Source organism: Excalfactoria chinensis, chromosome 24 (assembly GCF_039878825.1).
Source record: "Excalfactoria chinensis isolate bCotChi1 chromosome 24, bCotChi1.hap2, whole genome shotgun sequence".
NCBI classification, from domain to species: Eukaryota; Metazoa; Chordata; class Aves; order Galliformes; family Phasianidae; genus Excalfactoria; species Excalfactoria chinensis.
Window position 1 is genome coordinate 83,601 of NC_092848.1, and position 521,035 is coordinate 604,635.

Sequence of the window (521,035 nt, forward strand, 5' to 3'; positions counted from 1 at the left end):
TGTGAGCATTCTCTCAGCCTGCTGTCACTCTGCAGATTGAAGTGATATTCACCCAGCCTTGGTTAGTGCTTGACGATTGCCTCCATTGTCTCCGTGATCAAAACAGCAGCATGGGGGTGGTGGCTGTGAGTGGCAGGTTCGTCTGGAGGGTGGGAGCAGATCTATTCCACCTACTGTGCTGCTGTCACATCTCAGTGTCCCTGGGATGAAGGCGTGAATGCAATGCAGCAGGCACAGCACTGCCAACATGAACAATGGGGCTGAGAGATCTCATCTGTGACTGCTGCTTTGTCCATCACAATGCACAGCAGGTATCAGTGAAGGGAAGGCTGAGCAGAGGCAGGAGGAGCCTCTGGGTGTCCCTACAAACTCGGATAAATGCATCAGTGTCAGCAGTTCCAGGATGGCCATTATAAAGTCACATCTGTGTTCCTCAGAGCCAAGCAATAGCAATCAAGAGTGTAAATGACCAAGCTGCTCTGAGGTCCTGGTGTGCAAACAGGCCACAAGATTCTTCCTTGATGTCACTGCAGCCATCCGAACACCAGTAAACATGCCATACAGCAGAACCAGATGATTTGCAGCCTGCCCCAAACCTCTGGTGATTTTCCTGCCTTTGTGCTCTGCTTCCTGAGGAGCCCCGTCCTGCTGCCCCCTGGCCCCACACGGCCCTGTGGCCACATCCATGCAGAACTGCTGATGGCTTCTGTCAGCAGCTGCCTAAGGAGCTGGATGGCTGTTACAAAGCCCCTGGAACTGCTGGGGTTTGTCCACCTGCCACCAGGCCAAAACCTTACATCAAATGCTGTCAGCAGTGCTGCGAGTGCCCTGCCCAAAGCAGGCCTTGTGTTCGATTTTTCTTGGTTGGGGAATTCTGGACAGCACTGGAGCAACACTGAAACTTCTAATGTGTCTGTTTCTGTCATCCTTGGGATGGACTTCGTTTTTCTCTTTTGGGGGCGGATGTTTCTCTTTGTCAGTGGCTGCTTGTCTTGCAGTTTTGAGCCTTTACCCTTGAGCTGCAGTGCATCGGGAGCATGAGGATGTTCTCCCCTGACTGTTATGGATAAGCTCTGACTGCGCACAGCACAAATCTGCACTGCAGTAGCAAGCTGGGGAGCCAGGCAAGAATCAGAACAGCATTTCACAGTTGTTTGCTGCCTGATGACAGATGCTTCATGCAGGAGGAGTCAGATACATGGATCCATCCACACATGCAGCCGCATTTATTTATCTGCAGTTAGGGGACTGGAGGACTCCTCCCTCTTGTCTGGGAGGCAGCCCGTGCCTCCTGTCCAGCGCCCAAGGCCATTTCAGGGCTACGAGTAGAGAGCTGTTTACAGGATCGCCCTGGAAGTGACCTCGGTCATTTATGATAAATTGTAGAAGTACCCATCGAGGTGACTGCCCACCAAGGCAGCCATTCCAAACGTGGCTCCAGAAAGACGCGCTTTGTTTGCTTAAAAGGAAACATTTAGCAGAAAGGAAGGGAAAAACAAGGTCGATGCAGAGGAAGCAGGCAGGGAGCTGAGCAGAGGCTTATGCAGAGCAGCGGCTGCCGCAGCTCGAGGACGCATTTAGGATTTAATTCCCGCCCCGCAGCGGCTGCACGGGCGTGGCTGGGACTTCGCCATCGACCCCGTGCACCGCACCGAGAGGGGCCGGGGCTGCGGCAGCAGCAAGGGGCGGGGGAAGTGAGTCGAGGCTGTAACACCGGGCTGCGAGAGGACTGCTGGCACCGGGACCGCGGGGATCACCTCGCCATTCCAGCCGCAGCTCCGCCCCCGCTCCCTGCCCGCCCCCGCCGGCCTCGCCCCGCTCTCTGCCTTTTCCCCGCCCGCCGCCGCCGTTGCCCGTTCCTCGCAGTCGTCGACGTTTCGTTTCGCTTCTCTTCGCCATGTCATCCGAACCGGCCCCGGTTGCCGCAGCGACCCCCCCCGAGCAACCCCTCGATCAGCCAGTTAAGCCGGCGAGCAGCGGGGAGGCCCCGGAGCATCGGGCACTGGTGCTGACGGGTTTCGGTGGCTACGAAAAGGTGAAGGTGCAGACGCGGCGGAGCGGCAGCCCCGGGCTCGGGGAGCTCACGGTGCGCGTCCGTGCGTGCGGCCTCAACTTCGCCGACGTGATGATGCGGCAGGGGCTGTACGACCGCACGCCGTCTCTGCCTTTCTGCCCCGGCATGGAGTGCGCCGGTGTCGTGTGCGCCGTGGGCGAGGAGGTCCGCGACCGCCAGGTGAGCGGTGCCCCGGTTCGGTTCGCACCCGGTGCCCGCTGCGCTGTGGCCGCCCCTCCCCAGTACCGGCGATGGGCGTGCCGGGCCCACGGGAATGGGATGGGAAGCTCCCGTTTCACGGCCCCGTACCGCTCTGGGCCGCGGGCTCGAGGTGGGGCTGTGCTTGGCTTCATTCTGGCTGCTTTCAGACCCAACCCTCCCCTGTCAAAGTCCTGTATGCGGTGGCGATAGCCGTCCCTGCTGGTCTGTCCTTGTGGGGAAAAGGCTGGAGGAGATCTTTTGCATGTATAGTATGTTCTTATCACTTGGCAGGACAAAGGGCTGAAGCATGACTGTGTTCTTTCTGCTTGCTTGCGATTCCATCTGGGTTACGTGAATGGTGAAAGAAATGGCTCCAGCTTTCACGGAGGTGCTGAGCTGTGGGTGGCAGCAGGCTGGGTGCTGGGGATGTCGACCTGGGAGCCTCAGACTGTTGCATTTCTAGAAAACCCCAGTGCAGAACAGCTCTGAACGTCCCAGAGCTTTGGCTCCCACGGCCATCGAGGCACACATCAAGTGAAACAGTGCTTCCTAAAAAATTCTTCGTTAAGGATGATTCCCTCCCTTCCAGGAAAACGACTTGGTTTATCCAAATGGAAATGTCCAGCCTGCAAAATGAGGAGCATTTCTTCTAGCTACCTCTCATCTGTCATCTGCTCTCTAATATGGCTACTTGGTGGTTTCTTTCCTATTGCACATGGAGCAGCTGCATCTTGATGCCCCATGCACCAGGCGTGGGCCCCACTGTGCTGGTGGGTTGCTGTGCCAAGAGCAAAGAATTCTGCAGATCTTAAGCTCATTTTACACCTTCTTGTTTTAGGTTGGTGATAAGGTGATGATCCTGGCCAGGGCTGGGCTCTGGCAAGAAGTTGTGAATGTGCCCGCTGTGCAGACATTCCTGATGCCTGATGGAATGAGCTTTGAGGAAGCAGCTGCTCTCCCTGTCAACTACATCACTGCCTACATGATCCTGTTTGACTTTGGCAACCTGAGACCTGACCAGAGCATCCTCATCCACATGGCTGCAGGTAAGTTAATTCTTGCTGAGGTTTCTTTTCTCAACATGCATCTTCTTTGTGGGGGCATGAGTAAGGCAGCACAGAGAGGTGCTGGACCAGCAAAACATTTCCCAGTATCCTCTGTCAGTTTTCCCCAGCTATATGTACTCAGCCTATCCCAGACTAAACCTGTGTCCCAAACTCCAATGATTACTTTTAAGCCATTCTTCCTTGCTGGTTTCCAGGCGGTGTGGGAACTGCTGCCATCCAGCTGTGCAAGACTGTAGAAAATGTCACCATTTTTGGCACTGCATCTGCCTCCAAGCATGATTCACTCAAGGAGAGCGGAGTTGCTCACCCCATTGACTACAGAACTATGGATTATGCGGAGGAGGTCCGGAAAATCTCTCCCAAAGGTATGGTGTCGTGGAAGACTTCTACAATGACCCTGTTCTTCTTTCATGTGCAAAGACTTGTAGCTGCTCTCCATTTCCTCTAGGTGTTGACATTGTCATGGACCCCCTGGGAGGATCTGACACATCCAAAGCATTTCACCTGCTGAAGCCGATGGGTAAAGTCATCACTTATGGTGAGTGTGGGCACCACGTCCCACCCCCAATTTAGGTGTGGACTGATGCAAGTGTACACTGTTCTGCACCTGGGTATGTGGCCAGGAGGAAGCACTGTGGTTGCTAACTGCTGCTTGTGTTATAGCTCTGCTACTTTTGTGAAGATTTTAGGATGCTTTGCCTGGATAAGGCACTGATGGGAGAAAGCTGTGTTCCTTGCCCTCAGGTCTGTGGCCACAGGTTCCAGTGCTCTCCTTTCCCATAGTGAGATTACTCCTCAAGCCCCAGTGCCTGCATGGGAAACTGTAATGTCCCCATGGAAGAATCCTGGCATGGCTACTTTGTCCAGATGCCTTAATGCATAACACTAATAGAGCCTTGCTTTTTTCCTTGAGGATGTGTGGGTGATGAGATTTGAGGTTGCTGAATACTCCTCTCTCCATTCCCCAGCTCTAAAACACTGCGATTTTGTCCCTGGAGACAAAGCCCTCATACAGCCTCCAGTAGGATTCCAGACACTTGCAGCAGAGTGTTGCTTCTATCCCAGCCATTGCAAGCAGCGTGAGGTTCCCTGGCAAAGGCTGCCTGTAGGAGAGGGGGAGTGCTGCTGTCCCACCAGCCCTGATGGCTGTGGCTTGCAACCCCCCTCTTGCCTCTGCTAGGGCTTCAGCTCAGCTGCACCACTACTGCCTTCCTAAGAGAGGAGTTCTATGTTTTCACAATTTATTCATGCCGATGCTCCCGATCCTGTTGCATGGGCTGCTTGCTGCCTCTCTGTGCTGATCCCAGCTCATCCAAGGCTTTGTCTTCTTCTTAGGGGTAGCAAACCTGATCACTGGGCAGAAGAAGAACCTCGTGACCATGGCTAAAACTTGGTGGAACCAGTTCAGCATCAATGCCATACAGCTTCTACACCATAATAAAGCTGTATGTGGTTATCATCTTGGATATATGCTTGAAGAATACAAACTTATCACAGGTGTTGTACTCAAGCTGATTAACCTGTACAATCAAGGAAGGATCAAGCCCAAAATAGACTCTGTGTGGTCCTTCGATCAGGTGAGTCTGAGCTAGCATGTAGGTGGACAGAAAGCCTTAAGGGATTTCTGCACAGGGAGCTCTGTTTCAGAGTGAGCACCTTGTTCACAGGGGCTGAACAATTCTAAGAGCCATCTGTTCTTAAAGAGCTGGTGCAGTTTTTTCTTTTAAGATATTAAAGTGATTGGGCTCTTGTTCTCCAGGGCACAGAGCTGCACAGTGCCAGACCACGGCCCCGTGGGATGGGGCAAGTGCTCAGCTGCACACTGTGCACCTGTGGAGGGACTGGGCTGTGCATCAGGCTGGAGGTGACCAAAAAAAAAGGAAACACACAACAAAATAGAACTTGTGGGTTGAGATAGAAGCAATATAAGGCAGAAGAGGAGAATAATAATAGCGATGATAATCATGTTTGTAAATACATATTGCAAGTGGTGCACAAAACAGCTGCTTCCCACCTGCTGACTGATGCCTACCAGTCCCTGAGCAGCTCTCCTCCCCTTGACCAACTCCTCTCAGTTTTATGTTTTGTTTTTTTTGTTGTTGTTTTGTTTTTTGTTTTGTTTTGTTGTTGTTGTTTCGTATGGTTTTGCATGATCACCAGTTGGGATAAGCTGTCCTGGTTCTCTCCCCTCCTGGGTCCTTGTGCTTCTTACAGCCCTTGCTGCCAGGACAGTACAAGAAGCTGAAATGTCCTTGGCTCTGTATGACACTGCTCTGCAACAACAAAACCATTGCTGCTTTATCAACATTGTTTTTCTCCCAAAGCCGAAGCGTAGCATTATGCCATGTACTATGAGGAAAAAACAGCTATCCTGGCTGAAACCAGGACAGTGGCCTCCATGACAGAAGGGGCTGAGACAGCAAAGCAGAATGTTGGAAGAGAAGCTGCAGCTCTTCCAGCAGCTCTGCCATGCTCTATGTTGTCCAGGCAGAGACAGTTTATTATATTATTATTTGCTGGGGTAGGTGTTACTGCAGAGGAGGAAAGGACTTGAGGATCAGTTGGTATTAGTACCTGACAACTGGTCTGATATAAATGCGTAAGGGTTAAGGGTTAGGGCTCTGCAAATGCTTGCAGCCCAGCTCTGTCCAAAATGCATCTGTGCAGAGGCATCTGTAGGCTCAACCCTCTTGTGGGCTGCAGAGAGAGCTGCTACAGGGAGAGCTTCCTCCTGCATGTCCCTGGCTCTGTGTGGACCAAGGGGGCCTGGGGGGGTCCTGGTTGCACTGTGGGGTGGCTGTGGGTAGTTTCATGAGATTTCCACTGTTTCCAGGTGGCAGATGCCATGAAACACATGCAAGAGAAGAAGAACATTGGAAAGGTCATCCTGGTTCCTGAGGCACCCAAGGAAGAATCCAAAAAGGCAGAGAACTAAGGAGAGAGATGTGTGCTGATTGTGAGTTTATGATTTAACTTGCTGCTCTCTTTGGGGCCTGGAAATGGACAGATCAGTAGCTTGCATTATTACTGGTATAAGAACATTGTGATTAAAGCTCAGATGAAGTTTGCATGCTCTTGCTGTGACTGACCTTCTGCAGATATGTCTTCTGCCCTAGCTCTCTGTTTTGAAGCCTGGTTATTCTGTACATTTTTCTAATCCCTTGCTTTCTTACTTGAGTTCTCAAATAATGTTATTTTTTTTCTGGTAGCATAGCTGCAACTTTGAGGCAGTTGATGCTTAACAGCTGCGTAGACTGTCACTGTGAAGATGTGAAATGCTATACTGCCAGGCATCTCCACAGACACCCAGCCCATGCTGGAGCACTTGCACTGCCACCTTTGAGAAGCGTGCTCAGCAGAAGGGGCCAGGCTGAGAATGCTTCTTAATAGCCAGAGGAACAGCTTGGCTTCTTCAGTTTAATTCCAGCCCTGGCTGCTCCTCTGTTCACACTAAACATGCTTACTTCCCTCTGCTTTCACAGGCCTCTAACACCAGTAAGATAATAACAAATCACATAGTCTTTGCCTCATAAACAACCATCCTGGCATTCTGGAGTTCATAGGGTATTGCATTTAATTTGTAGTCACTTCTCTGTGTGGTGTATAAGGAATCTGGCAGGCTGTGCTGCTCTGTGAGTGCAGAAGAAAAGTTTCGGTTGAATAACTTGATGCTGTTCAGTTATTGATTTCAAACTGTAAAGGGAGACCTAAACTGTGTCTGACTGTTAAGAGACCACAAGGACTGAACTGTGTCTCAGATGACTGGAATGTTTGATGTTGGATCTACGCTTCATTAATGTTAGGCTTCAAGCTGATATTGCTAAGACTAAACTTCACCCTTGTCTTTGTGTTTCTAAGACCTGCAGTGTTGAATCAGACTTAAGCCAGATGGGACCAAATAAGCCTGTTTTTGCTTGCTTTGTGCTGCGTCCTGTGTGCTGAGGAGACATAGCAAAGCAGCCTGCTTTGTGGGGCTCTGGGTTCCATGTGTAGCAAATCTCCTGGTGGCAGCTGTCACTGAATTATCAGCATAGGTAGCAAAACTTCCAGCTCTGCTGAGCCTCTTGGCATGGGTATCTGGAACAGTTCCAGTTAGGCTTTCTGTTCCCTTCTAGTGAGCTCTCAGTCTAGGCTCTCTCACCTCATGGTCAGTGATGCAGAAGGGCTTCACATATCTTCCCCTGGAGCTGCAAGTGTTGGGACTCTGCCAGCCCCCTTCCAGCACTGAGAAAATGCCTAGGGTGCTCTTCCTCGTCTAGAACTTAGTTTCTCTTCCTTTTTTCTACCTTCACTGTGTTTGGAAACAGAAATGTGCATACAACCAAACCTAGTTCTGTGAGGACTTCCCCTTCGAGCTCCACCTGGCTTCCAGCCCTGGGTGACCACAATGTGGTGGGTGCTTGCTTTAAGCAGTTTGAAGCTTTGTTGTGGATGCTGCAGTGCTTTAGGCTCCATTTGGGATTTTAAAAGGTAAACCTGAGGGCATCAAGGAGCACTGCCTGTTGTGGGCGAGGTCAGTCTGCAGAAACAAATGTTGGCTGCTTGGAGTCCTGCCTGTTCTGACTCCAAAGAGGGAAGTGGATGCATGGGCAAGTGGACCCATTGGTGAAGCTCCTCATCTGCTGGAGAACAAACACTTTCAGGGGGTGGGAGGGGTCCCAAGCAGATTAAGTGTGTGAGTTCTTCCTCTCTGTTTCCAAACCAGTGCTGTTAGCATCAGTTCAGCTTGAATTTCAGGTGCTTAGCTCTGGTGCCTATTAAAATGCATGGGCAGATACTCCAGAGGACTTCCTCTGCCTAGCTTTAACACAGCCCCATTACCTATGGCCCTAGAGAAGGGCTTATTTTCTGACATCTCTGAATCCAGAATCTTGCTGTTTCTCCTTCTAACCTGCCCCTATCTTGCTAATTTAGATTAAATCCAACAGTGTCTAATGGAGCTTTACCAAATCTGACAACAGAATGGCTGTCTAAGCTGCTGCAATGGAAAGTCTCCTTTGTGGAACCTGGCTTCACCTTGATGAAAGAGCAGCATGCTCAAATGGCATACCATGCCACACATCTTCAGGTTCTGCAGTTGTAAAAGGGAAATCTATCCAGTTGTTTTTACCATAACATCCTTTTCTTGCTTTACTGTCAGCCAAGAGCATGCTCAGTGCCTTACTTGGATGGCTTTGGATTAGACAGCACAGCAACATTTTCACTGCCCAGGTCCTCTTCATGGAATGTAGAAGAGGAGTGGGAGTTCTGCAGTTGCTGCCAGGCCCCTCTGCCTTGCTGCCTTATGATACACCACAGTGTAGCATCTTGGTGCCTTCTTTTGCATGTCTGTAAGGACTAGGAAGTCACTGGAGCCTCTTCCATTCTGGCCTTTCAAAGCACTGCCAAAAAACATTATCATTCTTGCTCTATTTTGTGAACACTGTCGTTGTAGTTTGACTTAGCGTGAATATAACTCTCTTTGCAAGTGTCACAGGCTGTGTATGGCTCTCCTGGACATCTGTGCTCCTGCAGCTAAAAGAGCTGCCTTGTAGCTGCTGCTTTATTGCAGCTCTTACTCACAGGGTAAAAGTTTAGCTCAGAGCCAGTCCTCAAGTGAGGCTTTATCAGCTGCTCTGCCTTGTCTCCCTGGAAATAATCAGGGCACCCTGTGCTCTTAGGGGAGCTGCTCATGTATTTGCTACCTGCATATGCCTGAAAGCCTTATCAGGGTGAGTACTAATCCATCGTTATAGCCTTCTGTTAGAGCTGAGCACTGTTTTTATTTCCCTTAGTATCAATCACGTTTTCTACAGACAGGCCAGGGTTAATTCTCTGTTCTAGTTTTGTTTTAGTAGTCCTTATATTTACTTTTTTAACGGATAAACATTTTATGTATCAATAACCTACGTAAAACAACTTCAAGTGTCTTAATGAATTAAAGTTAACCAGCACATTTGTACACTTAGGACCAAAGCAAAACAAACAAAAAAATCATTCCATTCAGTGTTGCTTAACTGTTTAGGGCAAAGTCATATTGTCAAGGAAATGGGAGATGCCTGTTCTTCAATTGTGAGTGCCATTACTGCATTCAGAAGTGCAATTCAGTGTTGATTTACATTGTCTGATCCAAATGTTATGCTATGAGAGATGTCCAGGTGAAAAGCAATTGGAAGATAAGTGTAGGAGAGGCTCCCCTAGCCATGACAGGGGTGCCAGTCCTAGTGTTACTCCAATGCTATTGCTATAGTTGCATTCCCAGACTGGTACTTTTAGGCTTGGGCAAAATGCAACCCCCTTTGCTATCATCCAGCAACTTTTGTCACCTCTGACTCTTCAGTTTCTCTCTAGTTCATTCTTCTTGCATGCCAAGTGTAGGAATAGGAAGGAAAGCAGCCTTAGTTTGCTCAAAAGAACATGACCCCTCTAAGTGCTCTGGGCTGGGGAGGGGTTTAGCTGTGTATTTTTTTTCTATTATTTTTTTTTCAGCCGTGTTAAACTAAAATTGAGGGATCAGTGGCAAGACAAAGGCAGTGTGAGCCTCAGGCTTTAATCAGCACAGAATGTTGGCCACTTGCAGCTGCTATCAGGCCGAGTGTGAAAGCACTATTGTTGCCTAATGAAGTCTCTTCTGTATGAAACCTTGGTGATGGCAAAGTGACTGGCAAGTTGTGATGTGAAATGCATTAGACTGAGCCTCTTACAGCATATGGTCTGATCTGTACTGTCTGAGTTATGTTGATGTGCAAATATGTGATATGAGTGATGCTCGCCCTACAGACACTTGGAAAATCTTTGTTTAAAAAATGTATTCTGCTTTGTATAACGAAGTGAGACAGAAAGCAAGTGTGCCAATGCTGTTTACATGACTATAATGTGTAATGCTCCTCCATCTAATGTTTCCATATGCCTTATGTGTTTAAAATGTTAATTAAAGCATAACAAAACCCTCAGTGGTGTGCTGCTCAATATTCCGCCAGTCTCTGGGGCCCTTGTATTGCTTCAAAAGGCAGTCAGTTTGGATGCAATCGGTTTACAAATCCCAACAATTCTCCAAGGCTGAAAAGCTGCCGCTGCTCTCAAGGATAACTGTTAATCTCAGTATCACTCTTCCAATACTCTATTTTGGAGGGCAGTTACAGTGATTGGTTTTGTTTGCAAAGCACTTAGCTGGTCTCTGCACTTTAGTTTGTGTTGGGGTATCCCTGTAGACAGCTGAGATTGAAACAGGGTCCCAGAGTGACAGTAAGGCAATCTGTGTGTGAGCAGCCACAACAAAGACTGTGGAGATAAATACTGTTTATTTGTGTTTCTGCACCTGCAGCCTGTCTATGCCCAATATTCTCAGGAGGCAGCTGTTCAGATCTGAAACTCATTGCTGCTCCCCAACCAAGCATAAACTTTCCTGCTGTCCCCAGAGCAGGTGTTGGGGAGGGGCTGTACCTCATGGCTGTCAGCTTGAGGACTGAAATGTCTACATAAACATCTGAAATTAATGATAGCTCAGCTCTGGCACAGGCTGTGGAGGTGGCTGAGCCACAGCCTGCCAGTGGCGGCCAGTGGGAACAGTCTTCCTTTTTTTCCTGAGCTGTGCTGAGCTGTAGTTTTCTCAACAGGGAAGGAAAGTGAAATGAAGGCACAGGATGCAAATGCTCAGGCAGAGAGTCTCAGTCAATACCCAGTTTCTTCAGGACAGTACAAACCTCACGGAGATACTGGGAATCTGGATAGCCATTCCTGTAGGGCAGAGAGGGAAGCAATGTAAATCCTGTTGATAGTGCTAAAAATCATTGAGGGGGCAGCAGTGTATTTTTGCTCTGTCCCTTCAGCAGAGGGTGAGGGTGGAAGTCCTGCTCCCCGGGAGCTGCAAGGAGCTGCCAGATGCTGCTGCCTGAAGTCACAGCTTGCAGAGCTGACTGCAGAGCTGGCACGGGAAAAGACTGGAAAGTTCTAAGTGAAGAGGGATCAGAATACTTGGCCATGGAAAGGGCTTACAAGTGTAAGTAAGGACTTTATCCCACTTGAAGGTGTGGTACTAACTGGATCATACCTGGCTTTGCCTCCATGCCAGGAGGTTTTGTGTGGGATAGGGCCCCATGTCACTCTTTCTTCTCCGTTGTAGGACTTGACTTGAAATGTCAGCCCTTGTTCAAATGCTTTTTTCAGCAGAATTGCTGTCTTCTGCCCTTCACTGTTGTCAGGCAGGAATGCAAAGAAACATCCCCCTTTGTAAGGCTTTCCTGGATGGGGATGACCGACCTTAATAAGAAAGAAGAAAGCACATTAATCACCTGAGTGCATAATCTCAGTTCTGGCTTCTGAAATACTGTCCAGCTTGCAAACAGACTGCTGTGGTGCCCATGAGCTGCTGGATGCTTTGAACTAACACTGGAGCTCACACACTATTTAAAAGCAGCAAGCAGCTCCTAAACCTTGTGCAGAGTGCAATTCCATGAGGCAAAACCTCTGCTGCTTTGCATATGGAGCATGGAGCTGTACCTGCCCTCTTTCACCTGCCCTCCTATAGCCCCAGTCACACTCACAGAATCCACTGCCCAGCCTCCATCAGGATGGGCAGTCCCTTCTGGTGGGGTACCTACCCCTTGAATGCCATTGGGGATGGTGTAGGTAATTTGAAGTGTCAGGTCTCGGAAGTAGCCAGGCAGGCTCTGAGACAAAGAAGAAATCTTGAGAGTCCCTGAGATCTTGCAACCTGGGGCAACCAAGGAGGAACTGTAGCAAGCTGGCTGATCTGCAATACATGACCTGCACGAGGCATGACCACAGGGGGTCTGGCATGTGACACATAAGTCCTGGCAAACATCACACTGGCCCAGAGGAGTCTTGCAGCTTTCCTGTTCAAGGCGGGTGTCTTTTGTTTGCGGTGCTGGGAGGTTGGGCTCCTCCTGAACACTGTTCCTGCCAGAACTGTTACTTCCCTGGGACGTGGGCTCAGCTACAGGTGACTGTTCAGATGCAGCCTGGGGTGAATCAGGAGCCAAACTCTTGTACAGCCAGGTGGGCAGGGAGTGAGGAGCATCACCAGCTGTGAGGACTGGTGACTGCAGCTGTCCCATGGCATCACTGTGACCTCCTCTGCTCTTGTCTTTCACAAACTGGAACCTGTCTGGCAAAACCTGCTTTAGCCGTGCAATGTCAGGTTCCCCCAGCATCACTTTGGTCTTCAGCTGTTCCTTGGACTCCCTCAGAGCAGCGGGACTGAGGTTTTCCATCATGCTAGGGCTGAGAAGGCTGCTTCTCCCCTGCACAGCCCCAGGATCTATGCAGTCGTTGGCCTCCTCTTGTCCCAGTGCTTGTGGGAACCTCCAAAGACCGGGGGATCTGTTTTCACCAGCCTCTACCTGCTGGAAAGCACTTAGAACCTCTGGGTGCACTGTTTCATTACTAATGTCCAGGTGCTGCAGGTCCATCTGCAGGGACTCCCGGCTGTTGGGAAGGGCTGCATCCAACACAGTGTCCTGGCTTCTGCTTGGCTGGACAGCACTTAAGTGCCCTGTACTTGAAGCTCTCTCTGGTCCTGGAGACAAAGATGAAGATTTCAGGGCATGGAGCCTCCTGGAAGAAAACAGATGGAAGGTTTCAGTCACTCCTGGCAGTATGTCTTTGGGACAGACAAGATGGAGATTATACTTGTCTTTGCTGAGCCCAACCTGGAGGGAACCTCCTTGCAAGAGGTTGCACAGTTCGCCCAGGGCATCGTCATCTGGTCCATCTACAGCAAGCTCTGAGTAGCTCATACTCTGACACACAAGGTCAGGACACTTCTGCACAAGATTTTCCACCTTCCATTTAGCTTGGAGAAGCCTGCTCCTGTCTGCTGCCTGCAAGGTGAGTACAGTGCAGTCCCCAGTGGAATGCTCTGAGATCTCCACAACTCTGCTCCTGCACAATTCATCAATAGCAGAGTGATAGGCATACTTTAGATAAGACCACTGCAGAGAATCCAGACTCATTTCTTCACTCACCATATTGTCTCCGCTGGCTACCCTGCAAGTGTCTTGGGGCTTGTTGCTTCCCTTTGATTTTGGCAGGGAAAAGCTGCTGGACCGTCGCAGAATAGACCTGGATTCAGAGGATTTGGAGTCTAAAGAGGTCCTTGTTGTGTCAAAGAGACTTAGAGACTGAAAGGTACTAGACATGCCAGCAAGGGAATGGTGTTTGGTGGGATCCGAGCCTTTCAAGTCCCCAGGATGCTTAAAAGTGCTGCTTTCTTTGATCCTTAATGGAGACAGACTCTTTTGTCTTGAAAGCCCAGCCCCTCCTTTCACATGGCCCCATTCCTTTGGGCCCTGCTGAGACTCTGCTGCTGACTCCAAAACCACATCCACTGTAGAGATACGAGGCTGGTATAGCTGTGCCAGTGCTGTTGGGTCACTGGGACCCAGAGCACGTGTCTCTGAGAAATGCTTTCCAGAAAGCTGCGCCTGCCCCACTGGAGGAGAGTCCTGTTTTGCCAAAGGGCACTGAGGCCTGCTAGTTTTCAGAGCGCTGAAGTTAGCAGCCAACTTGTGCTCAGCTTTCAGCTCTGGCTTGCCTGGGCTCAGCTTTGGAGGCAAGGTGTCCACAGGAACTTTGGGCTTGTCCAGTGAAGTCTCTGTATTGCAGGAAGTTGCTGTCTGTGAGGGTGGGGAGCTACTGAACACGTCAGCCATTTGTGGGGCACCACTTCTGGTGCTGAAATGTTGAACACGCTGCTTAGCCTGGGAGACATCAACAAGGTTTCCAATAAGGTAAAGCTGCTTCCCATCTTCATAGCAGAGCAACTGAGGATACTGCTCCTGCAGCTCCTGTGTCAGAGCCCTGAGTGCCCGGTTGTTCAGTCCTCCCTTGGAGAGTTTCTCCTTGCGCAAGCTCGCTTCCAGTTGCTGGTAGAGCTGCTGTAGAGCCAGGCGGGACTGTTGCAAAGTGTCCATGTTCCCAGATGTACCTGGAGATGGTTGGAGGTACAGTATGGTTATGTCATTGCTGCTAACGTCCACCACATCTACATGATGCTGGCAAAGTATACCTTGGTACTCAGAAACACAGAACCTCTGTATGTACAAGTAAATGTCTGAGTCCATGACCAGGGAAAAGTCCTCCAACTGTTCCACAGCTTCCCCATCCGCTGGGCTTTGAGGTGATGGGCCATCAGCTGCTTTGTCACACACCTGGTCCCAGTGTGGCAGCTTTACTGCCTTTGATGCTGACCCAGCAGAGTCAGGCTCTTGCTGGTAATCAAACATTGTGTTGTTCTTGGACGAATGGCTGGATCCTGAAGGCACGCTCTCTCCAATGAGTTGACTTTTGAGGTTCAGGCTGGCCAGCAGGTCTCTGCTGAAGGCCTGCAGCTCACTGAATGTTCCCTTGACTCTGCAAAGTGTGCTCCTGTAGTCAAAGTCAAACAGCACACTATTGTAGCTCCTCTGCAAGTTCTTCAGGAGCGTTTCACCAGCAGGAAGCTTACCATAGTCAACCGTCATGCAGACAAGTACAAAGATCTGCAGGTAGAGACCAAAGGAGTGAGAAAGCATGGACCAAAAATAAGGCCCCTCCAAGGCACAGGGTGGAGGCAAATACACCTGACTCTTACCACAGCTGCCTCTGATATCTGACAGAAAAGCAACCTGCTTTCATGATGCTCAGTGGAAGAATAACACAGGCAGGACAGAAAGATCCAGCCAGCCTAAGTGACTTTTTGATACTGTATCCACAGTCAAAAGCTTTGTGTAAACAAGGAACGCAAAGGACAAACCGCACAGAGGCAGAGCTACTTCTACAAGCTGGGAGCTCTGCAAACAGCCCAAACCCACTCTCCTTTCTGCGTTTGAAATGCAGCTACCCTCTTGTTCTCACAGTGCTCCTTCTGGCACCACAGGCTTGTGGCAAGGTCTCTAGTGCCCAGTCAACTACCGTGCCCTCATTTTCAGTGCTTGAATGTGAAGATAAAGATGAAGAAGATTTATGAAATCTCCAGTGTTTCCGAGACACCAGCATGTCTGTCCCCTAAGCTCTCGTGGAAGGGAGAAAGCAAAAATACCCTGTACGAGTCCAGCTAATGACATAGCATCCAGCTAATAGTGGAGCCAAGGCATTAGCAGAATCAGCTCTTTGCCAGCAGATGGAGAGGGGGACAAGAACCCCTCCCTTGAGTCTGACTATTCTTCCTTGCTGTGACAGGCATAAATACAAACGACTGACTGCAAAATCTGCTTCACTGTTGCTGTATTATTAGTGTGAAATTATATATATATATATCTCCTCATTTGAATAAGAACAAAATCTAATTAAAATTAAAAGGAGCAAGCTCTCCCTTCCTGAACATGTCTGCCAGGAACAAAGCCTGTCTGGGAGCCAGCTGGGGCTGTCACAGTGATGTGCATTGCCTGTGTGGGCAGTTCTGCCCCACTCTACCTCATCAGGGCTCAGCTTCACTGCGTGTGCCTTCACCTCCAGGGGGTATTTCTTCCCTCCGACGCACAGCACGTGGTTCTTCACCTTCAAGATTCGCTGGGCCACTGTGTGGAAAAACAGGTTCCAGATGGCCCCGGCAGGCCGAGGAGCAGCACTGCCATTTGATCGGGGCAGGGGATAACGGGGTGACACTCGGGCAGCGCCCCATGGTCCAGACATTACCTGCTTGTGCCTCAAAGGTGATGAGGGCGCAGGCCGGGGAGCCAGGCAGCACCTGCACATCGGTGATCTCCCCGCCGCCGTTGCGGGAGCGCAGGAAGTGGATGGTCAGCTTGTCGGCCACCCTGTCCAGGGGCAGGTCGGTGGGGATGCCCCACACCTGCACCGTGCAGCCGGCCATGTCTGCGGGGCCGGGGAGACGAGGCCCTACAGGGACCTACCTGAGGGCCCGGGCCGGGCTTGCTCGGAGCTCACCGCTCTCAGCGGGCCGGGCCGCCCCACGCCGGGCCCGTTTCCCCGCTGCTTCTAAGACCCGGTTCTGTCCGCCCCCCGACCCCAGCGCCGCGCAGCGCCGCGGCCCCGCCGCTACGGCCGGGAAACGAAAGCGAAAGCAGGCGGCCCTCCCCGCACGGCCGGCACCGCCCCCTTCCCCACCGCGCCCCGGGCCTACGAGGTGCGGCGGAACGGCCCGGGCCGGCCTGGAGATTCCTGTCCCGGACCCGTGCTGGGACGCGGCTTTCCCCGCGGCTCTCCCACCGTTCACAGTCCCGGCCCTGTCCCAGGCAGTCCCCAGCACGACAGACACAGAGCTCCGTGCAGGCCTCTTTAATTCACACACTGAATTCCCGATGAATGTAAGCCAGGCTAACAATGCCGGCCAGGGCTAGCCCACATCCTCTCTGAACACAGCCACTGCCCGGCGCCCAGCTGGGACGTAGCCGAGGACGTCCACCTCTCCACCACCACGGCTGTCCTTCTGGAAATGGATCTCCAGCGCATCCCTCATGTGCTCCTCAGCCAGAACATCTGGAATCCCCGAGAGCAGAACGGTCCTGGTGCAGCGGGAGGGCTGCAGCTGGGCATAGAGGAGAGAGCTGCAGACCCCACACTGCATGGCCAGGATTCCCCAGCAGCTGAGGGGCCCAGAAATGCACCCCTCTGGCTTTCAGGAGCCCCTGGTGCATGCTGACTCTCCTGGGGCTGGTGAGTGCTACTCTGCACCAGAGTGCAGAGCCTTACCTGCAGGTTGGTGACATCTCCACTCATGTAGGGCGATATTTTGAGTCTGTATTTTGTTTTCCCAATAGGCACCTGGACCTGCCCTCTAGTGATTAGCTGCTCGGCCACTGGAGATGGAGAAGAAAGCCCTGAGCTCCACAGCCCCCTGCTGAACTCCTGCTTATGTTTCTAGTATAATCCCCAGCACTGCTCAGCTCCAGTTCAGTCTCCCATCCCCATTCCTCACAGCTTCCACCTGCTCTCAGGAGACAGCCAGTACTTCCCAAAGCTGGCTGGGCTGCTTTCCTCCTCCAACAGCCCTGTTTCTCAGTGTGTCCCACATACCTCCATCCTGTGTGAAGGTCAGCACCACCTGGCCACAGTCAGCCAGGAACTCCCTGCTCTCCACCTCACTGCCTCCATTCTTTGTCTTGCTGAAAAAGAGCTCCAGCTTGTCCAGTAGGATGTCCTCAGGAATGCCCAGGCTGGGTAGGCCAGACACCAGGATACTCCTGCTGCCTTGAGTAAGTCCAATCTGGGAGCAGCAGAGGGTATTTAGGGCAGCAGGGCAGAGCTCGAGGAGATCAGATCTGCAGCACTGGTATGCTGAGCTGAGCTGCTACCAGTGACCCAAGCCAGACAGTAGCGGACAAGGACCCAGCCCCATGCCCCTGGAACATACCTCCAGGGCAGATGGCAGCAGTATGTCCACTGGGCCTGCCTGTACTCTCACTTGGCACCGGTCAAGGTCTTCTGGGTCCTCCCTGTGGCTCAGCTCCACCACATGCTCTTTCATCTCTATCACCCGCTGGGCCACTACGAAAGGAAAAGCCCTCAGTCCAGGCAATCAGTAGGACAGGGCATGGGAGAGGGGAACAGCCTTGCACAATGATGGCTTGGCCAGGACAGTGCTTGTGAGTGCTGTGGCTGTAGCAATGCTTGGCAAGTTCCAGTGACACAGACGCTTTCCCACAGCAGTGCTCTTTTCACTCTTACCCTCTGCCTTCTCAAAGGTGATGAGAGCTGAGCCCCCTGACAGAGGATAGCGGATCAGAGGGTTGAGCACCAGCTTGTTCATGTCCTCCTTATCTGTTGTAAGTCCCTTAAACACTACCTTCCTCTCTGGCAAGGCGTGCAGCATCTAGGTTAGAGAACACAGCAGCTGGAATAGACTGTACCCTGCACAAGGCCTGTCCTTGACCACCCAGATGAGAAATAAGATCATGGCTTAAAGCAAACAGCTGGCAAGACTTAGCAGAGTCTCTCCTATGGTCCAGCAGTGCCAAAGCCACTGGTTCTGACCCCCAGGCTGACAAGAGTTGGGCCCAATAACACACAGTGGCCAGCTGCATTCACCAGCAGCCTCTCCAGCCTGGCTCACACCCCTCACCCACGGGCACACGCTCTGTTACCATCATCGGGTCCTCCCAGAGGATCCTCTTCCTCATTTCTTCCAATTTCTTTTCCAGCATCTGCTTCTCCTGTGTCAGTCTGCTCTTCTCATCCCATGCTGTGGAGATATCCGCCTGGAAGAAAATAAATAGCGAGCAGTAGGGGAATCAAGACAAAGTTTGGGATTACAGCTGCTCCCTGATCTAAGCAGCTCCAACCGCACCATTTTTCTGTTCGCCATCCTGCACCCTGGCTTTCCACTGCAGCCCTCCTCCACAGCACAAGCTCGTTTCCCAACAGAGGCCCCTTGTACTGTTCCACGTAACCACATCCCAGCCAAGTTATCTCAGAGCAGTAAGCTGAGCAGTGCAGCCAGACTTTCCACTGCTGCCTTGCCTAAGACAACTCCTTCAAGCACGCACCTGGAGGGATGCCTTCTCATCATTTGGAAGCTTTAGCTTGAGATTTTTCTGAAGAAGTTCTCTCTCTTTCTTTGCATGTTGTAACCTCTGCTCTGCAGCTTCCTTGTCCTTTTGCAGCATCGCGTTGTCTTGGTCCAGAGCGCTACAAAAATCCTGTGAGAGGAACCATCAGTGCCTCTGTTAACAACGCCGTGTCCCCACAGCGTGTCCAACCCCAGTACACGCTTGTCTGGGCGGGCAGCAGGCCGGTCCCTACGCACAGCCCTGGAGCCCAGTCCTGGCACTTCATAGATGTGAGTATCCCCCCTCCACTGCTTCTGGTTTGCACTGAGCAGTTTGGTGCCACATATATGAGAGAAAAATAAAAGCCCAGGAAATCTGCTGCCATCCCAGTGCAGAGAGCTTGCAGGAAGACAAGTTAACACGTGAAAAACTGCAACCAAAAAGCTGCGATCATGATGGCTGCAGACTCAGAAGACCAGCAGCTGCAGCCAGGGAAGCTGTGGGCTTTCTGGGCCGCATGTGAGAGGCCTCAGAGGATAGAGGTCTGACCCAACGCATTTCTCGGGGTCGCGGCCGGAGCAGGACGCACCTTGTACTGCTCGATCTTCCGCCGGGCTCGTTCGGGGCTCATTTCCAGGCCGCAGTCCTCCCGCTGCTGGGGGCTGGCTTGCCGCACGGAGTCCTGCAGAGCGCGGGGTCAAAGCCGAAGCCTCCGAGCCTTGGCCTCTCCTCTCCCCTCCCCTCCCACCCTGTGGCTCAGCCCGCCCGGGTGCCCCGCATGGAACCGTCACCTCCTCCGAGTCCATGGCTGCAGCTCCGACAGCGAAGGGCGGCGGCGCGGCCGGACTCAGCGGCAGCCCGGGAGCACCACACCGATCGTTAGCCCAGGAGCACCGCTCCGACCCGCAGCTCCTCCCGGCCCAGCGCTTTCACTTTTCCTTCCGCAGCCCGGCCCCGCCCCGGTGCTTGGAGGACGGAGCTCCATCCCGCGCAGGCCCAGCTCGGGGCTCCCCCAGGAGGGGCAGAGCCGAATAACCGAGCTTTTAACCCGGTACCCCGAGGAACTGCTCTGTCTGGACGTGGGAACGGTGCTGTTTAGCCGACACGTAAAATAGTAACAAAAAACAGCAGCATCCCTGGCACGGGCTCAACCCCTGCAATTCTCAGCCAGATTATCTGGAATTACTAATTCCTCTTCCCTCTCCCATCTGCATTCAGTGTTGCAGATTTATCCCAAGACATCTCCAATAAAACAAAGGACATTTCAGCAGCAGGCAGTGGAAAGTGCCATCTCCTACTGCACCATAAGGCAACAAGGTGCGCAGCAGCTCCACAGACACAGCTCCATTCACCCACCCTTCACCATTCCGGATTTCTCAAAAGCTTACCTGGTTTACAATTGCTTTTCCAACACTTTTATGAACACCCAAAGCAAATCTACACCCCAGCGAAAGGCCTACCAACACAATTTTATATAACAAAGCAAGATGGTTTTTAATAAACATTTATTGAAACGGTCCTGTTTCAAATTTAGAATCGCAGCTTCTGGAAGAACCACTTATTCTTGCCCGTCTTGTATCTGAAAAAAGAGGAACACGAATTTCAGAGTGTACTTTGTAGGAAGGGGCAACAGCATAAAACATTCACCCAGTCCCTCCATATCCCCCCTATACAAGCAAAAAGCAGCACTCTGCTTACCCACAGGTAATGTCTCCTCCCCCCAACTCGCCAACTCAACTCTTTTTAAAAGTTCAGAGTCCCCATGGAAGTGATTATCAGCCTGCAGGTTTTCCTCATGAAGTCATATTACGAGGGACATGCCAACATATCATCATGTCACCTAACACCTCACTTTTTCCACTATGAGGCAGCAGCAAAGTAATTGTCAATATGAGTCTACTGGAATTTGTAAACAGGAACATGGACAAACTCAACCTACAAGGCCTATTTGGTTGTGGGAAAAAGCACAGCAAGGGAGAGGTAATCATTCCAAAAACATAATTAAACTGAGACAGTCCAACCCAGGACTCAGCCAGAGCAATGCCGTTATCACACAGAGTTCTCCAGAAAGTGAGAGACCATCAAGATTCTGAGCTTCCAACTCACCTCTCCTCAAACTTCACCTTAGCTTCACGTCTTGCTTTGCGTTTCAGAGCAGGGTCCCTGAACACATCCTTATTGACAACAGTTTTGTCCAGGGGAATATCAACAGAATACCTGGACAAGAGAGCAGAAAGGTGTGAGACAGACACTGTATCCAGCATAAGGTCGTATGTACGAACTGGTACCAAGCTAAAGAACTACAGTAACTTAAAGTCATTTAATTCCAGAAATCACCAGATCAAAGTCATTGATTCAGTAACTTAAGGAAAAAGTTCACTTGTGACAAGTAACTCTGTACAACATTTTATGTTTAGCAGCCTGCAAAAGCAGCACTTACAACTGGACAAGAAAAACGTTGCTGGGTGGCAACAGATGCCACGAGCACCAAGTTATGACAATTTTAAAGGTTCGGCCACTGACATTCGGCAACTAATTGAAATGGAACTGAATGTGATTGAAATTTAAAGCCAGCTGTGTCACCTAAGCATTATGCTGATGTCTCACATCAGCTTTACCAACCGTAGGTCACTACTTGCAGAGCACGCCCCGCATGCACTCAGCCACACAATGGAGAACCTCCACGATTTCCAGCGCTTTCCAAAGAAACGTGCAAGAATTACAAACACTGAAAGCGCACGATGCGTTTCTTTTGGCCCTTCTACCGCCAGACTTTGGTCCCGCTGAAATAACTGCACTCACCGGGTGGGCATCAGGTGGTTGTAGTTGTAAACTTTCACGAAGGACTTGATCTTCGACCGCTTCGCAATCTTCTTCTTGCCCATCGCCGCCGTCACCTTCCGCGGGTAGCGGTCGATGCCTGCCACCAGGGCGTGGCTGTAGGGCCGGTCCGACGTGCCGTCATCGATGTTCTGCAGCACAACCAGCACCGCGCTGAGCAACCGGCCGGAACCGCGCAGCGCTCAGCCGGGAGCCGAGCACAGCCATCCCTATACACCGCCATCCCTATACACCGCCGGGAGCCGCGCACAGCTACCTCAATACACCGCCATCCCAATACACCGCCGGGAGCCGCGCACAGCCACCCCAATACACCGCCATCCCAATACACCGCCGGGAGCGGCGCACAGCCATCCCAATGCACCGCCGGCTGCGCTGCGGGCTCACGGCCCGCCCCCCGGGACCATCCGGGCCAGCAGCGAGAGCCCCACTCACCAGCCCCGCTCACCTTCACGATGACGGCCTTACGCCCCGAGTAGCGGCCGGCGAGCACCAGCACCACCTTCCCCGGCTTCATAAACTTGCCCATCTCTGCAGACGCGGCACGCGGCGCTCAGCGCTGGGCTCCGGCCGTTTCCAGCTCAGCCGTTCCTGGCGGATGGAGGCGGATCCCGCGGCCGCCCGGCTCACCGACACAGCCGCTCTAATGGCGCCGCGGCGGAAAAGGAAACTCCTTCCCCTCCGCCGACCCTTCACCCCGAGCCCTGACGTGACTTCCGCCTCATCCGCACGGGCGGACGGCGCATGCGCGCGGCCATCCCGCAGTGGCGAGGCAGCCGCGGGCCGTTCTACGTCCGCTCCTCCCGCACCGCCCCGCGGCGTCTCCGGCACGGCAGGCGGTTCTGCCCGGTGCCGGCGGGGCCGTCAGTGCAGCGCGGACTAACGGCGCAGTGCAAGGCGGCGCCCTGCTCGCGATTTCCTTTCGGGATCCGCCGTGAGGCGGGCACACAAATCCGAACGTCACCGGGAACTGCGGGCAGTTAAACCGATCCGAGATATCACAAAGCCAAGTGGGACACACCGCGCCTGCGTCGCCAGGGCTAATAACAAATGCAAACGAAAACAGCCACCGGGAATGGATTTTCCCACACAGACACTAAAGAAGTTTAATACACCTGCTATGGAACAGCACGCTGCTGGGGCTCTGACCGCTGCTCAGAAGGCTCAGAAAAGGCCTCCTGGCATGTTTGCAAAGTAACTGGATCGTCAGCCCCCTCACCCAGCAGCCTGAGCAGTGCTGGTTCGGTGCCCGGCTCCTCAGCAGGATTTGCCCCCAGTTCTCTTACATTCACACTGGGAAAAACAAATCCCTCATCCCTGCGCAGCCACATCAAACCTAAGCAAGCAAACTCCCACCCCCGAGAGCTGTCAGACTGCCCCACAATTCCTGAGAGGCGTCTCGTTCTGCCACCATTTGCAGCACAGAGTTTGAAATATATGTGCAGATGCAGCACAACAGCTCGGCTGCACTGTGCTCCCACGGACAGGCTCTGTGGGCAGGACCCTCCTGCACCCATTCAGCACCTGGCACCGCTTTTGCTATTCAGAACTGCACAAGAAGAGCAGGATAAAGCACTGTACCGCACCCAGCCACCAGCATCAAGATTTCCCTAAAAGCAAGTATTGATTTCAAAGAGCCAAACTTGGTCAGAAGGTCAGACTTCTGGCGACCAACAGCTGCTCACATATGAAAAGTGGATGACCTAAAATACAAATAAATCAAAAAGCATCTTTGATGTTCTTCAGCTGCCGGACAGCCAGGTCAACTGGGAGGTTGAACTTCAAGTTGCTCAGACGACTGAGGATATTAAGTGCACTCTCAAAGCCCGTGTTTACCATGTAGCTCCACGGGTGGTAGTGAGATTGCACCAAAGCTCCAGATTTGCAGATCAGGTTTACCCAGGAGACCAAGCGCTGCTCGTTTAGCGCCATACACACGAGAGCTTTCAGTTCAGAGTCTGCACTGCGCTTGAAGGGGTTATGCTCAGTGAGAACCGTGTGAATTGCTGTCAGCAGGCTCTGTTTGGGTGTGACAGTGACTCCTCCTGTCACAGGCAAAGCAAAGGACTGGGAGAGCTTGCGAGCTGGAGACTCCACAAAAGCCTGTCCATTTTTAGTTTTGTAATACTCCACAAAGAGCTCCCAGGGGTGCATGGTCTGTGGCGAGGAGGTGAACGCAGGAATCAAGCATGCAATGGGTGCCAACACCAAGCTCATCCCTTGAGAAGAGGCACAGAGCCCATGAGCCATTAAGTCTCGCAAAGCAATGGTCAGCTCCTTCCGCACAGCCAGAGTCAGTTCATCTCTTCCTCCTAATGAAACATCCTGCAGATCAGAAGAACTGATAACATGGTCATCTTGCTGGTGTTTCAAAGCTAGCTGCCTCACCCGGTCTACAGACAGCTCTAGTTTCTTAATTAAGGGAGAATAGTCTTTGTTGGCTTGGTCCTTCTGCCAGAGGCTGCGAGGAATTTGACCGGTACCACAACCAAACTGACTAACAGCAAATATCTGTAGCACAGCAAGCATGCGACGCATGAGGTGCAGGCCCGTTTCTCGCATCTTTTTGGCATCTTCTGGGTTCACTGCTCAGATTAGAAAAGAAAGTAAAAAAACACAAACTTCATCATTAAGTAATCAACATACCTGCTTTTAAGAAGGACAAAGGAACTGTACACAGACCTGTCAATAGAATTTATAATAAACAACACTTTAAAAATATGCTAATGTACCTGGACGCTGGTTCATGCTCCATGAACAACAAATGAGCGACAGCAAAAAAAGAGAGAAAGCTTCATGCCAAGCAGTGCCTACCTCTGTTTCCAGAAGACCAGGTATTTGGTTTGCAGGAAGCACCACCATCTTTTCTGCCTGCACACTCACAGTGTCTATCTTCTGCCTTACCAGAGCCTCCCACTTCATCTAGAACAAGAATTTCACACGTGTGAGTTTAAGCTGCATATTCCATGTTTAAAGGTCAGTACTCAAACCACTCTACTTCATGCTTGACAGACTGTTTCTGTTCACCACCAGCTCTGAACTTCCTTTGGCATCTGCAAACTCCCTCCTCATAACTATGTCAGAATTATATATCAATTCAATCTACTTGTCTAAAAACTGAGCACTGACCCTGAATGAAGTTGATAAACATTTCGAGGTCCCTTATTTGTGTCTTCAGTTGTTCCACCAACTGTTCCTTCACCCGAGCTGGGTTAACAATCTGTGCTATGGCAGCATCCACACGCTGTCGCAGTTCTTCTGGAGAGAGTGTTGCAATATCTTCACTCAAGTTCATGTCCAGCTTCTTAATCAATTCATCTATGATCATCTGCAAAACATCAGTCAGTTGCATCACCGCTATCCATGACCTCCAGAATACTCCACTCGCTACCTTGGAAACAGGCTTCTTTGTCACACAATGAAAATCACAATAGATTATAAGATTGCACACATGCATGCAGACTAACCATTGATACTGCATTACTAATGATTGTGAGCAATACAGAACCTCGGGAGCCTCACCCGTTGCCTTTCCATAACTACAGACTGTGGAAGAGAGTCATAGCTGCCCTCTTGGTATGCAAACGTCTCTAGGTCATCCAGCTGTGTCTTAAGCTGTAAGATCAGCTCTCTTTGCTTTTCCTTCTGGATCTCAATTTGCTCCTGCTTCTCTTGCTCACTCTGAAAAAGAATTGTCAGAAAATAAAATTAAACATTCCCTATTGCAGGCCAGTCCCACGGCACAGGACTGTGATATGAGGAGTGTTTCCAGTTCATGCTACAGGAGGAACATCTGACACTACACCAGGTTGCCCAAAGCTCCATCCAACCTGACCTCAAACAACTCCAGGGCCGGGGCACCCCTAGATTCCCCGGGCAGCCTGCGTTTCAGAACCCTCATAGCGAATAACTTCCTTATATCTAATTTAAACCACCCCCAGGTGGTGCCACTATCCTTCGCCCTGGCACCGTACTCCCTTGGTGGCGTCCCCCCGCAGCTTTCCTACAGGCCCCTATGGAGAGCCCGGGACACGAGACGCCATCCGCCCCACCACAGCGCCCAGTCCCACCGCGTCGCCGGGCCCGCGCACTCACCGGGCCATCCCCGAGCTCGTGGGCCAGCGGCGCGGGGCAGCCGCGGAAGGCGAAGTCCTCGAGGTCGCGGAGCAGACGCTGCTGCTCGGCCGGGCCGGCCCTGGCCACCTGCCGCAGCCGGAACTGCACTTGCGCGAAGTGCGAGGCCAGCGCCAGCAGCGCCCCGTGCAGGCGGCGCCGCTCGGCCCGCAACCGCGGCACTGACCGAGGCGACCCCGTCGTCTCTTCTTCTTCTTCTTCTTCTTCTTCCTCTTCCTCCGCCGTCACGGCGCCCACCGGTGCCCAGCGCTCCCCCGGGCCAAGCGGGCCGCCCTCCGACTCCATTATGGCCGCCACCTGCGCTGCGCAGCCGCCACCATCTTCCCGTACAACGCGGGCGGGGCGGGGCCTGCGCGGCACCAGAGCGCGGCACCAGAGCGCCCCCCCGCCGCAAGCGCCAGAGCGCCCCCTTGAGGCTCGGAGGAAGCAGGAGGAGCGGCCGGCCCCATTGCCGACGGTCCGACGTTGTGCGGGGCGAGGCCGGCGCGGACATGGCGAGGTGAGCCGGGCTGGTGCACGGGACAGCGCGTGGCGGGGTCCCGGGACAGCGGCCGGTCGAGTCGCAAACACCCACGCGAGGCCCGGGGCAACAGCCAAACCAGGCCCCCAGGCAGGGCCCCGGGCAGCGGCTGCCAGTGACAGACACGGCAGGGATGGCCTGTCGCGGCCTGCTGCAGCCCGCTGCAGCCCGCGGGCGCTGTTCGCTTGCCGCCGCACAGGGCGGCCCGTGAGGGACCCAACGAGGCTTTGGCCCAAATCTGTGCTCGTGCTGCTTTGCAGCCTGCGGGACGTGCCCACAGCCCGTGTTTTCCCAGGCAACACGCGAAGACGCTGTGGTACGACCGCCCGCGTTACGTGTTCCTGGAGTTCTGTGTGGAAGACAGCACAGATGTCCAGGTCGTCATTGAGGATCACCGACTGGTGTTCAGGTGAGCTATAGGTTCAGAGCTATGAGGATCTTGGGGCAGGAGCGCCCTGTGTGAGCCGGTGAAGCGTACAGTCGGCTCTGTCCTAAACCAGGTATCTGTATTTTGGCAGTTGCAAAAACGCAGATGGAGTGGAGTTCTACAATGAGATCAACCTGTATGCCAGGGTGAACTCCAAGGTGAGGCTTCTCCCCAGCAAGCCATTCCCTGACAGCCTGCATCATGCTCAGGACGGAATGGAGCCTGTGCTGTCCCGAGCAGCGCAGCTTAGAGTTGAATTCTGTTCATTTTCTGAGAGCCTGAGTGGGGTGAGCAGAAGCCTGGGAACCCTGACCCTGGGTCTGTCACATGCAGAGTTGGGCTGCAAACAGCTCCTCTCCATGGCTCTGTGTACCACAGCCCAAGCGTGGCTGAGCTTTGATCCTCTGCGTATCTGCAGTGGATTAGAGAGAAACACAGCAGACACTTGAGGGGAGGCATCCTCATCTCTTGGCAGGACTCGCGAGAGAAGCGCTCTGACCGCTCCATCACGTGCTTTATGAGGAAGTGGAAGGAGAAAGTGGCCTGGCCCCGCATCACCAAGGAAAACATCAAGGTGCATATGGCACCAGACAGTAAGGAGAGCCTCTGGGCTGTCTGTGGTTCCACGTGCTCCTAGGACAGACACCCCGAGCCTGGTACAGCCACCCCAAAATAGAGCTCCCAGTAGGCAGATGCGGGAATGCCTCCTGGTCCCTGTCAGCCCTCTTACATACTTTGAGGAAGATGCGGCACCCCCATCCCTCGATGCGGGTAGGGCCAGAACTGGCCCCTGTAGCCACAGGGACATTCTCCTATGCAGGAGCAGCCCGTGCTTGCTCTGTGTGAGGTCAGGGCCACGCTGCTCCCTTCCTCACAGGATATTCTCTGCCCACAGCCAGCCTGGCTCTCCGTTGACTTCGACAACTGGCGAGATTGGGAAGGGGATGAGGAAGTGGAGAGGGCCATGGTGGAGGAGTATGCAGAGGTGAGCCTGGTTTTGTGCACGGGGTGCTTGGCACAGTGGGGGACAGCCAGCCACGTAGTTCCCACCCATCTTTGTTCCCTATCCAGCTCCTGCAGAAGGTGACGGACAAAGCCCCCCCTCCGACCATGGATGACCTGGATGTGAGTAGAGCCTGGCAGCTCCATCCCCCACGCACCCCAGAAATCCCCGTTGCTCTTCTCGCTCCAGCTGCTGCCCCTGGGTCGCACTGCGCTGTGGGGCTGCTCTCAGGGGCTCCCAGGCGGCACCGGACGGGGTCTGCTGGCCTCCTCCCATCGCACTCCTCGTCCCTCCGCAGGACGACCTCTGAAGCGCCGCTCCTCGCAGACAGCGCGGCTCCGCACAGCCCTCCCCGGGCGCCAGCAGCGCGCAGCAACGAGGCGGGACACGGGCGAGGAAAGCGGAGCCCCGAAGAACGACGCCGGTTTGCGGCAGAGCGCGGCGGACCCCAGAGCGCGGCGAGAGCTGCGGGTTCTTCCGGTGCCGATGACGCGCGGGGCAATAAACGGGAACCGCTGCCGCGATGCGCCACGTGCAGAGCTCGGGGAGCCGCGGGGCGGGGGGGCAGCGCGGGCCGCATTGAGGGGCGGAGCTCCGCCCGCCGCGCTCCGAGCTGGATCCGCCGCTCTGCTGGATCCGCCGCTCTGCAGGATCCGCCGCTCTGCTGGATCCGCCGCTCTGCAGGCCCCGCCCGCGGGTTTCTCCCGCCGCTGTCCGTTCATCCTCCCGCGGCCCGGGCTGCCGCCGCCATGGTGTTCCAGTGCCAGCGGGACAGCTGGGCCCGGCAGGTAGCGGCGGGGCTGGCGTTGCGGCCCGGCCCGGCCCCGCTCCGCTCCTCACGGTGCCGCCGTCTGTGCGTTGCAGTTCACGACCAAGGTGGTGTCGTGCCGGGAGGCCGAGCTGCGGCCCGAGGGCGGCGGGGAACCGATACGCGGCTTCCAGGTGGTGCTGGAGGACACGATCCTCTTCCCCGAGGGTGGCGGGCAGGTAGGGCCGGGCCCGGGCGAGGGGCGGCGCGGCGCGGCCGGGCCCGGACAGCGGCTCCTCTTGTCTCCGCAGCCCGATGACCGCGGCCTCATCGGCGCCGTCCCGGTGCTGCGCGTCACGCGGTGCGGCGCCCAGGCCGTGCACTTCGTGGAGACGGCGCTGGAGCCGGGCAGCGCCGTGCTGCTGTCGTTGGACTGGGAGCGCCGCTTCGACCACATGCAGCAGCACTCGGGTGCGGGGCTGGGGCGGGTGATCGGGGCGGCGCGCGCTTCGTCCCCCTCCCGGTTCGTTCCCCGGTTCCTTCCCTCCGATTGCCCCCCCCGCCCCGTGCTCGGAAGGCGGCTTCACGGGGCCGGAGGCAACGCGGGGCTCACCGGAGGCGATCGGAGTGCTCCGTGGTGCCCCGGGGTTTGGTGGAGGTTTCCTGCATCCCAAGCTCAAAGCCACCGCTTGCACATCTCTTCCAGGACAGCACCTCATCACTGCCATGGCAGAGCGGATGTTCGGATTCAAAACAACTTCATGGTGAGCAGGAGGAGTAGCCACTAAGCTTAGCCTCCCGTTTGTGCCACCAGGCCGGGAGGAGATGCACGTTGGTAACGGAAAGCAGCATATGCTCAATATTTCACCTAAGCACAGAAGGCCTGGGAGGACTGGCTGAAATAAGACAAGCTGCATAAACAGTTTGCTTTGTCTTGTCCTGTTGCAGAGGCATGATGTGCATCTTATGCTCTTTAAACGGCAGGGAGAGGAGAAAAGCATTTTGTTTCAGTCTCAATCCCAGCAGCTCCTCTCAGGTGGCACTTAATGCTGCCTAGGGGGATCTTCCACCTGCTCTTCACAGCAGCAGATGTTCATCTGTGCAGGGAGCTGGGCCGGCAGCAGTGTGTCATTGAGCTGGACACCCCCTCCATGACCACAGAGCAAATGGAGGCCCTGGAGCAGAGCGTGAACGAGAAGATCCGCGAGAGGATACCTGTGACAGTGCGGGAACTGGCTGCAGATGACCCTGAGGTTGAAACAGTGAGTGATGGGAATGAAGGGAGCTGGTGACATCCATTGGGCCAAAGCAGTTGCAGCGTGTGTGTTGGTTTGCCTGCCATTCTCCTGCTTTGCTAGGTGAGAAGCCGTGGCTTACCAGGTGACCACACGGGGCCAGTTCGAGTTGTAGACATTGAAGGCATAGACTCCAACATGTGCTGTGGGACTCATGTCTCCAACCTGAGTGATTTGCAGGTAGGGGACTGCAACCACATTACCTCCAGGAGCCCTCAGAACACAAGTACAGCTCAAGGACAGTAGAAATCCTGGGGATAGGGGGTCTACTTGAAATTGTCCTGGAGGGAAAATGGTCAAAGCTGACCACGTATGAGAGTAAAAGCAAAATACCATTTTCCTTTTCTAACCAGGTTATTTTTCTGTTTAAGGTTATTAAACTTCTTTGCACAGAGAAAGGGAAAAAGAACAAAACCAACTTGGTTTTCCTGGCAGGAAACAGACTGCTGAAGTCAGTTGAACAAAGTCACCGTACTGAGAAGGCCCTAACCTCACTGCTGAAGTAATACCCTTTTCACTTTGGTTCTTTCATCTTTATTTCTCCATCTGACAAATATAGCACAAGTCTCAAGTGCATCTACATGATGATGCTTTTTATGATACGTTTATTATACATGACCCACTTTTGCTCTATCAGTAGATCTTCAAAGCAGGGATCCAAATTCTCCTTTTTCTTTCAGAAATGGTCCAGGTGAACACATAGAGGCCGTGAAGAGATTGCAGAGTTCTGTAAAACTGCTTCAGAAGGTATGAAGGTATGAGGTTGGCTGGGAAAAGCAGATTGTCTCCTTGTAGACCTGAGCAATTGAATTTAAGGCATCCATTTTTATCAAAACTTGTTTCCAATTCTGGGGCACAACTCAGTGTTCGTGCTGGCTTGACCAGCCGCAGTGCTGCTTTTTTACTTTTCTTTCAGAATAATTTGAACCTGCTGAGAGACATTGCTGTTTTGATAGCCCGGGATTTCAGAAGCAAACCTGTTCAAAGTCCGCTGTTTGTCTTACACAGGTATGGAGGAGATCAGGGAAAAGGATAAGAACCCGTGGTGTATCATTTGTGACAGCTGCATTTCCCTGACACCTATTCAGGCCTGTTTATGACAGTGATATTTTAAAAGTTGAAGAATCCTCAAGGACAAATGCAAACAATGTGGATAGAACTGTCTGGGCCTGCCGGAAGGTTGTGCAGTTAAAGAAATGTGTTAGTAGCTCAGTCACTGAATTCTCTTGATTTTTTTATAGCTAAGAAATGATTGTGTCTCTCATATATTTTTGCTCACAGTATTTTCAAATAAAACCGAGGAGCTCAATTTCTTAAACACTTAAATAGTTCCTAATATATCCACAGTAAATTACAAAAAGAATTGATGTGTATAGAAAGAAAATAATCTGCAGCCTGTTTGCAAGAGACCAAGACCTCAGGCACAATCATAGGCTGTGCTTGCAGATCTTACCTTTCAACTTCTCTGATGCGGGTGGAAATTTTAGTCTTAAGCAAATGAAAACAGTTAGGCTTGGAGAGTCACTGCCTGCCATTTGTTATTAATATTTTGGACTCTGGTGTGGATCAGTATGATTTTTTTTTCTCTCTGAAGTGGCTTTTTTCCTGTCCATGCAGGAAAGAGGGTGACTCTGAGTTTATGAACATCATCGCTAATGAGATTGGGAAAGAGGTGAGTCGTTGGTACAGACTAATCTGACACCAGTGGTATTTTCATTCAACTTTGTAGCATGGGCAAGGGCTGGATAGGCTTCCATTTGCACCACAGTCACAAGCTACAGGTCTTTTTCCTTCCAAAAGTTAGATAAGGTTGTACTCCCCAGCAGCCTCAGTGTGCTGGGGATCCTCAATAGTCAAAAAATACAGCAGTCAAAATTCAGAGCACCATGGAAGAGCCTGTCTCACAAAAAGCCATACAGATCCTCCTTGGACATGGTAACTTAGGATACTCCAGTACCTGTTCAGTCCCCCACAACATACAATTCAGTATGAAAGGCTCAAAAGTTCACTCCCCTCTTAATTCAAATTGAGTTCCAGTAATGAGCACAAACTTACAACTTGTTTTAATGTCTTAACGGGAAAAGGAGGGCACAGGCCCTTCAGGAGCATCATCCCTCTCTTTGTCTACAGGAAACCCTGCTGTTCCTGACTGTGGGAGATGAAAAGGAAGCAGGACTCTTTCTTCTAGCTGGATCTGCTGAAGCAGTTGAGAGTCTGGGTCCCAGGTAGCGTGTTCTATGGTTTCTTTAAAATTAGCGACACTTCCACCCAAGCAATGTAATGAGGGCATGGACCCTTGTGTGCTCACTTGAGCAGATTAGGGCAAGCCACTTCCCTCTGCGAGTGGCCTTCAGCATGTCCTCACGTTACTGCAGGGTGGCAGAGCTGCTGGAAGGCAAAGGAGCTGGGAAGCGAGGCCGATACCAGGGCAAGGCAACCAAGATGAGTCGTCGAGGAGAAGTGCAAGCTCTGCTCCAGGAATTCATCAGTCAACAAAGAGATGAAGCGTAAAGAAAGGATTTTAAAAGTAGGGCTGTCATCCCTGCTTTGTGTGATCTCCACTAAGTTATCTCCCATAGAATAAAGACAAAAAAAGTCCCATGTAAAATCCCATGGAGTTAAGACTCCTGCTCCATGTCTCTCCAAGCTTGCCATTTCTGCCAGCAGTTCCCAAGGCCGCTACAGCTTCAGCTGCAGAAACCAAAGGGGCACTGAAGAGCCGTTGTATTGGTTGTTAATATACAGATGGTAGCAAATGTACAGAAGGAATAAGTAAAGGAAAACTCACCAGTGGTGGTGCCTTGGCTGAGGAAGCTGGGGCAGTCCTCACTGGTGAGGATCTCCAAGAGATGCTGCCTCAGTGGGAGTCAGCCCTTCAATGAGGTCTCAGAGGGGATGGAGTCGAGCTCCACCCCTCCCGGGAGCACAGCTACATCACTCTCACCTGTGCTCCCACAGCTGACCCCACACTTGCCTCAGCTGATTAATCAGAGGTTCAGGCTGTGATTACCAATCTCCCATACAACCGTGGTCAGAAAGCACTTGATATGGGACTAGGTATTGTTTGTTTGTTTTTTTTCCTCCTAGAACCAGCATGGCAGGTTTAGTCCAGATGTTGATAATAAACAGAAAAATAAAGACAGACAAATCTCTATCCTAAAGATGTTTATCTATCATGAACACATAGGATAGCAGCAACCTCACGTGCTTTCCTTGCTTGGCCATGTTGTGCTGTCACTCAACAAAGCAGAGCCCTCTGCCAGCTACTGAACTGCTGGTGGGCAGCAGGATCAGGCTAAGGCTGTGCAGGCCATCGGCTCCTGTTGTGACACTGCTGCAGGAGGAGGGAAAGCAGCAGTCCTTGTTTCTGGTGCACAGGGTGCCCAGGGGCTTGCACAGCTGAACTGACAACTTGGCCAACGCTGTCTTTTCCCAGCTGGTGGAAACCTGGGAGTTGCTGATCTAGGTAAGCTTCCTATTGGAGCTTTTCATGTAGAAAATGAGCTCCACAGCTGAGCTCTGTCCTTAGATGTTTGCAGCCCACTTTGCTTTGGATGGAATTTGAGCATGGGGTCTGGATGATTTGCTCTTTGGTTTTTGTTACCTGGGCTGCACACACCTTGGACTTTCGCCGTGTCTCTGACAGTTGCCAGCATGCACTGATTACTCTGTGAGCTTTAACTGTGCTTTGTGGGTGTATGTACTGGGGTCACTCCTATCACAGTCAGCTGTTCAGCTAATGGGGCAGGGTACAGGGGATGTGGAATTGCCGATCAGCGCTGCACCGACCCCACCCAGCCTCAGCCTGCTGGGTCTCGAAGCTCTACTTGCTGCCCTCAGTAGCGAGGCGACACAAATGTGTTTTCATTGCTGGCATGTGGTGCATACGGGGCCCCTGAACAAAGAGCACAAAAACAGCTTTGCCTCCTTGCCCTGTGTGCAGCCACTGCTGAACTTCGGTCAGGACACCTCCATGTACCTCCCCAGAACTCCTGAGTTCTTCTTTATGTGCTTGTGTGTTCTGGGCAGCAGAAAGACTTGGGGAAGCCTGGTGCTGCCTCTCCTTGGGCTTCCAGCCATGTTTCCAGCAGGCAGGAGCAGGACCTGAGAAGGGACATCCTTCTTGCGGCACCAACAGCCTCCCTGACCCTGGGGACGGCACTTGGGCACCATCCCCGCACCCATAAGACAGCTGCACTCACCAATAAAACACATCTTCAGCTTTAATAAAATACCCCCCGACACACCGCTACATTTATGTGCACGTGTACACACGTACCGAGAGCTGCTTCACGCAGCAGTGAATACTGGGCAGTGGTCCCAGGGGCTGAGGAGCCTTGGGGCTGGGGGCTCCCATAAGCTGGTGTTTGTTTCCATCTCCTGCCTGTCCCCCTGCAGAGCTGCCTTGCCACAGCCTTTGAGCACCCACAACTGCACAGTGCCTCGCTCCTGCCATATCTGTCCCCTGCGCCACCGGCACCTGTGGCACGTCTGGCACTGTGAGTGCACGCTGTGCTGGAGTCAGTCCATGAAGCTGTAATGGGGAGAAACCAGCACAACCCCCACAAACCCATGGTTCCTGTCCCCAGCCCTGAGCCAGGGTGGCCGTGCTGTTACCTGCCCCTAGACGCCCTTCTTGTCCTGCGTGGCCAGAAACTGAGAGATGCAGTAGGGGATGAGGCCGACGGTGGCCAGCGGCACAGCTGCACTCTTGCAGAAGGAAAGGACATAGAAGAGCAGCTGCATGTGGGAGGGTGGCTTGAAGGCATCAAAGAGGTGCAGGACCAACAGCGAGGCGGCAGCACAGCCCAGGCGGAAGGACAGCTGGCGGCCTTGCTTCCCACGGCAGCTCTCCAGGTACATGTGGGAGCTCAGGGCCAGCCCCAGCCCAAAGAGGATGCCCAGGTTGCGAAGAAGGCTGGCGAAGGGCGTGGTGTCAATGTGGACCCACTCGGGATGGGCACACCACCTCTGTGCCTTCTCCAGCGTCCAGAGCAGTTCAACACCAAGCATTCGCAGTAGCAGGTAGAAGCCCAAGGCAAAGCTGAAGAGGAAGAAGGTGACGCCCAGGTACCTGCGGAGGCTGGCACGGTAGATGGAGTGGACGTGCTGGAAGGTTTCGGCCACGACCATGCCTGCCAGGAGAAGAGGTACAGGCAGTCAGAGTGGGATGAAGATGGCGGTGCAGACCCGACAGTCACTGCTGCACCCTTAACACTCACAAATCCCTCTTCTCGTGTCCCCCAGCCCACATCCAATGGCACACGGACAAAGGCTCCTTCTCAACAGCAACAAGTGCAGAGCCATTGTCTGCAGTTCTTGCTTGCCCCTGCTCCTTTCTCATACTCACAGTGGGAGCACAGGGGCATGCTAATTTGCGGAAGGGACAGAAACAAGGTGAGCTCACCAGATATGACCCCTGCAATGACCTGATGAGGAAAGTGGGCAGCGATGAAAATGCGGGACAGACAGACGCAGACCTGAATGGCCCAGAACCCCGTCCACAGCACGGCCCACAGGATCCTGCAAGGGACAGAGAGCTCCATCAGTGCCAGAACTGGCGCACGCTACGGACTTTGAGCGGTGCCAGAGCATTGTAGTCCCCTTCATCTCTGGGTCGGGACTTGCACACACTCACCAGTATTTCAGTGTTTTTGACTGCTCCTTGCCCATGGCGATGGAAAGAAGAGCGGTCACCATGACGTAGTACACTCCTGCTGCACCCATGGCATGGCCAGAGGGGCTCCCTGGGTGAGAAGCAGGGCTTAAGTCAGCCCCCTCAGAGCAGGTTGTCCCTGCTGCCCTCATGCTCCAGGGGCTCCGGCACTGAGCACCCACCCCTAGCCCTCAGGCAAGTGATAGTGTGGCACAGGGAGCACAGAATCATAGAACTGCAGAGGGCAGAAGGGACCTCTGGAGCTCTCCCATTTCAACCCAACCCCCCAGCAGTTTCCCCAGAGCAGGTTGCACAGGAGTGAGTCCATATGGGTTTGCGTAACTCCAGAGAAGGAGTCTCCTGCACCTCTCTGGGCAGCTGTGCCAAAGCTCCACCGCTCTCACAGCACAGAAGTTCTTCCCTGCAGTCAGATAAAACTGCCCAGTGCCCCCAGTCCTGGTGCTGGGCACCACCTACTGGATCCTGGCCTCCACCCTTCAACACTAATCAGCACTGATCAGATCCCCTCAGCCTTTTCTTCACCAAGTGAACAGCACCAGAGCATCTGCACACACCAAAGGTAAAAGTCTGCTCTGCACCAGGGCATGGCAGTGGCCCCACAGCTAATAGTGGCCAAGGTAACAGTTCTGGCTGTGCCAGCACCCCCTAACCCTAACCATAACCCCTGCCCCTGGCATAGGATCAGGGCTCCTGGGTCCCTGGACAAAGTGCTAACTGCTTGTCTCAGAGCAGGGGACCCTACCAGGGCCGGTCTCGCAGGTGAGTGGGAACTGCTGGATGGCCGGCGCGGAGGTGTTGCTGTAATAATCAGTCTCATGCACCCACCAGTATGGCCTCTCCCCAAACAGGATCCTGAAATGAAAGTAGAAAGGGGATCATGGTCATCCTGGGCACCAGAGCTGGCTGTGGTTCCAGGTGTCAAACCAGCACCCAGACAGCACCTGGTCCTGTCCCCATCCCCTAATCCTTAGCAGGAGGAGCAGGAATGCCCTGGGAGCAAGCTGATGCTCTGAGAAGAGGATATGTCTGCTCCTTCCATGCCTTTTCAGTCTATGAGCAGCCATCCAGTGGTGCCAGCGTGGGCAGAGACCACCAGTCCCCATCACATGCTTAGGGTGTAAGGTGGTACATCTGGCCGAGGCACACATCTGGCCATATCAATCCAGCTATGTTGGTACATCTGCAGCCAGCTGCAGCACAGCACTACTCACCACTTGAAGACGAGGTTGAGCCAGTCCCCGATCACGGCCACCCAGATAAGCCGGATGCCCACTGGCTCACACAGGTGGAACCAGATAGGGAAAAGAACAAAGAAAGTGTTCCTGAGGTCTGCAGCAAAGGAGATGAAGAGGAACCAGTCCTGAGAGCCCTGGAAATGCTTCTGCAGCCAGTGTGTCGCCTGGATGCCGGCATCATGCAGGAGGTTCATGGGGGCTTCCATCCTCCTCCACAGCCTCCTGCCTGGTTCAGGCTGTCCCGTGCTCAGCTGCAGTTTTATACCCCACGGGTTCGTGTTTGCTGCCGATAGGTCACTTGTCCCAGCACTGATCTTTGGACCCAAAACCACTTTTGCTGAAGGGTGCATCACTGGCAGGTAGTTACAAACATGCTTAGAACAACTTGCATAAAGGAGAAAAACAGGCTGCAGGGTGGCATAGGGCATGCCCTTTAGGAGTCTTAGTCCTTCTCTGCCCCATTACTCAGGAGGGGTTTCTGCAGCCCCTGCTCTGTCTGGCTCCTCCTCAAAACAACAACAACAACAATAACAACACATGATCTGCTCCTGAACCCCAGTGTTTCAGCAGGGGAGAGGTTTAAGTACCTGCAGTGGGATGGAGTGACATTTATCCTATCCCTCTGCCATCAGACCAAGCATTGCTGGTGCATGGAACAGGCTGTGCATAGAGCAGGGCTGCCCATTACCCTGACCCCCACTGAAACCTGTACCTGATGCTAAAGTGCCGTGCTGCAGCCTTTGCCAGGCTGACACAACCAGTGATCTCCTCAGCAAGAAGCTTTCCCAGCTGTTTCAGGAGATCCCCAGAGTAAGGCCTGGGGAGCTCTTGGCTCTCAGCAGTGTTTTCCTGAGATCTGTGGGATTTCAGGACCTGTGCAAACCAGGCAGGGGGAGTGATCCTAACTAGTACATCCCCAGGTTAATCCCTCCTGCCCTGTCAGCCCCCAGCAATGCAGATGGAGCTGAAGACATCCCTTGTCACTCAGGGTCCCTGCCTGTCAACTTTCCACCTCAGCCATGCAGATCTATTCTCTTGCTCCTCTCTGGGAGAAAATGGCGAACGGGTTAACACAGATCTTCCTACAGGATCCTGGGACACGGAGGTCAGCCTGGCAGGACAAATCTGGCTGTTCATCCCTGGCTGCTGCAGATACACACAGCACAGCAGCATGGGGCACCTGGCCAGAGCCCCAGGCACGGAGCTGCACACACAGCAGGAGCAGACAGCAGAGTGTTAATGATTAGCAGCCAGTGAAAATGTACCACTTATCTCTCACTCTGCTAGAAAGTTCAGGTCAGGAGCCTTGAACTGCTCCATGGGGCGGTTTGACGCAATGCAGAGGCTGTGTCCAGCAGCAGCAGCAGGAGGCACAGGGCAGCGTCCTCCTTCTTCCTGCCCCCTGCCTCAAGTGACCACCATGACGTCCACACCTGCAGCTGCCAGGCCAAGGAAGAGCTGTTTTTATTGGCCATCACCAGTTTCTTTAGGGCAGTGAAAATGTTTAGAGATCTACCCTGAGGTGCAGAGCAGCAGGAGGCTGGAGATAGCGTGGCAGTGCAGCAGGTCATACATCAGCATCACCGGTGCTCTGCAATCAGCTGAGTCTTGGTGTCCCAAGGAGCTGGGGCTGCTCTGATGCTCCCAGGGAAGGGGAGTGTGAACACAGGTAAACCTTGGTGCAGGCTGGCAAGGTCCAGCCCCAAAACATCTGCTCTGTGCTAGCGGGGAGAGCCTCACCTGAGGGAGAGCACAGCATCCCAGCCGGCAGTACCCAAAATGGAGCAGAAGTTTGCACAAAAACAGAATTACTCTTGTAAAACTAAATTCCTCAGCAACTCATTTCAGTGTCCTCAACTGGGAGCTTTTGGCCAGCACAAAGGAATTCAGTGGGCTTGGCTCCCACATCCAAGATGTTTTGAAACAGCAATTAATCCCTCAAAAGCTTCGCTGCAGAAAATGGGAGCAAAAGGAACCGGGGGATGGGGACAAGCAGGACAAGCACACTGCAGCCCCTTTGGAAGGAGTCACAGCAACAAAATGGGGATTGCATCTGGGAGAGGCCAGGAACTGGAATGGGAACAATGGCTCCCCTACAGCCACAGCCATGATGAGCTGGCAGCCCAGGAGCTGCATGCCCTGCAGTGACAGCAGCTGGCTCCAGGACACGGCGTCCCCATGGTTCCCAGGCCACCAGACACGGCCAAGGCACGCGCAGCGCACGCTGTCACACTTGGCTGCCCCTCAGCAGCAGGGTTTCATCCAGAAGATTCTCAGTCCATTGCAGCGCTGGGGCTGGAAACAAGGTCAGCGCTGCCTGCGTCAGCATGTGGGCAGAGTCCAGGCAGTACCTGTAAACACACACAGGAGTACATCCCCGCACAGGGAATGTTGTACCTGCTCCCCCAAGCTCCCAGGACGGATGCCCCCAGTCCAGGCCTGAGCATGTAATGCAACCAATCCCATCCCAAACCCCTTCCCCATGTTGCAGTGCCTCCATTCTGCTGCAGCCCAAGGCACCTCCAGAATATACTTGTTGCCATTAGGGCTCCTCAAGACCACCACATCACAGCCCCCGGGGAGTGCAGATCCCTTTGCAGCTCCTGGTGACACAGCAGCCAACTGCCCATGACGTGCCAGTGCTGGAGCCAAACCTCACTGAATCCTGCCATACCACAGGCCCGACCCAGCCCAATGCTTTGGCAATGAGCTTCATGCTCCTGCAGCTGGGACTGTGCAGGCACTGAAGCAAGGGTCTCCAAGCTGGGGGGTGAGAACAAGGCCCCAGGCAGCAGCCAAGGCCAGCACCAATTAATCCAGCTCGATACAGCTGTTACACATTAACTCCTTTGTTTGTCCCATATTTTGCTGCAGAAGGGTCCTGCTAGCACACAGGGTCCAAGAGTACAGCCAGTGTATGCTCACATAGCCATGCTGGGCATTGTGCCCACCACTGGACCTTTGCCCCCTCTAGCATGTGCTTGCAAACTAACACAGCCCCATAACACTACCAGCATCCAGGATCTGACCATCAAAAGCCACACTGATGAGCTCTGCAAGAGTTGGGTCAGAAAATGCACTAACGTGCTTCTTTATTGGAGCTGGCTGGGCACCAGGCTGCCACCGCCTAGCACGCTCATCCAGCACCACATCCTTATCCCCAGCACTGTTCCCAGTGCTGCCACAACAGCTGGCACCCAGCATCACCTGGCACAGCAACCACTGAGCAGCACAGCTCCAAGGGCAGCTCCAGCCTGTCCCTGGGCAGCTCCATCACCACAGAGGCACCTGACCGCCTTGGTGGGATAGAGCCTCACATCCATGACCTGAAGGAGGAAGCGAGCAGGGCAGGTCCCAGTCAGCTGGCTGCACTCCCTCCATCACTGAAGGCCTCCAGGAATGCAGCCTAGTGGCTGGACACAGGCTATCTGTGCCAGCACCTGTCCTCCTCTTTGACCCCATCAGCGCCTGCCAAGCGGGGGGCCCAGGCTGATGTTGATGAAGCCACCGTATTGGAAGGGTGACAGGCGTGGGGCACAGGTGGCTGCGGGCAGGCAGGCGAGGGGGTTGGCTCCACATGCCCCAGTCCCTTGCTCACTGCTGAAATAGATGCCGTCAGGCGAGTACAGCGAGGGGTCCTGGTCAAAGTAGTTGTAGGGCCTCAGGAAGAAGCCGACACTGTTCCCCACAGTCACTGTGTTAGGGATGTCCTCAGCATGAGGAACGTGGAGGAACCCCACAGAAATCCACGCGACCAGGTCCTGGGAGAGAGAAGGGAGACCAGAGCATCTCATCAGCTGCACCTTCCAGCCCTGTTCCCACCCACTGTGTCCATGAAGTCTTGGCCACAAGCGGTCCTATGGAGCTCACCTCGTTAGCAATGGTTTCATCGTTGATGAAGTCAGCAAAGGTGACGGTGGGAGTCCAAGGGTCGTTCTGGTTGTAGACACTGGTGCTGGTGGGTTCCTCCTCCTTCCGCCTGGTGACAGCCAGCTTATATCTGTTGGAGCAGGAGACACTGTGACACCGGGACAGGGCACAGGGTGGGTGCAACATAAGCAGCAGCTCCAGTGCTATGGAGCTTGCAGGACTTTGCTGGCCACGAGAGGCACAGCCCAATGCTTTGACTCTAGGTCTAACTTACGCAACCTCCCCCAGACACAAGCCATTAGATTTCACCCTGGTTACAAGCCAGCACTGCAGTTTTCCACAGCATTTTTCCAAAAGGCATCCTGTCCTTGCGCAGAGGAGTCAAGACCTACGGATACCAATGCAGCCCTTGGGAGAACACGTGATCGTTCTAAATTAAACTTATCTGGGGTCAGATTCCTGCCTGGGAACTACTATGAACAGATGCCATTGAGCAATTTTTCTATGGACTGTCAGAGACAAGAAGCTTGTTATTTAACCCTTCCCTGCAGTCAGGCTTGGCAGACCCTACTCTGTCAGCAGGAGGGGACCAGACTGGGGATCGGTGGCTGGGAAGCTTCTCAGCACCTGCAGGAATGGTATTTGCGAGTCCCATTGGCACGGAACACAGAGCTGCCCCATGCACTGCCTTTCTGGGCTGCTTGCAGCATGACTGCAGCCTCAGCCCCCACCTACCTGCCCCAGCTGATGGCTTTCTCCATGGGACTGCTGGTGGGCAGGTGCTCCCCAGGGAAGCTGACCACCTGCACCCGGTAGCTGCGAAGGTGTCCCCACCGATTGGGCTTGGGGCCAGTGAAGGAGAGGTAGCGGGGGAGGGAGGCGTTGAGGGGGAACGCCGCCTCGTTCTCTCTCTCCAGCTTCTCCCGGCGGAGGAACGGCTGCTGGAGGGTGTTCCCTGGGCTCCAGGGGATGTTCACCGTCTGGTACTCCATGTCATGGGACTCCAGGGAATTCAGCTGCCCTGTGAAGTTAAAGGGAGAATCCCCTTGAATTCCACACCCTGGGTACGGCTGCATCCAACTAAGAAATGCATCTGGGGAACTGCTCTGCTGCACATCCTGGGTGTGCAGGCTGCAGCTTTTGAGACACAGAGCACGTCTGTAGGCAGAGTGCTCACCCAAGGGGGGAAACGGCCTCAAGCCCTGGTGACCACACAAGATGAGACCTACCATCAATATCCAGGTCCACCTTGTAGTGAATGTGGTGCAGGTGCATCGTCCCCAGTGTGTGTGGCCCAACCTTGTTGCCATAGTTGGTGCCTTGGCCATAGAGGAAGGAGGAGCTGATGTAGCCAGTGGCATGGACCCGGACCTCCACGGCCCCATTGCTGTAGAACATGAAGTCCCAGACGTAGTCATAGTTTATGAGCGTGGAGACAGCACGGATGACCAGGGTGTTCTTCCGCAGCCCTCCATAGTACAAGGAATGCGTGTCAGAGAAGTGCCGCCGCAGAGGAAGGGAAGTGTCGTGCTCAAAAATGCAGAGCGAGTTCTGGTTGGTTCTGGGAACGTCGGACTCAGACAGGTAGTGCCGATCCACGTAGGTGGCCATGTAGGGACAGTCAACACCCCGGACGAGCTCGTAGGCAAATCTGCCGATGCCAAAGCTGCCATCGAGGTAGCGGGTGGACATACCCCCAGGACAGTTGGAGCCATACAGAGCTAAGGCTTCCTGCAGGCTCAGCTCATAGATTATCCTTTCCCCACGGAAACGGATGTCAAAGAGCCGTGGGCCAGTGTTGGGGTTCATGCCAAAGGCAATGCTCCAGCCCTGGTAGGTGACGCGGTTGTCCCTGATGCTGTAGCGGGGACCCTGGGGCTCAAACTGAAGTGGTCCTGGAGCACCAGGCGAGAGGAGGGGTCTCATGGAGCCCAGCACCGTGTCTTCTTGGGGCTTCTGAACCACAACCACCTCCAGTGACTTGGTCACAAACGCATTCTCTAGCTCAGCAGTGCTGGGGAAGTAGCGTCCATTGTAGAAGACCTGGCGCAGGTACCACTGCGAGACGTCGAGCGGCCCATGCTCCACCAGCACCTCCAGCCCCACCGGCAGGACGAAGTAACCGCTGCCATCAACAGCGTGGAAGAGGACGAACCATGTGCTGCGGTCTCCAGACTTGAGGCCGCGGGGTGCAGTGGTGACGGTGGCCAGGTCGGTTCCGTCGGATGCACAGCATGCAGCGAGGAAGCGCGGTGCCTTCCTCAGCTCCTTTTGGATGAGCTCATTGATGGCTGCGTACTCCGCACCAGTGACAGCTCTGCGGTGGTACGGCACCTTCCCCCCGTACTTCTGCACCGTGACGTCCCGGTGGTAGGTTGGTGCTGGCAGCGGGCCCACCACGTACTCGGTGACGTTGGGCTCAGCCTGGGCCCCAAAGTACAGCACGGCCAGAGCCTCACGGGGTGGGCGAGCCCCTCCAGCGTCCAGGAACCGCAGCACCTCCGCCTTGGCCGGGAGCTGCACGTCCACAGAGGCAATGCAGTTGTCGGAAGGTCTGGCACGCGCTGCATCGACCAGCGGCACCCCGAGGCTGCCCCGCAGGTACTGCACCACCTGTGCCAGCTCCTCGGGGGTCAGGTCGGCAAAGACCCGGCTGTGGCCATCGTCCGCTTCCTCCTGTGCCGAGGGCTGCTGCTGGCAGGCGCCGGGGGCCCGTGCCCGGGTCAGCAGCACACAGACGAGGGCAAAGATTGTGGCCAGGGCCAGGAGGAGCAGCACGAGCGCAGTTTTCATGTTCATGGCTGCTGCTGGCTTCAACGCTTTCAAGTCGCTGCTTCTGTCAGCTTGGATTTGGTGGGCTGGGCGTTTTTTCTCCCTTGTTTTCTGGAGAGAGGATGGCCCGGATGAGCTCATAGGGAGGGCACACAACAGTGCTGCTCTCAGACGTGCCTGGGATTTGCTGGGAACCATAAAAGGCAACTTTGCTTCGCTTCCTCCAGCAGACCACAGTTTTAAATCGACTTTCTGCTCCTGCACCCGCCCTTCCCCATTTGTCCCGCAGGCTTCGCTGCAGCACAGGGAGGACACAGCAGGACAACCAGGAGAAAGAAGTGTGCTCCTGGCACTGCCTTCTCCTCGCACCCCCTGCACTCAGCACGGTGCCCCAGGACCCCCCAAGCAGCCACTTTTGGAAGCATAAGAACAAGACAGATGGAATAGCACTGGGTGATGATTATTATTTTTAACCGACATTGGCACTACACAGCGTTTATTGCTACAAGAGAGGAAGAGCATTTTCTCCTCACTTTTACCCCTGGCATGCAGCAGTTAGCAGAGATTCTGCAGACCTCTGCTCGGCAACGTGCTTCACTCATACAGATCACTACATTATAAAAGCTACAATAAAAAGTAAAGTTGTTACACGATGGCAAACAGAGAAAACATCCCTAAAATAAATGTATATCCATGGGAGATCAGTCAGCCTCTGACCCTGCCTCCCACACCTTTAACGCCTGCTGCTGTTTTGAAATCCATCATAGGTGAATGGGGGCAGGCTTGGCAAGCAGGAGGCGGTTTGGGACAGGCAGGTGATGGGGTTAACCTCGCATGCCATGAAGTTCTGCTCACTGGTGAAAAACACACCATCGGGAGAGTAAATGGAGGGGTCCAAGTCGTAGTAGTTGTAGGGTCTCAGAAGAAAACCAACTGAATTTCCCACTGTCAAGGTGTTGGGAATATCTTCTGAGTGAGGGATATGGAGGAAACCAGCAGTTATCCAGGCCACCAGGTCCTAGGCAGGAGGAGGTACATGACTGTGGTTATTTCAGACTGGAATCTGTGCCTGAGCCACAGAAGAGCAGAGGGTACCTCAGTGGGCACCAGCAGCCCACATTCCCACAGCCCAGCAACACTCCAACCCACTCTCCTCATGCTTTGCTGCTCACAGTGGATCCCATGGGCAGTGTGTGGGATGGCGTGGCCGGCACCAGCAGCCCATGGCTCCAGACCCTCCTCACCTCATTGGTGATAGTTTCATTGTTGATGAAGTCAGCAAAAGCGACAGTGGGGGTCCAAGGGTCGTTCTGGTTGTAGACACTGGTGCTGGTGGGTTCCTCCTCCTTCCGCCTGGTGACGGCCAGCTTGTACCTGGGGACAAGGACAGAGACAGGACCCTGGGGCAGGGCAGAGCTAAAGGCTGCTCCCTGGAGCCTGCAGATTACTAGGCTGGTCCTATGGAGTAAACTGCAGCCCTGGGCTGCATCCACCCCTCTCCCCTCCCTACAGGGAGCATCCCTGCAGCACCTCCTCAGCCAGTGAGGCTGGAAGCATTGCAGTGTACTCAGTGTCCCCATAAGAGCAGTCTGACCTTGCCCAGCTGATGGCCCTCTCCATGGAGCTGGCTTCAGGAATGTGATCCCCTGCAAAGCTGATGATTTGAATCCTGTAGCCGCGCTGGTGGCCCCACTTATTTTGTTGGTTGGTCGCAAAGTAGATGTATCTGGGCATGGTGGAGTGGAGCCGGAAGGCAGCCTGGTCCTCCGTGTCCAGGACCTTCTTGGTGAGCCGTGGACGCTCAATCTGCTGCTCTGGGTTCCAGGGAGCCTGTACCATCTCAAATGCCATGTCATGGGCCACCAAAGAGTTCTTCACCTCTACAAGGACAAAGCAAAGCAGCTGAGAAACTTTCCTGCAGTCAGATCCCACTCTCTCCATTGACCTTTCCTGCACTCCAGGCTCCAATCACCACCACCTGCAGGCAGGAGTTACTATTGCTCTGTGGGCCTTAATGCTCCTTGTGAGAGCACATCACCTACCCCACATGTGGGAAGAAAAACTAGCATAAGGACCACTAAGTAGAGTTTGGGGAGTCTGCGGGAGCAGGGAATTCTCTGGTTTGCTGCAACAGCTCATCAGAAACAGGCTCAGGATGTAGCTACAGAGATTTCCTTAAAGGGATGGAGGGACTGATCGGCAGATGGTCAGCCCTGCAGTGCTGCACAGCACACGGGGGAGCATGGATTTCCCCAGGGCATGAGGGGATGCCAGGAGTAGCACCAGGCATTGCAGGAGCCAGCTCACACCTCTCGTGCTGCAGACAGGGCTGTGACTGCCCCGTCTGCCTGGCCACGCTTTTGGCAACATGCACCGTGCCAGACATGGGGCCTCAAGGAAACACAGATGTTTTGCAGCTGCTACTTTTCATACTTTCCCTAGGATGAATAAAGAGCTCCCAGACAATTTCCTCTGCCTACAACTCCATTACCTGGACAGACAACTACATACATAGGAAAATAATTTTGCAATCAAAATTTGGGAAATAGAAAAAGCAGAGATCTGACAGCAACTACAAGAGACTCCAGAGACCAGAAAGCAACCCCCCTCAGAGCTGAGACATTCCCCACTATAATGGCATAAATTAAAGGGAGACAAGACCTACCTCCCACATCCAAGTCCACTTTATAATTGACAAAATGGGTGTGAATTGTACCCAATGTATGCTCCCAAACTCTATTGCCATACTGCAGACCATTCCCATGGAAAAAGGACGAGCTCGTGTACCCTGTGGCTTGGACCTTGCCTTCGATGGCCCCATTCTGGTAGAAGATGAAGTCCCAGACATAGTCGTAGTTACCCACAGTGGTGATGGACCTAAGGACCAACGCGGAGTTGACCATCCCGCCGTAGTACAACGACTGTAGGTTGGAGTAGTGGCGCCGCAGAGGGGAGCCCAGGTTCTGTTCGAAGATGCAGAGGGCCGCCGTCCTCTTGCTGGAGCTCAGGCCCTCATGCAGGGTGTGCGTGTCCACATAGGTGGCCATGTATGGGCAGTCAACCCCCCGCACCAGGGGTGAGGCGTAGCGCCCAATGCCGAAGCTGCCGTCCATGTAGCGGGTGGACATCCCCCCAGGGCAGTTGGAGCCATACACTGACAGCGCCTCCTGCACGCTCATCTCATACACAACTCTCTCCCCATTGTATCTGATGTCAAACAGGCGCATGCCTGTCGTCACACTCATTCCAAAGGCAAAGCTCCAGGCCTGGAAGATAACGAGGTTGCTCCTGATAACGTACCGCGGCCCCTGGGGCTCATACTGCAAGGGGAATGTCGCAGCCACTGGTGCTCGGGGCCTCATGGATGAGAAGTCCCCATCCCGCGGGGCTTTTCTCACCTTCTCCACACGGACACCACCCTGCACATAGATTCTCTCCAGCTCAGACATGTCTCTGTAGTACTGCCCATTGTAGAAGACCCTGCGGACTGCCCACTGTATAAGATCCAGGCTGCCGTGGTCCACCAGCACCTCCAGCCCCACTGGGTGCAGGAAGAACCCACTCACGTTCTGAAACATGACAAACCAGGTTAGCCGATCTCCAGACTGGGATCCACGGGGAGCAGCTGTCACAGCGGCCAGGCTGGCCCCGTCATACTCCATCACTTGCTCCATGAAGGACGGAGCTGCAGGGAACACTTGTTCTTTAAAAAAGTCAGCAATCTGTTTGTACTCAGCAGGTAACGCTGGTCTGCGGTGGTACGGCACCTTCCCCCCGTACTTCTGCACCGTGACGTCCCGGTGGTAGGTTGGTGCTGGCAGCGGGCCCACCACGTACTCGGTGACGTTGGGCTCAGCCTGGGCCCCAAAGTACAGCACGGCCAGAGCCTCACGGGGTGGGCGAGCCCCTCCAGCGTCCAGGAACCGCAGCACCTCCGCCTTGGCCGGGAGCTGCACGTCCACAGAGGCAATGCAGTTGTCGGAAGGTCTGGCACGCGCTGCATCGACCAGCGGCACCCCGAGGCTGCCCCGCAGGTACTGCACCACCTGTGCCAGCTCCTCGGGGGTCAGGTCGGCAAAGACCCGGCTGTGGCCATCGTCCGCTTCCTCCTGTGCCGAGGGCTGCTGCTGGCAGGCGCCGGGGGCCCGTGCCCGGGTCAGCAGCACACAGACGAGGGCAAAGATTGTGGCCAGGGCCAGGAGGAGCAGCACGAGCGCAGTTTTCATGTTCATGGCTGCTGCTGGCTTCAACGCTTTCAAGTCGCTTTCAGAGCAGGGCTTCTAACTGCTGCTTCTGCCAGTTCATGCTGCAGTGGATGGAGTAGCAGGGAAAGTACAAAAGACTGGGAGAGGCTGGGGGAGGAGATCTGAAGTTCGTGGTGACCAGAAAGAGCAGCTCTCACTCACTGCATCCTACTCTGCCTTCCTCCAAGAGCAGTTGCCCTGAGAGAACCACAGGGGATGCAGTCAGTGACTCAGACAAACTTAACATCACTGTTACTTTTTCAGTCCAGCCCAGTTTCCTGAGGCTGCCTGTAATAAGGACGATCCTGTAGTCAGCCCAAGGAGGCTGGGACCACAGTGAGGCTCTCACAGGCTGGGAATTGTCGCCACACTGTAGAATTTCACCTCTTTGCAACTTGTCAAATTTCCTTATTTATCAGGCTGCTTCCTTGCAAACACTCTCCCTGGCAGCACGATTTCAAACTTGGAGTTGCTTTTTATTTTAGTTCTTAAGATGTTCCACATGGAAACCTTTGCTGAAAACACATCCACCTGTGTAGTAGCAAAAAACTTTGGCAGGCACAGAGAGATGGAGCTCAGGACGATATACTGGCCCCAGTGCAGCATGAACAACTAGCTCTTAGTTTGCATCTCTGAGTATTCATTAACTAATTAATCCCCCATCATTCCACTGGAACAAATTCAAATAAGTTTTGCCTCTGCCTCAAATTCAAAGGTAAACCAAGCTGCAGCTTCAGAGTTCCTTCAAGGACAGCCTTTGATCTGTGGCATCCATGGAGGCAGCAGCCCCGTGCTGTCCCACTGCACAGGCTGAGCAGCCACCTCCAGTGTCTCCCAAAGGCTGTGGCAGCTCCCTCGGTCACTGCCACCCAAAGTCTCTGCTGTTCTTACAGCATCACTGGGGATCTTTGGCGAAGCAGGACGCGGGGTTCCGTGCTGCCACACAGCAGACACCGGGCACAGACAAGACACGCCGCTTCAGTTGTAGTCCCTGCCTGTCCCTGAGCTGGTGCTGAGAAACACAGGGAATCCAAGAGAACCGCAGCTGGAGGTTGAACCCAACATTTCCATTCCTGCTGCCAGCCTCACCTCACCTCACCCTGGCCTTCCCTTTTTCCTCCATCAGAGTTTCCCGGAGGCAGTCAGGCCCTACCCCAGCCTGCAGCACCATTTCTCTTCTCCCTCTGCTCCTGGTCTTGCCCCAGACTCAGCCTTTCCTGAGCCACACTTAGCAGACATCACACTGGCAGGCAGACAGCTAGATGGTTTTAGGACACCTTACATTATCTTCACCACAGTGGACAGCTCTCAATCTTCTTTAGCCTCAGCTGCAGCTGTACAGGCACAGTTGGCTTCGTGCAAGTAAGAGTCCCTTCTGCTCACTGTTTGTTGCACCAGCAAAGCCACAGCAGTCATCTCATATGGCTGCTGACCAGAAGAAGGGATCACTGGGACACAGATGCAAGTAGTGGGAAGAGGCAGGAACTATGGTAAAAGAGCTTTGTCTACACAGGCTTTAACATCTACAGGTTTCAGAGGTACCCTGCTCCCATCAGCTTTCCATTGGTCTCTAACAGCAGAATCAGATACCTGAGTGGCAAAAAGCAGCGCTGAATTCCATGTAGTACTTCAGCTATGAAGTCAACAAGGCTTTAAGGGTTACTTTGGGTTGGGTCCCAAAGAAAAGTTCCCTTTTGGTGTAAAGCCTAGAACATAGTACCCCAAGTGCTTTTGTACTGTTCAAGGTTGGGAGCAGAGTCAAGACATACCTCCTGCCTCCAGGAATTTAACTGGCTTCTGCTGCAGCACACCTCTGCAAAGCTGGGCTGAGCCTGCTGCATAAACCACGTCTACCTTCACATTTCCCTGTAGCACAAAAGGGCAGATGATTTAGTTTTGACTTTGCCTATTGGTGCTGCATTTCATGTCCCTAAAAGCCAAAGCATAAGCTACAATTAGATTGTCATTTTTCTAAGCAGCAGTAGTTTAAGAGAACTGGATAAACTTCACAGGCCTTAAACTGCCCCACAAATGACCATTCAACCCTGCAGCCTGTCTGTCAGATGTCTGAAAATAAAGTGTGGGAACACTTCTGTGCACGTTGGGTATTTACAATGCAACAAAAGAACAGAAGCCCCGACTGTAATGATGTCGCCGTGATGAACAAATCCACACACCCTGGGTCTGCAGAGCACAGCTGGCTCTAATGGAGCTCTGTGCTGCCTCTGTCCTGCAACAAGGTGCATGCCATGGATGTCATGTTTAATCTCACATTATTTAATGATACCCATTTCTGCTGTATTTTTCAAGCTGAAGACTTCCACAACAAATACAAGGACTAAATCCATTGCTATCCTGCAGCAGACATTTCAGGAAGCAGAGCAATTATTCGAACCTGAAGAGATGAGAAACCAACACCAACATGCAAGTGATAAAAAATGTTCAGGGATCCTGAAGGATAACACGTACCACATGAACAGCGTCTTCTCCAAAAGGACCCTGAAGCAACTTAAAGCTAGCCTAGAATTTTGAAGATGACACATCTCACTAATAGCAGCATGACTTGTTTATGAGCCACTCGGTACACAAAACTCTGCCCACAACTCATTTCCCCAGTCTGATTAGCCCATGACTCTTCCATACCTAACATGGAGAATTCACATCATACCAGCTTATTTTGGTTCACATGGATGCTTTTAGGCACTGCTTGTCAGTGCAACATGTCAAGTAAAGTGCCAGTTTCTCCCAAACAAAACACAGTAGCTGGGAGTTTGCTGTGCTTTGCTCACATAGAAAGGTAGAGCTGGCAAAAATAGTCCCTGGAATTTATAGAAACCAAGGCACAGACAGGCAGTCCTTTGTGCCAGTGACTGCCAAGCAGCTGGGTAAAGAGCATAAGCATGCACACACAGAATAAAACTTCTTGCCGGCTTTTCTGACATGGGTACACCTCAAGCAGACCCCAAGCTGAACCTCAAACTCTAGAAAACTCCCACTCTCTCAAGTTGTACATTCAGCTCGTGTAAAACAGACTGCTGGAAATTGCTTGACACTTACTCATGCTGGCTACGTTTCTGGCAAGTGTTTTTGTCTGCACACAACTACTGTGCTCTTATTCTTCTTTCAAAGTTCTAACCTCTGCAAACACAAGCTGGGGTGTCTCAAGAAGCTGTGAATTAGAGCCCTGAGAGCATGCTGCCACTTCACTGGGAAAGCAGAGCAGAAACCACCGTGCTGAAGGATGAGGGTCACAGACAATAAACCCTCCCCTGCTCCTGTTCATGAAACATGCTCCTCACCAACACCTGTCAGCACAGCAGTCCTGCACACTCCATCCTTCCACAGGACTGCTGGTGTAGGGCTGCTGGGGGCTCCCTTTATTGTGGCCATATCAAGGTAGACCCTTTATGCCACACGGCACTGAGCAGTGCCAACAGCAGTCTTTTCCAGCAATAGCTCCAGCCTCCTCAGCCCCAGGGACCTGTGCTGTCATTTCCTTACCCATCTTCACTAAGAGGTGCGAGCACCAGCAGTATTTTTCCACTCCACAGGAAGCACCTTGCAGCCAGTGGCCCAGCAAGAGGCAGAATGCAGCTGTGTACCAGCTGCTGCTTGTGCTTCTTCTTGGTGGCTGAAGACTTTTGAGGCCAGGTTGGCCAGGAGGCCAGGTCTCACCAGCCTCCCAGCACTCCTCAGGCTGGATCACAGCCCCCACCTAGTGGCAACCAAGCTGTGAGGGACACAGCCTCCCTGTCACAGAGCAGAACAGGCTGGACATCAGCAGCTCCCAGACAGGGTGCTGGGGAATGAATGCCACTTGGCTGAACACTGCAAACAGGTCCCTGCAGCCCAGGCTGCATGCCACGTGTGCTGAGGAACAGGAATGAGAACAAAACCCACATCTCCTTTGTACTGCATGCACAGTAACATCAAGAGAGTAATGGACCATGCACTGAATACACATGTCAGGTACGACATTCAGATGCCTGTCCTATGACACTGCACACATCTGCTCTGCACAGATGCAAGAGCAGCTGTGGAGCGGGTTGCAGCTCTTAGAACACCATCACGCAAATCAGTTGTACCTGAGTGACCCAAGACGGCCTGAGTACAGCACAAAAGGCAAGAACAGGGCAGATCTCATCAAACTCAAGCCCCTGGGCTTAGTATAAAGCATGCTGAAGGAACAGAAACAATCTACAAAGCAGCACACACACATAGCAGTATCAACAGTCAAAAAGAAGAATGAGGAGAACGAATGGAAGGAACCACTGGATGTGTGAAAAGCACGATCAAGAACAGACACCAACACTGCAGAGTGTATCTAAGCACTCAGTATCACAGACAAGGGGCTAGCTTAAAAGAATTCAAAGTACCTTATTTTAATTTCTTGACATGGTAAAAGTTTACATACTTTCATCTGGCAAGGAGAGCTCAACAAATTAAAATAAATCAATACAAAGAAACACAAGGGGGAGTGCTGCTCCCAGATAGCAGCTACAACGCAGTTGGTTTGTTACAGAATATTTATTAGCGGGAAGACTAAGAGTTGACTTACTACAAACAACAACAGAAGAGTCTACAGAAAGGGCTGGTGGCCCTCCACACTCTGGGGCAATCCCTAGGAAACCAGCAAGAGACAACATGGCTCTTAGAGGTGGAAGCAGAAAAAAAAATAGTTTAAAAAAAAAAGAAAGTTCATTCCATTTGTCACTGTTGTTACAATGAAGTTAACACAACTATTAAGGCTACTGCACAATAAGAATATAGGGGTGTAACAACGAGACCTGGGAAACAGTGAGGTTCCAGAAATAAATGATTTAACATTCCCTGAATATGGGACTTAAGTAGAAATACTATAAATAAAAAATTTGGAGCCTGCAGCATTATGGGATCACTTCCCACACACAAAAACTGACGCAACACAACCAATCATTTCCAAAGGGGTTTGTAATGGACCATGAAATGTTCCAGCAGCTTAGAGGAGTCAATAGGCACACAAGGGTGCTCTTTTGCAGGGGAAAGAATACAAGGTTTGCAACGGTATCAGGTGGGAATTGGCCATCCTCACCCCAAGCACTACTGTCACAGTTGGCCTGCTGTGCCTGGACAGCAGGAAGCACTGCCAGGAGAAAGCAGGTTGCAGTCTGACCACACATGGAAGCTATCAGGAGTTCAGCATCACACCTCTGGCTCCTCCCTTCTCAGCCTGGGCAAAAGCAGCTCATACTGAGGAGGCACGAAGACTCCTGTGAAGTTGGTTTTAACCAAGAAAGTGGCTCTAGTCAATTTGCAGACTGGAGCAGAAGCCACATGCGCTCACAACCAGCCAGTACAGCAATCAGCCCTAGTGACAAGCACAACCTTCAGCTCTGCATTGACCTGCTCAGAACCAAGGCAGAGACAGATGGGCCACACTCTACTGAGTCAAAAAAGCCACAAAAGGATTACAGGCCTCTCAGTGACACTGCAACATGGCTGTGGCCACCAACCCAGAAGGGGCAGGATCCTCTGTCTTTGCAGATAAGTCAGTGCAGAGCATAGGCAGAGGGGCTCAGCTGCAGCCAGCAGTGAAGAGAGCTGGCTTTCAGCCACTGCACCACCACCCAGGTCTTGTCTTATGATGAAGACTGTCTGCCCCGTTCACAGAGACAACATAGAAGTCTCCAGCCAAGAGATGGGACAAGACAAGGGCCTGATCTCTACTGCAGCTCCTACTCAGGTAGGAAGAAAGGCATGAAGGAATGTTCCTGCCTGGCTGGCGCTCTGCTCTCACTCTGCAGTAGCCTCTAGGGCATCCCAAAGCAGCAAGGCCTTTTTCTTTACCAGATATACTAGAGGGAGGGAGAGCTCCTGAGACCTGAATAAAACCAATCACAAAACTAGGTGAGAATTTCTTTAGATTTTAACTAAGAATGCAATACTATTTCCAGCCAGTTTCCCATCTCGATAGTCATGTAACAAACCAAGGCAATGACGGTCTTTAGTTGACTGAACAGTTCTCAAGTTCAAACGTTGACACTTAATAAAGGGTCTCAGCATTGCTGCTCCGAGGCCTCTTGATCTTCTCAATGTTTTTAAGGATCATGTCATGCAAAGTGACCTGCAAAAAGGGAGAACACAACTCAGAAATGAAGGGGGGATGTCACTTAGCATTCAGGTTTCACAACCACTGACTTGAACAGTTTCACAGCTCATCCTGGTACTACTTTCAACCCTTGCCTGCAATCACGTTTCTGCTTAAAATAAGTGTTTTCTTCTGCGACACTTTAGAGAAGCTAATGTGTGCAATACAAAAAAGAGAAGACATCAGTACAAGGTATAGGAATGGTCTGTACTGCCTGAAGAATCTAGGATTGCAACAGCGCTCCCACAGCAGTGTACTGAATATTTTGCACTCAGCTCCCATGAATACTCAAGTTGGAAACATCCACATCTTTGGGAGATGGTGGGGAGCCAATAAACACTTAGCTCTTGTTAGAGCCAAAGCAGACCAGGGAAGAGATAGGCTTCTTGCCAGGACTGGCTGTAATCATAGGGAAAGAGGAGAGCAGCAGAAGGATCAAAAGGGCTCTTTCTATTACGTGGGGAGCCAGTGAGAGCTCTGTTTTTTCACTTACATATTGATTCCTCAGCTCTGAAATGATCAGGCGCAGACTAATGTACTCCTTCTCATCAATCTCTGTCACTGTGCGCCGGTAGTCCTCCTGCAGGAAACAGATGCATGGCTAAGTGGCCTGAGCTCAGGTGTGCCTCCATGTATCAACTGAAGGTCCTACCTTCTACAAAGGAATCTCCCCTCCTTTCAGTTTCCTCTCCTCTAATGAAGATATTCTGTATATTCTTATATAGCCCCCCCTTTTCCCACAGGGCCCTTAGCTCAAAAAAGACAGTGAAGTAGCCTGAAGAGTCCCAGAAAGCAGTAGCATGTAAACTGTACAGTGCCATTTCCCCATTTACTTACCACATGAGGGTATTTAGCTATTTTGGAAACCAACTTGGCTCTTGTGATATAATATCTGTTAGGAAAATGGAAACTACAAATCAGACAAACAGTACCAAGATTTTTCCAGGCACAATCTGCCCCAGCAAAGCTGGAGGACCTTCCCCAAAAGTTACTTTTCCCAGCAGCACTCCCAGAAAGGGCTCTGTTCCTTCATACCTAGAAATCTGGTCCAGATAGGATGCTGCCTCACTCTCCACAGTTCGAAGTTCAGCAACTGTTTCCTCCTGCAAAGGAAGCCTTTTCATGATACTGAAACTGCCCGTCACCGCTCTAGAAGTACCAGGTCTTAGCAGTTCCATGTCAAGCTCAGATTCTGATTTTAAAACCTAAACCAACTCCACCACTGCAGACACTGGATGCCATCAAATGATTTGGAAGAAACCTAGAGGTCCATGCTCTTGGGGCACAGTTCTCTGCCACAGTAGGGCATACAGCCTGTCAATGGTTTACAGGCTGGTTCAGCCCAGTTCCGTAACTAGCAGGGCAGCAGTACACACAGACCCACATCCTGGGAAAGGGAAAAGGGAAAAAAGGGGAAAAGGGTAGAGAGATGGGCCTTAAAAGAAAACAGCAACAATCTAATGAGAAACAAACTAATTTACTACAGATATCGAAATGCAAGACAACACACTATAATACAAGACCACAACACAGCCAACAATATCCTACCTGAATAGAAACACCAAAGTTGTTTCCATCTTCTATCCTGGGAATTAGAAGCTGCACCCACATCTTGACCTGCAGTAGAAAGATCACTATACAGATCACTGTCAAGATTTTTACAGAGATCTCTCAATTTTTTTCCAAAAGCCCCCTGTGACCCTGACTTCACCATGCAGCTCATGATAAACTCCTACAGGCTCTTCATGCTCACACTCCACTTCTGAGTAGATTATGTTTCTCTTATGGCTGAGAAGCCACACAAGTATAGCAGCTTCTCAAGGGAAGCTCTCCTGATTGCACCCAAGTAGCTCTCAGCAGGTGTTGATTACTATGTAAGAGAGTGAAGAAAGGAGCCTGCAAAACAGACAACATTCTCTCCTTCACGAAGTGTACTACAGAACTCCAAGTGCTCAGAAAAGGAGCGCTGCCCTACACCTACTTCTCACACTTCACAAGTGCAGGATTCATACCACTGTCATTTATAAAATACAGAGGAACCTGCTCCTTTTCTCAGAGAACCTTCACACAAGCAAAGGAGCAAATGTATTCTAAGTGCCCCCATCTGCTCCAGAACTCAGGGCTGTGGCCCACACCCACCGTATTACACTTCTCAATAAGCAGCCTGATCTCTGGTTTCACTTTCTCAATGATGTCCACCAGCTGCTGGTTGCTCTTCAGCATCCCATTGGGCATCACAAATACTTTGGTACCTACAGTGGCAAAGAAGACAAATACATCAGCCCCGTGTGGGAACAGGTACACCAGAAGATCAGACCAAGCGTCCACCTGAGCATTATGTCTCCTACAAAGGCTAGCAGTGGACGCTGAGCCAGGATACAGCTAACCTGTGAGGAGGGGGGAAATTGGGCATGGGACAGCCATGATTGCCACAGAGGAAAGAAGACAGAAAATACAGAGCTTAGATGAGAACTGGAGAGCTCCAGCCTGCTGAGCCTAGGTACAAGGATTTTCCTGACACACGTGTAAGAAATGATTCTGCCTCAGCTTAATCCAAAGCCTGAGGACTTCCTCCAGATGTAAAAAGCTTTTAGAACTGATCCACAGGGAGGCCAGCTGCTCCTGTCAGCAGGCTAAGCCTAAGCAACTACTACTTATGTCGATCAGAGGAATCCAAATCCTGGAAGTTCTAAGAACTGGAACCTGACTCCTGCACAAGAGAATATCTGTAGGTCAGGCTCTGAGGCTGCAGGGACAGGTCTGCGTAAGCAGCAGATGCTGTCAGGACGGGGCAAGCAGGACTGAAGTCAACTCATTCTCTTAAGGCATGGTTCAAGGGGCAGGCAGCAACAAAGAGACTCGGGGACTCTTACCCTGAAAGGTCTCTTCACGGTCTTCCAGCTTCCTCTTTTTCATATTTGGCTAAAATATACAAAATGTTTTACTCACAAACTAGTCGCAAGCTATAAAACTATTGCAGAGGAAGTAAGGATAACATCAGAGCCTCTGCTACCCTCCTGGTTTCTAACCATCCATCTTTAAAAACAAAGGACCACTGCGAAGGACAGCATTACCCTCCAGCAGACTTCCCAAGATCGGGAGACCAATTCCTGAAAGCCTTTGGGAGGCTGTTGTTAACTAAGAATATCCTAATCTAACACAGAACAGGCCATGCAGTTTTAATTATCAGAAGCAGAAAGCTCAGCCAAGAGAGTAAACTTACCCCATCCAGTCCATCATGGCTGTTTGTGAGAAGAATTGGGTCAGGCACTGGGAGGTTCATGTCTGAATGGATCTGAGTGAGATCATGAATATTCAGGATGGGCTCCTGGAAAATAATGCATACATGTTATTCAATTATGAAATAACGACTTCTGTCACAGCAAGCACAATAAGGCGACAAAAGTTTTACATCTCCTCATTCAACCACAAAAGAAGAAAAAAAGAATACAAAAAAAATCCAGCAATAATAGGACTGGAGCAAGGCCGCCCTCTGCCCAAGCGCAGAGTACCAGATCTAGATTATTATCAAAGCTATTGTCTGTCTGCAGTGCTGGGCACGCTGGAGTCCCATAGCACCGTGAAGGACAGCCCAAAGCTACTGAATACGTAAGAATAGTAAGTGTGTAGGTGACATGAAGAAAACAGAAAAAGGAATCACTCCCTCTAGAGCTAGCAGCAGTTCAGTACATTCATGCAACAAAGCCATTGCTTCACTTCTCTGCGTTACGGTGACATACACAAAATAAATGCATAGGAAGGATCTGATCCAGTCACATCGTTTTCCAGCACACAACCTGAAAATCAAAGACAGAAGACAACACGTATCTTACTTTCAGGAACCCATCAAGTTCTAACAGCTTCTTTGGGAAAAAGTTTGCCACCAGATCTTCAGCCTGATAAGAGGGAAAAAGAGACCATGAAGTGAAACAATGCCATGAATAAATCATGAGCAAACAAGAACACCTGGAAAACTGACTGTCCAAAGCCAGGAAACAGCAGGGCACAAAAGTTCTGCCTTCCGACAGAGGGGAAAATGATGTGGAGTGAGCTGCAGGGCTGCATAACCTCATCTCAGTGACTAAGGAGAGCAGCAAACACTTCTGATATTACAGAAGATGCTAAAACTGCAGCGAGCTGTCACAAAACGTGCCGAGCTACCTCTTTCCTGTCAGAGGATACGCACCTCGCTCGTGATCCGCTCTCTGAAGGAGTCAACCTGCAGAAGAAACAAAGCAACAGTTCAGAAACTCCCTAAAGAAACTCCCCGGCTCGATACCAGCCGGGCGCCGTGCCCCGCCTGGAGTCTGCCCCGGGTCCAAACCCCGGACACCTCCTTGTCCCGGTGAGAGCGTGCCGAGGGCCGGGAGACCCAGGATGGATGAGAAGCAGCCAAACGCGCCCAGCGCCTCCCTCGCTTGCACGAGCGGAAACAGCGCGGGTGCGGCCCGGCCGGGGCCCGGCGTGCAGCTCCAACCGGACAGCGGCGGAGGAGGATCCCCGGGGCGGAGCGGGACGGGCCGCGTCAGGGAGGCGCGGAGGAACGGCCAAACGGCCCCCATAGAGGCGCCGGGCCCGCCCCGAGGCCCCGGCAGACTCCGCGGGGCGGGCCGGCAGCAACGGCGAGCCGTTAAGCGGCCGAGAGCAGCGGGCGCACCTTGAGCTTCACCTCCGGGTCCACCTTGAGCAGCGAGGCCATGCCGCCAGCTGCGAATGCGGGTCTCGCCGTGCCACGGGCCGCGCCTGCCGCCCACCGCAGCACCGCACCGGCTCCGCCGCCGCCGGAAGTGAGGTCACGCAGCGCGCCCGCCAATAGCAGCTCGCTCGCTCCCCGCCTGACCGCGCCGCCGGGTCCTGGCAGCTCACAGGAAGGAAATAGACGGGAACGCGGAAAGGAAAATGGCCGCACTGGGGCTTGTCCACCCCTGCCAGGACCGTGCCGGGCCGCGCGTCACGTCCGGAGAAGGCGATGGCGGCGGAGCGGGGCTGAGCGGAGCGGAGCGGCATGGAGGGAGGGCGCGCGCCCGCCTGCACTACGCAGGTCAGCTTCGTGTGCCAGCGCTGCAGCCAGCCGCTGAAGCTCGATACCTCCTTCAAGATCCTGGACCGACTCACCATCCAGGAGCTCACCGGTACCCGGCACGGAGCGGGGGGGGGGGGGCGGCGGGCCGGGCCGGCTGGGCGGCGCCGGGCGCTGAACGCTTTTCTCCCGTAGCGCCGCTGCTGAGCGCCGCACCCGCCCGGCCCGGGGATGCGCAGGAGGAAACCGCCCTGAGCGAGGTACGGGGGGGGAGGCGGAGGGACGCGGCCGCAGCGCGGAGCCCGGTAACGGCCGCGCCTTTCCCTGCAGGACGCCTTCGCGGAGGGTCGGCAGGACGGCGTCTCCAGGAGGTTCATCCCACCAGCCAGGTACGCGGCCGGGGCTGAGCGCGGGCGCACCGCGCACTGTCCGCCTTGCGCTGGGGCAGGAGAGGTCCTGTGTGCCTCGGATTGCACAGAGCCGGTTCCACGGGCTCTGAAATGCACTAGGAGCGGCCTTTAAAGCCCCATAAGTATATTGAGGACACTTAATTAGTTGTGCTTTAACGCAAAACAGCCTTGGTAGAGTTCCTTTAACTGCCGTTACTCCGGTGTGTTGTCTGTGTTCTTCCTTCTGAGAACGGCCCTAGATCTAAGCCTCGTGCACAGCCTGGTTCCCCTCAGCCCTCTGCATTCAATTCTCGGTACAATTCTTTCCAAGAATGATGTCGACAGAAAGTGCCAACAGCTTCACGCTGATTGGAGAGGCATCGGATGGAGGCACGATGGAGAACCTCAGCAGAAGACTGAAGGCAAGTTTGTACGCGGGCTGGTAAACTCAGGTACTTTAGACTTGGTGACCTTGGAGGTTTTGTTCAACCTAAATGACTCCATGACTATAGCATTAGTCTTTCTAGACGCTGAGCAGCGTTGAAGTGCAAACTTTGTCATGGCACTGGCCTTCAGGTATTTTGGGTGAACAGTTAAGTGAGCATAGCTGGCTTATTTTTAATCGAGATTTAAGATACTTTGTCAAATGAAGAGGCACAAGCCCGTCTGTTGGGAAGCAGCTGGCAGCTGCCTGCGGCTTTGCTTGAGCTAACGGTGGACTTCTCCTCCAGGTTACCGGTGATCTCTTTGATATCATGTCTGGGCAGACAGATGTGGATCACCCCCTGTGCGAGGAGTGCACAGATACTCTGCTAGACCAGCTGGACACACAGCTTAACATCACAGAGAATGAATGCCAGAACTACAAGTGAGTAATCTGGAGATCGTCAGGAAATTAGTTGATTTAGCTGGGAAGTGAGGGAAGGAACAGACTTATCTTGCTTTCTGTAGTCAGTAATGGAAGCTCCAGTTTTTAGCACTTGGTTTGAGTGAGATGAAGCACTTACTTCTGAGGATGCTGCGATACACAGCTTCTCAAACTGAAGTCTGTGACCTCACTGGGGTGACAGATACCACCTGCCCAAGGTTCCTGTGTGGCAGCACTCTGTGAGATCCACATACTTTGCAGTTATTCACAGGCCGTAGCAGGTCCTCCATCACCACCTCGTTCCACTGCACTGCTGTGTCTGCGCTCCTGACTCATGGTGCAAGATCAAAGTAGTGGTTAATGAGAGATACACCTAATGTACTTTAAGACCGGAGTTCACGTTTATACTTCTGCTCGTGTGTAGGGCCTGCCACAGAACCACAAGCTGTTGGCAGAGGGCCTTGTCAGGATCTCCACTGATAATCATCTAACTGTCCTACCAGGAGATGTCTGGAGATACTGGAAAAAATGAACGAGGATGATAAGGAGAAACTGCAAACAGAACTGAAAGAACTTGCACTGGAAGAAGAGCAACTGATTCAGGAGCTAGAAGACGTTGAAAAGAACCGCAAGGTTGTGGCTGAAGACTATGAGAGAGTCAGGGCAGAGGCAGAGCGACTGGAGCAGGAAGAAGCTCAGTGAGTGAACCGCAACTGCAGTTGCTGGCAGATAAAGGAAATGATAAAGTGCACGAACCTATAACTAATGCCCAAATGCACACGGCTTGTTCTTTGCAAAACTGAAGCTGGACAAGCCAAAAAAATTCTAGTATATCATGTGAGCACTTAGATCATTTCCTGTAAGAGCCTTGTACCTAGCGCTTCTTGTCTTGATTTTATTTAAGGTATCAGAAAGAATACTGTGAATTTAAGAGACAACAACTGGAGCTAGACGATGAACTGAAAAGTGTGGAGAACCAAATGCGTTATGCTCAGATGCAACTGGATAAACTAAAGAAAACTAATGTGTTCAATGCAACTTTCCACATCTGGTAACGTAGACGCTGGCATATTGCTTCAGATTGCTAAGATTCTGCAATACAGAACCATTTAAATAAACACTGCATTTGACAGAAGAGGCGCTAGTCAAGTTGTAGTACAGAAAATGGGCCCACCTACCTGAGTGGCATCTCAAAGGTTTGCTGCAGTTTGCAGATAAGTGTGAGGAGCCTGCAAAATGGCTCTTTGCTAAGCATGTTAACCAGCTGGCAGCTATTGTGCCAGCCAAATTTCTGTCAGGCTTCAAAGAGCATGCAGCTCAACTGCTTTTGTTTTCCCAAAAGAACTCCTTCATAGAAAGCAAAACATTGTTGGTGTTTACATATACTTTTAAACCAGGGTCCATAAACCCCCATTCTGCATGACTGGTAGCGTGCATTCTGTAGCTGTTTGTAGGTGGCCCTTGTTTGGTTAGCATGCTAAAGGCTGTTCCTGCCCCAGTGCGTTTATTTATAATTCCTCTTATCGCAGGCACAGTGGTCAGTTTGGCACAATAAATAACTTCAGACTTGGCCGTCTCCCCAGTGTTCCTGTAGAATGGAATGAGATCAATGCAGCCTGGGGGCAGACTGTGCTGTTACTGCATGCCCTTGCTAACAAAATGGGCCTGAAGTTTCAAAGGTACATGCAATATAATACATGTTTCACTTACGACCTGGATAAAGACTTTTAGATTCACCTGCCCATGAGCTGTATGTCCTTTCAGATACCGCCTTGTACCGTATGGCAACCACTCATATTTAGAGTCCCTCACGGACAAATCGAAGGTAAGGAATCCAGCACAAGTTGCAGAAAATAGACCTTAAACATCTCAGATCCCTGCTCATACTGAAGGACACAGAAGACTTAATCTGCTCTTGAGAGTATAGCTCTCTGAATTTATGGTATAGAACTGGCTGTCCTGGTTTCAACACATAGCATCTCACTCCATATGCTATCAAGCCACTGACTCTGCCATTCAGGGGCATTAAAAAAGGCAGGACTCCTGCATTGCACAGAGCAGCTGGTCAGAGGAAGTTAATGTGATTTGGGAAGGTTCTTGTTGATAAGGAACCCAGATCTTCTCTTGATAATCACTAACATTCACATAGCACACTTAGCACAAAACAAATCACACCTGTTACATGCAACAAAGTACTGTTAAGCATCCTAAACCTAAGCCTCACATAGACTAAAGATCTGTCACGACAACATCTAAAGTGGAGCACTTAAAGTGCCTGAATTTTTTCTTTCCCCCAGGAGCTACCCTTGTACTGTTCGGGAGGCCTGAGGTTCTTCTGGGACAATAAATTTGATCATGCGATGGTGGCTTTCTTGGACTGTGTGCAGCAGTTTAAAGAGGAAGTGGAAAAGGGTGAAACTCGGTTTTGTTTGCCTTATAGGTAAGTGTTGCTGCATAGTGTCCCACTCAGCACTGTTAGCTGACCTCTGGCCCTGTCTACAGCACTGCTTGCTTTGCAGTCCTGTCTTTTGGAGATCATCCAGTGTTCTTTGTAGTATGCAGGATTATCACCTTCGCTTTAAGGCTGAGATTTAAAGCTAGCTCCTCAGGTGAGGAAATCTGAGGCCTGCTACATTTCTTTTAAAAACAAACTTACGTACTAAGAATATGAGTATCAGATTTAAAGTTCAGTACTTAACATCACACTGAAATGAAATGCTTGCTCTAGTAACTTCTTAATTTTTGTGTGTGATACAGGATGGACGTGGAGAAAGGAAAGATTGAAGATACAGGTGGCAGTGGTGGTTCTTACTCTATTAAAACACAATTTAACTCTGAGGAGCAATGGACAAAAGCACTAAAATTCATGTTAACTAACCTGAAGTGGGGTCTTGCCTGGGTCTCATCCCAATTCTATAACAAGTAACCATGTCAAGAACTTGTGCTGGCAGCTGTAGAGCACCTGCATTTTATTGGGGAAACTCAAATTAAGAAGTCTCTGAATACTATCCAGTACAAAATGTTTACAATACCAAAAATCCACAAGACACTTTATTTAAAAAATACAAAAAACAAACATTATTACAAGTAGTATGTAGAAAAGCAATATGTAAAGTTATATAATTGAGCTGAACTGAATTTAAAGAGATCGGCTACTGAATAGACATTGAACTGGTATTTGGGGTGTTTACGGATGTGTATACGAGTTACTGTCAAACTTCAGAATGCCAGCAAGTTTGATACTACTGTTACAGCTTAACAAAACATAGGGGTTAGAAAAGTGAAATGTTTCTAAGGGGGAACAATGTAGAAAAACGCATGGAAGGTCTGTTTGGTCACTGAAGAAGAACTACAGCTTAAAATAAAATATTTTCTAAGTCATACTGACATTTCTTTTAGCCATTGAACTTTAGAAGGGTTTGAAACTGTGTAAAATACTGTTAGCTACGATGATATCACCTGTTTGTAATACCTGCTGTAGCCTGTTATTGCACAGAGGTGCACTGAGTAACACCAGTAATAAAACACACCGTTCTACCCTGAGAGTGCTCTCATGTAGCACACGCTAGTCACAACACGAGCATCCCTTAGCACTTACACAGCTCTGCTGAACAGGCACCTGCTGCCATGACAACTGCATGCAGCTTTCAAAATAGGTGAGAGTGTTTCTTTCTGCAACACTGCTCAGCTAGCTGCCTTGCTAAAGGCAAGAGCAAACAAGCCTCTGACCACTGACAAAGAGGGAGCACAGTGACAAGCGGCCTGGCTGCAGCAAGCTGTCTGAAACAATTAGTTTTTAAACAAGCAGCAAAGAGAAAGTACAGTCCAGTCTGTAATAACTGGGGTTGTGAACTTGTAGCAATACAGATTACCGAGCTGAATAGCATTCATGTTCGTGCTTTTTCAAATCAAGACTCCTTACAGTTTTCAAACAAAACATATTCAGTATGTTAAATGTAGCTCTTACAATAAAGCTTTTGGAACGGAAAAAGGTATCGCTAAGCACTGCTTTGTTCCTGTGTACCTCTCTTCACGCCGCTGGTGCATAGCCTGGAAGAATGAGCTTTTCTAATTTAAACATAACATATTAAATATTACAGAACACACGTGATATTTGGAACCAAAAGAAAATCAATTTGGGTGCCCTGTGTAGTATCACGGGAGGTGAAATACTATCAAAAGAATAACTGTTTGCTACTAACAAGCCAATAGATCCAGAGGATAGCTCTATTTAAAAGGCATAATTCTATTCTCTAGAATTTCTCTTCTACCTCCTGTGGTGCTGTTTTGGAGTGGTACCGCCAATGATGTGTTTCAGTACTGCATACGAGAATTCTGAGATACTTTGTGAAGTGATGCCAGTTATGCAGTTTAAATGCTCCACAACCTTAGGGGGGGAAAAATAAATTAAAAAAATACTTGTTTACAGTGCCCAAAATACATTAATTTACAGAGCTACTTCTCAGCCCTACCCCAAATCCAGGAAGAAGAATAATGCTCCATAAACTCCATAAATCTACTTTCAGCAATGCTCTGCTTTTTATTCAGCAGCAGCCTGGGCAGAAAATTGTTCAGTTGTCAGTGAAACTGACTCACTGAGTTTGAGCTGTGCAAAAGCTGAGGCAGGAGGATAAGCTGATGGTAACACAGCACATGTCTTCCTGCTGAACTGACTTTGTGCTGTCAGACCCATCTTATAAAAGCATGCACACTTCCAGCTAATAAACCAAAGGATGTCACTTTCATCTCACTCCTGGTAGCCTACCAGCCTCTGGCTGTGCTTAAACGTATAAATAACCTTCACTTTCTTCCCCACACATAAAGCTAATTTGTTTGGAAATGACCGTACCTTCTTCCAGTGCTCAGGGTTTAGGATGAAAGCACTCGTGCTGATGATTCCAACCGCCAAGAGCATTAAATCTTCCTTTACCATCAAGAACTTTGCTCTGCACAAGTAAAAACATCTAATGGTGTAAAACGATGCTAGTTTGAGAACAACTGTAATCTTTGTACAGCCTACAGACACTTTAGCTTGTATAGTCACTCAGTCCAAATAAAGCTTGATACTTTTAATGTTAATTAACAGTACCAAAGCTGGATATTTAAGATGAAGTTAAGCACTTCCCTAGCTCGCCTCTAAAGCAAATGTAGTGAAACACATTGCTTTGAACTGGTATATTATGCTTCATTGACAATGTTGAAAGCCCCCCAAATTAAGATATTTAAAAACAATGTCCAAAAAAACAGTATAATGAGAATAACAGTAATATGCTTTTGTAAGGTTTTAATTAAGCCACTTACATCTGCAGTTCACTTGGTGTCAGATTCTCAATGGCAATATTCAGTAACGTGTCATAGATGGTATCTCTTTTAAGATAGAAGAAGTCCAGTAGTTGTACACACATCTGATGCAGTGGTTTTGCAGGAAGTAAGCAGCCATTATGTCCTGATGTAGAGATCATACACAATTACCCAAACATTTGGGATCAAGAAATCCAACTAGAAAGAAGCATTAGTTACTGTGAGTGAAGAATGCAGATATTTTGTGACAACTGCCCCTTGTTTCTGAATGCCACGAGGCCCTCTCAGTCTCAATGTCATTACACTCCTGAAATTCAAAACAGCCTTTTATTGAATGGGACAGGACTGGCTGTCAGACAACACCCTGCAGATTCCACTGTGGACAAGTCCTCATCTGAAAGGTCAACTCTGAGAAGTTTCACATGCCTTCATAGTATGAAAAGATACATAACATGGGACATGTTGTTTCAGATAGCTATACTGCAGGAGCTGTTACTCTTAAAATCCCTCACCATTCTCTCTTAATAATGCTCTTACCTAGAACCTCTAGAAGTAATTCAATGTAAGCCAGCGGAGTCGACACATTGATCTGGAACTGCAGAGTTTCTAAAACAGCAAGCTCTGACTCAAGCAACTCTTGTTTAGTGTATGAGTATTTTAAGGACTGCAGAAATTTTAAAGCTGTGTCACTGTTAACTGCCTAAGAGGGGAAAAAAGGAAACAGAATAGGGTACCTGTTAAGAACACACTACAGTGTTCTTATTGCTTCACTCCTCCCATTACATTTAAGCACAAACCATTGTGGTGTTGATACTGCATGCTCCCACAGCTGTCTAACATGCCATTTAAGCTGGCATGAGAAATTTTCCCTTAGGTTCTCTATACCCACACATAGTCCCCAGACAAGCGCTCTGTAGCTCTGTGTTCGGACAGCCACAGGATGGGATTTCCAGCTGTCTGTGCTTTCTTCCTGACCTGTACTGACAACATTTCCTGACACATTTTTACAAGATGAGTTACAATTAATCTGCCTTAATTGCAAGAGACTTAAGGACTCAGAAAATGTATTGCTTAGGGAGGTTATATACTTTTCTACAGTACTGAAAATATAAAAGAAAAAGGCTCATATAGCTTACATTATAGTGTAAGGAAAGTTTGCTCGCAAGCTGAATGCACGACACCAGTCGTAGGACAAATGTGTCATAGATCTGTTCTTGCAGAGAGTTCTGGCTTCTGCCTTGTTCATCACTTGTGATATTCTGTTGGGGGGACGTATAAATTTGTTCTATTTGCTTGATCATAAACCTACAAAAAACAGTTCCTCTAAGGAAAAAAGAAGACAAACAGTTCTGTGCATACAGAATATGTGTATAGCTATGGACCTGAATTGATCATTCAAAAGAGAAGGCTTCAGATACAAATATATATATGTACATACACACATACATATAGTTTGAATGACTGGCAGCGTGTGCATGGTGTCAGTCACATTAGAGACAAGAAGAACTCAGTATGTTATTACCTTTCAAGTAGCTCCACTGCTTGATACTTTGCTGGTTGGTCCAGATGCCATTTTTCAGACAGAAGGAATATAAATTCTGGAAGAAAAGACAGAACAACCCAAAAACACCGAACTGCATCTAACTCCAGCCAGTGGCCATAGAGCGGCTCACTGATGTAGGAGCAAATGGGGACTGTGCGGGACCTCACCCACAGTGCGTGCCTCCCGGAAGCAGCCCGCGGGGTCAGGCAACACGCTGAGGTGCCGCTCGTTCTCCATGGCCAGGTGGATCAGCGTGTCCTCGATGATCTCAGGGGCAACATCACCGAACAGCGGGTCCGGGCTGCAGAACCTGGATGCTGCCGGCACCCGGGACACCATTGAGCACTTCACGTCTGGAACAGGGCGGGCCGCTACCGGCAGTAACTTCACAACTACCAACGCCAAAAGACTCAAACCAGCGGGCAGGGGCTGCACTTACGGACCGGGGAGACCCACCCCTTCCTCCGCACAGAGACACGGGGCCGCGCAGCCGCAACCCGACGGGCAGAGCGCGTCCGTCCCGGCGCCACGTGCGGCTCCCACCTGCGGGAACGTCCCCACAGACCCTCCCACGGCTCCCCGCGTTCCGGCGCCAGCCAATCACTCGACGCCCCTCCTCAGGCCGCTGCCGTCCCGCGCTCCTTTCCGATTGGCCCGCTTTCCGGACGGATGTGGCGTCACCGCGCAGCCGGATGTAACGGTAAGAAAGATGGCGGCGCCGAGGGAGCCGGTCGGGGAGGCGGCGTTTGCGCGGCGCATCGACCCGGAGCGGGAGCCGGGGCTGAGCCCCGAGCAGCGCCGCTTCATGGCGCAGGCGGAACTCGTCCAGAGACAGCGCGCCTGGCAGCGACAGCTCCGCAGCCGCAACGTGTTGCTGGCGCTCGGCATCGGCGCGGTCACCGCGGGCATCTGTATCCTGCAGGCGGGGGGGCGGGCCGCGTGGGCCGCGGGGCGCCGCTGTGTTCCTTAACCGGCCCGCAGACGGGTTCACCTTCCGCTCCGTGTCCCAGGAGCCGCTGCTGGACGAGCTGGAGCGGGAGGCGGAGGCGGCGCGGGAACGGGCCGAGGAGCGGCGGAGGAGCGCAGCCAGCTGAGAGCGGCCACGGCCGCCAGGAGCCCGCGGGGCGGCCGAGAACCGCGCGGGGCCGCGTGGCGCTGCGGCTCGTGGCGGTGCCGGGGCTCCCTGCAGGCAGAGACGCTCCGCCCGGGGTCGCTCGCAGCGCGGTCCGGGCTGGGACGTGCGCTCAGCGGGGTCGGGACCTGCCGCCCTTCCACAATAAACGTGTCTAGAGCCCGAGTCGGTGCGTGCTGCTGCATCACGTGGTGACCAGAACCCGGCGGGGGGCTCAGAGCCCCGGGACACTTGCAGATATAGGGGAGGTTTTCCATTTTGTTTTATCACCGACTCACACGTGAACCCTGATGCACAGACACAGACACAGACGGGCTCAGTATTCAATCTGTATTTATGAAAACATTTTTAGGCATCAGTTTGTAACAAAGCGCACCCACCAGCACAGGGGGGGCTGAGGGTGGCGTCGTCCTGCTTTGGAGCCAGCTTTGGTCCTGGCTGCAGAGCAGCTTATGAGAGGAAAGTGGCACTTTGAGCCATGGACGGCGGCTGGAGGTGAAGCTGTGAGGTGGGCCTGGGATGTGGGCAGGGACTGAAGCAGGACAGTGCGGTGGTAAGGGCGAATGGGATGCAGGGGGTGTTTGGTTCTGATCTGGGAGCCAGGAGTAAAGTGCAGCAGGGTGATCCTATGAGCACTGTCAGCACTCGTCCATCCTGCTTCTGGGGCCGAGCTCAAGCAGCTCTGTGCTGCTGGGATGATACAGAACTGGGACACGTGCAGGCAAGAGCATGTGGGACAGGTGTGCAGACAGGCCTTCCCTCTGTGGTGCAGAAGCAGCAGGTGCCAGCAGCGTAGAGTTTTAATAGGGTGCAGAAACGCGAAGGGCCAGGCTTCCCCAGGTGGGCGCCCACCATCCTTCCAGATAGAGCAGAGGCTCTCACCCCCTGCGGGGCTGCAGGCACACGATTGAGGTAGGTCAAGAAGTAACTCCTGGCCAGCTGGCTACTGTGGGAGAGAGGTGCTGATGAGCTGGGTTGTGCTGGGAGTGCCACAGGGTGTTACCAACCCGCTGCCCCTTACCATCCAGCTGAAATCATCTGCAAAAGTCACGCCCTTGCTCAGCCGCTGCTCCTGGGAGCCCGTGCTGCTGCCACTCAGCGAGTTCCGGCGCATGATTCCTGCTGGGACAGTTCAGTCCTGAGAGGGTGCACTGAGCTGTGCCTCACACGAGCTCAGCCCTGGGAGCCCCATCCCCGCTGGGAGCTGCAGGTAGCACTGGGGCTGGTACCTGGGGGCTGCACCAACTCCAGGCGCTGCAGGCTGTTGCGGCGGGAGGGGTTGAAACTGCCCTTGGAAAGGCGGCGCTGGCGGCTGGAGAGCATGGCAGCAGGGGAGACGATGCCCAGCGGGGGCTGCTTCCCCATCCGCAGGTACAGCTCCTCAATCTCTTTCTTTTGGGTGCTCTGCAGCAGCTGCACTTCAGCCAAGTGCCTTGGGAAGAGAATGGGAGCTGAGTCCAGCGTATATGCGGTGCCCTGGAAAAGGACATCATCCTTCTGCCTGGGCAAGGATCCTTCGTGGGCACAGCCCCCCACCCCTGCTGGGCACAGAAAGCCACGAGCTCGCTATGGGGCTGCTCACTTTTGACGCAGGGTCTGCAGCTCCTCCCAGATCTCCTCATCCTCACTCTCGGTGTCATCGCTGCTCACGTAGGACAAGCCGCGGGAGTAGCTCAGCCACACCTGGCTCAGCACTGTCTGCGGAGCGCTCTCCTCCCCAGGGCCCTCCCGGTCACTCTCTGCCGGCACCGCTGTCCCCTCCTCAGCCTCAGGGTTCTGCTCTGCCATCTCCTGTTCTGACTCGGAGTTGTTGCTAGTGCTGCTCCCTGTGCCAGAGGTGGTGGGCAGCAGGGAGCTGCCGACCACCAACTCTGTGCCATGCTGCTTGCTTTTGCTGCTGCCCAGCACCGGGGGTGTGACAGCTGGCTCCTCGGATGGCGTCACCTGGAAGCGGCCCAGGATCTGGGGCTTGGCTTCTGGGGGAAATCCACGGGGCCTGGGGTGAGTGGGATGCTAGGGATGCTGCTGAGCCCCTGTGCGTACGGTCCTTTCCTACCTCACCTTCATTGATGGGTGACAGCTGGGCCTTGGTCACACTGGGTGCTGGCGACTCCGAGATGATAAGTGGGTGGCTGGGCTTCAGAGGGACAAGCGGCACCTGCAGGCACCCACATGCTGTGACCACACCACCACAAAACCTCTGCTTTTGCTCCCACAGCTGCAACCTTTGGCCTGCTCAGCCCTCCCACATCCTCAGGACTGTCTCTGCTGGAGCATCCCCGTGCTGCAGGGCTCTGCGTCCCATCACCCACCCAGCCCACAAGCATTGAGACCCACGTCAAACAGCTCCGCAGAGCCCCACACTCACTGTGCTGCCCTCGGGGCTCTCTGGCACGACTGAGCTTGGCATCGTCAAGGGACTCCCCGTGGAGCACAGAGGAACTGCTGCTGGAGGAGAGAATGGCACGGGCCCCCCCACCGCAGGGACATCAGCCCCCGGAGGCCCGCTGCAAGACAGGGAGGGTTTTGCCATACTGGCAGGGTCAGGGTAAACAAAGCGTGGGGGCCCAAGGATGAGATTCTGTGGCCGAGGCAGCGGTGGAGGGTAGAGGTGCCCACCTGAGCTGGCAATGGAGGAGACAGCAGGCAGTAGCGTGTGTGCCACGCTCATCACTGCCAGGGAAAAGACGTTGGCGAGGGACAGGAGGGGAGTGGTCGGGGACCAGGGTGTGCTGGTCACAGGGGGGCTCACGGGACTGCTGGGCCCACTGGGGATGGGGGATAAGGGGACCGGCAGGGCAGGGGGAACAGACATCCCTGGGGAGCCTGGGGCTGACTGTAGGAGCACCGGCGGTGCTGTCATCCAGGATGGAGCTGATGAGATGAGGGGCCAGGGCTGCGCTGAGCCTGCAGGAAAGAGAAGCATCAGGAGCAGGGAGCAGCCCCAAGCACTGTGCCACTGCAAGTCTGGCAAAGGTGCTGCAGCTGGCAGGGCTATGGCTGGGAGCTCTGGGTAGAGAAAGAGCTGAGTGTCACCCTGCCAGGCCTGGTACCTGTGGGGGAGCCTAGCAGTGGCTCTGCAGGGCTGGAGAGATCATTCTCCAATGGGGAGCTGCTCGGTACTGGCAGGACGGGTGATTGGAGCCAGGTGCTGGGGCTGGTGCAGCCCAGGTCTGCAGCACAAAAGCACATTTAGGCGTCTAGGACAGACCTCCCAGAACCCTCCTGGCTCAGCCAGGGGTGCAGGAAAAGCTCACACAAAGGTGAGGATGTACCACTGAGTGAGGAGGAGGAGACAGACTGCGAGAGCTCCTGCAGCTGCAGCTCTGCCTGCTGGGGAAAGAGAAGCTGAGCTCAGCACTGGAACAAGCTGAACCAAATCAAGACCAGTCCCCAACCCATCCCCACTGCAAGAGGGGACAAGAGCCCCAGCTCTGCCATGCAGACAGCACCACGACCCGGAGCTGCAGGGCTCCTCCTGCTGGGGCTGGATTCACGTGCGGGGTCCCAGCGCAGGGGGCCGGGGCCAGGCACTCACGGGACGGCTGGTGACACGCTCAGCCTCGGGGCTCTCGGGCAGCTCGGGCTGGCTCTGCCCATCCTTGCGCAGCAGAGTCTCCACGCGATGGATGATGTCCTGAATGCGGTGGATGAAGCTGTCCTGCTCCGACTTGAGGATGAACTCATTGTGGACCTGGTGGGGCAGTGCGGTGATGCTCAGTGCCGTGGCTGCCCTCTCCCCGCTCTTATTCAAGTCTACACTCACCATGACAGCTGCGATTTCCTCTGGGTTGTCCCCATCCAGGTCGAACTTGAATGTCACCATCTTGTTGTTGTAGGTCTGCAGCTGGCACTCCACCACCCGATCGTTCTTGTCAGAGATCTGCATGCAGCATGAAGGGCTCAGCAGAGGCAGCGGGGACGCATTTACCCTGACACCATGGTACTCACATTGGTGATGCGCAGCCGGGACCGGGCTCGGCGCCGCTGCAGCCTCCCCACTGCCCTCTTGGCTGGCAGCTTGGTGCTCTGCTCGCCAGCAGAGAGCCCCTCGCAGCCGTCGCTCATGCCCGATGCCACGTCCGAGGCATAGCTGCAGGATGCCCCGGTACGTGAGTGTGGCTGTTCCCAACTGCAGCCCCCTTCCTAGGCAGCTCCAGCCCAGGATCCCAGTGCTTACCTGTCCACTGGAGAAGAGAAGCCACTGGCTGTGGGCAGGCGCTCAGTGGGTAGCTGCACTGCGATGCTCTGTGGGGAGGGGATGCTGTGAGCCAGAGCCATCACCGCTGCCACCCTGACCCTTCCAGCCTTATGGGCTCACCGTGGGGAAGCAACGTGTGGGGCGGATGGGTGGGGGGCTAGTGGGAGTCCCCATTGAAGCACTGTGATGAGACACATCTGGGGAGTCGAGGAAGCCAGAGGAGCTCAAGTAGCCATCTGTTTCACAGTCGGCTGCAAACAAGCACATACGTGAGCATGGCCAGACCTGGAGGCCCCTCTTCCCAGCTCTCAGCTCCCCTTTAGTGAACAGCCTTGGGGTGGGATGCACAGGTGTGGCTAGAGGAGCGGGAGAGCCCCATGCCCACTTCTCTGTGCCTACATACAAGTGGCCGAAGAGTAGCTCGTGTGCCGGTACACGAAGTGCTGGTCAGCCTCAGGTTCCTCAGGCTCTGGTGGGAAGGTGCTGCTGAAAACAGAGTCCCTGGAGCCAGTGGTGGCCGGGGCAGGTGCAGGGACACCCGGTGCCAGTGGGGACTTGAAGTCCTCCAACAGCTTCAAGACACCTGGCGCCTGCCCCAGCTCAGCCTGTGGCAACACATCCTGAGCACGCTTCAGTTTCTCCCGCTTGCGCTTGATGGCGACCACGCGGTCCCGCACCGCCTTCGCCACCAGCTTGTAGTCAGCCTCGCAGACAAAGCCCAGGACCACCTGCACGGGAGTGGAGCGGTATCAACCCGCAGGGACCCCCACGGTGTCCCACCCCCTCTGCCTCACAGCACCCACCATTTCCTGGGCCACCTCCTCTGCCACATCCTTGTAGAGCTCGAAGAGAAACTCGATGGCGTTGTTGTCCTTGTACTTGCCATGCAGCTTCTTTGTGTCATCCATCCGCAGCCACAGCTTGAGCCCTGACTTGATGCCATCATCTTCCTCAGCCAGCTCCACATGCACCCCCGTGTCCTCCTGGAAGAAGGAGTGCTCCAGCAGGTCCTGGATGGTATATCTGGGGGAAAACGCTGCTCAGTGTGAGGACACAGCCCATTGCTCTGGGTGGCAGCGAGGGACAGGGCAGAGGGACCATGTGTGGGTGCACTCAGGGGTGCAGACACTCAAGGCAGGGCTCTGCGGCACCGTGTCCTCTCCCGGTCTCTCCCACCTTTCATCCTTATCCATGCGAATGCAGCCCTCAATGATCTCCTTCAGCTCAGGCACCTTCACTTTGTAGAAGCTGCTGGGCTTCAGGCCCTGCGCAGAAGCAGACAGCACCCATCAGGAAGCTGCAGGGTGCCCTGCTGACCCGAAGACAGTGCCCTGCGGGGCCAGACCCTGCTCGGCACCTGGATCCAGCACAAGGCTCCAGCCCAGAAGGCAGGAGCTGTCTGGGTCCAGCCGGGGCAGCCACGATGCCCTGGGGACAGAACAGCCAAGCAGCTCCGTTCCACCCTATGAGTGCACGGGGTGAGGCACACGGTCATCCCTACCCTCTGCTGGCCCTGGCAAAGCTCATGGAGCTGAGCACCTTCTCACCTCCCAGTCTAATTTTAGCTTCTTGCATAACCTGCTGAGTGGAATACTTCTGGAGCAGCGAGGTCCAGCAGCTCCCACCACACTGCCCCTTCCTCCAGCCCTGAGGCACTCACTGAGGTGACCTTGCGATAGATCTGGGCAGCGTTCTGGCACTCTGAGTAGGGGTATTCTGAGGTGGCCATCTCCAGCATGCACATCCCGAAGGCGTACACGTCCACTGCTTCATCGTACTTCTCCTCATACATCTCTGGGGCCATGAATTCAGGGGTTCCTGGGGGCACACAGCACGGCTCAATGATGCGCCTGCCCCCACACGCACCTCCACGTCCCCCATGACCCCATCCCACCTATCACACTCTTGGCAAAGGAGGCACGTTTGAGCGTGGCCAGCCCCAGGTCCCCGATCTTGACAGAGCCGGTGGGGCCGGTGATGAAGATGTTGTCACACTTGAGGTCACGGTGGATGATGGGGGGCGAGCGAGTGTGTAGGAAGTGCAGCCCTTTGAGGATCTGGCGGCTCCAGCGCTGCAGTACTTTCAGCTTCATCTCCTTGAACCGCTTCAGGTAGCTGCGAGGGGACAGGGCTGGCACCACAGCACCCCACGGACACTGACACAACCCCGTTCCCCACATCTGACCACGATCCCACCGCCACCACTGAGCTGCAAAGAGCTCCCTGTGCCCCCTCCCCAGCCAAGCTCTGCAGAGGCAGCACAGAAAATGCAGCTAAATCCAAGCCAAGCTGCCAGTGCCAGGAGTGCAGTGGGAGCCAAGGGTGAACGCTGCCCTGTGACGCCCTGGGGCCCCCCAGCCCATGTGCTGGCTATCACTCCACAGCAGAGCCCTCCCTCACCTCTTCTTCCCCCCACACTCTGACCCAGCAGCCCCCACTCACGTCTTAAGAGTGCCAGACGTCATTAACTCAGTGACCAGCACAATGCAGATCTGCCCTTTGACGGATGACTTCCAGGAGTCGTAGAAGCGAACGATGTTGGGATGCTGCAGCCCCTTCAGCATCTCCACCTCCTCACTGAAGCGCTGCCGCTCTGTCTTAGACAGCTTCCGTGTCTGCAGGGGCAGCAGGGAGTGAGGGGTACGTGTGGGGGTACGTGTGGAGCTCTCACATCCCACCCCCCCGGCACTCAGCCTCATGCATGGCTCTGACAGAGCTGCTTGCCTCATCCATCAGGCTGGGCAGGGATGGCTGAAGATCCCCCTGTGCTGAAACCCACCCTGCACGTGTGAAACCCACCCTGAGCCGGCTGCCCAGCCCCATAGCCGATGCTCGGTGCCCACCACCAGAACGAGCATTGCTAGCCCCACACTTCTAAGTGCTCAACCTGCTGTTCTGCCTCGTGCAGACCTGTCTGCCCCTGTCCTGGGCAGCTCCTGCCCTCCGCCGCTGCACAGCAGGCACCAGGCACCTTCATGGCAGGGAGCCGGCCTGCCTCAATGAGGCCTTTGTTGGGGAAAGCAGGCGTGGGAGGCTCCAGCCCAGGTTTTTCCATGTTCCTCCAGCTAGAGTTAATTAAAGTAGAAGCCAAAGAGAGCTGACACAGGCACTGAGCGGGGCTGCAGGGAGGATGCAGACCCTATAGGGCCCTCTACAGCAGAACATGGGGATGCAGAAGGAGCATGAACCTGCCCCACACCCCGCAGCACAGCCCTGGTACAATGACCCTTACTCTGCACAGAGCCAAAGGGACGAGGGAGCACAGAGCTCAGGAGCTGGCACAGAGTCCCAAGAGCCCAGGTGGCAGCAGTGCCAGCGGCATTTGCGAGGTGCCCCCATTGCTGGGTGCTGCCTGTCCCATGCACAGCTCCTTGGCTGCCAGCCGCCATCCAGCAGCTTTTGTAATATTTTCATTGCATCATAACTGGCCCCGCGGCTGGGCTGGAGCTGCTCCATAATCCCCTCTCCTTCCTTAATACATGCTCAGGGACCCAGCTCAGCCCAGAGGAGAACTTGAGCCTTGCTGCAGTGGATGAATGGGATCTTTCATAGCCAGAGAGGAAAACAGCGCCCCAAGGCCCCTGAGCCGCCCAGCACACACCCTGCCCCCCCAGCCCACCACCACCTACTGCAGAGCTTCAAGGAGCTCAGAGGCTTGGCTGCACCCCATGGAGCCACAGGGCAACAGGCAGCTGTGCAGGCTGTGGCCAGGGCTCAAGGACTGTCACTGTGGCTCCCTACGTTCAATGAGGGGGGACCAGGGTGGCATGTGGACGTGTCCCCCAGGGAGCCTGAAGCAAAGCTAAAGGGAGCCCCACTCTTCCCTCAAGCCTGTGATGGATTCATCCCCGGCATCATTCCAAAGAGGGAGACAGGCACCTCAAGGGCTCTGCCCTGCCATGCAGGGTGAGTGGTACCCAGCATGACCCCAGTCCCACTGGAGACACTCAGACTGGGATCGCAGTGCAGGGCAGCACACAACGTACAGCTGGGGCTGCCAGCAGAGCTGCCTGCCCAGGACATGGTGTCTTTTCCTAGCAGACACCTTCTGGGGAGGAAGAGGAGGACGCTGGGGATGGCAGCGCAGCGCTGGGGAAATAGTCCAGCCTCATCCTAGGGCCAGGAGATGGCTGCTAGTGTGCCCAGCAGGGCCCACTGCAGAGCTGGGGCCAGGTGGAGGCGAGGAGGAAGGTGCAGAGGTCCACCAAAATGTGAGGCAATGCTGCAGCTGGAGCAGCGCCCGCGGCACTCCTGTGCTGCTCACCTCAGCCAGAGGGTCCCGGCAGCATCCATCAGTGAAAGACTGCACTGTGCAGAGCTGAGTTACACCCAGGAAGAGAGGCACCCAGGGCTATCTGTAGAGGCACCCAGGGCTATCTGTAGAGGTCCCCTCTCAGCTCTCAGCCTCCCACCAGCACAGGACCCAGAGCAGATCTCTGGCAGCACGGCAGCACCCACCCCATAGGGCTGTTCCTGTCCCCCTCCAGAGGGGTCCCCACAGAAAAACTACGCATGGGCAACATATTTACAGCTCAGTCCCACTCTGGGCTTCTGGTTTCCTCCCCACTTCCTCCTTTCCCCCAACCCTCAGCACCTAACAGAAATAGTCTCAAATCTAAAGCTGGAAAGCATAAACAGGTCATGGCAGGTCTGCGGGATGCAGGGACAGACAGCCCTGCACAGGGCTGTGGGGACAAAGAGGCCCCCGGGGGGTCCCACAGGAAGGCAGAGAAAAGGTACTGGGCAACCTGGTGGTGAGACAGGGCCAGGACAAGAGCCAGGGTTTGAGACTGGGAGGCTGGATGAGGCTCCTGGGACCGGAACTGCATTCAGGGCTGAGGTTAGGTGTTCATTTATATTTTAAAGGCAATAAAAGGAGAACTGTGAAAGACATGGGACAAAGCTATTTTTAAAGGGGCAGAACCACAACCATTTTTATTTGCGGTTCCAAATCCTGTATTTGTGTCACAGCGTCTGATTCTTTGCATGATTGCTGGAAAAAACAAGCTTTGACAAGTTTGCTTATGTGCTGCCAGACCCTCACGGGATGTGCACTTGGGGACAAGATACACTGAATAAAAAGCAGAGGGGACTGTTCTGGGGCTGTCTTTGCTCCACCCAGAGGGTGCTGCTCTCATCCCCAGGCACCTGAATGCGACTGGCACACGGTGCCAGCCCAAGCTGCAGGACAGGTGCCGGGGACTGCAGTCCAACCCCCACGGACAGCCTGGTTAGGTATGCTGGGTATGCAAAGGGATGCAGCCCAGCACAGTGCACATGAGCACCAAGCTGTGCTGTCATCTCCAGGGTTTGCTATGGCTGCAGTTGGGGCATAGCGGGGCACACGGGCTGGGCATGGACCCACAGCAGGAACGTGAGGCAGCCAGGTGGGATGTGCTGGACATGAGCGGCTCCTCTATTAGTCACCTTCAGCAGAGATGCTGCCCTCACCAGCACTGAGCTGTGGCTTCCCGTGCTGGTGAGGGCACAGTCAGGAGCTCAGGGGTCTTAGGAGGGAGATGTGGGCATAGCAGAAGGGGAGCACTGAGTGCCTGTGTGTAATCTGAAGCAGTTGCCCCGTCTCACAATACCGAGGCCTAGAACTACATCCTCCTCTCAAAGGCTGTAGTCACCCCTCCAAAAGTCATGCACCATTATCTAAAGGATCTCTTCTTGCATTACTGGGCTGCAGCCATCCCATGCGGACGCGCCAAGGCTTTAGGAACAAGACAACAAACTTGCAAGACATGTTTTTCTCTGTAAACAAGGACTTGGACCTTCCAGCTGCTGCAGCCACCCCCGGGGCAGGAATCTGTTGGAGACTTTGGACTTCACCAAAGCCCCTCCCTGGGGGCTGCAAGGAGAAATCTGGAGCCCCACTGCCAGGCTCTGCTAGTGCAGCCCCACTGCCACAGCCAGAATTGCTCCCAGCACACACAGGAGGGGACTACTGTCCTCAGCTGCCTAGCATCACATCCTGCTGTTGGGGAGCAGCGGGGGAGAAGATGGGGAAGCCACAGGTGCTATTAGCAGGGAGCACCTGGAAGCGTCATAGAAACCACATGTGGGTGCCCACAGGCACCACTTCAACCAAGGACAAGCAGCTGACGTGCACCAAGGACGTTCTGTACCCTGAACCTTTTCGCACCCAGCCCCCGGCTACCTGCAGCACGTGCTCCAGAGCATTCCCAGCGCTAACGAAGTGCACCTCCAAGCCAACTCCGGCACTGAGACGGCTCCCCTACCCTGTCTGCCCTTCCCAATGGCGATCTGTGAGCTAACGAGCACCCAGAAAGTAGCGGGGTGCAGCCCAGCCCAGGTTTTCCCCCACTGCCCCACAGCAGGGCTGGCGCCGCGGGCAGGGGCTGCAGGCGCCCCACGAGTGCTCCGTAGCTCAGGCAGGGACACAGCAACGGGAAAACAACGTGCGACGGTGGGAGGGCCCACGAGCACGGGGCTGAGCACGCGGCCGAACCCCGGGGCACCGGCAGCGCACGGGGGGTCCAAACCCCCGGCACGTTCCCAGCCCCACGCTGCAGCGGAGAGCGCTGGGTGCGCTGCGGGGGCACCGAGGCTCCCTGCCGAGCAGCCCCCGCCTGTGTCCCCCTACTCCTGGGCTGCGTCATCCCAAGCTGTGCCGTGCCGTAAGGTGAGCACCCTGCCCTCGTACCTGCAGCTCGCACCACGCCACCTCCACTGTTGTCTCCGTGTCCAGCCCCTTGTAGACGGTTTTGAAGGAGCCCCGTCCAATCTCGATGTCGAACTTGAGGAATCGGCCGTCGGGAGAAGTGGCCACGGCGCGCGTCTCCACCTCCTCGCTCTCCGTCTCCTCGGGCTCCCGGTGAGTCGCGGCGTCCGACGGCGGCGGTGACCCCGCGCTCGGCCCCGGGTAGCCCAGCAGCTCCAGCTCCACCGAACTCCGCCGGTTGAAGCGGGAGGAAGCGCGGCGGGAGTCTCGTCCCGAGGGCCTCCGGCTGCGGTTACGGTGCGGTGCTCTACCGGGGAGCCCCGGCTCCACCGGGGAGCCGCCGCCTGCCCGCTCCGCCTCGGGCTGGGACATGGTTCCAGCGGCGACGGGCTCGACCGTCAGCATCAGCTCCCGCAGCCTCGCACCCCGCAAACAGAAGCTCTCCGAGCCCCGGTACGGGCCCCGGCACCGGCGTGGCCACGCCCAGCGGCACCGGCCCCTCCCCGGCGCGGCCACCGCCCCCCAGTCCCCGTTGCTCCGGCGGCACCGGCACTGGGAAGGGCACCGGGGTGGGCATTGGCAACGGGAAGGGCACCGGAGCGGGCGCTGGCGTAGGTACGGTGCCAAGCATCGGGGCGAGCACCGGGATGGGCACCGGGATATGTGATGGGCACTGAGAGGCATCAGGTCCTGGGCTGGGCACCGGGCACCAGAACGGACACTGGAGCAAGCACTGGGACGGGCACCGGGCGCCGCCAGGCCCGGGACTTCCCCCATACAGGGCCCACCTCGACCCCGAGCCCCTGTGCCCGGGCAGGGCTGTAGTGGTCCCACTCCTTCATTCCAGCAGCGATGGGTCCACGCAGGGTCACCGTGAGCAAACCAGGCCAGGTGATGTGCGGCCATATTGGGCCCCGGGGAAGTGTTTGCTTCAGCTGCTCTCAGAGCTGGAGCTGAGAAGTTGCAGTGCAGCGCTGCAGTGCCTGTGCATGAAGCTGCACTTCTCCACTGCTGTGGGCACTGCCGCGCTGTCGAACCCTGCGCTCCCGGACTCTCAGGATTCACTGCCGGGTGAACTGAAATGAGGGCCACACAAATACTAAAGTGTGAACGTATCCTTCAGCCTCACGCTCACCAGGAGCCTGGACAAGAGCTTGTTGTCTCCACAGTGTAAATGATGAGGTTGTTCTACCCTGTAAAGCTGTTTACACAAAATACAGAGCAATCAATTCTAGCGTTAATTTCTTTTCCCTAAGGTCAGATTGTTTCTACTCAGCGATACAGGAAACATTAAGGGAAGGACTGAAATGTTAACACAGCCGTGCTCTTTGCGCAGATTTAAAGTGCCAACGCTGTGCATGCAGAACCCAGCTGCTCTCACCCACAGCTACGCAAATCCCCCCGTCCAGCTGGACGGATGAAGGAGCACGTGTTAAATGTTGAGGCTGCACAACCTGCTGCACACAGGCAGACCTCTGTACCTGCACACTGCCCTGTCTGCTCAGCCCTCATCCCCTAGAAAGAGGACTGGGTGAAACCTCCAGGAAGGGAAAATCAGTCTGCATCTCCACATGCTTGCAGACCACTCTCTTGCAGTACAGGCCGGAGGAATGCAGTGACTCTGTTCTGATCCAGTCTTGCATTCTCAAGAGCCAAACCAGGGCCCCCTTCTGGGACAACACACCCTGGAGGCTGCAGGATGCGTGCTTGGTGCAGTGACAGTGCTGAACTGTGCCGTGTTCCCCAGGCCCAGCAAGCAGTGCAGCCCTCAAGCACCCCCAGCCCCAGGCTCTGCCAGGTCACTGGGATACGAACAAGGCTGGCAGGCAGCCTGTGCTCTTCAGCGAGGGTACAACACGCAGAGCCAGGCAGGGCTCTTGGTCTCATTTCCAGCAGGCTCATGTCCCATGATCACGTTTTCATCATGAAATGAGATGCCTTGAAATGTCCCAGGGAATGAGCACCCCAGATGAAGCCCCTGCAGAGAAGAAACTGGGCACGAAGCTGCCTTGATGCTGTACCCCAACACACCTCTGCAGTGAGCACTGGAGATATTTCCTCTTCCCTGCAGCTACAGGATCACCGTGGGCTGAGCAGTAGCAGCTGACCCTGCAGAGAGGTGCAGTGCAAGTGACCCCAACACATCCCAGGACATCATGCTGCAGCTGGGTCGGGGCTGAGAGCAGGGTTTTCCCATCCAGTCAGCCCTTCCACAGTGCTCAGCAAACACATGCAGTCCTGCATGTTATCAGGGTGACATTTCTCCTGGCTTCCAGCGTTGGTGCCAGCGCTGTGCTTTGAGCAGCCGCTGCAATCAGGCCATTCAGCATTTCCACACACATTTGGCTGCTGGGAAAAGAGCAGGAGACTACAACCTCTCTGCTCAGGATTAGATCCCTCATCAAAGAACAATTCCAGCAATTCTTTTGTTCTGAGCCCAAAACTCAGGGTGGGATAACAGAGGGGCTGGGGCCAAACGTAGTGATAGCTGCGTGCCTGCAGGGCTGTCGCGAGAGCTGAGCAGCCCCCCAGGAGGGCCTGAGAGGAGGGGTGTGAAATGTCCCCTCCAGAGTGCTGCAGGGAGTTCCCTGTTGACTTCAGCACCCCATACCTGTGGGGCTCAGCATGCCCCATACCCTACAGCACAGAGCTGTGGGAGGAGACAGCACTGCAACCTCAGCAGCAGCTGCAGCCCCAGGCAGATAACTGCTGAGGATTTCCTTAGCCCAGAGTCACAGTCACGACCTGAATGCACATTTATCCCAGCTCATAAATTTATCAAACTGAAGCAACTCTTGCTCCTAACTAGCTGCATGAAATTAAATATCCTCTCAACTTCCCCCCCACCCCAACCAGCAGAACCCAAATGTGCACAGTGCGATAGCACCTTATCTCAGCACCAGCCCCCCGTGCTCCACCTTGCCCCAGCTCATGAGCCCTAATCAGCACATCCAGACATTGGCTGTGACCTCAAAGCCCAGAGATGGGGACCCACAATCTGCTGAAGTCCCGTGGGTTGGCTGCTGCTACTCCCCCACCCTGGGATGCAGAATTTGCTCCACAAGGCTGCGGGCAGCATTGCTCATGGAGCTCTGGGCACTCTCTGCAGCAGTGCAGACCACAACACCCTGCACGAGCAGCTCACAGGGATGGCTGCACAGTGGGCACAGGGCCGGCTGCCTGAGCTGTTATCTGTTGTGTGTGGCAACACATTTTCTCCTGTTCTCTGCCTTGTTCTGGCACTATGTACAGCCCTAATATCATGCACGTGGAACATGAGGAGGAGCTGCCCTGGGTACAGAGAAAGTTATAGTTGGAGGTCATCCCGCTGCCCCTTTAGAGCTTAATTACATCTCCTTCCCAGCACCCCAGGGTTTCCAATCCAGTGCAGTTCTCATGTAAGCACCTCTGGGCAATGCAATGCTCAGATGTCCCAATCTTGTGATTACATCACTAAGTGCTATAAAGCAGCACATAAAGATAAGGAAGACCGTTTCAGTATAAAGTCTTTGTTTTTACCATAAGCTACAGCTTGTCATTGTCACCACTGTATAAATGGGGAACAGCAAACAAGCACACAGCTCATGCAGCCCCCCAGCATAAAGCAGTTTCCCTGCACGTCATCTCTGCTGCAACCTGGCCTTAGTGCACAGCCCCAGCAAACCAGCAGAGAATAGAAGCAGCTGCCTGTCCCAGGGTGGGACAAGGGGGAAGCACACTCTTCCTCCTCACCTCACTAAGTGATCCAGGAAACTGAAAAAGAGCCATGAATAACTGCCAGGAGAGCTTCAGAAAGAGAAAGGCCTGTTTTAGATTTATCTAATGTCACATCAGGCATTTCCTAAGAAGGGAGTAAATTCAATTAAGAACCCAGACTCACTCAAGGACAGTGAGGTTACATTCAGCAAATGAGGCTCAGAACAATGCTGAGAGGTCAGGACTGCCTGTACGCAGTGCAAGAAACGCAAACATCCTGGGCTTGTCTGCTGGAGAGTCTTCATCCAGGGCCAAATGCAGACGCCACTGAATGTAGAGTGGAAGACACAGAAACATGCTGCAGGGCTGCAAAAGCAGCAAGCAGAGAGGGCACAGCAACAAGAGAGGGAGAATCAAGATAGGCAGCATGGAGAGAGAGAAGAGGCTAATCCCAGACACCAAAATAAGGTCCATACAGATGCTGGTAGCAGCCAATTCCTTCGTGAAGATTTTCCTGGCTGTTCTGAGCCACAAACATGCAGACAGGACCACGGTCTAACCAGTGAACCCCAGTTCCTGTGCTCTGCTGGCACAGGAATCGCTCTGCAGCGCTGGAGTCACTGGCATGCAGAGATCCGTCACCAGCCTTCCTGCACAGACCTCCAGCACACACAGGTTAGTGATTAAGGATTTACCAGGTCAAATGCTGTACCTGGGTCGCCGTTTCAACAAGCTGTTGACTTCATAATCAGTACTGAGAATGTGAAACTTAATTACATTCTCCACTGGCCTGCTGTTCTGCAGAGCTAACCCCACCACTGCAACAAACACATCAGTTTTCAGTGGATTGCACATAGAAAACGAAAGCTAATGTTGCCCTGAAGTCAGCCAGTAAGAGCATACAGTCTGCAGCTCTGGCACGTGGAAAAAAGCCTTTGTGGTGCGTGCTTCCAAATCAGGCAGGGTGCCTCTGCAGGTCCACCCTCTCCCCAGTACAGTGTTTGTACAGTGCAGTAAGGAAACATAGCTGAAGGGCAAGAATTCAGTACACTGTTCTGTTTTGCTTCTGATGGAAAAACATAGATGAAAACACCCAGGCTGCTCTATAAATACATCTCATTTTAATTACTTCAGATTAGCTCCTTGCGATCCACCCCACCACACAGATCAGCCTGCATTGCAGCAACTGCGGATCAGTCTTTCAGTGAGGTCTTCTACGCCACAGCAGCAACAGCTCGTTCTGTGTGTTTGCTTTCACCTCTCGGCCACGTGGTGGGGGCTGCAGAGCCCAAGCACAGGGCTGGAAGGTGGGAGGAGAGACCCCTGCAGCTGTGCCTGACCAGCCACCAGAGCGTCCATCCGCTGCATTCACAGGAACAGGGAAACAGCAACAGGATAAGAAGTCACGTCTTTGGAAGGCTTCACAGATTCTCTTCACCCCAAGAAGTCCCAAGCATGCAGCTGCTTGCGCCACTGCTTGAAACCAGGCCAGGAGATGGAACCTTCACAGCCAGAAATGTTCCAGCAGCCAAAGAGAGGAAGGGAGGGGGCTTCTATCAGAAGAACTTGACGCCTCGGCCATCGTCCAGCGTGATGATTTCAGCCTTGTGCTCTTGCTGCAAGGCTTGCAGGGCACGAAGTAGCATAGCCTCATCCAAACCGTGGAACTCTAGGGAAGGAAAGGCATACCCATCAGCAGGAACAGGAATCACACAAGGAAATGAACGGGCTTTTGATGTCTATGGAACGGTGACGGTAAAGACAGAGGGCTCTGAAGGGCACATTTTAGACTCCTGCACCATAATGCTACACAAATCCACAATGACAGCCATGCTAACAGTCATCAGCACATTCCTGCATCAGAAACAAAGCCTGAAGGTTAGCAGACAGGAGGCAGGGAGTAAGAGCTGCCTCTCAGGCAGCTAAGAAGCTTGGCAGGAAATAAGCCTGCATCCCACCTCTGGCAAAGGCAAAGGGCTGGATGCTAGGAAGGCTCAGGGTGGGCAGCATAAACTGCAAACAGCAATAACACGGACAGATGGTAATGCAGAGCACTAAAAAGCCTCAGGATCTGCATTTCCCAGTGATGAGCAGTGTGAGATCGTATAAGTAATTTCAAAATACTCAGTTTACAGAACTACGACCTGGCAATCATTTCTATGCATTCAAATCAAGCGTGCTCTGAAAAGCTGCAGGAAGTGACACATGACATTACCTTCATTTGCTGTATCATCTCCACTGATCAACTCATACAGTGTGAACACAGAGTTGGTCAAGCCATTCTTCGATACCTGAAAACAGGCAATAGAGCAAATCTTGCACGTGTTATTTAATAACCTCGGCACGATCCCTCGCACACCTCAGCACAAATGACACGTAACACAGACAGCATTTGATGAGCAAAAGCACCCTCAGAATGAGCTGGGAGATTGGAAAGGTGAGAAATAGGATCTAAGGATGCTGACATTCCACGTGCTGTCCCCCAAACTCTATGCTCTTTCTGCCCAAGCCTTAAGAACATGCCTTGCACTAAGGACAGAGGGCATATGATGGCAATGCTGCATCCGCCTGTGCAGCCACTGCTTGAATCTCACCTTACAGTAAGTGGGAAAAGCCGCTACTACCTTCACACATGAATGGATCAACACGGCAGGAAGGTAAAAGTGGTGAAACAGCAAGAGGGGAAGGAAGCGACAGCAACCTTCTACACGACCTTGGGCAGCATCACCTGCCCTCCCAGCCGGGAGCGCCCAGGTTGTGCTCTAGGGCAGCTGCTGCGTTCTCACCCACTGATAGATGAGCCTCCCCCACTCCTCGGGTCTCCTCCACATGATCAGAAAACTGGTTTTGTTCTTGTCCAGCCACTCCAGGTTCCCTGAAACCAATTGGGGACGGGCGCTTCGGCGGAGCCGCCCCACGAGTCCCGCAGGAAGGTCCCGGGCCGGTTCGGGCACCAACCGGGGCGGCCCCGGCAGCGAACGGCGCCACCCACCGTTCTTGCGCAGCTCCTCCAGCACCACCTGGATGGCGTCGGGCGGCAGCTTCCCTGGGCGGCGGGTTAAGGAGGCAGCGGACGGGAGAGGGGGTGGATGGGGGGGGATGGGGGTGTGGGGCGGTCCGGTCCCAAAGGATACTCTGCAGGCGGCGGTTGGCGAACAGCGGGCTGTCCTGGGCCTCGCGCAGCGTCATGGCGGTCAGGCGCTGCCGCCGGCTGTAGGCGAGCGCCAGAGCGCACCAGGCCGCCAGCTGCTTCTGCCGCGTGTCGCCGTTGGGCTGCAGCCTGCGGGGCTCCGCTCAGCGCCCGGCGGGGGATGAGGCCTCACCCGGCCCCGGCCCCGGCCCCCCCAACGATCCCGGTTCCCCCCCACCCGCCGCCGCTCCCCGGATCCCGACAGTCCCTTCCCCCCCCCCCCCCCCCATCCGCCCGCCCGGCGCTCACGTGAAGAAGGGCGGGAAGCTGTACTGCCAGGGCCACGCGAAGCTCATCGCCGCCGACACCGGAACCGCCTCCGCCGGCTTCCGGCCCGCCCCGGCGCACTTCCGGCCCGCCCGCTCCCCGTCGCCCCGCCCACTCCCCCACCTCCCCCCCCCCGGCACTCGGTCGTCGAGCCCCGCCCCCTTCAGGTACGAGCTCCGCCCCGAGCCGCGCCCGCCGAGGCACCGGGCAGCACCGGGATGGAGCCGGGCAGGGACGGAGGCAGGAGAGGAGCCGAGGCGTGGGGAGAGCAAAGAGCAAAGAGCAAAGCTTTACTGCGCGGCAACCGGGGAAGGTGAACCCTCGGCGGATCCCCCCGCCCGGCGCAGCCCCGGCGGCGCGTGCAGCGTTACTCCGCGCCGGGACCGTACGGCAGCGCTACGGCTGCGCCTTGCCGTCCTTGCTGCGCCAGATGACCAGGGTGACGAGGAAGGGGATGAGGCAGATGGGGGCGATGATCATGGCCAGCAGCACGTCCTCGGGGGGGTCGAAGTAGGCCTGGCTGCCGGCCGAGCAGTTCTGGAAGTAGCGGTGGTGGCTCTGGAAGATGTAGCTCTCAGCCAAGGCGTTGGGGTAGCTGTATTTCAGGCTGTCGGCCCAATCCTCCAGGCACTGCTGCAGGGAGCTGTACGGCCTGCAGAGAAAGCGCGGGGCATTGGGCTGCCCTCCACCCCCCACTCGGTGCCCCCCCCCCCCCCCCCCCACTACCTGCTGATGACCCTCCACTCGCACAGCTGTGCGCCGCTCACGTTCTGCATCACCTGCACGAAGGACTCCCAGCAGCGCTGCGTCAAGTTGGTGTAGATCTCCTCTGTGGGGGGGGGCGCTGAGCGCAGCCGCAGGGCGGCCTGGGGGGGTTGGGGACGAGGAAAGGGGACGACACTCACCCACCAGCTCATCCGTAATGTTGTACACGGGCAGCGATGGGGTTGTTCCCGCCTCCTGCACGAAGCCCTCAGCCGTGGCACCCGCTTGGCAAAACCGGTGGACCAGCAGCACTGCGAGGGGGGGGGCACGTTCAGCACTGAGGAGGGGGAGCTGCGGGTCTGCAGCAGTGATGGGAATGAGGAGGCCCGGGGAGGCGGCAGGGCGATGGGAAGGAGGGTGACGGGGTGACTGGGGGCCAGCAGCAGCAGTGGGGCCGTGCTGTGCTCAGCGCCCGGCACTGGGGCAGGGAGCACCTATTTCCAATCGGGAAGAGGAAGTGCTGACCGCAGCGCAGCCATGAGGCAGAGCCTGCTGTCAGCCCCGTCTGCGGAACCCGCTGCTGGACTGGGGCACGGCCCCTCAGGCCCCACCAGACCCCGGAATCAGGATCACTCCTGTTTTCCACCCTCGGTGTGGGCACGGCACGCCACCCTGGTGCTACTCTGCTGTGGCCTGTGCTGGCTGTCAGCGTGCTGTGGGGATGGCTGTGCGCTGGCACAGTTGTGGCAGCAAGGGCAGCCCACGTGCCCCCAGTGCCCAGTCCCCCGGCACGCTCCCTTCCCAGGGCACGGCTGCCATCGAGACCGGGTCCCTGCAGCCGCTCCATCGCTGCCCACCGAGGGGAAGGGGCCGCCCACAGCGCCCAGTGGTGCTGGGGCTGCCTCAGCACCGCGTCCCGCTCACCGCTGCCCGGCACGAGTCCTGCAGCGAGCCGGGCGCAGCCGTGTGCTGTGGGGCCGTGCACTTACCGCAGAGCAGCAGGAGCCCTCGGGAGAGGCAGCCAGAGCCCATCTGCGCACACGGTGCCATCCTGCTGGAGCCTGCGGGCTAGCGACCGGGACAAGGATTTCAATGGAAATAACAGGAAGCAACTCCTTTCCTCTGACAGGGGCTGTTTGAACTACAGGAGACGTGTGAAAAATGAGATTACTTAGTGCTGCTCTGAGGCAGCCCTCCCCACAGGACCCCACCGCTGCGCGGCAAGTGCTGGACCCCCGGGCATCGCCCCACACCTCACCCTGGGCAGCAGAGGGGCTCCCGCAGCACAGCCGCTTCACAAGGCCGCTGTTTGTTTACTTGTGTATTTCTCTTTAATCCTGTCTGGGCTGGGTTGTGAAATCCCTCGTCTCCTGCGTGGAGGGCAGGCAGCCCGGCAGCGGGGGGAGTGGACGGTGGAGCAGGACGTCCCCGGAGGGCTGCTGCCTCTGCTGCTGGAGGCTCGGCGGCGTTACGGCCCCAGCCCCGTGTAGTGGCGCTGCCTGGCACCTGCCCCAGGGGCACGGGTGGGGTTGGAAGGGACGGCAGTGGAACCACGGCGTGTGCGAGCCCCCAGCAGGCAGGAGGTGGGGACGGGGCAAGGGGTTGTGGCTGCAGAGCTCCTCTTCGCCCCGTGCCACCTCGGCTCCCGCCTCAGGGCAGCACGGCGCTGGCTCTGCAGGGTCCCCACCCGGGGATGGAGCTTAGGCCACGCGAGCTCATCTCACTGCTTGCCAAGGGCTGAGCTCCAGCCCAAAGCTTTCCCTTTAAAATCCACTCATGGGACTCACAGAGCACAAATCACACAGCAGAGAATTGCAGTTCATGGGGACCCTCCCTGCTTTGGAAGGATTCTATTGCTGTGCTGCACATTCCTGCTGCAACATACTGCACATGCTACGTGCGGGCTGCATGGCAGGCGCCACACTCCTGGCACTTGGGAGCCCTCCAGCAGTGATGGGAGCCCACCAGGCTGTGGCTCAGGGTCACAGCCCCATTCTGCACTTTGCTGTCACACCCCTGGAGCTGCAGCCGGCGGCAGGAGCCTCTGCCAGGGTGACACCCGGTGATCTCAGCCGGCCACTCCTCGCACAGCTGGGGCAGTCTACCAGCACCCACTGCTCCCCAGCCCCATTTCACAAGCTCCCCCCCAGCCCTTGGCTGCAGTGCTGTGAAGGGGACTCGACTCAGCAGTGGGGGACACATTTCCCCACGTTCTGGACTGGGCTGCAGCCGTCCCAGTCCCTGCTGCCAGCCTTGCCCCATGGCACACGGCCCAAGGCAGCCTGGACCCCTGCCTACTCTGCTTTGACTCACTCTGCAGCTGCCCACGTTGCGCCCTGGGGTTTGCCATCATCCCAGTGTGGGCAGTGGGGCTGCAGGGGTTGTGCTGCCACCCGAGGGGGTCCAACCAAGTCTCTAGGTTCTGCTGGTGGTGAGAGCAGGAGCTGTCAGCAGAGCTGCAGCCGTGTTCCGAGGAGCATCTTCCCACCGGCTGCAGCTGGGCTGGGTGCTATCACCGTTACCTGAGCTCATCTCGGCACTTTCCACTCGCTCTCAAACCAACGACAGGGAAGGCTGAAGGGCCGCCGAGTTCCCCGCTTTAGCCTGACTCAGCAGGAGAGGCTCAAAGGCATCAGACACAGCCAGGATCGGGGCTCAGCCGCGGGATTCGAGCAGCCAACAGCCCCACTCACTTCCTGGCGAGGACCCACGCGTTCCCCCGCGCTCCCTTCCGCAGCGCTGCCGGCCGGGCGGAGGGGAAGGAAGGGGCCGGGCTGGGAGCGCAGCTGGGGAAGGGAGCGCCGGCCGCAGCCCCGAGCCAAGCGGAGCAGCCCGCGGTCCGCCCCGACCCGCCGCTTCCCGTCTGGCGCCGCCCTTCCCCGGCAGCCGCCCGCGGTCCCGCTCGGAGCTACGGCCGCCCTCCTGCTGCCCGGCGCGGCCCCGTTCCCACGCGCAGACGGCGGCCGGGCGGCTCTCAGCCCCGGGCGGCTCTCCACGGTCCCGGGGTCCGCCGCCCGCTGCAGGCGGGGTCGTATGTCTGCTCTGTGCCCCGACTGCCCCGCGGCGGCGCCCGCCCCTTGTCCACAACCCGGGGTGCAGCACGTCCCGCCCGCTGCCGTCAGAGCAGCCATGGGGAGCCGCGCCCCGACCCGCTGCTGCCGCGGGGAAACGATGCGGGCAACAACGACCCCGCGCCCCCCCCCACCCCAAACACGGCGCCCGGCGGCACCACGCGGCGGGGCGGGGCCTTCGGGGCGGGGCCTTCGGGGCGCTCGAGGGGCGGGGCAACGCCGAGGGGCGGGGCTACAGCGGCGCGTGCGCAGTGCGCGGGGAGCGCGGCCTCCCCCGGCGCGATGGCCGAGGAGTGAGTGCGGGGCGGGGCGGGGCCTGGGGTCCGGCGGGGGGCGGGGGGCGGCCCGGCCCGGCGGGAGGGGCCCGGGAGGGAGCGCGGGGTCGGCGGTGGCGGTGGCGGTGGGTGGTCGTAGCGTCCCTCGTGGGGGCTGACGGGTACTCGGAGAGGGCAAATCCAAGTCCCCTGGGGGCTGCGTGGGGGCCCCGCGGGACCGTGGGCGGTTCTGTGGGGCAGCTGGGGTGCGTGGGGCGCTACGGGGCAGGATGTGCCCGGGGCTGGGTTGAGGCCTGGGAGCAGTGACCGTGCGGGGCAGCGGGCCGAGGCCTGCCCGGAGTCCCGCCGTGTCACCATCAGCCAGCGCCGCCGTCCGGCCTCCCGCAGCCGGGGGTCCCCCGTGTCCCCTCCTGGCTGGCGCGGGCTGTGTGCCGATGGGGGCACTCGGGCGGGCGGGCGGCCCAGGGAACAGCCGTGGGTGGATGGAGCGGCCGGCTGGGTACGTCTGCAGCCCGGGCCGGGGCTCAGAGGGAAGGACCCTGCCTGCTGGGGCTGTAGGAGTCTTCGCCTCGTGGAATGCGGAGCTCGGCCGGGCGTAGCTGCAGTCCTTGCAGCAGCTGGGTTCCACTCAGACTTCTTGATGAGAGCTGAAGCATCCCTTGGGCTCACAGTGCGATGCCCAAACCCCCAGCTCCAGTTCTGCTCCATCAGGCAGCACTGTGTGTTCCCAGCCAGGAGCTGTCCTGTTCTGACAGCCTGCACAATAAACAGCGTCCTTCCCAGCCTCCTGGCAATGATATTCTGAGCTGGATGTAACAGCACTGCTGATGTCGTGTTGTCCTCCCGGCACCCTGTGCAAACAGGAAGGGGAATGCTAGAAACAAACTGACCACAGGAAGATTACAAACAGGAAAGAGCTACTTGGACAGTGACAAGACAAGGGAGGGGGGTGTCTGTAAGCTACAGAGTGCAGGTTTAAGTCAGATATGAGGAAGCAATTCACTACTCAGAGGTGGGGAGGTCCTGGCACTACTGCCCAGAGCTGTAGGTGCCCAAGACCAGGCTGGGTGGAGCCCTTGAGCAGCCTGAACTGGTGGGGGCACCCAGCTCATGGCTGAGGATGAGGCTGGAGGAGCTTTAAGGTCCCATCTAACTCATCATTCTGTGAGTCTGTGATTCATAGTGGTTCAGGTTGTACAGAAGCAGGTGAGTTCCTGTAAGCACACGTAGTGCCATGCTGCTGCTTACATCCAAACGCTCCCCAAGCTTTTTAGTGCCATTTGTGCTGTAATTACTGCAAAAGTGGGATTGCTGCAGATTTAGGTGATTTGATGTTTATTCTTACTGTATTTTCATAGAAAAATGGAAATCGCCACTCCTCCAACATCAAAGTGCATTATATATTGGAAAAGAAAAGTCAAGTCTGAATATATGCGTCTTCGGCAGCTCAAGAGATTTCAGGCAAACATGGGGGCAAAGGTAAAGACATTGTGGCTCTGGTTGGGATGATTTCTGCTATAGACTTCAGTTTGCAGTATTGGAGCTTTTATCAGATGAGTGATTCATGATGAGAACCGTGAAGTTCTATTTCAGTTGCAGCTTCTTTCTCTCATTTCAGGCTCTATTTGTGGCCAACTTTGCAAAGGTTCATGAAAAGACTCAAATTCTTAATGAAGACTGGAAGAAGCTTCGAGTTCAACCAGTGCAGTTGATGAAGCCAGTCAGCGGACACCCCTTCCTAAAGCAGGTAGGGATAGCTGTGCTTGTATCAGTCTGTGCCCAGCACTCTTTCACGGTGCAGGGTAAAAAAGGCTTTTACTGTCAAACACTGTGAGTGAACACAGCCTTTGCTGTGTTTGCCCTGAAGTGCTATTTCTTTCTGTGATGGTGACAGTCTCCCAGAGGCTGCTTCCTCACTGCCCTTCTCCTCACTTCTTCCCCAGTGTACAGTTGAGAGCATTTTTCCAGGATTTCCAAGCCAGACACTGTACATGAGGACGCTGAACACGGTGGCGCTGGTGCCCATCATGTACTCCTGGTCCCCCCTTCAGCAGAACTTCATGGTAGGTGGGAGTGCTCTCTGGTGCAAGGTCTTTGTGAGATTACTGTGTAACCGTTACGTGGTTCTGGAGTGGTTAAACCAACTTGTTCCGAGCAATGTCTGCTCAGGAAGACATGGTAGAAAGTTGTGTTGCTGCTTTCCCTCCAAGCTGTCTTACTCAGCAGGTAGTTCTTTTCCACCCATCTCCTTGATAGGGCAGCCATTATAATAACACAAGATGCTAACAGTGTTTTAGTTTACTGAAAGGGGATTGGTTAGTTTTTTATTTAAAACAAACAAAAACAACAACGCATTTTCTTTTAAATAAAGAGTTGTGGTTTTTAGGCATGTCCTTTCCTTTGTGATTGGATAACCCTGCTGATCTGTTTGCAGGGATCCTACTGAGGGTTAATTCCTCTATTACAGTAGTTAAGAGAATGATTTAAATGCAGATTTTGCTATGGCTTAGTTTAGAGTATCTGCTAAACAGCCTGTGACTAGCCTGCCTTTGCTCGGTATGGGGGTGAATGTATCCCTGCAGCCTGTCCAAGCTTTCTAAAGCCAGATGTAGCAGACTGGTGGAGCCGTGTGGCGCTAGCAATTGTAATGCAAAAAGAGTCCCTTGGTGGTGCCACTACAATGAAAGTCAAATGTCCTTGCTCCCTGCAGTTACTGCTAAAACACTCCTCAGCATCAGATGTATTCCTTCTAGAATGAATTGTCATTTTGCCTCCTTCACTGTTCCAGTTTTACTCCCTTAATCACCACAACTTTGACATTTTTGGCTCTTCATTGTTCTTGGCAGCATGAGTGTTTCTGTAACCTTTGGATACTGTTCTTTTTAAAATCAAATGCATTTTTTGAGGTTAGAGTTATTCTGATAGAATGGGATAACGATGAAATGGCAGTGGTGAGACACACGAAATTTGAGCTGGGGAGGCTGAACATTTGTTTCATGTAGTGTTTTCTGCATGCAGTGGACAGGAGCAGCCTTAGAGACACAGCTTGGCTGGGAATTAGAAGGCGCTAGTTTACTAAATTGTATCTAAATTGCTTTTCAGGTGGAGGATGAAACTGTTCTATGCAACATCCCTTACATGGGAGATGAGGTGAAGGAAGAGGATGAAACCTTCATTGAAGAGCTTATTAATAACTATGATGGGAAAGTTCATGGAGAGGAAGGTAATTTGGGAGCAGGAACACTTAGCAGTTCAGTTTCTCACAAGTAAGACATCAAAGTAGTTAAGAAATCAGAAGGTGGTAGCAGTAACCATCTTTTATCTGAGAGCACTTAGAGCACAAAAGCAGAAATGCGTGCCTGCTGTTCTGGTTTGTAAGGATGCAGTCTTGCCCTTTGATTCCCCACTCTGTTCTAGGCTCAGGATTAGGAGGAGTTCAGCACCATCATTTCACTTGTGACCCTAACCATGACTTGAAGCTTTTCGGAGACAAAAAGCCTGCATGCTTTCCTAGCTCATCATAAAACTGCATAGAGGGTGGAGTGAGGCAAAAAATTCTGTTATATGGGCTATCTTCAGGTCGCCAAAAGTGTTACAGCACTCTTAGGGCTCTAAAGCATTAAAACTCTACCTGTCCCTACAAAATCACCAGGAAAGTTTTTGTTTATAACTGTGTTGTGTGGCTGAGGAACATTGATGGCCCTCCTACAGACTGACTGACATCACTGTATTTCAGAAATGATTTCAGGGTCAGTCCTCATCAGTGATGCTGTCTTCCTGGAGCTTGTGAATGCCCTGAACCAGTACTCGGATGAGGAAGAGGAAGGACACAATGATTCTGAAGTCAAACAGGAGGATGGGAAAGAGGAACTGCCAGTCACAAGAAAAAGAAAACGAATTGCAGTGGAAGGTGGGTTTGGCTGCAGAAATTTGTGTTGGTCATGTTTCCATCCTACTTTGCCTGAGGGAATACCAGAACTTTTTGCAGATGTAGAAAAGTAATGTATGTAAATCCTGTCCAGGTAAAAATAAATGGTGATATTCCTTAAGAAATAAATACATTATCTACTCTGAAAGCAGTGGAGTACCATGTGGAAGTGCTTTAGACTACTTGCAAGACAATAGGTTATGTGTGATCACATTTCTGTCTCTTAACCTGCAACTCAGAGCACCTGGAATCGCTCTCTCAGGACAAAGGGAAGCTCCATTCATGTGCGGGGTAACTGAGGAGTCATCTCTTTTTTTCCGTAGGTAACAAGAAGTGTTCCAAGAAACGGTTTCCAAATGACATGATATTCACTGCCATTTCTTCTATGTTTCCTGAATATGGCTTCCCAGATGACATGAAAGAGAGGTAGAAGATCTCTCCTTAAGTTGTTTGTTGCTTTTGATAGGGGCATTTAAAACTTGCATTTCAGAAAACAGCGCTGTGCACACAGAGCTCACTTGGCTTCAGACACTCTGGGAAGGTCAAATTTTGAGTATTACAAACTTTGTTTTAGCTTAAAGATATCCAAACCAGAGTCATAAGATCTGTAGTCACGTGAAGTCCTGTTAAATGTCCCAAATTAGGGCAGCGTACACATCTGTGTGTGTTTGTTGAATAGGTACCGAGAGCTCACGGAGGTGTCGGATCCGAACGTGCTGCCCCCACAGTGCACTCCCAACATCGACGGGCCATGTGCAAAGTCAGTGCAGCGGGAGCAGTCCCTGCACTCCTTCCACACTCTCTTCTGCCGGCGCTGCTTCAAATACGACTGTTTTCTGCACCGTAAGTGCAGGCTCACTGGGTCCTTCCCTTTTCTCTGCATTATTGTCTGTTCTTTGTGCTCCTGTTGGCCTGGCCTTGGTGTCTGTGCTGCAGCTGTGAGAGGGTGGTGGCTCCCTGGAGAGTGCAGTGAAGCCTTTAGGAGCTGAGTGGTGCCCAGAAGCCTATTATAAAGATAGCTCTGCTAAATTCCTCAAATGGATGGCGAAGCAACCTGTATCATAGTCCCCTCTTTCTCACCATTGTTCAGCACACTGTGATGAATATCAGGACAGTTTGTGCCAGAAAGACTGCTGTGAATAGACTTTATTCTCGGTTTGAAGAAGCTCATCAGGGAAAGGCACGATTGTTACACTTCTAAAGTTGGGACGTGCCCATCTGCTGTGTTGCTTCACTGGAGCTTACAGCATCATCTTAGTCATGTTCCTGCTGTTTGTTCTGCCAAAGTCTTTTGGACGCTGGTTAGCTGTTGGACCTGCTGTTTCTGAGGTCTGAGGGCTCTCTTGGAAAGTCACAGGGCTCTCTCCACTGAGTTATTTATTACAAGATCTGTTATTAAGATCATGTGGTTGGTCTTGTTTCAGTCCAAAAGCAGATCTTTTTTTTTTTCCTGGTATTTTACTTCCCACGATTTCCCTCTTTGCTGCTAAGTGCCCATTACTGGTTGAAGGAGGGCTTGGCCAACATGTCATCCACCTTGTTCTCTGTTCCTAAGATCTCTGTAATCTTGGTGGCTGCATCCTGCTCCCACTTGCCTTCATTCTTGTGCTGTCCCTGTCTTTTGCTTTTGTGATGGAAGATTCTTATTAGAAGATTTGTGTTGCTAATAGTAAAAATAACTTATTTTTTCAGCTTTTCATGCTACTCCCAATGTGTACAAACGAAAGAACAGAGAGACCAAGATTGAGCCAGATCCTTGCGGAACGGACTGTTTCCTCTGGCTGGTATGTTTCTGCACTGTGACTTCTGAAACCACCCCAAGAAGTGGGCCTGGCCAGCCATGCTCTGTAGAATGGCTGTGGGTCATCTTCACTCTTTTGGAGATTTCTCAGATTCAGTTGTCACTGAATTTGGAGAAGCATGAATCCAGATATAGACCTTACTGGAAGCAAATTGATATGATGTTTGAATCAGCTAGCTATCAGTTTCCAGAAGGAGCTGCCAGGTTGAGGCGTAAGGCCAGGAGGATGTCATTGCCAGGGCTGGAGGCAGCTGGAGGAACAGGGTGAGGGAGCTCACTTGTGCAGGCAGTAATGCTGAAGAAAATGAAGCAGAAATCTGCTGTGTGACCAGCTACGAGGGCCTTGGCAGCCATGAAGGTGATCACAGATGGCAAATCTGCCTTCATGTGGTGGCAGCAGGACAGGGCTCCTCCCAAGGCCTTTCTGTGTGTCCTGGCTGCATGCCACCTACCTTGTGTTCTGCTCTACTTGCAGGAAGGAGCCAAGGAGTTTGCTGCTCTGCACAATCCCAGGTCCAAGTGCTCAGGCAGGCGCCGCCGGAGGCACCATGTGGTCAGTGCTTCCTGTTCGAATGCCCCAGCTTCTGCGGTTGCTGAGACAAGGGAGGGAGACAGCGACAGAGACACGGGCAATGAGTGGGCTTCTAGTTCCTCGGGTATGGCGTCATCCTTAGAGACACACTTCTCCCACCCAGTGATGACAAGCAGGCTCCACTGCACGTGGGGCTCTCTGTCCATATTCATGGGCTGTGGATTTATAAGTTAGTGACAGAATGTATTCAGCTGGCCTTTACCAAATGCAAGGGACATGCAGTGCCACTCTGCACTGTGCTTGGGTTATTATCCTTCTTGTCAGGCATAGCAAGTTCTTTGCTGGGGCCTTGATGACCCCGAGCACCTTGCTTGGCTTTGCACGAGGATAGTGTGGGCAGCAGGCACACTGCTGGGCAGTACCACTTCATGCACTTGGCTGTACTGTGGTGCTGAGAAACCACCTGTGAGCCATCAAGGCCGAGGACTTGTGTGCAGTCTTGCGAGGCAATGGCTGCTTCTTCAGTGCTGGGACAGGCACTGGGCTTCTGCCTCATGGGGCAGGGTGGGTTCAGGCCCTTGGAGCACTGCTGCCCTAGGAAGCATGGATGGCAGAGTTGCATTCTTGCTCCTCCTCGGTCCCTAACATCTGCCTTTCTCACCAGAGGCAAACTCTCGCTGTCAAACCCCTACCAAGCAAAAGCTGAGCCCGACCTCATCCCAGCTGTTTGCAGTGGAGGCACAGCAGGAGCCAGTTGAGTGGACAGGAGCTGAGGAGTCTCTCTTCCGTGTCTTCCATGGGACCTACTTCAACAACTTCTGCTCCATTGCCAGACTGCTGGGTACAAAGACATGCAAGCAGGTAGGGCCTGATGTTCTAGTCTGGGCTGTGTGCCCAAGGGAAGCAGGTATGGCAGCACCTAGCACAGGGGAGGGAAGCCTTTGCTGCTGCTCACTTAATTATTTTTTCTTCTCCGACTCAAACTATTTTGATGAAGGTGTTGCATCAACACTTTGGAAGTTCAGTGTTGTTATTTTACAGTACTGCTGCTATCCAGTGCTGCTAGGTTTCTTTAGAGTGTTTTATCCCAGGCCTGGGTATACTGGCAAGTGGATGATCATGTTTCCCAAGCAAGAAAAGCAAAGATGTCCATGACTTAATGAAACTGGGAGCAGAGCTGCACACTGTGCACACTTTGTGTGTGTGCTTATGCTTTCTTCATTTGTGCTTAAATAAAGGCAGCTTGAGTGCACTGAACTTTACTCTTTTGTTTCTGTTCTTGGTTGTTTTTGTTTGTTTGTTTGTTTGTTGTTTGTTTGTTTGTTTTGGTAGGTCTTTCAGTTTGCAGTGAAAGAGTCACTTATAACAAAACTGCCAACAAATGAATTGATGAATCCATCCCAGAAGAAGAAAAGGAAGCACAGGCAAGTGTTGGACAGCCTTGTTTTGTTCTTAAAATGCAACCAGATCCACTTCTTTTTGTGCCAAAGCATTCCTGGTAATTCGCATCTGGCTCCCATCTGTATACGCTTCTCGCAGTCACACAGGGCTGATTGTGCTGCTGGCTGAGAGCTGACCCCTGCTGTGTCACTGGTGCTGCCGTCCTGGTTGGGCAACTGTGGGGTTCTACGGCCTCAGGCTCAGCCCTGGAGCAGAGGGCAGCACAGTGGCTGTCTTGCACCAAGAGCTGCACTGCTGAAAGGCCATTTCGCTGTCCTAACAGCAGCCTCTGCCTGAGCTCCCTCCCTGGCTTATAACCTACATTTTGTGTGCTGATCCAGTGTGTGTACTGTTATTCTGGCTTTCACATTTGCCTTAAATAACTTCAGCTGTAGCTGAGTCGTTCTCATCTTTCACCTCTTTGTGTCTGGCTGATGGTTATTAATGCATGAAGCTGCCAGACAGCCTTGCTGGACTCACTTGTCCCCTGCTGCAGTGCTAACTGGCAGTGCTGAACACAGTTGTTCCTGATGGAGGTTTGTGACTCTCCCACCCCTGATACTTCTCTGCTTCTCTTCCAGGCTGTGGGCTGCCCACTGCCGGAAGATTCAGCTGAAGAAAGGTACTGTTTGCTATGGCTGTGCTTAGGCACTGTTTATGTGGTGGGGGCTGGCTCTCCAGACCTGGCTTCCACAGCAGGACACTGTGTCCCGCTCTCCATAACAGCAGTTGCAGTGATGTGGGGGTGAGCTGCCCCCGCTGCAGAACCTTCTTGGGGGCCACCCTGGCTCTGCTGCATGCATTGCTGCCATGCAAGTGTTTTCTGCCAGGTTCTGTGTGCAGTGCAGTCCTTCTCTAGTCAGGAGGGATGAGGCTTGGCATGCAGTCTGTGTGAAGTGGACTGTGCAGGGGTGTGTGTGTGTGTGTCATACATTTGTAATTGGAGCAGTGTGTGGATGGATTTAGCTGAGCTGAGTACTGCTGCGCTCCCTGCCCTCTGCAGGCAAATCAGGAACCTGCATGTGCTCTGCTCCAGAGCCCTGGGAATGCTGCTTTCTTTGAAGTGTTTCTGCAAAGTACAGCTTCTAATCCTGGCTTTTCTCCTATTGTTCTAGATAATTCACCTACCCAGGTGTACAACTACCAGCCCTGTGACCATCCTGAGCATCCCTGTGACAACTCCTGCCCTTGCATTATGACCCAAAATTTCTGTGAGAAGTTCTGCCAGTGCAACCCTGACTGTAAGGAAAACCCTAGCACTGTCATGTATGGAAGCAGCTGCTCTGCTGACACAGACCAGAGGATGGGTGCAGACCTGGGGCTTAATGAAGGCTTGTTTTATTTCTGCCTTCACTTTTTGGTCCACCTGCAGCAGTTCAATTACCAGTCAGATAAAGTCCAAGGGAAGGCTGTGGTCTATGATGTCCTGTAACTCCCAGCAGCTGGTGATGTGTGCCCTTGTTAGAGAACACTTGCCTGCATGTCTGTATCAGAATCAGTAAGCCCTGGGTGATGCTGCTGATTGCATGAAAGGAGGATGTATGGTCAGCTGAGTTGCTGCTCTGCCACACTTGTTTTTCCCCTTCTGTCCTTTCATTCTCAGCTCTGTGATGGAGATAACAGCACTTGCCTACGTTACTGGGCCTTCTGAAGGTGAATTTGTTTAGGGTTATGACACAGCTTGGGGCTGAAAGCGTTAGAGGGCAATGGGGAGACAACTCAGGCTCCAGGCTTCTCTGTGCAGGCCTGTTTGTGTTATTAGAGCTGTTTATTTCCAAACTGCACGTAGTTAGTCCCAAGATGCAGATCAGCATCTCTTGCTATGGAGCTGCGAAGGACTTTGTGCACAGGCTTGTGCTCTGCTTGGTATGAATAGCAGAGCATATTTTATGAAAAATCTTGTCATGCAGAAATATGGGTTGTATTTCTGCAGGTCAGAATCGCTTCCCAGGCTGCCGCTGTAAGACCCAGTGCAACACCAAGCAGTGCCCGTGCTACTTGGCCGTGCGGGAATGCGATCCAGACCTCTGCCTGACCTGCGGGGCATCAGAGCACTGGGACTGCAAGGTTGTCTCCTGCAAGAACTGCAGCATCCAGCGCGGCCTCAAAAAGGTATTGATAGGAGCATGGCTCTGGCAAAGGCCTGGCTCAGGGCAGAGTTGGTAAACAGATTTCCTACTACACAGGAGAGGCTGTGAGCCACTTAAAGCTGTCGGAGTGAGAAAAATCAAAAAGGAAGCAGCTATGCCCCAGGCTTCTATAGCTTTTAATCTAGAGTATGGATTACTGATGTGAAAATCAGGAGTTGGGAGATAAATGAGCATGCGTGAAAACAAGGGAGTACAAAAAGTAACTCCATAGAAAAGTCAAATTTTGCTGGTCTGAACAAGATACTGCAAGTAAAAGAGGCAGAAATTCAGTGGGTGTTAAGTACTGTGCAGCTGCAGCTTATTGATGCTGTGACATGTAACTGTCACATTACAGTGGGGCACTGGATAGATATTGACTTCTTGTTTGCTTCTCTGCATTATTTGTCCCCATGGTATTGAGCACTGCAGCCTGCACAGCATGGCTGCTTGTTTACTCCTGCCCTAAACCATACACATACACCTGGGCTGTGATCCCTGCACTGCTTGCCGGCTGGGTGTCAGTGGGTCTGCCATCTGAAGCTGTTCTCTTTTTCCCTTGGCTCAAGCATTTGTTGCTGGCGCCATCAGATGTTGCCGGCTGGGGAACTTTCATCAAAGAATCTGTGCAGAAGAATGAATTCATCTCTGAATACTGTGGTGAGGTCAGTGCTTGTGCCCTTGCTGGGCGTGCTGTGCTGTGTGCTTGGGAGGACGCACTCTGTGGAAGTGCTCTGTTCAGCAGCTGATCCAGCAGGGGCTGTGTGCCTTCTCTAGTTCAGTCATGGCCATGCGCTCACTCTGACCCAGTTTAGAGGTTGAATCTTGTACCATTTTGGGACGCATCTTAGTGTCTCTAGGCTCCCCACAAGGTGGTGTGTGCTGATCCCTTGAAGCCCAGCTATTGCTTCTACTTCTCCTGAGCCCTGGTGAGCTCCCACCCCTTGGCTGAGGGGCAGGAGGTGTTTTCTGGACATACAAGAGTGCTGTTTCTGACATGATCCTTACCATGCCTGCAGGCATTGAGGCTCTCTCAAGGCATTCTCTTTCTTCAGCTTATTTCACAGGATGAGGCTGACCGGCGAGGAAAGGTCTATGACAAGTACATGTCAAGTTTCCTCTTCAACCTCAACAATGGTAACTTGTGGGGGGCGTTCATGGGGTGGTGGAGGCTTGGGCTTCCTGGCAGGGGCTGTCAGGGGTTAGTCTCCGTTCCTGCATCGCGTGAGCAGCAGCCTTGTGTTTACAGGACACTGCAGAGTTTTCTTCTTTCTTTGTTTCAATAGATTTTGTTGTTGATGCCACTCGCAAAGGAAATAAAATCCGCTTTGCCAACCACTCCGTGAACCCCAATTGCTATGCCAAAGGTGAGCTATCCTAACACAGGCCATTCAAGGTGGAAGAAGAATCTCTGGTCCTACTCAGCTCTGGGAACACAGGAAGTTCGATGGGGTCCCAAGTGACACTGAGTCCATCACAGCTGCAGGAACATCAGAGACATAGGCAAACTCTCCTCGTGGCTGCAAATCGCATTACTACTGCTGGGGGCTCTGCTCAGCTCCGCTGTGGCTCTGTCCTTGCAGGGAGATCACTGCTAGAGAGCAGGCTAGGATGTTACTCCATCCTGCTGAGCAGCAATTCTGGAGCCTTGGCTCTGCAGCTGGCAGCGGTCAGGCTGGGCTGTTGGTGCTTTGTGGCCTTTGGACCTGGACTACAGTTGCACATCTCTGATATTGTCTCTCTGGTTGCAGTTGTGATGGTGAATGGAGACCACCGGATAGGAATCTTTGCCAAGAGGGCCATCCAGGCGGGAGAGGAGCTCTTCTTTGATTACCGGTAACAGGGAGAGGCTGCCTGGGGACTGTGGGGCAGGGCTGACCTCACTTTCTGTGTGCACGTTTGCAAGGAGCACAAAGGTTGTTACAGCAGCTGTGGCTTTCCTGTTTTATAGGTACAGCCAGGCAGATGCCCTGAAGTATGTTGGCATAGAGAGGGAGACCGATATCATCTAAGCTGTGTGCCAGGCGGTCCCCACACATTTTGCTGCTGCACCTTGTAAGCAACGCCATGTTTGCTTCACGCTGACATGACTGCTGCCCGTGTTCCCCTTGTTGTGTGTGTCACAAGTGCTACTTTCCACCCAGACACCTGGAGAGAGACTCAGGGCAGGAGCATGAGTGGCTGCCACCAGGACGGCAGCTCTGCCCAGCCCCAGGATGGGGCAGTTCCAGCACCTTGCACTGCTGGTAATCTGGGCTGGAGGGACCAAGCAGCTGGGGCTTGAAGAAGAGCTGTGTTGCAGGAGGGACAGTCACCAGTTCTCAATCTCTTTCCATTTTCTGTCAACTGCTAGAAGAACAAGAGTGAGTGAAGCGCACTGAGACCTGGAGGGCACAGCTGAAGGGCGACAGGGCTGGCATTCACCTCCAGCCCCTGTCTGGGACAAGCTCTGGTCTCTGGTGCTACCTTTTGCTGCCTGTTTTGTTGCATTGGCTAGGGCAGTGACAGCATTGGAAGCCATAGAGATGTGGCCACACTCCTGCACGTCCCTAGGCTCCACAGCCACTATCACTGAGGCTGTTTTCCCTCTGCCTCAGCTGGCTGGAGGACAGAGACCACCAGCACGTGGCTCTTTGGGACAGGAAGAGCAGCGCTATGCAAAAGTCTCTTTGGGCAGGGAAGCCTCTGAGCTGGTTAGAGATGGTGTTACAGGAGTGCTGCTACAAGCACAAGAGGAGCCCACAGGAATCATGAACCCAGGAGGTGAGGAAGCCTGCAGCCTGCAGCATGCTCTCATGGCAGGTTGTGATTTCTTGCCTATCTGCAGCTGCTCTTCTGCCTGGGTCTTCTGGGGCTGAGGCAGCTCTGAGGATGTGTGAGGAGCCCCCTCTTGCTTGGCTGCGGCTGCATCCTGCGTGGGAGCCAAGTTTTTGCACCAGGAAGTCAGTGCTCCAGGCAGGCGCTTCCTGGCCGCACGGTACCAAAGCTGGTTTCTCCAGCCTCTGTAGGGATGGTCCCTATCAGAGACATGGGCTTTTTGGGACGTTCAGGCCCCTCAGGAGCCAGCAGAGCGGACCCTCTCAGGTTAAGAACCTTTTGCGTTGCACAGAATTGCTTGAGTGTTGCAGTGGTGAGGCCTGAGCAGAGCACAGCACTCGTACCTGCTCTGTGTGTTGACAAAGGGGAAGCTCTGGATGTTTCTGGCAATCTGGTGCTGGCCTTGGCTCTGGGGACAAGGGGGGAAATGTTCCTTGACAAAGTGAGGTTTGGCATTAGCACCCCATGCAAAAAGAGAAAGAAAAAAGCACTTTAAATTGAGCCTTCTGAGTCAGGCAGCTGGGCCCCATGCACTGCCCAGGGTGCTCTCAGGTTGAGGGACCACAGACCTCCCACACCACTGCTGTCCTTCAGCAGCGCCTTTGCAGGGACATTTCTTCAGGCCTGGGACTGGGCAGCTCGGAATGGGCGGCTGCCTGGCTGGAGGGGTGGCTGGAAGGGTGGCCGGCCTTCCCTGAGCAGGGGCTGGGCCCGAAGGATGGGGCTGTCCTGTAGGAGACACACATGCCACCAGCTGGCCTGGTACCAGGTGCTGGACACTGCTGGGATCGTGTGCCAGCCTGGAGCAGAGCTGCAGGACGGCGCTTGCCCAGGGTTGGACCATTGCGCTGCTGCTCTGGGAAGCGCCAGGCTCCCACCCAGGGCACGGCCCCATCCCAGGAGCACATCCCAGTGCAGAGAGCGCCCTGGGTCTGCGCCTGGACCTGAGCCCTCCCCAGCACAGGTGTGGTCCTGCCCTGCCTGCTCTCAGTCCTGTCCTGGGGGTTTGGGTCTGTGTGGAGCAGCACTTGTACCCCAGTCCCACTCCTTCGCCCTCTGCCCCTCTCCTCTTTCCGTCCCCCAGTTCATCCCAGCCCCGCTGTCCGCTCAGTGTCCTCTGCCACCTCGGCCGTATCTGCACTATGCCAGGCTTGTGTCTGTGGTTTGTTGACAGTGAATTATAATGCACTTTAAAACTTACGTGGCTTCTAGCCTTTGTCATAATAAAGCGATAACAAACATCGCCTGGGGCCTCACTGCTCTGTTACCCACAGCATCTCCTGCCCACTGATCTCGTCTGGGGCAGCAGAATCCTCCCCTCAGGCATGGGCAGGTCGGGTAGTGCCTGGTGGGCTCTGCCCCTGTGCCCAGGCTGCCAACAGAAAGCTGCAAGGTGGCAAACGCCGTCATTCTGCCTTTATTGGAGTATCTTCACATCTCATTCAACAAAACGCGTGGTTTAAAAATAAGGTGCCCAGCGGAGCCGGGCCTTTGGGTAGATAAATGCATTTCTATAACATTGTCTGACCACAGTACAGCGCGTGAACACAGAGTTCCCTGGGCTGGCGGTAATGCAGGACGAGCACTTCTGACAGAAGTAGCAAACTACAGACCACTGACCACAACACTTGGAATATAACGCCTGGCGTGAAGTTCCGTTTTGTTTTTTATACAAACTGATAGAATAAAAAACTCAGAGTGTAGTAGAATATCCAGCAACAAAAATGGTAGAAAGGATCCGTACCTGATTGTACGAAAGCAGCATTTCAGCAAAGTGCAGTGGCATCATGCACGGCACGGGCAGGTATTGCTGGGCACCCCGGCTGCGCCGCGGCGGCGTCGCGTGGTTCCTTCGTGGCTCTTGCTAAGCGAGTAAAGCAGCAGGGAATTCAGCGCGAGGGGCTGGGGGCAGCCCGGGCACTCCGACAGTGGGTGTGGGACTGCCGGGCACGGGGTCCCCATGGGAGGGCAACGAGGGGCAGCTGCCTGCCTGCGGCAGAGGGGCCACAGTGGGGCCGAGGGTGCCGGCGGCCGCACTCCGGGCGCAGGTGGGAGCGGGCAGCTCGGCAGTGCTGGCAGTTCGGGTGTGCTCGGCCCTTTGGTCCCACGATCGCTTGCTCATCTCCAGGCAGCCCCAGTGGCCGCGGGGCGCTGCGAGCCCATTCCACCCCACGGTCTCCCACTAGTCCCCTTTTGGCTCCTCCAGGATCTGGGGCAGGTTCTGGTCTTTGCGCACTGACAGCGGTTTGACGGCGCTGCTGTAGTCCTGGATGGCCTTGGGCTCATTGGTGTGGTAGGAGCCCTTGTAACGGTGGTAGTAGAAGTAGAGCAGCACCAGCAAGCCCCCAAGCAACAGCAGCAGGCACGTCACGACTGCGGGGAAAGGAACAGTGAGGGATCTGGGGAGAGGATGGGGGGACAACACATGGTGCAGCTCGGAGGGCCAGTCGGGCATCTCACTTACATCCGATGATGATCCCGACCCAGCCATCATCATGCACGTGGGGGAACTCTGCAGGGATAAAGTGGGACTTGTGATGAGGCTGTGGGGTTTGTGCCGGAGCATCACCTCTGCCTCAGCGAGCAGCATCCCGTGCTTTAGGGACCCTACCTGTGCCCATGTACCAGGGGTCCATCTCGGGTGGAATGAGGATGGTGGTGAGGGGCAGCATGGAGGCACAGCTGGACTCCACCACCTCCCCCTGCACGCTGTAGGGCCGCACTATGCTGGTGGGGCGGAAGATGGCTTTGAGGGGGACGATGCTGTTAAACTTCACCCCTGAGAGGCAGCCTGAGAATCCGGGTGTGTTGTAGCGCTGGATCTCGGGGTCAATCACGCCGGTCTCTGTGGGGGCACAAAAGGAGATAGCTTATCTCCACTGAGTGCTGGGCAGAGGGGTGCTGGTGTTGGTGTCAGAACCCAGCTCACCCATCACACGCCCCAGGTACAGGTTCTTGGGTGAGTCCAGTTTGCTATCCACAAACAGGGAGAACTGTTGCTCCATGACGGGCAGATAATCCACCTAGGGGGCAAGCACTCGGCATCATTCCCCTATATCTCTGCACCTCCCACCGCCTGGGGTTGTCCTGATCCCATACCTGCGTGTACAGCGTGCGGTGCCAGCGGGTGATGTTGACGTGGTGGGGTCTCCCATCTGTCACTGGCTTGGTGGTGAGGGCAAAGACGTAGGGGCTGGTTCCCAGCTGGTAGCGCAGCTGCAGGCTCCCTGCAGGCAGAGCGAGTGAAGGCTGCAGGGCTGGTCCTCAGCACAGGGGTGGAGGAGGAGCCCCCCGTGCCCTCACCATCATCCTTGATGAGAACAGCCATATAGTCCTTCACGAAGGAGCTGACGTAGAGCAGCACAGCAGGCGCCGAGGTGGTGCTGAAGCTGAAGCTGACCTCCTCGTTAGTGAGGTTGTAGCCGGGCAGGGGCTGCCAGGGGCTGCTGACTATGCTGGCAAACTCGCGGGCAGCATACAGCGACATGGGCAGGATGTTGTACCTCACCCAGGCACCCTCCTCGAAGTACCCACCGATGTCTGTGGGGCACCCACAGGGCGATAGGAGCTCCTCTCCCATGGAGGGTCCCCCCCCGCTGTGCCCACAGCACCAAACTGCTCACCATAGTTGCAGAAGGGCCCATCAAAGGCAGAGATGCTGCAGTTGCAGCTGTAGTGGCTGTAGCGCTCGACACAGAGCCCGCTGTTCTGGCAGGGCACCGGTGGGTCCTGGCAGTGGCCGGTGCAGTTCACCTGCACGCCCTCCGTCTCGTTGGCCTTGCCCTCCAGGTTGAGCGTCACACCGTTCATCCGCAGCGCCCGCAGGCACCCCAGGAATGGACGCATTTTGTGCTCCGCCGAGCCTGCGGTGGGACCAGGACTGAGCGGCTGCGTGCGGGGCCACGGGGCCACAGGGCACGGCGGGGGCTCTCACCAACATAGAGGGGTCTGTCAAACTCCAGGCGGACGAAGCTCTGCGGGGGGGCTGGCCGCACCACCCAGGGCAGCCTGTCCACCCGCAGCCGGGCCAGCTTCACGTTGAGCTCCGCCTTCACCTGGTGCCACTCGTCATCATTCCAGGGCACTGCTGAGCGAACCGTCAGGTTCTCGTGCCCGTTCCCGATGTCGTAGGCAAACACCACATCCCTGGTGGCTGTGGGGACACAGTGTCAGCAGCGCTGAACCCTGCTGCCCTCTGCGCCCCACACCCCACCCGTACTGTTAAGCTCCACACGGATGTAGTTTTGTGTGCCGGGGTTTTCCAGGAAGACGCCAGATGGGGCCGTGGTCTTGAAATAGAAGGAGATGTCGAGGCTGTGGTTGGCTTGGAAGGTGGGGAACAGCAGGGCTGCACCTCTGTTGAAGGACACGGTGTTCCAGGTGTTTCCTATGGAGAGCAGCACAGGGTGAGTGGTGGGCACGGACCCAAAGTGAACACGGACCCCAGCACAGCTCTGGTCACTCACGGTCTCCGTAGCACCGCAGGGGCCCCAACAGGAACTGTGCTTCAGATCCAGAGCGGTTGGTGTCTCCCACCACCACCTGTGTGACGGGCAGGTGGTCCACAAAGGTCAGCAGACCCTTGTCTGTCCTCCTGCAAATGGATCATGCATCAGAGGGGCCAAACCGGGCTCCTGTTTTCACCCGAACCCCCGACCCACACACTCCCTGTGCCCACGGCCTCTGCCTGGCGCTCACCACAGTGCGTGGTTGGCATCGCAGTTGCAGAAGTACTCGGGATCAGCACAGTTCTTTTCCAGCCCACAGGCGCAGCGCTGGATGCCCGGCCGCGAGCCGCCCCAGTAGTAGTGCCGCTCATTGTTTCGGCCCATCCAGAAGCTGTAGGGCAGCCCAGCTGGAGATACAGGGTTGGGTTGAAAACACAGCCCTGTGACACAGCCCCATGGCGCTGCCCTGCTCCCTCCTGGTGCTTACAGGGGGTGTTGAGCAGGCGAGAGCTGTAGCAGTGGAACTCAATCCGCTGCTCACAGTACTCAGAGGCATTGGCCAGTGCTGAGACCTCTGCCCAGGAGGCATTCCAGTACTCCACTTCGCCCAGGTAGGGCTGGTCCACACTGGAGCCCGTCACCCGCGTGGCATAGTGCCGGTTGTGCCGGATGATGGTCCATGCTCGGTCCTCTGCAGAGCGGGGCTGTTAGGAGGTTCCCCCGCGCCCTCCATCCTGCTCCAGATCTGGGCATGTGGAGGGGTCCAGTCTCTGAGGGCAGCCCCATGCCTCCCCCCACCCTGCTGTGCCCACCTCGGATGTCGCAGTACACTGTGAAGGGCTTCAGTGGTCCGCTGCCATCCGGGTCGATAGTGTAGTTCCCTGAGGTCTTCCCGCTGACCCGATATGCATCACAGGACTCTTTGTAAAGGGCTGGGAGAGGGGAACGAAGGGGCATGAAGATGGCACCGTGGTAGTGGGGAGAGCCACGGTGCCATCCTGTCCCACGCTCACATTTGTGGCAGGTCTCTCCCTTGTAGCCCGTCAGGTCGCAGATGCACATGAAGTCATCCCAGGACTGCACGCAGCGGCTGTCGTGCTCGCACAGGTTGGGGGTGCACCTGGGGGCACAAGAGGTGAGTCCCGGCCTTGCCTGTACCTCCCCCCCACTGCCCGAGCCGTACCTGTCTGTTATGCCACAGACATTAAAGAAGACGTCGGCGTACTTCCCCAGGCGGTACTGCACCAGCATCTCCAAGTCCACGGGCTGCATGTCCACACTCAGCATCTGCATGCAGCCGTGGAACGCCGTCTGGTTGGAGCGGCAGCCGGTGACCGATGCGGGCTTGGGGCAGCCTGCAGGGTGCAGGGCGTTAGCAGGGCCTGGGCACCGTATGCCCCCACGGTGCGCCCACCCCACACCCACCTCCAAAGAAGTACTGGCTGCCGGTGCGGAGCTGGAAGGGATGAGCCACCCGAAACTCAGCGCCATCGTCATCATCAATGGTAACCACGGCTGAGCCCTCCCGTGCCACCAGCTGCACCGAGTGCCAGAAGCCATCGTTCAGGCGGTGTCCTGTGTGGAGAGAGGTGAGCACCTGGGGGGGCACAGACATTGAACTGGCCCCTTGGCAGCCCCCAGCCCACCTGCAGCAAACTCCAGCTTCTTCTTGCCAGGCTGGGCAATGGAGACGTTGACCTGGCCCTCACTCAGCACCATCTCCAGTGAGCCCAGGCGGTCAGCAAAGCTAGTGTAGAGCAGCAGCCCAGCTGTATCCCAGGAGCGGAAGCGAAAGCTGACGGCCAGACGGTTCCTGCGGGGGATGCCTGGCACCTGCACGTAGTTGTTGATGCCAGCAAAGGTGATGGGGGTGTTCACCTGGTCCTGGCAGTAGTGGCCCACGCTGCCCTGAGGGTGACCGTGGGAGGTGGTGAGGGGTGAGATGCTCCCACAGCAGGGAGACACCCCCCCTCCCCCACGGCCCCAGTAGCCGCCACTCGATTTTGTTGCCTGGTGCTGCTGAATGGATGCCCCGGGCCAGAGGTGACCTCGTGCAGTCGATGCGGGACCGCTTGTCTGAGTGCAGCAGCTGCCAGCATCACATCACCCCAGCGCAAGGGGAGCATGGCCCTGGGAAAGGGGTCACCCACAGCAGGAACAAGGCTCTAGGGAAGGGGTCACCCTGTGACAGGGAGCCCCAGGGAAGAGGATGGGACCCCCTGCACCCAGTGGGGGCTGTGGAGCCAGACCTCAAAGCGGATGTTGGATCTCCGGTGCCGGGCCAGGTCAGCTATGTTGACCCCGTTGAAGATGATGTTCTCCACACAGCCACGGAAGTTTTGCCGGTAGGTGAGGTGCTGCTTGTCCTGGTCAATCACCCCTCCAAAGAAGATCTGGAGGCAGAGTGGGAGGCTCAGCCTCACGCTGACACAGCACAGAGCCATCAGCCTGGCGGATCCCCGCTTGCACGCCCACCTCAGTTTCAAGGTCCAGGTGGTCAAAGGTGCCGTGGCAGCGGAAGCGCTTCACTTCTCCGTCCAGTGTCAGGTTGACGTGGTGGCCGTAGCGCTCGATGTGCAGCGAGTGCCAGTGCTGGTCATCCAGGAGGCTGCCCACCGCCACCGTCGTGTGGCCCTCAGTGGCGTGCACAGGACTGCTGCCTGGGGAGGGTGCACAGTCACTCTGTATTCCCCCCTCAGCCCCACCTGTTGTTCCCACTGGCCCTGGCTCACCTAAGCTGATGTGCAGGAGGAGCTGGGCTTGCTTGAGCTCCACCGTGATGTAGTCGCCCTGCGAGCCCTCCCCATGCATCAGCACACCGTCCTGCTCCACTGTCTTGAAGTTGAAGGAGATATCATCTTCCATGGTGCTGATCTTCTTGGCCCGGAAGCGGTAGGAGATTGCATCATCCCCATCGAAGTAGAGCACGTGGGATCCTGGGAGCGAGGCACAGCCACATCACTGCCCTGCAGCAGTGGGCACCCCGATGCTGGGGAGCACATAGCTCTGTCCCGACCATCAGGGCAGGTTTATATCATCTCCAGTGGCTGCAGAGTGCTCGAACTGGAAAAGGGTTTTGGCGTGTGCCGGAGCCAGACTGCGGCTCTGGCATCTGCACAGAAGCTGGCCCAGTGCCATGCAGCTACGGGGCCGAGTCTCTCCCCGTGTGGGAACCCCCAGGTCGGTACTCACGGTAGGGGCAGCCATAGAGGCCCAGGCGCAGCCCGATCTTCCCTCGTGGGTTCCAGGCCACTGGGATGATGCGAACGTAGCGGGCAAGGATGGGGTAGTGCAGGTCATGCCGCACCACCCCACTCTCATTCACATTCCCGAAGAAAGTCTGGTGGTAAAGGGACAGCTTAACCTGGAGCAACAACTCCCTGCAACCCCAGGACTCCCACCCTGCAGGGAGATGGGCAGTGCTTACCCAGTTGCTGCCTTGCTGGAAGAAGGGCTTCCAGCTGGTGGGATGGTCCCCGTAGAGCACAATGTAGCGCGTCAGCCAATCGTATGTGTTGAAGGTCCCCTGTGTGGCCACTGCGTTGATCCTGTGCTTCTGCATCAGGTCGATCTGCAGCCAAGGCTGCTTGTCATTGGGGTCAGGGGACCACCCGCTGGTGCCTATGGGAGGGGGAGGGGGAGCTCAGCGGGACCCCACAGCCCCAACACAGCCACTCCCACCCTGGTACCCGCGGGGGGAGCTCCCTGCACACCAGGGGGCTGCTGAGGGGGAAACGTCTCAGGGGGAGACCTCCCCACAGCCCCTACACCCCGTGGATGGTGTCCCCACGTGCTGTTCCCGTCCCCGTGCTGAGAGTGCTCACTGTGCAGCCGGGCGAAGCTCGCTGAGTATAAGATGTTGTATCGGGAAGAGGCGCCGATGGAGTAGGAGTAGAGGGATCCAACCAACTCATCGTAACACGGCCCTGCGGGGAACGAGGCGCTGGGTGCGGCGTCCCAACCCCCGCAGCACCGCACACGGACGGCCGCGTGGGAGGTGGATACGTGGGGGAGCAGCTCCCCACGCTGCGTAACGGGAGGCGGGGGGTGACGGAGGAGAGGAGACGGACGGTGGCGGATCCGCGGGGCGACGAACACGGCCCCGCGCTGCCCGCAGCCGCCGAGCCCCGCACCGTGACCCAGCGCTTCTGCGTTGCCGCGCCGCGCCGAGAATCGGGGGCGGTGCTGCCGTCGGCCCCTCCCGCTGTCCCCTCTTTTGGGGACGGGTCCGCAGACCCCTCTCAGCGTCCCCGGCCGGGGGGTCCGCGCCCTCCTCTGCGTTCCCACTGCGGCGAGAGCTGACGCACCTCTGCGGGTATCGGCGCCGCACCGCAGCCTCCGCAGTGCCGTGGGAGCCGGGGAACCCCCGCCCTCCCCGCCTCGCCCCCCCGGCCCGGGGCAGCTGCCGGTCCGGAGCCCCCGGGTGGGGCCGGGGCAGAAGGGCGCAGATCTTCAGGGAAGTCGGCGTCCGCAGAGGAAGACCCGGCGGGGTCGGGATCCCGGAGCCCACCGCACGGCTGTGCCGGGCCGACCCCGGGGCGCCGTCCCGGAGGAGCCGCAGCGCATCGGCTGCAGCCGCTGTTCCGCGCGGGGACGACCGCAGCCGCTCCGAGCCCACCACCCGCACAGCTCCACCCTCCACCCTCATCCGTCCCCGCGCGCCCCCATCGCCCCCATCGCCCCCATCGCCCCCATCGCCCCGCGCCTCCTGCCCGCTCCCCCCCGGCTGCAGGCGTTGGGCCTCGGCCGCCCCCGCCCTCCCTGCCGCAGCCGCGGCGCTGCCCGTGGTCCTGGCGGAGCTGCGGGACGCGGGGCGGGATGCGAAGCGCAGGGGGCGAATCCCCGCATCCCCGGGCTGCCGGTGCGGGGCCACCGAACACCGCGGGCGGGGCTCCGCACGGGCGCGGGGGCTGCGGCGGGGCGGCCCCGGGCGGGGCGCTGGCGGGGGGACGCCGGGAAGCCCGTAACCGGGGGTGACCTTGGGAAAAGCGCGGAGCGGGGCGCCGGGGGATGCACGGGAGAAGCGGGGAACGGGGCTGGAGGGGGACGCTCGAGGGGAGGGGGAGCCCGGGGGGAGTAGCCGGGCGATGCGGCTCCGTCCCGCAGTGCGGAGCGGCCGCTCCCGGGACCGCGGCCCCACTTACGTGCGAGGCAGCCGGGGCCGGGCCCGAGGAGAGCGGCGCAAGCGGCGAGCAGGAGCCCGAGGAGGCGGCGAACGCCCATCGCTGGAGCGCCCCGAGCGCCCTCGGCGTCGCCGCTCCCGGTGCTGCAGCCGCGCGGAGGAGCGGGAACGGCGGCTCCGCCCACGGGGCGGTGGCGGCGGGGCGGCCCCGGGACGGGCGGTGCTGGGGCAAAGCGCAGAGCTCCCCCCCGGCGCCCCGCCTGCCGCCCCGCAGCCCCCGAGCGGCCCCGGGGCTCCCGTCCCGATCCCTGGCCGGCACCCACGGGGCGGCCCCGGTCCCGCGTGGCACCCAAAGCGCACGTGGGGGGAGAGCCACACGGGGAGAGCATTGCGCAGGGCAGCGCGCTGTGCGGGGCTGCGCGGGGTGAGTGCGGTGGGGGGCGCCGCTCGGTGGGGTAAGCAGCGCCGGTGGCTCGTGGTGCAGCCCCCCCGGGCGTGACCCAGCACCGGGCGCCCACAGCTGCAGCAGGGAAGGATTTAAGCGCTGTCTGCCAGCTCTCTTGCAGCAGATGTGGCGATGGTTTGTAATCAAGCAGCAGATTAAGGCCTGCGGGTTGAGGGGTCGCCTGTCTTTCCCAGTGGCGTAGAAGAGCAGGATTTAGCCTGAAACTGTTCCCAAACATCCCCAGACACCCACAGAGGGAACGGGGGAGGGGGCTGGCAGCTGCGTGTCCTACATACGCCACCTGACCCACAGACCATCCGGTGCCCTGTGAGGATCCAGCCCTGAGGGATGCGGATGCTCTGGGGGCTGCTGGGCCCAAGCAGGGTCCTGGTGCCCAGCAGGAGCCCAGTACTCCACTGGGCAATGCCACTGTCACCTGCAGCGATGCTGGGGCTGCTTCCTGTGCAGGAGCTGAGCTGAAGCCAGAGCAGGTGGTGAAAGAGAGAACAGAAAGAGCCAGGTGCAGAGGGGCTGCGGGGAGAGCTGGTGGCATGTGCTGCTGCCAAGAGCTGGAGCCACATCCCTGGGGATGCAGATGCAGTTGAGGGCCCTCCCAGCCCCCAGACCCTTGCAGTGTTGGTGGGTCCAACCGGGCTGCCTCCTGATGTCTGTCCCAGGGCGGTGTCCCTTCCTTTCCCCCAGCAGAATGGTAACCCCAGAGCAGGCACAGAGCAAAGATCTGGAGCTTGTATGTGCTGCAGTAAGGGCAGGGAGGAACCCTGCGGATGCCCAGCCTGCAGCAGCTCCGTGGCACCAGCAGAGAGTTCCTGGGGCCAGCAGAGACCCAGCAGAGAGCTGGGATAAGCCATGGGAAGATGACTGCTGGGAGAAAGGGAGATTGAGGGATTACTGCTACAAGAGGCAAAAAGCCTGACAGAGCCTGAAACCAATTTGCTCCCTGCTGGGGAGAGCAAAATGGGTCCTCTTTCCTGCAGATCCTAATCTGGCCCATAAGGAGGATCTGGGAATGGTGTTGTCAACAACCAGTAAACTGCCTGCCCAGCACTGATGGGGCACGGGGGCACAGGAGCAGAGCAGAGTGTGGGACTCAGTGGGCAAGGGGGATGCCATGCATCAGCAGTGTCCCTGGTTCCTGCAACTGCCATTTCCCATCAGGGCAAGCAATGCCCAAGCTAGACACAGCTCTGCTCACTGCTCTGGGACAATGCCAGCCCACAGCAGCCCTGCACTCTCGTTGGCATTGCTTCCCTCTGGCCCTCGCACAGCCTTCTGCTTGCAGCCCACGCTGCAGAGTGGTAGATGCCAACTGCAGCCCTGTTGGGCCGGGATCTCCTGCAAGTGCTGGGTGTCCTCAACCTGTCCCTCCTCCATGGGCCCAGCCGCCATCCCCCAGCCCTGCAGCACCAGAGCTAAGCAGACCGCGGTTATTTCTGTACCTCAGCATGCAGACAATAGCAACAAAGATGCAGGATGCAGCTCCAGAGCAGGGTCGTGGCTGCTCCTCCTCCTCCCCCTGGGGCTGGGCTTGTGTTCTCAGCACATCTCTCGGTATCGGGTGCGGCACGCGGTCAAACCACAGTTTGCAGAGCTCAAAGACACCAACAGCTCTGGAACCTCTGAGTGAGAAGGGGAGAGGTCCTGCTGTGTAATGGAGGAGGTGAGGGGCTGTAGAGAGAGGGGTTCACGTGGGCCGGTGGGCACTTCACTCTCTGGCTCTTGCTTTTGCTTTTAAACTATCTCTTGTGCTCCCTGTGGGCTGCAGGGTTGTAAGGGACAAGCAGGGCAGCGCTCGGTGCTCCAAGTCCCCAGACCTGGAGCAGAGAACGAGCTGGGGAGCCGCTGGGGACAGATTCTGCCTGGAGTCAAACCCAGGATTCATGAGCGGGCATTTGGGTGCGCTGGAAACATCCCTTTGCACCCGCAGCACCTGGGGCCACTGCTCCGCTAGCTCTGTGCTGCAGCCGGGAGTGCGGGAAGGGCTCGGTTGCTCTCGCAATGACTGAGCGAGGTGAATCCGCCGCTGCTCGGAGTGGGTGTGAGACGGAAACTGCGCCACCCTCAGGGCTCCCCACGGCGGGGCTGCTCGGTGGGGCCGGGCGGGGGCTGCGCGTTGCAGCCGGGCAGCGGGCATCAGGCACCGCTGGATAAAGCGCCTCTCCCATTGAGACAAACGGAGAGTGGGGGGGGCTCAGCCTGGAGAGAGTAACCTAGGGAGACCATGGAGCAGCCCTGCAGTGCCTGCCGGGCGCTCACTGGAGAGCGACTTTTTACACGACCCGATAGTGACAGGACAAGAGAGAATGGTTTTAAACTAACAGAGGGTGAGGGCAGTGGGGCTGAGGGGGCTGTAAGGTCCCTTGCAGATCAACTTGGCTGTGATTTTGTGATCCCTTGATCCTGACCCCTCTGCGCAGGCAAACCCCACCCCCACGGTGATAACAGCCACCACCGACTTCTACACGTGGGAGTACAGTGTCCCGTGGGATGACGGCACGCTGCCTGAGCTGTGTGAGAAGCAGGCAGTGCAGAGCTTCGCCCGCACCTACCAGCCGGCCATCTACCTCCTGCTCTCGCTGCTGGGCACGGTGGGCAACGGGCTGGTGCTGCTCACACACACCCGCTACCGCCGGGCGCGCAGCATCACCGACGTCTGCCTGCTGCACCTGGCTCTGTCTGACCTCCTCCTGCTGCTGACGCTGCCCTTCGCCGTCACTGCGACGCTGCAGGGCTGGTCCCCAGGCACGGCTGCCTGCAAGGTGCTGCAAGGCGTTTATGCCCTCAACTTCTACAGCGGCTTCCTCTTCCTCACCTGCATCAGCATGGACCGCTATGTGGCCATTGTGCGGGTGCCGGCCGCGTGCCGCCTGCGCCCACGGGCTCGTCGCCACGGCTGGCTGACGGTGGGCCTGGCCTGGCTGCTGGCTGCGCTGCTGGCACTGCCACAGTTCGTCTATGGCAAAGCAGAACGGCACCAGGACCTCCACATCTGCCGTGTCGTTTTCCCCCCGGCGGTGTCACGGGCGGCACGGGGAGCCACCAACCTCACGCAGGTGGTGCTGGGCTTTGCCGTGCCCTTTGTGGTGATGGCGAGCTGCTACGCGGCCGTGGCTCGGACGCTGCTGGCGGCTCACGGCGCTCAGCCCCACCGGGCACTGAAGGTGCTGCTGGCCCTCGTGCTGGTGTTCGTGGCCCTGCAGCTGCCCCACAGCCTGATGGTGCTGCTGGACACAGCCGAGCTGCTGGCCAGCTGGGAGCTGAGCTGCGCCCAGAGCCGCCGCAAGGACCTGGCACTGCTGGTCACCGGCGGGCTGGCATCCCTGCGCTGCTGCCTCAACCCGCTGCTCTACGCCTTCCTGGGCCAGCGCTTCCGCCGCGAGCTGTGGCTGCTGGCCAGCGATGCCGGCTGTGTGGGGAACGTCGACTCGCGCTGCCCCGGCTGCCCCAGCCCTCGTCAGCGCTCGTCACTCTCCACCTGCCAGGACGTGGCATAGGGGCGCAGCGCCGTGCCCAGGGCAGCTGCCGGCACACACGGGGCTCAGAACCTCCCCGGGGAAAGCTCGGGCGGCTCCGAGAGTCCCTGGAGCTGCTGACAGGGGCAGGACAGACAGACTGTGTCCGGGGCAGACGGAGACACCTCGTGCCCAGCGCCAGCACCGGGGAAACGGCCCCGGCTGCAGGGGAGCCGTGCAGCGTCACACGTGGTGGGGGGTGCATGCCACGAGGGCACCGTGCGGAGCCGTGCATGCCCCGGGAGGAGCAGTGTGTGAGTGGGACTGTGCTATGCCGCAGGGCAGCGCCTTCCACCTTCGTTTCCACTCTTGCAATAAACCCTGCTCGAACTGCGCTATGCGGGGCCGTATCCCTGCGGGGCCGGGGACTCGCCAGGGTGGAGGAGCAGATACTGCCGAGGGTACCGAGATCGGTACCGGGCAGGCGGCGGGGAGCCGGCAAAGTGTCCCGGTAGTGCCCGGCAGTGCCTGCAGGAGGCAGCAGAACCCAACGTTTCCCGTCCTGCCGGGCTGCCCAACGCTGCAGGGCCCGAGCCGGGGGCACCCACGGGGTTGGGACCCTCGGTCACGGGCTGGGAACAGCATAGCCGCGCTCCAGCAAGAGCAGTGGATGTCACGGCCCCCTTCGTCACCGGCAGGGCAGAGGCGGTGGCAGAGCCCACAGACCCACGTTGGGGCTGTAGGGGTTGGAAACCCCCCCGGGACCAGCTGTGTGATCCTCGGGAAAATCCTGCTCTGGCTTCGGCTGGAAACTCCCCCCGGGGAGATGCGCGAGAGGAGTTTTCCTCTCCCTTCCTCCCCTCTCACTTCCCCATGAGGTTTGGCCCCAGCACGACCATCCCAGCGGCTGCAAGCACAGGGTTGGTGCTCCGTGTGCCCTCGGCCTCCCACATGGGCTGAGCAATGCCAGCACAGAGCCGAGCGGCACGGGGCGCCCAGAGCAGCGGCACCAGGGACCGCAGGGGCCTGAGGGGGCGGTTCTGAGCCCCGGGTTGGTTCCCTCTGGCTCTTGCACAGAAGGTTTCTGGGCGGGGGGCGATGCCTCCCCATCTCTGGGTCCGGAGACCTCCTGCTCACCCACACGCTCCGCTTTGGGATCAGCCCAGCTCGTAGCGGGAAGCTCAAACCCTTCGCCCACTTCTGGGCAGGAAACGCAATTACCGCTGACTCAGCACCGCAGGGCCCCCATCCCCTCGCAGCCCCCATTCTGCTGCACCGACCCCGTGCACTCCCAGCTCCGTGTCCAGCCTCGGGCTGCCCCGTGGCCTCGCCGTCTCTCCCCGCACCGCGGGCACCGCGCCGGCCTCGCAGCTGCTGCTCTGCCCCCGCAGAAGCGGCCCCGCAGCGGCCCCACTCTGTTCCCCGCGGCCCCTCGGGGCTGGCGGTGCGTGGGAGGCGAGCTGGCAGCTCCCGCCCGCACGGCCCGGTCCCAGCGGCTCCCGGAGATGACAGCGCCGGCAGGACCGGCTGCGACCCCGTGTCCGGGACGGGGGTCACCGTGTGCAACCCGGGAGCCGTGCCCAGCACGCGGTACCGCCGTTCCGGGCCGTCCCGGGCCGGAGCTGCGACGCTCCGAGTCTGTGCCGCTGTCAGCCCCGCTCGGTGACACAGCGCGCCCCGCAGCTCCCCGCCCGGCCCATTTCCGCGGCGCGCCGTGCCGATACCCGCACCGGGAGCGCCGCCACGGCCGGACCGCAGCCCCGGACCACGGCCGAGCGGTGCCCACCGCCGCTCTCGCCCGCCGCGCGGTCCCGGTGCCGCCCGCCGCCCCGTTCGACCGCGCGCCCCCGTCCGGTGGATGGAGCGAACGGCGGCCCCGTCGCACCGGGAGCGCTCGCTCCGCCCCGGGCCGCGCGCGGCGATTGGCGGACGCCGGTGACGCGACGGGACCGGCCCGCCCGGGGCGGCGGCGGCGGCCGGAGCGCGACGCGGGAAGGGAAGGCGGGCCCGGCGGGGCGATGCCGTTCCCCGGCGGGGCGATGCCGTTCCCCGGCGGGCTCTGGTGGCTGCTGTGCTGCCGGCAGGGCTTCACGCTGCTGCGGCGGGACTACGGCGAGGCGGAGCGGGAGGCGGACGGCGAGGCCGAGGAGGAGGCGTCCTTCGAGCTCCGCGCACAGGGAGACCGGGTGGGTCCGAGCGGCACCGGGCGGCACCGGGAGCGGCGCTGCGGTTCGATTCGGTTCGGCCCGAGGCCGCCCCGCCCCGCGCCCGTCCCGCTCCCGGTCCGCGGTTCGGCGGGGCCCGGAGCCCGACCCGCCTCGAGGGCCGCCCGTGCCGGGGGGGTTCGGAGCCCGGCCCGGCGGTGGCGACGCCGCGAGCGGATCCGGCCGTTCCCGTCCGCGGCCGCCCGGCCCGCTCCTTGCCGCCGCTCGCCCGGGCACGTCCTCCCCTCGCTCGGGGTGCGCCGGGCCCGCGGGCTGCCCTTGGCGCGTCCCCTCTGCGGGGCGCCGGGATCGGAGCGGCCGGGCGGTTCGGGCGGCGGTTCGGGCGGCTCCGGCCGCGGGGGCTGCGCGGGGTTCGGGCTCGTCCTGAGCTCCGTGCGCTTCAAGCGGCTCAGCCGCCGCTCCGGGGCTGGCGGGGACGGCGGCCGAACGGGAAGGGATCGCGGCCCGGGACCGCCCGGTGTTCGGGGTCTCCGTCTGCGCGGGGCGGAGGGGGGGCGTTGGGGTCCCCGGGCGCGGCGGTTCCCCCTCCCTCCCTCGGGGCGGTTGCCCGGCTGCTTTTCTCGCGGTCGGCGGGGCCTGGCGCCGCGTGCCCATGAGTTGGGGCTGCGTGCGGTGCCTGGGACGCACCGGGGACTCCCCGAACCCGATCCGCCTCCGGCCCGTGTGGCCGAGATCCGGGCTGGCTCCGCGGCTCCCGGCTGTTGTGCCGTACCCGGTACCCGCGGTGCTGTGCTCGGTGCCGCGTGCGCTGTGGCTGCCTCCTGCCAGGCTGCTCCCGGTGCCCCGGCAGCCCGGGGGGGGAAACCGGAGCGCCCGTCGGGTGGCGGGGTGCTGCCAGAGCCGGGGCGTCCGGGCGGAGAGCGGAGCTTCCCACGCCTGTTCCTCGGGGCAGAGCTGTGGAGCCGGAGCCTGGCACGGGATCCTGCTCCGTGCCGCGGTCGAGGGTGAGGTTGGTGCGGGGTCCCTGCCGGCTCTGCACAGCCCCGAGCCCGGGCAGCGCTGCGGGGCCGCTCTCAGAGCCCCGGGGAGAGCTGGGGAGCAGAGCCTGGATCTCCCCGCTCTGGCTGCTTCCTTTGGGCAGGGAAGCGGAGCAGCGCGGCGGAAGCCGATGTTTCCCTCCCGCCAGGCTGCACGAGGGGTAGGAGGGAAGGGGGGGGGAACTGGGAGTTGTGGGGCTGAATCGCTGCCCAGAGGGGCCGTGGGGCTGGGTGCAGCAGAGCCCACCGCAGCCCCTCTCTGCACTGTAGTGGGGTTTGCAGCACGGTCTCTTCGCTACTGGGGTGCTCTGGCTCTGTAGGGCTGCAGACAGCCCTGGTGCCCCTATTGCAGCAGGTCCTGGTTCTCAAGGGATACCCTCAGGAGCAGCTACGAGACGGGTAGGGAGGCGGGGCAGGAGATAGACCTGCTGGACATTAGAGCTGGTGCCAAGGGCACAGCAGCAGCAGAAACCTGCTGGGACTTCCTGCATCCCATGGGCTGCTCTGGCTCCGGAGGTTGAGTCCGTGTGTCTGATGCCAGGTCCCCGGGGAGCCCTTTGCCCGCCTTGTGGCTGTGGGGTCCCCGTCAGCCTGCGGCGTGGCCGCCTCTTCCTGGGAGCGTGGGAGCAGCTGCCCTGGCCTGGCCGTGGCAGCTCCTCTCTGGTTATTTATAACCCTGAGAAGGAGCCGGCTGCCGTCCTGCAGGCCGTGAGAGGTGCTGGGCACCATCCCCATGGCCCAGCCGAGCAGGAGCGCACAGAGCCCTCCCTGGCCCCAGCAGTGAAGCACGAGATGCTTCTGCTGGTGGTGGGTGCCCTTAACGCCGCGATCAGCAGTGCCCGATCCTGCCCTGCCGTGGCAATACCTGGGGCAGCTCCTGCTCCCCGTCCCCACGGCTATTTTTAGCAGCTGTCTCTTTTTCTTGGCGCTCTGCAGTGTGCTCAGACCTGGTGGTATCTTCCCCCGTCAGGCTGCAGCTGGCGGCAGTGCCTGTGCACCTCCCGGGGCCGTCCTGCCGTGCTGACACATCCCTGCCCCCAGCCCGGTGCGGTGCCGGCCGGTACCGGGACGCTGCCTCATGTCCCAGCATGTGCACAGGGCAGTCACGTGTGGCACCATCAACGTGGAGTCCTGTCACACAAGGAGGAACCGTCCCCATCCCGCTGCAGGGCCAGGGACTTCCCTGCTCAGCGTCCCACTGCCGCGGGCAGGAAGTCAGCGGCCCCATTACAATGGGACTTTGTGCCATAAGCGTATTACTCAGCACTGACCTTGTGCAATTCTGCACGGTATTCAGCCTGCTGGGGTGAGCTGAGGATACGCGGCCAGCGCACCCACGGCTGCCCTGAGGGGTGCCCTAGCTGCAGCCATGCGTGCTCCTGGGATGTGAGCCCATCCCTCTGGGTCCAAAGATGAGCAGTCATTGAGGGGAGATGGCTCGGGGGTGCTGGGCAGTGAGCGGGGGGTGAGACGTCTCTCCTTTTGCAGGCATCCCTGGAGGTGAGTCTGAGCCAGCCCACCCGCACCAGCAGCGGCTCGGAGCGGTGAGTGACCCCAGGCCACATCCCATCACATCCCAACACCGTGTTGTGGGAGCTGGTGCCTGACAGGTACCAGTGTGCACCTTCCTGTCCTGCTCACCCAGCTGGGCACGGGGTGGAAGAATGGCAGAACCAGGACTGCCAGGCTCCATCCATGTCTGCTGCACCTCGGGTACATCCCCATCCATGTGCCGAACAGCTGAGCTGTAGCAGGATTACCCATTGGGCCATGCTGTGGGGCTCTGCGGGGCCATGTCTGCCCATGGGGCTGTGCTCTGGGCTGCTGTGTGCCCAGGGAAGTGGGGTGCCGGGGCCCAGCAGCCTGCCTGCTCCCTGTCCTCGCAGAGCTGACACCGCTGCCAGCATTCCTTCCTGGTTGTTCATTTTCTGAATTCCTTGGCAGGGCCACAACTGCAGACAGCTTATTTTTAGCCAGGGTCATCTGCACCCGATGGCTCTACCGCGTTCCCACTGCAGAGTTGTGGGGTGTCCGAAGTCCCTGGGGATGCAGCTCCCTGCTGCCAGTCCCTGCATGCGGGATGCTCTGATGGGCACCTGGCTGAGCCCTGCCTCGTCCCCAGGTCCCTGCTGGTGTCAGAGGAGATGCGCAGTCTCATCGTGGAGAAGGGGCCGGGGCCAGTGGAGGAGGACTCTGATGTTCTCGTGAAAGGTGGGTGCAGCATCAAGTGGGCTTCTGTCACTTGGATGCTTCTGGCCCGGGTTCCCGGCCGCGTTTGGCAGGACTGTGCCCCAGTCTGCTGGATGCCGCCCCGGGGAGGCACAGGGCAGAGCACTCAGGCAGGTGCTGCAGGGGCTGAGGCTTCCCCTCCCCAGGCTGGCTGCAGCGGGAGGTGCGGGGCGGCGTGAAGACCCCCTGGCTCCGGCCTCGCAAGTACTGGTTTGTGCTGACGCTCGACTCCCTGGACTACTACAGCAGCAATGAAAGGGGGTCCAAGCGCCTGGGCTCCCTGGTGCTCACCAGCCTCTGCTCCGTGCTGTGGCCAGACAAGCAGACCTACAAGGAGACGGGTAGGGAGCCCTTCGGCTGGGCCGTGCCCTCGCACCCTGCGCTGTCACCCAGAGGGGCGGCGGGTGAGCTGTGTGTCCCCCGCAGGGCTCTGGAGCATGGCAGTGTTTGGCAGGAAGCACTGCTACCGCCTGTACACCGAGCACTTGCACGAGGCCGTGCGCTGGGCGTGCGCTGTGCAGAAGGTGATCGACAGCAAAGCGCCGGTGCAGACGCCCACGCAGCTGCTGATGCGCGACGTGGAGGTGAGTGCAGGGCTGCGGGCGCTGCTCCCAGCGGGCAGCCTCGTGGCAGCTGCTGCTATCGCCTCGCCTTCGCAGGAGCACTGTGACAGCCCCGAGGTGCTGGAGCAGATCTACCGCTGCAACCCCATCCTGCGCTACACCAGCAGCCCCCTCTACGCGCCCCTGCTGCCTTTCCCCTACGGCAGCCTGGACCAAAGCGGTGAGCGCTGCATTTCCGCGCTGCCGGGCTGGGTCTGAGGTCCCACATCCCTGTGGGGCGGGGAGGGGTCTGTGGCGGTGGGGAGGTGCTTTGGAAAGGCCGCACGGCTGTTAATCCCCATCCCCGTCCTGCAGCTCCTGGTCCCCACGGCTACACCACGCTGCGCGACGAGGCCGTGAAGCTGTTTAACTCTCTGCAGCAGCTGGAGTCGCAGCAGGACCCGGTGCCGCTGATCCAGGGCATCCTGCAGACCTGTCTGGACCTGCCGCCGCTGGTGGATGAGATTTACTGCCAGCTGGTGAAGCAGACCACGGAGCCACCGGCGCCGGGCGGGCCGGGCGACTTGCACTACTGGCAGCTGCTCACCTGCATGAGCTGCACGTTCCTGCCCTCCCCGCCCGTCCTGCGCTTCCTGCGCTTCCACTTGGACAGGTGAGTGCCGCCGAGCCGCGGGGCGCAGCGCTGGGGTGTCGTGGAGCCCCCGGGGCGGCGCTGACCCTCCCGGCTCTTCGCAGGACGGAGAGCCGCTTCCCCGCCTCGGAGATGGCCGAGTACGCCCGCTTCATCCAGGAGGCGCTCGGAAAGACGCGGGGCCGGGAGTGCGTGCCTTCCCTGGAGGAGATCCTGGTGCTGATGCGGCGGCAGGAGATGGTGTGCACCGTGCACTGCCCGGGGGTGGCCGCCTGCAGGGTGACCATCAGCTCCCACACTACGGCCGAGGAGGTGGGCGCCGCGCGCGGGGCTGGGGGCGGCCGAAGGAGACGGAGCCGGCGGAGGGGGGGGGGGGGCTGGCGCGGGGCCCGCCGTGACCTCTCTGTGTCCCTTTGCAGTCCTGAGCACCGCGGCCAGGGACGCGCAGTCACCGTTGGTTGCCTTTGTCTCGCCCCAGGTGGCCCAGGAGCTGGTGTCGCGCCTGGGGCTGTCGCAGAGCCCCAACCTCTTTGCGCTCTACGAGCAGTCCCGGCTCCGCGAGCAGCCCGTGGGCAGCTCCACGCTGCTGGCCGACGTCCTCACCAGGTTTGAAAAGTAAATGTCGCACCGCGCCGTCGGGGGGAGGCGGGGGAGCCGCGGGGAGGGGACGCTGCGGGGACGCGCCCGACCGCGAGCCCGGCGCTGCCGACAGCCCGTGCCTTCCCCGCAGCGTGGCCGGGGAGGAGCGGGAGCAGGACGTGCCGCGCCGGCTCTGCTTCAAGCACTACGGCTTCCTGGACACGGACAACGTGCCGCGGGACAGCCTGGAGTTCGCGCTCCTCTTCGAGCAGGTGGGAGCGGCACCGCGCGACGGCCGGGACCGGCGCCTCCTTCCCCAAGACCCCCCACCCCCCCCCGGCCCCTCATCCCCCCCCCCCCCCTTCACGTCCCCCCGCCGCCCCGCAGGCTCACGAGATGGTGCTGCGGGGTTACGTGCCCACGTCGGAGGAGACGCTGCAGACGTTGGCGGCGCTGCGCCTGCAGAGCATCAACAGCGACTTCTCCAGCCACGCGCCGTTCCCGCACCTGGACGAGCTGTTCCCCCCCGTTGTGCTGCGCGCCCGCCTGCCGCCCCCCCGCGGAGACCCCCCCCCCAAGTGCCGCGGGGCGCGGCTGCGCGCGGGGCTGCTGGCCGGGGGGCTCTGGGGCCGCTCTCTGGCCAAGCGACGCGCCGAGCGGGACCTGCGGCTGCGGGGCCGCCTGCGGGAGGAGGGGGCGAGCACCATGGCCGCCATCGTGGAGAAGTGGAAGCTGCTGCGGGGCATGGGCCGGCCCGAAGCCATGGCCGCCTACGTGGCGCTGGTGCGGGAGTGGCCCGGCTTCGGCTCCACGCTCTTCGACGTCGACCTGCGCGTGGTGAGGCCCCGGCGCGGCGGTGGGGACGGGGCGTGGGTGGGTTGGTGGTCCTGACGGCCCTCTGTGTCCCCCCCATCCCCCTGCAGAGCCCCGTGGGTGCCGGACCCCAGCGGCTGTGGCTGGGCATCGGGGCCAAGGCTGTGTCGCTGTATAAGCCGGGGGAGCCGGAGCCCTTGGACAGCTTCTGCTACAGCCGCATCTCCTCCTTCGGGGCCTCTGACAGCAGCACCTTCCGGCTCTCTGTGGAGGACCAGGACCTGCTCTTCGAGACCTCCCAGGTGAGAGTTGTCCATCCCTGCGTCCTGCCCGTCACCCTCTTTGGGGGCTGCAGACGCTTCAGGCTGACCCGGCTGCATCCCCCCGCTCTGCAGGTGGATGAAATCGCGCAGCTTCTCAACACTTACCTTGCCTCCATGGGTGCCTGCCAGGCCCCCCATCCCCAGGAGCTGCCCACCGGCTCCCTCGGCCCCGATGTTGCAGCGCGACCCCGGGGGCTGTGCCCTGCAGCCGGGTCCTGGCAACACCTGCTGCCCGCTGGCTCCTTCAGCAGCTAGCCTGGCAGCCGGAGGATGCTCCGCGATGGCACAAGGAGTGCAGCTGGCCCGTCGGCAAGCGGTGGGTCAGCACGGACTCGGGTGCCGTGCGCTCCCTGCTCACCGTGGCCTTTCCGGTTGTTCCCTTAATTTATTTCGAGACGCCTGCTTGCCCGCGTCTCTCAGCACTTTCCCTGGTGGGGCGGCGGGGCTGCTGTGCTGCGGGTACCGGGGTGGCCGTGCCCCACTTCCCCCGGCTGGTGCCCCACGCTGCCCCCCCAGGCCTGTCCCCGTCCCCCGTCCCTGGTGCCTTTGCCTCCAGCAGTTGTGCTGTCCTGGTGGTTCCCGGTCCTCGTCCCGGTGGCTTTTCCTGGGCAGAGGGTGCTGGGCAGCTGCACTGCCATCGTCCGTCTGTCCGTCCTGGAGAGCTGCGGGTGGCTTTTGGCTGAGCCGCCCTCTGGGCCCCACGAGGTGCCCGACAACAGCTGGCGGTGCGGGGCTGCCCCGGGGCTGCAGGGTGTGCGGTACGGCTGGGGCTCGGCCCCGCAACGTTGCCTCTGTAAAGTTTGTCGGTTGTCTTTGGGGCTTTTGTTTGTTTTGTTGTTACCGTTGTTTTTTGTTGTTGTTTTTTTAATAAATGCACAAAAAAAAGCCGAGCCCCGTCCTGACCCTGGGATGTGCGGCAGGGACCCATCCCTGCAGCCCTTCAGCCTGGGCGCCCGCCTGCAGCAGAGCGGCACAGTGTGTCCTTGTGGGCAGGAGCTGCTGGCTGTGGCTCCTCGCGCTGCCCTTTGGCATTCTGTCAACAGCGCCGCAGCTCCGCGTCCAGCTCCCCCGGCACCCGCTGGCACTGCCACCCCGCCGGGGGGGAACCGTCCCTGCTGCGGGCGCCGCTGTGGGGCCCGTGCCAAGAAGGCGTGGGAGCCCAGCACTGCAACGGCCACGAGTATTTTTAGCCTGCTGCTCCATGCCACAGGGTCAGAGGAAAAGGCTCATTCTCACCTTGGGCTGCCTGTGCACGGGCTGCTGCCAGCACTGCCCCGCACCCCATGCTGTCACAGGCTGCGTGGTTGCTCGCATCGAGCAGCACCAGAGCTGGCTGTGCGTGGGCCGGCAGTGCTGGCAGCCTCTTGTCCTCCCTACTGCTGCCATCCCTTTTCTTTGGGCTGCATTGGTGGGGTGGCATCCCAACGGGGTCCCCCTGCCTGTGGCCTCACCCCTGTGTAACATTAACGCCGTCACCACGAGTGCAGGGCAGGCCGGGCGGGGAGGTCCTGGTCAGCTGCACTGCAGGTCCTGCCTGTATTTCTGGCTCTACCGCAGCACTCGCCCAGCAGCATGCTGCCCAATGCAGGGGCTCTGCTTGGTGCTGCAGTGCAGTGGGGACTCACTGCGGGCAGAGTCAGTGCAGGAACAGCCTTTATTAAAGCAAAATAACCTACAAAAATATAGATGCAGCCTGTGGCTCAGGCCTGATCTGGCAAAGGAGAAAGAAAGACTCTGCCCAGGGCAAGGACTGGCTCAGCCACACGCAGCCCTCAGCCACAGGGCCCGGCCTTTGGGCCAGGCCTGCTCCAGGCCCCCAGTTCTCCTCTTGCCCTCCTCCAAGTGCACATGTGCTCCCAGGGCAAGAAGATCCCATCCTGGGCCAGGGCATGCAGTGTGGTGGAGGCTGTCCTTTGCCCAGGCCCCGCAGGGACAGTGCTGCTCACTGCTGAGGAGCGCACGTGTGTGTGAGTGTGAGTGTGCACCCACTGGCAGCTCTATGGGAGGCATGAGTGGTGCTCAATGTGGGTGCAGCAGAGCTGTGCCCTGCAGCACGTGACGGTGGCCATGAGACCTCCTGTCCCCAGGTCACTGCTCCTGCGTGCCCCAGGAGATGTAGTCGGGGCGCGTGGCCGCGTGGTACTCATCGATCAGCTGCTGCACAATCTCCCGTGAGTTGTCCAGCTCATCAAAGTTGTCCTTGAAGATGTCCTCCTTGCGGAACTGCTCCAGGAAAGCCTCCCGCTTGCGCAGCTTGTCGTACTGCCGGCACGTCCGCTCAAACAGCTGGGGAGCAGCAATCGGGTAGGACAGGACTCCTGGGAGCCCATGCACAGCCCAGGGGAGGGGCCCTCGCCTCATCAGGCTTCAGGAGCTGCTGCCTGCATCCCACCAATGCTTAGGGATCGGCTCGTGCTCCTCAGGCTGCTTTTGGCCATGCGGAGGGAGTCTTGCTCCCAGGAGAATGGCACGAGGGGATGGGGATGTGCCCAGAGGATGCAGAACAGATGGATGGGACCGCAACCCAGATGACCTAAATCCCGATGTGCTGCAAACTGGGACTGCCAACCCACCCCTCATCTGTAGGCCACTGCGGCCTTGTGAAAGTCTGAAGAGGTGTTTGTAAAATAATGGTCAGAACCGCAGCTTCAAGGGCCCAACATACTGCCTGTGGTGCAAAGGGAAGGCACTCACCGAGGAGATGTTGGTGTGGTTTGCCATCATGAGGCCACTGACACGGTGTGCCGATGGCAGGTAGGGGGACTTCCGTGACAAAGCCACCTGGATGCTGGCAGGACCCCAGGGAATGAAGTTCGCCAGCTTCCTCTCCCGGATCCGCTGCAGACTCTTGTGAACCTGGTGGGGCGAGAGCAGCAAAAGGTAGCAGGGTTCTGGGCAAGGCCTCGCTGCAGCACTCCCAGGAGCTGCTCCTTGCAGGGCATGCAGCTAAAAGGCAGACTTCACCAAATAGCACACAGCCTCATGAAGGAGCAACCTGGGGCCAGTTCTCAGGCACCCTTCAGCCTCGCCCTGGGATTTCCAAGCAGGAACATGGTGACCGTGCCATTCTCATACCATTTCCATCAGCGTCTGAAATGGCATCGTGCAGGAGCTCACCTGTGTGGGATCTACCTCCCCCTGGATGATGTTCAGAATGGCAATGTAGCAGTGGTTGGTCTGCCTGTCTCGACCTGTGGACACCATCACGTTTTTAGGCTGCAGCAATCTTCGCATCACATCCAGGACTGTGGTTTTCCTCACACTGGCCACCTGCAAACATAGCTGGAGTCAGAGGCAGTGGGTGTGCTGCTCCCTTGCCCTCCTGCTGCCCTGCACACGCACACAGGAACAGAGGGCAGCTGGAAAGAGAAGCCCTTGCCATTGGGACAGAGCCACATGCAAAGCTGCATGCAGGATGGAGAAATCCCAAAGTCACACCACAAGCACAGCCAGGCTGAGAGCTGGAGCACTGGTGTAGGCTCCCACAAGAGCTGAACTGCTCATCCAGCAATGCAGCTGGGGCTGGGGGTGCAGCTCAGCTGAGCTCAGAGTGAAGGGAAACATTTAACGTTGCCATCGCACATCTGAACCCCCCCACACTCCTCTCTGGGAGGACAGAACACACACTTGATACCCTTTTCAGAGCCAGCAGCTTTTCAGATTTGTTTCTCTGAGTAACATCCTGAGGAAACGCACACAAGAGGAGAATAGCAGCTGTTAGCCCCGAGCAGAACTGAGACGCGGCCAGCGCAGGTGAGTGTCTCAAAACAGAACAGACTCATTCTCCCCTGTGGCCGGGGGGAGCACTGGCTGGGAACAGGCTGAACACTACTGGCAATGTTTGATGCAGGTGAAGGGTAACCAACCCCTTCCTGGGTGCACCCTGGGGAAGCTGACACCCGGAGACCACATTCAGCCTTGGCATGGCAACAACCAGTTGTGTTCTGACCTGAATGGTGTGAGCCTGTGGTCCACTGCCATGACAGGACTGGCAGGGGTGCTTTGCTGGGCTTGTTCTGATCATTTCTAAGGATGACTTTTGCCAAATCAAATATCACTGGCCTTCCTGTAGCTGCCACAGATATCCTGAGGATGTCTGGAGTAAGGAGTTAGCCCGGCACAAGCACAGCTGCCTGCTCGTGGCTGATTCATATTGTGCTTGAGCTGTCACATGAGGTAGCTACACATGGATCTGGGATTAGGAACATGCAATTACAGCTCATGCCAAGACTATGGATTGATGGGACGTTACACAGTGCCCTCAGGGAAGAGGAGGAGTCCCCAGAAGGCTGCCTTACCGACTGGTCTGTGGTGAGTGGTGTGTACCCCGTCATGAGGAAGTGCAGTCGTGGGGTGGGGATCAATGAGGCAATCAGACCAATGAGGTCGTTGTTCATGTACCCGGGATACCTGAGTGTGGTGGTGCTGGCAGACATGATGGTGGAGACCTGGGGGAAAGAGGACCGTGTCACCAAGAGGTTACAGAGCACATCCAAAGCCTGATTTAAAAAACTAGGTCAAGGGAAGCTGCGTGCCCTTGGAATACACCCTGAAGAAGGGCAGAGGAACCACATTCACAGTTCCAGGCTGTCCAGCATCACACCAAGCCCAAGGAGCAGGCTCAAACCAAAGCCACCGAGAAAGCCCTGTGCTGCTTCTCCAGAGGGAAGAGCCCTTCTCACCAGCTGGTTGATCTGAGAGAACGATGGGTTTTGAATGTGCAGCCGATCTGTTGCAATACGATTCAAGGCTGTGTTATCTAGAACCACCTGCAAGAGAAAAACAGCTCTGTGAAGGCAGCCAGAGAAAAGGCAGCCCATACTACATGTTGGAGGGCACCAGATCGCACAGTCTGGCCCAGCATGAGTCCCAACCCAGCCGAGTGCTCTGTGGCAGGTGGCAGACACTCGAAACCACAAGCTGACTCATTCGTGGAGCGTAACAGACACTGTCAATGGGAACTCTTGCCTTCAGCTTGGCTGTGCTCCCCTGTGCCCTCCCAGAGAGCACAGCCTCTGGGCCAGCACCTCGCAGTAACCTTCAGCAGCACTGGTACAGCTGCTACTGCCCTGCCACGTGCAACGTTGAGGTGGTAGGGAAAAACAGGAATCTTGGTTAGGACTGAGTATGCTGCCTGCCTAGGGCCTGTGGATGCTGGGACTGAGTTGAAGTGAAGGCTGTGGGGGAGTGCCACAGAGGAAGCACATCTAGCCCACTGCAGCCATGGGAAGTACCTGACAGATCCAAGAGGCAAAACTGCCAAGCAAGACAGCTTGGGAGGGGCTAGTGCAGGGCCCTGGTCCCTACAATCACCATATCTGCCCAGACCTACTGGACACAGTGTGCTCGATGCTCTGCATGGGGCATCAGAGGCTGCGGTACCTGCCCCAGTAAAGGCTGCACTTCAGAGCTGCCAGGGACAGGGCTGCTGCACAGAAGCTGGCTGTGCTACTGCGCCAACATGCAGAAGGGCTCTTACCACACAGTCAGCATTCTGAGTCAGCCTCTTCAGTGTCAGTAGAGAGTTGTACGGCTGGACCACAACATCACTCATCTCATCCTGGTTTGGGAAAACGGAGTAGGTCTCCACCAGCTTCTTGGGATACCTAGTGGGAAAGCCCAGCCATCTCAAGGGTTAACATTGCCAAGGCAGCACTGTCTCCTCCCACAAGCTCTCTTTGCAGTCTCCAGGCTCAGGACAGCAGTGAGTCACCAGCACCGCATGCCAGATTCTGCTCCCAGGGAGGAAGAGAATTTGTCCCAGCAGTGCCTACCCCAACAGCGCAGGAGAGGCTGCCAGACAGCTACAGGCAAGGCTTGAGCCATCCACAGGCTGATTAAGGAGCTGCCTACAAGCCTTTTCAAGAGGCTGCAAGCTGAAACAGGCAGGGCTGGCAGCTCAGAATCAACCAGAGCCTCCCACCCTCCACAGCACAGCCAAGGTGTCAGAAGGCAGCTGCCCGATAAGAACGGCTGAGGGATGGCGCGGTTTGGACAGCACGAGTCCAATTTCAGAGCCCCTGCAGTCCAAAGGCGGATCAGGAGCCATCCCTTCCCTGGGCAGTTTACCAGGGATTGCACAAGACAGTATTTGGGTGGGGGCGGCAGCCTGGGCTCTGAGTCAGCTCTCTGCTCTGGCAGGGTGCCCAGCCTGGGCCAGACTCTGCGGTGCAGGAAGGGGATGAGGCTGGACGCTCACCTGTCATTCAGTCTCTCGAGGAGGTAAGAGCCCAGCCCAGAGCCAGTTCCGCCAGCAATAGAGTGGCAAAGCACGAATCCCTGGAAGGAAGCAGAACGCAGGAAGCTCAAGGTCCAATTCAGCCCCAAGAGTAGAGGCCTGCCAGCAAAGGTGAGAACCTCCCAGTGGCAATACTGCTGCAAGCAGGGAGCTGAAAGCATGTGGAGGTCAGCTCTGGCTCCTCCAAACCACAATGACAACCACATGCTCATCACACCACTTCTCCAGCGTGGGAGGATTCTACTTCTCTGCACATGTCACCAAGTACAACCACTGCTCAGGAGCCTCCTGGAGTCCTCCCACCCCAAACCAGAACTCAGAATAGCTCAGATGTCACCCTCAGCACCCAGCTGGTCACAGTAAATGGAGGCAGATCTTCTCAGCCCCTTCCCCATGCCCTCCCTTCAGAGCCTAAACTCCCTCTACCTGACGTTGGGACCGTCCCTGCTTTCTGCAGATCCCACACTCTGCTCTTAGATTTTCTGCCAACTTATTTTATGACAGTATTTTCCCTTTCCCTGTTGCTGTGTGACAGCCTGACACAAACACTAAGGAGCCCTGTATGTCTCCATACAGGAAATGGTTTTATCTGGTCGGTAGTCAAAGTCCTGCCAAAAGCACAAGGCAAAGAAGCCCCAGAGCTGTCTCCAGGCTTTTGGTATCCCTGATGCCCCTTTAATCCGGATAAAGGGAACATGAAGTTGCGGCTGCCCATGTTTATTCTGTGGATTTTGGTGCACTTGGCAATTCTGACTCTCAGCACTTTTCTACAGGCATCCCGCAGCTCCCTCTGCTACTGCAAGCACCACAGAGCAGCAAGTGCCTCAGTTCCATGCAGCCCCCCTTTACCCACACAGACCTTCATTGGAGAACAAACCAAAAGGGCAGTGCATGCACTGGTGCAATTGGTGAAAGGGAGAGCCATAGGAAGGAGGTAAAACAGAGGGGAAAAAAAAGCACGATAATGCCTGAAACTTCTCCTGCAGACCGTATGGACGTGCCCAACGCCATCAGTGTTTTGGGCAGACAAATGCCCCACGGAGCACACAGTACGATGGCTTCTGGGGAAGCCTGGCAAATGTAGTGACAGAAAAGATCTCCCTTTCCCAGCTCCTCTCTGTACTCATTGCTTCAGCAGCCAAGCTGACCCGTTCTGTATGCACTGGAGGACTGAGCTCAGCCGCACAGAACAGCAGCCCAGCTCCAGAAACGCCAGGTAGGACAACCACATCCAGAGCTCCCAATGTACTTACTTCCAAACTGTCGCTCCCATCAGCCTCTCTGTCTATTATGTCGAATATATCTTCGTGGATTTTCTCTCCCTGCAAGAGAGACCAGAGCAGGATTTGTTCATCTCCCACAGAAAGCACTGCGCAGTTTATCAAGCTGGACATGAAGCACTGGGATCCCGTCTCCAGGCTGCCACAGTCAGTCCTACACCTCTGAACGACTCAGATTTCTGCCAAGTGCATTCTGAGCCTGACACGAGAAAGGCCACAACAGAGCCTCAATAACTGCTGTGTTCACATACAAGAGCACCAGGACCCGTTACCTGTGAGAAGCCACTCGCCCAGTTGTTCCCAGCTCCGCCTCCATGCTCAGACAGATAGATGTTCTCTGGATTGTAGAGGTTGGCATAAGGGGAGTTCAGGATGGAGTGGATGACTCGGGGCTCCAGGTCCAGCAGCACGGCTCGCGGGATGTAGTGCTCGTCATCTGCCTGCAGCGAGCAGCAGCAGGTCAGGCTGCAGCGCAGCTCCTCCCCACCAGAGGAACTGTGACACAGCGCCACCTGCTGGACACCAGCGACCGCGGCGCAGAGCGAAGGAGGAGCAGCCCGCTGTGTGCCCGCAGAGCATCCCGAGCGCGGGGCTGCCCCGCTGCGGTTCGGTGACGCGCTGCAGCACAACGAGCCTGACGCTGCCACCTCCACCAGCCTCTGAGTGCACACAGCCGGTCTGCGGCAGCAGCGCGGCCCCATCCGCCTCTCGAGCAACAGCCCGAAGCGTCACCCGCCCGCCCACCCCCAAGCGGGAGCCGCGGGTACCTGGTAGAAGAAGACGTCCTTGCGGTCGGTGCCCTCGGTGGCGAACTCCTCCACGATGCCCTCGGGGCTGATGCCGTGCTCGGCGCAGAGCTGCTTCCAGAACTCGAACCCGACTGCGGGGATCCGGTCAGCGATCCCCGTCAGCGACCCCGGTCAGCGACCCCCGCCTCCTGGCCCCGCCCCCCGCCGGCCCCGCGCGGCAGGCCCCGCCCACGTCCCCCGCTGCATCCCGGCGGCATCCCGGCCCCGCCCGCCCCGCCCGCCCCGCCCGCCGCCGTCTCACTCTGGTTCCCGCACTGGCCCAGCTGTAAGGTGATGATCTCCCGCGGCATCCCGCCCGCCGCTCCGCTCCGTGCAGCTCCGCTCCGCCCGCCCCGCCGCCACCTCCCGTTCGGCGCCGACCGCACTGCGCGTGAGCGCGGCGCACTTCCGCTCCCGCTTCCTCCGTCCCCTCGCGGCGCCCTGGAAACGCGCGTGCGCGCTGGCGGACGGCGGCGACGCCTCCGTCAAGATGGCGGCGCCCGGAGCCGTCCCGCTTCCGGCGGTGGGGGCCGCCATGTCGGCGGCGACCGGATGTTGATGCCGGCGAGGAGCCATGGCGGCGGCGCGGCCCGGCGAGCGGCAGCGGCGAGTGCAGGAGCTGAGCGCGGCGCTGCGGGGCCGCCTGGGGCCCTACGAGCGGCTGCTGAGCGCCGCGCAGGCCGCGCTGGTGTGGGAGCGGCCGGGCCGCAGCGCGCTGTGCTGGGCGGCGGCGCACGGCATCTTCTGGTGAGCGGCGGCGGGCGGCCCGGGGCTGCGGGGGCTGCGGGGGTTGCGCTGGGCCTCCCGCCCGCCGGGCAGCGCCCGCTCTGGAGGTTGCGGTGCGCGGGGAGCTCCCGGCCGTTGCGGGTTGTGTGCGGGGCTCTCGAACGTCTCTCCGGTTCGGGGAGTGCGGCCTCCCGGCACGGAGCTTCGGCTCGCGGGCTGCCGGGTGCGGGGGGGCGACCTGCAGGTCCGGGTTTGTGTGTCAGCACACGGGAGGGAGCCTGGAAGCGCTGCCAACTGCCCCAGCCTTAAATCCCTCAGCGTGTTTACCACCTAAAGCGTGAAATTGTTCAGCAAAACCAGAACTGTGAGCGGTGGGACAAGGGCACCAGGGGGGATAAGGGCACAAGGTGACCCGCAGGCCGCGGATTCCAGCCACTTGCTGAAAGCGAGGAGTGCTCAGCTGTGCAGGACAGTCTGGAGCACTGTGAGATAAGCTCCTCACCAGGGCAGTGGACGGGCTGCTGCTGGCTGATAAGCAGCCGCTTGCTTGTCTCTATCTATAGCTGTTGGCAAGTTTTGCAGCGGGTTCGTGATACCCTCTTCACGTGTCCCAGATTCTGCTGGTCACATATTTGTTCATTTCTTTGCTGTAGGTTCTTTGCTCTGACTTCTCTTCGACTGGTGTTCCTGGTTGCATTTACTCTTATAGTAGTAGTTTGTCTAGATCAGTGGAAGAGCAAAATTTGGCCTGAAATTGGAGGTAAGTTGCAACATTTAAGTTATTATCAGAAAATTAAGCATTATCTTCAGATCAGGAGGTGTAGAGTGTGCAGCACTTGGCGCTCAGCAGAATCCAAGACTGGACGCATGCACAAGAGTGTTGTGGGCACGTTCTTCCTGGAGTCACTCTGGAAAATCCATACAGATATCAGGAGTTTCTCACACTTACGGTGCCTCACAATCTTCTGAGTTATTCTGTTTTACTTGGTAGAAACTTGCAGTCTCTTAATGCACAAGGAAGTCTCCTTGACTGTAGCATTTGTTTGTAGAATGTCATAGGAGGCAACAAGGAGGCTCTCTTGCAGTCTTGTACTGCAGCACGTTTAAAATGTGTTATAGAGAGAATCGTATGTTTTGTAACAGTTAATGCCTTTTTTCAGATGTCTCCCAGCTAATTAAAACTTTACTTAAATCCCCAAAGCTAAGCGTTCTTATGGCAAATTCCTTGCAACTAACATAGTGTCTGTTCTTAATATTTTAGTGGCAAGACCTGACGAATTAGACAATGAGAGGTAGGAAACTAATTGAATTCTCTGCTGTTTGGTACTTTGCTATGATACTGTGTAATAATTGCCTGCATGTGCTTGTAACGTTGGCTTCTTTAAGAGGGGAATGAAAGGAGAAAAGGAAACTGCTTAGTGGAGGGAGAATGGAGCCCTGGACTTTGTCATTCTGCTGTGACAGGTTTTTTACTTGCACAAACCATTACTCTTTGCCTTTATGTTGGCATGCAATAATGCTTGCTTGAGCACCGTAAAATCTCTGCTGCTCTATTCCCTTCCACCCCTAAGTCAGAGGTGCTGTCTTAGAAGCAGTTCCTTTTGTATGGGTCTCCAGTAGCAGGAAAACAACTTTTTGTTGTTGTTGTGTTGTTGTTTTTTAGAAATAAATGCATCTTCTTGATGGTGTGGAATGTTTAAAGAGGCATGTCCCGGGAATTGTTAGTGCATAGTTATGGTCTGACTGCAGTATTAATAGTGGGTGTTCTCTTACTAATAACACCTTCCTATCTCTGGGCACACCCTGCTGCCTGCTTATGCTGCTGAGCAACACTGGATGCTCAACACCTGTTTAAATCACTTGAGCTGTTGCCACATGACTTCATGACTTCCTTGTTGGGTGGTCTGTTTTGGTTTTTTTTTGTTTGTTTTGGCTTGTTTGTTTTTTGTATTTGTAAGAAGCCCAAATACAGAAGGATTTGCTATTCCTAAGTTTCAAGTAGAACCAGTAGAACTTAATGAAGTTAGTACCTCTGAAGTAATCAGACACATTAAGTAAGGCACAAGGCTGTTCCTTAGCTGCTATGGGGGAACTGAGATGCCTGCAGAATTGGGGTGTGGAAGTGCTGCTTTTGGCAAGGTGGTGTGTTGAAAGGGAGGCTGACCGGCATCTCTAGAGTTTGGCAGCTGGGGGAGAAGAGAAGGTAGCGTAGAGACAAGTGTTTGCAGCAAGTGACTTCTGTGCTGAAATCAGTGCAGTAATATTTGTTTCTGAATTTTTACCTTTACTGCAGCTGGGGATATGTCCACCCTCGGCTGCTTGGAGTGCCAGAACTGTGTCACCATTTGGCTGAAGGATGGGTGTCTTGGACCAACTTCTTAAGTAATCTCTTTGTTTTCAAGAGGCAAAGCCCTGGCAAGGTGAGAACTGGTAGACTTTAGTAAATTAGATAGTTGGTGTCCATTCTGCTGACTGCTGGCATCCCTTTGCTTTTAGCATATCTGCTTAGGAGGTTTCTTAAATTCTGAAGCAAGAGTCTTTTGTATGCTGCCTATTGCTCTGAAACAGATGCTTCCTGTATCTGATTTAGTCCTAGAATGGGGTGGTTGAATGCTAGGAAGGCTTTGCTGTTGTTAAGAGTCAGAACTTTACCTAGAATTCTTCAGAGAACAAGATGATCAAGAAGTGAATGATTTCATCACTTAACCTTGCAAACTCACTGTCTCCCATGTCTTCAGTTTTGCCTTCTAGTATGTGGAGTCTTTACATTCCTGGCTGTTCTGGGCCGGTATATCCCTGGACTCCTGCTCTCATACTTGCTCTGTAAGTAGAAGAACCCTGTGCTAAATACAGACCTTAAAATGAAAAGGGGTAGAGATATACAGGATCTGAATGTCTGAGGGATGGTGCTTTCTGCTCCAAAGGAAAACCTGTGTGAGCGGCTTTAAATTTAAAATAATACATTATGCCTAGAATACGCTGATTCCTTACCCAGACTCTAAGGTCTCTGGTTCAGACAGAACATGTTTGAGTGCTTGTTAACTACAGATCTGAGCACTGAAGAGCTGGTTTCTGTATTTTCTTAAGTTAGCAGAGGTGATTGCACCCATTCTGACAGCCTTTGCCGTGTTACCTTTAGTGCTCAGATCTTGTATTCTGTATGTATGTGATACTGACTCACAAATTGAACAAGTTATTTGCCAAGTAACATCCTGCGCAATTTCTAATCAACGTTCCTACTTTTCTCAGTGCTCTTCGTCCTGCTGTGGCCCCTTGCTGTGTACCACAGGTTGGGGCATCGCATGTACATGAAGCTGGAACCAGCTCTGCAGCGGCTGGATTTCAGTGTTCGAGGCTACATGATATCAAAGCAGCGGGAAAAGCAATGTAAGTTACCATAGTGTGTTTCTGACCCTTCAGGTACTGGTGTTTGATGAAGCCCCCATCTTGGAGTGAGTGGGACAGTGTCTCAAATGGCAGCCATTCCAGGGCCCCTGGCAAATACAGCTGCTTTGGCAGGGAAGCAAGGCAGCTCTGCTTCCATGGGAATCTGCCAGGTAGTGAGCACTAGGTGTAAGCTGTTCATGGTGCTGAACTGTGCCTTTTCTCAGCTGCCAGAACTGTTTGTTCTGTTCTGCAGTACTATCGAGTCCTTCCTCTTTTTTCAGTTTAAGGTTGCTGCAAAGCATGTTCATCTCAGCAAAAGATCTGCAGCAGCCCAAGTCAGAAATGATCACATTGCTGTGCTGATGAACAAAGTATGCTGTGTTCTGTCCCAGTCTGCCAGTTTGGGGTTTTCTGCATGGTGCAAAGCTGTTTGTTTTTTTTAAAATCTTTTTTTAACAGACCTCTGTCCTAGCAGCAATAATAAGCTTTGCCTCTGTTTCTGGCAGTACGTCGCCGATCCATTAATCAGGAGGGTACGGATGATGGGAGTGACAGTGAAGAGGAGCTTGCTGCTTTCTGTCCCAAGGTAATGAAGTGTCTGTGGAACAGAGAAGCTCAGCTAACAAGAACAAGCTGTCTGCATTGTGTAGTCATGCAGTGCACAGCACTGTATCCAGTATGTCGTAGCTGCCTTGTGATGGAAGCTAGACAGACAGTAAAGCATGAAATGAGCCTCAGATACTGGTGTCCCTTGAGGACTGGGTTAACTGGCAGCCAGTGGATTGCATGTTTTATCTTGAGGCACAGGAATGAGATTTCCAGTATTTGATGTTTTCTATTGTATCTCCTGTTTCAAAGCTGGATGACTCTGTGGTTGCCAAGGAACTAACCATCTCTGACTCAGAACACTCAGATGCTGAGGTTTCGTACACTGAAAATGGGATGTTTAACCTTTCAAGGGGTCAGACTCCACTGACAGAGGGATCAGAAGGTGAGTGGAAATGGGCAGCTTCTCGAAGATATGAAATAGTGAGCAGGCACCAGTGTGATGGGTTGCAGGGAAGACACACATTTCCTTCTACCCTTGAGATCTGGCTGCTTGATCTCTGTCTTGATGGCCAGGATGAGATGAAACTACTTGGTATTTTTTTCGGTTCAGCTTCCTTTGTAACTCATGTGGTATTTAGTACAGGATTATGGTGGTTCTTCGAAGGCTGGCAGGTTCAACTGCCTTGGTGAGGCAGTGGCCCGGCTTTTGCTGCGCTGCCTGTACCTGCAGGGTGTTTGGCATGTGCTGTGTATTTAAAGTGTTCGTTCTTTTCTTCTAGACCTGGATGGTCACAGTGACCCAGAAGAATCTTTTGCTAGGGATCTCCCAGACTTCCCTTCCATAAACCCAGAAACAACTGGCCTAGATGATGAAGATGACACCAGCATTGGGATCCCAAGCCTGGCTTACCGCCCACAAGTAACAGAAGATGTACATCTCCCTTATTACCAGGAAGAAGCTGGTGTACTGCCATCTGTACAGAATCTCACCAACAACATAGCTGGGTTTGTCACCAGGGGGATGATACAACTTGCACTGTCAGGAGCCACTCAGCAGCCAGGCTCCTCACGCAGTGACAATCCCCACAGGGATGCAAAGACTTATCTTAGGACGGCCAGCTTGGACTTGGACACTGATGCAGAAGGAGATGACTTTGAACTTCTGGATCAGTCTGAGCTGAACCAGCTGGATCCTGCTGGCTCACGAGGCCAATAAGCAATCACATCACTTCCCTTCTGGTTTTCTGTTGTGTGTCGTGGAGGGGAATCCTGGAAGGAAAAAGCATTGCACAGCTACCTAGATTGTCTCTTGTGTGAGCATGAGTAATGATACAACTGGTCCTGGCTGAGAAGTCAACTGACCTGTGACTCTGTAGCTTCGCTTGGATTTTTAAAATAAACTGTGTTGGTGATTCAGAGGGAAAAAAAGGCATTGATGTGATTGCTGCACAGTCACTCATGCAAGGATGCTGCTTGCTCCAAATTTCCTCACCTATTAGTCCAGTGTCTGCAGTTCTAGAGACCACTGGTCAGACTGACTTAGCATCACAGAGAGCAATCTTGAAGCCGATCTTCTTGGGGCTGTTATGCGATAAGGTGAATGGGATTGGGTTCCCCTCAAACTTAATGTCTGGGACTTAGTGCTGTTCTGTCTTTAAGACAATCATTCCCTGTCCCTAAAACATGCACAGAAATCCTATTCTTCTCTCCCAGCAATATTCAGCTGCGGGTAGAAACAAACACCTTCCTCCTGTTGTGAATGCGATGGTGTACAGCCACAAATGTTTGTGACTTATTGGCCACTCATCTCCAGTTCAAGCTTTCTAGTGATGCTGTTTTGTAAGAAACTTTATGGCAATAAGACATCTACTGTGAAGACCAGGATCCCACAAAGAACATCCACGTGTGGCAGCTGTTCTCGTGTTGCTTTCTTAAAATAACGGACTTAAATTTGCTAAAACCTTCCCGTGTTGTTCCAGGACACGTTCAGCATTGACAGCAGCAATACCACGTTTCCCTGGACGCTGCCTCCGAGAGCTGGAGCTGCTAGGGAGGTTTTCCTGGAGGGCAGAAGCAGACTTGGCCCGTGTGGCCAGTTTTGTTCTGGGCTTCAGGACATCCTGCAGCCTCACAGCTCTGTATAGTCCAGAACCCGCCGGCAGGAGCCGAATGGAGGACAGCAGCTCGAGTGACTGTTTGTTGTGGTCACTTAAACCAGCAGCCCACAGGGGAGGGACGTTCTTCAAGCTGGACTGACCGAGATTTCCAGCCCTTTCTGAGTCATTGAGCTTCCCATCGCTTTCTCTAAGCCATAGAACTGATACGATCATTTACCTCTGCAGGGAAACTCCCATTGTGTGCTTTTCTCTCTTTGTTTTGGTCTGAAGCTGCTCAGCTGGAGGTGTTGGCGCTGCTGGGTTGGTCTTGGTTCCGGAGCGGGTGGTTTGTGAGGCTTTATGAGGCTGTATGAGGCTTTATGGGGCTTTATGAGATTTATGAGGCTTTACGGGGCTGTATGAGGTGGCGGCTTTGTTTTGTTCTGTCATAAAATCTTGTGCCGTCTGAAAAACACCGGCCGCTTTGGGAGCTGGGGGAGGCGCTGGTGGCGGCCGGCGGAGCGCGGCGGGATGCGGCAGCACCGGCTGCTGGGATTAAAGCTGCTGTTCGCTCCGATCCCTTCGCGCTGTGATTCATTGAGCGCCGCGGCGCTGCCGGGTCGGTTTCCCAGCGCGGCCTCCTCCGCTCCTTCATCCGCAGCGCCGCCCCCACAGCGCACACCGGAACCGCCCGACGGCCGCGACCGGAAGCGCGGCGGAAATGGACCATCTGCGGGCGGGCCGGGACAGGAAGCCCTGCTGCTTCGCAGCGCGTCGCGCCGGAAGTGCGTCACGTCATCTGAGCGGGGCGCGGGAAGAAGATGAGCAAAGGGCGCGAGGGCCCCGCGGCGGGCGGCGGTGAGGGGCGGAACCGGACCCGGACCGGAACCGGACCGGAACCGGACCGGAACCGGACCGGAACCGGACCGGGGGAGGGGGGCGGGGCGGAACCGGACCCGTTGGGGCGGGGCCGGACCGCGCCGCTGCTCCTGAGCGGCCACGGTGAGAGCGGCGATGTCCCGCAGGGCCCGCCGCCGTCCTGCGCTACCTGCGGGAGCAGAACCGGCCGTACAGCGCGCAGGACGTGATGGGGAACGTGCAGCGGGAGCTCGGGATGGGAAAGGCGGTGAGCGGGGATGGCGGGCCGGGCCGGGCGGTGGGCGGGGCGGGCGGGGTTCCCGGTGCGGGGCTGTTGGCGCGGGGCTGACGGCTCGGTGGCGCAGGCCGTGGTGAAGGCGCTGGAGCAGCTGGCGCAGCAGGGCCTGGTCCGCGAGAAGGCCTACGGCAAGCAGAAGGTTTACTTCGCCGACCAGGTGAGCACCGGGACCGGACGAGCCCCCCCCCCTCCCCCCCGGCCCCGCTGAGCGCCCGCCCGCCCCCAGGAGCGGCTCCCGGCCGCCGGCGACGCGGAGCTCCGCGCGTTGGACGCCGACATCGCCGCGCGCTCCGCCGAGCTGCAGGCGCTGCTGAGGGGCTGCCGGCAGCTGGAGGCAGGTGAGCGGCAACGGAACCGCCCGCGGGCGGCCGTCCCGGGATTGGCGGCTGTCCCGGGATTGGCGGCCCTCCCGCTGATCGGCGCCGCCCTCCAGAGCTGAAGGAGCTGAACGGCACAATGACCACTGCCGACACGGCCCGGGAAGTTGAAGAGCTGCGGAAGGACTGCGCCAGTTACACCGAGAAACTGGAGAGGATCAAATCTGCCACCAACCAAGTAACGCCAGAAGAAAAAGAGAAGGTAAAGAGCTGGGGGGGCAGGTTGGGGGAGTGAAAACCAACAGTAAGTTGGACATGGAGGCTGCTCATAGCAAACGCTTGGCTGCTTTACCTGGCCTGGCTGACCCCAGGGTGACAGCGGATGCATCAGTCCTGGGCTTTTCCCACATGGATCCCACAGAGCCTGTGTGTGAACTGCAGTAGGAAGCACATTCTCTGTGGCAACTTGGAATAGCCGGAGTTGTCCTTTCCTTGCAGATCTTTGGCCAGTCCCTGGGCTCTACCCATTCAACGTCTTCATTCAGTTATCTCCTGGCTTTGAGCTCACAGAGACTCCATGCAGTGGCTGCTGGTTGAGTTGTTCTTACTTTGCTTTGCCTTTGACAGGTCTGCAGCGAGCAGAAGCTGTACTGCAAGGAGTGGCGGAGGAGGAAGCGGATGGTAATGGTTTCCCCATTGAACGTGGGGTGGGCAGAAGTGTCAGTGGCAAACCCACGGTGACCGTGGAGCGGGCACAGTCTGCAGGTTACCTCAGGAAGCTTCTTCCAGGCTGAGACAGCATTTTCCTGAAGTTGTTACAGTCAGTAACTTCTAAATGGAGCTCTGTGCTGAGTGCCACCACAAGGGCCACTGGGGCCAATGTGAACTAAGACCCTCTATGAATGGCCAATTGGCTGAATTATGTAAATCTGAGATGCTCTTGATTATTTTATTTGTTCTTGGGGAAACAAAACAAGCTCGTGCATCCCTGTGCAGGGCTTAATGTGGGAACAGCTGTGTTGGCTCTGTATGGGAGGCAGTATCCCACAGCTGTGGTAGAAAGCTCAGCATCAGTCCTGCAAATCTCATCTAACTTCTCTGTCCTGCCAGGCAACCGAGCTGCTCGATGCCATCCTGGAGGGATACCCCAAAAGCAAGAAGCAGTTCTTTGTAAGTCCCTCTGCTTCTGCTTGTGTCCCAGGGCAGCTGCGCCTGCTGTCAGAGGGCAGCTGTCTGCTACAGGAGCACTTTGTCCTCGTGCAGGAGGAGGTTGGAATAGAAACTGATGAGGACCACAATGTCACCCTCCCAGCAGCTGTGTGAGGTGCAGGTGGATCTCTTTGCTTTACAGAGAACACGTTGTGGTGGATTCGATGCTGAAACTCAGTTGTTGGGTTTTAGGTTTGTTTTCTTCTGTAATTTTTTCCAGGGCTTGTGCTTGTCCTGCGTCTTTTATGTATTTTTGTTTAAAAGTGCTTTGCCCCTGGAAGGGCAGTTAAGAGCAATGGACTCAGCAGCCGACCTTCTCCCTGTTTTGGTTGGACGTCTTCACTAGGCAGTGGCTGGGAGGGTGTAAGAGCACTGGGTTACAGGTACGGTGTCTTGGTAAGAACAGAAGGAAAGTGCCTCAGAGGTGAAGGAACTAATGACCATTATGGCCCATACTTCTGTAAACTTCGTACATGGGGGGAACCGCTTCCCACAGCGGGTACAGAGTTGTACACAACCCCATGATTCATTAAACACCGTGATTCATTAAGCACCGTGATTCATTAAACACCATGCTTCTGTTCCAGATGTGCTCTGCTGTGGTGTCTTCTGTGTTGAGAGGGTAGCAGGGCAGGCCTCGGAGTGGTCCATGAGCCACAGCTGTGTGTCCACCCCTTACCTGATCCCATTAAAGTGTCCAGGCACACAGCAACAGAAATAAAAGCAGAAGAGCCATTAAAACATTCAGCAAAATTTATTTAATCATTTTTCGTAATAGAAAAATATGTCACTTTCACATACGAGGTCTGTAAAAATCCGCATCTTCCTCACAAGGCGAGAGGTTGCATCTAAAGGACATTAAGCTGTGCTTGTGGCTGGTGCCTGGTCTGTCCATCCACAACGATATTGTTTCCATCACAAAACAACACCTACCAGGGCCATGTCTGCCCTGTACGTGTCATCAGTGACACCACAGGGTCTGACTCCTCCGGGGCTTCTACTGTATTATATTGTAAAGGTCACAGGGCTTGGGAAACAATTTGGTATAAACATCAACCCCACCAAAAAGCTTTTCTTCATTTAAGTCAAACAGAAGCAATAGCTTCAACCATCTCCAGCTGCAGCATTCAAAATCAAGCAGCCCGGAGCTGAGAAATGTAGCATTACCTCATCTACAGTGGAAAAACAACATCAAATAAATAGTTGCTACTGTTGGAGTGGTAGCAAGAACACGATTAGAGAACAAGTCCTGCTGTCTGTGTCCATGCCATGGAGGGTGATGCTGTCCAATGCAATCATTGTGCTTGGTTAGTTGAATCACATTGACAGCAGCAGCGTGTGGCAAGTCAGACACTGCAAAACTGGCACTGATAACACTACAATGATTTCAGTGATCTATAAAATAAAATCAAGGCTGGTTACATGTATATAAATATATAGACCCACATAAAATTACGGTGCTAAGGAACAGCAGTGCGAACTCAGAGTAGAGCTGTGCTGCAGCTACTGAACTACTTTCCTGTTCAGTGTGGCCACATCACAACCCGGAGAAAGATAAAGCCGGGCACAATTCAGAACTCATCAGTACAAGCAGGAAAAGACTGCAACGAAAGTTCGCCCCCTTTTCCCACTCGGGTGTTACTGAAGAGGTCAGGACAGCGAGGCCCCAGGGCACTTCAGCACGAGGAGCTTGCTGCTGCTCCATGCGATGAGCATCGCCCTGACAGTGACATGCCAACCCTCCCCTCAGTTCTCCCAGGCCTTCTCCAAAGCACCTACAGCAACTAAAAGCAGCCTCTTGCTTTTTTAAGAGCTGCTTCAAAGGGAGGTATTGAAAACCTGCAGTTGCAGGAGAACCCAATTCCTGAGCTGCACAGCAACAGCTTTTAGCACTCTCTATTTCTCCCTGCTCCCAGGGTCAAAAGGGTTTGTATCAGGTGTGAGGTTACAGAGCAGATTCACCTGCTGAGCTGCAGCCCTGGAGTCAGTGGCACAGGTGAACCCAACTGCAACACACCCGCCTGAGCTAAAGACACCGGCAACTTAAAAGATCTATATTCAATACTTATTTCTTTCCCTTTGCTAAGTCCTCAGCAGTATTTGGTGACGTTGACTGTGACGGTACCTGTGGAGCAGAGATGTTTGCACAGCTTTGGTTTGGTTTTGTAGTGACAATAAATAATCGGAGAAGCTTTAAGGACCCCCACAAGGGAGATGGCCTGGCCTCTCCTGGCATCCGTCACCCGCTCAGGTGCTCCAGTGAGGGAATGCTCAGTACAGCTGACTCTTCACCTGGTGCAGGACCCCGATGACGATGTCCCGGAGGGTCTGGGGCAGAGAAGAGACACAGTCAGTGTGTCCTCCTCACACAGGCCTGCACTCCAGACAGGTGCAGCCGTGCACAACACCCTCTGCCCTTACATCAACCCACCCGTGTCTGCTGTACTCACATGGGGCTTACAGTGCTCCTCAATCCAGCTGAAGACACACGCTGAGAGCTCCTGAAAACTCGTGACTGAGATGGAGGCATTAAAGGACTCGAAGAGGGAATCCATAATGCCTTGGAAAACATTGAACTTCACCTGGTCAGAGACCTGGTCCTTCCCCTCACTCGGGTTGTCCTGGTGAGCTTTTACAATCTGCTCATAGTTCCTGAAACAGCAAATGTGGGGTTCAGTGCTACTGTGAAGCCTCGAACTGCCCAGTTGCTGGGCAAGAGCAGGGGCAGAAGCTGCTGCCAGTAACCAGACACTGAAAACAGCTTCAGAAATGGAGAGGACCGAGAGTCTGCAGAAGATCCTGCAAGAAAATCAATGCTGGGAATCTGCAGCCTCTCCCGACACTGAAAGCAGGTTCGTTTTTGAGCTTGAAACCATCTCCACACTTAACTCTACGAACTGATCTGGGTCAGGCCCCTACTAACAAGCCCTCAGAGATGAAACAGCAGCAGAGTGGTACAGCTTTGGTACGACCCCAGGTGCCAGACTGCGCACGGAGCACCGAGCCCATCGGAGGAGCTTTGCAGAACGTGGGGAAAAGCAGCAGGAAGGAGAGGGCAGCACCCAACTAAATTCTTGCTCACACTTTCATTATCTTCAAGGCCATCACGTCTTTCCTGAGAGTGGAAACTTCCTCTTCTTGCTTCTTCTTTTCCTTGTGCAGGAACTGAATATAATCAATGGCTGAGCACAAAAACACAGAGTAAGAAGCTATGAGCACACGGAGCCCCTCTGACCTCCTTGCAGGTGGCACCTGAGGCGCCGTCACAGAGCGGCCTTGTTGAGGTGCCCGGAGTCTTGGAGCGCGTCCTCCAACCTCCTGCACCCGGACTCACTTTTCTGGAGGATGATGGCCTTGCTCAGCTTCTGGGAGCCGATGGAGAAGTCCTGCTGCTGGCAGGTGGGCACGATGGCCTGCAAGTCGTCGTAGCCTTTCTACAGGGGCAGAGGGCACAGCTCAGCACGGACAGCTGCGACGGGACCCGCAGCTCCGCCACGCAGCCAGAAACGGCTCCGGGCTGAAAACGTGGCTCAGGGGAGCGGACCCGGCACAGGACAAGGGCAGCGGGCGGAGCAGCGCGCGATGCGCCCCGGGAGCAGCGCTGCGCCCGACGGACCTTGATGGCATCGCGCCTCTTCTGCTCCGCCTGCGTGTGCGCCCGGCGCCGCTGGTCCTTGTAGGACTCCTTGAGCTGCTCCTGCGGGCCGTCGCTGTCCTCGTCGTCTGCCGAGAAACAGCCGCAGTGAGCGCGAATCGGGCCGGACCCCCCGAGGGCGCCGCCGTCCCTGGGGGAGCCCCGCGGCCGCCCCGCCCGCAGCTCCGCCCGTTGCCGTTACCGGTGTTGGGCACGGAGGAGGCGCTGGTGGAGCCGATGCTGTTGGCGCGGGACACGACGCTGCCCTTCCGCGCGCCGTCCATGAAGAGCGCTGCGGGCACAGGGAGGGCGAAGCTCAGACCGGCCGCTCCGCCGCCCGCCCTCCCTCCCGTTCCCCGCGGCACCTACCGGGCTCCGGGCCATTGTCCCCGTACGCCGCGTCCACCTGCGGGCGGAGGGCGGCGGTCAGCGGGGCGGGGCGGCACCTCGAGCCTCTGCACCCCGAGCCTCTGCGCCCCGCGCTCCGCCCGCCGCCCCCGCCCCGACCCTCCGCCCTCCGCCGCCGCCCGCCCCGCCGTCACCTTCCCCCACGCTTCCTCCGCCGCGGCACCGGGCGGCTCCGCCATCTTCCCCCGCCCCGGTCACGTGGGAGCCGCGGGGGTCGCCGGGAAGCGCCGTCCTCCCGACCGCGAGGGGGCGCCACGCGAACGGAACAACTGAGGGCGGGCAGCGACGGGACGGGATGGAACGGGACGGGATGGAACGGGACGGGATGGAACGGGACGGGATGGAACGGGACGGGACGGGACGGAACGGCCCCGAGCAGCGGGACACAAACAGCCACGGACACCGAGAAACAGCAGCCGCCCTTTAACCGCCTTCAGCCGCGGGTTCACGGCGCGGAACCGGGCGCGGAAGGCGGCGGCCCCCAGCAACACCCGCACCGCGCAGGGCGGCCCCGTCCGGTCGGACTCGGCCCTCGGAGCCGCGGCGCTTCCGGTCCGTCCCGGCGCGTTGGGCAGCTCCGCTCCCCGCGGGGTTCGGCCGCTCCGTTCTGACCCGGTACCGGCGGCTCCTGCTCCGTCCCGGCTGCTCAGCTGCTCGGCGTCGCGGCGGTCGCGCCGTTCAGGCGCTGCTGCAGGAGCTCCCACGCCGTCTCCACCTGCCAACGAAGCGCCGCTCAGCGCCGCCCGTTCGTGCTGCGGTTCCAGCTGCCCGGTTCCCGTCCCCGCCCGGTTCCCGTCCCCGCCCGGTGCTGCAGAGGCCGCTCACCTGCCTGCGGGTGACCTCCGGCTCCCACAGCGTGCACAGCACCACCTGCGCCCGCCGCACCCTCTGGCCGTCGCTCATCTGGCTCCGCAGCCGGTTGCGGGCGGCCGCCTCGCTCAGCCCGTCCCTCCTCACGATGCGCTTCACGGCCTGCGGGGACCACGGCGGGACGGCGGGCGGCTCGTGGGGGCGGCCGGGGGCGGCCGAAGGGCGTCACCCACCTCCTCCTCGGGGATGATGGCCGCCCACACCTCGTGCACCATCTCCTGCCAGTCGGCCTCCAGCAGCACGGCGGCATCCAGCACGACCACGGCCTTTCCTACGGATCGAGGCCATCCCTCGTTGCCGAGCAGCCGCAGGCAGCGCTGGCAGAAAGAGCCCCCGGTGCCGCCCCAAGCAGCGCCGAGCACCCACCGTGTGACTCAGAGACGCCCCGTTACCTTGAGCTCCTGCCTCTCTGATCCGCTCCCTGACCATCCGCGCGATCTCCGGCCACACGATGTCTGTGAGGCTCTTCAGCCGCTCCTGGGAACGAACCACAGTGTGTCAGGGTCCTCACAGAGGTCGAGGTGGCCCACGAGGGACGCGCTCGGATGGACGGAGGGGGCCACAGCTGGAGGAGCAACAGCAGCTGCTGCCCAGGCTGTGGATTCTGCATGGCTGCTCATTTGCCGTGTGCCACTGCATGGGGACGTGGCAGCAGCTCAAAGGGCCGCAAGTCAAAGCGGCAGCACAGAGTTCTGTTAAAGGAGGTTAAATATTGACACTCCCCATGCTGCTCGTACCTGGTTTCCAAACACTTTTGCCCCGAGGATCTTCCTGTTAATCGTCCCATCTTTGTTCAGGATTTCTGCAAGGCAGAGGGGGGTGATTTGGGAGCAGAAAGGATCCATCTCACCTGCACAGCAGCCGCCACCGCTCACCAGCCCCACCTGCCCCGAACGCAGCCACCATGCGCCCGTGGGCCGGGCTGCCGGGCAGGTAAGCAGCGTGGCCCAGCGCGTCCGCATCGATGAGGAACGCTCCCATCTGCTCCAGGCGGCGGGCGATGGACGTCTTTCCGCTCCCGCTGCCCCCCGTCAGGCCGATGATGTAGGGGCGGGGGGGCAGCGCGGGGCTGTCCTGGGGAAGGAAGGGTCAGACGGGCGCCGTTCTGCAGCCCCCGGCCCCCAGGAGGCTCCCCCTACCCGTGGGGGCCGCAGCAGCGTGCCGAGCAGCCGCCGGCGCAGGCTGGAGGAGCTGATCTTCTCCTCCTCACTGAGGCCGTGGTGGGGATCCTCCATCAGCTCGATCTCGAAGAGCTCCAGCGCGGCGAGGCCCTGCCGGGAGGGGACACCGCTGAGCCCCCCAGACGTAACCGCGGCCCAGAGCTCTCAGCCCCTCCGGTTACGTTCTCGATCCTCTTCTTGTTCACGGCCTCCCCTCCCCTGCGCGTCTCCTCGCTGACAACGATGCAGCGCAGCTCCGGGTCCGTGACTGCGGGGCCGTAGGGGTCGCCCAGGGGCACGATGTCGTACAGCACCGCGGGCTGCACATCTGCCAGGAACTCCCGCAGTTTGGCCTCCCGCAGTTCGTAGGGCTCGATCAGCTCCCGCAGGACTTTGTCTGCAACAGCGCAGCGATGGGACAGTGAGCGCGGCAGAGCAGACGGTTCTATGGCAGGAACCCCCAGTAGTGCCGCCCACCACCACCGCCATCCTGCCCGCGGGGCGCTGTGCTGACGGGCAGCAGCTGCGGAGCCTGGGCCGCCCCCCCACGATCAGCGCCCGCCAGCGGTGCCGACCCACATCCCTCCTCCAGCCCCCCCCGCGCTCTGCGCTGCCCGGACGCTCTCCCGGATCCCGGCCCAGGCACCTCCCGCTCCGCACCGCGCCCGCCCCGCTTCCCGCAGCACTCACGGCGCAGCAGTTCCCCGTCGGCCACGCCGACCAGCAGCCGCCGCCGTGCCAGCAGGCAGCAGGCGCTGAGCAGCAGCCGGTGGGCGCCGTGCAGCCGGTCGAAGGTGCCGCCGACCGCCACGTCGGAGAACGCGGGCAGCTCCGCGCCGGAGCCGTCGGGCGAAGCCTCGGGGCCGTCCGAGCCGCTCAGCAGCAGCGCGGGCAGCTCGGGCGGGCAGCCGTAGGCGGCGGCGGCCAACTCCCGCAGCGCCACCCGAACCGGCCCCGCGTCGCCGGCCCCGCCGTCCGCGAGCAGCACGCGGGGCGGCCGCGCCAGCCGGTGTCCGTGGCCCAGCAGCACCCGCACGTCCAGCCCCCGGTGCGCCGCCGCCGCCGCGTAGAGCGCGGCCAAAGCGCGGAGCAGAGCGGCGGCGGGCGGGGGGGCGGCGGGGCGCGGCGCGGGGCCGTCCAGGCGCAGCCCGGGCTGCAGGTGCACGTAGAGCGGCCCCGTCACCAGCCCCGCCGCCTCCGCCAGCGCCGCCGCCGCCCGCCGCGGCAACGCGCCCAGCGGGGCCGTCAGCACCAACAGCCCCGACGGGAACGGCGCCATCGCCCCGCCGGAAGATCGCGCCGACCCCGAACGCGTCACGGCTCCGCCCCCCGCCCCGCCCCCGCCGGGCGCCGCGGCCCGGAGCTGCGCGGCTGCAGAGGCCGGTGGTGCGGGGAGGATCGCGGGGCGCCGCGTCCGGTATCGCGTTCGGCAGCTCCGGTGTTAACCCTCCCCCCTCTTCCCCCCAGCTCCGGTTCCGTCCCCCCGCGCGCGATCCCGCGTCCCTCAGAAAAGAGGCCGAACCGGAGCGGCGGGCGCGGGCCTTTATTGCCGGGGCCGTCCCGGGGCGGCGCTCACGGCTGCTCCTCGGCGGCTTCTCCGGGCCCGAAGACGAAGTCGTGCATGGCCCGCACGTACTCGGCGCCGTCGGGGCCGCCCGGCCTCAGCCGCGACAGCGGGGCCGGGATCCGCGCGGCGATGCAGCGCAGCGGCGGTCGCGGGGCGGCGATGGCGTCCACGAAGACCTGCCCGGCGGCACCGCTCAGCTCCCGGCGGCCCCGCTCAGCTCCCGGCGGCACCGCTCGGCTCCCGGCGCCCCCCGCCCGCCCCGCAGCCCCGCCGACCTGCAGCACGTCGTCCACCTCCGCGGAGCGCGGGAGCAGCCGCGCGCAGTGCCGCAGGTACCGCCGGTACAGCCGCTGCGTCTCGGCGTCCAGCGCCCGCAGCTCGTGGCCCTCCGGGTCGGCGCGCCGCGCGTTGTCCATGAAGGCGGTTCGCACCGGGCCGCACTCCACCAGCGTCACGCTGCGGGAAAGCGGCCCCCGCTGCACCCACGGCCCGTTGCGGGCCCCGCAGCTGCCCCCACCCCACGGCGCTCACTGGACGTTGAAGGGCTGCAGGACGATGGCCAGGCTCTCGCACAGCCCCTCCAGCGCGAACTTGCTGGCGCAGTACACGGCGTTGAAGGGCAGCCCTGGGGCAGAGCGAGGGCTGAGAACCGCGTCTCTCCCCCCGCAGCCCCGCGGGCGGCCCCGCGCCCACCTTGCAGCCCCCCGACGCTGCTGGACACGAGGATGCGGCCGGCACGGTGGCGCTTCATGGCGGGCAGGAAGGCCTGGATGGTGCGTGCGGTGCCGAAGACGTTCACGTCGAACACGGCTCTCATGGCCTGCTCCGAGCACATCTCCAGAGGGGCCATCAAACCCACCCCTGCGTTGCACACTGCGGGCACGGTGCTGGTCAGCGGGCGTCGGCACCCCCAGCACCGTTTGGATACGGGGACGCGAGAACCCGACCCCGACCCTTCGCTCTGTGCCCAGCGCACCCACCCCCGGGGCTGCGAGGCCACCCGTCCCCATTCTGGCCCTCGCTCCCGGCCCTGCAGCAGACGCCGGCCGCCCCGTACCCAACACGTCCGGGTGCTGCCCCCGCATGCGGCTCACGGCCGCAGCCAGCGAGTGCGGGTCGGTGACGTCCAGCTGCAGCAGCTCCAGCGTGTCGGGGCTGCGGCCCCCCAGGCGCTCCAGCAGCTGCTCGCCCTTGGCCAGGTCACGCATAGTGGCGAACACTGCGGAGAGAGCGCGGCCGTGCTGCAGCCTGCAGCGCCGGGACCCCCCCGCGGCGTCACCCCTTTACCTTTGAACCTGCGGGCAGCGTCGGCCGCCAACCGCGCCGCCAGCCCCAGCCCGATGCCCGAGGAGCAGCCGGTGATCAGCACCGTGATCTTCTCCACGGGCGCCTCGGTTCTCTCCATGGCTGACGATGCTGGACTCGGGGCCGGGTGGTTTTTAAAGGCTGGGCTCCCTCCCACCCACCCACCGTGTTGTGTCTGCCCGCTTATCTCAAGGCCCTCCACCTGCAGCTCAGGCGATAAGAGCCCCGCACTGCTGCCGCAATCCCCCCGGCCCTGCACCAGCCCGGGACGGCCCCGAGCTGCCCCGCATCCCGAGGTACTTGTTCCCTGTGCGCCACCCACGTTCCCACTATGTGGGTCATGAGTTGCTCCCCTCAGCTCGTTAGAAACAAGCTGTGTGCTGGAGACACACACAGAGCAGCCCAACGGCACCGAGCACCCAGGGCTTTAATGGCCCCTCGTGCTGGGAAGAAAAGGCAGAGAAAACCCGCCACGGGGAGCCCGGCAGAGTCTCTTTCGGTACAAAGGCACAGTGTGGAGTGGGGCTGCCCTTGGAGCACCACGGTCCTCCCAAGGCTGCCCCCGGGACCCCTATTTCACCGCTCCAGCCTTTGCCAGCCCCTGCCCGGGTACCGCCCAGCTTCCAGAGGGGCAGCAGAGCCCAACTCCTGCGCCTCCACGCTCCGTGGGCAGCCCAGCTCAGGGCAGGCTGGGGCTGGCAGGACCAAGCAGGTCTCTGGGCTGCAGCAGCCATGGGGCGATTCCCACCCTCTGGGACGCCGTCTGCTCCTGCTGGTGCTCAGCGCCTTCATTCTGGTGTTCGGGGATGCAGCACTCAGGCGTGGAGTGGTGGGGGCTCTGCCCTCCTCCCGGGGGGGCTCTGAGCAACACAACCCGCATCACGGGGGCCCGTCCCGGCCGCGCTGTGCGGCACCGGGGTAGTACTTGAGGAAGATCTTCCTGGCGATCTCCAGCGTGTCACCCACGGGCGTCGCAGGGTAGCGCTTCTCATTGTAGACGAAGCCCCTCTCCACTTGGAACACGGCCTGGTTGAACTGCTCCTGGTGGAAGGGGCTGCCGGTGTTCAGACACTCCACCAGCAGCGAGACAAAGAGGCTCCAGCGCACCCCGTAATAATCCAGCACCAGCCCCGACAGCTGCTTGTTGGCGTAGTCCAGGATGTTCCCGCTGGGCCCCCACAGCGTCACCTGGTTGCGGGCGTTCAGCTCGTACTGCTGGGCCTCGCGCTCGCTGCTGGCTCTGCTGCGGGCGGCCTGCAGCACTCGGCCCAGCAGGAATTGGCGCTGCGAGCCCAGCAGCGCGTCCAGCTCCGGCAGCAGGTCGTACAGCAAAACGCCGCCGGCCGCCAGCAGCTCGGTGAGCGCGCGGCGCTGGAAGGAGTCGCGGATGCGCTGGTAGAAATCGCCCACCAGCTGCTGCAGCGCCTGCCGCGTCACGTCGGCCACGTCGTACTGGAAGGCCGGGCTGGAGCCCAGCGCGGGGCCGGCGCTCAGCAGCAGCCTCCAGGCCTCGTAGACGTCGCTGGCGTTGTACCAGAGCTGCGTGTCCATGCGCAGGGACGGGCGGCGCACCAGCGGGCTGCGGTTGTGGTTGACGCAGGCGCCACTGCAGTTGTAGACGCTGTGCAGCAGCAGCTGCCACGCGGCGCTGGCGGCGGCGTTGGGGGCCCCGTAGCGGCGCTGTGCGTAGCGGGACACCCAGGCAGGGAGGTCGAGGGGCTCGTGGCGCCAGCCCAGCTCGTTCATCAGCTCGTACACCACGTCGTTCTGCTCGATGCCCTCGGGCACCAGCCCCGTGCCCACCATGGTGGAGTTGGGGAAGCGCCGCGCCACAAAAGGGCCGCGGTTGATGGCCTCCACGGCGCCAAAGAGGCCGTGGTTGCCGCCGAAGTTGTGCAGCATGCACCAGATGAAGGGCTGCCCGTAGAAGGACTCGGTCCACTCATAGACGGGTTTGGACTCAGCAAAGAGATCGAGGACGATCATGCGGCCCCGCGGCACGGCGCGCAGCACCGCCTGCACCTGCGGAGGCTGCCAGAAGGACGGCTGGTGCTGGAACAGCCACCCCTGCATCAGCCACTGCGCCTCGGGATCCGCTGCGGGCAGACAGCAACGTGAGCACCGCGGCCACGGTGCCACCGCCAGCTCACGGGGATGCGGGGCCTCAATTGTGCACAGCGGCCCCACAGTGACCCACCTCCCGTCATGGCCCTGAAGACGGCGCTGCTGATGCCCGCCAGGTAAGCGGGGTCGGAGGACGGCGGGCTCATCTCGTTGAAGGTGTCGGCGCTGTAGATGTGGTCAGTGCCGAACTCCTTGATGAGCTCCTTCAGGAAGAGCGTCCCGATCACCTGGAACATGGGCTCCTCAGGGGACAGCAGGTAGGTGCAGGACAGCGTGCAGTCAAAGTGGCTCCAGTTCCCGAGGCGCGTGGCATTGATGCGCGGGAAGACCCTGAGAGGAGATGGGATGGAGATGGGGATGGAGATGGGGATGGAGATGGGATGGAGATGGGATGGAAATGGGATGGAAATGGGATGGAAATGGGGATGGGGATGGAGATGGGATGGAGATGGGGATGGGGATGGAGATGGGATGGAGATGGGGATGGAGATGGGGATGGGGATGGGTGGCGGGGAGAGGCCGAGGGCCCCGCGGGGGGATTGCGGGCGCTGAAGGGCTGGGACTCGAGCAGCCGCCCACATTGGCTCTTACCGCAGGACCCCCGGCGGCACGTGGCCCGCGAAGGCCGGCAGCACCGTCATCATCCCCAGCGAACGCATCCGCTCCACGATCCGGTACTGCGGGGCACAGAGCAGGGCGGGGAGCCGCACGGCCCGCAGGCGGCCGGGGAAGCCCGGGGCAGGATCCGCCCCCCGCCGGTACCTGCAGGTACAGCTGCTGGAGGTGCCACGCTCGCGGCAGCGGCCCGGCCCAGCCGTGCAGGTTCCCCATCCGGTTCCACGCCAGGAACGCGGGTCCCGTGAAGTGGGCGTCGATCTCGCTCTGGTTCAGCCCCAGCGCTCGGAACACCTGCACGGCTCCGCGTCAGCCGCGCTCCGGGTCGGTCCCGCCCCGCCCGGCCCGGCCGACACCCACCCGCTGCCACAGCGCCTCCTGCCCCGCGAAGGCGGGCGCCAAGTTGATGCCGCTCAGCGCCATCCAGTCGATCTCGCGCTCCCAGCGCTCCCAGCCCCACCAGGCGAACGAGTAGCTGTGCGCGCAGCCGTTCTGGTAGTACCGGAACCTGCGGGGCGGGCCGTGAGCGCGGGACGGGACCGAGACGTGGACGGGGGGGCGGGAGGGACCGCGGAGTCCCAGAACCGGGGGCGGCTCGGAGCGGCCGCTCGGAACCCCGCGTCCATCGCGGCTCCGGGGCGCCCCGCCGGTACCTGTTGGGGGTGGCGGCGCGGATCTCGGCCCGTAACCGCGGCAGGGGGTCGGGCAGGCGGAGCTGCGCCGCGGACCACGAGAGGTGGCAGCCGCAGAAGTCGCGCAGGTACCGGTAGAGGCCGGCGGCCGCCGCCACGCCGCTGGAACCCGTCACGGCCACGGCCACGGCGCCGCCCGGCGGGGAGCGCAGCCGGTACGCGTCCGGCCCGCCCGCCGCCAGCGCCGCGTCCACCGACAGCGCCACGGCGGCGGCCCTGGAGCCCAGCAGGCGCCGCGCCAGCGCCCGCACCGCCGCCTCCTGCCGCGCGTCCCCCGCCGGTCCCCGCAGCTCGACGGGCAGCGCGGCCCGAGCGGCCGCCAGCAGCGCCGCCATCGCCGCCACCCGCAGCGGAACCGCCATGGCCGCGCCGCTCGCTTCGGGCCGTGCCGAGCTCCGCCAATCCGCGCCGCCGTAGGAGGGAGCGGGGCCGCCGAGAGCCAATCGGCGACAAGGGGCGGGACGGAGCGGTCAGGGTGGGGCAGAGAGGAGGCGTGGCCGCGGGGTGGGCGTGGCCACGCGGGCGGGACGGGGCGAACTTCCCCTCGCGGCCGGAAGGGGGCGCCACGTGACCGGGTACCGCGGGGCGGGAAACGCAGCCCGGGGAAACAGGGAACGGAGCGGAACCGAACGGAGCGGAACGGAGCGCACACAGCTCCGGCAGCAAAGACAGAGCGCAGCCTGCAGTGCAGCGCCTTTAATGCACAGAAACATCCATTAATGCTTACAGTGATTCCCAGCCACGCGGCGGGGGAGGCCTCGATCTGCAGCAGCAGCGCCCATTGCCCACGGCTGCACACACACACACACACACACACACACAGGGAGGCAGGAGATGCTTCCAGCTCGGTCCCAGGCTGGGGGGGTTTGTGTTCCTGTTCTACTCTGCTCACACACAACACTGTTACAAGAGCCACGGCACAACACGGGGCACAATGCACAGCACAACACAACACAACACTGCACTCAGCAGGCTGAGACGGGCCAGAGCTGACCCAGCTGCCCCCCAGTTTGCACAGGAGAAGCAGCAGCACCTGCAGCAGGGATGGAGCGGAGCAGACATGGAGGAGCCGCACACAAACCTTCCTCCAAACGCCCTCACCCTGAGCAGGAAGCTCCATGCTGTATGTGCTGCTCCACACGCTCCTCTGCCCGCTCAGCTGCATTATTCTCACAGCACCCTGACAGAGCTGGCAGGAAACTCACAGCACGGCGACACCGCAGCGAGACGCTGCAGTAACTGGAGGGAGAAGATTCTTTGGGGAGGTGTCACTCATTGACCCAGGGACGTCAACACTCTGACTGCTGCAATAAGTTACACTCACTACGGGGACACCGACGGGGCTCAAAGCGCGGGGCTGCAGCACAGGGGATGCTAATCGTCAAACCTCCCCTCGCGGATGGTGTCAAAGGAGAACGGGAGGAACTTGAAGCCTGTGCCGGTGTAGAACTTGTTCTGGAACTCGATCCTGCGTGAGAAGGAAGGGAATTGCTTGTTAGGAAGGCAGGTCTCTCATAGGAGTTAGGGATTAGCAAGTAGCTGTTTATGGACTATAACAAGTAAAGCTTTAAAGAGAAATATTATAACGCAGCACTTCCATTGGCACAAAAACCGCTGTGATGTTTGTGGAGCACAACAGAACTGCTGCAGCGCTCCAATCCCACCCACGGGCAACACAGAGAGCAGCAAAAACAGGAAGGATTCCCCAGCACCCCCACGAGCAGCACGCAGCGCTCGCTGCAGGGTCACGCTCCCAAAAGGCTCCATCTCAGCTGCAGCAACACCCAGCCTCGTGATGCTGCGCTGACTTCCACCACCAGTGACTGCTGTTTGTTTACCAAAGTGCATTTGGTTTAAGCCCACACAGCTCACAATGCGCACCTTGTCTGATGGGAACACAGCTGGGCCTGCTTTGCTCACTGCCCCCAAGAACTCGCTTCAAAAATAGAACAATTCTGGAGATCCCTCCAGTGGTTGGAACAGCCAGACAGGGAAAGAAAACAAGGATCCCGAGGGGCACAATAAGAACAGGCACAACGTTTCATGAGCCTCGTGAGAAAAACTTTCCACTGCGTGGTCCAGCAAAACAGCACGTCTGCAGGAATCAGGGGACAGCGGGTGGCACAGCAGCAAAAAACGCCGTCCAGAACAAGTAGGAAAAGACTCATTTTAGTTATTTTTTCCCCAAATTGAGAATCGAGGCAAAATCTGGTATTTCAGGGCAAAAAGTGGCTCCTCAGCAGAGCTCAGACCTTCAAAACAACGCCTTCCCCGATGCGTTCTGCTGCCTGTTGGTGCAGATGAGATCAGAGCTCCCTGCAGAGGAATCCCTGGGATGAGCAGGATTTTCCATGTGGGAGGAAGGACTCCCTGCCAACAGGCACCGGGTTGTCAGGAGCCTCAATAATCTCCATAAGTGCTTCGTGACTCAGGAACGATTCCGTAAGCAAAGGGAAACAAGAGGCAGCTGGTCGGTATCTGACTCACACAGACCCCGCTGTAAGTGCAACTTTCACCCCAGTGATGAACTGTTCCAGCTGACCCTGATATCAGAAAGCGCCTTTTGGGCAGACTGAGTTACAAACAGCCTCAGCCGGATGCCTGAAGCTCAGGGAGCGGTTCTTAGTGCAGGGCTGACACACGAGGCCAGCAGTGGCTCAGGAGGCAGACACGCTCTGCATGCACCAAGAGATCAGGGCGCAGCTCTGCCCAGATGGCAGCAGGTTCTCATGCCACAAGTCACTCTGTCCTGCAAAGGGAAACGAGGTCTGGCTGCCCAGAAGACGAGCCCGAGCTCCTGACCTTTACAAAGCAAAATAACTGGGATTCTGGCAGGTGGGGAGTTGGGCGGTGAGCAGGACACGGCCCAGCACACCCACCTGAAAGTGACACCCCTGGGGGCTGCAGGCACTGCCCACGCAGGGCAGGGTCAGCTTACAGCTGGGAGCAGCCAGCCAGGGCACCGCAGAACTGCAGCTCTTCATTTATTTCCATGGCTGTCTGAGGCTGATCGCATTCGTTGTATCTGAAATCTGCTCTGCTGTCACTGCACAAACCCACAGCACTTTCTGCCATTCAGAAGAGGCAGCGGGTGAGCTGCCTGCCCCCAGCTGCACCCAGCATGGCACAGCCAGGGGAGATGTCTTGGATCTGTGTCGCTGCCGCCAAAGGGCTGAGCTCATCTGTTCAATGTATGGATTAGTGGCAAACAGCTCAAAAGAATAAAAAGAAAAGCTGGAAAAGAATAGCTCGGAAAAGAACAGCTCGGGCAGCTACCAAGCTCCTGCAGAACTGATATGGAACTCAATCTTGGCAGCACTTTGAGTGCTTTCTCCACCCCAAAATGCCCCCAGAAGAACCCAGCCTGCAGAAGGAATGCATTCTTTCTGCAAAAGCACACAGCAAATCTTCCTGGTCTGGCACTGCTAAGTAGAACTCTCGGAAGAATCTGTTCTCACTGATGAGACGTGCCAAATGACTCCCCCTTCCAGGAAGGCTGAACCACCCACACCTTCAGAATTCCACATAGGTGACTCTTGTCCCCGAGTCACAAAATCCGATCTGCTCCTTCCAGGGCAGTTTTATTTAGTTTCCCTACACACACACACCTTCCTTCTCAGAACAGAACAGGCACCATTGGCTCGGAAACAAAAAGGAACATTAACAGCATGTTGTTTTGAACAGCTGCAGGTGCACTCTTCATTCCACTGATAATGGAAATCCAAACAAGCGCAGAACAATCCCAGCACATCCCATTCAGTTTGAAGTGCTGCCTCCAGATTGCTTTTCAATGCTGAGACTAAACTTGAGCGGGTTCTATCTTAGAGAATGTAATCTAAGGTTTTACAAGTTTGAAACGTGTTCAGGGAAAATATGACTCAAGAGCTTCAGTTCTGCAGCTCCCAACAAGGCCCTGCTGTGCCCTGCATGGCACCTTTGGGCTTTGTGCTTTTACTGTTGCTTGGCTGTTTTTTTCTCTCTGTGTGCCATTCGTGCCTCTGTCTTCCCTTTGCACATTTCCAGATCATTTTAATCGCATTTTACAAACACACAATGTGAAAAGATCTCTTTGCTGAGCTGCAACCTCTCACTCGCACTTGATTCACTCACTTGCACGCAATGGGGACACCATATACACAGTGCTGCTCACTCTGCTCTCCTTGGACTGTTAACAGCAAGACTGGGCAGTGTGCAGAACTCCTTTCACACTGATGCAACTGTGCAGTACAGTGACAGCAGAGTGAGGATGAGGAAACACCAACCAGCAAGAAGGCCTCGAGTGGCTGGTATGCAGATTCCTCGGCTGGAAGCCAGGAAAAACAGAAGCACCATCCAGCAGCCATTTGCAGCAGCAGCCCCCACTTGGGCTCCCTCAGCACAAGATGGCTACAGCCAGCCCTGCATTTCCTGGTCCATCTCCACTCACCTCACTACAGGGACACACAGAACATCTCAGCTCACCCAAATCTGCTGTCAGCAAAGGGGCAAAGTTACCATTCCTGAGAAACTGGGGGAAAGTGCAAAAAAAGGGTGTTTCTGCTTGCTTTTCAAAGGCTTCCCACTTAGGAGGCTGCTTTTAAAAAGTGTTCAGAGTTTTTCTTCCATTTAAGCAAAACAGAAGCTTCTCCTGAACTTCACGACTTCACTTTTCTCTCTCTGTTACCAGGAGCAGCAGGACCAGGCAGAAGATCAAAGCACAAAATGATCCTGCTGAAAGCTACAAGCACGTTCGTCCTCCTCTCACAACGTTCCCGTCCCACTGTTCACAAAGCTAATTTATTTTTAATTAGAGTCCAGCTGCTCTCCACAATTTCTAAGCAAAGTTTATGCCTATGATCGAGGGAGAGGAGAGCATTACCAGAAAGAAGAGTGAAATCTCTGACCATATTAACGACTTTCTGCTGCCAAAGCACATCATCTGTAGGACGTCTAGGAAAGAGCTGTGGTCCTCCAGCACTTCTGAACATGGCCAGTCTCACCACAGTATGACCCACCACCCCAGTTTTACGGCCTCACTTTCCCTGTGTAACAACCAGCACAATCTTCTGGGAGATGTGCGTTTCTCCAGACAGCCCACATGACATCAATCTCCTTTCCATGATGAGCTCATGATTTCTGAGCATTGCTGTAACTCACCAGTGCAAGCGAAGAGCATGGAGGAAAGCAGACAGGCCCTCCATGACCAGGAGAATTGCTACTGTCAGGGTAGCAAAAGCAGCAAAAATGAAGAAAAGGCCAAAGCCTCCAGCCAGGCTCCTCACGCTGAGCCCAGTGTGGATCACCATGGTCCAGAGCACCTCCGAGAGCTCTGCCAGGAGAACAGAGACAAAAGGACTCATTTCAGAGCATCCAACAAGAAGCAAACTGCGCTTTTCTTACACAGCGAAAGCTGAAGTCGAGGGAAAAACCTTCTACCGTAATAAAGTGGGAAAGTGGGAGAGACAAGAGTTTTTGCAGGCAAGTATGTCAGGACATTGCTGCCCACTGCTGCATGCAGTGCAGACCCACCGGCCAGCAGCACTTCCAATCCCATCCACCCTTCCAGATCCAGGCAGCTGTTAGCAGGGCGCTGTGCACGTAGATAGTGGTGTTTACATTTGATTACTGCCAGCTCTGCCCTTCTCCAGCAGTGCCTGACACCACAGAGCTGAGCTCTGGGGAAGCTACCTGCACTGCTGCCCTTTGCTTATCACCAGTCCAGGTCCATTGGTGACACTGAGCTGGATTTTCAGTCCAGGAGTACTCACGTGCATGGGCTAAACTGAGAGCCCAGAGCCTCAAGTAGGACGCGGTGTTGGAGATGCACCCCAGGCAGTACTCAATGGTGTGGATGGCCTGGTACACCACAGTGTCAGCAAAGTCAAACTGCAAAGTGAACACAGAAAATGAAGAAAGCTGCGAGATGTGCAGGGAGGAAGGGCTGGATGAGTGGGGAGGACAAGCAAACTACCTGGTGCTATCACCAAGGACATCGTGTTTAAACTTAGACACTGATACTGTCTTCTCCTGGTTTAGCTTGTCAGTTTTATGAATTAAAACCAAATTCTCTTGTCCTACTAGGTTTTGTAGAATGACATTCGCTGCTGCAGCTTTAAGGACTGTTTTCATGTCCTATTGTACAAAATCAAGATATTTTGAATTCTACCATTGACTTTGCCAGGAAAAGACTGTACAGCAACAAGATGGTGTTCGTATGAATTCACTGGTAAACTGCATGTGCTTCTACAAGAGAAGAGACAGTATTCCAAGTCAATACTGTGAGTGCACCTCTGTGAAAAGACTGTTTTGCAAAATAGGGACTTATCCCCTCTGAAAACAAACAATGCACAAAGCGGTTTTGAGAGAGTCCTGTCTACAATTCATAAGTCTCTGTGCCTTGGTAACTTTTTGAAACAATAATTAAAAAGCAGAAGAAAGTCTGCCATGAAGGACAGCTTCGTATTGTTCACCTTGCAAAAGCAATCCCTACGTTTTGGATTTAATCTGTGCTTCAGAAACTGCTCATATTTAAGTCAAGTCAATGTGATATTCTAAAGACACGGAGCGACCTGCATTCCAGGCATGCACAGCAGGCTATTTATGTTCTCATTTCGCCCTCAGTATATGCAGGGCAGTAAATATTTTAAGCAGCAAAGTTAAACCAACTGTCAAAAGTGTAATTCTTCCTCTGCAGAGTGAGAGCTGCAGCGTTCTGCAGTAAAACCTGTCCCGGCAAACAGTGCCACCCCCCAGCACACGCTGCACCCAGTGTGCAATTAGAGGAACGTGACTAATATCTCAACAATGACAATTCACAGACACGTGCAACTGCTGGAGAGAGTCCGTCACTCTGCGGGGGGCTGGAGGCTCCACAGGATCACTCTGTTGGAGCACTTGCAGTTGTGCACATTTTACAGAGGATCACGGAATTAACACCAATTCCACATGGAACTGTACACCATGGGTCCACCTTCCACGCAGCAGAACCACTTTCAGCATCATTTAAGACAACATCATTCTTGCAAAGCTACTCTACTTTCCTGGCCTTTCTGTTTTCGTGACCAATTTGGGTACCTGATTGCCTGACACTTGCAATAAATCCTGCACAAGAGTTCCTAAAACCCACTTAATACTCTCAATTGTTACAAGTATTTATGAATGAGCAGTTTCTTAGAACAGACCCTCCCTTCTTACAGATAAACTCAGGATAGTTCAGCTGCTGAACTGTATGAAAACTGGACCAGATCTGTTAGATTTTATCATTGGCAATGACCAATATTGTCCTTAAAACTGAAGTCATTTGGGGGGGGGAGGGAAGCCTACCAGCTTTAAATGTTTTATTGCAATGCAGAATTACCAAAGACACAACTTAAGGCAAATGAGACTTCTTTAGAAGCTTAAATGCATGAATTTTTCAGTTTCATAGTCCTGGCTTAACAGCTTTCTGGGTAAACTAGGAGATCTGCAGGCAGGGGATAAGACAAACAAGCTAAATAAACGTAGTAATCATAGGTCTGTTGGTGGGCATGACACTGTATGAAGGGTTAAAGATGGCCTTTAGCATGTCAATAGCTGGATTTTTTGGAAAGGAAGATGCCATGACATAACGCTCAGTTCAGTGCATGGTTTACACCAATGGGAAACGTTCCAGATACACATGAATGCAGCAAAGCTGGCTGTAGTCTTACCACCTCATCCTCTGTAGGCTTGAAAACATAAGTTCACATTTAGTGTGGTGTCTCAGTCAACATTAATCATGAACACATTCAATCATTCCCTCCTCACCATGACACAGTAAAGCAGTAACAAATCACATGCACTACAAGGAGGCAAAAAGCTCCCGAAGTAAAAAGATGTAACCCCAGCAGCCAGAGCAAATACAAAAAGTAGGATCTCACTACTATAGAAAAATGGCCTCGGATTTTGGCTAGCATTGGAGAAGCAAATAGCACAAACAAACTGCACTTCAGCCAGGGCATATGCTGTGTGTGGGAGCATTCTGCAACCCTCACTGCACAGCCTGCGAGATGGTGGCTCCTTCTAATGAAGACAAACAGCTGAATTTCCCTTTGCCTGCAAATTTTACTTTTTCCCTGCCTTGAAGTCCTGGGAATGACCATTAGACTGCAGTACTTTACTGCTATGAAAACACTTCACTGAGAATGTTGCTATTTAAACAACTTGGAAATACAGCCAAACTAGCATGTTCTGTCCCCAAGTGCATTGACTAGAGACGGAGCACGCTCAGGTGCTTACCTCCTCCCCCTCCTCAGAATGGGTAGATAACTGATCGTGCTGGATGATCTCAGCATCCTCCTCCGTTGGTCCGTTGCCCACCCGGATCCCACCGAAGTTGTGTGTTCCCTAAAACACGAAGAAAAAGAAAGAATAAAAAATGCTGTTTGTGGTTTCCTCTGACAGCAGATGCTTCTCATGACTCCGTGTGCAGCAGCAGTCGCTCACAGAAGAAGACAAAACATTAAAGCCCAGGTTTAATCAGCTGTGCAATTCCTTTTCTCAGCTTGGATGGAAAAGATGCTGAATCCTGTAAGGCTGGGAAAAAGAAGTCTGAACAAATACTTGATACGTTTCTATAAAGTAATTGCAAACCTAAGTATAACAAAGGCCAAATCTCTCATGAGGACGTTTGCTGTAACTGATGTGAACCAACACTTTGCACAACAGCAGCTGTGAAGCAAGCGTTAGAATCCGAGTGAAATGCCACTGTTGTTGCAGATGAGACAAGTCGCATCGTGGCTCACACAGATGCACACACACACCACGTCAGGCACACCAACACACGTGGGAGATCACACTCTCCCTCACATGGAAATTCCGCATTGTGTAAGCAGTTCCTTTTATAGATAATTGTTTTGACATTCAGCGTCTGACAGCCATAAATCCACTGCACTCCAAGTAGGAAAGACTAAGACACAAACCCATCTGAAACCCCTCCGATAGTCACCCAATGACTGCAGTCACTGCACAGTTAACATGAGGCTTATGGCAGGCACATACAGTCTCACAGCCAAGACAGGATGCAGAGAACTGCTCCATTTCTATGGTCCTGGTCTGTGTGAATCTGTATTCTGAAGCTCTTCCTTCACGCTCAACTTGTGTCTGTTCATTGCAGCCAAACTTAAACACAGCTCCAAAAGTTCCAACCAACTTCACAGTTCTAACCACACTTCAAGCAAACATCTTCACTCACAGCTTCTTCCATTGGATGCACTTAATACATTGGGTGAATTATGCACAAGAGATGCACTGTCTGTTCTGACCTGTGTAGCTACTTAAAATTTCATAATAGAAACAGGAGCCAACAGCTAAGAAGTTGCCCCCAAATCACCTTTGACACAAAGTACAATTTGTTTCATAGTTTGAAAGACTTCAGCTTTTAGAGGTAGCATTCAGAACTAAAACCCATCTGAAATACAACATACAGGGAGAGGATAAGGTTCTGGAGCTGCTGCAGTCCTCGCTCTCCCAGAAAGCTTTCAGACCTTTCAGGGCTGCCTGTACCTTATTTGTGCACCACCACTTTACAGCAGTAATTACTGCTTTGATGTTGTTGGGAGGCCATCACTAACATGCTTGGGAACACATAATGTAAACAAAAATGCTTCAATGAAAGAAATCCTATTCTAGCTTAAACAAATACACAAGAAAAGGAAAAAGGGGAACTTAACTTGGGGGGGGGATGTGGCAGCAAGGAATTCTTGTGCTGCTCTGCAGGTTGTGATTTCAGCAACACTCCTGCAAAGAAGTGTGTCTGCATTCTGTGCGCATGTAACTATTATCCAGCAGCCTGGTAGCTCTTCCAGAATGCATCGACTTTGCTGAACTTTGCTCTTTCCAAGAGAAAGCGTCTTTCACCCTAAAGGTGCAGTAGTCATTCACTTATGAAATTCAGGTACATTTCATGCTCGCTTTCAATATAAATCCATCAGGTGATTTTTAGATCCACTCACTGTTGCAGCCGCTGCTGCCTCTAGTGCCTGCTCGTTCGGGACTGTGCTGACCTGGGCCTCCACGGGCTGCCCTTCCTGATAGTGAATGGAAGAAAAGAAAGGGAGGAGGAAGAAAACAAAAAGAGAAAGGGAGACGAATGGAGGGGACATGGGAGGATGAAAGATGGTCAGAGAAGGGAGAGGGAGTGTCTTTAACTGAACTGATCTTTGACTCACTTAACATCCCGAAAGCTATCTGCCAGACATGCAGGGAGAATTTTCAAGGATCCCCATGTGCCAAGTTCCTGCTTTTTATAGGAAAGATTCCTTACAATACAGTTGGGAAACCTAGAGATTACCTCAGGAGATAATCTCTCACATAAAGAAAACAGAAAGAAAAGAAAAAAGAGAAATAGACTTATGCTATCTTCTTTTTAAACCATCCAAACTGCTTTATCAAAGATGGCCATTAAGTCTATCAGCCCATGAAGCTAACTTCATTGCTTTTACATCATCACCCTAGCAAAGGCCCAGAAGTGCATCCAGCAACAAGTAAGACTGTGTTCCTGAACCAGCTGACAATGCTCAAGGTGGTTTTATTGTTTTTATCATTAATAACAGGTAGGGTTTTTAAAGCTGGTTTGATGCTGGATCCAGTTCGAGAAGCAGGCAGGCAATACTTCATCTCCAGTAACACCCACCTGCCTCCATGCCCAGGAAAACGCAGAGAGCCTTTAGAGGTCTGTAACACTGTGTGAACCCACAGAGCAGGGACAAGGTGGAAAACACAGCTTTTCAATTATAATTAGTTCTTATATTGAAAATCTACAAGGTAGTCACCCACCAAGTGCTTTCTCCTTAAATACTGGTGGCGAAGGACCAGAGGTTTAGCTACCAGCATCCACGGCACGCACAGTAATGCCACCACCACAAGGAAACACTGGAGTCCTTTCTGTAAAAGAAACAAGCCTCAGATGATTTAGCAGCAGTCCATGCTCACACAAACCCTTTCAGGCAGTCTCAGGCAACAATGAATTCCCAGAGTACGTGGATGCTTCACACAGATACTCTCTCTTGATTTTACAATTATTATAAGGTCAAAGACAAATATCACCTCTGATCTTACAATTCGAGCAACAGTACGCACCTGCCCTTTGTAAAGCATCTTGTTACTGGTATCACCATAGGAAAACAAAAACATGTTGATAAAATGTATTAAAAGGCTTGGGGCTTCCTTTGATGTGTGAGCATCGTAGGCTGTCCATTTGTAGAAAATGAGAATAACAAGGTATCCAAACAGCGACGACATGAAAATCATCTCTGGAATAAATCCCAGGTAAATGTTCAGTGGCTTCTTAAAATATCTACAGGGAAATAAAAAGAGGAAAGTTTAAAGTAACATCTAGTTTGCATCAGTCTTATGTAGATCAAACACTTTAAAAGAGAAGGAAAAAGCAGTTCTGTAACAAAGCTGCAGAGGCTGTGTGCTTCTAAGAGCTGGGACTTAAACACAGTTAATTACTTGACACGTATAGTTATACATACACAGACAGAAATAACCACTATGCCCTTCAATCAGAAGGTTAAAGTCTGAGGTTTCTGCATCTTAAACTGATACACAAACTACACCCAGAGAAATTCTCTCATCACCCCCATCAGAAAAACAGAACAAAGATCTTACATGTGGTTGAGGAGACTCAACATGACACCAAAGAGCATGTGGATAATGCCAAGAATCACAGACATTTTCATCTTAAACGAATTGAGGAAGGCCAGTTTATTGTTGGCAATATTCCAGATCTGGGGAAAAAACAACCCTGAGTCAGCCAAACACTGAGTAAAAGGAAAACAGAAAAGAACGAGAATGTTCCGTTTAAGCCAACCAGCGTGTGTTTGTCATACAGATATCTGCTCAGGAAAACTCCGCAGACAACCTTTCTGATAAGAACCCTGACCGATCCCAGCACCAGGGCAGGAATCAAACCTTGCTTATTTTCATTTTGGCAAAAGAAGCGGGGAAAGGAGTACAGAGGGCTGTTATCTTGACAGAAAAACTGTTTATGCATTTCAAGGAGAAATTACACAAGTTCTGACTTTCTGCCACCTCATCTTTCATGTGGAACACACGCGAATTTTTCTATCAGATCCTAAAAGAATGGGTGTTATCGAAGCAGGCAGCTACCAAATTATTGTTACTCAGAAGTTGTATTTCCAGGACTGACTGGAAAGAGAGAACTGGCTTTCTCCAAAGTAGGAAAAAAAGTAACTTCATAAAGTGATGTTTAAAGTCTCATACAAGATATGATTAAAATGCAGCTGGAAAGGGTGAGGAAGAAATCTTTCATGGTCCAGGGAATAAGTTTTTCTATCCTGCAGCCACAGCCTCTTTGGAACTAGATCCATTTTCACCATTCACAACTATTTCAAACACCTTTTGCTAGGATGTGGAAAACTTTCACAGTGAGCTGTACTGATCCTTTCGTGTTTACACACAGGATGTTCTTGAAAGGCAGCAGAGGAAGGAAGAGTTCTTACCGGGTCAATGCCAAAGGGATAGGGTCCACCAAACACTCCTGCTTCAGCGGGGTTCAGCTGGAGAAGAGGAGTAGTCTTAAGCAGTTCATCTCTGTTTGGGTATAAGTAGATTATATAAATGTTAGCACAAGGAACGTTGACCTCCTTTTAAAACTAACAGCATTCTTCCTTGTGAGAGCAAGGGATATCTCAAAATGAGAGAACGTGAAGGTTCCCGTGCAGCCCTAGAGGTTTGCCAAACGAGTAACAAGCCTGTCTCTTGACCTGCTATTCTGTGTCACAAGGAAAAGACTGAGGAACAGGAATCTTGCTATGTCAATGATAAGAAAGGCACTAAAGTGCATCTTTATGAGTTTCCTGAAAACAAGCAGGTTTAGCAGGTTTGAAACTTGAGAGGAATCACATTTGTACCCCTCTTCCTATTCCACTTGAAAATGAGTTCAGAAGTTTCTGTCTTCTTGAGCTGGTAAGACAATGGTGAAAGATAAATCACCTACTTGTCACTGTCACGCTTCATTCAATTCAGAACTATTTACTCACGTCCAATTGGCTTTTGAGAACATCGGCCGGACACTCCAAGATGAACCAAACATATTAAGAGACTTGGAGAAGCAGTCGTTATAGATAAGGCCTGTGTAAGTGGAGAACAGCCCCATCAGCAGGATGATGTATCGACCACTAAAAACGGTGTTGAACATCTAATATGAAAGAGGAGAAAAAAAAGTCTGTGAGAACAAGGGAAATCTCCCATACTAACAGCGTGCGGCATGCAGACCCGGCATTCTGCTCGTGTGCCTGGAGTTACAAGGAGTAACAAAGGGGAAGATACAAGTAAATCCGGTCGCAACTCTGTATTAAGCACAAAGCTGAGCATGCCTCCTCTCCTTACCTCATTGTCACTCTTCTGTGACAGAATCCGACTCTCTCTAAGCACCATCCAGATCGCAATCAGAGTCATCAGGATCCCATGGCCAAAATCTCCAAACATCACAGCAAACAGAAACGGGAAGGTAATGATCGTATATGGGGCTGTAAGAGAAAGACGCTCCTAGTGCACAGTATTTGACCAAGCCCAGATTTACTGTAGTGCAGATTCCCAAGTTTGTTCCCCACTTCCATAAGCTGCAAAGTACCATATTAGAAATCTCCACTCAACATGGAGAAACACCATGGCTAAAAGTTACTTCATTACTTCTTAAAGTATGGACCTACCTGGATTTATTTCCCGGTACGTTCCAATGCCATAAGCATCAACAATGTTCTGAAAGCCACAAGTGAACTTGTTAGTTTTGTTGTATGTTGGTGGGGTCTGATTGGTTTGCATCCGATTTAAAATGGATGGGACAGTGGAACCACTGTGCTCCTGTTTTGGAATAAACAAACAGATCAGGGTTAGAAAACATCCTCAGGGCAAAGGAAGGCAGAGTAAAACATTTATTTCTTGCTGGCATCTGGAGAAGAACAGGCTTTCATTTCTGTAGTCTCCTTGCCCAATGAAATATTCTTGAGCCATTGAAGAAAGCTGCCGAGTTTCCTCTGCTCTCCCCATATAACAGGAGAAATACTCCTAGTATGGACATGTGTGTTTTTTCTGAAAATGACAAGATTTTCAAGGCACCCAACTCTTCATTATTTATCTGAGCAGAGGGAGCGAGCTTGCTAAAGTTCTGGCTCATTCCTTTAAGTTCCACTGTATATAAAAACAGCAGGACTACAAAGCACAGCCAGGTTACCCAGATGCACCAACTGACTCCAACACAGGAAAATGTTTTATCATGGCACTTTCCTGAACTCGAAAGCTTACACAACATGTTTGTAACAAAGTGAGATGTGCTGCAGAATACCTATAAGCCATGACTCCTGCATGTTAGATAAACTGTCCTCTGTGAGGGCTGATTGAAGCAGCCTAAAGGGATGGTTTCCAGAAAAATCAATTAATTCCTCTTGCATTTACTGACAGTTGCTAATCTGCTTGAACAGAAGCAGACAGGGGCAGTGCAGCAGTTACTCACAGTGCCTCTCCTGAGAGCAAACTGGATGGAATCGAGGTCAGCTACAGGACACCAGACTTCAGCAATCAAGCACTTCTGTGTCACGTCAATATTGCACAGATTCAGGGTATGGTAGATGGCCTTCATCTTGCGGACCTTGATGAACCAGACCCGAATATTTTTAGCAGCTGCCTGCAGAACTCTTTGGCGATGATCCTCCGTTTGGTTCAGCACCTTTCATGGAAAAGCGAGACAAAGATGAGGCAGAATCATCAGCCAAAACTCGTAGCATACAAAGAGCACAGCGAAGTAGGGCTGACCAACAAGACAAGCTTTATTCACCAGACAATGGAGGAATAAGCCCTTGCCCCCCATCCCACGCACAAGATTTCCACATGCGTGCAGTGCTTTAGTTTCCATATTAATTAGTTCTACTAAAAGGGTTTAGGGCTTCTTTCCAGGTATAGTCTGACTACTTTCCTCCTCCAACCCCAAGGTCAGTGGATATTTCAAACAATGAGCTAAGCTGTTCAGAGACAACAGAGAACATTTTTTCCTCCACCCGGGTTAAAAGAGCAGAGAAGGGCTCTGCAGGAGAGGTATAAACACCTTAAACACCCCCCACCAATACTACTTCTTATTTTTTTCCCCTGAAAAGGATGAAGTGTTTTCTATTAAGATTGTTTTCCAACTGGAACACGTCTATCTCAGGCAAAGTCAGATCCCCAGCCTGGAAAGTCTGAGACTCAAGGGAAAGTGAGGACACAGCACAGCTATCACATGCAGCTCTGAATGCTAATAGTCAAATTGCTTCTGCATTCTTATCTACTTCACTAAACAGCTGCACCACAAATCTTTCACCCTGATACGGGTTCTGTATCAAATAAGCTGTTCAAATGCGACTCTTTTTCCTTTTAGTTCCTGAACTTTCTCCTTCATCTCAGATCCCTCCCATTTTTCTGCATTATGACACACTGCCTTTTCTCCTTGAAGCAAATGTGAAATATTTCAGAGCTGGCACTTGGTAGTTTTATGTGCTGACTGCTTTATGCAAGCATTCAGGCTGCTGCACAACAGCTTGATCATAATGCAGAAACTCTTTAGGAAAGCAAAAAGTGAAAATACGGAGACAGGCAGAAAAAACATGGTAGGTTAAAATTAGCATTGTTATCTCAACATGCAGACATGTTATAAAATGCTTTCTAAGCTCTTGCAGATGAAACAGGCAATTATACAAGCATGCTTTCAGAGTTGGAAGCACAGTATCTTCTTACCCATGCACGTTCCTCTCTGCTCCCTGGTATTCAGTTCTATATTGACACTGTATTTACATGTATATAATTAACTGCTCAGACGTGCAAAGATCAAGCCACCTCTCTACAGTCTGAAAATGTCTGAGCAAAAAGCCTCCAAGCAGCTTTCCTGAAGCACTCGGTTTCTGGCCTTAAGCTGCCCTCAGCTGAAAATATGGTCACCAAATAAGGCCAAAACAATTCTCCTCTTTTAAAAGAACCAAAAGACAAATGTAACTACTAATTAAACAAGCAAGTATTGACTGCATTTATTTTACCATCTGGAGATCATCAATTCTGGTATTGACACCAGAAGCCATTTCCTTCCGCTCCTGTGGTGTTTCTGGACATGGGTAGAGGGAGGCACGGAATCTGAAAGACATGCAAGCAGCCTTAGTAACAGAGATGGGAGGAACATTAACCCATCAGGGGAACAGATGGCAGAGACTAAACACAGAAATAAAGCAAGGAGCATCTTAGTATCAGCAAAGCCTGCCAAGCACCATTACAGTCTTTAAATCAAATGGGCACAGAAGTTTGCTAAAGGCCAAAACAGAAGTTGAATACTAAAAAAAAGAAAAAACAAACAAACAAGAAACCCCTCTGTTCCCTGTACTGACACAGTCCCAAAAGCACTGTTATGAAGCTGATTAGCCATCCCAGTTCAGGGTGCTCCTATCATGCCAATGCAGCTGCTGCTAGAAGCAGTCTCCGTTGGTCTCCCATGACAATACTGCCTGCTGGCAGCCCAATAGGTCTGCCCGAGAGATCAGCACAAACTCCATTGTTTCTAGGCATTCCCTAACACAAAGCAGTTGTCTGCTATGAGCATTACAGGCTTAGGGAGCAGCCAACGTGACTGTAAAACATGATACAGTTACATCTGGTACATTTTATTTGATGTCAAAATATGTACTCCTAAGGTCATCACCGAACAAAGAGCTGAAAACTGGGGATATTGAGCCATTTCAACGTGTTTCAAATATCTGAGCGCTCTTCTATGAGAGTTGCATGTAGCAAGATGCCCAGCTCTAAGACTTCCAAGTAACTTGCATACCCTTCACATATCTTCTTGACTCTGTTCTTCAGTTGGTCACCTTGGAAAAAGATGATAAATACAGACTTGTGCACATAATCCCCCTGGAACAGAAGAAAGGGTGTGTTGTAACAGCCCAGCTAGGTCCAAATATTAGCATTACAGCAAATTACAACAGTGTCTTACTTTCCTTCATTGGAATCTGTACACATAGAGGTCATAACTGTACAGCGAGTCAAGAATGCACCTTAACACAGAAAGTCACAAGGATTACAGTCAGGGTTTCTTGGCCTCAATATAGAGCATTACTTCTGTATTTGCGTTTACTGAAGCACAATGCTCCAGATTATCTATCCTATCGCACAGAATAAACATGAAAATCTGGGGAAAACTGCCAAAAGAACAGGGATGCAATGAAATAGATGTATCAGCACTTACTGGAGGCAGCAGACTATGGAATCAAGCAAAATGAGTGAACTAAAAGAAAGATGGGGTTTGGTGGCCTTTTTTCTCCAGGGAGGCCAGGAGCGCATTCTTTGCACAGCTGTTTTCATGTTGGTAGCCAGTTCCCCTTTCCTGCATTTGTTGACAAGTTATTGTTCTACTTTACTTAGGAAATCTTTCCATAACGTTAGAAATTAATTGCATTAGGTGTAACCTCAATTTAAGGAAGCGTTGCACATTAAGAACAAAGCCTCTCGTTGCTGACAGATAATTCAACAGGTCAGCTACCAGCAGTCAGGACAAGAGAACAAGGGAGCCTTGCATGAGAAACAGAGGCAATTACTGAGTTCAATACGCCTCTCTTTGTTCCAGCGCAGCCTTCATACAGCCCTTCTTCTTACACTTGAAGATCCAAAAATTCACGTGTTGTCCACATATTTGAGCAGAGGACACTATGTAAAACCAGCCCCAATCACAAACTATACTAATTGTATTTACAATAAGGCCAATGATTCTCAGGTGTACATTTAAATTTCTAGTTCAGATATTAAGGAAAGTACCAAGTTCAAAATAAATGAGCTACTGCTGCCATGCACTGCTGATGTCTGACAGAGCCTCTCTTTGAAGGAAGTTTAGTGCACGCAGGAGTTGCACTTGCATGCTTGTGCCAGGGAGGTAACCGTGCCTTGCTGCAGCCCCAACTCATCCCCCTTTTAACAGGGCTTATCATTCATCTCCTAAAATGCTGTAAGTAGGTACTGCAAAGAGATGCAGCACAAATGTTTGCCTGCACGGAGCTCACAGAGGGCAAGAAGCACAAAACTGTAAGTGGATCCCTTTACACATCTGAGCCTTTTGCCACTGTAAACGATGGATAACTTTACCGTTACGGGATCCTCCAGGGGGTTCTCAATTTCAGCCTGACGCAGGAACACGTTCCCTCGGCACACACGCCACAACATGCGCTCAAAGGTGGGGATTCGCTCACGATTGATCACTCCAGCCACAAACCTGAAGAGGGGACAGTGTGTGAGCCCTGCACTTACAGCAGCACATTACCTTGAACCCAAAGCACCAGCTGGAGCTCAGCATGGATTGAAAGCAACAAAAATCTCACTTTGAAAGTCATTCTTTCAGCATTATGGGAAGTTCTCTACGCTCCCAGAGATAAAACAACTGCACTACACCAAACGCTGGGAGTTAACAGAATGAAACTGCCCATTAAAAAAGTTATTCTTTAGAAGAGGAAACAAATGCATTTAGACATACAGTTTCTAAGCTCACTGCTGCTCAATTGATCAGGTTCCTGGCACGTCACTCCTGAAGGGTTATAGCAATCAAGGTTACCACTGAGTGTTCTAGGCACATGAAGAAGACCTCATTGATTCAATCCCTGTGTCCACACACAGAGTTACACACGTATGGAAACAGCCTGGAAGCAGCTTCTTCCCAAGGCATGGATCCGTGGGTCCCTTCACCCCCTTGTCAAGGAAACTAGGCCTAACTGTGACAAAGATACAGAACCACAGGTTTTTCACAGCAGTATGTGCTCAGTTACTGGTTTCAACAAAGCTGTGAGAGCTCAGTGTCTGAAAAAGCAAAGAGAACAGATTTACAAGGAATAGACTAGTACAGTTCCTCATGTAGAGAGAGACTTCATGCAGCATGAAGTTCACATAAGCAGGACGAGAACACAGACCAACAGAGTTTTAGGTCAGCCTCCACCTGCTTCAAGCACCACTTAAAACCCTGCAACAGTGCTCAGATCACTGCGGACTCTGCAGAACTACCATAAGTCAGCTGCATTAACACAAGACAGAAGGTACAAATTGCCATTACCCGAGCCGCAGTGGGGCACCTCTTCCCATCTCACTTGGCTCCAGGAGTGAAGAGGACTCCTCCAACAGGTCTGGATCCGCCATCTGCTGATGATGCAATTCAGCCTGAATTCACAAATCAATTAACATCTAATGAAACTAGTTAGTGGCATGCAGGGAACGAGGAACCAGGAGAGTTTGGGGAGACAAAAGAGAAAAAGAGAGAACAAAACAGCAGAAAAAGGGTGACAGACAAGACACCAAGAATCACAGAATCACACGAGGAGGAAAACAAGAGGAAAAAATGGAATGGCAAAGCAAAGCTCCCATACAAGAAAGGTCTGAAGGCTGCTGTAACAGAATGAACAGGCTGTGGGATACATAAGTCTGAAGAAAGGTAGTTCATACAGCCCCACATTGCAAGGATCTTGCAGAGTAGAATTCCTGGGAACACAGCTTGAACGAATCAGCAGCTTGAGTCAGGAAGGATGCTCAGACCACATCCCCCTGTGCACATACAGAAGAATTCATGTATGTTTCATCCACAGCCCCATTCCATAGTTACTTCTACCTCTGCAGCTTATATAGTGAAATGGAGAAATGCACAGAGCCCCTCAGCACAGAGAGCCAAATTCTACCTTCTGTAAACAGTTCTGCCCCACTGGGGAGACTGCAACAATACACCTGAAGGTAGAGTTTGAGAGCAGAACATGTAAAATGCATGCAGGCAACACAGCCTTGCAAAAGTATACAGCCAGCCTGTCAATACAGCATATTGCCTTCATTTGTGCAAGTTGCACAAGAGTTTTAGTGGAAAGCTGCAATGTGTTACTTGCCTCCAAACAGAAGCACTGACTATGGGCAAGGAAAGCTTTTGTAAGGCTGATGAAATGCAGCTCAATGGCTTGTCCACACACTTGCTTTAGCTTACAGATGTTACAAAAGTAGGAGAGCCCCCAATTTACTTTGGAATGGTAAAACAAAACTCTGGTTCATTCATCATTAAGTCAACTTGTTGCAACATCAAACTCCGTGAATATATATATTTTTTTCCATGGAGAACACAACAGAAGTCTGATACCCCCCCAAAAAACATACACACCAAACACACCAGCGATCATTTGACGTTAAGATTTCAGGATGTTGGAGAACGATGAGACAAAGTTAGGATTTCAAGAGGCTTGTATTGTATTTATCAGCCACCAAGATGCTTTGATAATGCTGGTGAGGCAGTGCCAGTCTAGTTGAAGCATGTTTAATTCTACCTCTGACCCTCTTAGGGCTGTGCCCTTTAGGTGAGACACCTCACAACACAAAGAGAGGTCCTGCTTAGCAATATTACCAAACAAAACAGCTTAGGGAAAAAAGAGATGGCTAGACTAGCTTCACTGAACAAGAACTTTTATACAAATAACTCTTCTGTATGTAAAAGAAAAAAAACAATTTATGGTCTTTATCTCCCAAGTGCTTTAATTTGATGATCACACTCTTCCTAGAAGGAAAATGATGTGGTAAGATCTGCTCTGTCCTGGAAGGATAAGTGTGTTAAAAGAATTAACATACAGAAAGTGGAGAGACTGCAAGGAAATCAAAGTGCCACCAGGAACGATGCAGAAAGATAAAACTGTAGGAAATGCCCTTTGAGCAAATGCTGCCTCCAGCAATGAGCAAAACATCAAAGTTATGTGAAGTTGTTTCTATGTGTTTTTGTTGTTGTGACATCAGGTCACAGTCAGTTTAAGTGTTCACCCCGATCAACACCTTCAATCTCAAGACCTGAGAAAAGTTCAGTTTTCCACGCTCTTGATTCAGGTTCTGCTCTGTGCTGGCTCTGGATTGCTGCCACAACACCATACAATTCAAGCCCCTTCCAGGTCACGATCAAAACAAAAATCAATTTTCACAAGAACTAAACGGGTTCATTTCACCATCTGGTTATTAACCCAGAGCCCAGACAGACATGACAGATGCGAAACAGACAGGAAAAAAAGCAGGTGATGAGAAGAGTCAGAGGGAAGAGAGACGGGGACTGCATGCCATTAACCATTACTTTTCCAGTCTTCTTTTATGCTCACACTTTAGGATGCTTATGGCAAAACTTTCAGAGAAATCTCTCCAGCCCACACTGTTCTTCATAAGCAAAGACAAGAAGACTAAGAAAAGGAGCATAATCATCAACATGGTGTGTTGAAACAAGAAATGGCTACGCTAACAAGAATGGTCATAAGAAGAACTGAAAGAATTTCACAACCTCCCACCCCCACCACAGAAACTCCAGGCAGCAAATGCTAAATATAAAAGACTAAGCAGCAAGCCATTTCTTGTGCAACTTATTACTATGAATAGCACAATTTTGATTACAACTTATTGAAGTCTTCAAGTGTTGAAGGTACTGTGCAACTGACAGCATGACAAAGTAAAGCATTCAGCGTTTGAGGATACATAGGATTGCACAAGTCTCAGAAGTCCTGGGCCAGTCAGGACCTCACGCACAGCTTTCTGATTACAGTGTGAAGAGAAACAGCCAAAGGTTTGACACCTTCAGTGAACTTCACACACGAACTGCTGAGTTTGCTTCTATCTACAGCAGTGTGTGACACTTTATTATTACAGAAAACAGTTATCAAACAGGAGGATAAATACCTAAACCTTCACTGGCCAGTTCTTTGAAGCCTGACACAAGGACTCCTTACGCAAGTGACTGGACAGATTTTTAAGTAGAGAATTCATTTTAGTATGTTCATACCATCCTTGAAGAAAGGCAGTAGGCAGCTCTCAATAGATGAGTGCAATTAATGCACTAAATATTATTAAATATTAATATATTAATATTACTAAATATTCAGTTAGAACAGGAGAGCTATCAGCATCTCAATGCAGCTACGTAACAGATTATCAAGTTCATGCTGTTCGTCCAAAGGGACTCTCAGCAACCTCCACGTGGGCATTCAACACTCGAAGACGAGTCTTTTAGTACTGAACAAATCCCGCGAGCAACCAACAGATCACTTGGGCAGTATCTACATCAGCAGCAAGGAAGGCTTGTCTTGGCACAAGAATAATCTCAATGCCTGAACAGACAGCATCCGAGCCAAGAAAAAACCATCAGATAAACAGTCTGAAGTTTGCAGAAGCCCAGCTCCTCCTGATCACAGCCTTTGTGAACACCAAGAGCCGCATCCATTAAGAACTCTCTGATCAATCGTTGATTAGAGGAAATTGGGCATGTTCTCAGCAAACACCACGTCTTTACTGCTCTAAAAAACTACACAGGAGCTCTTTGACAAAACTCTCTCGGTTTTGAGATACTTATGCTTCAAGATGAAGCTTCAAGCCTTCTCTTATTCAGGCTTTAGGCCACTATATCATGAACGACACAAGAGATGGGTGACCCTTTCTGACCTAGCTCTCACTTGACAAAACATTAATGATTTTAAATGCTGTTTTTCTCTAGAACTTACTTTTAAAAGTTTTGGGGGTTCGATCAAAGGCTCAACATGTTAAAAATAAATCCATTGACTTCATTGAACTTTGTCTTATGACTTAATGAACAACCTCCATATAACATTTCAGACACTGAAGTTTGACTGTAATACCTCTGTGTAAGTGAGGCATGACTGCTTATCTGTACACAGAATGAAGAAACTTGCCCACTGTAGCACCAAACTTCTGTCCTTCAACACGCTTTCAGAACCACTGGTACTTTATTTTGCGTGTTTTTAGTGAAACCACTGACTTAAGTTAATTAAAGAGGTAGATGATGGGTGGCTACGTGTGCCGCATGGGAAATGGAACACAATTTGGGAAGCTTTCTTAGATAAAGCAGGAAGATGAATCTGCTGCCCAAAACAACAACTAAAATATAGATTTGAGAATAAAAATGGCAGTTTGAAGGAGGAGAACCTGCTGCCCAAGTGCTGACCCACCCCCGGTATTCTGACCTCATCAAAAAACTGCTGAGTTTTACGCAGTATAAACTTTAACTCTGTCAGCTCCAAGAAGTTTCTCTTCAGAGCTTCCTGGTTTGTGTTGATTTCTTTAAGCTCATTCTCAATTTTCTCAAAGTTTGCCTGCAAGATGGAGAAAGAAGAGAAAAAAGAAGTGCCTTAAAGCAGTTGAATAAATAAGTGCCATTAAATCTATTAAAACAGCACAAACCCTTCACAGCCTCAACACTGACCCACTATAAATCGTGCTGCCAAAGAGCTTTTCAGGAATTTCACTTATTCAAGTGAGTCAAAGTGCTGGCTTTCACTTTTAGCCATATCTGCATAATGTGAAAACAAAACAGTGTTGGCGAATTAAAACCAAACTGATGGTGAGGTAGCATTTCAAGTGACTCGGGACTACGGTTAATGAATCCCTACCATTAAATACAAGAGATATCTATCCTGGGAGTTGATGCCACATGTTTTCATCAAGGTCAAACACGACTTGAGACACATTATTACCTCCAAATCAATCATGTCACGCGGAAATGGCACCTCTGGGTTTTCACCTGTGTCCATGATGGGAATATTTGCTTTTTTGATCTCCTTTTCAACAAATCCTGGAAAGACAGCACCATTAACACTGGCTGAAAAGACACCTTGATGTCAAGTTATCACCCCTCTAACCCACATCTGTAGGCTGATCTGTGGGTCCTTTCACCTACAAAACTGCGTGTTTGGGTTATTTTTTAACCAGGAAACGAATCCTTGGAGGAATTCTGACTGGCTGACATTCAGGAGAAAGGCAGCCTTCGGTTCTCCAATCTGCACTTTGCCTTTTAACACTGTTTTAGGCTTAAACTCCATGACTCGTTTCCCCATAAAAGCTGCAGCATTACGGGCACGTTGGGACGCAGCGAGGGACGTACTGAGCTTTCGGTCCATCTCTTCACACCTCCTGACTTCATTAACAAATTTGCGCTGGAACACATTCACGTCCGGGTTCAGCTGTCAAGAGAAAAACGTTTCCTCAGCGACACCCTTATGTCAAAGATGGGACCGGGGGGAGCGAGGGGGGCAGCGGGAAGGGGGGCAGCGGGAAGGGGGGCAGCGGGAAGGGGGGCAGCGGGAAGGGGGGCAGCGGGAAGGGGGGCAGCGGGAAGGGGGGCAGCGGGAAGGGGGGCAGCGGGCTCTGCGAGGGCAGCACGGAGAGGCTGCAGCCGCCCCTCCCGGTTCTCCGGGCTGCTGATACTCACGTCGCGGAACTGCACCTTCCCCAGCTCGCCCAGCTCGCTGACACAGCAGTACGCGGCCTCGGACTGCAGGAAGAGCTGGGCCAGGGTCATCTCCTCGCTGCGGAACAGCTCCCCCATGGCGACGCTGTGCCCACCGCGGCCCTGAGTGGAGGAGGCGCGATAAAAGCACGGGAGGAGGCCGGGAGAGACAGGCCGGGAGGGACAGGCCGGGTCTCCCCACCGCCCCCTCACGGCGTCCTTCGAGCTCGCACGGGGCGGGAGCGGAGCCTCGGCCCCGCCGGACCGCACAGGTACCGCACAGGTTCCGTACCCGGTACCGCCGCCTTACCTGCCGCAGCTCCCGCACCGCTCCGACCCGCACCGCCGCGGACACCAGCTGACCGGCAGCGACGCCCGGCCGTGACGTCACCACGCACGTCTCCTAGCGACGGCGCGACTCGCTGAGCCGCGCCGGAAGTGACGACACAGGAGGAGCGGAAGTCACGCGTTCTACCGCACTGCGGCCTTTCTGACGTCACAGTGGGCAGTGACGTCATGTCCGTCGCGGCCGAGGCGTGATGGCGCGGCCTGGCCTCGTGTGCGGGAAGCGGCCACGTGGAGCAGCTGGGGCCGGAGCCACGGCCTGCAGGGACACCCGGCTGAGGGCAGGGCGCCTCCAGGGCCGGGCCGCTCCCCGCCTGCTGCTCTGTGCTCAGCTCTGTGCTCAGCTCTGTGCTCTGCTCTGTGCTCTGCTCTGTGCTCTGTGCTCAGTTCCCGCAGCGCTGCAGCTGCCGCCTCATCGCGGAGCTGCCCTGTAATACGTGCAGTGCCGCTGGAGTCAATGGAACCGAGCAGAGCACAGCTCAGTGCACACGCTGTGTGTTACCTTCCTGTGTTGGATACACACATCCTCTTGCCCTTGTGTGTCCAGATCAGGGGGAGGCTCCAAAAGGAAGGCTGCAGTTTGCCACCTATTGGCTGTCCCTGGTATGTCTCTGCTGCAGAAAATGGCTGAAATGAAATGAGTCTTAACACAGAATCTGACTCGTTGCATTTTAGCTTGGGGTGTGACTGCTGCGGGTGCAGCAAGCCCAGAATGTGGCGCTGGATGTGTTCTACTGAGTATTGAGACTAAAACCACATCCCTGTTCTGCTGGTTTATGTCACTCTATCGAGACTTACGTACTCATCTGATGTTGTTGCTTTTGTTCCCAAATGGGGAACCTGAAGCACAGAGATTGCAATAAAGTCACAGAAGGAACAAGAGAGCACTGGTCTGCATTGAGGCCTGAACGTCAAATTGCACAGAAGACAGTTGTGGGAATCCACTCTGAGATCTCCCCAGCGACAAACAACTGCGCAGCTCTGCTGCTGCCTGACAGGAGGGAGAGTTTTACATGGAACTGACTCATCAGCACCAAACACTGGAAATAAATGCTCAGGAAAAAGGTCCCTCCAGGAAAAAACAGGGTGTAGAAAAGCAAGCTATTTTTGATACATGACATAATACCTTGAGTGGAAGCTGCACAACACAACTCGCTGAAACCAAATCCAGATCAATGGTGTGCTGTGGGGAAACAGCACTGAAAAGCAAGTTGTCACATGGCAGAGACACAGGGGCACAGAAAGTGCTAACTGCAGCAAGTAGCCCTCATTAAACAATGTTCCCATACATCTGTTTGTGTCTAGTGGGTTTCCCAGCTTGTATGCTAGGAATTAAGGATTTCTTCCAGGACTGGCTTGAGGTGTATGAGCCTGGGTAAGCCAAACTTTGTAGGGCCTTTGTTTTATTTGCCTGCCGGGGCAGCTGTCAAGAGTGGGCTTGACCCCAACCAAAGGCAGGATGTGCTGAGTATGGGATACTGTCATCTACATACAGGACAAGAGGGAAACTGCAGCCTTCCCAGTCTGCTCACAGCCCTCCAGCTGAGCCTGGAAGGGCTTCTGCTGCCCACACCAGCGGTGGCTTCACAGCAGCAATTTTCTCCGGCTGAGCCTCTGACAGTGCAGGTAGAGAGATCCCACCCGGGGACACTTCCAAGATGCCAATTTTCCTTCATCATATTCCTCTCCTTGGTCTTACCAGGTTGTTGCAGACACTTTGGGAGCACATCACAAGTGTCTTTCAAGTGATGGTGATATCACAAGCCGTAAACCTCTGCCAATACTGAAAGGCTCTGGCTTGCCTTGTGCCAACAGCAAGATTAAAAGTTAGCAAAATAGGGACACCCAATGTAGCACAGAGTATTCGAGTACTCCTTAGAAGTACATTTTTGCATGGCACACATGGAAACATGTCCTTCATTGAAGCCTAATGATGGGATTTATTGGTGAGCAGAGGGTTGCAGAGCAGAGATAGATGCTTTTAGGTAGGAGCAGCCATTGGCTTCACTTCAGGGATGAATTATACTTATTCCTTATCTAAAATCCTGCGTAGTGTTGTGGCACACACTGTACACATTGTGTATATTCCTACTGTGCATATTCAGACAAATGGCAGCGTTTGTTTTTGTGATCCAGGCATTGTTTTTTGTAGCTACTCAATCTGAATTACAGCCTTTTCTAAAAGTATTGAAAACCAAGTTCTCAAAGTACTGGAAAAAATGCCAACAGGTGGCAAAAGATCTGAATTTTCCAGCTGAGCTTGAACGTGTGCAATTGTTTAGAGCAGCTTTCCCTGAATGTATACAGCTGTAGTGTCTCTTTCCAGCTGCTTCCCGCGCCGTTTGCTCGATGTTTTTGTTTTTTCCTCTCATTGCACATAATGCTTTAGACTTATGGTAAAGGAGAGGCGGTTGGAGTTTCAGAGCTTTGCATTCCTTGCTGAGCTGTGCCTGTGTTTGCATGCAAAGCCATCGCCAGCCCTCCAACTATTTTAATCATTTCAAAGAGGGTGGGTCATCAGGCATTTGGCAGCAGGCTCCTTTTATATAGCTGAGGTGGAGTCAGCCAATGACCTGCAAGCCTGGAAAATTTTGCAGGGCAGTTTCACTGGACAGCTTTGCCGATCCGTGCCATTTGAATTTCAGCACAGACATCCACGCACTGCGCTCTCCATTTCTGGCGTGTCTCCCAGCACAGAGTTTAGCTGAGGCTCGGGTTCAGCTTTCCCTGCTCTCTCCCTGCAGTGGCAGTTTCTCTCCCAGCCAGGACTCCCAGCCATCATGGAGGATACGACTTTGCAAATTATCGAACCACCGACTGCTTCTGAGGCCTCCGAGGAGCAAATGCCCGAAGAACCCATCAAGTCAGACCAGATCAACGGCGTGATGGTGCTGACCCTTCTGGACAAGATCATCGGAGCGGTGGATCAGATCCAGCTGACCCAAACACAGCTGGAGGAGAGACAGCAAGAGATGGATAGCGCGGTGGTCAGCATCCAAGGAGAGTTAACCAAGCTGACCAAAGCTCACACCACTACCAGTAACACCGTGAACAAAATGCTGGAAAAGGTGCGCAAGGTGAGCGTCAACGTGAAGACCGTCCGGCAGAACCTGGAGAAGCAGGCTGGGCAGATAAAGAAGCTGGAGGCCAACGAAGCGGAGCTCCTGAAACGCAGAAATTTCAAAGTCATGATCTACCAGGTAAGGAGCAGAGCTCGGTGTTTGCATTCCGACTGGTTCTGACATACTGCATGGTCCATTCCTCTCCCAAGCTCCCCTGCCTGGCCGGAGTTCCTCGTGAGTGTGGGTCTGGAGTGGCTCTCATTCACGCTGTAATGCTATCTGTGTGTTCTAAGATAGTTGCCACTGTTTTAACAGGAGTTTTAATGAAGGTAGCGGGAATGCCCCAAAGCAATTATTGCAAGGACCTGAAGTATTACACAACCCGATGTACTGTTAACTAAAAGGGACAGGAATGGTCTGTTGTGGGGGCTGTGGGGGTGGTAGGGGGACACATGGTAAATCCACCTGCTAACTTACTTTGTAGTCAGAGACTAGAAAATAGTCATTTACACAGAGAGCAATAATGTTTCCTGTTTGTGACACACATCTTACAGCAACGCACAGTAACCCCAGCACTGGGGTTAATCTCACTGCTGGGACAGACACACAGCAGGGGAAATACCAAACAGATCTTCGAGCTCAAAAATCCTTGGATCTGCCTTTGTGCCTGTATGCATTTCCACATTCTTTTTACCGTGATCTGCACATCCTGAGTCTTCTAATTGTCTGATTACAGTAACAGCTTTGGTTTGCTTGGTGTTCATAGCTTGTGTCAAGGGGTGGGTTTTTCCTTTAGTCTTAAAGAAGAAAAATGAATATGTTTATCTCTCTTTTCTTGTCTGAAGTTCGTCCTCCTTATCAGAGCAAACTCTTGTATTGGGCCATGGAAAAAAACGTGAGTGAAATAGTTAATGATTCAGTTGGGAGCCTCGGGGTTGATAATAGTGTCAGGGACAAGTGGAGAAATGTCCGCTGCTGATCACAGAGAGAAGAAAACCAGAACAAAATGGGCAGCAACTCTTACTACAGTGTCTGAAGGGAGAGCGGGTGATAATGAGCTCAGGAATCTGGCAAGTACTGAGGCCTCTGCAGCTCTGATTCAGAGGATAAGCATCTGTACTTTTATCATACATGAAAGACTGAAATACTCGAGCATACTCAGACCCTACAGGCAACCCGACCAGTTTTATATCTCTATTTATTGCTCACCCTTTATGTAAGGCTTTTTGGGGAGGACAGACCTACCCATGGAAAAGTAAAACGGAACCCTGGAGGTGCCGCAGAGGCAACAAACGGTGCAAAATGAGAAGAGCAAAGGAAATTGTTTTACAAAACATTCCGCGTGGGTTGTGGAAATAGGTAGGAAGCTGGCAAAGTGCTGAGCCCTTGGGAAGCATCTGAAGTATTTGCAGCCTGTGGTTCTGTGGGCTGCTCGTTTCTGTGAATATGGAGTCACGTTTTTCTTTGAATTTAAAAAAAGCAATTTTGCATCTGAAGGGCATCGGGGGCAAAACTGACACAATGAGGCTGGAGCAACTTAACTGGAAAACCAAATCCATTATGGGTTTTTGATGTGTGAATGCCAGAAAGAAGTGAGCGTGTTAAGATTCGTGTGCATAAGTAATGAGGACTTCGAGCTGTAGCTCTTCTGTGCTGCGTTGCTGTGCAAAGGTGGATCCGTGCAATGGGAAAGTTGCTGTATTCAATCTGTAGATTGAACTCCATGAAAAATCGTGTAATTTAACCATACAGAAACCTGGCCAGGAGGGGTTGGTGTGAGAAAAGTTCAGCTGTGTGTGTCAGAGTCTGCTTTTCTGGTGGAAACGTGTTCTGTAGAAGTCAAACATTTGGGAGGATTTTGGAAGTTCTGCTGCTGGGCGGTTTTGTTCTGCCTCGTTTCTCCTGAAAGGAAAAGTATTTACTGAATGTGTGTTTGCTGTGATGGTAAAGGTGGTGTTATTCACAGTGTTCTGACAGTCTGACTCTGGAGATGCAGAGCATCAGGATGCAGTTTTGTGTCTCATGTGTTCATTGATGGGCACATCAATGACGAGGATTTGCTGCTGGGATTATGCAAAGCAGATAATGCCAATGCATTTACATAACAAAACTCTATGCAGACAGAAGCGATAATCTGTCTGTACATAGCAGGGCTGTTTACCCAATGGGGACAATGTCCCGCTGCTTTACTTCTATCAAACAGTGCTGTTTGTTGTATGCACCCCGCTGATTCTCCCTTCATTTACTAATATCCTCTCGTGTCTCAGTCTTAACAATCAACAGCTTTTTGCAATGCATTAAGCAATTGCATTAACAGATGCGTAAGGCCAAAACTCGATGATGGGCAGGCAAAGGTTTATCAGTGTTTTCGTTTGGGTAACAAGAGAGAAACTCAAGAGACACAAAATGTTACATGAAGCAGCGATGGTATTTTAAAGCAAGATGGCTGAACAGAAAAGCAGTTTTGCACAGATCGAATTCTGCGTGATTCTGCATTATGAAGAGTTAAAAGCTGTTAAGGACAAATCAGCAGCTGCAGGTTACAGATCTTTTGTTATTCTCTCAGCAACCAATGGTGTGTCTCCAGCAGTTCTGGAAGGGACTATTTCAGGAGTGCAAATGGGCACCTTGAGAGTCGAGGTCAAACTGCACGCAAGTGTTACACTGTGCTGGGGGAGAGGTTGGGAGGGAAATGAAATGCTGTTCAGCTTGAGCTGCTGGATGATCCTGCAGCAGCACTTCTGTCTGCTCGGTTTCAGAAGTAGTGGGGATGGAGCAGAAGTTCAGTGTTGTTGTAAACAGGACTTTCCTTCCTGAATATCTGGATGTCAGATGGCTGCGTGTGCCCCATAGGAAGCGCACACAGAGCTGCTCAGTGCTGCCCCTCTGCCTTCTGGGCTCCCGTCTTACTGAGAAATCAGCGCACCACATCAAACCGAGTTGGAGCGGCTGGTAATACAGCAAAATGAGGTGACTTCATCCCAGAGCTCCTGTCTGCAGATAGAAGAAATGGGGCTGGTTGCTGCAGTTCATGGTTAGGTAAAGGCAGCTCTCGGAGCAGACAGTGTGCCCCATTCATCTGACGAGAGGCACGTGTCAGCATTATGTAAGCATGGGATGTTTCCTCCAAGCGTTTTTTTGACCATTAAATTTATTCCTTCCAACGCCAGTGGCCTGTTTTTCCTACAGCCAGACACCGCAGTGCTTGCAGTGCTTGCAGTGCTTGCAGTGCTTGCAGTGCTTGCAGTGCTTGCAGTGCTTGCAGCACCCAGCAGGCATATCGGGTGTTTCTAAAACGTGCTGGTCCCTTATTTGGAGACTTTTGTGGGAGCCAAACTTTAGAGACAGTCTGCCTCATGATGGGCAGCTTCGTTACTAAAGAAAGATGTTTGTGATGGCTTTATGGGGTCAGAAACTCCTATAGGACTTCATTTCACTCAGGTGCCCAGAGCTGTGCAAGGAATGGAGCTGCTTTGGGAAAGGGCCGGGGCAGAAAATGCACTTGGTCTGTACAATGAGCAGGGTAGGTAGGGCCGCTAGCAGCGGTATAAATAGCACAGTTTGGCTTTTGTGCCTCTCGTGGGCCTTATACGGATGGGAGCAGCGAGATCCTGGGGAGGAGGGACAAATTTCACACCCACGCACTGCGGTGGTGGAGACGGAAGCCAGAATGGAAGGCACTGAGCATCCCTGTGCCCTCCGGCAGCTGCAGATGGAGAGAAAAAGCGGCATCTTCACTTCTGATCTGCTGCTGTTGGAGAGGTGGGAAGGTGCAGTCCTATGGGAAGGAGGGAAACACGGTTGGAGTCATTTCCTTTGGGCTGCAGCCCTGAGTTCAGACTGTGTTCTCCCTCCGCTGTGAGGGGCACCATGTTGACATCTCGGTGTGCAAAGGTTCCTTTCTATTTTCTGCATTTTGCTGAATTACACGAATCTCCAAATACCAATTGGTGGGAGGCTGTGCCTCCAGAGAATTCCTGATTGTTTGCAGCCCAGGATTTTGCTTAGTGCAGATTATTGCTCTTCCTACCAAAAGGCAGTTCAGGAGCAGGGCTTATGGCTTTCTCTGTTGCAGCTCAGAATCACCTGCTTTAATATTTCATTGCTCAGATATTATTTATAAGCAGCCGGTGTTTGCTGAAATCCTCTCAGTGCTGCAGTTCCGTACTGAGCTGTGCAGCAGTCAATTCTCTCAGAGCAAAGGGCCAATTTCCACTCTCTGCTGTGCCGTGCGTGATGTGCCTGTGCCCAACATAAAGCACCGTGCTGTTAGGCAGCAGGCTTAGCCCTCATCTGTCCTGTTTGGGAACGTGTGGCTCTGCAAGATCTTCTCCAGCACTGTCCAGGTGCAAGATAAGACAGGGAGCAGAGACAAAGATACTGTCAGTGAGGGGAAATATTTAGAATAAAAGTCTCAGGATGTTTAGTCAGTACCTTTTACTTGAGGATGCAAATGTCAGATCAGCGCTGATGTATCTGCGTATCATCTGTAACGCAAACTCCACCTTTGTTGGTGAAATATTATTTATTCAGAAATAGCTTCGGAGTTGTTCGTCAGCTGGGACAGGTTTATCTGGGAGGAGCAAACAGACTGATAGTGGGATCAAACCCTTTTCCTTCTGTCAGCGGAAAAAAAAGGAGAAAAAAAAAAAAAGCCTTTTCTATTTCTTTGTTCCTGCAGTGCTGCCTTTCGTCTGACTCACTGCGAGGCAAAAGCGTTTTTCCAAACAGCCTCCTTCTCAGCTGGGACATCCTGCACTGTTCCTCCCCGTCAGGGCTTCTGAGTAACCACAGTGTCCTCAGGATGCATTTAGCAAAAGAAAGAAGCCTTGATGTTGCCAGTGGGGTATTTGCTGGGTTGTTGCTGTGCGTATCTGAGCTGCTGGTGTTGTGGGATGGTTCAGGATGTTGTTGGTGCTTTGACAGAGATGAATGGATGGAGATCTGGAATCAGACCCAGCTTTTTCCAGCTCATGTAACTGTTAGCAAACATGGACTTCAAATCATTCTGTTTTTGTGTTCTTACACATAGAAGCAAATTCTGCTTTCATCTTCCTGAGAACAAAACAGGGAAATCTTCATCATAACTGGTGTCAAATCCCCCTGTGAGCTGTGGGATGGAGAGTCTGGCCCTATGGAGAGCCTGGCCCTATGGCAGCATTCAGCAGGAATGTGTGTGAAACCACAGGAGGGGCTGTGCTCCTCCCAGGGGGATGATCTTCCTTCCTGTAAATCTTTGCAGATTGCAGATTGCCTTTGCTGTCAAAATTCGCTACCTGGCTTCTCCCTTTACTAAATCACACCACGGTGCCTTTTCTTTCTGTCTGTTCTACTAATCCGGATGACGCTTGTCGCCATTCCTGATCAGACTGGCCAGTTGGGGAATAAGGTTTTTCATTACGCTTCGTTCTGCCGGCCATTGAAATGCCATTTTCCTCACCTCAGCCTGAGAAGAAGCAGAGGGTGCCCTTTGAGTCCTCGGCAGAGCTCTGAGCCGTCTCCTGCAGCAGTTCCCACCCGCGCTGCCCAAAGTGCCGTGGCCCAAATCAGCAGAAGACATGAGAGGAGGCAGCAGCCGTAGGGCCCCAGGAGGGGTATCCCTGAAGATTGTTTTGAACCTCTTCTGAAGCTCTGAGAGCTGCTGATCGTAGTGCCTTTGTGTTCTCTGCCTGTTTGCGGCTGCTATGAGCATTGAGCCCTGCAGGGCTGATGCTTCCAGCTGGCAGAAATGCCTCTGCTTGTTGACTAACTGCTTGCTGCTTGCTGCCAGGGTTGTAATGGATGGTGAGGAGCTGTAATTCTCTTGCAGGCATTACAGGACTTGTCTTATGCTGCCTCTGTGAGCAGGGAGGGAGGCATTGCTCTTTGGTTTGCACGAAGGGCTGCAGGCAGTGCAGATGGCTCCGTGAGTCACTCTGTGGCTGGGCAAACCCTGCAGTATTCTGAGCCTCAGTTTCTCCCTCTGAAATACAGACTGGATAGCACCTACCTCCTCAGACTTGCTGTAAAGTTGAGTTTATAGACGTATGTGAAATGATTTGGAGTCATTAAGTAGCACGAGGTGCATGATATAAAGCTAAACCTGCCTCCTGAGGACACAGCAGCACCTGGCTCTGCTCAGTGCCGGGCTCTGCTCGCCGGGAGCTGTGCTTCTGCTGCGGACTGCAGACAGCTTTGACTTTCATGGCCTTGTCTGCCCCTTTGCTCAGGCCGTAGGGGCTGCAGGTAGCAGCACAGTGCTGCACTGTGGGGCTGCTGGATCATGTCTGAAGCTCCGCAGATGGATCCTGCATTGTGTGCAGGGCCGCTCTGTTGGAAACACTGTGCTCTGTGGCTTTTTTTTCCAGTAGAAAGGCCCAGAAGGAGCCGGGCAAAGCTGAACTCAGCCTGACAATGTGGGGATCAGGGGAAACTGCCAGTGAAAAATCTGCATTTGCAAGGACAGTGAAAAGATATGCATATATACATATATACATATATATTAAGCAGTTACCGTTTGTGGTACAGCCATATAGGAGCAATAATCTCCAAAGGCAAAGATGCTGAAACAGAAAGCACAGCTTTTCTCTTTGGAAGCATCCATACCTCCCTGAGTTCTCTCAGGCTGTGGGTGCTTATCAGACACAGCTGAATCCTCCTTCCACGGACACAGACATGGGTTCAGCACCACAGCATCCCTGAAGACCAGCAGGCTGAGGCGGTGCTGTGGGAGCACAGATCTGCTCCTGCTCCAGGGTTTGCTCTGCCCTGGCAAGTTTCCTGCTGCCAGGGTGCTCAGCATTCCTGCCCCAATTCCCTCGGCTGTAGAGTGCCCTGGGCAGGCAGGGGGGGGTGATGTGGCACAGAAACTGAGCTTGGGCCTGGCCAGCATTGGCCCTTTTTGGTCAGAGGAGAAGCTGGGGATGGGACTGCTCATGTTGTGCATGGTATGGCTGCATGTCAACCAGACTCGATTGTGTTGTTGCAATTGTGTAAAAATAACAGAATGAATTGCAGGTGTGAATTGCATGCAAGTGTGGAAAAAGCTCCATTAAACCTCAAAACTGGAGATCAGAGTGGTGAGAGTCCCGGGACTCTGTTTTATGTGCTGATAACGAGATCCTCTATTCAACAGCAGCCTAGGAACCCCTCTCAAGTTTTGGGAGTGTTCCTCTTATCTGCTGGTGGTTCTGCAATCCCTGCAGAGCTGTGCTGGGCTGGGAACACAGCTTGGCTCTGTGCCTCATTGGCCCCGTCCGTGACAAGGGAAGTATTTACTCGTGTTGTAGCAACAGGCTGTGTGTGTATGGCCATAAAGGGGCTGACGGGGTGACTCATTGCGGGGGAACTCAGCTTGGAAACACAGATAAACCCCCCTTAGTGCAGCAAAGCAGGCGCTGCTCTGCCCCAGATGGAGCAGCTTTGTGTTGCTGCAGCAGAAGGAGCACAGGGCAGCTCAGCCCCTTTGTGCCTTTTCAGGCTCCCATCAGCTCTGAGCAGGGAACGTCCCCAAGTGCTGCTCCCCAGCCCCAAACAGCTGATACTGTGCCACAGGGACACACAGCTCCTGGTGAGCCCTGAGGGTGGGTGGGGGTGGCACATTGTGCGGGGCAACAGAAACACAACGATCCAGCAGGGGCTGGAGCTGAACCTTTCAGTGCACTCAGCTTGGAAGAGGCTGATGGCCACCAGTTGCCTGGGTGGATCTGCACTCTGTGTACAGAGCAAGGAGGATTTTTCTTGTGCTGAGATAAAAATCTGAGAAATCTTGTCTTTGTGCCAGCTGGATTCAGGCACAGGGAACAGAGCTGGTTTGCATCTGCTGATAGGGAGGGAGTGTTCGAACACCCCAATGTGTAGGGATGCCAAGAGCCAGGATTTTGGTCTCTCCCACTCCAAGGGTCAGTATTTTCCCAGTGCAAACGGAGTGCTCAGAATGCCTGCTGTTAAAAATGTGCCTCATCTGGATAAGTCACGAGTGGAGCAAAGCGTACGCAGCACAGAGCTGTGCCCTGAGCAGGGATTTGCACAGCAGCCGCCTGCAAAGCCGGGACAGTTCGGGATTGTTCTGGTGGGGCCCCGCTGTCCCTGTCTGCAGGCAGACGTGCAGGGAGTGCCATTATTGCTGCGGGAATGGCGCTGCTCTGCCTGCATGTGCTGCAGGAGCCCCTGGGCAGCGCCTGGGGATGCTCAGAGCCATTTGCTCATCCCAGGGCTGTTGCAGTCAGCTGGAGCCTGCTGTGTCAGCAGGAGTGCTGCCTGGTGCAGATGGGTCAGGAAAGTGACCCGAATCAAACACTGCTGGCAGCACAGCGGCTGTTCTCCAGATGGTTATCTACAGATCTGCAGATGGAGGGAGAGCCAGGGGAGCCCCTGGGCTGGGGGGGAGGGCTGGCAGGCTGGGAATGAGGGTGGTTTGGGGAATTCGGGTGCAGCAGTGAGACAAGTGCTGCTCCCAGGACCTGGTGGGGTGGACACCTCCGTGCTGGTGAGGGCATTACAGGTGGTGTGAGTGTCACTGGGACGTGCTGCTGGTGCAGCCCAGCCCAGGTTGGAGAACACAGTTATAACAAGAGGGAAGGCAGTTACCTCTGGACAGATAGGGAGTTTTGTGCTGGCATTTCTTTCTATACACACATTCTTGGGAGTTAACCAGGGCCTGATTAGGATCTAGGTTTGCAGGATGTGGTCATTTCCAGCACTGGTGCCAGGGGAGCGGGGATGCCTTTGTTCTGTCCCATTGTGTTGAGGTGGGGGAAGGAAGTGCTGCAGTTCCCAATGTTCTTGGCAGGGCAGGGTCTCCCATAGATCTTGGGGATTACTCCTGCAGGTGTCGTGCAGAATGTGGCCCTGATGGGGCACGTTGGCTCTGGGCTTTCCCAGCCCTCCTGAGAGCACGAGCATTGTTCTCTGCTGAAGGGGATTTCAAATGGAGAAAACACGTGTGGGCTGTTCGCCTTCCAGAATGTATCTGAGGCCTGAGCGGTGGTTTGCAGGAGGCAGAGCCTTGGCCCTTGCAGCTTTCTGTATGACAGCATCCAGGAATGGGACCCTTGGTCTGGCAGAGCTGCATTGCGGTGATTTTGCTCAGCCAGGTGTGTTCTGTGGAAGTGATTTTCCACTATTGACTCCATTTTCTTCAGATTCCCTCTCAGTTGTGCAAGTTCTGCTTGCTGAAGGAGCAGCGCTGCCCTGTGGGAAGAGCAGCAATGGTGCACAGGCAGCAAACATGCAGTCCTGCCCAGCATCACAGAAGACATCAGAAGGTCCCCGGCCACCCAAGAAAACCTGCACAGAAACATTCGTGGGGCAAGTGTGCCTCTTCAGGCCCTGTCCCCAGCAGCTGTGTGACACCGGGATGTCCTGGCTCTTGACATCTGTGCTGCTCATTAGCCTGCAGGCAGAGTGATGCAGCATCTACAGCCAGCTCTGTGTTTGGACCCCAGCCCTTTCCTTCTGAAGCTGCTGTCCCCTGGGCTGGCAGTAGCACCTGCGGGTGCTTCTTTCCCATGGCCTTCTCCAAGCCCCAGCCCAGTGCACTGTGCTCAGTGCGTGTTCCCACTGCAGGGCTGTGCCTCATTCCTGCTGGTTGTCCGGCTGTGCTCATCGCTGCACTCCGTGCCTCTCCCTCCTGGCTCCATTGGTTAAAACAGCTCGGGCATAAATTTCAGAGCTGTGTGCTGCAGCTCCACAGCTGCGATGCTCTGTACAGTGATGGGCTATTTCCAGCCCGTCCTGGGAACACAGTGGTGATTCATTGCAGCAGGGACGCACGCTATGTGCTGCTCGGATGAAAACCAATCCCACCCCAGACCTGTGCCCCTCCTTGGCTCCACTGCCCCTCCTGTGCACATGCCTGTCCTCTGCCACAGAGATCACAGATTTGGCTGACCCAGGGCAATGGAGAAGCTGAATGAATTTGCCTTTAGTCCTCAGGAGAGGCAGTGTAGCTCCACTGTGTGCATCGGGATGTGTCTCTAAGCAAGGCAAGGGGGGACAAGGAGCGTGGCTGGCAGGACAGACCACTGCTGCTCAGCAGGGAGCTCCAGCAGCAAGCAGGATTGGAGTGCCCAGTGCCTGCTGAGGCAGCTGAGGCAGCAGCAGGTCAGCCTGCAGCTCACAGCCTGGTCCAGCTGAGTGCCTGCACAGCACTGCGAAAACAGCACTGGGGAAACTGAGTGCTGATGGTGCAGCTGTCAGCACTGGGTGCAGCCAAACCTGCGTGCCCACAGCAGACACAGCTCCCATCCCCTCCTGGCTGCCCCATGGGGCCCAGCCACACAACCAGGGCTCTGCAACTGCTGTAAGTACATGAAGGAGTTGCGTGGCAGGAGCCTGGAGTTTGGGTTCCTGCAGCACAGTTACATCTTCCTGCAGAGGTGCAGGAGATGAAGGGAAAAATCTCCTGTTTCAGTGCTTGCCTTGGAGCTCTGCACATCCACAGCAATGAGCAGGTTTGGGACCAGCCCAGAGAGTGCAGAGCTCATAAATGTGAGCTGAAATACAGCAGAGCTGTGAGATGCAATGGGATAGAGCAGTGTAATTAGTAGGAGTGCTGATGGAGAGGACAAACCTAGGCCTGAGGCTGCCTGGTTCAGACCACCATGACTCGTTGCTGTAATTCTGCTCAGTGCTGAGTGGGGCTGCCGCGGTGGGTGCGTTTCTCACCAGCTCCGCTCTGTGTCTTGCAGGATGAAGTGAAGCTCCCATCCAAACTGAGCATCAGCAAGTCTCTGAAGGAGGGCGAAAAGCTGGAGAAGGAAGGTGAAGGTGAGGAGGTGCCCGCAGGTGAGGAGCACGCAGAGGAGGATCACATCCAGCTCTCCTCTGATGAAGAGGTGGAGATTGAAGAGATTATTGAGGAGTCACGGGCCGAGCGCATCAAAAGGAGCGGCATGAAGAGGGTGGATGACTTTAAGAAGGCATTCTCCAAGGAAAAAATGGAGAAGACAAAACTGAAGACCAAGGAAAACCTGGAGAAGACCCGCCACAACCTGGAGAAAACCCGCCACAACCTGGAGAAGAGGATGAACAAGCTGGGCACCAAGATTGTGACTAATGAAAGGAGAGAGAAGATGAAGACTTCTCGAGACAAGCTGAGGAAGTCTTTTACCCCTGACCATACCATCTATGCCAGGTCCAAGACGGCCGTCTACAAAGTGCCGCCCTTCACTTTCCACGTTAAGAAAATTAGAGAGGGCGAGGTGGAAGTAAAAGCCACGGAGCTGGTGGAGGTGGGTGGAGAGGAGGGAGAAAACTCGGATCTGATGCGTGGGGAGAGCCCTGAGATGCACACACTGCTGGAGATCACAGAGGAGTCTGACGCGGTGCTGGTGGACAAGAGCGACAGTGAGTAGGGCAGGCAGCAGCACGGAAAGGCTGCGGATGGATGGCTGAACACGAAATCATTCACACGTTGAGATCTTTCTTGGCCCCGGTGCCCTGGGGCAAGTGTACACAGCATCTTTACTACCCTGCAGAGCCGATGCCAATCCCCTGCCTGCTAGGACAAGGTGTATTTTATATGTTAGTTTTAGCACACAGAAATGTTAGGAACACAGGACTGATTTTCTTACACTGTCAAATCACCCTTGGAGACCATTCCTGCTGCAGCTGCGTGAGAGCCGTCCAGAGCCCAGACCTGGAGAAGGGCTCTGAGCAACGGGGACCCAGCCCAGCTGGAGAGTGCTAAAACCAAGATAACAGCCGTACACCTGAAACGCTCAAGTGTCCTCTGTGAGCACAGACCTGGTGTCCAGAATGCCTGCCCAGCCCTCAAGGCCCCAATTCCCTGTGCCAGGCGGAGTGGCTGTCCCTGCAGACAGCAGGATGTGTGGGATCCAAGCTCGAGGAGCACAGGGTCTGCAGTGCACCCCAGCGCACGGGAGGGAAGAATCGAGCACGTCCCGTCAATGGGCAGAGTGATGGTGAAGCTGAGCAGCCGCGTGGCACGCAGCCTGTCTGCTCCATTCTTTCCTCCCAGGTCACTGCGGCGGAGCCAGGACAGCTTTGCCACAAAACCAACCTGCTGCTGGGACCGCAGAGCCCTCGCAATGTGCTCCTGCTGCCTCGTCCCACGCACTGCCATCATGGCAGCAGTGTGGGCACACGCTCCCCAGCTCGGGTTAAATCTCAGCTGCCTGAATTCTGGCTGGGCAGAGAATGTGCAGAGCTGGAGCTGCTCCCCACCTCCCGCATGTGCCACCACGGGTGGGCAGTGAGCGCACACCGGCCTGGGAGAGGGTGGGTGTCTGCACCAGAGGAGCCCACACCAGCCGTGCTGCCTTACAGAGGAATTTGGGGTGTCTGGTGCAGTGGGAGGCACCCGGCTGTCAGAGAGCAGCCTCGACATCGGTCCGGCACCACAGCTCGAGCGTTTCAGAGCATCTCCTTCCTCCAGGGGTCCTGCCGCGGCTCGTGCCCACGTCCCGCACTCCCCATTTCCCACTTCCCGTGGCTTTGCTGTTGCTGTAGGATCACACTGTAGGATCACACTGTAGGATCACACTGTAGGATCACACTGTGGGATCACACTGTAGGATCACACTGTGGGATCACACTGTAGGATCACACTGTAGGATCACACTGTGGGATCACACTGTGGGATCACACTGTAGGATCACACTGTAGGATCACACTGTAGGATCACACTGTAGGATCACACTGTAGGATCACACGCCGCCCCACGGCGCTGCCCGGCTCAGCCCGCACCGCTCACACGCAGCCACCGCCCGGCGCGGCCGCTCGGCAGCGGGGCAGGAGCGGGCAGGAGGCTGCGGCCGCGCGGCTTCACCGCGAGCTGCGGGTGCGATGCGCCCATCCCGTCCGCTCAGCGCTGCCCACGGGCCGCTTCCCTTCTGGCCCCGCTCCTCCCCGCGCAGCCGGGGCCGCTGCTGCCATAACCACGAATATAAACGCGCTTTTCCTCTCAGATCGTTCTCCCTCTCGTTGTCTGACGCTCCCAACCCGCCCCGCGGGCTCCTGGCGGCGCTGCATCCCGCACGGTGCGGCCGAGCTGCCGTCGGACAAAGCTCTGATTGTTTTCTATGACTGCATCCTGGTGAGCAGCACAACTAATAAAGGCTCTTTTGTAAAGGAGCAGCATGACGCCTGCTGAGCGCCGGGCCGGGGCGGCGGGTGGGGGAAACGGCCTGAAACCAGCACAGGGCGGGCTGGGCTCAGATCAGTAACCGGAGGGTGGACGTGCCCGGCACGGAGCTGCGGGCTCCCGTTCCTTGGGGGAGGGAGGAGGGTCCCGGGCAACTGATCCTCGGAAGGCGTCCGTATAGCACGGGCCGGGTGGGCGCCGATCCACATCGCCCCGCGCGGGGTCGCTGCTGCGCTCCGAGAGCGCCGGGCGGGGTACGAGGGGTACGGCCCCTTTAAGAGGCGGCGGCGGCGGCGGTTCGCGCGCTGACGTCACAGCGTTGCCCGGAACTCAGCGGGTTTCCCGCACGGCCGTTCCCGGCAGTCGCCACCTCCCCCCGCGCCGCCCCCTGCACAGAGCCGCCCCGCGGCGGGGGGGGCGGCGCCATCCGGGAACAGCCGGCGCGGGGCAGCGCCCCCCCGCGGCGCCGTCGCGAGCCGTGACGCAACCTCGGGACGGCCGCGCTGATTGGCTCTCGGGGCCCGTCCCTCCCGAGGCGGAGGGAATGCCGCGCCGCCATTGGCTGCGCCCCGCGTGACGCGCGGGGGAGCGGGGCCGGGGGCTGCGGGCGCCGCAGTCGGGCCGCGTCCGGAGCGCGATCGTCGGCGGCACCGGGAGCCGCAGCCCCGCCCCGCCCGGCACCGCCGGTGAGCAGCAGCCGCGGGGGGAGCGCGGGGACGGGACGGGACCGGACCGGACCGGGAGGGACCGAGGGGAGCGGGGCCGGGCCGGGCCTCGGGGCGCGCTGGGCCTCGGCCCGGGGACGTTCGTGGAGACCCCGAGCTGCGCGCGGCCGCCGGGTGCCTTGAGTGCAGCGCAGCACTTTGCCCTCGGTATCGCTGCACGGCGCTGTCCCGCCTGTGGCCTTTTCCCTGGGCACGGCTTCCGTTCGGTGCTTGACCCCGTGGCCGTGGAGCTGAGCCCTGCGGTCCTGGTGCGTAGGAGTGCAGCGCTGCTGTGCCACACGCTGCCTGCCAGAGGGCACACGGAGGCCCTGGCGGTGTGACGAGGGCTCAGGCCCTGGAAGAGCCCTTCTGCATCCATGGGGTCTGGCTGCTGCTTGGGGCTGCACGTCGGAGGAGCTGTTTGGCAGAGCAGTTTTCCATCCGCCTGCTGCTGGCTGTGTGGGCCGGGGGGGGCACTGAGCGGTGCCTCCACTTCGGGTGTTGGAGCAGCTGTGTGGTTCCTCTGAGAGCCAGAGCACAGGTGGGCAGATCGCTGCCAGGGCAGGAGTGTGCCGGGGGGGGATCGCTGCTATCACAGCTGAGCTGCACTGTGGGCACCTGAGCCCCGTCCGGGTGGGCTGCAGCGTCCTCAGGGGTCTCTCCAATGTTTGCCCTCTGCTTGCTCTTCCTTGGAGAATCGCTGCTGTTGGTGAAGGCCCTGCACGGTGTCACAGGGAGCTGCACTCAGGTACATCCCAGACACACAAAGGCTGTCGGGGGCTGTTTCCCTCAACAGCAGCACTGCTTGGCTGTTGGAATGTGTGGAGCTGCGGTGCCGCTGCCCAGCTCAGGCTGCTGCGCTCTGCCCTCGCAGGGAAGCTAAAGAAAGATGAACTTTAACTCTGGGGCTACTTTTAGCCGCTCTGCTCTGAGCTCTGTGCAGCTTGTTTACCTCAGCGCTTGCGTCATGCTGTGCTCAGCCCAGGGCTCGTCAGTGTCTCTTTGGCTCTCCTCCAGCCGTGAGAGAAGAGGCAAACCAGAGAGGCAGCAAACCCATCAGAACTGCTGGGGTTTGGCCCTCAGACTTTTAAACCTGCCCCGGGAGCTTCCCCACAGCATGATGGGCTGCAGAGGGATCTGCATTGGGTTTTGGGCTGGCGGTGTGGAAGCTTTCACAGTGCAGGTGACTCTGGTGGTCGGGGGGTCACAGAGCCCGTTTTCCTCGCAGAGCATTGGGCGCCACTGGGAGGGGTGAGCAGGAGGCGCTGCGCTGAAGGAGGAAAGTCCTCTTTCTGGCTGCTTCCTGCCTCCTCGCTGCTCCCAGACATTCCCTCCCTTTCCACATCCTCCTGTGACTCTGATGGGTTGGCAGCCTCCATCAGGCGCTGCAGCAGAGCTGTCCCACTTGGTGAGAGCCCATCGTGCAGCACATTGTGTGGATGCTGTGCACAGCCCTTTTCCTGTGGTGGCGTGGGGGGAGTTTGTAGGTCAGGAGGGGTGTAAAAACTCGATGTGGTGTTCTGTGTCTGTGCTGATATCCCTGGAGAAAAGGGCTGAGAGGGACCCACGGACTGGCAGGCAGTGAGCACAGCTCAAGGCAGCAACCATCCCCACGGGCTGCTGCTTCGATCCCACACAGCACTGAGTCCTCTGTGGTGCCTCTTATTGTACTCATGCGTGTGTTCTGCAGCCACTTCCTTCACTACTTTGCGTGCCTGCGCTGGGAGGAGATGCCTGCAGTGGGATGAGGCTGAGCAGTTTGTGCTTTGCTTTGTGCAAGTTCTGTTTTTCAGGGATGAGCACTTTGCAGGGCAGCTGCTGCTCCCTGGGCTGCTCACAGGATGGTGTGCAGGGACTTAGATGTCTCCTTTAGTGCTGCACAGGTTTGGGTTCAAATGCAGCCCAGTGAGACCCGGAGCAGGGCTTTGCTTATGGAAGATCTGCTTGGATCAGGGAAGTGCAGGGCGGGAGCTGCGGATGTCAGTGGTTTGTGGATTCTCAGCTCTTGGCTGCGTGTTTCTTGCTTCATTTCCCCCCTCATGCTTCACACTGAGCTGGCAGCCTCTGTAGCACTCAGCTAAAAGCAGTGTGAGCACCTGTGAGTGCTCCCTGTGCTGCTGCTGCCGGACGGACCTTCGTGCTGTGCCTGGTGAGCAGCCATGGAGCACAGCAAAGGGCCCGACCTGTCGTGGTGTGAAAAGGAGAAGACCTGGGGTCACACAGGTGTCAAACAGAGCCGAGTCTTCCCTCGAGTCTGACGGAATGTCTGTCTCCTTACAGGCTCCTGTTTCTCCTCCTCCCTTTCACCTATTGCTCTGTTAAAGCCAGGCTTTGCTCACGTGATCTTCTCTAGCGATTGCAGCACAGGCTGTGGTTCAAGGTTAGTGTCCTCTGGATGCTGCTGTCCTCTGGGCTGCGCAATGCCACAAAGCTCTAAAAAGCAGCTTAACTCCTTGTCGGGTGCCAGTCAATGTGTGTCGTCTCCCCACGTCTCACGGTGGGGCTGATTCCCCTTTTTCTCCTCTAAGAACTGTCCACAGAAGTAGAGGAAGGGTCGCATCCAGCAAACACCAGAAAAGCACCGAGTTCACTCTGCTGGAAGTGTCGGATGGCAGAAATCAGGGATGCTCTGAGAACTGCTGGCTGAGCCTGGCTGTGCTGTGCAGCTGCTCTGGGGGGAACATGGGGCACAGGGCTGTGCTGGGCAGCAGAAGTCGAGGCCCTGGTGGTCCCCAGCTCTGTGCTTTGCTGCCCTGTTCCCAGCCCATCCTGGAGCCCGCAGGCTCTGCTCTGCTCTGCAGGATGGGACTAAATGCGGTCTCAGAGCGGCGCTGGCTTCCTCCCACCTGCCCTCTGGGAGCTCAGGGCTGGGTGCTGCTCCCAGCCCCGCTGCCCACATCTCCCTCCCAGTCATTACCCACCACCTCTGCCTTTGGGACAGCTCTGGTGTCAGCCATGTGCCAGCCCCGTGCCGCCCTGCTGACGTGTCGCTTGCTGGGGTTGTCTGCAAAAATCAAACCACTTTCTGGGGGAAGTGAGCCCGTGGTGCGGCTCGGTGGTGCTCTGCGCCTGTGCTTCCTGCACAGCTTGCCGTCCTCTCCTTAGGCTGACTTCGACTTCTATTGATGTGCGAGCCGCTCACTTGAAAATTGCTCCTTCCTCGTTTCTGCTGCTTCCTGGCAGTCTCCGCCTTCCGCACTTACTGTAAGCTCTGCAGCTCCTTCCCTGCCCTCGGGAGCAGGCGCAGGGCTGACTGCGGGGCGGAAGGGACTGGCAGCAGATCAAAGCCCCGGCCCTATTGCAGTGACCTGCATGCCCAAGCCTTTCGCTCTTCCCCCCGGCACGAAGGTAGGAAAGCTTTGGGAAATGGTGCCTCTCTAGGAGGAAGTTTATCCGAGGCCAGCTGCTTGGGAAGGGTTTTTTTCCAAGGAAACCGAAGCGAGGCTTTATGCCTGTCTGTGTCTGTAGCCATTCAGTGGGTTCGTACGGCTGAGGTCCTGCACAGGAATGGGAGAGGCTGGAGCTCAGCAGCCAGGCGCACTGCTCTGCTCCCAGATGGTTTGGATTAACTTGGAAAGGAAGATGAGTCAGGATCCGGGCGTTCCTCAGCTCCCCGCTGGGGCAGCGCGGTGGATCCTGCCTGGTTTTGGGTAGATTTCCTGCCTGGTTTTGGGTAGATTTCCAGCCTGGAGCCCTGAGCGGTGCGTGCTGACCGGCCTGCTGCCCACACCGACTCGTGCCCTTTAGTCCCTCACTGGCTGTGTGCTTTGGGTCTGTGGTTCCACCTCCTCTCAGCGCAGGTGACAGTGATGACAGCAGTGCTGAGCTGGGGGCTGACAGCTGCTTGTTGTGGGAGGGTTTCCTCACTGTAGCTTGGCTGGAAGCTGGAGATCAGCAATTGTCCCAGGGCTCGTGGCAGGGCTGCGTGGGGCTGGGGTGTGCCACAGTGAGGGCTGTGCTGCTGGTGAGCTGTGAATCTCAGCAGGCAGTAGTGGTTGTGAGCAGAGCCTGAGCCCTACCAGCGTCAGACCTCAGCTGGCAAGGTAAGCAGAAAACCTTTAAGGTGCTCAAAATGGAGGGAAGTGCATCTCCCAAAGCAAGTGGCTGCATTGCGCTGTGTTCCTCACTGAGGCAGATCCACAGCTTCCTGCCTCTGGATTGTTAATGCAGCAGAATTGGAGCTGGCTGTTGGAGCCTTGCTGAGCATCAGGTGGTGAGGGCAGGCAGGCAGCCCTCTTGCTGCTGGATCAGTGCAGAGCGCAGCCCAGTGCTCTGCTGCCTTGTAGCCCTTCCCTGTTTCCCTTCCCAGGGTCAGCCTGAGCCAAGCCGTGTGCTGTGCAGGGGGGGCTGCCTGTGTGCTCAGAGGCACTGTGCTGACCTGCCTGTCCCCGCAGGGTTCCGGAGCCGGCCAGGATGGCGCAGTGGAACCAGCTGCAGCAGCTCGACACGCGGTACCTGGAGCAGCTCCACCAGCTTTACAGCGACAGCTTCCCCATGGAGCTGCGGCAGTTCCTGGCCCCGTGGATTGAGAGCCAGGACTGGTAAGGCACTGCCCAGCTCTGACAGACTGCGCTTGGGACACCCAGATGGGGACAGCGGCAGGTGCCAGGCAGCTCTGGAGGGACTCTGCCAGCTTTTCTGGGTGCTGGGGCCACTCTTCCTCCTTGTGTTGCATGCAGTGTGAAATGGAGTGGGAGTCTGTGTGTTTGGTGTCAGACCTCAGGCTAGGAGAAAGGGGAAATCCACAGCAGAGGTGTCAGGGTTTACGTCGAGCTCTGTTCTAAACAAGTTTGGAATTGAGGTGCTTGTGCCTGCTGTCTTCCAGCATCCAGACACCTCTCTCTCCCTGCTCTCGTGGGAGCAAGGCCTACTGTGGCTGCATCCTGATGTAGGTTGGGCAGTCACTGGGATGCTGGGCTGTGTTGGGGCAGTGCACAGAGCAGCCCTTCCTGCAGTACTGTGCTGTGCCGTCCATGGGCTGGGTGTAATGGCTCTGCTGTCTCCTCATGCAGGGCGTATGCTGCCAACAAGGAGTCACACGCCACGCTGGTGTTCCACAACCTGCTGGGGGAGATCGACCAGCAGTACAGCCGCTTCCTGCAGGAATCCAATGTCCTGTACCAGCACAACCTGCGGCGCATCAAGCAGTTCCTGCAGGTGAGGTGGGAGGCAACCATTCTGTTACTGAAGTGCAGTGGCCTCCTTGTCACAGCTCACAGATCCCAGCCCTACAGCCTGCAGAGATCCCAGCAGTTATAGTTTGAAGGCTAACCCTGAGGCCTTCCATGTTTTACAGAGCAGATATTTGGAGAAGCCGATGGAAATAGCCCGCATTGTGGCTCGCTGCCTGTGGGAAGAGTCACGGCTCCTCCAGACAGCTGCCACTGCAGCCCAGGTAGGCGACTCAGGTGTCCCTCTGCCCACCCAGGCAGTCTGCACAGGACTTGGTGCCATCAGGAAGCTCTGGTCTGAAGCTTCTTGCATGTTTCTTGCAGCAATGGTAGTTCAGAGGGGTGCTCAAACTGCAGTGAAGGGCGGTTGACCCTCAGCCGGGGTGCATCAGTGCTCTGCACTATGTTTGTTTGTGTAATAAAGGGTTTTACTTCATGCAAAACCTCCTGAGGCTGGGAAGGGACTGTCCCTGAGTTACAGCTCTGTTCTGATGCCTTCCTTTGTCCCTTCTACAGCAAGGGGGGCAGGCGACACATCCAACAGCAGCTGTAGTGACAGAAAAGCAGCAGATGCTGGAGCAGCATCTGCAGGATGTAAGGAAGAGGGTGCAGGTAAGTGTGCTGCCTGGGCACCTTCTTCCCCTGGTACTTCTAGGAGTGCTGTGGTGATGTAGTACTTTGAGCAAATCCCATCTCTTGCCTTGCAGGATCTGGAGCAGAAGATGAAAGTGGTGGAGAATCTCCAGGATGACTTTGATTTTAACTACAAGACTTTGAAAAGCCAAGGAGGTATTAAAGCTCATTAGCATCTGGCAAGCCAAAGTGTGTTCCTGCAAGGAAACATGCTGGAGGGTGTGTTCCAGCCCTCCCAGTGCCTCCTCCCCAAGCTTGAAGGGTGGGTTAGTCTTAGGGCATTTGCATGACAATTGTAGATAGTGACAGAAACAAAAAGAAGCTGACAGGGCCTGCAGGGGATCCAAACCTGAGCTTTGCCTGTGAAAGGAGAACTGCATGAGAAGGCGATAATGCTGCTGTGTATGCAGAAATGCCAGAAAGGTGCTTGGAGGCAGAGCTGTCAAAGGCTGAGATCACCCCTTAACTGCTGATGGCTTTCTAGAATGTCTGCTCATTTGTAGTCAACTTTGTGGTCTTCGTTGTGATGTTTGGGAGGGTAGGAGGAGTGCGTTTGTTTGGCTGAAGTTGTGTGTCCTATTTGCACAGACATGCAGGATCTGAATGGAAACAATCAGTCAGTGACACGTCAGAAAATGCAGCAACTGGAACAGATGCTCACAGCGCTGGACCAGATGCGAAGGGTATGTCATGCTACTGGCCTTCCAGATCCCTGCAGGGTATAGGTGTGCTCTTACTCTGGGATATGGATTTGATAGTCATGCATGGGTAGAATTAGAAGAGCAGCACTGGCAATAAAGCAGTGGGCAGCTCCACTTCTTGTGATCATGAAGCTTATGGGTCTTGGAGGCAGTCAGAATGCTGAAGGTCCTGCTTCCTCGTTTGGCAGGGTATTGTGAGTGAGCTGGCAGGACTGTTGTCAGCCATGGAGTATGTGCAGAAGATGCTGGCAGATGAGGAGTTGGCAGACTGGAAGAGACGGCAACAAATTGCCTGCATTGGTGGCCCACCAAATATCTGCTTAGACCGGCTTGAGAACTGGTAAGATTGCACCGGACCCTGGAGAGGCACTAATCAAATGCCAGCACCAAAAATGAGTTCTCTGCCTTTGGCAACGTCCTTGCAAAATGGCTGCTGATGCCTGCAGGTGTAAATGTAGTCGTAGCCACACTTATACTTGATGGTGGACAATAATGCTGGATTCGTTAGCTCCAGGTTTGTGAGACTGTAAGGCTGGTAGCTTGCATGGCTGTTCTGTGCCCTTGGTTGGTATGACTGCACAATTTGGCTCATGCAGATTTCTTTCATAGTCTGTGGTCTAGAAAAATGCACTATGGACGCGTTCTGTTCTCTGCTGGTTTGGTACAACGATTGTCCTCTCTTGCAGAAGTGAGGGGAGGAGGAGGGCTCTGTGGGCAGGGACTGTGTGGGACTTGGCAGCCAGAGCTAACGCTGGTTCTTCCTGCTCCCTAGGATAACCTCTCTTGCCGAATCACAGCTACAGACCCGGCAGCAGATCAAGAAACTAGAAGAGCTGCAGCAGAAGGTGTCCTACAAGGGTGACCCAATTGTCCAACACCGGCCAATGCTGGAGGAGCGGATTGTGGAGCTGTTCAGGAACCTGATGAAAAGGTGCTGAGGGCTGGGAGGGAGCTTGTGACCTGTTCCTTGGTTACAGGCAGTGCATGAAGGGGTGAGCACTGTGTGCTGGGATGGGGCTGAGGTTTGACCGCATTCTGTGTGTCTTCTACAGTGCTTTTGTGGTGGAGAGGCAGCCCTGCATGCCCATGCATCCTGACCGGCCTTTGGTCATCAAAACCGGTGTGCAGTTCACTACCAAAGTCAGGTGGGTTGCTGGCCCCTGTGATTCCTCTGTGCAGGGAAGGAATGCGGGGCAAATGCGGCATCTGTCTCCGAGGAAGAGCTGGTTCAGATGCAGTTTTCAGTTTGCCCAGGGAGTGCTGGTGCTGGGACGGAATGGCTCACTGCAGGCTGGCCCTGCTGGAGTGCAGCCTGGGTGACTCAGTGCAGGGATGGTGATTGTTGGCTGGGGCTCCATTGTATTCCTGGAGGCAGCTGGGGTTCTGGTAAATCCCAGTGTGGGGACAGACACAGGAAGTGTCATTGTGTCCCTGCCAGAGGCCTGTCTTCTGGCCTGTGTCCTTCACCAGCTTCTATGGAAATCTGCTGCTCTGACACAAGGCTCTGCCTACAGCTTCGTTACCGTCACAGCTGTGCCCCAGTTGCCTCCTTGGCAGAAGAAGCACAGATGGTTCAGAGCAGTCTGCCTGGAGTGGGCAGTCAGTGGCCAAAACAAACTCTTTATAGGGCTCGGGGGAACCATAGGTTCAGGGCAGTGTGCCACATGCCAAAGGAGCTGGGTTGTGCTGTGTCCTGGTGGGCTTTGTGGTGTGAATGGTGCTGTCTGCTGTGGGATGTGTGCAGCGCTGCTGTGCATCCAGCTCTTCTGTGCTCTGTGCCAGGTGCTGTGTTTATCTCCAGTTGTTCACACGTTCGTGATGCTGGTGCTGACAGTCTGTCTGCTGACTCTTTTCAGATTGTTGGTGAAGTTTCCAGAGCTGAACTATCAGCTGAAAATCAAGGTCTGCATTGACAAGTGAGTCCTGTGCTCTGATCCTGGAGGTGCTGTGTGTGGATATTGCAGTCAGACTTGCTCCTACGTCTGCACTGAGGGCCACTATGACCTTAAAGGAGAGAGTATAGGGTGGTGGTGGGTCCCCAGGATTCATTCATGGGTCGGAGGGCCTCGTGGGACTTGGTGCTGTAGTGCAGCAAACCCCCCCACAGCTATGTGACTGTTTTTTCTCTTCCCTTTCCTAGGGACTCTGGTGATGTTGCAGCACTTCGGGGGTAAGTGCAGTGGTTTCTTTTTTTCTTTCCTTTTTTTTTTTTTTTTTCCCTTTCACTTCTGCTTTTAATGTTGGCAAATGTCCTACTACTACACACTTGCTCTGAGAGGCCATCAGCCATGCTGCATCTTTTCTCATTTTAGGTCCCGGAAGTTTAACATCCTGGGGACAAACACCAAGGTCATGAACATGGAGGAGTCAAATAACGGCAGCCTTTCAGCAGAGTTCAAGCACCTGGTAGGTGCCACGAGGCCTCAGACTGCTCCCACTGAGGCAGTGTGACATCATGGTGTTGCTTTAACATGTTTTTTCCCTTTGCAGACACTGCGGGAACAGCGGTGTGGTAATGGAGGCAGAGCCAACTGCGATGTAAGTGCTGGGAAGGGGACCCTGGCTGGGAGAGCCCTTTACTGGCAGCTGTACTCAGGACAGCCACAGCAGTCTGGGTGTCCCATTCCCCACTAGGCAGCTGAGCCTCAGGGGTGGCCATGGCACCCTCTGACACGTGACAGCTGCCAGCTTGGCTCTCCCTGCCCAGACCTGAGAGTGCTGTATCAGGCTGAGGGCAGATGTTTGCTGTGGGTTTACTGTGTTCTGTTCCACCCCCAGGCCTCACTGATTGTGACTGAGGAGCTGCACCTCATCACCTTTGAGACAGAGGTGTACCACCAGGGGCTGAAGATCGATCTGGAGGTGAGCTGGGGATTAGCTGCTGTGTTTCTGTGGGCTGTGCCCTGCTGCAGAGGAGCAGCTCTGGGAGGCAGATCTGCTGTGTGTGGCCCTGCCTGAGTTGCATCCTGCTCTGTGCTGGATATGTCTGCCCTTCCAGGCTGGGGAGCTGACTGGCAGGGAACAAGAAGCTCAGGCTGTGGGTTGCAGTGGAGTGAGCTGTAGGGTGGGGGAGGCTTTGGCTAGAGGTGGTATCAGCCTTTGCTGTGTGGCTGCACCCTTCCTAGGGCCTTCGTGGCACAGAATGGAGTGGGAGACCCTTGCTGGGGTCTGCTGTCCTGTGGGGAATTGCAGGATTTGGTAATAAGTCTCTGACTTCAGTTGTGTCCTATCTTTGCAGACCCACTCGCTGCCTGTGGTCGTCATCTCAAACATCTGCCAGATGCCTAATGCCTGGGCATCCATCCTGTGGTACAACATGCTGACCAACAACCCCAAGGTAGGGTTGGAACCATGGGGTGGCTGGTGAAGGAGTGAAGCCTTCTTTGGGCCAGGTATCCTGGCAGAGAGGCTGAGGAACTGCTCAGGCCCATCGGGATGGAACAGAACCTGGCCCTGCTTCTGTCCCTTTCTTATGCTCAGGGCTGTGTTCTCTCATGTACAGAACGTGAACTTCTTCACTAAGCCGCCTATTGGGACGTGGGACCAGGTGGCAGAGGTGCTGAGCTGGCAGTTCTCCTCTACTACCAAGCGTGGTCTCAGCATTGAGCAGCTGACAACCCTGGCAGAAAAACTTCTAGGTAATCCAACATCGGTGTCCTGTCTGCCCCTGCCAGCCCTGGTGGCAGCTCCCCACTCCTAAATGCAATGCTGTAGTGAGATTGCAGTATTTGGGAAAGAAGCCATCATTTTTAGTGGCTTGAGGTTTTTTTTCCTCCGAATACCACAAACCTGTGGTTGCTCCCTGAAAACTGTATCTTTGGAGCAACAGTCATATCTGCATGTTGACAGTCCTGTTCTCTGTCAGGGCCAGGTGTGAACTACTCTGGCTGTCAGATCACCTGGGCCAAGTTCTGCAAGGTATAATTCCCTCTCTTCCCCCGAGTGTCTCCCCTTGGCTGTTCTCCACTCTAGCTCTATTCACAACCCCTCTGCTTTCTTCCTCAGGAGAACATGGCAGGCAAAGGCTTCTCTTTCTGGGTCTGGCTGGACAACATCATTGACTTGGTGAAAAAATACATCCTGGCGCTGTGGAATGAAGGGTGAGTCTCAGCCGTTGTCAATCTGATGACCCAGGAGTCCTGTCCTTGTGGAGGCAGTACCTTGTCCCAGGTGCAGCTGAGCTCTCCTGGAATGCTTCTTCTGTCCAGGCCCTTTGGTTCAGAGTGAAAACACTTGGGGCTCCCCAGACAATCCCCAAAACATTGGTGGCTGCTGCTGCCCATCAGTGTACAGAGAACTGCCAGGATTCATGCTCTGGAATAGCTGCCCCCATGTCCTGACCCAGCCTTGTTCCCTGCACCCAGGTACATCATGGGGTTCATCAGCAAGGAGCGGGAACGAGCCATCCTGAGCACCAAGCCTCCGGGAACCTTCCTCCTGCGCTTCAGTGAGAGCAGCAAGGAGGGTGGCATCACCTTCACGTGGGTGGAGAAGGACATCAGTGGTACGTTGCTCTCCACCACTGCCCTGGGTGTGCTGTTTTTCTCAGCCAACCTTCCTGGCTCCAAACTGGGGTTTGGACCGTGGCTTCATCCCCCTAATGAGGCACTTGTGCTTGTCATTATGGCTCTTGTCCCTGGTTAAGTCTTTGAGCCTGGGCATCTTTTGCTGGTCCTTGCATCCAGACTGTCCCCACCCACGTGCACTGAAGCACTGCTGTGTGCTCTGCTGGGTGCCTGGTGAGGTTAAGCACAACCCCAGGTGACTCTGTCCCATCTGTGCTGCCCCTGGGGAGCTTGAGAAAAGTCCCTGCCTTTGCCCTAGGACTGCAGGTGTCTTGCCCTGTGTTTAAAGTCTTCTCATACAGGAAAGACTCAGATCCAGTCTGTGGAACCTTACACCAAACAACAGCTGAACAGCATGTCCTTTGCGGAAATCATCATGGGCTACAAAATCATGGATGCCACCAACATTCTGGTGTCTCCCCTGGTGTATCTGTACCCCGACATCCCCAAAGAGGAGGCGTTTGGGAAGTACTGCCGCTCTGAGAGCCAGGAACACTCAGAAGCCACTGACTCAGGTAGTCGTTGATTTTCTGCGTCCCAGCACAGCTCCTGCCTGTGGAATGGCTGCAGGGACAGCACTGTGATGGAAAACTGCATCCATTAGGGGATCCCATGTTGGTCACAGGATGGCCTGGGGACCCTGTTGGTGTGGGCGGTGCATGAAGGCTGTCTGCAGGGCTGTGAGGAGGGGAGCGGGGTTCTTCCTCCTGCAGATGGTGACCAGGCTGTGCTCTCATTCAGGTGCTGCTCCATACCTGAAGACAAAGTTCATCTGTGTCACCCCGTAAGTGTTCCTGGAGATATCTGTAAGCTCAGGGGAACATTCACATGCTCAGCCTTGCCACAAATCCTTTGTCTGCACGGGGGAGGGGGACTGCAGTGGAGCTGAGCCAGGTGGCAGTGTGCTGCCCACACTGTGCTGGGCCGCTCTCCCCTCGAGGGCCCCTTTGCCTTCCAGAGGGCTCCCAGCTGCCTGCACTGTGCCCTGGGGCCCACTGGAGGGGCCGGAGGTGTCCGCTCTGGCTGGATCTGATGCTTTTTCCTCTTTCTGACAGCACCTCTTTCAGCAATACCATTGACCTGCCCATGTCTCCACGCACCCTTGACTCACTCATGCAGTTTGGCAATGGTAGCGAGGGAGCGGAGGCCAACGCAGGAGGCCAGTTTGGTGAGTGTGGTGGGACCCAGCGCCCCAAGGCGTCCTGGTGACAGCAGGACCCCGGGTCAGGGCGCAGCCCCTGTAACTCCTGCCTGCGTTTTGCACAGAGTCGCTGACCTTCGACATGGAGCTGACCCAGGAATGTGCTTCTTCACCAATGTGATGCGCTGTGCTGGCAGCACCTGCAGGACCCGCGTGGCTCCAAATCATTCTTGGTCACGTTTGCTCTGGGCCTTTTCTCGGGAGGAGCTGTGGGCTGTGATCCTTGCCACCGACTCCTTGTTTTACCCAGACGAACAGACACCTCCCTGCTGTGGTGCTGTTCGCCTCTTTGGGGGAAATGGGTTGAACCTTTTTCTATTTCCTTCCATAACAGTTTTTTATTATTGTTTTGCTCATTCAAGTGCCTATTAGCCTCCAATTGCAGCCTCAGTTTTTACAAATGCTTCTGCAGCCCCTGCCGTGCTGCCTGCTGTTGAAAGCTGCTTTCTTGACTGCCAGTGTCTGGAAGCCCACAGTGCAGTGAGCCTGGAGCTCAGAGGGTATCGGCCAGACCCAGTCTCCCTGCGGGTGTTGTGCTGTGCAGCAGCTGCCCAGCAGCCATCAGAACCTGCAGAGGAATCTCATCTCTGTTTTCCCTTTGTCCCACTTGTGGCCCAGAGGGGGGCGAGCGGCTCTGTGCTGCAGGGTGGGGGAACCCAAGGGTGATGTGGAGGGCTTTGCTGTGCTCTGCCAGGAGCAGGGAGTGTCAGTGCTTAGAGCTGCCTTCCTGCTGTGGGCAGAGACCACAGATCCAGCAGCCCTGAGCTCCACTGCTTTCCCTGTGCTGTAGTGGGGAAGGGCAGGGAGGCATTCTGGCAGCAGCGTGTGCTTGTGAGCAGACAGCATCTACATCTTGGGTCCTTTCTAGGACCAGGAGGCTGCTCCTGACCCAGACTTGTGACAGGAGCTCAGCTGCACTTCTGTCTGCAGTGAGACCTTTCAGAGCAGGGGAGCAGGGGCTGCTGCTGTCCAGTCTGCCCTGCACTGGGTGACCAGGCTCTCTGGTGCAGCATGCGATGTCCCAGGCAGTGGGTGTGAAGCTTCTCAGGAGCTTTGTGTGGCACTTTGGAGGTTGGCTGTCACTGTTAAGTTAGGAGGTGGGAAGGGTTGAAGGAAGAAAGGTGGATGAAGGGAGAGGGATCTGCCTGGGGGGCAGCAGCAGCCCTGGGTGCGCTGATGCTGCAGGCAGTAAGACTCCTTACACTGGGGGTCAGGGAAGGTTGGGAGCTGTGCTGACTACAGGTTGTTCTGTATTTACCCAAGTGTAGGGAGCCCTCCTGGCCTTTCCAGGTGTGGGTTTCTGTTCCATCCCTGAGCAAAAATGGGAGGGAGCAGCAGCGTGAGGGGCACGTGCTTCCCCAGAGCAGCAGGAACCTCCATGCAGTAAAGTGGGAGCGTGGGGCAGGGCTGTGGGCCCAGCAGCTGTGGGTAACACCATCAGAAACTTTTGGCTCCGGCACAGGGCTGTAATGGTGCTGGTGCTCTGGTTGGAGATGCTCTGTTTGTACCTGTGATGCTGTGGTGCAGGGGGGGCCTGTCCTGCACTGCTCCAGGTCCGTCAGCTGCGCAGAGAGCCGAGGCAGTGCCACAGACAGCACCCCCTGTGCCCCTCACTGTGGGCTGGGGACTGCAGCCCCTGGGCAGCACCGGGCACGGTGTGAGGGCAGGGCAGGGGGCTCGGGGCTGCCCACGGGCACAGTGGCGCCTTGCAGTCAGTAGGTGCTCAGAGGGCACAAGGCCTGTTGCTTGTCCCTGTGCTGCCGTCAATGGAGCCCCTGGGCCACATTCAATACTGTAAAGATTTTTTATTTTTTTGTATATTTTATTGCTGTATCTACAGGCTTTGACTCTCCAAAATAAAGGCTCTGAAGCAGCCCCGTCTCCCGTTCATCTCCCTCAGCTCTGGGAACCGACCCCTCTGTGAGCGCCGTGGTTTGCGTGGGCAGCTGTGAGCGTGGGGTCCCGGCTGCGCCAACGTGGGGCACAAGCGGCGCCCGGCTGCGCTCTGCTTGCGTCAAGGAAACCTCGGGTGCCAGCGTGGGAGGCCGCCGACGGGGACCCTTTGGGGCCGTGTGCTGGGGGCGATGGCAGCCGGCCTGGGGCTACAGCGCGGCATTGAGCTGCATCCAGGATGGGTGCTGTGCTCTGAAAGGGGAACTCGGGCAGAGGGAACGTCCCCCTCTTTGTGTCCGCAGGGTTGGCTGCAGGGGCGGCTGCTTTGGGGACATCCGGGGCTACGGCTGCAGCGTGGGCCTGCCCTGCCCTCTCGTGGGGATGCGCTGGAGTGGGCAGCAAGTGCTGCTGCATCAAACACTGTGCAGGCTGCAGCCCAAGCTGAGCCCCGGCACAGCATCGTTGCGGCTCCCCAGGCTTTGCAGCGTCGTGCACTGCAGGAGCAGGATGGGAAGGTGCAGGCAGATGATGACAGATGTATCCCCCCACTTGTATTCCCACCACCTGCAGCCCTCAGTGAAGCAGAGAGGTGGATGCAGCAGCAGAATGAATGCAGAGTTTGGTCTCAGGTGAGGCCCAGAGGGGAGGATTATTGCTCTGTGAGGATTAGCAGGGGATTTCTCATGCAGGTCATGCTCAGTAAATCCCCCGATCCCCTCTGGGCTCCTTCAAGACGTTGGAGACGCCCTTATTGGCTGTGTGCTCCCTGCTCTGCTCTTGGCTCAGTGCTGAGGTGGGCACTGCTCCCTAAGGACCCTCACCCATAACTCACTATGCAGCTCTGGGGTGAGGTGGGATGGAGCCCCAGATTCCACCCGAGGCTCCGTGCAGTCCCCAGGGCCCAGCCCTGCTCCTTCCCTGATGGTTCCCAGCTGCAAGACAGGGTGGAAAACCCCAGAAGAAGGATTTTTCTCACTGATATGCAAACGCTGAGGTTGCCACAACCGTTTGGTGTCAGGAACGTGCCGTCCCTTCCCACACTCCTACAGATAAGTGGTTTCTTATCTCCATGTGCCCACATGCCCCGCTGCATCCCTGCCTGAACCTGCTCTGTGCTTGTTTAGCCGGAGGGCCCGGTCCCTTGAGTAACTTGGGTTAATTGGCCGCCAATCTGATCTCAATTGTTGCTATTGTGAATGCTCCAGTTGGCAGCGCAGCTGGCTGCTCTGCAGCAGAAGGGATGTGCTGAGGCTGCGTGCTCCCGTGGGCACACCGTGCATCGAGTGCTGCTGCTTGGGAATGCACTGAGGGAAGCTGCAGGAAATGCACTTCTGTCAACACAGAGCAACCACGCCAGGTGAGGTCTGGCTGCAGCCCCTGTTTGGATTTGTGGGGCGCCCAGGACACCCCAGCTTGGAGGGGGCTTTTCTCCCCTTGGTGTCTGCCTGGTCCCAGTGCTGTCCCGGTGATGATGTCCTCATCGCGCTGCCCCGTGTAGCGCTGGGGGGGGATGTGGGGTTGTTTGTGGCTCAGAAAGGAGGTCGCTCCCCTCCAGCCCTTGGCCCCGCAGCAGGGAGGGAGTGGAGAGTGTCTGGGTCAAACATGCGGCCGGATTAGAGGCTTCCAAATGCGGATAAGCTGCTTGGGATGCAGATGCTCGCGTGACAGGGTTGGGCGGCCCCGAGGGGATGGGTGGCCACCTGCCAGGGCAACCCTCTGTGGGCACAAGTCCTCTGCTGCTGCAGCAACTGTGAGCATGGAGCGCCCAAAGGGCATCTGCTGGGTAGCTGGGCCGTGCACCTCTGCTCCCTGACTGCTGTTGCAATGACCCCGTCGGCTCCAATGAGGCAGGAAAACCACACGCCGCCCCACAGAGCTCCTGCACCTCTACCAACAGAGCCGCTCCCACGCTGCCCTCCAAGAGCTGCCCCAGCCTGGTATGTGCAGGGTCACGCAGCTGCACGCAGCAGCTATTTGGGTTTCCAAAACACCGCAGTTTCAGATTGCACAGCCAGAGCAGCTCCCGCAGCGCCGTGCTCCCACCTGGCACACAGGCTGCATGCACAGTGCAGGAGCACTGAGTCTGGCTCTGCCCCTGGGCTGCACGGGATTTGGTGTTCGGCCCCAGCTTGGCTCCCCTCCTGCACCTTCCCCCCTCCCTGAGCCTTGGGTGGCCCACACTCACCTGCAGCCTGCAAAGCACAGTGAGCTGCTATTTCTGGGTGAGCAGAATGCTCTGTACCTGGCGGTTTGCAGAGGGAAAAGGGCTCTGCAGACTCCTCCATCCTTCTGCCAAGCTGCCATGAAGTGAGGCAGTGAGCTCCAGGGCGCTGCTGCAGACGTTCATCTGATCTCTGTTCTTGCCAACAGCTCCAAGCACGAGGGCAGCTTCGTGCAGCCCTGCTGCCCAAGCCGAGCGCTATCCCTGCTTCCCAAACCTCATAAAACAAAGGGCAAACATTGCATCACGCTCAAACTTTAATACGCAGCCAAGTAGAGCCAAGCAAGGTCCCAGCGGCGGTTCCTGCTGCCAGGTGTGGCAGAGGTCAGAGCTGGCAGCTCCGGCACCGTGTGGTCCCCACACAGCGCTGTGTGCAGCCGCCCCTCAGCACAAAGCCAGCACTGCCCTGCTGCCTGCTTGTGGCTCTGAGCTGCGCCCAGGGCTTCACTCACCCGGATCCATGGCAGCCCCAGCTCCTGGACTGGGAGCTGACATCGTGGGCTGTGCCCCATCCCTGACCCACCCAGGTGAGGATGAAGAGCAGCAGGCTTCTCCTCAGCCCAGTTCCTTCTCCAGCATCACCCATAGCTCTGGGGCTGCTCTCACTTTCGGGTTCCCATTTTCACTGCCTCCCTTGGCCCTGGTTCCCGTTCCTGCAGCCTTACCCTGCTGCTGAGCCACATCTGGCACCGTTTGCCTCCCAACAACGTGGGGACCTGCTCTGGGCTGGGGCAGCCACACTGACCTGCACTGACCCACGGTGGCCACATGTTTATGGCAAGAGCCGGTCGAGTCTGTTTCTGTGGCAACGTGAGGATGTGGGGATGCGCGGCAGCACAAATGAGGGGTGGGGGCTGGGGGCTCTGACTTCTCTGGAGCTGCTGCTGCCCCCTGTGCTGGGGGGGGGGATGAGACCCCTGTGTGCACGGCGTGTGCCAGGCTGGGAGCAGCAGCTCACAGTGCAGACCCGGCTGGCTGTTATTTCCCTGTGTTTTGCAGTGTGCAGCAATGGCTGTTTGTTCCCCTTTGGTTGAATGATGCGTGTGAACAAAGAGCTCAGCCCAGGCACCAACACTGCCTGACTGCTGAGTCCCAGCACATACTGGGGCTGCTTTCAGCCATATCTATGAGCTGGATGCAGAATTATCCTGTGGAACCCCCCCCTTAGACTGAATGCCATTCCCATTCTTCCATGATAGCAGCTCCTTCCTTCCCACTGGCACAAGGGATGGCGCTGCAGCCACAGGTTCCACACACACCCGGTGCCCTGCACACCAGGACCACGCTCCCCACCCCACCTCCAGGTCTCCATGAGCAGTTTGCAGTCTCCTTCTCTGGCCCTGGTATTCTGCATCCAAGCAGCTCTTCCTGCACTTCTCCATCTCTGGTGTTCCACAGGGAGCAGCTCCCCGGGCGGACACAGCAGCACTGAGCACTGACCTCTGCAGCCCCCAGCGCTGGCCCTGCTGCGTCACACCCCACTCCCCTGGGACGGCTGTGCTGGTGCCCCGGTGCTGCGCCCAGCAGCCACCCCAGCTTTGGCAGCACTTTGTGTATCCCCCGATCCCCAGAGGACGATTTATGGGCCATTTTAGTTAAATCTAAGAGCTGTCTTGCTGCCCAGAACATGCCGTTCTTGGGCACCTTCCTGCAGGGCGGGCAGCAGCATTCCAAGGAGCTGTGCTCGGTGCACTGGGTGTCTCGCCTGCAGGTTGGGGTACCCCCCTCTGTGCCCACCCTGTGCCCAGCTGACGGCTGGATCCTCCCTGCTGTGCAGCTGGGAAATCGTTCCTGAGCACTGATGTGGGGCAGGTGGGAAGAACTTCACAGCACGACTGAGTCAGGAGTGCAGGAAATGGCCCCTTCCCAACTGTGTGAGCATGAGAAGGACTGGAAAAAGCCAAAGCAACCCAGAGGCTGCAGCTGGCGGCATTGGGCACTGGAGAACTTTAGGCTGGGCTGCAGGGAGGGGGCTGCTGGCATCGGGTGGCTCTGGGTCTGGCTGTGCCATGTGGGGCTCTGAGAGGCATCGGCTGTGACTCAGGGCCGGGTGGTGGGGATGGTGCTGGCAGGAGAACAAGAGCAGTTCAGTGCTGGGAAACAGCCCTGCTTGGGAAGTGCCTCAGGAGTCCCGAGGGTCTGCCCTGCAGGTGGGGGCAGCCGGAGCAGCAGTGCTCAAAAGGGCAGCACCCAAAGGAGCAGCAGCACCCAAAGAAAGCTGCACTCATGGCAGCAGCATGCAGACAGCAGCAGGACCTTCAGTTCCACTGCAGCCCTGCTGTAGCTGCGCTCTTGCTGAGCGTTTTAAACTGAGGATGTTGGAGTGGGAAAACACGAGGCTGTGACTAATTTGGGGATTCATCTGTTTTTTATTACAGGGGCTGGATTATCGCTGTGTTCTCTTCTGGATATAACATATATCTGTGACCATGTGGGAGCCCAAGGGGAGGCGAGAAGAGGCTGGGGCCCTGAGCGAGCCTTCCTGTCCTGCTTACAGCCCATGGGGGCTGCAGGGCCCAGTCTGCAGCCAACCCTGCCCATGGGCTTTGTGCTCTGGAGGAGCTCCATGCTGTGCACAGAGGGATGTGAAGGGGCCCTGCTTACAAGAAGTGCTGGGGGGGCTTTGGGGGGCCGTGGAGGGAAGGGCAGCAACCAGCACTGCTGGGACCTCTCCAGCAGCTGCCTAAATAAATGCTTCCAGTCCTCAGAAATAATTAAGACCCTCGAGATGCCACTTAGAGAAGGAGGCCACTGAGCTGCTCACACTCACGCTCATGCTCCAAACACAGGAGGCAGGAGAGGCAATTTTCTAGGAAATCAATTACGAAGCCCAGTGCTCCCACTCTCCCCTGAATGCACAGCGTCACACTGCATCCTGTTGAGCTCATCTGAGCTTGGCCACGGCTCAGCCTGGCCACTGTTTACCTCCCAGATGCTTTTTGAGACTTCCTGAGCAGTGATGTGAGGGAGGTCCTGAGGAGTGCCAGGATGGAGCCATGCAAGGAGCGCCAGGGCTGAGCAGTGCGGGGCTCTCTGTGCTGCTGCAATGGACATGGCCTCTCTGTGCTCTCTGCAGTGCTGTGGGTACCGCTGTGTCCTTGGGATGACCGTGGCAGCCCCACAGCTCTCCCTCCAAATTTCCCTTCTGTAACATTTTCAGCAGAGAGCTCAGGGTTTTCCTTGGGGTTTGTTTGTAGTGAAACTCAGGTTTTCATTTGATTTGATTCCGTTGCCTTTTTGGGACGGGGGGGCTCTCCACATCATCTCCCATCATTGTTTTTATCCCCGTTTCTTCTCCCTTCTAATAAGAGATGGAAGAACTCAGAAGGAAGGGTAGAGGGAACAGGCGGTGCGCTTGTCGCACACCCTTCCCATGGGTGTACCCCCAGGCCCTGCCCAAGAATGCTGCCCCTCAGGGCTCTGTCAGGGGCTGCTTCGACCTCGGTGCTCTCAGCAGAGCGGCTGGTGCCTCTGACTGCTGGCGCTGGTTGGTTCTGTGGGCCAGGGATTGTGAAACATGTGAGACCATGTGATGCAACTCATGGAGCGCAAGATTTCCTAGTAAAGCGGGGAGGGCAGCGGGTGCAAGGCTTGTGTTGATTTCCCCACTCTTTTCCTTTTTCTTAGTGGAAAAAGGCCGTCTGCTGCTCGCGGGGCTCCCAGCTCGCCTCCAGCTCTGGCAGCAGCGATGTCAGCCCCGGCGCAGGCGGTGCATCCCCAGCACACCCGCAGGCAGCGCAGCGCCGGGCACTGCCCCTCGCCCTCACATCGGGCAGCGTCGGTGCTGGGCTGCTCTGCAGGGCCTGCCGGGCCGGGGCATCCCGCAGAGCTCCATCTGCCGCAGGCTCCAGAAGGCAACAGGAAGGCTTTAATACAAAAGCAAGAGACAAAAAGTGCAGAGGTGAGAACTCCGGGCCACGCTCTTACACGACTGCGGAGTGATCTGCAATTGCGGCTCATTAACTCCGCTGATAAGGATCCTGCCCGAGCATTCCCAGCGCGGCACGCAGAGCGGAGCCGCTCTCTCGGCCTGGGCGCAGCGCTGGGCAACCCGCTGAGTTTCCCTGCAGAGTTTTTCAGGCCGCAGAAGATTAACTGGTAACGAAAGCGAAAGCCCAGGAGATCCCATGCGGCGGCGAGAGCGCTCGAGCAGAAACGAGCGCAGCGAGTATTGCTTCCTGCCCCGCCGCAGCCACCCCGCACCGGGATCCCCATCGCCCCGCACCCGGCCACGTCCCGCGGTGCAGCAGCCGTGCCAGGCCGGGATCCACAGCAGGAGTGAGAGGACGGCAGCATCCCAAAGGGATTGATCGTGGTTCACGGTGGGCCTGGTGCGATCACCCAGCGCTGCAGCAAGGGAGGAGGACACTGGGGTACAAGAAACGGTGGACTGGCATCAGGTGCTTGGCGGCATTGCTGAACCCCAGCACCGGTACCCGGTTCTGGACCGGGTTCCCTGATGCCCATCACCGTGGGCCCGCTGCTGGTTTGTGCTCCCCTCGCCAGCCCGAGCAAAGTCTGTATCTGCCCCAGGCCCAGCGCCCTGTGCCGGGGGTGGCGCAAAGGCCCGTGCCATTGTCCGTGCCCGGTACCGGCACCGCTTCCCGTGCCGCTGCTCGCTGCCTGGCGTTGGCACCCATCAGCGCCCAATACAGGCGCTACCGCCCAGGAGCGCTCAGTACCAGCTGCCCGGTACCGGTACCGACGCCCACCGCTCCTGCCGGTGCCCGGAGCCGACGCGCGTTCCGCTGCCCGGTGCCGGTGCCCGGGGGCGGTGTCGGTGCCGGGGGCGGGGCGGCGCGGGGCGGTGCCGCGACGGGGGCGGTGCTCGCGGGCCGGGCCGGGCCGGGCGGCGGCGGCGCGGGTGGCGGCGGCGGCGGCGGCCGGAGGGGGCAGAGCGGCGGCGGATCCGAGCGCCGAGAGCCGCCGGAGTAGCGGAGCCGCCGCCGCGGCCGCAGGTAGGAACGGGCTCGGGGCCGCCATCGCCGCCGAACGGGGCCGCGCCGCCGCCGCCGCCGCTTTCGTTTTCTGCGGCCGTAAACAGGGCGGGGGGCGGCCCCGGGCGGCCGGAACGGGCCGAGCAGCGCTTTGCGTGCGGGCCGGCCGGGGGGGCCGCGCGTTGGGCACCTGCGGGGGGCGGCCGCGCGAAGGCGCCGTCGGGGTTGGAGGTGGCGGTGGGCTCTGCCGGTTTGTTTTGGTCCGGGTCGGTTCGTTTTGCCGTTTTTGTTGCCTCCGGTCGCTTTTTTGGGGGGTGGGGGAGTGTTTTTATTTATTTATTTATTTATTTGTTGCAATTATTTCTCTCCTCCCTTCAGTAAATATTTTGGGTGTTTCGTAACCCGCAGCGAACGAACGAACGCAACTTGGCGGCGTGGCCCGGCGCAGAGGCCCGCGGCCTCGCTGCTCTCCCCTGGGACCGGGACGGGAGCGGCGGTCCCGGGGCCGGCAGGTGCGGGCTGGGCCTTGCGCACGCCCCCGGGGTTGCGCGGACTTTGCGCGACCGCTGCGCGGAGCCACCGCGCATCTCGAGGCGGGGAGCGGAGCCGCGCGGGGCCGGGGCCGCTTCTCTTGGGGCTGAACCCGGGGGGAGCTTTAAAAGCGCACACGGAGCGCTGGGGATGGTGCCGTGCGGGGACCCTGGCACAGCGATGGGTCCTCAGCAGCGCGGGTTTTGTGTTGGGCAGAGTTGAATCGGGATGGAAAATAAATCCCCCGTCCAAGCCGGGTTAGCAGTGCTGTCCTGCCCGGCAGTGATGGTGGCCTTTTGCCCAGCCCGCTCGCCGGCCAGTGCTGTGCAGGGCTGATTGCGACCCCTGGGAGGAGAACCACCACCTGTCTGCTGTCGTATGGGAGCTGTCAGGGCTGTGAGCTCTTGCCAGGCAGGGTGAGCTGGGTGCCCCCGGCTGCCAGTACTGGCCCCGGTGAGGGCTGTGCCATGGGGACCTCACCTCATCCGGGAGCACTGCACAGTGTGGGGTGGGAGGTGGCCCTGTGGGACCAAGGTGTGACGTGGAGCAGCGCTCACTAACAGCAGAACACGGCTCAGGATGTCCCCGTCAGCTTGTGCAGGACTGTGATTTTTGTAGTCTGAAGCAGTTTGTGCTGCTCAGCCCTGGTGCTTTGGGGGAATGTGGCCTGCACCCTGAAATGCCATTGGACCTTGTTGGCATCCCTGGGAAGCAAGGAGTGTGCAGGCAGGTGTGTGTCTCGCTGGCAGGATGGTGTGGGCTGCCCTGGGGCTGTGGAGGAGCCCACGGTCTTGCGGCACGGAGCTGTATGTGCCCCTGAGTTGCCACCTGTGGGTCACCGGGTGATTGATTCTTCAGTTGATTCAGCAGTTGATTCTTCGGTGTGCCCGCCTCGTCCCTCCCTTTGCAGGGCGATGCTGACGCTTCGGGGCGGGCCGTGGACTCCCAGGGATGCTCTTCCAAGTGCTCGGGGAAGGGGAGAGACTCAGTGCTGGGGGTGACACGGAGCGTCTGCGGGACCTCCCCTCCCGCTGCAGGGGAAGTGCTGACTCCAAACGGGCTGCGAGGGCTTTGCCGTGGGGTTTCCCAGCTCTCTCTCGAGTGATAGCAAAACCCAGATACACTGTGTGCGAAAAATCCCTTCTCCCTGCTCTCCTGCAGCGTGTGGGCGGCCGGTGGCGAGCGGTGACGGTGCCGTGCCTCATACAGTAAAGCGGCCCCGGCAGCTGGGAAATGACTTTCTGATTTGCGAGGAATTACTGTAAGGCTCAGAGACCTCTCGGCAGTTCCCGGGACCCGGCGGGGTGCCCGCCCTGCGGGGCTCCGTGCCCCAGCCCGATTCTGGGGGGGAAAGGGGAGTCTGGCATCGCTCCTGCTCCCCACAGCGGGGCTGCGCTCTGGCCACTGTCGCTCCGGCTTGCCGGCTGGGTTCAGCTGTCCCCGGCTCCGAGTGCTCCGGGTGAAGCGGACTCGACAGCTGTGGTGTGGCGGTGGCGTGCCTTTCCTTTCATGGGGTGTCTATTTTGCAACCCCCAAGTGTTTTGATCCCAGGAGGAGGGGGGTGGGGGTGTTTACTCTGGCACCGCGTGTCCAGCGCGGGGCTGCGAGCTGCGCCGGGCATGCCTGAATGTTACATGCAGTAACAGTTCTAGCAACATCTGCTGGCTGATAAAAGGTACGTTGCCGTGAACTGCGTCTCCCTGCCTCGTTGGGAAATGTCGAGGGGGAGGCAGGCGTGTGAGCGCGGCTTCCTGGCCGATAGGGGAGAGCTGACTTGCTGATAAAGCAGAATCCTCCCATCTCGCTGCACCAGAGGGCTGGCAGCGTTCTTTCTCCGCCGTGCTCTGCTCCGTGTTGCCGGCGATGCGCTGCTGCCCGGCTCCGCGTCGCGGCTCTGGCGGCCGGAATGCCGCAGCCGGGCTGTAGCTCGCTCAAGCGGTCGCCGGTGAGTTTTGCAATCTCCATTTTTCGCTGTGACTTCGTGCCTTCCTGTTGTTGTGATCTGTAAATACCGGCTTCTAGCGCGACCGTGCCCGGGCAGGGAATTGGGGAAAGGGCTGACGGTGGGGCCGCACCGCCGGGTTTGTGCTCCGCGTGCTCCATTGCCGCCTGCAGAGCTCTCAGCAGAGGAGAGGCAGCTCCGCTTGTGGCGCATCCCAGCGCCGGCGTGGGCTGAAGTACAGCTGTAAAACGATCCCTGTCCTGTGTGGTGCTGTTCAAAAAGAGCTCCGGCTCTCCTGGGCTCCATGGCACAGCTGCCTCGGCCTGGCACGCTCCTTTTATAACCCCATTACTCACCCTGCGCTCCTGGAAATGTTCTGGGGGAATGAATGGCTGCTGCTCCCCATCGCTGCGCAGTCAGAAGCTGCACTGCAGGACCCAACTAATTCCCCCCGAGGTGTCTGTGGGCTCCATGGGCATGAGAGCCAACGACGCATCCTGTGCCACCGCACGAGGGACCTTGGGCCCTGGGTGCCGATCTGCATGAGAACTGTGCTGGCAAATGGCCGTCTTGGAGTTGTTTATTCCCATTCCCTGTCAGCTTCCTGGGTGTCTGTGTGCCCCCTCCCTGCAGCAGGGTTTGCTCTGCCTGCCCGCCCAGCTCTGATGCAGCCGGGTGCTCTGCGGTGCCATGTGGGTGTGCCAGGACCTGGGGCTGGTGTTCGTGCCCCGCCGGCTCCTGCTGGGATGGGGCAGTTGGTTCTTGCACTGCCCCAAATGGGCTCCACTCTGCAAATCCAGCTTGGCAGGTGAATGGATTAGTGCAATTGTGTGCGCCCACTGAGGCATGCCAGATAAAATGAAATTGTGTCTCCAGACCCAAATCGGGGCTAATTCGATGCTGTGACGGGCTTAATCCCCGCATCCTCCCGCCTGGCCCAGCTCCTGGGCAGGGATTAGCAGCGTGCCTGGCATGGTGCTGCATCCCCAGGAGGTGTTGGCTGAGCTCTTGTGGTGTTGTGTAGCATCAGGAAAGCGCTGCACGTGGTCAGAAGCGCTGCAGTGTGCGGGAGCTGCTGTCAGCCCCTGGATTCGAGGGATTTCGCTGGGATTTCACTGGGTATTTTGGTGGCTTGGTTTTTACGTGGGCTGCTGGGCCTCTGTGGTTGTAAGGGAAAATCTGAAGGGGGAGCTGCACATTCCCAAACCCTCGAGTGCCAGAGGGCAAATAAAAACGAATGTGATGACTCTGATTGATATAATGTGAGGGCACTCCTGCTGGCCCCGGGTTGGTGCTGGGCAGCAGGTTCAGTGCCGGTCCCTGCCCATGCAGGACACAAACAGGCCGCCCTCCTCGCGGTGCTCACTTGGGGTTCCCCTGTTCCTGCACTGCTGCAAGTTCTCCATTTTTGGCTCCTGACGCTGCAGGGCTGTGTTGCCTCTGCCGGATGGGAGAGCCCAGAGTGGGCACCGCGCCTCTGCCCAGCGGCTGCTGGGGAGGAAATACTGAATTTCTCCCCCACTGCACCAGCTGTGAGTGCCAGCGGCAGCCCGGCGTTCTGCTGCTCCCCGGTGCAGTGTGGCAGGGGTTGATCACGCTGCCTCTCTCGGTGCCGCTGGGGCTGAGCCCTCAGCTGCTGCCGCTCTTCAGCATGAGACAAACCCCATCAAAGCACTGAGCTTCTAGAAGGCGCTCTCCTGAACCCGCCACTGCCTCCATCTCGCAGCCGAAAGCTGGAAACCGAATGCGGGTGTAGAAGGGGCGAGCAGCGCCGATCCCAGCACAGCGGCTGCTCTGTGGGTGTTGGGGGCAGGTGGGAGCTGGGGGCTCAGCCCTGATGCCGAGCGGAGCAGCGAGGTGCAGGTGAGCACAAACCCCCTGTGTCCATTTTCAGCACTTCAGACACCAGCCCCAGGGGGCTCAGCAGCACAGGTTGAGGCTGCGTCTCACAAAGGGGAGGTGGGAGGGATGAGGGCAGGGGTGCCATCCCTGTGCCCCCAGTTGCGCTGTGCAGGTAGTGGAAGGAAGCAGCCGGAGCACAGCACTGCCCGGCTGCGCAGGCAGCTGACATTTTGGAAGGAAATAGCTGCTCTCAGCTCCTTCCTGTAGCACGCAGCCTGCAAAACGGCCGCGCCGGGACCCGGCTGTGCCGGCAGTGCCTGCCCGGAGCCACCATTGTGCTGCCCTGCAGGCTGCAGTGAGCAGACCCTGGTGAGTACAGCCCTGGATGAGTGCACAGATGGGGGGTGGCAGCTCAGCCCGCACTACTGGCCCCATGCTGCGGAGGAGCCAGGGATCGTGCTCGGGGCTTTCTGAGCCCGGGGTGGCCATGGGCTCCGGGGCCCTTTGGGTGCACACAGAGCCCTTTATGTCTGCAGGGCAGGATGCAGCGTGTGGCAGCCACTTGGGAGGTGAAGGGACTGAGCTGGGGTGGCACCAGGGGCAGCTCAGCTGAGAGGGGCTGCCTGGGGGACCGTGTGCATCCCTGGTGTGGGGTAGGGATAGCGGCACGTGGGTGTCTATGTGGGGGAACCGGAGCCATCCATGTGCTGAGAGGCTGCTGCTGGCTGCCGACATCCCAGAGCCAGTGGGATGGGGCCGCATCCAGCTCTGGGTGAGACCCGGTGTGAGCTGCTTTTCTCTGTGGGATGTGAGTCCCTGCTATGGCACAGTGCCCCTCTGGGAGCACCAACCCATGGGGTGCATGGGGTCCAGCTCTGTGGCCACCGGTGAGGCTATCTCTGACCTGGAAGGGATCGTGGGCTCCCGGAGGTGCTGGGAAACCACGTGTCTGTGTGTTTACCTTGGCAGGCACAGGGCTGCTGTGGAGCCGGCACCGCAGCTGTAGCACGGGGGGGGGGGGAAGGGGGGGCAGCTGCTCCCTGCTGGGAGGAAATTGCACCCAGACGCCCCTGCTTGGGACTGGGGGAGCACCATGCAAAGGACAGTGCGGTTACTGCTGTGGCAGAGGGGCACATGGGGCAGGAGCAGCCACAACCCCTTGGTGTGACCCCCCCAGTGCTTTACCTGACAATCAGAGCACATGGGGGACTGGGGGCTGCAGTCAGTGGGTGTAGTGGTGTGAGCACAGGAGCCATCATCCCTGGAGGGGTTGTGTGTTGCAAGCATGATGTGGGGGCCCTGCAAGCATCCCGCAGCCATGCACTGCGAGCATCCTGCGAGCATCCCAGGACTGTGTGCCATGAACATCCTATAAGCACCCCACAGCATCCATGTGAAAAGCAGGACTGTGTCTGCCAGCCTCACCCTATGAGACATTTCCCTCCCTTTGTGTGCTTGCCGCCGGGCTGTGGCTTTCCTGCAGCTCATGGCTGGAGCTGGCTGCCAGCCTGCCGCTGTGCCTGGGAGGCTCTGGGGCTGACAGTGGTGGCTGCGACCACAGCCCATTCTGACTGCAGCTCCTGCTGGGTCCCTTGGCCACCCCTGGACTCAGAGGTGCTCCCAGCTCCCTCATGTTGCCGCCTCGAGCCCCCTAGGAAACCTATTTTGGGTGCGTTTCATCCATTTTGTGATACTAATTGGGCAGTGAAGCTACTGGCATTTCCCACCTTGGTCCTGCCAGGCTCCCCTCCCCAAGCTGCCCCCACTGTCCCTCTCCACAACAACTGTCCCACCGTGTGCGCAGCACTGCAAGCATTAAGTCACCAGCAGGCAAGTTGCTGTGGCTTGTTGAGTTGCTGCTGGTTAACCGAGCTGTGGTAATGGGTGGGATTATAGCTCACTGCCAGGACTAACTAAATGCAAAGTAGCTTAAACCACTGCAATTATGTGTCTCCTGCAATTGTTTGAGCGTGCATGTGGCTGACTGCTGCAGCTGACCCTGGTGCTGCTGAAGGAGGATGGATCCGACTACAACGTGGCTGCTGGGGCTGTTGTTGCCGTCCTGAGGATGCAGGAGCAGGATGGAATGGGGACAGGATGGGGATGGGATGGGGATGTGGCACCGGAGGTTTCTGCATCTTTTGGGAACATCTGCTGTGCTCGTGGTTGGTTCCGATGGCGGGGCAGCTCCATGCACCACGATGAGGCCACAGCAGTTGCAGCACTGTGCTTCCTGCTGGCACTCTGAAGCCCTGCAGCTCCCGGGGAGGTTCCCCAGCCTGCGGATGAGGCAGAAAACAAGCAGTGTGGAGAAATGCCTGTGGCTGCATCAGTGATGCTTTTCTGTGGCTGCGGGTATCGTCCCAGTGCCCATGGGGTGCATTTCGGGGCTGTCCTGTCCCCCCCCCCCCAGCACTCCCGTTCTGCCCGCCCTTCCCACTGCGATGTTCCCATCTCCTGCTCCAAGGGCAGAGCCTTTTGTGTGCCCTAACGGTGAGCTGGCCGCAGCGGCAGATTAATACTTGTTGCTTAACAACCCATTGAAGTGGAGTAGGAAGTGTTCTGCTGCTGTAAGATGGAATATATCACCATTTTCTTGATAGGAGGAGCAGCATTTGTTCTTTTGTCCGTGCTGATGTTTCTGCGCTGGGCCTGGGCTGCTCCCTGGGTTCCATCCCTTCCTGGTGCAGTAAAACCATTCCTGGCATCCTCTGCAGCTCTGCCAGCAGCGGCATTTCCATCAGTGCCTCTTATCAATTGTCAGCAATTGCTAACTGCCCGCGCGTGTGTTGCTATCAGCCTCCCCCCCCGTCCCCTTTTCCTCATTGCTTTCTGTTTTTATTGCCTCCCCCCGGCCTCCCTTTCCAGCAGAATTTCTAGCTCACTGTCTCTTCTGTGAATGGGGAAATGTTCCTTGCTTTTTATAAGGGAAAAAATCATTTTTAGCCAACTCAGTTATTGTTCCTCTTCCTGTGGGGGGTGGGGAGCGGGGGAAAGGTCTGGCACTGGGTAGGTGCCGTCTCTGCAGTCCTGGCTCTGTTTGCTGTGTGCGTGGCTGCTCCCTGCCAGTGGGATGCCAGGGCTGTGCGCCTGCATCCAGAACCTGCGGTGCTGGGGCCACTGAGGCTGCTCGGCCCTACTGACATCGGGGCTCCTTGCCAGTCCCCAGCCCTCGCTTCCCTGACTGTGAGTCCGTGGTGCAGCAAAGGGAAATGGCAGCACTGTGGCCGAGGCAGCAGAGGCATTCATGAATACCTCCAAGCTCTCCGATGGCTTTTCCTAGAACAGAGTGGTGACGCAGAGCTGAGATCCCCCCCGTCCCCTTGGGGTGGCTCTGGGGGTGCCCAGTGTGGGGTCCCTGCGTGGTGCTGATGATGTGTCCCTGCAGGTGGTGAGCCATGGCGGTGTGGATCCAGGCGCAGCAGCTTCAGGGTGAAGCCCTGCGGCAGATGCAGGCTCTCTATGGGCATCACTTTCCCATCGAGGTGCGGCACTACTTGTCGCAGTGGATTGAGAGCCAGGCGTGGTGAGTCGGCCTGCACTGAGCCCCGCAGCACCGTGCTGCCCCGCTGCCACTGCCCTGACCCCCTGCTGCCATTGCTTTGTTGCACCCCCAAGGGACTCCATCGACCTCGACAACCCACAGGAGAATGTGAAGGCGACGCAGCTGCTGGATGGGCTGATCCAGGAGCTGCAGAAGAAGGCGGATCACCAAGTGGGTGAGGACGGCTTCCTGCTGAAGATCAAACTGGGGCATTATGTCACGCAGCTGCAGGTGAGTTGGGGGCTGCCTTGGCGTGTCTGGGGTCCCCTGCCCTGCTCCCGGCTCAGCTCACCTCTCTATGCAGAACACGTATGACCGCTGCCCCATGGAGCTGGTGCGCTGCATCCGGCACATCCTGTACCACGAGCAGAGGCTGGTGCGGGAGGCAAACAACGTGAGTGGGGCTGCAGGCATCACCAGAGTGAGGGAATGGGTCCTGCGGGTGGGGATGCAGGGGGTGTCCGTCATCAGGGTGATGGAGAGGGAATGGAGAGGTGCTCACTGCCCTCCGGCTCCTGGTGGGGATAGGGAGAGTCCCTTTGTCCCCCCATCACCCAGAGGGGATCCCCAGCCGTGCTGAGTGCTCCCGTACCCACACAGAGCCCCTTGCCCGCCGGCACTCTGGTGGACGCCATGTCGCAGAAGCACCTGCAGATCAACCAGACCTTCGAGGAGCTGCGGCTCATCACGCAGGACTCAGAGAACGAGCTGAAGAAGCTGCAGCAGACACAGGAGTATTTCATCATCCAGTACCAGGAGAACATGCGCCTGCAAGGTGCCTGAGGGGCTGGGGGGGGGGTGGGACCCGGCGCTGGCTGCGTCCTAACGCTGCCCCCATCCCCAGCCCAGTTCTCTCAGCTCTCCCAGCTGGGTCCCCAGGAGCGCCTCTCACGGGAGACGACGCTGCAGCAGAAGAAGGCGTCGCTGGAGGCCTGGCTGCACCGGGAGGCGCAGACACTACAGCAGTACCGCGTGGTGAGTGCTGGGGGGTATCCCCACACCGGCTGTGTGCCACCCCTGCGTGCTGTGACACTGCCCTGCCCGGCAGGAGCTGGCTGAGAAGCACCAGAAGACGCTGCAGCTGCTGCGCAAACAGCAGACGACGATCCTGGACGATGAGCTGATCCAATGGAAGCGACGGCAGCAGCTGGCGGGCAACGGCGGCCCCCCCGAGGGCACCCTGGATGTGCTGCAGACCTGGTGGGTGCCGGTGGGAGCTGGGAGCTGGGTCCATCCCCGCTGTGGGTGCTGAGCTGCTGCTCCCCAGGTGCGAGAAGCTGGCGGAGATCATCTGGCAGAACCGGCAGCAGATCCGACGCGCCGAGCACTTGTGTCAGCAGCTGCCCATCCCTGGCCCCGTGGAGGAGATGCTGTCGGAGCTGAACGGCACCATCACAGACATCATCTCCGCCCTGGTCACCAGGTAGGAGGGCAGCCTGGGGGGGTGGGGGGCATTTTGGGCTCCTCTTCCCGCCTGACTCTCTGCCCCCCAGCACCTTCATCATCGAGAAGCAGCCTCCCCAGGTGCTGAAGACACAGACCAAGTTTGCAGCCACCGTGCGGCTCCTGGTGGGGGGGAAGCTGAACGTGCACATGAACCCCCCCCAGGTGAAGGCCACCATCATCAGTGAGCAGCAAGCCAAGGCCCTGCTGAAGAACGAGAGCACCCGCAAGTAATGCCTGAGGGGCCGGGAGGGGGATGTGGAGACAGCAGGTCTGGGGGCTGCGAGGGGCTGCTGCCATCCTGACCTCCTGTCCTCATGCAGTGAGAGCAGTGGGGAGATTCTCAACAACTGCTGTGTGATGGAATACCACCAGGCCACCGGGACGCTCAGCGCACACTTCCGCAACATGGTGAGAGCCAGCGGTCCCATGCTCGGTGCCTCTGCCCACAGCACGTGCCCTGTGTCACCATTTATGTTGTCATCCATGCTATGTCCCTCTTGTGCTCACCCTTGTGTCCCCATCTGTCCTGCACCCTCCTTCCATGGGCTCACCCCTTGTGTCCCCCCTGTCCCCCTCCTGCTCACATCTCGTGTCCCCACAGTCCTTGAAGCGGATCAAGCGCTCAGACCGCCGCGGTGCTGAGTCAGTGACGGAGGAGAAGTTCACCATCCTTTTTGAGTCGCAGTTCAGCGTTGGTGGCAACGAGTTGGTCTTCCAGGTGAAGGTAAAGCTATTGGCCACAGGTGAACTGTGGGCACCGTGCCCACACTGTAGGGTCAGAGCTGTGGGACTGGGGTGGGGCGTTTATTTGGGGTTGTGTGTCAGGGGGGTGATGGGAGGTCCAACCGCATCCCATCAGCTCTGTGCCATCGTCCTTCCTTCCTGCAGACGCTGTCCCTGCCTGTGGTGGTGATTGTACATGGCAGCCAGGACAACAACGCCACGGCCACCGTGCTCTGGGACAACGCCTTTGCGGAGCCCGTGAGTACTGCTGCTGCAGGGGACTGGGTGGGCTCCATCCACCCCAGGGCTGCAGAGCAGGGCTGCTCTGTGTGTTTGGGCCGGGTAGTGGCCATGTTGACCCCGTGCCGTGTCCTCCGCAGGGCCGCGTGCCCTTCGCTGTGCCCGAAAAAGTGCAGTGGCCGCAGCTCTGTGAGGCTCTCAACATGAAGTTCAAGGCGGAGGTGCAGAGCAGCCGCGGGCTGACGAAGGAGAACTTGGTGTTCCTGGCACAGAAGCTCTTCAACAGCACCAGCTCCCACCTGGAGGATTACAGCAGCACCACGGTGTCCTGGGCCCAGTTCAACCGGGTGAGCAGGTGCTCCATGTGCCGGGATGGCCTTGGCTGCACTGCAGTGCCGGTGCTTATGCCCAAAGAAAACTGTTGTGTGTTGGATCAGTGCAAAACCCAAGCAGGTGTTGGCTGCAGCGGATCAGGAGGTGTTGCCCTCCATGTCTGGAGGCTGCAGCTGTGCTTTGCAGCCCTGGGGAGGTCACTGCTGGTGCTCCCTGGGCTGTGCTGCGTGGCATTGTGGTATGAGGGCTGGTGGGTGCCCAGCTCTGCAGCATCCATCCAGGCCTCCACTACGTGTGCTGTGTGTTTGGAGGCAGGAGCGCTCATTTTTTGGGGCTTTCCACAGGAAAATCTGCCTGGGAGGAACTACACCTTCTGGCAGTGGTTTGACGGCGTGATGGAGGTGCTGAAGAAGCATCTGAAGCCGCACTGGAACGATGGGTAAGAGCCGTCCTGCTCCGCGCGCGTGGCCCCGCACCGCCCGCCTGACGCCCTTGCTCTGCATAGGGCCATCCTGGGCTTCGTCAACAAGCAGCAGGCGCACGACCTCCTCATCAGCAAACCTGACGGCACCTTCCTGCTGCGCTTCAGCGACTCGGAGATCGGCGGCATCACCATCGCATGGAAGTTTGACTCCGGTGAGTGCGGCCCCCCCCCATCTCCATGTCCCCACCTGCAGCTCCCCTTCACTCCCTCCTGCTGCTGCTTTCTGGCATGCTGCATTTTGGCCCCAGATGTTGGGGGAGGGAGAAGCTCAGGAAGCAATGCTGGATTTTCAGCACAGTCTGAGGCTCACCCCAGGCATCATTGCGGTCCGTTGCTTGTCTTCCAGCTGAGAGGATGTTCTGGAACCTGATGCCTTTCACCACCAGGGACTTTTCTATCCGCTCGCTGGCCGACCGCCTCGGGGACCTCAGTTACCTCATCTACGTGTTCCCCGACCGGCCCAAGGATGAGGTCTTCTCCAAGTACTACACACCGGTTCTCTGTGAGTCCACGCCAGGTAGCGCTGCCCTTCATCCCTCATGCATCACTCCTCTGTGCCTCCCTCCAGCACATCCAGCCCTGGGGGCCTCCACCCCTCTGCGGGTGTGCAGTGTGCCTGCAGTTCTGCACCTCAGCACTGCCTTCTTTCCTCTAGCTAAAGCTGTGGATGGGTACGTGAAGCCACAGATCAAGCAAGTTGTGCCAGAGTAAGTGCAAGTGTGCAGGGTCCCGTTGGTTCATCTCTGGCTTGCTGGGCTGGGTAGTTCCCAGCCACAGTGCCCTGCTGGCTGCATCGGTGCTGGGGATGAGCAGCTCGTAGTGCCCAATGGCAAAGGGCTGTGGTGCTCCTCTGGGAGCCCAAATCTCCCCGCAGCCAACAGGGCTGGGACTGTGCAGGTGGCTGCCGCTAATGGGGACTGAGATGGGGAGAGTGTGCAGGGTCTGGATCCCTGCTAGGACCAGGACCGAGACCACCACTCACCCACTCTCATCCCTGCAGGTTTGTGAGTGCATCAGGCGATGCCGTCCCAGGGGGGGGCACCTATATGGACCAGGCTCCGTCGCCGGCCGTCTGCTCCCACCCGCATTACAACATGTACACACAGAAGTAGGTATCGCCCCCTTCCCCCCTGCGGCCACCCGAGCCCCCACCCTCACCCCCTCACCTCCCGCAGCCCTGAGACCGTGCTGGACCCCGAAGGCGACTTCGACCTGGACGACACCATGGACGTGGCCCAGCACGTGGAGGAGCTGCTGCGGCGCCCCATGGACAGTCAGTGGATCCCCCACGCCCAGTCGTGACCGGCGGCCACGCGGCCCCACATCGGCCCCCAGCGCTGCGGGGACTGCCGTGTTTGTGTCTCTGTGCCCAACCAGGAGGCTGGCAGCCATCGGGGGGTTCTCGCCCCACAGATTTGCTCTGTGCTGTCCCCAAATGCAGGGTGGTGTCCAGCTCTTTGATGTTTATGCCCTTGTATAAAAGGCAGCGGATTTGTCGCATGGTTTTTCCTGTATGTTCCTTTTACAAGGCCCAGCTTCGGCTTTCCGCTTCTGCTCGCGCTGGTGCTGCCCCGCTCCCCGCAGCCTCGGGGAGGGCCGGGGAGTCCCGGCCACGGGTTTGCTTTCTGCAGCCGTCACTAAGGATGTACGTGTGCGTATCGGTGTTTATCGCGGTGACCCTGTTCCCCGGGAGGGGGGTGACAGTCTGCGGTGTCGGGGTCCCCTCCGGGATCCCATCTCCTCCTCTGCCCCCGGCGGCTGCGGAGCCCTCCCGGCTCCGGGTGCGTCCCCTCTGTGTCCCCTCCTGAGCCCTGCGAGGGAAAGGCCGGGGGGGGGGTGTGGGGTGTGGGGAGGGAGGAAGCGCAGCGAGGGGCGGGCAGGAGGCAGCGGGGGCGAGAAGGGGCCCCTCTTCCCCCCCACCCCGGCCCGTCCCATCCGTGTCCCAGAACCTCTGGTTCCCTGGCGATGTTATTTTTCTACCACAGAGTAAATAAAGCACGGACTATTTTTGTAACACAAAAGCTCTGGGTTTCACGTGTGTCTCGGGGAGGGGGCAGCTCCCGGGCCCGCTCCGCTGCGGGGGAAGGGGCCCCTCAACCGCACCCGTCAGGCTGGGGTCGGGGCAGGAGCTTCGGGAGCTGCAGGCCCGGGGCAAAGGAAAGCGAACCGAACTCCGCCGGTTTGGGCTTTTTTGTTTGTTTTTCGGTTTTGTTTTTGATTATTTTTTTTAATAAAGGACGCCCCGCTCCAGGCTGCGCACAGCGGCCTCTTCTGCTGTCGGTTCTTATTTATTTGCGATTCGTTCCTCTGCTCGCGTCGCCCCGTCGGGGCTGGGGGGGCGGGGCGGGGCTGCGCGGTTATCCGGTACAACGTACGAGAGAAAACGAAAATAAACCCCGCGTTGGACGCTGGGGCGGAGCCGCCCTGCGCTCATTTCCCGGGGGGGGGGACAGCGGGCGGGCCCGGGCGCGCTCATTGCCCGTCATTTCTGCCGGAGCCGGAACAGCCGGCGGCGATCGCGGGGCTTCGGGCTGGGCCGGGGGGGGCGGCGGGAGCGCGGCGGCTGCGGGGATGCCGTCGGCCACGCTCCCGGGGATGCTGCCGGCCGCCGTCCCCGGGGCGATGTTGGCCGCGGTCGTCGCGCTGTTGGTGGCCGTGTTCGTGCTGCTGCCCTCCGCCCCGCCGCTGCGGCACCGCCTGCTCCGCAACGCGCTGCTGCGGGCCTCGGAGCGGCAGCGGCGCCGCCTGGAGCTGCAGAGCACCGACGTGCGGCACGGGCAGGAGCGGCGGCTGCGGCGACTGCTGCCCCCCGGCGCGGCCCCGGGTGAGCCGGGCGGGGGGAGGGACGGCGGGCGGCGGGGGCGGCGGGACGCCCTTCTGAGCCCCGCCGTCCGCCCGCAGGGTCCGACGCGTTCCGGGAGCGTCACCCGCCGAGCCCCCGCTGCAACGACGGGGAGCGAACGGAGCCGCTGCCGCCGCTGAGCCTCTGGGCCGCGCTGCGGAGCTGCTGGAGCGCCGAGCCCGAGCTGCAGGTAGCGAAGGGCTGCGGGGAGCGCGGTGCGGGCGATGCCCCGTGGCTTTGCCCTGCAGCCCCACCGATCTCTCCGCACAGGGGGCCTTGCTCTACCTGCACGCCCTGCACCGCACCTTCCCGCAGGCGCTCACGCTCCGTGGCACGGCTGTGCTGGGCTGGGCACCCGCCGCTCCCCGTGCCCCGGGGCTCTGCCCGCTGCCCACGCTGTACTGCACGCCCCCCGAGGCCGCCGCTCTGCCTCTGCGCTCCGCAGCCCTGCGGGTGCAGCTGCTCTTCGCCCTGCGGACGCGTGCGCTGCGCGTGCTGGAGGCCCGGCTGCCCAACGAGCTGCACGACGTGCTGGTGGCGCTGCGGGACGGCTGGGCAGAGCTGGCCCACGAGCTGGAGCTGGGCACGCTGAGCCCCCAGCCTGGGCTGCCCGAGGAGATGCGGGGTCGGCTGCAGGCGCTGCTGGTCCCTGACAGCACGAGAGCGGCAGAGCTGCGGGCTGAGTGTGAGAGAGGCTTCGAGGGCATCGTGCGGCGCCTGTGGCCGCAGCTGCAGGTGGTGGTGGTGGGGACGGTGCGCGGTGGGGAGCGGCTGTACTGCGATGCCCTGCGCCGGGCGGCCTGCGAGGGGCTGCCCCTGTACTGCCCCTGGTACCGGGTGGCGGGAGGTGAGTGCTGGGATCGGCCTTCTGTCTGTGCCCTGCAGAGGGGATGAGGAGGGTGATCGGGGGCTCACAGCCGCTCTCTGCCCAGCTCTGCTCGGTGTCAACCTGTGGCCAAAAGAGCCCGTGCCTCGCTTCGTGCTGTGCCCAGAGTGGGCGTTTTGTGAGTTCCTGCCCTGCCCAGTCGATGAGGAGGAGCAGCAGCACACGGTGCTGCTGGGCGAGCTCTGGGAGGGACGCGAGTACAAACTGATCCTCACTGCCCGGCCTGGGGAGTACAGGTGCTGCTGCTGGGGGGCTTAGGGGGGCAGTGCGCCCCTCCCCAGCCTGATGCCCACACTGCCCACACAGGTGCCTTGCTGGAGAGGTGCTGCGGGTGGCTGGCTTTCATAAGCAGTGCCCTGTGGTGGAGCCCGTGCGCAGGTGAGGTCACCCCAACTCTGTGCTCCTCACCTTCAGGCAGGCTGAGGGGGTGCACGGTGCTGCTGGCACCCGCAGTGCAGGATATCCAGCCCTGCTGTGCCCACAGGGAGAGCCAAGTGCTGAGTGTGCGCGGCGAGAGCATCCCTGAGGATCAGTTCTGCCGCAGCCTGTGCCGTGCTGTGGGCATGTGGCCGGGTGCCCGCCTCGTGGACTACATCTGCGTGGAGAGCACCTTGCTGGGTGAGCACCCCAAAGGGTTCCTGTCACCTCTGCCCAGCTTCCCCAAGAGGGTGGCTGTGACGTGCTGGTGGCACTGCTGCAGGTGCCTCCTCAGGGGCCGGTGCCCCCCATTACGAGGTATTCGTGGAGCTGCGGGGCCTGCGGGACCTGTCAGAGGGGCAACGTCACAAGGTAAGGGGGTTTAGGGTTTGCTGGGGGCAGGAAGGGTGCAGATCTGCTGTGCCCTCCCTGCCCGCCCGGCCGCCACGCGGTGGCAGTGCTCGCCGGCTGCGGAATTCCTGCGGGACTGCTTTGCTGCTGTGCTGAGCCCGCAGGCAGTGCCTGTAGGGCTGCTGAACGCGGGGAGCCCCGCAAGCACTGAAGGCTTCTGACGAAGGGGCCCCTTCCCTGTTTGGTGTCAGAGCAGGAGCTCTGGGAAGCAATGGGTTTTGGGGGATGGCAGCTGCTCCATAGGGAAAACAGCATTTTGGGACGCACGCTGGCAGCCCCCTTCCCCTCTCTGCAGCTGGACCACTGCCTGCAGGAGGATTTCCCCATCTATAAGTCGTTCCGCTTCAAGGGCAGCATCGGGCCCCTGCGCCTGCACCTGGTGGGGGCCGGGGCCTTCGCGCGGCTGCGGGAGGCCATGGGCTGCCCCTTCCCCATGCCCAGGGTGCTGCGGGAGGAGCGGCTGCTGGCCCTCATCCAGGGTACTGTTATCTCCTAAGGGCAGCGCTGGGCTTTGCTTGGTGTCACCTACCGGGCATGGAGTGGGACTGGGGTGAGGGCACCCAAGGGAGCAGATGGAGCCAGCAGAGTGTGACCCTGGCCTTTCTCAGGACTCACTTTGGGCACAGGGTGGGACTGTGGCTGCAGGTGGGCATCCTCAGGGCCTTTCCAGACATGCTTAGCCAAAGGTTGACCCCATCAAGTGCCACCAGATGTGGGGCAGTGGTGCCTTTCCCGAGGGTCCCTTGGGGGCCGGTGGCCATCACAGGGGAACAGCAGAAACCTCCCTAGCCTTGGGGAGCCCCGGGGCCCTGCAGCCTTGTGTTCCCTGGCACGGATGCCCTGGGCAGGGTGTGTGCTGGCAGCAGTGACTGCTGCCCCTCTGCAGCCCTGGCACCTGTCTGCTGGTTGGGAAACAATCAGCTCCAGCAGGAGCTTTTTTAATGTAAAAAACCCAAACAAACAGACCAAAAATACAAAAACAAAGAAATAAAGAAACAAACAAAACCAGATGCAAAAGAAAAGAGGATTATCTCTCAAATATAAATAAAGGTCGGAGCTCTGGGACTGATTGTTTTTTTATTTTAATCCTCATTAAGAGATTTGTTGATGACAACCCTGACTCTCCTTCTGATGAGAACTTGCCTTTGTTATCTGCTCGCCTCGGTCCTGGGGAAGGGTCAGTCATGAATATTTAACCAGCTCAGCGTTTGTTTGGGGCTCTGGGAGTGTCTGGGGCCGCTGGTGCCTTTGAGGCACAAATGTACCAGGCGGGGGGAACTGATTCTTTCCCTGCTTGTTAAGGTTTATTTTAAGGGCTACCGAGCCGTGGTGCTCAGGATGCCTGCTGAGCACACAGCTGTTACCAGGGTGGGGGCAAGCAAGGCCGCTGGCAGAAGACATTGTCTTAAATAAGGCAGGCATGAAGCATCCCTGCAGTGCAGCCACCACCTCCTGCCAGGGTAGCAATGGTACGGAGGGCCCTTCCCTCCCATGCCCCGCTGGAAATAAGCCTGGAGCAAAATTCCTGTTCCAAGCAGGGAAGAAATTGTGGGGTGGGAGAGTTTGGGGACCCTGAATATCCTGACAGGGACATTGGTGCTGGGCCAGCGTGCATCAGATGTGCTCAGTGCTGTCAGGGTTGGGTGTTACTGGAGGGTGGAGTTGGTGGGTGCTGGATAAAGGCTTGAAGTGAAGCAGCTCTGTGCGGTGCTCCCAGCCCTGCAGTGCAGACATCCGTGACCTGAACGTAGCCTGGGGAGCCTCGTGGTGCATCGCATCCTGCTGCTGTGCCATGCATGCCCACAGCCCTTCCCCAGAGCCCCACGGTGCCCCCCAGCAGAAACTTGAGCCCTCCTGCTTGGACAAGCAGGGAGTGGGCTGGGTGCAGCGTGCCAGGCTGTGGGGTGTGAGGGTGATTTGAGCAGGATGCAGGCAAGTTTTGGGTACAGGCTGCAGGGTGTGGGCTATGTTTGGGTACCAGGCTGCAGGATGCCTTAATGCAGGGTGCAAATCAATTTTGGTTAGCAAGTTGCAGGGTGTGAGGTTGATCTGAGTCCCAGGCTGCAGGATGCCAGTCTGGGTTTGAGCAATGGAATGCAGGACGCCAAGATGCTATCTCGCTTTGGGTACCAGGCTGCAAGGTGCTGGCTGGGGTTGTGTACCAGGCTGAGCTGTGTGTACCAGGATGCAGGCTTGGTTTGGGATGCAGGGTGTTGGTTTGGCCGGGGTCCCGGCGGTCTGGGGCGGCCACCAAGACCGTGCGCTGCGGCGCCGAAGGTGCCGGTGTCGCTGCACGGCCGCGCTGTCACCGTGCACGGCGGCAGCCCGGGGCGGGGGGGGGGGGGTGGGGGCGCGTCGTCCCCGCCCTCGGCCCCGGCCCGTCCCCTCCTCACGGCCGCGCCGCCTCCCGCCCGCTCCGCCACTGAGCCCGCAGCGGCGGCGGGCACAGGCACCGGGGCGCCCGGGGCCCCGCGGCGGCCGCTGCTGTGGTGCCGCGGGGATGGCGGAGGGGCCCCGGAGCGCCCCGCCGCCCGGCTCGCCCCGCCCCGCCGCGCCGCTGCCCAACGGACCCCGCGGCGGCGGTGGCGGCAGCCCCGGTTCGGGCTCGGGGAGCAGCAGCCGCGAGGACTCGGCGGAGCGGAGCCCCGCACCCGCCGCGCCCCGTGCGAGCATCATGAAGGTGAGAGCCCGTGCTCTGGCCCGACCCCCCTCTTCCTCGCGGTTCCCCCCCCCCCCCCCCCACCCGGGGGGCTGCCCTCGTTGTTCGCCCCCTCCCCTGGCTCCGGGCGGCACCTGCGCAGGACTCGGTACTGCGGAGCGCCTCGGTGGGCCGAGCCCAGCCTGTCGGAGCGGTTGTGCGCCGGTTGCTGCCGCCCCTGCTGTCCCCCGAGCATTCCCGGCCGGGGTCCGCTGTGCCCCCCGGTGGCGGCAGAGCGGCGGAGGGGAGCTGCAGACCCCGCTCCCGGTGCACGGCTGGTGCCGGCCGCCACTCCCATCAGCGCTGGCACCGGATCCCTCGCTCTGCCCGCCGCCGGGGTCCCCCAAGGGCAAACCCAGCTCAGGCTTTGTGCGCTCCCCGGGCCAGGCCTGTGCTCTGTGCCTCCGGGAATTGCACCGTCCTTCCCCTGCTCGTGAGTTCCCTGCATGACCGTGCTGCCCCTGTGCTGGCACTGCACGGCAGCATCTCCCCAGCCTGCAGGAGGGCACCCGTGGGTGCCGGCTGCTCCTGGCACTTGGGCATCCTCTGAGCTCCCTCCCGCAGAAGCACTGAGGCTCAGGACCAGCTTCTGCCACCTTCCCAGGAGCCGAGCTGTGGCCGGGCAGGGGCACCGAGGGGGCTGTGGGTCAAGGGGGTCCCTTGAGCTCCCCGTGCCAGTGGGCAGTGGGTCACATGCGTGATTTTTCTAAAGCAGCCCCCCTAATTGTGCTTACGTCGGCGTTGCTCACTGACACAATAGGTCACGTCCGCCCGGGACCGCCTCCCCACTCCTGGCAGCCTATTTTAAGCTGATAGAGCTCCGGTACTATTAATACCTTGTGTGGGGGCTGCTCCGTGCTGCCTGCCCTCCTGCCCCAGCGACCCAGGCTTTGGGGACCTCCTGCACACTGCTGCCCATCACCAACATGGTGAGAACACCTCCCCAGGCTCCGTGGCACCTTGAGGGCTGTGTGCTCATGGTTTTCCCAGGGGACCTCATGAGGTCCCCAGTCCCTCCTGCAGCCCTTGCTCTGCCCGCTCCCTGCAGGGATTGAGTAGGAGTGCATGGGGCTGCTTCACCTCTCTTTGCCTCTTTTCTGCACGCAGCCCTGGTGCTGCTGTGCATCACCACAGAGTTTGGCCTTTGGTGAAGGTCGGGTGGCCCTGAACCAGTGCTGGAAGGAGCACTGCCAGTGGAGGTCAGCCTGAGACGGTGTCCCCAGCCCCTCCTGGTCTGCCACATGGCTCTGGGTCCCTGCAGACCTGGTATTTCCCTACTGCTGGAGGGCTGCAGGTTCCTGTCTTTGTGTGGTGCTGGATCCTGCAGCCCTGTATTCCCCAGGCTGAGCCCCAGGCACCACATGGGCTGAGGCCTTGCTTTGGGTGAGTCTGGTGGGGACTGTGGGTGGACATGCTGCTGAAAGAACACACAGGCATTTGCTGCTTGCAGTCCTCTGCTGTTCCCTGTTTGGACATAGTGATCCTGCTCATGTCCCCAGGGAGGCTCCTATGTCCCCAAGCAGGAATGTTGGGACGGAACGCATCCTGTGCCATTTAGCAGCAGGTTTTGTCCATTGCTCAGGTTTTGTCCAAGCTCGTGGGGAGCTGCTGCCTCTCCGAACCCCATCCAGGTTTGTGTGTATCACTGTGTCTGCATCCCCATGGGAAGGACCTGGGGAGCAACTGTCTGACCCCAAATCCACAAAGATGCTGAGGCTGTTCTGGGGCTCTGTGTGTGTCACAGCCAGCCTGGCCCCCACGAGCTGCAGTTTGGGCAGAGGGCACCCACTAACTGTGGGCTGCAGGCTGACCCTGCCTGGTGACTAAGTGGAAGCACATGTGGGTAGAGCTGTGGGCTCTGTTATTCTATGGGATTTCCAGAAAAGATTGGAGGAGTGAATCTGAAAGTAGAATCATCTGGGGGAGCCCAGGGCTGGCTGTGCTGTGTCCATTGGCCCCATACAGCGATGGGAGCACAGCTGTGTGGGGTGCAGCGGGGAGGGCAGCGTCCCCATGTCCTCCTGGAGGATTTGCTCCCTGCTTCTTCCCTAAGTTGAAAGCAGAAAGTTTTGGTGAGCTGGGAAGATGCTGGAGGGGGGTTCTGGACTTGTTCCTTCCTGCTGCAGGCTGTGACCCTTCCCAGCACCCTGCTGTTCATCCCCTCCACGTGGGGCCATCCCTCACTGAGCAAGCTCTGGAGCAGTGCCATTGCTCTGCATTGGGGCCCAGGCTCCACAGCCCCTTGCTGGGAAGTGGCAGCTGGTGCAGCAGGGAGTGGATGTGTCACTCGGTCTTATTGGCAGGGAACAGACGAGTGGAGAAGAGCCCTGGCTGTGTCTGGCCTCCCGCTGCCTCTGCTGCTGGCTGCCCACACCCCACTCACACTGCCCAACCTGGGCCACGGTAGCGGGGAGAACTGGGACATGGGATGTGGCACCTGGCTATGGATGTGTCGCAGCCCAGTTAGGCTCAGGAACAGCCGTGTCACCAAACACAGCCCTGATGGGTCAAGGTGTCCTGCTTCTCTCCATTGGGCAGCAGAGCTTCGGCTCCTTCCCGTGCTCCTCAGCCCCAGAGGCTTTCGGTTCCTCTGGATCCCACTGTTATGTGCCACTGCGCTGCTGGAGATTCCCCCGAGAATAACGGGAAGGGAGCAGCAGCTGGGCAGGTCCGTGACCTGATGGGCCCGGCCCTGTACTCATTTAGCCGGGTAAGGAGCGGGGTCACATGGCAGCTGAGATTAGGATTGCTGTGCTTGCCAGGCTACTAATCACTGCAGGTAATTGGCTAAAGTGCAGCTTAGCACACACTGCAGAGCCAGGCAGGGTGAGGGGAGCTGGGTTTGGACGTGCTGTCCATGCCCAGCCGGGTGCTGGCAGTCAGCATTGCGGTCAGCATCGCCATGGGCACGGTGGTTGGCCACGCTGCATGGCTGTGATGCACACAGCGGTGCTGTGCATGGCAGCGCTGCCCCGTGCTGGAGTTGTGCCCCGTGGCTGGGATTCTCCATGCTCCCCGCGGGCGGTGGCGGGGCTCTCCCAGCCACAGGCGCTGCGTGTCCCACCCACGCTGCTGACCTACTTTGCACCTTCGGAGCTCTGCCTGCCCCGCTGCTGCCCGCGCCTGGCCAAGCGTTGGGCACAGAGCAGCACATCCCAGCTCAGCCAGCTGAATGTGCCGGAGCATCTTGCTGCTGGGAGCAGCGGCTTCGCTCTCCCTGTGCGTGAGCCCGGTGGATAGCAAAGGGGTGAGGACGCCGAGCATCTGGGTGTGGGTGCATGCAACTGCAGCAAGCACTGGGAGATGCTTGAGCCACACCAAGGGCTCTCCTGAGCCCGTGCTGAGGGCTGAGTTTGCTGCCTGCTGTGGGCAAGCTCCGGAGCAGCTGGAGGCAGGTCCTGGCAGCTGCTGGGTGCGAGCAGGCCCCCCGCCCCGTGTTTCCTTTCCGGATGGATTTCCTGTTTTCTGCGCTGGGGCCCAGTACAGGGGTGGGGTGCACACCGGGCTGGGTGTGGGTCTGCAGGGCCTGCAGGTCTGGCCCCAGTGCAGGAGCGTGGCTGCACTCCCTGCTGCTGACAGGGCCACCTGCATGTGGGTGCCCGGGTCTGGAGCTGCGAGGCAGCGCCATGCTCAGATTGCTGCTCACAGGAAGCATCCTGACAGTGGTGTAGAGGCTCAGCCCTTCCCATGAGCCTGATGCCGAGCACTCTGTGCCCAGCACTGAGCCTTGGGCTGAGCATCTCAGCAGGATGCCCTTTGTGAGCATCCTCTCGCTGCTTGGGGAGGCTGATCTGGGTCCTTAGATGTTCCCATGGCTTTTTCCTCTGATCCAGCAGCATCCAGCTAGCTCTTGCACAGGGATGGGGATAAGGGCTCTTTTCCCCTTCCTCGGGTCACCGTTTCCCATTCACCCTTATCTGGAGCTGGCTACCTTGTCCTGATTGTCCTTGGTCAGGGCTGCCTGGACCCATAGAGCCAAATCCAGTCCTTTTGGGATGAAATGCTGTGGTGTGTGTGCCTGCAGCAGCTCTGCCATGGAGATGTTAAAGCTCTTGGGGTACTGGAAGGGGCACTCCGTTGTCCTCACACCCTGGCAGCCGGGAAGAGCCTGCATGTGCCAGAGACACCACCAGATTAGAGGTGACTCACCATAATCTTGAAGAAGTGGATTAAATCTCCCTGCTGCACTGCTTAATGAAATCCATCCCATAATATGCTCCCAGCCCTGCTGTTCCCCATCCCATCCCCCTCACTTCAGCTCATTGGTGGCAGGGTCTTCCCTTCCCCATCCTGGGGACCCCCTTCCCACATTGCCCAGGATTGGTGCCTGGAGGTGGGCACGGGGGGTCCTGCTGGAGCCTTTCCCTGCCAGCATCCGGCAGACCCGGGGAGTGCCTGTGCATGGCTTTGCCCCTGGGGGTGAGCAAGTGGTGGGGTAGGATCCGGCTCAGGGCTGGGAGCAGGAAGGAAGGAAGGAAGGAAGGAATGCAGAGTTAAAATAAGCCCGGCAGTGCGGGAGGCCCCAGCTGGAGCCAGTTCCCAACCTCCAGGGCCAGGGGAGAGGGCCCGACGAATCCAAGGGGCTTTGTATGGCATGGGAGCACCTGGGACCCCTCACTGCGCATCGGGGCTGGGTTGGGAGCCTGGGGGATGGGAAGTGCACATTGCCTTGACCTGATGGATCTGCCCCTTCTGCCACCCCGGCAGGACGGCTCCCGGCAGCGGCCCATGCAGAAGAAGACGGTCTCCTTCAGCACGATGCCCAACGACCGGAAGATAAACAGCGCAGCTGCCTGCATCTCCTTCATGCTGGAGGGCTGTGAGCTGAAGAAGGTGCGCTCCAACTCCCGGATGTACAGCCGCTTCTTCGTGCTGGACGCTGACATGCGCTCTGTGCGCTGGGAGCCTTCCAAGAAGGACTCGGAGAAGGCCAAGATTGAGATCAAGTCGGTGAAGGAGGTGCGTGTGGGCAAGAAGACACCCATCCTGCGCAGCAATGGCCTGTCTGACCAGTTCCCTGATGAGTGCGCCTTCTCCATCATCTACGGAGACAACTATGAGTCTCTGGACCTGGTGGCCAGCTCAGCTGACGTGGTGAGCGCCTGGGTGATGGGGCTGCGGTACCTGCTGTCCTATGGGAAGCACACACCCGAGGCCCTGGGGTCTGGCCACCCCAGCCTGCGCACCTCCTGGATCTCCTCCGTCTTTGACCTTGCCGACCTGGAGAAGTCCGGCCGCATCCCCGTGTCCCGCGCCGTGCAGCTCATCAAAGCGCTCAACCCCGGCATGAAAGCGTCCACCATTGAGCTGAAGTTCAAGGAGCTGCAGAAGGCCGGCGAACGTCCCAGCACCGAGGTGGCCTGCGACCTCTTTGTGGAGGCGTACTGCGAGCTCTGCACCCGGCCCGAGATCTTCTTCCTGCTGGTGCAGTTCTCCAGCAACAAGGAGTACCTGGGCCTGAAGGACCTGCTGACGTTCCTGGAGGTGGAGCAGGGCATGGAGGGCATCACGGAGGAGAAGTGCTTGGAGATCGTCAGCAAGTACGAGCCCTCCAAAGAGGGCCGGGAAAAGGGCTACCTGGCCATAGACGGCTTCACCCGCTACCTGCTCTCCTCCGACTGCTCCATCTTTGACCCGCAGCACCGCCGGGTGTGCCAGGACATGGCGCAGCCTCTCTCCCACTACTACATCAGCTCTGCCCACAGCGCCTGCCTGCTGGAGGACAACTTCTGGGGCCGCTCGGACATCAGTGGATACGTCAGTGCTCTGGGGCTGGGCTGCCGCAGCATCGAGCTGGTGCTGTGGGACGGCCCTGAGGGTGAGCCTGTGGTCTACACCAGCCCCTCGGCCGCCTCCTGCGTGCCCTTCCGCTCCGTGGTGGAGCTGATCGACCAGCACGCCTTCGCCGCCTCTGCCTACCCACTGATCCTCTGCCTGGTGGTGCGCTGCTCTGCTGCCCAGCAGCGTTTGGCCGCCCAGTGCCTGCGCAAGACGCTGGGCGAGAAGCTCTACCTGGAACCGCCTGACCCCGCCGCCTCCTACCTGCCCTCCCCGGAGCAGCTCAAGGGCCGCATCCTTATCAAGGGCAAGAAGCTGCCGCCCGGCTGTGAGGACAGCGAGGGGGAGGTGTCGGACGAGGAGGAAGGCTGGGAGCTGGCGCGGAGGCTGGGCCAGGAGGATCGCGAGGTGGCAGAAGGGGGGGTCCCGCGGCACGTGCGGCTCAGCCGTGAGCTCTCGGAGCTGGTGAGCCTCTGCCAGGCCGTCCCCTTCCAGGACTTTGAGAGCTCGCGGCGCGGGCAGCGCTACTGGGAGATGTGCTCCTTCAGTGAGGTGGAGGCGGGCCGCTTCGCCAACGAGTGCCCAGCCGAGCTGGTGAGCTACAACAAGCGCTTCCTCTCCCGTGTCTACCCCAGCCCCATGCGCATTGATGCCAGCAACATGAACCCTCAGGACTTCTGGAAGTGCGGCTGCCAGATGGTGGCCATGAACTACCAGACACCGGGGCTGATGATGGACCTCAACGCGGGCTGGTTCCGGCAGAACGGGGCTTGTGGCTACGTCCTCCGCCCTGCCATCATGCGGGAGGAGGTCTCCTACTTCAGTGCCAACACCAAGGATTCCCTGCCCGGGGTGCCTGCGCAGTTCCTGCACCTCAAGGTCATCAGCGGGCAGAACCTGCCCAAGCCGAAGGGCTCAGGGGCCAAGGGGGAGGTGGTGGAGCCCTACGTCTGTGCTGAGATCCACGGCATCCCAGCTGACTGCGCCGAGCACCGCACCAAGACGGCCCTGCAGAGCGGGGACAACCCCGTCTTCGATGAGAGCCTGGAGTTCCAGATCAACCTGCCCGAGCTGGCTGTGCTGCGCTTTGTTGTGCTGGATGACGACTACATAGGGGATGAGTTCATCGCGCAGTACACCATCCCCTTCGAGTGCCTGCAGCCCGGCTACCGCCACGTCCCACTTCAGTCGCTGACCGGGGAGCCCCTGCCCCACGCCACCCTCTTTGTGCACGTGGCCATCACTGACCGCCGCGGGGGGGGCAAGGGGCACCGCCGGGGGCTGGCGGGGCGCCGGGGCCGCCGGGTGCGTGAATATACCTCCACCAAAGCCACTGGCATCAAGGCCATCGATGAGGTCTTCCGGACGGCCACTCAGCCCCTGCGGGAGGCCACCGACCTGCGGGAGAATGTGCAGGTACTGCAGCCATGTGGCACCGTGGGGCCTGGGGAGAGGCAATGCTGGGCTGGGGGTGCTGGGGGTGCTCCTGGCCCAGGCCGACACTGTTCTCTGCCCACAGAACGCGCTGGTCTCCTTCAAGGAGCTGTGCGGCCTGACGCCCGCCGCCAACATGAAGCAGTGCATCCTGACGGTGGCTGCATGGCTGCTGCACAGTGACAGTGCGCCCAGCGTCACCCTCAACCTGGCTGAGCAGTACCCCCCCATGGAGGCACAGGGCCCCATCCCCGACCTGCTGCGCAAGGTCCTCACTGCCTATGAGACGGTAAGTGCCAGGTCAGGGAACTCCAGGGTCCGTCCTGCCCCAAGGTGATTGCCTGCAGCTCTGTGCACTGGGGTGTCCCAGGATGGGTCCCAGCCTGGAGCAGGGAGGGCTGGCTGGGAGGTGCTCTGCATGCAGAGGCTGTGGGGAGCAGAGAGGACTCAGGGTTGCACAGCTCCTCTCACTGCCCCTCTTTCCTCAGATGATCCAGACCAGCCGGACGCTGATCGAGTCTGCTGACGTAGTGCACAGCAAGCTCATCCAGGCACAGCAGGCAGGTGGGTCTGGGGGGTGCTGAGTGCTGTGTGCAGGGTGCTGTGCCTCTGAGCTGCCTGGGGACACTGTCCCCATGGGGAGCTTCTCAGAACAGCACCAGGCTCCAGAGCTGTGCACAGCAGTGTGCTGGTATTTCAGTCTGTGCATTGCACACCTGCAGTGCATGGCAGAGTGCAAGCGGTGTGGGCGCCTGGCTGGCTCCGGAGAGAGGTTTGTTGGGGCAGCCCAGGGCTCAGCTCTTCACCCTTCCCATGTCCTGGCAGTGCTGTGAGGAGCAGTGCAGGGAGCTGCCCACAGCCTGCAGTGAGGGAGTGCTGCTGGGGCTGGGGGGCTGGGAGGGGGCTGGGAGGGAGCGCACAGAGCGGAGGAGGCTGATGAGGAAGCGGAGAAGAGTCATTAGCTGCCAAACGCCAGAATATAATTAGCATCAGAAATAACAGACTGAGGCTGACGGTAGAAGTGGCAACTGAATGTTATGACTTAAAAGACACATGGCTGAACCCACACAGGCAGGTGCTGCTGGCAGCCTTACCTGGCCCTGGGCCTCATTCTGCCCCAGTGCTGCCCAGCACTGCTGCCCCACTCCCGGCACCATGCTCCTGGTAGGCACTAATGGGCAATGCCAAGGTCCTGTGTACTGTAGAGGCAGATGTGGCTGCTCTGTGGGGCTGCCGGACCCAGGGCTGTGTGGGGGTACCCTGTGGGGCTGGGGGGCTCCCGGGGTGGGGAGGAGAGTGTCCATGCTGTGCCACGCCAATTAGTGACAGCTGCTGCCAGCATCCCTGTTTATCCCGTGGCTGCATCGCAGCCAAGAAACCTCCCCGGGCATTTGGCTTTGAGCTCTGCTGCTGCTGTCAGTGATGTGGAGCACGGCGAGGGGGCTGGGGGTGCGGGCTGGGGTGGGCTCTGCATATCCTGCATTATTTTGGCTGTGGGAGCCCTCTGCTGTGCTGCAGAAATGAGCACTGCCCTGTGTCCCTTGTTCTCCTTGGGGGTAGAGGTCTGGGATGTGCTGACCCCTACACTGTGGGCATGCAGCCGTGACCTTTGTGCCTGGGTGCTGCTCCCTGCATTCGCTCCATGGTGCCATGGTTGAGCCACAGCATTATGGGCGCTGTGGGGAGGTCCGGGGGTGCTGGTGGCAGGGCTGGGGGTGCGGGGAGGGGGTGAGCTGATTGGCAGTGTGTGGGTGAGCAGGCGTGTGTGGGAGCCCTCGTGTGGGCCCAGAGCCAGTGCTGCGTCAGGGAGGGGTAAATTTAGCACCCGCTCACGAGGACATCATGCGGTACAGTGTGGGGGCACACGCTCCAGAATGGGGGGGGAGGGGGCGACAGCTCCTCTTTGAGCCCCTCTGGGTGGGGGGGGAGCAGTGCCTCTGCCTGGGGTCACTGCAGCTCATCCCGATCCTATGGGCTTTGGGTTCCCCCCAACAACAACCCCCCGACTGGGGGTGAGGTGATGGGGGCTGTGCTGGGACATCATTCCCTAAAGGGAGGGGGCTCGGGGCTGCTGAGGCTGACCGTGAGGCTCTCTGCTGGGTGAAAGACACCCCATCCCCATCCCCCGTGGCAATGGCTGTTCCCACGCACGGTGGTGCTGAGCACGACTCCATGTGCCACGTGCCCAGGTATGGACTTCCACAAGGAGCTGCACCGCATCGAGGCCAAGGAGGGGCTGCGGGGACGGAAGCTGCAGAAAGCACTGGAGAGCTTTGCTTGGAACATCACCGTCCTGAAGGTGAGAGGAGCATGCTGTGCTCCTGTCCCCCCACTGCTGACCCTGCTGGTGTGCAGGGAGGCGGGACCAGCATCAAAAGAATGCTCCAGAAGTGCGGGCCGGTTGTGGTCCATGACGAGCCGGTGCCCTGTACATCCCTGTAGCTGTGTGGCGTGGCCCTGCACTGGAAGAGGCACAGGGGGACTCAGCACACGTGGCCATATCCCCTGATGTTTTCTCCCCCCGGCAGGGCCAGGCTGACCTTCTCAAGCACGCCAAGGCAGAGGCACTGGACAACCTCTGGCAGATCCACAACGCTGGGCAGTCCTGCGGCATCGGCAGGAACGGTTTGGCCTCGCCGGAGCCCTCCCGGCTGCGCGCACCGCTGGAGCCCATCCCTGAGGCAGAAGGAGGCAGTGATGCAGCATCCTGCTGACCCCAGTCTGGGGCTCAGGCAGCCCCCACAGAGCAGCCACTGCTGCAGGAACAGGGACTAGAGCCTGTGGCACGGTTGGGGATGGAGGCGGGAAGGGTGCTGAGGGGCTGAAGTGGGGCCAGCACATTCATTTGCCTGCCTGCAGGCACTGCAGGGAATTGGGGGGGGTCACTCCTGTCTGCTCACTCTGACTTCCCAGGCCTCTTCCGTCTGCTTCCAGAGAGGGTGCTGTGCAGTGGGGCTGGGGGTTGGGCTGCTGGCACCCAGCTGTGTGCATGCACCCCCAGCCTGCTGTGCCACCCTCCCTGTTAGAACCGCCCCAGGCTTGGGCTTCGGCTGCCAGGGCTGCAGATTCTGCCTTTGCTGGCCCTGGAGACAGTCTGCATGGCTGGAAGGGGCCTGGCTGACCCCTGTCCCTTCTCACAGGGTCTTCCCAGGTATCCTCAAGCCCCTGCTGTGCAGAGGGGCTGGGAAGGCACCTGTAGGACAGCTGGCAATGGGAGCTGCCGGGGGCTGTGTCCTCTGGCATCAGGGAACTTATCCTGGGCTTGTCCCACAGGTGAGCACACCGCAGGTGTGGGCGGTGGGTGAGGGGTGGTCTGGGGCTGCGGAACGCTCTGTTTATAAAGTGTGTGAGACCCACACTGCGTGCTGCTGTCCCTCTCTGTGCTGGGTGGCAGCGGCGATGAGGGCACCATCCTTCTGCCGGTTCCATTTGCACCATCCCCGCGCGTCATCGCGGTACGCAGCCGGCGGCTGCCCGGCGCCCCTTTGTTCGGGTGGTAATTAGCCTAATGGGGCCACGCGGAGCTGACCTGAGAGCCGCCGTTGTTGGGAGCGGTTGGCGCTTTCCCCGGAGCTGACCTTCATGCGGCTTTGTGGGGCCGCGGGTCCCTCGGGTAATTATGGCTTCATTAGTGCCGCGCACCCCGGTCCCGCGCTGCACCCGCATAATACAGAGCCACAAATGAGGGGAAAGGCCTGACCGGTCTCCGAGCTACCGACAACAAAGAGCTCACATCTCCCAGAGACCGGACGGTATTTTTGGCAGCGCTATTGTGCAGGGCCAGGGGCCGGGAGGGGCCGCCCCTATAAAGCCCCGGTGTGCGGCTCAAGGCGGCCGCGTTCCTCAGCCCCAGCGGGACATGAGCCAGCACCGCTTGGCCACCTGAAGACACCCAGAAGGATGGAGGTGCCCAATGCCAAGGTGGGGCTGGGGGGGGGCAGAGGAACTGCCGGGGTCTTGTGAGGGCCGGGCTCGTTGCCTTTTGAGCAGAGGTTGGGGGGCTCAGCACCGTGTGGGTGCGGGGCGCATGCTGCATGCGGCACTGTGCTTTGGCACGAGCCATGCGTGGGTGCTCCCAGTTCCTCGTGTGGCACTCAGCAATGAGGGGAGGGTGCTGGCTGCGTGCCGGCACAGGTAAGTGTTGGTGAATATACCTGCAGCCAACTCCTGCTCACAGTGTGGTTTTTGGGCTGGGTTGGGGGGGAGGAGCGAATCTCCTCGGGGTCCCGTCTGTCCCTGGATGTGCCCCAGAGGGGTGATGCTGTGGGTGCAGCAGCAGCGGAGATGAGCAGGAAACCTGCAGGGTGGGAGCTGAGCCCTGCACTAACGCGGCCGTTCTCTGGCAGCTGCAGCGATCCGCCTGCCTCCTGCTGCTGCTGCTGCTGCTCTGCTCCCTGGCCAGGGCCCGGCAGAGCCTGCCCGAGTGCTGCCGGCAGAAAACCTGCTCCTGCCGTATCTACGACCTCCTGCACGGCATGGGCAACCACGCGGCCGGCATCCTCACGCTGGGCAAGAGGAAGAGCATCCCGACAGCCTTCCAGAGCCGGCTGTACCGCCTGCTGCACGGCTCCAGCAACCACGCGGCGGGCATCCTCACCATGGGCAAACGTGAGGAGCGCCCCGACACCGCCTGCCGCGATGCACTGAGCTGCGCAGCGGGCACTCAGCCGGCGGCGACCCCGAGGGGAACTGCTGCCAGCCCCAGCGAGTGCCAGGAGCGCGCTGAGAAGGACCAGAACAAGGGCTGGGGAGCGGCAAGGAGCTTTTACTGAGATGGGCTGCGGGGTGGGGGGGATCCGCGGGGGGCTCGATGTAAATGGCTCTTCTAAATACCTCCTTGTGGCCCTGGCCGAGGCAGCTCGGCGTACTTGGCCTTTTACAATAAACGGTAGCCTGATGTCAGCCGGCCCTGCCTCATCCCTGCAGGAGGCTGTGGTCCTGCTGCCCGGCCCGAGGATGGATCCCGCCCCTCCCGGGGGCCGTTGCAGCGGGTCCCGAACGGGTCCCGGCGCCTCCCGGGGCAGAGCCGCGCGCAGCCGAGCAGCTGCCGGTGCCCGCCGGTGCCGAGACCCCTCCCGGTGCCCTGGGCGGGGCTGGGGGCGGAGCCGGAGCCCAGGGGGGGCCGGGCCGAGCCGGGATTACCCGCGCCGTTGGGGCATCACCTGCGGAGGGGTCCTGGGGCGGCGGTGCCCGGTCCCGCAGCCCGGGGTGGGCGGCCCGGAAGGACGATGCCAGTGATGAAGGGTCTGCTGGCTCCGCAGAACACCTTCCTGGACACCATCGCCACCCGCTTCGATGGCACACGTACGGCTGCGCCCCGGGACCGCGGCGGAGGGCGGGCAGAGGGAGGCGGTGCTCCTCGGGATGACATCGAAGCCCCCGGGGCTGGGCGGGTCGCGGACCCCAAGCTGTCGGTCCCTCCGCCGGGCTTCATCTACCCCGCGACGTGCAGCCCTCGAGCCAGCCGCGAGTGTCCCCTTCCCCCTGTCGGTGTCCCCGACAGCCACCCAAGGATGGGCTGTGACCAATGCTGGCCCCGTGTCTCCCCGGAATCCTCCCAGGATTGCCACCTCTTGCTGTGCTGGGACTGCTCTGATGATGCTTGGAGCATGCCCACACTAACAGTTTGCCCCACAGAGTGAGGGTGAACAACAGCATCCTGCCTTTGATGGCTTGAACCCGCCCTACAGATGCTTTTAAACAGTGTCTGGCTTTGTGAGTTTGATGTGTCTCTTATCGGCTTTATCTGCCATGGAGAGTGGCTTTAGCTGCAGTGATATGTGGCACGACTTAACCCTGCCTCTCCCACACAGCTGCTGCCTAATAGGCCCTGTATTTGTCGAGGCAAGCCACCAGCACAGTGGGGCTGCAGTCCCCTTTGTGGCTGTGCCGCTCCACAGTGAGAGCTTTTTTTTCCTTTCTAATAACACACCCTGGACACCACAGTAATCCCAGCTCCCCAGAGCAAAAATCTGGCCTTAGTCACAGCTATTTTTGCTTCTCCAAGCTAATCCGGGGTTGAGCTGTGCTGTGGTGGCCCAGCTGCACCTCCCATTGCACCAGGGCTGTGTGTGGCTTCCTGCTGCCCTTGCCCAGGCTGCTCTGTCCTGGCATGGCTTTGCACTGTAATCTGCCTCCCTCCCCTGTGCTGTGAAATGGGGAAGATGATGTTTTTCTGGGTGCTGGGGGTGTGAAATATAGGGATGCTGGGCTGCAACCCTCAGGCTTTAGACTGCATCTGGATGGCGGACCCTGTTCTGCCTTCAGTGGGTGTGAATGCGGACCCCACTGTCTGTGCATCCCAATTCCTCGCTGTCCTTGTGCACACCCCTCTCTGGGCTAAAGCACGAAGCCATCTGGCTGGCTGGCACAAAGCCTATGGCCAGCATTGTGCAGCTCTGCAGGCAGAGCCCAGCCTGGGGCTGTCCTGCAGGGCAGGGGTGATGTTGGGAGGCCACAAACTCCTCAATGCTGTGGCAGCCAAGAACGCTGCTTTTCTACACACCTCCATCCTTCCCTGGCTTGGCCTGGGCTCAGTGGCATCACTCCCAGCCCTCTGATGGGGCAGGGGGCCACAGGGGCTGGCACTGCCTCTCCACACTGACTGACCCCCGCTAAGCTCCACACCCAGCAGGGAGGTGGGAGCAGCAGATGGTGAAGCATGGATCACCTCGTGTGGGATCGTGGCTCATTGCAAGGAGAGCCAGGGGCTACAGTGAGACCCTTCCCTTCTGTACAGTGACAATAATGACAGTGACAGCAACCGTGTGCTGTGCAGACAGCAATGTATGGCCACTGCTCTGCTGGGGAGCTGAGGGGGTGCCCCCTAGAACAGCACCCAGCCCTCAGGGGCGGCCGTGTCTCCTTTCAGACAGCAATTTCATCCTGGCCAACGCTCAGGTCCGCCGTGGCTTCCCCATCGTCTATTGCTCTGACGGCTTCTGTGACCTGACCGGCTTTGCCCGCACCGAGGTGATGCAGAAGAACTGCAGCTGCCGCTTCCTCTGCGGGGCTGAGACCAGCGAGCCCGTCCTGCAGCACATCGAGAAGGTGCTGGAGGGCAAGCAGGAGCAGCAGGCCGAGGTCTGCTTCTACAAGAAGGGTGGTGAGTGGCACGGAGTGCAGGGCCCTGTGGGCAGCTCTGGACAGAGGGAGGGAAGGGACCGTCCTGCCTACCCTTTCCTCTCCTCCACACAGGAGCTGCTTTCTGGTGCCTGCTGAACATCATGCCCATCAAGAACGAGAAGGGGGAGGTGGTGCTCTTCCTTGTCTCCTTCAAGGACATCACAGAGAGCCGGGGCAAGAGCCACCCAAGTGACAGAAAGGAGGGTGAGCCGTGGTGGTGGGGATGGGATCCAAGGATCACAGCCGTGTGTCTGGTGGGTACATGGTGGGGGATTCCCAGCTCCAGCTGCTCCTGCATTGTGCCCCATCTCAGTGCATTTGGAGGGACCCCAGGACCTTTCTGAGCTCCAAGAGGCTCCCAGGGGAGGGGGATGGGAGAAATGGGGCTAATTCCCACAGCTCTGGAGGTGAGCTCCCCCCCAGGCTGCAGGGCAGCGCTCCCACTAAACCAGAGCATCATCTCTGCAGAGAAGCAGAGGAGCAAGAAACCTGGCAGCTCACACCTGCGGGCGGCACGGCGGCAGGGCCGGACGGTGCTGCACCGGCTCAGCAGGCAGTTTGCACGGAGGGACCGCAGTGAGATGAAAATCAATCGGGTAAGGAGCTGTGTGCACACAGAGCCCAGCACTGCCAGGGCGCTCCCCCCATGCCGTGCTCCTCGCTGTCCCTAAGGCACGGAAATGCCCTCGATCCCAGGTAGCTGCACCACAGTTTGGTGCAAAGGTTGCTGGTAGGCAGCAGAGCAGAGGATGCTGCGGGGACAGCAGAGCTTTTGGCAGTTCTTGCATGTTGACTCTTTTCTGCATGAGCTGTGGGGAAGCCCAGGTGCCCCAGGGAGTGCCGTTACCAGGGTGTGTGAGCAGTGGTTCTCAGTAGCAGCATGCTGTGCCAGCCTGCTGCAGGGATGTGGGTGCAGCCAGCAGTGCTCAGCCTGGGAAGAAAGGGGCAGGAGAGGAAGCAATACCATCAGTGACAGTGCAGAGGGTGGTGGTGGGCTCTATCCACTGCATGTGAATTTGCACGTGAGACTGTTCAAGGCAGCAGCTGGCACTGACAATGGATTGCTGTTAATAGCATTAGTGCAACATCAATTTATGGCCGTAATCGGTTACTCTGTGTCCAGCTTTGGGGTAATCTCAGTGCAGCTGTGTGCTACATGCCCCACCAGACAGCTGTGTCCATCAACATGGGCACCCCAGGAAAGGGACCCTGCAGTTTGGGACCATTCCTGTGCCACTGCTGCCCTCTGCTCCCTCAGAATGTGTTTGAGAACAAGCCCTCCATCCCGGAGTACAAGGTGGCCTCGGTGCAGAAAGCCCACTTCATCCTGCTGCACTACAGCATCTTCAAGGCCCTCTGGGACTGGCTGATCCTGGTGGCCACTTTCTATGTGGCTGTTACTGTCCCCTACAACGTCTGCTTCACCAGCACAGAGGAGAGCCTCTCGGCCGCACGCAGCACCATCGTCAGCGACATCGTGGTGGAGATGCTCTTCATCCTGGGTAGGTCTGTGCCCGGGATGAGCACCCACCTGGGGCACGAGGATGTCCTTGGCTGGGCAAGTATCCCTTGCAGTGGGGCACTCAGGGCTGCCATTCTCCCCCTGGGGCAGACATCATCCTGAATTTCCGGACGACATATGTGAGCCACTCAGGCCAGGTGGTGTACGAGCCCCACTCCATCTGCATCCATTATGTGGCCACCTGGTTCTTCGTGGACCTGATTGCCGCGCTTCCCTTTGACCTGCTCTACATCTTCAACGTGACTGTGGTGAGGAAGAGGGGCTCTATGGCTGCACGGTGGGGGGCGCCTCCCAGCCCCTTCTGTAGCCCACGACTCTCCTGCAGTCACGGAGAGCAGAGGAGGGTCTCTGCCCTGGGTGGGGAGCACGGGGGGGTCCTTCCCAGCCCTTCCTGCAGCTCTGCCAGGCTCACCCTCCTGCTCCTCAGACCTCGCTGGTTCATTTGCTGAAGACGGTGCGGCTGCTGCGGCTGCTGCGGCTGCTGCAGAAGTTGGACCGCTACTCGCAGTACAGCGCCATGGTGCTGACGCTGCTCATGTCTGTGTTCGCGCTGCTGGCCCACTGGATGGCATGCATCTGGTACATCATCGGCCGCAAGGAGATGGAGAGCAACGACCCGCTCACCTGGGACATCGGTGAGTGAAGGCACGGCACTTCTGGCCGGCTGCTGCCTGCGGAGCGCAGCCAGGATGGGGCCGGAGCTGTGGGTCAGTTGTGGGTTAGAGCTGTGGGTCGGTGGCTGCGCTGAGTGGAGGCTGCCCCTCGGTGAGCGCTGACCGCGGGCTGTGCTTGGCAGGCTGGCTGCACGAGCTGGGCAAGAGGCTGGAGGCTCCCTACATCAACAACTCAGCGGGGGGGCCCTCCATCCGCAGCGCCTACATTGCCTCCCTCTACTTCACCCTCAGCAGCCTGACCAGCGTGGGCTTCGGCAACGTCTGCGCCAACACTGACGCTGAGAAGATCTTCTCCATCTGCACCATGCTCATTGGGGGTGAGCCGGGTACCCGGGCAGGGAGGAGGTGGGGGTGCAACTACACAACTGCATCCTTCAGCCCCATGGTGCCACAGAGCACAGCCCCTCTGGGCCCTGCCCCCTCTGTGGGCTGACGCTGCCCCTTGGTCCCCAGCACTGATGCACGCTGTTGTCTTTGGCAACGTCACGGCCATCATCCAGCGCATGTACTCGCGCCGCTCGCTCTACCACACCCGCATGAAGGACCTCAAGGACTTCATCCGCGTGCATCGCCTGCCCCAGCAGCTCAAGCAGAGGATGCTGGAGTACTTCCAGACCACCTGGTCGGTGAACAACGGCATAGATGCTAATGAGGTAGGAGGGTTCAGCAGGGCCTCTCTCAGAGGTGCCTCTCTCCTGCACCCAGGGCCAGTGACAGGAGTGCAGGCACGTGTGTGTGTGTGTGCATCTGTGTTCTGCTGCTGGAGATCAGAGCTGTGCGCAGGAGCAGGGCAGGTTCCTGGCAGTGTGGGGCACACCGAGCAGTGTCAGCCTGTCCTGAACTGTCCTGAGTTTGCCGTGCAGAGCGGCCTGGCAATGCTCCCAGCCCTGCAGGGCGCAGGGATCCTCCTTTCCCCCATCCCGGCTCTTCTCTCCCCAGCTGCTGCGTGACTTCCCCGATGAGCTCCGTGCCGACGTGGCCATGCACCTGAACAAGGACATCCTGCAGCTGCCCATCTTCAAGACCGCCAGCCGAGGCTGCTTGCGCTCCCTCTCACTGCACATTAAAACGTCGTTCTGTGCTCCGGGCGAGTACCTGCTGCGGCAGGGCGACGCGCTGCAGGCCAACTACTTCGTCTGCTCCGGATCCCTCGAAGTGCTGAGGGACAGCGTGGTGTTGGCCATCCTGGGTGAGGGCCGTCCCCACAGCACGTTGCTGCTCACCCGGCACGAGGCTGGCACCACCATAGCCCCTGCCCCATCCCCTCCTGCAGGCAAAGGGGATCTGATCGGCGCCGACCTGGCCAGCAGGGACCCGGTGATCAAAACCAACGCGGACGTGAAGGCGCTGACCTACTGCGACCTGCAGTACATCGGGCTGCGGGGGCTGCGGGAGGTGCTGCAGCTCTACCCTGAGTACGCCAGCAAGTTCGCAGCGGACATCCACCAGGACCTCACCTTCAACCTGCAGGAGGGCAGCGAGATGGAGGTGGGTGCGTGTCCTGCCCCGCAGGCCCTTTCCCGTCCTCACATCCCCAGGGCTGGGAGCTGGGCTGGGGCTCTGCGTGGCCGGGATGGGGAGTTCATCTGCTCCGTTCTCGCGCTCCCGAGGCTCCGTGGCTCTGCTGCCCCATGCAGGTAAGTCCCGGCAGCTTTTCTCAGCTCTTTCACCCGGGCACTTTCAAAGCTGAAGCAAGAGCGTCTGCAGCGGAGGAGGCTGAGGTGGATGAGGGAGCTTGGAAGTGGTGTGGATGGAGGTGGGGGAAGGCAGCCAGGACACGGCCCTGCGCAGGAGGAGGCCGAATTGAGTCATTCCTCCTCTGCCCACCACCTCCCTCCTTCCTCTGCACTGGAGCAGTGGAGGCTGCACCATGTGCCCCCCGACATCCACCGCTCCCAGGTCAGAATGGAATGTCGCTCCCTGCACCAAAGAGCTTTGTTCTTCACAAAGGAAAGGTATGAACAAACCGAGGCAGGTGCAAACAAGTGTGTTGTGTCCTGCAGGAGCCCCGAGCTGCCCCGGGAAGGTGATGTCCTGACAGCAGGGTCTCGGCCGTGGCTCTGGCTGAGTTCTTGGGTCCAGCCACCACTGAGAGCAGCAGAGCACAGGCGTGGGCTGCGAGCCCCGGAGCCCGGCACGGAGCTGCGGGAATGCAGTTCGGGGCCGGACTTTGGGCTACCCGGGGGCACCGAGGGCTGCGGCCCGACGTGGGAACAGCTCTGCCCTCTGACGTCTCCAAATCTCTTTCGCAGGGGCTCGGCCGCTTCGCCCGCTCCCCGCGCCTCTCGCAGGCATCGCAGGTTCGTGCTGTAAGGTGCGGGGAGCCGCGGGGGTGCGGGGAGCAGCACTGACCCCTCCATCCGCACTCGCAGCCCCCCTCGGACAGCGGCCCCGGCCCGGAGCAGCCCCTCCCCTGCATCGCGGAGGACGAGGAAGAGGCGGATGAGGTCTTCCAGCGATCGCCTCCCGCCGTCGCCCCCCGCGAACCGCTGCTGCCCCCCCTCAGCAGCCCCGCGCGGCTCCCCGGAGCTCCTCGTGGAGACGAGCGCGGTATCCCCGGTGCGCGGAGCCGGGGGGAGGCGGGGGGCGGCGGGGGCCGGAGGGCGGCTCGGCTCCTCTGCCCCTCCCTGCACGGCCCCGGGCCCCTCGATGTCGGCCCCAGGTAAGGTCGAGGGCTGCACGTGTCTGGGAGGAGGCGGGGGCGGACGAGGTTCGGACGAGGTTGGGTTCTCTCCGCCGCCCCGCAGGGTTGTGGACGGGATCGAAGCCGACGGGGGGACCCGGGACGCGCGAACCTTCTGCTTCGGAGCGGCCCCTCGGCTGCAGGGCGGGTCCAGGGGCTCCCCGCCACCAGGTACGGCCGCGCCAAAGGGCGGAGGGGGGGAGCGCGGGGATCCCAGCGACGTGTTCCATCTGCCCGGCAGGGACTGCGGAGCGCGGCCCGGCGCTGGCGGCGGAGGTGGAGGCGGCGGAGCGCAGCATCGCGCGGCTGAGCCGGGAGGTGCGGGGCCGCCCGGGAGCGCGGGGCCCACCCGTCCCGTCGGGGCTCACGCCGCTGTCCGTCCCCGTTGCAGATCGCCCACCTCAACCGCGAGGTCTCGCAGCTCAGCCGGGAGCTGCAGCGAGTGCTGGAGCTGCTCCAGGGCCGCCCGCCGCCCCCCGCGTGCCCTCGTCGCCCGCCCGGAGCCTCCTCGCCGCCCTCCCGGCCCCCGCCGGCCCCCGCCGCCTCCCGGGGCTCCCCCCCCTCCCGCAGCCGCTCCGTTCCCGCTTCCTCCGGCGCCCCGGGGCCGGGCACGGACACTCCGCACCCGCCGTTCCCCGCGGCCCCTCAGCCCGCCCCGCGCCCGTCCCGCCCCGTCCCGCCGCCCCCGACCCCGCCACCCGCGGTGCCGCCCCGTTCCGCGCGCTCCTTCCCGGGCTGCTCGACCCGCGTCCGCCCGCAGCTCCGCTCCGGTTCCTGCAGCGCCCGCTGAGCCGACGGGACCCCCCGAGTCCGGAGCCGCGTCCAGCGGGCGCTGCCGCTCCGGGATCACGTCGGATCCCGGGTTTGATCCTCGTCGCTTTACGGGCCGTTCTGTGAACCCGGACCTCGGGCCGGTACCGGGGCGGGGCGGGAGGGAACCCCGGGCCGGTACCGTGCGGGAACGGAGCTGCGCCCCGGTATCACTGTATAGACGGGAAATAAAAGGGCTATTTTTACAGCTCCGGGGCTGCGGCTGGGGCCGATTTGGGGCAATTTGGGGCCGATTTGGGGCAGATTTGGGGCACTGAAGGCATTTGGGGGCACTAAAGGCGATGTAGCGGTCGGGATGGGGCCGAGCTGCACTGCGGTCTCCATCCCGTTCCGTCCCGGCCCGGTTCCCCCCTTGGCTCGTTCCCCGGAGCTCCGCCGGGACACTCCGGGACTACAATTCCCGTGATGCTCTGCGAAAGACACGCGGTGACGTAGAGGAGCGCGGATCACGTGACGCAGCTCCTCCCGCAGGAGGCGGAGACGCGATGGGGCGGGACAAAGATGATTGACAGCTGCAGTTGCCCGTGACCTGCGGGCCAGGAACGGAAGCGGTGGACGGGTCCGGAAGCGGAACGGGTAAAGGCGGAAGTGAGGGCCGGGGCCTGCGAGACGCACCCGCGGCGGGGAGCGGCCCTGCGGGCGGTAAGTGCGGGCTGCGGTTTGCTCTGCCTGACGCTGCCGGGGCTCCGGGCCCGCTGCCCGGTCCGGCCTGCAGCCTGGTCGCAGCGGGCCGTATCGCGCAGGCCCGGCCCGGTCCGCCCGGCTGCGGCAGGAGCGGAGCGGTGGGGCTGGACGGGGCGCGGTCTCGCGGACGCCGGTGGGCCGTGAGTGACCCCCGTGTCCCCGCAGCGCAGTCGGTGCGGCCGGAGGGTCGGTCCGCGGCTGCCGGGAGCGGGGAGGCACCGGGAGGTTCCCACGCCGTGATCCTTTATAGGCGGGAGAGGAGGAACGCGGCTGCAGCGCTGTCAGTCAACGCTTCTGGCCGTTCCCGGTACAGCAGCGGCTGTTGCAGTTGCAGCGGGGGTTGGGGAAGGTGAGCGGCTCACAAGGGCTGCGATCCAGCCTTTGTTCGGTTGGGCCGCGCTGAGGTTGGACAGCAGCGCCAGAGGGAGGGAAGGCAGCTGGTCCGGGCAGTGTTGGCCTAAATGAGGACTGTGGTGTTATTCGTGTGAAGTGGCTGCTGTAGGACTGAGGCCTTTTTGCGTTGCTGCTGCTGGAAAGCACCATCTGTGTGTCCTGGAGCACGTGTGGAATTCATTGTGGTGGCACAGAGCTGACCTCGGTGCTGCCCCTTCCGTGCAAGGGGTCTCTAGTGCGCGGCTCTATGTTACACACAGCAGCGAGTGCGGCTGTTGGAGCTCTGACCGTGATGGTTTCCAAATGTTTGAGGAAATCAGAGGGAAGAATGCGCTGAGATGCTACTTTAAATCGTACGTGGAACAAGTTGCATCTACTGTTCTGAGCTTTTTGTCTGCTGGCTTTCCAGATGCTCAAGCTACCCTGCTTATAGAATGATGCCTCATGTAGTGGAGTCTTGAATGGTGTTTGTAGGCTGCTGTAGGGCAGTGTTGGCCTTAATGCCCTCTTGGAGTGAGGACAGCAGGTAAAGCTGGAGTCTGTACAGACCTCTAAGGTTAAGAAAAGCCATGCTTGGCTTCAGTAACTGTGTCTCAACAGGATGCCCCAACAGACAAGTTCTTTCATAGCAAGCCTACCTTTATAGGCAGTTTTTCCCACTGAGATACTGTAGGCTAATGCAAACTACGTTCATTTTAAGATAAGGGACCTGCACTGCCTGGCACTGGGGCTGTTAAAGTAAGGCTTTAATACCCCACCAGGTGAGGGAGCAAGATAAAATAGAAGCCCTGGGGAAGGGCTGCAGTATGAGAGCAGTATGGGGGCAGCTAGCTCAGTAGGTGGATGTAGTCAAGTCAAACGCTTACCTGGTTTCACTGTGGACAGACTTAGATTTGGGTCACTTTGCTGTAACAGTGAAGCCAGTGATGGATTGGGCATCGTCTGAAACAACAGCTGAGTAACAGTCTGGTTCTGTGAGCTCAGCCAGACCTCGAGGTGTGGAGGAGCAGGGATGAGAAGTGCAATTGTTGTCATCGCAGCAAAGCTCTGCACGTAAAGGAGAGGTCAGCTTTGGCATTGCTCTGTGCCCTGCGTGTCGTCAGCTCAGTCCTGCCATGAAGTGCTGTATGGTCGCCCATTAGATGGTCACACATCTCCTGAGATGGGGGAAGAACAGCACCAAGTCTTTCCAGACACAGGAAGTGAAATGGAAACGCTTCTAATGAAGTGGGTGTAGCCTGAAGTATTTTGGTCAGCATACTTAGAAGAGGATGGAGTGTAGGAATGGCAGAGTCAGCACTTTCCTTCCCCTGGGATATGAAGTTTGAAATCCTCTTATGCAAGTTCTGTGAAATTGTCAGTAACTGTGAAAACGTTCCATCTGCAGAACCAGCACATCTTCCTGCAAGTGGCATTACGGGCAATAGTAAAGCTCTATCTAAATTGTGATGTGAATGCTGACTTCCCCTGAAGCACGGGAATGAGCTACTGGAGTAGTCCTACATAAACAGATAAGGAAACACCGGTTTGCATGTTTGCTTTGATATGGTGGCGCTCCAAAAAAGGAGCCACTGGAGGCAGGAGATCTTTGTGCAGTCTGGGAAAGATATTCTGAAGGTCACTGAGTCTCTGCTGGTGAAGATGGCTGTTTTCTGCTCTGCATAGTTAACAGTCATGCCTTTTTCAGCATTAGCAGGGTGTCTATGGGTGTATGTTGCTGGACTTCTGGGCAAAAGGGAGTTGAGCCTTTTGAGAGCGTGCTGCACAGCGCAGTGTGAGGAATGGAGGTACGGGAACCTTGCCTGCAGGATTACAAACTTAGTTCGATTTTGAGTTGGTCCACACAGTAATCTTGAGTGTCATTAAGCTGACAGTGCATCAGCTGCTGGACGTAGGCCAAAGTTCTTGCAGTGCTGAGAAGAACTGGATGCAGGCAATACCTCCAGGAAGGGGGTTAACATGGGAGCAGGGGGGTTTGGTACCTGGGATGTGGGACTTTGTTCCATACAGCTGGTGAGAAGCTTATGTAAAATGAAGGTGATGCGAAACTCATCTATAGAAGTTGTGTGCTGCAATTTCTGTCTCTCTAACACTTGCTCGGAAGCTGCCGCCTCTCACCCTGCTGCTTTTAAAGCAGTCTTTACAAGTGTGCTGTTTCCATGGCTTGACTGAAGCTGTGCTGGAAGCTTGCTTGCTTGGGTCTCCATTGTGCTGATCTGGAACGAGCTCACTTGCTGTGGTGGCAGCAGGTGGGGATATGGGGGTCATGGTCACCTGTAGGTTCTAATGCTTTCCGGGAGCACCAGGAAGGGCAGGAGCGCAGTACCTCAGCTTGCCCTAATTGCAAGTTTCTCCCTTCAGCCCGTGGTGATCTAATAGCACACTAACTGCCGTTTTGAAAGCAATTAGTCATGCTGTTCTGCAGAATTAAAACCCCCACTGGATCAGGCATGGAGCTTCTTTGTAGTGCTGGTGTGGCCAGCGTGGCAGTAACTCTTGCTGCTTATGCTCATTCAGCTGTCTGAGCATTAAAACCTGTGCTTCCAAAGGTGGTATTCAGGTGCAATACCTTTGCATCTCATTAGATGCTTTCAGGAACTTTTGGTAAGGAATAATTGCTGAACATCTTTGGAGGAGGATGAGAGACCCTGGTGGAAGGACTGAGGGATATGAGCACCCCAAGGCTCTGTGCCTGAGAACCAACTGCGTGACAGTGCTGCGTGGGGGGGAGGGAGTAAGAGTTCATCTTTGCTGTTGCTTTAACTCAGTGGAACAGCTGCACTGCCCAGCTGGGAATATTAAAGGGGTTTGAGGTGGCTTTCTTAAATGAATTTGAAATCACAGCTTGAGTTTGCTCGCACTTTGCCCCTGCAGGATGTTCTGTGCGTTCCGCTCAGGAAATGGATGGAGTGCATGTGGCTTAGGATTGCCTGAAGCTTGCAAAAGTTGGAGTGAGATCCTAGAGATGTTGCTTGGGTTCCAGAGCTGAGGTAACTAGTTTCTGTTGTGCGTATGGGCTGAGTCACTTGGATGAAGAAAAAGGACAGTTTTCAATAGAAAGTCCTATTCAGAAAAAGGAAATAAAAAGCCAGAGAAGCAGTTTTGTAGCTGACTGCTTCAGCGTTAGAATTTGGCTCTGCAGCTCCCTTTGATTGTAGAGCTGCACATCTGGATGGTCACACCAGCTGCAGTCCTTGCCTCATCTTCCAGAGAGCTCCGTTGGGTGCTTGGCTGTTCTGGCTTCCTTTCCTGACAGACTCAGAGCAACTTGCCCAGTTCAAGTGCTGTCATCTGGCAGATGGGGCTTAATCTCAGCCTTAGCAGAAGTATAGCTCTGTAAATCTGTGTTCTGAGGCTGTAGTGTATGTACCCATGTAGTGTAGTGTAGTGTACCCATGCATGGGGCTGGGTGCTGTGGGTGGGAGCAATGCAGCTCAGGCTCCCTGCTGGCGTGGCTGGCTGCCAGTCGGTGGTAGGTGAAGCAAAACCAGTCGGTACCTTCAGAGCTGCCTTTGCCAAGGAATTCATGTAATGCTGTCAGCTGTTTAACAAGATAAATATTTCACTGGGGCTTTTGTCTTGAGTATTTTGATTGCAAGCCAACAAATCTGCAGTGATGTTATTTGTAACACAGCAGAGAGAAGAAACGATCCTCTGGTAACTTGATTCTTCTGTGAGCTGGACGTAGACCTGCTTGCTCAATTCTGTCTGAATTCGTGGTGAAACGAACTGAAGTCTCTGAAATGTAGGTCAGGCCAAGACTTGAGGATGTCAACAGGCTCATTTCCTTGCTCTGGGAATCACCCCTATCATGTTTCAGGAGGTCATAACTCAACTGAGGCATGATTCACGTGGCTTTTAATGTGCAGATAGTTGGTCTGAAATGGTGACAGAGCTTACCAGCCTGCTGATAGACCGCCCTGGTAAATGAATACAAGGTTAAGCAAGCAAAAGCTGCTGCTTTGCAATCTTGAGTTAGAGAAGGAACAGCAAGAGGCAGAAACTTTCTCAGGTTGGTACACGTGGGGTTTCCAATGTGCCCCTTGAACCTCGGTGATAACTGAGCAGAGCTGCAAAGTGCTGCTTCCTCACTGTCCAGCAAAACCCAGCTGCTGCTCTGTGCTTCTTCTCAAGCTTTCTCATCCCGTCAGAACAGTGTTTGTCCTTCCTGGGGCAGGGAGGCAGGGTTCTGCTTACACACTGCAGTCAGTGGCTGCATCTCGCTGCACATGGGATGCTCCTCAAGGCTTCTTTCCCACCTGCCTCCTTCAGAGCACGGTACTGCTGTAGCAGTAGGTTTCTGACTGGCTCACCTGCTGATCAAAATGGGTTCATGCAGAATGCTTCCACAGATCTGAAGCGTGGCTCATAGGACACCATTCCAGGGCTCCTGTTCATTTGGGTGCTGTTTGCTGGGTAAATGCTGGGTTCGCTCTGAGCAAAAAGGTGTTTCATGGGGCTCAGGATGCGCTGTAGGGGAAACTGCCCATCGGGGTCTTTGTTTGCTGCTCGTCTTTGTCAAGAAACTTGGGCTGCGAGAGAGTTGAAGGGAAAATGGTGATAGAGAGCAGATGCAATCAGTTGTAGCATTTGTCATTGACGGGAAGTGGGAGTCGTGTTGAATACAGGAAATCTGCTGAAATCTGTGAAACTGCGCTTGGAACGTTATCTGCTTGCAGCTGAGAACAGGAATCCAGTTCATTGTGGTTAATGGCTCGGGAGGCGCTGAGCCTTCACTCAGGGTTATCTGTGGATGTAGAACAGCTTGTCTCGCTCTGTGCAGTGCTTCTGCACAGCGCTGGAGATTTGCTGCTGCTGTGTAGGTGCTGCCCCTCCTTTAGATAAGTCAGTCTAGACTTCTGCTCAGTGATAATTACCTGCAGTGCTGGGGGGGCTGCTGTCAGCTCCTCTGTGCTTCTGCAGGTCTGAGGTGGCCTTGAGGGCTGCTCAAAGACGCAGCGTTTAATAGCTTTGTATGAGGGCCTTTACAGTTCTGAACATAACAACTTGCTCTTGTGATCTGGAGGAGTGAGTCAGTGCTGCTGTCCATAATGGGTTACATAGGGCACACAAACACCTCTATTCTGTTGGCAGCCTCGCTACGTGGTGAGCTCGAGAGAGGAGGAAGGAGTTAAAGCTCAATTTCAGTTACTTCGATGAACTGAACAATGTTTTAATGGACAAAGCTCTAATAACCTGACTGGCACGCTGGCTGTTTTCTGCTTGCCTTGCCCTAGCGAGGTGTGTAGCATGGCATGCAGTGGAAGTGCTGGAGGGCCCGGTGGGGAGGGGGCTCTTACCATACCCCTGCTCTGAGGAGGCTCGCACAACTTCAGATGCTGTGGGAGCTGCTGACTGATAGAAACTGCCTGATGTGCTGCAGTGCTTGCGGCCAGTAACCTTCCTCAGTGGGAAGGAGCAGCAGCTGTCTGTGCTGATAGAGGCTGTGGGTCAAAACCACCTCTGGAACTGGTAGGGCTGCTCCGAGAGCATGTCACTAACTCTGACCTCCTCTTCCAGTTGCAGCCTGCTTCCAGGTGGATCCAGTGCAGAATCTGCAGCATCCTTAACTCTTGGCACTCCTGCACTTAGGCCACAATGGCAGGTCGAGGTGGAGCTGCTCGACCGAATGGACCAGCTGCTGGAAACAAAATCTGTCAGTTCAAACTCGTCCTGCTGGGAGAGTCGGCAGTGGGGAAATCCAGCCTTGTTCTGCGCTTCGTGAAGGGGCAGTTCCATGAGTACCAGGAGAGCACGATTGGAGGTGAGTGCCAGCTCCAGATGCTGGTGGTTAGAAGATGCTGGCCTTGCAAATGCAGCCCAGGGCTATCAGGGGTATTAATGGCTATTTCAGTCTGGTCTGGGCTTTTTGCTATAAATAGTCAAGCAGCTAATGCTTTAACTCTTGGTCTGCAGTTTGTTAGTGTGGAGATCAGTGCACCAGCGAACACTGCTATGGCAACCACGAGTGCTCTGCCTCTGAGGCGTCTTCCAGTGTTTGAATTCCTATTTCTAATTAGATCTGAGGCATTCAGCTTAGTTTATAGCTTCAATTATGTTTTCTGACCAGGACCTGGGATATCGGGCTTGTTTGTAGACTGATAAAATAAACTACTTCCACATCTCTTTCAGGCCCAGCAGTTCTTTAGCTTAAAATAGTCAGTGTGGTGTCACCAATCAAAGGTCAGTCGGCACCCAGCCTTCTGAGTGGTAATGTGAGGAGATGTGCACTGAGAGGCTTCATCTGCCCCGGTAGTGACCCATATGGGAAGCAGGACAGCTTACGGGCAGGCAGGGCTTAATGCTTTGCCACATGGGGCTGTGTGAGTGATCTGCTGTTCTACCTCAGTCCATGTTCAAGCTTGGCTGTATTAGAACTGAAGTGAAAGTATGGCGTTACTCGTGCTGGAACAAGAAAATAACTGGTTTCTAGACCAATTGGGTAGCAGTGAAATGGCAGGCTGCATGCTGGGTGCTCGGAGCCACCTTTCTGCTGGCAGCCTGCTGCCTGGTGGCTCTCTGGTTCCCTGGTATAAGTAGCTTGTAACACAGCAGAGCTGTGACTTGCACAGCAGGTGGCAGTGTGCTGGCCTGGCTGGGGCTTCTGCCAGCTCTTGTGCAAAAGCAGAACTGCTCTGAGCTGCTGGCTCTTGCTGTAGCTCTCCAGCTGGAGATAAGGCAAACACCTCTTCTCTTTCAGCTGCCTTCCTAACGCAGACAGTTTGTCTGGATGACACAACGGTGAAGTTTGAAATATGGGACACGGCGGGACAGGAGCGGTATCACAGCCTGGCACCCATGTACTACCGAGGTGCTCAGGCAGCCATTGTTGTCTACGACATCACTAACACAGTGAGTTCTGCACCAGGGCCTGAAGCGTCTGCTGGGAGGGAGGCATCTGCACTTATATCTGATGCTTCTCAGTTCCATGGGAGAGTTCTGGGTTTGGGGCTGCTGCAGATGCCTGCCTGCAGGTACTGAGTTTCTTAAGCTCACGGCCACTTCCTTGTTCCTGACCAAGGCTGTCTAAGCTGATAAAGAATCCTGCTACAAAGGGCTGTAGAGGCAGAACGCTTCTTACAGGAAAGACTTGTTCTAATCATATCTTCATTGTGCATTAATAAGAGGCTGCCTTTCCTGACTGCCTCCTGTTTACTTCCAGGACACATTTGTACGAGCCAAGAACTGGGTGAAAGAGCTGCAGAGGCAGGCTAGCCCCAATATTGTAATTGCACTAGCAGGAAACAAGGCAGACCTTGCTACCAAGAGAGCTGTGGATTTCCAGGTAAGTGGGCATGTGGTTCAGCTGCTACCTGAGCAGCCAGGAAAGCAGCTCTCTGATCAGCTCTAGGAGATATTCATGTCAAAAGTGCTCTAAGGAGAAAGTGTGGAAGTTAACATCAGTGCTGCTGAGGACCCCAGGGTGCCCCTTGAAGTCTGCCTTCCCCCTGTAGGTTTGTCACAATACTTGTAGCTCTTGTTGGTTACAGTCAGGAGTTAGGTTACGAAGGCCCATAGGGAACAAGTTTGTATTATCAGTCTCTGCTGCTGTCTTACTTATCAGGGTCTGTCTTCAGCAATGTATGAAATGGCATCTTTTAGATAAGACACCTGAAGCTGTTTTCTAGTCTTCACAACTCTTACCTCAAGTTGTCTGAGGCAGATTTCTTAGTAGAAGCTCTTATCTCTAAGACCTCTGCACAGGACTGCTTGCAGCACATTGAAGTGTGTTAAACTCCCAGCCAACCAAAGTACAAGGTGTGTTAAGTTGCTTGAGACACGGTGTCCACATGGAGCTCACAAACAACCTGTGCTGCTGTGTCCTGGCTCTGATGCTGGCACCTCAGCCATGTGCTCCTGTCAGTACTGCACGTCTACTGGGCAGAGGCTGTCTTCTGTGTTTAGTAATGCCAGCGAGTATGTGGAGCCTGCATGTGCCTCCTCCTGGCAGGATGCCTTTATCACTCTAATGTTATTGTTTCTAGGATGCACAAACATATGCAGATGACAACAGCTTGCTGTTCATGGAGACATCAGCAAAGACAGCAATGAATGTGAATGAAATCTTCATGGCAATAGGTAAGTGTGTGTGTGAAAAGGGTGTCTGGGGTAGCTCTGAGCACCGGCAGTACAGCCCACTGAAAACCACAGGATCTGTGTCAGCTGAGTTCTGGAGGCTCTTACCTCACATAAACCTGGTTTATGTATGAGCAGGTTGTTAGACTTGTGTGTGTGGTCACCCAGGTAGCGCAAACCTTGTTCCCTCTCTCCCTTTATCTGGAGTGAATGAGGGTGGAGCAGAATTGGTGTCAGCTACAAGCAGGTTTAATGTACTTGTGCTGCCAGCGGTGTCCAGTCCTGAGCGCCTTGAGAGGTGGAGGCTGGGGCTGGAGCAGAGCTGAGCTCGGCGCGTGGTCTGCAGTGTGCAGCCTGCTGATGTCTTGCTTCTTTCCTAGCCAAGAAACTGCCAAAAAATGAACCCCAGAATGCTCCAGGTGGTCCGGGCAGGAATCGGGTGGTCGACCTTCAGGAGAGCAGTCAGCCCAGCAGGAGCCAGTGCTGCAGCAATTGAGCAGCTGATCTCGCCCGACGGAGCCCTGGAAGGACGTGACTGGAATCCATGCTAACAATCGCACTTACCGTAGAGCAGCTGCTGCCGGTGGCTGCTGTGATTTCTCCATCCCTTTCTGATCATAGGCTGGAGGGAGTTCTTCCACCTGCACCTTTCTGTACAAATACTAATTCAATTCTAAGTCTTAAGTCACTTTTTTAATATATGAACTTCTGCTCTTCCCTCTTCCTGGTGGTGGTGGATGCACGACCTGGTGTCTGCCCAGCCAGCTCATCCCTCCCCACGGGTGAGGGCCAGCAGCACCCAGGTCCCACAGTACTGTAGTTCACTATTGGAAACAAAGGGATATTGAGACTAGACAGCCTTGTTTAAAGTTACCCACGTGTAAAAGCTAAGGCGAATACCAGTACGATATGCCTAGAACAACCACTAAACTGTAGCATTATAGTGACAAACTCCGGCTCTTCAGCCACTTATTGACCAAATCAATTATGAGTATTTTGGGGTGGGGCAGAGGGAAGAAAAACTGATTTCTTCTGTATTTTGTATTGTATGTTTCTTCATGTAACCAATCAGTATCTTGTCAATATAGAACATACAACTAGCTGCCTGTTGTCTTCATTTGTGTTGGACTCTCGCATGCCAACTTCTTTTCTATCTCTGGTTCTGTCGTAATGCATCACCCTGTTGCAACTTTTGCAAAAAAAAAAGAGAATCTTGTATAGAAAATTGTCTTTTTTTGATGGTTGTGATGCCACGAATGTTTTCCCTTCCCTGGTGTGAATACACATGGTTTACTGATGTACAGAAGTGGGGCAGGGGAAACCTCGGGTGACCTGTCAGTGAAAACTGTGTATTGCAAAAGCCTGTAATCCCACACGGTGTGAAGGGAGGTATTAAAATGGCTTCTCTTGCCAGACTCTAACTGATGTTGGCTGCTGCCTAGTGCCTCATGCAGTGTCTTATGCATACTGGTATTTAAGAGGAACTGTCAAGCTACTCTTCATCACAAACTTCAGTTTTGTGTGATTAAAGGAAACTTTTTATAAACCCACCAGGATCAACAATGTTCGTGTTTCTTAACCAGCTCAAGCAGGAGCAGAACAGAACAGGACGTGCCCGTCCTTCCCTTGGCAGGGAGAAGTGTCTGCTGGTTTCCCCTCACATCTGGGTTGTGCTTCTGCAGCAGCTGCCTCGTGAGGGAGGGATTCCCGCATGGAGCTGCAGAGAGCTCCTGTCTGTCCTTACGAGGAGCTGGTTTGCTGTGCTGGTCATCGTGTGCAGCAGCACCTTGAGGTAAACAGTGAGAACTGCTCATCACTGCGCTTCTGGGCTAACTAGCTATAGCAGAAGCTGAGGAGAGGTGGGAGGAGCAGTATGCACAGGAATTGGGATTTACATGAGAGCTGGGCGAACTGCGAGATTGTGTGCTCAAACTGTTGGTCAGCAAATGCCTCTAGTACCAAACGATGCTCATGTCGTGTTGTTTCTGTATGGCTGTTCATCTGCTGGAGGAGCTCGGAACCCTCATGAGGTGTCAGAGATCCCATCGCTTCCAGGATGGTTTGCTGGTGTTTCTGGGTTCTCCAGCAGCAAAAGAGGGACCTGTTGGACACCGGTTACCCACTCCCAGCTGAGCAGCAGCTGAAACACAGAGCGAGGTGCTGTTGCCATCTGCTGGTTTCTTGTACAGACGTTCCTGGTTGGCAGGACTTCATTTCTGGCCTATACCTCGGGGTCTCCATCTCCCTGACGGAGGCTGTGATGCTCTCAGGGTGTCCCGCTGCTGCCCCAGCCTGTGCTGTTCAGCCGTGAGGGACTCCAGTTTGGGTCTGTGCTCTGCAGAGCCTCTGTGCTGCTGGCACTACTAGGGAAGAGCTGCCTGAGCTCCGAGCAGCTCTGACACAAACAGGTGTGCCTGCATGCCTGCGGACCTGCCCAGACCTGGCCACAAGTGCTGGAGGTGGGGGTAGTGCTGGAGCCTGGTTCCACGTTACCTGCTGCTTTCATACCAGAAGGATCTGCAGCTCCTTTCTAAGCTGTTTGGGGAGAAAAGTAGTTGTGACGGGACAGCCTCCACCTACCGCTTCTTCCAGCATGGTTATTTGCTCTTCAGAGACACTGGGCTGAGCATGAGGGCTATGGAGATGGTGCAGGCAGCAGCACAGTAGCTCTGCTGTCAGCCCTGTAGCACCAAGAGCAGGGACGGTTTTACCCTCTCCATACACCCCCCAAGAGCTGAGACCAAAGCTCAGCCACCCCATCAATCACCCCCTACAAAAGAAGCACAACCAAATTCTATGCAAAAGGATTTTTTTATTGGATACAAAAACAAGAACATTCCAGTATAGTGAAAAACATGACGGATGGAGCGTGTCTGGGCTGCAGCCCGAGACTCACTGCCGTCTCTGCTGGTCCCAATGCAGACCGTCGTTCCGTCCCATCACACCTTGGCTTTGCTGGCAGCTCCATCCTTGGCTGCCCCGAGCTGAGGAGCTGCGGGGCTCACCTGGATGGGCACGTTCCTCTCAGCAGCAGATGGCAGGGCCAGCCGGGGGGCCTCAATGCGCAGCTGCCCCTCTGGGGACAGGGAGCAGGTCAGCGCCTCGGCGTCCACCTCCTCGGGCACGTCCCACTCGCGCTTCAGCACCTCGTACTTGTAGGAGAAGGAGCCCTTCTCGTCCGTGTTCTGCGTCTCCTTCTGCCCCACCAGCACCACCTTCCTGCCCACCACCTTCACCGACAGCTGCTCGGGGGCGAAGTTCTTCACATCCTGGCAGACGGAGAATCCCCCCTCGGTGACCTGGGCCGGGGCTGTGCTGCTGCTCGCTGCCTGCTCTGCGGCAATGGGTCCGTGGCTGCTCAGGAGCTGCTCGAAGCTGCTCATGAACTGCCGAGCCTTCTCCATCTCCTGCTGCAGCTCGCTGAAGATGGTCTCTGCGTGCGGCCAGAGGGTCCTCACCGTGCCCAGCCGGGTGGCCAGGGAGCTGGAAGCGAATGGAGCGAGGTGCATCCGGCAAAGCATCGTTGTTGATGTTGTTGATATCGTTGATGTCGCTGCTGCTGCTGCTGCTGCTGCTGCTGCTGCTGCTGCTGCTGCTGCTGATCTCAGCTCTTTGCTCTCAGCTGTTTCCTCTCCGAGAGTTGGGAGCGCTGTGCTCCGGCTCCGGCGCCCGCGGCTTTTATTGCCCTCCCCGGGAGGAGTGGCCTCTGCCCGCGGATGTCGTCACCCTCGGGAGAAAAGAGCAGCTCCTTCTGGCCGGTTCCAGCTCATTCTTGTTACTCATCGCTGAGGTGAGGCAGCTCTTACCTCACGGCCTACATACCTTCGCTCTTACTCTTGTAGCTCCGCTCTCCCGAATTATAATTAGCAGCATCACCTCAGCCTCCGAGCGGGATGCCCGAGCCGCCCCTGCCAAAAATGCGTGTCCTTTCTGCTTCCCGGCAGGGAGCGGGGCCGGACTCCCCTCCTCGCTGCCATCCCCCCCCCCTCGGCCCATTTCTCCCCTGCCCCACTCACAGAACCCCCCCGCAGCAATGCGACCCACCCACCGGGCGCTGTTGGGACCCCACCGAAGCAAAGTCGTGCCCACCCCACGCAGGACGCACAGACGCTGCGTTCAGGGCTGTACAGAGTCCCGAACGCGGAGACGGGTCTGGAAAGTGCCAGAGCCGTCGGGCAGCGGTGACAGCACGGGGCCGGGACTGTCCCTGCGCGGCGTGACCCGCGCTGCAACGCGTGGCTGCGGGAGGGCTTTGTTTGCCCCCCTCGGCCGGCGGTGCCGCATCACGGTGGCTCCGCAGAAACCCGAGCCCGGGCGGTGACTGCAGCTCCCTATTTGCGGAGGGTGACTCGGCCCCAGAAGCAGGCGCTGCTATTTTGGCCGGCGGATAATCAGCCGCGCAAAAATAGGAGATGGCTCCAGGACGGTGCGTAGGGAGAGAGCGTTCTGGAAGGGGCACACCCCTGGGGAGAGCAGGATAAAACCCCGCGTCCCGGCGGCAGCCCAGCACCGCTCCAGCCCCGCGCACAGCTCAGCCGCAGCACCCGCAGAGATGCTTTGCCGCCTGCACTTCATGCCGCCCACCTCCGGGTCTCTGTTCCCGTGGCTGGGACCCGTCCGCACCCTCTGGCCGCACCCGGGGACCCTCTTCGCTGAGCTGGAGAGGGAGATTCGGATGGAGATGGAGAGGGCTCGGCAGTTCATGAGCAGCTTCGAGCAGCTCCTGAGCAGCGGGAGCAGCTCCAACCGCGTCAGCATCGAGCGGGCGCCGAGCAGCAGCGCGGCTCTGACCCAGGGCTCCGGGGAGGGCTTCTCCGTCTGCCAGGACGTGAAGGACTTCGCCCCCGAGCAGCTGTCGGTGAAGGTGGTGGGCAGGAAGGTGGTGCTGGTGGGGCAGAAGGAGACGCAGAACACGGACGAGAAGGGCTCCTTCTCCTACAAGTACGAGGTGCTGAAGCGCGAGTGGGACGTGCCCGAGGAGGTGGACGCCGAGGCGCTGACCTGCTCCCTGTCCAGCGAGGGGCAGCTGCGTATCGAAGCCCCCCGGCTGGCCCTGCCGCCGCCCAACGAGAGGAACGTGCCCATCCAGCTGCCGGCAGCAGCGGCACAGCCGGCGGCCAACGCCGAGGATGGAGCAGAGAGAGCCAAGGCGTGATGGAGCAGCGCGGGGCCGGGCTGAGCCCGGTGCTGGGGCACCGCCGGCCGCAGAGCGGGGCTGTGCCGGCCCTGGCGCGGGGGGGGGGATCTCTGGCCAAAGCGCGAAGGTTTATTTTTGATATGTAATAAACTTCCCTGACTTTTACAGACACGGTTCGTGTGTTTGTTGGTTTGACTCACGCGGCGGGACGGCCGTCCCGGGAGCTGCGCTGAGCCGCAAAGGGCGCATCCCTGGCACAGCTCCGCACCCCGTCCCGGCGGAGGAGGACGGACACGGAGGGCTCCCGCTCGTGCACAGCAACACGGACACGGGGAGCCCTCCGGGACAGCGCCGGACGCTTCGGGAAGGCGCAGGGACGTTCTCCGCGCTGCCGGAGCGGGGACAGCAGCCGTCCCTCCCCCCGCAGCCCCAGCTCCTCCCACCTCCCCCCGCCCCGCCGCTGCTCGCACGTTCCAGGCGCTGCTCGGTTCCCCACGAAGGACGTTCGGCCAAACCTGCCCCCCCGCCGGGCTGCGGGCGGAGCCGCTCCGCGTTGGGGCAGCCGGGCACCGTCCGCTCCGCGTTTCCCGGCGGTGGCTGATGCCACGCTCCGTATTTGGCGGCGCGGCGGATCCGTTCCCACGGCCCCGATACCGGACCCCGGGCCGGCGACCCCCGGTAGCCCCCCCACTGAGCGTCGGCTCCGCGTTACCGGCGCAGCCCCGGGATGGGCGCCCCGAGCCGCGGCTCCACGGTGAGCCCTCAGCGGGCTTCCTTTGCGCCGGGACGCCGAGCTCGGAGCGCCCGGCCGCCAGCCCGGTCCCCACCCGGGGGTGCGGGGCGCCGTCCGCCGTCCCGGTACCCCCCGCTCAGCCCTCCCCGCCGCCGACGGCAGCTCCCGGCGTGCCCGGCGCGCAGGCGCAGTGAGCTCGGAGCGCACGCCGAGCCCGGCATGGCGGAGCCGGAGGCCGCGCAACCCGGGAGACCCCCGCCGGCTCCGGGAACGGCGGCGCCGCCGAACGCCGGGGTGGGGAGCGGGGGGGCGGCTCCGGGAGCAGCGGGCGGGGCGGGATCCAGCGATCCGGCGCGGCCCGGGCTCAGCCAGCAGCAGCGGGCGAGTCAGCGCAAGGCGCAGGTGCGGGGCTTCCCCCGCGGCAAGAAGCTGGAGAAGCTGGGGGTGTTCTCGGCCTGCAAGGTGGGCGCGGGGGGGGCTGCGGGGCGGGGATGCCGCTCCGTGCGGGAGGGGATGCGGGGCCGCGCGCGGGCGGGGGGCGCGGGAACCGCACGCTGAGATTTGCGGGGTCGGAGTTGCGGAGTGCCGGGATGCGCTGCGGGAAGGGGGGGCGGCGGGGCGCCGAGCTGCGCTGGGGGTGCACGGGCGGGGAGAGCGCGATCCTGAGGCTGCTAACAGGGAAAAGCTTCGGCGCTGGGCTGGGATGGGCGCGGGGTTTGTGGAGGTGGGTGGGTGAAGGTGTTCGGCCGTTTGTTGGCTGCGTTGTGATCCACATCCCTCCTCGCAGGCTAACGATGCCTGCAAGTGCAACGGCTGGAAGAACCCCAACCCTCCCACCGCCCCCCGCATGGACCTGCAGCAGCCGGTGACCAACCTGAGCGAGCCCTGCCGCAGCTGCGGCCACGCCTTGGGTAACCCCCCCCCCACAGCCCCGGGGCTGCACCGCCGCTGGGACCCCCGGGATGGGGCGCGGCGCCCACCCCCCATCTCACCACGTGCTGTCTCTGCCGCAGCCGACCACGTGTCCCACCTGGAGAACGTCTCCGAGGAGGAGATCAACCGGCTGCTGGGCATGGTGGTGGACGTGGAGAACCTCTTCATGTCAGTGCACAAGGAGGAGGACACGGACACCAAGCAGGTCTATTTCTACCTGTTCAAGGTGCGTCCGTCTGTCCTGCTGCTCACCCTCTGCCCAACCTGCGGGCAGCTGCGCTCCGTGCAGCCCCATTGCAGAGCTGCAGAGCTGCAGAGCTGCTGTGTCTGATCTCCCGGGAAGGGAGGCGTCTGTGGAAGGAGCGGGCATTGAGCTGCTGACGGTGTCCCGTGGGGTCTTTGCAGCTCCTCAGGAAGTGCATCCTGCAGATGAGCCAGCCGGTGGTCGAGGGGTCGCTGGGGAGCCCCCCATTTGAGAAACCCAACATCGAGCAGGTGAGTGGGCTGTGCTGGAGACTTGAGCTGTGGGCAGGCTGGGCTGAAAACCCTGCACCCTGCCGCCTCTCCAGGATCCTGCTTGGATCTTGGAGGTGCCTGCGGGCGGCTGGGCTCTGCAGCACAGTGACCCGTGGCCCTGGCACCCTCCAACCCACTCCTCCCCCTCAGGGGGTCCTGAACTTCGTGCAGTACAAGTTCAGCCACCTCCCGCCCAAGGAGCGGCAGACAATGTACGAGCTCTCCAAGATGTTCCTGCTCTGCCTCAACTACTGGAAGCTGGAGACGCCGTCGCAGTTCCGACAGCGCTCGCAGAATGACGACGTGGCCACCTACAAGGTCAACTACACCAGGTGGGGGGGGCTGCCTCTGCCCGGGTCTCTTCCAGCAGCATTGCTGCCGGGGGGATCGCAGCCCCAGGAGCGCACTGTCCCCTACAGGTGGCTTTGCTACTGCCACGTGCCGCAGAGCTGCGACAGCCTTCCCCGCTACGAGACCACGCACGTCTTTGGGCGCAGCCTCCTCAAGTCCATCTTCACCGTCACCCGCCGGCAGCTGCTGGAGAAGTTCCGGGTGGAGAAGGACAAGCTGGTGCCGGAGAAGCGCACGCTGATCCTCACCCACTTCCCCAAGTAGGTGCCTGGCACGGGGCTGCCATCGGCGCGGCCGTTTCCCCTGTGCTCCCCACGGGGCTGTGAGCACCCAGCTCGGCTGCTTGCTGCCAGGTTCCTGTCCATGCTGGAGGAGGAGATCTACGGTGAGAACTCACCCATATGGGAGGCAGATTTCACTGTGCCGGCTGCAGAGGGCGCCCAGCTGGTGTCACGTCCAGGTACCGCAGGGTGCTGGCCGGGCCGGTGCTGTCACGGCTGCTTTGTGGATGGGGCTTCCTCAGTCTTATGGCTTCCTGCTCTCCTGCAGCCACCGTCAGTGCCGTCACTGTGCCCAGCGCTCCGCTCTTCAGCAAGAAGCTCAGCAGCAGCAGCTTGGCCACGAGCATGGACACCGGCACGCCGGAGCCTCTGCCAGGTAGGGCGGTGCAGGGGGTGGGAATGGCTCCAGCCCAGCGCTGGGGGCTCAGCCTGACGAGCTGCGTGCTGCCCCAGGGGAGAAACGGAAGCTGCCTGAGAGCCTGACGCTGGAGGATGCCAAGAGGATCCGCGTGATGGGCGACATCCCCATGGAGCTGGTGAACGAGGTGATGCTGACCATCACCGACCCCGCTGCCATGCTGGGCCCTGAGGTATGGGGCAGGGGGGGGCACGTTGGGATGGCACCGCTGTGGGGCGCAGCTCGTGGGGTGCTGGCACCTGGAGGGCTCTGAGGTCCTGGGGCCGGGGGGGCTCAGCTGCCTCCTATGCAGACCAGCCTGTTGTCGGCCAACGCGGCGCGGGATGAGACCGCCCGGCTGGAGGAGCGTCGCGGCATCATCGAGTTCCACGTCATCGGCAACTCGCTCTCGCAGAAGTCCAACAAGAAGATCCTGATGTGGCTGGTGGGCCTGCAGAACGTCTTCTCGCACCAGCTGCCCCGCATGCCCAAGGAGTACATCACCCGCCTCGTCTTCGACCCGTGGGTGCTGGGGGGCGCGGGGGCTGCGGGGGGCTCCCCCCGTCTCACTGCTGGTTTGGCCGCAGGAAGCACAAGACCTTGGCACTCATCAAGGATGGCCGCGTGATTGGGGGCATCTGCTTCCGCATGTTCCCCACCCAGGGCTTCACCGAGATCGTTTTCTGCGCCGTGACATCCAACGAGCAAGTGAAGGTGAGGCCGTAGCCCCCCTGGGGGGGCTTACAGGCTGCCTTGGGGGTGTGAGGGTCCCATCTCACGGCAGCCCCCCCAGGGCTATGGGACACACCTGATGAACCACCTGAAGGAGTACCACATCAAGCACAACATCCTCTACTTCCTCACCTACGCCGATGAGTATGCCATTGGCTACTTCAAGAAGCAGGTGGGTTCCTTTCCCTGCTGCTCCCCCCACCAGCCCGACCCTCTGTCCCTGAGCTCCCTCTCACCCCTCTTCCCCTCCCAGGGCTTCTCCAAGGACATCAAGGTCCCCAAAAGCCGCTACCTGGGCTACATCAAGGACTATGAGGGGGCAACCTTGATGGAGTGTGAGCTGAACCCCCGCATCCCCTATACCGAGCTCTCCCACATCATCAAGAAGCAGAAGGAGGTACCTCTGACCCTCCCCAGAAGTGAGGGGACGGGGTGTGCCAGCCTTTGGGAACCGTCCCTCGCTCACCGCTTTCCTATTGCAGATCATCAAGAAGCTGATTGAGAGGAAGCAAGCACAGATCCGCAAGGTCTACCCTGGCCTGACCTGCTTCAAGGAGGGCGTGCGGCAGATCCCCATTGAGAGCGTCCCCGGCATCCGTGAGCTCTCTGTGCTGCCTGGGGGTTGGGGGTGACCCCTCGGTGAGGTGCAGTGCCCCACGTGTGTGGGGGCAGAGCCCTCTGATGATGCTGACCCTTTCCTTCCAGGAGAAACGGGTTGGAAACCACTGGGGAAGGAGAAGGGGTGAGTGAGGGATCCCAGGGTGCACTGGAGCCATGGGCTCCTGCTCTGTGCCACCTCTGGCCCTGCAGAGGTAGCCTGGTATGAGGGTGCTGGATCCTCGTGCTGATGGGCTCTGCTCTGCCCTGCAGGAAGGAGCTGAAGGACCCAGACCAGCTCTACAACACCCTGAAGAATCTCCTGGCCCAGATCAAGGTGCAGGGCTGGCGTGCGCTCCTGTGCTGTGCCCCATGCTGTCCCTGGGAAGGGACTGCCAGCTGCCCCCTGGGCTGTGGGCACAGGGCAGGGGCTGATGCAGTAACTCTGCCCCTCTCTCCCCAGACCCACCCCAGTGCGTGGCCCTTCATGGAGCCGGTGAAGAAGTCAGAGGCACCGGACTACTATGAAATCATCCGCTTCCCTATTGGTGGGTGCCTGGGGGGGTGACGGGGGTTGCAGTGCTGGTGCAGTGCTGGGCAGGGGGTGTCCCAGGGGGTGAGCTGGGCAGTAGAATGGGACCCATCAGGGCCCCCCCTGGCTGTGTCTGGTGGCAGGAGGGGGGCACAGTGGTGTGATGGGACCCAACTCCTTCCCACCCCCAGACCTGAAGACCATGACTGAGCGCCTGAAGAACCGCTACTACGTCACCAAGAAGCTGTTCATTGCCGACCTGCAGCGCATCATCACCAACTGCCGCGAGTACAACCCGCCCGACAGCGACTACTGCAAGTGTGCCAACACCCTGGAGAAGTTCTTCTACTTCAAGCTGAAGGAAGGGGGGCTCATCGACAAGTAGGGGGTGGTCTGGATGTGCCGTGGCTGCCACGACCCCCCCTGCTCCCACTGTCAGGGAGGGGCCATCCGGGATGCGGCCCTGTTCTGTGGGCAGGGGCTGCTGCTGGGTTTGCTGCTGCTGGGGGGCTGGGGGCTGGGCAGCTGCGGTGCTGCCAGTCCCTCTTTTGGGGGTTGTGGAAGCGGGGACTGGAGCAGGGCTGCCTCTCCCCCCAGGGTTGTGCCTTCTGCCCCCGCTCGGTGCCAGGGCAGGGGCACACAAGTGCTTTGGTGTTCCGCACGGACCTCAGCCTCTGCTCCCGTCCATGCACAGGCAGCACCTGCCCCTCTTCTTGAATGTACTGTGGGGCACCTCCCGGCCCCCCCAGGCTGCAGGGCAGAGGTGCTGAGTTGGGGGGTTCCCCTCCTCCTGCTGCCTCTATCAGCTCTTCCCTCCTGCAGGAGCACAGCCGCCTGCTCTCCCCCCACTGCTTGTAGCCCTGCAAGGAGTGGTGGGGGCTCTTCCATCTCCTTGCTGTGAGTGGGGGCCTAACCCCCCTTCCCCTTGCTGTCCTGCAGCCCCGGGGTTGGGGCTGGCTGTTGTGTGCATCCCTCCTTGTGCCCGTGTGTCCCTGTGCCTCCCTGGGAGCTGTGCTGCGGTGCGTCCCACGTAGCATTAATGTGCCCCCCTCCCCTGTCCCGCATTTGTTCGCCTGCTGCCTTACCCCCCTGTGCTGTCCTTGCTGTGTGAACTCTGGTGCTGCTCTACAGGCTCACTGGCCTTGCTGGGGTGGGAGCAGACTGTCCCACTGTTTGCGTCCACCCATTCCATGTTTCCATGTGACTGTTTTTTTTTTGTAATTATTTTTTATTTTTTAATTAAATGTACTTGTGCAGAGCCGGCTGTCCCTGTGCCTGACCGGGGCTGATCCTGACCCTGCAGCGGGACCGGGGGGGGCGGCAATGGGTGAGAGGATGGGTGGTGGTTGGGGTGCAGAAGTCCGATATGGGGCGCGCGGGGCCGCCCTCGGAGCGCGATGACGCCGCGGAGCTCCGCCTGCTTTCGGTTTCAATTCAGGTCCGAGGCTCCCGGCGGGGGGGTGGCCCGGGGGCGGCGGGGTTGCGGTGCGGAGCGGCCCTAACGGGGCTTTTCCAGCGCAGCTCGGCACGGCGGGCGGCCCCGCTGTCCTCTCCTTCCGTCCCTGCCGTGCTCCATTCCCCAGCCGGGACGCGGCGATGGAGCTCTGCGGGTACCAGATCGAGGTGGTGGCCCCGGCCCTGCGCGGCCGTAACAGCATCGTGTGGCTGCCCACGGGAGCCGGCAAAACGCGCGCGGCCGTGCACGTCTGCAGGCGGCACCTGGAGGGGCGGCGGGGCGGCCGGGTGGCCGTGCTGGTCAACAAGGTGCTCGGGGACCCCGCACCCCGGGGGGCGGTGAGGCCACGGCCGGGACTGACGAGCTTTTGGGCGCCCATCAGGTGCACCTGGTGCAGCAGCACTTGGAGAAGGAGTTCCACGTCCTGCGCGACGCCTTCAAAGTGACAGCGGTCAGCGGGGACAGCAGTCACAAATGCTTCTTCGGGCAGCTGGCGAAGGGCAGCGATGTGATCATCTGCACGGCGCAGATCCTGCAGAACGCGCTGCTCAGCGGGGAGGAGGAGGAGCACGTGGAGCTGACAGGTGGGACCCCACGGCCGGGCTGGGGGCTGCCCCGGGATGAGCGGCTCACCACGCTGCCCTGCTTTGCCCGCCCAGATTTCTCCCTGCTGGTGATAGACGAGTGCCACCACACTCACAAGGAAGCTGTCTACAACAAGATCATGCTGAGTTACCTCCAGAAGAAGCTCAGCGGGCAGCGGGACCTGCCGCAGATCCTGGGCCTGACGGCGTCCCCTGGCACCGGGGGGGAAACTTCCTTCGAAGGGGCTGTGGAGCACATCCTGCAGGTGGGTGCTCCTCGCTGCTCCTGAGCTTCTGGGACTCCAGATGGGGTGGGTTCGGGCATCCTGCAGTGCACTGCATGGCACTGGGCTGCTGGGCCTCAGGGCTGGCTTTGGGGCTCTCCCCTTTCAGATCTGTGCCAACTTGGACACCGAGGTGATCACATCAGCGCAGGAGCACGCACAGCACCTGCAGAGCCACGTGCCCCAGCCCAGGAAGCAGTATGACTTGTGCCAGGAGAGAGCACAGGTGAGAGGTGGTGGGTTGAGCCCACAGTGCTGCTCCCTGTGACCCCAAAGCTCCCATTTGCTGCTGAGCCGGGGGTCTCCCCTGGCTATTCGGTGCAGGAATCAGCTCACCCAGAGCCCACCAGGGTCCTACCTTGCAAACCACCCCAAGCCCCCCCTGGCTGTGCCCCCAAGGGTGACCAAAGCAATATCCCCAACCCCGTGGGTCCTGAGCCCCCTCTGCCTCCAGGACCCCTTTGGCCAGCGGCTGAAGAAGATCATGGCATGGATCCAGGAGCACATGGAGGTGCCTGGGCTGCCGCAGGACTTTGGCACACAGTTGTACGAGCAGCGCATTGTGGAGCTGGAGAACAAAGGTGAGGAGCTTGCCCAGGTCAGGGTCCTGGGGGGGCGCTGGGCTGGCGGGGCAGGATGTGACCTCACTGTCACTGCTCTTAACCAGCGGCTGAGAGGTTTTGTCGCAAGACGCGGGTGTGTGCGCTGCACCTGCGCAAGTACAACGACGCACTGCTGATCAACGACACCGTGCGCATGATGGACGCCTTCCAGTGCCTGCAGCAGTTCTATGCTGATGAGAGAGACATGAAGGACCCCACCGAGCGCTTCCTGGCCACCACCTTTGAGGGTAAAGGAAAGATGGAGGGGAGCAGCAGGGGCTTTTGGGGGCTGCTTTTGGGGCGCAGCCCTCACTCCCACTTCTCTGCACAGAGAACAGGGCCACGCTGCTGGCGTTGGCCGGAGACCAGCGCTACGAAAACCCCCGGCTGAGCAAACTGGAGGAGATCCTGCAGAAGCACTTCCAGCCCCAGGATTCATCTCGTGGCATCGTGTTCACCAAGACCCGGCAGAGCGCTCACAGCCTGCTCAGCTGGCTGCAGGACACGGCTGGGCTGTGCGGGCGGCACATCAGGGCGGCCGTGCTCACCGGTACCGGCTACAGCAACCAGGCCAAGCGCATGACCCAGGTGGGGGGCCCAGGGTGTACACGGCCCTGCTGTGCTCCAGGGCAGTGCTAATGATGGGGGGGAACCAGATGGGGATCCAGCCCGACCCCTCTCTGCACACTCTGTGGGTGCCGTGGGTGCTGTTAGGGGCTCGGAGCCGTGCACAGCCCGCAGTCCTGGGGTACCACTGAAGTGTCCCCCCCACTCTCCCCAGAATGAGCAGCAGGACGTGATCACACTGTTCCGCAGCGGGGAGCTCAACCTGCTCTTTTCCACCAGCGTGGCCGAGGAGGGCCTGGACATCCCTGAGTGCAACATTGTGGTGCGCTATGGGCTGATGACCAACGAGATTGCCATGGTGCAGGTAGCACTCAGGATCCCCCCAGTACTGAGACACCTGGGTGGCACCTGGGGAGCCCCCCACACCCCTGGTGCCTACTGACAGCTCCTTGGGGGTGACCCCAGCCCTGGCACAGCATTGCCTGCGGAGGTGCAGGGTGCAGAGGGAGCACTCTGCCCTGCCCTGTGCATCCTGCGGCATGAGGGGCTCAGCCACCCTGCAGTGTTTGTTCTCTCTGCTGCAGGCCCGGGGTCGTGCCCGTGCCCAGAACAGTGTGTACTCTGTCCTCGCCAAAGCCAACAGCCGGGAGGTGTCCCGGGAGCAGCTCAATGAGAACCTCGTGGAGCTCATGGAAAGGGCCATCAGCACAGTGCAAGCCATGCCGGAGCGGGAGTACCGCCTGAAGGTGAGCACAGGGAGGGCCGTGCTGCTCCTTCCTGCATCTGCCTGTAGGTGCAGCCCTCTGCTCACTGATTTTAGGTGCCTGCTCTCCCCCTGAGGCAGTGCTGGCTTCTGGAGAGGGGTAAATGGAGCTGTATGGCACAGCACATCTGTCTTTCCATGCAGCTTGTGCTTCCCAGGATGCTGCATCTCTCTATGGCTCCATCTCTTACTGCACCTGCAGCCTGTCTGTGTGTCACCCTTACTGACTCCATCCTCCTGCCTCCTTGCAGATCCTGGAGTTGCAGAGAGATGCTGTTCTCAGCTGGCAAATGAAGGAAGCCAGGAGCAGCGAGAGGCGGCAGCTGCACGACCCGGATGATGTTTACTTCCATTGTGTCAACTGCAACGTGGCCGTGTGCCGCGGCAGCGACATCCGCACGGTGGAGGCCATACACCACGTGAACATCAACCCCAACTTCAGGTAGGAGGGGATGGGCAGAGTCCAGTGGTCAGAGCTGAGCCCTGCCCAGAGCAGGGGAGTGGCTGCTGCCTGCTCCTCCTTGGGGACGTTGGTTTGGGGAGGTCACTGGGGCTGTGTGGGATTGTGGGAGAGCTGAGTTTTGTCCCCAGAGCCACCCCCTTTAGGGTGTCTTTTGTTTCCTTCCTTACAGGTTTTATTATACAGTCTCATCTGGGAAACTAAACTTTGAGAGGACTTTCAGGGACTGGGAGCCCGGGTGCCGCATTGTGTGCAGTGAGTGCAGGCAGGTGAGCTCCTCAGCTGTGTCTCTCAGCCCCTGAGCAAGAAACAGGAGCTGCGTTTCTGTTTGGCCCGTGGGTGCTGCACGCGTGGAACATTGTTGTGGGCAGGATCCTAAGGGGGATGTGTGCTGGAGTGAGGAGCTGCCTCCAGCTTCCAGGCACGGGGCTGGATGCAAGGTCCTGCAGCCCAGGGTTGCGTCACAGTGTGTGAGCATCCCCTCCCTGTCCACACAGGAGTGGGGAATAGAGATGATCTACAAGAACGTGACGTTACCCATCCTCAGCATCAAAAACTTCGTGGTGGTGACCCCGGATGAGAAGAAGAAATACAAGAAGTGGAGCAGAGTGACGTTCCCCATCGAGGAGTTCAGCTACCTGGAGTACTGCTCCAACACCCTGGACGAGTCCCTGTAGTGCCGACTCACCCAGGGCTGCTCCCAGGCCACACCTGGGGCAGAGGAACCTTTCCATCACCTTCGACACCGGACAGTGCTTCGGGCCCGTGCAGGCGGGCTGCACCTCTCTGCTCCCTGCGCCTGTCCGTGCTTTGCTGTGTGCAGTCCTGCGGGAGGACATGTGGTGCCGGGATGGGACAGCCCCGTTTCCCCGCTGCCGGCCAGCTGCTCCCGCGGCGCTGCATCCGCACGGCGAACCGACGGCCCCGCGGTGCGATCCGGCGTGCGTCTGCTTTATGAAGTCGGGCATCCTGCGTTGTAAACGCGCGTGGTGGGTACCTGGGAAGCTCTGGGCAGTCTCTTCTATCGTGCGAGCTGGGCTCGGGGCAAAGAACGCGTCGCCCTATTCGTATTCCCATCCCGCTCCTTCTCCCCGTCCCTCCCCGCTGTGCTCTCCCGATGGCGGTCGCTAGAGGGAAGCGCGCTCCCGTCCCGCTGCGGGCGCTGCGTTGGGCTGCCTCGGGGGTTCGGCTCTGTTCGGGAGCAGCGGCCGCCGCCGCCGTGGGGCTCAGCCCAAATTCAGGTGGGGGTCCCTGGGGGCAGCGCGAAGCTGCGCTCCCGCTCCGCAGAAAGCGGGTAATGAGGCCGCGTGAGTTATTTACGGCCCTCTGTGGGCTGCGGTGCCCTCTCCCCAGGATAAGGCCCCTCTGTGGGGACCCCGGATCATTTTGCTAAACTCTAATTGCCCTGATTCGTGCTTGGAGAATCCAGGCTGCGAGTTAACCTGATGGTGCCTGCAGCACTGACCTGTCAGTCTGCATGGAGCCAGCTGTTCCCTTATCCTCTTTGCTCCCTCAAACCAAAGTTTCTGCAGCGTTGCTCCAAGCTTCCCCGTCTTTAGAGGTGCAGCAGACCCCACGGGATACGGGACCAGGAGAGCGTTGTGATGTGGGGCTGTGTGGGGTTTGGAAGCAGCTCATGGTCTGCATCAAACCTCTGCTCCTTCCTCCCATCCCCACTTCATCCCCAGCCCCATCTGGCTGCCCTCTCCCTGTAGCCGAGCTACAGCGATTGCTGCTGCAGCCTTGGCTGGTGTCCTTCAGAGCCACTGTCCTTCAGAGGGAGAAGTCAGTATAACCACCCTCCCCCCCAATCCACCCCCAGCATCTCTGCCATACATCCTCCTGGTGCTGGGGCAGTGCCACCTCCAGGGCTGCATCCTCAGCGCAGGGTGGGGGCTTCTCCCCTCCCATCAGCAGTTCAAGTCATTCCCACTCCCACCTGGTCTGCAGTGTGCTCTGTCCTCAGAGCCAGAGGGACGTGAGCAGCTGAGGGTTCCCATTTCCCAGGTCCGTGTTCTCCTGCCCCCCACTTCCTTGTTCAGCCCAGGGCTGGGCAGGCCTCTCCTGTGATTAAAACAGGCTGAGAGCCCCACTTCATCACTACAATTGCCCTGTCGATACACAGGCATTAGCGAGGGCTGCTGGACCAGTCCTTGCACACTGACACATCCCTGTCAATAACCCCTGGATTTAAGCCCGTGGCTTAGAGCATCTTTGCTTATCTCAGCTCCCCAAAGCACTTACGTTCCCGGCCATCATAACTCCCTGCCTGTAAGCACAGTCAGGCACCATTAGACCCGGAGCAAACAGCTGCAGCAGCAAATTCTGCAGCTATAAGTGCCGTGAAGGTGTTTTCTACCTGCTCTGTTGCAGGTGAGGTCCTGCAGCGTGGCAGCTGAGGGCTCTGTATGGGGTTGGCTCACAGTGCAGGACTGTCCTGCAGCAGTGCAGGCTCACAGAGCTCTCCCAAGTGAGGACAATGCAAGGATTTATTTCTCTCCATTTCATTTATCTCTGGCACATCACGGGGCGACAATTCACCTCTCAGTGCACCAGCTGCAAAAAGCTCTGCTCCCTCTGCCTGGAAGCTCCTCAGATTGGCTCTTCCTGAGGCCGGGTGTTTAACAGAGACTTACAGCTCAATCTGTTTAGCTTATCGAAGAGTAGCCTGAGATGGGCCTTGATTGCAGTGTACAAGCACCTTCCTGGGGAGAAAAGTGCCAGGTATTAAAAGCCCTTTAACTTTGCTGAGTGAGGAATAATGAGAACCGAAGGCTTGGAGATAGAGTCAGAGAAAGGGAAACCTGGAACCAGGTGCAGGTCTGCAGCAGGAGTGATGGGGGGGGAGCCCTTCTGAGGGCAGTGCTGGGCTGGGCAGCTCCATCCCTCTACCTGGTAGATGGTGGGCAGCAGAGGGGCTGGGCTGGTGGGCACAGAGGGCAAGGGGCTGAACTTTGCTTTCCAGCACATCTTAAGCTCCTGCGCTCTGCTGAGCCTGGGAACACAGAGGTGACCTTTCCTGGGGCAGCTGGAGTGTGAGGAGGGAAACTTCTGCAACAAGAGAAATTCCAGCTTGCTGGAAAGTGAGCACCACGGTGCAGCTCCACTCCCAAAATCGAGTACCTCTCTTCACTCTGCCTGCACCCATTTCCACCCGTGCAGTGGGGGGTGTATTGGTTGTTAATATACAGATGGTAACAAATGTACAGAAGGAATAAGTAAAGGAAAACTCACCACTGGTGGTGCCTTGGCTGAAGAAGCTGGGGCAGTCCTCACTGGTGAGTGATCTCCAAGAGATGCTGCCTCAGTGGGAGTCAGCCCTTAAATGAGGTCTCAGAGGGGATGGAGTCGAGCTCCACCCCTTCCGGGAGCACAGCTCCATCACTCTCACCTGTGCTCCCACAGCTGACCCCATACTTGCCTCAGCTGATTAATCAGAGGTTCAGGCTGTGATTACCAATCTCCCATACAGGGGGTAAGAGGGGCCACAGCCCCCGCTGGGCACCCCAAGGAGCCCCAGGAGCTGCTGCATAAGGGCCATAGCAGAGCTCAATTTGCTCCCTGATGTTCCTGCATTCCCAGGCTCAGCTGCAACCGGCAGAGCATGAAGCAGCTTTGCAGGTGCAAAGGCAAATCTGTCTGCCCGGCAGCTCCCAGATCTCAGAGCCAGGGCACAATGACACAGCTCTGCTCCAGCTGCTGCAGTGCTGCCAGCTTTATCCCAACCTTCCTCCCCACCTGCCATCGCTGCTCCCCAGTCAGAGCTATTGAAAACATGAAATGAAAGGAAAACCCTCATCCTGGGTGTGTGTTGGACAGAAAGGAGCAGTGAGGCGCCAGCCCTGTACTTGGGGTGCCCTCATGAAGGGGTATTTCCAGGGCAGGTCTGCACCCACAGATAGTTGGTGCCTCAGCAGAGCAGTGCAGGTGGGTGTGATGACCACAGATAACCGCTGGATTCTGCACGGATCTGGAGAGGGTCAGAAGCACAAAGCAAAAATATGGAACGATTCCCAAACGACATTTCATGCACTGAATATCTGGGCTGTGATTCTGCTGAGACCTGGCTTTATAATTGGATCTGTCAAAAAGCCATCACACTTAATGTGCAGCTGTCACCAAGACACGCGCTTTCATGCTGCACCTCAAGGCTGATGCTGGATTCCCCTCTCCTGTCCCCTTTGTGCACTGGATCCATCCTGGGAGCCTGGAGCTGCCCAGACAGCAGAGCCTGCGTTGGTGACCCACTGCAGCTCCTGGTGGCCCCACCACATCTCTGGCTCTGCTAGGATGGGATGGAATGGGGATGGGATGGAATGGGGATGGGATGAGGATGGGGATGGGGATGGAGATGGGGATGGAGACTGGGACGGGTGGTGCCGGTGAGACGTGGGAGCTGAGCATCCTGCAGTTGCTGAGCACACATGTACCTGTGTGTTTTGCACCTGAGTAATCAAAGTCTTTATCCAGTGTTTGATTAAAGGCCACGGAACACATTATCTTTGATTCTTTCACTTTATTTTTTGTTCCCTTCATTTGTCCCTTGGAGATGAGGGTTGCTCTGGTAGTTATTAGTCACAAAACCCTAACCTCGTGCTGCATTCTTGCTATCTGAGAAATGAATTATTAATGGTGCATTAAACAGAGACTGGAAAGGGGCCCTGGGACACTGATAATCAGGAGCTAATTGAGGAAGAAATGAGATACGGCTCCCCTTGCAGAGTGAGGGCTGTGCAGCACTGCGATACCAAAGGTGACCCCACTGCACCTCCTGCCCCACCACAACAAGCAGCTGCTCAGCTCCTGCTGATGGCCAAGTGGGCACACACAGCTGCAGCTGGGACTCACCGCTGTGGGCGGGATGCTGTGTGGTCCTCATGCTCTGCAAGGCTGGGATGCGATGCCCTCCTGGAAGGACTGCATGGTGAGGCAGGAGGGTTTCTATCTCTGTACACTTTGATTACCATCAGGTGCACTGCATGGCATCGGCTGTGGGTCCGTTCCTCTGGCCGAGCTAAGCAGCAAGCCTGGGTGAGCAATACAGTTGTGTGGTCCTCAAAGGTAAAGTAGATGGATAGCTGTGAAGGATGCTGTGGGGCAGTGATGTCCTGTCTGCACTGTATGGGGACCTGAAGACAGCTGAGATTGCCTACAGCCAATACAGCAGCACCGTATGGCCTGCAGAGCTGTGGAGGCTCCATGTGGGGCTGTGTCTGTGGGCTGAGCTGTGCCTCTGTTTCCCCAGCACAAACCACAGCATCAGCATCCAGCACAACAGGGATGCATCTGCCCCCAGCCCAGGTGAGGCTGCAGGGAGGGCAGCCTGCATCTGGGGGAGGGATGCTGAGAGAGAAAAACGAGAACTAGGCTTATTCTGCTGGGAGATGACTATTTCTATCGCTGGAGCAGCGCTGGCCTCGCTGATGTTCTCTGAGCCACAGAAGCAGCCGTAACCTTCAGGAGATGGCAGACAGCATTGGGGGAGCCATGGGGAGTGGCTGCGCCCCCACCATCCGACCAGGTGTCTCCCCACAGCCCTGCCCTGCTCTGTCCCCCATGGGATGACCCCTCTGGGCTGCGCTCGGGGTCTCAGTGCTCAGCAGCACCTCAGCCCTGCTCAGCCTGGCTGGGGGTCCCCCAAGCAGCCCAACTCCCACACACACATCAACATTTCTGTGCTGATGCTTTTCGAAACAGAAAGCTTGGTCTGGAATTTCATTTAAACATTAAGTGTAGATAATTTATTTATAATTAATGTAGACATCAAATCCCACCTCTGGAATGCCTGTGAGCTTTGCAGCGTGGCTGGGAGGTGAGGTGAGAGCCAGGGGCTGGGCCTCAGGGCAGTTTGGGTTTAATATTCCTCCTACAGCAAATGAAGCCAGTGTGATCCATCTCTCATTAGGCAGAAGCACAGAACTCCCCTAAAATAACAGTTTTGTTTGGAACATGTAATAAACCCATCTTTCTTCCTCTCCTTGCCTTTGGTAATGTCACCCGGGCTCGCAGATCCCTTCAAAGTGTTGCTCTTCCTTAAATATAAGTCTATTAAAAATTTAAACCGCTTTTCTATACAATAACATTTACTCCCTGCAATTATGCAGCAGGACTGGTTATCTTGTCTTTTGTAGGTTTTAATTAAAAGTGACGGGGGGAAGGGAAGAGCAACTGCTGTGCATTGCCGTGCATTGCCATGCACTGCCAGAACCCTGCCTTGTGCGCCAGTGGCTTTCCCAGCAGCAGGACGTGGTGCACACAGGGATGCACAGGGATGGATGTGGGGTACAGGGATGGATGATGGGTCTTTAACCCATGATGGCTGGAGTTGTTCCTCCTGCCCCGTCTCCCCACCGCCTCCCCCTTCTCCCAGCCATGAAGACACATCGATCTGGATTTGAAACATTTATGAAATCTTACGGGCTTTTTGCAAAGGTTTTAATTCCCTGACAGCGCTGCTCTCACCAAAGAAAAAAGTATATTTATGACTCAAGGAGCAATTATAGGCTTAACAGCTGCTGAATGGCCGTGGCAGCTGCTGGAGCAGCTTGGCACAGCTCAGCACGGCCATGGAGGAGCCAGGGGGGCTTCCTGGAAAGTGGAGCTGGGACTGATTCCTCCCAGGGCAATGGCTGTGTGGGGTCTACGTGGGGCTCCGCATCCCTGCTGGATGCACCGTATCCCCGTGGGCTGTGTGTGCTGACTGCACTGCTTTGCCCTTTCTCTTTGTGCCATGCTTCTCTGGGGCCGATCGGACATTTCCATCCTGGCATCAGTTCTGCTTTTATGGCAAAGCAGCGTGTGGGTGAGAGCTGCTGGAGATGAGAGTCCCTGAGTGCGTCTGCTCGGAGCAGAGTGCTCTTGGCCGGGGAGCCCGGCAGGGCAGAGCAATTCCCTTTCACCCGGGATGCAGAGCTTAATTAGCAGCTTGTGAAGTGCTTTGAGATCCTCTGTGCAGTGTCCTGGAGGAGGGCAAAACGTGGTTACATAACGTGTCTAGACAGAATATTCCTTGGGGTGGGCAGTGGGGCTTTCTAAAATCCACTCTCTGGTGTCCTGCTTAAAGGTTCTGGGAGCTGCTAAAATATTAATTACAGGAACAGTGATAGGAAAACATGTGCTTTCACACTAAAAAGGATGTTGATCTTAGCATGAGGCACCTGGATGTCAGCAGAGCAGCCTTTGCCTTGCAGGTGCCTTGCAGGTGCCTTGCACTCCAGCAGCGATGGCTGAAGAGCAGGCAGCGGCCCCACTTTGTGCTCCGTGAGCAGCTGAGCCCCCCTGTGCACCCTGAATGATGCACAGTGATGTCCCCATGCTCCAGGACAGAGCCACCAGTAAAGCCACAGCTCCCGCAGAGTCCCCATGATGCCACCTCTGCTGCTCCCAGGGCATGAATTTTGTGTGGGGCTGAGCTCTCTGCTGATGCTCAAACCTATGGAATGTTGGAGCCTTTTCTTGGGAGTGATGGGGAAAGCTCAGAGGCAAAACTGAGACTTGGGTGCGTGGTGCTGGTGTTCCCAGCCCTGGGTGCCCTCCGCTCACCCTGCTCATTGTGTCCACTCCGGCAACCACTGACCCCAATCCTCTGGGGGTGACGTGCAGCGGCAGAGCCAGGCGGGGAGCTCAGTTCCATGGGTACCCCGGGACCGAGGGGTGCCCGGACCACGCGGGATGCGGCCCTGGGATGCACGCGGTGCCGCTGGGGGGGAGCAGGGGGACGGGACCGCGGCGGCGCGCGCGCTGCCTTCATGCCCCCTTCCTCCTCCTCCTCCTCTCTTCCTCCTCCTCCTCCGGGAGCGCGCTCGCCCAGCCGGGAGCGAGCAGCCGGCGGGAGGATGCTGCAAACGGCGGCGGAGGCGGGCGGCTGGGCAGGTAGGGCGGGCGGTGCGGGGGCCGCGATCCGGAGCGGGGTCGGGACAGCTGTGGCCAGAGCGAAGTTGTGGGAGGAGGGGGATGCGCCGGGAGGCTCCGAGGAGCAGAGCTGGATTCGTGCCGGGGTCAGCGCCGTGCCCGTGCCGCAATGCTCCGCTCCGCTGCCCCTCTCCATCCCGGCCGTTCTCCCGGGCGCCCGGGAGCGGGCAGCGCCGTGCCTCGGGGCGGCAGAGCGGGGGCACAGCTTCAGCTCCACTGCCCCAATCAGAAGGCGTTGGGTCGGGAGGGAAACTTGTTCCGAGGAGCCCGGCAGGAGCCCTGGCTGCAGCCCTTCTCCTCGTGCTGCTTTCGGCTCATCGCAGGTCCGTTACCGGCGGGGTGTGAAGCGTCCCGCGGACACGGGGTCCCTGCGTGTGCCCAGTGGCCGTCGGGCACGCAGCGTGAGGCCCACGCGGGGCTGTGACCGTGGGCAGCAGCTCGGCCTGCGGGCTGCGTGCCGGGGTGGCCGTGAGCCTTCGGGGATGGCGTGGCCTGTATGGAGGCTGTGGGCACCCGGCTGTGCCCCTCACCGGGTGGCACAGTCGGGCACAAGCGGTGCGTGCCGCTGCCAGCGGTGCTGGCTGTGATGGAGCGCGGCAGGAACGGTGCTGAGCTCAGAGCCGCGGTTCGCCACAGGGCTGCTCATTGGGTACTCAGCTTTTCAAGCAGAGGACTTTTCCTGACGGCCCACAATGCGCTTTTTGTCAATGAGCCGAGAAACGGGCCGGGTGGGATGGGAGCTGGGACGCTCCTCGTCCGGCAGACTGCCCCCGCCCTCAGCCTTCAGCGCTGTGTTCTGCTGTAAGCCCGGAGCGGCACGGAGTTGTCCCTGGGATGCACTCCAAGTTGTGCTGCACTGGGCAGGGCTGGGAGCTGTGCCTGGGAGCAAACCCCGCACCACAGGATGGGCTGTGACGGTGCATCCACAACCTGCCCTGCTGGGTGGCGGCTGCTGCTTCTGCAGGTGTTTTTCTGTGGCCCTGTATGGGCGAGAGAGGAACCACCCCGCTCACCCCGTGGCTGCTGGTGGAACTCTGCTGACAATAAACTCTCGCCATATGTAGAGTTCAGAATCAGGCTGGCAATAATGTGTGCTGTGGGATTTTTCCCTGTTCTGTAATCCGCTGCGTGCATTTATAAAACCAGCTCGTATAATCCTGCGTGCAAATGTGCAAAGCTCTGCTCTGAGCTCTTGGGGTGCTGCGCTGTGCGCTCAGTGCCCAAGCTCAGCTCTTGCACCGTGTTCTGTGTGATGTGCTCCCCAGCTTTGGTGTCTGCTTGGATGGTGCTTTGCTTTGCAAAAGGAGCCTGCGCCCTGTGCTGATCTACTGGGAGATCACTGGGGAGATCTGCGTGCTTCCAGGAGTGTGACGTGAAGCTGGTATCAAACAAACGGGGATCTGTGTATGGATGCTCTCAGCAGAGCACTAGGAAAGTGAATCGAGTCACTTTATGCTACGAAGTTTGCAGGGTGGGAAGCAGGCGGGTCCTGGAAGCACAGCGTGATCTGCAGAGTGTGGCTGGTGTGAAGGAGAGGGGCGGGAGCTGCTCTCAGCTCTGGCTGCTGCTGAACCCCCATCCCAATATCTCAGCCCATTCGGGAGCTGTGCCGGAATGTTCTGAGCACGCAGCCTGTGGTTCTGCACACCCTTCGTTGCTCCCAGAGGAAAGAAAAATGCAAAAGCGTGCGCCTGGAGTGGAGTAATGAAGCCCAGGAGGCTCTGTTTGTCAATTCAGAAACAATATTGTGATGTTCAGAGGCTGTTTCTTAGCTGGATGCTCTCAGATTGCCTCCAAAAGAGTGTCATTATTTATATGTCAAGAAGCCCCTGTCAAGAATTATATCTGTGATCTCAAGGAAAGTTGGTCTGTGGCTGCGTGGTAACAAGTGCTCACTCCTGATTGGAGCCACAGTAATTTACTTGCAAGTTGTAAATGTGGACCTGTGCATTTAGAGAGCTGTGGGGAGCTCAGGAGTGAGCTGTGGCTGCGGGGGTGCGCTGGGGTTCCTGGCTGCCCACACAGCTCAAGCCATGACTGTAACAGCAGTTCTGGTGCTGCGTGGTGGGGAGCTGCACCCCCTGAACCCAGCGACCATGAGCCCCATCTGCAATAGGGTTAGTGCTGCCCAGGGGGCCCAGCTCCACACTGCACTGCTCACGGCTCAGGGCTGTTTTGAAATGGGAACGTTCCCAAGTCATGATTTTCTCCAGCCTCACTATGGAAATTTTTTAATTAGTTGATAAGAAAGATTGCTTGGAAATTGCAAGGGAAATGGCTTGAGGTTAAGTCCTAATCTGTGCCCGTATCTGCCTGAAGACAGGAGCTGCTCCGTCTGCATGGAGCTCGGGGAGGTCTGGAGGAGGTTCAGGTGTGGGGGGGTACACACTGTCATGGGGTGCGGGGGGGGGTTCCTGCACTCACTTCGCTCTGGGGCGGGTCGGGGCACCGCAGGTGGTGAAGAGGATGGGATTCGAAGAGGATGGGATTCGCTGTCCTCCCTGCCCACGGAGCGGCCTCATCCCTCACCAGGTGATGAACGACCCCGAGAGGGGAAGCATTCCTGGTGGATCTCTGACTGCTCCTCCTTGCTCTGAGCCGGAGCTGCTGCGGCGCTCCCCGGACCGTGACCTCGTGCTGCGCTCTCGGGATGCGCTCCGGCCGGCAGGAAGGCTGTTTGCTGCTTGGGAAGGGAGCAGCCCGAGGGCAGGTGGGGCTGCGATCCGCGAGGCTCCTGCTGAATGAAGACCTCTTTGATTTGTGTTTTTTTTGATGTGTCACTTTTTCTGTTAGTGTTCGCCATCCGCTCCCCCTCCCTCCCGCTCTGCATCTCCCGGAGAAGCGTGCGGAGCAGGAAGGCGCACACAGCCCTGTTTGTTTTGGTCGGGAGCGCCGCTGCTTTGCATTCGTTTGAACTGCTGGAAGCGGCTCAGCCCAGGAGATGCTCTGCGTGCTCAGCGGCTGGAGTTTCATTTGAGGAACCCTGAAATGTTTATAGAGAGAGGAAAAAAAAGGATCCCTGACAAGAGCAGCTTGTTGCTGAGCCAGCGGCTGCCGGGGGTGTGTTGGTACCAGGGGGTGCAGCTCTGCAGTGTTGGGTCCCCCATAGCAGAGCCCACCCACGGCCACGCAAAGGCCAAGGCCGTGAATATCCCACCTCCAAATTTTCAAGAAGTATTAGGAACTCTGCAGGCTTATTTCTGAGCATCTTTATGAAAGGGCTTTAAGGGATTAATGCGTGCTCAGATTAATCTCTGCTGCTGAGGCCCAGTGTGCGAAATGAACACTTTGAGGGTGCTTCTGGGGGCACGAGGGGGGTTCTGAGGCCACCACTCCCTGTTCTGCTCCTGTGGGGCTGTGGCCATGGCTGTGGTGGTACATATCAGCAGCGGTCCCCCATCCATCCTGATGTCCTGCTCCCAGCACCGCCAGGCACGCTAGCCTGGCCAGCAGCTCTGCATTTCTAGGTCTGCAGATTTTCACCTCTCAATGTCAAATTTCTGTCCTCCCTGCTTTCCTGAGGAGGTAATTAGCAAGCAGGCATAATAGCAATTTAATAAGTGTGTCAAATTAGAAAGGCACTCGCAGTGTACGGCATGCTGCACCTTTGGAGCAGACTTTCCACAGGGTAGGGATGCACCAGGCTGCTTTTATCTGATGATATGAAGTCTGCTCTGTCTCTGGGTCAGTCTGCTCTCGGCAGAGTGTGGTGTGCAGGAGGTGATGAGGTCAGGGGAGGGACATGAGGTGACCTCAGGGTTTGGCTCCACATTGAATGGGGTCAGCAGCGGAGGGAATTTGGGGGATGGAAACCTGGTGGTGATCTGGGTCCATTTCTGCAGGGCTGGGCTGTGTAACTGTGCTGCCAACCCGATGGGACCCCGACCCTGGCAGCCCCTCCCTCCACACCAGGTGTAATAGGAGTGAGCCCTCTCCCAAGGGGAAGAATTGCCACACTCCATTAGCGCCGCAGTGCGCTTCTTGGCTGAGAGCTCCTGGGGCAGCATGAGCTCCTATTGAGTCAAAAGGATTTACAGCAAGCCAGCAGCCACCTGCACCTCGGGATGCTCACGTGAGTGTTGCCTTGCTGCAGCATGGGCACGGCTCTGCTGGCAGCTGAGCAGAGCCTGGAGGGCACTGGAGCTGTGGGATGAGGAGCAGAGCTGCCTGCGTTTGGCTACTTCAGCAGTGGCAAAGCTGCTCGCTTTGTCCTTGCAGGCGTTTCCCTCCTTCCCACTCAAACCCTCTCTTTTTGAGGGAGGTAGTGACACGGTGCTTGTGGCTGGCACACTGCACAGTTTCCTCCTCCCACTTCACAGCAGCAACGAGAAGCAATTTCCTCCACCCTCTAACCCAGACCTGAAGAGCTTTTTCTTCTCGCCTTGGCTGCGTGGTTCCTCATTTCCCACTGCTCCCAGCCCAGGGTAGTGCTGTCAGGGTGCTGCTGAGCGGTGCAGGGTTATGCAGGCAGGGAGGGGAGCAGTGCTGTGTGGTTTGGGGGCTCAGGGCTGGAGCTGAGCCTAGCTCTCACTCGGTGCATTCCTGCATGGGGAAGGAGCGGGAAGGGGGGTTGGCTCACAGCACACTGCCCAACACAGCACCCAGTGTAACACCCCCAGTTCGGCTATGGATGGAGCGGGGGGATGTAATCCCCCAAGGTGGGCATGGCCTGCCCACTGAGCCCTGGTGGGCAGGGGGAGGATGGAACTATGGGGCTGGGGGTCTCTTCCAATCAGCCGAGCAAAGGGAAGTGTTGTGTGAGTGGGGACAAAGGTGCCTCTGTGCAGGATTTGGCCTCTCTTGGCCCACCCCATCCCCAGCAGCCGCTGTGCTCGATTGTAAGTAAAGAAGTGAACAGCGGTTGGTGTGGCTGCACGTGCCCCATCCCAGCATCAACAGCCCTACTCTGCTGCAGTCCCATTCCCATCACCCACTGGGGTGCCAGCACCTCTGCCCTCTGTCACCTGCTGCCAGGGCACTGGAAAAGGGAGAAGTATTTTAAAACATGAAACAAGTAGAATTGGGTCTTCTGGTAAGGGATTAAATGGTGCCCTCAGCTGTATTTATAGAAGGTTCAGAAGAAAATCTGTTCCCAGGCTGAATAAATATTTTACTCAGGCAGGAGAGATTTTCAGTTCATCTCTCTTGGAAAGACTCGAGTGAGAAGGGAATTGATTTTCTTCAGCTTGAACAAGGCAAGTGACTCTCAAAACCAGGCAGGTAGCGCAGCCCGGTTATCGGTTGAAATGTGAATCACTGTGGGGGAGGTGAAAGCAGAACAGCTGCAGGGACGGATCCGGGCGCAGTGCTGGGCATCACTGGCACGGCTGTGGGTTGTCCCACTGTCTTCACTTCAGGCTGCTCTGTAGCAGAGTTCCAGCTCTGGCCTGGGTCTCCAATTCGGGCACCTGGTGCTCGCGGGCATCGATTGCTGCTGAGAGAGGAGCTCTGCTGTGTTGGTGACAAAGCTGATGTGGGTGGCATTGCTGTGGCACCGAGCTGGGATGGGGGCTGTCCCACCACCCTCTGCTTTCCCCAGAGGAGGGGTGGGGGGCCCCGCTGTGCCCTGAGGGGGTTTGTGCTCTGAGCTCCGTCCACGTGGCTCTAAAAAAAGCGGTGAGATGAGCGCAGTGATCGCTGAGTCACCGATCGGCGCCCGCTGCTGCAGTCACCCACTCCCCGGCACCGCTGCAGAGCTGAGGGGGCACAGACTGAAGCGTTAAATGGCTGCGGCCGATGGGAGTGAAGTGCTGCTGCTGCTCGTGGGATTGTAGGATCATTAACCTTGGGAAAGAGCCCTCCGACCCATCCGCAACGCTCCCACGTGCAGGTGGGTGCTGCTGGTGTGGGGCCGGGGGGCTCTGCTGTGGTGCTGCTGCTCAGCCTCCCCTCAGACCCAACACGGGGACCCTTCTAAGCCAAGGAGCGCTGTCATGCTGGAGCCAGGCGCTGGTGAAAGGGCCTGTCTTCGAGCAGGAGGGAGCCATAAAGGGCCTATTTGTGTAGCTGGCTTCTTGCAATGTTTTCAGACACAGCCCTCGCATGTTTTCATAACAGCAACGCCTCCACCTCCCGCCGGCTGCCAGCAGCACCGAGCTCAGCTCCATCCTCCACCCTCAGCCCTGGGTGTCCACAGGCCACACCAGGCACTGCAGTGCTGTCCTGCTGTGCATCCGAGCAGTGCCAGCAGCAGTGCTTGAATGGATCGTGACACGTGGAGTCCTGCTCCCATCCCTGTCAGGGCTGTGAGCAGGGAGGGCAGGCACTGGGGTTCTGCTCCAGCACACACCCCGGGTGCACTTCGCACCGTGCCTTGGCTGCCCGCTCCTCTCCCATCCATGGGGTGTCACCGTGCCCAATTGTGGCCCTTGGCCAAGGCGGGCAGTTGTCTGGAGCCCAACCATCACAGGATGTGGCCTTGACAGCACCTCTGCCTTCTGTGCTGTGTGATGCTGCTGCATTACAGTCCTTTACCCCATTGCACCCCGTGGCGCACCCTGTGCCAGCTGCCCGCAGCCCCGTGTTTGCTGTGGGGGAAGATGAGCAACTTTTCATGAATCCATTTACAGATTCCTTTCAGACAGGAAATCTGAACCACTAGAGCTCATTAAATAACGTTAATGGTGCTGCCCAAACAAATATTGGAGCTGCCACCAGCGCTGCCAGCCAGCATGCTTCCTCTCAGCCCTCTCAGAGCAGGGATTTCTCCATGTAATTGAACACATGCGCTTCATCCCAACACCACGACCTCTGCTACCTTGCAGGATGCTCCCAGCACTGAGATGGGGCTCCTGTGGTCCTCAGAACACAGCGGGGACGACCACGGCTGCAGGAGCCCCTGGTGCTATTTTTGGAGGCAACCAAAGGAGACTCCGTGGCTCCTGCAGCCCATTTCTGCCCTCTCCCTTCCAGCAGACACACAGCCCTGGTGCTGACTCCCACACCCTGCCTCCTGCTGACCCCTTCCCAGCAAATGGAAGCTGTGAGGTACGTGGGGGTCTGTCTGAGCACCTGCAATCAGCTCCTGCATGGGGCTGCTGCCCCCCAGGGACGCAGCGGTGGGCCCTCAGGTCCCGCCTGCACGCAGAGCCTGGTTACTAATTGCTGCACAGAAGACATTTCTCATAAGTTTCTTCCACAGGCAGCAGTGAGACTTTGATTCAGCGCTCCTTTGCCTTTCTCTCTCTTTCAGTTTCTTTCTTCCTACCCCAAATAAAGCATCTCTTTTGATCACATCGGGTTCAGGCTCTGTAACGAGCATCTCTGTTTGTGTTGGGCTGTCAGCAGGATAACATGACAACGCGTCTCCTCTCCATCTCGCACACAATGAATTATTTCTTCCACTCTCTCTCTTTGTGCCGTCTCTGGGATAAATTACCGCTGCCAGGATTAGCAGATGGGTTTCTTGTCCTCAGACCCTCACTGACCCGCTGCCCAGCACCGGCCACGTGGCTCCACCGCGGCTGCAGGAGAGTGTTTGTGCAGGGAGACGTCGGGCGGGCTTGAAAGGAAACTGCTCTGCCAGTTTGTTTTCTTTCCTGTGTACGAATGTGTTTGTCTTAAAGGGATGCTGTCACATTAAATATGGAACTGCCAACTGCAGGCATTAAAAAATCATGGGTCGTCCCATTTTCCTTCCTCCCACTCTAAATTCTAAATAAAGCCCAATAACTTTGGGGTTCCTTTCAGTTGTCATCCAGGGAGGCTTCTTCAAGTTCCTCCCAGCAGTCGGGAGCTTCAGAGCCATCACCAGTCGGTGCCATGGAGTGTCAGCAGTGGGGCAGCCCTCCGTGCTGTGCTTGACTCAGAACCCAACTGGGCTTCCTTTGCCTGTCCTTCCCCTGCAGCATTTCGGGTTCCCGGTGGGCACCTCCGTGGGGTGTGTGGTCACAGTAGAAAGGCCCTCGTGGAGTTCTCAGTTTGCTTTGGCTTTTGAGATGGTCGATGCAGCTCCTGCGTGAGTTTAAGCTCTTCTGTGTGCGATCCTGAGATGTAGGAGAAACTTCTGTAGGGATCTGGGCATTGTGATGCAGTCCTGGTGGTGGAATACACAACCTGGGGCCACGAAGGGTCTGCAATCAGGAGGCAGAAGCAATTGATGTAAAAGCCCCGCTCTGCAGCGGGGGTTCAGCAGGGCCAGCCTTGCACTCGGGCTGAGTCCCGCAGTGACTTTTCCTCTAATAAAGCATTTGCTTTGATGCGCTGATTCAGATTTAGGCAGATCGCATTGCAAATATCTTTATTTGATACTGCTGCAATGTCTGGATTTCAAATGTCACTTGCTTAGCACTATGAAATAATTAATTTAGATTGTATTACAGTAGCCTCTAAGACTTAAACTGGAGCTCTCCCGTGTTTGCAGCTGTACGCAGACACCTAAAAACCAAACTCTGCTGCAAAATCTGGTGACCCAAATGAGGCAGAAGGGCAGACAGAGCCCGTGGGTCGCTGTGCTTGCTGCAATTCAAGGCCCCTGAGCTTTGCTTTCCGAGGCTGTGGCACAAAAGGCAGCTGTAGCAGTTTGGGTTTGGCTTTGCTGAGCATGCTGTGTTAGCTGCTGCTCTTCCTGAGCCGAGACTTTGAAAGTTTAATGCGATAATCTGACTCTAAGTCCTGCAAAATGGTAAAGTGCATCCTCCTCCAACCTGCAGCCTGCGAGAGCTGAGTGTGTGTTCCAGACTGCACGATTCTGGTGAGTTTGGGGCGATCTGGAGGTGAGGGTGGGGGCTGTGGGATGGCAGCAGTGGGCGCACGGCACTGAGTGCAGCTGGAGCCCCTCAGTGTGCCCGCTGTCCGGTGGGGATGTTGCCATGTTGTACAGGCAGTGCCTGGATTTAAATGGGGGGGATTTGGGTAAAATAACAAAGTAACTGGCAGTGACCAGGAGAGCCAGCGAGGAGCAGCTCAGCCCAGCCCTGCGGCGGCTGCATCGGGTTGCGCTCCCTGCTCCTAAAATAGAGGGAGCAGCACAGCAGCAGAGCTGTCTGCCAGCACAGCTCCTCTCCGGCAGCAGGAAGAGGATGGAGGGCAGCTGTGCTGCTGTCCTGGCATAGTGCTGCAGATCCCTGCCCTGTACCAACCTGTGCCTGCTCCGCTGCTCACAGCTGTTCCTGGGCAGCTTCGTGCCCTCCCTTTGCTGCAGCAACCTGCATCACTACCATGCCAGCATTGCAGCCATCCCAGAGTCCTGCCCGGCTGCCCTGCTCCCACCGTGCCCCACTGCCAGGGCTGAGTCAGCTGCTAAATAAAGGCCTGGGAACTTAGGGTGGAAACATAGCAAGGACTGCTGAGGGACCTCTGACAGCAGCCCCAGCACAGTGTTGGTGTGCGCTGAGAGCCCGTGGTTTAAGTGTGCACTTTTATAGAGGACATGACTTGTCATGTAGATGCCCTCCATGGCACCAGGTGCGGCACCACGCTGCTGGCATGGGGCCGGGTGCCAAAGCTCTGCGATACCCCGTGGGGTGGAGCAGACCCTCAGCTCCCATGGGTGCAGCATCCACGGCTCTGCCCTGAAGAAACCCCAAAGGATTTCATGATCCTGAAAGTCCCGTGCCAGAAATTCCTCTGCCGGGAGGGCGGCAGCCGGGTGGGATGATGAATGGCTCTCTTCAATCTTTCCTCTCCTGCTGCTCTCTTACGCAGTGCGAACAGTTACAGCTAAACCCCCTGGGACATGAGGTCAGGTCTGCACGGGTGCCACCTTCTGCTTTTATCCACAGTGCTGGGAGAGGGTGGGGGGCACTTCTGGGATCCTTTGCCCCACTGCTGTCCCTGGAGAAGCCGATGAATCAACTTAATGGAGATACTGAGCACAAACTGTGTGACCTTGGGGTAGGAAAGCAGCGCTCCCTGTTTGTTTCCCAGGGCCGGTGGGCATGTCCTATGGTGCTGCTGTGGGATGGCCATGTGTTTCCTGCCCATGTCCCCATCGCTTGGGCTCTGGCTGTCCTCAGGAGCAGGGCTGTGACGTGCTGACTCAGGGAATGCGCCGCGTTAATGATACCAATGTGTAAATGAGAGGACAGGCAATGGGATGTCCCACTGCCCTTCAGAGCGTGGGAATGGGACTGGGGGCTGTGAGGGCTGTCTGATGGTGGGAGGCAGCTGGGTGGTGGTGGTGGGGGGGGCTCTGATGGGTGAAGGATTCCTCATGTGCCCTGTGCCAGCAGCCGGCCCCAAGCTCAGAGTAATCCTTGCTTTGACGAGAGATGGTTTATGTGCTGATCCCAAAACGTGCCTCGCCCCGGCATTAGCAGAACATATGCTGGGTGTGTGGGGAGGATGGGGGGGTGTTTGTATGCCATGTTATGAAATACTGAGTACGATGTGGGCACGGTGAGGACTCTCTGTGCTCGGACCCCATCTGCTCAGCCCACATCCTGGGCTGTCTGGGCATCTCTGTGCTGGCAGCTCTGCTGTACTCTGCCCTCCCGTGGGCAGGGCATGGCCAGCTTCCCCCCCGGCCTGAGCCTGGCACCTTCTGATGAAGCTGCTGGGGTCATTGTCAAGGTCTGACCTTCGAGACAGCCCAGGAAGCTTCCCCGTCTCCTCATTCACAAATAGAGCTGATGTCAGGTGCACTCGCCCCGCTGTTGGCTCAAGGTAACTCCCCCAGTGACAGCCCCCTGCCAGTTGGCACCTGCTGTCCCGCGTGACGCCCAGGGCCGTGCGGAACTTGCTGAGAGCAGGCACTGAGCTGCCGGTGCTCACGCAGGCACTGACTGCTGATGAGGGCTGATTTAGTGGCGATCGAACCGCACACAAAGCGTCCCTTGGAACCTGAGCCAAACGTTGGGAGCGCAGCAGGCAGCGCCGGGGCGGCCGCGCTCACGGAGCAGCCAGACTGCAAGCAGCCGTGTGGGGTCGGGCTGCGGCTTCAGCCAGGTAAGGGCTGGCGTGGGGTGGGCAGCACATTGCCTTGTGCTGAGCATGGGGCACCCCCAGAGCACGGGGCTGTGGCACGAATGGGCTCCGGGTGTGAGCTGAGCACCACCGAGTGGGGCACTGAAAGCGATGAGCACAAACGTGATGCTGTGACTCTTTGCTGGGTAAAGGGCTGTGGTGTTTCCTGGCTTTCCTGCAGATCTTTGCAAAACCGAGCAGGGCAATTGCAAATAAGGTTGTTGCTTGCAGGGGGGGTTTGGTGACAGCTGTTAGGGTGACTTTCATGCTAATTGTTCTATTTCTGTTGCTTTTATTCAGTATTATATGCCCTCGAGCACAGATAAAGCAGATTCAAGGTTATGAAATTATGGGAACTCAAATCAGATTTTTGTTTTCTTATTCCTAGCAAATTCACCCAAGCTTCAGGGTGAGGTGCTCTGCTGCTCTCATCCAGCACTGCTGGGTGGGACTGACCTTGGGTGCTGCTCAGCTCCATGGCAGATGCGGTTTTGCTGAGGTTGTGGCTGTGCCTGTGGTGTCAGTTGTGCTCAGGCCCCACAGAACAATTGTGGGATGCAGGAAGGGGCCTGGTGTATGGGAACTGTTGAGTCACAGCCTGAAGCACTGATTGATCACTTGGGGATCACCTAGGACCCAGTCAGCCCTGGGAGCACAGGTGAAGGCAACTCAGTGGTGTGACCAGAAGGGGTGGAACCCGGCTGCACCTCTCTTAGACCCCATTGAAGTGCTGCCACTGGGGGAGGGTCTTTGGTTGTAGATTCCTTCCTTGTGAGCCTCGATTTCCAGAGATGGGTGAGCACTTTTCCCTTTACAACACCATCCCGTTTGTGTTAGTCCCTTTTGCTATTTCATTTCTGCATTGCCTTTCTGCCATGTTAATCTTTCAGATTGGAGCACCTGGCAATGGGTGCCTGTGGGCTGCAGGGGGCCAGAGCCCCAGGGACAAACCTGAGTGGGTGCTTTGGCTGCAGCCATGTGGAGCTCTGGCTGGGATGTGTGACACCCTGGGGCAGTGTGGTCAGAGCTGTCCTCAGGTCATCAACATCAGAATTGAGGTGAAGGACCAAATATCTCTTGTCAGCTCCTCACTTAAAGGCTGGAGTGCATAAATGTGTCTGCTATCAGTCATGGGGACGCAGCTCCTCTGCACACGCACGTGGTTGTTTGAGCCACGAAAGGCCAAATTTACGGTCCTGATACCTGAGAAGCAGAACGGGCCCTGAAGGCACAGGAGAAATTAAGTGAATGAGACGGGTGCTTTATGCGATTAGGACGGACCTTTTAAACGCTGCAATGGGAGCTGGCCCAGGAGCCTCAGTCTAATCAAAGCAACAGCAGTTCCTTTTTATAAGATGAAGGGGCTTTTGGGGATACTTTGTCCGCACAACGTTCCAATTATAGCTCTGCATCCCTGGATGTAGTTGCATTAAAAATACCCTCAGAGGGAGCACTCCGAGTGTGCCCAGGAACCTCTGCTGCCGTGTGTCCCTCTGTGCCCCCAGCTCCCCATCCTGGTGGGGATGTGTGTTTTCTCTCCTTTTCCACTGGAGCTGAAGTTGAGCTTCAGGAAAAATCCCAAGATCTTGAGAGAGAACCCGGAGTGCTCCGGTTCCTCTGCCAAGAAGTAGATTTACTTATTTTTAATGTCAAGTTCCTTTTATGCTTTGCTTAGAGTTTTTAGCTGGTGAAGCAGCAGCTTGAGGATCTTATTGGCGGCACTTTTGGCCAATCATGGCATAACTCGGGCGGATCTAGCACAGCTGGAACACGCTGCCAGCCCGGTCCTGAGCACTGCTCCCGAGGTGACAGGAGGGCTGTGGGATTAGGTCCGATTTTGGGGTTGTTTCCAGGCTCTGTCCCCGAAGAGGGGCGGAAGGACGGGCGCAGCCACGCACCGCTATGGGACGGGCAGAGGAACGGACCCGTCCAGCTGTTCGCTGCCCCCCTCCCCTCCCTCGTTTTCCATCACTTTCGACCGCTCCAGAGGTGAAAAGAAGCGCAGAGCGGCCGCGCCATCGTGAGGCTGCGGGCTGAAGCTGCGCGGCTCTGCGGCCCGGTCCGTGCGCCTCGCGAGTCCGAGCGCCGCGTCTGCTGCCATATCGCACATCGCTGTGCAATGTGACTTTGGGGCCCATCTCGTCGCCCCCGGCACCCCTATCCCTGCGGGTGGCCCCCGGGTGCCGGCGCCGGGGCTGCGTGCCTGCGTGTGCTCGGCATGGGCAGCTGCCGGCTCCCTGCGGTAACGGGATCTCAGGGCTCGGGTGACCTTCATCTCCCCACGGCTCCGCTCTGGGTGTCCCAGCGGTTCCCACCTCAAGGTCATCTCCAAGAACCCAGGCAGCGGGGACGGCGCATCTGTAGAGCACAGCCAAGGGCTGTCCCCAGTGACCCCCGGCTCCACGAGAAGCTCCTCCCTGTGCCGTCTCTGCGCAGGGCTCGAGCTGCTGATGCATGTAGATGCCGTTCACTTGGGACAGGCACCTATTTGATGTGGGCAAGAAAGTGCTTGAGGGAACAGTGCCTGCGGGGAGGGTGGGCTGTGGGACAGCGCGCAGCCCCCCCCCCCCCCCCCCCAGCTGAGTTTGTTGGCTGTATTGAGCTGGTTTCATCCATCTCTGCCTTTGGTCCATCTACGGAGCCGTCTGGCAGCAAACAAGAGGCTTTAGCAGATGTGGGCTGTGTTTCTCCACCTCACCTGGTCCATCTGTCCTGATGGTGGGTCTGTCTTTCCTCCCCACAGGCATGAAGCGACCCCTGAGCCCATCCCACAGCCCTGAGAGCAGTTTGCAGCTGGTGGAGGTGACCAGCTGCCCGCCCGGCCCTCCCGAGCAGCGCATGAAGAGGGAGAAGAAGCACCAATCGTTCACACTCTGCGAGGTCTGCAACATCCAGCTGAACTCAGCCGCGCAGGCGCAGATCCACTACAACGGGAAGTCCCACCAGAAGCGCCTCAAACAGCTCAACAAGGGCAAGATGCCAGCAGCCCAAGGTAGGAGCTGGGCTGGTGCTGCCCGGGGAGCTGCTCAGGGCTGGCTGCTCTGTGGGTACAGCTCGGGGATGCTGCGTTGTGTCCTTGGTGCCTCTTGCTGCCCTCTCTGAGCTGTGGGGACTTTCTGACCCCATTGTCACTGCTGTCCTGGTCGGCTTTGTTTGGCTCTGTAGGATGGATGGATGCACAGATGTGTGCTGTCCATCGTGCTGGTTGCTGGCAGGTGCATCCCAGGAGCATGGTTTTGTTGGATGATATTTGTCATTATTTCTGAGGGGTCGTTCCTGTGCACAGGGAGGGGCTGTGCTGTGCCTGTCCCCAGGCCCTGCAGTGCCACCAGGCCTGGTGCACCTTGCATATAGGATGGGAGCTTGCAAGGACTCATTGCCATCTGCTGGCATTCACCTGACCTGCTCTCTCCACAGCTGATTGCTGCAGGTTTTTTCCTGCATGAGAGCAGTAAAATGTGCCAATAAATGTCACCCTGCAATAAGGGTTGACTACAACTGAGGGTTTGGGTGTGTTAAACAGCAAACCAAAGGATCTGGTTCTCCCTGGGGCCTGGCAGTGCTGGGGCTGTGCCCATTGCCCTGAGCTGGGGCATCTCTGGGCTCTGTCAGCATTTGGGGACTGAGCTGCAGCCTCCTGGGCTGCTTCCTGTGACTGTCCTTCTCTTATGGACTCATTACTCACTGGATTCATGTGCTGAGGTCACCCAAGCGCTTCAGTGACTGACTGGTGCCTCTACCTGGAGTGAGGCTGTGCTGAGAGGATAGCAGCGCTGATCTCCTGTAACACCACATCTCATGGTTGCACCCTGCTGTGGTTCTGTTGCTCATGTGGTGTTGCCCCTCTAGATGTTGTTCTGAAGAGCAATAAGAAGTCACCAGTCCTATTTTGCTGCCAGGAAGTGTTTGTTTAATAACATTTAAGCTGTTGGCAAATAAACATGCGAAGCTTTTGCAAACACAAAGCAGCAAGCAGTGGGCTCTGGGGTAAAATGTGTCACTTGTGGCTGGCTCACAGATGGGCCAGAAGGATGCACAGTGCAGCACAGTGCTGGGCATGGCTGTGGGTGAGGGTCTGGCTGCAGTGCAGACCCGGGGGAGGAGCCCACAGAGATTCTTGCTCCCGCTCTTGCTAAAGACCGTGCAGGCTGGAGCCATAAATTCCTAGCATGGCAGCTGTCATCTGTGTGCCAAATCCTGCGCTCCCCGGTGGTGGTTTTGTTTGAGCAAGGCCCGGGATATGCAAAGGAGCTGCTCTGTTTATCATCATTTACTGACAGATGGAAATATTGCCTGCTATGTTAATGGGAACGGAGCTCATAAATTCCAGCCCGCAGCTTCCAGGCTGTGCCCTGGGCCCGGTTACGGCTCGATGGGTGGATGCCATTGGCACGTTCCTGCCGAGCCAAGGAATCCCACTGCGTGCTGCCCTTGGCATGCCAGGTGAAGCCCAAAGTGCTCATGCAGGGCAGCCACTCGCTCGTGCAGGGGGATCGCAGCAGCATCTGCTCCTTGCTCCGTCCCATCCCATGCTGTCCCCAGCAGGGCTCTGTGCTGCAGCCCGCTCATCTGGAGCTGACCTTCTCCTCCACGCTGCTGTTTAGAAATGTCACTTCCAGCTTTGTCACTGGCAACCTCTGCCAACCTCCCAGAGCGTGAGCCTGTGAGAGCGTGTGGCTGCGAATGACAAACTGGGGCTGGGACCGAACTGATGTGATGCTCACATCCCCTCATTGCCAGTCAGCATGCCTGGTGCCATCCTGCCCTGCAATGTCCCTGCAGTGTCCCAGCACATGCTGAGCGGAGGGCAGGCTGACGTGCCAGAGCTGGAGCAGCTCAGGGGGAGGAGCCGGTTATTAAAGGCGCTGCATTAAGTGATATAATTGAGTTAGACAAAGACAGAATATTCCTCTGAGCCGGAATCTCCGTCTCGTGCTGACATCCGCAGCTACATCAAAGGCAGCTCTCAGTGGCGCTGCGAGATGCGCGCTGCTCCCCCCCGGCACCGAGCAGCTCTTCCTGCAAAGGCTGTAATCACTCACAGAGCGTGGAGCAAAGCTGGGGAGGAGCGTGGCTGGCAGACAGATGCAGTAATCAGTGTTATTGCAATTTATTTGCTCTATGCCAGAAAGACCCCCGACTTAAAAACAAATTATCGTTCACTGGGCATTTTCCAACAGAGCGCATCGCCGTTCTGTTGTCTCGTGTTGAATTGCTGAGCAGGCAGCAATTGGGTGTTGGGTGCCCACAGATGAAGGATGCTTTCATGTTGCAGATGCCAACTCAAACCCAAGTGGGTCACGAGTGCTTTAATTACTGCCTGGGACTGTCAGAGGTGTCCAAATTAGCTCTGTTTGCTGTCACTGCTACCCAAAAGGAGCAGACCACATCAATGTTGGTGCTGGATAAAGATGCGCCTCCCCACCCAAACATCTGCAGGCTGTACAATGTGCTGCTGTGCAGGGCAGGCAGGGCTGGGCCAACCCCAGGGTCTGGCTGTGGCCGCTGACACTGAGTGCCACTGTGTGCCCCAAAGCCCCAAACCTTCACTCCAGAGCTCTCCTTGCGGCTCCCTTGGGCACCTTTCTACCTGCCTCAGCAGCACAGCACCAAAATAACTTTTCCTTACAAAGCAAAATAATTCAGGTTTCCTCAATTAGCTGCTGCCATGTCTGTCCGCGCGTGTTTGCAGAGCAGAAGGGTTTGAGATGCGCAGAGAAATCGCTGTGACAGCTTCAGCATCGCTCCAGCTCTGCAGCAGAGGGAACGGCCGCTGGGGGGGCGTGGGGAGGTTGGGGTCAGCCGGGGGGGCTGGGGTGGCAGATTGGCGGTGCTGCACATTGTGGTGCTGGGTTTGGGGTCGTGCAGGAGGCTCAGTGTGCTGCCTATGGACTGAGAGCAGACAGACCCCGGGTACTGACTCCAGATCACAAAGCTGAGCCTGGCAAACCAGTACTGACATAGTGCTGCACCACGGGGAGGAGCCCTGGGTGGGGTGAGGGCAGTGCTGGATGGATGAAGTTGGTTTGTCTGGTGTCAGTTCTGGTGTGAAGCAAGATGTTGGGAGCCAGCAAATGGAGGTTCCCTGCAGCTTTTGCACTGAGCGGATAGGGCTGGCTCAGAGCTGTGCTTTTTGCTGGGCTGGGATAATCCTGCTGGTAGTTGGGTTCGGAGAGCCCTCCTCATCTCCATCTGGAGAAGCAGGGCCCTGACGTGCTCTGACTGGGGGCAGTGGCTGCTGCTCTGCATCCCAAAGGTCAGCACATGGGGCGCTTCCTCCGCCTTCTGCAGCTCCGTGCTATCAGATCTCCTCAGCTGCTGCTTACCAAGAAAATGATGAGCTCCCAGTTAGTGCTGCATGGCTGGGGCAGAGGTGCCCATGGTGTGGGTGCTGCTGCAGAGCCCACCGAGCTGCACCAGAGTGCTGCAGAGGGGATGGTCGGCTCCTCTGTCCTCCCCTTGAGTTCCCGTGGTGCCTTTTCCCACTTAGGGGTCTTTTAGGAGAAATTTGGCAGGGAGAGCAAAGGGTACAGAAGGGTACAGCTGGCCCCTGAGATGTGCTCGCAGCGCGCTGCCTGGCATGGCCCAGTGCGTCCGTGATGGTAACGTCAGCTGATGGGATTAGCTGCAGATATCAGGGCACGGCAGGCTCCGCTCCGCCTCCGCTGGGCGACTGGAAGGGCACTCCTGCTTCCCCCAAGCCTCCATGTGTGTACATATACATGTATACGTATATACAATATACTTATATATACTTCTTATGTTATGTATTTCTTCACTCCATCCAACCTTCCCTCGGGGCCCCCCAGCACATGGAAGGGTCTCTGATGTTTGGCTGCGCTGTGCCCATTGGTGGCACAACACAAACAGAGCTCACAGCTTGAGCTTCTGTGAACGCAGTGAAGGCAAACACACACAGCCCCACTCACTGCCCTCGGCTGCTCCCTTCAGCATCGTATCGTGGGAGCCCACGCTGCAGTGATCCCACAGCACAGCACAGCACAGCTGATGTATGGGAGCACCGTGGGCACTGCCCCGGCTCTGTGCATTGCTCTGCAGGAGGGAAGAGAGGGGCACACACAGCTGCGATGAAACCAAGAGCAGCGCTGGGAAGAGGTGGGTAGGACGGAGCAGGATCTGCGCGAGCACAGGCTTGTGGGTAGCGTGAAGCTGTCAGTGTGATTTAGGGCCGGCTGCTCGAGCTGGTTTATGTTCCCAGACAGTAAGTCGTAAGCAATAGACCATTTTCTATGAAGAGATGATCTCCCCTCGTCACGCTCTGTGTCATTTTCCCGGGGTCATCTCTCCTTCCTGTGAGATGCTGCGTGTGCAGGGGGAGAAATCTGGATTGGGGCAATCAGAGGGAACTGCAGCAGCCCAAAGCACAGCAAGGCTCTGCCACACTGCCCGCTCACTGCAGCCCCGCAGGGCTGGGCACAAGGCACAGGGTCAGCTGCTGCTCCAGGTCTGTGCTGTGGTTCTGGGGCTGCCATGGACTCACTGCCCCGCTGAGCACTGCGGGTGTTTTGGGGCACTGTTAGCTCCTGGGAGCAGGACCGTGTTATATTCACCACCAACAGCCTTGGAAGTAATTAGAGCACCTGTGCACAGCCTGATGGGTGCATCCCTGTGCAGCACCTCTGCTCAGAGCAGGGCTGCCACTGAGCAATGCTTGTTGTGCTGCTCTGCAGGGACAGTCCCAGTCTGCAGTGGGTGTGTGGGGGGGTCCCTCTCCTCCTAAATCAAAGGGAAAATATGACACAGTCTCTGAAACCCTTCAGGTGTAATTTCCGTGCCTGCTCCAAGCAATTAAATAGTTTTAGGTCATCTGTTTCTCCACCTATTTGCAGCCCTGTCCTGGATACCTCTGTAATTAGGCACCTCACTTTGAAAGGAGAGAATTAACTCAGGGGTCAGAGCAGAGAGTACCCAACCCACAGCTCTGTGTGGGCGCCCAGCTCTGTGCCCTGGTTGGGTGGCACCGCGTGGGGCCCAGTTTGATGGCAGAGGACATGGGGAGCCCACTGCTCTGCTTCCTGCAGCGCTGCCCGGGCAGCTGTCACAGTCCTGTCGGTACAGGGAGAACATTTTGAGAGCACCTGTTTCTTTTTTTCTTTTGAGGTGGATCCTTACTAAAATGGGGAGGAAAATAATGATTTGATGCCTTGTACTGCAACAAAAAGAGCGTGAATGGAGTGTTTCCATCGCTGAGACTTCTCCTGGGAGCTGGGAACAATGAAAGGGCGATGTTGTCGTCTGCTCCTGACACGGTGCAGATGAAAGCAGCAGAGAACAGCTCAGCCCAGGTGCTGCTGCGGGCACGGGCAGCACGAGGAGACCCTCCGTGGGGTGAGCTGGGGTTAAACATCAGCGCTGCGGTGGAGGTCCCGCACTGATCCTGGCCATGGTTCCACTGCAGTAAGCGGCACCACTTTGCCCTTTGTTTGGATGAGTGCACACACAAATCTCCAGGAAGAATTCGTTTAAAAAACTCAATGAATGACTTATTTCATTAAAGGATCAAGGGATCCCGGCTTTAAAAACAACCTGTACGGTTTTGACCGGCAGCAAACCCCCTCCTCTTTGTGTGGAAGCCTCCAGGGGAACTCAGCTCTCCAAATCTGTGATCTCCCCCCGGGGGCTGGGAGCAGGAAGGTCAGCGCTGCCCTCCTGTACCCACCGCCGCTCACTGCACGCCTGAGCCGCTGCACTTATGGCTGCACTCAAATTACAGAGCAGAAGGAAAAACGATACGGGTCCTCCAGGTGTATCGCTGCTGATCCTATCTGGCGTCTTTCACCCCCAAATTATATCCTAAATCCTCGAGAACAAAGCCGGCCAGGAAGCCCCGTCAGTCCTGAGGGAAGCTTCCTGCTGGCGCTTCATCCCTCTGTCTCCTTTCTGATTTATATAGAAGCTCTTTGCTGGATGGGGTTGGTGTTTTCGGGCTGCTTTGGGAGACTGCAAACTTCTGGTCCTGCCCGTGCAGCGATGCTGAGTGCAGTGGGGTTCAGCATAACCCCTTTAAACCAGTTCCAGGAGCCTGTCCTCACCCAGAGTCTGCTGACACCTGTGCCACCAGAGCCACCACTGCCCAAACGGGAGAGCAGTGGAGGAGCACCTTTGTTCCAGATCCGTGGAGCCAGAAGTGCCCTCACCCTACACATGGCCACCAGGAGGGAAGGACGCTGCAGGGATTGCAGTGGTGTAGGCAGCCCCACATCTTTGCAGAGAAACCCCTCACTTCCATCACCATTCCTTCCTCCTCGCGCTCTGCCATTGGGGCCCAGAATTTGGTCAACAATCTGGTGCCGCACCTGGCACAGCGATGCCTGTTGGCACTGCTTTTATTTGGGGCACTGGTGCTATTTGGCCTTTTGCAGCCACTGTGAAGCCCCAGGCACCCCCGTCCCACAGCGGCTGCTTGGAGAAGGAGCAGCTCCACACTGTGCTCTGCTGGGTGCCGGGCAGAGCAGGTTGGGGACCCGGTGGGAGGACGTGTGTCACTGCCCCATACAAATATAGCAAACTATGCAGGCCGGACCCACGGCTGCGTGTGGGGGAATTCCAGCCACCAGCTGCAGCTGGGCAGGGGAGGGCAGGGGGCGTTAATAGCAGTGGTCTGTAATCAGTACCTGCAATTAGCATCTCCTCCAGCTGGCTGCAGAGGCTCAGCCATAAAGCGCCGCGCCGGCCCACGCTGCATTTCTCTCCCACCCCTTCATTTCTTGCCGTGGTCATTCTGTCCCAGTCCTCCCTGTGTACTGGGCTGAGCTCAGCGCCGAGCAGAGCGTTACTTGTCGGTCACATCACGGGGCAGAACTCCGGGCTGGGCTGCAGGGCGCCGGGCACCGCTCAGCAGGGGGTGACCCCGAGCTCCCCCCCATCGGGTGTCAGCCCCGTCCTCGTGGTCTTTACACCTCCGCGTTCCCTCTGCCTAATGCTCGCTGGCAGTAATGCCAAACTGCTGCTGACATTAAACAAATTAATATCAGGTTTAAATAGCCTGCTGGGAGTTGGCAGCGGGTGCTCCGGACCCAGCTGTCAATTCCAGATTAGCGAGTGCCCGGCTAAACTTACCTCTGCTAATGACCCTGAAAGCAATACCCTGTGCCCGGCGTGATGCTGCAGCACCAAAACATCAGAACCTGCCCCAGAAGTGCCCACTGGGGCAGCAGCACCTCGGAGTTGGAGTGTTTTGCTGTTTATGCTCCTGCTCTGCTTATACCTGAAGGAGACGCTTCTGCCCGAAGCTTTGAATTGTCTGCATGAAGAAAGTATTTAAATTCCTCCCAGTTCTCTCCTTCCTTTCATCCCTGGGCTGCACGGGGGCTGACAAGATTGCTTTCTTCTTTTCACAAGCAGCTTTTTCATCGTTTCTCCCTTTAAAAGGCACTGTGCAATCAGGTCGTGAAGCTCTCCTCCCAAGCAGCTGCTGAGGCTGAGCTCAGCCCAGGCAGTGTTCTCTGTGCCCCAGCTTCGCTGATAGAAATGGGGGGGGAACCACAAAGCTGTGGGGTTCACACAGAGCATGGGATGCAGCAGCTGGGGAAGCCCCCAGTGCCAGCCCCACCACACTGACTCCCACGCAGCATTGCCTTTAATTTTTCCTTTAAAGGGGGAATTGGGTGTAAAATGGAGCTTGGGCCCAAGTGTGGCTGGGAGCTGTGGTTCGGGGTGCTGCACTGGGCAGGGTGGGGGCCTGGGCAGCTCTTTGGAATGATGAAAAGGGGTGAGAGGTGGCGTGGGGTGAGCCTTGTGTCTCGAAAACCCCTGGGCCTGCAGAAGCTGCTTGGGATCTAAACCTGGAATGTGTGCGGACACATCAAGGACGTGGTTGGCCTCTGGGCACGAGGGGCTCCTGCTGCAAGGAGCTGCTCTGCTCAGCCCGTGCACCGCAGCCGTGCTGCCCTCAGGGGCTGGGAAGGTTCTGGGGGCTCCCAGCCGGGGCTACCGGGGCCGTCACCCCCTCCCCAAGCAGACGGGCACGGCTGCACCCCGTCCCCTTCCCCATAACAGTGTCTGCGGGGGGGCGGTCTCGGGCACTCGGAGGGGGCGAGGAGAAGCGCGTCTGGGGGCGCGCAGCCGAGCGGTTGCAGGATCCTCGTCTTCGCTCCAAGTTTCTTTGCTTTGGCAGCCCTGGAGTTTACTCTGAGCCAGGCTTGGAAAGAAAAGAGCACTTGTGCTTAGCTCCGGGGAAGGGGAGGAGGAGCAGCGGGGAGAGGGGCACCGCGGCGCGGCTCCTGCGCTCCCTCCCACCCGGTTCCAAGCGAATCCCGTCCCTGGGTCGGGCCCTCCCCGGCAGAGGCTGCGGCCGGGCGGGGCGGTGGGCGCGGAGCTCCGCGGGGTGCGAGGCTCAGAGCGCGGCCCCCGCCGCCGTGCAGCCGCGTGAAGCAGCGCAGGGAGGGAGAGACGCGGATCCAAAATGCTCTTAGGTGGGTACGGCGCGGCTCCGCTCCCCGCGGCATCGCGCTCCCGTCGCTCCGCGTGGCAGCGGGTGGGAGCGGTGCGGGGCTCCGTACGGCGGGGGGGAGCGGAGGGTGGTTCTACGCGGCCCCGGCAGCGCTGCGGATCGCTCCGGGCTCGGCCAGGTGTGCGGTGCGGGGCCGGTGGGTCCGTCCGGCGGGACGGTGCGGGTGGGATCGGAGCCCTGTGCCGGCACTGCCTTTGGCGGCGCTACCTGAGCAGATGCAGAGAAGTCACGGTGTACGTCGGTGTTTGCTTTTTTTAATGTTATTTCTGTATTGCTCTGCTGACATTGTGGGGAACGGATTGTCTTTTGTTTTTTTTCCCCTTTGCCGTTTTGACCACGGGCTCAACTCCCAGTAGCGAAAAACTGACGCGGATTATTTCCTGCTGGGAGAGAGCTACAGAAATAAGGTGGAATTTCGGGCACGGCGGCTCAGGGGTGGCTGAGGCTGAGCGCTGAGCTCTTCACCTGTAGGGCCCTTCCCATGCCCTCTCCTGCTCCCACTGGGGCTTTGCCGCGCTTAATCGCCATCGTTACGTTTTCTTCTTTCAAAGCGAATCAGATCCTCGTTGTTCCCCATTTCCATCGTGCCCGAAACGCCATTGAAGAGCCGTTCTGTCCTTTGAAGCATCCGAGCGCCGTGTCGTGCACCCACAGCCCCGTCCCTCCCCTGCCCCAGCACACACGCAGCCTTCTTTCTTCAGCTCTCAGCCTGCTAAGCCTAATTACTTGTGGGATTCAAGCTGAGTTGGATTCGCTGCATCTTATTGATTTTTCCCAGTGCTGCGAAAAAGAGGAAGGAGCAGATCGGGGCTGGCACGGCTGTGCTTTGTCCTTGCCGTGCGCGGGGTCAGCGCTGGCTGCTGGGCATTCAGCCCCGTCTCACCCGCTGCACACTCGGTGCCTTCCTGGGGTTGGGGCTGGGTGGGGGGAGCAGGGAACGAGCTTCGAAGCTCGCAGGGCTCTGCGCTGTTTGTGGCTTTCTGTTGGTTGCTGGCTGTTGCCGAGCTGTGGCGATGGGTGAAGTGCAGCGCTTTGGCTCTCGCACCCGATCTGTGCACAGATTCGTGGGTGGGGATTTGGGGTCTGTCATTGCCACCAGTGTGAAGGTCCCAGAGCCGTGTCCATGTTGCCCTGCACCAGGCACGCATGTTCCTGGGTTAATATACACGTGTGTGTGTGCGCAAGGCGTGTGCTCGGCGGGGTCTGGGGTGCTCTGAGGGCAGAAGTTATGGACCCGGCACACCTGGCAGCACTCGGCCACGGGGCTGCTCCTATCCACGGCTTTGCCTGTCAGCTGTCTCAGCCGGGTCATTAATTTTCCTAATAGTTTGAAACAGTCCTTCCTCCGTGCGCTGCTTTGCCCTGCGCTCCTGCAGCGCTCGGGGTGTGGATCGGGAATACTAGTTCTTGGGCAAAGCAGGTTCCTGGGGGGGAAGAAAAGAGGACAAGGGAAGAAAAAGCAAAGCTCGCTTTCATCCGCGTGGTCTCAAGTATGTAGGAATCGTTGGAAAGCCACAAAAGCTTTAATTTTAATCTCTGAAATGCAGCAGAGACGGAGGGACGCACGCAGACCGTGCGCATTCCCATAGTAGGGCATTTCATTTGACGTGGTTTTTCCTCCTTCCTCCGTAGCATCCGGGTATGTTTGCAGAGCACCCCCGTGGCAGAGGCAGGGAAGGAGCCCCCCCCAGCAGTCCAGTGTCCACTGGGCCCCCCAATAGGTGTGAGAGGTGTGTGTTGGTGATGTCTGCTGGGGGGTGAGCGTGGGGTGCTCCACCCCCCTTTTGAGGCACCTCGGGATGAGCAAAAGCTCCACAACGCCCCGAATTTCCATGTGTTGAGCAAAGAGAAGTTGTGTTCTGAAGCCACGGCAGCTCCCAGTGTGCCGTGACCAGTCAGGGTGCAAATGCAATCTCTGCCTCAGGTGACTGCTGACATTTGAAGCCATAAACACGGCTCTTTATTTTCTTTTTATGCACAAGCTGAGTTTTGAATCAGGATTCTGCCCTCCTGCTTTTCCCATCCCTCCTCTCCCTGCGTTTGTCACACGCCTGCAGCTCTCCTGGCTCTGGGAGCTCCTGCCATGGGGACAAACACACAACTGCTCCCGAGGCCATGAGCACCGCGCTCTGAGAGCATTGCAGGGTCTCTTGGCTCTCCCTGAGGTGTTGTCTCTCCTTGGGAGCTGGGAGCCCCCACCTCCAGCAGCAGGTACTGGGTGCTGCTCTGCCATCACGGCAGGGTTTGGTGGAAGGGAGCTGATCCAGGTGCATCTGTGGCACAAAAAGGGGCTCTTTGTGTGCTGGGCCCTCTCCGTCAGATGGTGGAACTTTGCTTCTCCTGAGGGTGCTGTGGGTGAATTCTCCCATCAGCTCACAGCTGCTTTATTCCGAGGGGTTCACTCAGAAATCTCCGGGGGAAAACATCTGCTGCTGCTGCTCTCAGCCGTTGCCATCACAGCAAAGTGCTGCAGCCTCAGCTGGGGTTCCTCCTCCTGAATCCTGCTGGGCAAAGCCCCCCTCTGACCCCCCCCAAGTGCTGTTTGTGCAGGGAGAACTGCTGCATCCCGTGCCATCCCTCACCCCACTAGGAGGATGGGGCTGCTGGGAGCGCTTCAGGCCAATGTGAACTTCTGGAAGTTCCCGTGCAGGTGCTGCTCCTGCAGCCCGCAGAGCGCTGTGCCAGCGCCGGCGCTTTGATGGCCCATTCCGGCACCTCCGATGTCCCCAGAGCTGTAATTAGTGCAGGGGCTGAGCTGCTCGCAGGTCGCTTTTTTCCCTTTTGTGGAGCCGGGTGCTGGCCCACGTGGGCTGCCTGTTCCCACTCTTCTCCGAAGTGGCCGAATTAGCACAGCCTGGGTAGGAGTGGCGGAAATTACAATGAAATCCAAGCGGTAGGAAATAAAAATCTAATTAAAAAACAATGACAGGAGTGCGTCTGCTTCCAAACATTGCCTGTGACCAAGGCTCGCCCCGGGGCAGACTTAGGGGAGGAGAGTGATGCACTTCTGCAGCTGTCAGTACTGACACGACAGCCCCTGTTCTGAGGCTGCTACAACGCTGGGAGCAGAAAAAGGGGGGAGGGGGAGCTCTGACCTTCATCAAGGGGAAGGATATCTGGGGTGCAAAGGGCAGCGTGGGCTCTTCCTTGCCCTGGGTTCTGCCATCTCCTGCTGGTGCTCTGGGCACATCCCTGACCCCGCTGAGCTCTCATCCCGCTGCTCCCATTTGTCTCCATCAGTGCTATGAAGGGTTGGTCCCACTTGGAGCACAGGAGGGGCGGGGTGACACTGGGCTCCCCTGCCTGCCAGTGCTTCGTTAATAGAAGTCTTAATGATCGCTGCCAGAGAGGAAGTGCCATGCGATGAAAAATGTGTGTCTGCTCAGAGGCAGTTTGAATGGCGCTGGAGAAGAGAGGCCATGATTTGTTCCAAATTGGTTATTTCACTGCAATGGTGGGGAAGCATCAATTTGAGCATCTCCCTTTTTGTTTCTGTCAGCTGCTCTGGCTGTAATGAATTGGGCTCGGCTGGGATTTTTATGATATGAGCGGTGCCCAGAATAAAGGCTGGACCAAGCTGGGGCTCTGGGCATCCACCTGAGCTGGATTTGGAACCCCCGTCCCCTTCTCCATCTGTCTGGGGGTGGTGGGAGCACTGCAGCCCTGGGCTGAGGGTGGTGGGGCACTCAATGCTGTTCTCCCTCCACCAGCTTTGACACAGCGCCTGTCTGGGCTGCTCCTGCACACTGCAGGGATGTCAGCTGGGTTCACCCCAAGGCTCGTTCCCTGCCAGATCGAGTCAGGCAGCAGGAGCTGTGATGAGGGAAGGAGGCGACATCCCGTGAGGCTGCGGAGGTCGGGATGTGGGTTCCTGTGTGGGCAGCTCAGGGGCTCCCGCTGCTTCCTGTTCCTTGCTCTTCTCTTCGGAGCCCTGCAGCCCACCCAAGCCCACCTGTGAGGTCCCGGCGCCCGCAGCAGCGCTAAAAGTGCCCTGACAGGAAGACCACAGCCATGCACACCTGAGTGCTGTGGGGATGGGACACAGCAGGGAACACTGGGATGCCCTGAGCTGAGGTGTCTGCTCCCCGTGACCCTTCGGGCCCATTGTGGTGATGCTGGGAGAGCACGGATCCTGCCAGGGCGCAGCCCTGGGGTTGCAGGCATGTTTCTCATCTGTCTGAGCTGACATGACTCTGAGCACTGATTCCCTTGCAGGGGATGGCTCGCTCCTACACAAGACTGAGGCTTCTCTGCAGCTTTCCTTCCTCCTCCGTGCACAGCAGAAATTAAATTGAACTGTCACCACCTCCGGGTGCCGAGGGACGCTGCTGCAGCGCTCCCCACACCCTCCTCAGTGCTCTGCTGCCCTGGGCCCCGGCAGCATCCCAGTGCCATGTGGGGGAGGGGGGACCTGGGGGCTGCATCCCAGTGCTGTGCTGCTGAGGGGGGTCCGGGAGCTGAAGGGCTCCTCACCCTCTGCCCTGTGGTCCTGCAGTGCTGGGGTCCCGGGGGTGATGGAGCTCAGTGCTGATAGCAGCTTTGGGAGCACGAGCAGCTCCTCTGCCCCGCTCCAAAGGCATGAGTCATTCCCAAGAGATGAGTTTAAAGATCTTAATGCATAGAAGAAAATCAAAATCTCATCCATACGCCTGGACTCGGGGATTTAAGATTTTCCTGAGGTAATACAGTTGGTTTTAGTTCCTTCTGCTCAGCTTCTTATAGGTGAAAAGGAGAAAGCTGCAGGGGAAAAGAAAGCTAAAGGGGAAACGGCAACAAAACGTGGGGCTGCAGCTGGCTCTGTCCCCCCGCAGCCCAGCAGCAGCTCTGATGCTTGGTTTCGTTGGGCTCTTTGGTTTGGTTTTGTCTCTGAGGGCTCAGTGTGAGGCTGGAAGCTCCGTCTCATGGGCAGTGGGGCTGTTGTGCTTCAGATGGTTGATGATGCTGGAGGGGTCGCCTGTCTGCCAGCCTGGGCACGACACGGGGAGAGAATAGCAATGAGGGCTTCAAATCCGGCCTTCTGTCGCTTCATAGGAGGGAATGGAAATATTGTGCTTGACTCCTGACCCCCACACTCCCTTTGCAAAACCAAAGGGCAAAACAATTACTGCTGGCCCGGCCCATGGGAGGTCAGTGCCCGACCCGCAGGTTGCTGCACATCGCCTGCAGCAGGGCAGGCTCCGGCCACTGCAAAGCAGAGGATGCAGCAGCCTCGTGCCTAAAAACTGATTAAAAACCTTAAGTCCTCTTTTCTCTCTTGCATCACTGCTAGGATAAATAGTGCATATTTCAGACCCGGAAGGTGGGTCTCTGGTTTCACCCCATTCCTGTGAGCATTAACCCTGAGCCACAGCGACGGTCAGGAATGTCCGGGGAGCAGAGGGAGCAAATTGCCCCGAGCTGTGAGGAGCCTGAAGAGAGGAATTTACCTCCCCGGCTGTGGAGCTGAGCTCAGATCAGCACTAATCCCAGTGCTCTGTGGGGACCAGGGGTCACGCTGCTCCATGCATCGGGCACAGGGGTGTCCCTTTGGTGAGCTGTGTGGGCTCTCTGTTCTTTGGAGTCACGTCTGGGGACAGTGAGGGTGGCAGAAAGTCCTTTTTTGGGGAGAAGTTGAGGTGTTTGAGGCTGCAGCCGTGGCTGAAGGTGGGACGATGTTTGGTCGATGTTTCCGCGGGGCCCGAGGGCTGCTGTGCCCGCATCTCTGCTCCGTGCAGCCCCGGCATCTCCCCCTGACGACCCTCGGCCGTGGGTCCCCGGGGTGCCCCGCACCCACCTCCCCTTCGCTGCATCGATCCCACGGCAGCGCACCCGGCGTTCCCCACCCCCGGGGCCGCAGCCCATCGCCGTGACACCGCCACGGCCGCCGCCACGCGGCCTTCCCGTCCCCGCCGCCGCTAGTGGCCACTGCCGCCGTCGGCTCCCGGAGCGTCGGCGGAGCAGGCAGCCCTCGCCGCAAGATGGCTGCTGCCGTGCTGCCGTGACCGCGGGCTTTGTTCCCGCAGCCGCCGCGCTCGGGGCCGCGCAGCGCCCGCCCCGTGCACCGAACGGGACCCGGCGGGGCGGGGGCTGCGCCGCTTCATCCCGCGGCCGGGATTGGGGTCGGGGCCTCCTTTGCCTTCTTTTTTTTAGCGCTGTTTGGGTTTTGTTTCATTTATTGTTTTTTTTTAATTGGATTTTTTTTTGTCTTCTCCTGTTTAAAAAACAAATTCCGGGAAGTTTTCCACCCCCTCGCCCCAAAGCTCATGGCAGCGGCTCCATGGTACGTATGTATAGAGGGCGGGTGGGTGTGCGGGGCCGTGGGGGAGTTGCATGCGGCTCTGCTCGCACTCGGAGCAGCTCCGCACGGAGCCCGGCGGGCATCGCAGGGCACGGCCGGGGCTGCGGGACCGGACCGAGAGCATCACTGCAGGGAACAGCCCGGCTGGCGGTGAAACCCTGCCCGAACTTCCTTGCAGCCGGAGCTCCTGGGGCAGCAGCACACGCAGGAGTGGGGTGCGGTGCCGACAGCCCCAGCGCTGCCTCCTCCCGACGAAGTGCAGCATTAACTGCGCGTGGGTGCCCCGCTGCGCTGCCGGGCGGGACGCGGCAGCGGCTCCTGCAGCCCCCGCATCCCCCGCACCGCCCCCTGCGCTGCCCCACGGCGGGGTGTCCCCGGGCTCATCGCTGGGAGGTGTTTGTTTTTCTTTCCACGGGAGGAGTTTTTTGCTGGGCTGAGTGTGGGTGCAGCGCGTGGCCGTGGTTGGACAGAGGGACAGTGCAAGCCGGGCGCTGGGATCGATGCCTGCCCGGTTTGGGGCAGATATCGGGGATTGCACGGTGCCATCCCAGGCAGGAAGCGGCCGACAGGCCTGCCCTGCCAACCGCAGAGGGAACATTTAGCAAGGCAGGTCCTGGCTTTGGCTCCACATGGCAACCCCCTTCTGTTTCCTAATGAATGGACTGCAAAGCAGATTCTCTCTGCAGGTGATGCTGCAACTTTGCACAGTTGCACAGTCACCCGGTGCTGGGAATTGTCCCCTGGCTGCCCATGGCTGCCCCATGCTCTAAGGGGACAGTTGGCTCAGAGGGAGCAAAGCCAGCAGCTACATGGTGAAGGCAAATGCGTGGAGGGCTCTGTGCACCTGCTGGGAGCCCTGGGAGCACTGCGGGCAGGGGGCAGCTCAGCCCTTCCTCACCCAATGGATGAAGGATGTTTTGCAGCACCCAGGGGCTCCAGCACCCAAATCTCAGTGCTTTCTGTGGTGGCTCCAGCCCGTGGGGGTTTTGTTCTGTAGGAATAAACCATAAATCCCTCATGGGCTCCTCAGTGAGTAGTGCTGAGTGCTTCTTGGCTTGCACTGATGACTCACCATGGAAGGTCTGTGTGTTCCCCCCCCCCACATGCTTTGGTTCTCCAGCAAGAATAATTATCAAAGCTGCACGCTGTGAGGGCCCTAATCCCTTTCCCTTGTGTCTCTTTCATCTCCAGTCAAACCAGGAAAGTGGTACTAGACCTTCCTTACCCAATTAAATGTAGAGGCTGCTCCTCCAAGGCACGTCTCGGTTCAGCCTTTGGTTTCCCCACCGCAGCATTATGGTGCCTCCAGGGAAAAAGCCGGCTGGGGAAACTTCCAATTCCAATAAAAAGTGTAAGCGCTATTTCAATGAGCACTGGAAGGAGGAATTTACCTGGCTGGAGTTTGACTATGAGAGGAAACTCATGTTTTGCGTAGAGTGCCGGCAGGCGCTGGTGAAGAACAAACACGGTAAAGCAGAGAATGCTTTTACTGTGGGCACGGACAACTTCCAGCGCCACGCGCTGCTGCGGCACGTCACGTCGGGCGCGCACCGCCAGGCCTTGGCCGTCAATCGGGAGCAGGTGGCCTTCGAGGCCCGCGGGCACGCAGAGCTGCGCTCGGTGCTGAAGGTGGAGGTGAACCCGGCCAAGGTGGCCGTCCTCACCACCGTGTATTGGATGGCCAAGGAGGAGATCCTGGATGAGAAGTGCTCCTCGCTGCTGGACCTGCAGAAGTTCAACCTGTGCCAAGCGCTGCTCGCCTCTGAGCACAGCGAGCGCTACCACGCCGGCAGCCTCCGGGACATGCAGGTGTGTAACCACGGGTCTCCTGGCTCATCCCTGCCCGTGTTCAGTGCTGCCCACAGCCCTGGTGTTCACAGGGCGGTTTGGTGCCTGCACCGGGAGCTGTGCAGCACCCTAAGGGTGCACCGGGCACCACCTGTGGCTCATTGGGCACTGTGTGCGTGAGCAGGAGCCTTAAGCACGTGCTCCATCCCATGGGAAGGGTCTGAGGCAGGTGTGGGCTCTGCCCACCTGCACCAAAAGCACATGTTTGCAGTGGGGACTGCAGGAAGCAGCCTTCATTCGAGGCCATGCAGAGTGTCTGTGCTCCTCGTGGAGCTGGGCCGTGTCCGCAGTGCTCCTCGCTGTGTTCTGCCCACAGGTGGGGGACAAAGCCAGGCAGCTCTGCTGCTCCCCGCTGCTTTTGGTGCAGACTGTAGACAGTGCCTCCATATTAAATGTATGTATGTACATCTATTAATTTGGCATCTAGTTGGTGTCATTCCCTGCTGTGACAAAGCAGGGGATGGAGAGGCTAGAGAAAGCAATGGGGCCGTTGAGGACACCCTGGGCTCGTGGCCACGTGTGTGCATGGAGGGATGCAGTCCCTGCAAGGCAGCGCTGAGGGTGAAGGCACAGACTTCAGCCAGCACAGGAACACACGGGATTTTCCTTCTTTGCCTTAAACTGAGTGATCAAAAAAGACTGAGTGGCCAGAGAGGATTTTCTTAATTTTCCAAGTGCTTCGTGCCTGTTAAAATCAAATTAATTTTTTAGTGAAGCTTGGCGGGTCGCCAGGCTCTTTAGATACAGAAGGAGCCCTACTTGGCTGCAGATTGGCTAAATCTGCTCATTAGATTTCGCAGCCTGGAGCACAGCTCCCAGCACCTGCACACGTAAGGGAGTCCTCCCCACAAAGCGGAGGCATTTCCACCAAGTGGGTAAAATGGAGTGAAGGAAGGGATGCTGTGAAGTTTTATTGCTGCTCCTGACTGTGTTTTGCCTGTAAAGCACAGGAGTGGTGGAGTTGCAACTGAAAAAGTGGAGTTCTGGTGCCTTAGTGGACTCCTGGGGCAGGCAGGGTCTTGGAGCCCTTAGGATGTGGGGTGGGAGCAGGGTGGGCAATGCGGGGCTGCTTGTGGCCAGCACTGCTGAGCTGAACTGTGCTTGGGCTGCAGCCAGAGGAGAGGGCAGGCAGCAGATTAGAGAAGAGAAAGCTGTTGCCAGCAGGGAGTTGATTTGTACAGACAACTTGTACAGCATTATCACATTGAAATTGCTTCTGAGGTCTGCGGACACCAGTGTAACATAACCTGCTGCTGCAGGGTGATTCAGCGCTTGTGGCCATTGTGGTGCTGTTGCTGTGCACTTGGATGGAACAGAGGGAAAATGAACCCCAGTGAGTTGTGAGCGATACAGTGGGCATGGGAGCACGGCCTGTCTGTAAGTGATGTTGGCAGGGATGCTTCCGTGGCTCTTTCCACCAGGAAGCTGTTCTCCAAACTCCTGTGCCAAAGGGCTGCAGGCAGTGGAGGTACTCCATGCTTTAAGCTACAGTTTAGGGAAGTGCTGTCATTCAGGCAGGGATGCCAAGTCACTCCTGGTTTCAAGCACGTGTTTGAAGTTGCTGTTTGGAAGTAACAATGTCCCACTGACTTTCTCTGGCTCCTAAAAAAGGGCAGAATTTACTGATATCTGCGCTTTGGGTTTCAGAGCAATTTTTAGGCACCTGAGTTTAAGATTCGCAGCTGAATCAGTGAGCAGCTTAAACTGTGAGCAAATGGGCTTCAATGCCTCTGGACCATGCTGGGCTTTGAAGGCACACACTCAGGTGCTTTGATGCCAGTGGGAGCCGAGCATGTGCTTATGGCTGCTCTCAGTGCTGGGGCTCCCATTGCCTTTGGGGAGATCCCAGTGGGGATGCAGTGCAGCTCATTTTGCTACAGGTGCTGTGCCTCTCCCATGTGCCTTTACAGATCATTTGTATTTCTCTCTCCCTCCCTCCTGCCCTGCACACCTTTCACTGCCTCAGGCAGCGATGGCCAAGGTCCTGCACAATGAGGACCGGCACCGCATCAAGGCATCTCCGTTTGTCGGGCTGGTGGTGGATGAGACGGTGGACGCAATGGAGCACCGCAGCCTGGCCGTGTTCAGCACCACCGTGTCCCCCTGCAGCGGGCAGACCTCGGCCACCTTCCTGGGCACCTTTGAGCTGCTGGCCGGTGAGGCCGCCACGGTGACGGGCAAAGTGGGTGAGGTGCTGCGAGCCTTCGGCATCCCGGCCATGAAGCTCACCTGGCTGAGTGCGCACAGCGCATCGCTGGGGGCTGAGCGGCGGAGCGGGGCCGGCACTGCGCTGAGCTCGCTCTGCCCGCTGCTCACCGAGATGCACTGCCTGTCCCACGGCAGCTCCCTGCTGCCCACCCACAGCAGCCTCAGCATCGAGTACCTCCAGAAGTACGAGACCACGGTAGATGCCATTTACAGGCTCTACTCCAGCCCCACGGGGGAAAGCAGTGGGCTGCAGGAGCTGTGGAGCGTTCTGGACCTCTGTGAGATCGACCTTGGCAGTCCCAGGGCCATCTGCTGGACTTCCATCTTCCCGGCCGTGGAGGCCATCGACTCCTCATGGCCCACACTGGTGCTGCTGCTGGAGAGCGAGGCGGAGCGGTCGCCCGTGGCCCTCGGCCTCTGCCAGGAGCTCAAGAAGTTCCATTTTGTGGCCTTCACCAAGATCCTGCTGGACGTCCTCCCCATCTTCCAGAAGCTCAGCCGCTTTTTCCAGATCGAGGACTTTGACCTCTCCATCCTGAAGCCCATCGTCTCCGCCACGGCCACCACCCTGCAGGCTCAGAAGGGCTCCAGTGGCCAGAACCTGCAGGAGTTCCTCAGCGCCATGACTGAGCACCCACAGGGCAAGCGGGAGGGCGAGAGCCGGCTCTACTACAAGGGTGTGGAGTTGGCCAATTGCTCCCCTGGGCACTTGCAGCACTTTGAGCACCTGAAGGACTCCTACCTGGAGAGCATGCGGGGCAGCCTGCTGGACAGGTTCCCCAGCAGCATCCTGGAGGCCGTCAGCTCCTTCTCGGCCATCTTCAACCCCAAGTGCTACCCCCAGACTCTGGAGGATATTGGCACCTATGGGGTCAGCGAGCTGAACTTCCTCCTTCAGTTGTACTCCCAGGTGGTGGTCAGTGAGAGGGCCCTGAGCGACTTCCCCCTGTTCAAGAGGATCGTCTTCAGCCTCAGCCAGCTCTCCTTCAGGGACCTCTGTGTCAAGCTGGTCTACAGCAGCTCTGAGATGCACGAGCTCTTCCCAGACTTTGCTGTCCTCGCAGCCATTGCCTTGGCCTTACCGCTGGGTTCGGTGCTCGCCAAGAAGATCAGCCGGGGCCGGGAGCTGCTGAAGCGCGGCCGGTCACGCTGCACCAAGGATGAGGGGCTCTCCAACCTCATGAAGATTGCCATTGACGGGCCGGCCATCGACGAGTTTGACTTTGCGTTGGCCATTGAGTATTATGAGAGCATGAAGGAGTCTGGCTTCATCAAGACACAGGTGAAGTGAGCGGTGGGCAGCAGATGCAGAGCCCTGCAGGCAGGAGCCAGGACTTACAGCTGCCCCAAGCATCACCAGCCATCATCATCACAGAGGTGCCAACCACCACTGGGACTGGATTCCAGGGGAAGCCCCACAGAGCCACACTGGTCCCTCTGCCACCCCTCCCTTCACCCCCCAAACACACGTCTGGGTTGGCCGGGGGTTACAGTCTGGGGCTGTCCCTGTTGGTGTCACCGTGGCTCACATCCCATCACGCCGTCGGGGCTTTCCAGGGTTTTGGTTTTCATTTTATGATTGGAGGTGAAAGCAGATCTTCTCCTGAGCTCACCTCGCCTTTGCACAACAATACCTGGCAGCTTCTCCGTAATACTCTGCAAAAATATCTGAGTTTTGTTATTTTGGAGCCTTGAGAAGGAATGCAGGAAGGCAGCGGATCCCTGCAGGAGGCCCCGCAGTGCCCTGCACACGGTGTCTCTTGGTGTCCTCACCCACAGCACACGGCATTTCAACAGCAGCCAGTCCTGATCATTTCCAAAGCAATGATGTAGAGGCCGATGTTGTGCTCACTGAGGAAACAGTGGCTTTTCAATGCATCATTGTGTACATATGTGTATGTAGATACATATAAATATATATATAAATATATATATTAAAAAGATCTACCTTAACTTTCCTCGTGTTTAACGCTATCTAAAAGAACTTTGGTTTTTTTCTTCAATGAGAGAATAAATGATGAGCGGGGTCCAACAAGAGCCCGTAGTGAATGAATTCCTTTGTCTTTTCAAAGCAGCATCGTGCAAATTGTGCCCAGCGTGCTCTGAGTGCTCTGCAGCCGTGCAGCAAAGGGCCCTTTAACCATCAGCTCACAACCCGGGACAGCCGGGTGTGTTCATTTGGTTTTCCTCTTTCCCATCCCTCACCTGTAAATGAGCAAAACTTTGTTTTTGACTGAAGTTCCTGGTCAGGTCCGGGGTGGTACCGAGGCGGTGATGCATCCCTCGCTCCCCCTCTCTGCTCTCCTGCCTGCAGCCCTGGCACCGGGAGCGCGCACGTGCGTTCCCCAGCGAGCCCCTGGGAAGAGCTGGAGCGCATTCAGTCCACGCTTGGCCGGAGACAAAAAGCTTTTAAAGCTCCGGGTGAGGAATTTGAGACATCACCGAAATTTGCTGCGAACACCTACCAGGGCAGCGGGAGCCAGACTGCTTCTGTGCGAGTGAACAGCGCCTGCCTCCATCTGCCTGGTGCAGACCCCGCGCCAGCTGCCATCCCAGCACAGGGCGCTGCGCGGGGGCTCTGAGGGCACCCGGCATCCATCCGTGGCTGCGGGACCTCAGCAGCACCCCCAGAAATGCAGCTGTGGAGCGGGGCGCAGCTCCCTGGGGTTTGTGCTGGGAACGGGGATCACTTCGTTGCCGTCGGAGCTTTGGGAACGCTCCCAGGCAGCGCCAGGAGGAGCAGCGCGCACTGTTGGCATCCTCTGCCATGTCTGGGGGAGGCAGAAACTCAGCGCTCATTGGGGACAGTGCCCACGGCCGTGCCCGTCCCCTCGGGTAAGGTCGTGTCACCCTAGACAGACCCGAAGGTCCCGCTGCTCTCACCGAAGCAAATCCCCTTAACTGAGTGTCTAATTAATACCTAAAAATACAGCCCACAGCTGCTGCTGGAATCTGCCCTGCAGCAAAGGTAAGGTGAGAGCTGCCGCCCTGTGACCTTGAGGGGGGGGGGTGACCCCAGCACTGTGTGGGCCCCGGGGTCGGGCTGGGAGCTCAGGATGGGCCCAGGAGCTCGGCTCACCCTGGAGCTGTGGCTGTGCTGCTCTCCTGCCCACTCTGTGGATGCGGCCCTCGTACTGTTGTGCTCACATGAGGTCTCAGCAGACTGCAGCTGGCAGTGACTCCGTCCCCACGTGGTGTGACAATTTCCCTCTTTTCCCCTTTCCAGCAATGCAGCTCAGGCTGCAGCTCAGCCCTTTGCTGGGCTCTGCCATTCCTCCCATTGCCCACAACGGGCTCCTGCCCTCTGCCTACACAGCCTCACTCTCTGTTGGGTGCTGCACAGTGCTGCACAGCACTGTCTGATGCTGTTTGCCATTCCCTGCGGCCCTGCTGCTCCAGGAGGGGACTGAAGGTTGCGATCCCTCCTCGCCCTCCCACGAGTCCCATCTCAGAGGCTCCTGGGGGCTCCCTGATCTCTCCCTGTCTGTTTCTCTCCTGACTTTCCTCCCATCCCATTAGCCTTCCATTTGGGACTGCAGTTTTGCTGAGCTCACTGTCAGCAGCAGATGGGTTCTGCTGGCACCGTGGTGCTGGCGGAGCTGCAGACCCCACTTGCTCCATTGCCTTCAGTGGGGCAGAGGCTCTGGGTTTGCTCCCCATTGTTGGTCCCGATGTTACATGCAATTCAAAGTGCATTTTAAGACCAGCACAAGCAATGCAAAGTGCATGGACAAAGCCAAACGGAACCCCTGCGATCCGTTCTGAATGCCTTCACTGGAGGCGTTGCTGTGGCACAATTGGGGCTGTGTGTGTATTCTGGGGGGGGCCGTGGGGGTCAGGCCCTGACTGTGGGGCTCTGCATCCCCAGGGATGTGAGGCAGAAGTACGGCTTCGTGGCCCAGAAGGTTAATGATGCATCGCTCAGCTGTTCCCGCTGCCTTTTGCTGCTCCCTCGTTGCTGCTGCTGTTTGATTTCTTTATTTTGGGGCAGTTTCACAGATTTCCCTTCTGGGTGACTCTGGAATTAACTCGATCACTGCACGCCCGATGAAGCAAAATGTGAATTTCCCCCGCAGTCAGGGCTGACTCAGGGGCTGCTCGGCGCAGATGAAGGAGCGGCCGTGTGCGCTGTGCCAGAAAGAGGTCGTTTTTGCCCTCAGGGCTGCAAGCGTGGCTCTCAAAGCCACAAAATCACCCAAAATTTTGCATTTTGGACTTTTCTTTCGGTGCTCCCCAGCTGAGAGCACCCAGAGCTGCTGCGGGGCAGTGGGTGGGGGACGCTGCTGTCCCTCTCCCCTCCCAGCAGAGCCTTCTGCTTCCCCTGCTGTAAGGGTGAGAGGGCTGAGCTCAGAGCTGTGACCCCCAGAGGAGCAAAGCCCCAGAGATGGGGTGGAAAAGGAGCAGGAAATCAACAAATGAAACCCAGAATTTCTGCCCAGCTGTGAGATGGGCTGCGGGAGGGACAAGGAGCGGGGCTGTGTGAGATGCGAATGGGCTTCTGTGGCTCACAGTGTTCTGAAACCTTTTTAAATGTATTTAATTCTATTTTATCTTATTTGTTGATGTGTTGACTCCCCCCCCCCCCCACTCCTCAGCCCCAACCCAACCCATGTTGGGGAGAGGAAGGGGTCAGGGCTGGGAGAGGCCACACAGAAAGCTGGTGCTTGGGCACTGCCCTCCCCTTCGGGTCCCCCCCATCTGCTGCTCCCCACGGTGTTTTCTTTAAAGCAGAATATTATTAATACCCGCACTATTTTTACCTGGCAGCCGGAGCTCACAGTGGTGCGGGGGAAGATGCGAGGCAGCCGGCGGAGCTGAGCCTGGGGGAGGCTGCAACTGCATGGGGGGGATTCAGGGGGTTCCACCCAAAATAGCAAAAGGGCAGAGCTGGGGCGCCCCAGATCCCACACTGTGCACAGTGGGGGCTGTAACCCCCCCACCCTATTGCAGCCCACACTGACGCTGCTCTCCCTCTGCCTCCAGGTCCCTCCGGACACAGCAGCCCCCTCCTCGCATCGCTGCCGATCCCCGGGCGGCCGCTGCACTCCCCGCTGGACATCAAACACTTCCTGACCTTCCGCCTCAACGGGACGTCCCCGCTCAACCTCTTCCCCAACTTCAACACGGTGAGTGCCCGCGGGTGGGGGGCACCGGCTGTGGGGCACCTCCTGCCCTGCACCTCCTGAAGGTCCCTCTTCCAACCCAGCCGGGTGATTTCTGGTCTAATTCCAGGGCAGCACAGCTGTGCCGTGTACCTGTCTGTCCATTGGTGCAAACAGAGCCAGGGCAGGGTGTGAGGGCAGTGGTAATGAACCCCCCCAGCTGGTTCCTGCCCCATCCGCTGCTCTTAGAAAGCAAAATTAAGAAGGTGGTTTGTCTAAACCAAGATGGATGGGGTTTGCTGCGGGAATCGATAGTAATAAAGTAGCTGTGGGGAGCGGTTTGTTGGTTTTGAAATAAATAAAGGGGGAAAAAAGGAGGAGGGGCAGCTCAGGGCTGAGCTGTGTGTGTGTCCCGCAGGGCTGCGCTGCGGCTGCACCTTCTGCTTCTTCCCCTTCAGCCCAATGTGGGGCTGCCTGCCCCCTTCCCACCCCCACACGCTGATCACTGATTCTCCCTGCCCTTTTGTCAGTACTGAGATTAAACGTGCTCCAAAGGTGCAAATTATCACCGAGATCTTCAAAGTCGGCTGTAGAAATGAAGCACCAGATCCGTGCTGCTGCTGAATGGGGCTCAGACACTTAACTCCTCTAAACCCTTTTGAAAACCCCCACTTCTCTGCCTCTCCCTGTGCTAACAAGCAGGGGCACGCGAGGGGAGGGCTTTTCGATGCCATTACCGCGGCCGCTCTTTGTCTGTGTTTCTGTTTTCAGTCATTGGAGTCAGGAGTTGACTTGAAGCAGACCCTGTTCTGCTTGGTGTTCACTTGCCCCCATCTTGGCACGCGCTCTGCAGAGCTCAGGAAAGCCCAAAGCAATTGGAGGATCACTGCTGGAGCCGCAGTGCTGTGTGGGGCTGAGCCCGGAGCCCCACGGGGTGCTGCAAGGGAGGGGGCAGATTGCAGTGGTGTCACAGCAGGCCCTGCCTGAGCTCTGTGCTCAGCCCAGCGCTGCTGCTGGGTGCAGCAGGCTCTGCCCGCAGTGCTGGGTAACCTCACCCTGCGCTCTTGGAGCGGGTCACACAGCTCTCATGAACCCAGCAGATGTTTTACTCTGGAGCGAGCGAAGCCTTTCCAAACTGAGCTCTTAAAGCAACAACAGGGGGAAAAAAAAACAAAACAAACAACCCTAGCACAATGCAGAAGGCGCATTTCATGCTTGAAAGGCACTTTGCAGCCCTTGCGATGCTGCAAATCTGCCAGACCCAGCAGTGCCCTGCAGACAGCAGAAGATGCAATTCGAACTGATGCTCCGTCCCCACACGTTCCCGTCCTGACCTCGGCTGGCAGGAAGTTCAGCTCAGAGATCTCTATTTATACCGGTAGGAACATGCAGCGATAAATAAAGTAATCTGAGTCGATGAGGACTGGCTTTAAAGCTGGGATCTCGGTGCTGCGGGCAGGCCGTGCCTGCACCCATCTCTGCTCTGCATGCAGCAGCCGAGTGCTCCCAGGTAGCGCTGTGGAGCTGAGGGCAGGGATGAGCCCACAGGAGCTGGTAGGAGTGCAGCACCTGGTCACAGGGGGGTCCCTGGGGAGGGGTCTGCTGCTGGTTGGAAATAGCAGAGTGGTGGAGAGGAGCTGATGGTGCGTTTGTGTTCTGTCTGATGGGAAGGACAAAGGCTCTCGGGGGAGCTGAGGGCACCGTGGGCAGAGCTGGGGTGCTTTGATGGTGCGGCCCCAGGGCTCCGGTGGCATTTTGGAGATGCGGTGTTTGCAGTCGTTTGTGGAGAGCTGGGAAGGCCACAGAGCGGCAGTGCCTGGAGGGAGCTGTGGGGAGGGGGGAGGCAGAGGTTGGGTTGGTGCTGAGCACTGAGCAGGTGGGAGGAGCAGCACATTTCTGAGCACATGAAGGGCTCCGAGCAGCCCAGCAAGGAGAGCAAGGAGAGCAAGGAGAGAGGGCTGCGGTGCTCTGATGTGAGGGGGGATCCACATTTGGGGGGGGGGCAGCCCAGAGCTGCACAGGTTGGGGCCTTTTTCCCACCTGTGTCCAGAAGAGGTGGGCGCTTCTGTCCCAACCATGTGCTGGTCCCACTGCTGGGGCTGCACGCTGCAATGTAACCGCTGGGTGCAGCAACACCTTCACCATCTGCAAACCATTCCGCTTCGCCACCGAACCCCAAATGCCTCTTCATTTATATTCCTGATAAGTGAGCAAAACCTCGTAGCAAAGAGGCTCTTCATTAATCACCCGCCTTCACCATTCTGCTCACTTCTGGAATGGAATTTGGGGTCTTGATAATGGCTCTGTTGTCCAGGCATGTGCCTTGAAGACTGATGCACCTGTCTCAGCAACTAAATAGCTCTGCAAAGAAATACGATCGCCTGAAACCCCGGGCTCCACTGACAGCAGAACTCAGATAAGATAATCTTCCTATGCCACAGGGTAGTGGAACAATACTTGCATTATAGATTATAGCCACGCTCGAACAAAGAGCTTATTCTTATTTCCCCCCCTTAATAAATGCATTTTGTTTAAAACAATTATGGCTTCTCGAACAAGTTTGCTGGCTCAGTGGAGGAACGATGCTGGGGAGGGACAGGAGAGGGGGCTGTCAGCACCCGCACACATCAGCCCATTGGCAGCTCCTGCCAGCAGCCCCCACTCTGCCATGAATGGTAGTGAGGAAAGATGCAGCTCCCAGCAGATCACTGAAGCCGTTCCCCACACACGTGTCCTGCAAAGCACTGGGGCTGCACAGGCAACCGAGGTGCAATGCAGTTGGTAGCATCATAGTGGGACTGCAAGGGGCAAAACGTGCCTTGTGGGGACAGGGGACCCACGTGGCTCTGCAGGGGCACCCAGTGACACCCTGTGACACCTTATGGCACACAGTGACACTCTGTGACTCCCAGTAGCTGCCTGTAACACTCTGTGACACCCCAGCTTCCCTGTGCCAGACATCAGTGGACATTTGGGCCCTGCAGCTCACTGGGGTGTGAAGGATGGTTCAAAAAGAGACATAGAAAAGTGAAGATACAGAGCACCCCATGGAGAGGCCACATGTGAGGTTGCATACATAAGGTCACGTATGTGAAGAGAGGTCACAGAGAGATCTGTGGGTCCGAGCCATGCCTCGTTCCTGGAAGCCAGGAGCTCCTGGTGAGCACAGCAGTGCAGCACTGCAGGCCCAGTGCCAGCCCACAACCCGTGCCTTCCCTTTGCAGATGGACCCGGTGCAGAAGGCCGTGATCAGCCACACCTTTGGCGTGCCCGCCCCGCTCAAGAAGAAGCAGTTCATCTCCTGCAACATCTGCCACCTGCGCTTCAACTCTGCGGTGAGTCGGGCTGGGATGCTCTTGGTGTCCCCCTCCGCTCTGCCCCTGCGGTGCATCCCACGGCTGCAGCTCCTTGCAGCTCTCCCTGCCCCCATTCACATTTTACTCTTCCTGCTGCTCCTCGTTTTGTTCGGCTGTGCTCCCTGCTGCCTCACTCCTGGTGTGTGTTTGTGCTCCAGCTGCATTACCAGCTCATGTGGTTTCTATCTGCTCCTCGGGAGCTGGATGTGCTCTCCCTGTGCTGGCCTCCCAACACTCTGATGTACAGGTGGTTTGGGTGGGTTTTTTTTTCTTCCCTGAATCCTTTTATTCAAAGTAAATCAACCACCTCTAAGAGGGGAGGAAGGAAACATTCATTGATCCCCGCAGTAATGAATTGCGTGAGGCTGATCTTTTGTGGTGAGAACTGATTAAACTGCTGGAAAGGGAATTGTTATTCAGATGCACGCAGCACCTGGAGGAGAGGTTCACAGCAGCAGCTCAGAGCCCCTCTGTGTGTTAATGGGCCGATTTGGGGACTGAGCTCTGTGCCTGCCGGGCTGGCGCAGTGAGTAGAGCAGAGCATGCACCGCACTGTGCTCTGCCCTGGCCTTGGAAAGAATAAGGGTTCCCATCCCTGTGAGATAGGGATGGTTTGCAGGGATGAGCAGCACGGAGCTGCTTCAGGGAGGTCGTTTTCAGCCGTTCTGCTCCTCGGTGCTGCCTCCCCATCGTGTGCAGGGCTGGGAACGAGGCAGGAAGGCTCTGATTGTGGTTCATCTGATGAAGCCAGCACTGAGCTCAGCACCCAGAGCTGCTCCCGCTGCACCCACGAGTGCTGCACCCAGTGAGGAGCACTGAGCTGGCTCTGAGTTCCACTGCTGCGCATGGAGAGATGGAGGGATGTGCACCGTGTGTGGCTGTGCTGCATCAGCAGAGCCCCGCTGCGGGAGCTGCTCTTCCAGCCACAGTCAGCTTCTGCTGGCTTAATTATTTTGCTTGGCAACCGAGCAGTGCGGGGAGAAGCGGCGCGGGGAGCAGCTGGGAGGAGCTCTCCGGTTCCCGCGGTGCGGGAAAGCGATGCTCGCCGCAGCCCCCCCCCTCACTGCTCGCACTGACCCCGCACGCCCCGGGGCCGCTCCCGCACTGCGCTTCCATCGGGCTCCCCCGGCCCGACGTGAGGCCGCTGCAAATCAGCGCTGAGCGCCGCGCAGCCGTGCTTGGTGACCTACTTGCGCTGCAGCCCGGCCCCGTCCAACCCGCGTTATCTGATGGAAGTTGATTGTTTTTGCTAATGAGGCTCTGCTCGGCCCATGCGCTTGGATGGGCCTTTTTTGTTTCCCACATACCCGCGCCCGCCCGGCTCCCAGCCACCATTCCCTGCCCTTGGGATGTGGGGGGCAACGCTGCTCCCCCAGCGCTGGGAGCGAACAGCAATAGTGTCTTAATTCACATTGGATTTAGCTTCCATAAATCGCCCAACTGTTTTCGGTGACAATGCAGCATTGTCTGTGGCTGCTCAGTACACCGATGCGTGGGCTCCTCTTTTGTGGATGTTTTTATCTGCTCCATGCAGGCGCGGACCCATCGATGTGCATTTCATTATTCAACGTTCTCAGGGAGAAAGGAGCCCATGAATGTAAATTGCATGTAAGCTGCCCGCCGGGTTACAATGGGAGCTGAGTCCTCCCCACCGATGCGTTTTTCAGCTTTATTTTTGCAGCTTGCCATGCATTGCGTGTTTCTGAAGCCACACGTTCATCTGAAGGCTTCTGTCAGAAGTGGCTTGGTGCATTCAATCAGAGCGGGATCCTTATCTCAGCCTTGCAGTGCAGCGCTGCCTCAGCACGGTGATACCTCGGTCTGAATGCACACGTGTGCAGAGCAGTCCTGTGAGGGGGCAAAAGCAGAGAGCAAAAGCTCTGAGCCTCACCCTGCCAAGTGTGTCACCTCCAGGGGTGGATGGCACTGGGGTGTGTGCTGCACGGCCAGCTACATCTGAGCTGCCAAGGCTGCCCCTGCACCCACCTGCCCGTCTGTCCATCCTTCTGTCCATCCGCAGCACTGATGCAGTGCCCCTCTCTGTGTCCCCTGCAGAACCAGGCAGAGGCCCACTACAAAGGCCACAAGCACGCCCGGAGGCTGAAAGCCATCGAGGCCATGAAGAGCAAGCAGAAGGCAGTGGGGGCCGTGGGCAGGGACAGCACGGCCGACTTCACCCCCGGTCTGGAGGGTGATGAGGATCCCAGCAGTGCAGGTACGAGCGGGGCTGCAGCACAGCCCCAATGCTGTGCAACACACACGGTGGGAGGAGCAGCCGGAGCCCCTGGCTGGGGAGCGTGGGTGGGATCCGGTTGGGCTGCCAGCCCCGGGGGCTTTGCTGTGCAGCTCTGCAGCGCTGTAGTGTTTTCCCAGTGTTTGGCCTTCCTGGCTGATGTTTATAAACACAGATAATGGCTGTGGCAACAAAGTGTTCCATGCCCGACTGTGGAGTCTGTAGGTGCCGGCGCACACCCTCAGGGCTGAGCACAGTTGCAATGAATTGCAGATAAAAGCAGAACCCCCCCCCCCCCCCCTCAGAGCAGAGAAGAGCTCCTGGGCCAGGCTCAGGGCTGCTCTGCAATCCCCGATCAGGAAAAGTAGCTCATTTGCCCTCGGCTCATTTCTCTTCCCCGTTTTTCCCTCCCTTCCCGCCAGCCCCCCCCAGCGACCCCAAGGAGGCGGATGGTGACGGCCCCGACGTGGCCCTGCCGCCCGGCTCCGAGCAGCCTCCCGCAGAGCTGCCTGGCAGCGCCGCCCCGCTGGGCTCCCCGCCGCCCTCCGAGCTGTCCGAGGCCGCGTCCGACGCCGCCAGCATCACCTCCTCGGCCGCGCACGGGGCGGAGGCGCAGACGGCCGAGTCGGGCAGCAGCAGCGGCTCAGCGCCCGACAGCGAGAAGGAGGGCAGGAAGGGCAAACAGCACCTGTACTGCCCCACGTGCAAGGTGACCGTCAACTCGCTGTCGCAGCTGGAGGCTCACAACACGGGTAAGGGCAGTGCCTGGGCACGGGATCCGCGCAGAGCCACGCGGCCTTGCGAGTTAATGAGTGTTGCTTTAATTAAAAAGGGTTAATTAAGGTGGCTTGCGAACATAAGCGGTGATGTTTTACCCGTGCTGTGGCTTAAGGAGTGAATTCTAGCAAGATCGAAATCTCCCTCATTGTTCGTGCACCTTAATTAAAGACCTTTTCAGATGGATTTATTTAAGCTATTGGAGGCCGCTTTGTATTCTGTTGCAGTTCAGCTCTAACCTGACAGCACTGGGAGTGTCAGGATGTGCCCGGAGCAGCCCGGTGCTGGGGGGCCTTTTGGGAGCCACCTGGGGAAGTGAATGAGCCCCACAGCACAGCTCCCCCCGGCCGAGCCCCCCAGTGCCCCCCCAGTGCTCTCCCAGTGCCCCCCCAGTGCTCTCCCAGTGTCCCCCCAGTGCCGCAGTCTCTGCAGTGTTGGCTCCACGTGTACGCAATGCTCAGCCCGAGCGGCCCTGATCCTAAAGGGGGGAGCCCGCCCCCGTCACAGCGGGATTTGGGAGCCAGCAGCCCCCGCCCCAGGGCTTAGCTGCAAACGTGTCCTTTGGCTTTTGTCAGCTCTGGTTTCAAAGACAGTCGCTGATTTGGGGAAAAAGAACAAACAAACAAAATGTTCGCAGGCTGCCGCTCCGGCTGTCACAGCGCTGAGCTCCGGCTCCTTGCTTAACGCCTTACAAAACAGAAGGAATTAGCGGGGGCTTGAATTACGTGCCCACCCCCAGCCCTCGCTGGGAAGGGGCAGACGCAGCGCTCTGTCCCCAGGTGTGTGGGATTTGGGGCTCTCCTTCCCTGCCCCCCCTGGCCCCACTGAGCTATTCCCAGCTCTGTGCCGGCACCGCTCTGACCTTGGGCGCAGTGCAGATGCTGTGTTAATGCCCGGGGATGGCGGCGGCTCCAGGACACGCTGAAAATAGCCATTTCTCCAAAGGTCTGAGTGTGGAAGGGGGGGGAACATCTCTGGGAGCAGAGGATTTGTGGCCTGGAGGTTGGTAGGAGCTGGGAAGGAGCTGCTGCATCCCAGGGTGGGTTGGGATGTTGCTGCAGAGGGACCGAGGGTTTGGTGTTTGCTGAGCGTCTCCCCGTGCCCAGGTGCCAAGCACAAGTCCATGCTGGAAGGACACAGCGCCCAGCTGCGGCGCGGCCGGGGGAAACTGCTGGCCCGGGCAGGACACAAAGCCAAGAGAATCGGCAACAAGGGCAGCATCAACATCCAGAACAAGGCGTTCCACTGCCAAGTGTGTGAGATCTACGTGAACTCGGAGACCCAACTCAAACAGGTAACGGCACCGAGCCTCGGGTGTGCACTTCCCCTGGGAAATGCAGAGCCCTCTGCAAAGGGGCTTCGGTGTGCATCCGTCAGCACGATGCCATGGGGGAGGAGCATCTTGGGTTTAACAGGACTCATCCCTTTGAAATCCCTCCTTTAAGCCAAGGGGAATCTGCGTGTGTTTGCCATAGTCCTGTGGGTTTTCCCTGCTGTGGGAAAAACGCAGGTTTGGTGGGGGTTAGAGAGGCACCAGCTGTGCCTGCGGTGCCCATCGCTTGGTCCTTGTCCTCTTGCAGCACATGAGCAGCCGGCGGCACAAAGACAGGTTGGCCGGGAAGCCGCCCAAGCCCAAGTACAGCCCCTACAACAAGCTGCAGAAGAACGCTGCCCTCGCAGTGAGTATTCTCAAGGTATCTGTCTCCCAGCAAATCACCTCCCCCTGCTGGCTGTCTGCGACACCCAACTGCATGACACATCTCCTACAATAAGACACACTGCTGTTCTCAAAGCCTCCGTTCCTTGCACCCCACGGATCCCTTTGGGGAGAACCGTGGAGCTGAGAGGAGGCTCTGCTTTTCCTTTGTGTGAAGGAAAGCACAGGGAAAGCTCAGCCTTCTGGCAGCGGCGCAATGAGCAGCTGCAGCATTTGGGGTCCTTCCACCTGGCTCCCATTTGGCAGCAGACAGCTGTGCTGTTTGAGTGCCTGGGGTTGGCACGGTTCTGCTGAACCAAACGTTTATCTGCAGAGAGCTGAGCATCCCTGCCTGGTGTGGTGGAGAGCTGGCAGAAATACCAGCCCAGGTGCCAGGGAAGCAGGGGGAGCTGGGGCAGGGTGTGGGTTCTGGGTGCTGGGGATGGGCTCTGTGTTTGCTGCAGACACCGCAGGGCTGCTGCAGGGGCTGCTCTGAGCTGTCGCAGCCCTCACGCGGCCTCCTCTCCCTCCTGCAGTCCAAGCTGGCTCTGCAGAAGCACCTCACCAAAACGCTGGCAACGCGCTTCCTGCCCAGCCCGCTCACCACGGCTGTGTGTGCCATGCCTGGGCCTCTCGCCCTGCGCCCAGCTGCTGCCACCACGCTCTTCCAAGCCCCGATCCTCGGACCAGCCCTATTCCGAACGCCGCCAGCCCACGTCCGCACCACGCCGGGCCCCATCGTCTTCGCACCCTATTAGAGCCGCTCGCCGGGGTCCATCGGCCGCGCCGTGGGGCTGCGCAGGGCACTGACTGCTCTCCTGGCTGATGGGAAACCGTAGCAGTAGGCATCGACCCAGGCTTCCCCTTTGCTTCCAGCTGGCTCCTTTTGGTGTGCAACGCTCCGTCAGAGCCCAGCCAGCCCCACCGTGCCCCCTCCTGCTGCTCCCCCTGCCCACGCCGGCCACTCAATGGTTGGGCCCCGTGGGGTGAGGATGGTGCCGGAGTCACCAGGACCTTGCTGTGCTTCTTGTCTGCCTCCCAGTTCCCAGACCGGGAGGAGAGGAGCCGGCTGGTCCCTCAGGGATGGAGCAGCCCTGATCTCTGCTGGTTTCATCTGTCCCACGCCAAAGAGCTGTTGGCCACGGTGGTCACATCCTCACTCTGAGAGCAATAGGCAAGGCCTGGGACTCGCTCCTCTGCCCCCTGAAAGCACACAGCCTTTCTCCCAGGCACCCCGAGAAGCACAGAAATTGGGCACAGGCTCCGCTCCCACCTGGTTTGCGCTCCCTGAGGTGGGAAGGAGGGGACACTGTGCTCTGAGCCCTGCTTGGCACCGTTTGCCTCAATCCCACCCCCGGGGGGACAATCCTGCCCCTACCTCAGGGGAGATGCTGTGAGGCTGTGTGAATGTCCCCAAAGCACTTTTGGTTCTCCAGAGGAAGGCACCGTCGTTGCTCACCGTCCACCCCATCCCCATTGGAGCTTCCAAGGAGTTTGTGACTCCACCAAGCGAAGGCACCACCCCGGCAGCCCAGACAATCAGGGAGGAAGGAGCAGGCACTGCCGGCCTCCCTCAGATGCTCTTTTCACTGTGCTCAGAAGGCCCAGCGAGGACCTGGTCTGAAAACTGAACCCGCAGCTCTCTGCGTTCCCAGCGCTGCTGTAAATAGAAACCCGCAGGAAAGTCGCGACCCAAATGGACCTCATGCTGGAGTGACGACCCACCCTGATCTATGCAATCCCATGGGAGCAGCTGGCTCGTCGTTTGCTGTCTACGTTTTTGGTGCTCAGTCTGTAGGGCTGGGAGTGTTGTTTGGAGCAGATAGGACACAAAGCAACACTCAGCTCTGTGCAAGTGGCTCCTCTGCCGTGCTGTCCCCTGCCATCCCCAGGCCGGGTGCTGGCTCAGACACCTCTGCAGCATCCCGGCACGAGGTCGTGTTCTTGCCCAGCCCTTGGGATGAGGTGGTTTTGCACATCTGGGAATCCACACGCACAAGCGCACATACCTGACATCTCAGCCATAAGCAACACTCGGATTTCAGGAGGATTTTGCCCAGCGTGCACCACTGATGCTCAGGATGAGGCCTTGGAGGTGTACGGGGACCTGCTGCCACCTAATGCTTCTGTTCCCAGAGCTGGGAACCTCGGGTGCCAGCAGGGACTGCTGCATGGAGGGAGCAGCTGCTGCGTCCCGCTGGCACAGAGCTCAGCTCCCACATCTGGAGGGCACTCTGCTCTCACCATGGGCAGTGCTGAGCCATGGAGTGCTGCTGCTGTGTTCCCCATGCAGAAGAGTATGAAGAAGCATCTGGGTATGGATTTATCTGCTCAGGGCATCTCCCTCTACCTCAGGGGGGGAAGGGGAGGGAAAGCACCAGGTGTGGGGGGGGATCACCCATGGAAAGATCAGAGTAGACACAAGGTCCTGAGGTGATGGGGTGACCTGCTTAGGAGAGCAGGCTGAGGGTAGAAGGCTGCTGCAGCAGTGACCTCAGCAGGGACATGGAGTGGGGCCCACCGGCCTTGGGATCACGTGTGGCCCAGACCAAGAGCAACCCCAGATCCACCAGGACAGAATCGGGGCCCACAGGCAGCAGGAGGATGTGGCTCTGACAGCATCTCAGTGCCAAGCAGCCTGCAGCCATCCAGCCCTCACCGTACCAGTCTCACTGTGCTCTTTTCCAGGCCTCCTCTCAGCTCTGGCTGCAGCAGAGGGCAGCACATCTCCTCCTGCAGGCACACACCAGCCCCTGAGCACAGGGAGAGGGCAGCTGTGGTCGTGCTGCAGCCTGCAGGAGCAGCTGGGCACCACTGGGTTGTTTCCCCTGCGTTTTGTTCTAAACAGCCTGTGCTGGAGCCAGCAGTGGCTGCTCCTGTCAACCCTCCTCCAGCGGAGCCCTGACACACTCCCACACTTGGCACTTTAACCCTTGAAAGCCATTCCTTCTAATAACAATAATACTGCAATGAGCTGCATAAGAACATCCTGCCTCCGTCGCATCCCCTTCGCCTCCAGAGACCCCACCTGCTCCCATGCAATCCAAAGCATTTACTGCCTTTGACTTAGCATATGCTGTACTAGATAGTAGGGCATAGTCCATAGCGCTCAGTAAGGCGTGCCGCTCTGTAAATAACCTCGGAGTGATGTGAACAGTTTGATTCCAAGAAAACAAAGAACCCACACAAATGGAATAACAGACTGTAGGGACTTGGCCAGTACCCCCCTGTAATGTTCACTGTATATTTTTGATGTACTATAACTGTTGGGGAAAAAAAAAAAAAAAGGAAAATATTTTGATAATCGAATCTCATCGCTTTATTGTGTTACTCAGTAAATAAAAGGAACAAGTATAAACAAGCCAGAGATTTCTCATCATTTTTTTTTCCTAGATCCAGACTTGCCAAAGGGAGCGTGTGTTGCTGGGCAGAACTGGGACAGCATCCTTTTGTCTTGTGGTGGTTCTGAGGCATCACAACCGCAGTGTTGAGAGCTGTCCCCGTGTGTGCATGGACACAGCACAGCCCCACGTCTCCCAGGTGAGGGCTGGATCTGCCCTCAGCAAAGGAGCAGTGTGCTGTGCACTGTGAGATGTGGGGCCTGAGCCTGCCCTCAGTAACATCACCTGGCCCTGCTCCGCTCTGTGCATCCCTGGGGCAGGAGGCTCACCTGCACGCAGCTTGACCAAGGACTGAATATTCCTGCACGTCAAGGTGCAGAGGACATGGCCAGGTAAGGAGCAACCTGCTGAGACAAAGCTGCAGCACCACAGAGCCAGCTGGGGTAGGAGAAGGAGACTGGGGAGGCACAGCCCTCAAATGGGTTCTTCTCATGTCGGATCAGTACAAAAGAGAGCAGCTCTTGAGAGGGGAAATCTTCTCCTATGACCTGGTTGTGCCCAGATGTGAAGCTGATCCCAGGCTGTTGGCCAGCCTTGTGCTGGGCTTCCTTGGGCAGCACGAAGCCCCCAGGTGTCAGCCTGTGCCCTGGGAGCAGAGGGGATGCACCGGGCAAACCCTGGCTTTCCTGTAGCGCCTTAAACGTTGACAGGGCCTGGGCAGTGAGAACAGCTCTTGTGTCAGTGCAGGGAGATGGGTCACCTCTCTCCTCCTCTAAGACCATCCCCAGCCCTAGGAGCCCACTCCTCGTGCCACCAGGCTTCCTGCAGGCTCCATAGCACCAAACAGGCTCAGCAGGAGGTACGTGCAAGGGAAGGAGAGAGGTGAGGGCCAGGAGGTGGCATCGGAAGAGCAAGAGGAGGCTCAGCCATCCACAGACCCGCTGCCTTTGTTCTTGCGACTCAGGGGAAAGGCAGACTTGCTTTGTGGCTGCGTCATCTTACTGGCCAGGTAGATGAAGGGCTCGATCAAGGTACGGCGGTCAGCCACCGACACCTCCCACAGCTTCACCTTCTCGCCCTTGGCCCAGTGCTGGGCTGCGTCATGGTCCACCCGGCGCTGCTCCTGCAGGTCACATTTATTGCCCAAAACCACAATAGTGACCTGTTAAAACATAGGGGAGAAGAAACCCCTGTAGGTTCGGCGCCAGGCCCTGCCCCACACAGAATCCCCCGCTCAGAACACCTTTCCTAGCGCATCCTTTGGGCGGTTTCACCCTCCTGTTTGGGTTTGATTCAAACCAGTCCCAGAACAGCCCAGAGCAGCTGCACGTGTAGCACTGCAGGAGCCTGCAGGAAAAGTCCCACCTGGGCAGCTGAGCTCTCAGTCAGCGCCAATAAGACCAACAGCCCCTCGAGGAGCAGCAGCCACGGAGTCACAGAGCAAACAGCTGCCCACAACGGCAGCCCATTATGGCCTGTGGGAGCAGCCAGGCAGAGGGTGGGAGGCTCCATAGGTGCGACCCAAAGGCCAGCAGCGCCCCCCGGCCGGCAGCGCTCACCTCCTTCTTGTCTTTGCATTTGTCGATCTCCTTCTTGAGGAGCTCCACCCGGCGGAAGGACTCCTTGCTGTCGGTGCTGTACACCAGCACGTAGCCGTCGGTACAGGAGAAGCAATGCTTGGGCAGCTCCAGCCCGTCCCGCAGCCCCCGCGTGTCGTAGAAGCGCACCTGCTCACGCACGCCGCGGTCGGTCTCGATGGAGCCCACGTAAATGTCCTCCTGGGTCTCCATCATCTCGGAGCCTGCGGGGCGGGCAGAGCCGGGACGGGAGGGACATGAGGGAGGATATAAGGGGGGACATAAGGGGGGACATAAGGGGGGACATAAGGGGGGACATAAGGGGGGACATAAGGGGGGACATAAGGGGGGACATAAGGGGGGACATAAGGGGGGTCCGGAACCGCACAGCCCCGCGCCCCCCCCCCGGCACGCACCGACCACGTGGTTTCCGTAGAGCAGCTGCTCCAGGATGGCGGTTTTGCCCACCGCGGCCTGCCCGCACACCACCACCTTGCAGCTCTTCCCCATGCCGCCTCAGCGCCGCTCCGCACCGGGGGATCCGCGCAACGAACGGCGCCGGGGCGGCACCGCGAGGGGCTCCGTCAGGGGACGGGGATGATCGGGGGGGGATCGGGGACCCGGGACCCGGGATCGGGGCCGCCCGGAGCACCGGACCCGGCGGGCAGCACCGCGGACCCCACCTGCGCGGCGGCGGAAGCGGCCCGGCCGCACAGCGCCCCCCGGCGGCGGAACTTGGGCTCCCCGCGGCCCCGCCCCGCTCCCGGCAGCCCGCGCCGCCGTCCCGGGAAGCCCCGCCCCTTCCGGCGCCCGCGCGCCCCGCCCCGCCCCGCCCCCACCCGGCCTGGCGGTAAGATGGCGGCGGCAGCCGAGTGCGATGTGATCATGGCGGCGCCCGACGGACCCGGCGAGCCCGAGAGCGAGGAGGAGGCGCGGAGGTAGCGCGGGCGGCCCGGGCCGGGGTGGGGTGGGGCGGGGCGGGAGGAGCGGGGGCTGCGGGGCCTCCGTGGGGCCGGGCCGGGCCTCGCCGCTCCCTGCCGTCCTCGGTAACCTCCGGCGCAGCGGGGCGCGCTCCGTGAGCGGCGGGTGCTGCCGGCCGGTGCTGCTCCCGGCCCGGCCCCGGGGGGCTGCGGTCGCTGCTGTGGGCTCCGCCGGCCCCGCCCCGGTCCTACACGCTCCGTGTCCGCCGCGGTCGCTCCGCGCCCCCCCGACCCGCAGCCGAGCGGAGCCGGGCGGCCTTGGGGTCCCGGAACGCCCCGAGGTCCGGAATCGCCGCCGGGGCTGAGGAGAAGCTCCGGGGCGGCTTCAGGCCGAGCTCCGTGTGCACGGCGTTACCTGCAGTTCGTGACACGTGAGGCGGTTCTTAACGCGGCGCTGTCGGGGGGAGGAGGGCTGCAGCGGGGCCGTGTGCGGGCGGAGCCGTTCTGAGAGCGGAGCTGCGGCTAAAGAGCCCCCAGGTAACAGCTACAGCTGCTGATAACGGCGTTATCTGGAGCGCTCTGCTTCAGCCTGACCAGCGCAGCAGCCCCCCCCCAGGCTGTGTGCTGTCCTATGGGCCGGGTGCTGCCGTCAGCCCATGCAGTGTGATGGAGAAAGGCCGACATGTGGACAGCTGCAGTCACTGCTCAGCAGTCTGCACCCCGGGGTTCGTTACCCCCAAAGGAGCCGGGAGGAGAGAGGAGCTGGTGCTGCGGGATTGGAGGCAGCTGCTCCCGAATGGTGAAACCATCAGGAGAAACGAAACTGGAAGTGTGCACTGAGCAGTGTGAGCAGTGTGAGCAATGTAAGCAGCAGTGTGAGCAATGTAAGCAGTAATGTGAGCAATGTGAGCAGTGCGGTTCTCAGAGTAAAGCCGTGGCCTGAGGTGCTTGTGCTGCAATGTACGGTCAGGAATGGATGGCTCCGGGAGCAGCGCCGGGACTCAGAGCTTCCTGGTGATGTCACTGAGGAGCAGGAGGAAATGCTGCTGAAGAGGCACTCGTGTGAGCTGTGTGTGCAGCGCTGCCAAACTGCGCTGCCCGTGGAGCTGGGGAAGCCTGCTGCTGTGATTCATCCCCTCGGGCTGATTAAAGATGACGAGTGAAACGTTAAAAATATCCCAATGTAAGAGCCGTGCCGGAGGCGCCTTCATCCCTGGTGTCCTCTGACATCGAGTCCCCTTCCGTCCTCCTTCCTGAGCTCTGTGGGTGTTGGGAGCAGCCCTGGGCTGGGGGTTTGCTCCCCATCCTGCTCCGAGGGGTTCAGCCATGAGGAGCAGAACCTGCCTGGGTCACCACGTGCTCCTTGGCCAGCGCTGCAGCTCGTGGGCATTGCCGTGTAGTCCCGTGTTTTTATGGGTGCTTTCCCAGCGCTCTGTTGCTGGGATTCAAAGAGAAGCGTGTGAGCAGGAGGTGATGCTCTGTGTGTGCCCGAGGAGCAGGGCAGGGTCCTGGGGATGGCAGCTCTGCTCTGCGTTGGCCCTCCGGGCTCACGTTGGTTGCTCGAGTTCTATCTGTCAACTGATCTAATGTAAATGAGGGCGATAGTCACCAAATTAGGGAGGATGGCTGGAGGCTTAATTAGGTGCTTAATGTTTGTAAAACATCACCAACCACGCGCGGGCTCTGCAGGCACAAGGCATTAATTGCACGGGCGTTCTCTGGAATCCGATTTAACGCAGCCTTTCTGATGTGGCTGGGCCAGACTGTGTTAGAAAGCAGCACAAATGAATGGAACAGCTTCACTGAAGTGCTGTAAGTCAGCCCCGAGCTTCCTGCGCTCCGTCCCTCTCTTGAGGAATTGCAGCATGACGAGGTGCAGGTGGGTGAGGGTTGGCCATGAAGCAAAGGGACTAAACGTGCAGTGCTGTTCTCTGCGGCTTAATACAAGTGGGAACGGTGGGGCGCAGGGTTTCTGAACAGCTGTAAACATGCCCAACTGCTCGCTCACCGGTGGCTTCAGGGACAGGAATAAAGTGTGCTCATAGGATAATTATGGGCTGTGGCAGCTTCAGTTGTGAGGGTCCTGATGGAGGAGGGTTGATGTAAGTGCATTAATTTTATCTGCTGGATGCTGGAGCTGCAGCTCCTGGTGGGTGGGGGCTGCACTGCAGGCAGCGAGAGCTTCATCCCCCAAAAGTTGCTTCCTTTTCTTGCAGCCTCTGCAGGAAATCGTTAACTTCAATGAAACGATGAGTGTGAAATTTGCCACGTAAAGTAAATTGTGCAGAAATCAAAGAGGAGGTTCCAGACCTGGCCTTAATTCGGGTCACGATGAGTCCGACAGATGTTGCCTGCAGGTGTCAGGTGTGGGTGATCGGGAAGGCTCCTGCTGCTGCTGTACATGGAATCAGCTGCACTTCAGTCGGGCTGTTCCAATAACTATAAACGTCCTGGGCTGCCTCTCCAGGGAGTGCTGCCAGGCCCTGGGCTTGCTTGGCTGGGGGGGCTCTGCTTGTGGGTCTGGGCTGCTCCAGGATTCCTGCCCTGCTTCTTGCTGGGCACTGGAGTTTCCCAGGCTGTGGATCCAGCCTGTTTTGTGACCGTGTAATTATCAGCTTAGGGTAATATGGGGAATTGCAGGAGCTCCTCACGTCGATGTTTAATCTCCCATACATTTGCAGAACATTTGAATACTCTGAATGAGCTCATTTCTGTATACAGCATGCAAAAGATGATTGGTGCTTGGAATTGAAGCCTACCTTGAACTCGAGACCATCTTTTGTAGGGTGAGTCACGTGAATGTCGTTGTCTTACCATGCAGGTGGGCTGCTTCCTGCATCCAGGCCCTCATGGAAGCCAGTGCTCCGGGTGCTCCTGGGCCTTCTGTGTGCTCTCACAAACACTGAGACTCAGCCCTGCCAGCAGCAGTGGTGCTGTTGGTATGAAGTGGGTTGGCAGTGAGCTCTGCTAGCAAGGTGCGTTACATAACTGCCTAATTAACGTTCAGGGCTCATCTGGCTGTTTGCACTGAGTGCTGCGGGGGGCATTGGCTCCTTTCTATGCTCCTGCTCTCTGCTGTGGCTTTTGGCCTTCCATGGCTGAGTTTATCCTCGGGTATTGGGAGCGTTCTAAATGTCTGTGACTTTGCTTTTGATTGCTCCCACAAAAGACTTGGGGTCCCAAGGCAGCCCCTTCAGGTGGTGAGTCCTTAGACGATCCAAGCAGGTACCTGTATGTAAAGAGTTGAGGTTTCCCTGGTTCTGGGTCATTCTGCAAGTAAATGTCTTCATTCTCATTGCTGCATTGCAGCTGGGAGCAAACCCACTGCTTGCTCAGTGGGGGGTGCTGATGTGCAGAGCAATGTGATCGTGGAGAGCTGCTCTGCTGCTGGTCTGGTCTCTGCAGCCATTGGGTTGTGAGAGTATCCCACGATCGTGGCATGTCTTACATGACTCTGTTTTGTACCTGGGGACCTGGTGTTGTGCCTCTTGTTCCATGTCAGATGCAGGATGGGATATATTTGTATCCCCTTCACTTGAGCTCCTCAGTCACGAGGTGTGCAGCCTAACCTGGAAGAGGTGTGTGCTCAGCGCCTGCCTTCAGTTCTGTGCCCTGGAAGGAGGGAAGGCTGTGGTATGTCCGGTGGGGAACACAGCGGCTAATTTTAAGCTCTAGACATCTGCCCAATGTAAACTGCATTGAGATCACCCAACTTATTTTACCCAAGCAGCTGAGTAACATCTGACAGCTGAGAATCTCGTCTGGAATCCAACAGGGGAGCTGCGGGATGGAGGCACCATGTGCTATTAAGGAAAAGTCTCTGCTGGGATTGCTCACAGCAGCCAGCTGTGCTCTGTGGGTTTGGGCATCCCGAAGGAGATGGGGGCTGGTTGGTTCTTGAGGCTCTGGATGCCTCGTAGGCAGAAGCTGGCCCAGTTAAAATCCCCGTTCCCTTAGATCTTGTGGTTTCAGACAGTGCCCTGGTGACTGGGAGGCACTCGTGGTTTTGGCAGCGATTTCAGAGCATCCCTCAAATCCCGTGTATTTTTTTTGTCAGTGTGTTGTAATGGAGGCAGGAGATGAAGAAGGGAGTTGTTCCTGAGCTGAGCAATTATAAGACTGCTGCCTGCTCTGCTGGGTGCCTGGAGCTCTGCAGGCACAGAGCATTGCAGCGGGGTTGTGCTGGCGCTGCCAGGCCTGCAAGGTGCTTCCTGCACAGGTCCTGATGGCTTGGGAAGGTGAGGTGTGCTGCAGGGCAGGTCTGCGTGTTCCTTGCTGCAAGCTGCAGCAGGAGGGGGAAGCTGCAACCAGCGTGTGGGAGCTGCCAGTGCTGGGGAGGAGGCAGGAGCTGTTAGCAGCCGTGGGATGGGATGGCTGTGCCTCTCAGCTCTGCTGCCTGCGGTGCGAGCAGGGCTGAGCTGTCAGCAGGGCACGGTGAGCAGGGGAACCTTGGGATTCAGGAGGTGCTGCTGCAGCATCAGGAGCCTGTGGCTGCTGCCCATGTGCGGCAGGTCTTCCAGGATGGGGGAAGAATTAGAGGCTGTGACAAGTGTTAGGAAAGGGCAAGAAAGATGACTGGCTGGTGGGGAGAGTTACAGCAGGCAGCCCCTCCTCGTGAGCCTTGGCTGCACGCACACAATGAAAGATGAGCTTCTTCCCGAGGTCCTGCTGTGACTCTTTGCTGTCTTCTGTGTTGGCTGCAGAGGACCCTGAGGAGGCTCTGCCCGCTGGGAACAAAGCGCCCCATTCAGCCCGCGTCATATTTTTAGCAAAGCATGATTCTTCTTCAGCTACAAAAGTAGCAAGTGGGGAATGCAGCCTACATCAGTGCGAGATGCAGAATGATCTCATTCAGGCTGCAGCATCTGTTTGGATTGAAACAATTAGCAGTGATATCAGGAGATCTGCATTTCTTCTTGTTATAGCCAGAGACCGTGGTAAACAAGAACTGTTTGCTCAGTGCTTTCTGTGTCAATGGAGCACAACAGGGGAGAGATGCTTCTGTTCTGTGTCTGGGACCTGAGGCCACAAGCCTTGCGTTTCCAGCAGCTGGCTTTCCTTTGTGCTTTGGAGGGGATTTTGGGTTTCCTCTCGTGATCTTTACTCCATCGTTAGGCTTTAAGCAGTGTGGGCAATAGAAATCCACGTGTATTTCCTTTCTGCCCCGTTAGCTGAGGCACTGTGACCTGCTGGTGTGTGGATCTGCCTTATGCTAAAGGTTTAAAAGGGAAACAGACCAAGAAGAGAAGTGAGTAATTGTTGTGTTCGTGCCTTTGCTCTCCCATCTCACAGTGCTGTGCTTTGTGAAGGTTGCTCTGCCGTGCATCTCCTTTCCTCCTTCCATTCCCCAGCGCTTCCCAGCAGTGCTGGCCATCAGGGTTCCAGCAGCAGGTCCTATTGCTGTGTCTGGTGGCAGTGTGACTGGTGATGCTGCTGAGGGACACGGGGTGGGCTGTGCTGGGTGGGCTGCTGGAGCAGCTTGAGGTGAGTTCTCCACCAGTGCTGCTCATCATTTCTTCAGGCCTTACAACAAAAGGCTTCTGAGTGAACTGCTGCCAGCCCTCATGGCAAGGGAGCCCTGAGCTGTGCTGGCAGTCAGTGCTGGGTGCACGTCAGCTTCTGGGAAGAGCAGGGCCGCTGAGTAAGCACCTTCCTGGTGCAGCGATGGGAGCAGGGCTGGCTCCTGCCTCGGCCAGGTGAGTTTGTGGTGCACAGGGTGCAGCTGAACTCCTCACTACGAGCCCCGTGCTGCTCCGCTGCTCCTCCACACTCCCGCTGGCTCATCCTGCTGTGTGTCAACATGCCAACACAGTGTTCCGTTTCCATTGCTTGACTTCAGTAAGGCTGCGTCTGCTCCACTGAGTGCAACTGACAGCAAAATTTAAGTGTGTGCCATTCGCTTTCGTTTCTCACTGTGGCCCTGGAGGCCCTTGGAGCAGCAGCTCCCTGTGTCTATTGTCCTGCCAGCTGGCACAACTGTGGCTCTTCTGTGCAAACAACCCTTTGCATGAGGCAGTTGTGTGGGAACGGCCAGTGGCAGGCCGGAATGAGGTTACAAACTTGTTAACTGGCTTCAACACATTTCCCTTTGTTCTCTCCCTGGTAGGCTGGTGGAGCTGCTCGGGCCCTGGTGTGGGTCTGACCTTGGGAGCAGCGCAGGCAGCTTTGTACCAATGGAGTACCTTGTGCAGAACAAAAGCTGCTCAGCCTTGGGACCCTTTGATGCACCACTGTTGTTCTGGATTTGCGTGGGGAAGTTGTACATAAAAACCATGCGACTCCTCGCTCTCTGTCCCCACATTTCTCTGCTCTGGCTCGGTTGTGTTTGCTGTTGTTTCCTGGGATGGGGTCCATTAGCCTTAGTTCAGAAGGTCTGGTTGTGCAGGTGCTTCCAGCAGTGGGCAGGCAGTGTCTGTGGGCTCAGAAGTGATGCAGGTATTAATGCTGTGTCTTAGCAAGGGCTTCTTTGGAGTTGGCTGGGGAGAAGCAAGTGAATGTCATCAATGAATACATCCAAACTAAATTAAACTTCACAACACTGTGGTGCAAGTTCCCTCTTGGGCTGCTTATATAAAATGGTGAAGGTAGATGAGAGGAGGTGGGGAAGGGTTTCATTTCCATTAGGAGAAACTTTGCTTTCAAGAGTTTAAAGGATGCAGCTTTAAACCATATGTTGTGTGTTTTTAATGTCCTAAATTGTCTCTGCAAACGCTCGCTCTTGAGTGTGAGGACTATTTCTGGACCTGTTGCCAAGGCAGTGCCACGCAAGCCTTGAGGAGAAGCACCCGTATTTCTCCTTGATTCTGTTCTTTTGAGCATAGAACTCGATCTCAGCCCCCTTTCTCAGATATGTGGGGCTGCTTCTGAAAGACAGCACGCAGTTCCTTGACTTCATTGGCTGCTGGGGCTGAGCAGCACTCGGGAAGCAGCTGTTGGGAGCCACGTCCACCTGAGGTGCTCAGCTCCAGAGACAGCCGTGTCTGAGGCAGAACGATGCTCACGTGTGTGTTTGGGTGCTGAACTGAGAGCCAGGCTGACACTGTGCTCCTTCCACATGAGCAATAAACAGAGTCAGTGCTACAGCAGTACTGAAGGCGATGCTGAGATTGCTTGGGGATCACAAGCTGGATTGTGGTCAGACTGTTCTCATGCTCCTCCCTGTGTTTCTCTTCCTTCAGAGAAGCAGAGTCTTTCAAGGAACAAGGAAATGCTTACTATGCCAAGAAAGATTACAACGAAGCATACAACTATTACACGAAAGCCATAGGTGAGAGCAGCTGGTGGTAATGACAGTCTTTGTGAATACAGTGTCTAAAAATCAAGACTGGTTATTGATCTCTACAAACCCTGCTGGTGTATTTTAACAGCACGTATTGGACTTTCTGCTGGTTTAATTACTTAGCAGAATTTCCCTGGACTGGTTATGCAAGTCAGTGGTAACGTGGGTGACGTGCAGCGGTTCTTTATTTCTCTTCCATCCAAGAGATTTTTTAGCAAGAAACCAATCCGGTTTTCCATGTGATGGGGGGTCAGCAGTGCTGTCAGCCTAAAAGCTGCAGGCTTCTGTTCAGTGTGACTTAAAGCCTGTGTGTTGTGTGAGATGCAGTGACTGGATGGCTTCTGTTCTGAACCATCTTGCATCTTTGTGAGCTGTTTGGGTGAAATCCTAATTTGGGAAGGATTGTGGTGGGGTTTTTTGGGTCCCACAGTGTCTTCTGAGTGTGTTCCATGAGTTGTGTAGCTGCTTATATCACGCTAACAGCAAGTGCTCTTCCATTTCCTCCAGATACCTGTCCTAACAATGCCAGTTATTATGGTAACAGAGCTGCCACCCTCATGATGCTGGGGAGATTCCGAGAAGCGCTGGGAGATGCTCAGCAGTCTGTCAGATTGGATGACAGCTTTGTAAGGGTATGTGGAAATCATCTTATTTCCTGTGTGTGTCTGAGTGCTTGTCTGCTCCTGCAGCTCCCTTATTACGGTCTCCTCAGGGCCATCTACGGGAAGGGAAGTGCCATCTCTCCCTCGGGAACGCCATGGCTGCCAGCCGCTGCTTTCAGCGTGTTTTAGAACTGGATCATAAGAACACTCAGGCACAGCAAGAGGTAAGAAACTGGAATGCTCCCCGTAGATGGGGTTGTCGGAGGGAATGGATTGAGCTGGTTAGTAATGTCTGTGCACCCCAATGCAATGGGAAGTAATGAGGTGGTGATGAAGTCTCCTTGTCTGTTTCTCAGTAGATCAATTAGTTGCATAGTTATTTGTGTGTGATTGTCACAAAGCACGGAGGCTAAGCTGGTCTTTCACCAGCACTCCGGGGGAGAATGCAGGTAGTAAGGGAGCATGGCATTGAGTGATGCGGCTTGTAGAAAGCTGCACCTCCTTTGTTGTATCATTTACAAGTGCACATTTTCCTGGGCTACCAGTGGGATCTCTTGACTTCAAACTGATTTTAATGCTGACAAAAATTGACCTAGTCTGTACTGTTGTTCTGTGGTCTGCAGCAGCTTTTGCTCTTACGACTGTAAGAAACACTTACTGTGTGCTCCTGTCTTTAGCTAAAGAATGCCAGTACGGTGCTGGAGTATGAAAAGATAGCAGAAGTGGATTTCGAGAAGCGAGATTTCAGGAAGGTAAGGTGAACCTGATTGCTTCCTGCAGCAACAGAGCAGACATGGCTTACCTGGCCAGGTCAGTTAGATGCACATCTAATCCCCCTGCCTCCTTCTAGCTGAGCTCTGCCTGTCAGTATTACAGTGAGGGTCAGTGAAGGAGTAATGCAGATCTACGCTGAGCCATTCTCTGTTACAGTTTCCTAATCTTTCTTGCTGTGGGCTGCAGCCATTACTGACCCAATACAACAAGAAGTGACAGCATGAAATCTGAAAGGCACCCAACGCTTCTTATGAAACTGTTTTGTTCAGTGGATGCATGTAAGGTCTGTAGAAAGGAGACCATTTGAAGTGTTAAGTTCACTGTTTGGGCCACTGGCTCTTAAGCAAAGCATAAATTCCAGCCTTGCATCAACTTGTTACGAGGAGCAAATGGGGCATATGGTCAGTCTGGATTGCATGTGTAGGAACCACCCTGCCTGTGTAGCTTGTTCTGGGCTTTTGCATCTGTCTCCTCACTTCTGCTCTCTCGTTTCACTGGGAAGACTTGCATGAAATGTGATCTTTGTTTCTGGAGTGCTGTTCTTGCTCCTTTCTCACCCAGAAGCCTTTGGCTTCTCAGTCTGAAGCACAGTGCTTCCCACAGCAGGCAATCGTGATGTCACGGGCCGGGAAAGCAGATGAACCTTGGTGGAACAATCACCCTGTTCTCCTGCAGATGTCCCTACCAGAGAGACAGAGATGGAAAAGGACCCATTAGATCACCCTGCCCACTGCAGTCAGACCAGTCTAAGATCAGTCCCTGCTCTGTACTTTTTTTGTGTTCTGTCCAGTCCGAACTGTCTCAGTCTATTGAATCTCTGTCCCTCCCACACTCCTTTATAATGCAGGCAACAGAGGCAGATTTGTCTTCCTTGGCCTTTTCTTTGGGGCCTGCAGTTTCAGTGGAGTTAAAGGGTTTGAAGTTCTACAGGTGTTCCTTGGGTTTTCTGTCCGATGTTGTGTCACGCTAACATTCCATTAACCTTTGAACGTAAAGTTACAACAAAGCAAAGAAACAAACACCACCGTGAACTGCTCTTAACGAAACATGGATCCAACAGAAGCGGAACCTGCACGCTTCCCTTCCTGCTCAAATGCAAACAGGGCAGCTCACTTGTCATAACAATGCAGGTTTTCAAACTAAGCCTTTGGATGTTTGCTTTTCTCACACCAGGTTGTATTCTGCATGGATCGTGCTCTGGAGTTTGCTCCTGCTTGTCACAGATTCAAAATCCTCAAGGCCGAATGTTTAGCATTGCTGGGTCGTTACCCAGAAGCACAGTCTGTAGCAAGGTGAGCATCTTTAAGGTCTTGAAACTGTGTGCCAACTGATGGTGTGTGCTGTGTGCTGCCTGTTCCCAGAGGGACGTTAAGCAAAAGAAGTCCTCAGTGCAAATGGTGACAAAAGAGTTTACATGAACTTCCAATTAATCACACTGCGAAACTCTTCTTAAGCTTATTTAGTAACCAGCAGTCTTGCTTGTGCAAATTCGTGCACTTCTTTATATCCCTGCCATGGATCTGATGGATCACCTGAGTATCTCAGCAGAAGAAGAATGGTTCTGTTGCTGAAAGGAAAAAGCTGCTGTAGGGTAACTCACAAATCTGTGTGTTTGTCACAGTGACATCTTACGAATGGACTCCACAAACGCCGACGCTCTGTATGTCCGTGGTCTCTGCCTTTATTACGAAGACTGTATTGAGAAGGCAGTGCAGTTCTTTGTCCAGGCACTCAGAATGGCTCCTGACCACGAGAAAGCATGTTTAGCCTGCCGTGTAAGTTGTGGGGATTGGGGCTGGGACTACAAAATGAGCAGGGTTTTCTTCTTTAAGCAGAATGCTGGTTCTGCTGAAGTACTCCCTTGTCTGCCCCTTAAGTCTGTGACTTCTGTTTCCTGTCATGGTGTCTGAAAGCAAATTAGAATGGTTATGGTTGGCCTGCCCAGTAAAATGAGGTGTTGGTCCCCCCGAACCGCTCACCTGGTGTCCTTACCCAGGGTGTGTTGTCTTTCAGAATGCCAAAGCACTTAAAGCAAAGAAGGAAGACGGGAATAAAGCATTTAAAGAAGGAAACTACAAACTAGCTTATGAACTGTACACAGAAGCACTAGGAATAGATCCTAATAACATAAAAACAAATGCCAAACTCTACTGCAACCGAGGGACGGTTAATTCAAAGGTAAGAAGTGGTTGTTGTGCAGGTGATTTTTTTATCTCACCTCTTATTCCTCAGCTCGTAGTTGATAAGTGGCAGATCGCTTATTGTGGAGAGCAAATGCTTCTCCTGGGGCAGCTGGAGCCATCCAGCGCCGTCAGCAAGATTTCCAGCTTTTGTGCTTGCACAATAATTGGGTCTGTTCGGAGCAGCTGAAGAAATTGACTCCTAAAGAAACAAAACTCAAATGCTTGGGCTGCCTGGAGTGGGAGGGGGAGAAGGAATGTAGTGTGGCCTTATCTTAATCAGTGTGAAGGCATCCTTATTTGTTTCCTTCCTTGGAATGAGGAGATTGTGCTCTCATTTGCTTAAAGTCATAACACTATTTAACAGGTTTTGGGTTGGTTTTTTTGCCCCTCTGATTGGGATTCACTTCTGTCTGATGTTGTAGCTTAGGAAACTTGAAGAAGCAATAGATGACTGCACGAATGCAGTAAAACTGGATGAGACGTATATTAAGGCGTACTTGAGGAGAGCACAGTGGTAAGTAGGTATTTATCTTGGGTGTGCTGGGCAGGTTTGTAGATGGGAACCTCTTCCCCACAGCAACGAGTTCTGATGAGAACGCTGCTCCTGCAGCCCAGTGCATGTCTTTCCCTTAATTCATACCTACCCAGAAAGCTTCTGCCTGAGCCCCTTTTTGTGGTGCTTTCTGTGAAATACAGCTTGGCAATCGTTGTTCCCACAGTTACATGGACACAGAGCAATACGAAGATGCTGTAAGAGACTATGAAAAAGTATATCAGACAGAAAAAACAAAAGGTAAAGGTGTCTGTTCTGTGTGTGCTTCCTCAAAGTAAGGCAGGTGTTTTTGTTGCTGAATGTGGTTATCATCCTGATTAGTCATTGTGCTTTTTTATTGGCCCGACATGAAATGGAGCAGCCTTAGACTTTGTGGTTCTCTGTCTAACAAACACTGGTTCAGTAGCATTGAGATGTTCACCTACATTTGGAAACGGCCTTAAGTGTGCAGATAGACTTTGATTGTAAATGCACGAGGGTTGGCTGCTCGTGGCACTCGATGACTGCAGTTCAGGTCACCTCAACTCTTGGCCTGTCAGTGTCTGTTAAAGCAGAGGGTTGTGTGTGATGCACTAAGGCTGCTTTCCTTTGGCATCGCACGTCTTTGCAGAACACAAACAGCTTCTAAAGAATGCACAGATGGAACTGAAAAAAAGCAAACGGAAAGACTACTACAAAATCCTCGGGGTCGACAAAAATGCCTCTGAAGATGAGATCAAGAAGGCCTACAGGAAACGAGCACTGATGCATCATCCAGGTATCCAGGTGTTTGTAGAGCATGTCTTGCTGCTTTGATTCTCCTGCCCCATGAGCAGCTGCCCACAACCATCACTCAGAGCTGGGAATAAATGGGAGAGGGAATGTGTGCACAAATGTGACCCCAGGACATGTAAAATGCCTTCTGTGGTGGCTGGGGATGATACGTACAGCTACAACAGAAACATCAAGTTTCTTTCCTGCCTGGTTTCATATTGTTAGACCGACACAGTGGGGCGAGTGCAGAAGTACAGAAGGAAGAGGAGAAGAAGTTTAAGGAGGTTGGTGAAGCCTTCACCATCTTGTCAGATCCCAAGAAGAAGGCTCGCTATGACAGCGGACAGGATCTAGAAGAAGATGGGTTGAACATGGGAGGTAAGGAGTTCTTATGGTATCCTCCCCTTTGTAATAACCCCATGGACTGACTTTGGTCTGTGGGAGTATTTGAATGGCAGATACTGTAGAAAGCTGCAGATAATCAGGGCTGTGTGGTGGATGTTGTCCTTGACTGAGCTGTTGGACAGTGGGTGCCACTCTGTGGAAGCTTCTGTCTTTCACAGGGTGTATGAATGCATCACCCAAGTTCTGTGGGCCCCAAAATGCTGCTTGTCCAAAACCCCTCGGTTGCTTCTGTGAGTGAAGCTCAGATGGATGTTGCTTTTACCTGTTTTCTGCCACTGATGTGTCCTGCGTTGCACTGCAGCACAGTATCGTGCTGTTCTGTGCTGCTCTATTACAGTGGACAAAGCAAGCTATTTGTTCATAGCTTTTTGTGAAACGCTTTATGGGCCCCTAATTAAGAGGCATTTTCTAAGCTGAAAGCTGTAACTGTCTGTTTCACTTCATCTTACAACTTCCTTTTCTTTCCTATAGACTTCGATGCAAATAATATATTTAAGGCCTTCTTTGGTGGGCCGGGAGGCTTCAGTTTTGAAGGTAGGTGGAGGTGTCGTGCTGTTGGCTTTGGCAGCAGTAGATGCACAGATTGCTTCACCCAGCAGCAGAGGTTCCCCAGCTTTGCTGTGCTGATGGAGAGGAGCCGTGCTGCTGCTGGAGTCCCTTCGAACCTCAGGTGTGGTCAGGCCTCATGCAGCACTGCACAAGCCCTCAGCACTTACCTATTGTTAGGGTGCCCTACGAGGAGCCGTGTGTTCATTAATGGTTTTGTTGAGTGTATTTTGGGAAGTCTTGCATGGCTCTTGTACCGTCTGCGTTCATCCTTGTCAGCTTGCCGGCAGAGCCTCCCTTGCCCATACAGTCAGTGGTCCACTCTTAACTGTTGGGATTCAGCTGCTGGAAATGCGTGGACAGGATCTCTCCTAGTTGCCCAGATGGCTTTATTTGAGTGAAGGGCTGGCTTGGCAGGGCGCTGTTCACCCACCCTTTGAACTAACATCTTTCCTTTTCTTTTTCAGCTTCTGGGCCTGGGAATTTCTTTTTCCAGTTTGGCTAAACCACCCAAACCTGCTCAGCTGCTTTTAGCCTTCAACACGGACATACTTAGACTCCTTCCTCCATCATGTCTCATTGTACTTAGAGCAGTTTCATTTCTCTCGGTTGGAGACCTCAGTTTGTGTGCGTTTGTGTGTGAAGAGGAAACCAGCTCGGGGAAGGGAAGGCTTGTGGATTTTGTTTTACTGTTAACTTTATTAAAAAAGAAAATAATAAAGCTTTGAATCTGTTGGTCCCTTCATGCTGCCCGTGCTTTCAGACTGCTCCTCAGCTGAGAGGGTTTCCCGGAGTCCTCCTGGAATTCTGCCATGTTCTGTTCTGGCTGCACAGCGTGGCAGCATCTCTCAGCTTTGCAGGAGCTTCTCCATTATCTTAACCCTCTGAAAACGTTGCCAACGTTCCCTCTGATCTCCCACGATTGCATCCCGCCTCTTTGTCTCCTTCCTTTGCCGTGGCTCTCCCAGAGCGATGCACTTGGACTCGGTCGGGAAGGCGTGAGCTGAGAGTTGCTGGCAGAGCAATGGATTTCAAAGAGCAGCTGATGTGGGAGCTCCACGTGGCGCAGCTGAAGCTGAAGGGCTTCGTGTCCCGCTCCAGGATTTGCCCTCTTGAAGAGGATGCAGGATTTGCTCCGGCCTTGAAGTTTTTTCACCACGTGGGTTTTTTTCCGTCTTCATTCACCACCCGAACACTGAACATCTCCTGTGCCGGGAACCTGAGTCTGCTGGGTTTGAGATCGTCGTGTTAGACTTTGTGTTGCTGATGCACAGTGTGGATGAACCCTCCTTAGCTCTGAAGAGATGCAAAGTGACGTTCGGGTTGTTGCTGAAGCGGTTCCTGTGTGCGCAGCTGCTCGTTCCCTTCGTGTTTACAAGGACTGACCCAGACGATAAAGCAGCCGGGCGGCTGTCAGATAGAAGTAACGTGAACAGTCCAAAGAAGCAAGGAAAGGCCGAGTCCCACCCTGAGCTGGCAGTCCATCCCTTGCTTCTCTTGCACAGCGCCTGCAGTGCTCTCAGCTGGGTGCTGCAGTGCAGAGCTGGCAGCCCGGAGCTGTGTGCAGCTGCAGCAGCTCGAGTTGAACGTGGCTTTGTTTCGGTGGTGCCGCTCTGTTGTTCAGCGTAGCTGCATTGAGCTGTGCTGGGGCAGGGCTCTGCTTGCACAGCTCTTCCCATTTTATTGGGAAGGAGAGGCTCTTTTCCATCAGGTGCTTTGCTGAGTCCTCGGGTGCTGGGCTGGCCCCCCCGGTGCCATCAGGCAGCGCTGTGCCTGGCAGGGGGCTGAGCAGTGCTGTGTGCAGTTTGTGAGCTGCTGTGCAGAGCTGAGGTTTGCGTGTGTGAGCAAACGGGTGTTTGTGCACATCCAGGCAAGTCCTTTTCCTAGAGAGACCTGCCACTTCTGTACAAAACCTGCCTTGATTTTTACTGCAGGAGCAAAAATTGCAGTCATTGAATTCTGCAGAGCAATTCCTGCAGGTGCTGACATCGTCTTCCTTCCCCTTGGGGCTGTGCATGTCTGAGCTGCAGGGCTGTGTGTGCTCAGACCCCTCTGCCACCACGCAGGGCAGAACCGAGAGAGCTCAGAGTGAGGGGGTTTATGCAGCAGATGTTTGTGGAACTGTTTGTGAAAGCATGATTGAAAATAGTGCAGTGTTACAGCAGTGAGTGCCAGCTCGTCTCTGAGGGCTGCTGTGCGGATGGAGCTGAGGAAGGGCCCCGTCCCATCTGCAGCCCCCTGAGCTTCACCATCACCCCGTGTCAGTGCTGCAGGTGTGGCTGACACAGAGTGACCTCAGGTCTTGGTGTTGGTGCTCGGGAGATGCATGTGCAGTGAGTTGACCTCTGGGCCGTCGGGTCTGCGGTGTTTATTTATTCTTTGCTTTGTGTGGATTCGCTTTCCCTATCCGATGTAGTTTCGGCTCCAGCTTCTGCACGGAGCACTGAACGTCCCTTCCAGGTGCTGACCCTGGACCTGCAGTTGGTTTTAGAGGCCGTTCTGCTGCTTCTGGCTGCCCCTTTGACAGGCTTTTCCAGTTGTCTCCTCTCTGTGCTACCTAGGAAAGTACGTGGTTTTGTTTGGGCACTCGGAAGCGTGGCTGTAAAGCTGGATCCCATGTACTGATGGCTTCGGACTGTGTTGTCAATACTTGCATTAATGCAGACTGGGTGGTTTGGGGGCAGCAGTGTGGAACAGCTGGGGATGTTGTGAGCCCCCCGGGGCAGCAGCAGCCGAGCTGTGCTGGGAACAAGCAGGAGAGCCCTGGCCTCACCAGGCAGTGGAATGGCCCAAAGCATTTGGTCTGAGCGGGGCTTTGCCAGTCCTTCCAATTCACTTCCTCGGTTTAATGACTGAAGTTGTTCACTTGAACATCTGTTCACTCTTGAAGTGGGTGGGCTTCGTCCCCTTTAAACGTGTGCCTTGTATCCTCCCTGTAGGGAGAAGGATGGCTGTGGGTGCCCTGCTTGAGTTCCTCCTGTAGTGCTGCGGTCTGTGTGTTCCATGGCAGCAGTGCTGGCCCAGCTGTGTGAGGGAACCTCCCTGCTCCCAACCTGGAGCGTTCCCAGCGGACGCTGCTTCCCAGGAGCAGTGCCTGTGTCAGCAGATGGACGCGATGCATCGCTCCGCTGCCCCTCCTGCAGCCGGGGATGGGGCTGGGGGTCTCCCAGAGCAGCGCGGGGCAGTTTGTGCCTGTGCTGGGCTGAGCTCGGAGGGCACTGAGGGGCACAAAGCTGTTATGGAGCCGCACAGCGGGGCGGGCAGTGCTGCGCTTTGGGGGCTGCGTTTGTGATTCGGCTGCAGCTCAAACACAACCGACCTCGTGTGGGTTGCTCTGCCTTCGTCCCTGCTTTCACATTCAAATTCCTGCTGCAAAAGAGAAAAGCACGGGGAGCGACGCTGGGGGGGACAGCAGTGTGAGCACCTTCATTGCATGCTTTGTTGTAAAGGCGGTTCGGAGCGGCCGAGACGAAGCCTGATGTGAAGCCGACTTGGAGGGGGCCGCCCCATTTATCCCAATTCTGAATGTTTACCTCGGTGTAAAAAACCTCCCCCGAGGGGGGAAAGGAGTCCTGCATGGAGCGACCCCCCCCCACCGCTTTGCCAAACGCCTCCAGGGCGGCTTCACAGCGGTGCCAGCTGCCCCTGCTCGGACCTTCACCTTTCTAGGATGTGAACGGTAACAATGTGAATGTTTGTTGTTTACTTCATTAGGCGTCGTTCATAACGCTGTGTTTCTATGGAGAATATCACAGACAGAAGCGAGAGCCGTATGCAACTGGTTTACTTTATTATAAACTGTATATGATGTACAAACTAATAAAAAGGTCGCTGCGGATGGCGTCGATCTTGTTCTTGGTGCGGCTCCCAGGAGCGCTGCAATGAGTTTGGATGGGGCCGCTGAGGGTTTGCATTGGGAGCTGCACTGCTGCACTCACAGCTCTCCTGGTGCAGCAGCTGTTGTGTGTTCAGCCGGGGGAAGCAAAGGATGGGATGCAGGGTGCAGGCGTGGGGGTTTTTTTGGTGTTAGAATGGGGATTTATTGCCGCCCTTCTTCAAACCACCATCCCAGCGGGCGCTGCTTTCCCTCACTGCTGAACTCGCTCCCCCCGCAGCTCTCCTTGCTGCTGAGCTCAGCACTCGGAGCTGAAATGCTTCTCCCAGCACTGTGCCCCGCTGAGCGCTCCCCTACAGACACCAACCCGACACGTGTGGGACGCAGTGAGTATTTACATTTATTAACACTGGGTTAAGCGCAGCGCAGAGTTTGGGCTGCTGTCCTGACCGGAATCTGTTAGTTGAGATCTGTTATGAAGTAGTGACGGCAGATCTGCCGCCTGCTGAACCATCCAAGAGCACAAACATCAGCTCTAAGAAAGCAGGCAGCCCCACTAACAGCAGGGCTCCTCCAGTGACTTCTTTCCAGCCCGCGACTGGGCTTGGAGCAGACGTGAGTTACAGTTATGATCCCTCCCTTTACTTCCTATATTACAGTGTTACTTCCATCCTACGTTCAGTGCATTAGCTAAAGCGAGTAAAATCTTGCTTGAAGTTCAGTTCTGGACTTCAGACACGATTTTAGTTTCTACGCAATAAGGTGGAAAAGACGTGAGTTTGTCTCTTCCGTTCCCCGCCAAGGCAGGATTGCTCCCTACAGAACAGTGGTGCTGGCAGTATTGGATGCAGCCCATCCCGAGCGACCGGGGCTGTTACAGGAGCCGAAAGCAGCTCCTCAAAGCTGTTTCCTTTGCTGTCATTTTCTCCCCGTGTCTGCAGTGTTTGGCTCACCAACATCGCCCGGCTCCGCGCCCACCAGCACAGCCCTTCCCTGCGCTGAGAGCTCTGCACACAAACAGCGCTCTGCAGCTCGATGGGCCTCAGAGCAGTTCTGTACAGGCTCTGTTCTGCCACTGCTCAATTGTGAAGTACGGATCTAACGATTGTGGTTCATAGGGAAGTTATAAAAGACAACAGGAGATCCTCCTCTGAGGAAGAAAACAAGCAGGGCCCCACGAGAGCTGGTTCTCCCCAAACTCTCCCATCAGAAATACTCAGCGGTGTTTTGGTTGCTGAGGGTTGAGCTGACGGCTCTCCTGGAGCTGCTTGTTTTCTTCCCAAGGCCAATAAATGTCTCCCCAGAGCCGTTTCAGTCTGAGGTTGGCGGAAGGGCTTGCTTAGTAAAGGCAGAATTATTTCTCTTTACGGTTTTAAAGGTTACCGAGTTACTTTCCTTTTACAACCCAGCGGGGCGATGCCCGCCTTAGATGATGGTGCAGGAACTGAAGGCAGAGCCCCGTTTGTTGGTGCTCTGTGTAGGCACAAGTTTCCCCTTTCCGTAGTAACCCGAGAAAATGGCCCTCACATCGATCTTTTTGGCCAGGACGAGCATCCACATCCCGTTCCCAAAATACTGCACTTTCCCTCCTCCAATCTCCCCCACTTCTTCCCCTTTGTTCCCCGCCTTCTCCAGTTTCACAAACTCCAGCAGATCCAGCCCGGTCTGAACAGCTTCCACTCCGCTGGCGCAGCCGAGGGTGATGTGAGCGCGGCTGCCCTTCGGGAGGCTGTCGGTCGCCTGGACCTTATCGGCATCCCCCGGCCACAGCAGCAGCTGCTGGTCGCTCAGCTCCACGCGAGCGCCGACGGTTTTGGTTGTGACAAATAGGCCAGAAATGGACAAAGTGAAGCCTTTGCCGTAGGAAGCCCTCACAGCCTGGGGAGAGAGGGGGACAGTCAGAGCGGAGCTGAGTGGGTGTCTGTGTTGCTGCAGGAGCACACACAGCCCTGCAGGTTCCCTCCCAGCTGTGAGCAAAGCTGCCCCCTGAGCCCCCCCCTCAAATGCCTGGCCAGGAAAGGACCTGGGATGGGAGGATGGGGAAGCGGAGCTGCAGCACTCACCTCCTGCTGTGCGTAATCCTCAGCCCCCGCTGCCTTCCCGAAGTCGGTGTATTTGGTGGTGCAGTGTAAGACCCCGGGCGGCCTCTTCACAAAGTAGCTGGTGAGATCGATTTTCAGCTTGGGATCTTCAGAAGTGACTGTGAACGCAGGAGAACGTTATTATGACAAAAGGATCCCTTAAGCAGCACCTGAGCTTAAGCCCCATCTCAGCTTTCTTCACCCATCTGTTCTTTGTGCTTCATGTCCCTACAGCTGGAAAGGAAGAGGTGGATGTAAAACCCTCCTTCCACCCAGGATATGGATGCAGCTGAAACACACACAGCAGCTTCAGTGCAGCACTGCAGAAACCCCACCGTGGTGAGCTGAGCTGAGGGGTGGCTGCGTCTGATCCTCAGAAGCCATCAGGTAACGCTGCTGCCCACCCCATCCCCCCAAGGAAAGTTTCCATTCATTTTCAGTTACAAAAAGCAACTTCGGCAACTGCACAAAACAGCGGCTGTGGGCTCTGAGCTGCTCTCCTCGCTGCCAACCCTGACTAAAAACATCACCTTAGAGCTGACCGAATCTGCTCAGTTGCATCAAAAGTAAGAACCGGGCGGGTCGTTTCTATACATACAGAATTTGCTTTCCTTTTTGAAGGCTTTGAGACTTCCGAGCTCATCCAGGAACACCTGGCCAGCCTTCCGCAGGGTCTCCGAGCTCCTTTTGCTCAAAAACCACCCGAAATACATGGGCAGGAATTCCTTCTCCAAACTCGGCTTCATCTTCTTCAGATCCTCCGCCGTCAGTTTCCACTGGTTCTTATCCTTAAGCTGTGAGCAATCCATCCTCCACTGGGTTTTGGGCTCGGCAAAGATGACTTTGTAGCGGTATTTGTCAGCAATGTCAAAGATTTGGTCCAGCCGTTCCCTTTCGTGGTGGGTGTCATCCAACACGATAACGCTGACGTCTCGTTTGCAATAGTCAACTAAATCCTCGTCCACCTTGCAATACTCTTCAGGGACGGCGCTTCTGACGGCGGGGCTGATTTTGTAGCTCTCGGCCGCGATGACTTTGCAGCCGTCCCTGTAGCGTTCCTGGATCGCCTGAGCCAGCGTGGACTTCCCGCTGCCGGGGAGGCCCCTCAGGATGAAAAAGGTTCTGGACTCCTTCAGCGTGGCGATGGTTTCCTCGTCGTCCAGGAAGGGGAATCGAAGACTTTCGGGCTTCTCTTTGGCCGCCTGGGCAGACATCTTCCGGAAGATTTTGGGTAGGAACGGGTGGCTTTTCTTGGAGAAACCTCTGTTCTGAAATGCGGGAAGGAAACTCTGCGTTGGAGGCTCCGGGAGCAGCTGAGCCCTCGGGGGGGGACGGACGGACGGGGGGAACCCGGACCGCAGGGGCCCCAACGCGCCCCGCGCCGCCCCCACCCCCCTGCCCGCCGCGAAGGGAAACGTCACCGCGACGGCGCGGAGCGGCCCGAGGAGCCGAACCGAGCCCGGGCTGCCCAACAACGCCGCGGTGCGAACCGCCTGCGAGGGCGAATCGAAGCTCGCGGGAGGCGGCTGTCGCAGAGGCCCCGGTAAGTCGCGCTGCTCGGAGCTCCGGGAACGGAGCGGGGCTTCGGGCCGCCCCTCCCGACACGGAGCGGCTCAAATCGCTTCCGGCAAAAACGGCCGCGCTGCCGCCGCGGAACGTGAAAGTGAAAGAGGCCGCGGGAGGGGCGGCTCGAAGGAGGAGCTTCTCCATCCTTCGCTGCTGCGGTCGGACGCGGGGAGCGGCCCCGCTTAGAAGGGGACGGCGCGACGCTCCCGGTCCCCGTTCGCCGTCCCCGGTGGGGTTGTGGCTCCCATCGCTGTCTGTCCGTTCCGGGGCTGCCCCTCCCGCACCGCCGCTTCCCGCTCGGGCCGTGGGTGCGGGGCTCGGCTGTGCCCGGGGCCGCTGTTCTGCGGGCGGCAGCTGCGGGCGGGCGGCACTGAGCCGCTTTTCAAAGGCGCAAACAAAAGAACAATAATAGAAAACAGCCCCAGGCCCCCATTGTTCGGCAGCCAACGCCGGGATAAAGCGCTCCTTTATGCCGCGGAGCCGCGCCGGGACAATGGCAGCACAGAGCGGCGCGGGGCTCCGCGGGCGAACAATCCGCGATTGAGCGGCGCCCCGTCCCACAAAGCCCCGCTGTTCCCGCAGCCCTCCGCGCTCCGACGGAGCCCCGAGCGGGGAACGGGGCAGCGAAGGGGCAGCGAAGGGGCAGCGCGGCTCAGAGCCCCCCCCGCCGCCCCGCGCTCCGTCCGAGCGCCGCGTCCCGTCCCGCACCGTCCCGGGGTGCCCGTCCCGCACTTACCATGGTGAGGGCAGCGGCTCCGGGGCGGCCGCCGGTGCGGAGCGGGACTGCGGCTCTGGGGCGGGCGGCACCGCGGCCCCTTTCATAGCATCGCCCCCCCGCCCCCCCTCCCGGGACCGCCCGTGGCCGCGCCTGCGTGGGGCGGGCGGTGCCGGTGGGTGCCCGGCGCGGGGTTCGCTCCTTCTGCCCCGGGATGCGGCGGAGCAGCGGCAGCGACGGGAGGGGGAGCAGCAACTGTGTGACGGCGGAGCGCAGCTCGGCTTTATTTAACCGCTCAGGAAAGCAAACTGCTCCTTTTCATCCTCTCCTATTTCTTCTTCCCCCCTTTCGCTCCCCTCTTCCTTCCTTTCGCTCTCCTCCTCCTCCTCCTCTGGTTTGCTCCTCTCCTCTTCACCCTCCTCTTTTCCATCTGGTTCACTGAGCTCTTCTCTCTCGTTTTCTGGTTCCTTTTCGTTCTCAGCATCTTCGTTTTCCCCCCCTTGGTTCTCTGAGCTCTGCTCACTTTCCCGTCCCCCAGAGCTGTCGTCTTCTGCGTTTTCACCGCTGAAATCTGCGGGGGAGGAAATGAAATCGGAGAGTAAGTTGGAGCACTGAGCGAGGAGAGGAGAGGAGAGGAGAGGAGAGGAGAGGAGAGGAGAGGAGAGGAGAGGAGAGGAGAGAGCTTTTCCTTCCACCACCCCGGGAGGCACGGCGGGGTTACCTTGGAGAGCGTGAGCCTCCGCTTCTCTCTCTTTTTCTTTCAGGTCTTCGATGAAGCTTCTGCTCACGTCATCCAAGGCCTGAAAAGTGATGTGGCTTCTCACTAAAGGCCCCACACGTGCACATTGCTCCCGTTTCCCTCTGAGCTCAGCTGTCACTGCTTGCTCCTTTCCTGCCTTCACACTGCACCAGTTCCAGCTGCCGACACCTGCACCAAACCCTGCAGGTTTCGCCTCTCCCTCCCTGCTGTTTCCTTCCAGCAGGACAACAGGTGCCGGGTCAGCTTTGAGCCCCCGGAGCAGGTCTGTGCTGGTGCTGTGCCCGTTTGCAGGACGTCACCCAGCAGGTCGGCCTCCTTACGGCTCTGCCCCACCTCACCGTGAGCCACTTACAGCAATGATGGCCTTCTGAGCAGCATCGCTGTGGACGAGCTTTGCCTTCTCAAGGGCTTTCTCAAAGTTTGTAATTGCAGAGTGATAATCCTTTAACTTTTCTGTAACGAACAAATGAAATACAAAGAGATCAGCTGTTAAGCAGGAGAGGCAGGCAGCTTCCATCAGAGATGCGCGGTGCCACCCATACCTTGTGCTTGTGCCAGCAGCACGCTGGCGTGGAGCTGCCACTCCGCATCCCCCTCCTCCAGCGCTGACTGCAGGGATTTCTCTCCGTAGTTTTGAGCTTCTTCAGCCTTCCCCAGCTCCAGGTAACAGCGACCAACCTCGTGGAACAGCCACGTCTTCTCCAGGCTGGATTTTGCCAATGGGATTTTCTCCTCCCAGCTTTAAGCAGAGAGTAAGAAAGGCAGATTTTACCAGGTGTCCCCCACGTGCAGTTATCATTTCGGTCACTGAATCTATAAGCAAAGAGCTCCAGTTGCTGGTATGAGGACATTCACAGCTCTCCTGCTATCACAACAGCCCAAAAAGACAGCATTTAATCCAACCCCAACTCGTGCCTCCCTGTTACTTTACGTACGCGTCGATGGCTTGCTGGAACTTGCCGATCCTGGCGTAAACTCTGCCAATGTTGTCGAGGGCTCTGGACACCACGTCGGGGAGATCGCTGTGGAGAAAGGGAAAAGCTGCAGTGGTTGAAGCAGCCTCATTGCTGACGGCCTGATCTTCAACCCATGTGCATCCTGTAGTGCTCAGCATAACGCACAGGGTTGAGAAGTAAGGAAGAGTAAGGGAGCAATGTCGGGCTGGAGGTCATAAAACCAAAGTAAATGTCCTCATTGCCAGCCTTGGTGCGCCGTGATGTTGTGTGTGTTACAATGAAAAAGCTGATGGAAGGGAGCAGCGGTGCGGCGTTGTTTGCTACGTTAACGGCCACCAGAGGGCGGATGCTGCTCGGCAATGGCACCTTCCTCTGCCTCTTTTCCTCCTCCGTCAGAATTTCTCAGCACTTACTTCTGCCTGGCGAACTCCAGATCCATTTTGTGGCTTTTCAGGGCTGCCTCCATCTGCCCCATCTCAAACTGCGCGTTCCCAATGCAGCTGTGGAGGTTCCCAATCAGCTCCTTCTTGTTGGGAACTTCATCCTCTGACCATCCTTGTATTGTTTTCAGCACACGCTCTGCTTTCTTGCAGCTCTCCTCAGGGCAGTCTCCAGTCAGCACTAAGGACAAAGAGGGGAATTCAGTGCTGGTGTGCAGGCACTGCGATATGGGGAGGTAAGGCCAGCAGTCATGTAACCCTCAGATAAAGCCTGGGAAGGGTCTGAGCTCCTCATTCCACAGGCATATCCTACAATCCTTCACCCAGTCTGCAACCTACTGCTGCTGTGCATTAATACTCGTGCTGCTTCTGTAGTCACAGTCTGCATTTGCTGCAGCAAATAATTACAAGCACCAATCGTTGCTCTCTTACTGTTTCCAGCCAGGACACGCACACATATCAATGTCCTCCATACTCTTCACAATGTATCTGGCCACCTCGGCTGGTTTGGGTTTCTTCTCTCGGATCCATCTCTGCTGCCTGAGCTTGCGCTCCCTCACACGGGCATAGATGGGCTTCTGCTGCTGCCAGAACTCAGCGCGCCTGTCCAGGTAGGCAATGCCACCCAGAACCACGTCCTGCACTTTGACCCCCTGCTTTGTGATGCTCTTCATCAAATCTGAAAACAGGAGGGAAAACAGGAGAGCATCAACGTATACAATGGATGAAGCTTCAGTTCACTGGGCTGCTTGTGAACCATCTGCTCTGACAGAGAGAGAACTGGGCATTCAGCTCTTTAATGCTCCTCAGGATGGATGTGATCAGGAGAGAAGGGGGGGGGGGGAAGATTACATGGAAATCACCTTTCTGCCTATTCACTCACTGCAGATGTCAGAGGAGCTGAACATCACACCAGGAACTGATTTGATACGATGCTGTCTGTGATTTCCTCAGCACAGATTGCTGTGACTGAAAGCAGGGAGCATTTAAATGTAGCTCCAAACACTGGGTTTGGCCCCAAAAACACCTGAACTCTGCCTGTCTCTGACACTGCCAGCACTGTGAGCTCCGAGACAAATGGGATTGTAATAAGAAGATGAAAGAAGGAAAGAAGATCCTGCTCGGGAGGAACGTTTAACTGAAAATGGTGGAAACCTTCATCTTTGAGCAGCTTTTCTAGGTAGGCCTTGTCAGCATAGAGCTCTCCCAGAAGCTGCCGCTCTGTTTTCTGACTCCTTGCAGGCTCCTGTTTCTTTGTGGACTTTTGATCCTTGCTCAGTTTGATTTGCAGTTTCTCTTCTGCTTTTTTGCTCTACAGCAAGAAAGAAAAATAAAGTAAATGTGTTGGGATTGTTGGGGGACACAGGAATGATCAGCAAGGCCCGACTTCCACAACTGCTGACCTCTGCGTAGGTCAAGGTCCTTTAAGTAAAAGCAAGAAGTCAGTGTCTCACAATGAGCTTTTAGGCTCCTGTGTGCAAATGATTTTCACTGCAAACTACCCAGAATTCCAGCTGAGAGAAAGAAAGGAGCTTTCACTGCACTGCATTCAATGGGAAACGTGGTGTGGCATCTCAGAGGAACAAAGCGATGCTTCAGTTGCAGAAATGAAGCAATTGAGAAAGTGTCCATTATCAGAAAAGGGAACGTCAAACAGCAGGTAAAACCAAAGTAAACACTGTGGGTAAGCGTACCCTGCTCTGACCTCAGCACTGTTACTCATTAGCCTTTGATGGGTGGTCAGCAGTACCCAATAGGAACATGGTCAGGCTGTGAGTGGACTTTCAGATGGGGCTGTTTCCCATTGCTCTTCCCTGCCCTTCTGCTTTCTCCTGTCTACTTTGTGTGACTTCAGCCCCAGCTGCATCAAAGGCAGGTGCACTAAAATCCTCAGAATGGATTTGTTTGCTTCACATGCCCAGGATGAGCTTCCCTGGCACAGCCGCGTCCCCCCCCACCCTGCTGCAGAAACCACTGATCCTCTGTGCCTGTTTCAGAACCTAACAGTGTTATAACGACTTTAATTAGCTTCCAAATCGAGAGCTCTTCACACTGTACCTCTGCCTGCCGGCTTACAAAGCAGAGATCCTCTTTGTTCTTCAGTTTAACTGAGGATGGACCTGCAAATACAGAGAAAATACTTGTTACTGCTCTAGAAGTGCAGCAGAAACCTTTAGAGTTTAAAATGGACGTAAATGTTCTAAGCTGAAAACGACAATACATTAGCAAACATTTAGAACTAATGCTAATACATTTCCTTGCTTCTTTTCCCCTGCATTGAGGAGCTGCCAAACGTTTAGAACACCTCGTGGTTTTTGTTCTGTTCGTTTGTATACGGTCCAGATGCTTGAAGGCATTTAAAGCATTCAGCTCAGCACGTCGAGCATGGCAGGTGTTTCCACAGAGAGCTGTGAGGGCGTCTTGGTGTTTGCACTGAGCTGAGAAAGCAGCAGTAACAGAGAAAAGCAACAGATCTGGAAAACTGCTCGATCATCTGCCTTTCTAAATGACTGTCACACATGGAGGAGCTGCAGGCTTTCACGCAGCTGGGACGTGAAGCCAATCTGCACTACTGCAGGTGGGCTGCAATTCCAAAAGCCATTTCAAGGCGAAGTAGCTGCGTTATCTGCGGGATCGAGGCCGGTGTGGGGCGTGCAGGCAGGGTGTGTTCCAGCTCTGTGACGGGACAGGCTGCTGGAGGATCCACCTGAGCAGTTTCTGACTGTCCCAGCAGGTTTTGCAACTTGCCAGCTGTGCACAGGTTCTCCTTGCATGTGATAAGCCACTCAGCCACAGAGCCAGCCCCGGCTGAGTGTGTGTGTGCGTGCAGGTGTTGGCCATGCTTGCTGCATGTGAGAGCACTGCTAAGAGAAAAAGCAAGGGAAAAGTTTTCCATTTGTTTTGAACATGGGCAGGTCCTTGGCCTTTCCTGTCTCTTGCAGGACTCAGTTCTCTGATTTACGCCAGAAATGATGAAAGCAATGCTCCATTGCAATAGTCCACAGTTTCACTGCTCTTATGCAATGTAAACTGGAGGAAAACCAGGATCTCAGGGAGGCCCGTCTCAGGTGGGCAGATTTCACTATAAACGTTTTAAAGCCGGGATAAGGATCTCAAAATGGATTCTGTCATCAGTAAGGAGGTGTGCTGCTGTGTCCTTGTTTCCATGGTGACTTTAGAAGTGTAAGTGCTGGGGTCATAATTCACTCCTGTAATGATCAGTTATCAGATGCTGCAGGTGAACGGGCATTCAGACAAAAAGAAAAGGAGAGAGAAGGATGGGATGTGGGCTTTTTGGTGCTTCTTGGTTTCAAATGAGGATGGCTACAGAAGCAAAGGAGCTCTGCTGTTACTTGGCCCTTAGGAAGATGTTAACAGCCATCAGCTATTAGCAGCTGGTGACAGAACACCACCAACAGCCTGAGCTGTGCCTGCAGGCACCATGAAAGGGAACTCCTTACTTCCAATGCAGTTGATGATCGCCTCGTGGGATTTCTGGATGCCCAGCCTGAACTTCTGGAGCTCCGGGCGCAGTTCGGAGCCTCGGTGATAGAACACCAGTGCAAATTCAAAGTCCCCCATGGTGTACAGCGTCTCGGCTTTTTGGTAAAGGCCCTGGAGTGACATTGAAAGGGGAAACAAAGCAACAAACTGCTTCAGAGCCTCCAAGCAATTCCCCTTCTGGGTAGAAACAAAAGCCCTACGCTGCTGTTTTACCTCCGAGAACGTCTTGTCGTTCTTGAGAGACGCCTCGGCATCCTTCAGGGAGTTCTGCACGTCTCCGAGCTTCAGGTAACACTGCGAGCGGGCCACCAGGCCGTGCTTGTCCCCAGCCCTCAGCTTCAGCGCCTGTAAGGGCCGGGAGCGCAGAACACGCTCAGATCGGGGCGACGGATGAGGCCAAACCCTCCCCATTCTCCTCCACCCCCCCCCCCCAGGCCGCGGCCCCCACCCGGGCCCTCACGTTGTTGAAGCAGGCCAGAGCCTTGCCGTACTCGCCCCGCCGGTACAGCAGCGTGCCCTCGGTCATGAAGCCCGGGAAGGTTCCGATCGGCAGAACGGCCTCCGCCATGGCGAGCACGACGCCGTCGCTTAGCAACGGTTGCTGGGCAACCGCGGCACTTCCGGCACGGCGCGAAGCCCCGCCCACGTCGTGACGTCACCGAGGCACCGGCGCGCCGCGACGCGGGAAATGCGGGCGGTGCTGAGCGGGTCCTGGCGGGGAAACGGGCCCGGCCTGGGCGGTGTGAGTGAGTGTGCACGGTAGTGAGTGTGCACGGCAATGTGTGTGTGCACGGCAATGTGTGTGTGCACGGTAATGTGAGTGTGCACGGCAATGTCGGTGTGCACGGTAATATAAGTAAGTGTGCACGGTAGTGAGTGTGTGCACGGTAATGTCGGTGTGCACGGATAGTGAGTGTGCACGGTAATGTGTGTGCACGGATAGTGAGTGTGCACGGTAATGTGTGTGCACGGATAGTGAGTGTGCACGGCCGGCAGGGCAGAGCGGTGCGGGCCGGTCCCGCTGTCGGGGCTTCGCAGCGTCTCTCGCGGTTCCCCGCCCGCTTTGCCCGCACCGACACAACCCGCCCGACGTACGGGATCCGGGCCGGCTCGGGTTCGGTTCTCGGGCTGTTCGCAATCAGCGCTGGAGGCACAGCCGGAATCCGCCCCATATCGCTCTATACCCGCTCTATATCCGCTCCGTGTCGCTCCGTGTCCCCGCGCGGTCCCGGCGGCCCGGTTGATGGGGGCGGGGCGAGGGGCGGAACTACGACTCCCACAAGGCCGCGCGGACGCGCCCCACCGGCGGCGACCAATGGGCGCTCGAGCGCCGCTCAGGCAACGCACACGTGGCGGCGGCGGCAGCCAATGGGCGGCGGCGGCTCCCGTAGGCCGATGGGCCGCAGCGAACAAAAGGCGGCGGTGGCGGCGGGGCGGGCGAGGAGCTGGTTGCGGAGCGGCGGCGGTTCGGCCGGGAGCAGGTGAGTGCGGCGGGCGGAGCGCCGGGCCGGGCCGGGCCGGGCCGGGCCACTGGGGGCTGCCGGGTGGCGGGGAGCGCGTGTCCGGCCTGGGCGGGGGTGTCCGCCCGGCCATGAAGGGAGCTGGGCCCGGCCGCCACCATGGAGCCCATGCAGCCCATGGAGGCGGTAGAGCGGCGGATCCCGGGGCGGTGGGAGCCGCTGCTCTGCGCTCCGCCCTGACCTTGAGGCCGCTGCGCCGCCCGCGGGGAGGTTCGTGTTCGGTAGAGGGACGCGGGATCGGGCTGCCGGGCGGACACGGTGCCGGTGTTCAGCAGGAGCCGCTCAGAGGAAGCGCTGCTGTCCGTGAGGGCGGAGGCGGCCCCGGAACGGGAGCAGCCCCGGAACGGGAGCAGCCCCGGAACGGGAACACCGCCGGCTGTGCCGCCTCCGGGCTGGGAATCCTTCTGGCGGCTGAAGGCCGTCCTGCCTTCCCTGTTCCGTCCTCCCCCTCGTTCTCCGCGGGTGGCTCTGACTTGCAGCCCCTTTGTTTGCTACCGGCAGCGTTGGGAGTCCCGTTCCTTTGGCGCAGGGTTCACGTTTCCCTCCGTTAAGCTCCGTTTGTTGTCTGGCAGAGCATCCAACGACTGAAAGCTTGTGTCCATTCTGAGTGCGTTGCCTGCAGCTCTCTGCAGTTGCTGAGTTTCCCCAGTTGTGTTTGGGACTTGGGCTGTCGCTCTGCTGTCTGATGCTGTTATCCAAACCCCGCACTGTTCTGCACAGGGTTTCAATGTGAGCACGCTGTGTGAGCTGCCATCCTCCCTCCAGCTGCTCGCCACAGCCCCGAGTCCTGCCCAGGTTTGCTGCCCATCCCCCCCGTGATGGGGAAATAAACCTGCTCAGAACCTCTCAGTGTTTCAGGTTAAATCGGTTTTTAAAGGTAGGACTCTGGATATCCCATTTCTGGCACCAGGGGTGAACCAACATCTGCTCTCAGTGAACCTGGCCGAAATCAGTTTGTAGTTTGCTATTTGCTATTTTCCTTGGCTGCACTTTAATTTCTGAAGGCTCAGATCTGTAGGGATGGTGTTCACCACCTCAGCGAGTGACAGCAGCTTGCATCACGCCAGCCCACTGCCAGGAGTTGCACAATGTGCAGCACTGAGGCTTCTTGACCCATGAAATTGGCTGCTGTGGGGCCTCCCCTCCGGAGCCCCTCTGCCACCTGATGAACGCGTGTTTGCCAGGTGGATGCTGACGTAACTGTTTGTGCTGCTGTGGGCAGGAAATGTTGGCTGCTCTTGAGCTGTGTTAATAAATGACCTGGGATGAAGGGAGGACGTTGCTTTACTGCATGGCTTAAAATCCTCAGGAGGAGGGGAGAATGAAATCTCCACCGGGGTGGGTGGGATTGCGTTTCTCCCCACGTTTGGGTACGATTGCGGTTGAATGATTTGGATCTAAACCAAATCTTTTACTGCCCCAGGCGTGCTGAAAACCAGCACTCATTTACGTCATTGGCTGCGGATGATCTTTAGGGAGGTCTCTGACTTGTTGCAGAGAAACTGTTTGTTTTAGAGCCTCGGTAAACGAGCACACATCATCTGTGGAGATCACTCACACGTCCGCAAAGAACTCACTTTTACGGCAATCTTCTGGTCAAACCACAACCAGGTGAGATTCCGCTCAGCAGAGCTGCAACGTTGGAGACCTGAAGTCATAGAACTGCAGGTCAGCCTTAATGAATGACTTGTGAACAGAGCAGTGTCTTGGGAGTGAGTCAGTGGGGGAGAACATTATGTTATACTCTGTATTTGGTACAGGGAAACAGATCTTCTCTTCCACCCCACCCTGCTGTGCTCCAGAGGCGCATCCATCACATTCCTCAGCATCAGTCAGGGCTGCGTGCTGCAGAAAAGGCCCTTTGGGATGGCTGAGCCCTGCCCCGCTGTGGGGGAGCCGCAGGGATTCTGTTCCTCAGCTCAGCAGCCAGAGCTCTGCTCGGTGTGTTTGCATTGCAGCTGGTAATGAGGTCTGCTGTGCTTACGGCCCTCTGGCTGATGAAGGACCTACACATGCACAAAGGGATCGGAATTGCTGATGCCCTGTAGGACCTTTATCTGCTGATCTTTTAGCTTAACAGTTCAGCAGACTGAAGTGATTTGTTTCATGCTGTCTGTCCCGTGAGATAGGCTGAGTTGGAGCAATGAAAAAACAGTATGAGGGATGTGATTAAAGACTTGCTAATGCATTGGGAAATGCAAAACGTGGGCTGTTCTCCTGCCATGGGACAGCCAGCATGACACACACACACAGATCCTGTTGTATTCATCTGTTCCTACCCAATAATCATCCAGGCTTTCTCTTTTTAGTACAGCCCAGGTCACTGGGTCTGCTCTCTGCCATTGCAGACAATTATGTCTTGGTTGCTGGAAGACTGAAAATTGCAGTCAAGGGTTTTGAGCACTACGGTACAGATGGCTCAGTGTGATGTGTGTGCAGCTGTGAAGGCAAAGGCGGTGGGATGCTGTTTGTAGGAGCTGAACGTCTGTGCCTGTTTGCAGAATAAGGTGTGTGTTTTACAGCCCAACATACCGCCGTGTTTAGAGCTTCGGACAGCCTTTTTCTGTAGCTTTTGGCCAGCTGTGTCATCAAGCCTTTGGTCAATGCCTCCCTGGTGCACAGATGGTCCCTTTTAATTAAGAAAAAAGCTGTCTCAGAATAATGAGGTGAAATTGATCCATTATTAACAAAAGATAACTGTGAACCAGCTCTGCAACCAGCCTGAGATTCTTCCTAGTTGCATGCAGCAAACTGTAGCTTGTTTCTAGTGCTTGCACTATTCTGCCTCTTGCAGATCCTTCTCTTTTTGCTAAAGGTTCAGCAGTCGAACAGATCTGCTAATGCTGTAATTTCAGTGCAGTTGCAGCACAGCTTGCACTCCTGTGGCCTTTGCAGGGCAAAGAGAAAAGGACTTGGCAGCAGACGGGGTTTTGTACAGCGAATATCTGGCTGCTCTTTAAGCAGTGCAGCCGGATCTGCAGGCCACTCAACACGCAGGATCTTGATGTGGCTGCCCATCTCCGTTTGCACGTTACGGGCTGTTTCTTTGTGAGGCCGCTGCATGTTTTGCTTCTGGTCTGGCGGTAGTTGCTGTTAGACTTTGTTGCCTTTTCTTCCTTTCAGGATTCCTGTCCTTTGAGAAAGCTGAGCTGGAGAAGCACTTTACCATCAGTGTGTGTGTGCCTGGCTTATGGCCAGAGCTGGGGCATCTACTTTGTGGCAGCGCAGACAGTTAGTTGCCTTCAGTGGCTTGTTCTGATACTTTGTTTTCTTTGGAATTTAAGCAGCTTTTCGTTCCCATGGTCGTGCCTTTCTGCTCAGGACAGCTCCTGGGAGAGCTGCAAAGTTTGTTTCCTGCAGCAGGGCTGTGCGTGGGGAGCAATAACAGCCTCCCATCACGATGCAGCACAAGCCACTGCTCAAGCCTCTGTCAGCAGTGACCCCTTGGCAGAAGTGCCCTCTCCTGATGGCTTCTCTGACCAATTGCTTTTCGATCCAGTCTAGGCAGCCATGTCAGCCAAAGCCATCTCCGAGCAGACGGGGAAGGAGTTCTTGTACAAGTACATCTGCACGACCTCTGCCATCCAGAACCGCTTCAAATATGCCCGTGTCACCCCGGACACCGACTGGGCACGGCTCACCCAGGACCACCCCTGGCTGCTGAGCGAGGTAAGGGCTGCGCTGTGCCTGCCTGGGGCTGGGACAGGGCAGGGCTCACTGTGAGCAGAGCTGAGTGCTTGGGGCCTTCCTGAAGGGCTGGTCATAGCTGCTGCCCTGCAGTGCTTGTAACCCTGCTGAAGAAACCTAATACCCTCGAGGCAAAGTTTATCACCTTCAAGAGGGCCTGATTATCCAAAAAACCAAACAACAACAAAAACTTGCAAGCTAGGGATAAGTCTGTTACCTGTGGACAGTGTTCTGATACTGGATGCTGCTCAGTGTGGGGCTCTGCAGAAAGGGAGCAGCTAAATGCCATCCAAACAGTTGCATTGAAAGAGTTAGTTCACAAAAAAACCACAGCAAAGCACCACCACCAAAACCTTGAACTGATGGTGACCTCAGGCTCTGCTGATGGGGTTGTTCATTCTGAGGGGAAACAAGGCAGCTCTCCTCCATGTGCAGAGCTGGGAGGAAAGGGAAGGCAGGTGTGTTGTACCAGGAGATACTTAACAACTGTATCACAGTAGGCACAAAGCAAGGGACTGAAGGGACACAGTGAGGACACTCGCTGTGTAAAGCTTGCTGAATTTTTTGCCTTGCCATCTGCAGAGAATCTCTCAACCAAACTGACTTTCTCATTGTTCTTTCTCTAATCCCTCTTGCACAATGCTGCAGCGTTTAGTGGTGAAGCCAGATCAGCTGATCAAGCGGCGTGGGAAGCTGGGGCTGGTTGGAATTAACCTCACGCTGGATCAGGTGAAGGTTTGGCTCAAGCAGCGTTTGGGCCAAGAAACCACGGTGAGTGGCATTCAGCAACAGAAAGGCTGCAGGCATTCCTCTGTCCTGCAGGGGTTGGAAAGCTGTGCCTAAACAAATAGGAGCTGTGCATGTGAGCCTCCTCCTGGTAAATAGGCACCATTAATGACATACAGTGGTGACTTGGTGCCCCTGCTACCATCTGCCATGAAGAGCCGGTGTAGTTCAGCAGGAGTTGGCACAGCTCTGCAAATGCCTTTTGCTGGGATATCAGCGGCCGATAGCTCGAATGGCTGCGATTAGTTGGCGTAGCTGCTTTGCTTTATTATCTAAGGAGGTTTTAACAAGATGAAGTATAAAAGCTGTCATAAAATTGTCCTCTTCCTGTAGCCAGGCAGTGTTCTGGCTGATTGCTGGGTGTTACTTCAAGTCATTTTTTTAGTGTGGTGCTGTCTTGTAATATTTATTCTCCTGGGAATGCTGCTGCAGTGCTAATGATAAAGAAGTGCCTGCCATCCCAGCTGCTACGTGTCAGGAGTTCTGCTGCTTCAAGAGAACGGTGGCCTTGCCCTGCTGTGATTGATTTGCTGCTGGCTCCAGCATCGGGCTGAGCCAGTGAGACTTGCCTGAAGGCCGTTACGAAACAGCGGGCAACTGCATGTGTGTGCCTCCCATCAGAATGCTGGGTGTTGAAATGGCTGTTGAGCACGATGCAACAATTGCATCTAAAGGGAAGCCTGTGCCAAGGGGCTGTGACCAACCATGTCGGTTCCTGAAGCAGTGTGCTCAAGAGCAGTGATACCTACCACAGCCATGTCCCTTGTGCCAGGACACTTTGGGTTTGGATGGCAGGAAAGCACCTCTGCGGGTTCCTGAGACCTTGCTGTAGGGAAGATTGGTTTGCCTGGTAACATGATGGAAAGATGTTTAGGAGGAGCTGATTAACTTGGGGTAGTGTTAATTCTTTAAGCTTGCCTTCTGCTCTCACAGATGTGGGTACTGGACAAGTATTTATTGGTGTCCGCCTTGTTTTCTGTCTACAGATTGCTAATGCAAAGGGAATCCTGAAGAATTTTCTGATTGAGCCCTTCGTCCCCCACAAACAGGTTGGCAAACCAATGAATGCATTGGAAGTCCTTCTCAGTCTTCTTTGACTGGTGTGTGGCTTAGATGGTTTGACACAGTGGCAAAAGCAAACGCTGGGGAGTGGGTTATTAAACTGTCAGTGGTGCACGTTGTCAGAGCTGCATGCTGGCACAGCGTTAGTGCCTGCAAAGAGTCATTAATAATCATGGCTGCTCTTACTCCACTGGGAGAAGGTTACAAATCACAGCAGAGGGATCCATTTGGAAGGCAGAAAGCAGCTCCTTGGATCTCCCATCTCACTTCATGTGGGATGTCTCAATTTGTGCTGGTGAAATCTTTGTTCTGTGCCATGGTTTTGGGAGGGGTATAATTACCTTTAGTTGTGCTTTCACTGCACCAGGAAAGGATCCTGATGAGTGTCAGTTGTGTAAGATGGGAGCGTTTTTCTCCAGAAATAGAAAATGTTGCCCCTGGATGAAGCTCCCTGGGAGGTGTCTGGGCAGTGCTGCTGCTCCTTGGAGTGCTTAGCAGTCTGCTCAGCTTCCTTTCCTGGTGCTGATAAAAGCACCTCTTCATCAAGGCGCTTGCTGGGTGTGACTGCTAATGCTTTTGCCTGGGTCTGTGGTGCAGGAGGAAGAGTTCTATGTCTGCATATATGCTGCTCGGGAGGGAGACTATGTCCTCTTCTACCACGAAGGAGGTGTGGATGTGGGAGATGTTGATGCCAAAGCTCAGAAGCTGCTTGTGGCAGTGGATGAGAAGCTTAATGAGTCGGATGTGAAGAAGCATCTCCTGCAGCACGCGCCAGCAAATAAAAAGGAGTAAGTATGGATCAGATGCCCGATTCCCATGCCTGCTCTTGGCACAGCCGGCCACCCAGAAGCTCATCTTCTCTTCAGTGCAATGTCTGTTTGCAGTGCCGCCTCCTGAAACTTGTTCTCCTGCTCTTCTTGCAGCTCTCAGCAATCTCCTGTGAATTCTAATCCTAAGCTCTTTGACCTTAGCTGAGCCTCTTGTGACACTGAGGATGAGTGAGTGTTCCTGATGCTTTCAGCCTTTGTTTGACAGGAGCACTTCTCAATCTTCCTAAGTTTTGACCTCTGAGGAGGTGGAGATGCACGCTGAATTTTGATCCTTGTGTCTTTGTAGAAGCCTGTCTCTGTCGCAGTTCACTGCAGTCTGTTCCCCATCTCAGCTAAGGAAGCTCAGTTCTGACAAGGATGCAGGTCTGTCAGTAAGAGACAGGGTGCAATTCTTTCTCAGGAAGATGAGACAGACTGAGCAGCTCCGTGACAGTTGCTCACAAATGTGTTCTCAGCAGAGTTTGGTGGAGTGTAATGAGGATGAGTCATCAAGGTCTGTCTTTCCTTGAGTCATCATCCAGGCTTCTTCCAGAGAGGATGAATGAGAGTGAAATAAATTGGTACAAAGTGGATTTGAGGCCAATACAAATGAAGCACAGCGGGCTGTACTTCGTATTTGGCTGCTTTAATGAGTTTAATCAATTAAATTGTTTGGTTTTTTTGCAGCATCTTGGCTAGCTTCATCTGTGGTCTGTTCAATCTCTATGAAGATCTGTATTTCACGTACCTCGAGATCAACCCATTAGGTAAGCAGCACTTTTGGGACCCTACGTGTGGGACCTGCTGTTCATCTGTGCTGAAATGCTGAAACATGTGGGTTAGCTTTCACTGCTGTGTGCAGTTCATGACAGGGGCGCGTGCAAAGCAAGCACAGAAGTGGTTGTGACTTGTCTCCGAGCTGTGAATTGAATGAATGTGAAATGCAAACAGCTTGGAGGCACTGTCCTGTTATCTCGTTTCCTGGTGCAAACAAGATGTTACCTTGAAATGGCTGGGAAGTCAAAGTGAAGCACATGAGAACTGCTCAGTATAAAACAGCACCTGAAGTGGGTCACTATGATCACAAGTTTGTTATTAAGTGGACTCTGTTTGCTAAATAAATCTAAACGATGTGGAGAAAGGAGAATAAAGGGGGCCTGGCTATTTTTTAATGAGATTTGATGTTTGATTTTATGAGCAAACCAGTAACGTGTCCCTCTGTACAAAATGCAGCTAATCCTGATTTTTTTTTCCCCCAAATGCAGTAGTGACCAAGGATGGTGTCTACATCCTCGATTTGGCTGCAAAGATTGATGCAACTGCTGACTACATCTGCAAAGTGAAATGGGGGGATGTGGAGTTTCCCCCTCCTTTTGGCAGGGAAGCCTACCCAGAGGCAAGTAACAGCCTGTTCCGGCTCAAATCCCTCTCTTGGGGGCTGCAGGATGAATTCTTTATTGTTTGCATGCCCGTAGCAGTGAAGCTTCCCTCTCTTGTAGGGTTTTGCTGCTGTGCTTGAAGCACCTGAGTCTTCTTTCTGAGTTGTCAGGGTTTGTACTGCCAGTTGCAGTAACTTCATATGTAGCTTCTCAGTAGCTGTAATGACTGTTGGAACTCTCTTCCTGATTGTTCTGTTACTTATTTCAGGTTCTGCTGCTCCTCCAAATGATTTTCCCTGATTCTTTTTCATTTCATTAATTACAATTATGCATCACTTGGAAAAGGTTTTTGTAACGTGGCCAAAAAATCCATTTAGTTATTGCTCTCCTTGTAGCTTGCTGGATGCCAACACTTAACTCAATTTGCACTTAAATGTATTAGTTCAGTGTTTGTCTCTCTGAATCATCCCTCTGCAAGTCACTGTGAAGGTTACTGCCTCAGTGAGAATCTTAATGAGCTCCAATAAAGTGCTTCACAACAGGCAAGTGCCCTGTGACACAGGAATACCACACTGAGCCAGATTACAGCTCTCTTGGTGGTTACATTCCTAGCTGCAGTATAGCCAGAAGGAAAGGTAGCCTTGGGTGTGTTGGGTTTGGTTTTCTGTGCTTCCTTTGGTCTCGGTCTGCAGATGAGGTCAGAGCAGAAGTTGTGTTTGCAGTCCTATTCTTTCCTCAGCTCTAGCAAAGAGATGTGACAGCTCTGCACGCCCAGAAGTTGGGCCCAGCACCTCTAACACTGTGGTTTAAACAAAACAGCATGCAGGTATTAGCCAAAGAAAGCCAGAAAGACATTTAAATAATGCCTGTTGCTGTGTCTGCAGGAAGCCTACATTGCTGATCTGGATGCAAAGAGCGGAGCCAGCTTGAAACTTACCATTCTTAACCCTAAAGGCAGGATCTGGACCATGGTGGCTGGTGGTGGTGCCTCTGTGGTTTACAGGTAACGTAACAGGGTTGGGGTGCAGGGGGTGTTGCAAAGGAAACGAGCCTCTGGAGAGGTGACTTTGTGCCGTGACTGCCTGGGACCTATTTGGAATGAAGATGCTGTGCAGGTTTCTTCCTAGGATGTGGAACGCAGTGTCACTTAGAAGTGATAATTTGACTCTGGGAGGTTGAGTTCAGCTTCTCTTCCACCTGGAAAGAAACAGAGTGGCTGAAAGCTCTTCATGTTCACGTGGTTGCTGTGGCAGTTCCCATTGCGTGTAGGATGTATAACAAGGTTAATCGTGACTGGCACCAAGAGAACAGCTTTGTTCCCAGTGGATAGCCTGGCCTCCCACAGTCTGCTTTCCCAGAAACCTGGGATGTTTTAAGGCCTTTGTAGTGAGACAAAAATGGCAAATAATCTCTAGAATTCTTTCTTTTCTTTGACAGTGACACTATTTGTGACCTGGGGGGTGTGAATGAACTGGCTAACTATGGTGAATACTCAGGAGCCCCAAGTGAGCAACAGACCTATGACTATGCCAAAACGATTCTCTCCCTCATGACACGAGAGAAACACCCTGAAGGTAAGAACTGGAACTGGGACTGTAATCAATCAGCCAGGATGTACAGCTCAAAGTACATGGGTGTTGTAGATGCTAACGAGGCTGAGAAACTAAACAAATCTGGACTCTTGCTACGCTTAGAGCTACCTCAGAGTCTTAACATACTTTTGCCTTCTGAGTCAAATAGTGATGGGCTTCTGTTAGCTCCTGCTTTGGGGATAGTTTGTGTTTTTCCACATTCCAAAGAGCACAAATGTGGTTGAAGAGATTCTTATCAGAAAGGTTCTTGCCTGATGCAAAACTCATCTTCCAGGCTCTGTTGAACACAACCTACTGCAAACTGTTAGTCTGAACCACAGCGCTGTTTGTCTCCGTCCTGCACTACTTCATGGTCCTAATGTAGGTCCACCGTGTTCTTAACATGTTCTTAATGCTGTTTGGTTTGTGCTTGTTTTTTCTCTTAGGCAAAATCCTGATCATTGGAGGCAGCATTGCGAACTTCACCAACGTAGCAGCCACTTTTAAGGTGAGACTATTGGCAGATGCCCGTGATTGGCAGCATTCTGTCCAGGTCATGTTGTGACAATTCTGACTCTGCATCTCTTGCAGTGTTAATGCAAGTGTTAAGGTGAGGCTGCCCATCTCACCTGTCCTTGGTTTCTCTCTCAGGGCATTGTTAGAGCAATTAAGGACTACCAGGGCCCTCTGAAAGAGCATGAAGTGAGGATCTTTGTGCGGAGAGGAGGCCCAAACTACCAGGAAGGATTGCGTGTCATGGGAGAAGTCGGTAAGGACCGTCCATTTTCTTCAGTGTTGTTTTCATCTCTTTTTTTTTCTTCCATCTGCCTTGTCTGGAGCCTTTTTGAGGTTAAATACTTTGCTCTGGCAGATGCAGGTTCCTTTTCCTCTGCCTAAATCCGACTGTTCTTGTATGCACGTGCAGGGAAGACCACTGGGATCCCCATCCACGTCTTTGGCACAGAGACTCACATGACTGCGATTGTGGGGATGGCACTTGGCCACCGACCTATCCCCAACCAGCCACCCACTGCGGCCCACACTGCCAACTTCCTCCTCAACGCCAGCGGCAGCCCCTCGGTGAGCTCCTCCCCCCCCTCTGTGAAAGGGAACGTTTGTGAGGAGCCTCCTGAAAGCAGCTTCCTCAGTCTGAAGGTGTCAGAAACAGATTTCAGCCACTGTCAGTTTGTGCAGCTCAAAGCTTGAGGGGAAACTGCTGACTGCTTGTGTGAGCTTCCAAGAAGGGCCCTGTGGTACTCACTGCGCTCATGCAGAAAATGTGACCCTTCAGTAACAAGAATGTGGCTCCTGTACCTGCTGGGAATGTGGTCATTTAGGAGTTTTCCCTCTTGACTGAAATATTTCCATCTCAAAACCGTTTTTCTTTGGAGGGTAGCATAGTCAAGGCAACCATCTCTTGTTAACAGCCTTGGAAATTGATATTGGGAAGCCTTGTCTGGTATGCTGTCCTGTACTGACTTGACTTCTGAATCTTTCAGACTCCAGCACCAAGCAGAACAGCTTCTTTTTCTGAATCCAAACCTGATGATATTGCTCCTGCCAAGAAGGCGAAGCCAGCAGCACCTCTTGGTAAGTCCAGAAATGGTTTCCTGCAGTTCGATTCTGCTCCAGAAGAGCACGGACTTGACTAAAGCTTTTTCTGGATACAAACAGAAGCGATATTTGCAGTTCCTGTCTGCCTTTTTAAGTGCTTTTAGAATGCCGTCCCTTGCTCCTACACAAGGGGATTCGAAGCGACCTTGGTACACGTTGCAGCTTTCTGGATGAACCATCTCCAAACAGCACTGAAAACCATCTCAGTTCAGTTGGAGCTGAGATGCAGTAATGAAACATTTAGGATCTGAGGCTCTTCTATGTATGTGTGGTGGAGGGGTTTCTTTGCTTTTTTTGTTGTTGGTAGTTTTTGTTCTTAAGTTTGTAGGAGGCTTCTTTAGCGTGGTGACGTGCTTGAGCTTGGGGGGCCGTCTGGTATTGTTTGTTGGAAGCCTGACTGGGTAAGAGCGTGCTGTACTGGAGGGAAACAGCCGGGTTGGGCAGGGACAGGATGTGGAACTGTTCTGCTGCTCCCCTGAATGTGAGGAGGTGGAGATCTCACCTGCAGCAGTACAACGTGGTGACGGAGGGGATTCAGATCTGACTCCAGTGAAACACGGCACCAGAACAGAAATGCTGCTCTCTTAATCACGGTGCACAGAGTTTTTGCATGAACGGTGCTTTGAAAACATGAGTTGTGGAGCTCGCAGTGTGGAGAACGCTGGATTCGGATAGAAATTAGAGTGAGGAGTGCTGTGCTTCAGTCTGCTTGTGGGATTTTTGTGTGCTTATTAACGAAAGCAAAACCCAAAAGCCTCGAGAGCTGTGGGGAGGAGGGAAACTGCAGAGCACTGTGCCACAGGTTCCTCTGTGGGCTGACAACAGCCAACTGTGTCATATTGTTGCATGAGTGATTCTCTCTTTAACAGATTCAGTCCCAGCTCCAAGACCTGGTACAGGTAGGACATGTGTGACTACCTGAGTGTGTCTGGCCTTGCTGGCAGCTGACTTTTCAGTTTTTGTTGCTGTTTTTTCTCTCCAAGATTTTGCAGTGTTGTTTAGTCCTTCCCTTCCCTCCAGCATATTTAGTTAGTGCTGCATTTCAGTTGTTCTTGAGGTGCAGATCAGATTCCTTCTCACAAAAGAAGATTTTCTTCCTGAGGACGGAGGGACAGATTTCAAATGTTCCCATCCCAAAACCACTGAGAGGAAAACAGCCCTGTACTGTGAATGCCAGCACTCACTGAATATTTCTAAGAACTGATACTTTGTTCTGAAAGGAAACATTAATAGAGCAGATTCTGTGCTTATGAGCCTTGAAGGGCACAGGAAAGTCAATGAATGAAGTAAATGTTCTCGGTTCAACAAGGCATTAAAGCTTGTGCCCAATGAAATTACTGGGACCTTAAGCAGTAGCTCAATGCTAGATGAGAGTAAACTTCTGAAGCAGTCAAAGTTTCCAGTTATTTTCCCTACCATAAGAGTGGAGATGAGCAGAACGAGACTCTCATTTTTCTTTGTGTAGTTTTGGACAACCAGTATCACCTTTTGCATCCTGTGTTTTCCTGCAGATACTGTTATTATTGCTTGTAGGCACCTGCAAGATGATCAATTGAAAGGGTTTTTGTAGGGTAGGCAGCTTCCTCAATTCACGTAGCAGTGCATCGTTACCATGAACGTGTTGTGTTGGAGAAAATGGTGACTGATCTCTTGCTAATGCTGGGAAAATACCATCTTATTTGTTCCCTCATGCTGACTATCTTTGATTCAAAGCCGAAAAGAAATCAGTTGTAGACTGACTGAGGTCAGCAGGTGGATCAGCTCAGAGCTGGTTTTAAAGTGGCCTCTGTATGGAGTCCAAGGGCAGAACTCAACATCTGGCTGTGACAAGTGGCATGAATGCACTTTAAGCCAATAACTCATCCTCGCTGGCTGAGCTGTTGCCTTTCCTGTGACTGTCCCTCAAAGCCGAAGTTTTGGGCTATGAATAAATTCTTAGAGCCGTTGGGTTTGTGTTGGACCCTGATACCAGAAAACTGAAAACAGAAGCTGAGCGCCGTAGTGCTCCTTTGCTCTGTCTCTTTCATTTCCTGCACTTTGCTTTTTGTTTCCTACCATCGTACTGTGGCACCTTAACAAATGCAGGAGTCAAACCTCCCGTGGTTCTCGCAGATTGGAGGCCGTGTGCGATAAGTTTCCTTCCTCTTCAGCTTTGCAGAATAAATCCACCTGGGAGCGATGCGAGGAGGAGGCGTTTCTCGCTTCACATCCCTCCTGTCTCACAGCAGCTCCCAGCCTGTGATTGTGCCCTCGTCCATTTTGTGAAACCCCAAACTTGGCCGCTGTGTTTGGAATCCTGGGCAGAGGAGGATGATGCTGCTTCGTCTGCAGCTTCTTCCTTAACTTGGGCGGTGTGGTTACCGCATCCCGCAGCTCAGCTGTTGGATCTAGTTTGGAGGGAGGGGGAATATGCTTATCTGGGCGACTTTTAGCAGAGTTTCAGCTTTTATTTTGCACAGATATTCATTTTTCTTTTTTTTTTTCCCCTCAATCTTTTTCTGAGCAGGTAAAGCTACGACCCTGTTCAGCCGTCACACCAAAGCCATCATCTGGGGAATGCAGACACGAGCTGTGCAGGGAATGCTGGACTTTGATTACGTCTGTTCCCGGGATGAACCGTCTGTAGCTGCCATGGTTTATCCGTTCACGTAAGTAGCCTGTGTTAACAATGTTGTTTTTCTACCTGCATCCCTCAGTTAGGGATTCAAGGCATTAAGTTAAATTCATTTACCTTCCTCTTCCTCCCCTCTCTGTTCTGTAGTGTAGTTCTGCCCTAGTTCTCATCGCTGCTTTTACACTTTCTCCTGTGCTCCCCTCCTACCATCAGGTTGGCTTTGCAGGCTGCTTCCTGCTTCCCTCGGTCACTGATTTCAGGCTGCTCCGAGTTATGCTGCACAGCTTCCATCGAGCTGTTTCAGGTCTCACGTCGTGCTCTTGCAGTCACGTAGTCGCACCAAATTATTGAAATAAATAAATCCTGCTGCTCTGATTCTGACCCTCTCCTATATTGCAGTTTCTTAGCAGGCAGGAGGTGTGCAGGTCCTTCACAGGACCCCACAGCTGACAGGTGTAGAAGTTGATGCTTCAGGTTGACTTCAGGAGGACCTGAGACACGATGCAGAAGCAGTTCCATTGTGCCTCGTGTGAGGGGTGGGGAAGGTCTTCCTGTTGAACAGAGCAAGTACTGAATAGAAAAGGAGCAACTGTGCTGGCCTGTTGAGACAGTGAGATGAGAGCACAAAAGGGAAAGGCTTGTTTTAACTTCTGTGGTATTTACAGACATCCAGCATAGCTGAAATCTAATCAACCTCCATCCTGCAGAGAACTCTGCCTCTCTTGGCCATTACTTTGTGCTGTTGGTCTGCAGCTCTGATGATAATTGCAGCTCTGTAATACCTCCTCAACAAGTGCAAACCTCAGGGTACTGAAATTAACTGCAGGTGTAGCTACTTCTGTAGATGAGTAGCAACCCCTGCAGTGTTGCAGTCACTTATTGAGGAGAAAGCCAAGGGATAAGACGTTCAAAGCTATCTGTTAATCATCTGTTTCTGCTTGACCTTCTGGAGCAAGCCGAGCTGGTAAAGCCTGAAATGTTCTGTTACAAATGTAACAGTGTAGAAACAGCCTGTAACTCCGGACTCCTAAATGACCCAGTCCAGACTTCAAGGAGTCCCAGTTCATCTACCACATGTAGCAGGCAACACATAGGAGCTTCCCCTGGTGCCTCTCCTTCAGCATGCAGAGAGCAGGGGGGTGGTTCCCCTGCAGTGGAACTGACTGCCCCTCGCATTGCTATCCTGGCTGTTGGCCACAGATACTGGTTTGTTTTCCCCAGCCCAGTATTTGTTCCAGTCCAGTAACGCAGCTTTGCATGTATCTCATTCATTTCTCTCTCTGTGCCTCATTCTGTCTTCCAGCTTGGAGTAGAATTAAGGCTCTGGTAACTTCACTGTGGGAGAGCTTATTCATCTTGCTGGATGCCTCTGTCCCCATTAGCCCGTCTCCTTCCATACGCTGCTCTGTTCTATACTCTGAAGAACCTTCTGCTGTTAGTATGGTCCCTCCCCACATATACTCACTTGCTAGTGAGTGTCTCCCAGTCAGTCTTGGTGTCTGAGAATTGGGGTTATTAAACTCCTCTCTATCTGCATGCGTTGTATCCCTTTAAGGCTTCTGGAAAAGCAAGTCAGGGCCTTTTCAATCTTCCCCTTTGTAGTGGTGACCACAGGCAGAAGTTCTATTGGGGCCACAAAGAAATCTTGATCCCAGTCTACAAGAACATGTCTGATGCCATGAGGAAGCACCCAGAGGTGGATGTTCTCATCAACTTTGCATCTCTGCGCTCTGCTTATGACAGCACAGTTGAAACGATGAATTATCCACAGGTGAGTGAGGGACCCAGAAGAAACTCAAGAACAAAAGGCCACGTAAGCATGGTACTGCTGCTTCTGGCACAGGGTACCAGTGTTTCTTATGCCATGATGTTATAAGCAAGTCAGCTTGGTCTCCTGGCTTCCAAGTAAATACCTCAGTTCTAACTCCTTGTGAACTCTTGAGGATGCTGGAGTTGTAGAGCGAATCCTAGCGCTGGGCTTGCAGGTGATAAGAAAAACTCAGCACCTCTGTCTGAGAGTGACTGGTTTTGTTTAAAATACAGCACTGCTCCCTGATGTACAAGGGGGAGAAAACATCTAAAGCACCCGCTGAGGCTGCTGAGAGGATCACAGCGGGTTATGGATCTGTGCAGTGAGCTTTTTTTGTATGGTAACTACTGATGGCTCTCTTTGTCTTGATGCAGATCCGCACCATTGCCATTATTGCTGAGGGCATTCCAGAGGCACTGACACGGAAGCTGATCAAAGCAGCTGATAAAAAAGGAGTCACTATCATTGGGCCTGCAACTGTAAGGACTGATGACCTTCCTTTTGTCCGTCCTGTCTTAATCTTCGCATCAGTTTTCCCCGAAGGATAAAGTGTATCTCTCCATCCAGTTTGTAGCCATATGAAGTGTGTGTTAGTTGACTATTTGAAGGTCAGGTTACTGTGTTTGTTCTTTGCATAAGCACTGACAGGAGGCCATTTTACAGAGATGTTTTTAAGTCTCCTGTTTGTTTTAAAGGACTTTACATCTTTCTGTGGTTTTCTTGTAGGTTGGTGGGATCAAACCAGGTTGCTTCAAAATAGGCAACACGGGAGGCATGCTTGATAATATCTTAGCATCAAAACTGTACCGTCCTGGCAGCGTGGCTTATGTTTCAAGGTCTGGAGGAATGTCCAATGAGCTCAACAACATCATTTCCCGAACCACCGATGGGGTCTATGAAGGGGTGGCCATTGGAGGAGACAGGTAGGAGTCTAACAAAGAAACTGCTTTCAATGTCAGTGGATGGAAGAAGCTTTTTGAACCACCAGTGATGTGGGAGTGAAGGGCAGGCTGGCTGTTAACTTGTCTCATGAATTTTCCTGAAAGAAATCAAACTCCTCTCATTCTTCCTTGTTTTCTCCCCAGATATCCTGGTTCGACTTTTATGGATCATGTCTTGCGCTATCAGGATACCCCAGGAGTGAAAATGATCGTAGTACTCGGGGAGGTGAGTGGGACCGTTTCTCTGCTGCCTGAGAAAGATGCTTTCAGAACCGCATAGTTGAGTTTGACCTAATAGCAAGAATAAATAATAAGTAGCAGCTACAATTAAATGGCAGCTGTGCAGACTTATTAGAAATCTAAAGTTTTCTTTCATGCTTCTTTAGTCAGAAGAAATTGAGTACATTCAATACAGCCTCACTTCAAAGATAAATTGACTTTGTTTTGAAACTGAAGCTGTTATTCAGTTGGAAAGGACCAAAAAGTGTTTCCATGTGCATCTCAGAGCTGGTTTCTAAGCTTCTGAATGAGCTCAGCAATGTTTCTCTCTACAGATTGGAGGCACAGAAGAGTACAAGATCTGCAGGGGTATTAAAGAAGGCCGTATCACCAAGCCAGTGGTGTGCTGGTGCATTGGCACTTGTGCCACCATGTTCTCTTCAGAGGTATGTGCAAAAGCAGGGCTGTGCTTATTTGTGACAGGAGAGGAAACAAGCCAGCTCCTTCCACCTAAGCCATAGCAGATTAGCATGCAGAAGTATCAATAATAAAAGCTTTTTGTGCTTCTTTAGTTTGCCACTGGAGGCTTCCAAAGAATTCAGCATGTTCATAAATGCATCCCGAAGATCCCAGAGCAGGCAGCTAGATGCAGTTACAGCCAGGAGTTCTCTTAGGCCAGATAAGGCAGATTGTGTGGTCACTGGTATTCCTGCGACCAGTTTCCTGTTCAGTTGTGCACTGTTTTACAGGTGAACAGCTTGCATTCCATACTGATGTCACTTCTGCTGTTTGTAGGTGCAGTTTGGCCACGCTGGGGCTTGTGCAAACCAGGCTTCTGAAACTGCTGTCGCAAAGAATCAAGCCCTGAAAGAAGCTGGTGTGTTTGTTCCCCGGAGTTTTGATGAGCTGGGAGAGGTCATTCAGTAAGTTGTGTTTGAGCAGGTGAAAGCTACTGGGCACTGACCTTAAACTGATAAGGAATACAGTCCTGCTTGGTACTTCTGCTCATTCTGGGTTCTCAAGGTCTAGATAAGACTATCTCAGTTGGCACTCAAAAGGACTTAAGTTAATAAGAGGATTCTCCCCTAGGTCTGTCTATCAGGATCTCGTGGCGAAAAGAGTAATTGAGCCAGCTGAGGAAGTTCCTCCTCCAACCGTGCCAATGGATTATTCCTGGGCAAGGGTGAGCTATGCTACTTCACTTGATTCCTGGTTCCATTGGCTCCAGATGAGATGTTTGGTATAATTCTGGACACTTAAAATGATAATGGTGTTGGCTCGGGGTTACATCTTTATAGTGTTGTCAGTGAGCTTGCTGACTGCGCTGGTTCTAGGCTGTGGAGCCTGTCCTGAAGGCAAGTTTAAGTGCCCTGCTGCCCCTTGTTTCTGAAGAGGATTGTTTAAGATCCCATCTTTATGCTGTGATTCTAGGAGCTGGGTCTGATCCGCAAGCCGGCGTCCTTTATGACAAGCATCTGTGATGAGAGAGGTCAGGAACTGATCTATGCTGGCATGCCAATCACTGAAGTCTTCAAAGAAGAGATGGGAATTGGAGGGGTTCTGGGCCTGCTCTGGTTTCAAAGGAGGTGAGGCAGCTTTTGTGAAAGCCCAGACCCTTCAGCTTGAAGTTCATACTGCATGCTCCACCTTGGGGATGAAGATTTCTTCTAGTTCCACTGGTCTTGTTTCATGTTCTTTGATTACTGGCTTATTGTAGTTGCCATTTCAACCCTGGGGGCTGTGAGGAGTCTGCAGATGTTTGCTAGCCAGCCTGCAGGGAGCCCTCGGAATGTCACGTTCTTGCTGCCATCACCTGATCATGCTGTTGTTAGAGATACTTTTGGCACCAGCTGGAATGCCTCACTTAACAGAAGTGCAGCCTGGTATTAATCTGGGTGCTGCTCTCAGGGACCCCAGAGCTTACTGAGCAGTCAGATGAGTGTGTACAGACTCAGATTGCCAAATGACCCTCAATCCTGAGCTAAATAGCTCCTGTGGAAAGAGAATAAATTCGACTGATCTCTGAAAAGGCAGGTACTAGGATGCACTGATGGCTGCATGGTGCCACTGCTCCCTCTGTCTGAAGTAGATGTTACTGCCCAGTCTGACGCTGAGCATCTCCTTGCTCTGCTCTCTTTACAGTAAATGACTTCAGACTCTCTCTTGCTCAGGTTGCCAAAGTATGCCTGCCAGTTCATTGAGATGTGTTTGATGGTAACAGCAGATCATGGGCCTGCCGTCTCTGGAGCCCACAACACTATTGTCTGTGCAAGAGCTGGGAAAGATCTTGTTTCAAGTCTCACTTCAGGCCTTCTTACTATTGTAAGTACTGAAGATTCTATTTTGTTATGCATTACTCAGTCCTAGATTTATTGCCAGTAAGCCAGGATTTGGAACAGCTGCAGAGCCACTCACTGACCCATCCGTGGTCTGAATTTCTGCTAAATTCTGTGCTAATAGCTGATGAAAGTGAAAACTTACAGGAGGAAGCCTGCTGTTCAGTTTATCTGTTCTGGGTTTGAAATGTAGTCCATTTTTCTATGAGCAAGACTACCTTGTCTCATGTGTGCGTCCAGAAATACTCTGTAGAGGCCGAATTGCTGTGCTGTGGCTGTGCACTGACACTGCATTGAGTTATGAAACACTTTGTCCCAGGTGCCTGCCTGGCTTTAGTTTCATGATTGCCACACTGACAGATGTGAAGGATGGGGAAGATAATCCTGTGCTGGTTTTGCACCTTTGCTTGCAGCTCTTTGCTGTAATTCCCTCTGTGTTTTCACCCCAGGGGGACCGGTTTGGTGGAGCACTGGATGCTGCAGCTAAAATGTTCAGCAAAGCTTTTGACAGCGGGATTATCCCTATGGAGTTTGTGAATAAGATGAAGAAAGAAGGGAAACTGATCATGGGCATTGGACACAGGGTCAAATCGGTAAGAAAACCACATTATTAGTGTGTATCGGAGGCACTTTATTCTTGTGTTCTGCTTTTGTCGATAAAAATGGGGAGGAAATGAAGGCAAGAAAACCAACTTCAGAGTCTTCTGAACTCTAAAGCTATAAACAGCAAATCTTAGGCAAGGGTCTCTGTTAGATGCATGGCTGACTTCTTGTTTTTGACTTGCAGATAAATAACCCGGACATGAGAGTTCAGATTCTCAAAGACTACGTGAAGCAGCATTTCCCTGCCACGCCGCTGCTGGATTATGCACTTGAAGTAGAAAAAATCACAACTTCCAAGGTGAGATGTGCTGGAATGTGTCTTGTCACGAGCATTTCTTACTGGGGGGAGGAGTGACTGGGCTTTGTACTGTATTTTAATGGCAGAGCTTAATACATTGTTGGAGTGGCAGCCTTCAGATTGCCCCCGTGCATGGAAACGACCGTGTGAACATCACTTGTCATTGCTGATGTCTTTATCTGTGCGTTTCCTTCAGAAACCAAATCTTATCCTGAATGTAGACGGATTCATTGGAGTGGCCTTTGTCGATGTACTCAGGAGTTGTGGCTCTTTCACACGGTAAGTGTTTCTTTCAGATCATGGTCTGTGGGGGTTTGATCTTTCAGATCAAGCTGTGGGGGCCAAACTGACACTGAGTTGTTTTGTTTTTCTTCCAGGGAAGAAGCTGATGAATATATTGATATAGGAGCTCTTAATGGCATCTTCGTACTAGGCAGGAGTATGGGATTCATTGGTAAGTTTGGTGTGTTTCTGCTATTTCCATCCTACAGGGACGTGCCATGACCAGAAGGCAAATGTGACCGTGTGGGGTGTCGGTCTGTGAGATACTGGTTGGAGGAATCCAGAAATCAAAGTTGTTTCAGGGCAAAGTAAGGCGAGGAGGAGGCTCAGAATCGTTGTAACAGAGACTGTTTCTTTTTAGGGCACTACCTGGATCAGAAGAGATTGAAGCAAGGTCTGTACCGTCACCCATGGGACGACATATCCTACGTGTTACCGGAGCACATGACGATGTGACTGTCAGGCGTGTTGCCTCAGCGCCACGTCGGGAAGCTGTCAGCCTGCACAGAGCACAGCCGGAGATGGGACTTTGATGTATAAAGGCCATTGGTAGCGACGTGGAGCTGCCCGCTTCAACTGTGCAAAGCAACTGTTCTGTCAGAGTAGAAACGTAATCCAAAACCAAAACTCGTGCTGTTCCGTGTTACCTGCTGTATTTAATACTGTTTCTCACCCTTTGTTTTTTCTACTCTAGTCTTATTTTTGTGTCCAGGAGGGATTGTCATGGCTCTGGGGGCAGTTCTGCCCCTGGACGCGGAGTTGTGCTCACCTTGTCCTGATAGTGGGAAGTTCCCCTAAGCTGTGGCTGGGTTGTGGGTTGCTCAGTGTGGGGCTTTGGGGGCTGTTTGTTTCCTGTGTGTTCATCTGATCGTACCCTGGATGGTGGGACCATTGCTGACCTGTAACCTGCGCTGTCATAATTTAAAGGTTGTACCACGTACTTTGTGCTGTTAGAGCTGTGACGCTACACGTATCCCAGTGCCTGTATTTATGCAGACAACTTCTGTTACTGCTCAGCCTCTGCTCTACGGCCTGTCTGTCTGCCTGCCCTGTTACCTGCAGACCCGGTCTCTGTAATAACCTCGGCCTCCTCCTTGTGTATCGTAACCGAACTCAAATAAACGACTCCCAGCTCAGCTGTGCGCTGCTTCCTGAGTCCTCCTGCTCCTCCTGCTCCTCCTTTCCCTCGTTCCGCTCCGTGCAGCCCCAATCTCTGCCCTCTGAGGCCCGCGGGTTCCCTCCGCCGCCAGCAGGGGGCCGCGCCACACGGAGCCGCGCAGGCGCGCAGCGGCAGCCCGCCATGTCGGACAAGATGGCGGCGGCCGCGGCTTCCCCTCACCCGCAGCCCGGGCCCGGCCCGCCGGCGGCGGAGGAGGATGGCGGCGGCCCGCGGGGCTGCGGGGCGGACGGGGAGGCGGAGGCGGAGGAGTTCGGGTGCCCGGCGCACTGCTCCGACCTGGCCTGGCGGCAGAACGAGCAGCGGCGCCACGGCCTGTACTGCGACATCACGTTGGCGTTCGGCGGGGGGCGGCCCGGGGCGGCCCGCGAGTACCGCGCGCACCGCTCCGTGCTGGCGGCCGCCACCGAGTACTTCACGCCGCTGCTGTCGGGCGGCTTCGCCGAGTCGCGCTCGGGCCGCGTGGAGCTGCAGAAGTGGAGCTCGGAGGGCGGCCCCGACCCCGACACGGTGGAGGCCGTCATCGGCTTCATGTACACCGGCGCCATCCGCGTCAGCCCCGGCAACGTGCACGAGGTGCTGGAGATGGCCGACAGGTGAGCGGGGCGGCGCGGGGCGGGCCGGGCCGGGCGGGCAGCGCCTCAAGGCCGGTGGTGCCGTTTCGTTCCGCAGGTTCCTGCTGACCCGGCTGAAGGAGTTCTGCGGGGAGTTCCTCAAGAAGAAGCTGAACCTCTCCAACTGCGTGGCCGTGCACAGCCTGGCGCACATGTACTCGCTGAGCCAGCTGGCGCTGCGGGCGCAGGACATGATCCGCAGGAACTTCCACAGGGTCATCCAGGACGAGGAGTTCTACACGTTGCCCTTCCACCTGGTCAGGGACTGGCTGTCCGACTCGGAGATCACGGTGGACTCCGAAGAAATCCTCTTTGAGACCGTCCTGAAGTGGGTGCAGAGGAATCCCGAGGAAAGAGAGAGGTACTTTGAAGAGCTGTTCAAGCTGCTGAGGCTGTCTCAGATGAAGCCCACGTACCTCACGCGCCACGTCAAATCCGAGAGGCTGGTGTCCAGCAACGAGGCCTGCGTCAGGCTGGTGTCGGACGCCGTGGAGAGTCACGCTCTGAGGTCTGAGATCCTGCAGTCCGGTAACCTGCAGCATTCCGCCTGCCCTGCCGCGCTGCTGCCGCGCTTCGGACAAAACATGGATGTCATTATGGTGATCGGAGGCGTGTCGGAGGGAGGAGATTACCTGAGTGAGTGCGTGGGGTATTTCATCGATGAAGACAGGTGGGTGAACTTGCCGCACATACACAACCATCTCGACGGGCACGCTGTGGCCGTGACGGAGTCGTACGTTTATGTGGCTGGTTCCATGGAACCGGGATTTGCCAAGACTGTAGAAAGGTACAATCCAAACCGAAATATCTGGGAGCAGGTCTCAAATTTAATAACCAGAAAACACTCATTTGGCCTCACTGAAGTGAAAGGAAACTTGTACAGTATCGGTGGACATGGCAATTTCAGTCCTGGCTTTAAAGATGTAGCTGTTTATAATCCCGAGCAAGACAAATGGCACAACCTGGAGTCAGCACCAAAGATCCTCCGCGACGTCAAAGCTGTTTCTGTAGAAGACCGGTTTGTTTATGTTGCTGCTCGTACCCCGGTTGACAGTGATAGTGAAGATGGATTGAGGGCGGTTATTATCAGATACGATGCTGAAACAAGGCAGTGGCAGGACGTAGAGTCTCTGCCGCTCATTGATAATTATTGCTCTTTTCAGATGTCAGTTGCAAACACAAACTTCTACCATACGGCGTCCTGCTGCCCCAAGAGTTACCCCATAGATAACGAGGAAGCCAAGGTAAAGATCTCTGGCAGGGCCTCAGATGAGATACTTGAAAGCTTACCCCCAGAGGTCCTTAGCATTGAAGGGGCAGCCATTTGTTATTATAAAGATGATGTTTTCATCATCGGGGGGTGGAAGAACAGTGATGATATTGACAAGCAGTACAGGAAAGAGGCCTATCGCTACTGCGCTGAGAGAAAGCGCTGGATGCTTTTGCCTCCCATGCCTCAGCCTCGCTGCAGGGCAACAGCCTGCCACGTGAGGATTCCCTTCAGGTGCCTGCAGGGCTCACAGAGGTATCCTATGCCACAAAACCTGATGTGGCAAAAAGACAGAATTAGACAAATGCAGGAAAGACAGATGCAGGAAATACACCGACACTCTCTAAGCTTACGTAGAATGCCGCGCTCACAGATTGAGTGCTGATTTCTGGGGTATCACTCTTACGAAGGTAGTGTAGGAGATACCGTGCTAAACCATTTTGCAAGGTGTTTTATGTCTTTATAAGGCATCGGGATGTTGAGTAGGTTTGATAGGTAAAAGCGGCACGTTTATGTACTGAAAATTACAAAGGTGTGAAATTGAGGATGAACGGGAAGTGAGAACCTGAATCCAACAGTACTGCTTAACAGTGCCCAGGGAAAACCCACTTTCCTGTACCAGACCGAGACACAGATCTTTGTTTTCAAGGATTTCTGTAGGGTTAAGTCTCTTATTACAGTTCTCCTTTGAAAATCAGAGATCTCTCTCTAATAATTTAGTGGTTACATTTGTGTGTGCTGAAGGCACCTGCTTTATTTGCACTTAATATGTTGACATTCCTTTGATTCTCCTTCTCAGTGACTAAACTCCACGTGTAATTGGTGTTAGTGTACTTGGCTTTCTCAAGTTGGAGGCGAGTGCAATAGTTGGTAACTACGTACGGAAATGAAAGCACAATCTCTCTTAGTAGAGTAACTTCAGGATGTTTCTATGTCTATTAAATGTATCTGTATGTTGTAGGGAGGCTGCAGAGTTCATTTGGGAATGGTTGACTGGGAGAACATCAGACACTTGTTAAAAGAGAGAACTTGAGGCACTGATCTTTTTCAGGTGTACCCAGAGAAACTTTGAGTTCCTTTCAGAGCTTCAAGGGAGAGACAACCAGCAGAGCAGTCCTGCACTGAAGTCAGCTAATCCCTTCTGTCTGTGGGGTAGTAAGAATGACATTATCCCACAGGAACAGATGGAAACTGCAGCTCCTTGTCAGTCCTTTCCCAGATGCTGAACACACATAATTGTAGTGAAGGAGTGTTTGCAGGAGCCCCCACATGCCTGTTTCCAGCCTGTCTTTGACAATCAGTACCTTTGGCCTTCAGTGTATTCTCCCACGGGACTCACAGCAGCTGTGCTGCAGCGCTCCTTAGCAGATCTGTGGTGTTCTCAGAGGGGCACTGTTCTTTGTTTTGCTGTGTTTCTGTTTGTTTTGTCTTGTTTAGCTTTCTGAACTGATACTTCTCATTTTCCAATTCAGCAGGCAACCTAGATCATATCTGACACACTGGGTAAGGGTAAGTCTTTCAATCGCATAACATGTACAGGTTTCTGTGGTGGTCTTTTCGTAATGGGAGAGTAACCCAGCCTTCTAAAAATCATCTTGAAAATCGAATGGTTTGTTTCAGATTACTTCTCAGTGGTAACCATCCTGTATTTGATTTGCCTGTTAGATCACTGTGCAATGGCAGATTAAACTGTACAGTTCTGGTTTAATGCAAGAGAGGGAATGGTTAAACTTATTCAGGTTTCAGGCTGGGGTTCAGTAATGACCGTTGCCAAATCAGCTCATGCAGGCCCTTAAGGAAGGGGTTAATCCATGGGGTTTGGCTCGTGAGCTCTTGCAGGTTTGGCTGGAGTAGGTTAAGAATTACTGCCTCTGCAGGAGGGTTTGTGAGTAGACTGTGTGCAAATCCCTCTAAGCAAAACTGCTATCTGCACTCATCAGGACTTGAGTCTGCCATACAGGCTATCTCGTTTCCTAAAGACATTCCACTCCAAAACACCAGAACAGACAAATATCTGGGCAGTTTAACCTGTGAATGCCAACCATGGTTCTGTATGTGATGCACTGTTTGTGTTCTGTTTGCATGGGGAGCAATGGCACTGCGGACAGCACTGGTTTGCTCTAACTTATGCAAGGGCAACACTGTGGAATTTGTGAGTGTTTGGATTTTTGTAGCCTTGGCTATAGTGGACCAACTGCATTATACAGTGTTTAACTGACAAGTCTAACTATCTGTTGCCTCACCTGTAGGTGTTGAGAGGAGTTGAATCTGGCTGTAATTTAGCTCACTAACCTGTGAATTGTGTAACAAATGCATTCTGGCCCCTGACTGCTGTAGCTTGCTGAGTCTTCGTTTAAAGAAATCCTATAAGCCACAGCTTGGGAATCCTTCTGTGTGTGTGTGGTGGGTAGTTAAACGTCAGTAAGATCCTAGTGTGTGTTAAGCACTTCAAGGCTGATTTCTGTCCTTGCAAAGGAACATCAGGTGGTATTCTTCCTCCCTGAGACAATCGTACCTCTATAGCTGTACTGAACACATGCCACAGAATGCGTGTTTCACATCCTGTCTGTCTGCTCAAGGGATTAGTGAAGTAGGACACGTGCTGCCTAGCACCGCGTGGTCCCTGCAGTCGTTTCTAGGTAGGTGCCATATATGTACATACTGTTTTATAAGGACTTGGATATCTGTTACTATGCTAGTTTTGTATATATTTTTATTAAGATTTCTCCACACACAGTAGGGTGTTCCTCCAGAAACAGAGAAAACATGCCAATTTTCCAGCATGCTTTATAAAAAATTGTCCTAGGTTGATCGCTGTCAACAAATGGGGTCACAAAGAGTAGCAACTTTTAGGTTATTTGTAACACACCATTGTAATCCTGCCTTGTAACTCGCTGGGTTTAAACTGTGGGATGGCTCGGGTCTATTTTCAGCTGCGCCCAGATATGAGTGGTATCTTCACTTTGACAGTCTGAAGTGGAAGTCTGATAAAACAGGTGCTTCTGAGGATCTAATCCTGTCACTAATATGAATGTAAAGATGTTTGAAGACCATTAATAGTAAGATACTCCTCGTAGGTCCATGTCGCTGCGGATCAAGGCAGCTGTGCTCTCCTCAGTGTTAATGTAGACTTCAAGAGAATGCTTGGGCAAGCAGCACTCCTGTACTTAACTTCCAGTAAGGTAAAGTAGTATCTGTGTGGGCTGTTGGAAGCACTCCCGCTGTATTGTTCTTCACATAAAATACACTGTAATGGTAGAGTTTATTGTAAGAAGTGAACTAACGGAAATAAACCTTCTATTTCTCTAGCATTCCCTTGTGCACCGGGCCCTGTCTTTGCTTTTTGAGTTGTTAAACAAGGCGTAGCCAATACCTCTGGGTCACGTTTGGGGATATTTTGTGCCATGGAACGAAAGTTTTAGTTACTGATTATTCTTTTAGTGAGAATCAATCCTGTTTTCTTTTAGATTAAGCGGACACATTCTTTTGCTGCTTAGAAGACTTTATTAGCTAAGCGGAGCTGGTTATGCAGGCAGGGGACTCGGTGAAGAAGTGCCTGTGACCCTGCCTTGCTGTGAGGGCTCCACACTAATCTCTTCTGGCAGCGTAATCCCCGACGTTGCACAGCCCTGGCACCACGCAGCAGCTCAGAGCGCTGCGGTAGACGCTCATGTCCTGAGCATCGAACCACTCGTCAGCCTTTTCGTCGTAACACTCGACGTTGAAGGTGGTGGCGTATCCGTTAAAGCCACCAACCACGAACAAGAGATCGTCCACCACTTCAATGCCGAAGTTACTGCGAGGATTGAACATGGTGGGGACAACGCGCCACGTGTTGGCAACTGGGTTGTAGGCTTCCACAGTCCGGAGCCGGTTGACTCCATCAAATCCTCCTACCTGTGAATGTCAAAGGTACAGTGTTGAAAGAGGCCTTTCCTCTCTTGCTGAGGCAGCTGAATCGTGCTGTGCACATGTAAGATTTTAACATATCCTACTTCACTGATGTTACTTTGAGCGCTGCTGAGAGCACGGGGTCAAAACACAACGCTTTCTTATTGCAGCCTGCTCCCTTGTTTGTTCTGGAGCATCCAAAAGTACTTTTGTCAGATCTGATATTCACACTGGGCTTAAATGCAGGACCATGCAGCACTGCGCTGCTCAAAGCTCTCAGCAGCAGCAGAATCATTGCTGCAGCTCTTTACATGTTGTGTGCTTATTCTTTCATAATGGAAGTGTGAGGGTGACTGTATTTCTATGAGGGCATTTCAGCCATTCTTGCCTTCAACTTTCTCCCCTAACTCTCACTTAGTAAGCCAATGGCCACTGTGAAGATTGGTCTGGGAAGTGCAGATGAACAGAACTTCACTCCATTGAACAAACAAGCACGGGACCAGCAGTGCTGGGTGCCATTACGGCCAAGGTACCGCTCCCACCTTACCGCATACACTTGGTTTCCATACGCAATCACACCTACTCCACTTCTTCTGCTTCTCATTGGGGTTATCAAGGTCCACTGATCAGTTCCAGCATCGTATACCTCCGCTGTGGATAGGCATTCGTTTCCATTGAACCCACCACAGATATACACCTGTTCATGGGGAAAAGAGAGCTGAGCAGGGTGTGTGTGGGTGGGAGAACGTGCTGAGGGCAGAGCGGCCTGGCTGGAGTGGATTTCCTTAAGGGGACGGTCCTCGGGGCAGGGGGATTTTGCCCCTTCACCTCCTGAACTGCATGAAGCAGAGCAGCACAGCTCTCTGTGCCCAGCAGGAAGCTGTTGGCAAGAGGTTCTGAAAGAGTTTGCTGCTCCTGTCTGCGCTTCTGTGCCACTAAGATTCACCTCTCAGCTTTATATCTGTAGCTCCGGGATCTGGTGAGTAAAGCTTACATGAACTTTCTTCCTCTATTTGAAAAGATGGATGGAAAGGAGCACCTGTTGTGTTTCTGGCCCCCACAGCTCCCTGTCTAGATGAGGAGCCCTGGGCAGTAGCTGTTTATCCATGATGTAGCTCAGAGGGAGGCTGAGCTCCGTCAAACTGCCCCAGCACACCCTACAACAGGGCCCTGCACACTGAGCTGCAGCCTCAACTGCTACTGTGAATGTCCCAGGCCTTTTACCTTATCATACAGCGTGGTTGCACCAGCATCGCTCCTCTGCTCGTGCATGGGAGCAATCAGTGTCCACTGGTTTGTCTCCGGCTCGTAGCGCTCCGCTGTGTTGAGCCGCGTGTAGCCATCGAAGCCCCCCATGGCGTAGATGAAGTCGTTGAGGACGGCGACGCTGACGTAGCAGCGCCGTGAGTGCATGGGAGCCACCTGGTGCCACGTCTTCCTCACCGGGTCGAACTTCTTGACGCTGTTGAAGTAATCCACGCTGTCGAAGCCTCCGATCACGTAGACGAAGCCCTTGAGGAAGGCGGTGCCGTGGTAGGCGCGGGGGCTCTCCTCGTGGCACGTCACGTTCACCCACTTGTCTGCGCGGGCGTCGTACGTCTCGATGGCGTTGGTGGGGCTGCCCCCGCTCCAGCCCCCGATAGCAAACAGGATGGAGTAGGGCAGGCGGGGCCGGGCCAGGGGATTGATGCGGTCAGAGAGCAACGGGTTGTTTGTGTTGAGGTTATACATGGCCGTCAGCGTGCTGATGATGATGGGTTTGCACTCGTTGTTGTCCTTCACGTAGTCGTGTGTTTTGACTTTGTTCATGAAGTGGTCCGCCTCCATCAGTGCTAGCCGGACCTGAAATGTAAAAGGGGGTTATTGTTGATGCTTTGTATTTTGTTATCGTTAGTGGATGGGTCTGACACTGCATGGCTTGCATTTGGGGCTAAGGCTTATGAGAGAAGTGGAGAATTAAAGGTGTGGGTTTTTGCTTCCCCAGAAGAGGTGTAAGAGAAGCCTGGTGCAGCGAGACCTGCCCGGCTGTGGCACAGCACTCAGCCTGAAGCTGTTTGCACAGCACAGCTGGCAAGCCCAACGCTCACCAGCTTTGTGTGCACAGAGATAACGCACCCCATGTGATGCTGGGCTCTTCTTTACACCCAGGGATGACTAAACAAGCTCTAAACACAGAAACAGTGCGCTCAAGCTGCCCTGAGAGCAGCACGTAGCAGCACGGGCAGGCTGCGAGCAGTGCCACAAGGCGGCGGTGTTGAGGTCGGAGCGGTGGCTGAGCTGTGCAGAGCTGGAGCCAACCGGACCGACCTTGCTGAGCAGGATGGGGATGTGCTGCTTCCTTTGCCACGGGTCGTGGGTGATCCATTTCAGGATGGCATCGAATACCACTTCCTCCTGCTTCACGTTGAGTTCGTCCTTCTCAATGATGTCCGTCAGCTCGTGGATGGAGAGGTCTAGGAACTCCGTGGACACCTTGATGAGCTCCTCGAAGTTGTGCAGGATGAACATGTAGGCTGTTTGCCGCAGCCTGGGGCAGTGGTAATAGTTTGTGAGCCGGCAGATGCCGATACAGTTTTCCAAGCACAGCTGAGATTCCAGGAACTCACAGCACAGCCTGATGATGCCCATGATGTTGAACTGATCCGCTGTGCCCAGCAAGCTTTCGACATTTTCAGCAGTGATCGATACCGTCCTGGTGTATGCGTACTCAATAACGAGCTTCATCATTTCGGGGGAAGTGCCGGGGATTTTGTACACCACCTTCTCCGTGTTGTTCCAGCCACTGGTAAACAGAGCCCTGACAAAGAAGGAAAAAGAAAGAAGGCAAAGCAATGCTGGAGGAAGAAATGGCTTTTCTGTGTGAAACCCCCACCCCGCTGTGCCATGATGCCCCCCTCCCTGCGCCAGGTTCGGGCTGCAGCACCGGCGGCACCGTGGGACAACCGGGAAATGCTGCTTGTCCCCATTCCCATTACAGACCATCCCAAGCACTGACCTGAAGTAATGACTGCAGCTGCAGAGGACGTTCTTGTGCGCGTTGAACTGACAGCCGTTCACCTCGATGATCACATCGCAGAGCTTCCCCTCCAGGCGGAGCTCGTTGAACACCTCGCAGGCCATCGCGCTCATCTTCCTCTCCATCAGGGAGGCGGAGGAGCCGCCGTGCCCCGCGCTGCCGTCCATGTCGGAGCCCGGGCCGGCGGGAGGAGCTGCGCGGGGGCCGCTTTCGTCTCGTCCACCTACATCTTCTGCGGAACTCCCCGGTGGGGGCTCTGGAATCGGCCCGCAGTGAGGTCACACTGCTGGCGCTGGGTGTGCTCCCGGCTCTTCGTGGGTCTCTCCACCCCGCGCTGCGATGAAGCACGATGTGCTTTTCCCAAACCATCCTTCGGTTTGGGGACGTTTCGGTAACGTTCAGCGCCAGGAACAACGCTGCGCCTCGGCCGGGACCCTGCAGGCGGCTGCCACTCGCGGGTGCCATCTCTCGCGGTGCGGCGCTCGCACAGCCCCGGCACGGACCGGGACGTCGGACGGCGGAACATCACGGCCACGCAACGGGGAGGCGGTGCGGACCGGGAGCCCTTCGGAACCTTTCGGATCCCTTCGGAGCGTTTCGGTACCGTTCGGAGAGCTTCGGCATCTTCCGGAGCCCTCGGGCCGCTCACGTCTCCACGCGGCGGTGCCCGTGAGCGCAGCGCAGCGCGGGTTGCCGGCCGGGAGCTGCGGCGGGGCGGGTCGGTGCTTTGTTTCGTTCAGCGGCGCCGTGGCGGTGGGGGGGGAAGGGGGGAGGTTGGGGGTGTTTTGGGGGCGGCTCCGAGCAGCTCTCGCCGCGTCGTTGTGCTTTTTCTTATCTTTCTCTTTCGCTTTTCGCCTCCAGAGCGACCGGCGGAGGAAACGCAACCGCGGGACCCGCCCCGGAACGCGGAGACGCTGCGCCGGGCGGGGACCGAACAGCCCCGGGGAGCACCGCGCCGATCCGCCCCGCGGCTGTGCGGGAACGGCACGGAACGACACGGAACTGAACGGCACGGAACGGCGAGATGGTGAGCGGGGCGCCGCGCTGCGGGAGGGGGAGGTGAACGCGGCGGAGCTGCGGGGTCCGAACCAGCGCTGTGCCCGCAGGTGCCGGAGCTGCAGAAAACCACGGTCCGCATCCAGCAGCCGGAGCGCGTCATGGGGGTCATCCGCGCCATCAAGGAGCAGGGCAGCAGCAAACTGCAGGTACGGCCCGGCTGCTGCTTTGCTGCTGCTGAGCTGCTGCTTTGCTGCTGCTGAGCTGCGGGTGCGTGGGGACGAGCCAAGGGCCGGACAGTTTTCATGAGCTGGCCTCCTGCTTCCCTCTTATGCAAGCTATTAACATTAGCCAGACCTCAAACGTCGCCCTCCACGCGCAGCAGTAAGCCGGGAGGGAAAGGCCTTGTGGTGCTGATAAGGCTGCTGGGATGGGAGGGGTGGGAGGGTGCCCGGTTGTAGCTGGGTGTGTTGTGCCCCGTTGGATGCCTGCCTGCCAGCTGCCCTGGTGTGCCCAGCAGGGCGTTGGGTCACAGCACTCCGCCTTTCTCTCACCCTTCAGGTCATCTCTGACTTCGACATGACGCTGAGCAGGTTTGGGTGCAATGGCCGGCGCTGCCCCACGTCGCACAGTGAGTTCAAGCCCCGCTATTGCATCGTGGCCCTTCCTTCTGCTTTCTGTGTCTGTTCTCTGCCACAGCCCTCCCCTCCCTGCAGCCTGAAGCCCGTGGCAGGAGGCAGCTCCTGGTCTTTCTGCTCCAGCTTTGCCACCAAGACTCTCAGATGCTCCTTGTCTGTCTCTTGCCGGCACCCTGAAGCCCGCAGCCCTTCTGTCTGGGCTGTAACACTGGCCTGTTGTCTTTGCAGATATCCTCGACAACAGCCATGTTATTAGCGAGGACGGCAAGAAGAAGGTGGGTGTTGCTTCGTGAAGCTCAGCTGCTGTCAGCCATCTCCACGGGCTGTGGGCTGTGCAGTGCACGTCAGAGGGCAAAAGCCGTGCGGGGCTGAGAGCAGAGCGAGGTCCCAGGCTACATTTCAGCCAATGGGAAAGTTAAAAAGAGAAAACTAATTAGCATGTTTAGCAGCGGGCATTTGTGTGCTGATAAGAGCAGGAAGGAGGTTTGTGTGCCCAGATGAGACTCAGCCGAGCTGTCCGACGTGGCTCAGAGATGCCCGGGTTGGCTCAGAGATGCCCGGGTTGGCTCAGAGCGCGGCTGTGCTGTGAAGTTGTGTGTCTGTGAGGGACTGCGAAGCTTTGGGGAATTCAGAAGTGCTGATTCTGCTGTTCAGGCTCAATGTTCAGCCTGAGTTCTTCTTTCTCACTTACAATGTCCCAGTTAAAGGATCTGCTGCAGCACTACTACCCCATCGAAATCGATCCCAACCGCACCCTGGAAGAGAAACGTCCCCTGATGGTGGAGTGGTGAGTGCTGCCTGTGGTGTGCCGGGTCCCCTGGTGAGCATTAGGGGGTGGGAGGTCCCTTTTAATGCAGGCTGTTCCCATTTCTCACATGCATGGCACAGACACTGCGTGCTGCTCTGGGCCGTGGCTGGTGGGCACAGTGAGGAATAGTTCTGGCTGTTGTTTTTCTGACAGCCTGCAGTGCGATGCTCACCTCGCTGCCGTTCTCTAGGTGGACCCGGGCCCACGAGCTGCTGTCACAGCAGAAGATCCAGAAGGGAGATATTGCCCAGATCGTCAGGGAGTCAGATGTGATGCTGAGGTACAACCGGAGCCCTTCCCCTCCCATTGCCCCATTGCTGCCCACATCTCCAGGGCCTGAAGGCAGTCAGGGGGATGCTGAGCTGATGTCTGTAGCTCTGCTCGCTGCTCACAGTGCAGCAGATCAAATCTCCCTTCCTTCTTGGGGTTCGGGTTTAATCACCAGAGAGCTCCTCCTGCTGCAGAGCTGTGCCCACCCCAGGTCCTGGTGAGGAGAAGGTCCCCTGAGCAACTCTGAGCCTCCGTGGTTGGCAGGATGAGGGAGCACTAAAATATGGCACCAAAAGCTGCGGCCAGGAGCTGTGCTTTGAGTGGCTGCTTCTTATTTCTGCTTGGGAGGTCCCAGGCAGAAACTTGAGCCTTGTCACTGAGAGCAGTTGCAGCTCACACTGCCCGGAGCTGGGAGAGGGGAACGTGACACTGCTATGGATGCTTCTGTCCTAGGGATGGATTCAATGAGTTGTTTGATCAGCTGCATAAGTACAACGTGCCCATGTTCATCTTCTCTGCTGGTGTTGGCGACATCCTCGAGGAGATTATCCGTCAGGCCAATGTCTTCTACCCCAACGTCAACGTGGTGTCCAACTACATGGACTTCGATGACAGAGTGAGTGTGCAGGGGGCCCACAGGGTGGTTGTGTTGGTGCTGAGGGCTGCAGTCCCATTACAGAACTGGGCTTTGGCAGGCAGAGTGCAGCAGCAGCCGAGCATCCTGTGGGCTTCTCACCCTTCAGTCTGACTCTTGGAAGCCAGTAGTGGGCTCTGTCTGTCGAGTGAGAGTGCTCTGGGTTGGTGCTGGTCCTCGCCCAGCCTGTATGTCTGGTTGGGATGGAGTTAACAAAAGCCTAAAAAGTCCCAGTTCTCATTAGCAAATGGCACACTGTGCACAATGAAGCCCTCTGTTCCCACGGGGCTGTGCTGGGGCTGTCAGTCCTCAGGGACTCTGCCTTCTGTGCTCTGGGGCTCCTTGGACTTTGGCTTCCTGTGGCCTTTGAACAGCTCCAGGGTGGCACAGAGCCTGGTCAGAGATCTCCCAGGTCCTTTGGTGCTGTTCTCATCCTACTGTCTGGGCTTGTCCTGCCAAAGGGGGCTGCTGGGGACTGCCTCTGTGCATTCTAGGGCTCAAAGGGGGTGCTGCAGTGATGGGTTGCTGAGGGATGGCTTTAGGGATCAGCTCACGTGTCCCATTTGCACAGGGAGTCCTCAAGTGCTTCAAAAGCCCTCTGATCCACACCTACAACAAGAACAACAGCGTGCTGCAGGGCACCACGTACTTCCAGCAGCTGAGCACACGGACCAGCATCATCCTTCTGGGGGACTCCATGGGCGACCTGACAATGGCAGATGGCGTTCCCAGTGTGGAGAACATCCTCAAGATCGGCTTCCTCAACGACAAGGTGTGTGGGGAGCAGCCGTCCTGCTGCCTTCCAGCCCTTCCCAGGCTGGGTGTCCACTGCTGGGCTCTAGGTTTGCATAAGGGCCCTTGGAGCTCCTGGTGCGCTTTGGGCACAGTCAACTGGTTTTGTCCCCTCTTCTCTGTACCATCAAGAGATGGAGGGTTGTGGGTTTGGCACCTTCATTCTCAGCTGTTCACAGTTCTCTGCGCTCCCTTCCTTGCTGCAGGTGGAGGAGCGGCGGGGGAAGTACCTGGATGCCTACGACATCGTGCTGGAGAGCGATGAGACGTTGGACGTGGTCAATGGGATTCTGCGGTACATCCTCGTGGAGACGTGAGCCGGGCAGCAGCGCCCCAACCCCGGCCCATCAGCCACATGTAGGGGGATGATGAGCATCCTTAGCAGAGCTGGACGGGTGTGCCGGTACCTGCCTGAATCCATCCCCTTGCCGGGGTGGTCCCTCTGCCCCAGCTGTTGTGTTGCATCCCAAACCTCACAGCTCTTCTGGTCAGTTCAGAGCTGATCTGGAGGGAAGCAAGGAGCCCGCCCTGCATCCTGCGTCCCACTCAGCCTCCAGCAGCATCGGGGCCACAGCAAACAGTCATGTTCTGGGGAGAGGCGTTCTGTGCTTCTCTCCAGCAGCTGAGCACAGAATCAGGGGCCGTTTGCTGTGGCTTGAATTGAAGCTGTTTGGTTTTGCTGCATTCTGATCTGAGGAAACAAGCACTGCTGCTGTTATCCTGTTTTCTGTGGCCCCAAGATGCTCAGGCTGAGCCCCGGCTGTGGGGAGAGCAGGGCCGGGTGGTCCCGTGGCCACAGGAGGTGGGTGCTGGGGATGCTGTGGCCGGGGCTCTCTGGGTTTCCATGGGCTCCAGCCCTCACCCCGCAGCTCACTCAGCACCTTTCACACCATGGGCTGCTAAACGTCACTTGTGGGCAGTGCGGATCTCCGCCTTGTTGGAATAAAACCATTGACTGAGTGCAGTGTGTGCTCATTGCACCCCGAGCAAAGCGTCCTCCACATCCCTGACCCCGCTGTGCCCCATCCATCCCCCCCCCCCTCTGCTGGGCTCCTGGGCGCTGAGCTCTGCTCCTTTCTCTCCTGCCAACACCAAGTCTGAAATCCAGCTCTGCTCCACAGACCCAGGTGAGTTCTCCTTCCTCGCGCCCACCGGGACAAACAGGAACGAATGTTCCATTGCAAAGTAACCGACACAAAGGGAAACATCTTGGAAACCACTTGAAATTATTTATTTGGTGCCACTTAGAAGTCATGTTTGAGGGCTTGCTCTGGCCCTTTGCACAGTTCTGCTGGTGCGTTTTTTTTCTCTTTGCAAAGTCAAACTGTGCAAAAGCTTCCAGAGCTGCTGGGAAGGTGGTGGGGATGTGCTGGGCACAAACCTGAGAGCACCGAGTTAATGGGCTGCATTTTGGCATCAGAACCAACCAGGTTCTTGCACCCCCTGGCAGCTGTTGCTGTGAGGAGGATGAGGAGGGTCGGCCTGCTGCTCCCCGAGGCAGTCAGCCAGCTTTGGTCCCAGCTGTGCAGCTCAGCAGCAGGTGGAGGGGGCAGCAGTGCTGTGCTGGAGCCCTGAGCCACCTCTGGCCTCTGCTCCTGGGAACTGCAGCAGGGATGGCAGCTCTGGTTCTCCTTTAAAGGACTCTGCGTGCGCGTATTTAAAACTAACCCAGGACAAACAAAAAGTCCCTAAACTACAGTAATACTGCAAAGGGGGAGCTGCCCTGTCCCTGCGTGGGGCCCGGCAGGTTGTGCAGTCACTGGCTGAGGATGAAGGAGCAGAGAGGTCAGAGCTGGGCTCGGGGCTGAGCTCAGGACATGGAGAGGTGGGAGGGCAGGGAAGGCCCTGGGGGGGCCCTGCTGGCTGTGCTGAGATCAATGGGTGCAGTGCAGAGGTGTGGGGCAACGCGCTGACCTGACCCAATGCAGCCCCCACAGCCGGGGCTGCTTCCCACCTTCCTGCATGAAGTGCAGACTGTGATGTTCTGCAGCGAGGAACGTCAGGAAAAAACACAGTTAAATAAAAGGGGGAAAAAAACAATCGGAAAACGGCTCCCGGCCGTCAAGGCGCAATCCCAGCCACGGCTGCTCCTCACAGCTCCTCGTGGACCTTCTCTCGGTCCTCATCCGACTTCAGCTTCAGCTCCTCGGCTGTGATGCGCCCGTCCTGGTTGCGGTCCTGGTTCCCAAACATGTCGGCGATGACTTTCTCGGGGTCGGAGCTGGGCATGAGGCGACCCTTCCCCTCTGCCACCTGGGTCTTGATGAAGGTGGAGAACTGCAATGGGGACAGAGGATGGGATGGGATGGGTTGGGATGGGATACAGCTCTGCACTGCACGCACAGTGAGGGCAGCCCGTTGTTCCCAGCTCTGAGTTCTGTGTCAGAGCATCCCTCCTGCCTGGCCCCAGCCCTTCCCCAGCGCCGGGGCCAGCAGCGTCCTTCGGGTGCTGCTCCCTGGATGGGTCCCTATGCCCTCCATGTCCCCCCCAGCCCTTAAGCCTGAGCTGTGGGCACCTCATCAGCGGGGATCTGCCCGTCCTTGTTGAGGTCCATCTGCTCAAAGAGGTTCTCAGGAGGGTCCCCGTGCCAAATGAAGAGGTATCCTTCAGGAACCCCCTCCTCCAGAGAGATCAGCTCCACCTCAAAGCGCAGCACTGCGCTGCCAGGCACTCCCCGGGCTGAAAAGTAAGCAATGGCTGCTGGGGAGCTCAGAAAGGCTCTGAGCAGCAGTGAGAGCTTCCCCAGCAAGGTGCAGGAGCCCTGAAGGGTTCCAGGAAGGCCCCAGAGGGTTCTGTGGGCACCGCTGTGCCAGCCCTACCTCCATTCTCGCCGTGGCCCAGGTGCGGGGGGACGATGAGCACCCGCCTCTCCCCCACACACATGCCCAGGAGGCCACTGTTGAGGCCCTCGATCACCTTGTTGGCCCCCAGGGTCACCTCCTGGGGCTTCTCGTAGTCGTGGCTGTGGGTGCACAAAGAGAAAACTCCGTGATCCCGTCAGGCTGCGCCCCACGTCTCCACCCCACGCTGCCCACAGACCCCGCACCCTCCGCCCCAACGCAGCCGGCCCACGCACGAGGAGAAGAGCCGCGTGCCGTCCAGCAGGGAGCAGTTGTAGTGGTAGCGGATGAAGTCCCTGTCGCGCGCGGTGACGTTGCAGCCCTCGGGACGGTGCACGGTCTCAATCTCCACCGGGTCGGTCGGGTTGTGGAAGTCGATGACGTGGACATCGAAGATGAGCACAGCGGAGCCGGGAATTTTGTTCCCTGGAAGAGGAGCAGGAATTGCTGAGCAGGAAGCACGGAGCTGCTGAAGCTCTTCTTGCTGCTGCCCCAGCTCACAGCACCATCCCCTGCTGCACCCATCCTTCCCGCCCCAGCACACCCCGCTCCCTTGCAGCCCTGCCTGCAGTGCTCCCCATCAGAGCTCCCAGCAGTGCCGACCCCCTGCAGCCCCTTACCCACTCCGTTCTCGCCATAGGCCAGGTGTGGGGGGACCACCACCCGCCTGCGCTCGCCGATGCAGACGCCCTGCAGGCCCTGGTCCATGCCGGGGATGATGTAGCCCTTCCCGATGTAGGTGTTGTAGGTTTGGTTACGGGAGTAGCTGCAGCAAGAGAAGCACAGGGCGCTGTCAGACAACAGAACTGTTCCACGCGCTCACCCCCCACTGCACCAAACCTCCTCCTGCAGCAGGCAGGTCAAGTCCTTTTCGGCCCATTTCATACTTCTTATTGCCCTCTGCTCCCAGTTCCCCCTGGATACCCCACCCTCTCCCTGCAGCCCGCTGCTGGCCTTGGGGTGAGTGTGAGCATCTCCCCCCCCACACCTGGAGTCAAAGAGCGTCCCGTCCATCAGCGTGCCGTTGTAATGGTAGCGCACAAAGTCCCCGGTCACGGCCCTGCGCCTGCAGGACGCCGGCACCTCCAGCTGCTCCAGGAAGACGCCGTCCTTGGGGTTGTGGAAGTCCACCAGCAGCACACTGAACACCAGTGAGGCCTGTGGTGGGATCACGGTCCCTGTGGAGGGGATGGGTCAGCCCACACGGGGGTCCCACTTCCCGGGCAGGGGCAGTGGGTGATGCCCAGCTCACCGTAGCCTTTTTCCCCGTAGGCCAGGAATGGTGGGATGATGATGTTCCTCTTCTCCCCAGCGCACATGCCCAGCAGCCCCTGGTCCATGCCCTTGATCAGCCAGCCGGTGCCCACATACGTATCGTAGGTGCTGTCTTTGCTGTAGCTGATGTGGAGGAATGAGGAGAACAGCTCTGGGACCGTGCCAGCTCCCCCAGCCCGGCAGTGGGCTCCCAAAGCCACCCCCTGGTCCCCACCTCCATCACCCACTGTGGTGAGCGGTGTGTCCCCATACCTGGAGTCGAAGGGGGTTCCGTCCAGCAGAGTGCCATTGTAGTGATACCGCACGAAGTCTGAGTTCTCCACCGTGCGGTTGCAGTGCTCAGGTTTGGCCAGGGTGGTGATCTGCAGTTTGTCATCCTTGTTCCAGATGTCCAACATCACCACGTCGAAGTACAAGGTGGCATCAGGGGGAATCAGCCCCGCTGCAGTGGCGGAGGTGAGGACAGAGCACATCAGGTGAGAGCAGGGTGAGGGGCAACCAGTGCTAATAACACAAAGCTCTGCAGCACATTCAGCACTGCTGAAAGGGGCAGTGAAGGTCCTTGTTCACTACAGCCCATCCTGCAGCTTCTGCCTGGGGTGCTGGATGGGGACCCGACCCGTGCAAGCCCTGCCTGTGGAGTCTGTGGAGGTGACTGCTGGGATCCGGGGTGCCCCAAACACCCCACAGGGTTTTCTTTGCGGAGGAACCAGGTGTGAGCCCTGAGTGCCAGCAATGGGGGAGCCCACCATGGAAAGTGACACCTCCCTGCAAAGCCCTGTGCAGACACCACCGATGTTTGCTGCTCAGCGTCCCAGCACAGATCCGTCCATCCCCAGCTCTCCTCACATGGATGCCCATCACCCTTCCCCACCACCGCGTGGGTTGAGGACCCCCGGCCCCGCAGCCCTTACCCACGCCGATGCTGCCATAGCCCAGGTGGGGTGGCACGATGAGGTGCCGCCGCTCGTTAACGCACATGCCCTGCAGCCCGCGGTCCATGCCGGTGATCAGCCGCCCCACGCCCACCACACCAGCCACCGTGGCTCCTCTGTCGTAGCTGTAAAAGGACAGAGACATCAGCACCGTGAGGCACAGCGGGGCTGCAGATACCCCCGTTCTTGAGCAGCACCCATCTCCCCCTGAGCATCTACGCAGAGTTTCCAGCCTTGGAAGAGTACTTTGTTCAACAGAAAAGCGTGGCAAGGCCGCCTGGGGGCTGCACAGCCACGGGGCAGCCACCTCTCCCCCGTTCTGCCCCTTGCAGGGCTGTGGCTCACAAGTAACGAGGGTCCCCCAGCCCTGCTCTGAGGTTTCACCAGGACTGGGGCTCCTGCCGCAGGCACAGCCCCCAGCTCAGCCCTGCAGCGCTCAGCACGGGGCTGAAGCTGTGCAGCCTGGGGGAGACACCCCGGGCTGTGGGCACATGGGGGTGGGGGGGCCGGGGGCTGCTTCCAGATGCTCCCCACATCTGGCACAGCAGTGTGACATGCAGGCCTTCCTGCCGCCTCCCGACGATTCCAAACGGCCACATCTGCAGGGAGGAGGAAAGAAGGCAGCCCGGGCTTCATTTGTAGGCTGCACGTTTGTCTTTATTTCTACATCTTTAGACCACAGGCTCTAAGAAGCAACTGGGGGCCATTTTGGGTAAATGGAAATCCTTCGTCCCCTGTGAGGTGAAGTGGATGCTTCTCCTGGAAGCGTGCTGCCATCCTCGGGACAAAGACTTATTTCAGCAGCAATATTTTAGCAGCTCCCATCGCTTTGGGGCTCTGAGCAGCAGCAGAGGCAGCACGAGGTCCCTTTGCTTTCTCTCTCATCCGTTTTTTTTTGTGAGAAAAATTGCACCGGACCCCGAGCGGGATCCCTTTTGCTTTTCAGGGGCTGGAGAACCCCCCGCCGGGAAGTTTTTGTTTTGCCGGGCCCCCACCGCTGCCCTCACCGCTCACATCGGTGCTAATGGGGCACAGCCCCACAGACCCCCGGGGCCGAGGAGCGGCTGTTGCTGCCACGTCTCAGCGCGGCTGCCCGCATTCCTCCCGCAGCGCACGCACAGACACGTCCCGAGCGCAGCGCGGCTCAGCGCCCCCCCCGCCCACCGCTCCCCCCCGGATCGGTTCTGCCCGGATCGCTGCGGATCCAGCACCATCAGGGGCCGTGAGGGATGGGGCGGGGGTGTCCATGCGGAGTGGGGGGGTGGGGGCCGCGGGGCCGCGTGCAGCGGGAGCGGGCCGAGGGCTGTACCTGGAGTCAAACTTTTTGCCATCTTTAAAGGTCCCATTGTAGTGGTAGCGGACGAAGTCCCCCATCTGGGCCTCCCGCAGGCAGACCTTGGGGATGTAGTAGCGCTCTATCACCACGTCCTCCAGCGGGCCGGGGTCGCTCAGCCCCAGTGCCCCCAGGAGGCTCAGCAGGAGCGCGGCGCTGCCCGCGGCCATGGCTCGGAGCGGCGGAGGGGGAAGGAGGGAGCTGAGCCCCCCCGGCCCGGCCCCGCCGCGCTTCTGTACACGTGGAACGGGCCCGGCCCCCCCCCGGCCCCCGCCCCAGCCCCGGGGCGGCGATTCCCTGCGATGGGGCGGGCGGCGCAGCGGAACTTCGCGATGGAACTTGGAAAACTTTTCCTTCTTTGCGGGCAGCCCTTTGTGCGGAGGGAGCGGCTTCGTGCAGCGCCGGGTCCTAACGCTGCCTGCGCTGCCGCTCCGCTGCTCGGGCTCTGGCTTTCGGGGAGAGTAAATACGGGTAATGAACGCCCTTCCTGATAACCCCGACCGCTGCTCGGTCTGCTGCTGTTACTGAACGGCAGTGATCAAAACCGCTGTAACAGGCTGGAGCAGCACCCAACGCGCACCTCCACCCCTCCAAAAAAAAACAACAACCCATTTGGGGCTGCAGGGAGAGCCCTCTGTCCGCTCCGCCCGCACGGACACGGGGTGGGCCGTGGGCAGCGTAGCCGTGCCGACCTCCTCGAGTTGAGCCGCAGCCCTGAGCTCTGGGCGCCGCTCTCTGGGCTCTGGCGCCTCCGACTGACCGCATCCAGCGGAGCTGAGCGCTGCAGGGCGGGGGGGGGGAAGGAGCAGCGCAGCGCCGAGCGCGCAGCGAGGGGTCCCCGGACACCCCAACTCCGAGCGCATCCCGGGGACACTCAGCATCGCTCGGTGCCAACTCCGCCCTGCGCGCAACGCGCAGAGCAGCACTACGACCCCGCGCCCCCGACGCGCACCGCCCCTTCCTCCCCCCTCCCCCGCTCTCCTCCTGCGCGGAGCGCTGCGCTGCGCGGGCATTGCGCGGCGGCGGCGGCGGGGATGGGCTGCGCGGCGCTGGCGCTGCTGCTTCCACTGTTGGCTGCGCGGCCGTGCGCGGCGCAATACGAGCAGTACAGCGTGCGCGGATTCCCCGCGGCCGCGCTGGAGCCGCTGCAACGCGCCTACGCGCGGGCTCTGGCGCAGTACGCGGGCGCGCAGTGGGCGGAGAGCGCGCGGGCTCTGGAGGCCAGTCTGCGGCTGCACCGTCTGCTGCGGGACAGCGAGGCTCATTGCCACCGCCGCTGCGCCGAGGCGGGATCCGCGGAGGAGCCCCTCGCGGAAGGGGACGGCGCGGAGTGGGAGCGGGAGCTGCAGCTCTTCGGGCGGCTGCTGCGCCGGGCGGGGTGTCTGCGCGCCTGTAAGCGCGGCCTGCCCGTCTTCCAGCTGCGCTACCCGCCTGCGCAGACGCTGCGCGATTTCCAGCGCCGCCTGCCCTACCAGTACCTGCACTACGCGCTCTTCAAGGTGAGGCGGGCGCGCAAATGCCGCGCAAAGTCGGGAGAGGACGGGGTTGGGGAATGGGGGGGCTGCTCTGGGCTGGGGGTGTGGGCGGCCCCGACCGTGCACCCCCACATCTTCTGCACCCCCCTGTCCGGCACCCTCTGCCCTACACTCCTCCTATTCACTCCCCCCACCCTGTACCTCTCCACTGCCACCCCCATCCCCAGATCCTGCTCCCACATCTCTGCCATGTGCTCTCCCCTCCTGCACTTCCCATCTTGCACCCCCTTTCCTTCCCATCTCCTCCATCCCACTCCAGCAGCACCGCACGTCAGCACCAGCAGGATGTGAGGAGCGTGACCAGGATGGGACCCCTGTGGCCGCCCTCCCCAGCCCTGCATTGCCCTGATCTCCCCCCTCCCACAACCCCTGCTGGGGGTTCCCCGGATCTCCCCATGTCCCCCATCCCTCTGTGGGCACAGACATCCCCCAGCACAGCTCTGTGGGTGCCCCTGGTCCACATGGAGAAGTTTTCCAGGCTCAGATGGAATTTCTCCAGCTCTGCTCTTCCTACATTCTGCTTCAGTTTCAACACGGCTGCTCCCAAGGCCTCCCGGCTGGGTGGAACATTGCCTGGGGAGGGGGACACGGGGCTGTCCCAGCTGGTGGAGCGTGGCTGCCTTGCTCCTCATTGCTGTGGCCCCACTCAACCCACAGCAATGAGGAATGGCCTGACCTGGATACTTAATGAGTTTTCCTCTCGGCTGCTCTGGCTAAAATCCATTTAAAGGATGGTTCGTCCAACCCCTCCAGCTTTGCTTCTCGGAAGCTGCAACCTGAGAGCTCATACAAGCAGCAGCAGAGCGGGGGCAGCTGTTTTGCTGGCAGTGGGGCTGGAGGAGAGTCTGACAAACCCATGCCATGTGGGTCACTGCCAGAGGGGCTGCGCTGTCTGTGCTGCCACTGTGGGTGAGGGGAGAGCTTTGTATCCTCAGCACACACTGCTTCATCAGCGGGACGTACCTGCCCTGCCCGCTCCCTGCCCATCCTTCCTTGCCAGTGAGCGATGGGCATTGACCCATCCCTGGACAACCTCCTGCCCTGGGACACATCCCAGCATCATCCCTGCAGCCTCACACACCACCCCCTCTCTCCTCAGTCCAACAAGATCGAGAAGGCGGTGTCCGCTGCTCACACCTTCCTGCAGAAGAACCCCAAGCATGAGATGACCCTGAAATACCTGAACTACTACAGGACGATGGTGGACGTGGATGAATACCTCGTGGACCTGGAGGCTCAGCCCTATGAGGTAAGGAGGGGATGGGCTGGGGCGGGAGAAGGAAGAGGAGCATCCCACTGGGTTGGTGTGTGCCCAGCGGAGCCCATCCCAAATCCCAAAGGCCCTCCCAGCAGAGCCCCAGCTCCCCCACCTTCCTGCCCCAGAAAGCATCTCTGGGGCCGGTGCCAGGGATGGAGCTGCATCTGCCATGCACAGGACAGCTCTGAGGGCTGAGCCATCTGCTATGGGGCTGGGCACGGGGCCTGGAACCCAGCAGGGAGGTGAGCAGAGCCCTCTTGGTCCCACAGCCGATCTTTGTGCGCTCAGTGAAGCTGTACAACAACGGGGATTTCCGGAGCAGTGCAGCTGACATGGAGCAGGCTCTGGCTGAGTATTACAAGGCGTACGAGGACTGCCTGGCTGGCTGCGAGGGCGCCTATGAGCTGCAGGAGTTCAAGGACTTCTACCCGGCCATCGCAGGTAGGTGGGCAGCAGGTGGTGGTGGGGGGGGTGATACGAGGCAATACCTGACACCTGTTCCCAGACCACTTTGTGAGCGTGCTGCGCTGCAAGGTGGGCTGTGAGAGCGAGCTCACCCCCAACGTGGGCGGCTACTTCGTGGAGAAGTTCGTGGCCACCATGTACCACTACCTGCAGTTCGCCTACTACAAGCGTGAGTGTGGGCTGGGGGCTGGGGGCCTCGGCCCCTGGGGTGTCACAGGGCCGGGTGTCACCCCCCATGTCACCCCCTGTGTCTCCCTGTGCTCCTTGCAGTGAACGACGTGCGGGATGCGGTGCGCAGCGTCTCCAGCTACATGCTCTTTGACCCGGACGATGCGGTGATGCAGCAGAACTTGGTGTATTATCGCTTCCACCGCGAGCGCTGGCACCTGCAGGAGGAGGACTTCGAGCCCCGGCCGGTGAGAGACCCCCCAGCCCCCGCCCTGGGGTTCAGCTGAAGTGGAGGCTGATGCGGCCCCCGCTGCCCCCACCCTGTGCCCAGGAAGCCGTGAGCTACTACAACAGGACAGCTGCGCAGAAGAAGATGCTGGAGTTCGCCAGGCAGTTCCTGCAGGCTGATGATGAGGTGGGTGATGACCACTTCTGGGGGTCCCACGCAGGCGGGGGCTGTGGGTACCTGTGCAGTAATACAGACAGTAGGTGAACAGATGCTTTGTACAAAAGATTGATCAGCAGTTTCCCATACATTACCCCGGGGAAGGACCCCTCCTCGTGGGGGCGGTGTGGGGGTCCCCGAACAGCCCCATAGGAAGAAGCACCGCAGACACTGCACTGCTTCCTCCTCCCCCCTGTGCTGCAGATGGAGGTGGATGATGGTGAGGACCTGCAGGATCTGCCCTCGGATGGCGAGTTTGAGGGCGAAGGGGACTACGAGGAGGGATTCTTCGCAGAGTGGTGGCAGGAGCCCAACGCCAAAGGGGACAAAGCTGATGAAGGTTCCTGACGTTGGGGCTGGGGACCGTGATGCAAAGTTGAGTTGGGGGCTGCTGCTGCATCCCGGTGCCACCATCCCCTCTGTTTGCAGAGACGCTCTGATGTGCCAGAAGGGGACTCTGGCCCTGACGGAGCAGAATGGTGGTGGCCAAGTGGTGCCGTTCTGGGGACTCCAGGCTGCGGGCTCTTCCTCCACGCTGCACGGGAACACGGGTTCACTGGGAAGGGCTGATCCTGCCCAGTGCTCCCAACAGGACTGACCCTTCTACAGGGACACTGCTGCCGTAATCCCCATCGGAGGAGCAGCCACATCACTGTGCCACCACCTGCCTGCTGCCCCCGAGCCCCCCCAGCCCCGATGTCCCTGTGGCTGCAGTGCCCCATAGCAGCACCGGGATTTGCTGTGCCCCTTCACTGCTTCCCAGGAGCCACTGAGCAGGGGGCCAACAGCAAACCGCTGTGCTGCCTCCCGGCTTCTGGGCACGGTGCTGGTTCTGTTCATCCTCAGAGCTCACTTGGGTTCCTGCTCTGGTGCTGGCAGCAGCCCACCCCCACCGGCAGCTCCCAGACCCCCCCTTTTCTGTGCTGGGTGGTGCTCCTGGTGCACGACATCCCTGTGCTGCTGCACCCCGTCGCCATCTCTGCCCCACAAGTGCCTTCAGCTCCCAACCCATCAGCCCCGCAGCTTTGAGCTCCATTAATTTAATACTTCCCACCTTCTTGTTTATTTTTTACTTTTTGCTCGTTTCTTTTGGATTTTAAACGTTCAGACGCTGAACTTGGAATAAAACCCAGATCGCTCTTTTAACGGCCGCCTCCGCCCGGAGCAACTCGGGACGGCCGGGAGTGCCGAGCGGCCCTGCGGGGCCATGAAGGGCCATTGGGGGGGGGTTGGTCGGGGGGGGCCGGGACCCCCATGCTGTGCGCGGGGCGGCCGTTGGCGCAGCGGGGCCGCAGACCCGGCGCTCCTTCCAGCTCCGCCGCACCGAGACTTGGCTGCGCCGACTGAAACCAGGAGCTGAATCACGGCGTTGGCCCGGGGCGAGGGACGGGACGGGACGGGACGGGACGGGACGGGCGCTGCCGGCTCCCCGCCCTGCGCCAGCTGCGGGGCTGCCCCGCTCCGACCCGCAGCGCCGCCCATCCGTGCTGACCGTCCCGGGCCGCCCCTCCGTTCGTTCCGGACAAACCCCGAACCCCCCCCCGCTGTCCGACCCGGTTCCGTCCCGGTCGAACCATCCCGGCGGTGCCGCCCCGCCCCCTGACGTCACCCAGGTGGGCCCTCGGTGCGAACACGCCCTTCCCCGCCCGCCCTCGCCCCGCCCCCGCCCCGCCCCGCGGCCCAATCACCTCCCGGCGCGCGGGGGGCGGTCGCTTTTCCGCCAATGGCGAGCGGATAAACACGGGGAGGGGGCGGGGCCCGGCCCGCGGCGGTGAAAACGGACGGGCAGGAGAACCAATAGCGAGCGGGTAGCGCCGGGAGGGGCGGGGCGAAGCGGGGCGGGGCGCCGCTCGCCTTTTGTTCGGTCCGGAGCGGGGCGGGCGGCAGAGCTGCGCGGGGAGCGGCGGGAGGTGAGCGGGGACGGGCGGGACGGGCGGCGGGTCGCGGTCGGTGGGGCCGGGAGCGCAGCGGGGCCGAGCGGGGCGTCCCGGCATCGAGCGGCGGGGCCGGGCCGGGCTGGGTCCGCTCCCCTCCCCTCCGGGGCGGCCGCCGCGCCCGGCTGCGCGCATCCCGTCCGACCGGTCCCGAGCGGCCCCGGGGCTCCGCTCACGGCCGGGCTCGGTTCGGTTCGGCCCAACCCGCGCGGTCCCGGCGCTGTCGGGGCCGGCGGTGGGCGCTGCCCCCGGGTTGGCCGCCCCGCCCCGAGAGCCGCACACCTGCCCCGTGCAGCCCGCGGGGAGCGCCGTGCGGCGGGGGGGGCGGAGGAGGAAGAAGCAGCTCCTCTTCCTCCCGCCGGGAGCCCCGCGGCGCTGACAGCGAACGGCGGCGGGAGCGGAGCTCAGCTGGGCGCGGGGAGCGCTTTCATTGCGCTTTCATTGCGCTCTCGTTGCGTTCGCTGGGCGATGAGCTTAATTAATGAGCGCAGATGAAAGGATAACGCGGGGCTGCTGCTGGGAGTTGCCCGCAGAGGAAGGCGTGGGCTGCGCGCGGGGGGACGCGGTGCGAGCGTGGGCGCCTCCGGGGGCGCAGCCCAACCTGGGCCGGGACGGAGCCGTGGTGACCTCAGCGCTGTCCCCGCGTCCTGTCGCTGCTCCCCCCGGTGCTGCCGGCGGTGTCCACGGGCCCTCTCTGCCCCGCTCCGGGGCTGTCCCCTTCTCTGTCCCCTTCTCTGTCCCCTTCTCTGTCCCCTTCTCTGTCCCCTTCTCTGTCCCCTTCTCTGTCCCCTTCTCTGTCCCCTTCTCTGTCCCCTTCTCTGTCCCCTTCTCTGTCCCCGCCCACCCGCGGCGGGATGACCCGCAGTTTGGTGCGTTGTGGGGGGGGCGCGGATCCCCTCGCGTGTCCTTGTGGGCGTGCAGCGGGGCAGCCTGCGGGGGGCAGCAGCCATTAAAGTGTCCTTCCACCTCTGAAGGCTGCAATTGTTCCCCGCTTTGGAGGATTTCCACAAAGTGGAATGAAAAACCCATTTGGCTGCGAACTCGGCTTTAACAGGTGGGCGCGGGACGCGCCTGCGCAAAGGCCGGGTGGTGGTGGCCGGGGGTCGTTTTATCCCCGGTTCTGGTGCCGCTCTCGCTGGGCGATGAGGAGCCGCTGGGGGAGGGGGAGGCTGCACTGCAGCTGCCCGACTCCGGCGGTGGGGAAGCGCTGGCGGAAGCGCGGGGGGGGCTGCAGGCCGCTCTCAACCCCCCCCGCCCCCACAAACAATGGCTCCCATTCCATTGTCTGGCGCTGCAGCCACTCCCCTGGGGGCAGCGGGGATGTCGGCATGCGAGCACCTCGTGCCCCGTCCCCATGTGGGTCGCAGTGGGCCGTGCCGTTGGCACCGCTGCTCGTGGTTTGCTCGCACCTGGAGAGCACGGAGCATTTCGCCTCTGGTCGCAGAGCTGTGTGTGAAGGTTGGGTGCTGTTCTCCTCCTGGGAGTCCTTCCTTGTTCCCCCAACAGACCCCCAGCCGGATGGGGGTGCAGTTGGCAGCCCGCAGGGAGGAGCTGCAGTGCAGGGTCTGCATGGGGAGCTCGCATGGCTCTAATTGAAGTGTCTGTACCACAGCTCATGCTGGTCCTGAAATTTGAAATGAGGCTGGCTTCTAATTAGCAGAAGTTAAAAAGAAGTTTCATTTCTATTGAAGCAGTGCAAGTCTGCCTTGGACTCCTTGTGGCACAGTTGCCAGCTCTGACTCTTGTTTTAGGTGGTGTTTTCCCACCTCAGTGCTTTAGGGCTGTGCCTGGGACAGGCAGCAAATGGGGTGTTGGTGGCAGCTGTGGGTCCCAGTTGGTCCCCTGGGACCTGGGGTGTCCCCCTCGGGGCTGTGCCCTGCTGGCAGCGCCTGGCTCGCAGTCAGCCCTGGAGGATGCAGCACTTGAGCTGATGCAGCATTTCCAGCTCCACCAGGGTTGGGTTTACCCTGTTTCCCAGGGACGGGGTTGGGTGTTTGGGGATGGAGCAGGCACGCTGTCTGTGCATGGGAGAGGCTGCCAAAGAAGTCTTAAAACTTGACCTAAGCAGCTTAAAAACACATCTGTGCTTACAGTGCTGCTGGCCAGCGCTGAGCTGCAGAGTGCTCCAAAGCTGCATCCTGTGCTGCCAGCTCAAGGACGGCCCAGCACAGCCCTGAATGCCATGCTTGGCATGTTGCTGCCTGCTCTGCTGAGTGCTCCCGAGGCCCACATGCTGCAAGGGTGGTGCAGTGCACCCAAAGCTTTGGGGTCCAGTGGTGGCAGGGCAATGCTTTGCATGCTTCATCACCCCCCATGTGTTCCCCCCATGTGCTGCATCAGTCCTTGCTGTGCATCCTGTGGGTTGTCCTTACTGTGTGCTTGCCCTGCTCTGGCTTTGGGCTCAGGAGCCTCCTGGGCCACTGCATCCTCCTGCCTCTGTGGGGTGAGAGCTGTTTGTGCTGGAGGTGTGTGCTCCCCCCTCGTGTGCAGTGTGCTGTGCTTTGTAAGGGTGGTGAGGGGAATGCAAGAGGAGTGAGGGGCAAGATGTTTCTAATTAGATAGGCTTGAGATATCTCTCCAAATCTGCCATCCCCGATTGGTTTTTCTGCAGCTGCTGACAGGCCTGGAGGCATTTCATAATGCTTGAATTGCTCGGATCTAAAATCCCTCCATGCAAAGGGCAGGCGCCTTGTGCTGGAGCGGAGCTCCTGGTGGCTCGGGGCGCTGGGCTGTGCTGGGACTGCCTTGGGATGCTCAGTGCCCTCTGAATATCCCACACCTGCTGAGCTGACCTATTCCCCCAGTGCTGCGGAGATGCACAGGAGGGGTCATGCAGCACTGCAGCTAAGGCTGCAATCGACCTCGTGGCATGCCTTGGGCAGGGGTCTGCTGGGGAGGGCAGGTGCTGGTGCTGAGCTCCTCCAGCAGCATTGCGGAGCCCTGGCGCTGTGAGGCAGCCGATGCTGCTGGGTGGTGGCACAGCTGCTCCGTGCTGGCAGAGCTGTGCCAGTCCCCACCTCGGTGCCAGCAGCAACCCCACTCCTTTACCCACATCCCCGCCATCTCAGGGATGCGTTGCCGTGCTGCTTTGTGCAGGGCAGGGCCGGGATGGCAGGGCAGGAGCGTTCACTTTGCTGGTGGCAGAGACCTTTGGCTGCTGTAAGAGCGCTGCTGTAATCGCGGTGACACCCGGCCGAGCCCTGGTGACAAATCATTAACCTGCTCCGACAGGCCGTGTGCTGACGGGTGTTGGCGATAATTCCCTGTGAAGCATTTGAACTTTGCAGATGTAATGCAGTTGGATGGGGAAATTAAGCTGGGGAGCAGCAGCCCTCAGCCCTGCGTTCCTGGCAGATCCGGGGTGGCAGAGCCCTGTGCCATTGGGCACCATTATTCTTGCTGGAAATGCACGTGAGCCTCCGAGCCGGAATCCTAAAAGCCTGCAATTATTGTGTTCCTGAAGGACGGTTTGTTCCTGGTGCTCTCTAAAACAAAATATTGCTTTTCTTACCCAGATGGAGCTATTGGGATTGATTGCACCGTGCCAGCTCTCCTTTCACGGACAAATGGGGAGCTCCCATCCTCCCCACCCGTGTTCGTAATGAGACGTGCCGACTCTTCTGGCTGAGGGATGCGCCCTGCTGGGCTGTGGGGGCACCTCCCCTGCTGGGCTGTTAATGGGGCGGGCGGAGGGTGGGGCTGCAGTGCGGGATCCCTGCGCGGTTCCCAGGATGGGGCAGGGCGGAGCGGGACGCGGCTTCCACGTGCGGGAGTGGCTCCTGCTGATGGCAGGGCTGGGTGTTGGCTCTGAGGGCACTGGGAGGCTCAGAGCTGTTCTCCACCTGGGAAGGAGCCAGGACAGCGGCCGCAGTCCCGTGTGGGCTGTGAGGGTCCCCAGTGTGGGCAGAGCCGTGGGGAGGATTGTGGGTGCTGATGGAGCTGGGTGGGGGGTGCCAAGCTTTGAGCTGGAGCAGCGCTGTGACTGTGTGCCATAGTGGGAGGATTCTGTTAAAGCCTATTGAAGCTCTGGCCTGGTTGTTAGCAGTGGTGCCAGCCGTGGGATGCGGCTGCTTTGGCATTGCTGTGCTGCCTGGGCAGCTGGGAAGGGCAGAGGTTACTGGTGTGCAGCAGAAGTGCTTCTGAGATCACCCTTCCTTACCCTGTATTTGTTGAATTGCCTTAAATGCCTTTTTCCTTTCTTTAAAAGCCTTGGTGGCTGTAGTTGCAGCTGCTCGCGTGCTTCCTGCAGCCCAGCTCGCTGCTGGTGCACAGTGCAGCTCCGGTGCTGTGCTTTGTTCTGTGTGCTGGGGGGGGGGGGGGGGTTGGGGCAACCTCACTGCTTCTGTGCCCAGTCAGGGCCTCGCACCACCAACACCTCAGGGTGACAGAGCTGTCTGTGATGGGGATGTGGTGCTGCAGGGGCCGCTGAGCAAAGCAGCACTGTGAGCCCACTGCCAGCACTGCAGGTGAGGGGACCCCCAGCAGTCCTTACCTCTGTGTGAGGCTCTGATTGTGGCGTCCCCGCTGCTGTGCTGGGCAGCTCAGCTGTAAATCAGTGCCTGCTGTGGATGCTGCGTCCTGCCCGCTGTCACGGAGCTGCAGGAAGGGGCTGTGGGGGGGGAGGTGTTTACTGGAGACTTCCCCTGCAGACAGTCTGGGGGGGACGATGCTGTCTGGCTGTTGATCAAACAGCCATAGAGGAGCTTTCTGGCCGGGCTGTGCAGCAACTTCCCCTGTTTCTTCACCAGGACGCCTGGCTCCAGGAAGCAGGAGGAGAAGGTTTAACCTTTTCCCAGCCCTGTTCCTCGCCTGCCCCTGTGCTGTGCCCCTTCTAGAGCTCTTGTATGTGCCAGGTGCATCCCTCCTTCTGTGGGCCGAGTCCTCCTGTGCTCCACTCCTGCCTCTGGTCCCTGCTGAGGGATGGGGACAGGAGAAGCTTGTCTGGTGCCTGACCTCTGAGAGAGGAGTGGGATGTGTGCTCAGGGCTCAGAAAAGCATCACTCTGTGCCGTCAGCTTCACCCATAGCAATGAACAAACCTGCAGTGCCATCAGGCAGGTGCCCATCACTGGGGTGGTGCTGTGCTTCCCTGTGCTCATTGATGTGGATCTGTTCTTCTGACTGTAGCCATCCCTATCAGATCTCCTGAGCTCATCCTGCATCTCAGCAACTCAGCTCACCTTGGCTGTCATGGTGCAGACAGGGAGGAGTGCAGGGGAGGGGGGGGGCTGTGTTGTGTGTGTGATGAACAGCTGGGTAAGAAGTCGGTGTCTGAGGCAGACTCAGGAATGCCTGGGAAATGAAGTGTCTGTCATACACCAGTAATTGTAGAGCAGCATTGCAGGTTGACTGGCTGTGTGCAGCTGGGAACTGGCCCCTCCTGGCAGCTCTGTGCCGTGCATAGGACCTGGGCTCTGAAGCATTAACATTTTTGGCTTTGTCCATCCAGGGCAGCTTTCCAAGTGGGGCTGCGGGGACCTGGTGGGTTCCTGTGGTTGCTGCCATGGGGCTGTGTGGGCACCATGCACAGTGCAGAGCCTGCACCTGTCTCTGCTGTGGGGGGAGAGGGATGAGTTCCCCACCCCCTCTGTGGCCTGTTGGTGAGTGGTTGTGTTGATGTTGCCTTTATCAGGTTGCCAGCACCATCTGGGGGCTCCAACTTTATGGCCACAGTGACCAGATAGGGACAGCTCCTTTGTGTGCACTGAGGCTTGGCTGGGTGCTGTGCCCCTCAGTACAGCATCATCCCCGTGTTGCTGCTGCACTGATCAGAGCATGCAGCCCCTGTCGTGGGAATAGCCCCCCCCCCCAGCAGCCTCCATTAGCGGGGTTGCCTCTCGCTGCCTTATAAACATGCATTATGCACAACCCATTAAAGTCGGAGCGGTACTGAGTGTGCAGAATGCTCCTTTACAGCTCAGAAAACATCGAATTGACGAGCAGCACCCTGCCCTGCTTCCAGGAAGGCTGCTTGGGGGTGGGGGAGGCGGCGGGATGTGGAGCTCTCCGTCTTTCTGTGCCCCACAGCTGCTCAGCAGGAAGGAGTTTAAGGAGTTTTCCCTACCTGGCCGGGATGTTTTCCTGGTGACTGTGGGGCTGTGCCGCTCGTTCTGCTGGGAACAGCCCGCAGCGCTGGGGCGAGCCGCGCCAAGCCCGAGTGCGCCGCCCTGCACCCCCCCAGCCCTCCCCCCGCTTCCCCCCGTACGCAATCCGCGTCCCGGCACCACCCGACGCCCTGACTCAGCCGGGCGGTGTGGGGCTGGGGGCTCCTCCTGCCGCCCCTTGCTCCGGGCAGAGCCGACCCTGCGGGACCCCCCGAGCTCGGCTGCAGCGGGGACCCGTGGCTCGGTGCTGTGTACCCAGGTGGTGGTTACGCCTCTGTTTGGCAGCGCTGCTCCTCGAGTCTGAAAGTCTGACTCATCCCCTCCGTGCAGCCTAATGTATGGCGACGGGCTGGGGGCTGCGGGGGGTCGGTGACTCAGCCTCCTGCCCCCTGTGTTTGTGGGGCTTTGACCCCCTACCCCTGCTCCCCCAAATCTCCGTCCTGCAGACAGCAGAAATCCAGCCTGCGCTAAGGCAAACTGAGGCTGCGTCGGTGGGTGTTTGGGGCTGCTCTGTCCCCGCGGTGCGTTTGGGGTCGGAGTGCCCCGACCCCCAGTGTGGGCGGCAGGGCCGGGAGCAGCGCTCGTCCCTCGGCACCTCCCTGCCAGCCGACAGCTGCTGCAGGCTGCCTGGGAGCAGCGTCAGCCCCGCGGTGACTCATGGCATCGCCATGCGGGCGGCTGCGGGCGGGCGCTGCTCCTGACTGCGTGGGACCTCCCGTGGGGCCCGGCTCGCCCTCTGCTCCCGGAGCCTCCCGGGCCGGGGTTGGGTGCGGGGTTCCCGTGCCCGGAGTGTTCCCAGCGCCGCGAGCCTCTATGCTGGGGCTGTGCCAGGTCTGGTGTCTCTGGGGCTGCCCTCCCTCCTCGGGACTCTGTGCCGGGTTCCTGCTGGTCCCTGAGCTGCTCGCGGCTGTGGTACCCCATATGCATGGGAGAGGGGATCGGTGGAGGGTCACACTAGTGTCCCCCAGGCTGGTGCTGCCAGGAGCCAGCCCTGAGTATGCCGTGGGCATCTGTGTATTGCACTGGGTCTGCCTGGTTATTTCTAAGGCCTTTAGGAGCGTCACCAGAGGGTTTATGTTATTCCTGAGGGCTCAGCCTCGTGCTCAGCTCCCATCAGCAGAAAGCAGCCTGTGAGCACCGTGGCCCATTTACTGCTGGGATGTGGTTTTGCGTGGCAGGCACTGGCTGAGCTCCGCGCCGGCTGCAGCCGCGGTTCGTGTCTGAACAGGAGCAGCAAAGTGCTGAGCTGTGGGTTCGTCATGGCTGTGGGTTCGTCATGGCAGGGCTGCCTTTCATCTCGCTTGGGGGAGGAGGGCAGATAACGATCTGCGGGGCCGGGCTCTGACGCTCCCCTCTGCCCCGCAGTGCAGCCATGGAGGTGATGAACATGATGGAGCAGCCCATCAAGGTGACGGAGTGGCAGCAGACCTACACCTACGACTCGGGCATCCACTCGGGAGTCAACACCCAGGTGCCATCTGTCAGCAGCAAGTGCATGGGGGATGATGACGAGCTGTATGGGAAGCAGTACACCATCAAGAAGACCACCACCACCAGCTACTGCCAGGGCGGGAGCCAGGGCCAGAGCCAAGCGCAAGGTAGGGGTGGGGGAGCTCTGCTGCTGCCTTCCTCAGGGCTGTTGCTGTGCTCCCGCTGGGCACTGCTCCACGCAGCCTTCCCGTGGGCTGCTGCTGCCTGAAATCCCCCCCTGCTGCCCTCCTTCCCTGCACTGAGGGCACACAGCCAGCCCTTGGCCGTGCTGAGCCAAGCACATGTTGCAGCCGCTCGGCTGGCTCTGTGGAGAGCAGCAGGTCCCAGCCCACGGGTCGGCGTCAGCTCTGCTGTTCCTGCTTGGAAAGCTGCCTTGGCACGGCTGCAAGCTGCCGCTGTGTGCCACAGACCTGACATCCGGGGTGCAGCCATGTGGGCACAGCTTTGTGGTGCTGGAGGAGATGCTTCCCCTCACCCTGCCCCCAAAAGGAGGGCAGAGCTGTGCTGGTTCCCCCCAGAGATGGGTCCTGGAGGGCAGAGCTGCAGTGCTGGTGGAGCAGAGCTCTGCTGCCTGTCCTCTTCTGGGGGAAACGTGGGTCTGTGATGGGTATGTTCCTGCTGTGCCCATCCCTGCAGCCTCGGCCCGGGAGGGCTCTGTGTCCTCCTAATCCCCATTGCCAGCTGGTCCCAAGTTGAAATACTCTTAATTTTTTAATTAACAGGCCTTGTGTGACAATTGCCTAATCATACTGCCTAATTGAGTGTTGCCTTATCTCTGTACTGCTGTATCTGTTTACACTGGAAGCAATGGCTCCTTGCAGGACGTGCCAGGACTGCTGACAGGGTGGGGGCATCGTGCTGGGCTCAGTGCAATCAGAAAGCAGTGCTGGGAACACTCCTGCAGGAGGGCCCAGCTTCACACCGCCTCTCCATCTCCCCGCAGCCGACATGGAGGCTCAGCTGGCCATGACCCGGGCTCAGCGTGTCCGTGCTGCCATGTACCCCGAGACTGTGGAGGACCGCTCGCTGCTCATCACCACGCAGGTGGAAGGGCAGCAGACCAACGTGCAGCGCCTGGCGGAGCCCTCGCAGATGCTGAAGTCGGCCATTGTGCACCTGATCAACTACCAGGATGATGCTGAGCTGGCCACCCGCGCCATCCCAGAGCTCACCAAACTGCTCAACGACGAGGACCCAGTAAGCAAGCATGCTTTGCTCGGGCTTTAAGCTGCAGGGCTTCTGGGGCATCCCTCCCACCACCTCCTTCCCCCCTCTGACCTTATGCTGCATGTAGCTCCTAGAGCAAGGCGAGCGAGCTGTTAAAATCAGCAGCCTCGCTGCAGGGCAACCCATTGGAATCCCAGTGTGTCCCAGGACCCCCACCCACCCCTGGTTCCTCTCCCTGCTGCAGGTGGTTGTCAGCAAAGCAGCCATGATAGTGAACCAGCTCTCCAAGAAGGAAGCGTCCCGCCGTGCCCTGATGCAGTCATCTCAGATTGTGGCAGCTGTGGTGCGCACCATGCAGAGCACCAGCGATCTGGACACGGCACGCTGCACCACCAGCATCCTGCACAACCTCTCCCACCACCGTGAGGGGCTGCTCTCCATCTTCAAGTCTGGTGGCATCCCGGCCCTTGTCAGGATGCTCAGGTACGGAGGGCTGGACAGGAGGGGATGGGCTTAAACTGAAAAAGGATGAGCTGAGATTAGGTATAAGGAATACATTCTTTACTATGAGAGCAGTTGGGTCCTGGGATGCTGCCCAGAGCAGAGTGCTCTACCCCTGGGGGTGCCCAAGGCCAGGCAGGGGCAAATGTAGAGTCCTGCACTTGGGGAGGAATAACCACATGCATCAGTGCAGGCAGGGGGCTGAGCTGCTGGAGAGGAGCTCTGCAGAAAGGACCTGGGGATCCTGGTGGCCAACAGGGTGACTGTGAGCCTGTGGTGTGTCCCAATGGACCCCAAGGGGATGTTTCTGCTCACCAGTGCTCATGGGGCAGAGCAATGATGATCACCCCCAGGAGCCTGGGGTCGTGCTGGGGGGGGGAAGAGCCGGGGGTGTCCACACTGTGCTGATGTGGCTTCGTGCCGCCTGCAGCTCGCCGGTCGAGTCGGTCCTCTTCTACGCCATCACCACGCTGCACAACCTGCTGCTCTACCAGGAGGGTGCCAAGATGGCCGTGCGCCTGGCTGACGGGCTGCAGAAGATGGTGCCGCTGCTGAACAAGAACAACCCCAAGTTCCTGGCCATCACCACCGACTGCCTGCAGCTGCTCGCCTACGGGAACCAGGAGAGCAAGGTGAGCCCGTGCCTCGGGGGTCCCGGTGCGGCGGGGAGGGGACAGCTGCCACCCCCTCAGCACTGCACCCAACCCCTCGCAGTGTCCTGCAGTGCATGGTGCTGCCCACACCCTGGCCCTGACCCTGCCCGCTTACCTTGCAGCTGATTATTTTGGCCAACGGAGGCCCCCAAGCCCTGGTGCAGATCATGCGCAGCTACAACTACGAGAAGCTGCTGTGGACCACCAGCCGGGTGCTCAAGGTGCTGTCAGTGTGTCCCAGCAACAAACCTGCCATCGTCGAGGCTGGTAAGAGCTCTGGGGCCACCTCCTGAACTCGGTGGGGTTTTGGGGTGATGCTGTTCACCCTCCCGTAGCACTGACTGCTCCTGGCTGCTTGCTCCCCACCCCTCTGTGCTGAGTGCGGCCCCAAGAAAGGGTCATACTGCTGCATCCCTCCCACAGGCAGCTGCCCTGTGTGGCACGTCAGTCCTCGTGCTGCCGGGTCCCACCACCATGTCTGGGTCTGTGTCTGCTGAGGCACTTTCGGGGCTGTGTGTGGGCAGGAACCGGCCTGGCTGGCGGGCAGGAGCTGCTCTGCTCCACATTTAGCAGTCAGCCTCTGCTGAGCGACGTGGTGCGTTGGAGGCGGCAGCCGGGTGGCACCCAGCCTGTGCTCACTGTGCAGTGCCACGGCTCCGTTTCCTCTCTGTCTGTATTTATAGACTCGGTGTCTCGTGTCTCTGGCAGGTGGCATGCAGGCTCTGGGCAAGCACCTGACCAGCTCCAGCCCCCGGCTGGTGCAGAACTGTCTCTGGACCCTGCGAAACCTCTCTGATGTGGCCACCAAACAGGTGGGTCTGGGGGCTGCCGTGTTGTGTTCAGCTCAGCTTTCTGGGGAGCTCCTCTCAGCTGTGCCTGGGGTCAGTGCCACCTCCGTGGAGCCCCGTGCCTATGCCAGGCTGATCCCAAAGTGCTGTCCTTACTTTGCTCTGCATCTGATCAGCTGCGGCAGCATCCCCAGGCACCTTGATCTTGTGGCTGCCTTCTCAGCTCTCAGCCCCATGAGGATGCAGAGCCTGAGGGGTGCCCAGGGCTCAGTTCTGAGCTCTTCCAGCCGTTCATCACCTCCTGATGTGTTCCCCATGTGCTCGGGTTGCAGATTAGCTCCTGATGCAGTGTGGAAACTATTTGTGCTGGCGGTGGAAGCGTGCAGCCGGGTCCCCTGGCTTTGGCTGCAGCACTTTAACCCCTTCCTGGCACTGTCTGCACAGCTGGGGCCAGAACTGTAGTCACTATGGGATTGTTCTGGTAATGCTCACTCACTGCATCAATCCCAGCAGCTGGGGCTGCATGGTTCCTGAGTTTCCAGCAGGAAAACCCTGGCGGGGATGTTAAAATGAACAAAGCTGCGCACACTGAGCGCTGCCACTTGTGCTGCCTGAGTGATGCTGAGAAGCACTGGGGTGCAGCCAGGGGTGCATGAGCCCTGCTGGCTATGAAGATGAGAGCCTAGAGCTGGAAGGGAGGGAGAGGATGGGGTCTGGGGGAACAGCCCCTCTGCACACACTGAGAGCTGCAGCCCCCAGGAAGGGTTTGTATGGAGCCCACTCAGGAGCCAGGCAGGGTCAGGACTGGGGGAGAAGCTGCTCTGACCCATCTGTGCTACTGCAGGAGGGCCTGGATGGAGTCCTCAAGATCCTGGTGAACCAGTTGAGCTCTGATGACGTCAATGTGCTGACCTGCGCCACCGGCACGCTCTCCAACCTGACCTGCAACAACAGCAAGAACAAGACCCTGGTGACACAGTCGAACGGGGTGGAGGCGCTGATCCACACCATCCTGCGGGCGGGCGACAAGGAGGACATCACCGAGCCGGCCGTGTGCGCCCTGCGGCACCTCACCAGCCGGCACCCCGAGGCCGAGATGGCACAGAACTCCGTGAGGCTCAACTACGGCATCCCCGCCATCGTCAAGCTGCTCAACCAGCCCAACCAGTGGCCGCTGGTCAAGGTGAGGGGCAGGGGGGGCTGCGGGGAGCTGCAGCTGGAGCCGAGCGCACTGGCTGCTGTGTTTCCGTCAAGCTAATGGCTGCTAATGGGAGGAAATTGCTCGTGCTCTGCTGCTGCGGTGAAACCCACCCTCACCCCCCCACTGTGGGGGTGTAGGATCCGGTGCAGGAAGATGCAGGAAGCCGGAGGCAACGTGTGCTGTGGGGGGGGGCTGTGGGTGGGCTGCGGGGCGCCCTGTGCCTCTGGTCTCTGTCTGATGAATCTCCGTGCTCTTGCTGCAGGCCACCATCGGGCTGATCCGCAACCTGGCCCTGTGCCCGGCCAACCACGGCCCGCTGCAGGAGGCAGCCGTCATCCCACGCCTGGTGCAGCTGCTGGTGAAGGCTCACCAAGATGCGCAGCGTCACGTGGCAGCTGGCACACAGCAGCCCTACACGGTGAGTCCTGGCACAGCCGGGTGTCCGTCCCCATGCTCAGTGCACGGTGGGACCGTGGCATGGGGACCCTTCTGAGCACACATCCCATCACAGGACGGCGTCAAGATGGAGGAGATTGTGGAGGGCTGTACAGGAGCGCTGCACATCCTGGCCCGGGACCTCATGAACCGCATGGAGATCTTCCGGCTCAACACCATTCCCCTCTTTGTGCAGGTAGGGGCTGGGACACGGGGCTGGGAGTGCACATGTCCATATAGGGCTGCACTGGGGACAGCCTCACACCGCCCTGCTCTCTCCCGGCAGCTCCTCTACTCACCGGTGGAGAACATCCAGCGCGTGGCAGCCGGTGTGCTGTGCGAGCTGGCCCAGGACAAGGAGGCTGCTGATGCCATTGATGCCGAAGGGGCCTCAGCTCCGCTCATGGAGCTGCTGCACTCCAGGAATGAGGGAACAGGTGAGTGCAGCCCCGGCCCTGTGCTGGGCTCCGCTCGCCGAGGGGGATCCCTGAGCCCTGCCGCAGTGTTTCAGCTCCTGTCCCCCCACAGCCACGTATGCGGCCGCTGTGCTCTTCCGCATCTCCGAGGACAAGAACCCCGACTACAGGAAGCGTGTGTCCGTGGAGCTCACCAACTCGCTCTTCAAGCACGACCCCGCAGCGTGGGAGGCGGTGAGTGTGTGGGGATGGGGAGGGGCGGCCACATTGTGCCCCCACAGCAGTGCCTGCACGGCAGCAGTGGGTGGGCAGAGGGGAGGTGGTGGCTCTGGGTCACGGGATGGGGATACCGAGTGCCACGTGCACGTTCCCTGCATCTCAAAGCGTGCCACCTTCTTTCCCAGGCTCAGAGCATGATCCCCATCAACGAGCCCTACTCAGATGGTGAGTGCAGCCCTGGGTCTCTGTGGCCTCTCGGTCCCTCTCAGTGCTGTGGGAGCCGGGAGGGCAGCTGTCACCCACAGGCGCTGAGTGTCCCCTGTCACCCAGCAGAGCTGGACCCCGGCTACCGCCCCATGTACTCGGGTGACATCCCCCTGGACCCCATCGACATGCACATGGACATGGATGGAGATTACCCCATGGATGCTTACAGTGATGGCGTCCGCGCGCCCTTTGCCGACCATATGCTCGCCTGACCGCCCGCACAACAACAGGTAGGAGGGGGCTGGGGAGGATGAGGGGCCACATCCTGCTCCCCAGAGCCCACAGTGACACCCATTTCTCTGTGCAGGCGTTTCCTCTGTGCGGAGGGTGGCCCCAGAGCTGAGCAATGGCGAGAAGGACTCGGGAGACAAGAAGTGCCTGACGACAAACGTCCCCATTCCCACGAGAGGTTTCATCTTCCCGTTTAGTTTTCTCTTCGCTGTGGGTCTGTGCAGGTCCTTCCTGCTGGGACTGCTTCGAGCACCTACTGCTGCACCCGGCATCCAAATACAGTTTCTGAAGCTTTAAAACACACAAATCCCGCATCTTTATCAACCTTTCATTGGCAGGATGGTCTTTTCTATGAATATATATATTTCCTTCTTATTTTTAATATGGTGCCAACGGCTTTTGCCGTCTTTAAGTTTGTGCTTTCTAACGTCCCTGCGGTTTGTTCTGCGCGTTATCGTTCTGGGGAAGGATCTGCTGGGAGAACCCCTTTGCTTTCTGCAAACTCTGCTGTCAGGGGCAGCCCGGGCTTTGCTGAGAGCAAACGGAGCCGCTCCCAGAGCCCTGGGGATGGCTGGGATGGGATCTCCGATCTGCTGCTGGGAGCTGACTGAGCCCCACAGCACCCATGGAGGAGTGACTCCAGCCGTAGAACCGTGTCCTTGTACCCATCTCTGTGGCACATTTTAACCCTTTCTCCTCCTTTTGGTGAGTGGTGTTTCCGCCCCTTTTCCTTATCTGATGACTTTTCTGAAGAGGTTCTGGATCTGATGGTTTCACGCTCCGCCTGGAAGTGGACGGGCTGTCACTGCAGCGTGGGTCCGGAAGGGAAGATTTTATTATTTCTATAAGTTGTTTTTGTATAGACCAAAGCAAAGAATAAAATAACCCCCCCCAGCCCCGGGTCGTCGTCAGCCTCTTCTTTGTCGGCCTGGGGACGTTGTGGGTCCTGCTGGGGTGGGCATCGCCCTGATGTGGGTATGTCGGCATGTCTGCTCTGCCAGGAGGCAGCAGTTCCTGGTAATTAAGATGTTTGTTCATTAAGCAGCATCACCGGCATCTCAGCTCTGCTGCGGCTCGGAGCTCATCTTAATGAGCTCTGGGGGATGAACACACTGCGGTCGAGCTCCGGTGATGGATGGAGAGGGGCGAGGTTAAAAGCGGCGACCGATTCCCATCCAAAGTCCCGCATCCGGGCTGTGTGAGCGGCACAGATGGAGGGACGAGATCTCACCGACAGCTGCTCCCTGCGAGCGGTGTGGAAGCGGCTCCGGGCGCCAGGTTGGCAGCGCTGCTGAGAGGTGGAAACTTCCCAAAGTTCTCCGTGAACTCGGCGGTGCCCATCTGCTCGGCCGTGTCCCCGCGTCCCCCCTGCTTGGCACGGGGAGCTCAGCCGGGTGCTGTCACGGGGGTGGGCTCAGCTGCCGCAGAGCTGGGAGATGGGAGATGCGATTCCCGGCTCCATCCTTGAGCTTTGTGACAGCTCTGCTGTGAGGGGGGAGAGGGACGGGACGGGGAGGTTCATACATCTGTCGTGCTCGACTCCCCGACTCCCCAGCGCCTGGGGCAGCTCGGGGCTGCTCTGAGCTGTACGCCTGCAGGGTCCGGGTAGGGCGAGCTGGGGAGGAAGGCAGAAAGGAGCGGGGTTGGGGAAGCGGGGTTGGCTCCAGGCCTGTCTCACCGAGCTCAGCCCCACGGCCCGGCCAAGCCTCGTGCAGCAGGGATACGGCCCGGCTTCCTGCTCTGTCCCGTGCCAGGATCGGGGCCGAGCAAAACAACAGCTGTCTTCCGGGAGCCGTGGGAGCCGGGCAGCACGGAACGCAAATCTGAAGCTCGACCCCTGCAGCCCCGAATCCTCCGGCAGCGATCTGCTGGGACGGCACAGGGTGGGGGCAACAGGAGCGCCGCCGGTGCCGGAGTCACATCAGTCCTGGTTTTACGGCCGGGCTCGTGATGGTGTTGGTTTTATGGCTGGGCTCGTGATGCGTTTATGGCCGTGCTGGCACTGCCGCTGGTCCTCCCGGCCCCGTACCCCGCATCCCGCTGGCACTGGGGTGGAGGATGGCAGCCGAACTTTGCCCGGCGAGGTGCGGCTCCCGAGGGCTCCCGCGAGAGCTGCGGCACCGCGACAGCGTCCGTCCGCTGCCGGGCACCTGGATGGGGAGCGGGGTCCTACCCGGCCCCTGCGAAGCGTCCTCACCGCCCGCATGTCACCAGGGCTGCGCTTTGGTGCCAAGACCCCGCATCACGTAGCGGCCGTCGGCCCGACGGCGTGGAGCAGCGCTTAGCAGGTACATGGCCCCGAGATCCGCCCCGCACCGCCCAGGGCAGCGGGACCCACGCCGGGCCCGTCCGACGCTGCTGCCCACGACCCCCCAACCCCCGGAGCTCGGCAGTGCGATGCTGCCCCAGGGAGGGGTTTGGCGGCGGGGGGGGGCAACGAGGACGCTCAGGGTCCCCGTAGGGCTGGGGGATGGGATGCGGGCCCCGGTCCCCAGCGTCGCCCTGAAGTCTCCTTCTCCCCAGGCTCGGCCAGAGGAGGGACCCTGAGGCTTCCAGCGCTGCTCCGGGGATCCGGGGTGGGGGGGAAGGCACGGCCCATGGCAGCCGGGCTCCCCCCGTGACGCCAAACTGGACCCCGCCGCCCCGCAGGAACCGCCCCCCGGCCCGACCCCGCCCCACGCCGCGGGCAGCCGCCGCGATGCCGCGACCATCACCGGTGGGTCGGGCCGGGGGGACGGGGAGGGGTCCGGGAAACTCTCGGCCTCGTCCCTTCCGCGCGTCCCGGCATCGCCTGCCCCGTATCGCGGTGCCTCAATGCCGCCGGGAGGTGGCAGCAGGGATCTCCCCCCAGGAGGTGGAAGGGAGGGGGGAAGGATGAGGGTCCCCGTGAGCCGCCCTGCGCTGGGACGCCCTCTGCGGGCACGAGTGGCTTTGGGCTTATCCGGCTGCTGAGGGCACCAACCCCGGACCCCACGGGGGCAGAGGGGGCAGGAAGTTCTCCTCCAATGCACCCCCCAAGCCAATTCTGTGCCCCCATCCCTGCCCCGGGTGCCCCCATCCCACAGCTGACGTGCTGTCCCCGTATCCCCAGAGCTGTGCAGCGGCGATGTCCCCGAGGTGGAGATCGTCACCCTGCTGGGCGAGCAGCTGCCCCGCTACACTCTGCGTGCCGACACCGTCTTTGGCTACGACCACGAGGACTGGCTGCGTGCCCCCCCCGCCCCGCAGCCCCCAGCCCCCCTGACCCCCCAGCAGATCGAGGAGACCCTGTGGTACTTCCGTGAGTGCCCTTCTCTTGCTGTGGGGCTGACCTGGGGCCGTGGGGTGCAGGGTTTGGGGTGGGGTCACAGGGCAGTGCAGGAGCTAATCACCACTAATGGGATTGGCGGAGTGGATTTCCTTGGCCAGAATATCCTGGGCTAATTCTGCTGGGCTGAGCTGGACATGTGCAGGGAGCCCCAACATCTCCCAGGGACCCTGCCCAACCCCACACCCACACTGTGCTGAGGCTCCATAGTGTTGGGAGCTGGTGGGGGCACAGGAGGGGTCTGTGCTCTGCTTGGACATTGGTGTGTATGTGCTGGGGGCAGGAGCAGAGCAGGGGGCCGCCCTCGCTGCCTCCTCCCATGCATGAGGGGCTGGGGGCACCCCCTGGCTGTGGCATTCTTGTGCTTGTGGCCCCGTGGTGTTCCTGCCCCCCTCAGCCATCAGCCTCAGCTTCCAGCCCTGTGCACACAGTGTGGCTCAGCGGTGTCACCACTCCCACTCCATGTCACGTTTCTCAAAGCCCCGTCTGTGTGTGCTGTGCCCCCACCCCCCCATCCCCTCACCCAGACTGTTAAGCTGCCATCAGAAATAGCCCCCTGTAATCTACTTGTGCAGACGCAGAGACCTGCATGGAGGAGCAAAGCTCTGGCAGGGATTAGGAGGGAGCAGCTCCTGCACGCTGCGTCCTTGGGGTGCCCATAGGTTGGTCCCTACCCACAGACTGTGGAGCCCAGGCAGGAAGGAGGAGAGGGCAGAGCCAAGAGGGTGTTGTGGCTGAGGCAGAACTGGAGGGGGTCAGGATCCTGAGTGGGACTCCAGCAGGCAAATAAAGGCATGGTGTGCTGCTGAAGGGCAGCTCCAGCCGCGGCCTCGTCGGTTCATTGATTAGTTCAGTGCTAATGAGGGCAGGCGCTGGGGGCGGGTGGTGATGGAGGCGCTGTGCTTATGAGCAGTCCTGGCATCCTGACGGAGAGCAGCCCCGCTGCCCCCCACCCACAGCCCCCTGCCCACAGCGCCTGCACAGTGTGCCACACAGCTGCTCCATCGTGTAAGCAGAGTGTGATTTATTCAGCTGCCAGCACTACGCGGCTGCTGCTCAGGGACCGGTAACCCCTCGGTGTCCCCTCCGGGCAGCTCCCACTGGGGGATGCAGTGCACAGACCACCCCGTGTCCGTGCGAGGCTGGGAGGTGGGAACCAGCAGCATCTCCTATGAGGAGCACATCTCCATGGCGTGTGGTTCTGCGGTGCCTGATGGGGGCTGTGGGGTACACGATGGGGGCCGTGGGGGCATGATGGGGGCCGTGTCCCCATAGCGCACAGAGCTGCTGCTGCGGGCCGAGCTGAGCTGCCTGCTGTGTGCTGTTCTGTGTTGTGCTGTGTTGTGCTGTGCTGTGCCGAGCCGGGGGGAGCGTGCAGCCCCCGACCCCGCCGCCCCCGCCCCGCTCCGGCCTCAGCGCCGCCCCCGGGACGCAGCGGGCAGGTGCGCGCCGGGCGACCCCATAAATAGGGGCGGGAGCGGACGGCTCGGCACGGCTCCGCGGTGGGCACGGCACCATGGAGATCTGGAGCAGCCCCGCCGCTTACGACGAGCTGAACGGGAACGCGGAGAGAGGCGGCGGCGGGGACCCCATCGCCCGGGAGCTGGAGGAAGGTGGGGGGTGCGCGGGGCTGCGGCGGGGCTGGGGCTGCAGTGGGAATGCGGGGTCGGGGGCTCCTCAACAGCCGCCCCACCGCTGCCATCTCCCAGTCTGTGCATTTCCCTTGGGGTTGGCGATCCCCCCCCTTCCCCGGTCCCACTCACCGTGAAGGATTGCTATCCGGTCCCTTTGGGGTCACTGTGACCCCAGGAGGGGTTCCTGCCCGCTGTTGGTGGGCAGAGCGATGGGGAAGGGTCCGTGGGGCTTTGGGCAGCCCTCCCATGGGGGTGTGGGCTCCCACACTGTGCTGGCCCAGCCGTGGTGCTTGGTGTGTACGTGTTGGGCAGCGTACGGCTCCCAGGGCCCGCTGCTGGCTCACGCCATAAAGATGCTCATGCTCCAATTATTTCCAATTAACGGCTCAGTGGCCTGACCAAGTGCGGTTAGGGACCCCTGCGGGAAGCAGGCCCTGCTGAGGGGAGGGGGCTGGGGCTGAGGATGGCCCCCCATCCCTATGGATGCACCCACTGGGGTCTGGGCAGGGACACGGGTGGCGAGTGGGGGCATCGCCATGGCGACGTGCGCCATTACACAATCCCATCTGGGGCAGCATAATGGGATTTGTGTGGCTGAGCCTCCCCCGTTAACCCACTTTGTCTGCCCGCCTGGGGGAGTGCGTGGGGTGGGGGCTGCAGGGTAAGACTGCTGGGCTGCTCTGCTGGGGAAACTGAGGCACTGAGTCGTGGGGCTGTGAGCACTGTGGGCAGCTCTGGCAGTGGCTGTGGGGTGCAGGCAGAGCTTGAGGCCTCATGCTCACTACCAGCTGCCTCTGCAGATGGGTGGGCACCCCCTGTACCACCCATCTGCCCCAAAGGCCCAGATATACTGGGGGTAGGTGCAGCACCACAAGAGGGCAGATCTCAGTGCTGGGCCCCACTGTGGCTGTGAGTTTGGATGCTGTGGGTTCTGCCCCTTTGCTCCTGGCTGCTGAACATGGGCTGGAGCAAATCCCTGTGCTCAGCCAGCGACCCCATGGAGAAACTAGGGCAGGGCTGGTTTCCTGCAGTGACATCTGGGGGAGGGGGCTGGGGCAGGCTGGGGGGACGTTGCCTGCAGCTCGACTTCATGCAGCGCTGCACGGCGCTGTTTGTGCCTGTGCTCCCAGCCTGGCTTTGCGTTGGAGACGTCACCTCCCTTCAGCCCCTCCTTCCCATCCGTGTGCCCTGTGTCAGAACTGGGGGACACTGGCACCTTCCCCTTCACAGTGAGATGTGGGGTGAGGTCGGCGTGTGCCCCACAGTGCCACAGGAGCGCGCCTGCCTGCACTGTGCAGCTGCTGCCCAGCAAATGGTGAGCAGCGCGGGGCAGCTCAACGCAGCTGCTGCAGCCATCGCCCATCACTGTGCCCGTGGGTGAGCTGCAAGCTGCAGAACGAGAGGAGGGGGCAGCAGGGAAGCGCCGAGCTCCCCCTGCAGCCCTATGTACGCACAGCCAGGTTCAGTCTTTGCCCTTCTCCCCCAGTCCTGTGCGCCGAGCGGGCCGTGCGGATCACCAAGACGTACCACGACATCGATGCTGTCACCAACCTGCTGGACGAGGTGTGTTGGTGCACGGGGACCTCGGGGCTGCGGGGCGGGGGCTGGAGGGGACGGTCCTGGTTAACACTCAGTGCGTTCCCCCCACACCTCCCGCAGAAAGAGAGAGACCTGGAGCTGGCAGCGCGCATTGGGCAGTCCCTGCTGAAGCAGAACCGCAGCCTGACGGAGCGCAATGAGCTGCTGGAGGAGCAGCTGGAGTTGGCCAAGGAGGAGGTACCGCCCTCAGCCCTGGGGTGGGGGGGGGCTGTGTAGGGCTGTGCCTCTGAGCTGAGCCCTGATATCCCCCCCAGATCGCACAGCTGCGCCATGAGGTCTCCATGAGGGATGATCTGCTCCATTTCTACACCACCAACACAGAAGAGAATGAGCCCACCTCCACCCCCATCACACCGTGAGTGGGCCCTATGGGGCTGCCCCATGGCTGTGGGTCAGGGTGCCGGCAGGGCCCCATCCTGCCCACACTGTAGGTGTTCAATGCCCACCCTTCTGTCCCCAGGCTGCGCCGCAGTGAGTCCTCGCTGTCCCTGCAGCAGTACTTCCAGTACGACGCTCTGCAGCAGAAGCTCCGGTGTCTGGAGGAAGAGAACCAGAAGCTTCGCCTGGAGGTGGGGGCAGTGGGGCATCCAGTGGTGATGCTGGGGGGGAACACTCTGCTCATCGCATACAGACCCTGTCCTCTCCCCCAGGCCACCACCATCGTGACAGAGACCAGCCGGTACGAGGACCAGGAGCAGCAGCTGATGATTGACTGTGTGGAGCAATTCTGTATGTGGGCTGGGCCGGGGGGGGGCACCTGCTGGGTGCTGGGGAGCACCTGGGGTGGATGGTGATGGTGCTCCCCACCAGCTGCAGCCAGCCAGCAGGTCACCTGCCTGTCGGAAGAGCTGGCCCGCAAGGCTGAGGACACAGCGAGGCAGCAGGAGGAGATCAGTCAGCTCCTGGCACAGGTGGTGGAGCTGCAGCAGAAATGCAGATCGGTGAGCATCCCTCCCCTGCTCTGTGCTGGGGGGCACTGGGGGCACAGTGTGCAGCCCCCCCTGACTCCCCCTGCTGCTCTGCAGTACGGCACAGAGGTGGAGGAGCTCCAGCAGCACCTGGCTGTGGCCAAGGAGGTGCAGCAGCAGCTCCGGACGGAGGTGAGTGTGGGATGGGGGGGGGGGGGTGGGGTGGCTGTGGGTCCCCCCCGGTGGGTTGTGCCCTGAGCACTGCTTTTCCCCCCCCCCCAGCTGCAGGATCTGCAGGACAAATACGTGGAGTGTGGGGGGATGCTGCAGGAAGCCCAGGAGGAGGTGAAGAGCCTCCGCAGCCGCATCCTGCCCAACAGCACCGTCAGCCGCTACGGCACAGGCAGCAGCCTCCTGCCCATGGTGTGTATGGGGAGGGGGGAGGCACGGGACTGGGGGGGGGCACAGCTCCCCTGTGTTGACACTTCTCCCCCCCACCCTGCAGGAATCATTGGCTGCTGAGATCAAGGGGACGATGAGGAAGGGGACGGAGTCCTCCTCAGACTACAGGTAGGGGCTGATGCCCTGAGCTGGGAGGGGTCCAAGTAAGGAGATGTGGCCCCGATCACAGCCCCCTTCCTTCCCTGCCCAACAGGAGCTGTCTGCGCGTTTTCGAGACGGTGAAGGCAGTGAACCACGCGGCCAAAGCCCGATCGAGCTCCGCGTCCCCCCAGCACACACCCGGCTCCAAGCAGACGTCGGCTGCTCCCTCCGGGGGGGGCAGCACTCCTCACTCCGGTCCAGAGGGCGCCCAGTGAGTGTGTGGGGGCCTCAGGGCAGAGGGGCTGGGGTGGGCTGGGGGATGTCGAACGCAGCGCAGTGCGGTGCCCTGAGCCCCTGACCCCGTGTCTCCGCAGGACGGTGGGCCCACGGGCGGCCCCCGGCCGTCAGGACCTGGAGGCGGCGGTGCAGCGGCTGTCGGAGGAGGAGCGCTCCTTCGAGGCGGAGCGGGAGCACAAACTGTGGCGGCTGCGGGATGAGGACGGCTCCAACGGGATCCCGACACCCAACGGCAGCGTTGTGTCCGCCGGCACCACCTGCTCGGGGGGCTCTGAGCACACCGCTGCCTCCGGCTTCTCGCTGGGCTCGCTCAGCTTCCTGCCTGACAAGCTGCAGATCGTGAAGCCGCTGGAAGGTGAGGAATGCGAGGGGACATCGTGCAGCCCTGGGAGTGCCAGAGGGGCCCTGTGTTCTCAGCTGAGCCCCTCTGCACGCCTGTATCCCCAATTCCAGGCTCAGTGACGCTCCACCACTGGCAGCAGCTGGCACAGCCCAACCTGGGGGGGATCCTTGTGCCGCGCCCCGGGGTGCTCACTAAGGACTTCAGGCCACTGGACATCGACCTGGAGGAGGTGTACAGCCTCACTGACCTGGAGGAGGATGAGGTGGAGGCTGCCTCTTTCCAGCTGCTGCCCACCTCCACACCCGCCAAAGCCATGGAGGGCCCCGGGGGTGAGCGGGGGGCACGGGATTGGGGGGGATGTGGCCCCCAGACCCCCTCTGCCCTCCTGTGCTCTTTGCCCCGTGCTCTTCCCTCTCCCATCCCTTCCACCTGTCCATCCCCTGGTCCCATGAAGGCACGTGTCCAAGGAGGGGCCAGGAGAACTCTGGGCTCTTTGAGCCTCCTCTGAGCTGTATTGGGCTGAAGCACAGCCAGCATTGCTCCCTGGGTGTGGGGTTCTGCTGCTTGTGGCAGCTTCCAGCCTAATGCTAGTGCTCCTATGGGCCCCCCACCTGCTCTCCATGCTTTTCCCACCCATGTCCCATTAACCTGCTGTCTCCTGTCCCCTCCAGTGTTCCTCTCTGCTAACAACCTCCCCCAGACCCCGTCCACCTTCACCATCACCACCTGCCACATCCTCCACCCCACCACTGAGCTCACCATGGTGATGCCCAGGTATGTTCCTCCTCTCCCCCTCACCACTGCCTGCTGCCTTTCCTTGTCCCTCCTGCCTGTTCCGTCTCCACCCTTGGGGGCTTTGTGTGGGAGGAGTGGGGCACTGAGGCTGCAGCAGCGCCTGCTGCCTTCCTGCTGGGGTCAGGATGGAGCAAGGAATGGGCACCTTCACTGCTGAGAGCTGCTGCAAAGCAGCAATTGGTGTGAGCTGGAGTTCACAGCATCAGTAAAACCAAAAAACAATCACGACCGCACAAACTGCCCTGCATGGATGACGAATGAGGGCACAGCACTGGGCCCAGCTCTTCCTGCAGCCCCAGCTCCTCACTGAGCCCCGCTCTGCTCTCTCCCTGCAGTCTGCATCACTCCGTCGTGCCTTCTTGTGGGCCCTTTGAAGGGCTGAATCGCAGCCCCCCATCTTCGCAGCCGTCCTGCCCAACACCGGCACACCGCCCCCAACCCCCCCTGGGCCTCGTCCACCTCCTGCTGCGGCGCGGCATCAACGCAGTGGTGCTCCCGGCCCCGACCAGCAGAGCCCCCCCGCTCCTTCCCCATCCCTGCGCTGCGCAGGAGGAGCAGCGGGATCCCTCATTGCGGAGCAGCATCTTCAGCGGGAACCTCGTGCAGAAGCTGCGGCGCCTGGGGCTGCACCGCGTGGTGGCGCGGGGGGAGCGATCCTACGAGCAAGGGGAGCGCCGGGAGCAGCGCGATGCGCCCACGTGAGGGCACAGCAGAGCGGCGGCACGTGGGACTGAACGAAGGCCCCGCTCTCTTCATCTGCAGCGCTGGGATCCCTTCACTGCATCACCCGCCCTGGGACAGCACAGAGCCCCGCAGCCCCCAATGGAGAGGAGCAGCGGCCCCCTGGGGCTTCACGTGCCGGGCTGAGCCCCCACCCTGGACACCCGGACCGTTTCTAAAGCGGTGTTTTCTAAACTCTTTCTGCCCACACGTCGATGTAGCGGGGCTGCCTGCAGCTGAGCCCCATCTCTGTGGAATAAATGCGAGCACCTGAGGCTGTAGTGCGCTGTGCTCCCCCCTGAGCCGCACCTCTCAAGGATGGGACAGCACAGAGCTGGGAGTGCTAAAGCTTTATTGCGGGACCAGAGATGTGCTGAGAGTGCCAGGGCTCCGTGTGGGGCTACGCAGCATCGGCCGCATCCTCGGTGCTCCGGCGGCCAAAGTCCATCCAGTCGGGGTAGAAGTGGTCGTGCAGGGCCTCGACCCCCCCGTTCCCCTGCACGAAGCCTTTGCGGTCGCTCAGCTCTGTGGAGGTGGAGGGAGAGGGTCAGAGCCAGACGGGGTCGGGGTTGGGGTGGGTCAGAGCCGGGAGCTGCGGTACCTGCGAAGACGTGGGGCAGGAAGCGGGAGATGAGGCGCTGCTGCTGCTCCTGCGAAGGGGGTTCGGGCCAATCCCGCTGGGCCAGGCTGGAGGGGGGATGGTGGGAGCCCCCCGGGGCCTTCGCTGCCGGCCGGCACAGGCAGGCGGTCACCGCCACGCTGAGGACGAGGCCGAGGAACACGTTCGTCTTCATGGCTGCGGAGGGAAGAGGAGAGCGGGGCTGCAGCCCGCAATCCGGGGCGAGGGATGGGCAGCAGCGTGCTCGTCCCCAGCGCCCCTCCACCCAGAGTCCCCCACGTCCCTCCCTTCCCACATCCCTTCTCACCTCACGCTGCTGCTCCAGGGGCTCTGCGTCGCTCCCCGCACTCTGGCTGCACTTTTGAAGGCCCCCGCGCTGCGCTCCGCCCCGGGGCGGCTCCGATCGCTGCGGTGTTCGGGGTGCGGAGATACGTGGGGCTGGACGCACACGGCCGCCCACACACACACACATGCAGCTGTGCACACACACGTGCACACGTATCTGTGTATCTGCATGCACACATGCACAAGTACACATCTATCCATAGATCTATCCATAGGTGCACTTATCCATACACACAGACACCCATCCATACACACGTGTGTACATATGTACTCACACACACACACACACACACACACACACACACACACACACACACTCCAACTCCATTCTGAGCTGCCCCTCAGCTCTGTGCCCTGCACCACGACATGGGGGCAGGGATCCATGGGGCTGCAGCAGCTGCAGGGCCCCTTCCAACACAAAACGCTGTGATGCTGGACACAGACACGTGTATGGGCTGTGGGTACGTGTGTGCACACTTAGTCGTACACAGGGGCAGGTGTAGGCACACAGGTCATCATGTGTGTGCTGCTCACCCCCCCTTGTGCTCAGTGGGGCAGCACCGGGGCTGCTGTTATCTCACAGAGCCACAGTTCCTCTGGTATTGAGCTCATCCCGTGGTGTTTGGGAACATTTCCCTTTGACAGAGGCTGCAGTGGTGACGCACCAACATCTGCCCCAGCCCTGGCCGTGTTTGCAAAGGGCACCACTGCTCAGATAAACCCCAAACAAATGGGCTTTGGATGGGCAGGAGGCAGCCAGCCCCGCTCCTCCGCTGCCCGCAGTGATCGATGGTTCCCACTTGGGAGCGGTTTTTACAAAGAACAAACAAATTGTTTTGTCGTTTTGGGCTTTTAATGGCTCGATCTGGGCCAAATGAGCCGTGCTGTGATGGCTGCTCAGCGGCTGCTCCCTGCAACCCTCGCTCTGTGGGGCTGCAATGTGGGGCTGCAGTGCCCATGGGCACCCGGGGCTGCTGCCGTGCCCAATGCAGGGACCACTGGATGCCCCTCAGTGCAGGCAGGAGCTCTGAGCAGCGCTGGCACGTTGTGCCTCTGCTGATGGCTGAGAGGCAGCTCCTGCAGCAAACTGCTTTCCGGGAGCAAAGTCTCCCAGGGGAACACAGGGCAGCAAGGTGAGCTGGGTGGAAAAGCAGCTGAAAGTCAGAGCCTTCACAGCAGCAAGAGGACAAACAAAGCACCATTTTTGAGAGCTGCCAACCCCCGAGCAGCCATAAGAAGCAGCAGCACTGACCCCACAAACCACACAAGACGTGGTGCAAGGGTCGGGACAGTCCAGCCCAGCGAATGATTCAGCCTCTGCTCACGGCCTGTTTACTTCAGCTTTGGCCATGGATGAGGAAGCGCAGCACCAAAGTCTCTCTGTGTTCCCCTTCCTGTGCTGGGTCACACCGTACTGTGCTGCCTGGCCCAGCAGGGCTCACAGAGATACACGGCCACAACAAAGCGCTCTGCCTTCAAAATGCAACTGAATCCAGCAAGCCGCTACTTTTCAAAACCATTTTTATTTAAATAAGACTTTTAAATACATTACAGAAAACATTAAAAAGGAAACCAAAGATCTGTTACTTCACAGGGCATTAGGCAGCAGCCGCTGGTAACACGTAAGCTCTGCAGCTCTATTTACAATGATACTCGTCACATTAATCCAAAGTTGATCCCTTGTCAGAAGTTTAACCCAGTTCCTTCAGGTTCAGCAGCCCACGCTCTTTGGGTCTGCGTGACATCAGCGCCTGCCTGGCCAGGACTGCAGCCATCCAGCCTGAAGGTCGCACCTCCTGCTCAGCTTCCTCAGGTCCCTCAGCCACCAGGAATGACAGACAGCCACAGGAATGACAGACAGCCACCAGGAATGACAGACAGCCTAACAGGGTCCTGCCTGCCCTGGCCGTGCTGCAGCTCAGCACCTCACTGCAGGCCCACCACGGTCAGTCAGTGCCCATGGAAACGAGAGGAGCCACGGAGGGGGTGGGGGGAGAGATGGGGGCAGTGCCTGGGCTCAGTGGGGAGCAGTGGGGGCACTTGTGGCGTCGTCCAGCCTGAAGCTAAACGCCCAAATGACCTCTGTTAAATGAGGGACAGCACGACGAGATAGCATGGGCTCTTGTCAGTTTATTACATCACTGAATTACACTCGTCCAGACTGAACAGTAGACCCAAGAATGTTACATTACACAAACCGACTGGTTTTAAACTTATGACAAGGGACAGATGGGAATCTCATTGTAAGGAAATCTTCTTGCATAAAGCTCCAGTGGCCCACGGGCACTTAAAACCCATGGACTTTCAGCTGGTCGTCTTTGGCCAGTCCAATCTGCAAGACAAGAAACGCACTTTATAGCACCTCTCACCACACAAACCTCTGTGTCCATCCACACACCGTCTGCACTGCAGCGCTGCCCAATTCCTGCTCTGCCCCACAGCGTGCAACGAAAACAAGGCTGCAAAAATCTCCCAGGACAACGCGCTCCTCCAGCAAAGGTTACAGTGAGCGCAGCAGCCGCTTCCTCCCTCTGCTGCTCTATTGCACAACATGAGGCTGCGCCCCGCCATGGCAGCGCTGGGTCCAGCAGTGCAGCAGTGCAGCCTTACCTCCACGAGGAACTGGCAGATGTTCTTGCGCTGGTCGCCCTGCAGCTGGATCACTTCTCCATACTCGGGGTGCTCGATCACAGTTCCATTGCAGGCAAATTTCTGGGGAAAGGAGGAGGATCCTTCAGGATCACAACAGCTGGACCTGCTGCCCCCCCCCACCTCCCCGCGGCCCCCCGTGTCCCCCCGCCCCCCGCAGCTCCCCCCCCCCACCTTCTTGAACGCCTTCACCAGTTTCTTTTTATCGTAATCATCCGCGATGCCCTGGACAGTGGTGAGGGTTTTCCTGCCGTTCCGCTGCTGGATCCTTATATGGATGTAGTCCTCAGTGCCGGCAGGAAGCAGGTCATCACCCTTACTTGCATCAGCAAAGGGGTCTGCGGAGAGAGCGCGTCAGCGCCGGTCCCGCCCCGCCGCTCTCCCATTGGCCCTCCCGCCCGTCCGTCACCCCGGCCCCGCCCCTTCCGCCGTCCCTCGCCCCGCCCCCCCGGCTGACGCAACGCGGCCCGGAGCGCAGCTGCGCCATGGGGCGGGGCCGCCGCAGGGAGGGGCCGCCGGGCCCGGCGCCGCACAAAGGCCTCACCGAAGGGTTGGAGGTTCTGGATAGCGGACATACGATACGCTTCCCTTCCCTCGGCGAGGCGGCGGCGGCGGACGGCGGCGGAGGCGGCGGCGCGGCGGGTGGCGGCGGCGGCGCGAGCGGCTGAGACGGAGGATGCTCTCGCGGCGGCGGCTGAGGACGCTGTCACGGGGGCGGGACCGGCACCGCCCGCTTATATACCTCCTCCGCGTGACGTCAGCACGCACGGGAAACGAGCGCGGCGATTGGCCGCCCGGCCGGGGCGTCACGACGTACGGCCGAACGCGGCCGCGCCCCGGCTGGCACGACGGGAGCCGCACGCATGCGCAATTCGAGGCCGCGCGAGGGGGGGTTGGGGGGCGGCCGAACGCGGTGTGGCGCATGCGCAGTGCGGTGGTGCCTCGCGAGGCCTCGGGCGGTGACTGGGGCGGGGGGTCCCGCGGGGCGCGGCGGATCTAACGGCACCGGATGGCACGGAACAGCATAGCACGGCACGGGATAGCACGGCACGGCTTAAACAGCTCTTATACACCTCTGGGCTGCACGGGGATGGAGCTGTGCTGCACGGAGCTGTGCTGTATAGAGCTGTAATGCACGGCGCTGTAATGCACGGAGCTGTTGGAGCTGTAATGCACGGCGCTGTGCTGTATAGAGCTGTAATGCACGGAGCTGTAATGCACGGCGCTGTGCTGTATAGAGCTGTGCTGGATGGAGCTGTGCTGCATGGAGCTGCACGTAGCTGTGCTGCTCAGCCCACTTCAGTGTCTGTCCGGCGTTCTGCAGCACCTGCCGCCCCTCCGTGCCGTTCTGAGCTGGAGCACGGGCTGAAATTGCCGTTAAAATGAGAATTTGCTCCACATCTGCCTCGAACCAGCAGGCGGCGCTTCTCACCCCCCCGTTTCTTCTCAGTTTTCCCCGCCCCGCCCGCACAGCGGGGCAGGAACCGCACCATGTCAGTGCGCCTCGATGCCAATGGAGAGCATCATCCCCCGGCACGGCTCCATCGCAGCGGGGAGCTGCGGGCCCCGCGCCGCCCGCGAGGTGGCGATGCTGCTCCGTCCGGCTGCACGGCGGGTCTGCGGCGGCTGCCGCATTCCTAGAAACCAGCTTTTCTCCTCCCGCATCCTTCCTGCGGCCTGTGGGTCCGCACGCAGCCGGGGTCGGGATGAGCCGCATCGCTGCTGTTTGATCCCAGCGGTCAGCAAAGCAGCACCAGCGATAAATGAGCTCCCGGATCGCAGCACAGCACGGCAGCGGTGTGCACAGCTGTGGGGCAAAGGCCGTGCATCGAAGGTCAGCATCCCTCCTCATCCGGCCCAAAGGTGGCAAACCCTGGAAGAACACGGAGCTGATCTGTGCCCACCCGAGCTCAGGGCTGGGATGGAGGTTCGGTAACTGGGCTGTGAAGCTCCTGGCTCTCTGTCCCCAGGCACAGCAATGTTGCCATCCTGCCCTGTGCTGCAGGAAGCAGCTGTGGGCACGTGGCTCCTGCCTCCCCCAGCAACCCTCTGCAGCGCCGTGCTGAGCTGCTGTTATGGTGTCCTGCAGGGTGTGCTCGACACACTGCATGGGGCTGAGGGCAGGCTCTGCTCCCCTGGCTCCTGCCCTGCCCTGGGCTGCAGCCTTCCTCCCGTACGGCTCAGCCTTCGTCATCCCCAGCTGTGAAACCTCCACTCTCCGCGAGGTGCCAGGAGAGCTCTGAGCACGGGGCTGCCTGGGAGTGCTGCTGAGCTGCGAGCAGGAGCAAGTTCAGCTCTTTGCTGCCTGCCAGTCCCTTCAGCAATGGGGGCTGTGCAGCTCCTCCTCGGGCAGGGACATGTGGCCATGGCTGTGCCGCAGGGAAGGGAATGGGGAGCTCCTGTGGGTGGGGGTGGCAGCTCCAAACTGTGCTCGTACCGTGCATTGTGCATTTGTCCCCTGCCTACATGTGGGGCTGCAGCATGTTGTGGGTTTGCCGTGGAAAAGCAGACCGAATCCCCTTCCATCCCGTCCATGCCCTGCATTGCTCCTAGGGGCTGTCCTGCAGCAGGATGGTTCAGAGCCCCCCCTGGGTGAGCTTCACACACATTGCTCACACCACAGGACGGTGCTGAGCAGCGCAGTGCTGGGAGCCCTCACCTGGGCACTCAGCAGCAGCAGCCAGGAGCAGCAGAGCAGCCCAAACTCACAGCAGGGAGCAGGGATTGGGATGGGGAGATCCCCCCCACCACACCCCATGTTGTCCCTGCCTGCCCTATGCAGCTTTGCTGTGGAGCAGAGCTGTTGCTCTGGGGCACGGTGATCCCTCGCATGAACCGCCTCTGGGGATGCCCCCTTCTCACCCAGGGAATGAGGCCAGAGGGTCTATTGCTGTGGAGAGGCTGAGGGACGGCATTAAGGCAGCTCAGGGAGCAGGACAGGGGGCTGGGCGGGTTCTCATGCTCAGCCTCCTGACAGAGGCACAGGGCTGACTCAGAGCCGTGGCAGCGCATCGCAGACTGCTCTGCTCAGCAGCTCTCGGCCCCATTCCCACATGTCAGCAAGGGCACTGCTGCCAGGTGTGCCCGCTGTCCTGCTGCTGGCACACTGGGCTCACACTGTGGCTGAAGGATGATCAAGAGGTGCTGTCAGAAGGGGCTGAGCTGCCAGGGCTGCTCACAGCCGGATCCCAGTGGGGTGCAGCTGTGCTGGGGCTGAGGCAGAGGAGCACACTGGGGCACTGGCAGCAGGGCTGTAGCACGTCTCCTGGGAAGCAGAGACAGTGGGGCTGGGAGCACAATGCTCCCCACTGCATGCCAGGGAGAGATCATGGGGACATGTGAGCTGGGCCCAGCCCTGGGCAGCTCCCAGCCGTGGGAAGTTGGTCCCTTACAACAGCTGGGTCTGGGCCCTGTTCTGGGTGCGCACTCACGGGGTATCTCCAGTGCTCAGGGCAGGACATTGAGGCCCTTGGTGTGGGTGCCCCCGTGCTCAGCTGCTGTGCAGTGGGGCCCGAGGCAGAGCCCCTTTCAGCCAGGAGCTGCCCTACAGCCTGCACAGCGCTGCACCCCGCACTGCCACAGAACTGCTTGGATCAGAAGGGACCTCAGAGGACATGCAGTTAAATGGGAACAAGGCGCTGAGCTGGGCAGGGAGGACCGGGGCTGGTGTTGGTGTGAGCAGCAGGAATGGCAGCAGCAGGGCTGGCAGTGCCAGGCAGAGTGACACAGCCCCGCTGTGCCGACTGGGCTGAGGGACGGGGCAAGGCAGCCGAATCCCTTGCTCAGCACCCGCTTTGCCCCACTTCGCGTTTCCCTTACGAGGCAAAACCCACGAGGTGTGTACAGCTCCGCCGCCCCAGCCCTGCGGCCCCTCCCTGCTCGGCGCTGCCTACACGCAGCAACTCCCCGAGGGACAAACACGGGCCGCCGGCCAGCGCCTTCCGCGCAGCCCCGTCCCGGCACGGCCCAGCGCCGCGGGGATCGGCCGCTTACACAACGCAGCCGCCGCCCTGCCCGGCCGAGAGGAGCGGCATCCAGCGCCTCGTGCTCCCCGTGCGGACCGCGTGCTCCCGGTGCTGCCAGTCCGGCTGCTCTGTCCCTTGTGGGCACCGGGTACAGTGACAGCCGCGTGCAATGCCCGTCCCACGGGACCCTCATCTAAGCCAGCAGCGTGTGCCGGCCTGGAAGGGGAGCAGGGAACTTTGATGGGCTGTGTGCGGGTTGGACAAAGCCCGGCTGCCGGCCCTGCTTTGGGCTGGGAGAAGTCTGTGAGCAAAGTGCCCGTCTGCCTGCAGAGCGCTGCCATCCCTGCAGGCCCCACATCTGCTGCCCTCCTGCTGGCACTCGAGCTGCTGCCTGCGTTGGGCCTCAAACCCCAATTGGGGATTGCTGTTGTCCTGAGCTGCACATCTGCCGTGGCCACAGCTCTGCCAACAGGCTGCCCTGGACACCGAGACAAAGCTGCTGCCTTTCCACGGCAGTCTCAGCTCCATGCTCACCAGGACCCCCCTGAGCTGGCAGCAGGTTTGGGTGAAGCCCATGGGGCTGAGGTCGGCTGCTCCTCACAGCCAGCAGCACCACAACGTGCTGACCCTGCCCAGGTCTGTGCTCTGCATCACCCTGCTCCAGGACGGGCTCCATGTGGATCTCAACCTTTGCTTTTCAGACCCCGGCTGCAGCCGAACCAGGAGCAGCATCAAACTCAAGCCACATCCCCACGCTGAGCCCATTGCCTCACAGGCTGGAGAAGGGGCTGCACAGCGGATCCCCAAGGCCCAGTTGGGGGGGGTCTCCATCTGCACTCACAAGGAGGCCATTTTGGGGCCGTGCTGCCCTGCTGTGACTTGCCCAGCGCCGGGTGGGGAGCAGAGAGGTGGGGTCGGGTCGGCCCGTTCCCATCGCTGTCAGCCGCCGCCAGCCGGGCGTGCCGGGAGCCGCCTGCACTGATTGCACAACAGCCGGGCCGGGCGCTGCACTGTGCCACGTTCCCAGCAGCTCCTGGGAGATGCTGGAGGACAAGGTGCCCCCATTGCGCCCCGCAGAGCCTCGTGGGTTCTGAACGCTGTTTGGGGTCCCTCTCACAGCAGAAGAGGTGGGGAGGGATGCAGGCATGGAGCTGTGCTCTCAGTGTGGAGCAGCACCAGGTGTGGGAGCCGCGTGCCACGCGTAGCTGCAGCATGGCCATGGTGTGGGCACAACAGCTGCGCTCCATGCCATGGCTGCGGATGCAGCTCCCCAGGGCCACAGGAGAGATGCAGACCCTCCTGTGCTGGTTTAGCACCAGGAAGGCTGGCAGATGTCTGATGGTGCTCAGTGAGTCCTGCCCTGTGTGCAGTGCTGACACCCTGCTGGTTTCTGACCCCTCAGCACATCCCACCTCTCCCTTTCCCACCCACAGGCCTGGGCCCAGAGCAGCCACTGTGGGGCCAACCTATGCCAAACAGTGTGAGGGCCGAAGGACCTCCTTGGCCCAACGTGGCCACTCGTGAGGCTCCGACCTCCTGGGGACAGCAGTGTGAAGCCCCCAGCTCTGCGTCACTGAGACCCACACACTGTGAGCCCTCGGGTTTGGCTGCTCAGCTCCCAGCTGTGTGGGTCTGCTTGGCAGTGCACAGGGACAGGGCAGGCATGACCCCCCCCAGAGCTGTGGGACCCTCAGGCAGCAACGCTGGGCTGGTTGTGCCCGCAGTGTGGGTGAGCCCGAGCCGGGGCCAACGGGGTCCCTGTGCCCACCGAGCTCCCCAGGCAGAGCAGTGCGGGCCGAGAGCTGTTTCTCAGGCTCCTGCTGATGGTGAAAGCCGTTTCCCAGGCGTGGGCCGTGAGGAATGCAAACGCTCTGAAGTTCTCTGTAATTACCGCCGGGCGAGTTGCAGCGTGGAGCCGAGCCCCAGCCGCGGGCGTGGGAGCGAGAGGGTGACGCACCGACCCGTCCCCTCCTGCCCCAGGAACGCGCCGCGGTGACTCACGGGGCGGGTGGGGACACGAGGCGTGACTGGGAACGTGCGGAGTGCCGGGCTGCCCCCACTGCACTGTAGAGCCCCGCGTCCCACGGCCGCTCGCCCCGTGGCGCCCAGTACCCCGCACTGCCCGCACCTCGGGCACCGAGCCCGGCTCCGTCCCGCATGTCACCGAGCGCAGGGAGCGCCGTTCCCCGGCCGGAGCCACGCGGCCGCGTTTCGGACAGCCCTGAGCCTACGGGCGCCGAAGCCCCTCAGAGCGGCACTGAGCCGGTGTTTGACCCGCCACGGGGGGCTGTGCGGCCGTACGGTCAGCACCGGGGCATCCCAGAGGGAAGGGCTGGGGAGGGCCGGGGGCTGCGGCAGAGCAGAGGCGCAGCTACAGAACCAGAGTCGGGGGCTGCACGGCCGCTTCCGAGCGGAGCGGCTCCTCGTGCGGTACATCGCAGTGACTCAAAACCACCCGCAGACGTGCGTGCACGTTCTCGCACATACACGTGCAGCGCTCACACGTATCCGTGCCGTCCCCTCCCCTCTCCGCCCGAGAAGGGCTCGGCTCTGTCAGCCGGGGACCGGCGCAGCCCCCGCTCCGGGACGCAGAGCCCGACCTGGAGCAGCACCGAGCTGCGTGCGGGGCTCCGCGCCCTGCATTTGCGGGCTGCAGGCCGGGAACGGCTGCCCGCACTGCAGTACCCCGCACAGCCCGCACCGCACCCCGGTGGGCTCCGGAGCACCCCGTGTCCCGCACCGCTCGCTGCTGCCCCCCCCGCCTGCCCCGCGCCGCTCCCCGCCGCCGTCCCGCCCCGCCGCACCCCGCCCCGTTCCCGTCCCGCTCCGCCGCCAGCGGAGGGCGCCCGTGGGCAGCGTTTGTGCCTCCGGCAGCGCCCGGCGCGTCCCCGCGGGGTTCGAGGCCGCTCATCGGCGCGTCCCCGCCGGGCTCGGGGGTCCCTGCGGGAGGGCCGACCCCGCCCCATCCCGTCCCGGAGCCCCGGCGCATCTCCCCGCTCCGCCCCGCTCCGTGTGCCCCCCCCGCCTGGGGACACCGCTGACGGCCACGCCGGGGGCTCCCAGGGCGGCAGCACGAGGCTGAGGGTGCCGAGCTGAGGGGTTGGTTACCGCCGGGGTTCGCTTCCCTGCGGTGGCTGAGCGCAGCTCTTCGGATTGAAAACATTCAAATAAATAAGAATGGAAAAATTAAAAAAAAAAAAACAAAAACAAAAACACAAAAAAACAACCAACAACAACAACAACAACACGGGAAAGAGCTGATGGGCAGAGGCTGGTGATTACTGTCGCTTATCGGGAGGATCGGCCGCGCTCCAGGCGAGAGGAGCGCAGTGCCGGGCGCGGTGCCGGGTCCGGGCAGATCCCAGCGCCGTGCCAGACAGCCGCCCGCGGCCCTTCGCTTTGAACGGCGCACAGAAAACCATTAAGTGCTGCGAGGCGCGCGCTGCGCCGTCGGGGCGGAGGCACGGCCGGAAAGCACGGCCCAGAACTGCCGCCTCCGAGGGTCCGGGATCACGGCCGGCGCCCACCGAGGTCCGGAGCTTTCCTGGCGAGAGCCCCCGGAACGCAGCGCCCGCAGCTCCCGTCGCGCACACCCGTCCGGTTCGGGGCTCACGGCATCCCGAGCGCAGCGCTGGGGGCAATGGGTGAAAGACGCTGCCAAGGCGAGGGTGAGGAAACGCCAGAGCAGATCGCTAGTTGGAAAACATGCTGAAAAAATAAGGTGGGAAACTCCAGAGGTTGGGGACTGCTGTGCACAGAGCTGAAACACTCTGTGACAGCTGCAGAGTTCGGCTCTTCTCAGACACAAAGAGCCTGTCTGGGGTAAAACAAGCTCCGGTTTGTCATTCTGCCTCTCCCTCGCCAAGCCCTGGCCGTGCCCCTGACTGCAGCCCGAAGGAATTCCCAGGAAGAGCTCTGGGCTCTGCAGCAGGGAATCCCCGGCCTTGGGATGCTCCGTGTGCGGCTGCTGCCCAGCGTGGGAGCTGAGCGGGGCTGGGACGGCACCACAGCGCCTTCGGGGGCAGCAATGAGCACAACGGGCTGCCCAGGACCCCATCCAGCCCGGTCCTGAGCACCTCCAGGGCACACACAGCTTCCCTGTGCCTCACCACCTTCGTGCTACAGATTTCCTTCCTAAAAGTCACCCCTGTGATCTCCCCTCCCAACAGTCCCTTTCCCTGGTCCCACTGCTGCCTGTAACCTGTTCCTCCTGCTGTCAGCATGCTGGGAGAAGAGAACAGCTGGGTGGCCTCGAGCATCACCCATTCACCCACTGCCCATCACCCACCTCCCATCTCTCACTGCCAACGCCCCTCTCCCAGCATCTGCCTGCCGGCTGAACACCCCGGGTCTGCCCAGGAGGGAGTTTCCATTGCACACACACCATAAAGATTCCTTTCATGGTAACAAACCTAAGAATGCTTTTTTCCAGATAATGTGTGGGGGCTGTCAGGACATGTTCGAGCAAATGATAAAGAATCAGCAGCCGAGATAAAAAGAAAGGCAGTGCATTTCACTCCACGCCTTGGTGTATTTGTTACCCATCCCGGTGCTGTTCAGCCCTATAGAGCAGAGCGGGGCACAGCCCATCCCTTCCACTCATCCCTCCCAGCGCTGCGTCCTTCAGCTCTTCCTGCAGAGCTGTGAAGTGCTGTGAACTGCACTTAGGAGAAGCTGGCCCACAGGGGAAACACGCCGATTCCTAATTAGCTCTCATTCATTTCATTAAAAGCTCAATTAAGTGCTGTTGTCTGAGGCAAGCTCAGCACGCTGACCCCGGCCTTTCACAGCAGCGCTCAGCTGTCCCTGCTGCAGCTCAGCCCCATCCCACGCCGCACACCTGCGGCACCGATAGCATCTGCGGCGCGGCTGGGACAGGAGCCGACGGCGTCTCCTGAATGTTGTGGTGTATTTTTATCTCAGGGGAATTTACCGTGGGTGTCTCAGCCTGCGAGGCTGAATTCTTCCACCATGAGCTGGGGAGGGCAGCGCTGCGGGCTGCGGCTGCGAGGGGATCCCGGGAGGGTCGGCCGGGGCAGCAGCTGGATTAGCTGAACTTCTGTGTTCCAGTGGTATCAAACAAAGGACCCAGATTCGGCTCTGTCCGCCCTGGGGCTGTGGCAGAGCTTTGCCCCTTTGTGGCAGTTGTCAGCTTTGGGTTTGGGATGCGGTGGGGCACTGGGTGTGCAGGCAGAGCTCAGCACAGGGTCTGCCCGACGCTGGGGCTCCAGGCTGATGTGGGAATGGCACAAAGTGCAGCTGAGAGCCGCAGTGTGAGCGAAGCCAGCACAGCTGCACAGCTCAGCACAGGGGTGGCCGAGGAGCGCGGCTCCCACACGGCGCTGTGCCACCAGCACTGCTGGGAAACACTGACCCCCCGCGCCGGACGGCAGCGTGCCAGCAGCCAGGTCACAGCCACACATCTGCCTGGGCTGCAGCGCTCCTCTGTGCCCTGCTGCTGCCAGGCCCCGTGCCCAGCTCTCAGGGGGATGTGGCACCACCAGCCCAATTGGCAGAGCGTGCAGTGCGGAGAATCACAACACAAATCTGGAGCAAAAAAGCTCCAAGGCTGTTGTGCACAGCAGAGCCCTCAGCTGAGGGTCCTGCACCAACCTGGGCCGGGCTGCTCCGTCCCACTGCCCTCTGCTGCTGCGGGACAGCACGACTCCCTGTGAAGGCCCTGAGGTGCATCACGGATGCAGCTAGATGTTGTTACTGTTGTGATCTTTGGGGAATAGATGAAAGGAAGGAGGCACCCTGAATTACCGAGGGTGAGGCTCTGGGAACATTTGAGCAGCTCCAAAATCAGTTAAGTTCTTTAGAATGTGAAAACAGCCAGAGGGGCCCCGGGAAGGAAGGAGATCACGGCGGGAGAGAAGTACAAAAGCTGCCTAATCCCCATAACTCCATCGCTGCCTCACAGGAACCTCTGCTAAAAGCAAGAATCACTTCTCTTATCCGCAGATGACATCTCTGGAGCCAGCCAGGCCAGCAGCTTGGGTGTGCGAATTTCCACTGCATACTGCAACACCTGGCGCCGCATCACTGAAGGGATTGTTTTTTTCCAAGCAAAGAATACAACGGCGCAGTGTCTCCCTTCCTGCTCCTCTGCCGCCTGTCAGGCTAATTCCAGTCCAGCCGCATTGCTACAACCACAGCGCCCAGTCCCTCCATACTGGTGCAGGTGTGGCCCCATCCCGCACAGCTCCAGGCGGTGCTGTTCAGCCCCCATTCTGCTCTGCGCTGCTCCCTGTGTGCCCCCCACATCCCCCATGTGAGTTCAGCATTGCTGCCTGGCAGCCCCACACCTGCAGCAAAACATCAACCCATATGAGCACAAGCACAGCAAAGGGCCGATCACATTCTTGCATCGGGAGCTGTGTGCGATGTGTCCTGGCTGTGGGTGTCTAACGCAGTTCCAGTTCTCTTTATCTGCCCTTGTCTGCCTGAGCATCACACCTTGTCACAGCAGTGAGACAGCGGGAATGGAGGCACAGACTTTGCAGAAGCCACAGCTGCTGCTGAAAGGCGCTGTAGGAAAGCAGTCAGGTCTGAAGCCACAACCCAGGTGCCACTGGGAAGCAGTGAGTGCCTGCAGCTTAAGTGACCGAAACCCATCGCTTTGGGGACTTTCCGACCTCTCAGAGGTTCACCCTACACCACTATGTCAGCAGAAACCACCACAGTTTCTTCTTTTGAATTACAGGGTTCTGCCAAATGCAGTATCAGTACAAAGTACCGCCAGGTCTGTGCTTGTCCTGGATAGAGGTCCTGGATGGAAGCTTTCCATCTGGCTTTGGTTCAGCCCTACATACAGATTATGGATGCTCAGAGCTCCTAAGTCAGCAGCTTATGTTGGCTTCAGGCACTTTAAAAAACCAAATAGATAAATGTGTAGATTTGAAGGATATCGGGTGCTGGAGGACAGTGTCGCAGGGGATTCACTTGTTACTTCATGCAGCAGCGCAGGGTGGAGTTGCAGCGAGCACCTCCACGTCTCAGGTGCAACACTGAAATGCTAAAACGTAGCCCTGAGCGAGGAGCCTCCGTCCTGAATCACAGCTGTGCTGGGAACGAAAGCGGAAAGAGCAGACGGTGGTGTGCTGCAGCGATGCTGGTGGGAAGTGACAAAAGATGTGAAACAGGGGCGAGAAAAGTGATGATTCTGGAATTTGGCTGCGAGTGTCAGGGGTGACGAAAAGCAGCGGCAACGCCTCCCGCGTGGGCTATAAAGGGCTGCGGGCAGGGGAAGCGCGCACTGCTGCCTGCACTGCCAGCCCGCCGTGCCCAGCCTCTGCCTGCACCATGAGCACCACTGTCCGGCAGTTCTCCTCCTCCACCTCCCTCAGGGGCCTGGGGGGGGGCTCCAGCAGGCTGTCCTGTGGCCGGGCAGCCGGCTATCGGGCCCCCAGCGTCCACGGGGGCTCCAGCAGCTACTCCGTCTCCTCCCGCATCGTCTCGGGGCTCGGCAGCAGCTATGGGGGCAACTACTGCAGCAGTGTTGGAGGGGGCCTCGGCGGGGGCTTTGGGAGCGGCTATGGGGCCGGCTTTGGGGCCGGCTTCGGGGGCAGCTTTGGGGCCGGCTTTGGGGGAGGTGATGGCATCCTCCCGGCCGGTGAGAAGGAAACAATGCAGAACCTCAATGACCGCCTGGCCGCCTACCTGGACAAGGTGCGCGCCCTGGAGGAGGCCAACACCGACCTGGAGGTGAAGATCAGGGAGTGGTACAAGAAGCAGGGGCCCGGCCCCGAGCGCGACTACAGCCACTACTACCGGACCATCGAGGAGCTGCGCAGCAAGGTGGGTGCGGTGGTGCACACGGTGGGACACCCGATCAGACATTAAGCAGAGTGCTGCTTCTCATCAGTCAGCTCTCATGGTGAGAGCCTCTCGATACCTGTGCAGTGTCAGGATGGAAATTCAGAGATTGCTCAGTTCTGACTGCATTCTTCTAGATGCAAATACTGATAATTCTCACTGGAAGAAACTGATGTAAAAGGAGCGAAAATGAAGAATTAGGGACAAGCCTGCTTTCATAATGTGCCTTTTTCTTGAGACTTTAAAGCCAGTACTTGGGAAAGTTGTAGGTGTCTGCAAAATGGGAAGCACCACAGTGATATCTGTAAACACTGAGGTGAGATTTGTCAACATGAAGGTGGTGTTTGTAAACTCTCAGTCACAGACTCTGCAGACCTCTGTCCTGCTGCAGGGAAGGCCACGTGCAGCAGAGATGCTCTGGGATGCTGGTGTGGGATGCAGGGAAACCCCTTCCTCTCTTTCTTCTTTGTCCTCCCACACTCAGCCTCCAGTCTTCTCCCAGCTTGCATTCTTTGCTCTTATATTTGTAATACGAACATCAGAGGCTGTAGGTACCTGTTCTCTTCAGTCTCCATTTCTGCAGTCAACAAATCAAATCTATCCCAGGACCAACGGGCACCATGTTTGCCATGCACAAACTCCCTGCTGACCTGCAGGCCTATCAGCAGAGCTGCTGTGTGCTGGGGTGGGAGCGGTGATTCCTGATTGACCCTTGCATAACCACCCAGTGCCCTGAGGCATGGGAACCAGTGCTGTTATCTCACATCTGTTGTGACTCCGGTCTGCCTTTTGTAATACTTAGTGATGGAATGTTGGAAACTGAGGTCACAGAGGCTTTGGAAAGCCCCAGGCTGCTCCAGACATGTCCCTGTCCCCACAGACTCAGTGTGTGCTGCTCCCTGGGCTTCTGATGCTCATCCAGTGCTTTCTTTTCATCCTCCCCCCTCCAGGTGCTGGGGGCCACCGTTGACAATGCCAACCTCCTGCTGCAGATCGACAATGCCAGGCTGACAGCTGATGACTTCAGGACCAAGTAAGTCACATCTCCTGGAAAAAGGGAACAAGGTCTGCAGAGATGTTTGGTGAAAATTCCCATCCCAGACCCAGAAAGGCAGCTTGGAAACAAAGCCTTCAAATGTAGATGTGATTTCCAAAGCAGCCAGTTACCAAATCCTGTAGGCACTCCATAACTTCACTGTTGCATGTGTGAGCACTGGGCTGCTGTGCTTTCACCTTCCATGCATGCAGCTTACCAAAGCCCAGACCAGTACTAAGGCCCAGTAGTGTCAATACAAGGCTGTGTTGTGGGCTCGAGTGACATCATTGCTTTGCCAGCTGTGACACTGTGCACAATGCGAGCAGCAGCCAAGGGGCTCTGCCCCAACTAGATGTGATCTCAGCATCCTTGGTCACTGCTGTTGTGTCTCCAGGTTTGAGACGGAGCAGGCCCTGCGCCTGAGCGTGGAGGCCGACATCAACGGGCTGCGCAGGGTGCTGGATGAGCTGACCCTGGCCAGGGCCGACCTGGAGATGCAGATTGAGAACCTGAAGGAGGAGCTGGCCTACCTGAAGAAGAACCACGAGGAGGTGAGCGCAGCGCCAGCACCCACTGGGACTGTAACGTATATCCAGGGTAGAGGGGGTCAGGCATGGGGTGCGGAGCCATCCGCAATCAGGGCTATCACTCCTGTGACATCGCCTTTCCTTTTCCCCAGGAAATGAACGCGCTGCGTGGGCAGGTGGGAGGAGAGATCAGCGTGGAGATGGACGCGGCTCCTGGCATCGACCTGACCAAGATCCTGGCCGAGATGCGGGAGCAGTATGAGAGCCTGGCGGAGAAGAACCGCAGGGACGCCGAGCAGTGGTTCTTCAGCAAGGTGAGCTGGACGCCCGCGGCTGCGCAGCCACGGCTGTACCCACACCGGGCTGTGCCCACACTGGGCTGTGCCCACACCGGGCTGTGACGCGCGACTCGGCTTCTTGCAGACGGAGGAGCTGAACCGCGAGGTGGCCATCAACACGGAGCAGCTGCAGAGCGGCAAGACGGAGATCACGGAGCTGCGCCGCACCATCCAGAGCCTGGAGATCGACCTGCAGTCCCAGCTCAGCACGGTACGCGGGGCCGCTGCCCGCCGGCGTGGGGATGGTGAGGATGGGGCCGTTCCCCGCCGCCCCCATCCCCCTGAGCCCGTCCTCTCCTCCGCACGCAGAAAGCGGCGCTGGAGGGCACCCTGGCCGACACCGAGGCGCGCTACGGCACCCAGCTGGCCCAGCTGCAGGCGCTGATCACCAGCGTGGAGGAGCAGCTGGCCGAGCTGCGCTGCGACATGGAGCGCCAGAACCACGAGTACCGGGTGCTGCTGGACGTCAAGTGCCGCCTGGAGCAGGAGATCGCCACGTACCGCCGGCTGCTGGAGGGCGAGGACGCCCAGTGCGTGGGGTTTGCATGGGCAGTGGGAAGGGACAGGAGGTGGGAAGGGGCAGTGAAGGTCTGTGTTCTCTCAGCTCATGCCCTGATGCTGGGCATGCACTGAGTGTCCCTTGTTGCTGATGCTGCTGCACAGTTGGGGGTCCCACAGTGCTGTGTGCCTCAGGATGGGGAACAGGCATTGCTGGCAATGGCCTGCCATAGTGCCCCGAGCCCCGGCACACACTCCCCTAGCACTATCTTCCTCTTAACATACCACAAAGTGGTTTCCTGAAGCCCTTATAACCATACAATAAGGGCAGGTATAAGAAGGGAAGGCAGGGCTTCAAATAATGGTTTTGTCTCAGTGTCTGCTCTCTTTTTTCCCCTTCTGACCTTATCTCATTTCCCCCTGCAGCATGTCCTCCCACTACGCCTCGCAGCCTGTGAAAGAAGGTGAGGACCCCTCAAGTCTGAAGCACAGACTGCATCCACAGCACCTTCCTACCATAGACCCATACTCTCTAACTTAATCCAGTTCCTATTTTACGACATTTTCAAAGTGTGAATTGGCAGAAATTGTTCTAATATACCAAAAAGACATTTTAGAAGATTATCAGTGTGGAGCAACTGTAATAACAGTTGTTAAGGTGTGGGTAAGAGGAAACCCATGGCACGGCACTGCCATACAGAACGCTTCCTTCTCCCCCTGCAGGGCCTGTGACCACACGCCAGATCCGCACCATCTTTGAGGAGGTGCAGGACGGGAAGGTGATCTCTTCCCGTGAGCAGATCACGCAGGCTGCACTCTGAACACTCCACTCCGGTCCCACAGCTTCGCTTCGTGCCGCACCACTGCAGCCCAGTCCCCTTCTCTAAGCACTGTGCTGTGTGTGGGCATCAAATAAAGCTTCTGGCATTTGTGCACACCTGCACCTCGTCTCATTGCTCGGCCGGGCCTCCCATTTATTCACCTGCTGGACACAGGGCTCTGGTGAGCACCCTGCGCAGTGCAGCCGGGGCAGTGCGGGGGCCGCCAGGGGAGGGGTTGGGGTGCAGAGGGTTACGTCCCTTTGGAAATAGAGTCCACATGAGCCCAGCCCCTGCAGGCAGGTGAGGGCCCTCCCGCAAGGCACTGCCTGCAGCCCTGGCTGTTCCTGGAAAGCAGCTCAGACACATTCTTGGCTGCATTCTGCCACATGACTTCATAAATCCACCTTTTAGATCAGCGGGATGACTCAGAAAAGTGCTATTAATTGTATGTAAGAACAGATCCGGGCGCACGGTTTTAAGACCCCTTTCAACAAGTCTGCTTGCATCTACGGGAGACGAGACAGTTCTGATTTACCAAAGCACTGAGGAATGCTGCCGTGCAGCCGTGCTGATGAGGAGCTGCCCCGTGCTGGGTGCGTCTGGTGGGGCTGCAGCAGGAGGGTGGCACAGACACAGCCCCACTCCCTGCCCCACAGAGACCCTGACTGCCCCCCAGTAGAGCAGAGCCAGAGGAGCTACACCTTGATCCATCCCTGTGTTACACTTTTCTCCCAGAAAAGCGTGGCATGCCCCTGCAGCTATAGGAACAGCAAACAATGGCTTGCTAACAAGATCCCGTTTTAATTACGCCCACTACTGCAAATTGTGAGGTAGGTGTGGAAAGCAGATGTTGGCTGTCCCACCTCAAGCAACAATAAGCAGCGCTGACCCCGCAGAGCTGAGTGCTGGCCGTGCAGCAGGAGGCAGCTCCAGGCACGTCTGGCTATGTGCTTGGGTTCCAAAAGACACTGACTCCTCCAGCGCTGAATTCCTCTGACACAAAAGACCACTTTGGAAACAGAAATGAAGGTGCGGCTTTGTAACCTTGTAGGGAAGCTCTGTACAGTGATTTGATCCTGGGGCAAACTTTATGAGCACACTGAAGCTGAATGGTTTCAGGATAAAAGGAGATACGTTCTGGTCCCGTGGTTTCTGCTCCCAGGTCTGCTGTAGTCAGAGCTGCTTCTTCCCCCCTGCTTTCCTCCTGCAGTCGGATAGAAACTGCTGTGATGCCACAGAATGGGCGTTTTGGGGTCAGAAATGTGTAAGAAACAGGCTCACAGTGTGCATGGGAATCGTTGGCCTTTCCTTCAAAGGAGAGCGCGCAGTCATTTGTGGCTGTGTGCGATGGAGATCCTGTTAAAAATGTCTTAGGATTGTTAATTTGTTGTCTTACATCTTAATTAACAGCTCATCATTTTAACTGCTGCCGTGTGGCAGCATTAAAGCATCGCAGATATTTGAGCTGTGTGTGTTCTGATGGCACTCACAGCAGTTAAATGAGAGATGAAAGAAAGGCAATTCCACGCACAGAGCTGCGCTGGGACAGGCGCCCGGCAGGCACTGCTGAGCTGCTCCCCTGAAGGGCTCCGCTGATCACCATGTGGAACTGCAGGGACTTCTGCTGGTGACACTGAGTGCAGATGGTGATGGGGAGGACTGTGTTGCTCCCCCCCTGCCTCCACGCTGTTCCAAGTCCCAATGAAAGGGAGTCCAAGGGCACATCCCCCCCCGTGCCACTTTCCTCACACAGGAGAAGGAATTGCATCACCCGGAGCCACTCAGCAATGTACCTTTGTTGCTTATTTCCAAACTCTCCCCCCGTCATTGGCAGATGATCTAAGGAACACTTGGCTGTTGGAAGGGGCTGTCGGGGCCTGTCCGGGAGCAGTCAGACAGCTCGCCATGCACACACATGAGAAATTCCTTCTCTTCCACACCCTGCACCACCGCCAGTGCCGCTCCGCACTGTGACGCATGCAGCAGCAGCGCAGCCAGGCAGCAGAGCCCTGAGCCCACCGCCCAGGGCAGCACACTGTGTGCCCACTGAGCCCTGCTGGCGCTGGGCTTTCAGCTGCAGACCCACACGGCTCTGTCCTCCCCTGGTCACAGCTGCTTGGGGAGTTCACGCAAAGAGCAGCTTCAGCACAAGCCGCGCTGCTGCCAGCTGTGAGCTCTTTACAGTGCACAGGGACCTGTAGCTCCTTTTCCTATGACCTTCATCTGCTGGATGCTGTTCTGCAGTTTCTCCTGGAGAATCTCGTGGTTTTTAAGTTACTCCAGCTCACAGCCATCCCCTGCCCCTTCGGAGCACTTCTTTGGCTCCTGCTTATAAAAGCAGAACAGCAATGAGCTCCTCCTCATTGCCATTCCATATTCCGCCCCTCCTGGGTGGTCTCTGAAGTGAAGAATTAATCAAGCCCTAAAGGATGAACCTTTTAATGCCAGAGAAAATCCCACCTGCAGATAAGAGAGGGGAGCTGCACCTCGGTGCTGGCAGCCCAGATCTCCCACCCCCAGATGCTGCACCGTGTGCTCTGCAGGGCTGCTGCCCCACAGCACTGCTGTGCGCTCGGACAGGGGCTGAGCCGCTGGGCCAAGAGCAGCAGAGCTGCTGAATTCCTCCCCTTGAACATCACCTGAATAGATCAATTTCAGAGGAAGCACTACAAAGGAATATTAAAGTGTAGCCCTGAGCAAGGAGCCTCCTCCTTTGAATCACACCTGACTATTTACTTGGAAACGGAAGAAGCATAAAAACGCCCTTCGTGAGATAAGAGCTTTCTAGTGAAATACAGCAAAAAGGGTGAACAGAACAAAGGAAAAATGACGAATCTGGAAGTTGGCTCCGATTTTAGGAGTGACGAAAATCATCGGGAATGCACCAGAAAAAAAAACCAGCAGCGGCAACGCCTCCCGCGTGGGCTATAAAGGGCTGCGGGCAGGGGAAGCGCGCACTGCTGCCTGCACTGCCAGCCTGCCGTGCCCAGCCTCTGCCTGCACCATGAGCACCACTGTCCGGCAGTTCTCCTCCTCCACCTCCCTCAGGGGCCTGGGGGGGGGCTCCAGCAGGCTGTCCTGTGGCCGGGCAGCCGGCTATCGGGCCCCCAGCGTCCACGGGGGCTCCAGCAGCTACTCCGTCTCCTCCCGCATCGTCTCGGGGCTCGGCAGCAGCTATGGGGGCAACTACTGCAGCAGCGTTGGAGGGGGCCTCGGTGGGGGCTTCGGGGGTGGCTATGGGGCCGGCTTTGGGGTCGGCTTCGGGGGCGGCTTTGGGGGCGGTGATGGCATCCTCCCGGCCGGTGAGAAGGAAACAATGCAGAACCTCAATGACCGCCTGGCCGCCTACCTGGACAAGGTGCGTGCCCTGGAGGAGGCCAACACCGACCTGGAGGTGAAGATCAGGGAGTGGTACAAGAAGCAGGGGCCCGGCCCCGAGCGCGACTACAGCCACTACTACCGGACCATCGAGGAGCTGCGCAGCAAGGTGGGTGCGGTGGATATCAAAGTCCTCATTAAGGTCACTTTTTAATAGATTAAATGGCAGGTGATTGGTCCAATATGGGAAAAAAAAAACTGTCTTGTCTGGTAATAGGTACTTAGAACTCTGAAGATGACATGCATTCATGCTAAAGCCAGGTCCTGCAGTTTATAGCATGGTGTAAGGCTGTGGATAGAAGTTAACAAAGAAAGGAATGGCCCATGGGATGCTCATGCTGTGGGAGGTGCAAGCACAGACACAAGGCAAAACCACGAGGGGTCGGTGGTTCAGAAGTTCTTTGGGTAGAGTCTCCCTCCCCTGCTGCAGGTTGGACACAATGACCTCCAGATTCACACCTGGATTCTTTCTGGATATCCCTTGGAGCATCACAACTCACTGCGAGCATTTCATTAGCTTGTGGCTACAGAAATTACTGCTCATTAAATGGCCAATCCTTCTCAAAATCCCGGAACAAATACTTCACCTCGGGTGTAATTACGGCAGCTATTTGGGCGCCGTTGCTCCTCCTCAGCTCCTTTTCCTCCCAGTTGGGCTCTTTGCGGTGCCTGCGGTGACGTGGGCACGCTGCAACCTGCACGAGTGAGTGCTGCCAGGCAGGGCTGCAGCTCAGCATCACACTCCGTGCCTTTCTGCAGAGTCCCTGTGCAAGTCCAGGCCAAGGGGCAGGTGCTGCTCTGGTCCTCTCCATCAAGATCTCCACCAGCAGCGTGCAGCTTTGCCTAATGACTTTTTCACTCACTTTTTTGCTTCTCTTTGTCCCAGATTCTTGCCGCAACTGTGGAGAATGCGAACATTGTCCTGCAGATTGACAATGCCAGGCTGGCAGCTGATGACTTTAGAACCAAGTAAGTGCAAAGTTCTCAAGGGAAGGAAGGGACAGGGCAGCATGCTCCAGGCTGTGCTATATGCACCTGGAGCTGCCCCACAGCTCCTGCTGGCTGCTGGTGGCCACGGATGCACATCTCCTCCTGGGCACAGCACTGACCTGACAGTCCTGCACTGCAGAGTGCTGTGCATGGACACCTGATGTGAGGTGCTGGCAGACATACACAAAGAGGGGCAGGAAACACAAAAAAACTGCTATCAGCTGGACCCAAGGTGTGACCGTTTGCATGTCTCCAGGTTTGAGACGGAGCAGGCCCTGCGCCTGAGCGTGGAGGCCGACATCAACGGGCTGCGCAGGGTGCTGGATGAGCTGACCCTGGCCAGGGCCGACCTGGAGATGCAGATTGAGAACCTGAAGGAGGAGCTGGCCTACCTGAAGAAGAACCACGAGGAGGTGAGCGCAGTGCCAGCACCCACTGGGACTGTAACATATATTCAGGGTAGAGGGGGTCAGGCATGGGGTGCGGAGCCATCCGCAATTAGGGCTATCACTCCTGTGACATCGCCTTTCCTTTTCCCCAGGAAATGAACGCGCTGCGTGGGCAGGTGGGAGGAGAGATCAGTGTGGAGATGGACGCGGCTCCCGGCATCGACCTGACCAAGATCCTGGCCGAGATGCGGGAGCAGTATGAGAGCCTGGCGGAGAAGAACCGCAGGGACGCCGAGCAGTGGTTCTTCAGCAAGGTGAGCTGGACGCCTGCGGCTGCGCGGCCACGGCTGTGCCCACACCGGGCTGTGCCCACACTGGGCTGTGCCCACACCGGGCTGTGACGCGCGACTCGGCTTCTTGCAGACGGAGGAGCTGAACCGCGAGGTGGCCATCAACACGGAGCAGCTGCAGAGCGGCAAGACGGAGATCACGGAGCTGCGCCGCACCATCCAGAGCCTGGAGATCGACCTGCAGTCCCAGCTCAGCACGGTACGCGGGGCCGCTGCCCGCCGGCGTGGGGATGGTGAGGATGGGGCCGTTCCCCGCCGCCCCCGTCCCCCTGAGCCCGTCCTCTCCTCCGCACGCAGAAAGCGGCGCTGGAGGGCACCCTGGCCGACACCGAGGCGCGCTACGGCACCCAGCTGGCCCAGCTGCAGGCGCTGATCACCAGCGTGGAGGAGCAGCTGGCCGAGCTGCGCTGCGACATGGAGCGCCAGAACCACGAGTACCGGGTGCTGCTGGACGTCAAGTGCCGCCTGGAGCAGGAGATCGCCACGTACCGCCGGCTGCTGGAGGGCGAGGATGCCCAGTGCGTGGGGTTTGAGTGGGCAGTGGGGAGGAGAAGGGTGTGGGGGGGTCCATAACGTGCTGCTTGGGGCCTCATCTTGATTGCAGCCTTCAGACATCGTGATTCTTTGCATGCCAACCACAGATGCCCAAAGGCTGCTTCCCTGACTGCTGCCTGTGGAGGGATGCTCAGTGGTTGCATTCCCTGCTGAAGGGGGCAGTGGTTCCTCTGCCTCTGCCTCCAGGGACACCCAGAGCAGCAGATGTTATCATAGTTCCTATGATTTCTCCACTTTCCTCTCCTTCCTGAATACAGTGCTGTTGAAACAAGACCTTTTTCCTAACTTCCTTTTGTTTTCTCCTCCTCTTGCAGCATCTCTTCCCAGTACTCCTCTGCGATGTCCTCACACTCGGGCAGAGACGGTAAGAATCTTGCTCCACATGCCCATGGCGCACAGCTTTGAGGCTTCTCTTAGAGCAGCTGCCAAAGTGATTCAGGGAAAGGCAGCCCCCAGGTGCTGCTGGCCCAGGCAGTGGCAGAGGCAGGATAGCACAGGAGCTGCATGTTCTGATACCCCGTAGATCTTCCCACATCCTCCTCCTGCCCATGTGGGCAGACTGGACAGAGTCTTAAGGAATTTCTCTCCCTCCCCTCCCTCTCTGCCTCTCCCTGCAGCCATTACGTCCTCGCGCCAGGTGCGCACCATCGTGGAGGAGGTGCAGGATGGGAAGGTGATCTCATCCCGTGAGCAGGTGGCACACACCACACGCTAATGGGACCCAGAGCAGCCCCAGGCTCTGCCTGGCAGAGCTGTGCGGCACACAGCTGGCTTTGCCACTCAGCTTCTCCCCTGACGGACCCTGACCACATGCAGCCGCCATTGTGCACTTTGTACACATTTAATAAAGCTTTGTTTTTCATTCACGCAACTGCAGACTTGTCTGTCACTGACACACGAGCTCTCTTAGCCAAGGGGTTGGATGCTCATAGCAGGGAAGTTCCAGAAATCCACAGCTGGGAGTGTGGGAGGAGAGGTGCGTGCCTGGAGCAGCGGGAGTCCGGGCTGCCTGTTGTGTGGAACTCAGTGCTGACGGGCGCAGGAACTGAGATGTGACCTGGTCATGTTGATGTGAGAAAAAGGCAATGATGTTTTTGGACAACGTGCCAAATGAGAGCGGACTGAAGCCAGCAAACACAAAGCTGCGCTCTCTGACGCTCAGTATCAGGAGGAGCTGCTCCCTCCTGCAGGCGGAACCCCAAAGAGCTCAGCAGGACCGTGACTGCCACGTGTGCTGCTCACAGACACGAGCGCAGCATCAGCTGGCAAACCTCATCCAAACATTCCTCTCGCCTCATTTGACTGCCTTAAAATCACACTGTTAGGCACCAAGACTTCACACAGGTATTTTAATGTTGCCGAGGGCTGCATTTAATACAGCCACTGCAGATTAAACGTAGGTGAAAGGCTACAGCAGTGGCCAGCCAGGAACGGCCCTGCTGCCCACCCTGGCACAGCCCATCTGTGCCACCAGCCCCCAGTGCCAGACCCCCCATCCACAGGAAGGCCCAGCCTGAGCATCTGGAGCTGCTGGGAGCTGCTGGGAGCCCAGGTCTGTAGAGAATCCATCTTGTTCCCTTGGGAGGAGTGCACCAGGCATGGCTCTGACTCATCCATGTATATCTGCTTGAGTAAAAAAGGCTTAAATTCAGCATGAGGCTCTGCAAACCCTGTGATCACAAAGATGAAAGCCCGTGCTCAGCATACACAACTGCTGTGCTATATTGCAGCCATCTCACAGAGGGAAAATACACATGCATTCACATCGCATGTTTCACCCTTGGGAAGGAGTGCTGTCATTGCAATAAGTGCCATTGCTGTTCCTGTGCTGCAGAGCACCAAACTGAAACCTGGAGAAACACAGGAGTGCCCGCAGTGACTGACAGCGATGTCCCCACGAGCTGCAGGTTTCAGGCAGCTGCTCCTCCTGGGCAGCTTCAGAGACAGCTGAGTCAGCACTTAGATATGAGAGCACACAAAGCAGCAGCACAAGGATTCTGCATAGGTGAAACTGTCCTTAAGCACCCTGAGACTACACAGGGCTCCTCCACAGGGAGATCCAGCCCTGCCTTCTCATTTTCCTTACTCATTTGAGTCTGGTTGTTCCACAGGGCAGAGCAGCGCTTGGGGGTGACGGCGGCGCCTGTCGCCTTTGGAACGTGGGGCTCCAGGACACCACGGGGAGCCAAAGCACCATTCCTTTCTTTCTAATTTTTTAACAACGTTAATTTTATAACAACATTAAGCACATTAACACACACACACACACACACACACCCTGTGCTGGGCACACACTGCTGCCCAGGGACAGCGCAGGTCCCACTGCAGATCACTGCATCCAGCTGAGTGCTCCCAGCAGTGCGGCCATTACGCACACAGAGAGCATCATTAGCAGACGGCCTTGAGGTGTGGCCTGGTGTAGATGCACGTCCCATTATGGAAAGGAAAAATCCACTGTGAAGAACACACAAATGCACTGAAATCCCCTACAATCACGGGTGAAATACTTCTCCACGTAAGCTGTAGTATTCATCATTGGCTACAGCTACGTCCGAAGTTCAAAATGGACACACAGAACCCACAACCACATGTAAGGTGTGCTGGATTCGCAGCGCCAGGATAAAACCGAGGCTAATGAACCCAGCTGAGTGGCACAGTGCCCTGGAGCAGGCTGCACCGGCGCGTCCTTCGTGTGACGGGTCTGGGTGAGTTGGACGCTGGAGACGATAAATGGCTGCATTTATATTAACAAAATGAAAAATCGGTGTGACAAAGCGTTGTAATTACCTCTCCTGTTCCTCAATTCAGCATCCCTAGACTGAAAATACATTGAATATCCTTCTCCTTTTGTAGTCGCTTTGATGCGCTTCCCCCAGACTCTGCTTGGAGGAGCCCCGTGGTGCTGCCAGGATTGGGGTCAGACTGCTCCCAAAATTCTCCACGCTGCTGTTTTAGGAGGCAGTGCACCACCTGCTGTGGCTGTCCTCTCCTGGCAGTGAGTAGCCATAGACAGCCGCAGTGCTTGGGAGGAAAAGGAAACATCCTTTTCTTTTTCACTTTGGATAAATATTTGCATGTTTTGTCTACCTGCTAAAGCAGCAGAATGCAAACCCTGGAGTGGTCTTGCATGTCCTCTGGAAGGGGATGTCATGGTGCATGCTGGAGGAGCAGCAAAGCCATCACTGCTTAAGCTCCCTATTTTCTGTGCACCCCATTTCCATGGTGTGATGCCAGGGGCCACGGCGGGACCTCCCCCCACTGCTGCCGCCCAGGGGTTCCCCCCCGCTGCCTTGGGGCAGCTGCACCACGGGCGCCTGCACCCCAGGGGGACTGAGCAGGCTCTGCCGGGCAGGCGGCACCAGCCCACAGCAATCCCCTCCAGCAGGACTCGCCCCCCCACGGGTAATTGCTGTTTCGTTCCCCAGGCACTCTCAGGTATCGTCGCTGTTTGTGTCACTGTTGTTTGGTTGTCATCACTCACAAGTCAGACCTGATGATTCAGGAAGTCACATTTTTGATGTAGTTTTGAAACACGCTTCTATTAACCAAAGCATCTTTCTGTTGTGGGATCGCCGGAGACAAACGCCCATGGGGAAATATTCCAGGCGCAGAACTACCAGGTCGGGAGGAGGAACAACAAACAGCTCTTCTCCAGCAGCAACATCCACAGGGCGGTATAAATAGGGAGCAGTGGGGCTGGACGCCGGCAGCAGCTCCTGCACCGCCCGTGCAGCTCGTGTGGCTGCACCATGAGCTGCGCCCGGCGCTGCGGCACACAGGGCAGCGCGGGCAGCTGGGCGGGCACCACGCAGGGCAACTCTGCCAACCCAGGGCGGCACGCTGCCTTCGAGCTCCGGGGGTTCTCCGGTGGCAGTTTGGGCGAGGGGCTGCTCGGGCAGCAGCTGGGTGCCGGCAGCATGAGCGGGGGCAGCTTCGGAGCGACACAGCGGGCCTGTTCCACCCTTGGGTTCAGCACGGGGGGCATGTGTGCACGTGGCATGGGAGGTTTCGGCAGGGCCGGTGAGGGGATCCTGTTTGCCAACAATGAGAAGGCGACGATGCAGAACCTCAATGACCGCCTGGCCTCCTACCTGGACAAGGTGCGGCTGCTGGAGAGCGAGAATGCCGAGCTGGAGTGCTGCATCCGGGAGTGGTACGCCAAGGTGGGCCCCAGCTGTGAGCCGCGGGACTACAGCTGCTTCCACAAGGAGATTGAAGACCTTCAGAACCAGGTAAAGCACCTCGAGAAGTGTCTCACGCTTTCACACATGGAAGGCCATTGCCTGGAGGCAGTCTGGAGGTGCAGGAGGTGGCAGCTGACATGCATGATCAAAGAGCAGCAGCTGTGCTCACAGACAGCTGACGCTCCTGTAACCCGCCATGGAGGCTCCCCACTGTAATGCCATTTAACTGATGAATAACCCCCAAACATGAGACCATTATAAAATAACCACGTTGCAATGCCCCAGGTGGACAATTCCTCCAGGCAGCTGGTAGAACCTGCCAGCCTAAGCCTCTCCCTGTGCTTTCTTTCCAGATCCTGTGTGCAGCCATGGAGACCAACAAAATCCTTCTGAACATTGATAACAGTCGGATGACGGCTGACGACTTCCGAGCCAAGTGAGCCCTGTGCTGGGCTGGGGGGCCCAGGGAAGGAAGGGGTGGGCACTGAGGTGGTGTGGGGCTGAAACCTGCCCACTCTGCTGCTGTATTAAAGCACAGTTCTCTGTGCAAGGCAATGTCTGTAGCATCGCATGCCTGAAGCAGGAGAACTTGGTCCTAATTTCACACTCAGCTCAAGCACTTGCAGTGCTTTGCTGGCATGTTGAGTTCCTGTTCCTGTGCCTAAGGTACGAGACCGAGTGCAGCCTCCGGCAGAATGTGGACGCAGACATCTGCAACCTGCGCCCTGTGCTGGACCAGCTGGCCAGCTGCAAGGCTGACCTGCAGCTGCAGTGCGAGGCTGTGACTGAGGAGATGTGCTGCCTCCGGGCAAACCATGAAGAGGTCAGATACCCCTCACCATAAAGAAACTGTGGGAAGAAGGGAACTTGCCCCAGGTGGGAATATGACTGTCCCGGTGCTGTCTGCAGGAAATGAGCTGCCTGAGGAAGCAGGCAACCGGAGATGTGAGTGTGGAAGTCAATGCCTGTCCCGGCCCAGACCTGAGGAAGATCCTGGAGGAGCTGCGCTGTCAGTATGAGACACTGATGGAGCGCAACCGCAAGGAGACAGAGCAGTGGTTCGCCTGCAAGGTACGGCGTGGTGTGCGGCTCTGCCCTCTGCCTGTGAGGGAGAGGGAGAGGTGAGAGATGAGTGCTTCTCCACTACCTGGCGGTGTCTGGATGCCAGCAGTTCCAACTAGGAGAAACTCAGATTGGTTCCGCAGCCCCATTGCTGCGCTCTTCTGCTGCATGTGGGGCCTGGGCTGGGAACACCTGGGGGCTGCAGCAGGAGCAGAATTGTGGGGCTGTGGTGTGGGGAGGGCAGGGCACACAGTGTTCCTTCTGACCTCAGGTGGAAGAGGTGAACCTGGAGGTTATCACCAGCAGCCAGGAGATAGAGTCGAGCAACAAGCAGGTCACAGAGCTGAGACGCCAGCTGCAGGGCCTGGAGATCAACGTGCAAGCCCAACTGACCATGGTGAGTGACACAGGGCTCTGTCTCAGCCCCCAGCTCCCTGCAGAGAGCTGCACGACCAGAACCACACGGATGGGTGCACTGGGACAGCTCTGCAGTGGGATCCTTCTGTCAAGAAGTCCAGGCTGCCTGTGAGCTGCGTAACCCATCCACCTTTTTGCTGCTTCCATTCTCAGAAAGAAAACCTGGAGTCCTCTCTGGCTGAGACAGAATGCCGCTACAACAAATACCTCGCTGAGCTGCAGGGCCAGATCTCCTGCGTGGAGCAGCGGCTGGCGGAGATCCGGGCAGAGATGGAGTGTCAGAACCAGGAGTACAAGAGCCTGCTGGACATCAAGTGCCGCCTGGAGCAGGAGATCCACACCTACCGCTGCCTGCTGGAGGGCGGGCAGCAGGACATCATGTATGCAGGCTGCAGGCAGAGCCGGGCACAGTGACATCCCCGGCTGTTACAGGGATACGAAAACCTGAGATTTGAGTGGTGAAAGAGCACGGCGGCAAAGAACCAGCAGCATCCTGCTTCCAGCCAGGGCCGGGAAGCCAACATGAGGAGCTGAGCACTTGGCTCTGACCGATGGCCGACTGTGAGCTCCTTCTCTCCCCTGTGCAGGGGCTCAGCCCACCGCTCCCACTCTGCCCTGCACTGCAATGCGGGGCGGCTCCTGCTGAGCTGGGGAAGGTGCTTTGTGACAGCTGTCATTTAGCTGAGTCCTGCTGGCTCTGCACTGATAGGCAGGATTAGGGCCGGGCAGCTAAATTCCCTGAAACAATAAATTATCTGAATGTTTTCAGTTTCACACGACAATTTTAATTACGGTTTGGGGAAATTTAATTTGCATGCAAAGCAGCTGGCTCTTCCCTGCTTTCCATGGACTGAGATTTTGCAACAGAGAGGCGCTGTGCACAGAGCTGTCTGAGCCCCCAGCGCCCCGCAGCTGGAGGTGTTTGAATGTCCCAAAGAGGGCTCTCCAGTCCCACATGAGCTACACGAAGCGTCAGCTCTCACTCCCAAAGCTCAGCTGCTGCGGGGTGTGAACAGCACTGTCACAGGTGATGGGGTCACTGTTCCTGGAGGTGCCTGGGAGACTTGCAGATGTGATACTTGGGGACGTGGCTGGGCATGGGGGGAGATGTCCCTTGCAGGGCTCCCAAAGAACAAGTCCCCAGAAAAAGCAAAGCAAACTGATGGGCAGCGCTCAGCTCCACGTGCAGCACCGGTGGGATGGGAGGTACCCAATGGGACCACACTGGGGGGACCCCGGCACCGCTCCACCTGCTGCCCCCACCTGGGATGTGCCGGGATCCACACGCTTGTCCCTAATAAAACTGAGCCAATAGTGATACAGCCCCGAACCTGAGAAACAATTTCTACAACGAATGAATTATACGAGTATTTACGAACGGGTTGGGCAGATCGTTAAGCTCTGAAGGGATTTCTGCTGGGAGCGCGGGGCGGCCGACGGGCAGCCTGCATTTGGAAAGGACTTCCAAGCGAAAGTCGAGTTTTCATTAAAGTGGGTGTGTGCCAATATAAGCTAATATAACACAATCTGCAGCGCCTTTGAGGTACGGTGAATGTGTAGCAACAGGATAAAATCAAGAAGAACAAGTTTTCCCAAATAATACTGAAGTAGTAATTTGAAAGCAAAGCTGTGCTGGACCTGACACGGCCTCCTGCCAGGGGAAGCGATTCCAAGAGAAAATGCTAAATAAGGAGCCCTGAAAGCATCCAAAAAGAAGAAGCGAGCAGGAAGAACCAGCCGGCAGCGTGCGGGCAGATAAAAGAGAGACAAATTAATAGGTGGGAGAGGGGGGTTTTGAAAGTCAGATGCAGTAAACAGACAGTGGTGGTGGATCATTGCACACAGAAAGGAACGGCAGCAGACGGAGGAACGGCGACTGTGCACAGCTGTGAGGCATCAGAGAGAGAGCAGAAATCAATCAGAGCTGCAAAGTGTGAACACTGAACAGCAGCTGGGAGTGAAGGGCTGCGCTGCACACGCACTGACACTGATTGCAGGCGTTGAGTTGCTGTATGGTACAAGCTCTAATTTCCCCATAAAAGTCTGTTCCATGAGGCATGCAGACAGGCCAGCCTCACCCACAGCCCTGTCACCATCCGTGGAACTTGTACTTGAGTTTATTGGGTTGTGTAACATTTGTAAGGAGTTATGTACATCAGTAACTTACTACTGTAATCAAGCAGGAGATTTCTTGGCCCGCTGCACCAAATAACTCCATTTACACTGCCTGCATGACCCACATCCTGGAGACGCACTGCAAGTAGTGATGCTTTAGTGCAAGTATTAAATAGAGGCACACAGAGAGTTCTCACACTTGGGCTCTGCCAGCACCTGCCAGGCTCTGGCAGCAGCACCGCAGGTCACAGCCACGCTGCCCACAGCCCCAAGCTGGAGATCTCTGCAGCTTCCTGCAGCCATCAGTCCCCATCCATCCCAACATGAATTCCCTCACGCTCTGCTTTGCCATGAAGAGCGGCTGCACTCCCAGCAATGCAGAGGCTGTGCAGTGCAGTGTGCTCGAGGCTGGCAGCCACTGGGAGAACTGAAAGCCCTTGAGGTGTGGATCAGGCTGGGAGCTGCAGCAGGAGGAAACCCAGATGAACACCTCGGCATCATGCTGAGCCTCACCACAACCAGGAGCCCAGAGCTGAGCTGGAGCTGCAAGCAGTCTGCAGGAAAGCGACCACCTTTCCCAGCTCTCAGTGCAGCACTGCAGCCTGCAGTGCTTCCAGCTGCCTCCCAGCACCGCGCTCAGCTCAGTGCGGGGGATGCAGCTCTGACTCACAGCCCCACAACATCACAGTCTGCATCTAAGAGCTGGGAGTGCGAGGTCTGGAGCCAGCTTAGTATCACTTCAAAGCAGGTTTTAATAAGTGATGCCCAATGGCTATTATGCAAATCATTACTGCTAATTACAAGTGACAAGATAGCATCGTATTCCAGCGAGGTTGCACAAACATCACTGAAGCAATGCTTATGAAAGCAAAGTTCTGTCAAATTGGACGCACCCTCCTTGTAGCTGACATGAGGAGCGTTATCAGTTTGATAAGCAAAGTGAGCAGAACGTGGCACGGCGTGCACGGCTGTGTGCTGGGACCACCACGGCCCCTCTGCCCATAACACACCTTGGGAACGTGGCACCACCTCATGTCAGTGTAACTAAACCTCAGTACGAGTCCCGTGGGAGACTGGGAGGATGGGTCCAGTCTTGGCTGGTAAATGTGACTCTGCAGCCCGTGGGCCTCTGAGCCAGGATGTGTGTGAACAGCCCATCAGTGCCAGCAGCCAGTTTGCTCTGTGGAGTAAGACCTGCTCCTTCTGCCATTAGCGGCTGAGGACACGGGCAAATGCTCACAGCCCACCTGTAATGCCCCACACCTGCAACGTGCCTGCTAAAACTGAGACTCTGAAAGGAAATAAAGGCGACCCGAGCCCAGAGTGCTGCTCTCTTGGGCTGCTGCTGTTGGGAAACTTCTGAAAACCAGCGCAGCAGAAGCAAAGCTCCAAACAATCCAGACGCGATGTTAATTTCTGCTGGCTCTCGCCGCCACACCCTGTCTTCATTGTACTCCTCAAAATGTCTGATGAAAGCCACATTTACTCCCTATCCTCCTTTTTGCTCGTGATTTTCACTCCGATGAGTCTGGGCTGTGTGGGGAGCAGGGAGGTGTGTTTCCAGGGGGAGGATGGACTCGTATTTCAGGCGCTGCAGTCTGAGCTCTGAGGGACTCCAGCACTGTCCCTGAGCAAGTTCTTTCTCTGTGCCCTTTGAATAATGAATATTCTAGGATGCTGCCAGCCTTAGGTAGGCGTCTTTTCTCATTTTTGATCTAAACAACGAGCTCAATGGAGAGCAGAATCCTAATGTATGCTCATGAGAAGACGATCACATATTCACATCCTTGCTGGGCGTCACTGCAGTGCCACCAGCAGAGGAGGGGGAGCACATCGGTGTGGTTGTCCCCTGCTCTTGTCCCCAGGTGACGGCTGCTCTCGGGGCTGCCCGTGGGGTGTCACACACTGCCAGGGAGGATTTATCCCAGCGGCTTCTGTAACTGCACAGGGACATCCCTGAAAGAAAGGCTGCCCGTGAGTAAGAGCGGCTGGAAATTCCACGCTGCAGGGAAGAGAAGCCTCTGTCCCTCGAAGAGCAGAATATCCTCTCATTACCGCAGTCTGCTGGACAAAGGCACCTGTGCTGGCTGAGCCAGTCCTCCCCGTGCTCCCTGGATCTCCTGCCCAGCCTGGGAGATTCTGTCCCAGCAGTGATGGTTGGGCTGTGCCAATGCACTACTGCTCTGACAAACACAGGCAGCAAATGAGGAAAGCTTTCCTTGCTTGATACAATCTTGGCTGCTGGATCTCATCGCAGTTGGGACAGGGAACCCCATGAATCGCCCATCACCCCTTTCCTGTAAGTTCCTTCTTTATCTATGGACGGCACAAACTAAGCAATTACAGTAACAAAAGGTAACTTCAGGGAGGCACTTCAGTCCTGGGTGGCACCTGGATCAAGGGGCAGGCAGGAACTTCCAGCTCTTTGCAGACTAACTAGAGTTGAGTTCCTGGGCTGGCAGGACAGCAATGTGGGCTGTGGGTGAGGAGAGGCAGGAAGTCTCACAGTAGAGGTACCTGAGCCCTCTGCCTGTCATTGAGCATCAGCACCACGACAGCAGGGCTCTTTTCGCTCCTATGGTCACCATTGTTCGTGCTTTTCAGAAGTGTAGATTTATATTAACTGCCCACTTTCATTCCTCGCAGTCCACTGTAGCACATGATAGAAAAATGTTTGCTGGACTAAGAATAAAATAAATACAAATTAATAAAAGATAAAAGGGACTTTGATGTTATAAATACCAATCCTGCTGCTTTGTACATAATCTAGGGCAACTTTCTTGACTTCTTGTAAGGTTTGCATCACACAAAAAGCTGATGACTCATAAAACATTATTTTACTTTTTGGAATAAGCTGCTGACATGTAAAGTATCTTCCTTGTGAACTGGGATTTCTAGAGGGAAACTGCCTATGGGTTATTTATTCCTGGCATAAACAGCGAGACTAGCCAGCCCCGTGGGAAGAAGAAACACCCCGGAGGTGGCACCCGCTTGGAAGGTATAAATAGGGATCTGCGGCAACGACCGACCTGCAGTCTGACTCCGTATCACGCTGTGCATCTTGCTTTGGGCTTTGGGTTGGATTTGCAGCTGTCCTCACAATGAGTTGTAGTATTAAGCAGACAACTGGCTCTCTCAGGGGCAGGACCAGCGGTGGCAGCTGTGTTATTGGTGGTGGTGGTGGTGGTGGAGGAGCGCGGATGTCCTCGGTCTCCTCTGGAAGATACACAACTTGTGGGATAGGTGGGAGCCGAGGCTTCTCTGGGAGAAGCTACTGCGGTGGTGTGAATTACGGAGGAGGACTGAGCAGCGGCAGCCTGGTCGGTGGGAGCTATGGAGGTGGCTTAGGAGCCGCTGTCCTCGGAGGATGCTCAGGCATTGGATTCAGCGGTGGCAGTGCCCGCTTTGGCGGTGGCATTGGAGGTGGCCTTGGTATCAGTCTTGGTGGAGGGGTAGTTGGAGGGGGTTTTGCTGGTGATGGCATTCTTCTTTCTGGTGACGAAAAGGTCACCATGCAGAACCTTAACGACCGCCTGGCTTCTTACCTGGACAAGGTGAGGTGCCTGGAACAAGAAAATGCTGACCTGGAGTGCAGAATCAGGGAGTGGTACGCCAAGCAGGGCCCCTTTTGTGAGCCACGGGACTACAGCTGCTATTATAAAGAAATAGAAGATCTTCAGAACCAGGTAACATCACTTCTCAGCTGCTTCCTCGCTTGTAAACTTCTCCCACGCGGTTGCTTCACAGCTTAATGCAGCTACTGAGGGTAACATTTCACTGTTGTAAAACGCTCCTCGTAAACAGACATTAAGACAACTGTCTGTAGAGAGCCCTAAAGCTCAAACGTAAAAGTCTTGAGAGTTTGGATTGTTTCCATTGCTTTTATTCATCAGATATAATTGAAAGGGAAAGCGTTATGTGCATGGAACGCATCTGGATTGGCTCAGCAGTCTGAGTTAGATTTGTGCCAAGGTGTTTGAGTGGATGATTGCCAAGAGAACGACTAAATGAGAGACAAAGAACAAGTCATGTGAGCTTATTCTGTCACTCATCTCACGGAATTCCAGCTAAAAACTCTTCCCTTTATTTACACATTTGCTCCTTCATGCAGAACTGGGAAGCACTGCACACCTAATTAGAAGTGAGAACAAAGAGCGTTGCCAGAACGCAAGTTAAAATTAAAATGTTTTTTTGCAAAGCATCTGTTTGGCAAAACTGGGATGCCAACACACAGAGAAGAAAGTGAAAGGAATCCAGGAAACAAACAGACAGAATGAGACAGACCTGTAATTAAGTCTTGGAACAAAGGTTTTGTATCTCTTATCCATGAGAGTAAGATTTAGACTTAAAAGGTTGGGAGGATCGCAGCAGGCGCTGGGCAGCACCAAGAACACCTCCGTGTCTGCACCTGAACTCCGTGTTTCAGCCTCTTAATGCTGCCCCAGTGCTGTGCTGAATGCTCACACTGTGCCTGCTGTGCTCAGCCAACAGCACACAGAGCCTGGGGTTTGTGCTGCTGCACTGGGTGCTCTGCTTCAGGGGTGACCATTGAACTCTCTTCTTTTCCAGATCGTCTGTGCAACCATAGACAACAATAAGATCATTCTGAACATCGACAACAGCCGGATGACAGCCGATGACTTCCGAGTGAAGTGAGTGCCCCTGTGTGCAGCAGCAGGCTGCTGGGATGTGGCTCAGGGCTGCGGGCTGGGCGGGCTGCAGGCTGTGCAGAAGTTGCCTTCGTGTCTGGGGCAACAACACAAGCTCAGAGCACTTCCCTCAGCATCCCAGGAGGCTGGTTAGGAAATGGCTTTAAGAAAGGCAGACGGCGCAGCGCAGAAAAGAGCCGATGATGGGGTCAGATGCTGACTGCTCTCTCTTGCTTTCTTTTCTCACTCAGGTATGAGACAGAGCTGGCCCTTCGCCAGAGCGTGGAGGCTGACATCAACGGGCTGCGCCAGGTCCTGGACCAGCTGACGCTCTGCAGGTCCGACCTGGAGGCACAGCTGGAATCACTGCGGGAGGAGCTCTGCTGCCTGAAGAAGAACCACGAGGAGGTAGGCTGCCGGCCCCACACAAAGCCTCCCTGCACTCAGGATCTGTGCTCTCCCTCCCTTTGCTTGTACACGGCTGATGCTGCAAAGGGCTTCGCTTCCTCTGCCACGCTGCTGGATGGAGGTGGCACAGGGAGCGGGGAGCTGGCAGTGCCCCCAGCCGGGCTCCTCCCTGCTCTCTCCCATGTTTTCCTTGTTTCTGAAAACCTGGTGTGGTTTTCTCCAGGAAATGAACTGTCTGAGGAAACAGTCGACGGGAGATGTGAGCGTGGAGGTCAATGCCTGTCCTGGCCCTGACCTCAGGAAGATCCTGGAGGAGATGAGGTGCCAGTATGAGACGCTGATTGAACGCAACCGCAAAGAAGTGGAGGACTGGTATGAGTGCAAGGTGAGCGCATTTATGCAGCTGTGACTTCTCCAGGCTAAGGGTCCACACCGGTTTACCTTAGGTTAAAACCACACGTCTGTAACAGTATTTGGCACTGATTTCAACTGCCCACGTGCCACAGGGGATGCCACCTCAAAGTGTTCTCATTTCAGGCTTTTTGCTACCTCAACTGCCCTGTGCTCAATCCTTAGCCTGACTTACAGTGAAACACCCCCTTAAGAACTGTGCTCTTGCTTGGTGATCTGCAGATTGAGGAGGTGAATCGGGAGGTTATCACGAGTGGACAGGAGGTGGAGACGTGCAACAATCAGGTCACCGAGCTGAGGCGGCAACTGCAGGCCCTGGAGATCGACCTGCAGGCTCAGCTCAGCCAGGTGGGTGCAAAGCTCCCTGCTGCAGCTCTGCTTCAGAGCGAGAACCTGCAGTTCAGTGCAGCTTCCTCATGCCCGTATTTCTGTTGTGCCACCTGTCACCCTTCAGAGGGACAACCTGGAGTCCTCTCTGGCTGAGACAGAATGCCGCTACAACAACCACCTCGGTGAGCTGCAGACCCAGATCACGTGTGTGGAGCAGCAGCTGGCGGACCTGCGGGCGGAGATGGAGTGCCAGAACCAGGAGTACAAGATCCTGCTGGATGTCAAGTGCCGCCTGGAGCAGGAGATCCACACCTACCGCTGCCTGCTGGAGGGCGGGCAGCAGGACCTTATGTGAGTGCACCTGAGACACACGAGACACTGAAATGCCCTTGTTCTGTGTATTGCAAAATACCCAAGCATTGCCACGAGAGCTTGCTGCACTATTCAGCCAAGTTTGTGCCAAAGACAAAAACAGACCTAAAGCAAAAGGTCAGCGCACAAACTGCAGCTCTAATTGATCCACCATTCATTCACTAAAACGTTCTTTTCCTTTCCACTCAGTCAGCAAGGAGGAATTGGTCAGTTGTCGGGGCTGGGAGGAGGAGTTGCACGAACAGGAGGAATAGGAGGAGGAGGGATCATCCGGACGAGCCACACGTACACTTCGTCTGCCCAGATGCCATCCTGTGCAGCTGCGGAGATACAAGGTGAGGACTGCAGAGCTCTGCTGGGCTTCCAGCCCTCTCTGCTCCACTGCAACGTGACCAAGGGGAGGGGGCAGAGGGGAAGGGAAGGACTGAGCTAAAGGCAGGCAAGGCACAGACAGCAGGGAACGGGAAAAAAGGTCTGGTCTGAAGTCTAGGGCAAAGGAATGAGCAGGAGAAAGGAGCGCCCTGAAAGCCAAAAGAGCAGCAGGAATTGTGGGAACTTTGGTAGAAAATCACCAGTACTGTTTCAGGGGGAAACTTCCAGCCAAACTGAAAATCAATGAGCACGGTGGCAGCTGGTACAGCAGAATGAGGGTGAGCAGAGCACCGTGCAGTGCTCAGCCCAGCGCTGTGCCCACAGCTCCCAACATTTGGCACTGCTATGGAAAAGGGCAGAGTGTGCCTGAGCCACCACGGGTCCCAGCTGCCTGACTGCAGGCAGCAAACAGCCCTTCCTGCAGGGCTGGCATTCAGCTGAAATTCCAGCTGAGCTGGCTCCTGATGGTGTGTACGGAATGACAGCACGGGAAAGAATCGGGTTTTGCTCTAAACAAAGTCATGTTTTCCTTTGATCTCTCCAGTGCCTTGCAGAAGGATTTGTGATTAAAGAGAGAAATGAGAATATCCAACGAGAGATCCCCGAGGCAGAGCCACGGATAGAGAGAGGGAACATTACTGTATGCCTCTGCAAAGAGCAAGGAACTGCTCCTTTGTGTTACTCAGCAATGCTACGCAATGTGCCAGAGGGATAAGCAGAGCGTTGGGCCACATTCCGCTTTATTTTGCTATTTGCTTTTTCCAGTCTGTATTGCTGCATCTGCCCAACCACCGTGTCAGCTGCGGGAGGTCCCCAGTACTATGACACCTAACAAAAATTCTCTAATAAAACTGTGCTTCTGCCTGATGCAATCAACAAAGCCGTGTCCACACTCTGATTCCCGCAGCCATGCAGGTGGTGTCTGTGTGCTGCTAAAACACAGCGAGGGACAAATATGTGGGAAAATAAGGAGAGCTTAGCCTGGCTGAGAGTTAGTGACAGAAAAAGGGGAGTGCATCCTTCAGCCCCTGCCAGCAGGGTGTGACCCCAACCCTAACCCTGATCCTAACCCTAACCCTGATCCTAACCCTACCCCTGATCCTAACCCTAACCCTGATCCTAACCCTAACCCTGACCCCCCCCGTCTGGGGAGTGGAGTTGGGTAGAAGAGAAGCCCTCAGTCTTCACAACCTGTTCAGTTTCTGCTGGGTTAACTCATGTTCAGAGCCATCCCTTTCATCTTATAGGAACCTTCCCACTGAGGATGGGACTGGTGGCAAAAGGTGAATTTCCTACCTGGTCTCCCATAGCCACTGAGTCACTTACCAGTCACCTTCCTATTTCAAACAGTTTCAGCCTGAACATCAGAACCTGCTGACAGATCATCTTTGCACGTAGCACACCTTCCGAGAACTGGCAGAGGCAGCAGGAGTTCAAAATGTGCAGCTCCACAGAAGACGTGATGGAGAAAAGCCAATTAGGGTCTTTCAGTGCCCAGAGCCATTATTTCTTAAAGCTCACAAACAAGGCAAAGGGCGCCCTGGGCCCCAGGGAGCGACCTGCAGCTGATGCAGAGTTCGTGCGGATGGGAGCAGCAATGTGCACGGCTTCTGGTGCTGACCTGCACAGGACAGCGAGTGCAGCAGGTTGGCAGCTTGGGGCCCTGCAGCACTTCTAGTGGGTGCAGTCATGGGATGAGTCCACAGCGAGCTTATGGAGTCAGCTGGGGCTGTTTGGGGGGTTAGAAATGGTTTTACACATTCACTCCTCCCCACAGTTTCACAGCTACAGCCCTGGACCTGGGCTGCTGTTATCCCTGGTGCACCACGATGTGTTTGGTACAGAAAGTCACATTCATGTGTTCACATATTCCCCTCTGGGTGACTCAGCACAGCACCCCACGCCCTGCTGCCAAGCCGGAGTCACCCCCCAGGGAGGGGAAAGGCCACAGAGACAAAACCATTTCAGGACACACAGTGCACACCTCTGCAGCCTCAGCTTTCATATGGAAACTGATTTCTCTACAGAAATACATTTACTGTGACATGGAACCTTCCAGATCAGTAGCACCTCAGAAGGTTCATACACAGCCAGGGCCTGAAGAAGCTCCATCGTAGTGCATCTCCTGTAGAAGCGCATGGAGACAAGACCCAGCAGTGGCACTTCATGTTTTCTACCAGACACCAGAACCACCAGGATTCAGGGACCAGAGCAGAGTGAAACAGTGCAGCATTGGAACAGCAGCAATAATGGCACATCAGTGTGTGCCTTCAAACCAAGGCTCTACATCAAGTCCCCTATAAAGACAAGCTCCATGCCCAGGGCACATCTTGAACTTGATGCAGGAATCCCTGGGCAGACGTGCACAGCATGAGCCACACGGGAGCCTGAAGGAGATACTCATCATGGTTACAGTGGAGAAGTCCCACTGCTGGACTCAGTGCATGTCTGTCCCAGTTCTCAGAGCTGTGTCACAAAGCAGATCTCCTCCTGTTCCTTCCCCACTGTACCCCCCGCTGTGCTCAGTGCCAAGGCAGGCAGTAAGACAATCTCCTGCTGCCCCTTCTGGTCTTGTCCTTTCTCAGTGCAGCAGTCCTCACTTGCTCATTGCTACAGCAATGAAGACATTGAACCAACACACTTCCAGCTTTGATTGTCCTGCAATCTCCAGGCTGCCCCCAGAGCAGAGGAGCTGTGCTGCCTCCTTCTGTGAGCTGCTACTGACATCCAGCTGAGTGCCCAAACTCATGGCAAAAGCCTCCCACCCTCCCCAGGCGTCAGCAGGAGCAGAGCAGGCACTTTCATACAGCTGTCCTACATTCCTGACGGGTGAAAGAGACCTAATGACACGGCCAGGAGGACTCCAGTCACCCAGGGTTATGAATAGGCCCCTGGAAAGCCCCCAGGGATGCAGAGTCAGCTCCTGAGACACCGGGCCTACGAGTTGGGATGCGTCTGGAAAGCAGCTGATGAGCAGGTAGCTTGGGATAAACAGTCCCCAGCAGAAAACACCCTGGAAATAACCGTGCATTAGGGAGCGCAAATTATGGAGCTGCAGACCTTGGGCTGGAAATTACATTTCCATGAGATTTCCATACTTGTTTGTGCCAGTCGAACCAGACCCGGGAACCTCCTGAGTACACCCAACACAAATAGGAGGAGAGGAAGCTCAGTTTATGGCTCTTTCAGACCTTCAGAGCAGTAATTTTCCCTCGGTCTGACTGGAGCACCCATTTCCTGAAGGCAAAAAGGAAAACGCAGGAGGGTGAGCATCACTGTGCCAGGGCGAGCTGCCCACTGCGGGGCCAGGAGCTGTGCTGTCACTGCAGCCATTACCACCATGGCACGCAGGCATCCTCCCACCCCACAAAGGGATGTCCCGTGTTTCTGCCTGCGTTATCCCGATGTGCTAAGGTGATAACTGTGAAGGAGAGGAAGGAATGCGTGCTCAGGAAAGATGCTTGCTGCAGACAGCTATTGGGAAACCTCTGAAGAATCAGACGCGGGATGGCAAAGCTTCCAGCAACGCAGCATTACATCAGTTTCGGTTCATCCTCACCACCACACCCTGACTCCAATTATGCTCCCCATTCCTAGTAACGAAATCCAGATATTCTGTTTCAAAGCACAGTCACTATTTGCTGATGTTGTTCCTGTTCTCAGCTCTGCTCTGTGTTAAGCCCCACGCACAGTGCAGTGTGGCAAAAGGACTGAAGGCATCAGCAGTGCCAGCAGCTCCTTGTTGCTGATAAATCACTCTGAGCATCTGCACAGCCCTGTCTCCATCCTGCTGGAGACAGCACAGGAATGCTGCTGGCTTTCATTGCACCAGATAAGCAATGTCCAAGGATAAGACATAAGAGAAGGCATCTTTATAGGGAAATCAGGAGAGTAAGAACGATAAAACGATGGGTAAATCCACAAACAGTGCCACAATGTTGGTGTCAATGAAGTGAAAGGGTCTTTGGTTTGTACTTTTTCTGCCCAGATAAGAGTTGGAGACATGAGGGATGGAGCAGAACCTCCACCTCGTACTTCATCCATCTTTTCCAAGCCAGCCTAGAACCATCCTGGGCAACAAGTGCCCCACTGCCTTCACGGGCAGCCCTGTCCTCACGTCCACCAGCAGAGCTCTTGACTTGCATTTAGCACACAGCACAGACACAGAGATTGCCCGCAGGGTCTTTCCAGCCCCACTCAGTTTGAAAAGCCCACCTCCCCAGCAGTGCTCACCTGCCACCGTGTGAGAACAGCAGCAGCACCTTTCACTGAGCAGCAGGACAGTATTTAAAGCCTTACTGCCTTACTTTACACCCTCCATAAAAAGAAATAAAAGCCACAGATCACACACTGACAATCTTCCACCCGTGTCCATTAAGAGATCACTGCACATCATCGCGGCTCACAGCAGAGTGTTCTGGAATCGTTATTGCAGCAGTGGGGAGACTTAAAGGTTAATCTCTCCGTCTCTGATCTCCCAACAAAGCCCTTACATCATTCTTCATACATCATTCCAGAATCCGACTTCGTACGTACTTTTTCATCTCACATATTCCAACATCAGCAGCTTGTATGAAACCTGCTTATTCAACTCAAAATAAAATGAAAATAAATTAATGAGAGATAAAGAGCCCTTTGATGCAATAACCTTTAATGATTTCTTCCTGGTATATAATTTAGGACAGTGTTTTTCCTGGCTTAATGTTGTAAAGTTTGCATCATAAACAAAAAGCTGATGATTCATAAAACATTATTGCTAATGTATTTTTGAAATAAGCAAGAGACATGTAAAGTATCTTCCTTGTCTACAGGGAATCTTGAAAGGAAACTTCCCTTTGAGAAATTATTCTTGGCACCAATGGCTGGAGTAGCCAGCCTTATGGGAACGGGATCGGCGGTGACACCCACTGTGGAAGGTATAAATAGAGTCCTGTGGCAGCGGACAACTCGCAGTCTGATTCAGTATCAAGCTGTGCGTCTTGCTTTGGGCTTCTGCTTGCATTTCCAGCTGCTGTCGCGATGAGTTGCAACATTAAGGAGACGATTACTGTGTCTAGCAAAGGCAGGAGCAGTGGTGGCAGCTGCATCATTGGTGGTGGTGGTGGAGCACGGATTTCTTCCTATACGATAGGCAGTGGCAGAGGTTTTTCTGGAAGGAGTTACTGCAGTGGAGTGAATTATGGAGGGGGACTGAGTGTCGGTAGCTTGGCTGGTGGGAGCTATGGAGGTGGCAACTGCTATGGCAATGGCCTTGGCTTTGGCCTTGGAGGTGGTGTGGTTGTCGGTGGTCTCGGTGGCGACTGCTTGCTTTCATCCTGCGATGAGAAGGTGACCATGCAAAATCTCAATGACCGCCTGGCGTCCTACCTGGACAAGGTGAAGTGCTTGGAGAAGGAAAACGCAGAGCTGGAATGCAGAATCAGGGAGTGGTACGCTACACAGGGCCTCTCCTGCGAGCCCCGGGACTACAGCTGCTATTACAAAGAAATTGAAGACCTTCAGAATCAGGTAATGCCATTTTTCAGTTATTCCTCCCCTTTTCATTTTTTTCTGTTTGCATTCAGGACTTACTGCAATTGTTAGAGGCAATTTTAGTGCTGTAAAATGAGTTTGCAAACACAAATGGTAGCAATTTCCTCCAGGACGTTGTTGAGTGTGGTCGTGCTGTGAGGCAGTACAAGTGGGATAATGCTCTTTGGAGAGAAAAGGATGCCTTGCTTTGCTGTGCTCTGATTGTGTGCTTATGAATACAGCAAAACAAAAGGAGCAGTAGAGCAAGAGAAAATGCCACCCAACAGATGGAGACCCAAACAAGCATCATAAATGTGATGTGGGAGAAGCCGGGTGTTTCAATTGCTCTGTGCAGTGGCACAAAGAGCCTGACAATAAAATATCCACACTGAAAGCTGTGGAAGACGTTTAGGATTAAAGGGATCTCCCAGCTTCTCCCTGAAGGTGCACTGAGCACTGCGTGTCGGCTGAGCTTTAAGGTGAAGCATTTCTGGACCTTGCCTTCAGACCCTGAAACTGGGACTGCCCCCATCTCACTGCTCTCCAAAGACCAAATCCATGGGGTGGTGGGAAAAGGGAATCAGAAAGAGCCCCTGCTTAGCACAGATGTAACCGTGGAGCACAGCAGCAGAGAAGGGAGCTGTTCTCATGCTCTGCTCTTTTCCAGATCGTCTGTGCGACCATTGACAACAACAAGATCATTCTGGACATCGACAACAGCAGGATGGCTGCTGATGATTTCCGTGTGAAGTGAGTGTCCCCCTGGGCACCAAACCCCATCCCCACCCCCAGCCCTCATCCCAGTGCACTGCTCACAGACAGCGCAGGCGAGTCTCACTGCAACGCCACATTAGGACAGGATGGGGTGATGAAAGGCATTTTGCTGCTGGTCATCAGACCTCCCTTAATTACTGTTCTGAGGTAAAACATTTGGCGGCAGCGTTTGTTGGTTAGGGCTGGGGACTGGCAGGGCAGGGTGGTGCAGTCAGTGCATCCCCAGCACACACCACTGCAGATTGGGATCAGCAAAGCAGCTGAGCGAGGGGTGAGCGACGCCAGATACTGTTTTCAGGAGAGGGAGAAAAACAGGTGGGGAAGAGCAGCTTGCACATAACAAACATCAGATGGAATCTAATACACAGTGCATCCAGCTTAGACAGCAAAACCCCGTACAGAGCACATAGACGGGAAGAGCAGATCTTTGCACAAGCAGAGAGCAGGTTCCTCATCCTCTGCTTTCCTTTCTCACTCAGGTATGAGACAGAGCTGGCCCTTCGCCAGAGCGTGGAGGCTGACATCAACGGGCTGCGCCAGGTCCTGGACCAGCTGACGCTCTGCAGGTCCGACCTGGAGGCACAGCTGGAATCACTGCGGGAGGAGCTCTGCTGCCTGAAGAAGAACCACGAGGAGGTAGGCTGGGGGGCTGCTGCTCTGCAGAGCCCCGGCACAGAACCCTTCACCTGCAGGACTGTGCTTTAAGTTACCCAGCAGATCTGCAGCATCGCTCTGCACCTCACGGCTGTGCTGGGAGGCAGTGCTCACACTGAGTGCCACCCCCAGCAGCCAGCTCTGCTCCTTGGTGTTGTCTAATCTGGGCTGTACTTCCAGGAAATGAACTGTCTGAGAAAGCAGTCGACTGGAGATGTGAGCGTGGAGGTGAACGCCTGCCCTGGGCCAGATCTCAGGCAGATCTTGGAGGATTTGAGATGCCAGTATGAAACACTGATAGCGCGCAACCGCAAGGAAGTTGAGGATTGGTACGAGTGCAAGGTAAGGACAGACAGCTGCTGCCAGACAGACTGACGTGCACATGTCAGGGCACAGAAGCACTTCAGGAAGCAGACACGGAGACAACAAGCTGTTGTTCTCTACAGGCGCCTGAGATCAGCGCTCATTTACACGCAGTGCTCTGCGGGAGCCACAGCCCTGTTGGACCAGTTTGCTGTGGTCCATCTGGCGGCAGCAGCTGCCGCGAGGTCTTGTGGTGCTGTGCTGGAACTGAAACCTTCCACGATGGGATTAAAGAGCCCTGGTAGCCAGGAGGTTAATGTGACTTGAGAAAGAGCAACCAGCTGCAGGCAGTGGTTAACACCCAGCACACACACAGCTCACTGTGCCCACCTGGGGCCGTGCTGCTACTCACTGTTGTAAGCGTTCAGCCCACGCAGGTTTTCTCTGAGGGTCTTTGTGTCTTGGTGATCTGCAGATTGAGGAGGTGAATCGGGAGGTTATCACAAGTGGACAGGAGGTGGAGACGTGCAACAATCAGGTCACCGAGCTGAGGCGGCAACTGCAGGCCCTGGAGATTGACCTGCAGGCTCAGCTCAGCCAGGTGGGTGCAAAGCTCCCTGCTGCATGTGGGCACTGCAGAACGGCTCTGCTGCTCTCACTGTGGGAGCTGCAGACGGTGCGGTGACATGAGACTGAATGCCGTTTCTTTGTGTGGCTCGTCTTGTTCATCAGAGGAATAATCTAGAATCCTCCCTGGCTGAGACGGAGTGCCAGTACAACACGCTGCTCGGGGAGCTGCAGAACCAGATCACGTGTGTGGAGCAGCAGTTGGCAGAAATCAGAGCAGAAATCGAGTGCCAGAACCAGGAGTACAAGACCTTGTTGGACGTCAAGTGCCGTTTGGAACAGGAGATTCAGACCTACCGCTGCTTGTTGGAAGGAGGACAGCAGGACCTTATGTACGTAGACCTCTGAATCCAACAGAATTGGGGAAAATATCAAGGATCTGCATTATGGGTTGGGAATTATTTGGTCTCTCTGGTCCATCTCAATGCTCACTGCCATGCCAAAGGGGGTGTGAAAAGCAAAATGAGAAAAGAACACCGTGTAAAATGCTCTGTGCCATTTCTAACCTCGAGAAATGCCATAATGCCATTTGGTAGTGCCATGTGAAGTGCTAACATTGCCCGTTTCTCTCCCCACATGCATTTCTCTCCCCATTAGTCACGGAGGAGGAATCGGAGTAGGGAGCGGTGTTGGAGGAGGAGTCATTAGGACAAGCCATACCTACACTACAACCACAGCATCCCACTGCCAGCCACAAGTCCCACCCTGCAAGACCGGGGACATACAGGGTAAGAGTTTCTCCCACACCAGGCAACTCCTTTTTGCCCAGTTTGTTCCTCTGCAGCGAGGCCAGGAGACGACCCTTTATCCTAAGCCACCATTCACACAATCTCAGTGTGTTCTAAGATTTTCTCTCTGCCTGAATAAAAATAACACTCTCCTTTTTCCTGCAGTGACCTGCAGGAGGATCTGTGACTGAGGATAACCGGACTAGGAGATGACACACAGAGAAACCCACAAACAAGAGCACTCCGTGTTCACTGCACGCCTCTACGCAGACAAAGTAGAACTCAGCGACGCTTTGCCATGTATCTTATGGGGCCTCCTGGGGTCTCCTTTTCTCATTCTGCTGCTTCTGTAACGCTGCGATCTCTAGAAGTCACTAGAGTTAGTCAGGATCACTAACGTACCTGCTGGTGAAAAAAACTTCTCTAATAAAACTGTGCTTCTGCCTGATGCAATCAATAGAGCCGTGTCTGCACTCTGATTCCTGCAGCCCAGCAGTGCTGAGCGCAGTGCGACCCCGGGCACAACAGAGCAGGAGCTCAAAGCCCAGCGCAGCAGCAGCCCTGAGGATGGGGCCCTGTGCCCTCTGCCCCCCAAAGGCCTGAAATAGCTCCCAAAAAAGCCAAGTGGGAAAAGCACACGACCCAAAACCCCACTTCACTGCCCACTGCTTGGCCTGTAACGACCCAGCGCAAACACGACCCGGGACTGAAGGCACAAAAAGGTGCTGGAGTCCAACTGCAGAGTCTTTAAACTGGGTCGGAAGCGTAAGAGCAAATTCCACCCCCCGGTGCCCCCGCCCTGCGGAGAGTCACGGCGGCCTCTGGTGGCACGGAGTCGCTACAGCACGGCACGGCGCCGCTATGGCACGGCACGGCACGGTACTGCACGGCACTGCACGCGGACTCGGTGCGCTGTGAGATGCTTGGACTGTATCTTCTTCTTCAGAGCAAAGCGAACGAACAGGAGGCCCGGCCGCCGGGTTCCCCACGGCTCGAGCAAAGCGCTTCCACGGGCGCAAACAGCGCTGAGCCCGAACCGATCCGTGCCGGGCCGTGCGGGACGCGCCCGCAGCGCCGCTCAGCGCTGAGCGCCCGCACTGCCGCTGCGCCGTGGGCGTCGCTGGGCAGCAATGAGCTGCCGTTCAGAGCTCTCAGCTCATGCGTTGCTAAATGATAAACGCGATCGAGTCCCAGAATGATTCAACCAACCTGAATCCAGTTTTCTTTTCTCCAACATCCTGATTTTACAGAGATAAGAAAATCTCTGTTCACATCTGAGCCCAGAGGAGCGCGCTGTGCGGCCCGGGAAGGAGCGCTCCTCTCCAACAGTCACACTTCAGGGACCAGTTTCCTGTTTACTATGAGGAAATACCATCCCATGGATTATCTGTGGCTAATAAAGTTGATTGATGATCATATAATGGGAGTTAGTTTATAACGTACAATTATGTGATTGAGTCGTATTCCCCAGATAGCTCTCACACAGTTTTGCTCCATCAGAACGTTGAGCAAAAGGACCTTTTCCGACAGACCCGGCCGCAGGACGGAGGGGCCGCGCCTCTCCAGTGGCCGTCCCGTCCCGTCCCCTCCTGCCATGTGCACCCCAGGGGACACAGACCCCGTTCTCTTGCAGCCTTTGCTGCCACCAGACACGGCCGTGGCCCCGCGGGCTGTTTGATGGGCTGAACTCGAGCCCACGCTGCCTGAGCCCTTCGTGTTTAAATACTTCACCACCCACTGCTGGGCAGCAGCTCAGAACTGGTTTGTCACAGGAGAGGGAAGGAACCCGCTGCAAACAGCCGTGGTGCCGCCCTCAAAGCATCTCCTCCCCTCCACCTCCTCCTGTTCCAGCAGTGCCCGGGGGCAGCCCACGCTCTGCAGGACGGTGGGATCTTTTGCTGCCGTGAAACTCTCAGCTGAGGGGATGCTGTGAGCACGTGTTCTCTCCATTAGTTGTACTCGGTGACAAAAATAAGCTCTGTTCCACAAATGCCATGTTTTAACATCAGTGCAGGAGCCCTGCAGCAGGAAAGGACTTCTTACCAGAGCAAGCTTCAGTTACTGCAATTGAGACTCCCCCAAGCTTTGCAGTGATGGCTGGGAGGGCTCAGCTTCCCAGCATGGCTCAGAAATGGAGAGCAGCAGAGGATGAAACTGCAGGTGTGTCCCCGTGTGTGGGTGAGGGTGTGCTGGGAGGGGTGTTTATAAAGGATGTTTCCACAAACAGCTGCTATGAGCCACAACAACTGCATCTCCATTAGCAACAATCAACATCCTGAAGGCTTAGCGAGGAAGAAATAACAGCAGATCAATTAAGGAAACTGGGTGTCACATAAACAGCTCAGCTCCAATGTCTTGAAGTGACCGTAAGTAAAAGGGCTCCTGGAGCTGCAGCCGTTGTCTGCGATGCACCCGGCGTCCTCTGTGCCCACCACGGGAGCTGTGGGAAGTTGGAATAACTTTCTAACACATTAAATGTTGTATTACATCCACCTTCACATTTAGAATCATCTTCCGAGCAACAGCCACAAAGAGCAGCTCTCCGTGGTGGTTGTACAAAGCACGCCCTGTGATATGTCATCAGAAGGCAGCAGGCAGTATTGGGCTGAAATTAAGGAGCGTGCAGCATAAGGCAGCTGCAGAGCAGGGCACATGAAGAGACCCCAGCACAGCTGGGACTCCCTGACACACATCCAGAGGGGGATGGAGGTGGGGAAGGACGGCACTGAAGGACGCAGAGCACTCGCTGCTGTCACACTGCAATGGTGTGCGGGGTGAGCTGAGTGGGATGAGTTTAATTCAGATGAGTGTCAGTGGACTAGATACTGCAAATAGCTGCCTAATTCAGAGCCACCCAGCAGAAATTACATGCTTTGTGCTAATAAACAAACGGTCACAAACACGGAGTGTGGGCTCAGCTTCCTGAACTGCCAGACATCTCCCTTCAGCAAATTACTCTTGGCACCAGGACCACGGCTTGCCACTGCACATGGAAAGAAGGTGCTCCCTTTGGAGGTGACACCCACAGCCCCACTATAAATGCAGCCCAGGCAGGGCAGGGGCCAGAGCTATGATCCCGAGCTGCTGTAACACCCACTGAGCCTCGGCTGCCGACACCATGAGTTGCTCCCAGAGCTCTTCCAGCTGCCTGCGAGGGGGCAGCGGGGGCAGCCAGCATGGCTCTGCATCAGCACATAGATACACCACGTCCAGGGCGGGCAGCTCCAGGAGCAGCTGCGGGGCCTCAAGCTTTGGGCGGATGAGGAGCAGCAGCTATGGAGGGGGAATGAGCAGCGGAATGGGGGGCAGCTCCTATGCAGGGGGATGGAGTGCGGGCACCTACGGAGGGACGATGCGCTGCGGCGGCATGGGAAGTGGATTTGGAGCAGGAGGGAGCGGGTTTGGTGCTGGGTATGGAGGGAGCTTTGGCTCAGGCAGTGCTGGGTTCAGCGCTGGCAGCTTTGGTGGCGGTGGCTTTGGTGGAGAGAACATGGGAATCCTGTCCAACAATGAAAAGCTGACCATGCAGAACCTTAACGACCGCCTGGCTTCATACATGGACAAGGTCAGAAGTCTGGAAAGAGAAAATGCTCAGCTCGAACAACTGATCAGGGAGTGGTACCAGAAACAAGGTCCTACAGGAAGAAAGGACTACAGCCACTACTACAGCACAATCGAAGACCTTCAAAATCAGGTAGGATGTTCTCTGTCACACACCAGGCAGACCTCTTGCAACAGAGGCAGCCAGCACGGACACTTCTGTGCTCACCAAGTGCCCCAACTCTGCCACTCACGCATCCAGCTATCACCAATGAGGAGAAGCAATGCACCCTCTGCAGTGCACCCCACGACACCCAGCTGGCAGTGAGTGCAGACCCTCAGTGTGCCTGCAAGGGGTCTCAGAGCATAGGAAAAATGCCAGTGCTGACCTTCCAGGCTTCCACCATTTGGTTCATCCCTCGGCCCATGGGCTCACAGAGAGCCACAGCGGCAGCGACAGCCCCAGGCCTCCTGCAGGGCTCCCCCCTCCCTGCCTGCATTCCCCAAATGAGGCTTTTGCAGTTCTGTTTTCATAGTGGCATCTCTTTGCACTGTAGATGGCCTTCCCAGGCCTCTCCTTTTTCCCAGGGAAATCTGTCCTCAGCACATCATCTTCTCTTCTAGATTCTGACTGCAGCTGTGGAGACCAACAAAATACTTCTGAACCTGGATAACACAAGGATGACTGCAGAAGACTTCAGGACAAAGTAAGTTTCATGTTCTGTAAATAAAGTTAGAAGGAAAAGTACCACAAGCCCAGGATCAGGGCTGACCCGCCTGCATTGCCCCTTGCAGGTATGAGACCGAGTATGGACTGAGGCAGAATGTGGAGGCCGACATCAACACTCTGCGGCCCCTGCTGGACAGCCTGACTCTGACCAGGTCTGACCTGGAAATGCAATTTGAGTCCCTAAAAGAAGAGATGATTGGCCTCAAGAAGGACCATGATGAGGTAAGAGACAGCTCCTTGAAATGCAAACTGTGGAGGCAAATGAGAACACTTCCAACACTGGGGACATGGGCAGGTTTCCGCAGTGACACCTTCCCTGCCCTCCTAACACAGCTGAGCTCCCGGCCCAGACTTCTCCAGGGTCTCTCTTAGCACAGGGCCTCCCACCAAGCAGCATCTGGGAAGTCAGAGCCAAGCAAATGCATTAAAATACCCAGAACACAGAAATATCTCCATTTGTGGAGGGATCTCAAATAGTTCACAATTTCAGGGGAAGCTGGCCAGATCCAGAACTCTTTCACAAAGTAATTTCACCATTTTGACTGTTTGCCTTGGGTCTGGGTTTTCTCTGCAGGACATGAAATCACTGCAATCCCAATCCAGCGGTGATGTGAATGTGGAGGTCAATGCTGCTCCGGGAGAGGATCTGCTGAAAAAACTGAACGATATGAGACAAGAATATGAACAAATTATCCAGAGAAACCGTGAAGAGGTTGAAAGTTGGTATGAGAACAAGGTAAATGACTGAGCACTGAATGCCTCCGCTCCTCGTGCAGTTGGGTGCTTCCACGATAACCATCGTGGCCTAAAAACTCCAACAACGTACATTCATTTTTCAGATGGAAGAGGTGAGCCAGCAAGTCCACACGAGTGGTAAGGAACTGGAATCAAGCAACCAACAGATCTCTGCACTGAGACGTGACTATCAGAGCCTGGAAATTGAGCTGCAGTCTGAGATCAGCAGGGTAAGTAGAGATTGCTTCTAAGCCTGATAGGTGAGTTGCTGCAATGGCAGGAGAAGCAGCTCTCTGCAGCTATAGCTAGCATTCCATTTAGATAATGGGATGTTTGGCACATGGGCACCATGAAACATTTGTCTCCTTTGGGGCACAAGAATGGGTGAATCTTGCCACGCTCCCTTAAAAACTGTAGTTTTCATTCTGTTCTCAGGTGGGAGCTTTGCAGTCCAACCTGGAGGACACAGAACGCCGCTACAACATGCAGCTGCAGCAGATCCAGGCCATGATTGCCCCCTTGGAGGAGGAGCTGGCCAGCATCCGCTGCGAGATGGAGAGCCAGAACCAGGACTACAAGGTGCTGCTGGGCATCAAGACCCGCCTGGAGCAGGAGATTGCTCAGTACCGGGCACTGCTGGAGGAAGGACAGCATGGCATTAGGTATGCACACGTGGAGTAACTAACACACAGAGCAGTTCATTTGTTCCCAGTTCTCTAGAACACGTTTCACACAGCAGTACTGTCCCAGTCATACAAGGATCTCGGAGGGTGGCCCTGATGAAGTTGGTAGGATGTCACACATCGGTCACATTGCTGTGAATCTCACCACGCGCGCCCTGTTCTCCTTACAGCACCTCGCAGGGAGGAGCTGGTGGTGGATCTTCTGGAGGACACGGACACGGAGGAACAAGTGGATCTTCTGCACGAGGTGGAAGCGGAGGAGGCAGCAGCTGGTGCTCAGGTGGAGGATCTGGTGGAAAATCTGGAGGCGGAGGAGGAGGCAGCAGAGGAGGAGGAGGAGGAGGAGGCTGTGGAAAAGCTTCAGGCGGAGGAGGGGGCAGTGGTGGGGGAGAAGGGGGCAAAAGCTGCCTCTCCCGCTCATCATCCTCCCACTCCCAGTCTGGCAGCTCTTATGGAAGCCCAGGTAAGAACTGGAAGGAAGGAGTGCATCCTATATCCTTCCATTAACTCTTCTCTCTGAGCAGTGGCAAAGGACGTGATGGCATCCTTCCTTATTTGGGAATCTGGAGATGTTTTCGATATATATTTTTTCAAATTCATGTTTTAAGTCCATTTATTTCTTATACGATCACATATCCAAACGGTTTCATTTTCACAAGTGGCTCAAATTTAAATGATGATATGAAGAATTTTATCAGAGAAGGTGTAGAAGTAGAAAATAAGGGAGGAGAAGGGAAAATAATGCCCAATTGAAAGCAAGGAGCCAGAGAAGTCAGAAGCATCCTGAAGCCAGACATTAGAAACTTCATTGCTATTAAGGGAGAAACACGATGAAAGCCGAGTGGAATTGCTGGAACACTCGTGACTTTTAAAATGCAAAGAGCATTAGCTGCAGAAGTCCTAAAGCAGCAAAAGATGGAGAGTGACCAAAAGGTCTTCTCCGTGTCTGACTTCATGGCTGTGGTTCCAGGAGATGCTGAAAACTTGAAGCTCTGCCTGGAAGGGAATAAAACATTGGAGAGAGGAGCAACAATGGAGGAAGTGTCTGAAGCCATAAAAACTTTGAGATCACGTAAGGCTTCAGGACCTGACAGCATCTCAAATGCCTAAAAATGCCGAAAATGAACAGCAGGTCAGCATTTGTAGACAGCTCCCATCAGACATTGTACTTGACCTGCAGCAGTCCTCCATGTGATAATGTTTGGCAGGCAAGAGCAGGCTGACTCAGGCGACATCTCTTCAAAGAAATTCTTGCTTCCCTTTATCTTTCCCCAGGGAGTTTCAGGAGGTCTGAGCACTGACGGGTTCGGCTCCTGGGGGCTTCAGCCACGGCACGATGAGAGGAGCATCCCTGTTCCATCCCAGCTGCAACCCGGGGCTCTGCCCAGCTGCCTCTCCACCTGAATTTCTGTGCTGAATCAGTGATAACTGTGTTAATCTCTACCGTGATTGGTGCTTCTGTGGGAAAAAGACTACTCTCATTAATAAATCTTTACTTCTCTCTGATGCAACCAGATCGCTGCGTCTGGCAGCAGCCTCCTTTAGCATCCATTCTTGCATGAATTGGTCACAAATGTCACACCCTGCCTGTGGAATACACAATAACAGCTCAATTATGTTACTCAAAAGACCCCGGAGCTCTCAGCAGCACATTCACCACTTCAGAGAACTGCCAAAGCCCTGCAGGGTGCTGCCAGCCAGTGCTGCAATGCTCACAGTGTGAGAACAGCCCGTGTTGCCATGGCACAGAGTGGTGGGAGGGGGGGCTGTCCCCTATGGGCTTTGGAGAAGCCCTGATGGAGATGGGGAGTGACCCAAACTGTACCCACAGTGTCCCACAAAAGAAGGAATTGAGGCTGCTTGTACTGACCACGGCCACGCAGTTGTGCAATATTGGCCTCATTGACGTATTTCCTCTTCAGTGCATCTCCAGTGCACGAGGATGAACAGATACACACTTGGCAGAGAGGGCAGACAAACTGTCCCTACCTACAACCTTTTACAAAGCCCAGAGTGCCCAGGGAGGCTCTAAGGACAGGAAGCCCAAGAGAAACGATTTGCAGGTGGTTGTCAAGGGCTGCTCACAGGGCGCACAGTGGGAGCACTGCTGGCAGTGGTGGGGACACAAGCAAACCTTTCCTCCTTGCTTCAATTACAGACCCATATCCACCTGCTATGTACTGGATGGGCCCAAAAGGGCCGGGGGCTCCCCCAGCCTGCACCCAGTGTGAGCCCTACACTGTGCTTCTTTTTTTTGCTGAGGGTAATGTTAGTGTGCGGACTGTGCCAGCAGAACTTCCCTGTGCTCAATTAGTGAAACAACCATACACGGAATGTGCTTGAAAATAACCCAGGGGACTCTCAGCACGTTCTTTGCCCCCTTCATTTCTCCACTCAACACAAACCAAAGGAAGCAGACGGGGTTCTCACCAGCCTCACATTGCCCTCCCGGTTTGGCCCAAGCCGGGGCTGTCACGAGCTCCACTTTCTCACTCCGAGGGCGGCATCGGCCCCTGGAGGAGGTTGAGAAATGCTGATCCAGTGGGAGGCCGTGGGAACGGGACTCGGAGTGCCCGAGCTGGAGGCACGAACGTGTGGGTGATTCATGGCGCTGCCTCACGCCGGGCGCTCGGCCAGCGGGATCCGTCTTTAAGGACACAAAATTCCTCTGACCAGCCTCGGTGGGCACCCGAGGAACTGGCCGACCTTCACAGAGAATGACCGGACAGAGAAGCACGTATTGACATCCCCACGTGCTAAGAGGCAATGATGATTCCCAGCTTCATCTGACTGCAAAATCACCCCGTCCCTTTAAATCACGGCAGCACCACGTCTGGGACGAACCGATACCGCAGCGGGGAAGGAAGTGCTGGGTTAAGAATTCTTCCACTCTTTGTTTTAATACAAGATCTGCATTTACAGCATCGCTGCGGCAGTGTGCGCTTACAGAGCAGCCTTGTGACAACAGCAACAGGGACAAATAGGTGCGTGGAGGAACAGAGCCACAGAACCGAACACACTGCAAAGCTGGAGGAAAATGAACTGCCACAGCTCGGGGTGTGCTCAGAGCGGGGCCTGAGCGGGACTGACGGGAGGGAGGACGGCCCTGCAGGTTTTATGTGCACGCACTTTGCTAGGCATTAATCTGCATAATAAGCTTTAATTTTACGAGCACCAAATGTTGCAATTTGGACACTTATCTGCTATTGCTGTTAGTGCTCTGAGAAGAAAATTGCAGTGCGTGTTGGAACAAGACCTTCAGAGCAACCTCTGGCAAAAATAAACGTAGGCACGCACTCCGCTGTGTTTGCTCCAGAGCTCCCAGAGCAATCCTTGTGCCCACCTGAACACACTGATGGAATTCCCAGTGCTCAGAACTGCCTATAGACGTGTTCTGCTTCTCCCCCCTTTGTTCAGCAGCAGCACTGAGCTGTCAGCACTAAGCTGCTCAGAACTGTGCAGCAAGGGAGGGCAGCAATGTGGATGCTGGGGGAAAAGAAGGGATGAGTGAGGCCCACCTGGATGGGAGCGGGAGGTGGGGGGACACGTCCTGCACCCACGGGAGCACCTACAGGCATCAGCCATGGGGGCTGCATCCCAGGACACGGCCCTGACCCTCTGCAAGGTGCAGGAGCAGAGCAGGAGCCCACAGCTCAGGCTCAGGGCACAGTGTGACCTCCAGCCGTCCTGGGCTGGGTCCGTCTAAATTCCCTCAGAAATCATTGTGATTTCAGAGAAATATTTTGGGATGAAGTGGGAATCAGGAGAGAACAGTGACTCCCCAGTGAATACGGAGCTCTTCTTACAAACATTTCTGCCAAGAGTGACGGAAAGAGATTAAAATGGATCCAGAGAATCAGCTCCAGCACTCGCCTGAGGCATCAGCACGGCGCTGTGTGCAGGGGAGATGTGTCAGTTTGCTGGAGCAGAGACCCACAGAGAGCACACGGCTTTGCTCACCCTGCAGCAGCTCCATCCTCGCTCTGAAGGGACGCAGCCGCTTCTCCGATACGGATCAGGGAGGTCTGATGGAAAGGAAGCCAAACTGAGTGTCAGGAATGTCGGCTGTACCTGAAACGTGACACACTGAGCACAGCAGGCAGCGCTGTCAAAACACCCAGAGCTCTGCAGGCTGAGCAATGCTGGCAGCCGTGGCCATCAATATCTTTATTCTGGGCCCATTTGGAAGCAGTGTTGTTACACAGCACAGCACACGCTGCAGCAGCACACCTGCAACTTCAGTATTGGAGGCTGAAGAGACAAGTGGCATCTTCTGAGAGCAGGGTGGCTGTGACAGAAACAAAGCAGGAAGCACATAAACAGATTAAGAGACTCTTTGGGCAAATGTTGTTGCTCTTGTTGCAGTAACCTTGGAACATTTTTTGCCCTTTATCACTAACAAACCTACCAAGTGCTCCATGAAGCACCAATAAGGACCACGTCCAGCAGCAGCGATGGAATGCTGGCCATGGTGGGATCAGTGAGGAAGGGCCCCACTCAGCACCCGACCCACGCACAGAGCAACGCAAAAACCAAATGCTCGTGTTTTGCAAAGGACGCCTTTCAACACCAGCAGCAGAGCTCAGATCCCAGAAACTGTTTGGTGACATTGCCATCCCCAGCTGCACATCACGGAGATACGATCACACCATCACGGCAACTGAAAGCTTTCATCACCTGTCAGCTATTGAGAGTATAAAACAGCAAGATAAGATCAGAGCTTTTGAAAGAGATTGCACAAGCAGCAATAAGGCAACATCGACGAAAGCACAGTCCAAAGCACAGTGCAGTGCATCCAGGCAGAAAGTGTTAAATAATGTCGAATTTAATGTGAAAATAAAGGCCTGGAGAGCAGAAGTTGAGTTTGTAGGAGAATTATGCACATGGATCCAGACAGCAGTGTGAAAAGCAGCGATGTGTGATCCATGTGCTGGTCCCTGGGGGTGCTGCCCTGCTGTCTGCATGGAGGAGCTGCACTGCAAAGCAGGACGCACACCTATCACAGAAGGATGCATGCAGGGGCAGACAGCTGATGCTGAGGAACAGATTTGCATTGGAACCAAAATATGCAGCTTACACCCAGGACAAAGATGAACCACAGAAACACGAGCAGAACTTCTGTAGGTGACAGAACCAAAGGCTCAGACAGCACTGAGTGCCACAAGGGTGGGAGCCTTGCAGCTTTGCTCTCACAATGATATTGTAAAGTTGACTGATCTCTGCACTGGAAGTGGCCCACACAGTTCACACAACTGCTCTGTTGTCTGTAAGTTAGGGCACAATAGAGACAATGAGCTGTTCTACCTTAAACCTTACAGCTCTTCCCACACGGTACTTAGCAGGTCATTGCCAGGATTAATAAAGCTCCTAATTGAGCTGCAATTTACTTTGACTTTATAGCGTGATTAAAGCATCCTTAATCTTCATATGATTTTGATCAATATTTCTATGGTGAAAAAAGCTGTTTTCCTCTGGGTTCTGGGACAGCTTTTCCTGTGAGCTGAGCTAACAGTTCCCCACAAAGGAAGGGGTTTGACTTTTAAAAAGGCACAGCAAGGCACTGCTTGAAAGTCTCATCCATTAATACGCTTCCTGAGTGGTGGCAGGGATTCACCAGTTGGACAATCTCAGTGGTCAAGTCTTATTACCAAAACTCCTGCATAATCATGAACAATAATCATAACAATAAAGCAGTGTAAAAAGGTCTTACATGCACAGAGTAGGAAAGAGCAGAAGAGAACCACAGCCTCCAACAGCAGAAGCTACAAAAACCTGAGCAGGGGATGTAAATGAAGAAATAAATCCCTGATTGCACAGCCTTAACATGAGAGATTTGGGCATCACCTTCTTTCTTTCTCCCAGCACAGTGCTGTCACTCCCCCATGAGCACAACGGGACCCTGCTAAGGTGGTTTTTGCACTGTGAGGCAGACCTGGGCTGCAGGAGGCCACCGGTGCCAGAAAAGCTAAATGCAAAGAATGCCACCCGAAGAAAGCACAACGTTTGGTCTTAAACAATCGCCATAAACTCAGCAATGGGATAGATTGCCTGAGATATCAGCCGAAAAATAGTGTTCAGCAAATTATTCTTGGCACAAACAACAAGGCCAGTAAATGCCCTGGGAGAAGGGAACTCCCTGCTGGTGACACCCACTGTCAAAAGTATAAATAGAGAGCGCTGGGGATGAAAATTTACAGTCCTGAACCTTATCAGGCTGTGCACCTAAACTCGGGATTGTGGTTTGACTCCTGCCTGCTGCCAACATGAGCTGTGGCACCAAATCCTCCTCCAGCACCACCAGGATCAGCAGCGGCGGTGGCGGATGCGGCGGCGGTGGTGGCGGTGGAGGGGGCAGCAGCTGCGGCATCCGCAAGTCTGGAGGATACTCCTCAGTGTCCACCAGGAAATACACCTCCTCTGGAGGGAGCGGAGGCTTCTCCGGGAGAAGCTTTGGTGGAGGAGGTTCCAGGAGCAGCTATGGAGGGGGGTTCAGCAGCGGCAGCTGCGGAAGGATTGGCCGCAGTAGCTACGGTAGAATGAGTGGTGGCAGCTACGGAGGAGGAATGGGAGGAGGATACGGATCGTGTGGAGGTGGCTTTGGGGGCATGGGAGGTGGTTATGGAGGGGGCAGCTTTGGTGGTGGTTCTGGCGGATACAGCGGAGGAGGATTCAGTAGCTTTGGGGGCAGCGGTGGCTTTGGCGGGGGCAGCTATGGGGGCGGCAGTTTTGGCGGAGCAGGATTTGGTGAAGATTCTTCACTGCTCTCCACAAATGAGAAGCTGACCATGCAGAACCTTAATGACCGCCTGGCCTCCTACATGGATAAAGTAAGAGGCTTGGAGGAAGAAAATGCTCACCTTGAACGCCTGATCAGGGAGTGGTACCAAAAACAAGGTCCCACTGGTTCCAAGGACTACAGCCAATATTACCGAACAATTGAAGAACTGCAGAACCAGGTACGGTGTAATTTGGCAGATTCTGGGCAGAGTCTCATTAGAACAGCCTCACACTTGCTACAGCACAGTTGTCCTACTTAGGGTAATACATTCCTTTCTCTATGTTAGCCAGGACACAGACAGCTGTGATGATAAAGCCTGACACCTTTAATATGGGTCACTGCGTTCAGCCCCGTTCCAGCTCTCAGCTGTTCCACTTTAATATTGATGCCAAATGCAAAGCTAATGTTCCCTTGCTTTGGAAGTATGGAGAGGTTATTTTGTTATTCTTTCCAACAAAGTGCAGCACTTCTGATGGATGCCTATAGACTAAAAACCAGTGCTGATTCTACTGAAAGGCGCTCTATTAGCTGGAAACAATAAAGTCCCTTCTCTGTGCAGCCTTTACTGACTAGGCAAGCTTGTCTCAGAGATGCTCTGGAATGTGCACAGGGATTTCTTCCCTCTGTTTGTGTGTCAGGCTGAAAAGACAGCTGGCCGACAAGCATCTGCCTTCTCTCTTGCAGATTGTTGGTGCAAATGTGGACCTGAACAGGATGCTTCTTGACATTGACAACACCAGGATGACCGTGGATGACTTCAGACTGAAGTGAGTCTTTTCCTCCTTGTCTCATGTTGTCTTTGGTCCCTCTCCCACCATGAGTTTGTACTGCCAACCTTTGGAGATGCTGCAGTGTCTTGGCTCCAGCAGCTGTTGTTGAGAAGAGCATTGTGAGCAGGAATTTGTGTTTTTCATTAGTATTTCGCTTCACAGAAGTTGTTGATGAGTGTTGCTTATAGGACAACATTCTGTTTCTCCATATTTGCTTTATAGATTTATAAACTTTCCTATCGAGTAATTCCACTGAAATCAAACAATCCTGCTGGAGAGGGAAGGAGAATTAGCTTTTAGGAACAAAGCAATGATGGGAGCTGTGCATAACAAAGAGAGAAGAGAGCTCTACAGCAGTTTTGCTTTCTTTCTTGTCTGTGGTTTAGGTATGAGACTGAGTACACCCTCCACCAGAGCGTGGCAAGTGATATTAATGGATTACGTCCACTTTTGGATCAACTGACTCTATCCAGATCAGACTTGGAGACACAGTTTGAATCCCTGAGAGAGGAACTGGTCTACCTTAAGAAGAACCATGAAGAGGTAAGTTTCCTACACTTTAAAATAACAACTAATGAAAAACCATCACTCTCAGAATCTCCTGCTCATTCCTTCTGCTGGCAGTGATGAGACTTGGGTGCTGCGAGGATCCGAGCCCCATCCTTTTCCTGTTTTCGAAGCATTCCTCCTCACCTTCAACCTCTCCAAGTTTTGTTTTCTTTTGCTTCTCATAGGAAATGAAAGGACTGCAAACACAATCTGGCGGTGATGTCAATGTTGAGGTCAATGCTACTCCTGGCACCAACCTGATGGAAAAATTAAATGAGATGCGTTCTGAATATGAGCGGCTTATTGAGAACAACCGAAGAGAGGTGGAAAGCTGGTATGAAACCAAGGTAACGTATGAGATTCTTTGGGGCACTCAATCTTCCACAAAGAATTCCCTTCCAGAAGGGCACAGGCAACTTACCAGGAATTATACAAGGGACTACTAAGTGATTTTGAGGATGGGAATCGCTGTGTTTCAGCAGCAAGGTGAATGACGCAGAGTGGCATCTACAGACAGTCTACATTGCATTTTTATTTATACACATTCATTGCTTTCTCAATGCTTTTATGATAACACCACAATGTTTTCTTAGAACCAGAAAGACTTCAGTTTTATATGACCATTTTTTAGATGGAAGAAGTTAATCAACAAGTCCATTCAAGCGGCCAGGAGATACAGTCCAGCAACCAGCAGATCTCTGAGCTGAGACGTGAATACCAGAGCCTGGAAATCGAGCTGCAGTCGCAACTCAGCATGGTAAGTAACATGGGCTGCAGTGCCCTTAGTGTGAAAGGAGGTTGGTTACAAGTAGCGTGTACCACATCTGTACAGAACAGGGTGCTGGACTGTATCATCAAAAACAGGCTTCCCTCTGTTTTGTGCAGATCTCCCATTTTTTCACCAACACGAATCCAGCTGGCCACGTTCCCACAAACTCTGCACTGTTTCTTCCACTTGCAGGTCGACTCTTTGCAGTCCAACCTGGAGGACACAGAACGTCGCTACAATATGCAGCTGCAGCAGATCCAGGCCATGATTGCCCCCTTGGAGGAGGAGCTGGCCAGCATCCGCTGCGAGATGGAGAGCCAGAACGAGGAGTACAAGATGCTGCTGGGCATCAAGACCCGCCTGGAGCAGGAGATTGCTCAGTACCGGGCACTGCTGGAGGAAGGGCAGCACGACCTTGTGTATGTACACAGCATTGTGCAAAAGCATAATGAGTCACAGAGACTGTAAAATGACAGTTTAGATTGGCAAAACAGATTCTGCACTAAAAAGGGGCTAATCAGCCTTTTTAACCAGTCACCTCCCAGGTTTGGGGTACTATAAATTTCTTGGCAAATCTAATCAGAATAGAAACGGCCTGAGAAAATATCAGTGCAGAAATTCTGACCTCTCAGCTTTGGGCTGGACAAGGGAACCCCCAGATGTGGCCTCGTTTTTAACCCAATGCCAGAACAGGCCAGGAATTCAGCAGATGGAAATCACCTTGAAAAGGGCCGTAGGGAGAAAAAATCAAGATTTCAGTCGTCTTTTTGATCTGTGAGAGGTTCCAAAAAGGAGAAGTACAGACAGGAGAAGTGCAGCCTTGTCTGCTTCTGAGAACAGCAGCACATCCGACTGACTCGTTGTTTGTCTTTTTCTGTCTTCACAGAATCCCAGCAGGAGGAATGGGAGGAGGAATGGGAGGAGGAATGGGAGGAGGAGGCGGCAGAATAGGAGGTGGTGGTTTCTCTGGAGGAGGAAGAGGAGGAAGTGGTAGCATGTGTGGTGGAATGGGAGGAGGGAGTGGAGGAATGGGTGGGGGAAGTGGAGGAATCGGAGGAGGAAGTGGAGGAATTGGAGGAGGAAGTGGAGGAAGCTGCATCATTGGAGGAGGAGGAAGCGGAGGAGGAGGAGGAAGGACCTCAGGAGGCGTCAGCAGTTCCCACTCCTACTCTTCGTCTTCCCAGTCTCAGTCATGCAGGGGCGGTGGTGAAAGCCAAGGTGAGAACTGTTACATGGGCACAGCTTCCCCGGTCCCATTCTTACTAATTGGTCCACTGTGCCAACATCCTCTCCTGTGGGCAAACAGTACCAAAGACATAAAAGCACTTCTGGAAAGTGCTAAGCCCACTTTTATGACACCTTTCATATCTGTGTGTGAAGGACCGGCTCTGGTTAAGACACAGTTTCAGTTTTGGTTCAGTGCTGAGGATGATATCACAACATCACATAGCTAAAAACCCAGCTGTAATTCTTTGTGGAACTTTTCAAACTGAGCTGAACTTTTCCTTCGTGCTTTTGGGACAGTTTGTGGTCGTCTATCACATAATCAAGCATCTGTGGTGCCACACGTGGTGCCTCAGCAATCAGCTGCCGGTACTGAAGGAGTTAATTCTTTCTTTACCTCCAAACAGGTTACGGAAGAAAATCCTTTGAATAAGAACTGAGGACTCTACAGTGCAAGACCCATCAACGAGAAATCAGCCCAACTCCCCACTATTCCTCAGGCTCCCGAGGAAGGGGGTGCTGCTACCGGCTCCTCACTGCTGCTGCTCTGCCCAAAGGGTCCGTCAGAGCCGCTCTGACAGGCCAGCTGCTGTGCATGCCACGCGCTGCCTCCGCATAGAATGCTTTGTGGGCTCAATCACTTGCACTCGAGCTGCTTGCTTTACAGATTCACCCGGTTTGTTATTTGGTCGTTCTGTATGAGAAAAACATCTCTAATAAAACTTCATTTCTGTCTGACGCAACCAGAATCCCGTGTCCACCATTTCTTTTTCCATTCTCCAAATGTAAACACTTAAAACAGACAGCCATGCCAACACCTGCCTCCAGGCGGAAAGGCTGACGTTACACTGTAACTGCTGGTAATGAAATTGAGAGTTCAGGCTCTGTTTCTGAGCACAGGGGGCACATCATGATCTTGGAGCATCCTCTGCTGTGCCTTTGCTCTCAGTGGAGCACTTGGTAGTGCAGCTGAGCTCTGAGACTGGGCAGCAGCTGTGTCAGTCAGAGCGGACTGCAGAAAGGCAGCACTGCTGATAAAAGCAGCCTCAAATGAGTGTCCTCCTGGGCCTGACAGGGAGACGTGAACCATCACAGAACCAGGACTGTGAAACGAAAGCAAAGTTTCACTTTGTGGGTCAGAAAACCTTGCCTGGCACTCATCAGTTTAAACTGGAAATGCACAAACGTGGTCTGTTTTTGAACTGAAGGAAGAAAGACGAAGAGGGGGAATATAACTGACAGGGTGTTTGAGAAGTTCCCTTCTAGTTCATATTCACAGCAGTATTTGCCTTCTACCTGTGCCAAGTGCAGAACACATGAAAGGAACCAGTGCTTATTTTTAGTTATAGGAAGATCTGACTGCTAGGAACGTTGCCACAATCTCTTCCACCCACATCCAGCCTCTACCTGCAGACACTGCTGACCACAGACGCCAAGGCAGCCCCACAGCCCACCCACCCACAGCCCCCACTGCCCTCAGGCTGTGCTGCAGGAGCTGCGTTCACATCTCCAGCTGGATGCGCTCTCTGCTTTTTCATATTCATTATTTCAAACCAATTGTGGCATAACTTTCTCCAGTGATTGAGACAGTTTTGATCACAACACCAAAACCAGCTTGTTTTACCGCAGTCCACCCCCTGGATAAAGCCCAATTCCAAAGACATGGCTGAAAAAATGACTTCTCCTCCATCCCAACAAACTCTGAGATCAATGGAAATGAAGCACGCGGAGCTGGGCTCCCCAGAGCAGAACCCTGTGCACATGTCAGGAATCTCAGGAATTTCTGCATGATGCTTCAGAAGACAGAGTGCAGCTAAACCACATAGATCGGAACCCAGAGCTTCACTGCTTGTAATGAGAAGCCAGCACCCAAATTCCTCACGGCTGACTGAGACTGAGCCCATGGCACATCCCCACCAAGCACTGCGAGCAGAAGCAGCTCAGGTCATGCAGTCCTCAGGGAAACCCATGGGGAGCTGAGGGGCAGGCACTGCAAAACTCCAATCACAGTTTTCCAAAAGAATAATGCCTTCCAGTACATGAAAAGGGATTTTATAATAGTCGATGTCAGTTCCAAACCCGATACTGAACGAGGAGCCCCCTGGAGGTGCCTGCAGACAGGAGCCAGAGTGTGCTGCAGAAGGAAGGCAAAGGCTGGAACACCGAGTTTCACCACAGGGACGTCCAAAAGAGACAGACAACCAAGGCGGAGCCTTCATTAACTTCCATTACTGGAGATATACTGTCAGATTAATAAAAGCTATGAGATATCGTATTATCCAACAAAATATCTAACAAAGAGCCACCCACATGAAATTATAGTGCATGTGTGAATCAACACAGACATACTTGAGGAGAACAGTAATGCGTATTTCTTTCCTATGACAAAATTCCCCTTAGCACATCACTTTTGGCATGAGCGCTGTGGCTGGCAAAGCCCATGGGAAGCGGCACTGCCTGGAGGTGACACCCACCCGGTGAGGTATAAAGAGGCCCCAGCCAGGCCAGGAGGCAGCGCTTCCACTTCTGCATCAAGCTTGCAGCAGGCTTTGCTTGCGGGGCACGACATCCAGCTCTCACCATGAGCTGCAGCATCAAGAGGACGTCCAGCACCTCGTACCGCAGCGGAGGCGGGGGAGGCATCTGCGCTGGTGCGGGCGGCAGGAGCTCCTCCGTCTCGTGCCGGCGATACGCCTCCTCCGTGATAGGCGGGGGCAGCTCCGCGGGGGGAGCGTGCGGCATCGGCTACGGCGGGGGCATGAGCGCCGGCAGCCTGGCTGGGGGCTTCTGCGGGGGCCTGGGAGGAGGCTTCGGGGGCGGCTTTGCGGGAAGCTTCGGCGCCGGGGGGGACATCCTGCTGAGCGGCAATGAGAAGATCACCATGCAGAACCTCAACGACCGCCTGGCCTCCTACCTGGACAAGGTGCGAAGGCTGGAGGAGGACAACGCCCAGCTCGAGCTCCACATCCGCGAGTGGTACAGGAAACAAGCTCCCAGCATCTCAAAGGACTACAGCTCCTACTACCAGACCATCGAGCAGCTCCAGAACCAGGTAGGGAAGCCCCGCAATGCCTCGGAAGCCTCCGTCCCCGGCACCACTGCAGCCCCAAAGCTCTCCCTCCTTCCCCACGGCTCCCACAACCTGGAATTGCTGGGGACTGTCAGGGATAAGTGCAGTCCCCAGGGGACATGCAGACCTATCTCCAACTTGACAAACAGCAGCACTGCCTGAGTTTCTTGAAAAGCAAACTTGGAGCACAGTCCACTCCTGAGGTCCCTGCCATACAGCAGGAAACAGCTCTGAGTTTTGCATCAAAGCCCTCTCAGAGCTGTGGTTCCCTTCTTCTTCTCCTGCACCTTGAACACTTACTGACTCCTCTCCAATCTCTTCCTTTACAGATCATTTCTGCCACTGTGGACAACAACAGGATGCTTCTGGACATCGATAACAGCAAGATGACTGCTGATGACTTCCGAATGAAGTGAGCTCCTCTCTGTGAATCCCGTGTGTCTGTCTTATCCTGTTCATAAACTCAGCAGGCAAGGCACTGCACCAAGTGCTGTGACTGAGCCTCCATGTTTTATTGGGATATTGTGATGGGAAAGACGTGCTGTTGGTGGTCATCATCTCGTTTTTCTCTGTTGTCTGTGGTGAAGGTATGAGAATGAACTGGTCATCCGTCAAACTGTGGAGTCTGATATTAATGGCTTGAGAAATATGCTGGATGACCTGACTCTGGTTAGGTCTTCACTGGAATCTGAGCTGGAGTCCTTGAAAGATGAGCTGATTGCTCTGAAGAGAAACCATGAGGAGGTAAGATCCAGTATCCTACAGCATTTTCAAGAAACTGTCTGATATTTTATGGTTCCTGAAATTAAAGATCAAAAATCAGATTTATGTCATGTGATGGCCAATGTCTCACACCTCAGTACTGGTTTACCCACTGTGACCTACAGCAGCACTGAGCTGTGGCCCCGCATTCTCTCCTCTCACCCTGCAGGAGTTACGACTGCTGCAGTCTCAGACTGGAGGCGACGTGAGCGTGGAGGTCAATGCTGCTCCCGGAGAAGACTTGACAAAGATTCTCAATGACCTGAGAAATGAGTACGAGCAGATCATCGAGAAGAACCGCAGGGAGGTTGAGCAGTGGTATGAAGTCAAGGTACGTCTCAGTGCCTGCAGTGCAGCCTCCTCCCACGGCAGAACGCAGCTCTCTGCCCACTCTCTGCCCACCCTGGTTCTCAGGCAGCAGATCTGCCCTGCTCAGAAAGCTCTGCTTTGCTCCTGCAGATCGAAGAAGTCAATCGGCAGGTCACCTCCAGCAGCCAGGACATCCAGACCAGCAGCCACCAGCTCACCGAGCTGAAGCGTGAGATGCAGAACCTGGAGATCGAGCTGCAGGCGCAGCTCAGCACGGTACGTGGGGCGGCACCGCTGGGGGCCCTGGGCTCCTCGGGGTGGGAAACTCCTTCCAGGGCACAGCTCTATCCTGACCTCCTGCCTTCCATCCACAGAAAGACTCGCTGGAAAACTCCTTGGCTGAGACGGAATCTCGCTATGGCTGCCTGCTGCAACAGATCCAAGGGCAGATCAACTCCGTAGAGGAGGAGCTGGCCAGCATCCGCTGTGAGATGGAGGGGCAGAGCCAGGAGTACAAGATGCTGCTGGGCATCAAGACCCGCCTGGAGCAGGAGATTGCTCAGTACCGGGCACTGCTCCACGAGGGGCAGCAAGACCTTGCGTATGTATACCAGATTAAGAGCAAGGGAATTAAAAGAAATCTTTTGAGTCTGTAATTCTTACAGAGTCTTTCAGTGCGTGCTGTTACAGCAGCATCTTCTCTGACTGAGTTTCTGGTGGCTGTTATTAACTCTTCCTCTGTTAACTGCTCTCTTCTCGCAGTTCCTCCCAAGGAGCTTTCCAAGGAGGTGGAAAATCCTCCCAGTCATATTCTTCGAGCTCCTTCTCTCAGTCCCAGTCTGGTGAAGTGACAGGTAAGATTACACTTCATCACGATAGCTTTAAAGATTAAATCTTCAGTTTCCCCTTCATTCAATGATTTCCTCCTGTTTCACACAGGGCAGTCAAGAGTGTGCTAAAGCAGCAGGAGCAATGTCAGCATCCTCCTCCAAAATGCACTGAACTGACCCACGGACAACGAGAGACAGAACCCAACGCTTCCGCAGCGCAGCCAATGCAATGCAGCGCTCATTGCCTTCCTTCCCTTCCGCAATGCTGCCCTTACCCCCCTCATCTTTGTCAACTGGACCTTTGTTTAAAAGCTTGAATCCTGCTGAAAACGCTTCATTAATAAACTTCACTTCTTTGATGCAAATTAAAATGCGTAAGGAATTGAATATAACGAACTTTGCACACACATCATCAAGCCATCCAACAAAACAGTGCAGTCCCCACAGTCTGTAACATACACTGAGAACAACCAATTCTGCTCTAAGAAAATGGCCACTGTGCCCAGGTGACATCACCGAGCCCAAGGAGAGAAGGAAAATGATGGGTAATGTCTGAAGATGAAGTAACCGTGATGCACCAAACTGTGCTCGTTGCCACTGCTCTGACACATCAGAATCCATTCACCTCTGGCTTTACTTGGTTCACTGTAGGTACAGCTCCCAGGGGAGGTGTGACTCAGTGCAGGTTGCTGCAGTACACGAGGGTTTCATGACGTTAAGTATTTCCACACCTTTGGCTATGCAGAAAGTTCTGATTCCTGACTTCTGCTCAGAATTGCAGACAAGGCAACGCGCCTGTTTCGATTATTTTCCAGCAGCAAAAACATTCTGACATTTTACAGCTGAAATTCCAACTTAAATACTAATATAACACCAAGAAGCCCCTTTTGTCCGTATCACCAACTGGCTGACACTGCTCCTCCCAAGGAACCAGAGACACATTTCCCCCACGGGCGGTATTTTCTTTATGTTCCTGTTTCTCTCAGAAGATAAAAGTATTCACTCCAACTGGGCATGAAAGGGCAATATGGGAACAGATGCTTTGTACGTGTTTTGCTTTCTGCAGGACACGGCGATCCTCTTTTCAATCCATAACTGTGCTTCAGCTCCCCAATGCCAGGCAGCTTTCAGTCCATTAAGAGCAGATCCTGCTTCCCCCTTCCCCCACCAGCCCTGCCATTTGGCTGAAGGTCGAGGCCCTGTTTCCATAGGGTAACAAACAGAAAAGCTTTTCAGGCCAAGTAAATCAGCAGCGGGTTATTTAGGCCAGGTGTTGTTTTGGTAACTGTGGCTGGGTTTGGCCATCACAGTAACATAATTGCAGCCCACAGTATCTGCAATGAGGAGATACTTCTTGCCTACCAGGAAAAGCTGGGTTGCCAAACTGACTTCTTTCAGGCTAGCACCAGGAATTTGCATGAAGAAAAGCCCTGTTCCAAAGAAACAAGGTTCGTTTAAGGCTTTAACAATAGAGAAAGTGATGCAAAACAAATGCAAACATGAGTTTCCTCTCCAAAGGCTGCTAGGATTCATTCAGCTGCACTTAACACAGCCAAAAACACCTTATGAAGACACCTTCCAGAGGCAGCAGGGCCATGGAGACCTGAACCCCACTTAGTGAGCATAAATAAGCCCTGCAAGGCTCTTGTGTTCAGCTCTAATCCTCCAGCAGCGCAGAGAAGCATTGCAATGACCAAAGCTTTAGGGAGCACTGAACGTTTCCCTACTTGGGGATCAGTCTGTAGGCGTGTGAGGGCGTTGTGAAACAGAGGGCAGCCTGCAGTTACACCTGGAAAACCAGAGCTATGAAAAATCTTCAGAAAGGAGTGGACGTCCCATAAAAGCGCCACTCACTGCAGCAGAATGAGATCAGCGCTGAGTCCTCCCCGTAACCACCCTCTGCGTGTTGCCACTGGCTCAGTGGGCGCTGACCTCCACCGGGCTGTGGGGCAAGAGCTGTCCCAGGGAAGGTGATGGAGCACACAGAGCTGTGCAGGAAGCAGCACATGCTGCAGTGCCGGCACCAGGGCTGCCCATGGGCCCACCAGCTGCCTCCTACCAACGGCTGCTCTGGCACTTAATGCACCACAGCCAGTGCTGCTCAAGGAGCGATGCAAGATGTACATTGTTCTGGAGAGATCTGCAGGGAATAAAAGGGGCTTTGGCAGCATGGAAGAAAGGAAAAGAGGGACAGAGAGACATAGGAAAGGTCTCTGTCGATGGTCTGAAATTGCAGCGTTGGGAAATGTTTGGAATTGTTGGGTCAGATGCTGTGATGCAACAATACCAAGAAGCAGATGTAAAATCAACACCTCTGGCATCAATGCCAATCAGCAATAAACATCTCATAAGGAAGAATAAAAGAGCATTTCAACAATCTAATGGGGAAAATATGAGTAAGGAATCACACCCCGTGAGAAAATCATTTTTCCTTTTTAATAATGATGACTCAGTCCCAGATATGCAAAGCAACTGGTTCTGACGTGCAGGTAATTAGAGAGCTACTAATAAATGAACAATCCTAATTACAAAGATCAGAGCATGAAATTATCTTCAGCCTATCTATGAAATGCGTGTAGTGGTACCAAAGGAGGGTGAGCGGCTCAGTGACTCTGCAGTCAATGTCAGCACGTACCAGTGAGTTCGTGGGCTCCAGAACTGGTTTGGCCAACAGACAGAATGTTGCCCCAGCCGCAACTCGAAGCTGCGTGCAAGGAGGATCATAAGTGAAACCCACAGGGAGAACTGGTAGAGATGAATTCCCATCAGTGTTTCTCTATCCCATAAAGAGCCTCCTGTGTTAAAATGTGTGTTTCCCAGAAGTGATTTAATGGCAAAATCCCAGTTCCAAAGAAGGGTTCCTCCCTCCCTGTTCTCTGACAAATGCTGTGACTGTGCCACTGCACCAAAGCCAGAACGCAATGGGGATCAAAAGGGTCACAGCTGAGCCTCCCTTATGTGAAGAATAAATGGCTCCCATGTACGAACCAAGGCCAACCCCACAGCTGCCTCCTTCTCCATCAAAACCCCCACAGCAGCAGCTCCCAAACCATGATGCCTCCATGGGCAAAATGCTGTCCCTCATTTCCAGCACTCAAAGCCAGATGAGATCCTTCCCTGCGGACAACAGAATCACCTTTACTTTAAACAGCAGCAGCATCTCCCTCCATAGGAGCAAACTGATGCCACCTCAGCCTCCTGTTTGCTGAGGTAAAAAGCTGCACCCCCTGCCTGCCCGCTCTCAAGACACCCAGTGATACAGATTAAACTCTGCACGTCTCTTTCTGCTTAGAACAGTCTGGAAACCAGCAAACATTAACAAATAGACAAATAAATAAAAAAACACAGCTTTAAAGAACGACATTCCTGCATGTTCCTCTGCTCTGTGCAGGACATCACATTATTAACTGGGGATGATAGCAGAGTTTGGTGAACGCAGCAACGCCGCCTCTTCAGCAGTTCTTGTACTGAGAGTTACCAATAGACACCACGAAGACGCTGCCCATGATGAGCTTTCTCTGTAGGGCAGCATTAAACCTCAGGGATGTTGAATCCCAAAAATGTCGGCTGCTCTCAGTTCTAAAGGCAAAATTCAGGGACATGAATTCATGTTTCTATAGCTCCAAACCTACAGAACGGTAACAAAGTGCTTCCACCACCTCTGCTCAGGACCAAAAACCGACAAGGATCAAAGAGGAACTATTAAAATAAGTTTCACTCATTAAGTAGCCAGCAACAAACAATCTGAAACAAAATCTAACACACAGCCACCCACCCCAAATTATAGAGCGTGCTTTCTGTGAATCAGCACTGCAAACACAATACCTATGGGGAGGGCTGACCCAGGTCCTAAAAGAAATTCCTCTTAGCACATCACTTTTGGCATGAGCGCTGTGGCTGGCAAAGCCCATGGGAAGCGGCACTGCCTGGAGGTGACACCCACCCGGTGAGGTATAAAGAGGCCCCAGCCAGGCCAGGAGGCAGCGCTTCCACTTCTGCATCAAGCTTGCAGCAGGCTTTGCTTGCGGGGCACGACATCCAGCTCTCACCATGAGCTGCAGCATCAAGAGGACGTCCAGCACCTCGTACCGCAGCGGAGGCGGGGGAGGCATCTGCGCTGGTGCGGGCGGCAGGAGCTCCTCCGTCTCGTGCCGGCGATACGCCTCCTCCGTGATAGGCGGGGGCAGCTCCGCGGGGGGAGCGTGCGGCATCGGCTACGGCGGGGGCATGAGCGCCGGCAGCCTGGCTGGGGGCTTCTGCGGGGGCCTGGGAGGAGGCTTCGGGGGCGGCTTTGCGGGAAGCTTCGGCGCCGGGGGGGACATCCTGCTGAGCGGCAATGAGAAGATCACCATGCAGAACCTCAACGACCGCCTGGCCTCCTACCTGGACAAGGTGCGAAGGCTGGAGGAGGACAACGCCCAGCTCGAGCTCCACATCCGCGAGTGGTACAGGAAACAAGCTCCCAGCATCTCAAAGGACTACAGCTCCTACTACCAGACCATCGAGCAGCTCCAGAACCAGGTAGGGAAGCCCCGCAACGCGTCTCCAGCTCCCGCATCAGCGCAGCCCCAAAGCTCTCCCTCCTTCCCCACGGCTCCCACGGCCTGGGAGAGCTGGGGGCCGCCCACTGCTGTCCTGAGGGCTGCTCAGCTGCCCCACACATCCCCATAGGGAATGGCTGGGCTCTGGGGGCGCAGCCTGAGGCTCCATGGGGCCTCCTGCAGCCCAAGCATGCTGGAGCACGTCCTGAATCCCCACAGGGGGGTTCCACACTTTCCATGCTGCTCCCATCCCACAAAGCCAAACACCTGCACGGCAAGACCTGCAATGCCTTTGGTTTTGCACACTCCTACACAGATCAGACAGAAGGAACAAGGCCTTCTCTTACAGCTCTCTTACTTCAGTTCCAAGAAATTGCAGTAATCAGACTAAGATGGAGCACATTGCAGGAAAGGGGATCAGTGCAGGAGTCATACAGAACTATCTCCAACTTGACAAACAGCAGCACAGCCTGAGTTTCTTTAAAAGCAAACTTGGAGCACAGTCCACTCCTGAGGTCCCTGCCATACAGCAGGAAACAGCTCTGAGTTTTGCATCAAAGCCCTCTCAGAGCTGTGGTTCCCTTCTTCTTCTCCCGCATCTTGAACACTGACTGACTCCTCTCTGATCTCTTCCTTTGCAGATCGTTTCTGCCACTGTGGACAACAACAGGATGCTTCTGGACATCGATAACAGCAAGATGACTGCCGATGACTTCCGAATGAAGTGAGCACCTCTCTGTGCATGACTTTCCTGCCATGAATTTTATGAGATTTGTTAAACTGGGAGATGATGCCCCTTCCCAAGTAGAATGGCCATGCCTACAGGTTGTAGTGAAATTCATGCTTGCTTCTCTTTTCTGTGGTTAAAGGTATGAGAACGAACTGGGAATGCGTCAGCTCGTGGAGTCTGATGTGAGTGGTATGAGGAGAATCCTGGATGAGCTGACCTCCACACGTTTCTCACTGGAATCTGAGCTGGAGTCCCTGAAGGAGGAGCTGATGGCCCTCAAGAGAAACCATGAAGAGGTATGATCCACTTATTTAGGCAATATCAAAAGGATCAATACTATATATATGTATACATTATGAAATTATATTGGCAGCATAGGGCTGGACTGGCCATTATATGTATAGGTGTGAACTGAACTGCAATCACAACAGCTGAGAAAATACATGTCTTTATGACAATGATAACAAAAAAGATAATCACCCACATAGGATTCTAAGCTGAAGATGAAAAGGAAAGAAACCCAGATATTAGCTGCTGGTAGCCAGGAGCTTATCAGATTGCAGAGTTTAATAATGTCTCTCAGCATCAGCGCATCCTTATCAGAGTAACATCCACTTCAGGTTCCAGTTAAAAATCTCAAGGCAGTGCTTCACATTCTAAAGATCACCATGGGATCTCAGTATTGCCCCACCTGCTGCCCTCAACAGCAGCACTGAGCTGTGGCCCCGCATTCTCTCCTCTCACCCTGCAGGAGTTACGACTGCTGCAGTCTCAGACTGGAGGCGACGTGAGCGTGGAGGTCAATGCTGCTCCTGGAGAAGACTTGACAAAGATTCTCAATGACCTGAGAAATGAGTACGAGCAGATCATCGAGAAGAACCGCAGGGAGGTTGAGCAGTGGTATGAAGTCAAGGTACGTCTCAGTGCCTGCAGCGCGGCCTCCTCCCACGGCAGAACGCAGCTCTCTGCCTGCCCTGGTTCTCAGGCAGCAGATCTGCCCTGCTCAGAAAGCTCTGCTTTGCTCCCGCAGATCGAAGAAGTCAATCGGCAGGTCACCTCCAGCAGCCAGGACATCCAGACCAGCAGCCACCAGCTCACCGAGCTGAAGCGTGAGATGCAGAACCTGGAGATTGAGCTGCAGGCGCAGCTCAGCACGGTACGTGGGGCGGCACCGCTGGGGGCCCTGGGCTCCTCGGGGTGGGAAACTCCTTCCAGGGGCACAGCTCGATCCTGACCTCCTGCCTTCCATCCACAGAAAGACTCGCTGGAAAACTCCTTGGCTGAGACGGAATCTCGCTATGGCTGCCTGCTGCAACAGATCCAAGGGCAGATCAACTCCGTAGAGGAGGAGCTGGCCAGCATCCGCTGTGAGATGGAGGGGCAGAGCCAGGAGTACAAGATGCTGCTGGGCATCAAGACCCGCCTGGAGCAGGAGATTGCTCAGTACCGGGCACTGCTCAATGAGGGACAGCAAGACCTTGTGTATGTATTCTGTTCATGAATAAGGCTTTCTGTGCTCCTGTGAGAGAACCGCACTCCTACAGCATTCTGTTTTTATGCTTCTCTGGCTTTCTCATAATTTCTAACTAGAAGGGAATGAAATAAAAAGAGAACAAGAAATATTTGTAAGATCCAGGAAGAATCCCGCTGTGCCGCTGACTGCACACCATGTCAGTGTGTCTGGTTGGGTGTTCAGTTCTCATCCTCCTGATCACAGCTCCCTTCCCTAACAGGATGCCCCAGGGAGGAGGACGAACCTCGCACTCCTATTCTTCCACTTCCTATTCTCACGGACAATCTGGCGGAGACAAGTCAGGTAAGAACAACTTCCAAAAAGGATTTTCATTTTTCCACAGCTTCCACATTTTGTACTTCACCACAGTTTGCTGGTCACCATGAAACACTGTGCTATGGCTTCCACATTCATGGTTACAAAAGGGATTAAACAATTCACAATCGAATCTCTTAACTTCAGAGTGCCATAACTCCAGCTACAGAAACTGGCTAGCTTTTTGTCCATGCTCTTGCTATCCTGGATGGACACCTAAATAATGGATAAAGCTGTATAGTCAGCAGACTCCTGATGTCCTCGTTAAACAGTAATTGTTCCTTATTTCCTCCCACAGGGCAGACACGAGTGTGCTGAGGTACCACCGATGCTCTGGTCTTCTCTGATCCGCCTCCTGCCGCCTGCACAGCCCCAGGTGCAGGGATAACAACCAGCTCACGCTGTGCCTGCACAGCTCCATCATGCAGGGACGATGAATCCCTGCTGGGACTCCCAAACTTTTCTGCTTCCTCCTTTGCGTTGTTCTTCTCAATGCAATCACTGCGGTGCCACCAGTGCTCTGCTTTCTGCTGTCCATAATGTCTCTAATAAAACTCCACTTTTCTGCAGTGCAAAAAGAACCTGTGTGCAGTGATTATTTAGTGTACTGAGGTTGTACAAGTACTCAGTGCTGTGTGAAAGAAACGAGATACACGTTCACAGTCTGGGGACGTTCTTTAATATGGCCCCAAAGAAAACTGTGCATCCTACTTCATCGGGCGACCTGGATGAGCTATAAGGGAAGGATTGCCTGCCCAGGTTCATATTAAACTCGAGAGTGACACCTATGGGAACAAGAAAGGATGGCTGAAAGCCTTTCCCTGTGGGATGCAGCAGCCGCTGCCGGGGAGGGCTGTGCCTGAGGACGGGACTCGCTCGGCTGTGCTCCAACAGCCGGCCTGCAGGGGGCGCGAGGAGGTACTGAGCAACACCGGCTCTGCTGGCAAAGGCAGCCACAGGAGCCTGCGTTACAGCCCGGAGTTGTGCGGGTCCCTGGGCTCTGGAAATTGATCAGTATGGAGTTTTCAGGAAGGTCTGAGGATGGTCCCACAGCCCCGTACTGCAGGAGAGAGAGCTTTCAGGGCGCAGTGCTGCTGCGGTGATCGCACCCACCCCGTCCGCACTTACAAAGTTCTCATTCACTCCCACTTTGATGAAAAAACAGATGGACGGAAATGATCTGAAGCAGCCACTGCTGTACTGACATCTCCCGGCCTGCAATCACCTTGAGAAGTAACAGCAGTCAAACGAAGCAAGCACCAAAATTCTTGTAGGGAAATACACGTCCCGTGTTTCCAAGTAATCGTCTCTGTTAAGTTCCAGGCAGCATTTTGGAGAGGAATTTCTGAGCTGCTCAAAGCGATCTCACAGTGCAGCAGCCCGACGGGCAAACGGCGCCTCGTGGCCGGCACAGCGTGTGCACAACTCGGGTGTGCTGAGGCTGACTTTGACGAGGAGCTGCACGGTGCCTGCAGAGCAATCTGTGCACGCTGCCATTGCTCCTCGCAGCGCTGCTCCTGCCCACGCTCAGCGGCGCGCTGCCAATGCTGGCTGCAGGGAACACCTTTCTGCTGGCCGTGCTCCGGCTGCGCTGGCAGCTGATCAGAGGCTCAGCCCTGCTGTGTGCCCGGCCCTCCAACACTGCTGCTCCCAGCCCAGCTCTGCCCTGCAGCTCCGTGCCACCCCTCTGCCAGAAACTAAAGCTCCTTCCCACCCAACCTGTGGTCAGTAACCGGGGTCTGATGGGTTATATTGGTTATTAAAGCAGAATCTGTTGGAAAGCAATGGGAAGACATTCACCAGCAACTTCCATCGGCTTTATTCGGTGGTACTGGGCTGCCCAACGCACTGAGATGGCCAACACAGACCTCAGTGTTCCACCGAGAGAGGATTTAAAGCCAGAAGATTATCATGGTTTTGTGTGGGGTGAGACTGAGACAAACCTACACATAGAAAACTAGCAACAGAAATCATCATATTTAAGCATGAATATAAAAATATAGACATGTAAACATAGAAACATACAAATACAGACAGGTATGAATATGACCTGCAAACACTTTACAGATGGGAACCAGCCGTGCACCCAGGATGCTGACATGGCTCCTCTGTCAGGCAGGGCCCCCTCCCCAGCAGCACAGGGCAGGCACAGCTTGTCTGCTTTGGGCAGCAGCCTTGGAGAACAGTTTCCAGCCCCATCACACCGTGCTGGGATCTACCAGCAGAAAACAGGTTAAAGGAAAAGTAAAAACACACCCAGAACTCCTCATTCACGTGCCAGGGCCGGGGGTCCTGGCCAAGCCAACCTTTAGGCACGTACATTTCCCTTCACCAAACCACATTCTCTCTCCTCTACAAAAGACAGAGGGCTGAGGAGGTAACAGAATCGCTCTCTGCTCTTATCTATCCTCTTTAAACACCAGCAGCTGTGCCTGTCTGTGCCTGGACCTGCCGCTGCAACATGCAAACATTCCTATCTCAGAATCTCTTGGCGCACTGTGCAGCAATGTGAGCATCTGGGAAAAAGGCCCTAAAAATGATTGATGAGGGGAGAGGGAAGCCAGGAGGGTGAGAGCTGCAGCCCAACCAGCACAGCCACAGCAGGACCGGCTGCAGGTGGGCTCTCATTGGGTTTGGCTCTTCCCACAGGGGCATTCCAAGAAAAAAATAAAGTGTGTGTTTGAATTAAAGAGGTTGAAACTCTCTGTGCCTGTGGTTTCTAACGGGAGAGGACACACGTGGGGTGATCGAAGCAGAAGCGGGGCAGGAGCAGTGGGGCAGGGCAGCACAGCTTCCATAATCAGAAGACATAAAGTTAGAAAATGTGGGTACAAAAGAGTCAGGAAGGTTAAAGCCTGCAGGGGCTCCTTGGGTGGGAGCAGCACTGGCAATGCAAGCACTGTGCTGCAACAGCAGCGGGTGAGAATGAGGTACGTGCCGGTGTTACTCAAGGGCAATAAAACTGGCTGACATCAAAGTTCATAAAAATTCCCTGAGAAAACATTTACAATTGCACAGAGCAGCAGCAATAGGAGAGCAAACAGATAAAGCAAACGCGGGGCTCAGCATGAGCCTGAGCAGGCTGCTCCCCCTGCCATGTCACACTTATCTGTGATAAAGCACAGATAGAGGCCATTCCTGGGCTGTCCCACCCTTCTGTTTGCTGCAGGAAGAGCTGACTGTACAGCCAGTTAAGATCAGGGTAGTGGGAGAAACAAAGGCCTGCACACAATGGTAACAGCACCTTCTTCCTCCAGCAAATACTTCACACTGAAGGCCTTTCCAGGGGCAAACACACCACTCTGTCGGTCCCTTCTGCCCGCATGCAGACAGCTTCCCAGTGCTGTCAGTGCTCCTGAAGGGAGCTGGAACCTGCTGGGCAGCATTCCCCCACCCAGGGCTGAATGAAACGTTCAGATCCGCAGGAGGGGCTGTGCTCTGCCTCAGGCTGCACGTTGTTAGTGGGCAAGCGGGAAAGTTGTGTGAATGCAGCAGCCTCTGCACAACACAAAAGAACCCAGCTGCCATGTCCCTGGGCTGCAGAACCACAGATAATACGGATGGCACCCAAACTGCACCCAAACTGCACCCAAACTGCACGTACCTGGAGATAAATCCTGTGCCTGAGTTGCTGCACAGCTCTGTTCTGATGCAGCCTCATCATCAGGTACAGAAAAGCCTGCAAGTTACTCCAATGGGATAGGACTCCCATCTGAGGATACAGATCACCCACAAAGGAAATCAAGCGGTATACGAGTCAGCCTCAAGGCCACACGTTCACAATGAAGTGTATTTGATAAAAACGACTGAATTCCAGATAACTGGCAAACCAATCTCATCAATTACAGCTGAAAATGATACATAAATGGGGAAAAAAAGGACGTATCAATCTATATGAACCATGTTACAAAGCACTGAAAGCCGGTGGTTGGTTGGAAGGCTGCTCTCAGGCCGACTCCATGGGGCTGCTGCACCGGCTCCCTGGCCATCTTCCAGCTGGTGTGTTTGTTCTCTAACACTCCCTGTATTTGCCCTGCAGTTTGCCTTCTCTCTCTGGACCAGGTGGGTAAAGCGCTGCTGTGTGCTTAGCGCGTTTTTACGGGTGAAAAAAGAGCAGACATGCCCTCACGCCGAGTACACATTTCAGTTGGCTTATCTCTCGTTCATTGTCTTGGTACTAAACGGAATGCTCGGTCACACACAGCCCACACCTGGCGCTCCCAGAGCTCATGGAAGCACCTGCAGGAGGCAGAGCTCTGCCCTGGCTGCTCGCTGTGTCCGTCCTTACAGCAGCATCTCCTGCAGAGCCCTGGAGGTTTGGAGGGATGAAGGGGTGGTGGGGAAAGAAAGAGAAAGCAGAAGAGGTGCAAGAGCCGCTCGCTGCTGGGGATGCTCATGGAGGAGCTTGCAGTGATAAAAGCACCACTGCTGTTGAAAATTCACCTTGCAGAATTGGACTTAAGCACCGGAGAAATAACATTTTCATTACTCTCAGAGCCCAGAAAACAACGTGCTTGTGTTTCTTCTGATTACTTCCCTCTTTGGTAGTAACAAAAGGGCTGAACGTATAATCAGGCCTTTGTTCCTGCTGCTGCTGACTCCCCAGGTAACACTCAGGGAGGTTTAATGTCGGCCTCTGCTACAAACACTGCAACAGTTCCTTGAAAAAGATACTTGTTTCTGTGCAAAAAACGGACTCCTTCACACCCAGCACATCCTGTCAGATCCTCCCTTTAACTGCCGGCCCAAAAGGAAATGAGATCAAAGAAACGACCTCAAGATTTGTAATAGAACAGAACAGTTCAGTGGGTGCATCAGCTCAAGGACCCAGTCCAACCTTCATCAGGGCTAAGGAACCACCGACCCACATCCCTGAGGGCACTGACCAAATGCCTCTCCAGCACCACCAGGGAATCCATGGATCCAGCTCCCTAGGAAGGCTGCCCAGCAAAGAAATTGTTCCTTCTGAAGGAGGGATTTTTCCTGAGGGAAAGAAGGAAAATGACCAGTAGGACCCTGCTCTGTTAAGGTCCATGGAGCTGTTCACCATGTGGGCTCCTTTCAGGCTCCGTTATCAGCCCTCAATAAGCAATTTAATCACTCTGTGTTTTACGTTCCCTGAGGCTGCAGAAGCAAGTTGCTGTGTGACTGCGCTGGGGATGCAGCACAGGCTGCAGTGGGGCTGTGTGCCTCCAGCCCTTCTGCTCCCAGCAGACTGATGGCAGCTCCCCTCAGCAGAGCAACACCTCCCCTCAATCCCACCTTCCTCCACAGCCCTGGGGGAGGGAATCAGCTCCTTGTGTGAAGGTATTTGGGACTGAAACCCAGCTCACTTCTCAGCAACTGACCAATGAGAGGAATTCCTGTGTTGGCAGAGGACTTACTGGCCGATAAATTCCACGGGTCTCAAATAACACATTCTGCAGACAACTCCCATTGTCACAGGCATATAAGAGGTGGGGTGGGAGAAAGGAGCACTCATTCCTGCTTCGGGATCACAAAGCGCAGCTCACTTCAGGCCATTGCCATTTCTCCCTATGGCGACTTACAGCTTCAGGCAAACCACCTCCTCGGTGGCAGGGGGACCCGGCGGCCGCTCGTTCCGTTTGGGTGGCAGCTCCTTCAGGGCTCCCAGCATCCACGGGGGATCCGGTGGCAGGGGAGTGTCAGTCTCCTCCGCTAGATTTGTCTCTTCTGGCCTAGGAAGCGGCCTGGGAGGTGGATATGGAGGTGCCTTCAGCAGCAGCTTTAGTGCAGGCTTCGGTGGTGGCTATGGGGGGGGGTTGGGCTCTGGTGATGGTCTCCTCTCAGGGAATGAAAAGACAACGATGCAAAACCTGAATGACCGCCTCGCGTCCTACCTGGACAAAGTGCGTGCACTGGAAGAAGCCAACTCAGATCTTGAAACTAAAATCCGTGAATGGTACCTAAAACAAGGACCAGGCCCTGCCCGAGACCACAGCCCTTATTACAAGGTTATTGAAGACCTCCGAGACCAGGTAAGTGGTTGTATTTACTAAAAAGCACCTGAAAAGGAAGTGTGAGAATCCAAACGGGAAACCTCCCTAGGAAAGGAGCCAGAGGGCAGCGCAGTCTGTGAAAAGGAGGGAGATGAAATGAAAACTCATTCCTTGGTCAGGGCAGGGAAAGAAACGTGCAGTATGAAATCATCTATGATTTGAAGTGTTAAGTTTGGAAGTGGCAGGCAAAGAGGACACACTTCCTTGAAGGGATTGCTGCTAAGGAACATTTCCTTCACAGCTTTTCATGATCAATTATCAGAATCAGTAAAAAACCAAACCGTTTATTTTAGGGAAAATAATGTGCTCAGAACTTTACCAGTGCAGTCTGAACTGAGATTGGTGACGATACACAAACATGCCATTTATTTTGCAATCATACAGTCCTTGCAGTCTCTGCCCTGCTAAGAAAACACACAGACAGAACCAGTTCTGCCCAGAACTGCACTTTGCTTCCTTTGCTTTTCTCCAGGAAGCACTGCTTGTGCCTCACACCTACATCAGCTCCTACCCACCGGCCCAGCCGAGGCCTCTCCCTCTGTGAGAGGGGATTCCAGCTTTAAGCCCTTCATAGGACAGAAGGGGACCAGCCTGTAGCTGACAGCAGTGGCAGAAGTGCTATGATCAGTCTGTGCTGTGTATTTGCTACAGATGATCTGATACTTTCCTACTGACACCAAACAAAATGCACTCATCTTTGGTAGAGCTACGGGTGAAATATAATCATGACTCCTCCACCTTTAGCATAAGGGAAAGAAAGAACAAAGTTGTTTGACCTCAGCAATGAACTCTCGCTGATTGTAGATCCTTGCTGCCACCATCGACAACTCCAAGGTTGTCCTGCAGATTGACAACGCCAGACTGGCTGCTGACGACTTCAAGACCAAGTGAGTAAATTCTGACAAGGAGGCAAAAATCCCCATTGAGGCAAAGGGCAATGGCTGAGAAAACAAAGGAACGCGTGTAAAATCCCTGTATTAACACTGGTTTGATCCTGTTGTTGCAGCTCAGCTCTTTATGCATTGCTGAAAACATCATCTACACCAGAAAAAATGTTCCACCATGTAACATACGAGTAGAAAAGTTTAATGTTGGACAACATTTGCTATATTATAGTTCCTACGGTGCCAGACACACCTCTAACCAATAACACATTTCACAGTGCCCTCATCATTAGCCTGAAGAGTTCTGCTTTGCTCTTTCAAGGTTTGAAACTGAGCAAGCTCTTCGCATGGGCGTGGAGGCCGACATCAACGGGCTGCGCAGGGTGCTGGATGAGCTGACCCTGGCCAGGGCCGACCTGGAGATGCAGATCGAGAGCCTGAAGGAGGAGCTGGCCTACCTGAAGAAGAACCACGAGGAGGTAAAGAAAAAGCGCTGCATGGAGTGCCCCTGGGTTGCCATGGGCTCTCCAGTGAAAGAGAAAAGACTGCTATGCAGACTGGCAAATCCAGCCTGCCAGTTTCCCAGTGCAGTCGTTTAGAGCCTTGCAGAAAGGGTGGATGGTTGATCACAATGCTCTCATTCACAGCTGTGCTCTCTTTTGTCTTCCTCTGCTATGCCAAAATAGGAAATGAGTGCCCTGGGAGGACAGGTAGCTGGGCAAGTCAGTGTGGAAGTGGACTCTGCTCCAGGCATTGACCTGTCCAAGATCCTGGCCGATATGAGAGACCAGTACGAACACATGGCGGAGAAGAACAGGAAGGACGCTGAGGCCTGGTTCCACAGTAAGGTATCAAATGCTTCATTCTAAGTAAATGCTATTTTTTAAACCCAGAAAGGAAACCAAGTGACTCTGTAACACACAGAAAACCCAGGTGAAAGCCTTACCAGCTCTGCTCAGCAGCCCTACGTGTCTCCTGTGGCGTTTTCCCTTTTTCAGACTGAAGAGCTGAACCGTGAGGTAGCCGTCAATACCGAACAACTGCAGAGCAGCAAGTCCGAAGTCACTGACCTGAGACGCACCCTCCAAGGGCTGGAAATTGAGCTGCAGTCCCAGCTCAGCATGGTATGTTACAATTCGCACTGCATAAACACAGACACCCTAAAGCACATCCCTATTGCCCCTCCTGCAAGCAGCCCAGCATCCCTTCCCTCCATCTGTGCTTGCAGAAAGCCGCGCTGGAGAGCAGCCTGGCAGACA

At 56.5% G+C, this 521,035-nt stretch overlaps 67 protein-coding genes and 1 long non-coding RNA gene across 107 annotated transcripts in view; 40 read left to right on the forward strand and 28 right to left on the reverse strand.

The window, feature by feature from the left end:
• The first annotated feature begins 1,650 nt into the window (after window positions 1-1,650).
• On the forward strand, window positions 1,651-10,252 carry VAT1 (vesicle amine transport 1). Its single transcript, XM_072356634.1, has 6 exons — window positions 1,651-2,233; window positions 3,093-3,300; window positions 3,516-3,686; window positions 3,770-3,859; window positions 4,657-4,898; window positions 6,155-10,252. Exons 1-6 carry the CDS (start codon window positions 1,898-1,900, stop codon window positions 6,254-6,256), a joined length of 1,149 nt encoding a protein of 382 aa, XP_072212735.1. The 5' UTR covers window positions 1,651-1,897; the 3' UTR covers window positions 6,257-10,252.
• Window positions 10,253-10,568: 316 nt separating this feature from the next.
• Window positions 10,569-12,590, reverse strand: LOC140262453 (E3 ubiquitin-protein ligase DTX3L-like). 2 transcript variants are annotated; one of them, XM_072356795.1, is made up of 3 exons: window positions 11,901-12,590; window positions 11,351-11,559; window positions 10,569-11,037 (listed from the first exon to the last, which is right to left on the reverse strand). In XM_072356795.1, exons 1-3 carry the CDS (start codon window positions 12,534-12,536, stop codon window positions 10,968-10,970), a joined length of 915 nt encoding a protein of 304 aa, XP_072212896.1. In that variant the 5' UTR covers window positions 12,537-12,590; the 3' UTR covers window positions 10,569-10,967. The 2 variants fall into 2 exon arrangements, with proteins under 2 accessions (XP_072212896.1, XP_072212895.1); XM_072356794.1 differs by lacking the exon at window positions 10,569-11,037 and having other exon boundaries at window positions 11,247-11,559.
• A 115-nt stretch (window positions 12,591-12,705) lies between these two features.
• On the reverse strand, window positions 12,706-16,275 carry LOC140262480 (uncharacterized). The gene is made up of 4 exons (XM_072356853.1): window positions 15,937-16,275; window positions 15,715-15,818; window positions 12,972-14,801; window positions 12,706-12,876 (listed from the first exon to the last, which is right to left on the reverse strand). The coding sequence occupies exons 1-4, from the start codon at window positions 16,112-16,114 to the stop codon at window positions 12,706-12,708; spliced, it is 2,283 nt and encodes a 760-aa protein (XP_072212954.1). The 5' UTR covers window positions 16,115-16,275.
• A 250-nt stretch (window positions 16,276-16,525) lies between these two features.
• On the reverse strand, window positions 16,526-19,724 carry LOC140262366 (interferon-induced 35 kDa protein-like). Its single transcript, XM_072356675.1, has 9 exons — window positions 19,541-19,724; window positions 19,339-19,431; window positions 18,747-18,899; window positions 18,345-18,458; window positions 17,929-18,073; window positions 17,615-17,748; window positions 17,278-17,467; window positions 16,954-17,060; window positions 16,526-16,789 (listed from the first exon to the last, which is right to left on the reverse strand). The coding sequence occupies exons 1-9, from the start codon at window positions 19,553-19,555 to the stop codon at window positions 16,598-16,600; spliced, it is 1,143 nt and encodes a 380-aa protein (XP_072212776.1). The 5' UTR covers window positions 19,556-19,724; the 3' UTR covers window positions 16,526-16,597.
• A 513-nt stretch (window positions 19,725-20,237) lies between these two features.
• On the reverse strand, window positions 20,238-22,264 carry RPL27 (ribosomal protein L27). Its single transcript, XM_072356439.1, has 4 exons — window positions 22,039-22,264; window positions 21,552-21,721; window positions 20,856-20,966; window positions 20,238-20,328 (listed from the first exon to the last, which is right to left on the reverse strand). Exons 1-4 carry the CDS (start codon window positions 22,117-22,119, stop codon window positions 20,280-20,282), a joined length of 411 nt encoding a protein of 136 aa, XP_072212540.1. The 5' UTR covers window positions 22,120-22,264; the 3' UTR covers window positions 20,238-20,279.
• Window positions 22,265-23,233: 969 nt separating this feature from the next.
• Window positions 23,234-26,106, reverse strand: RUNDC1 (RUN domain containing 1). The gene is made up of 5 exons (XM_072356434.1): window positions 25,686-26,106; window positions 25,113-25,271; window positions 24,720-24,918; window positions 24,405-24,512; window positions 23,234-24,175 (listed from the first exon to the last, which is right to left on the reverse strand). The coding sequence occupies exons 1-5, from the start codon at window positions 26,007-26,009 to the stop codon at window positions 23,310-23,312; spliced, it is 1,656 nt and encodes a 551-aa protein (XP_072212535.1). The 5' UTR covers window positions 26,010-26,106; the 3' UTR covers window positions 23,234-23,309.
• Window positions 26,107-26,112: 6 nt separating this feature from the next.
• LOC140262234 (putative protein PTGES3L) lies at window positions 26,113-32,875 on the forward strand. Of its 3 annotated transcripts, XM_072356437.1 has the most exons (17): window positions 26,113-26,223; window positions 26,540-26,653; window positions 26,763-26,829; window positions 27,147-27,245; window positions 27,567-27,656; window positions 27,743-27,796; window positions 28,539-28,661; window positions 28,734-28,893; window positions 29,129-29,186; window positions 29,528-29,684; window positions 29,781-29,897; window positions 30,089-30,219; window positions 30,398-30,464; window positions 30,634-30,725; window positions 31,335-31,389; window positions 31,848-31,942; window positions 32,093-32,875. In XM_072356437.1, the coding sequence occupies exons 1-17, from the start codon at window positions 26,216-26,218 to the stop codon at window positions 32,226-32,228; spliced, it is 1,623 nt and encodes a 540-aa protein (XP_072212538.1). In that variant the 5' UTR covers window positions 26,113-26,215; the 3' UTR covers window positions 32,229-32,875. The 3 variants fall into 3 exon arrangements, with proteins under 3 accessions (XP_072212538.1, XP_072212537.1, XP_072212536.1); XM_072356435.1 differs by lacking the exons at window positions 26,113-26,223; window positions 26,540-26,653; window positions 26,763-26,829; ... (1 more) ...; window positions 27,567-27,656; window positions 27,743-27,796 and adding exons at window positions 28,191-28,289; window positions 28,324-28,462; XM_072356436.1 differs by lacking the exons at window positions 28,539-28,661; window positions 28,734-28,893; window positions 29,129-29,186; ... (6 more) ...; window positions 31,848-31,942; window positions 32,093-32,875 and adding an exon at window positions 27,973-28,201.
• Window positions 32,876-34,333: 1,458 nt separating this feature from the next.
• On the reverse strand, window positions 34,334-36,835 carry G6PC1 (glucose-6-phosphatase catalytic subunit 1). The gene is made up of 5 exons (XM_072356683.1): window positions 36,606-36,835; window positions 36,137-36,246; window positions 35,356-35,464; window positions 35,125-35,240; window positions 34,334-34,852 (listed from the first exon to the last, which is right to left on the reverse strand). Exons 1-5 carry the CDS (start codon window positions 36,833-36,835, stop codon window positions 34,341-34,343), a joined length of 1,077 nt encoding a protein of 358 aa, XP_072212784.1. The 3' UTR covers window positions 34,334-34,340.
• Window positions 36,836-39,693: 2,858 nt separating this feature from the next.
• Window positions 39,694-43,365, reverse strand: LOC140262302 (amine oxidase [copper-containing] 3-like). The gene is made up of 4 exons (XM_072356581.1): window positions 41,729-43,365; window positions 41,235-41,520; window positions 40,500-40,629; window positions 39,694-40,390 (listed from the first exon to the last, which is right to left on the reverse strand). Exons 1-4 carry the CDS (start codon window positions 43,296-43,298, stop codon window positions 40,091-40,093), a joined length of 2,286 nt encoding a protein of 761 aa, XP_072212682.1. The 5' UTR covers window positions 43,299-43,365; the 3' UTR covers window positions 39,694-40,090.
• Window positions 43,366-44,558: 1,193 nt separating this feature from the next.
• Window positions 44,559-47,924, reverse strand: LOC140262332 (amine oxidase [copper-containing] 3-like). The gene is made up of 2 exons (XM_072356618.1): window positions 45,937-47,924; window positions 44,559-45,151 (listed from the first exon to the last, which is right to left on the reverse strand). Exons 1-2 carry the CDS (start codon window positions 47,501-47,503, stop codon window positions 44,778-44,780), a joined length of 1,941 nt encoding a protein of 646 aa, XP_072212719.1. The 5' UTR covers window positions 47,504-47,924; the 3' UTR covers window positions 44,559-44,777.
• Window positions 47,925-51,869: 3,945 nt separating this feature from the next.
• On the reverse strand, window positions 51,870-58,488 carry PSME3 (proteasome activator subunit 3). Its single transcript, XM_072356392.1, has 11 exons — window positions 58,300-58,488; window positions 57,829-57,861; window positions 57,476-57,538; window positions 56,866-56,970; window positions 56,516-56,564; window positions 55,782-55,894; window positions 55,191-55,259; window positions 54,678-54,745; window positions 54,480-54,534; window positions 54,136-54,222; window positions 51,870-53,618 (listed from the first exon to the last, which is right to left on the reverse strand). The coding sequence occupies exons 1-11, from the start codon at window positions 58,339-58,341 to the stop codon at window positions 53,538-53,540; spliced, it is 765 nt and encodes a 254-aa protein (XP_072212493.1). The 5' UTR covers window positions 58,342-58,488; the 3' UTR covers window positions 51,870-53,537.
• Window positions 58,489-58,571: 83 nt separating this feature from the next.
• Window positions 58,572-63,306, forward strand: BECN1 (beclin 1). 2 transcript variants are annotated; one of them, XM_072356388.1, is made up of 11 exons: window positions 58,572-58,774; window positions 58,858-58,922; window positions 58,993-59,051; window positions 59,383-59,473; window positions 59,783-59,919; window positions 60,423-60,617; window positions 60,824-60,970; window positions 61,449-61,598; window positions 61,684-61,744; window positions 62,217-62,359; window positions 62,677-63,306. In XM_072356388.1, exons 1-11 carry the CDS (start codon window positions 58,648-58,650, stop codon window positions 62,843-62,845), a joined length of 1,344 nt encoding a protein of 447 aa, XP_072212489.1. In that variant the 5' UTR covers window positions 58,572-58,647; the 3' UTR covers window positions 62,846-63,306. The 2 variants fall into 2 exon arrangements, with proteins under 2 accessions (XP_072212489.1, XP_072212490.1); XM_072356389.1 differs by having other exon boundaries at window positions 58,584-58,774; window positions 59,312-59,473.
• Window positions 63,307-64,038: 732 nt separating this feature from the next.
• On the reverse strand, window positions 64,039-67,315 carry CNTD1 (cyclin N-terminal domain containing 1). Of its 2 annotated transcripts, XM_072356390.1 has the most exons (8): window positions 67,220-67,315; window positions 66,931-67,134; window positions 66,743-66,854; window positions 66,357-66,525; window positions 65,758-65,920; window positions 65,221-65,365; window positions 64,769-64,865; window positions 64,039-64,306 (listed from the first exon to the last, which is right to left on the reverse strand). In XM_072356390.1, the coding sequence occupies exons 2-8, from the start codon at window positions 67,100-67,102 to the stop codon at window positions 64,187-64,189; spliced, it is 978 nt and encodes a 325-aa protein (XP_072212491.1). In that variant the 5' UTR covers window positions 67,103-67,134; window positions 67,220-67,315; the 3' UTR covers window positions 64,039-64,186. The 2 variants fall into 2 exon arrangements, with proteins under 2 accessions (XP_072212491.1, XP_072212492.1); XM_072356391.1 differs by having other exon boundaries at window positions 66,743-66,818; window positions 66,931-67,234.
• A 135-nt stretch (window positions 67,316-67,450) lies between these two features.
• Window positions 67,451-68,060, forward strand: COA3 (cytochrome c oxidase assembly factor 3). The gene is made up of 2 exons (XM_072356546.1): window positions 67,451-67,674; window positions 67,745-68,060. The coding sequence occupies exons 1-2, from the start codon at window positions 67,473-67,475 to the stop codon at window positions 67,855-67,857; spliced, it is 315 nt and encodes a 104-aa protein (XP_072212647.1). The 5' UTR covers window positions 67,451-67,472; the 3' UTR covers window positions 67,858-68,060.
• A 128-nt stretch (window positions 68,061-68,188) lies between these two features.
• On the reverse strand, window positions 68,189-79,230 carry WNK4 (WNK lysine deficient protein kinase 4). Of its 4 annotated transcripts, none has more exons than XM_072356542.1 (20): window positions 78,767-79,230; window positions 74,539-74,711; window positions 73,991-74,211; window positions 73,757-73,914; window positions 73,273-73,361; window positions 72,900-73,119; window positions 72,500-72,824; window positions 72,217-72,347; window positions 72,076-72,143; window positions 71,847-71,988; window positions 71,662-71,778; window positions 71,434-71,589; window positions 71,171-71,225; window positions 70,949-71,068; window positions 70,264-70,802; window positions 69,957-70,053; window positions 69,478-69,871; window positions 69,125-69,327; window positions 68,917-69,014; window positions 68,189-68,841 (listed from the first exon to the last, which is right to left on the reverse strand). In XM_072356542.1, exons 1-20 carry the CDS (start codon window positions 79,187-79,189, stop codon window positions 68,839-68,841), a joined length of 3,732 nt encoding a protein of 1,243 aa, XP_072212643.1. In that variant the 5' UTR covers window positions 79,190-79,230; the 3' UTR covers window positions 68,189-68,838. The 4 variants fall into 4 exon arrangements, with proteins under 4 accessions (XP_072212643.1, XP_072212644.1, XP_072212645.1 ...); XM_072356543.1 differs by having other exon boundaries at window positions 69,478-69,868; window positions 71,171-71,228; XM_072356544.1 differs by having other exon boundaries at window positions 71,171-71,228; window positions 78,767-79,228.
• A 4,349-nt stretch (window positions 79,231-83,579) lies between these two features.
• Window positions 83,580-86,044, reverse strand: VPS25 (vacuolar protein sorting 25 homolog). Its single transcript, XM_072356570.1, has 6 exons — window positions 85,920-86,044; window positions 85,615-85,760; window positions 85,473-85,526; window positions 85,267-85,355; window positions 84,696-84,771; window positions 83,580-84,149 (listed from the first exon to the last, which is right to left on the reverse strand). The coding sequence occupies exons 1-6, from the start codon at window positions 85,964-85,966 to the stop codon at window positions 84,037-84,039; spliced, it is 525 nt and encodes a 174-aa protein (XP_072212671.1). The 5' UTR covers window positions 85,967-86,044; the 3' UTR covers window positions 83,580-84,036.
• Window positions 86,045-86,194: 150 nt separating this feature from the next.
• Window positions 86,195-88,022, reverse strand: RAMP2 (receptor activity modifying protein 2). Its single transcript, XM_072356492.1, has 5 exons — window positions 87,901-88,022; window positions 87,632-87,783; window positions 86,843-86,953; window positions 86,664-86,766; window positions 86,195-86,589 (listed from the first exon to the last, which is right to left on the reverse strand). The coding sequence occupies exons 2-5, from the start codon at window positions 87,690-87,692 to the stop codon at window positions 86,334-86,336; spliced, it is 531 nt and encodes a 176-aa protein (XP_072212593.1). The 5' UTR covers window positions 87,693-87,783; window positions 87,901-88,022; the 3' UTR covers window positions 86,195-86,333.
• On the forward strand, window positions 86,232-103,876 carry EZH1 (enhancer of zeste 1 polycomb repressive complex 2 subunit). Of its 5 annotated transcripts, none has more exons than XM_072356491.1 (20): window positions 86,232-86,250; window positions 91,347-91,467; window positions 91,607-91,735; window positions 91,932-92,051; window positions 93,091-93,211; window positions 93,725-93,898; window positions 94,240-94,342; window positions 94,596-94,759; window positions 95,609-95,700; window positions 96,193-96,373; window positions 96,914-97,110; window positions 97,582-97,673; window positions 98,271-98,311; window positions 98,805-98,930; window positions 99,623-99,801; window positions 100,385-100,480; window positions 100,871-100,952; window positions 101,102-101,182; window positions 101,567-101,651; window positions 101,767-103,876. In XM_072356491.1, the coding sequence occupies exons 2-20, from the start codon at window positions 91,351-91,353 to the stop codon at window positions 101,825-101,827; spliced, it is 2,241 nt and encodes a 746-aa protein (XP_072212592.1). In that variant the 5' UTR covers window positions 86,232-86,250; window positions 91,347-91,350; the 3' UTR covers window positions 101,828-103,876. The 5 variants fall into 5 exon arrangements, with proteins under 5 accessions (XP_072212592.1, XP_072212589.1, XP_072212590.1 ...); XM_072356488.1 differs by lacking the exon at window positions 86,232-86,250 and adding an exon at window positions 89,935-90,006; XM_072356489.1 differs by lacking the exon at window positions 86,232-86,250 and adding an exon at window positions 90,131-90,149.
• Window positions 103,877-104,280: 404 nt separating this feature from the next.
• CNTNAP1 (contactin associated protein 1) lies at window positions 104,281-112,392 on the reverse strand. Its single transcript, XM_072356614.1, has 24 exons — window positions 112,225-112,392; window positions 110,905-111,006; window positions 110,508-110,701; window positions 110,273-110,420; window positions 109,813-110,016; window positions 109,556-109,740; window positions 109,330-109,473; window positions 108,727-108,988; window positions 108,506-108,655; window positions 108,264-108,435; window positions 108,094-108,200; window positions 107,893-108,012; window positions 107,568-107,771; window positions 107,331-107,487; window positions 107,099-107,226; window positions 106,852-107,019; window positions 106,567-106,785; window positions 106,256-106,495; window positions 105,936-106,172; window positions 105,732-105,859; window positions 105,562-105,655; window positions 105,244-105,477; window positions 105,097-105,144; window positions 104,281-105,005 (listed from the first exon to the last, which is right to left on the reverse strand). The coding sequence occupies exons 1-24, from the start codon at window positions 112,301-112,303 to the stop codon at window positions 104,815-104,817; spliced, it is 3,915 nt and encodes a 1,304-aa protein (XP_072212715.1). The 5' UTR covers window positions 112,304-112,392; the 3' UTR covers window positions 104,281-104,814.
• A 2,666-nt stretch (window positions 112,393-115,058) lies between these two features.
• On the forward strand, window positions 115,059-116,159 carry CCR10 (C-C motif chemokine receptor 10; the record flags this gene model as incomplete). Its single annotated transcript, XM_072356854.1, has 1 exon — window positions 115,059-116,159. A coding segment is annotated over one exon (1,101 nt), but the record flags the coding sequence as incomplete, so codon positions are not given.
• Window positions 116,160-118,150: 1,991 nt separating this feature from the next.
• On the forward strand, window positions 118,151-125,347 carry PLEKHH3 (pleckstrin homology, MyTH4 and FERM domain containing H3). 2 transcript variants are annotated; one of them, XM_072356406.1, is made up of 13 exons: window positions 118,151-118,303; window positions 120,808-120,863; window positions 121,442-121,530; window positions 121,695-121,889; window positions 121,975-122,132; window positions 122,208-122,331; window positions 122,466-122,763; window positions 122,847-123,054; window positions 123,221-123,357; window positions 123,473-123,593; window positions 123,709-124,158; window positions 124,245-124,436; window positions 124,530-125,347. In XM_072356406.1, exons 1-13 carry the CDS (start codon window positions 118,157-118,159, stop codon window positions 124,710-124,712), a joined length of 2,358 nt encoding a protein of 785 aa, XP_072212507.1. In that variant the 5' UTR covers window positions 118,151-118,156; the 3' UTR covers window positions 124,713-125,347. The 2 variants fall into 2 exon arrangements, with proteins under 2 accessions (XP_072212507.1, XP_072212508.1); XM_072356407.1 differs by having other exon boundaries at window positions 123,221-123,348.
• A 745-nt stretch (window positions 125,348-126,092) lies between these two features.
• On the reverse strand, window positions 126,093-133,198 carry TUBG1 (tubulin gamma 1). Its single transcript, XM_072356408.1, has 11 exons — window positions 133,026-133,198; window positions 132,743-132,855; window positions 132,248-132,415; window positions 131,949-132,017; window positions 130,657-130,736; window positions 129,937-130,063; window positions 129,140-129,226; window positions 128,756-128,905; window positions 127,575-127,727; window positions 127,152-127,313; window positions 126,093-126,743 (listed from the first exon to the last, which is right to left on the reverse strand). The coding sequence occupies exons 1-11, from the start codon at window positions 133,072-133,074 to the stop codon at window positions 126,546-126,548; spliced, it is 1,356 nt and encodes a 451-aa protein (XP_072212509.1). The 5' UTR covers window positions 133,075-133,198; the 3' UTR covers window positions 126,093-126,545.
• A 13-nt stretch (window positions 133,199-133,211) lies between these two features.
• RETREG3 (reticulophagy regulator family member 3) lies at window positions 133,212-140,097 on the forward strand. Its single transcript, XM_072356409.1, has 9 exons — window positions 133,212-133,510; window positions 134,143-134,249; window positions 134,751-134,781; window positions 135,783-135,909; window positions 136,228-136,312; window positions 136,739-136,876; window positions 137,383-137,462; window positions 137,735-137,867; window positions 138,205-140,097. Exons 1-9 carry the CDS (start codon window positions 133,338-133,340, stop codon window positions 138,639-138,641), a joined length of 1,311 nt encoding a protein of 436 aa, XP_072212510.1. The 5' UTR covers window positions 133,212-133,337; the 3' UTR covers window positions 138,642-140,097.
• Window positions 140,098-140,259: 162 nt separating this feature from the next.
• On the forward strand, window positions 140,260-142,790 carry PSMC3IP (PSMC3 interacting protein). Its single transcript, XM_072356625.1, has 8 exons — window positions 140,260-140,379; window positions 140,547-140,647; window positions 140,745-140,834; window positions 140,904-141,015; window positions 141,111-141,256; window positions 141,622-141,675; window positions 142,105-142,164; window positions 142,258-142,790. The coding sequence occupies exons 1-8, from the start codon at window positions 140,343-140,345 to the stop codon at window positions 142,315-142,317; spliced, it is 660 nt and encodes a 219-aa protein (XP_072212726.1). The 5' UTR covers window positions 140,260-140,342; the 3' UTR covers window positions 142,318-142,790.
• Window positions 142,791-142,940: 150 nt separating this feature from the next.
• On the reverse strand, window positions 142,941-146,475 carry MLX (MAX dimerization protein MLX). The gene is made up of 8 exons (XM_072356464.1): window positions 146,380-146,475; window positions 146,207-146,243; window positions 146,040-146,129; window positions 145,820-145,926; window positions 145,538-145,637; window positions 145,286-145,385; window positions 144,654-144,855; window positions 142,941-144,531 (listed from the first exon to the last, which is right to left on the reverse strand). The coding sequence occupies exons 1-8, from the start codon at window positions 146,422-146,424 to the stop codon at window positions 144,475-144,477; spliced, it is 738 nt and encodes a 245-aa protein (XP_072212565.1). The 5' UTR covers window positions 146,425-146,475; the 3' UTR covers window positions 142,941-144,474.
• A 348-nt stretch (window positions 146,476-146,823) lies between these two features.
• COASY (Coenzyme A synthase) lies at window positions 146,824-149,620 on the reverse strand. Of its 2 annotated transcripts, none has more exons than XM_072356458.1 (9): window positions 148,966-149,620; window positions 148,458-148,672; window positions 148,255-148,386; window positions 147,991-148,189; window positions 147,853-147,917; window positions 147,508-147,592; window positions 147,289-147,386; window positions 147,071-147,217; window positions 146,824-146,960 (listed from the first exon to the last, which is right to left on the reverse strand). In XM_072356458.1, the coding sequence occupies exons 1-9, from the start codon at window positions 149,552-149,554 to the stop codon at window positions 146,892-146,894; spliced, it is 1,599 nt and encodes a 532-aa protein (XP_072212559.1). In that variant the 5' UTR covers window positions 149,555-149,620; the 3' UTR covers window positions 146,824-146,891. The 2 variants fall into 2 exon arrangements, with proteins under 2 accessions (XP_072212559.1, XP_072212560.1); XM_072356459.1 differs by having other exon boundaries at window positions 148,000-148,189; window positions 148,966-149,617.
• A 51-nt stretch (window positions 149,621-149,671) lies between these two features.
• On the reverse strand, window positions 149,672-151,482 carry HSD17B1 (hydroxysteroid 17-beta dehydrogenase 1). Of its 3 annotated transcripts, XM_072356461.1 has the most exons (6): window positions 151,130-151,476; window positions 150,900-151,061; window positions 150,536-150,715; window positions 150,374-150,467; window positions 150,118-150,298; window positions 149,672-150,018 (listed from the first exon to the last, which is right to left on the reverse strand). In XM_072356461.1, the coding sequence occupies exons 1-6, from the start codon at window positions 151,245-151,247 to the stop codon at window positions 149,848-149,850; spliced, it is 906 nt and encodes a 301-aa protein (XP_072212562.1). In that variant the 5' UTR covers window positions 151,248-151,476; the 3' UTR covers window positions 149,672-149,847. The 3 variants fall into 3 exon arrangements, with proteins under 3 accessions (XP_072212562.1, XP_072212561.1, XP_072212564.1); XM_072356460.1 differs by having other exon boundaries at window positions 149,672-150,298; window positions 151,130-151,482; XM_072356463.1 differs by having other exon boundaries at window positions 149,672-150,298; window positions 151,138-151,251.
• Window positions 151,483-151,618: 136 nt separating this feature from the next.
• NAGLU (N-acetyl-alpha-glucosaminidase) lies at window positions 151,619-154,955 on the reverse strand. Its single transcript, XM_072356457.1, has 6 exons — window positions 154,540-154,955; window positions 154,247-154,394; window positions 154,034-154,180; window positions 153,863-153,948; window positions 153,345-153,601; window positions 151,619-153,243 (listed from the first exon to the last, which is right to left on the reverse strand). The coding sequence occupies exons 1-6, from the start codon at window positions 154,938-154,940 to the stop codon at window positions 152,027-152,029; spliced, it is 2,256 nt and encodes a 751-aa protein (XP_072212558.1). The 5' UTR covers window positions 154,941-154,955; the 3' UTR covers window positions 151,619-152,026.
• A 304-nt stretch (window positions 154,956-155,259) lies between these two features.
• On the reverse strand, window positions 155,260-179,279 carry ATP6V0A1 (ATPase H+ transporting V0 subunit a1). Of its 8 annotated transcripts, none has more exons than XM_072356845.1 (23): window positions 179,136-179,279; window positions 178,808-178,948; window positions 178,481-178,559; window positions 178,074-178,171; window positions 177,564-177,692; window positions 173,645-173,727; window positions 172,690-172,816; window positions 171,383-171,465; window positions 170,604-170,697; window positions 169,055-169,267; window positions 168,255-168,405; window positions 167,932-168,071; window positions 167,583-167,740; window positions 167,043-167,133; window positions 166,189-166,307; window positions 165,655-165,871; window positions 165,352-165,459; window positions 164,529-164,603; window positions 162,814-162,921; window positions 162,246-162,263; window positions 160,326-160,443; window positions 159,715-159,886; window positions 155,260-156,046 (listed from the first exon to the last, which is right to left on the reverse strand). In XM_072356845.1, the coding sequence occupies exons 2-23, from the start codon at window positions 178,922-178,924 to the stop codon at window positions 155,953-155,955; spliced, it is 2,592 nt and encodes an 863-aa protein (XP_072212946.1). In that variant the 5' UTR covers window positions 178,925-178,948; window positions 179,136-179,279; the 3' UTR covers window positions 155,260-155,952. The 8 variants fall into 8 exon arrangements, with proteins under 8 accessions (XP_072212946.1, XP_072212944.1, XP_072212949.1 ...); XM_072356843.1 differs by having other exon boundaries at window positions 173,645-173,748; XM_072356848.1 differs by lacking the exon at window positions 164,529-164,603.
• Window positions 179,280-181,770: 2,491 nt separating this feature from the next.
• CAVIN1 (caveolae associated protein 1) lies at window positions 181,771-193,928 on the forward strand. The gene is made up of 2 exons (XM_072356798.1): window positions 181,771-182,370; window positions 192,903-193,928. Exons 1-2 carry the CDS (start codon window positions 181,951-181,953, stop codon window positions 193,566-193,568), a joined length of 1,086 nt encoding a protein of 361 aa, XP_072212899.1. The 5' UTR covers window positions 181,771-181,950; the 3' UTR covers window positions 193,569-193,928.
• Window positions 193,929-195,887: 1,959 nt separating this feature from the next.
• On the forward strand, window positions 195,888-210,168 carry STAT3 (signal transducer and activator of transcription 3). Of its 3 annotated transcripts, none has more exons than XM_072356421.1 (24): window positions 195,888-196,005; window positions 200,418-200,564; window positions 201,036-201,180; window positions 201,320-201,418; window positions 201,711-201,806; window positions 201,902-201,983; window positions 202,416-202,510; window positions 202,717-202,868; window positions 203,301-203,459; window positions 203,581-203,673; window positions 204,385-204,444; window positions 204,669-204,698; window positions 204,841-204,934; window positions 205,019-205,066; window positions 205,307-205,390; window positions 205,767-205,865; window positions 206,031-206,166; window positions 206,394-206,446; window positions 206,534-206,628; window positions 206,893-207,032; window positions 207,396-207,611; window positions 207,835-207,877; window positions 208,149-208,261; window positions 208,360-210,168. In XM_072356421.1, the coding sequence occupies exons 2-24, from the start codon at window positions 200,437-200,439 to the stop codon at window positions 208,413-208,415; spliced, it is 2,316 nt and encodes a 771-aa protein (XP_072212522.1). In that variant the 5' UTR covers window positions 195,888-196,005; window positions 200,418-200,436; the 3' UTR covers window positions 208,416-210,168. The 3 variants fall into 3 exon arrangements, with proteins under 3 accessions (XP_072212522.1, XP_072212524.1, XP_072212523.1); XM_072356423.1 differs by having other exon boundaries at window positions 207,396-207,608; XM_072356422.1 differs by lacking the exon at window positions 195,888-196,005 and adding an exon at window positions 199,235-199,371.
• A 7,073-nt stretch (window positions 210,169-217,241) lies between these two features.
• On the forward strand, window positions 217,242-229,935 carry LOC140262426 (signal transducer and activator of transcription 5B). Of its 3 annotated transcripts, none has more exons than XM_072356763.1 (19): window positions 217,242-217,366; window positions 225,049-225,186; window positions 225,279-225,435; window positions 225,509-225,598; window positions 225,805-225,979; window positions 226,049-226,179; window positions 226,253-226,404; window positions 226,472-226,627; window positions 226,698-226,877; window positions 226,971-227,058; window positions 227,252-227,374; window positions 227,539-227,631; window positions 227,754-227,960; window positions 228,291-228,385; window positions 228,452-228,582; window positions 228,777-228,947; window positions 229,086-229,137; window positions 229,431-229,538; window positions 229,606-229,935. In XM_072356763.1, exons 2-19 carry the CDS (start codon window positions 225,059-225,061, stop codon window positions 229,730-229,732), a joined length of 2,364 nt encoding a protein of 787 aa, XP_072212864.1. In that variant the 5' UTR covers window positions 217,242-217,366; window positions 225,049-225,058; the 3' UTR covers window positions 229,733-229,935. The 3 variants fall into 3 exon arrangements, with proteins under 3 accessions (XP_072212864.1, XP_072212866.1, XP_072212865.1); XM_072356765.1 differs by having other exon boundaries at window positions 228,777-228,932; window positions 229,606-229,934; XM_072356764.1 differs by lacking the exon at window positions 217,242-217,366 and adding an exon at window positions 219,693-219,821 and having other exon boundaries at window positions 229,606-229,934.
• A 1,004-nt stretch (window positions 229,936-230,939) lies between these two features.
• On the forward strand, window positions 230,940-234,050 carry GHDC (GH3 domain containing). The gene is made up of 8 exons (XM_072356593.1): window positions 230,940-231,254; window positions 231,332-231,462; window positions 231,543-232,119; window positions 232,205-232,394; window positions 232,465-232,536; window positions 232,643-232,776; window positions 232,859-232,947; window positions 233,282-234,050. The coding sequence occupies exons 1-8, from the start codon at window positions 231,002-231,004 to the stop codon at window positions 233,480-233,482; spliced, it is 1,647 nt and encodes a 548-aa protein (XP_072212694.1). The 5' UTR covers window positions 230,940-231,001; the 3' UTR covers window positions 233,483-234,050.
• Window positions 234,051-235,486: 1,436 nt separating this feature from the next.
• LOC140262470 (inactive phospholipase C-like protein 2) lies at window positions 235,487-246,817 on the forward strand. Its single transcript, XM_072356832.1, has 6 exons — window positions 235,487-235,666; window positions 240,392-242,878; window positions 242,982-243,185; window positions 243,385-243,460; window positions 245,086-245,195; window positions 245,425-246,817. Exons 1-6 carry the CDS (start codon window positions 235,487-235,489, stop codon window positions 245,608-245,610), a joined length of 3,243 nt encoding a protein of 1,080 aa, XP_072212933.1. The 3' UTR covers window positions 245,611-246,817.
• On the forward strand, window positions 246,715-247,797 carry HCRT (hypocretin neuropeptide precursor). Its single transcript, XM_072356837.1, has 2 exons — window positions 246,715-246,817; window positions 247,243-247,797. The coding sequence occupies exons 1-2, from the start codon at window positions 246,797-246,799 to the stop codon at window positions 247,666-247,668; spliced, it is 447 nt and encodes a 148-aa protein (XP_072212938.1). The 5' UTR covers window positions 246,715-246,796; the 3' UTR covers window positions 247,669-247,797.
• A 217-nt stretch (window positions 247,798-248,014) lies between these two features.
• KCNH4 (potassium voltage-gated channel subfamily H member 4) lies at window positions 248,015-255,898 on the forward strand. The gene is given in 18 exon segments (XM_072356834.1): window positions 248,015-248,200; window positions 249,768-250,001; window positions 250,094-250,225; window positions 250,490-250,617; window positions 251,280-251,523; window positions 251,634-251,793; window positions 251,795-251,897; window positions 251,900-251,954; window positions 251,957-252,178; window positions 252,340-252,534; window positions 252,671-252,870; window positions 253,157-253,406; window positions 253,491-253,705; window positions 254,470-254,517; window positions 254,590-254,879; window positions 254,965-255,071; window positions 255,142-255,218; window positions 255,292-255,898. Coding segments are annotated over 18 exon segments (3,135 nt in total). The 5' UTR covers window positions 248,015-248,124; the 3' UTR covers window positions 255,691-255,898.
• Window positions 255,899-256,202: 304 nt separating this feature from the next.
• On the forward strand, window positions 256,203-266,436 carry RAB5C (RAB5C, member RAS oncogene family). Of its 2 annotated transcripts, XM_072356836.1 has the most exons (7): window positions 256,273-256,373; window positions 259,683-259,798; window positions 262,329-262,572; window positions 263,509-263,660; window positions 263,971-264,093; window positions 264,794-264,887; window positions 265,265-266,436. In XM_072356836.1, exons 3-7 carry the CDS (start codon window positions 262,407-262,409, stop codon window positions 265,378-265,380), a joined length of 651 nt encoding a protein of 216 aa, XP_072212937.1. In that variant the 5' UTR covers window positions 256,273-256,373; window positions 259,683-259,798; window positions 262,329-262,406; the 3' UTR covers window positions 265,381-266,436. The 2 variants fall into 2 exon arrangements, with proteins under 2 accessions (XP_072212936.1, XP_072212937.1); XM_072356835.1 differs by lacking the exon at window positions 259,683-259,798 and having other exon boundaries at window positions 256,203-256,373.
• A 1,240-nt stretch (window positions 266,437-267,676) lies between these two features.
• Window positions 267,677-268,548, reverse strand: LOC140262368 (heat shock protein beta-11-like). The gene has a single exon (XM_072356677.1). The coding sequence runs from the start codon at window positions 268,403-268,405 to the stop codon at window positions 267,824-267,826; it is 582 nt and encodes a 193-aa protein (XP_072212778.1). The 5' UTR covers window positions 268,406-268,548; the 3' UTR covers window positions 267,677-267,823.
• Window positions 268,549-269,053: 505 nt separating this feature from the next.
• Window positions 269,054-270,099, forward strand: LOC140262387 (heat shock protein 30C-like). The gene has a single exon (XM_072356702.1). It carries the CDS (start codon window positions 269,437-269,439, stop codon window positions 270,037-270,039), a length of 603 nt encoding a protein of 200 aa, XP_072212803.1. The 5' UTR covers window positions 269,054-269,436; the 3' UTR covers window positions 270,040-270,099.
• Window positions 270,100-270,674: 575 nt separating this feature from the next.
• On the forward strand, window positions 270,675-276,352 carry KAT2A (lysine acetyltransferase 2A). Its single transcript, XM_072356586.1, has 18 exons — window positions 270,675-271,216; window positions 271,542-271,665; window positions 271,768-271,913; window positions 272,093-272,182; window positions 272,354-272,535; window positions 272,623-272,814; window positions 272,908-273,014; window positions 273,104-273,211; window positions 273,289-273,425; window positions 273,546-273,754; window positions 273,820-273,946; window positions 274,026-274,136; window positions 274,218-274,361; window positions 274,447-274,561; window positions 274,670-274,706; window positions 274,835-274,898; window positions 275,025-275,109; window positions 275,285-276,352. Exons 1-18 carry the CDS (start codon window positions 270,749-270,751, stop codon window positions 275,476-275,478), a joined length of 2,640 nt encoding a protein of 879 aa, XP_072212687.1. The 5' UTR covers window positions 270,675-270,748; the 3' UTR covers window positions 275,479-276,352.
• A 195-nt stretch (window positions 276,353-276,547) lies between these two features.
• On the forward strand, window positions 276,548-280,811 carry DHX58 (DExH-box helicase 58). The gene is made up of 12 exons (XM_072356587.1): window positions 276,548-276,857; window positions 276,932-277,133; window positions 277,209-277,399; window positions 277,527-277,643; window positions 277,872-277,998; window positions 278,085-278,267; window positions 278,351-278,607; window positions 278,801-278,950; window positions 279,171-279,332; window positions 279,601-279,791; window positions 279,982-280,078; window positions 280,307-280,811. The coding sequence occupies exons 1-12, from the start codon at window positions 276,690-276,692 to the stop codon at window positions 280,484-280,486; spliced, it is 2,025 nt and encodes a 674-aa protein (XP_072212688.1). The 5' UTR covers window positions 276,548-276,689; the 3' UTR covers window positions 280,487-280,811.
• A 6,810-nt stretch (window positions 280,812-287,621) lies between these two features.
• Window positions 287,622-334,353, forward strand: ZNF385C (zinc finger protein 385C). 5 transcript variants are annotated; one of them, XM_072356753.1, is made up of 9 exons: window positions 287,622-287,681; window positions 301,369-301,617; window positions 325,415-325,557; window positions 328,758-328,868; window positions 330,945-331,104; window positions 331,545-331,874; window positions 333,006-333,193; window positions 333,480-333,593; window positions 334,132-334,353. In XM_072356753.1, exons 1-9 carry the CDS (start codon window positions 287,645-287,647, stop codon window positions 334,351-334,353), a joined length of 1,554 nt encoding a protein of 517 aa, XP_072212854.1. In that variant the 5' UTR covers window positions 287,622-287,644. The 5 variants fall into 5 exon arrangements, with proteins under 5 accessions (XP_072212854.1, XP_072212855.1, XP_072212857.1 ...); XM_072356754.1 differs by having other exon boundaries at window positions 333,480-333,578; XM_072356756.1 differs by lacking the exon at window positions 287,622-287,681 and adding an exon at window positions 296,358-296,412.
• C24H17orf113 (chromosome 24 C17orf113 homolog) lies at window positions 316,027-322,468 on the forward strand. Its single transcript, XM_072356750.1, has 3 exons — window positions 316,027-316,357; window positions 317,567-318,184; window positions 320,190-322,468. Exons 2-3 carry the CDS (start codon window positions 317,672-317,674, stop codon window positions 321,720-321,722), a joined length of 2,046 nt encoding a protein of 681 aa, XP_072212851.1. The 5' UTR covers window positions 316,027-316,357; window positions 317,567-317,671; the 3' UTR covers window positions 321,723-322,468.
• Window positions 334,354-334,357: 4 nt separating the features above from the next.
• On the reverse strand, window positions 334,358-339,197 carry NKIRAS2 (NFKB inhibitor interacting Ras like 2). Its single transcript, XM_072356762.1, has 3 exons — window positions 338,930-339,197; window positions 338,496-338,737; window positions 334,358-338,098 (listed from the first exon to the last, which is right to left on the reverse strand). The coding sequence occupies exons 1-3, from the start codon at window positions 339,021-339,023 to the stop codon at window positions 337,859-337,861; spliced, it is 576 nt and encodes a 191-aa protein (XP_072212863.1). The 5' UTR covers window positions 339,024-339,197; the 3' UTR covers window positions 334,358-337,858.
• Window positions 339,198-339,298: 101 nt separating this feature from the next.
• Window positions 339,299-356,364, forward strand: DNAJC7 (DnaJ heat shock protein family (Hsp40) member C7). Its single transcript, XM_072356752.1, has 14 exons — window positions 339,299-339,451; window positions 346,612-346,700; window positions 347,220-347,344; window positions 347,425-347,538; window positions 347,992-348,066; window positions 349,262-349,380; window positions 349,710-349,863; window positions 350,102-350,266; window positions 350,694-350,785; window positions 350,991-351,064; window positions 351,435-351,581; window positions 351,803-351,955; window positions 352,454-352,516; window positions 352,996-356,364. The coding sequence occupies exons 1-14, from the start codon at window positions 339,369-339,371 to the stop codon at window positions 353,031-353,033; spliced, it is 1,491 nt and encodes a 496-aa protein (XP_072212853.1). The 5' UTR covers window positions 339,299-339,368; the 3' UTR covers window positions 353,034-356,364.
• CNP (2'',3''-cyclic nucleotide 3'' phosphodiesterase) lies at window positions 356,297-360,880 on the reverse strand. Its single transcript, XM_072356761.1, has 4 exons — window positions 360,747-360,880; window positions 359,043-359,712; window positions 358,427-358,563; window positions 356,297-358,241 (listed from the first exon to the last, which is right to left on the reverse strand). Exons 1-4 carry the CDS (start codon window positions 360,747-360,749, stop codon window positions 357,789-357,791), a joined length of 1,263 nt encoding a protein of 420 aa, XP_072212862.1. The 5' UTR covers window positions 360,750-360,880; the 3' UTR covers window positions 356,297-357,788.
• Window positions 360,881-361,012: 132 nt separating this feature from the next.
• Window positions 361,013-368,360, reverse strand: ODAD4 (outer dynein arm docking complex subunit 4). 2 transcript variants are annotated; one of them, XM_072356758.1, is made up of 12 exons: window positions 368,087-368,360; window positions 366,599-366,730; window positions 366,343-366,496; window positions 364,940-365,001; window positions 364,037-364,193; window positions 363,336-363,560; window positions 362,855-363,062; window positions 362,421-362,507; window positions 362,028-362,224; window positions 361,838-361,938; window positions 361,447-361,525; window positions 361,013-361,296 (listed from the first exon to the last, which is right to left on the reverse strand). In XM_072356758.1, exons 3-12 carry the CDS (start codon window positions 366,461-366,463, stop codon window positions 361,013-361,015), a joined length of 1,521 nt encoding a protein of 506 aa, XP_072212859.1. In that variant the 5' UTR covers window positions 366,464-366,496; window positions 366,599-366,730; window positions 368,087-368,360. The 2 variants fall into 2 exon arrangements, with proteins under 2 accessions (XP_072212859.1, XP_072212860.1); XM_072356759.1 differs by lacking the exon at window positions 368,087-368,360 and adding an exon at window positions 366,846-366,992.
• On the forward strand, window positions 362,982-363,879 carry LOC140262425 (uncharacterized). The gene is made up of 3 exons (XR_011905831.1): window positions 362,982-363,117; window positions 363,323-363,492; window positions 363,770-363,879. It is a non-coding gene; the product is annotated as an uncharacterized lncRNA (long non-coding RNA).
• ACLY (ATP citrate lyase) lies at window positions 367,035-389,074 on the forward strand. 4 transcript variants are annotated; one of them, XM_072356749.1, is made up of 28 exons: window positions 367,035-367,127; window positions 371,405-371,574; window positions 372,241-372,363; window positions 373,365-373,427; window positions 374,038-374,228; window positions 374,937-375,016; window positions 375,515-375,645; window positions 376,513-376,631; window positions 377,066-377,202; window positions 377,646-377,707; window positions 377,851-377,968; window positions 378,125-378,279; window positions 378,699-378,789; window positions 381,320-381,461; window positions 383,030-383,198; window positions 383,612-383,716; window positions 383,964-384,160; window positions 384,323-384,404; window positions 384,733-384,843; window positions 385,193-385,320; window positions 385,487-385,580; window positions 385,829-385,983; window positions 386,569-386,719; window positions 387,183-387,326; window positions 387,521-387,634; window positions 387,831-387,913; window positions 388,012-388,088; window positions 388,278-389,074. In XM_072356749.1, exons 2-28 carry the CDS (start codon window positions 371,416-371,418, stop codon window positions 388,370-388,372), a joined length of 3,276 nt encoding a protein of 1,091 aa, XP_072212850.1. In that variant the 5' UTR covers window positions 367,035-367,127; window positions 371,405-371,415; the 3' UTR covers window positions 388,373-389,074. The 4 variants fall into 4 exon arrangements, with proteins under 4 accessions (XP_072212850.1, XP_072212849.1, XP_072212847.1 ...); XM_072356748.1 differs by having other exon boundaries at window positions 367,071-367,127; window positions 375,515-375,649; window positions 376,517-376,631; XM_072356746.1 differs by lacking the exon at window positions 367,035-367,127 and adding an exon at window positions 367,742-367,866 and having other exon boundaries at window positions 375,515-375,649; window positions 376,517-376,631.
• A 129-nt stretch (window positions 389,075-389,203) lies between these two features.
• On the forward strand, window positions 389,204-394,288 carry KLHL11 (kelch like family member 11). Its single transcript, XM_072356411.1, has 2 exons — window positions 389,204-389,689; window positions 389,766-394,288. The coding sequence occupies exons 1-2, from the start codon at window positions 389,217-389,219 to the stop codon at window positions 391,360-391,362; spliced, it is 2,070 nt and encodes a 689-aa protein (XP_072212512.1). The 5' UTR covers window positions 389,204-389,216; the 3' UTR covers window positions 391,363-394,288.
• Window positions 394,289-394,336: 48 nt separating this feature from the next.
• KLHL10 (kelch like family member 10) lies at window positions 394,337-398,079 on the reverse strand. The gene is made up of 5 exons (XM_072356412.1): window positions 397,864-398,079; window positions 397,176-397,665; window positions 396,093-396,710; window positions 395,416-395,565; window positions 394,337-394,874 (listed from the first exon to the last, which is right to left on the reverse strand). Exons 1-5 carry the CDS (start codon window positions 398,049-398,051, stop codon window positions 394,566-394,568), a joined length of 1,755 nt encoding a protein of 584 aa, XP_072212513.1. The 5' UTR covers window positions 398,052-398,079; the 3' UTR covers window positions 394,337-394,565.
• Window positions 398,080-398,351: 272 nt separating this feature from the next.
• Window positions 398,352-403,005, forward strand: NT5C3B (5'-nucleotidase, cytosolic IIIB). 2 transcript variants are annotated; one of them, XM_072356414.1, is made up of 10 exons: window positions 398,352-398,484; window positions 398,746-398,911; window positions 398,991-399,089; window positions 399,442-399,511; window positions 399,747-399,793; window positions 400,220-400,305; window positions 400,517-400,606; window positions 401,050-401,212; window positions 401,802-402,002; window positions 402,229-403,005. In XM_072356414.1, the coding sequence occupies exons 2-10, from the start codon at window positions 398,909-398,911 to the stop codon at window positions 402,337-402,339; spliced, it is 870 nt and encodes a 289-aa protein (XP_072212515.1). In that variant the 5' UTR covers window positions 398,352-398,484; window positions 398,746-398,908; the 3' UTR covers window positions 402,340-403,005. The 2 variants fall into 2 exon arrangements, with proteins under 2 accessions (XP_072212515.1, XP_072212514.1); XM_072356413.1 differs by having other exon boundaries at window positions 398,465-398,602.
• A 228-nt stretch (window positions 403,006-403,233) lies between these two features.
• On the reverse strand, window positions 403,234-408,658 carry FKBP10 (FKBP prolyl isomerase 10). Its single transcript, XM_072356567.1, has 10 exons — window positions 408,383-408,658; window positions 407,053-407,198; window positions 406,391-406,580; window positions 406,116-406,261; window positions 405,852-406,041; window positions 405,484-405,629; window positions 405,100-405,289; window positions 404,843-404,985; window positions 404,539-404,702; window positions 403,234-404,299 (listed from the first exon to the last, which is right to left on the reverse strand). Exons 1-10 carry the CDS (start codon window positions 408,574-408,576, stop codon window positions 404,114-404,116), a joined length of 1,695 nt encoding a protein of 564 aa, XP_072212668.1. The 5' UTR covers window positions 408,577-408,658; the 3' UTR covers window positions 403,234-404,113.
• A 698-nt stretch (window positions 408,659-409,356) lies between these two features.
• On the forward strand, window positions 409,357-413,421 carry P3H4 (prolyl 3-hydroxylase family member 4 (inactive)). Its single transcript, XM_072356594.1, has 8 exons — window positions 409,357-409,905; window positions 411,041-411,190; window positions 411,469-411,640; window positions 411,705-411,833; window positions 411,935-412,080; window positions 412,164-412,247; window positions 412,482-412,617; window positions 412,707-413,421. Exons 1-8 carry the CDS (start codon window positions 409,441-409,443, stop codon window positions 412,715-412,717), a joined length of 1,293 nt encoding a protein of 430 aa, XP_072212695.1. The 5' UTR covers window positions 409,357-409,440; the 3' UTR covers window positions 412,718-413,421.
• A 711-nt stretch (window positions 413,422-414,132) lies between these two features.
• On the forward strand, window positions 414,133-428,580 carry JUP (junction plakoglobin). 2 transcript variants are annotated; one of them, XM_072356510.1, is made up of 15 exons: window positions 414,133-414,187; window positions 421,680-421,912; window positions 422,749-423,002; window positions 423,217-423,455; window positions 423,904-424,105; window positions 424,249-424,393; window positions 424,835-424,938; window positions 425,759-426,097; window positions 426,378-426,533; window positions 426,627-426,746; window positions 426,837-426,987; window positions 427,079-427,200; window positions 427,371-427,410; window positions 427,519-427,682; window positions 427,760-428,580. In XM_072356510.1, exons 2-14 carry the CDS (start codon window positions 421,687-421,689, stop codon window positions 427,662-427,664), a joined length of 2,244 nt encoding a protein of 747 aa, XP_072212611.1. In that variant the 5' UTR covers window positions 414,133-414,187; window positions 421,680-421,686; the 3' UTR covers window positions 427,665-427,682; window positions 427,760-428,580. The 2 variants fall into 2 exon arrangements, with proteins under 2 accessions (XP_072212611.1, XP_072212610.1); XM_072356509.1 differs by having other exon boundaries at window positions 427,516-427,682; window positions 427,760-428,579.
• Window positions 428,581-432,393: 3,813 nt separating this feature from the next.
• On the forward strand, window positions 432,394-438,108 carry HAP1 (huntingtin associated protein 1). Of its 2 annotated transcripts, XM_072356511.1 has the most exons (15): window positions 432,430-432,603; window positions 434,111-434,187; window positions 434,284-434,400; window positions 434,478-434,578; window positions 434,684-434,792; window positions 434,874-434,952; window positions 435,034-435,164; window positions 435,249-435,323; window positions 435,414-435,554; window positions 435,637-435,701; window positions 435,787-435,945; window positions 436,049-436,326; window positions 436,425-436,643; window positions 436,986-437,088; window positions 437,445-437,956. In XM_072356511.1, exons 1-15 carry the CDS (start codon window positions 432,507-432,509, stop codon window positions 437,809-437,811), a joined length of 2,118 nt encoding a protein of 705 aa, XP_072212612.1. In that variant the 5' UTR covers window positions 432,430-432,506; the 3' UTR covers window positions 437,812-437,956. The 2 variants fall into 2 exon arrangements, with proteins under 2 accessions (XP_072212614.1, XP_072212612.1); XM_072356513.1 differs by lacking the exon at window positions 436,986-437,088 and having other exon boundaries at window positions 432,394-432,603; window positions 437,445-438,108.
• A 2-nt stretch (window positions 438,109-438,110) lies between these two features.
• On the reverse strand, window positions 438,111-438,623 carry LOC140262265 (gastrin/cholecystokinin-like peptide). Its single transcript, XM_072356514.1, has 2 exons — window positions 438,431-438,623; window positions 438,111-438,354 (listed from the first exon to the last, which is right to left on the reverse strand). Exons 1-2 carry the CDS (start codon window positions 438,621-438,623, stop codon window positions 438,230-438,232), a joined length of 318 nt encoding a protein of 105 aa, XP_072212615.1. The 3' UTR covers window positions 438,111-438,229.
• A 1,674-nt stretch (window positions 438,624-440,297) lies between these two features.
• On the reverse strand, window positions 440,298-442,155 carry EIF1 (eukaryotic translation initiation factor 1). Its single transcript, XM_072356596.1, has 4 exons — window positions 441,987-442,155; window positions 441,617-441,780; window positions 441,404-441,505; window positions 440,298-441,125 (listed from the first exon to the last, which is right to left on the reverse strand). Exons 1-4 carry the CDS (start codon window positions 442,015-442,017, stop codon window positions 441,081-441,083), a joined length of 342 nt encoding a protein of 113 aa, XP_072212697.1. The 5' UTR covers window positions 442,018-442,155; the 3' UTR covers window positions 440,298-441,080.
• A 10,524-nt stretch (window positions 442,156-452,679) lies between these two features.
• LOC140262209 (keratin, type I cytoskeletal 14-like) lies at window positions 452,680-456,522 on the forward strand. The gene is made up of 8 exons (XM_072356399.1): window positions 452,680-453,207; window positions 454,176-454,258; window positions 454,656-454,812; window positions 454,941-455,102; window positions 455,212-455,337; window positions 455,436-455,656; window positions 456,051-456,088; window positions 456,348-456,522. The coding sequence occupies exons 1-8, from the start codon at window positions 452,713-452,715 to the stop codon at window positions 456,443-456,445; spliced, it is 1,380 nt and encodes a 459-aa protein (XP_072212500.1). The 5' UTR covers window positions 452,680-452,712; the 3' UTR covers window positions 456,446-456,522.
• Window positions 456,523-459,407: 2,885 nt separating this feature from the next.
• Window positions 459,408-462,976, forward strand: LOC140262325 (keratin, type I cytoskeletal 14). The gene is made up of 8 exons (XM_072356610.1): window positions 459,408-459,932; window positions 460,710-460,792; window positions 461,070-461,226; window positions 461,355-461,516; window positions 461,626-461,751; window positions 461,850-462,070; window positions 462,422-462,471; window positions 462,725-462,976. The coding sequence occupies exons 1-8, from the start codon at window positions 459,450-459,452 to the stop codon at window positions 462,820-462,822; spliced, it is 1,380 nt and encodes a 459-aa protein (XP_072212711.1). The 5' UTR covers window positions 459,408-459,449; the 3' UTR covers window positions 462,823-462,976.
• A 2,880-nt stretch (window positions 462,977-465,856) lies between these two features.
• LOC140262236 (keratin, type I cytoskeletal 19-like) lies at window positions 465,857-468,184 on the forward strand. The gene is made up of 6 exons (XM_072356440.1): window positions 465,857-466,339; window positions 466,645-466,727; window positions 466,958-467,114; window positions 467,201-467,362; window positions 467,625-467,750; window positions 467,924-468,184. The coding sequence occupies exons 1-6, from the start codon at window positions 465,857-465,859 to the stop codon at window positions 468,182-468,184; spliced, it is 1,272 nt and encodes a 423-aa protein (XP_072212541.1).
• Window positions 468,185-472,986: 4,802 nt separating this feature from the next.
• On the forward strand, window positions 472,987-477,301 carry LOC140262216 (keratin, type I cytoskeletal 19-like). The gene is made up of 8 exons (XM_072356405.1): window positions 472,987-473,571; window positions 474,455-474,537; window positions 474,786-474,942; window positions 475,166-475,327; window positions 475,576-475,701; window positions 475,808-476,034; window positions 476,245-476,390; window positions 476,972-477,301. Exons 1-8 carry the CDS (start codon window positions 472,987-472,989, stop codon window positions 476,995-476,997), a joined length of 1,512 nt encoding a protein of 503 aa, XP_072212506.1. The 3' UTR covers window positions 476,998-477,301.
• Window positions 477,302-481,446: 4,145 nt separating this feature from the next.
• Window positions 481,447-485,480, forward strand: LOC140262220 (keratin, type I cytoskeletal 19-like). Its single transcript, XM_072356410.1, has 8 exons — window positions 481,447-481,935; window positions 482,606-482,688; window positions 483,192-483,348; window positions 483,547-483,708; window positions 484,145-484,270; window positions 484,402-484,628; window positions 484,894-485,024; window positions 485,190-485,480. The coding sequence occupies exons 1-8, from the start codon at window positions 481,447-481,449 to the stop codon at window positions 485,213-485,215; spliced, it is 1,401 nt and encodes a 466-aa protein (XP_072212511.1). The 3' UTR covers window positions 485,216-485,480.
• Window positions 485,481-488,142: 2,662 nt separating this feature from the next.
• LOC140262483 (keratin, type I cytoskeletal 19-like) lies at window positions 488,143-491,822 on the forward strand. The gene is made up of 8 exons (XM_072356872.1): window positions 488,143-488,718; window positions 489,189-489,271; window positions 489,360-489,516; window positions 489,869-490,030; window positions 490,134-490,259; window positions 490,465-490,691; window positions 490,883-491,175; window positions 491,683-491,822. Exons 1-8 carry the CDS (start codon window positions 488,143-488,145, stop codon window positions 491,820-491,822), a joined length of 1,764 nt encoding a protein of 587 aa, XP_072212973.1.
• Window positions 491,823-496,975: 5,153 nt separating this feature from the next.
• Window positions 496,976-501,551, forward strand: LOC140262197 (keratin, type I cytoskeletal 19-like). The gene is made up of 8 exons (XM_072356386.1): window positions 496,976-497,668; window positions 498,175-498,257; window positions 498,647-498,803; window positions 498,995-499,156; window positions 499,441-499,566; window positions 499,771-499,997; window positions 500,465-500,796; window positions 501,210-501,551. The coding sequence occupies exons 1-8, from the start codon at window positions 496,976-496,978 to the stop codon at window positions 501,233-501,235; spliced, it is 1,806 nt and encodes a 601-aa protein (XP_072212487.1). The 3' UTR covers window positions 501,236-501,551.
• A 1,832-nt stretch (window positions 501,552-503,383) lies between these two features.
• On the forward strand, window positions 503,384-505,902 carry LOC140262198 (keratin, type I cytoskeletal 19-like). Its single transcript, XM_072356387.1, has 8 exons — window positions 503,384-503,854; window positions 504,202-504,284; window positions 504,460-504,616; window positions 504,804-504,965; window positions 505,094-505,219; window positions 505,318-505,544; window positions 505,706-505,797; window positions 505,883-505,902. Exons 1-8 carry the CDS (start codon window positions 503,384-503,386, stop codon window positions 505,900-505,902), a joined length of 1,338 nt encoding a protein of 445 aa, XP_072212488.1.
• A 3,921-nt stretch (window positions 505,903-509,823) lies between these two features.
• On the forward strand, window positions 509,824-513,268 carry LOC140262225 (keratin, type I cytoskeletal 19-like). The gene is made up of 8 exons (XM_072356416.1): window positions 509,824-510,294; window positions 510,956-511,038; window positions 511,184-511,340; window positions 511,796-511,957; window positions 512,075-512,200; window positions 512,300-512,526; window positions 512,778-512,860; window positions 513,171-513,268. Exons 1-8 carry the CDS (start codon window positions 509,824-509,826, stop codon window positions 513,188-513,190), a joined length of 1,329 nt encoding a protein of 442 aa, XP_072212517.1. The 3' UTR covers window positions 513,191-513,268.
• A 5,046-nt stretch (window positions 513,269-518,314) lies between these two features.
• The window catches only part of LOC140262308 (keratin, type I cytoskeletal 19), a 4,050-nt gene continuing 1,329 nt past the window's right edge, over window positions 518,315-521,035 (forward strand). Inside the window, exons 1-6 of the mRNA XM_072356589.1 lie at window positions 518,315-518,871; window positions 519,697-519,779; window positions 520,099-520,255; window positions 520,463-520,624; window positions 520,775-520,900; window positions 521,005-521,035. The exon at window positions 521,005-521,035 is cut by the window's right edge and continues 190 nt beyond it. Coding sequence (XP_072212690.1) covers window positions 518,410-518,871; window positions 519,697-519,779; window positions 520,099-520,255; window positions 520,463-520,624; window positions 520,775-520,900; window positions 521,005-521,035 — 1,021 coding nt within the window. The 5' untranslated portion in view covers window positions 518,315-518,409. The remainder of the gene's footprint in view (window positions 518,872-519,696; window positions 519,780-520,098; window positions 520,256-520,462; window positions 520,625-520,774; window positions 520,901-521,004) is intronic.

Coding starts and splice junctions, on each gene's coding strand:
- VAT1 (XM_072356634.1), top strand. CDS start 1,898: ATGTCATCCGAACCGGCCCCGGTTGCCGCAGCGACCCCCCCCGAGCAA. Junction 3,301..3,515: donor CCTCATCCACATGGCTGCAG/GTAAGTTAATTC, acceptor GCTGGTTTCCAG/GCGGTGTGGGAACTGCTGCC. Junction 4,899..6,154: donor CTGTGTGGTCCTTCGATCAG/GTGAGTCTGAGC, acceptor CACTGTTTCCAG/GTGGCAGATGCCATGAAACA.
- LOC140262453 (XM_072356794.1), bottom strand. CDS start 12,536: ATGATGGAAAACCTCAGTCCCGCTGCTCTGAGGGAGTCCAAGGAACAG. Junction 11,560..11,900: donor TCCCCAATGGCATTCAAGGG/GTAGGTACCCCA, acceptor TTTCTTATTAAG/GTCGGTCATCCCCATCCAGG.
- LOC140262480 (XM_072356853.1), bottom strand. CDS start 16,114: ATGGCCGGCTGCACGGTGCAGGTGTGGGGCATCCCCACCGACCTGCCC. Junction 14,802..15,714: donor TGAAGCTGAGCCCTGATGAG/GTAGAGTGGGGC, acceptor CTCTACCTGCAG/ATCTTTGTACTTGTCTGCAT. Junction 12,877..12,971: donor TGCAAGGAGGTTCCCTCCAG/GTTGGGCTCAGC, acceptor GTTTTCTTCCAG/GAGGCTCCATGCCCTGAAAT.
- LOC140262366 (XM_072356675.1), bottom strand. Junction 18,459..18,746: donor ATGAGAAGGCATCCCTCCAG/GTGCGTGCTTGA, acceptor ATTTTCTTCCAG/GCGGATATCTCCACAGCATG. Junction 17,468..17,614: donor TGCTGCCATCTGCCCTGGAG/GTATGTTCCAGG, acceptor TGCTGCTCCCAG/ATTGGACTTACTCAAGGCAG.
- RPL27 (XM_072356439.1), bottom strand. CDS start 22,119: ATGGGCAAGTTTATGAAGCCGGGGAAGGTGGTGCTGGTGCTCGCCGGC. Junction 21,722..22,038: donor GTAAGGCCGTCATCGTGAAG/GTGAGCGGGGCT, acceptor GTTGTGCTGCAG/AACATCGATGACGGCACGTC. Junction 20,967..21,551: donor AACCACCTGATGCCCACCCG/GTGAGTGCAGTT, acceptor TCTCTTGTCCAG/GTATTCTGTTGATATTCCCC.
- RUNDC1 (XM_072356434.1), bottom strand. CDS start 26,009: ATGGAGTCGGAGGGCGGCCCGCTTGGCCCGGGGGAGCGCTGGGCACCG. Junction 24,919..25,112: donor TAGTTATGGAAAGGCAACGG/GTGAGGCTCCCG, acceptor GATGTTTTGCAG/ATGATCATAGATGAATTGAT. Junction 24,513..24,719: donor GTTTATCAACTTCATTCAGG/GTCAGTGCTCAG, acceptor TTCTTGTTCTAG/ATGAAGTGGGAGGCTCTGGT.
- LOC140262234 (XM_072356437.1), top strand. Junction 27,657..27,742: donor TGGTGGAGGAGTATGCAGAG/GTGAGCCTGGTT, acceptor TTCCCTATCCAG/CTCCTGCAGAAGGTGACGGA. Junction 30,726..31,334: donor CCGCTGTTTGTCTTACACAG/GTATGGAGGAGA, acceptor CTGTCCATGCAG/GAAAGAGGGTGACTCTGAGT.
- G6PC1 (XM_072356683.1), bottom strand. CDS start 36,835: ATGGAAGCCCCCATGAACCTCCTGCATGATGCCGGCATCCAGGCGACA. Junction 36,247..36,605: donor CTCAACCTCGTCTTCAAGTG/GTGAGTAGTGCT, acceptor CTTTCATTTCAG/GATCCTGTTTGGGGAGAGGC. Junction 35,465..36,136: donor CACCTGCGAGACCGGCCCTG/GTAGGGTCCCCT, acceptor CTTCTCACCCAG/GGAGCCCCTCTGGCCATGCC.
- LOC140262302 (XM_072356581.1), bottom strand. CDS start 43,298: ATGAACATGAAAACTGCGCTCGTGCTGCTCCTCCTGGCCCTGGCCACA. Junction 40,630..41,234: donor AAAGCCATCAGCTGGGGCAG/GTAGGTGGGGGC, acceptor CTGCTCCAACAG/ATATAAGCTGGCTGTCACCA. Junction 40,391..40,499: donor ATGAAACCATTGCTAACGAG/GTGAGCTCCATA, acceptor TCTCTCTCCCAG/GACCTGGTCGCGTGGATTTC.
- LOC140262332 (XM_072356618.1), bottom strand. CDS start 47,503: ATGAACATGAAAACTGCGCTCGTGCTGCTCCTCCTGGCCCTGGCCACA. Junction 45,152..45,936: donor AGTGGACTTGGATGTGGGAG/GTAGGTCTTGTC, acceptor TTGTCCTTGTAG/AGGTGAAGAACTCTTTGGTG.
- PSME3 (XM_072356392.1), bottom strand. CDS start 58,341: ATGGCCTCGCTGCTCAAGGTGGACCCGGAGGTGAAGCTCAAG. Junction 54,746..55,190: donor ACTTTGGTGTTTCTATTCAG/GTAGGATATTGT, acceptor CTTCCTTTGCAG/GAGGAAACAGTTGCTGAACT. Junction 54,535..54,677: donor TATCTGGACCAGATTTCTAG/GTATGAAGGAAC, acceptor TTTTCCTAACAG/ATATTATATCACAAGAGCCA.
- BECN1 (XM_072356388.1), top strand. CDS start 58,648: ATGGAGGGAGGGCGCGCGCCCGCCTGCACTACGCAGGTCAGCTTCGTG. Junction 59,474..59,782: donor ACCTCAGCAGAAGACTGAAG/GCAAGTTTGTAC, acceptor CTTCTCCTCCAG/GTTACCGGTGATCTCTTTGA. Junction 61,745..62,216: donor CCCTCACGGACAAATCGAAG/GTAAGGAATCCA, acceptor TCTTTCCCCCAG/GAGCTACCCTTGTACTGTTC.
- CNTD1 (XM_072356390.1), bottom strand. CDS start 67,102: ATGGTGTCCCGGGTGCCGGCAGCATCCAGGTTCTGCAGCCCGGACCCG. Junction 66,855..66,930: donor CCGGGAGGCACGCACTGTGG/GTGAGGTCCCGC, acceptor AGTTAGATGCAG/TTCGGTGTTTTTGGGTTGTT. Junction 65,366..65,757: donor ATTACTTCTAGAGGTTCTAG/GTAAGAGCATTA, acceptor TCTCTACATCAG/GACATAATGGCTGCTTACTT.
- COA3 (XM_072356546.1), top strand. CDS start 67,473: ATGGCGGCGCCGAGGGAGCCGGTCGGGGAGGCGGCGTTTGCGCGGCGC. Junction 67,675..67,744: donor CGCGGTCACCGCGGGCATCT/GTATCCTGCAGG, acceptor ACCGGCCCGCAG/ACGGGTTCACCTTCCGCTCC.
- WNK4 (XM_072356544.1), bottom strand. CDS start 79,189: ATGCTGACGGTCGAGCCCGTCGCCGCTGGAACCATGTCCCAGCCCGAG. Junction 71,779..71,846: donor CCCGGCTGCGCATCACCAAT/GTGAGTACCATG, acceptor TGCTGCATGCAG/ATCTCTGACAAGAACGATCG. Junction 71,590..71,661: donor AGGAAATCGCAGCTGTCATG/GTGAGTGTAGAC, acceptor CTGCCCCACCAG/GTCCACAATGAGTTCATCCT.
- VPS25 (XM_072356570.1), bottom strand. CDS start 85,966: ATGAGCTTCGCGTGGCCCTGGCAGTACAGCTTCCCGCCCTTCTTCAC. Junction 85,761..85,919: donor AGCTTCCCGCCCTTCTTCAC/GTGAGCGCCGGG, acceptor GGAGCCCCGCAG/GCTGCAGCCCAACGGCGACA. Junction 84,772..85,266: donor GGAGGCTCATCTATCAGTGG/GTGAGAACGCAG, acceptor GCCTGTTTTCAG/GTATCGAAGAATGGCTTGAC.
- RAMP2 (XM_072356492.1), bottom strand. CDS start 87,692: ATGGCACCGTGTGCGCAGATGGGCTCTGGCTGCCTCTCCCGAGGGCTC. Junction 86,767..86,842: donor CATTACGGATGAGCTGGTGG/GTGAGTGTCGTC, acceptor CCCCCCCCACAG/AGGAGATCTACACCAACTTG. Junction 86,590..86,663: donor GAGTGGAGGGTCATCAGCAG/GTAGTGGGGGGG, acceptor CTTTCTCTGCAG/GCCGTACAGCTCCCTGCAGC.
- EZH1 (XM_072356487.1), top strand. CDS start 90,423: ATGGGGGCACTCGGGCGGGCGGGCGGCCCAGGGAACAGCCGTGGGTGG. Junction 100,481..100,870: donor TCTCTGAATACTGTGGTGAG/GTCAGTGCTTGT, acceptor CTCTTTCTTCAG/CTTATTTCACAGGATGAGGC. Junction 100,953..101,101: donor CCTCTTCAACCTCAACAATG/GTAACTTGTGGG, acceptor TTGTTTCAATAG/ATTTTGTTGTTGATGCCACT.
- CNTNAP1 (XM_072356614.1), bottom strand. CDS start 112,303: ATGGGCGTTCGCCGCCTCCTCGGGCTCCTGCTCGCCGCTTGCGCCGCT. Junction 106,786..106,851: donor CATCCGTGTGGAGCTTAACA/GTACGGGTGGGG, acceptor GTGTCCCCACAG/CCACCAGGGATGTGGTGTTT. Junction 105,860..105,935: donor TGTTCTCATCAAGGATGATG/GTGAGGGCACGG, acceptor CTCTGCCTGCAG/GGAGCCTGCAGCTGCGCTAC.
- PLEKHH3 (XM_072356406.1), top strand. CDS start 118,157: ATGCCGTTCCCCGGCGGGCTCTGGTGGCTGCTGTGCTGCCGGCAGGGC. Junction 121,890..121,974: donor GCAGACCTACAAGGAGACGG/GTAGGGAGCCCT, acceptor TGTCCCCCGCAG/GGCTCTGGAGCATGGCAGTG. Junction 122,332..122,465: donor CGGCAGCCTGGACCAAAGCG/GTGAGCGCTGCA, acceptor CCCGTCCTGCAG/CTCCTGGTCCCCACGGCTAC.
- TUBG1 (XM_072356408.1), bottom strand. CDS start 133,074: ATGCCGCGGGAGATCATCACCTTACAGCTGGGCCAGTGCGGGAACCAG. Junction 132,018..132,247: donor GGGCGAGTGGCTTCTCACAG/GTAACGGGTCCT, acceptor TCTCTCTTGCAG/GGAGAGAAAATCCACGAAGA. Junction 127,728..128,755: donor CACTCACCACAGACCAGTCG/GTAAGGCAGCCT, acceptor CTATGTTTGCAG/GTGGCCAGTGTGAGGAAAAC.
- RETREG3 (XM_072356409.1), top strand. CDS start 133,338: ATGGCGGCGGCGCGGCCCGGCGAGCGGCAGCGGCGAGTGCAGGAGCTG. Junction 135,910..136,227: donor AGAGGCAAAGCCCTGGCAAG/GTGAGAACTGGT, acceptor CCATGTCTTCAG/TTTTGCCTTCTAGTATGTGG. Junction 136,877..137,382: donor AAAGCAGCGGGAAAAGCAAT/GTAAGTTACCAT, acceptor TGTTTCTGGCAG/TACGTCGCCGATCCATTAAT.
- PSMC3IP (XM_072356625.1), top strand. CDS start 140,343: ATGAGCAAAGGGCGCGAGGGCCCCGCGGCGGGCGGCG. Junction 140,380..140,546: donor GGGCCCCGCGGCGGGCGGCG/GTGAGGGGCGGA, acceptor GATGTCCCGCAG/GGCCCGCCGCCGTCCTGCGC. Junction 140,648..140,744: donor AGCTCGGGATGGGAAAGGCG/GTGAGCGGGGAT, acceptor TCGGTGGCGCAG/GCCGTGGTGAAGGCGCTGGA.
- MLX (XM_072356464.1), bottom strand. CDS start 146,424: ATGGCGGAGCCGCCCGGTGCCGCGGCGGAGGAAGCGTGGGGGAAG. Junction 146,130..146,206: donor GGACAATGGCCCGGAGCCCG/GTAGGTGCCGCG, acceptor CTGTGCCCGCAG/CGCTCTTCATGGACGGCGCG. Junction 145,386..145,537: donor GGCCATCATCCTCCAGAAAA/GTGAGTCCGGGT, acceptor TTTTGTGCTCAG/CCATTGATTATATTCAGTTC.
- COASY (XM_072356458.1), bottom strand. CDS start 149,554: ATGGCGCCGTTCCCGTCGGGGCTGTTGGTGCTGACGGCCCCGCTGGGC. Junction 148,190..148,254: donor CGCTGCTGCGGCCCCCACGG/GTAGGGGGAGCC, acceptor TTCCTTCCCCAG/GACAGCCCCGCGCTGCCCCC. Junction 147,918..147,990: donor GTTCGGGGCAGGTGGGGCTG/GTGAGCGGTGGC, acceptor TCTGCCTTGCAG/AAATCCTGAACAAAGATGGG.
- HSD17B1 (XM_072356460.1), bottom strand. CDS start 151,247: ATGGAGAGAACCGAGGCGCCCGTGGAGAAGATCACGGTGCTGATCACC. Junction 151,062..151,129: donor CGCTGCCCGCAGGTTCAAAG/GTAAAGGGGTGA, acceptor CTCTCTCCGCAG/TGTTCGCCACTATGCGTGAC. Junction 150,299..150,373: donor CTGCAGCCCTTCAACGTCCA/GTGAGCGCCGTG, acceptor GCTTTCCCGCAG/CGTGACGCTGGTGGAGTGCG.
- NAGLU (XM_072356457.1), bottom strand. CDS start 154,940: ATGGCGGTTCCGCTGCGGGTGGCGGCGATGGCGGCGCTGCTGGCGGCC. Junction 154,181..154,246: donor AGGAGGCGCTGTGGCAGCGG/GTGGGTGTCGGC, acceptor GGAGCCGTGCAG/GTGTTCCGAGCGCTGGGGCT. Junction 153,244..153,344: donor CTTCAGGGCCATGACGGGAG/GTGGGTCACTGT, acceptor GTCTGCCCGCAG/CGGATCCCGAGGCGCAGTGG.
- ATP6V0A1 (XM_072356843.1), bottom strand. CDS start 178,924: ATGGGGGAGCTGTTCCGCAGCGAGGAGATGACCCTGGCCCAGCTCTTC. Junction 166,308..167,042: donor ATCCCTTTGGCATTGACCCG/GTAAGAACTCTT, acceptor TTTTTTCCCCAG/ATCTGGAATATTGCCAACAA. Junction 162,922..164,528: donor AGGCAGCAGCGGCTGCAACA/GTGAGTGGATCT, acceptor TTCGTGTTTTAG/GGAACACACAACTTCGGTGG.
- CAVIN1 (XM_072356798.1), top strand. CDS start 181,951: ATGGAGGATACGACTTTGCAAATTATCGAACCACCGACTGCTTCTGAG. Junction 182,371..192,902: donor TCAAAGTCATGATCTACCAG/GTAAGGAGCAGA, acceptor TGTGTCTTGCAG/GATGAAGTGAAGCTCCCATC.
- STAT3 (XM_072356421.1), top strand. CDS start 200,437: ATGGCGCAGTGGAACCAGCTGCAGCAGCTCGACACGCGGTACCTGGAG. Junction 201,807..201,901: donor ATGTAAGGAAGAGGGTGCAG/GTAAGTGTGCTG, acceptor CTTGCCTTGCAG/GATCTGGAGCAGAAGATGAA. Junction 205,866..206,030: donor TGCTGACCAACAACCCCAAG/GTAGGGTTGGAA, acceptor TCTCATGTACAG/AACGTGAACTTCTTCACTAA.
- LOC140262426 (XM_072356763.1), top strand. CDS start 225,059: ATGGCGGTGTGGATCCAGGCGCAGCAGCTTCAGGGTGAAGCCCTGCGG. Junction 226,878..226,970: donor AAGAACGAGAGCACCCGCAA/GTAATGCCTGAG, acceptor GTCCTCATGCAG/TGAGAGCAGTGGGGAGATTC. Junction 227,961..228,290: donor CCTGGGCCCAGTTCAACCGG/GTGAGCAGGTGC, acceptor GGCTTTCCACAG/GAAAATCTGCCTGGGAGGAA.
- GHDC (XM_072356593.1), top strand. CDS start 231,002: ATGCCGTCGGCCACGCTCCCGGGGATGCTGCCGGCCGCCGTCCCCGGG. Junction 232,120..232,204: donor CTGGTACCGGGTGGCGGGAG/GTGAGTGCTGGG, acceptor CTCTCTGCCCAG/CTCTGCTCGGTGTCAACCTG. Junction 232,777..232,858: donor CGTGGAGAGCACCTTGCTGG/GTGAGCACCCCA, acceptor GCACTGCTGCAG/GTGCCTCCTCAGGGGCCGGT.
- LOC140262470 (XM_072356832.1), top strand. CDS start 235,487: ATGGCGGAGGGGCCCCGGAGCGCCCCGCCGCCCGGCTCGCCCCGCCCC. Junction 235,667..240,391: donor CCCGTGCGAGCATCATGAAG/GTGAGAGCCCGT, acceptor CCACCCCGGCAG/GACGGCTCCCGGCAGCGGCC. Junction 245,196..245,424: donor GGAACATCACCGTCCTGAAG/GTGAGAGGAGCA, acceptor TCCCCCCGGCAG/GGCCAGGCTGACCTTCTCAA.
- HCRT (XM_072356837.1), top strand. CDS start 246,797: ATGGAGGTGCCCAATGCCAAG. Junction 246,818..247,242: donor TGGAGGTGCCCAATGCCAAG/GTGGGGCTGGGG, acceptor GTTCTCTGGCAG/CTGCAGCGATCCGCCTGCCT.
- RAB5C (XM_072356835.1), top strand. CDS start 262,407: ATGGCAGGTCGAGGTGGAGCTGCTCGACCGAATGGACCAGCTGCTGGA. Junction 263,661..263,970: donor TCTACGACATCACTAACACA/GTGAGTTCTGCA, acceptor GTTTACTTCCAG/GACACATTTGTACGAGCCAA. Junction 264,094..264,793: donor AGAGAGCTGTGGATTTCCAG/GTAAGTGGGCAT, acceptor TATTGTTTCTAG/GATGCACAAACATATGCAGA.
- LOC140262368 (XM_072356677.1), bottom strand. CDS start 268,405: ATGCTTTGCCGGATGCACCTCGCTCCATTCGCTTCCAGCTCCCTGGCC.
- LOC140262387 (XM_072356702.1), top strand. CDS start 269,437: ATGCTTTGCCGCCTGCACTTCATGCCGCCCACCTCCGGGTCTCTGTTC.
- KAT2A (XM_072356586.1), top strand. CDS start 270,749: ATGGGCGCCCCGAGCCGCGGCTCCACGGTGAGCCCTCAGCGGGCTTCC. Junction 272,815..272,907: donor ATCCTCACCCACTTCCCCAA/GTAGGTGCCTGG, acceptor GCTTGCTGCCAG/GTTCCTGTCCATGCTGGAGG. Junction 274,562..274,669: donor TGAGAGCGTCCCCGGCATCC/GTGAGCTCTCTG, acceptor CTTTCCTTCCAG/GAGAAACGGGTTGGAAACCA.
- DHX58 (XM_072356587.1), top strand. CDS start 276,690: ATGGAGCTCTGCGGGTACCAGATCGAGGTGGTGGCCCCGGCCCTGCGC. Junction 277,134..277,208: donor GGAGCACGTGGAGCTGACAG/GTGGGACCCCAC, acceptor TTGCCCGCCCAG/ATTTCTCCCTGCTGGTGATA. Junction 279,333..279,600: donor AGCGGGAGTACCGCCTGAAG/GTGAGCACAGGG, acceptor GCCTCCTTGCAG/ATCCTGGAGTTGCAGAGAGA.
- ZNF385C (XM_072356753.1), top strand. CDS start 287,645: ATGCTGCAAACGGCGGCGGAGGCGGGCGGCTGGGCAG. Junction 333,194..333,479: donor CGGAGACCCAACTCAAACAG/GTAACGGCACCG, acceptor GTCCTCTTGCAG/CACATGAGCAGCCGGCGGCA. Junction 333,594..334,131: donor TCGCAGTGAGTATTCTCAAG/GTATCTGTCTCC, acceptor TCCCTCCTGCAG/TCCAAGCTGGCTCTGCAGAA.
- C24H17orf113 (XM_072356750.1), top strand. CDS start 317,672: ATGGTGCCTCCAGGGAAAAAGCCGGCTGGGGAAACTTCCAATTCCAAT. Junction 318,185..320,189: donor GCAGCCTCCGGGACATGCAG/GTGTGTAACCAC, acceptor TCACTGCCTCAG/GCAGCGATGGCCAAGGTCCT.
- NKIRAS2 (XM_072356762.1), bottom strand. CDS start 339,023: ATGGGGAAGAGCTGCAAGGTGGTGGTGTGCGGGCAGGCCGCGGTGGGC. Junction 338,738..338,929: donor CTACGGAAACCACGTGGTCG/GTGCGTGCCGGG, acceptor CCCGCCCCGCAG/GCTCCGAGATGATGGAGACC. Junction 338,099..338,495: donor AATGCAAAGACAAGAAGGAG/GTGAGCGCTGCC, acceptor ATGTTTTAACAG/GTCACTATTGTGGTTTTGGG.
- DNAJC7 (XM_072356752.1), top strand. CDS start 339,369: ATGGCGGCGGCAGCCGAGTGCGATGTGATCATGGCGGCGCCCGACGGA. Junction 346,701..347,219: donor CTATTACACGAAAGCCATAG/GTGAGAGCAGCT, acceptor CATTTCCTCCAG/ATACCTGTCCTAACAATGCC. Junction 351,065..351,434: donor TCAGACAGAAAAAACAAAAG/GTAAAGGTGTCT, acceptor ACGTCTTTGCAG/AACACAAACAGCTTCTAAAG.
- CNP (XM_072356761.1), bottom strand. Junction 358,564..359,042: donor CAAAAAGGAAAGCAAATTCT/GTATGTATAGAA, acceptor CTGCGTTCACAG/TCACTTCTGAAGATCCCAAG. Junction 358,242..358,426: donor AGGATTACGCACAGCAGGAG/GTGAGTGCTGCA, acceptor CTCTCTCCCCAG/GCTGTGAGGGCTTCCTACGG.
- ODAD4 (XM_072356759.1), bottom strand. CDS start 366,953: ATGGCGGAGGCCGTTCTGCCGATCGGAACCTTCCCGGGCTTCATGACC. Junction 363,561..364,036: donor AAAGCTGCTCAAAGATGAAG/GTTTCCACCATT, acceptor TCCTGTTTTCAG/ATTTGATGAAGAGCATCACA. Junction 362,225..362,420: donor TTCCAGCAAGCCATCGACGC/GTACGTAAAGTA, acceptor CTCTGCTTAAAG/CTGGGAGGAGAAAATCCCAT.
- ACLY (XM_072356749.1), top strand. CDS start 371,416: ATGTCAGCCAAAGCCATCTCCGAGCAGACGGGGAAGGAGTTCTTGTAC. Junction 377,708..377,850: donor ACGTAGCAGCCACTTTTAAG/GTGAGACTATTG, acceptor TTTCTCTCTCAG/GGCATTGTTAGAGCAATTAA. Junction 383,717..383,963: donor CTATCATTGGGCCTGCAACT/GTAAGGACTGAT, acceptor GTTTTCTTGTAG/GTTGGTGGGATCAAACCAGG.
- KLHL11 (XM_072356411.1), top strand. CDS start 389,217: ATGTCGGACAAGATGGCGGCGGCCGCGGCTTCCCCTCACCCGCAGCCC. Junction 389,690..389,765: donor GTGCTGGAGATGGCCGACAG/GTGAGCGGGGCG, acceptor TTCGTTCCGCAG/GTTCCTGCTGACCCGGCTGA.
- KLHL10 (XM_072356412.1), bottom strand. CDS start 398,051: ATGGACGGCAGCGCGGGGCACGGCGGCTCCTCCGCCTCCCTGATGGAG. Junction 397,666..397,863: donor AGCTGCAGTCATTACTTCAG/GTCAGTGCTTGG, acceptor CTTCTTTGTCAG/GGCTCTGTTTACCAGTGGCT. Junction 396,711..397,175: donor TCCCCATCCTGCTCAGCAAG/GTCGGTCCGGTT, acceptor TTTACATTTCAG/GTCCGGCTAGCACTGATGGA.
- NT5C3B (XM_072356414.1), top strand. Junction 399,090..399,441: donor AGGGCAGCAGCAAACTGCAG/GTACGGCCCGGC, acceptor CTCACCCTTCAG/GTCATCTCTGACTTCGACAT. Junction 400,607..401,049: donor GAGTCAGATGTGATGCTGAG/GTACAACCGGAG, acceptor CTTCTGTCCTAG/GGATGGATTCAATGAGTTGT.
- FKBP10 (XM_072356567.1), bottom strand. CDS start 408,576: ATGGCCGCGGGCAGCGCCGCGCTCCTGCTGAGCCTCCTGGGGGCACTG. Junction 405,630..405,851: donor GGGACGCTCTTTGACTCCAG/GTGTGGGGGGGG, acceptor CTCTTGCTGCAG/CTACTCCCGTAACCAAACCT. Junction 405,290..405,483: donor CTATGGCGAGAACGGAGTGG/GTAAGGGGCTGC, acceptor CTCCTCTTCCAG/GGAACAAAATTCCCGGCTCC.
- P3H4 (XM_072356594.1), top strand. CDS start 409,441: ATGGGCTGCGCGGCGCTGGCGCTGCTGCTTCCACTGTTGGCTGCGCGG. Junction 411,641..411,704: donor CTTCTACCCGGCCATCGCAG/GTAGGTGGGCAG, acceptor ACCTGTTCCCAG/ACCACTTTGTGAGCGTGCTG. Junction 412,081..412,163: donor AGGACTTCGAGCCCCGGCCG/GTGAGAGACCCC, acceptor CCCTGTGCCCAG/GAAGCCGTGAGCTACTACAA.
- JUP (XM_072356509.1), top strand. CDS start 421,687: ATGGAGGTGATGAACATGATGGAGCAGCCCATCAAGGTGACGGAGTGG. Junction 421,913..422,748: donor GGGCCAGAGCCAAGCGCAAG/GTAGGGGTGGGG, acceptor ATCTCCCCGCAG/CCGACATGGAGGCTCAGCTG. Junction 424,939..425,758: donor CTGATGTGGCCACCAAACAG/GTGGGTCTGGGG, acceptor GTGCTACTGCAG/GAGGGCCTGGATGGAGTCCT.
- HAP1 (XM_072356511.1), top strand. CDS start 432,507: ATGGAGATCTGGAGCAGCCCCGCCGCTTACGACGAGCTGAACGGGAAC. Junction 435,555..435,636: donor GCAGCAGCCTCCTGCCCATG/GTGTGTATGGGG, acceptor CCCACCCTGCAG/GAATCATTGGCTGCTGAGAT. Junction 437,089..437,444: donor CTCACCATGGTGATGCCCAG/GTATGTTCCTCC, acceptor CTCTCCCTGCAG/TCTGCATCACTCCGTCGTGC.
- LOC140262265 (XM_072356514.1), bottom strand. CDS start 438,623: ATGAAGACGAACGTGTTCCTCGGCCTCGTCCTCAGCGTGGCGGTGACC. Junction 438,355..438,430: donor CCTGCCCCACGTCTTCGCAG/GTACCGCAGCTC, acceptor CCACCTCCACAG/AGCTGAGCGACCGCAAAGGC.
- EIF1 (XM_072356596.1), bottom strand. CDS start 442,017: ATGTCCGCTATCCAGAACCTCCAACCCTTCG. Junction 441,781..441,986: donor CCAGAACCTCCAACCCTTCG/GTGAGGCCTTTG, acceptor CTCTCTCCGCAG/ACCCCTTTGCTGATGCAAGT. Junction 441,126..441,403: donor TCTGCCAGTTCCTCGTGGAG/GTAAGGCTGCAC, acceptor CTTGTCTTGCAG/ATTGGACTGGCCAAAGACGA.
- LOC140262209 (XM_072356399.1), top strand. CDS start 452,713: ATGAGCACCACTGTCCGGCAGTTCTCCTCCTCCACCTCCCTCAGGGGC. Junction 454,259..454,655: donor GCTGATGACTTCAGGACCAA/GTAAGTCACATC, acceptor TTGTGTCTCCAG/GTTTGAGACGGAGCAGGCCC. Junction 455,338..455,435: donor TGCAGTCCCAGCTCAGCACG/GTACGCGGGGCC, acceptor CTCCGCACGCAG/AAAGCGGCGCTGGAGGGCAC.
- LOC140262325 (XM_072356610.1), top strand. CDS start 459,450: ATGAGCACCACTGTCCGGCAGTTCTCCTCCTCCACCTCCCTCAGGGGC. Junction 460,793..461,069: donor GCTGATGACTTTAGAACCAA/GTAAGTGCAAAG, acceptor GCATGTCTCCAG/GTTTGAGACGGAGCAGGCCC. Junction 461,517..461,625: donor AGCAGTGGTTCTTCAGCAAG/GTGAGCTGGACG, acceptor GGCTTCTTGCAG/ACGGAGGAGCTGAACCGCGA.
- LOC140262236 (XM_072356440.1), top strand. CDS start 465,857: ATGAGCTGCGCCCGGCGCTGCGGCACACAGGGCAGCGCGGGCAGCTGG. Junction 466,728..466,957: donor GCTGACGACTTCCGAGCCAA/GTGAGCCCTGTG, acceptor CCTGTGCCTAAG/GTACGAGACCGAGTGCAGCC. Junction 467,363..467,624: donor AGCAGTGGTTCGCCTGCAAG/GTACGGCGTGGT, acceptor TTCTGACCTCAG/GTGGAAGAGGTGAACCTGGA.
- LOC140262216 (XM_072356405.1), top strand. CDS start 472,987: ATGAGTTGTAGTATTAAGCAGACAACTGGCTCTCTCAGGGGCAGGACC. Junction 475,702..475,807: donor TGCAGGCTCAGCTCAGCCAG/GTGGGTGCAAAG, acceptor GTCACCCTTCAG/AGGGACAACCTGGAGTCCTC. Junction 476,391..476,971: donor TGCAGCTGCGGAGATACAAG/GTGAGGACTGCA, acceptor TGATCTCTCCAG/TGCCTTGCAGAAGGATTTGT.
- LOC140262220 (XM_072356410.1), top strand. CDS start 481,447: ATGAGTTGCAACATTAAGGAGACGATTACTGTGTCTAGCAAAGGCAGG. Junction 484,271..484,401: donor TGCAGGCTCAGCTCAGCCAG/GTGGGTGCAAAG, acceptor CTTGTTCATCAG/AGGAATAATCTAGAATCCTC. Junction 485,025..485,189: donor CAAGACCGGGGACATACAGG/GTAAGAGTTTCT, acceptor TTTTTCCTGCAG/TGACCTGCAGGAGGATCTGT.
- LOC140262483 (XM_072356872.1), top strand. CDS start 488,143: ATGAGTTGCTCCCAGAGCTCTTCCAGCTGCCTGCGAGGGGGCAGCGGG. Junction 489,272..489,359: donor GCAGAAGACTTCAGGACAAA/GTAAGTTTCATG, acceptor TGCCCCTTGCAG/GTATGAGACCGAGTATGGAC. Junction 490,031..490,133: donor AAAGTTGGTATGAGAACAAG/GTAAATGACTGA, acceptor TTCATTTTTCAG/ATGGAAGAGGTGAGCCAGCA.
- LOC140262197 (XM_072356386.1), top strand. CDS start 496,976: ATGAGCTGTGGCACCAAATCCTCCTCCAGCACCACCAGGATCAGCAGC. Junction 498,804..498,994: donor TTAAGAAGAACCATGAAGAG/GTAAGTTTCCTA, acceptor TGCTTCTCATAG/GAAATGAAAGGACTGCAAAC. Junction 499,157..499,440: donor AAAGCTGGTATGAAACCAAG/GTAACGTATGAG, acceptor ACCATTTTTTAG/ATGGAAGAAGTTAATCAACA.
- LOC140262198 (XM_072356387.1), top strand. CDS start 503,384: ATGAGCTGCAGCATCAAGAGGACGTCCAGCACCTCGTACCGCAGCGGA. Junction 503,855..504,201: donor TCGAGCAGCTCCAGAACCAG/GTAGGGAAGCCC, acceptor CTTCCTTTACAG/ATCATTTCTGCCACTGTGGA. Junction 504,285..504,459: donor GCTGATGACTTCCGAATGAA/GTGAGCTCCTCT, acceptor TCTGTGGTGAAG/GTATGAGAATGAACTGGTCA.
- LOC140262225 (XM_072356416.1), top strand. CDS start 509,824: ATGAGCTGCAGCATCAAGAGGACGTCCAGCACCTCGTACCGCAGCGGA. Junction 512,201..512,299: donor TGCAGGCGCAGCTCAGCACG/GTACGTGGGGCG, acceptor TTCCATCCACAG/AAAGACTCGCTGGAAAACTC. Junction 512,861..513,170: donor ATCTGGCGGAGACAAGTCAG/GTAAGAACAACT, acceptor TTCCTCCCACAG/GGCAGACACGAGTGTGCTGA.